This window comes from Miniopterus natalensis, chromosome 12, assembly GCF_054644295.1.
Source record: "Miniopterus natalensis isolate mMinNat1 chromosome 12, mMinNat1.hap1, whole genome shotgun sequence".
Lineage (NCBI taxonomy): Eukaryota > Metazoa > Chordata > Mammalia > Chiroptera > Miniopteridae > Miniopterus > Miniopterus natalensis.
Window position 1 is genome coordinate 30,501,439 of NC_142092.1, and position 576,716 is coordinate 31,078,154.

The following is a 576,716-nucleotide window of genomic DNA, read 5'->3' on the forward strand; positions in this document are numbered from 1 at the left end:
GGTTTATCTAGCCACTGCTAGGACTACAGAGAGGATGGTCTCCCTGGCCAGTGCTGGGACAACCAAAGAAGGGCAGTTATAGCAGAAGCTGGGATCACTGACAGGATGCAGCTACTTCCAGGAACACCAGCAAAAGCAAAAGAGTCTGAGAAAGAAATAATGGTCCTTTCTCTTGCAGGGATTTAACAGGAATCCAGCTAGTGAGGTAGCCTGGGAAATGTAGTTTGTAGGTTCTAAGCCCCAGTGATACAGAAAAGATGGAAGAAGGTGGATCAACAGGTAGATAACTGGTACACCAAGTAAAATGAGTTAAAATGTAGTTCCTTCCCCTGGCCGGTCTTGCTCAGTGGGTAGAGCATCCGCCTGAGCACCAAAGGGTTGTGGGTTCAATTCCTGGTCAAGGGCATGTACCTGGGTGGCAGGTTTCCATCCCCAGCCCCAGTTGGGTGTGTGCAGGAGGCAACCAATCGATGTATCTCTCTCACATAGATGCCTGTCTCTCTCTCTCCCCTTCTCTCCCTTCCACTCTCTCTAAAAATCAATGGAAAAAATATCCTCAGGTGAGGATTAACCCCCCTCCTCCAAAAAAAAACGATGTAGTTCTTTCAGGAAGACAAATAAACATAAGTGTCAGTCAGAGGTTCATGTGTGACTGTCAGCAGGCATTAATACTGAAATATGCCCGAGTCTTGTGACAACCACTTAGTAGTTCAGTCCAAAAAAAGTAAGAGAAGTAAAGAATGAAGCTTGTGAAGTTTGATGAATACTGTGTGAATATGCAGCTCTTCCCTTAGCTTTTCCCGTGTTATTCTGATTCACCCACCCATTCACTTACCCACCCAACCATCCATCCACCCATCCACCCACCATCCATCCATTCATCCATCCACCCATTCACCATCCGTCCATCCATCCATCCATCCATCCATCCATCCATCCATCCATCCATCCATCCATCCATCCATCCAGTTAGTGCCTATTATATGCCAGACACCGTGGTAAGCACTGGGGATCCAATGATAGTGCCATACAGCTCTCCTTAACTGGCTTCCAGGCCAGGCAGACAGTAAATGAATTTGATAGTCACAGAAAATACTGCATGTAATAACCTTATGATTTATTCTTTATACTTTTCAAAGTACATTGTAATCTATTTTAAAGTTCTTGTAGAATAGCTTTAAAAGATAATTTCACATTGAAAATGTTTTATTTCTTTCCCACCAACAAACTTTCCACATTTTCTTATAAATATAAGAACACTCATATTTTTACTGTTTTCTCACTCACTTGGTTCTACTGTCCTTTTTGATGAATACATTTTCTCCCTCTGAACAGTGACTTTCCTGAATCTCTCCCATCTTTGTAGACCTCCACAATCCTACCATCCCAATGACTGTTTATTCTGTGGTTATTTTTGTCTTTCTTCCTGTGTTTTCCTCCCAATTTAGATTTGACTCTGTTCACTTTCATCCATCATCTTCACCAACTGTAGATCAGCCTTACAGGCATTTTGGGAGGTCAGACATTGCTGTGAATCCTCTCTCCTTGTCCTACTCTTGGGAGGGTTTTGCCTCTCCTGTCCTAGACTTTACATTAAATCAAGTCCACTTTCTGCTTTCGACCAGTTTGATTTTACTTCCATGTCTTTAAAAGTCTTAACTATATATTTATATTTGATTGGTAATGACCAGTGTTTCTCCAGGTGTCCTAAATGGACCATCTGTTTTTAATCACCCAGGGAGCTTATTAAATATGCAGATTCCTTGGCCAACTCCAGTCCTACTGATTAATGATCTCTGGTGTATGCCCCAGAAATTTGTATGTTTAACAAGTTCCTTGGACGGTACTGATCACATGAAAGTGTGAGATGCATTGATAGACACCTTTGTCTTCAGCTCTGACATTTTCTTCTCACCTCCTTTGTGGTTTTGAAAGTATCGTTGTCTTTAACAGAATACTGTCTTATCATCGGACATCCGAAATGGGCAGTAATGATTTGAAGTTTACCCTGCTGTTTTTGAAATAATTTCACTTTGAATCAGTTATAATATTTCTTCTCCTAGTAGCATACAGCAAAGATGCCTTCTAGGTTTAAAACCTTGTCCCCAAAACAGTCCTGTGGTAAAGAGCAGATATTGATGTGAGACTACAGATGGTGAAAACAGGCTTAGAGAGTAAGGGAATAATAGGGAAGGTCACCCAGCTATTTAATTGTAGAGCTGAGATTGGAATACAGGCCTCCTGGGAGTCTTTTACTGTGTCCTCTCCCTATGTGGACGTTTTTTTTTGGGATTGGTATCTGTGCTAAAAGACACACACACACAGACACAGACACACACACAGACACACACACACAGACACACACACAGACACACACACACACACACACACACGCTTCCAACCTTTGCTAAACACCTTGACAAAAATTGAATAACGACCCTTTTTTTGTACCCACCTTTTGCAAAAATCAAGTGATCTCTTTTCTCCAAGAGTAAAAAAAGATGCTTGAAAATACCTCTCTCATCACCAGGGCCAATGTGAATTAACAGTTTATTCCCTGAGTGGTGCTGATTGCGGATGGGGAGGGATGGTGCACACCGAAGCGAGGCAAACAGTCATGATAATTTCAAGGTCCACTGCAATAGCAGAAAACTGTCCAATGGAAATGAGGCAACTCTAGGTTTAGGTCCCAGGCCCTGAAATGTCATCAGCCCCAAACAGCTTATAAGTATTTACATGTTTGCTCGCCCATCTCTAGATAATTTGCACTGAGAGAAGGGACCGCTGTTGTCAACATTCCAAAATGGCTGGGAATTCCAAAGTCAGTCAGATTTGGTTTTGCAAGATGTTTTTATCTTGAGTATTTGAATTTGGGCTTAATGTATTCTGAGAAATGATAACATTTTAAATAACAGTAACTCGTCAGTGAGAACCTGGAAATAATATTTGGCTTTCTCATTCTGCCTCTTGATCTAACGCTTCCTCCTCTGTGTGTTCCATAGGAGGAGTGGTGGGTGACCTCCTGTTGCTCCAACCAGATTAAATCTGTCTCTGCTCTCTCGCTCTCTCCTCTCTCTCTCCCCCCTTCTTTGTCTCTATCTCTCATATATAATTATTGTATCCACTTCATAGAATTGATGTAGGATTGCTAGATAAAATACAGGATGCCAGTTAAATATTAATTTAAAATAAACAACTAAATAACAAGTTTTCAATATAAATACATTTTAAATATTTCAGATAAACAGTGAATAATTACATTTTGCAAATAGTTATATTAAAAATTTATTTATTGTTTTCTAAAATTCAAATTTAACTTTTTTTGTGGGATTTTTTTGGTATTTTTATTTTCTAAACCTGGCAACTCTGATTGGGAATTAAATGAGGTAATATGTGTACAGTACCTGCCACATAGTAAATGTTCATTGAAATTATTTTTGTAATCAACCTTCTACAGATCCTAACAAATAATAATAATAATAGCATTTGTGTATTACTTTACTCTTTTGAAAGCTCTCACATATTCATGACTGTTCTGATCTTAATGACTCTGTGGTATCCCCATTTACCAGGTGAAGAAATTAAGCCTCTTAAACTTAAATTTTACTAACTGTAGAGTAATCCACAGTATGCTGTACAATATTTTGCTTTATAGACATGTATTTTTGAATATTGATGTCATTTCCAATCATTGAGGTGAACATCTAAGAGCATTTTTTTTTACAACTACATGTGAGCTCCTTACCTCAGACACCATGACTGTTTTGTTTTCCCCTTTGCCCAACCAAAAATACTGCTCAGTATGTATTTCCTAAATGAATATAACTTCCAGATTATTGCTACATTCTTCTAATAATGAAAATAACAACAATGATATTAATACCATCTTCTAGATGGCTTACATTTACACTGCTTTGTGAAGTGGGTAACATTATTGCCGCCCTTTATGGATGAGGAGTCTGAGGCACGAAGACGTTAGGCGATTTCCTGCCCACTTGTTCGGCTAGGGAGTGGTGGGGCTGGGAGACGGTTTCAGGCGACCTGCTCAGAGCCTGTATTCTTATGTCAGACTCCAGAAGTGTTATTAATGGCTCAAAGAACATTCACATTTGTAAGCATCTTGATGCACATGACCAAATTGCTTTCCAGAAATTTGTACCTGTATACTCTTCTACCAGGAATTCATGAGTGACTCTGCACAGCTTTTCCAACATTGCATATTCTCATTAAAACTATTCTTCAGATCTGATGTTGACATACTCATGAGTTCCTGGCTGGTGTGCTCGGTGGGTAGAGCATCAGCCCACACACTGAAGGATCACAGGTTTGATTCCCTGACAAGGGCGTGTACCTGGGTTGCGGGTTCGATCCCCAGCCCCAGTCAGGCATGTGCGGGAGTCAGCCAATTGATGTGTCTCTCTCACATAAATGTTTCTCCCTCTCTCTTTCTCTCTCTCCATCTCTCTCTCTCTCCACCCCTCTCTCCCTTCTTCCTTTCCACTCTCTAAAAAATCAATGGAAAAAATGTCCTCAGATGAGAATTAACCAAAAAACTCCACAAAACCAAACAAAACTATTCTTCATATCTGATAGATTTTTCAGAAATAGTATCTAATAGTTTTTAAATTGTGTTTATTTGATGACAAAAGGTTGAACTTTCTTTTTCATATAGCTTAAAGGTTATATTTCCTCTTTTTAAGTTGTATATTTACATCCATACTCTTTGGCATATTAGGACTAAACAAACCAATTACATGAGTCCTCTTGTCATTTGCTGCAGCTGGCTTACAAAAGCCAAGTTTTCTCATCTTTCAGTTTTGCATTGGAACTTTGGCTTATGAAGTTTAATTATAAGGGGAGAGAAATACTAGGTTGGTCTTTTCTTTTCTGATTTTTTTCTGTTGCTTTTTTGCTTAGAAAAAGAGCATGCAGGTCCAACATTTTAAACCCGACATTGTGATCTATTGCTTTGTCAAAGGCTTTACCTAAAAAAAGTATCTTCAGCCTCTGGAAGTTTTCCTTGGATCCACCTAATGCTTAAATGATTGACACTTAAGATAATGGGTTAATATTTCTTTCTGAACCTTTCTCTGTTGATTCTTTTCCCTCCCAACATTTTTGCCTAAGATGAGCCCTTTGCCCCACCTTCAGGGACAGTATCTCCCTCCACTAAGATCATATATAAGGAGCCAGGCTAAACAATTAAAAAACAATCCAGATTGCTGATTCAGCTGTTGTGAACAACAATAATTAGGCTTTATATTCTGACTGGTGCTTTAGCATATTTCAGCACCTTTCCTATATGTGACTTCAGCATCCCTGTGATACCCGTAGCTCAGGTACTCTCTCCCTTTTCCAGATAAAAAATCTGAGACTGAGAAGCTAAGTGGCCCAAGGTCACTGAAACTCCCGCAGCTGGGTCTGGAACCTGGTTACTCTAACACTTGCTCTCGTGATCTTCTCACTGCTCCTGAGTTCTTGTGAATGCCTTATTGTCACAAGGGGATAGCTAAATACTCAAATGGTCATCTTTTTTCTCTTAAGTATTAGTATTTTAGAGGGTTCTGAAGTTTTTCCATTCATGCCAGAATGTTATCAGTTGGGGACAGGAAACTCTCTGAGCATTTGTTTTGTATGCACACATTTTTTAAAAAGCTAATAAACAATGGTGTATACATTCTATTAACGTAGAAGCAAACATTCCCTTAAAGAGGCACTCGCAGTCGTACTTCGTTGGTACTTCTCATAGCCTCACACTAGAAAGCCATGTGTCTTCTGATTATCTTTTGTGTCAGCCACAAGATGGTACCCTTGCACAGCCCAGAGAGAGCATGGGTCAGATGCAGGAGAATTCAGAGAACTCAACAGAAAGGAGATTAATCTTAGGTTAAATGTAGCTCGAACACAGAAGGCTGGCTCTTCTATTCCAAAATATACCAAAGGTGTCCTTTATTAAAAGTAAAAGGAAATATGCACATATTGTAATTTGTTATACCCCTTTTCTTTACACCTATACTTGCTCTCACTCTAATAAAAGCCAGGGTTCTCTTTCTTCTACAAGAATGTTATGATTTCCTTTTATTCTACTGAAGGAGACATTAGGGAGTTGATTAAGCTTGATTGAAACTCTCCTTCCCTTCAAATGACTATAGGGGTTGGCTCTCCAGAAAGGATTTGAAATTCAGTTTTGCAAAATGGTAAGTGACCAAGGTTAGTGCCTTGTGTCAGGTAAGTCAGGATTTGCAATGAAGTTCAAGCAGAAAGAGTAATCAGAGCATTTTTATAATAGTGAAAAGTTAGAAATAATGCAAACGTGAAATGGTAGAGAGCGGGTGGAACAACTATGGTGTGGGCAAGAGTAGGTTTACAGTTGTGAGTATGCAAAACACGGATAAAGCAATAGTAATCATCATAACTTGCATGTCTTTTTCCATGTGAACAACTGTAAACCTACTTTTGCTCACCCTTGTATATAAAAGCATACTGTTGCAGATAATAAATAACAAGTTCCAGAATATTTCACCACATGGGAAAATGCTCAAGATGTATTGTTAAGTGAAAAAAGTGAATTTCAAAACACTGTATTCAACTGTGTGCTTGTGTGTGTGAATCTGTGTTTGTGTGTGTGTGTGCGTTGAGAGGGATGCACTATAAATGAGGGATACACGGTAAATGATTCTCTCTGAGAAGTGCAGCTAGTGTATTTTTCAACCTTTGAGTATTCTCTGCATTTTCTACAATAGCCTGCTTTGTGTATATGGTAACTCATGCAGCAGGTGGGAGGGCTCAGTTTCCAGCAGAAGACTCATTTCTATCCTTGTGGTGGAGAGGATGAGATGCTTGGATTGACAGCCTCACCAGAATCACACAGAGTAGCATAGTTTCCCAAAGAAAGGGATGGCAGGGGACAGAAGCCATGTGTGAGCTTGGCCTGAACAGGCCTAGATATCTTGAGGGCCTGAGACTGGGCCTGTGTAAGATGTTTCTTTAGGGACTGGTCAATAATTATTTGGAAGTCCTTTCTGTGTTAGGCCCAATATTTTAGGTTCTTTAAAAATATATACTGTGAAGTGGAAGTTTCGGGATAGCCAAAGTTGACCACAAGCACCTTCCATCTTTTTGCTGTGGAGGGGTAGGTAGAATTAGTTTGTGGGACAGAGAGGGTTTTGCACATAACAGCCAGTGCTTCAGAGGAGGGCAGTTGTTCTAATTCATTTTATAACTGCTCTTGGAGCAAAAATACTTGGCAGTGATGGCATCTAATCAGAAAGCATTTCACTGAGGCAGTTTCAACTGCATTTCAGTAGCAAAATTAAATAGCAGAGATATACATTTGGGCAGAGATTGCTTATATTATATGCATCCCAATACCTGTTTCATTCATTGTGAGTTGTGAAATGTATCTATAAAAAGCTGCATACATATGGTGCAAATTGTTCAGTAGTCACAGTTTGAAAATTTCATGTTTTTCCCCCAGATAAGGAAAAATCATTTAATTTCACGCTAGTGTTAGGAAGTCCTTTTTAGATCCCAGAAAGAGAATTTGGTCAGAGGTTCTGCATAACACTTATGTAATTCAAATTGATTGTTAGTGTGAATTGAGTTGGATCTCAGAAACACAAACAGCTTCAACAGTTTGTCACCCTATGGCAGTGGTTCCCAAATGTCGATTTGTAGAGCGGCAATACCAGAATCATGTGGAAAAGCTTTAAAAAATCCCCACCACCACCTCCAAATTCCGATGCAGTAGGTTTTCAGTAGGTACTGAGAACTTCCAGCCTTCCCCAAGTGACTCTAAAATCCAGTGGGGATGGAAACTGCTGAGCTAGGCCACAGAGTGTGGAAGCTGTTAACCGCTCATCTTCCATATTTAATGCAATGTGTGATCAGTGATGTCCTAGAACAGTGTTCTCCATTCCCCGGGTCTCATTGTGGTACCAGGAAAGTCCAGTTTCACGTAAACAAGCAGCATTTCAAAATTCATAAATCCCAACCCCCCATGTTTTCATGTGTTTGGAACTTAGGGAATACAGAAACCCTTTTCCTGGAGCAATGACTAGCTCTGAGATGTGGCATTTGATAATCCAACTTGTTTTTTTCTTTCTGGTATAGTTTTCCCTTCTGCCAACATTTATGTGATGCTACTAGTACTAGTCACTGCATTAGTCACTACATAAGGCACTGAGGTAGGTAGAAATAACAGCCATCATCTCTGGCTCTGAGAATTCACTGTCCATTAGAGGCTGAGGACAGTGAAGTCCTACTATTACATGGGACGATACCTGCCATAGTGGTAGGGGTGGGAAGAACATGGGTGAAATAAGGAAAATAGCCCAAGATTCCTTCAAGGGCTAGATGAGCTATCATAACTATAGCATCTTTCTCAGTTCTTGACTCTTTTTTATGCTTTTCTAGGAAAATCACCTATTGCCTTGTTTTCCCATCACCAATTACTGCATTGTGGCCAAAGTCATCTTTACAAAACAGAAATCAACCTCTTTACCTCTCTTTATGCTTTTCAGTGGCTCCCCGTTTCTTACAAAATGAATTTCAAATCCGTTGCCTGGCTCAAGTAGCCCTGAGGACCTGATCCTTTGTTTCAAAAGCACAGGGCCCCTCTTAGTCCTTTGGTAACTTGCCCAGTAAATGTAGACAGAACTGAACTGTGTTTCCTTAAATGCTCAGCTCTGCCTGTCTGTTGTGCCTTTTCTAGCCATAACTCCACCTGGGTCTGTTTCAGTCCCCTTCTTCTAGTCCAGCCTCCAGGGGAAGGTTCCTGGGTCCTGTCCTCTCCCCTCTAGTGGGATCCCTGCTGCTTTGAAGATGTGATTGTGTAACTTCTATTCAGCCTACTCTGCTTGTGCCGAGAAGGGTGACCGGAGTGTTCTGAGGGAGGAGAAATGAGTCTGGAGAGAATGCACAAAGCTCAGGCTCCGTGGGCGTACCTAACCTATGCAACGCCACAGGGCCCTGTGCTCCGAAGGACCCTATGCTTGGTTTAATGCTCTGCTGTTGCCATCTTGAAATTTTTAATAATTTTATCTTTGAACTTCTAATATGTAAGTGAAATCTGCTGGAACAATGGAGCATGAGCAGAGGAGATACACACAACATGCATATCTGCCACTTTTTCTTGCCACCCCATTTACATATGGCATTTGTGATGTCCTACGAGCGCAGAATTCTGATACGTCTACATGCATTGGAGTTCAGCAGGACTCTAAGCAAGCACGAGGTGGACACGCTGCATCTACAGCTGAGTAAACTGGCGGCTTAGAGAGGCCTCTCGTCATCTGAACCGGAATCTGCTTTGAATGCAGAAAGAAGACAATGACGTTCTGAGATCTAGAAATCACCACGTCCCTCGGTTAGCCAACCACTATGCTGTAATGATGACATAGCAGGAAAGGAAAAGGTAGGGAAACTCTTAGCTCCTTTTCCCTTAAGTTCTTCCTAATGTGCAAACGTCAAGAAGTGAAAATAAAAAGCTGAGTTTGTTTTGTGCAGTGTTTTCACTGTTCTGGTAACAACAGAATACACATGCATATACGAACTATGAAATACAAATTGTATGACTACACTGATTCTGCATATGAGTTAAAAGCTCTTATATTTGCATTTAAAAGTGGCATTGCATGATGTGAAGATGAATGGTAAAATTCATGCTGGTATTTTAAATTTTAAATTTTTTATCACTTAGAATAACATTAAATAGCACATTTAAAACACCATGACAAATCAAGAGAGAGACTGAAATAAAAAAGCTTTATATTTTAGTGCCTCTAAGACACTTGTCCTTGCTTTATAAACAAGGGCCCTGCACTTTCATTTGCACTGGGCTCTCCAAATTATGTAGTTAGTTCTTCACAGTGCAAAAGGAACCACTTACTATCCTGATTACCACCAAACCCCAGATCACACTTATAAAGGTGGACGTGAGGGAAGGAAGTTTTACTGAGTGCCTACTATATGTTCTATTTTGGTCTCATTAAAGACAAAATTGTCAGTTCCAAAGGTGGAATTAAAAATAGTATCTTTGTCTCTAATCCAAGGGCCTCTTACACAATGAACACAGCCTTGACAGAAATGAATCAGTGTTACCATCACCCAGACCTTGTGGAGAGAGAGAAAGACATGTCCCAGCCCAGGAGAAACAAGGACTACAGACCTCATCACTCCAGGCACTGATGCATGCTGATAGAGGTGGGGAGGAGGGCACCTTCTTGGGAATGGGTGCACCATCTCTCGTTAGGAAAGAGACAGCAAGTTCACCAGCAGCTCCCAGCAAGTGTACCCACCAACCACAAGAGCCAGAGGACACATCTCACTGTGGCAGAGAGAGGGCCAAAGGGTGTGGTCAGAACACTAATGGAAAGTGGCCAGGCATTCCATCCATGCACAGTAAACTTCTGATAAAGAAATCATACAGCATCTGCATTTACTACTAGATTTTTGGAAGTTGCTTCAAGGAAGGCTCCTAGTTTCAACTAATTTAGAAGACTGCCTGATAATAAAAAGAAGAACAACTTGTTGCAAGTGGTATTTGCTTAGAGGGGCCCAGAACTGCTAAGGGGACAGTTGGAAGGCTGTAGCAATTGTCCAGCATTTGTGGATCCCTAAGAGAGATTAACAAGGAGGGCCACACGTTGGAGGTGGTAGAGTGTCCCAGTGGCAAGTCCAGGCAGGAAAATAGCACCAGAACTGCTCTCACTGGCTGAGATTTCTGGGCGGGACTCCAGCCCTTTGGATCGAGAGTGTCTAGAGAAACACGGGCCACTTGCAGAAGCTTGAGGGAAAGAATTAACTCACATAGGCAGGAAGAGCCTGGAGTTTAGGACTGAGGTGATATCCAATAAAAGAAATGGGTGGGGTTGGGGGAGGGACAGCTCCTGTAAGGGGCTGACTCAGCAGTTCCAGACAGTGCACCAGGATGACTTAAAATCCCCGTTTCAGTCAGTCAGGATTGGTCTTGGGCATGCATTGAACCCAGGAGTAGAAATACTATTGTATGTTCTTGTGAGGAACAGAGGCGATGCCAAGCTTGGGAACAAGGCCTGAACACAGTTTATGTAGAAATCTTTTTACGAATCAAAAAGTTATATTTTTTCCTATCACAAGCATCAGATAATACATGAGCAAAGTGAAATAATACAGATAATGTGTTAATACAGGTGACCTTATGCACCTCCCATTCCTTCAGCCCTTCCACACGAGCCACAGTTCAAGATCCCAACACCATCCAGTAGAAAAAAGACTGTGACCAAATCAAGATCCGCAAAGATCTTGACAATCTGGACTAATGAGCCAAATGAAGCAAATCTAAACAGCTTTCCCTACAAGAGGTAAAGTCCTGTGTTTAGAGCAAAAAATCTAACAGGAACCAGAGAAGAAGCACAAAACCCTGGTAGGGTGATGAGGCCACAAAACATGGCTCATGGGGAAGGGTTGGAAGAATAGGGCTGCTCATCATGGAAAAGTCTGAGTAAGCGAAGCTGCTCACTTGTCTGGACTTTCATGTAGAAGAGAAGGCTCCTCGCTGATACAGAAGCCCATGAAAATATTAACTTTTGGGTAACCACAATATACTCTCAACTTGTATTTTGCTTTCAGTCTCCAATTCTTTTCACTGTCTCTCCATTCATATTTTCCTGCAATTTCATGTTTCCTTTTTAGTTGTTTGCTTTTAGGCCATGAACGTAGGACTTAATCTCTACTTGATAAACTTTTTAGATATTAGTTCATGGTTCTGATTTGTCAAGATCCTTTGGGGTTCTGATTTGGTTAGTGAACATCTAAGCCAACTCTTCTAGTTCGCACATTTGGTCAACATGCCATTATTGTTGGATAATCCTCCATGTGTGGGTGAGAAATAGAACCTTAAGAAGGATAACCATTTTCCCAAGACCTTACAGTTCAGTGTATCAGAGCCTGGACTACATCTGGGTGTTCTGATTCTAAGGCAAATGTTCTTTCCATGGCATCGCACTCTCAAGAGAATTTTGAACTTATGGTAGAACTTACGTGTAGAAGTCCCAGAAATAACACAGCAGAGACTAGTCATTTGAGTAACCCTTTGAGACTTGCCCTTTGTGTTTGCTTTCACAAACATTTTGCAATTGATTATTCTAATAACTCTGGAGTTGGTATTGTTCTCATTTTATAGAAGAGAGTGGCCTAGGAAGGTTAAGTATTTTTATTCAAGGTCAGAGAACAAACTGGGTGCTACATACCAGCTGTTGCAGAGAACAGTTAGGTTGGAAAGATGTCTTCCCTTCCTGAGATTCTTAAAATATTTTTGGGAGTACTTCTTTAGAAGACCTAAAACGGGAGATGAATAATCCATTAGACATTAGTAAGGTAGGAGGATCTTGAGGTCTGATCAGTAAAAAAAAAAAACAACACAAAAAAATACTAGAGAATCTTTTTACAAATGTGCAAAATTCCAAGATGAAGCCAATTGCCAGAGAGATACATAACAAGAAAGCATGTAAGCACCATTTGGAATCTGATTGGAATTCTGAGTCTAATTCTTTACATTTAGAAATAGAGAAGTTGGAGAGAATTTTCAGGAAACAAAGCATTTTGAGAGGCATTTTTGCCCTGTTTAATTATGCCCTTGGTTAAAATAAACAAGATTTTGATTTTTCTAACTGAAGAGCTTTGAAGAGGCCTTTTAACACCAAGCAAAATTTACACCTTGTATCAAGTATAGAGCAACAAGTTTGTACAGAGCTGCTCCACTTTGAATTAGAGCAATAGAATTTGAGAGTTAGAGGGATCCTTAATTTCATTCTCTTCTTTTTAAAGATGAAGAACCAAGGTTTCGAGACATGAAGTAGTCTAGCTGGGGTCATCCATCAGGTTTGGGCCGTTGCTTGCCTTAGAATCCAGGTCTGCGGATTCCTTTCCCAGCGCCTTTCCTCTTCTCTGCCTTGCGATGCTCTGTTGCCTTCTGGCTAGGAAAGCTGACCAGTGAGGGCTTTCCAGGGTGAATTAGTTATTTTCTTTGAAGATAATGAGAACATGAAAAGGAATTCCTTTAAAAAAAAAAGGAAGAACAAACCACCACCTTCCACCTGATAGAATGATTTTAGGATTATTTATCACGTGAGGACAGTCATGCCATATGATGTTTTCATTGCCATGGATAAGCAAAAACTGACTGTGGTTGATCTGGGCTACCAAAGAGGCAGCGTCGTGAAGTAGAAAGTCCACGGGCTTGGAATTACACTTGGGTGTGAGTTCTGGACTTGACGTGGTCTCCCTTCGAGCTTTGGCCAAGCTACCTAAACCTCTTTGAGCTTCACGTTCCTCATTATAAATTCAAAATAATACTTTCCTTGTTGGTATTAAATGAAGATTAAATGAAATAGCAGATGCGTGAATACTAGCCTAATGTCTGGCCCACATTTGGCACACAATGAATATTACTTCCCCTTTTTGACTCTAAAATTCGCTTCTTCAAATGCAGCCTCTCAATAAATACTTAGAGTTCCTGTGTTGGGTGGGAAGGATTGAAGAGATGACAACAGGCACAGTGTTCGCCATTATAGAGGGCATTTTCTAATTGCTTAAATAAGCAATTACCACTGAGTGTCATGAGTGTGTAGGTAAAAGAATTCAGGGTGCTTCGTGCAGACTGAATGGGGAGATCTAGTTTAGGGGATCAGCAAAGGTCTCCCTAAGGAGGTGGTATTTAAGCCAAGTCCTAGCAGATGCATAAGGTTTAGCCAGATGAGACAGGGTGAAGGCGTGCAAGGGAAGTCCTAGTTATTCCAAACAGGCAGCAATCACAGTGAAAACAGTGAAGGGAGAGGGTTCAAGAAATGTAAAGTGAGGGGGAGACTGAAAATTGATGCAGCTGGAGAAGAGGGTGAGGGATATGTCAGCAGGGACTTACAAGCCATGGTGATGATTTTGGAAGCTCATTTTAAGGGCAATGGAGAAGCATTGGAGAGCTTTATGAGTTTGAGAGAGATGACTTTTTGCCATTGATATTAAAACTGTAAATATTATCTCTCTGGAAAGGTGTAGACAAATGGGCTAATAAAATTGCTTCAGGAAGTGCCTTCAATCCTTTGTTCATGGAATTCAGGGATGCCTTTCTAATGGAAAAGTGGCAGGATTTAGCCAATGTGCTCCACCACAAGAGGGAGCTAGTGGTCTTCCATGGTCCTGTAATTTTTTGTTGGCCCCTTGTCTAATGACAACATGGTAGCACTGGCAGTTGGCTCAACAGTTGGCCCTTTTCCAGGAACAGGGACGTTATGACAGTTGGTGGTTGGTAAATTCAGTCCCTGCTCTCTGTGCCCAAGCATATGTCCAGACCCTACTGGCAGTGCTAGTCCTGGAGTCTCCAGCCAGCTCAGAACAAAGACTTGGTTTGAAAAGGCCTCTCCCTGTCACCATTGCAGTTACTTGAACGTTTATGCTCAAAACAGTTCTCTGACAGGAAAACGTTTGTGTTCCTCGGGAATGTGAAGGAAGGTTCATGGTTTTTAAAATTCATGAATTGCGGGGAATGGAACGTTCCTTCTCTGAGTACAGGAGAGAAACAGAGAGGCTGTGTCTTCATGACACCCAAGCTATGGGTCATCTCAGGCGGGAAAACTTAGTCAACCCAATTATTTGGCATGGTATAGAGCCCTTTCCTTCTCCTCCCAAGAAAAGGTTGTACATTTTTTTCACTTTTCATCTCATTGCATTAGATTCACTTGAAGCGTATTCAGGCTTAGGCAACCAGCTGAAGAAATTTAGCATTTCTTTTTTACCGTTTTTTAAAAGATATGTTTTTATTGATTTTTAGAGAGAGAGGAAGGGAGAGGGATAGAGAGATAGAAACATTGATGAGAGAGAAACATCACTGATTGGCTGCCTCCTGAAGGCCCCCTTTTGGGGGTTGAGCCCACAACCTGGGCATGTGCCGACTGGTAATCAAACCGTGACCTCTTGGCCGATGCTCAACCACTTAACAACACCAGCCAGGCTCTTTTTTCTATTTAAAATTATTTGAAGACAATGATTCTGGCTGGGTATGTGATCAAAGTAAAATACAATTAAAGATTCAGGTAGCTTATATTCTTGTTGTTGTTCTTGTTGGATGGTTTAAATACAGCCATGAACATTGGAAAATTGTGGAATTTATCTTTAACCATCCTTATCACCCTTTCTATGTACTCTTCTGCCTCCTTGAGCCTCTTTTTTTCTGTCTTCTGGGTGCCAAATACCTTTAAATCCAAAGTCAGACTTCAGTTCCCCACCAAAGCATTTCCAAGACCTCTCTTGTCCTGCCAGTTCTCCCACCTACACTTTTGAATGAAACCTTAGAATCTCTGAGTTTGAAACAAAGAAATTTGATTAAACTGATTTACTGTAATATTTTAGTAGACTCTAATGTGTGAATGTAGGAAATCCAGCACACTCTCTTGCTCCTTGACTTTTGAGAGCAGGGTGGGTGTTGCATTATAAAAGAAAATTTTAAATATACACATATATCTTTACTGATTTCAGAGAGAGGAAGGGAGAGGGAGAGAGAAAGGTAGAAACATCAATGATGAGAGAATCATCGATTGGCTGCCTCCTGCATGTACCTACTGGGGATCTAGCCTGCAACCCAGGCATGTGCCCCGACAGGGAATTGAACCTCGATCTCCTGGATCCTAGGTTGATGCTCAACTGCTGAGCCACGGTGGCCGGGCATAAAAGAAGATTTTGATAGCCCAAAGGAATACTTGCTGGTGGCATTTTAGATATTCAAAAAAAGAAGCATGAAATGATTTTTGCCTAGATTACGGAAAAGAAATACTATGGAAGTTTGTGGGGTGGAGTGGGGTGAGTTGGAGCAGGGCTAGTCATCTATGTTTGATGCTGTTTTTTTGGGAGTCTCAACTTTTGTCCATCTATGTGAACAAGTCAGAGTGGTAAGATGCAATACAGGACCTCATTATGTTTGATTTGATCTTCTCATTTGCATATGATCTTTTTAATATGCTTAAGCCATCTCTATTTCAACTGCCATTGCTTCCCCACACATAACACTTAACAGCATGTCTGTGGAAACTAGAACTACTGTTTGATGATAGTGTCTGGGAAAGACCTACAACAGACACAGTCTTCTAAAGAGGGAAATTCCTCTTTTATATAAAAAAAAATCTCTTGAAAGGATATGGAATTTTTTCTAAAGTTAATAATAGCCCATTTCTTTTCATCCCAAAATAGAAATCACTTTACAGTTTTCTTATTTTAAAAGCAATACATGGGAAAGACAAAAGCTGTCTGATTTCACTTATATGTGGAATTAAAAAGAACCAGATTCATAGAAACAGATTTGTGGTTGCCAGAGGTGGGGGGTGGGGAATGGGGGAATTGGGTGAAAGTGGTGAAAAAGTAGAAAATTCCAGTTATAAATACATTGTGGGGATGTAATATACAACACGATGACTACAGTTAACAACAGTGTACTTGTGTATTTGAAAGTTGCTAAGAAAGTCCACCTTAAAAGTTCCCATCACAAGGAAAAAATTGTAAATATGTGATGGATCCTAAACTTACTGTAGTAATCATTTCACAATATGTACTTATACTGAATCATTAAGTTGTACACCTTAAACCTAGACAAAGTTACATGTCGGTTATATCTCAGTGCCGCTGGGGAAAAGCGATGCATGATGGCAGCGTGAAGCTAGAAAATATAGAAAGTAGGGCCCGGCTGGAGCGGCTCAGGTGGCTGAGCACTGTCCTGCGCGCGAAAGGTTGCCAGTTCCATGGCTGGTCAGGGCACACGCCTTGGTTGCGCACATACCCGGCTGGGGACGTCCGGAAGGCGACCCACTGATGCTTCTCTCTCACGTCAAGTCTTCTCTCTCTCTCTCTCCTCCTTCCTCTCTCTAAGCATGTCCTTGGGTGATGGTTAAAATAGATACTATAATAGAAAATAAAATAATCACTGTTAAACTATTAAACCTTTTTGGAATATTTGAAACTTTTGAGATATTTTTCTATGCTCACATAGACATTTTTCAAATAGAAGTGAGCAAGATTGTATTATTGTTATTATTTTATAACCTAACTTTATTCACTTACCTACATATTGTAAGTGCCATTGATACCATCATTTTAAAGCATGAGCACACAGTTACTTTGCCTGAAAATACTATCACTTACTTAAGCATTGTAACCAATCTCTTATTAATGAAACTGTTCACACTTAAAACCGGCAAAATATCGTACCCTGAGAGTGACGCTGGCCCAGGCTACACCACACACTGTTTTTGAAGGATTTGCTAATGTAAACTAAAAATACCGTGGTTTTATGTAGTTTTTTGACATTAATTTCAGAGAGAGAATCTAAGGTCTGCAGAGATTTAGAGAGGGATTGGCTGTCCTGGATTGGTAATAGTTTTTCAGTAGATTCAAGGATATCTTAAAATCAAATGAGAATAATTGTTTCCACTCTTACAGTGAGAGCCTTGAGTATTCCATTCAGTTTTCAACGGAGGTTTAACCTGGCAGATTTTATGATTTGACCATGCATTTTGTGTCAACAGTATGTGTTTTCAATATTTAATATACAAATCTCTATAGGGATTCTACCTGGACTTACCAAAGAGGAATTTAAGCAAAAGATTAAGGGCTATAGGACCCCTTTTGTAATATTGGACTGGGGGTCCTGCTCGTCTTCCTTGTAACTGGGAACACTGCTGGAGCCTCACAGGAAGAATTGCCACAAGAGGTTATAACCCAGCTTACTAACCTCAACAGCCATGCAGCCCTCGAGAGTCTATCTTAGCTGGTACAAAGGATTGATCAATGGCCATTACACGTTAGAATATATGTATTTTCAGAGCAGAAGAATTAATGTATTTATTATGGGTAAAGCAAAGATATAAATGAAAAACCAGTATGCTTAGAAATATTGCTGAGTGCCTATTTATTGAGGATGTGATAGAGGCAAAAAGAATCCAGTCTGAATGAAATAGTGCTAGAGAAGCTGGCCACTGAGGTGCCTTTTAACACTAACAGCTCAGATACTAGGAAACATTTCTTGACTAGGACTGCAGTACAGTGGTCCCCTGACCCCACCTGTGGTTTCACTTTCTGTGGTTTTAGTTACCTGCAGTCAATCATGGTCCAAAAATATTAAATGGAAAATTCCAGAAATCAACAATTCGCAAGTTTTAAATTGCATGCCATTTTGAGTAGCATAGGGAAATCTTGCACCATCCCTCTCAGTCCTGCCTAGGACACGAATGGTTCCTGTCTCCAGCACATCCCTGTTATCCTGTCTACGAAACCTGCCTGGTAGTCACTTTGCAGCCATCTCAGTTATCAGATCAATTGTTGAGGTATTGCAGTGCTTGTGTTCAAGTAACCCTCATTTTTCTTAATATTGGCTCCAGAGCATAAGAGTAGTGATGCTGGCAATTTAGATATGCCAAAGAGGACCTGTCAAGTGCTTCCTTTATGTGAAACAGTGTAAATATTTAAGAAAAAACAAAGCATATGTAGGGTCCCAGGCATCCACTGGGGGTCTTGGAATGTATCCTTATGGATAAGGGGCCCTACTATATGTAGAATGCCTACTCCAAAATTTGTGTTTGACTTCTAAGTACCTTAAACATTTGGGCAGTTATTTTTTTAAAGGGAAGTTATTTTGCTCATTTATGCCCTAAAGTTCTGTAGTTACTCGGTGATAAAGCAGGCAAGTGGTTAACACTACCTTCAGTTTATTGACTGCTCCCCTTCTTGGTGGTTTTCCATATCGGGGCTGCTGCTTGGCCCTGATGGAACTGACCTCCAGTGTACAGGGTGAATAAGGGACCAGCGCCCAGCTCTCCTCCCTCCTCTCCTTCCCCCCCTCCCTCCTCTCCTTTCCTCCCTCCGCCGCCTCCTTCTCTCTGCGTTGCTGTTTCTCCCTAGCAGGCCTCTTCACCTCCCTCTGCCTTCCCTTTAGCTTCTGAAATTCGACTTCTTTCAGATCCATTCTTTTCGAAATTAGGCATCTTATATTTTCCCACCATTCTTCAGCATAATAGCTGGGTTTTCGGCAAGCTCCCTAGGTCCTGCAGAGTTGACTTTTTTTGTCCAGTGAAGTGCTAAGAGCTGGGTTCCTAGCCTTTCTGTGCTTTCCTGCCCACCCACCTCTTTGCTTGAACATTACCTCAGGGCCCTGCAAATGCTTTTGATCGCAAGAATAACGTCCAGACGCTGCTTCTGTGTGATAAGATTCTTTTCCCTTTGGAGTTCTTGAAGGTGGCAAGCACTTGACCATGAGCAACTTTAAGGGAAATTAATCATGAAATGCCTTTTTTGAGTGTTGTTTGAAAATAAGCTGTTGCTATAGGATTTTAATAAAACTGGCCCCATGCCGAGATGGAAAGCGTGTGGTCATCAACTACAAAGGGAACTTCAGCTGAGAGGGCTCATTTTGGGATGAAAATTGTCTTCCTGTTTTCTTACTACATCAATGATACAGCAATTTCTTTTATAGTTTCCAGTTGTGCACAAGCCAGTCAGCAGAAAAATGAGTTTTGTTTCCCCCCTAGCTGAGAGAATATTCTTTTCAAAGAATGAAAGTAAGATAAAAATAAGGAAGAAGGAAAGAAAGAAATAAGGGGAAAAATCCATGGTAAAAAAAACCTCATCGTAAAAATTTCCTCCCTCCACTGGTTTGAGGGAAAAGAGATTAGTTTCATACACAATAGCCTGTCTTAGCTCTTGTCTTAACAATTGCTTCTCCAGGCACACAGGGCTATTAGTGAGGAACTGATGAGCACTTTTTAGTGATTCAATATTGTGTAAGTGAATATATCCTTCACTGGCCATTTATCTCTTGCTTACTTCTGCTTTACAAGCTAGAAAGAGAATATCAGTTGATCACTGGAACTTCACTTAGGTTTTTCTCATTAAACTGCTCACACATTATTTCTTTTGAATGGGGAGAAGAAAGATAACATTCCAAACTTGCAAAAACAAAACAAGAACTTCAAAGATTACAAAGTCCTTCCCTTCACCATCAGGGAAGGAGCTTCCGGTTAGGCTATAGATTTTCTGCTGATGTGTAACCAAATTTAGGGTCTCAAGATATAACAAAATCATCTTGTTACAACAGGTCAGGAAATGTGGTTAGGAGCCTTCACTGACTTTCGATGCCAAGAATTCCCATTATGTGTTTGTAAGGTTTGAGCCAGGTCAACTCATAACTGCTTAGAGAGTGACTAGGGTAGGAATGTGGGGATCCAGACAGTTGAACTTCTACCCAGGATCCATCCCAGGATTGATGTTGGCTCCTTGAGTGAGTCACCCAAGACAGAGTCGTTCACACACCACAACATTATAAATTTAAATCTCCTTGCTTATAGAACCTTGCTGACACTCAAGATGCAAGGGAAAGAGACCTACCATCAAATCATTCTTTTATGAGAACAGTTGTCTTAGACTGGATTCCTCAGGAAAGGGAATGAGGGAGGTAAGATTGGGCAGAAGGAGAAGTTGAACTGCAGTGCAGGTGCAAGAGAGGTTTCAGCCAATATCTGGGATCTTCAGAGGGGTACCTCCTTGAGCCAGGAGGGCCAGGCCTTGGTTCTCCTCTGTATATCCACTGGTATTGCAAAAAGGCTGTCCAAAGGGAGGGTATCACTTTGGGTGACATTGCTCCCTTATGTAGAGGGCAATTCCCAAAGAGGGACAGCTGGGCGCTGTCAGCAACCATCATTGCCCGTGGCAACACTCTCAGGAATGAATATCTCAACCTTAAAATAAATGCTGCTAAGGTGTGCCACAGCATCCAATAACAGCTGTGTTAAGTTTTTGTGTAACTCTTGATAGGTGGTGCAAAGTGGGCTTCTTTCAGAAAGAGAATATCAAGACTAGGAGAAAGGTGTTGAGAGAGTGGGAATTGGGTCAAGGCAGTTCCAGTCTGGCTATTGGGAAATAAAACCATCAGAGTTTCTGATTCTTCATGCCTTGTGCTTCCCCAAAGAGTCAGCCAAGTCCTGAGCCCCAGTGGCATATTTCCCAAAAGCACATGACTAGGAAATGCCTACCAATGAGTCAGCACCTCCTTTTACAGCACCCCTCAAGGCATCTGTGCCTCAGTGCAGCTTTCTGTGTCAGGCAAAGGCAACAGAACACAATTTTAAGAACATAGGCTTTGGATTCAACAGGCATTGGCTCAAACCCAACTTTGACAATAACTGGGAGACCATGAACAGAGGACTTACTCTCAGCCTTAGTCTTTTCATTTATAAAATAGGGCCAATAATATCAATTTCATGGGCTTAAGGTAAAGAATAAACGAGATAATCCTTGTAAAGGGCCAAAGATGGTATGGTAAATTCCAAGAGCTTAATGCATATTAGCAGTTATTATTTAAATGACAGCAACGTAATATTGCTAATAATATCTATATGAGGATTATTAGCCATCAGCCACATCTGTCCTAGCTGGTATGTATTTTTCAGGTGCTAGATGCAGGTGGACTTTGGAAGAGAGACCATCTCTCTGAGATGGATCATTTTTTTTTTATAATAACCAAATGTAGTCAGTCATGTGCTCTTTTGTTGTTACCCCTCTTCACGTGTGAAAGACACGCTGAGGCACAGAGCCCTTTGATGTCAAACTGTCTAAAAGCCAAGAGTAGGTCAGACACTTAGGTGATGTCTCCAGTGTTTCTCCGGCTGCCGCCTCCTTGGGCGCAAACAGCACTGTCTGCATAAGGCAAGTGCCCTCGTATATCACAGGTAGGCTTTACATTTTGCAATTTAAGTTTTTGCAAATTCTGGCATTCCATTAAAATGGTATGCGCAAGCACACACACACACACACACACATACATACACACACATTTGTCTCAGCATGGAAAAAAGTAACAATACACATATTGGAGCTTGCTTTTACTTAACATCAGGATTAATTATTTTTCAAGGTAAATATTGACTGAGGTGGAGAACAGGGCAGCCTGCACCTCTCAGTTCAATAATTCTTGATGTTAACGTCAGCAGAAATCAATGTCTGCTTATTGTACTCTCAAGAGCCAAAGCAGGCAACTCTACTTTTTAAAATACATTTTGGTCCTGAAATTAAATTAAAATCGGGACCTTGGCATCTCACGGGTACTGTGTACTCCCAAGTTCTTTCTACAGATGTTGAATACAACGTTTATTGGGTCTGTTGCCCCTGTCACCAGTCAGAAGCTATTATTCCTTCGCAGATGGGAGGGAATCATTTTAAGGTGAACAAAAGGTGAGCACCAGCTACTCAGAGGAGTCAGCCAGGAAGATTGTAGGGCTTAGTCTCATAATAGTGGAAATAACAATCAGCAATCTGTTCTGATCTTTGCCGTGAAGGAAGACAAGCAGCTGTTTCTGACTGCCTGAGGCTACTGGTTCCAAAAGCAGTTTGGGTGACTCTACAGGCTCAAAGCAGGAAAGGAAAGAGAAAAGGCCTGATGAGCCACATGCGCCAGTTCCAGCCACTCCAGCGCTGGAGCCAGTGAGCGGTTGTGGAGAAGCAGGTGCATGGGGAGATTCACACGTGTGTGTCTGTGTGTGTGCACCTCTGTGGGCATTCCTGGGCATTTGGGCTTGGGTACATACCAGAACAACTGTAGCAGTTGACTTGGTTGGAAGGAGCCACTTTCAACCCCCAGAGAGTAGCACCAGGATGACAACCCAGAATGAGGTACTCATAACCTCCCTTTGGCGAACTATGCAAACCTCTGTCTCTATAAAGCTGCATGTTCTTACCAGCTGGAAATGACAAGGATGGGACTAGTGACAAGTTTTAAGGACTTCGGGGCCCAGCATCCCCTGAACTGCAGCCAGCCTTGGGGGGTTCGGAGTGGAGGAGAGAAGCAGCAGCAGGGGTAGCCCAATCTGAGCTCTGTAAGGTGACTCTGGTCATTCCTAAGACTGTACATGTTACGGAGACCTTTTACACACCCATCTCATCTGCTCTAAATAGAGACATCGCTGTATAGGGTTGTCTGTATGAATGTCAGTCACGCTGTAACCTAGACACGTATGTGAACACACACACGTGTGCACACACACATCATGTGCACACAAGCGTACCTGTGCACCCATCCCTCTGGGAGTATTTCTAGAGTGACTACTTCACTGGTGAGGTATATTAGGGCTGCGTGAATGTGGTGCACAGATTGAAAAATTTCCAATCTAAATGGGTTGACTGTCAGAACTATGAAGGCAACATTTTTTGTCTCTTTTGAGAGATGAAAGAAGAGCGCCAGCACATAGCAGGTGCAAAAAAATACTTGTTGAATGAAATAGGTAGTATTTCACCACCCCTGATAGCAACCCCAACTACACTACTGAGAACACCACCACCAACAAACTAGAGAATCTCCCTGGACAATGAGCACTTCAACTTGGGAAGGTACTTAGCACATTGCTCAGTATGTGATCCTTAATTATTGAAGGAGTGAATGAACTTTTGTATTAGTCTAGTTTTATTACATTAAAAAATGGTATACAACAAAAGTAGAACTCCTTACCATTCTGGCCATCAATCTCACTTTCTAGCAGCAACTAGGATTTATAATTTATGTGCTCTTCCAGAAATTTATTGTGTGTGTGTATATACACATGTGTACGCACATGGGAACATAATCTGCACACTGTTCTGCCCTTGCCCTTGCTTTTCGAAAGTCTTATAATTTTTCTTTATCACATCACGTAGATCTACCTCATTTTTTCTCGACAGAGGCATAATATTTATAGCACCCTACCATGTAGATGTGACATAATTTATTTAATTATCCTCCAGTGGTGGAAATTTGCTTTGTTCTGAGTCATTTACCCTTCCAAACAACCTAACAGTGAAAGTCTTTGCCATGCTTCAGGGGCACCGTTGACGTAGCCTCATTAGAAATGGTCTCCTAACCTGATATTGTGCAACATGGTGGCTTTGATCCTTCTACTTAATTCTTTGCACACATGTCCAAGTATTTATGTAGGATAAATTTCTAGAAGGACAATTGCTGGATCAAAGGCTATAGTCAATGTACATTTTGATATCTAATCCCCAAAATGTTGAATGATATTAACATGAATCAATTGATGAGTCATTTGAGGGGATCTGTATTAGTCAGGATTCTCCAGAGAAACAGTACACACACACACACACAAACACACACACACACACACACACAATTGGTTGTATATATAGGGTATCCCAAAAAAATGTGTACACACTTTAACAGCTGATAACTCAATTTTGAAAATGAAATGTATTTTAATAAACATTGCCTTTATAATTATTCAAAATCTGTGTATATTTTTTTGGGACACCCTGTATATGATATGTGTATACATATATATATATATCATATATATAAAGAGATTTATATAAGGTGTTGGCTCACATGATTATGGATGGTGAAAAGTCCCAAAATTTGCAGTTGGCAAGTTGGAGACCCAGGAGAGCTAACGCTGTAGTTCCAATTCAGGGCCAAATGCCTGAGAACAAGACAGCTAATGGTACAAGCTGTCATCTGAGTCAGAGCCTAAAGGCAGGGGCTAAAATTCCAGCTTGATGAAAATCAGGCAGAGAGAATATTTCTTTCTTACTCAGCCTTTTGTTCTATCCAGGCCTTCAACAGATTGGATGAGGCCCATCACTTTGGGGAGGGCAATCTGCTTTACTCAGTCTACCAATTCAAATGTTAATCTTATCTAGAAACAACTTCACAGATACACCCATAATAATGTTTAATCAGACATCTGAGTACTCTGTGGCCCAGTAGAGCTGACAGATAAAACTAACCACCACAGAGTCATTTCCCAAAGATTTAAAATGAGAAATAAATGCTACTCACATTTTTAATGCAACTTGAGACTAAAATATGACTTTTATTTCTGTACTGTTTGCATAAGTAAATGCACTAATTCTTAATGATTCATCCATGTTAAGTTTTGTTTTTAGATTTTTAGTCTTTGAAACTATAATGTTTAGTGGCAGTGAATATATTCCACCTTTTAAATACTCATTAATATTACAGCAATGCCAGCCCTCGCTCCTGGCATAATGCTCACCTATGAAAGTCCAATTTAACCTTCCTTTTACATATGTAATCTTGCAGTCATCTGTGGGCATTCTATATCCCAAGGGCCCTGGGATCAAACCTTTAGAGATTTCCTTTCTGATGTTTCTCAGCTTTGAGTTCATCAGCGAATTCTAAATTCATCCTTCATTTTTATTACTATAAGGTAATTCAGTTTTATTTATAAATGAAACAAGTGGCCTTTGCTCACATATTCTTTGCAAAAGACCTGATGCACTCTGTTGAATCTGCCATGTTTCTTTTGTATTTTAAAAGCAGTAACTACACTAGAGACAGCTTGACCTTACGTGAGAAATAGCACTTTATCATGAAACTTGGCAGAGCCTTCAATTTCCTCCTGTTTAATATCTGTCAGTCATTCCCATTGTCCAGGAAACATTCTCTCTGCTGTCCATGTGAAAGTTGTTATCTCCGGTGGCAGATACAGCGTCTCTGGGGCCAGATCATCCTCATCTCTCCACTCAGTCGTGGTGCATTGCTGGATCCCTGTGGAAAACCAACCATGTTCTTTAAACTGTGGCTGGAAAATTAATGATGCAATAGGAAGACACTGAACCCCCTGAACATACCATTAAGTTACTGCCAACTCCCACTAAATTATGTGCCCACCTCTCTGACCCTGCTGCTGACTCCAGTGGGCATAAAATAGAGGCTGAAAAGACAGGAAGAGGTCTTGTTTATCGGAGCATAGTTTGAGCTGGAAGGGACGTTAGCCTTTGTCTAATTATAACTGTTCATTATAAAGACAAGAAAGCTGAGGCCCAGCGAAGTGAACTGACTTGGCGGAGATTACCCAGCTCGTTGTCAGAACTGGGGCTGAAAAGTGTATGTTTTTCTGTACTAATTTAACTGAGGTATAATCTGCATACCATAAACTACACAGAACTGAAGTGTCCAGTTGATTCATTTTGAACCATAGTCAACACACCAAACAAGATATAGAATATTTCATTACTCTCAGAAATTTTCCGCATGCTTCTTTCTAGGTGGAGTTTTTTGATTCCCTATCTAGTGTTTTTTTGTCGCCACTGACCCTTTCACCACCGTACAGGTGCACTCATCCTCATTTGGTGAAAAGAGCCCAGGACCAGAAACAGGGTATATGGGTTCTCGTTTCTAGTTCTTGCTCGGTTAACTGTATGATGTTAGGCAGCCACTCCCCCAAGTCATTTTCTCTAGCTGTTACATGATGCAATATGAGTTGGGGGGCAGCTTATAAAGGTGATAAAGCTTGCCTTTGGTTCTTCATACCCTTCTTTTCTGAGATCCTTCTTAAAGCTCCAGGACTGTGAAGTCTCAGTAGTTCTGTCTAGCTCCCACTTCATCCTGTACTTGGTTTTGAGCTATCTAGATATTATTACAAAGTGAGCTGAGTAGTCCATTTATGTCAGGGTATTAATAACTTTGTTCCTGGAGGTGCTTGGATTTAATAATCAGAGTGACCTCTATCGTTTATTGGGATCTATGCTGTGCTGGGTGTGTGTTTAGTACTCTATATACATTGCCTGGCTGGATGCTACCTTATAGGAGTCCTACAAAGTTGGGTTTTTATATAGGACAATCAGAGGCTCAAGGAGGTTAAGTCACCCACCCAGAGTTGCACAGGTAGTAAGTAGCAGTTTGCATTGGAACTCAGATCTGCCCAACTCCAAAGTCAGGACACTTTCTGTCCTGCTACCCTGCCTCAGGGAACTCTTGAAGATGATAAGGCCTTCACCTAAAGGAGTGACTCTTTGAAGGTGGAATTTGAGGTAGCATATCATTGTGGAGGAAGAATGGCATCTGACCAGGGAGCTCATGGGCCACAGTGAGAGAGGCCTGAGAAAACCTTGTGAACAGAGCACTGCTTGGCATGAGAACGACTATGTTTAACTGCAACTGGGACAGTCCTATGCACTGGGGCAGATGGATTCTGCAGGGCAAGCAGAATAACTTATAGGCAATATTGCCTATAAAAAGTGCGATTCCAGGCTGACTGTATCACTATATTAATTACAACAAAAAGGTAAAGGAATCATCACCCACTCATTCAAGGAAGTGATTCTGGCATGAGTGCCTGCTAAAGGGGTGCTATTTCCTTCTCCCCACAGCAAAGAGAGGTGCCCTTGTCTAAGGATATGAACTGAGTCTTATTCACAAAGAAAACACTTAGGAAGTTTTGCCTGAGAGAATACTGGAGTTTTAGTTGGGGCACCTGATTTCATTCATATATCTTTGCTTGTCATTGTTCAATTTGTAAGTTCAACATAATACTCTTTTTAAAAAAGCCCTCTTGGCTTTTAAAGCCTTTCCTTAAGTGGTACAGAGGAGACTGTGAGAAATAAAAGCAACCCAACAGCTACAGGCATCAAATTAAGTACAGCACATGTAATTCAGAACATATTTCTCGGTATAGGGGATGAGCAGGCCCCAGGAGAAACACCTGAGGACTCTAGGGGGAGATGTCTGGGTCTGTCTCAAGAGCATCTCTGACTCTAGCCAACTCCTGATTGAGACACTTGTTTGGGAACTTCATAATCTTGGACCTGCTGATTTCTCTTGGGCAAGAAATCTGAGTGCAGTCCTTAGTCTTGTTGGTAACACACAGATGCACACCGCCCTTTGGGCAATGCCTAGAGGCAGGTCTGGAAATGCCTTCTCATTGCTGAGCTGAGCTGAGTCCAGAGACAAACCCAGGCCTCTGAACTCTGGAAATGCTGAAGCTTAGTAGACTTGATTAGTTTTGGTGCTGGTGAGCTCTCACACCTCCTTCTCATCTTTTAAAGAAAGCTGCCTGAGGTCAGAGGCCTGAGACTTCACCAAAGCAAATCATATACCAAATAATTTCATGCGCATCAAGACAATGGATGCTCTGTGGGGTTGCCTGGCTGTAGAAGTGTATACCCAGCCTGTGGTTTTGCCTGTCAATAGGGCAGAGAAGTCTGGTTGCCTTTCTCTCAAGAGTGTTAGCCTTTAGTGGCACAGGGATGTTAGGACAGGACGCTTGTCAGAGGGAGAAAGAAACAGAGAGGTGGGGTCAGTTGTTCTCTCAGGGGTCAAAGATGAAACCAAGTCTTGGGAGGTGGCTGACATAACTTTCCAAAGCGTTAACTGACCTCATGACCAAACCAATGAACCAACAAACCACTAAGGACTAGAGTGCAAGGACCCCTCATCTCAGCCTGAAGGGTCACTACTTACACCTGCTAAATGTGTAGAAAACTGGACATGTTTTGTGCAGCATGGGACAGGTTTTTCTTTTAAAGTTTACAAAAGCTTTTTATGATTCACCAAAGAATATCCATTTTTAGCCGATTTCTGAGAATATTTATTTATGAACAGTTCATTCTTTTCTGTTTGTTAATTTTTATTGAGATATAATTGACATATAACATGATATTAGTTTCATTCGTACAACACGATTCAATATTTGTATATATTGTGAAATGATCAGCATAATAAATCTAGTTAACATCTGTCACCATACATAGTTACAGATTTTGTAAAGTTTTAAATAATTTTAAAATTAAATTTATTGGGGTAACACTGGTTAGTAACATTATATAATTTTCAGGTTTACAACATAATTCTACATCTGTATACTCTATCGTGTGCTCACCACCCGAAGTCTAGTTTCCTTCTGTTACTGTATATTTGACCCCCATTACCCACTACACTGCCCGGCCCCACCCTCTTTTCCCTCTGGTAACCACCGTTCTGTTGTCTGTATCTATGAGGTTGTTTTGTTCGTTACATTTTCTTTTGTATTACACACATGAATGAAATCATATGGTTTCTGTACTTTTCTCCCTGACTTATTTCATTTAGCATAATACTCTCAAGATCTATGGATGCTGCAAATGGCAATATTTCATGTTTTTTATGGCTGAGTAGTATTCCATTGTGTATATTTATATATTTATTCTTTGGACCACTCCATCAAAGTACTGTTTCTTGGAGTCTGTGGCACAAAGGCCCAAGGACAAGTTTAACTGCATAATGCCACACCTAACCCTTCAGTCTTGCTTTGGTCCCTGTGGTCTCCCCTTCAGCTGCCTTGGTCCCATGAAAGCCTGTGGGTGGCCAATGAAAGAAATCTCCGTACACAGAGATAGCCTAACCCAAGACAGAGTTCACTTTAATGGCCATCTATAAGAGGCATGGCTATTGGTTACCATTCTGTGCTCTCTAATATTGCAGATGAGGAAAGGTTCTTGGTTTTACCCAGAATATGCCCCACCATGCCTCACCCGTCGTATTTCCATGCCCTCACAGGCCAAAAAGCCCAAGGTGACTTGTGAGCTATTTTTAATTTGGAGATCAATGACTGAGGGACCTTACACAAAGAGCCCAGTGTAATTTTAGTAGTCACAGGCCAACCTCAGGTTTTCCTCTTGTTCCTTTGCCATATCCCCACATGACCTTGGGAAAAACAGCCACCCGAAGGAGGGCACTACTGGGTGTTGCCTAAGCTTTACTGATGTTAGCAAAACTCAATACAAAGGCTGCATTTTTATTTATTTATTTAAAGGAACTATAGGGTGAACCAACACAAGCTTCTATAATGACAAAAATATTTTTCATCCCAGTTGTGAATCTAACTTCATGAGCATGATAGTTCAAGCTTACATGGAACACTCAATGAAAAAGAAGATATTTTACAAAATGATCTCGCTTATTTATTTCTTTAACCAAGAACAGCATTAACCCTCTAAGGGTTAAATCAACATCTCAGATTTAAAACACAACCCAAATAGAAGCACTACTAGTTTTATTTTTTTCTCTAGATTCAGAATTCTGAATTTTTTAAAAAAGAAAAGTATGCATTAATTTTCTCTGAAAATGACCTTTTTGTGCCCCAGATTTCTATCACAGAGATAAAACTGGATTCTTTGAAGAAGCTCAGAAACTAATTTTACAAACCTAAGGCTCATCAATAAGTGACACAGTCCTTTGGGTACCACTATATACTCCCTAGTTCAAAGGACCACAATATTTTGTTCAAAACAAAATCATTCATTATCACTTGATGCCCATCATTAGGAAATCCAGATTGCATACTTTTTACTCTTTTTGACCACGAAAACTTCTCTAATTCTGATCAATTAACTATAAAGTTTATTTTCAATCCATGTAAAATATGAATAATAAAGAATTCTTAGAGAAAAGTCTTTTGTGTTTTTAACTATGTATGTTCTAATACTTTGTAATAAACTCAAGCACTAAACAGTATTTTCTGAGATGTGTTTTCACCTCACCACCTCCCACATGTTGATATATATTTTTTGTCTTATTGTTTATAGTTTTAGAAATTAGAGAAACAGTTTGAGAGACAATAAACAACCTATACAACCACTACCCATTAAGATTTTATTATATTTGCTTTTAACCTTTTTTAATTTAAAAAATAAAACATTATAGATCAAATTGAAATCCTGTTTGTTTCTCATTCTCTGTCTTACCCAATTCCCAGAGACCATTGATGTTATGAATCTAAGATGTATTCTTAAAATATTTTAAAATAAATTTTATGTGCCTAGTTATATGTCAAAGTACAGTATGTATTAGTGTATGTATGTGCTTTTTAAACATACATGAGGAACAGTTTACTGTACATTTTTGCATATATCATCAGTTGCTTTTCTCATTCAACATTGATTTATCCATGAATATCTGTCTTAGTGAATGAGTCTTATTTGCTTGTATTATTTATGATGTGTGACCTATTTGGAATTATACCATTTTAGTCTCTGCTGGATCCTTTTCCTTCCATGATTTTAGTTCACTCTGGATTATGGGAGGTTCTTATTGTTAATGGATTATGTAAATCCATATTTCCCAAACTTTAGCATATTTAAAAATCCATCTAAAAGCCTTTTAGACCCTGGCTGGGTAGCTCAGTTGGTTGGAGCATCAACCCGATGAGCTAAGGTTGCGGGTTCAACCAATGAGTGTATAAATGAGTGGAACAATAGATCGATGTTTCTCTCCCTCTTTCTCTCCTCTTCTTCTCTCTCTCTAAAATCAATCAATAAAAATAAAATAAAATGCTCTGAGAATTTGTAGATTTCTCAGCTCCACATATTCTGATTCAATTGGTGAGGGAGATATATATATATATATATATATATATATATATATATATATATATATATATATGTTTATTTATTTATTTAAATTTTATTATTGTTTAAAATATTACAGATGTCCCTTTTTCTCCCCAATGACCCGTTCCACCCCGTTCCTTCACCCTCCCCAGTCCCTCTCCCCACCATTGTCCATGTCCTTGGCTTGTGCATATATGCACATAAATTCTTTGGTTACTCTCTCTCCTTCCACCCACCCCCCTCCTCCATCCCTCTGTCATTCATCAGTCTCATCTGTGCTTCCATGTCATTGAATCTATTCTGTTCATCAGTTTATTAAGTTCTTTAGATTCCACGTATAAGCGAGATCGTGTGATATTTGTCTTTCGCTGCCTGGCTTATTTCACTTAGCATAATATTCTCCAGGTCCATCCATACTGTCCCAAAGGGTACGAGGTCCTTCTTCTTTACAGCTGCGTAGTATTCCATGGTGTAAATGTCCCACAGCTTTTTTATCCACTCATCTACTGATGGGTACTTGGGCTGTTTCCAGATCTTAGCTATTGTAAACTGTGCTGCTATGAACATCGGGGTACATATGGATATACATTTTTTTAAAAAAATATGTTTTTATTGATTTTTAGAGAGAGAAAGAGAGGGAGAGGGAGAGAGGGAAACATCTATTGCAGGGGTGCGGAATGTTTTTTCTGCCAAGGGCCATTTGGATAGTTATAACATCTTTCAAGGGCCAAACAAAACTATCAGTTTAAAAATTAGCCTGCTATATTTGTTCAAACATTTAATTAAACCACCTCTAATGTGATGGCTGGAACTACTTCCCTTTGGTGAGGCCTTGGCAGGGCCAGATCAAATGATTTCGAGGGCCAAACAGTCCCCACCCCTGATCTATGGGCTACCTCCTGCACGCCCCCTACTGAGGATCCGGCCCCAAACCCAGGCATGTGCTCTGACCTGAATTGAATAGCAACCTGTTGGTGGATGGAATGATGCTCAACCGACTGAGCCAGACAGACCAGGGCCAGGATATGCATTTTCACTGGCATACCACTTTGAGAGTACTTATCCAGATATTTTAATGATTTTTTCAGCTATTGGTTAAAGTCTCATTCATCAGTAAATCTTTTTACCTCACTGTTTATTAATCCTTCCAGAGAACTGACCAAAGATGGGCATAGATGTGCAGTTGAGATTGGCAATTCTGGTCCTTTCCATAGGCTGATTGACATTTTGTGGATCTGGATTTAAAGTAATGAACATACTTATGAGTAATGAATATGATATTTTAGGAATTACTTAATGTATTTTTTTATTCCTCATAAATTAAGATGCCACATGGCTCCCCATCCTTTTAATCAATGAGTTTCAATGCTTCTGGAGCAGGGTAGTCACTGGCTAGAACACCAAAGTCATCACTCAGTTCTGACTGTCAAATGAAGTTTTTTATGTATTGTGTCCCCAGGGAGAAAGTGCTGTTGAAAGCTAGACTGCATCAAGAGAGAAAAAGAATTTCTAAATTTCTAAAATTCTTTTTATATATCATTTGTTTCTAATTTTATTGGATTCTTGTCAGAGAATGAGGTTTGTAGAATTTCTGCTTTTCATATTTTCTTGAGGTTTTCTTTGCAGCCATGTACATGATTGATTTTTATAATATGTCTTTCCTTCAATGGATGTCAAGGTCTTTGGCAATTAAAACAAATGCAATAACCAAAACAGTAATATTCAGTTCCTTTGTCTGTATTTATTTCTCCCCCCTAGATCTCTCTGATTTGAAAGTATATTAAAATCTCCTGCTATAACTGTACTTAATCTGTTTCTTTTAGAATTTTGTAGTCACACTTTAATACTTAAAAACAACAACAAACAAATTCAACAACATAACCCTTGCTTTAGACTTCTCATCCTCAGATTAACACTCCCTGGAGGCAACCACTTTCAATTCTGTTTTATTGTCTGGTGGTTACAACCATATTTAAAAATTAAATGTAGCCCTGAATGGGTAGCTCAGTTGGTTGGAGCATCATCCCATACATCAAAAGGTTGCATGTTCGATTCCAGGTCAGGCCACATACCTAGGTTAACGGTTCTATCCTCGGTTGGGGCACTTAAGAGAGGCAACCAATCTATGTATCTCTCTCACATCAATGTTTCTCTCTCTCCATCTCTCCCCATCCTTTCCACTATATCTAAATAACCAATGGAAAAAATATCCTCATGTGAGGATTAAAAAAATATTCAATGTAACTTTAACTTTTAAATTTTAAATATCTATTGACTTTCTACTTTGGAAAATGAGTTTGGGGAGAAGTGGAAATAAACACCCATTTTCAATCTGCCATACTTAAAGTCTTTAAAAAGGGAGAAAATAAGGAACAAAGGCAAGTGGTGTGATATGTGGACCGTGGTTCCTCCTCTGTAGGTCCAAACCTTGCAGAGTATTAGATATAATAAGATATATTTAAAAATATTTATTGAGTACTTGTTATTCTAGCAGAATGCTCTCATAAGCTTGTATCCTTTTGAGAGAGCTAGACAGTAAATGAATATGTACAATATATATCAATTTGTTTTAAAAACATGTTATGGAAATAACAAAGCAAGGAGGTGACTAGCATAAGGAGGTGGGGTTGGGGGTGGGCTTGTGATTTTTAACTAGGGTCATCATAGAAGGCTTGACTGAGACAGCAACATCTGTGCTATGCCTGAAGCAGGTGAAAGAACTGGCTAAGGGTGTTTTAAGAGCAGCATGAAGGAAGGGCAGGAGTAGGAAATGAGGACAATGAGGTAATGGTAGGGCCCAGTGGCAGGAAAAGGTGAGAGTAGACTGTGTAGGACTTCCTAAGCACTTTGGTTTTCATTCTGAGATGGAAACTTCTGGAGACTTTTGAATAGAGGAATAACCTATTTGACCTCAGTTTACAAGAATAATTCTGGCTCTTAAATTGAGAATAGACTGAAGGGAGGCATGGGTGGGAGCAGGAGAGCAGGCTGATAACTAATCCTTGTGAGAGATAAGTACAGTATGAATTGGACTACAGTTACAGTGAAAAAGACAGTGAGAAGTGTGCATTCTGGATATATTTTGAAGGTAGAGCAGAGATTGCTAATGGATGAACTTTGGCAATCTGAGAGGAAGACACAAGGACTTTCGGCCTTAGGAACTAGGAGGAGAATTGCTACTTCTTGCATTGAGGAAGGCTGTAGAAGGATCTGGTTTTAGGCAGAAAGATTAGAAATTACTTATGGATAGGTCAGGTTTGAGATGCCTATTGATTATCCAAGTGAAACTGTGTACTAGACAGTTGGAAATTCGAATATAGAGTTCATGGGAGATGTTTTCATGAAAGCATACAACAGACTGACAATTCTCGGAGGGAAGGGGGCAGGCGGGGAGAGATTAACCAAAGAACTTATATGCATATGTACATAACCTATGGACACAGACAATAGTGCTGTGAAGGCCTGGGGAGAGGTTGGGAATGGGGAGGGGGCGGTCAGTGGGGGAAAAAACGGGGACATCTGTAATACTTTCAACAATGAAGATAAATTTTTAAAAACGAAAGTGAAATTTGGGAATCATTAACATGGATGATATTTAAAGCCAGGAGAGTAGATGAAAACACACCAAGGGAGTGTATGAGTATTAAAGAGAAGAGAGGAGAAGAGAAAAAGAGAGAAAGGGAGGAGAGGGGAGGGGAGGGGAGGGGAGAAGAAACCCAAGAACTGAGCTTTGGGTCACTCCACATTTAGAGGTTCAGAGGAGGAGTCAGAGAAGAGTTGATAATGAAGTCAAAAGAAAACCAGGATTTCCAGGAATCCAAGTAAAGAAAGTATTTCAAGGAGAAAATTTGATCAACTTTGTCAAATGCTGCTGATGTGTTAAGTACGATGAGGACTGAGAATTGACCACTAGATTGAGCAATACGGAGGTCAATAGTGACCTTGAAAAGAGTAGTTTCAGTGGAACAGTGGCAGAGGGGAGAGAGGGGAACTGTGGAGGAAGTTGAAATGGTAAGTGTGGCCAAATTTTATCAGGAGCTTTGCTGTACAGGAAAGCAGAGAAGTGGGGTGGTAGAGGGAAGGGGGTGGAGGAGGAAGTGGTTCAGGGTAGGAGAAGAAGTTCAGTATGTTTAAGTGTTATGGGATTCAATCAGTAGAGAGGAGAAGAGGTAGAGCAGGAGACGGGAGAATTGCTGGTCATGGGATCTAATGCTGAAGTGGACAAGTTGTCTTTAGTTAGGAGAATGGATTGCTTGGTCATAGTAACAGGAGGTAAGGCAGAGTATGGGCACAAATACAAGAGCTGTGTAGAGGCGGTGGGTGATTTTCCATCAGTTTCCATATTCTCAATGAACTGGATGACCTTTCAAATCAGCTGAAAGTGAGTGTGAGTGAGGAAGTGCTGGGGGTTTGGGGAGAGGAGAGAAGGTATGAGATAAGTCATGGACGAGAGTGCTGAGTAAATGACCTAGGGCAGCATTAAGGCCTGTGTGAGATCGATGACCTCAAATTTAAAATGAGAACAGTCTTCATAATTGTGAGTTTTTCTCCAGCCATGCTGAGCTGTGTGCATGCCAATCTAGGATAGAAAGACAGATCAAACCAGGGTGAGATGTTGCCAGACAATTATGAGTTTGAAATCCAAAGTAATGAAGCTTATTCCTCATTTTGTTGGGTGTAGTCTGGGAAAACTTTAAGCTCTAGCATTGCCAGAGTGCTAGATTGGAAATGGCTAAAGAAGGGTGGAGATAGTTGGGAAGAGAGCAGTCTTGACTCACAGAATATAGCACATGCCTTTGGGATCACGGAATTCAACTAGGAAAATCTGTCCCCTTAAAGGGAACATAAAAATACTAAGGGAACCAATGGACCAGAAGAGATAAGAGAGCATCTGGATTAGAGAGAAGCAGGATGTACAGCCAGAGGCTACTTCTAGGATAATAGACTCTATCTGTGGGTGTTAACACAGTTCCAGGAGAATCAGGTGGGATCAGGTCCCTACAATAGTCAGCAGGTTCAGATGTCCAGGGAGAAGATCAGCCCAGTGTCTCCATGGACAGCTGCAAAGACATGGAGCTCAGCATGTGGGCCACCCCTCCCACTCAGGCCCTCCTGCCACCCTCCTACACAGAAGCTAACGCAGAAAGCCCAGGAGCCATCTTGCTATGGGAAATGGGGAAGGAAGATACATTCTGAAAGATGGAGTGTTTCTCCCAAAGACACTGGGTGAAACAAAATAAAGTTTCATACTGGAATTAAATGAGTTATATTTAATTGGTAAGTTAAAGTCTTCCTCTGCCCCTCTCACTTTTATCCATTTGGCAGACTGGGAGCTCAAAAGTCAGATGATGTCATTTGTGGGAGGTAAAGAAAAGCAACCTATTTTTTTCATTTGTTTTGTAGTTCATAAACTTCCACTAGAGTATAGATATTTTGGATATTTTAGGGATTTAAAAAATACATATTATTACTATTCCTCTGTGGTAATTAAAGTTGGCCATGTTAGACTATTAGAAGTATGAAGAAATCGGGAGAAAAAAGGGAACAGATCCAGACATTCTAGGGGAATACTAATCTCATACTAGATCAAGTCATGAAGATCTTGTGAATTCACCAGTGAGCAAGCAGCAAAGACACTCCTCACCATCTGGTATTAGATGTTGACTTCTCTCTCATCTTTGTATCTTGATCAATATCAACAAGAGAATGTCTGCTCTAAGAATTCCACTCTCCCTCCAAAAACGTAGTCCCAGTGGTTAGAGCATCCGCCCGTGGACTGAAGGGTCCGGGGTTCGATTCCGGCCAAGGGCACATACCTTGGTTGCAGGCTTGATCCCCAGCCCCAGCCAGAGTGCATGTGGGAAGCAACCAATCGATGTGTCTAAACTGTGCAAGCGCGCTCTCTCTTTCTCCCCTCTCTTCCCTCCCTTCCACTCTCTCTAAAAAAATCAATGGAAAAAATATCTTTGGGTTGGGATTAAAACATTTTTAAAAAACAAAAAGCAAAATAAAACAACACATGCTGTTCTTTTCTTTCTTTCTTTCTTTCTTTTTGGAACAAAAATTGCCATGGAGCTTTCAGCATCACATGTACTAGGGAGATTTTTAGTTTTACATTAGACCCTGGGGTGCATAAGTGAATTCCTGCCCCCCCCCCCAATTCATTAGCTCTTGGACTGCATCTTAGATGTCACCAGCACCTGAATGGGCAGTGTCCTGTGGTTTGACAGTGCTGCAGCTGTATGAGGATTTTGCCTTTTTTCAACCCAAGCCATAAGGCACTGCAGCTTGGGAGAATCATCATACCCTAAGAGTGGAGGTGAAATAAGGGCAAAGTGTATTTTCCAAGGGCTTTGTTCAGTGTTCAAAGTTGTGTGTTCATCAGTGACCCTGTGGGCGGACAAGAGTAATTAAGAAAGTGCCTGATGGAATCCAGTGCGCTATCACCAGAGAGGATGGGTCGTCCAGAACCATCATGGGCCACATCTTTATCTTTACCAAGGGCTCAGTGTGACAAAATGTCTCACCTTAGAATTGGAGCTGTTTCACATTAGGTGGCATCTGGATTTGGACAAATAATATTATCCGTGTTTTCCTTCCAAATTTAATCCTCACATCTTATCATTGGATCAAGTGGTAATGTATTTAAAGCAGCAAGCATATACTAGGTGCTCAAGAAGTGCTCACTATTAACAGAAATGAGAATAGCTTTAGTCTAAACCAGTAGTTTTCAAAGATTTTCTCAGAAGTCCTTGGTTAAAAGGGAAATTTAATTTAGAACAATGGTTTTCAAATTTGGCTTTGCTTAGAATATTCTCTGAGGCTTGTAAAAAAACATACTCTGGTGTCAGTCCTAGACATTCTGATTCACTAACTTTGGGGTAGGGAGCGGACATCTATGTAGTTTAACAAGTTCCACAGGTGATACTGATGCACAAACCAATGGTTCTCAGTCCTGGTTGTATATTAAAAAAAAACTGGGGAGCTATGAAAATTATAGATGGCAGGCCACACTCTGGATCAACTGAATCAGAATCTCTGGGCAGGAAGACACTAATGTTTAAAAAGCTTCCCAATGGGATTCTAATGTGCCACTATGGGTTCTACACTTTGGCCTATATCATCATTACTGAGGTGCTTGTAAACAATTGCAAGTGCAGGCCCTACTGGTGACATTCTGAACCAGATTTCTTTGGTTGGAGGCCTAGAAATATGCCTTCTTGCAAACTCCACAGGTTCTTATGCATAACCAATTTTGAGAATCACAGTTCTAGACCAATAATTCTCAAACTTGGCTGCACATTGGAATCACCTGGGATAATTTAAAAATAACTGATAGCGTGGTTTCACTCCCAGATATTTTGATTGAAGTGGGATGAAGTGTGACCTGCTCTTTAAGATTGTTTTTAAAGCTTTCTAGGGAGTTTAAATACCTGAGAAACTTGAAGAACTAGTGGTCCCTGGACAAGTAACATCAGAATCATCTTCTGGGAACTTGTTAGAAATGGAAGTCCTTAGGCCTTACCCCAGAGTTACTCTGAGGGTGGAGCCCAGTAATCTGCATTTTAACAAATGCTCTGGGTGATTCTGATGAGAGCTAAGGTTTGAGAAGCAGGGGACTAGACCTTGCTAATTAGCACAAATCAATTAGCAAGGCTTAATGGATCACATTAGCTGATTGACACTTTGATTCAAGGGGCTTGGCCCAGTCAGTTTCAATTGAAACAGTGGGAAAGGTTGGCAGGGTGCAGCCCTGGATAGGGTGCCCAGTACAGGCTACTCAGACGTTAGCCTCCGGGTATATGTGGGAAATGAGTTCTGGAAGAGTTCTGAGGTCAACTCTACACATACTGGTTCTTCCTCAGCTGAAAAGACATGCTCTACCAAAAAGAGGACAGTCCATCCCACCCAAGGAAACCCAGGGCCTTTCAATAGCTGCTTCAGGCTTTGGTGAGAACTAACCCATAGACAACACTTGTGGTGGATTGTTAAAATCCGGCTTCCTGGGCTGCACACCAACAGATTCTGTTGGGGGGTGGTCACCAGGAAACGGTATTTCAAACTAGCACCACAGTGATGCTGGACTAAGTGGTGTGTAAATCAAACTCTGAAAAACATTGGTTTTATAGGTTGTTGCTTTGACACTTTATGAGACCAACTTGTGAGACCTTCAGATTTTAGCTCTGGTTCAGCTTCAGAAGGTCTGGATTCCTCCATGGGTATATGGGTAGCAAACCCAGGTCACTGTGTGCAAAGTCACTGGCCAAACTCTTCCTCCCAGCGTCTGGTTCCAAAGCAAGGCTTTTGATGTCAGTGAGAAGGTTCTTTTGTTCCAGGCCTCCCTAGCCCCATCATTGCATTGCAGTCTGGTTTTGAAATGTCACTCTGGTGTCCCCACCCTTGCTTAGGAAACTTTTCTGTATGAAAAATCCCATTTGCTTAACCTGACCCTAACTGCTCCTGACCGAGGCGAATCACAGGGGCCGGAAGCAACAGGTTGAAGAGGCTCCTCCTGAGTAGAAATCCGAAGCACTGCACACATGTGGTCTCTAGGCAGCGCCAGACTTTTGGAAAACAAGGCTGTTTACGTAACAAAGCTTGGCAGTGCGAGCGGCTGTGTAAATGTCATTCTTTAAAAATAAAGACGGAACTCTCAGTCAACTCAAACAGGAGCAAATTAAAAAGGAGAGTGAGACATCTATTTCATGAACACAATTCATCCACTGTCTTTGGTAATTCAAAATGATACCTTTTCTCCAAGTGATAACTGGCACCCTCCCACTGGCTTTAGCTAAGCAGTGGCAGAGCAACAGGTCAATTCACTCACTTTCGTGAAAAAGAAACATCCAGGCAGTTAGGATGGGCTGCTTGCCACTCACCCACCTGGAAAACTGAACCTCTCTATGCAATGAAGCATATAAGCCAAGCCACAGAAACATGATTGGGGTGTTGAGTTTATCCCCCAAAATGTACTGAGGAAGTTTTGTATTCAGACTCTCAATTGTTTTTAAACCCAAAAGATGATTATTTTTCCTTATGAACTCACCAGGAGGGTCCTTGAAATATGAGTTTTTAACCAAGGTTCAGGCACCTATCCCAAACCGATTAAGTCAGGATCTGGAAGTGGGACCCAGGCAACAGCACTTTTTGTTGTTGTTGTTAACCTTCACCCAAGGATTTGGATTTTTTTCCCCATTGATTTTTAGAGTGAGTGGAAGGGAGGGAGGGAGGAAGGGAGAGAGATGGAGAGAGAGAGAGAAACATCGATGAATCTCACCCTTTGGTTGCCTCCTGCATACCCCCTGACTGGGGCCAGGGATCAAACCTGCAACCCAGGTACATGCCCTTGGCCGGGAATGGAGCCCATGACCCTTGGGTGGGCAGGCTGACTCTCTAACCCTGCCCCCCACTTGCCAGGGAAACAGCACTTTTTAAGTTCCTTAGGTGATACAGTGTGAAGCCACCTCTTTGGTTCCTTCACTTTTCTGGTTGCAGCATTTACCCCTGGGGTTCACATGTTAATCCCAGGGGCTGGACACAGGCACCCATCACACTTCTTGCTCCCAGTTTCTCTTTGTCCTTTGGTTTTTCTCCAAACCTCCTGCACACTGGTCCCTAGTGGGCCCATCTACAATATTTTATGCCCTTCATCCCAGATCTGTCTGAAATTCAATAGTAGTTATACCTTGACCCCAACTTGGAGCTCCACCACACAGTAATTGACTGGTGGATTGTCTAGTATGGTGCTTTCCAAATACTAGACCAGGGACTAATTCTCATCCTGATTAAGAATAACCCAGGGAGCTTATTAAAATGGATATTTTTGGGCTCAACCATAGGAAGTTTCATTCAGGAGGCCTAGAAAAGACCTGGAAAGCTTTTGGGGAAACTGATCAAGTCCATTGCCTCCAATGCATAGAGGTAACATAATTTCATAGGGGCTATGACTTGTTCAAGGTCACTTGGCTAGTCAGGAGAAGAAACAAGATTAGAATCTAGTACCCTGACTCCTATGAAAATAAGTCATGCTATACATGACAAATATAATTTTTGTATTTCAAAATTTTTTTAAAAATCCAATGAATTTTCTTTTCCAACATTAGGGAAAGAGGAAAACATTATCGAAAGTCACATCTGGATTTTAGCCCCTGCTTAGCCATATACTACTTGTGTGTTTGGAGCAAGTGTATTTTCATCTCTCTGAGCCTCAAGTTCTTCATCTTTTAAACCAATTGTCTCATAGGGTTTTGTGAGGATTAAATGATACAATATATATAAACAGCTGGATGTAAAACCTAGTACTGAGTAAAAACTCAAAATTGATCACTACTGTTTCTATCATTCTGATTACTATTTATGTTCCTCAGCACTTGTCTGGCTTTGTGATATGGGAGAAAGAGCCAGAATGATGGTCCAGGAGGGACCCACATGTTCTTTTAGCTTGGTGATGCTGTAAGCCCTCATCCAACTCAGCTCATCAGAAAAAAGAAAAAAGACCTACGGGCACCTGAAGTTTTTCTAGATATATTTTCTGGTTATAAATTAAGTACACATCATTGTAGAGAACACTAGAAACGTTCAGAATCATTGGGAAACATTGCCTTCAGTCTTTTAACTCGTAAGTATGATCATACTACACATAAAATTTTGTATCTTTATTTTCAAATTAATATTATATTATAAGTGCTTTTCTCTGTCATTAAAATTTTTGGCTATCATACTTTAATAGCTGCATCATATCCAATCTTAGGACTGCGTTTAATTAACCATTTTCTGATTTTAGACATTCATATTTTTTAAATTGTTGTTACAATAATTAACATTGGTGAATTGAATGTCTTTGTAGATAAGCCTTTTTCTAAGTTTCTGATTATTTCTTTAGCATTGTGAACTTTTGGATTAAAGGATATGCACTTTTAAAGATTCTGGCTAAGCGTTGCCAAATTACTTTTCGGAAAAGTTGTACCAATTTGTTTGTGCACTAGAAGCCAGTGATGCTACCAAATTTGAATATTTTTTTTTTAATTTCTTAGGTAAAAAATAGTATCTCATTTTAGTGCATTTGAATGTATTTACTAGTGTCCTGGCTGGGTTGCTCAGTGGGTTAGAGCGTCATCCTGATATGCCAAGGTTGAGGATTCAATCCCTGGTTAGGGCATGTACAAGAAGCAACCAATGAATGCAGAAATAAGTGGGACAACAAACTGATGTCTCTATCTTCCCTTTTTCTCTAAAATAAAAAAAATAAAAAAATATTCATTAGTAATTCTGGATTTTTATATATTTATTAGTCATTTGTATTTTGTCCTCTGAGAATAATCAGTTAAGTTGGTCTATTTTCTCTTGTAATTTAATGTTTTTTCTTATCAATTTGCACAAGCATTCATATACAATTGAAAGATAATTTTGTACACCTCTCTTCATAGATCCTTTTAACTAGTATATAGTGCAATTAGTATATTACATTTATCTTCTGTCATAAAGGTTTACCCACTAAAGGAAATAATATACAAGTTGTATAGGACTTGGGACATTAACTCTAAGCAGCTAAAGCTTTGTTTCCCATAAGTGATGGGTGGCTGTTATTCAATGGACCTGGGTCCATCCTGGTTTGCCACTTATAGGTTTGAGGTCATGGTTTTGCTATTTAATCTTTCTGAGTCTCATTTTCTTCTTCCAAAAAATGAAAATTATTATATCTAGTTTGCAGACTTTGTGTGAGGATTTTGAGAGATGGTGCTTATATAAATACCCTAAAACACACATCAGGGTAAGACACCAGTAGTAGCAAGAATACCAAGGTATTGAGGGTCTTGGCCCACGACTGACACCCCAAGTATTGGTGGCCTGGCCTGGCATGATGGCTTTGGCCCTGTGGAGCAATTTCAGTGCCAGTTGCACCAGCACCAGGGTTCTAGTAGACAGCCTTGGCCACAGAGAATCTCTAAAAGGATTCAGAGCCAAAGAAGAGGAAAGCCGTGGATGCTCCATGGCGATGGAGAGAACTTATTTTGAACCCATATGACATACTATTTGGAGACTCCTAAAATTATGGCAGGGAGAAGATTTTTGCTGTGGGCTAGAGCCAGAGAAATATTGCTCTCTATTGCTGCTGTGACCCTAACATCATGCTGCTTGGCCCATGGATAGCAAACAGATAAACAGATGGGGAAGTGGAGGCCCACCAAGGTGCAATTACTTGCTCAAGATGACGTATCCCATTGCTTTCAGACACAAGTCTACTGACTAACCCATCACAGCTCTTTTTTCTACATTTCCTTGTCACCAAGGAAATTTCTCAAGTCAACAAATTTTTTAAAAAAAATCCTCACCGGAGGATGTTTTTCTCATTGCTTTTCAGAGAGAGTGGAAGAGAGAGACACACATCAGTTGGTTGCCTTCCTGCATGTGCCTGCAACTGAGGTCTGTACCCTTGACTGGAATAGGACCTGAGACCCTTCAGTCCGAGGGCCAACGGTCTAACCACTGAGCAAAACCAGCTAGGGCTCAAGTCAGCAAATTTTTACATCAGGCAATAAGAGTACTGTATTAACTCCTTGAATTTCTTATAACTATATACAAACACCAAGGACAGGCTGAGGAAAGGATCACTTAGCCCCCTCACCTTGTATCCTTAAATCTGAGGAATTAGGATTCCTCAGCAAAGTACAGGAGACACAGCAGGGATCCTCTTGGAACCCTTTAGAAATGGTCTAAATGGATCCTGATATTTAAGGTTTAAACTAACCCCATAAGCAATGTTGCAAGTATGCCCGTTTAGCCCTGGGCTATGTAGGGTCCTCTACAGGGGAGATCCCAGACATGAGCTGGGTGAGCACCATCCCCAGAGCTGGTGGGGTGGGGATGGACCCTGGAATCATCACATTCTGCCTGTTTCCCACACCGGAAGCCTCTGTCTAAACAGAAAGCACTTGGAATTGAGGTGATACTTCAGAAAATTTGAGCAAAAACCCTTTGCTAAAATGTGTTGCCAGATATTTTTATTTGCTAAATCTAGCAACCCTATTAGCAGTTGAGGATTTGCTTTAACTGAATCATTTGGTTTAGCTGTCTACTATTAATCGATCCAATTCACAGGTTAATTGGCATATGGCTTCATTTCGCTTTGTGGTGTGGACTTTGATGATCACTAGAGGTATTTCTTATACTTTCCATTTGTTTTAATTATGGCAGTGATACACTCAGTAAAAATAGGTGGAAATGGGTTTTTCTTCTGAGAGCTGTTCTCATTTTAGTTGTGGTTGAAGGGAGGGCATGACTGCCCGTGGCTGTCCACGCTTTTGAAGGTCAATAGTAGAAAAGAGCCACGGACTCTTCCCTTCCTCGTGCAGATGGCCACCTACACTGCGTCTGTGCACAAGAATGAAGGCTGCCTCTTGTGAAGGTGGTGGTGCAGATGAGGCAGCGAGAGAGTAAAAGGCGAGGGCGGACGAGGCGGTGGAGGGACAGTGACTGCACCAGGCCATTGCTCACTGGGCCAGGTTGGGCTGTTTGGCGTTCACCTAGGTAACCTGTTGCCAGGAGAAAGACAATAACTTCCCCATGACAACACCGGAGCAAAGTCCCTGGCATTGCAAATGGGGCCAGAAAAGTCCACCCTCGGGTAAGCCTGCTGCTTAATGAGCACGCACTTGCTCTGTGGCCATTTCCGGAAGGATGGAGGGGGCAGAGGGCACTCACCAGCTTCCCTGCCACTTCAGTCACTGGCTCCTTGACAATCCACCTTTTCTGCCCACGCACATACCCTGGAGTTGCCTCGTTTTACAGTTGCTTGTTCTGAGATAGTTCTGTGCCTTCTTTTTAATTTTTAGAAGGACTGAAAATATTGTATCCTGAAAGCTCATTGAGAAACATATTTATTTATTTAAAATTTTACTTTTCAATTAGTTTACATTCAATATTATTTTATATTAGTCAGGTGTACAGCATAGTGGTTTGACAGTCCCGTACTTTACAAAGTGTTCCCCCTAGAATTTCCAGTACCCACCTGGCACCATGCATAGTTACTGCAATGTTATTGACTTCGTTCCCTGTGCTGCACTTTACATTCCCGTGACTGTTTTGTAACTGCCAGTTTGTACTTCTGAATCCCTTCGCCTTTTTCACCCAGCCCCCAACCTCCTCCCCTTTGGCAACCATCGGTCTGTTCTCTGTATCTGAGTCTGTTTCAGATATGTTTGTTTATATTGTTCTTTAGATTCCACATATAAGTGAAATGATATGGTATTTGTTTTTCTTTGACTGACTTACTTTATAATACCTTCTAGGTCCATCCATACTGTCACAAATGTTAAGATTTAATTCTTGCCCTGGCTGGTGTGGCTCAGTTGGTTGGACGTTGTTCTGTGCACCAAAAGGTTGCTGGTCTGATTCCCGGCCAGGGCACCTGTCCTGGCTGCCGGCTCGATCCCAGTAGGGGTCATGCAGGAGGCACCTGATCAATGTTCTGTTCTCACACTGATGTTTCTCTTTTTTTCTCTCACTCTTCTTTCCTTCCTCTCTCTCTAAAAATCAATAAAAATATTAAAAAAAAAATTTAATTCTTTTCAATGGCTGGGTAATATCCTGTTGTATATATATACCACCACTTTTTTTATCCACTTGTCTATTAATGGGCACTTGAGTTGTTTCCATATCTTGAATATTGTAAATAAGGCTGCAGTGAACATAGGGGTCCACAGATTCTTTCAAATTAGTGTTTTGTTTTCTTCAAATATCTACGCAGAAGTGGAATCGCTGGGTCATAAGGCAGTTCCATTTTAATTATTTGAGGTAGCTCCATACTGTCTTCCACAGGGGCTGCCCCAGTCTGCATGCCCACCAGCAGTGCACTAGGGCTCCCTTTCCCCCACACCCTCGCCAGCACTGCTTGCTGATTTATTGATGGCAGCCATTCCGACAGGTGTGAGGTGATATCTCATGTGGTTTTAATTTGCGTTTCTCTGATGACTAGTGATGTTGAGCATCTCTTCATACGTCTATTGGCCACTTGTGTGTCCTGTTTGGAGAAATGTCTATTCAGGTCCGGAGTTCTTTATAAATTTTGGACATTAATCCCTTATTGGATGTATCATTGGCAAATATTTTTCTCCATTTAGTAGGTTGTCTCGGCTTCTTTGCTGGGCAAAGCTTTTTAGCTTGATGTAGTCCCATTTGTTTATTTTTTGTTTTGTTTCCCTTGCCTGAGGAGATATATCAGAAAAAAATAGTGCTAAGAGAAATGTCAGAGGTTTTACTGCTTATATTTTTCTTCTAGGAGCTTTATGGTGAGAACAGAAGATTTAGAACCTGCCCGGGACTTACCCTATTTAGAAGGTTTTACATTGTCCCCTTGACTCAATTTTTTCACCTGTAAAAGAATTAATTCCCATTTCCCAAATTTGACTGAACTTCTATGCGATCACACTGCCGAGTCGCACTTGCTGTAACTGTCTTGAGACTCAAATTCAACCTCCCTGAGTTATTAGAGTAGCATGCAGCCTTCCTCATAAGGAGGCCACTTTCGTTTCCGAGTCTAACAGGAAATCTAGTCTTCCCCTCTCCTTGCAAGGGTCAGCAGAGCAGGCTTGGCAGCAGGATTCCAGGTAGGATTTGAGGAATACAAGAAATTCCCCCATCAAAATGGTTTTCCCTGGTGTTGCCCAAAATTTCACCTTTTGGTAAAGCATTTTTCAGGGATTAGAATGTAGGCATATTGGGGTGGGTCTTATTCACCTACAAGCTTTCCAGAAGGTTGTAGGCTGGCCTTAGCTACCGTCAGGCGATGTAGGAGATGCAGGTGGGTAGCTGTGTGTCGTGTAGGCGGTAGATGGCTGCCCCCAACTGGACAGTGGGCTTTGCAGAATCTTCTATTTCCAGTGCGTGGTTCAACAGACATGTATGCAGGGCCCACCTTGAGCCTGGATCCTCCTCATTGCACCTCTTTGAATACTCTGTACGCTGCCAGTGGCACTTAGTGTTTCTGACCAGCAAGCAGTGTCCTGATTCCTGAACACCAATAGCAGGAATGGAGACCATTGGCAATGGATGTTCATGGGTCTTTAAGAAGTTCACTCACCATCTGTATTTATTGATCACCTCTAAGTGCGAGGCACTATTTCACTTTATGGACACAGATAACAAACACATAGCCATTGCACAAAAAGCATCTTTTTTATTTCTCAAGCTTCAAAAGGCAAACAGGATTACTTTTATAGCTGAAAAAAAAAAAACACATGATATTTATCTCAAAAAAATAAAGGAGTCTCTTCTAGTGCCCATTCTAGGTGAAAGTGAATTTAAAGTATGCTTTGTGTGGTTCCAGGGCAGACGAGGGTTAGAGGAGGGAGAAGAGGTGTCCTTTGTTCTGGAGGTGACTGCAGAAGTATGGATGTCTGCCAGGGAAGGGATGGGTATCAGAGAACGCAGGGCAACCAGGAGGCTAAGTGGGGACTGGCTTTGAGGGATGTGAGCTTCGGAAAAATTCCTAGAAGGCTCTGATTGCTGGTTTAAACATGAACTGTATGTTGTTCCTTAAACCTTTCTTTCTTTCATGTTGGCCCAAATGTTATGCCCTAGCACACTTCTCAGAGTCCTAGTCACTGCATTAGGGATCCTCTACCCTTTAAACTGGTTTCAAGGGTAATTTATCACTCATCGAGAACACAGAAACAGCCCCAGAATGGGTCCTGTGCTGACCTCAAAAGTAAAACACAAAGGAGAAAAGATGTGATTGGATTTGCAGTTTGGAAAACCCAGATTTAGTCATTGAAACATTGAGGGTGCACTGAAGATTATGGGCTTTGCGGTCACCGCAGTTGTGTTTATATCCCAGCTTAAGGACTTATCTGCTGGGTGGCCCAGGCAACTTATTTAATTTCTCAGCGATTCTGTGGTCTCCTCCATAAAATGGGGACAAAAGTAGTACCTACAGCATCAGACTGTTGTTGAGGATTAAAGTATTTAACATATTATTCAGCACATAGTAAGTTCTCAATAAATGTTAACTGCCATTCAGTGCATAAAGATGCCATTTAAGGTTGTACAGGTACATCTTTTAATCTTTAAAACAAAGTAGGAGAAAATGGTGACCAAAGTTAATACATTTTTAGACACTTGAAACAAATCACTCAGAGCCAACACAAATGAAGTGGCTTACAGAGAATGGTGCTTACTAAGTCCCTGGCAGGCTTCTGCTTCTGTGCATTTTTATTAGGAATTTATTTGCATTCTGGAATATGTGTTCAGGTTGACCTCAGTCTCTTTAGGAAAAGATATTTCAGAATGCAAATCTGCTGCCAAGCTTGCGTGTGAACAGAGGAGAGTGAGTTTGAAACTGTCAGAGGAGAATATTTAATCACAATAATAATTATCATAATACAGCTGACATCTGTATTGTCCCTTACAGGTGACAAAGAGCCTTTTCACCTGCTTTAGCTCCTATGGTTCTCAAAATAATCCTGTGAGGTATCTATGGGGGTTGTCAGAAGTGACTTAAATAGTAAACACACCCTGGTGGATGTAGCCAGGTGAGCGTTGTTTTCCACGGTGGTCGCTTTGGGGAGAAGTGCACGATTTTGAAAACATGGCTGTTGTGCAGGCACTTCTGGGAGGCTTTTTCAGTTGTCACACACACACACACACACACACCCCTCATTAATTTTTAAATTCTTCCTTATTGTTTATGCAAAATGCGCAGTTATTCACTAGCCTTGGTTCCAAAGGACTTTTTGATGTTTTCAGAACTCAAATCCACCCTTTTCAGATGTGACTTGAGATCAATGAAGATGTTCGAATAAAATCCACAGGCTCTAGTTACGCATCCACAGGTTTCAAACCAGAGCTGCCTTATTGGAATGTATTGGAACATGAGTGTGTGTCACTTCCTCGGGACCATTTCGAAGGGCATCCCTTATTTGGGTGTGAAAGGTCTGGTATGTTTGTTTAAACACAGGGGCCATAGTACTTTATGGTTGTGGTTTTAGGAAGTCACTAAATAACTAACTTTCTTCCTTACCCAGGTTCAGTACCAGTTGAGAAACAAGACAGGAGAGCAGATGGAGATTACAGTGTGAGCTTTGTCACTGGTATGCTGATGGGAGGACCCCCTTGAGAAGTATGGCCAAAAGGGCTGCCAGCAGGCCAGGCCAGAGTCGGAGAGCTTTCCCCACCACTCCCGAGCAGGGCCTGTCTCACTAGGCGCAGAGCAGCAGGGCGGGGTGCTGAGCCCTGCAGACAGGCTAGGGTGAGGGCGATGACGGCTGGAGAGGGCAGAGGAGGGGGGGCGGGGGGGAGAGGAGAGAGGGGGAGAGGAAGAGGAGGGGGAGAGGGAGGAGGGGGAGGAGGGTGAGGGGAGGGTGAGGAGGAGGAGGAGGGGGAGGAGGGGAAGGGGAAGGAAGGGGGAGGGGGAAGAGAGCCATGCATAAGCCTATTTTATTTTATTTTATTTTATTTTATTTTATTTTATTTTATTTTATTTTTTTTATTTATTGTTGAAAGTATTACAGATGTTCCCCCCCCCATTGATCCCCCCCTCCACCAAGCATCCACCCCCACCCCCAGCCCCAGGTCTTTTCCACACTATTGTCCGGGTCCATCATAAGCCAATTTTGACGATATCATAAACCAAGGATCATGATTAATCCAATTCTGGGCATCTGAGGTTTTTTTTAAGGGATTATGCTGTGTATTGGGGACTTAAAGAATATCAGGATGGCTGGAAGAGAAGAGCAGAGGGGGAAAGATAGGAAATGATGGAGTGATGGCTGAGCTCTGGACCAAGCAGAGCCTTGCAGGCCTTTTCAGACAGTTTTCTCTTTATCCCAAGAGTTATGGGAACCATTGAAGGGTTTTTAAGTGGGAAACAAGCTTCAAAATTTGCATTTTTTAAAAAAAATCACTTTCCTTTCAATGTAGTGAGATTTGAAGACAAGCCAGAATGAATGTGGATGAACCATTTAGAAAGCTTTGTCTAGACATGTAGTGGGAGCTTAGAGCAGGCTGACGTGGTAGTGGCGATGGTGGGGATGGTGATGGTGGCGATGGTGGTGATGGTGATGATGGCGATGGTGATGATGGCGGTGGTGGGGATGGTGATGGTAGTGTTGGTGGTGCTGGTGATGATAGTGACTGTAGTGTTGAAAATACAGCTAAATGGACAACATTGAGAATACTTAGGAAGTAAAATCTATAGAGTTTAGGAATAGATTTGATATATGTTAATGGAGGGAAGGTGTCAAGAGTAATTACTAGATCTTTTTTGGCTTATCAGTAAAGCAGGGATGAGGCAGGAAGGAGTTATCAATAATTCAGTTTTGGGCATGCTGAGCTTGGGATGCTTTTTCAGGCTCCACCTCTTTTCTTTCTCAACTCCTTTCCAGAGACGGTGATCTCACTTTCCTCTTTGTTGCCTAAATGAGAGCTCTGAAACTCAAATGCCTCTTGGGGCCAGGCAGGTAACTGGAGTGAGTGAAGCAGTCTGGGTCAGGGAGACATTCAGAATGGTGGGGACTTCGGTGACCTGTAGAGAACACCACCCGTCAAACGGTGGGTGGTGGCTGCAACTCAGCTTTAGCCATTGGGAAGCTAAGTGTGTCTGGCTCTTGATGTTTCAAGAGGAGCAAAAAAAAATCACCATTATTATGTTTATTAGTTAACAACTAACTTAACACTTTTTAAAAAACCTACTGTAAGGCCCAGTCCTGTGGGCCAGACAAAACTAATCTGTGACCCATGGGTAGCTAGATGAGGATTTTGGTTCTGAATCATTCATTACTATTAATTTACTCATATTATTGATCTAATGCTGCAGCACGTATCCCCTAAGTACAGTGAAAGTCTCTTATATAACCACAATGCAGTGATCAAATGCAGGATTGATACAATACTGTTATCTAATATACAGTTATTATTCAATTTTGCGGTTTTTCCTCATCCAGAATCCAGGCTGGATCTCCCATTGTGTTTGGTTGTCATGTATATTTAGTTTCCTTTAATCTGGAACAGCCCCTCCTTGTCTCTCATGACACTGGCACTTGAAGAGCACAAGCCGGTTGTTTGGTAGAGTGCCCCTCAATTTGAGTTTGTTTGATTGTCTCCTCATGATTAGATTCAGGTTCTGTTTTCTTTTGGCAGGAATACTGTGTAAGTATTGCTCTGTCCTCTGTGTATGGCGTCAGGAGGCACAGGATGTCACTTTGATCATTTAGGGAGGCTTGTGTCTGCTAGATTTCCCCACTCACAAGTGCTTATCCCCTTTGTAATCAGCGAGTAATCTGTGGGGAGATATTTGGACACTCTGCAAATATCTTATTCACCAACAAACTTTCACCCAATAATTTTAACACTCACTGAAAATTCCCATATGAATCTATTACTATGGAGGTTGCAAATTTGTGGGTTTTTTAAATCCTCACCCAAGGAGTGAGGATATTTTTTTCCATTGATTTTTTTCAGAGAGAGCGGAAAGGAAGGGGGAAGGGAGAGAGAGAGAGAAACATCCATGTGAGAGAGACATACTGACCCGTTGCCTCCCACATGAGCCCTGCTGATGGGAGATGGGACCTGCAACCCAGGCATGTGCCCCTGACAGGGAATCAAAGCTGCTGCCCTCCGGTGCTCAGGCCGATGCTCCACCACTGAGTCATGTTGGCCAAGGTGCAAATTTGTGATTTTTAAAAACTAACATTTCTTCTACATTTATTAACTTTTCATAGTAAAGAAGAGCTTTCTCTTCCCTATTTATTTCTATGATATCATTTTGTATCCAGATGAACACCTGGATTGTTTTTGTATCCAATGTTTTCTAATTTATTATTGTTCTTTTGAAGCTAAGATTACCCACAATTGGCCAGTGGAAGCTTTTTCTTTCTTTTTTAAATTACATTTTTATTGATTTTAGAGAGAAAGGAAGGGAGAGGGAGAGAGAGAGAGAAACGTCAATGAAAGAGAAACATAAATTGACTGCCTCCTGCACACCCCCTACTGGGAATTGAGCCCGAAACCTGGCATGTGCCCTGACTGGGAATCAAACTGGTGACCTCTAGGTGCAAGGGCCAGTGCTCAACCAACTGAGCTGTAATGGTCAGGGCAGTGGGAGCTTTTTCAAACTGGTGCCTATGTTCTTTGACATGTTCTTATAAATTTTTGAGGATTTACTTTCTGCCACAAGATGTTTATTGGTTCACTTTGTACATTCCCAGCTCTAGCCCTGGAATCAGCCACTTGCCCAAGGAGCCCTGCTTCCTTTTAGTGGGGGATATATTTAGAAACTAAAATCTCGGTACCAGGTACACTCCTGAAGTGTCACTGATTCTAGGTGCTTTCAGTGGACAGAACTAGGAGGCATATATTTTAAAAAATTCATGGGTTCATACTAATACTTCTAAATTCAATCAAGTCCCAGAGGACCTTCCCTGCCTTCTCTTATTCCATAGGTGCATCCCCCTTCTCCCACACTGAGTACCTGGCTCCTAACAATATCGATGTATTTGTTTATTTAAAGCATGGATATAAAGCAGGAGAGCGTTTCTCCTTTCATCCCTCCTTTCCCAGCTGCTGAGATAATTTATTTTGACATTCCTCAATTTCTTTAGTTTTTCTAGTTAATTTTCTGACATTATAAGCCTGTCAGGGTTTCTCTCTCTAAGCATATCTTCAGAGATTTCACCATGTAGAAGCACATTAATATTATTTATCATAAATCGTACAAAGAACAATTCCCTTTCTTTGAGTGAGACTGAAATAGGATTGTTGATAATAACTTCCATCTGCTTGGCAGTTTACAGTTTACAAAATACTTCTTTACTTCTTTACATGTACTACTTCATTCATAATGGTTTGAATTCCTTAGATCCCAGACAAAATGAATAATAGATAAATCCAGAGCTTTGTGAATGTTTGACAGAGTAGAACTCAGATAATAACTGCTGATTTTTAAAAAGATGCATTTAGAATCTATTACTGACGAACACAGATATCATAGAAAAGCATGAATTATCCTCAGCAATAGATAATCGAAAACTTTTTGTACTCACCTTGGCATTGTTTTGTTGTCAGTTTTTGTCATTGTTACCTTGTAGGAATTTTGTGTCTTCCTTAGAGTGATGTTTTGAAAAGATGTCTGTTTCCTAAACACACACCAAATTACAAGTGCCTTTAAAGCAATGGTTCTCAAATGTGGCTGCACATAGGATGGCTTGGGGAGGTGGGAGTCAGGGCTGCACCTCTCACCTGTTAAATCAAAACCTACTTTTAAAAAGCTATCCAGAAGATTCAATTCAGCAGCCACTATTGGCCAAAGAAAGGCTGTGCCAAGTTTTGGTGAGAGTGGATTGGGTGACAGGGAGCTTGTTGTTGCAATAATGCAGTGCAGCCTTGTAGATAGATACTTTCCCAGAGTCATTCCTTGGTTCAGCATTTAAGAACTGCCATCCACAATCTCAGGGTAGTTTTGCAGACTTTCTTCCCTGCTGTTTTTCATGGGGATTGTTCCCTGCAACAAGGCCGCTGTGGTCTTCATCCTGGTCCCCCTTTGTTCAGGCCTGCCTTTACTGTTGCAGGCACTACACCTTTACTGATGAGACCTCTCCACTGTCTTGCCTTCCAGGCTTCTTAATCACTCTTCCCCTACCTCTCCCTGCAAAAGGACTATTCTTCCTCTTCTAAAACAATCGAAAACTCAGCCGCCCCTCAAGACTCCATTTCAGCCTAGCTTCTTCTCTGAAGCCTCCCTGACCACACTGGGCCTCCTTGAGCTCTCTCTTCTAATATTTACCATGAAGCTCTTGGCATGGGCCCTCTGTTTGGTCCCCAAAATGGAGTGCAGTGCCCTGCTTAAATGTTTTAATCTTTCAGCTAGATTAAGCTCCTTGAAGGTGCCATCTGTCCTTGGACAAGTAGTAGGAGCTGCTAAAATACCTGTTGACCTGCAATAAAGTCAATTCAGTTAAAGATCCACAGAAAATGAAGATCAGTTTTAAAAGCAAGAAAGATAAGTTGTGGGGCTTTCTGGGAGAACCTCTGATAAGGTTACACTGACTATCCCATGGGCAATCATTGGATTTTCAAGAACAGATGAATTTAATGGTCATTCTTTAGCATTTTTAAGACTCATACTCTCTCTTCCAAACCCCGAAAAAGGTGGGGATATATATTATATTGGTGGGAGTGGAATAACAGTGGTATTGGGAGAGAGGTGGAGGTGTGGTGTATGCTGTGTAAAGGGGATGGCTTTTTGAAAAATTTTTTCCATTTTGATCATCATTCTAGATGAGAATGTATTTTCTTTTAAAAATGCAATGGATAATGCCTATTCTGGTTCCCTTCCAGACGTTAGGGTAACATAGTGTTTAGAGGTAACATGAGTCCCATCTGAAAGCCCTGCATTCTGAAAACTGAGACTTGGAGGAACATGTCCAGGTACCTCTGAGCTAGTCTAGGGGCCAACGCTGGGGAAAGGGTGCCACCTACTGACTAGCCATAGTCACACTTTTTCCTGCTGTTCGGGCTCAGAGCAGGTGTCCCAAACAGGCTGGCCCTGGAGGCCCAGGAAGTTCTCCGCCAGCACCCGCCATGTTTCACTGGGAAGTTCATGAGGACATAGTCAAACAAAGTGAGGTGTTCCAAGTGTATGCATTTTCTAAGAGTCTCTCTCAGGAAATGAATCCTCACTCGAGGAAAAATAGCAGCAGCCTTGGTGCAGAAAATGGTAGAACTACTATTTGGTTGAATGCTACTACATAAAATTATGGTTCCATCACATGGATCACAGAGACAGCTGTGTTGTTAAGGGGTGGAGGGGGCAGAGGGTGAAAGTTAGGACTTAACTCTGGTTTAGAGGAGTCTGATCTATTTAAAGGTTTTAAAAATAGAGTTCCATTTTTTATTTAAAGATAAAGCTTTATTCTGAAAGTTAGGACTTAACTCTGGTTTAGAGGAGTCTGATCTATTTAAAGGTTTTAAAAATAGAGTTCCATTTTTTATTTAAAGATAAAGCTTTATTCTTTAAAACATTAGCAAATGGAAAGTTTACATTAGAAAAGTGTCATTACATACACAGTGGAGTTTTAGAATGGTGCCTGAAGTAGGGAGACACTGACTGACAGAAAGGGCACCGGTGTCTCCTGATAAATCACTCAGCTTCAAGCTCCTCATCTAGGAGATAGTCATAATCACTTTTCCTCTCAACAACCTGTTGGGTCAATTTGAAAGTGCAATAGAGGTTGACAAGATGGACGGATGAGATTTGCTTCCTCTACTGGAAAATGCATCCGGGACACATGATTGTAGGTGTGAGAAAGGCCACTTCCTAGATCAGCTGAGATCCAGAGTTAATCTCTTTCAGTTCTTTGGAAAGAGTGGTATCTTAAAAAAAAAAAAAAAAAAAGACATTTCATTGAGCCAGTACACAAAGGAACAGGAGAGAGTGGAAGGACCATGAGGAATGAGAAGGAAATGCTCCTGCAGCAGTCAGAGAAGGACTTTGCAAGCTGCACCTTGGCAAATTGGCTTTTGGGGGCTTCCCATTTCCACCCTCAGCAGCACTGAATCCCTGGGGAATTCCAGCCTTCTAGATCCTGATAAACAAAGTCACATTAAACTTAACCCTCCATTAAAAGGCACTCTCCAGAGGGTTATACCTGAACTAGAATGAAAGGAAGGGAGTGCTGCTTAGCTCAAAAGCATAGTTCTAATAGCGAGTACTTGCCAGGTGCCAGGCTCTGGGCCAAAAGCCTTCCACAGATCAGTTCATGGATGCTCCCAAAGCCCAATGAAGTAGGATTAGCATAGGCTCAGGGATGGAGGTTAAGGAATTTGTCCAATGTCCCAGAGCTAGTGAGTGAGAGGGCTGAGCTCTGAGTCCAATTCTGCCTGGCTCCAGAATCAGTACTCTTATCCTTGTGAACCTCTAATGGTGTTCATTCAGAAGTTGCTAGTGGAATTATCTTGGAACTAGAGAAGCTATGAAGGACCTCAAGGCTCACATCTTTCTTAGATTTAAGGGACTATCTTGTCCTGTGGTTGACAGAGGATCCCCTACTTTAAAAAAATTTTTTTGACTGAAGACCATGTAGCTTCATCAAAGTTCTACACTACCTGAAATGGAAAAGCATTATTTACCTGTTCACTTGAACATGCACGTGTGTGTGTGTACATGTGCATATGTATGCATCTTTTTTGCATGGAGTGGGGATTTGAACCAAGAGTAGGGATACTGAGGAAATGGTATAAAGAGAACTGGACTAGGAGTCAAGAATCTTCAGTTCTAATTCTGGCTCGTCCATTTACAACAATAATAACAACAGCAGCTAATGTTTGAGTGCTTATAATGTGTCAAGCACCATTCCAAACATTTTATACATATTAACTCACTTAATCCTCATGACTGTTCAATGGATAAGTACTATTATTATCACCATTTTACGGATGAGAAAATTGAGGCACACAGCAGTTAAAGTACTTGTGTAAGGGCATTCCAGCTAATCATTGGTAGAAAGTTGGCTTAAACTCTGGCATTCTGGCTTACTACATTAGCTATTTCACAATACTGTTTCTTGGCTAACTGATTGGCAAATTGTGTCGTTACCCTTTCTGGGCTTTAGTTTTCCCCATTTATAAATTTGTACTTTTAGCAAAGATTGAGTTCCAAGCTTGTGTTAGACCTTATAGGTCAGGTAGAGATGGGAAAACCATGCACATAAGTGCCTTCCCCCTAATACATATAAGGTGCACAATGCAAAGGAGTTGGGGGTCCACATGTAGTTGGTAGCAGCAGGAAAGGCTGCAGGAGAAGCTGGCTTTGGAACTTGATCTTAAGGCTGGACACTGGTCCAGAAAAGGCATCCCGGGCACAGGCAAAACTCAAGGTAAGTGTGGGGACTCCAGTAACTAGTCCGTTTTGGCTGAAGAACAGGGTATTATTGGTCAGGGGACACTGCCAGAGGGGTAGAGCATGGTCCGAGGTTAAAGAGTCATATCCAGGACCACTGATACCTGAAGTAGCGCGTAAGTAAATTCGCACAGGGACAGGCTGGAGGCAGGAAGGCCAGTGAGGAGGCCAGAGAGATGGTCTGGCTGAGGGGCCTGAGAACCTCGTGTTGGGTGGGGAGGGGCGCTGAACAGTGAGGATTGTTCAGAAACTGCCAAAAATGCCAGGAAAGCAGGATGGGGAGGGCGAGAAGGGACGGGGGACGAGGTGGTATGCGGTACAGTGGCAGGACGGCTAAGAGAGGGTCACCGTGGCTTTCGAAGGAGGACAGCTCGGGTGCTGACTCTTCAAGCTGGAATTCCCGCGGCCTCCGCAGGCGGATGCGCCTGGCCACAGTTACTGGACCTGTATGACTGAAGCTAAGTGATGACCGTAGAGGAGTGTGATGACGGCTGCGTGTCAGCCCCCCTTATCTCTAACCAGTGGGCTACTAGCCTGCGGCTTTCGTTGCAGAGGTGTTGTTCCCTTTCCCAAAGAGGCAGCAGGCACGGTGCCAGCAGGCCAGGCTCAGAAGCCAGAAGCCTAGAATAAGTGGAGGGGCCTCTGGCTAGCCGAGCGTCCTGGGCAAGACATGCGACCTTTCTGTGCCTCGGTGTGGCCGTACCTGCCGCTTAGGTTTGTCCTGAGGATCGAACAAATGAATACAGGGTGTCCCCGCAAAAATGTGTACCCACGTTAACAGCCAACAGCTCAATTCTGAAAATGAAATGCATTTGAATAAACACAGCCTTTATAATGATTCAAAGTGTGTGTGTACATTTTTGGGGACACCCCGTATACGTAAAGTGTCTGGCCTGGGTAAGCACTTAGGAATGGCTGGCTGTTCCTGTTGATGAGGAAACTAATGAAATGACTGGCGGACGACGCACAGCTGGCAGAGGCAGGATTCAAACCCAGGCCCACGCAGCTCCGAAGCCTCCCTCCTTAAGGGTCCCTGCGCCACGCGGGAGCGAGCGCAGAGTCGTAACAGAGATGAGAGAGAAGCAAAGAGCATGTGGGAGCAGCACATTCAGGTGGCGGGAGGAGCAGGAGGAATACAGGACTTAAAAAAATATATATTTTCTGCTTTCTGATTGTTAAAACAGACTCACTCTAAAAATTAAAACACCAATTCCTTGATCTAGCCAACCTTCCCTGATCCTGTCAGACAGCCATTGCTAACGGATTTTGAAAAAAAAACACACCCCAAAACAAAGAGGGATTAGAGTGTCATAGAAAGCCGGGGGGTGACTCAAAAGAGCGGAGGTATTTGATAGGGCTGGATGCAGGAGGGTCAGGGCGCTAGGCCGGGTGTTGGGGAGGGCAGAGGGGACCACAGGACGGGTGTGGGAGTGGCAGCTGGTGCAGGTAAGGTAGTTAGGCTTGGAGCGAATGTGGTGGGAGGGAGTGGCCAGGGCATAGACAGGGTCGAAATAAGAAGGCTGGACAGGAGAGCTGTGGGGGTCGGACACCACTTAGTGCTCTGGACCCCTCTGGGAGTCTGATAAAGCTTAGGGGCCTCTGCTCAGAACAAGGTACCTAAAATAAGAAGACGTGGGATTACAAAAGGTAATTACTTCTATCCACAGACCCCTTGGAATTCAGAACGCCTGAAAGACACTTTCAGCTTTAAGATTTGGTACTTCGGTGGTCTCCGTCCTTAGAAACTGCCTGTTGCCCTCTGATTCCTCTAAACTCTGTAGAGCAACTTGGAGATGCCCCCAGGATGCAGAATGAGTCCAGTCTCTAGGTCCAACCTGATTTTAGGTGAGCACCTACCTTCAGGTGATTTGGGCGCCCTAAAACATAGAGAGGTTTTGTAAAACACCAGTATCACCACCTCCATTTACTCTACTTTCAGAGGGATGTTGGCAGAGTGGAAAGTGCTTTGGAGACTTTATGTGCTGATCAAATCCTCTTGGGGTTAAAAAAAAAAAATCCACCAAGACGCAGGGCGGTAGTCCTGGGTCACTGACTCATTACAGGGGGTTCCCAGTATGTTTCACATGTTTGGAAGATGGCTGATGCCTTACCTATTGGGTTGGACCTGTTCCCCACTCCCCCTTATGGGCATATTTGGGATTTTAATTTGCAAATAAAATTCAAAAAATCACCAATGACTCTTTTAGGACCATGTGGTAGGCAGGAGGAAGGCTGGCAGCAGCCATGGTCCAGGGTGGATTCTTTGGGACACATACACTAGAAAAAAATGAGTATCTGATATTTTCCTTATCACTTATTTAATTGAAAACCAGCTGAGGTCATTAATTGAAAGCCAGCTGCCTATGAGGTCATTATTAATACAGTAAATAATCTCATTTAATGTTCAATTATGTTCTTAATATTTTTCCCAGGAATATGTCTATAGGAAAAGAACTTTTCCACTCTTTGCCTGTAACTTGAAATTGAAATCATCATCCGAACTACATACGCTGCTGGAAGTGCTATTTGGGGTTGGCCCTATGTAACGTGAAAAAGTGTGTAGCTGAATCCTGATATGGAAATCCAGACTTAAAAACATTCTCTGATGGTTTGGCATTGCAGGATAAATTGGTCATAGTTTTCAACAACTCAGATCAAAGCCAAACGCTGTTTGCATTCAGACAGTGATTCAGGGACCATGTCTTATTTGGTTTCTTTGAAAATAGAGCACAGACATTTTTTCATACCTTCGAGAGAAATCTTTTGGCTGCCAAATTTGTGCCTTGTAATTGTTACTGTACCCTAATACAAAGTTTTACATTTTGTGTCAAATGTCTTTTTCAGAGTTATTCCACCATCCCCAAGATGAGTAGCTTATTTCAGTGAGGGTCTTCTGATGTAATGTGAAGGAAGAAAAATTGGCCAACTGGTAAAGATAAAAAAGAAATGAAAGTAAATAAAACACATATGGAGCGTTTACTTTCAGAGTTAAAAATGTATATGAGTATGTATGTAAATCAGACATCCAAATAGCAATCTAGGCTTGGCCAACCTTAGGCACAATTATGAATTAGCAAAGTTTGCTTTCCACGCCCTTTCATTGCGCTTGCCTGGACATTCTCCCACTATCTCCACCCTTCTTCCTTAGTCTACTTTCTGGTCCTTCTGAACTTCAGTTAGAGAATCTGAATTGCTCTGGTTTCAGCACCCACTTCAGGATTCCTCCCCACACCACACATTTCCTTTTACCTCTCTCCTCCCCCTTCAAACACATGTGGGCCTTGCTAGTCGGGGAGCAGCTCCAGGGGTTAAGTGAGAATTACTTAAATGACTGCTCTTTTAAAAATTCTTAACTTATAGTCAGTTCTTGGCTTTAATGAACAGATTATGTTTTTAAAAATTGTTTCCTGATTTTGTTTTGTTTTTTAGCAGACTTCATTGAGTGTCAGCTGTGCAGAGCGCAATGGCTTTGGTGTAGTGGGAAGTATAGGAGAGCCCAGTTGTTAACTGTGGGGTGTAGGGGGTCATATACACAAAAGGTGAAACAGCATGGCAAGACAGTAACGGAGATGACTGACAAAAGCTGATTTTATTTTATCTAACACATGCTTATTTTGTACATTTGGTGTGGCAGACACTCTTTCAAGTGCTTCAAAAATATTAACTCACCTAGTCTTCAAAACAACACTCTAATACTATTGCTATATTCATTCCTGTTCTGCAGATGGACAGACAGACACAGAAAGGTTAAGCGACTTCCCCAGGGTTGCTCAGCCGTTAAGTGTGGAGCCCAACTGAATTCCAGCAGTTTAGCTCCAGGGTCTGGGTCCTTAAATCATCTGGATGTAGCCTCTCCAGCTTTAGGAGATGAGCATCAAGTGTGGGACACAGACAAGTGCTCGGAGTTTGCAGGCAGGACCTGTTCTGGGTGAGCTGAAGAGGCCAGAGAGGGTTCTGTGACGGTGGTCCTTCACCTGGCTGCCCATTAGAGTCACCTGGAAAATCAAAAGTCCCAATGCACGGATCACATCCAGGCCAATTAAATCAGAATCTCTGGAGGTGAGGCCTGTCAGGTTGTGCGAAAAGCCTCTCCAGGTATTCTCAAGGGCAGCCAGCATGAGAACCGTGCAGGGTGGAGACACTAGACGCGGATCCTGAGAGTGGCTGGAGCTCAGGAAGCAGGGCAGAGAGGGTGGTCAGGTGGGAGATGGGGGAGCAGAGAACAGCTCCCTCTTCTTGCTTCTCTCTTTCTCTCCTGTATCCCACCATCAGGCTTCCGGTCCCTCCTCCATCTGCCTTTCCTTCTTTCTCTTCTCTGACCTCGTGGCCCTTTTTCTTTGCTCCTCGCGTCTCCCCTGTCAGCCCCTGTACCCTTTTCCTTCCGACATGCTCCTGCTGCTGGACCTCTTCCAGCCTTCTGGTCATGTCGCTTCACAGTGCCCCTCTCCCAGCAGCAAGCGAGCAGAGCAGAGTTGAGGTTCTCAGACCAAACTTGAGACCCATTCATAGTGCTCCTGAAGGAATTAAGGGAAGGCCAGGAGGGTACAGACCTGGTTCCCCAAAAGTATGATGCGTGTTAAATACTGGCGAGGGCTATATTCTGTGACTCGGGGTAACACGAAACTTGGAAGATATATTAATTTTCTATAGCTGCTATAACAAATTACCCTCAACATAGTGGCTTAAATAACCCAAATTTTCATCCTGCAATACTGTAAGAGAGAAGTCTGGCCAGGGTCTCCTGGGCTGAGATCAAGGTGTCGGCAGGCTGCAGTCCCCTCTGGAGGTTGTTTCTCAGCCGTTCCGGCTTCTGGAGACCATGCGCATTCCCTGGCGCGCGGCCTACTCCATCTTCAAAGCCATCCACCCACACAGCATGTCTCTGGCTCTGCTCAGGTTGTCACATCGCCTTCTCTGCCTTCCTCTTCCACTTTTAAGGGCCCTTGTGATTACATTAGGCCCACCTAAACAGTCCAGGATAATCTCCCTATTTTAATGTAAGGTCATTTTATAAGTAACCTTAATTCCACCTGTACCTTAATTTCCTTTTGTCATGTAACCTAACCTGCAGGCTCCAGGCATTTGGATATGGACATTGTGTGTGTGGGGGACACACACACACACACACCACCCCCCCCCCCCCCCTCTTAGGAGGAAAAGTGGACAGTAATGGTCATTCCAGGCAGACAGAACAGCAGATGCAAAGGCTTGGGGGCTTTGGAGAGTCCTCCAGGTAGGTTTTGAGGAACTATAGCAGTTCAGTATGACTTGGTAGTGTCATATAACAGGCCATTACATCTACCATTTAGACAGTATATTTTGTTCTTAAATTTTACATACAATTATGTTTACTACATATTTCATCAAAATGTCTTACAATAAGCAGTATTCTGTGGGGATGGTCCAGAGTTACAGCTAAGAGCATGTGCCCTGGAGCACAGGGAGTGGGTTCTAGTCTCACCTCTACCACTTATTAGACTGATACCTGTGAGGATTAAATGAGATCAAGAATGTCAAGTACTTTGTGCTTAGCTCCTCACACATAATAAACCCCAAATAAATGTGAGCTGTTTTTATTGCCATAATTAAACTGTGTCTTAAGCTTATGGCTTATGGTTTATCACCCTCACTTTCTCCTTAATGTCTACTTCTTGCTGGAAGTAAAAAGAAAACAGTGGCAGGAAGAACATTTCTGACCTATGCAACCTCCTCAGATAACACCATTATTATCAACTTCAAATTGTCTAACTGCTGGGCCCTAGATTATGCTAGAATCTAAGGACTCTCTGCTCCAAGGATATGCTTTTATTGATTTTTATTTTTTTATTTTTATTTTTTAAAAATATATCTTTATTGATTTCAGAGAGAGGAGAGGAGAGGGAGAGAGAGAGATAGAAACATCAATGATGAGAGAGTCATTGATTGGCCGAAGCCCGCAAACTGGGCATGTGCCCTGACCGGGAATCGAACCCCGATCGCCTGGATCCCAGGTCGATGCTTAACCACTGAGCCATGCCCGGCCGGGCTTATTGATTTTTAGAGAGAGAGGAAAGGAGAGAGAGAAACGTCGGTGTGAGGAGAAACATTGATCGGTTGCCCTCTGTATGCACCCCAATCGAGGGATGGAACCTGAAATCTAGTATGTGCCCTGACTGGGAACCAAACCCTCAGCCTTTCTTTGGTGTATGGGACTACACTGCAACCAACTGAGCCACCCGACCAGGGCTGCCCCTATCTCTATGCCAACAGCCCCAAATGGTGTCTATAGCTAAGTTTTATAGGACATTTGGTTATGAGACAGAAGACATGAGGATGGGGGAAGAGTGTTCCGCGCTGCGCTGAAATTTCTAAGGTAGGACTAGTAACAGCAGTAACAAGAAGAATGAGTGGGGCTTAGAGATGCCGGGGAAGGCACTTCTGTACAGAACTTTCTTATTTCTGATTGTCATTCCAGGAAAATCTTGGCTTTGTTTTATCTGGGAATGAGACAAAGTCCAATTTCAATAGGAATTTGGGAAGCCTATATTTCCTATTAGGTGCTGAGTTTTGTGGCTACATTTGTTAACCAGTAACTGGGGACATGCAGAAATGGCCTGGCTTCTCAAGCCAGTTGTCTGACAACCAAATGATAAGCTACTTTATCTGACCCCCAAAAGTTTGACCAGCTGGCCTGAAAGGGAGCATTGTGTAATTACTGGGGAAGTAGAGCAGCTCTTGCTTAATATTACACTGACCAAATGGTAGGAGGATTTTGAAAAGAGCATGAGCCATAACTTAATTTAAAAAATAACCAGGCTTGCCCGGCCGGGCGTGACTCAGCGGTTGAGCATCGACCTAGGATCCAGGCAATTAGGGTTCGATTCCTGGTCAGGGCACATGCCCGGGTTGCCGGCTCCATCCCTACTCGGGGGCGTGCAGGAGGCAGCCGATCAATGACTCTCTCATCATTGATGTTTCTATCTCTCTCTCCCTCTCCTCTCTCTGAAATCAATAAAGATATATTAAAAAAAAATAACCAGGCTAAAATGATGTCACAAAAATTATTTAGATATTTATTAGATGGCAAACCCCTTTAAGTTTGTCTTGCTTACCTCTGTACTCTCCATGGTGTCTTTCATTTTAATTTTATTATTTATTTTTAATCCTTACCTGAGGATATTTGTGCTTGTTTTTTCAGAGAGAGTGGAAGGGAGAGAGAGAAACATTGACATGAGAGAGACACATCAATTGGTTGCCTCCCATATGCACCCCAACCAGAGCCAGGGATTGAGCCTGCAACTGAGGTACATGCCCTTGGCCAGAATTGAACCCAGGACCCTTCAGTCCACGGGCTGAGGCACTATCCACTGAGCCAAACTGGCTAGGGCTCTCTTCATGGTGTCTTGAACACCTTAGGTACTTATATAAGTTGTTGTCAGTTGTTTGTTTTATAAATAAATAAATAAATAAATAAATAAATAAATAAATAAATAAATGGATCTACTGGCTTCCACAAAGGAAAAAATCCAGAGGTTGGATGGAGATCAGGTGTGGTTCCATCAAGGCTTCAGCCCCTGCTGTCTACATCCTCTGCAGGCTGAGAGGAAAACAGCTTCACTTTTGTTTCTTTACAACACACAGAAGAGAAAAGGCCACTTTTTCAGTGGCTCCGTAGGAAGAGAAGCTATCTTCCTCAGAAACCATGGAAGAAATTTCCTGTCGTGAAAACACCTCATTGGCCCAAACTGAGTCACATGCCAGTCATTGAATCAAGCCCTTTGGCCAGGGGAATGCCATGCACTGATTGGCTTGGGTCCCGATTTATAAGCCATTGACTTTGACCAGAGGAGGGAGATTCCCTCACATTCATCCCAATTCCTGAAGCTGGGGCTGGGGTTAATTTCCCTTTAAGCTCTCAGGCTGTGTTTCTTATCAGTAAAGGAAACCCCTGGTTGTGCATGTGTGCCAGCCAGTGATGCAATTCCCATTCAATCTTTGCAATAGCTCAGGTAGTGGAACTGAAATCCCCAGTGGTTCAGGAACCAGCCCAAGATTTTCCAGTAAGTGGTGCAGTTTGGATTTCTAGGTTTTTTGATTCCAAAGTTCACCCTCCTTCCAACACATCACCCTGCCTGAGTGAATGAACAAATAAATGTCCAGTAGAAGCAGGGCTCCCTGCCCTGTAAGAATAGTAGAGTAATGGTTAATGTGGGAGACTGTTTCTGTTTGAAGCCTGGCCCTTTCTCCAGGAGCTGAGTAACAATAGGAAGATATAATACTTCTCTCTGCCTCTGTTTTTTCATCTGTAAATGGAAGTTGTGCCAGATCTTACCCATTGGGATGTTGTGAGAATTAAGTGAGATAATGCAGATAATGAACTTGGAACAGTGTCCCCAGCCTGAAAGGAGCCAACACTCTTATTCAGGACAAGCCTTATTTGGGGGCAATTGGTCATTTGTCCAATGGACAGTAAAATTACATGTGTCTTTGCTCTACAGAGTTAAAAGGGGATAGCAGTGTTTATACATGTGAAAGCCCCCTGACTGCTTCAGCATCCTGGAGATTTAGGATTTGCAGAAAATTTCTAAATGTATTCAAACTCCTTGTAGGTGTATTTAGAACTTGAGGTTAGTCAAGAGTCTGAAAGGTCATGGAATCACTTTTTTTTTTAGAGCTTAATTCTACCCAAAACTTATTCCTCCCCCCCCCCCCCCCCAGTTATCCTGATGGTGTCCTAATGCTATCCTGCCGCCTTTATTTCCTCTCATTAAAAAAAATTTCACCTTCCTCTGTGCAACCTCATTTCATATTTTCCTTCCTTTTTTTCTCCCCATAATTTAGTACATATTTTTCTTTTTGGTGGAACTCAAGGTATGGTGCAAATGACTTGGTGTGCTATGATGTTAAGAAGGTCGTGGCGTGCCAGATAGCGAAGAATCACGGGGCAGCGGAGGGATAGGCTCGCCATCCTAACTCTAAGTATTGATTAGAGACTGAATTTTCTTCCCAAAGGAATAGGAAGTAGTATTTTAATCTTCAGTTTACAATGAAGAGCCCAGTGGCATAGAAAGGGAATGACAGGTGTTTAGACTCATTTGTAGTATTGAAATGCTTACAGATATACACAAAGACAACTGTTAGTGATACTCATAATCTTTGAAAGTAGGTAAACCATTCTTTCACTTTCTCATTGATTCATTAATTCAATTAGTATTAAATTACTGGTGCTCAGTAATGTTGCTAGGCCATGAATAACTTATGAAGAAATGTAAATTTTGGGCATTAGAAAGTACTTAGAGCCCTGGCCTGTGTAACTAAGTGGTTAGAGCATTGGCCCTGAGCAGTGAAGGGTCGTGGGTTCAATTCCGAGTCAAGGTCACGTACCTGGGTTGTAGGTTCAATCCTTGGCCCTGTTGGGGCCCATGCTGGAGGCAACAAATCATCTTACATCTGTGTTTCTCCCGCTCTCTCTCTCTTTCCCTCCCTTCCCCACTTTTTCTCCTTTCCACTTTCTCTAAAAATCAGTGGAAAAAAATCCTTGGGTGAGAATTAACAACAACAACAACAAAATAGAAGGTATTTAGAGAAGGCAGTTCTAGGTAAGATAGCATAGTGATTAGGTAATTAATTTTACAACACCATATATAAGTGGCCAGTATGGATGCTAAAAGGTAAAAGAATAGGAAACTGGCTGCCTGTGGACTATTGTGTATATTGTGAATTTATTTTTATTTTGGTCAACTTTTTGTACATATACCTAAGTAATATGTCAAGAAATATCAAATCAACCTTTGTAGAATATTAAATGCATCTCAGCTGGGTTTATATAAAATAGGAAGAAAACTTTTACCAATCAAAAATGTGAAGACACTGTATGGAGTAAAGTATTTCACATTTTGCAGTTTAGACTCTGATTTACAGTTTGATCTTAGAAAGGAAACGAAGTATAATGCTATGAATATAATGGGTGTCAATCATACTTTTTAAAAATTGCATCACTGATGTGTAAGCAGGAGAGTTTGGGCTGACTGTACTTGTGGCAAAATTAGTAAAAAGATCAACTTAAAAGTTTTATTAGGGTATCAAGCACTGACAACATTCCACTGTTTGTATTACTCACTTAGGAAGGTAAATGGAGATCTTCCATCTTACACACTTAGTTGCCTTCTTTAAGTTGGTAAACACTGACTTTTCCCACTGCATTTCTGCATAACTGGACTCTTGCCAGCTCATGTGTGTGTGCCTGTGTGTGTGTGTATGTGTGTTTATAGCATACTGTCACTGGTGCTGCTAGCTCAATTTATCTGCATTCTGGGGTTAAAACCTCTTGCTTTCTATAGACACCTTACAGGAGTAAGAATCTGATCATAGGTCTTTGCAAGTTTGTAGATTGCTGTTATCTCACTCAGATAGACACAAATAACAGTTCTGAAAGTTTGCTGATAGGATGCTTTCTCTGGGAGCCCAGTGTTCCAGGATTATAGCTACGGGATCACGAATGTTCTTATTTTATACTCTTTAGCTTTGTGTGAGCAGATCCACAGGATCTATGCCTTTTTCGCCCTTTCTGATATGGATTCCTCTACTTGGAATGGTCTTCTTTGTTTATCAATTTTCTACCCATTCTTTGAAGTCCAGCTCAAACAGCTAAGCTACTGAGTTTCCTGTTGTAGGAAATGATTCCTGCCTCTTCCACACGTGGTTGTGCTTATCTGACATTGATCATAAGATGCCTTTTTACTTTACACAAGTTTAGTGTCCTTTGCACACATTCAAAATGCATGCACAGTTATTTTGTAGGATACCAATGTTGAAAGAACCTTAGAGCTTCTTGACTGGCAAATCTAGCTCTGCCTCTCACTCCTCTAACTGTTGACTGAGCTTCAGATTCCTTGCTTCTAAATAGGAAACTACCAATGGCCAGCTCATAAATTTGCTTTGAGGAGTAGATGAGATAATGTATGCAGAGAGACAACATTTCTTGAGGGTTTGCTATATCCCAGGAATTGGGCAAAATACTTATGTAACATCCTCCCATGCACAGTGCCTGGGACAGAGTAGGTACTCACTGAATATTTCTCAAATGAATGAGAACTGGACTTGAGCTGGCAGCAGGGCCCTGTCTGCTGAATCAGCCCCTCTGAGTCAGCAGCTGAGATGCATACAACGGAAGGCTCCAGAGAGGGAAGATACTAACGAGTTCCCACCTATCTGTCTGAAAGGCTGCCAGGGCATGACTCCTAAGCAAGATGGAGAGCTCATGGGGAAGGGAGAGTGTTATTGCTGAACTACACTATTTCCTTTCCCACCATCTCTCATTATTCTCCCCTCCTCCCCCCATGTTGACCAATTCAGTCCAGAAGAGGTACAGATCTCATTCTGACTCACTCCAGGGTTGTATTGGAAGCGCCGCATTTTTACTATATCCCATGGAATGTAAGGACATTGCATATGTACATTCCTGGCCAGAAAAAAAAAAAAGAAAAAGTCAACCACAGCATTGTACCTATTTAGTGGTAACTGTCTTAGGAATGTTAGAAGTTCATGGAAATTCCACCTAAATAAAAAAATGATATTCCCACCCTTGGGTTCTTATAAGTGAAGAGAATTTTGGGGATCTCCAGGTTGATGACTAATAACTTTCCCAGTGTTTTAGTTCCACAAGCCACTGATTCAAGTAGGGAGTAGCACTGTATTTTTCTATTCCAGCTAAGCTATTCCAACCAAATGGGAAGTTTTGGAAGCTTCTGCAAGCCCCTAGGATATCATTTCATGCATCAAAACCATTGTATTTGAAATGATATTTGAGGCACATTGGAAAGATTTTTTTGCAGTCTCCAGCCTTGTCTTGTTCCTGTGGAGCAGTCCATACAGCATAGGAGTCTGGATGAACAGAATTTCCTGTGATGCATGGAAGGGTCAGTGTTCCCATCTTGCTCTGCTCCTGAAGGCTGGAGTTAATGAGGGAGAGTTTTTATGTGAATGTCAGGCGTGTTGCAATAACTAGCCACAACGGAATAGTCATGGCAATTTCCAGCATTTGGTTTCTTTGTTTTTGTGATGTTGCTGCATGCTTCATTTTATGAGTATTTTCTTGTGTGTGGCTGAACACATCAATTGCCATCTTGGGCTTGAATACTTGCATTTAAGAGGAGATGAAGAACAGAGGGATAAACTGAACAACTGACAGAATGACATATCCTAAGCACTTATTAATTCATTTTCCTTCCTCTACTTCTGCTGACAGATATTCTGGTGATTAATATTCTGATGAGTTTGTCTTTAGGAAAGGGGAAAAAAAATACCTCCCCTAAAGGAAGTCTTGAAAAGCAGATCGTAACAAGACATAAGAAGTATTGTGAAAATTGGCCTTTTTGGGGTCAATATCATGGATACAGACCAATTCTAATAATATTCTTTCTGAAATAAGATAAATGAAAATTGTCAATATTTCTTATTTGCTTTTCTGGAGTGGGTCACTTGTGTAACTTGAGGGTTTCTATTTTGATCATAGCATCTACTACCTGAACACTCATTTATATTTGAACGAGAGCCCTAGAATAGAATAAAAGGCCTGGTGAAATTGTGTCTTGAGATACCCTCATTCAGGAGAGTGTGTAATACTCTCATTGCAGAAAGGCCTCAGAAGGATACTTATTTTTGTATACGTTGTGCTTTATATGTGTACTTTATATACATTGATTCCCAAGACGGAAGTCTGTGCATCTGTGGCAATACCATTGACGGTTGGCCAACCTCTTCAGGGCTCTGATCAAGCCAAGCAGAAGGGCTATGGGTCACAGCTTCATTCTTAAGGAGAAAGTGCTGCTAACAGATAAAAACATATACAGGGAATGTGCCTCCATTCCTAACAGCTTGTTTAGAATTTTGCGTCCTTGTGACGACACTTCCACCATCACCTTCCTCTCTCTGCCCATACCTTATTTTTAAAAGATGCCAAAAGCACCCTCTGTGCTTCACCTATCCATTTCCAAAGTTATGTGCATCCAATCCTGGGTATTAGAAAGGCACTTTTGCCATTTTTAACGTCTTCGTTTTTACTCTCTACTCTTTATTACCGGGTTTTCATCTTCTCTTGTTTTTCTTCTTTTTTTAAGATTGGGCATCAAATCCTGTCTAAAGGCTGACTTTTCTTTCACATTAAAGAAAAAAAAAATCCAGTTCAACAAATAAGGCCCAAGAAGGCGGCAAAGCGTCTCCCGGCCGCTGTTACCAGGCTCTGGAGTTCCCGGGCCCTTGGCGCACGGTTGGGAGTGTGTGTGCGAGCGCGTGGAGAGGGAGGCACGAGCTGGGCCTCGGAATTGGCTAGCGGGGTGACCAGGGAGCCCGCCCCCCTCCCCCGCGGGCGCTCGCACGCAGGAAGCAGCTGGCTGCGGGCCGGCCCTCGCAGCCGCACTAACATCCACACGCCTCGCAGGGCCGCCTCCCGCCCTCCCCCTTCTCCTCTCCCCGCGGCCGCGTCCACACTGCGCCGCCCGGGCGGCCCAGAGCGCGGCGCGCACGGGCACCGGCGCCGCCCCTCCCCGGGCTGCCCGCGGCCGTCCAGGCTCGCACCGGCACTTCCCCCACGGAGCCCGCCGAAACCCATTAGCCAGTACCCCGGGCCGCCCCCAGGCGCATCCCCCGGCCCAGGGCGAGGATGAGCAGGACAGGCGAGGCACAAAGTCGAAACTCAACTTTTTAAAAACACTCTTTGCGTGTGTGGGGGGGCGTGTGTGTGTGCGTGCGTGTGTGGGGGGGAGAATGAGCTGATGCCGAGGGTCCGGCCACCCCCCTTCTGCCTCCCCCTCCCCCCGCCGCGGCTGCCCTCGCACACGCGCGCGCACACGGGGCACTTGGGCCGGGTTTCCGCGCTCCGTCCCCGGGCTTGGATGGGAGTTTTCATTTCAGAAGGAGGCAGAGCCCGTGGAGCGCGCTGAAGGGCTGGAGCCCCAAGTGTCTCCTCGCCGTCGCCGGCTGCCCGCCGGCTGTCACCCGCGCAGGCTGGCCGGGGGAAGGGACCCGCGCACCGGCTTTGTTGTGGAAATCCCGGTTACCTGGTAAGTGGATGCCATAGGAACTTTGCTCGCGGGCGAGAGACAGGAAGAAACCGGCCGCTGGAGAGTGTGGGGGAGTTACGCTCAGACACAAACTAGGATTGGAAACTGTTCCACGCCGAGCTGGGGGCGTTCGCGCGGGGTCGGGATACGCTCCCCCCACCCCCAGATCCTCTGAAAGATCTGTTTACTGAGATAGATAGGAATCGATGAGGAACCAAGCTGTGCTCTTCTTGTCAGTTACCCAAGAGTGTCCAGTGTAGAGAACGGAAAGGGAATCAACAAGGTCTTAAAAGTTTCTCTAATTAGGGAAGAGTTTTTGACTTTTTTTTCTTTCTTTTAAACCTCAGGGGCGAGAGGGGCTACCGAGTCAGGGCGAGCCGCAGGACGCACGGGCATGGCTGCGCACGCCACCCAGGAGTCCTCGCCGAGGGGAAACTTAAGAAAAGTGGGAACTGATGGGGTGACGGGAGGTCTCTCCCGCGCGCACACGGGGCTGTAGGTGTCTCTTCCAGTTCCACGTGTTTGTGGGGCTCCACGAAGGCGGTTTTCCACGCTTGTGTCTCGCTCAAGCCGATATTCCCGTGGCTCCGGGAGGTCCTTGGGTCGGAGGCACGTTAGCTCGTCGCGGGGACGGTCGGGCGACCCACGTCCTCGCGGTCACAGCTGCGGCCGCCCGCGCCGCAGAAAGCGCCGGCACAGCCAGACGCGCGCGCTCCCCACCGGCTTCGTCACCTCGCGTTTACATTTTTATGGGGCCCGACGAAATGTCAGCACTGTTTGGAAAATGTCTCAGTTTCAGGGACTTTGTCCCGCGCATGGCTCCGGCCCCTGTAAGTGACCCTGTGTGTGTTTTGAAGTCGGCCGAGCTGCTCTCTGGAAAGCCTGAGTGAGCAGCCGGCGCCCTCCGAGACACACACCTTGCCCCCAGCGACACTTCCAAGTTACTCACTGGAGCTGACAAGTCACCCAGTGTCTGGAAAACTTGGCCCTGACAGATTTGTCATCCTATGGATGATTCAATTAGGTACCCGGAGGGAGACACTTTGGGAAAGGTCGTTGCTGGCTTCTCGGGTCGCGCCCTGGACTCGCTGGGGGTGGCTGGGAGGCGAGAAGTGAAAGGAGCCCCGAGGGCGCGGGAGCGGCGGGCGGGCGGGAGGGGCGCGCGGCTCGCCCCGGGCCGGCTCCGCGCCGGGCGGTCTGCGGGTCCCCGCGCGCGGGCTCCCCGCGCCGGGCCGGCGGCGGCGCCCTTTCGGTCCCGACTCGCTCGGGCCTGGGTTGCACAACAGGAAGCCCGCACGCGTTTGTGTTGTCCTGCTGAGCTCGCTGGCGGACCGGGGCGCAGGGTCTGGGGCCGAGGCGGCCGGGGACTGACCGGTCTCATCCGCGCGCCCCGCGCCCGCGCCGGGCCGCGTCGCCTCCGCTCCCGGACACGCCCCTCGCTCAGAGCCTGAGAGCCTGGGGTGCGGGCCTCGGACCCTCGAGGGCCAAGCTAGGGGGATCGGGACCCGAGAAGGGCTGCCCTTCTCCTGCCCTGCCCCACGAGCCCCTCCCTCGCCTGGCAGGTCCCCGGTACCTCTCCGGACCTCTCCAGCTCTCCTCCTGGAAGAGAGGCCCCCGCACCTCTGCTCTGCGTTCCTACCAGTCCCCACTTCCCCCCAGGTTTCCCAGAATACGTCGGCCCTCATCCCTGGAGCATCTAAACCGGGGGCAGGGGGTGGAGGTGTGGGGGGTACTTCCGAAATCGGGGTGCAGCGTCCATAGGGACTGGCCGCGCGATCGCTGCCCCCTACTACAGACGGGAGGGCTCGGAGCCCTCTCCCCACCTACTTCAGGACCCAGCATCTCCCAGACTTTGGGCCCGTGGGCCGGGAGTTCGTGAGGAGAGGGGTGTCCTGCAGCTCCCCCCAGTGGGCCAGTTCCCTTCAGGCGGTGGGCACGGAAAGGCTCCAGTCCCGCGTAGACTGCGGGAGCTAGATGGGACCTTGCTCAGCGACCACCAGCTGTTGGGGAAACCGAGACCCAGAGACTTTGCGGGGTTTTGCCCAAGGCCTGGCAGTCAGTTGTCACAGACACAGGACAAACACTAAAATTTCCCAGTCTCAGTTCGAAGCGTTTTATTGGCCTGAAGGTGAACTCGAGACAAATGCAGTCTCCTGTCCCCTCTGAAAGCCTTGATGAATCATGATTTCTGCCTTGGGTGTTAGCCAGACGTCTGTTTCCCCTTCTGTCGCGTTCCCCACTAGACCTCCCTTTTTACACTAACCTGGAAAACTTTTTCTGGTATAAAAGTGATCCGTGTGACTTTAAATCTCCCTGCCCTGCCCTGCCCTCCCCTCGCCAGGTTTGCTTCCAGTGGTGACCTGTGAAACAGGTGCAGCCTGCAAGGATTGCAGAAAAAGGCTGCAGTGAAGGTTGCTGGGGGGAAGTTTGAACCCTCTTAGAGACAGGAGTGTGTGAAATCGTGCTCTTTTGGCAACTGGGAACATGCTGAAGTGTAAGGATTGCTTTTAAATGCATGGCAGTTGTTACATGTTCTCACTAATTGTCTGTGCACCCCGATTCGCCCTAACACTACCTTTGAAAGGAAGAGTGGGGGCCATTTCTTTTCCAGTTACTTTCAAAATGCCTCTTGGTAGTTGAATCCCTTTTCTTTGTTGCTCAGAGGACTCAGCAATCCTTGAGTATGAGTAGTTAGATCTGATTGGTGCTTTTGAGGGAGCATCTTTCCTTTGACCCCTGATTAAAGCCAGGTTTCTTAATAGTAATCATTTTCTAAGTGATGGAATACTGGGGTCCGTGGGGTTACTTGGGAGGAATGATCCTTATTTTAAATAGGAAAAGCAAACTTTTTTTTTTGGATGGACTCCAGGATCCACCTAGTGGGTGCAATTCCTATTGGGCCAAAAATAGTCAGGGTGGGAGGTTAAATAATAGCAAATAAATGTTTTGTACCAGTCCCGCCTTCATTTATGTGGCAGCAAGTGGTCTTTCGGTCCTTTTAGAAGCACGCTCAGTGTTCTCAGTCTTTTTTCTCCGAGTGTTCTTTCCTGCTAGTAAATTAAATCTGAGGACATTCTTTCCACTGTTGTCCCTCTCATCTTGTAGTTATTGATCTCTGGAATGTTAATTTATAATTCTTTCATAATATACAAGAAGAGCCTCTTGAAGGAGATAATTCAGAAAGTGGCACCATGGGCACATTCTCTTTCCTGGTGAAGTCAATTTCTGTGTTTCTGGAATACTTTTATGTAGAGGGTATTATAACGAAGGTAGACATACAGGACTTAACTCTAACTTTTCACAAGTTTGATTGGCTGATCAACTCAATCAGGACTGAAAATAAAATTAAAAAATAAATAAATGGCACACAGGAAATCTGTGCAACAAAAGTGTGCTGCCTTCTTCATCCCAGGAGGTTGAGACATATAACAAAGTCTTTAAAATGACACTAAAATGAAGTTTGGTTAAAAGACGCCCAAGTTCCAAGTTTTCCTAGTTTCCCATTTACTTCAGACAGAATTGACACAAAACCCAGGTTTTTTTTTATTGAAGTAAAATAAAATATCGATACAGAAAAGCACGTATATCTTGAGCTTGATGAATTTTCACAAGCTGAACACAACTAAGTAACTAGCATCCAGGTCAGGAAATAGAACATTACCAACACCCAGAAATGTTTTTTTTATTAGTTCCTTTCAGTCACAGTGTTCCTCCCAGAGTAACCACTGCCTTAACTTCTAACAGGTATATTAATTTTACCTGTTTTTAAAATGCCTTATGTAAACAGGATAACTCAGCATGCATTCTTGGGTCTGGCTTCTTTCTCTGACATAACAACCTTTTAGTCGGGTAATTTGGACACTAATAAAACAGAAGTCCTATTTTCTGTACTAATGATGGTCTGATTAGGGAGACTGAACAGTCTATGTATATATAACATGAGTGAAACATATAGTGTGTAGCCAGCTTAGGGTGAGCAAGGACAATGCCGAGGAGCAGCTTCCACCATGACAACCCAAAGTGCATCTGGCAGTGCCTCTGTTAGGACTGACAGCCCCCACGGCAAAAGAAGTCCCTGGTCTCAGTAGTGAAATGATATTGGTTTTGTGGCTTTTAGCTAGGATTTTTCATTGTTCATGAGTATGCCAAAGCAAAAGCAAGAGTAATGCACATGCTCAGAAGAGCGGAATAGAGTTTTTATGCAGCTCTTTCCTGACAGGGAAAGGAATAGATTAGGAGGAATAGACTAGGAAATACGCAACTGTAGTTAAACTGATTCCACAAGACACAGAGCACAGGATTCATGATTGTGTGGTCATCCCTTACTTATCCTGTGTTCAGGCAATAAAGGGTAAATATAGAATACAGAGATATAAATAGATATTTACATATTTTATCTATGTAATCTTTTCAGTATAGTATAAAATAAATATGTGAACGTATAAATGTAGTATGAAAAATCTATATGTATGTTAACATGTAGCGTGAAAAATATAAATAGGTAGGTATAATATAAAACTATGTATATATATCAGTTGGTGAATGTTCAAAGATAAATTACACATAGCACTAAAGCCTTAATGAATTTAGAATTTAGACAGGAAAATAAAACACAGGCAAATAACTATAAGGCTATGTAGAAAGTTATGAATGTTAAGAGAGGTATGTAGAGTAAAACAGTTAACATGTATTGGGTCCTTCTATGCAGGCACTGTGCCAAGCAAGTCACATGTATTATGTCATTTAATAGCAGGTAGCCCGGCTGGGCGTGGCTCAGTGGTTGAGCATCAACCTAGGATCCAGGAGATCGAGGGTCGATTCCTGGTCAGGGCACATGCCCGGGTTGTGGGCTTGCAGCTGATCAATGACGACTCTCTAATCATTGATGTTTCAACTCTCTCACTCTTTCTTCCTTCCTCTCTCTGAAATCAATAAAGATACATTAAAAAAAATAGTATGTAGTGCTATGAATTAGGTACAATAGTGCAATTCTCACCATTTTACAGATCAGAGACATATTAAGACAGATTAAGAGAGGATCGGGGAAGCCAGGCCTAAGGTGAGTATTTGGTGTGGGTATAGAGGGTAAGGATCTAGATTTGGGGTAAAAAGAGGGCAAAAGTGGGGGGAAAGACCACTTAGGTGGACTCTAAGACAATTGTAGGATGAACAGAAATAAAGATCCAACCATGTTTCACTTTGGGAACAAAATCAGGGAATTTGTAAAACTGGAATCAAGAAGGCGCTAAGTAGTTGAGAGCAGACTTGAAATGAAGAAAGCTGGTGGGATCATTTTTGTCTGATGTGATCTCTTCAAGGCCAAGGACAGGAACAATGACACATTCCCTCAGGTACAGTAAGTCTTGCCTAACTGCAGGTGGGCACAAAGAGTTACAGCATCAAGTCAGACCCTGACCCAGGCTCCTTGATAAAGGGATCAGACTTTCTATATATCAGTTGTTCCTGAAGTTCTGAGACAGACCTATGAAGTTTCATTTCTAGGCCTGCTGAGTACTGTACACAAGAAGCTAAGCAGATGCCAGGGCTGCATATGAATTCTTGTTATTCTTGTGTGTGAAGAAATGGATTAATGTTTTCCCAACCTTTCCAGCATGACCAATAGATTCCACTTCTGTCTGTAACTTGACTGAGTCATTCATGTAGGGTTTTTTTTTTTTTTTTTTTTTTAATAAATATGTTGTCATGTTGGTTAAGGGCCTAGTCATTGTTGTGGACATTCATACTTCTTCAGTGATGTCACTGAACACTATTTAACTTGTATAAAACTTCTGTATACCAATAGCTAAAAATAGTTACATTGGTCACTTTTTAGCAATAACCAATTACACTAAAGGAAAGACATCACACAGTTACACATATGATAGGGATACTTTATTATACTTGGATATTTGCTTTAATGAGTGATAAATTCAATTTATTTTTAGAATCTTTCCTAGGTAGCTGTTTATTAGCCTTTTGAGAGGATTGTAATTTTTAGCTTTGCAAATAGCTATTCACATGGGCTGAGTAGTTATTTATACAAACTAAATGACAAAGAGTGTGCTTTTCATTTGCCATATTTTGCTACCTGTGTATCTCCTTGTGTGAGGATGGGTTTACTTACTTATTTTTAAAGAAAAACCTCCAGCCAGTTACTTTTCTTTTATATTTCTAAAGAAGCCTTTGTGTCTCAAACCATGGCCATGTGGTGTTCACTCTTTGCAATTCAGGTAATTAATTCAGCAGTGACATCATAGGGAATGTGTTCATTTTTCCATTTCAAATTCCTCTTCATAGTATCTGATGGTTAACTCATATTGAGAACACATTTTTGAAAACTCAGTTCTTAAAGGCAGTTATGTGCTAATTTAAACTTTTCCCCCTGTAGCATTGTAAGAGAAGTTTTATTCCAGGAAGAGTCCTCTGTCTTCTGCAACGGGGAAGATCTGAAATTGTCAGTCATTTTGATCTTGATTCTGTTGTTCAGTTGATTAAGTAATATTCATAGAACACAACTGACATGTATACTATGTAAAAGGCAAAGGGAAAGATAACAGTGGTAGGAGTGTGGCCTTATATTATTTAAACCTTATTTTTCAGAAAGCTAAAAATGTCAAACATTTAGGGCTTTTCTTCATTACAGCTATATTTTGGTATTTGTTTTACTTTGGCTGTTCAACTATGTCTATATCAGCAGCTGTTCTCGATAGGAACCTGGGCAGGCATTCTCCAAATGCTTGTATAACTGGCTTTTATGCCTTTTTGACTGTATTGCACAATCTGCATATAGGTATGCCCACCAATAAGCGAAGTAAAACAGTAATATTAAAAATGAATACATTTGATTCACATTGATAGCTTGTATTTTATTCCAGTCCTATTTAATTAATAAATTCTTTCACCATTGAATAATTCATTTCAGGACCCACCAATAGATTGCAACAATTTTGAAAAACATTACTTTAGAGAGAATACTTTGTTAAACATAGATCTAGGAACTTGTGGTCCATATTCAACTTGGACATTTCGTAGGTTGTGTTACCTGACCGGGGAGCCGAACCCGCAACCTTGGTGTGTGGGGTCGATGACCCAACCAGCTGCATTACACAGCCAGGGCCTATCTGCGTTTGTCTTAAAAATATTTTTGGTTCTAAGACATTTTCATTATGTGTGATTTCTTACAGTTGACCAGGGAAATCCCCCTCTCCCTTGTTATTTTTGGTAAGGCCACAGTTTTCTAGAACTTTCTGTACTCATTGATGAGTTAATGACTGAGGCAAAGTAAGTGAAATGCTTGTAGGTAATTACTAAAAGTAGTGACACTGAGTGAGCTTGGGGGATATGAGAGTCGCATAGATGTACTGAAGTGTGGAAAGTGGAGTCTAAGAGGGGTTACTGAACTTTTAATGTCGCCCTCCAGCAGTATTTTCCTGAAAGTTCTGAATTTCTTCTAGAATTCCAAAATTATTAGCGTTGTGTGTGAGGTTCTCAGTCCTGCTTCTGATTTTTAAGTTAGAATTGACTGACTAGAGACTAATTCCTGCGCTGGCCTTGGTCATTCCTTTCCCCCTTCTCTTCCCCTCTGCTCCTCGCCCATTCTTTCTGTCCCCCTTTCCCCTCCTGCCTTTCCTTACCTCTGTGTCCTGTCCATATTTACTAACTGTATTTTGAATAACATAGCTACTAATTTAAAAGGGCACTGCCAGATATTTTACTCTATAAATTTAGGGAATATTATTTTCATTTTTGAGAAAGTTTTATGAAATATAAAATTTTTAAAAAGTTAAAGTGTATGTATCCCTAATTAGATAGCTAAGGGTTGGAATCCACAGATTGTAAACAAGGTCAGGGCTTCTGTTGGGTGGGATCTGTAATGTTCATTATATTATCTTTTCAAGTGGTCTTTGAAAGAATGGTCTTGAATCTCTGAAGGGAACACTAATTTTTTTGCACATTTTAAATTGGTATAACTCAGAGCTGAGCCTGCTTTAGAAAAAGTCCTTTCTCTTTTTGATTTTAGCTTATTAGTAATTATGTTGCTTGAGCAATGTCTGTACATCTTACTATTCAAAATAAACATGTTAATAGTTTTAGAATCACCAACATTAGACCTTGGGAATGTCCAGATGTCTATATGGTCTATGTGTACTAGTTATCAGGTGTAACCTCCCTAAGTTTTTGCTGCACACCCCAATAATGTGGAATTATCCCAGCCCTATTTCTGTGTAACTTCTGTTCTGAAGACTGAATCTGTCGGTTTCATCGAATAAAGTTGTGAAACCACAGAAACGATCAACTATAGTTTGTCATGGGTTACTTTGCGATAATATAGCACCCTCTCTTTCAATTTAGAGAAAAGATATTGTACACATCCAATGCGTTTCCTCTATAATATCCTCCAGCTTCACAGGCTCATGTTTACACTTTCCTCTTGTTAAAATTGCAGACAAGAATAATTTTGATTTATTGGTGACATCTAATATAGCTGTGTTTATATTGTTGCCAATAAAATGACTTACACGATTGGTTTTTGTTTATACAGCCTTTTCTGAGGAGTCAGTCACCTGTGTTAGGACAAGGTACATTCTGCTTATTAAAATGAACTCCTGGTATCTAAGAACATTCAGCTTTATCTGTCCTTGATTGAATTGCAAAATGTGCTTCACACGGCAGCCGTGCATGAGAATAACTTATATTATCTATCAATAGGCTTTTCATTTCTATATTCTTCTGGCTACAAAAACTGTAACAAGAGAAGCCCGTGGGAATAGCATGGGCCTATTAATGATCAAGGCAGCGATGTTGAAATGGCAATGTTAATGAAATTACACAATCATTAGCCCAAAGGGAAAAAAATAAAAAGAATCAGTAAAAACTCTACTTTAAATGGCTTAGACATATATATAAGAAGTCAGCTCAGGTGCAGTTCGTTTGCTGACCAGTATTTTGTGCCTGATTATCAGGTTTTCTATGCAGGGTAAGAAATGCTTGTGGCATAAGGAATGGAAAATGTAACAAAGGCTAAATGTAGCCTAAGGAAATGAAATGATGTATGAAAATTAATAATTAACTGGCTCATCAGATGAATTATGACTCTAGATGAGTTTATTAATGATATTTACTAAGAAAGGGCTTTTGGCTGTAAATAGGCATTACAGAGCTCGTGTTTTTGGAATTTTCTTCAATGGGTGAGTTAACATTGCTTTTTGTTTGTTTAATCTTTTAATCCATGAGAAACAGTGCCTAGAGCCTTGGTTGGAAGACAGAGACATGCTTTTTGTATTTTGATTCAAGTCACAGGTTTCCCAGAAAACCAGTGAAATTATCAAATGGTTTTGTGCCTTAGTTTCCCTTTTTTTTTTCTCTGACTTAATTTATACCACTGTTTGCAGGAGTTTGACAGTGGTCAAAAAGGGAAGATTTATTAACTCATGTTGACTGCTGTATGAATGAATATTTTTACTGTTTGGACCAGTGGGGCATTAAAAATCTAAATGCATCAATACGTAAGATTCTTTCCTTGCTTTTTTCTTTTTCTTCTTTTTTTCTGTTCATACCCTGGGGTAGAGTAGTTGGATGGAGGACAGAGGAGAAATTAATGCTACTGGAGTACTTGATTAAGTCTTTAAATAGAAGGGTGCTCTTCTGATGGAATCCTCCTACCAGATAGGTTTTGATACTGATTACTTGTGATTTTACTTTTTGGCGAAGTGTAGGAAAATTGAATCCTAATACCCATCTTTTTAAGGTAAGTGTTGTCTTTCAGCACGTTGCTGGCATGAGAGCCTCCTACCAGCTCTTGCGTTGATGGAGTGGGTAGATAGTATTTTTGCTTCCATGTCTATCCAATTTCCTTGATTTTAGTGCCATGGGTATAAAAGCTACATATTTATCCTTGATCATAGTAAATGGGCATTTTTTATAATCTTCCTTAGATAAAGAAGAATGGAATAATTAACTCAAAGGGATAATGATTATCCTCCAGATAATTATCTGGAAGAATAGAATTTCTAGACTGTAATGATTATCACCAACTTCCTCATTTTGTGGATGAAACCTGTAAGTCCAGGGAAGATATTTTCCAGTAGAACTCAGGTATCCTGACTTCTAGTTGAGTGCCCTTTTCACTCTGACTCAATGAGGATGTGTCTTTCTTAAAAGTTAGCAGTGTATTCCTTTTTTGTTACCAAGTGGACTTAGAATTATACATGATCATATGGCCTAGCTAAAAAGTATATAAAATATTATAATATAAATAGACTAAAATTGATTTTTAAATTCTATTATCTAGCCCAGCTAGCCTGGCTCAGCGGCTGAACATCCACCTATGAACCAGGAGATTGTGGTTCGATTCCCTGTAGAGCACACGCCCAGGTTGTGGGCTTGATCCCCAGGGGGGGGATGTGCAAGAGGCAACTGATCAATGACTCTCATCATTGATGTTTCTCCCTTTCTCCCTCTTTTTCCTCTCTCTGAAATCAATAAAGACATATTTTAAAAAAAAGCCTGGTATCTAATGTTTGACAAATCTGTTGGCATGATTAATGTGAAAACATTAGGCATATTTTCACATTCAATTTATTTTATTTTTGTCTTGAGTCTGTTTTTTTTTCAGCTCACATGCCTTTGACCTATTGGTTTCCCTTTATGGTATTAATCACTTTACTTTCTGGCTGCCACTTTTTTAGTAATAAAATTTAAGTACAGTTTTGTTTTTACTTTCAACCTAAAGCTATTTAAAACAGGAGTACAGTTTATAAAAAATAAAACAAATATTCAGTCTGACAGGCAGGAATGGGTGTCTGATAATTAAGTTTTCAGTGTTTTAATTATTTTTACTTCTCACAAACTTAACCTTATTAATGATCTAGCCTAATGCTAAGTACCTAGTTGTGTTTTATCCAGATTTTTGATGATAATTTTTCCTTGTGTGTGATCTTGCTGCCAAAAATGACTCCTTTATTTTTTAAAAACTTGGAAATGGGCACAGTCTGCAAATCTGCAGACATTTGTCACTTGGACCATGGTCTTAGTGACTCATATTTCCAGTCATGTTGGATAATTCCTCATTTTTAACCAATTGCCAATACAAAGTATTTATCTTGCCTTTTTTCCCCCTTTTTGGTTGGTACTGAATAAGTGCTTTCTTCTGCAGGGTTCAGAGTGCTCGGAAAACACTATTTTATCAATGAGTAGAGACTAGATGGCTACTATAATCTGGCAAAGCATAGAGACATTAAATGATTCTTGCCCACAATCAACCAATAAATCAATAGGCCAGCTGGTAATACAGTTGAATTCTTCTAAATGGACAAAACAGAAAAGGCATTGCAATTTTTTCAATGTAAAAAAAAATCTCACAACTGGTCTGATATCAGGGTTCATTTCCTATTATCTATAAAAAAAACTTAAATGATATGTTTGTCCATTCTTGGGAACTGTAGTGAAGGGAAGAGCAAGAACAAGACCTAGGAGTGCTTCTGAGGACTAGATGGCATGGCAGTATTAAATGTGATAGACTGATAGAATTCTTAATAAAATAGAGAATTGGTAGGAATGAAGACAACACTCCAAATTTTATATTGTTAGTAATTTTTGATGTCCTTCAGCATATGGACACACATAGTCAACTTTGCAAAAGGCACAGTGAGTGCTTGACTTGAAAATTAAATATTTTTGATTTTCTAAAATGATAAAAGAAAAAAAAAAAACTTCACAAAAAGTTTGCCCTTCTTTATATCCTGTCCTTGATGATTGATGGAGCCATTCATTTGGGAGGTGAGTTGGAAATGTTTGTCTAAGACATTGAGTGGGCCATACAGAAAAAGTAGAAATCATCCAATTGAGGATATTTGGCCACTACTGCTTTATATTCAGTTCATATTTCCTCTGTTTGTTCAACTTTGGCTTCTTTCCATGACTGTCATAGTTATATAAAAGAAAACAGATTGTCACAGTGTTTTCATTCATTAGGAGTGGTGGTACTTAGTCACCTCATTAACTGTACATACATTTTGGGGGAGCTATTGATCACGGAAGAAGGATTTTTCCTAATGACGTTATTGCATACAGATGGATGGTGATGTTCTGTGGTCGTGTCAGTACCTTTGGTTCTCCTCTGCTACTTGAGAAAGGGGGTGGTGGGATTGCAGATGGAAGCTTCATGGAACTATGGTTGATGTACCATGTTGGGTGCATGATGAACATACCTTTAAAAGGGCTATTCTTTTCTCATACTTTCCACAAAGCATATTTCACAGGATCTTAATAGAAGACAAAAGTATTGTGGTGATGATTCTATTTTCGTCCTCATAACACAGAATCAGTATGGAACCAATACTCTAATGCCACTCTGAATATTTGGTATGTGGATGTATGAAGACTTTGTAAGAGTCTCAGTCCCATATTTTTATCTTTTGTGAATCTAGGGACTATGAAAAATTTGCTTTTAGAGTGAAAATCAGAGATGGTTTTAATGTCCTCTTAATCTCATTTAGAGGCCATATCTGCCATTAGTTTGTTTACTGGAACCTATGAAGCATTGTCCCTAGAGCTCATAAAGGTGATGCCTTTTGGTTTTCCAAGACTCACTGTAGCAGAAGTGAACTAGTACAGACAGATCCTCTAGGGAGCAAAATTAAGTTTCATTTTGCAAGCTGGCACCAGTCGGTTGGTTGTAGTTGCCAAGAGCACTATATTGAGAAGGGCTCAGTGGCAAACAAAACAATGCGGTGATCCATAATCCATGTCTACCATGAATGCAGGAGGGGAGAGTGCCTGCCAGTGAACCATGTATTTGATGACCCTGCTCTACATAAAAGGCCCTTTGCTAAGAGTGCTTCTTTTCTTCCTGAGGTGAAAGCTACACAGGTTGAAAACTCACTGTAACCTATTTTCCATTTTACTTTTAAAAATGCCTGCATTTATTTTTTTAAACAGGCTAAAAACCCACACCATGGATAACTTATTGGACTTTGCCTGAAAGGAGTCATTAGTGCCATTGGATATTTGACCATCTTGGCCACAGGTTTTTTCAGAATGAATGGAAGGTCATGCAGCATGAATCTCCACCGGATATCAGGAACCCCACAGGGGCCTGGGATGGTCAGTGGCCAGCACATTCCTCCCATCCGAGCCCACTCGGGGACTCCTGGCCCCTCGTCCTGTGGCAGCACACCAAGCCCTGGTATTGGAAGCCTTGCTAACAGTCTCCATCTCAAGATGCCCTCAGGAGGAGGGATGGTTCCTCAGAGCAACATGGCTGAGAGCCCCATCCATCTGCCAGCCTTGAGCCCCAGGAGACAAGTGCTCGCCAATGGGAAGTCACTATTCCAGGTCACCCAGGCCGGAGGCATGTCAGGGCCACACACTTTAAAGCCAAAGCAGCAGGAGTTTGGAAGTCTTTTTCCTCCAAATCCTGGGAAAGGTAGGATTGTCTTTCTGGGATCTTTTAAAAGTGGAAAGTACTTTTGTTTCCCCCCTAGTCTCTTCTCCCAGAAAAATCCTATGGAAAAGTACACGATTCAATGTCAGGGTCAGAATTGATGGTCTCATAATGATATGTAGCTTGCCTGGGAAGAGGGAGGGATATGCACATGTGTATGAGGACTGGGAGGCCACAGGAGTGTGACATTTCATGGAACTGAACTGTGAAACAGAGTGGAAAGGAAGACAGAAAGATCAGCAATGGGGAGGTAGGATGGTGGGAGTGGTGAAAGGAAAAGGGCAGAGTTTAGCAAGACCCTACCCTCCTGATATATGAAGCTCTGCCCTGGCTCACCAAGGACTAGATCCTGCAGGTCATGGAGGAGAGACCAGGATGGCTGGAACTATCATGTTAGTTGGGTGCTAGCAGAAAGGCAGAAAGGTGGTGTTTGGAAGGAGAAGCATAAAAAAGAGAGACATTTTATAAAATGAGGAATTAAGACAGAAATGATAAAAAATTATTCAAGAGCAGCACCTATACTTTTTCTAATATAGCTAGTAACAAGAAAGAAGGAAGCTAGAAGAAAATAATGAAAAGATGTATTTTTGTGCTTTTGGAGAACTAGAAAGTCTGGTTAATTTGAAATTCAGAGAGAATGTGCTTTTAATTCAGTAATGTTTGAATTACCATATATTTTATTTTATCTATTTAATTAAAAAATTTTTTTTATCAGAGTTTATTTGAGTCAAAACTGATGACAAGTGCAGGGAAGCAAGATCTCAAATGCTCCCAAATTATCATATATTTTAAATTAAAGAATAATTGTTGGAGACCAGCAAATTATTTGAATGACGTGCTGTCTCTAGAAACTGATGTTTACATAATGAGAATATATTGCACATGATATGTGTGTTTGGGCTAGAAAAAGAAAAAGTCTGCATCCTGTGTAGAATATAGCTTTGTTATAAAATAGCACAATTATATATTCCTCAGCTATTTTTAGCATCCAGTTTTAAATGTTCATATTGTTTATACCACCAAGTAAAATTACTAGCAGCCTGTGCATAGCCATTCACCAAGTTTACTCATGATTCACCCAGTTATGGCGAGTAGTGATTTATATCAGGCAAGTAACCAAAACGTTGTTTGTTTTAGTGCCTGTGTATTTCTGTGTATGGAGAAGTTGGTATAAATGAGTAGATTAAAAAACAACACCACTAAATATATATGTAGATTTTTTTCTTTTTTTTTGTTATCTATTTATTTTGGCGTAGGTTTGGTTGTTTTATTTCTTAGAACTACTGATATTAAGTGTAAGTATAGGAAAAAACTTTCCCTGGGGGCTGCATCCAAAATAGCTCAGTCATTGTCAGGTTGCTGTGCTCATGGTGAAGCAAGCTAAGTGCTTTGATGTCAAGCTCATGTGTTTGGATTTTCAGGGACTGAGGTCTAGTAAAATATTTCAGCTCATGCTTGACTAGTGAACTGTAGCTTGGCTTTTGTATATACTTGTGATTGAAATTCTGACTGGCAATAATAATGGTGATAATGTTAATAACTTGCATTTATTATATTATAACTCATCTGTGTCAAGCACTTTGTTAAGTGCTTTCCAGTACTTAGTCTCAGTTATTCCTGACAACAGCCTTGAGTTTTATGCTCAACTGATGAGGGAGCTGAGGTCTAGAAAGAATAAATAACTTCAGCATTGCCAGCCAGTAAGGAGTTTTACTGATCACCATCATATTACTTTGATGGTGACCACAGTGGTTATAATTATAATAATGGTTTTAAAAAAGGGCTTCAGTTTTCTGATTCTTCTCTTTTCAGTTTTCTGGCTCCTTGCTCAGCTTCCAAGCTTGCAGTGGTGGTTGGTCCTGGGTCTGCATGGTTAGGGCATCCCCAGTGGTCTGGATGGTGCCAGGAGTGGCTAAATGTGTCCCTTTCAGATCTTGGTTGACAGTTTCTAAACTAAGCCAATAACTGTTTGAAAATGGTAATATGGAACTGTTTGAACCTCAGCTAATCATTTACTCTACAAATAATTATTGAACATATATTATGGGTGAGCCAGTATTTGGGGGATACAGTAACCAATAAAACATAATCATAGCCCTCAAGGAGCTGAATTCAGACAAATGAGTGGACAGTTAAAATAAAACACATTTAGGGCTCTGACAGAGAGACCCTCACAGTTGTAGGGCAGCATTTGGAGGGGTTCCCAGCCGGTGCTTGATAAGGGGATCCGGGAGGAGAGTGAGACATCTAGGCAGACACTCGAAGGATGAGCTAGCCTTGCATCGTGTATGTCCTATGTTTGTATGTGGGTGTGAGTGTGCATTTGAGGAGCCTGTCTGGAATTTATTTTGGATAGACAGAAAAGCATACTCAAAATCTGGAGGGGAGAGATCCTGTGCATTTTATGGACTTTCCCACCTGGTTCCACATTGGATGAAGACTGTGCTAAGAGATAAGACTGGAGAGAAATAAGCAGAAGCCAGATGAAGGGTCATTAGTGATGCACCAAGGAGGTTAGATGTATCTTGAGGACACTGGTGAGCTATGGAAGGGTTCTAACTTTGGGAATGATGTGATAAGCTTGAAGGTCACATTTCTCCCTGGCTTTGTTGTTGCTTTTTCATGGATTATTAACGATGCCATGACCCGGAGGTGTAGGTACCAAAGAACCTGTGACTCTGTGTGTATTAGGGATCTCGAGAGAAACAAAACCAATAGATGGTATATCTACATATCTGCAACAGAGTATATGTGTTATCTGTCTACTTATCTCTCTATTCTCTCCCTCTCCCTCCTTTTCTCTCCCTCCCCCCACTCTCTCTAAAGAGACATATATAGAAAGATATACTTGCTCACATGATTATGGAGGCTGACAAGTCCCAAGATCTGTAGGATGAGTTAGCAAGCTGGAGGCCCTGGAGAGCTGATGGTTTAGTTGTAGTCCAATTCTGAGGGCCTGAAACTAGAAGAGGTAATGGTGTAGTTCCTTCCTGAAGGCTAGCAGACTTGAGACCCAGGAAGAACTGATGTTTCAGTTTGAATCCAAAGGCAGGAAAAAGCTAATGACCCAGTTCACAGGCAGGCACTCAGGAAGAATTTTCTCATACTTGGTGTAAGGTCAGACTTGTTCTATTCAGTCCTTCAACTGATTGGATGAGGCCCACTCATATTAGGAAGGGCAGTCAGCTTAATGTGGAGCAGATGAAGGTGGTGGAATCCAGTCTGATTCCAATGCTCGAGAAGTAGTAGGGGGCAAAATTGGAACATAAATCTCATTAGTAATTGTGGTTAACAATGAAATAAAAATACTTTTATTTTTAATTATGTGTATTATTTTTTCCAAACAGCTACTAAATTGTTAGCACATAAATACTATTAAGCTGTTGACACCTAATGACTTAATAAATAGAAGTGTTAGGTGTTCCTTTTGCCCTAGGGGCACCATGAAAAAGTCACCGAGACATTAAGAATGCCATGAACTGAGAACATTTGGGAACCTCTGTCACGGGAGTTTATTTTGTTTACACAAAGAGTAGGCCAGAGTAGGTGATGCTGCTAATGGTTGGAAGCTCAGGGATGTCAGCTCCAAGATCATGGAGCTTCTCTTTGTCTTTTCCCTCTTGGTTGTACGATAGCTGCCTCTTTCTAGCTCCTGCTATGAAGTCTGTCTTCTGAGAATGGTGAAGGAGGAAGGAAGGACAAAAGGCAAAAATGACAAAAGCGACAACTCCCCCCACATAGACCCCTTTAATGGGCTTTCCCAGGAGTCCCACCCAACTATTCCCCCTTAATTAGCCAATCATACATAATTTATTTTAAATAAAACTCATTCTTTGTTCCTGAATTGATCTTTCTTTAAAAGTTAGATTTTGTCTTACATTATTTTGTATTGTTATATTTTACTTTTTAGCATTTGCTACCTTTAATATCTCTCTTTCTCTCAAGTAAGTTGAACCACTTGTAAATAAGTAGCAGACATTGTGACACTTCACCCCCAAATTCCTAAACTGGTAACTGTCATGCTATACAACTAGAATACATTAACAGTTACCACAGAGTTTAATTTTGCTACAATAATATTCTGTATATATGGTTCTATCTTAAAATATAGTACATATTCAAATTCATTTTATATTGTTATTCTGTATTTTATTTTGCTTATCATACTATTTATAATATAAATTATTATTTTCTTTCCCCATTTATAATCCACATGTTTTTTGTAGCCATTTGGTTGCCATGTCTCTTCAGTCTCCTTTAATCTAGAGTGGCCCCTCTACCCCTGCCTTTTCTTTATGTTTCATGACAAATACGGTGATATTTTTAGAGTTCAGGTCAGTTGTTTTGTCATACAAATCTGCTTTGTTTGAATGCTCCTTCATGATTTGGCTTAGGTTAAACATGATTTGGCTTAGGTTTTGTCAGGAATGCTACATAGGCCTTTTGTGTACCACCCATTACATTACATCAGGAAACACTGAATGCTTATTTGTGTTGTATTTGTGGTGTTGTTTTTGATCATCTGGCTAAGGTGGTGTCACCAGATCTCTGCATCGTGAAGAACACTTTAAATAATCTTTTGTGAATATCTTGTTCTCCAATAAGCTTTCATAGCATCCATTGATCAACCTTGTCTGAATCAGTTATTGCATTGTTGATTTCCTGATTCTAGCATTTCTTCTGTTTATTAGCTGCTATTCTGGAAAGAAGAGTTTCTCTCCCTTCTCTTATTAAGAGTCACTGTAGATACATATTTTCTATAAAATTTACTGCACTATAATTTATTACCATCACTGTTCTTTCTGATGCTCAAACTGTCCCAGATTTGGCCAGTGGGAGCCCCTTCACGTCAGTTCCTGTGTTCTTTTAGATATGTTCTCTTTCACACATTAACAAAATGTTGTAGGCTCACTTGTATTTCCCTGCCCCAGACCTGGAACCAACCACTTTTTCAAAAAGCTCAGGTCCCTTTTAGTAGGAAATGGTATTTGGAAAACTGGGTGAAAGGATGATCTTATTGACTCGGGGAAGGCATTGCTTTTGGGCCCTATGCGTGGCCAGTGTTAGGAAATATGTCAGAACAAGATAATGAATTCTAGTTAAACTACAACATGACAGATTCTTCCTCACGCTTCCTCGTGGCATCCCTGCCTCTCAGCAGTGTCAGTGTATTTATTTGCTCTGCCCTAGAGCAGAGAAGAGAGTTACTTTTTAGCTTTACATTCTTAAGACAGTAGAAATTAGTTTTAAAAATGATTTCCTACTACATATAAAATTTTAATGTGCCGAGATGAGAGCGTGTGTGTTTATCTGAGTGAGCGTGGACGACGTTCTGCAGTTGGCAACTTCCTGGCCCTGCCAGGACTGGTGAGTACAGAATCCCAGCTACATTGTACCAATAATGGCATTTCCCCCGACTTCCTGCTCAACAGTTATGAATTATAATTAGACTGGCAGAAATGCATTTTTTCAAAGCAGCCTGGAAATCAGTTTTATGATCTCTACTTTAAGCACATTTGACATAGCTCTTTAAATATTTAAGACAATCCCACATTCACGGCACCTGTAGGCCTATCTAATTGGGAAGATTTTCGCAGCACAGGTTTTTTATTTTACTTCAGGGCCTCTGACATTTCTTGTTGGGCTCTGCTGTCCTTGGAGACAAAGGGAGCTAGTTATTCATTAGCGCTTATGGGTTATTCATTATTGTTGGTCAGTAAAAGCAGAATAATATCAACAAAGGACACCAGATTAATTGGGATTAAAAAATTCCGTTGTGTCGCTTAAGGCTAGTATGTCTTGTAAAGACCTGGTTTAAGAAAAATAATGTATTGTGTGAACCCGGGAGATCTAAAAAGTAATGTACTTTAAATAGTACATTAAGTTTTATTTTTACTTTTTCCTGTTTGTGGTTTGCTAATTCAGTTGGTTATAACCTGGAGCTTAGGTTAGAGTTTGATTCCTTAGTGGGTCAGCGAGCTTCATTTTCCCCATCCCTGGAGCGCCCCCACTGCCGCAACAGAAATGTTAAAATACTGCCACTGACTTAAAATGTTACTTTCTATGTTGTTCCTTCCTTATGCGTATCCGTGGAAAAGCAGACAGTGAAAAAGATCTCCTAACACCCGTGAGTAAACCGTGTTGAATGTTGTCACGTTAGAAGTGGGGCAAGAATAGCAACCGGGGTCCAGCATTTTTGAAGAGATGCAGTTGATAGGTTAGCTAAAGAAAGTTGGGGCAGAATACTTGGTTACATTTTCCCCCACTTCTGCTTTTAATCATTTATATTTCCTTGCACTTCCAATGTGGCTTCCTGCAGAATTAGAGCAAATAAAGTTAATATTTCGTAAAAGGTTCCAAAAATAACCAAACCAGTCAGAGACCAAAGGCATTATTCCAGTTGAGGAAGCCAGAGCTTTCATTTCGTCTCGCCAACAAGGCAGGTGAAACACAGTGTTTACTTTTGTTTACTCTTTGGGCTACACAGGGTACACTTTGTGTGATTTATTGAGGCTGGGTGTAAATCAAATTGATGATGGATTTCCAAGTATTACTGAATGGCAGGCATGATTTGTTCCAGTTATAAAAGCAATTTGTCAGTCTCATAACATCCCATGTTTAAAAGAATATATTCCATTAAGACCCCCTGCCCCCTACAGACACCTCAAGAGCTATAGGCCGTGAAGCTGAAATGTAACATTTGTTAGTCACCTACAGCACATTAACACTGTTAAATAGCAGTAGCTTTGAATTGTGCCGTACTTTGTAGTTCACAAACTTGCATATTGATGGCCTCATACGATTTAATCAAAGGCATCATCCTGGGAGGCAGGCAAGTGTAAATTGACTCCATTTTAGGGATGAAGAGCCTGAAGCTCAGTTTGCTGAGACCTCAGTCTTCTGTGCTACCTGGGTTGACACTGAATAGGACTCTACAATCTGAGAGCTCCTGCTACGGGAGTTTCGAGAAGTCTCGCCCTTTCTCTCCTTTAAAGTTTCTGGTTGCTATCATTGCTGAAAGAGGATACTTTTAAAAACTGAAAGCCAGTCGGCTGCCATTTTCATTCATGAGCTGAGGAAATGGGCCCTTGCTCCTGTTTTGGAAAATTGTTCTTGACAGCATGCAACTTCTGGCCCTTCTGAGCCAGGAGGGCATTGTCTACCCAGGCAGGAGTCAGGCAGCCTTTGTGTGGTGGCAACCAGAGTGACATCAGAATATGCCCAAGTTCCTTTCCGCGCCTCTGTCTATGACGTGTTCAAGCCCAGGCAGGAGGATAGCGTGCGTATGAATAGATTTGCCGCTTCTGACCCATAAAATGTCAAGGAGAAATGCTTGGTGACTTGTATTTAATACCTATTTTCATGGCTGCCTTATTTGAATAATGAAAGAAATAGAAGGTCTGTAATTGTCTCTGACATGAGAAACAAGTTAAAAATGAGACTTACGGTGTAGGACCCTGCTACTTGAGGATAGTCGGAGGCCGGCAGCTTCAGCGGGGACTGGGGATCTAGGGTAGCGAGAAAGGTGAGCGTCAGAGAACCTGTGAGCTAACGCATTGGCTTTCCGGGCGGTCACCCACTTGCGTGGCAGTCTCAGGTGACATGAGATGGTGCAACAGAAAATGGTGTTGGCTTTTGAGAGTTAAATTAGATGGTAAATGTGAAAGTGCATTTTATACTATAAACTGCCAGAAACATGTATTATTGTTCCTTGATTACAGATTTATGTTGGGTAGTGTGGATCTCAATAAACAGCAACTGCTGCTGAGGAAGATCCTCCCCCCCCCACCATTTGTTCATGTGATTTGTCTTTTGAAATAAAGGCCTATAGCTTAGTCATAACTCTCAAGTCTGGGCTATATGAAAGCTAGTTGATGGGTGAATGTAGAACCCTAAATGCTCTCTATTTTTACAGTTTGCTTCAAAAGCTAGAGAGAAAAAATTTAAACCACAATAAGCAAACATTAAAGTGAAATAGCATATTTTAAAAGTTAATCTTCCACCTAAAGATTTTATTTTATTTAGATAAGGTTATCTTAAAATTTATTATCCAAACCAGGACACTTTTAAAGAGTGAAGTGGGGCCTTATTATGATTATGCCTGGGATTATCCTGGGTGAAGAAGAATGCAGGTCACCCTATATTTAGTGGAAGTTTAATTGCAAAGTTTTACCCAACTGCTTTAAGGTAAACGTACTTGACAGGAAGGATTTAGCCCCATATAAGTTAATAACAAAATTATTTCTTGGGACCACTGCGTGATTACTCCTATGTTATGAAGTAGAATACATTAGTTTCTGGTTGTTCTGGGGTTGAAAATAAGTGGCTAGCAATTATTCAGCACTTCCTATTTTTTACTGTTCTTAGCTTTACATATCTTAATCCTTCCTAGCCCTATGGAGTATCCCCATTGAAAACATGAGAAAAGAGAGGCTTAGAAAGATTAAGAAATCTGACCAAGAACACTTGGGGATTTTAACCCAAGTCTCCCTGACTTCAGAGCCCTAAATACTTCTGTAGGATATTGTTTTGTTTTTTGGCACAGGGTTTGCCTCAAAAGGCTAGGTTCTTGGCCATTGAGGATGATTTCCTGAAAGACGCAGTATGTCTACTATAATTTCTACTATGCGTGGTGGTGTATATTTATTTTGTGAAGAACAATGAGCTGAAGCAAAACCACCACCACCACCGCTGCCAAATAGATAGTTGCAAGTGTTTGTGTCGATTTCTTTTTTTTTCTTTGTTATGCACATTTAAAAAAAATTATTTATCTTTATTGTTGAGGGTATTACAGATGTCCCCTTTTCTCCGCATTGTCCCCCTTCACCCTGTCCTCCCCCCAGGCCTTCACCACACCACTGTCTGTGTCCATGGATTATGCACATAAGTTCTTTGGTTCATCTCTGCCTGCCCCGCCCCCCTTACTTGCTTAAGATGGTGGTTTTGGTGGCAGTCAGGTAGGGAATGTGACAGAACAAAGGACATAGCAATGGCTGACTTTGAGCCCTTCCTCTGGGCCAGGCGCTGCACCGAGCCGAGCTGCTGGGCCCCGTAACTGAGGGGTCGCCCAGAAGGCCTCCCTGATGGTCCTGGAGCTCAGAATTCTTCCTAATTCTCTTCACAGCTCCCTGTGCCATTAGACTAAGAAAACCAAGGCTTGGAGAGGGGAAGTGATTTGGCAGCGGCCACTTGGCTAATATGTAACAGAGCTGGGAATTATATGCAGGTTCCGTGTGACCCCAGAGCCTTGCGTCTTAACCACTGTATTGTGTCCTGTGGGGATGAGACAGGAAGCCTTGCTCCTTGTAGCGTTGTGGGGAGCAAGCTGGAGACGGGAGCTTTCTGCTGGAAGGGCACCTCATCACCGAGAAACTCATTCCAGGTTCTTTTGGTTGTAGGTAACTGAACCCACTGTACTAGTTTATGTAAAATGGGATTTATTATGAGGAGTCAGGACTGTTTCATAGAACCCAAGGAAAGGATGAAGACTGTAAGAACAAGATCTTTTATTTCTGCTTCTCTTGATATATCACTTTATTCTCCCTGCAGATTGCTTTTTACTGTTTTTAGTGTCTGTGTAAGTCAGAGTTCTCTGGAGGAAGAGAACCAGGTTATAAAGAGATTAATTATAAAGAATTGGCTCACTCCATTACAGAGGCCGAGAAGTCCCAAGATCTGCCATTGGCAAGCAGAGATTCAGGAGGGCCAATGGTTTAGTTGCAGTCCAAATCCAAAAGCCTAAGAAGCAGGCAGGAGAACTGATAGTATAAATTCCAGTCCAGAGCTGGCAGAGTTTATGTTTAAGTTCAATTTTGAAGGCCAGAAAAGACCAATGTCCCAGGTCAAAGCACCCAGGCAGGAAAAGTTGCCCCTTGCTAGGGTGAGGATTCATCTTTTTGTTCCATTCAGGCCTTTGATTGCCTGAGGCTCACCCACATTGGGGAAGCCAACCTGCTTAAATCTTTTTGCTAATTTAAGTGTTGATCTCATCTACACCCTTACAAACACACTCAGAAATATGTTTGACCAAAAAGCTGGAAACACAATGGTCTAGTCAAGTCAACACCTAAAATTAACTATCACAGTATTTAGGTCCTCAGCATGGCTTTCTTCCCCAGCCCTAAATGTGTGATGTACTCAGAACTTTTGTGCTATGAGGTCAACTAGATAGTGTCCCTGTTCCCATTTTCAGGGTCTTCGGAGAGAGAGTCAGTTCGTCCAGTGTGGGTCAGGTCTGGTTCATCCAACTGAGGCAGGGGCAGAGCTTCATAGAATAAACATGGGTCCTACTTGTTCAGAAAAGTGAAGTGTGGGTTGAATGACATCTAGGACTTAGTCCCCTAAATAAAGGTAATTTGAGGGATATGTCTTAAATAACAGTGACATTTCCAAAGCTATCACAGAAATTGTGTTTTTAGCCAATATGACTTCAAAATAAGGGAGAAGATTTTAGAAGTATGACCATCAGATAAAGTTAATCCTAGGAAAGTTTTTTGGTTATTTTTTAGTTGCTTTTTCTTTTTAAGAAATAAACCATTGAACTATACAAATTACAATGTTTTGCATCAATTTTTCAGTGGTGGCCATTATATTCTATAAAGTAACACATTTAAAAAGGTAACCCAGATTTTAATTCTTAGATGTGGGAATTAAACAAGAGTAAATAAAAAGGAGGAAAAAAAAAAAAAAAAGAAAGAGCGTTTAATGGATGAGCCATTAAATCTTTAGGTTTATTTTGTATTCAGAGTTTCATGAAGGGGAGGATTTCTAGGGTTTAAGTATGCAGACCTATGATTTCTGTTTGAAGTCATGTTGAACAACACAGTAATTTGAAATAATTTGGCTGTCAGATTTGAAAATTTTCACCATAGCTGTTCTTGTTGCCTTGGGTTATATAATCAAAGAGAATCCACTTGTGATTTGAATACTCCTGGCTTTTAGGACAGATTTTAACAGGAATCTATCAGACACAAATCATATACAATTAATCAGTGAGTTAAATTTTTTTAAAGTTGGGGGTACATGGTTTGGGTCTCAAAAACATGTTATCCCTATATATTTGGCTCAGGTAATTTTTCCACTTATATAGAAGAAAGTCCTATACAGTAATCCATTTTATTATTATGACAGGCAGACTCTAAGATGCCTCTCCCCCCCCAATCATTCCCCTGTCCTGGAATTCATGCCCTTGAGTGTGGGCTGGATATAGTGACTTGCTTCTAACCATGACAAAGATGACAAAATGTCGCTTCTATTATTAGATTACAAAAGATTTGACTTCTTGCCTTGCTATCAGACTACTGTCTTGATTTGTTTGCCATATTGGAAAGGCCCATGTGGCAAGAAACTGAGGGAGGCCTCTGCCAGCAGACAGTGAGGAGCTGAAGGCCTCAGTCCCACAACCTTCCAGAAACTGTATTCTGCCAACAGCCACATGAGCTTCAAAGCAAGTCTTTCCCCAGTTGAACCTTTAGATGAGACTCTAGCTGTAGCTGACACCTTGATTGCAGCCTTGTAAGAGACCCTGAAGCAGAGAACCCACCTCAGCCATACTCAGATTCCTGACCCAGAAACTGAGATAATACATGTGCTGTTTTAAGCCAGTAAATTGGTGGTAATTTGGTAAGTGGCAATAGACAACTAACACAATTGTTGTCTGTGTTTTTTCTCTTTTTCAGGAGGCACTAGAAAGTTAGGCAATATCTTGGAGCAGGAGGGCAGGAATTAACCTCTGTCAAGGGCCTGTTATGTGCGAGACACAGTGATAGGCTTAAAGATTAAGCAGGGACAACTTGTAAGGTTTTAAAAATTACATCCATTTTACACATGTGGAAATCAACATTCAGAGAAGTTAAGTGAAATTACTTGCCCAAGTTTACATGACTCCCTGGAGGCAGAACCAGGCTTTGGATGCAGGTATATCTTACTCCATTGCCCCTGCTCCTTCCATGCACCAGGCGAGCTCCTGTAAGCCATGACAAACACTGGTGTGGCATTTTTGCCTGAAAGACAGAATTAAACAAAGACAATTCATCTTTAAACATTCATCACCTGCCGTCTGGGCTTGCTGCCAGTCATCCCTTTCCCCCCTCTTTTTCTTCTCAGTGGTTTGTTCCCACCAGATATTCTTTTCTGCTCCTTTCCTGCCCTTTATCTAAACCTCTGATTCACAGTCCTGTTTTTTATTACCCTTTTTATTATTCTAAAACAAAATTCATAACAGTGTTATCTACCTATGCACATAATTTAAAGAAAATCAATATACTCTCATAACTGAAAAGGGAATAAGAAGTAACATAATTTATAATAAAATAATATACATTTAAATCTGAAAATGTTCCAGCATGACTACACTAGAAAACATAATGAAGCAATCAGACAAGCTTGCACCTCAATGTGGACTTAGCTAAAATTCTGATGATTCAGAATTGTATTTGTTGTATTGATGCCTCAGATATCTAGCTGGTTTGCTTTCAGTGATATTTGATGAAATGATGGACAATGCTTTATAATATTTCTGTCAAAAACAATGATCAATCTTTCTTTGATTTGCTCTATAACTTCATTAGTGTAAATAAGAATCATGCAAATAAGATGGACATAGGTTCTAAATTCATAATTATAAACAGGTTTTTACCTACCTGAATTTCTGGTGAGACTCTTAAAAACCATGTGGGATGTGAAATAAGTCTTTGTGTGTAGGACTGTGTGTCATGTCATCCCTGCCTTCACAACTGAATGCCAATAATGGCCACAACCCCCCCCCCCCAAAAAAAATTATGGCGACAACCCAGAGTGTCCCTAGAATCTCCAGATGTCTCCTAGGGGGCAGTGTCCTCCAAACCCTCTGATCTAAATCTAAACCTGCCTTCAGTGAAAGAGCTGATGAACTGATTAAAGTATTACAATTTCCAGAGGTGTTTGTGCTTTAACTGGGTCAGAGCTTTAAGACACAGAAAGACGTTGCTCTTGGTGGAATTTGGGGGGGGTAGGCAAGTGGCAAAATGAAAGATGAAGATGATCCCCTTTTTTCAACCCTTAAACTATGTAGCACATGTGTACTCTTTATATTTTTGACTCTAGCCTTTCTTCTTATATCCCTTTTCTTAGGCTCTGTATACATTTTACATGACAAATTAGATGTCTTTTGTAAGTCATATTCTTTTTTTCCTTTCTGATCATATTTTAAGATCTTCTCAATGTCAAACAATCAACTGATACATATACATATACATATATAATACATACATGTACACACATATGTATACGCATTCATGGAGCTCACAGTCAAATATGAAGACAGAAAGAAACTTTAAAAAGCAATAAATTATGTATATATTATGGTTCATTAACAATAATAAATGAATTTTGCAGGCTTAATATACTTAATATTTAATATATGGTATGTAACTAGTAACCTATAAGTATATAAAACCTGTGAAATGATATATATTACATATACTATATAATGTGCCATACATTATTATATATACTACATATAGCTATATATTCTTATATATAATACAGTTTATATGTAAAAGCTTTTATTAAATTAATAAACAAAAGTGCCCAGAGGCAACTCCCCCCCCACTTTTTTGTACATTAGAAATATATCGCCCAACCGGGCATAGCTCAGCGGTTGAGCGTCGACCTAGGATCCAGGAGATCGGTGTTCGATTCCCGGTCAGGGCATATGCCCGGGTTGCGGGCTGCAGCCGATCAATGACTCATCATTGATGCTTCTCTCTCTCTCCCTCTCCTTTCCTCTCTCTGAGATCAAGAAAGATATATTAAAAAAAAAAAAAAAAGGTCTTCTTTTGATGGACATGAAGGCATTTTAACATGTTTCAGGTGAAGGACTGGTGTTGCCACCTCTGTCAGTAGTAATGCTAAGGGATGCTTCTGTAAAGTGTGAAAAAGCAGGGACTGCACACCTGTCCACTGGTGTATCACCTAGGGTCTAGTCAGGAAAAGAGGATCCACTTCAGTTATTTTAACAGAGATAACCCAGTATCAGAAATTTGTTCAGCAGGTGTTGAAGGACTGAAAAGATGAAGCAAGAAAATGCTGAGGTAATGCAAATAATAATTGCAGGGAACAGCCACCACCTTGGGGCCGGAGGGTCAAAAGGAAGAAGTTCCTGGAAGTTACCAGAACCTAGAAGCTTGGACGAGGAGCCCACGGATCTGGGACTTGCTACCCAGCTCGTGCTGCTACCTTGGAGAGCTGGGACAAGCTGTCCTCCAGTGGCTCTTCCAGAATCAGACCAACAAGTGTGGCCTCCTGCTCTCTGTGAAGCATTACCATAGACCTTGGAGGACTCTACACAGATGTCAAATCAATAACAGTTATCAGGACAGAAGCCATGGATTAGATCTAGACACCAGTAGGACCTTTGCCCTTTTTATTCTTGACCTTAACTTGCCTAGAATAATTGCACTAGTTCCTAGGCCTAGGCAAAGTATGCTGAACCATACTACTGAACTTCTTTTGAAATGCTTGTATCAGAAGAAGCTTGCATATTTGAAAAGTATTCAGAACAAGCCCAGAGAAATAAAGCAAAGTGAGACTATTACCTCCTTTTCATGATTCCTTTGGTCTTAATCAAATTTTAAAGAACAATGATATCTAATGCATGGTACTTACGATGTGGTAGATATTTTAAGCCCCTGATATCTCACTTTTAACATATTAATAAGACATATTATCTCATTTAAGTTGCCCCCAAGCCCAAGGAGGTGGGTACCATCATGGTAGTTGTTATTGTTCCTCCCATTTAGAGATGAGGAAGCTGTGGTGGAATAACTTGTCTGAGGTTGTATAGCTAGTAAGTGGCAGAGCTGGGATATAAACCAGTCAGTTTGGCTAATGAGTACATGCTCTTAACCACTAAGCCAAATTGGCTGTGTGTATATATATAATTTTAAACCTGACTTATCTATAGGTGGATGGATGGATAGCAGATCCATCCATTTCTTCAGCAATGCAGTACTGTATTAGAAATGCTTGCTTGGGGATTAAAAGGATGAATCTCAAAACCCAGGTCTTCCACTAACTTTCTTAGAGATTTTTAGGAGCATCACTTTATCAGTCTGGGCTCTTTGTAAAATGAGGAAGTTGAATGAAATGATTTTGGTCACTGTTCTATGATTTGTAAGCTGCCCGGTCACCTTTTAGGAACTGGGAGCTAGAGTTGAAGCCGGACTTGCAGAATGAGTTAGCCGTCAGTTTCCTAACACGTGCCAGACACAGACTTGGAAATGGTAATGCTAGTGATGCTATTGATAGGTAAGTAGCCAGGGAGTGTCAAGGAAAAAAGATTAAAGATTTATTTTCTTCAGACCTTTGGGCACTGTGGGGCCGGCTATAGTTTTAATTCCCATTTTTTGCTGAATTTTCATTTTTCTACATCCAGAAGTCAGTCTTGCCAGGAACTTGCAAAGCACTACTTAGAAGTCATTTCATCTCTGGGGATTTAGCCAAGAAAGAATGGCCCCTTCTGTTAGCTTCCCTTGCACCTGAGGGGCTGTCTACTTTCCCAGTTGATAGATAGTCTATCTGTAGACTCATTGTTGATCTAAAGACTGGAGACCTGGAGTCCAGAGACCAGAAAGTGCCCAGGAACTGGAAAAGTCTAGCAAAAATGCTTCCAGCTTAGAGTATGGGAGGTGTGTTGTGTTGGCTTAAAAAAATTTCATTGTAAGATTAAGGAGGGAGGGAACATAGGTAGATGTATGTGTAGGGAGACAGCTTTTCTCTTATTATCTAAGCAGTGACGCTCTCTTTTACCTTCAGAAAGTCTCCTTTTTCCCCTTTTCTCCTCTCCCACCCACATTTTCCAAAGCCTTGATTTTTATAAAAGAATTGAGTCTTCGAAGCTTTACATATATGGGTTGTATCATGGTATGTAGTGCTCATCAGCGGTTTTATAAAACTCATGTGTTTAGAGTCAAAAGTGATTTCAAGTTAGGTTCTGAGTGTGGCTAACTGCCACAGTTGATGTTACTTTTGGTAAATTTAGGACAAAAAATAATTTTGGCTCATTCAGTAGTAAATTTGAATACAAGTACATAATCTGTTTTTCAAGTAACTTTATAATCTTTGAGTTGTATCAAGATATTTTTACTATTCATAGTATTTTTCAGTGAAATAACTATACATCATTCTCATAGTGGTGGATATCTGCCCTTTACACAGTCCAGGGCCACAAGGTTGATAAGGAAGATCTCTGTGCGTCTGTCTGTCTGTGTGTAAAAGGTAGGCCTGAAACTGTATATGCTAGGTAGCATGGGCAGTGAGAACCATGGTATCATGATAGGTTACACAGATGGGCGGTTCCTAATTTATATTATACAGTGGAAGAAAAAAAACAAAGTCACTTTCCTGCATCTCTGAACTTTTGGTGCATGTTCTTAGGTCTTGTACTATTCCAGAATTTAGCTGGAGAGTCCCAGAAAATTTTCTTAGCGTTGTGTCAAACTGTAAGAGGAACCCACCTAAGGCACTCCACCCTGCACAATCAGTTATTGCAAGTTTGAGGGAAGGAGTTGGTTTGGTTCTTTAAGCATAAAGTATCTGGTTTTCCTGGTGATAGAGGAAGAACCAGGGTGAATGTGTTTTACCGAAGTATTCTGCTTTGGATGACTCTGGGTTATAAATGTGTCACCTCTAGGAGTTCCTGCTTAAGTTTATAATCTTTAGAGGGGAAAATTCCTACTGTGGGTAATATGGGTGATGAAGTGGCATGGGGAATGTCTCATTTCATGCCTCACCTCCCTAACATGGCACCTGGTCTCAGTATATACACATTCTGCATTGGTCTGTGGCCAGTTGTCATCATTGTATTGAATTTGGGTAAAAGAGTTCTTGTGATTTAATATAGAAATTAAATTTCAAGCCCTAAAATTGACATTTTTTTTGTTTGTTTGATAGTAGGTAGAATTGAAGCATTAGAGTCATTCCAGCTCAACTGCTCCATTTTCCAGAGAATGGCATACAGAGGACGTAGCATAGCATAGTGGTGAAGGGAGTGTGATGGGTCTGAGACTGAATCCAGACTTCCTTCTGACCGCCTTTGGAATCTTGAGGAAGTGACTTACCTTCTCCAAGAGATAATATTTATACTTACCTCTTAGAAACTTGAAATAACTAAATAAGAGAATGTATATCCAGAATTTAGCATAATGCTTGGTATATAAGAAATGCTAACATATTAAGTAGCATATTGTGACATTAGCAAAGTAAACATACTTTAAATTGAATACCAGGTCTTTTGAGCCCAAGGTCTTTTCCCTGTCATCTTTCACCAGATGTAAGCTCTGTGAAGTCAGAAGATTGTTATTTTACTAAGTATTCGAGATCCTGCTGTGTCCCCACATGAGCATGACACAGTAACTGCACTCACTTTATATTCTAATTGGAGTAGCAATCAACAAATACCTAAGATGTAATTTCAGGGGGTAATAAGTGCTATAGAGAGAAACAAAGCAGAATAATGGGGTTCAGAGGAATGGGTCAGGTATTTAGAAAGGGCACCCAGAGAATACTTCTCTGATTTGAGGAGTGAGCCATCTGTGGATCTAAGGAAAAGTTTTCTTGGAAGAGGTAAAAGCAAATGCGTAAGTCCTGATGTGATTCTGATACAGCCAGATCATTTAGGTTCTCATAGGCTGGAGTAGGGCGTTCAGAGATTTCAAGTGTGACGGGAACTCCTTGAAGGGTTTTAAGTAAAGGACTGATATGATCTAACTTACGTTTTAAAAAGGAAGTTCTGGTTACTGTGTTGAGAATAGACTGAGTGGCAGGGTAAGAATGGAAACAGGAAAACCAGTTAGGTTATTATTGCAGCAGTCCTGGTGAAACAGATAGTGTGAGGGTTTAGATTCAGGCCAGGTTTTGAAGGTGCAGCCAGCAGGACTTGCTGAAGGGTTAGATGTGGTGATAAAAGAATCAAGGGGGAATTCTAGGTTTTTGGCCTGAGCATGTTGTGAATGGCAGCACCACTTCCTGAGACTGAGAAATCTGGGTTTGGGGGTAAGAGATCAGGATTTTGTTGTGAATATTACATTTGGGATACCTGTTAGTCCTCCAAGTGAGGGTGTCAAGTGTGTAATTGGATATACAAGTCTTAAACTTTGGGGTGAAGTGGGAACCAGAGATAGAAATGTGGGAGTTAACAGCATAGATGATATTTGATATCATGGGTCTATCAGGGGCCGCCCAGGGAGGTAGTGAGGGTGGGGAAGTGGCCAAGAACTGAGCCATGGGGGCAATCGGAGCCTGAGAAGGAGAAACGGAGAAGATGCGACCCGTGAGGTAAGAGGAAAACCAGGATAGGAAATGTCTTGGAAGCTAAGTGAACAAAGTGTTTGAAGAAAGGAGTGATCTACTTGCTCAAATGTTGCTATGAGGTCAGGTAAGATGAGGCCGGAAAGTTCTCTATTGAATTGGGGACGATGGAGGCCACCGTTGCCCTTGACGAGAGGGCAAAGGCTAGAGGTATCTGGCTCAGTCACTGCTGTGTTCCCTGTGAAATGCACAGTGTCTGGAACATGATAGAAACTTAAAAAAAAAATCTGTCGAATGTTGGATGAATGAATTAATGAATTGGTAAGCCCAACTTTCTTTCTCTATTTTCGTCTCAAGGCAATCTTTGCTTGTTTTAGACTTTATTTTTTAGTCTTATCAGGGAGAAAGATCATGTGATTATAGCAAAACATACACATGGCACCTGCCTTCTCTCAGTTGGTAGTTTGTAGTATTGACTCAACATTTATCTTACATGTTAATTAATGAGCAATATATAAACCACTACAGTTTTAGACAATGTCCTGCATTATACTGTTGAGTGAAGTAGTTAAAGAAAAGTGATCGGTTTATTTAACACTGTACCCCCTATCCTCTGTCTGAGTCTGCAGAGTCTCTCTGAGTCACCCAGGAGTTTATCAGTTACCCAAAGACTGCTGAGGCTTGAGGTGGAACACTCTTAATAAAAAAGATCAGAGGTTACTTCAGGCTATTTTCCTCTGGGCCACATGGATATTTTCCCCCTTATTTTGAGAAGAAAACTAACAAGGATACTCTTGATTGGTTGCAGTGGGATGTCTTCCCTTGTAGTTTTCCAAATTTCTCTAAGGTACCCTGGCTGCTGCAGGGAATTCACAGGGAGGCTGTGGGATATTTTAGGGTTTTTTTTGAGGAAAACAGAAATAATCAACATCTGTCAGCTACCCTGTGAACTACTGGCTCAAGGTAGTTCATAGTTTCAATATTAGATCACTGCATTCCTTTTTACTGATGTCATATCTTTGCAAAGCCGGGCTTTTGAGGATTGCTGTCCTTAAAAAGACAGTACTGTGTAAAAATGATCGTGGAACAGGAAGTGGGGTGGCAGAGTTCAAACTGATTTCAAAGTTTGAGAAGCTGTGCAGTGCCAGCAGCAGACACATCCCATTAATAATTACGGTTAGTTAAGAGTGAAGTAAAAACATACTTTCCTATCAATTTATATCTATTATTTTTTGAACGGCCACTAAGTTGTTAGGACAAATACTTGTTTAATTGTTTGAATCTAACTATTTAACAGAGGAACTGTTAGTTATTTCTCTTGGCCAAGTGGTGCCATGAAAAAATTACTAAGACATCGGGGTGTTGTGAACAGAGAAAGTTTGAAAGCCTCTGGTTTAGCCTCTTAGGCATCTGGCAAGAAGGAAACTGGAGGGGAAGGAGCCATCCTGCTGCCATCTCCAGCTTGGCCTGTTTGCCACCAGCATCTCACCTAAGTCCATGCCACTAGTACCCTCAAGTATTCTGTGAGTGGGTGAATTTGCACAATTAACAGGTATTGATGAGCGTTCTTATGTGACAGCTGTACCAGTGGCCCCTACTTACAAATGGCCAGTGTTACCTCCCACCCAGGAGAGTGTCTCCTTTTCCTCTTTCTCCTGCTTGAGAAGTGCACCAGGGCTCCTGGGACTGGGAGTACTCTTAGTCATGTCGATTTCTGGTGAAAGAGACTTTGTGGACTTGCCTGAGTCTTTCTGTACCCATTCATGTCTGTTTTATTTTCCCCTCCATGACAATGCGTTCTGAGTACTAGACCACTACCTTACGTGTGAGCTTTCAGGATACAGCCCTTTGTAACTTGAGGACTAGCTGGATCTGTGGAGAACCCTCTCTGTAGACATGTTATAGACTATACTAGTTATGATGTACTATATTTGTCCCTTAAAAACTCAAAGAAATCTGTATCTTTTCATAGCAGGAGTATTTTTTTTGAGATTCAAGAGGAGATGAAAAAGATAATTTTCATGGCTTCATGAGGCAGTGCCGCCTGCTTTAAGACTCTGAAATGGGAAACGTGCTTAGTGAAATTGCAGGTGTATGACCATTGACAGAGATGAAAGGCAGAGGAGTGATTTACTCAGTGTGGCTGTGGCTTTGTTCATTGCACTTGGGTGTTTCTAAAGGCTCAGAGTGTCCAAGGTATATCCTTTACCTTTACTTTTGTGCCTTTCTTTGAAGAGTGGAGTGACCCTCTTGAGTTATCTCCCTGGGTGTTGTCACTTTGTTCTTGATACTGGCCTCTCAACCTTAGTCTTCAAAATTACTCTGAGCATTGGGAAAGGGTGTTTGGTTTTTTCCCACCATCGAGATATTCTTTCCTACCTCTGTCTGTTTCTTCCTAATCTCTGTCTTTCAATTCATACTTTCTGTTCTCTTTCCATCTCAATCTGTGCCTTCCCCTTCTCTCCCTCCCTTCCTTCCTCCTCCAACCTCACATTTCCTCTTCGTTGTTTTCATCACAGCAGAGTCCTCAAGCTCCATGTCTCACTTTCAACACCCCAAAGGAAAGAGATGTTAGCGCTGAACTGTGGGCCTTCACCCTGGACCTGAATTGAGCATCAAAGCTTTGTGATATTTTGTGTTGAACTCATGGATGGGACTCAGATGATCTCTATGAATGAGTTTTACCTTGAGATGAGTTAATCAAGGCTTAGTTTCTCCACCAGTTTTCCAGAATTCTATAAAAATCAAAGATTAGGCTGTGCTTGCTGCTTGGTTTAAACATCTCTAATTCTAGTTCCACATTATCTCCAGAGCAGCACTGCCCTGTAGAAATATTACGGTAGCCACAAATGTGAACCACAGACATAATTTTAAAATTTTTTCTAAGCATGTTAGAAAAATAATCAAGTGGTGAAATTAATTATAATAATATATTTTATTTAACCAAATATATTAAAAATATTAACACCCCAACATGTAATCAACATAAAAAGGGTTTACTAATGATATTTTTTACCTTCTTTTTTCCTACTAAGTCTTTGAAATCCAGTATGTATTTTATACTTAAAGCACATCTCAATTTGGATGAGCCACATTTCAGTTGCTCAAGAGCCACATGTGCTAGTGGCTACTGTATCAGACTGTGCAGCTCCAGGTAGTAAGACATGGAGAGAAAAGGGAGGTTTTAGGCAGTCAGTGAACCAAATGTACTTGAGCTTATGCTTCCAGACTGCTGATTGAATGGAGTAGGTGTTGGCTAAAAAATAGAAATCACCTTCAAATTCAGTGCTGGTCTTTTAATTGCTTAAATCAGGTAGCTGGTTGGCTGAGGGGTATGAGAACTTGACCTGAAGGGACAGAAGGGATAGAAGGCTAGGGGTCACTACCAGTCTTTCTATACAACCACCCAATTTCCCTTTTCCCCTCTCTATTTCTATCTTCCACTCTTAAATTGTCCACTTCTTGGAAATCTAGAACTTAAACAAACAAACAAACAAACAGACTAGTTCTGCTGGTGAAAATAATTTAGCAGGTAAGAGCCCAAGTAGGTCTTTTAAATCCTGAAACACATTCTCTTTCTATTTATATTTTAGCTCATATGGCAAAGGAAGAGATTTACCTTTTTCTTTGAAATTACCTAGTGACTCTTATTCCAGAAAGGCTCAAAAGCCAGAAAATCTATTTGCATGGTTTGCATGTCACAGTGACAGGAAGGAACTGCCCACCTCTACCTCCACCCCCCATCTGTGAATAGAGACAAGTTTGAACAGGCCCTGCTTCTTTCACCTTGGTTAAGCATTATCCTGTGTTCTTTGGGTTACTCTTGCATAACACCATCACAAAGCATAAACTAAAAGCACCCCTATTTAACTTAGGTCTGAGTATGCCCTGAGGACAACGGGATAGTGTTGTGGGGGTGAGGAATTGGTGATTCCTCAATAACTAGGTAAGTAAAATGGGAATACAGTCAACTTAACTCCTTCCACCTAAATCCCCCCCCCTCTAACTTCCATCTGTTTTCTTCCCTATGAAATGGGAAATTTGATTAAATGAGGAATTGTCAGTGTTTTCATGAAGAAGATCTATTTTCCATTCTCCATGTGCAAAAGGGAAGTTAGAGGGGGACTGACCACATTAGTAGTGGATTGGGGACTCTTGATTCTGCAATTGATTATCTGGCTTCTCTTAGAAATGAGCAACTGGAGACCCTTGGATGTAATGAAATCTCAGGTCCTTTGGTAGTCTCAGTTTCTAGGTTTCTGGGTTTTGTAGATTACTTGAAATGTTTCTCATCTAAGCTACTGAAACGAAGAGGTAGGATCTTGGTGGTGGGATCTCACGATAGAGAAAAATACCTGGAGTGTTTGGGGAGGGAAGCATCTCCCTTGTGGGGAGATGCACACCCACAAGGGTTCAGTGGTCCTTGCTAGAGTAAATTTGTTTGCTGAATGACATCTGGAGCTTCCCGATGGTAAGCTGAAGAACTATGTTTAGAAATAAGATTGGAGAAGTACAGAGGTTGAATTGTTACCATGTGTTAGGAATGTAGAAGGTTGCTTGGATAAAAGAGAAAAGAAAGAGAAGAATCCAAGTAATGTTATACTAGGGTACTCCAGTATTTTGTCTTCAAGTGGCTTCAAATTTTAAAATATATTTACGTTTACTATTGTAGCAATTTAAAAAAAATCAACAAATGAGACATAAAACCACCCCCAATTCTTCCACTTAAAATCAACTGGTCTAGGGTTCTGGGGTGATTTATAAGTGAACATGGATCCCCTTGGTGATAGTGTCCTCAAAAGCAAAAGTCCATCTTCCAAACATGATAACTTACTCATAATGAATGTTCTTTTTTTAAAGTAAACTTTTCATATTTGAATAATTTTAGATTTACAGAAAAAAACAAAGATAATCAGAGACAAAGCCCAAAAGAAAAGCCCCTGACACCTCCCAGCAGGTCAACTCTCTGACTAAGGTTATTTAAGGACTGATGATGAGCTTTACATTTCTCAAATACATCTTACTTGCCAAAGTACCTTATATTACACTTGTCAAAAATAGGAAAACAGCATTGATTTATTACTACTATTAACTAAAGCCTAGTCTTTATTCAGATTTCATGAATCCATTCTGGATTTTTAATCTATGAATTTATTTAAATTATTTTTTGAAGTTTGATATTATTTATGATACCACTTTATTTAATTAAATAATGCTTTTTTCACCCTCTAAAAACAAAAAATATATTTTTCATGACAGAAATTAGGAAAATACTGAAAAATATAAATAATAAAATAAAATTAATTGCAACCCCAATCCTGTTTTCATTTTGTGTTATATGTAAATATGTTTGAAATTCATTATCAAATGAATTTAATTATATCTACAGTATAATTTTGAGTTGCATATTTTTCATATAACATTACTAAAAGAGAAGTTTGTTTAATTAAAAATCTTCAAATCAAATGTGTAATTTTTAAAAAGTCATAGTTCATTGTATAATTACTCATCCACCTATTGATAAAGAGCCCTTAAACTCTTTCTAATTTTGATTACTATAAATTTTATTTTATGTGAATTGTGTTACATAGATCTTTTACATACTTCTCTGATGATGCTCTCAGGGTAAAATTCTTGGAGTGGAATTACTGGATCAGAGGGCCTGCTTTGATATGTGCTGCCAAGTTATCATTCAGAAACATGGTACCAATTTATATTCCCAAAGTATCCTTTGAGATACACGTCACTTTACCAGCCTTGAACATCCTAATTTTTAGTCCTCCATAATCTAATAGGTGAAAAGTTGGATATCTTTATTATTTTAATTTATATTTCTCTATATTACTAAAGTTGACCAGGTAAATATTCTCCTATATTTTCTTAGCTTAAATAGATTGACATTTTATACTTAATGTTTTAAATCATCACTAATTAAATTTACATTTACTGAATAGTATGATATAAAGATCTAAAAAGACTTTCTACATGGTCTCAGTGTTCCCCAAAACTATAATTAAATATTGCCTGTCCTGTTCTCACTGAACTGTGATGTTCTTTTTTATAGGAGTGTCTCTATCTGGGATCACTCATTGGTTCCACTGACTTCTCTGTGTCTTTGGTCAGCACCATTATTATTTTACCTTTAGAACCCTTCCATGAAGGGCTTGGGAAAATTCCTTACCTTTTTATTCCAAAAATGTTTTAGCTCTTCCAGCTGTTTCAGATGAACTTTGGAACACTTTTTCAGTTTCCAAAGAGGAATTTGTATATACTGTCCAATTTCATGGGAATTGCTTTAGAATTGCTAGTCTTCTCGGTCAGTAACATGGCATGTTTCTCTATTCAGTCTTTGAAAAAAATTCTGTATTTTTCAAGGTGATTTATAATTTTCTTCAGATAGATCCAACACATTTCTTGTTAAAGTTACTCTACATTTTGCTGTTGTTGCTATTGTGAATGGAATCTTTGTTTCCACGTATCTTCTGAATGGTTTTTATTGGTCGAGGTTATTACCTGGGGCTTGAACCTATGTAATGTGCCTAGTACATTATCTGACAGGCAGTAAATATTAAATTAGTGTTTGTTGAAATGAATAATTGATTTCTGTAAATTTTCCTTGTTATCCATTCACTTGAATTCTTTTAATTAGTTTTTCAGTTCATAATCTTGGATTTTCTCAGCATGCTGTCATATTCTATAAGTAATGATAGCTTTGTTACTTCCTTTAATATTTAAATGTTTTGTTTCATATCTTATTGAGTTGCCTATATCTCCCCAAATAATGCTGTTAACCCCCAGAATATATATGCAAATTTGATTTGATGAGAGAGATTGTGTGTGAGAGTATATTTATAGATCTATTCTTATATATTATAAAATTATATATTTTATACTTAAGTTTATAATTTTTATCATGTAAATAATATATTCCTTTATGCCTCTACTTCTTTTTACCATGAGATTATTATCCTTTTTTTGAGTTCATCTTTCCTTTTACTTATTTTTGAAAAAACTCCTTTGAGCTTTAAAGATATGTCCCCTTAAAATATCTGGCTTTGACTGATGATACTTTTAGCAGAGGGGAAAACAGCTATTGAGAGGATCCAGGCAGTTGTGAGATTTAAACGTTGGTGGGCGCCTGGGAGATGCTCACATGTGGCAGAGAGAGGCTCTTTCACTGGCATTGGCACACGTCGGATTTGTGAAGACCTAGGCAAGGCACACTGACAAGGTGTTTTTTAAAACCCAAGGTGTCTTAAAAACTCAGCTGTTTGAGTGACAAGTAAAACATATTGAAGGGGGAATTTAGCAACTTCTCACAAATGCAATATGCTTAAACCAAACTAAGTGAGAGCTGATTGATTGAAGGTAAAGCTGCTTTCGCTTCCTTTTGGTGTCAGTGTTTGTGTGAGGGATGTGAAAAAGCCCGACGGAAAGGACAGAGCCTCTCTCATTGGATGATATTCATTCAAACAAATGAAGTGTAATTTAGAGTTATGCCAGGAGTTAAAAGGAACAGAACTTGAAGAGCCTGCTTCGGAACTTGAAATAGGGTCTACGGTGGCCTGCGTGCGGTGCTGTCTTAGCAAATGGCAGGAGGGAAAGGACGAGACCATCTCTTACCTTTCCCGTCGCAAGTTTCCTATCAGGTGGCCTGTGTCAGCAACTGCTAGTGGGGGTCCCGAATACAGCCTCGGCTTGGGAAATACGTTGTTGCAGCGGTGGCTGTGGCTTCCTCGGCAAGTACTCAAAACTTGAGAGTGGGAGCCACTAGAAATCTTGAAACAACCGAAAGTGGCACTCAGAGAGTGCATGTGAATTGTAGTCATACAGGATCCCCTAGGAGTGGTGGAAATATTTTACCTTAAACAAGATCTTGAAACACTCTCTCCCTACCTGCATACCTTGTGAACACAATGTGGCCTGTTCCTGTAGCAGTGACTGACTTCACACACATTGGTTTGTGTGTGCAAAAGCACTTCAGATGCTGATCAGCAAAAGCATTATTGACCATTGAAAATGAAAGAAGTATTTTAAGAGGGTTTATTGCTTCTTAGACTCATGAATGAAACGGCCTCTGCTTACAATGGGATATTTCCTTTTCTAGCAGATAGGGGAGGTAGAAACACAGCCAAGAATTACGTTTCCCTGATTGTTCTTTATGTAGTTTGCTAAATCAAACTGAAAAAGGAAAATTAAATGCCAGAGTAAGGAGTAAAAGATAAGAGAGTGAACAAAACCTGTGAGCTTTAACTGCTTTGATAGTCTGTTGGAATTCTGCTTTTACACCTACCCTGCCTGGTGTAGGGCTCTTGGACACATTCTGTGGTGACTTGGAGATGAAAAGGGAGATCTCCATCTGAGAGGCATTTAATAAGTGGGGAACACTTAACTATAACATAAGGCAAAATTAGAGTTTTAATAAAAATATAAAGTATTGTAGGAGCCAGAGGAAACAGAGGAATAGAAAAGGTGGAGGGCTTTCGAGCTTTTCAGCCTAGAGATGGATTTCTGGAAGTAGTCCATCCCAGGCCAGAGTAACAGCAGGGGCAAAGCCTGGGGATGTGGAAATGTTCAGGAAGAGTCTGCAGTCTGTTGCGACGTCATGATGAGAGAGACGAGACTGAGGAGCTATCCTATGAAGCCCTTCAATGCAGTTTCCACTGTGTTGGCAGAAGTAGGTTATTGAAAGATGTTGAGGAAAGAAATGACATGATTCGAATCATGTTTGAAAGTCCAATTAGGAAGAAAATTACCATGCATTTGGGAAAAGAATAACAGTGCATTTGAGTTGCATTTATACATTATATCAGCTTCCAAAACAACCCTTTCTCCGCATCGCCAGGGTCCTAGAGAGTAGCTCCGTTATTTCCATCCTTATTTGTCCATGCATTCATCTCTTCATTCACTTACTTAGGGAAAAATGCTCAGCGTCCACCATTACATCCTTACACGTATGTGGCTCCTTGTACTTTTCAGAGTGCCTTTGTAATATTTTCTGTCTTGTTTTCTGTAAAAAAACACTACGAAGTCGGTAGGGCTGATGTCATGGTTCTTGTGTAATAGATATAGAACCTGAAAATTGCTCAGAGTCAAAAGCTGGAAAGCAGTGCATTTGGATCAGAATTTGGGTCTTCTGATCCCTTAAACAAATGTGACTTCTTCCTTTTGTACAACACTTAATCCTGTGTGGAATGCTAAGGACTGTGAGCCATAAAGATCTCTTCTCTGAGAGAGGTGACAATCTTTTTTGGGGTCTGAGGTCACATACCTACGAAGCAGTAGAATCCCTATTAACCAGAATCATCCGGACTGGTAATAAACTGTTTAGATAATTAAACAAAAATTAGTTAAAGTAGGAAATTATAAAGCTGCTATATATACAAAGCGTAAACATGTTACAGCAACTTAAAACATCAAAATGCATATTTATTTACCAGTCTTTTAATGTAAGACCAAGGCCTTTTTAAGGGTCTTCTTCTTGGAGTCCACTTCAATCATCTGTCTTGCATGACCCTTCTATAATTTAAAAGTATTGATTTCTTTAATGCGGAGTGAGAACTTAAAAACACTTGTGAAGCAATCTTGGGTGTAGAATCATTTTTGATTTTTAAATTCCCCCTAAGATCTTTTACAGGTTTCTACCCCATACCTAACTTAGCAACAGTTTTTTAAAAGCAGTTTACCTTTTTTTTTTTTGACTGTCTAATGTGGTTTCATTTAAAAAACAAAACAAACCTGCCTCCTTTTTCTACTCATTTTATGTAATCTTTAATTAAATTATGTAAATATAACAGCATACAACTATCATAAACATGTCTGTCATAAACGGGTTTGGGAACAAACACAATGACCCTTGGTAAATACCCGGCTCAATAGGTGAGCACCGGCGTATCAGCGAGCGCTTCCTAGCCAAGAGCGTTCAGTGCGCGTGGGCAGCAGTCAGTGTGTTTCGGAGGGAATGGAGGACATCGGCCGCTCCGGTGAGTTGATGGTCGGAGCCCAGCTGCAGTTAAGTCGGCAGCAGCGCGTACCGCTGAGCGAGCTCAGAGCGTGGGTGGCTTGAGGTGGTCCAGAAAGATAATGGACAGCTTTGGAAAGGGAGTTGGGGCTGGAAAGATGAGTGGGATTTAGGAAGGGGGAGTTCTAGTTGCATATGTGTGCTTGTAAGCTCTGTGCGTGTGTGTGTGTGTGTGTGTGTGTGTGTGTGTGTGTGTGTGTGTGAAAGAGAGAGAGACAGCGATAGAGGTAGAGAGTAAGCAGGGGATGGTTAGGTGCTCAGCAAAGGGAAGAAATCCATTTGAATTTAGTCCACAGTCAGATAGACCAACTTCCTTTATTCAAAATCTTCTAAATTCCACATGAAGGAGATCTGTCCATCTCAAGTGGGTTAGGTGAGGATTTTGATTTACTTCCTAATGTAAATAAAGTCATTGTAGTAGTTAGCAACTTAGTTATTTAGTCTCCCATCTTCAATGTGGACTACACCTAATCCATTCCAGACAGATGAAGGGCTACTCTATTTTAAGAAAACTGCCAAGGAGGCACTTGTGATTTCTTTTTGTGATCCACTCTGATGTTCTGGCCCTCTGCAGTAATGCTTCACATATTCAGAAATGATTATTAAGTCTGTCTTCCAATGTCTAGGCTTAATTATCCCAAAGTGATAGAACCATCATTTCATATATTTTAAAAAATTTATTTATTGATTGATTAGAGAGAGAGAGACATTGATTTGTTGTTCCACTTATTTATGCATCCATTGGTTGATTCTTGTATGTGCCCTGACTGGGGATCAGACCCTCAACCTTGGCATATCGGGACCATGCTCTAACCAATTGAGCTACCTGGGTGTATTTTTTTATTTTAAATTTACTAAGAGAAAGGAAGAGAAATACAAAGCATAGATTTTCCCATACACAATTTCAAATCAGCCATGAAGGGTATTAATACTATATGTGTATATTTATATTATTACATAAATGTGTGTATGTGTGTGTGTACATAAGTATGCACATAGAACATAAATACGTCTAAAACATAGTGTTTGTGTGTACATATAATATATACACACAAATGCACACACATACACACACATGTGCCATAGTTTTTGGAAACCAAAAATTGAGAAATTTGATCAGATAAAGGTGCCAAAGGCAATCTCTTAAGTGTAACTTGAAAGAATGTTGAGGTTTTGTCTGTTGAGATCACCTGACAGCAAAAACAGGGAAAGTTGATTGTTACCCTTTCATCTCTATCATTTCCTGTTGATCCTTTCTGGTTACTTCCTCCTGCTTCCTGTACTCTGCACTGTCACAAGTTAAAAAAGATCTGACCCTCATATCAGTTTGCTAAGCTCCCCCTGATTATTAAGTGGGTTTGCTACTAAAAATGGATTAAGGTTCAGTCTCCTTTGGGTTGTTTCTTAAGAGGATTCTTAGAAATGGAGGGCCTTGCAGACAGAAGGTCTTTAAAACCCTAGGCCCCAAATTTCTAATGTGGACCAAGTGGTTGCAGGGTTAATCATGGTAGTTTGTCTGGGATACAATGAAATTTTATTGGTATACGTACAAAGCTGGGCTTATAGAGCAGTACTGTCCAATAGAAATGCACGGTGGGGCGAAACTAGGTTTACAGTTGTGAGTACAAAAAATAGAGAATGTATTCTTGTATTATTTATTAATTATTGTATTATTTTCCATATGAACAACTGTAAACCTACTTTTGCTCCATCTTGTGTAATGTAAACCACACCTATGAACTACATGTGTTAATTAAACATTTTTAGTAGCCACATTTAAAAAAGTAAAAGGACACAAGTGAAATTAATTTTAATATATTTTATTTAACACATTATATCTAAAATATTAGTTTAACATATAATCAGTGTAAAAATTTATTAGTGCAATATTGTATTGCTTTGTGTGCTGTGTCTTCTGAATCTGGCATTTGGTTTAATGTGTTCCTTGTCAAAGTGGCCACATTTGAAGTTCTCACTAGCTGCATGTGGCCAGTGGCTAGTCTATTGGATAGTGTAGGTCTAGAGAGTGCCCCAAAGTACGGGCAAGGAGCACATCATATCTAAGTGTTGGATCCCACTAGATAGGTAGCCTGTTGTTAGACAGCCTCCAGCAGCCAGGGTGTTCCATGGTATGTGTTGGTGATGCCCAGTAAGTAGATGGAATCGGTGTTTTGTCGAGCGTGGAGCTTTGGAATGTCACTGTGTGTTCGATTTCACCTCAGAGGGAGCAGCTTGCCTCTTACAGAGCTCTGAATAAAGAGAATTGTTCCTCAGAAAGAGAGTTGTTGAACAATAAGTATAGGATTTCCTGGATAATAGCCAAGCCTGAGCAGGTTTTCTATAGATTGGTTAGCACACATTTTTTCCACTTCCTGGAGATGCCCTAGAATTAGAAGGTGAAAAACAACCACGTGTTACAGTGAGGGACTATAAAAGACCCCATGTTTCTGAAACTGACCAGGTTGGAAATTGTTTCCAGTGGTCCAGGATGGACTGGGAACGTGTCCATAGCAGCAACGAGGTTTCCCTCACTGTTCGGAGCCCTGGAGCAACCCTGTGAGTTCCTTTTCATTGTTGAGGGACCCAGAGCCACAGATAAATATGACACCATGTTTCTGTAAGACTTAGGAAATGTACAGCAGTATTATTTTTGTATTAAAAACAATGGGGGGGGGTGTGTATTATGAGTATAATGCAAAATTCCCTTGCATTTTAAAACATAAGTAAAAAAATTGACATTGAGTTGCCGCTGGACACACCCTCTTTTTCCTTGGGTTTGGAGCTCATTCCCCTTTGTTAGGAATAGCTGGAGAAGCACTGCCTTTTCTTGAGTTTAATGCAGCTTCACCTTCCAGAGTATGCACTGAAGGGTAAGGAAGCTCTGGTATGGTCATAATGATAATGGGGGATTTTCCAGTGGTGGGGAGAAGTTCATTTGAAATCATGTATATTGAGGGAAAAGCATAGCAAAGGCTTTTAGCTAAGATTAATTTCACTAAAAATTTAGTTTAAAAATGAGGTATATGTACACACACACACGTATACATATTTGTTCCTCGGGATCAAAAGTTCTCACCCCCCCATGTTGTTTTTATTTGCATATTTCTTGTAGTGAAATTTCATGAACAGGGCTATGTTATTTAGATAGTTGTTTTATTCCCTGTAGAGTTTCAACTTGTATTTTAAATCTTTTTTAACATTTTTACTTTACTCTGATCATAGGACTAATACATACCGATTATATGAAGAAGACAAAGTTACCTACTGTTGTGATATTAGTACATCTTATCTTGTTTGTGATTTGCTATGTAAAATTTTTTTTTCTGGAAAGAAAACATTGAGCATAACCTAAAGCATAACGTCAACCTTCTAATAATCTTTTTTTGATTATTGCTGTTTAAAAAAAAAATATTTTCTAAAGGAAAAACCTTAGGAACAGAGAATTGAAGTTATGCTTTAAGTGATGAAATAATCGTAAGAGCAATAAAAGATATGTCGACCATTTATATATTATGATTTTACGTATCGCTTGCAATTGCAGTTGAAAAAAGATCAAGTTTAAATGGTTGCAGAAGCTAAATGGTTCAGCATGGAAAAAACTAAAGTTAAAGAAAGTGACTTAGTGAATACCATAATGCAGATGGATGAGACAGGGGATAGCACTCTTTATTCTGGTAAAACATCTAAAGATCCAGAGTTAGGAAATACATGGTGCCCATTGCTAACACTCCTGGTATCTGGTAATCATAGCGAGCAGTGCTTATTGCCCACGGTCCTCTTTCCTACTGTATTTAGGCTTAATACATTTAAATAAGCTGTTGGAAACCTATTGAATAACCTACATATAATCTAAGAAGAGAAGGGAAGCAGGCAATGGAAAACCATAAAAAAAAATTATGGATCACTTTTTTACTAATGCTCTCTGAAAAGGAAGGGATGGGACCTAATCATTATCAGATCCTCTACAGCTCCCCAAACCCAGGCATTCTGATATATTGAATTTAAGGAAAGATAGCACTAGTGTAGTGGTTCTGAACGTTGATTCCAAGATCTCAATGACTGCCATTTGTTGGGTTGTCACAAATGTTTTCTCATTAATGACCAAAGTACTAGAGTTCGCTCCTAGGTCTCTAGGAACAGCACAGAGCCCGTAGTCCATAACCTGGGCCTACTCATGGGAATACAGAAGTATGGGACTCTCATCTCTCCCAGTCATATAGTAGAACAAGCTGTGCCAACTGTGGCTAGAAAGAGCAAGCAACTATCTAATTTGTTTTGAACTGGCTTCCTCATGGGGGATTCACAGTAGTAGCAGCTACAGCTGCAGCAGTTATAGTAGTTACAGTCCATCTCTGCAGGTCTTTTCAAAAGTCTGAACCCCAGGGAAAGTCTGACTCACACAATGCTTTGGAACATGAGTGCTTACACGTTTAATTAAAGAAAACCAACTCTCAGAGAAAGATGTCAAGGGGCAGACAATACAGTGGATAGAAGGTGTCTGACTCACGAGGAATGACACAGGGGGAACACTTGTTCCAAAAATTGTTCATTTTCCTGTTATCAGTAACTGGGAGAACATTGGTAGCACTTTTATTATGCTGCGCATAAATAGTTAAGGTTTCTTTGGTAGCTAAATAGAGGCCTTCTGAATTCAGGCAGCCACAGTGGTTTTAGCACTGCAGGGTGGGGTAATATTTGGTACTTGATTTTTTTTTAATTGTAAACTTGTAGGTCTAGGTATATTTCAGGAAGGAAGTTAGAATGTTGGGAGGTGATTAACGTCTCTCATGAGGGGGTAGGTTCTCTTGTTTTCAAGCCAAAACAAGTGTATTCACATTTATATTACTGTTCACTAGCAAAGTAACAATTCCCTCTCCTTCTGTGTCAATTCTATTCTGGGCAGACCTCAGGGATGGGGGACGGTAAATACTGAGTGTCTATTAAGAGATCACCTCCCTTACTTTTGGTTTTACTTTTAGGCCCATTGTTCCACATCCTTTCTTAGGAAGCTCTGTGGGGAATCAGCTTCACATGAAACAGGCCAAGTCGCAGTTCCTTTCTCAGGGAGTAGCCCTAAAAGCTTAGCCCTGATATTGTGCTCACTGGTATGGAAAAAGGGGTGACAACAGGAAACTTTTGGGGAGAATTTTTGTTCTAGAGAATTCTTAGGTAGAAATTCTAAGGACCGAGATCTGGACAATCACTGGTCAAAGGTAGAATAAAGGGAACATATAAGGGATTCAGCCTGCGCATGTGAAACCTGCCAGGCTAGTGAACTGAGGGAGGGGAAAGTTATTTAAAACCATGCTAACTGGATAAAGCACTGAAGTAGCAGAGGACTGGAAAAAAGAAAGTATGCTTCCAAAAACAGGAAGAGAGAAATGAACCTGTCAGTTGTTATCCTCTCAATTTAAAGTTAATCTCAAGTGAAACAGTGGAAAAAGTATTGCAAAACAAAAGGCACGTCTTACGAGAGGGTTAATCAGGGTTGTAAGAATCAACAGTTTGATAAATCATGTTGAAAAATTTATATTTATGAAATCTCAGGTAAAAAAAAATTGGTAATTAAGTTGCTACAGTAAAATAGCTGGGTCTGTGGTTTAAAAGAGTAATTAATCCAGAATGATCTAGATCCCTCTTCTAGGTTTTCAGCCATGCCAGGAAGGTTAACCAGTGAGCCTGAAGTAGAAATTTCTTCTGACTCTGACTTGAAACTACTGTTTTCATATGTTTATGTAAAAATATTTGTAGTCACAATATAGACCTTATTTATATTCTGATTTTTTTCTCATGTAATGTAAAGTTGCCATGAATTGCTAGTTCATGTTATTATAATTTTCATGACTACATAATATTCCACCTAGAGACTACTTATTTAACTGTGCTTTGTGTTAGATATTTATGTTATTTCAAAGCGCATTTTTGCTATGACAAATCACCTACTGTGCACATCCTTGCACATAGTACTCTTTTCCCCATTATTTTCTTAACATTATTTTTAAACAGGATGAGTGAAAGAAATGAACATCTGATGACTTTTTATCCTTATTGCAAAATTGCTTTCTAAACATATCTCCAGTTATACCTGGTGAAGTAAGAGTGTGCTTAATAAGGTTACATTGTATGACGGACTCCCTAGATTTAGTGCAACTGGAAGAGATTCTCACCTGAGGTGACACTGAGTCATCTCCCAAGGGAACCTTGGTCTCAAAAAATATTTTGGTTGAATTGCTATGGAAAAAAGAAAGAAAAGAAAAGAAAAGCATCTGACAATCAGAAATTTTAGATAGCCTTTATGGATTTATTTTTTTAGGTTTACATTGTTTTATGTAAGGATTTTAGAGCCTAAAAACTGGGGAGTAAATACAATTTAATACATTAAATTTTGTTTTATATATGATAACATCTAAAAATCACACATATAGGTGGGGTTCAATAATATTTGTGAGTAAATGAAATGCTGCGGGAAATGTGTCACTGAAAGTAACCCTGCAATGAATGTTTATTTGATCATGTGGTGGAAATTAGACTGTTCTGCTTGAAATTTCAGATATTTTTCCACCCAGGTTTTCTTAAAATGAGGTATGCGTCTACAGTTCACTGTTACAGCCAATATTTGCAAATACTGTAACAAAAAACTGTTTAAACATAAGAACAAATATTCAGTCTCTCACATCCCAACCCATGTGGAAAAGGGAAATACTTTTTAAAAGTGGGAATTCTTAATGTTATAAATTGTTTGGTTGGAGCAGGAACTATTTAAAAACTCACAACTTTAATAAGTGAAGGAGACATACTGATGTAAACCACAAACATGTTTAGTGCATGAGATCATTCAGACTCCTCACCTTCAAAACAAAAGGTTTTCGGTTTTCCCTCTTCTGGTTTTTTTTCTCTCTCTCTCTCTCTTTTTTTTTTTTGACAACCACGTCAAGTTTTCCTGGCGGTGGCTGGGAGCAGTGCTCCAACTATTAAGCTGTGTGAGAACAGTGAACTTGGTCAGCAAGGATCATTTGTCTGCAGTTGTCAACAAAGGCTTGTTTTACTAGGAACAATGACTACGCAGGTTTGTGCGGAGTGTTGTGTGCAAAAGCGTTAATCAGTAAGCAGCTTGAGCCACACTCAAAATCTCTTTTACATAGTTATCTTGCTCTTTAGAGGTGATTGTTGTCTCTGTCAATTGGCACCATCTGAAAAAGAAGTTCATCAGTATGCTGGCTGGGATGCTCTCTACAGAGAAGGCTTGACTCCAGTCCTGTTTCTTTCTTTTGGTTCTCTTTAATCAGTTTTCACCAGCGCACAGCCCAGATACTATTGATGTTTAAGTACAGCGAAGTGATTAAATGATAATGATCTTGGTTTCCATCCAAGATGACAGATTTTTCTAGCTTTGGGAATACTTCAGTGCCTCGGATGGAGTGCATTTTTTTTACACACTCACACATGCATTCACACACACACACACTTCACACTCACAGAGGACCTTGATTCCAAGAAGTACAGAAAGGATGACGTTGGCTCTTAGAAAGGGTGCTAGTCTAAAGCTAGTAAGAGTAACTGGGGGTGAATGAATAATTCTGCTCTGTTTGGCACTTACCAAAAAGACTGAATCACTACAAGGAACATTCTGAGCTTAATTCCAGCCCGGTTGAATCACTAAGATAAAGTTGTTAGAAATCTGAAGCTGATAAAAGTTTCATTTTGAGGCCTAACCAGTGGTACACATGCGAGTCTTTTCCCTATACAAATATTTCAGGAGACTCTCCCCAATTTTTCCCACTCAGTGACCCCCTCCATTACATTTTTATTAAGTTCAGTTGGTGGTGGTGGGCGGGGGGGGGGCGGCAGCTTTCCATGCCTGACTGAGGCAGGTGAGACTGATGCCAGGGAGTATACTGAGTGGGAAATTTTTGAGTTCTTCCAGTTTTAGAGAGTATATGTGAAGATGCAAAATGTGTAGTGCCTAACAGCTTGGACAGTGAGTTCTCATGCCAGAGAACCTAATCTTGACATTGTCTCTTAATAGCCCTGTCACCTTGAGCAAGTCACTTAACCTCTCAATATTAAGAGTAAACACAAATAACGGATTAAAATAATAGCTCAAAACTAATTTAGCATTCACTGTGTACTGAGCACTATGCCTAGTCATGTTACATGTGTTGCCACTTAATCTGCATGACTATGTGTTGAAATAAGCGCTGTTATATTTTGATCTTACAGATAAGGAAATCGAGACCCAGAGAGGTTAGAAGTCTTTTTGTAGGTGACATACCTAGTGTGCAGCAGTAAAATGACTGCATCTCTTGAACCATATTCATTCCACTAAACCATCCTGGCTCTCCCCAAATACCCAAGTGTGATGTCTTGTATACCAGGATTCCTGCTTCTGAAAGATTGAGTAGATGAGATAGGGAGAAGAGGTTGACCAAGGATCTCCCCAGATTCTAAACTTGTGCTACTACCTTGTAAAAGTTCGAAAGATTCTAAACTCGTGCTACTCCTTCTAATGATTGGAAAGCAGGGGTGGGGAGTAGAACTATGAGAATTAACATGCTATCTAATCTCTTGTCAAAGTGTTTTCCAGCCAGTGGTTTAGGTGTAGTGAGAAGTGGAAAGGAGTACAAAAGGTGGAGGAACCTATACACTTCTTTTGGGAGTGCTCATGAAGTAATAATGCCAGTGACAAGGCAGGAAAACCCATGTAAGGGTCTAGTGAGTCACTTTAGTCAAAGGTCTTTCAGCCTTCAGGGTGAGGTTATGAGGATTTGTGTAGCTGGACCAAAGCAGTTACACCAAGTCTTGGAATGGAAGTCTTTGGAAATACTCCTTCGACTATCCCATAAACTCTGTGGACTTCATTACCCTTGAACAGAGTTTTCCTTAGTCAAAGCTGGAGGAAGTTGAAAGAAGTTCTGGATTCCTCAAGATTGGCAAACCTGGGATAGTACCTGAGCAAGAGCGATCAGTCCTGCTATAAAGTACTTGCCTTTTTGGAGGGGACCTGGCTAATATCTAGATCAGGGATTTCTGTGGTAATGGTGGCCAGCTGTGATTTCTGGATATTTGAATGGAGATTTTTACAAAGAAGTTATAGTTAACTAAGAGCATTAGGAAGTCACCTCATCTGCTAGTCCTAGAGATGGAAAATAATGTGGTAATACCCTTATCTCCGAAAAAAATGATTACAATGTGTTTATATCATCGGTACTGAATGAGTTGGTTGGTCGTTTGCGTTCTTCCTCTATCCATGTAGGTATTGCTATCATGTGGCAGTCTTGAGAACAGAGTTGTTGCTGATTTTCTAGAGTAGAAAAGAAACTGGCGCAAACACATAAACATTTTGCCTACACACTGATTCTACTGGAGGTGAATTAGGATTAACAATCCACTCTTTGGAATGGCCAAAGTTTCCTGGGTAATTTTAACCTAACACTTACTTACATTTTAGTTCCAAATGTTTAAATATGACGTAGTAAGTGGAAATGTTAGGAGGAAAAAAGACAATACGAATAACGTAGGTAGTCTCTTAATTTTAGGTGACTTTTCTAGGTCTTTCAACTTCTTCATCTTTATTACAGGTTCTTCTAGCAACCCCTGGTGATGACAATGATGATGGTGGTGATAGCTATTGTTTTATAATGGTCTACCTGTTGTTAGTTTTGGTAAAATGTTTAGAAAATTTCTTGTATGTTAATCCCCCCAAAAAACCCAGTAGGTTAGAGATTATTATTTATATTTTAGCTAACACATTGGGATTCAGAATCAATAGTTAGTGGCAGAGTGAGGACAGGAACCTATTATAGTGCTAAAGTTAGACTCCTTTGTTTAATTTTTTAAACAAATTTTTGCATTGTAAAACAGTGAATTAAATAAATTCATACACATTTTACTTTTTAAAAAGCCAACAGTTTATAGAAATTGTTTCTCTTGATTTCTGATAACTCAAAAAAAAAGCATTGTTTGTGAAAACTAACTATTGTACAACAGAGGAAAGGGCTTTAACAGGAACATGATGACAACCAGAAAGGCTACATCAGCTTTGTAGATGCCATTTTTAAATTCCATGCCTTCCATTAGGTTCACTTGCAGTATATACTTTAAAAGTATTTCCAATGAGGGTCTGTGAGTGGAAATACCCCTTAATAGTACTTCCTATCAGTGTCTCTGAGGTAAAATCTTGATTTTTGAATGTCTAAAAATGCCTTTATTTTGCCTAACTGAATAATAGTTTAATTAGGCATAAAGTTCTAGATTGACAATAATTTCCCTCATAACTTTGAAAATTTTAGCATTGTGGCCTCAATTTTACTTTTCAGAGTTTGCTGACCATCTAACTGTAGTTCTTTTAAGAGCTTTGCTTTATTACTTTTTTTAAAACTCTCAATGTATATAGTGAGGCTTTATCTTTATTTATCCTACTGAGATTTTCAATCTAAAGGCTTATTTCTTTATCCAATTATGGGAGATCTCTCCAAATAGTCCATCTTTGTAATACCCTTTATTATTTTTTTCTGGAATTATTAAACATGTAGTGGAGTCTCTCAAATTATCTTCTGACTCTCTTAATTAGACCTTAATATTTAAAAGAAAAATCTTTTTCCCTCCTTGTGCTTCCTTCTAAGTGAAATAAAATAACACCTTAGAATTCTAATTCACTATTTTTTTGGATGTGTCAAATGTAGAGTTTATCTGATCTGTTGAATTTTCTTAGTTCAGTGAATATGCTTTTACTTCCAAGACTTTTAAGTTTCTTTTTTATATATACCTGTTCTTATTCTGCTTTTTAAATTTTCATAGATAAATAAACAGTGGTACACATGTGAGTCTCTTCCTTGTACACATATTTCAGGAGGCTCTCCCGTACTTTTCCCATCCAGTGACCCAATACATTTATTTTTAATGGATATAAAAAATATATTACTATTTTTAATGGATAGTGCTTCTTTGTTCATCTTATTAATCATCCTTAATCTATTTATTTTAAACTCTTTGTCTGACTGTTATATGAAATTAATTTCATTTGGGTTAAATTCGTAACTTGATGGTTGATTTGACTTTCTTAGAATTAGATCCTTTCATATGTTTGGAATTTTAGTTTGTGGATTTGTTTGAATGTGAGGGATTTTCACTTTTTTATACTGTTTCTTTCTCATTCTCCCATCTTGACTAATGCTTTTGTGGTTTTGCTGTTGTCTTCACCTGGTGCCTCTGGCCCAGTCCATAATTGAGAATTATAATAGTATTTAATATATTCCAGCTCTGGGATGAGTTGGGGAACATCACAGATTCATGGAGCAAGCAGGTAATCTGACTTAGTTTCTCCCCTAAGACTTCTTTCCTTCTCTATGCTCATAGCTGTTCATAAAGCTGGAGTCTCAGACAGTGGGTCATCTGTTGTTTTTTCCACCTTCCTTACACAAATGTGGGTACTTGGATATTTGTAGGGAAGCAAAGAAGCCTTGTTCCGCCCCTAGCTTCTAGTGGTAAGCCAGGCTCCACCTCCTCTTGCCTGTGGCAGTTCCAGCCCTCATACTCTTCAGAAGTCTAGTTCTCTGCAGTCACTGCCAATTTCTGGCTTGGGAGCCCTGCCTTTCTTTTATCATCTCTACTTTATTTCTGTTTCTTTTCTGATCAATGGAAATTTATCTTGCCTTTGAGACTGACAATGTCTTATCAATTTTCTATTTAAGATTAAATTTTAAAGTGTAAAATATGTATGTGGATCAGAGAAACTGCTTAGGAGCTCAGACTTACAAAGCTAACATGATCTGAATTGTAGCATTGCTTTGCTAGTTTTCCTCTTTTAAAGTCATCTCGCCAGGAATGCCGAGGTACTATTGTATTGCTGTCTGCCTGTCTTTTCTTCCTTTTGCAGAATTGCTTCAAAAATTAAGGGATTTACTTTCTTCCTGGTGTTACTTTGATTGGGCAATATTTAGAATAAATTTCAAGACTGCCCTTTCAGTGCAAATGTCAGTGTTATCTCAAGTTAAGGACAATGATATTAAGAAATAAGTAAGTTTACAGAAATTATTCTCCAGAACCAATTTTCAGGAGATGTGACATTTGATATGATGTGTACTCAAGTATAAACTTCCACTTGGCTTTCATGTGCCTTGTAATAAAATAGCTAAAAAAGCTTCGTGAGTACTTAGGGTTTCCCTTCTTTTTCTTTGAAATAAGAAATAATATTTTAGTAAAGATATTGTTTATATTGGAGGTTTTAAAAAAGCAAATGTCAATAAAACTGCAAATGTTTTATTTGTATTTTTCACATCTTAATAATTCCTGAAGAACCAGAAAATGTCCATGCTTCAGGGTACTTTTAAATGTTCCTTGAGTACTTTAGGTTTAAAGGTACCATTGTGCTGTAAACAACTTCTCCAGTCCTTTAAAGCCTGTTAAAGACCCACCGTAACTTTCCTGCCATTCCAGTAGGTTGTGCTCTTATGCTCAGATCCTGAACTCTGGTAACTGGTAATGGTAACCAACCTAAGTTAGGTATCTTGAATTTTTTCTTTACACTACAATAGTTTAACATCAACTCTTGTTTTCAAAATTGTTACTTATTTAAACTGATTCTTAAAAATCTTTGAAAGATATATATGCATAGTAAAATTTTCACACAAAGTGTGTTCAATAAAAGCAAGTCTCCAGTTCTATCCCATTCCTTCAGGCCTCCTCCTCAGATGGCCAGTGTTGCTGTTTTCCTGTGTATCCTTCCTGCGATCTTCTATGCATACATGTGTATACTCCCTTTGTTAAAGAAATGGTAGCACATGGTATACACTGTTCTAAACCTTGTTTTTTACACCTAACAATTTACTTTAGAACTCGTTCTCTATCAGTAGATAGAAAGAAAGCTTCCTGACGGTTTTTTTTATACCAAAACTGTTAAGTTGCTAGAAAGTTTTGTATTCTACAAAGCATTCATTATGTAGGAGCTGCTAATGTCGATGGCAGGTGTGCTTTATTTTAAAGTAGAATGGACTCTGTTTATTCGGCTCTTCGGGTGGGTAGGTTTTGAACTTTATATTTTAGTAAATAACGGAGCAGAGTTTCACAGTATGGAAGTCAGCTCCTAAGCCAGTCTTTCAGTTCTGTGTTTTCAACAATAGGTGGCACCAGCAATTTCTGTATTTGGGCTGCATGTATATGCGAAGCATCATCATTTTGATTGTTTTTCATTTCATATCGTTGTGCTCACAGGTTATTTAGAGCAAAGGTGTGTTTACCTGAAGGCTGAGAGGCTTGCACAAGCGGGCATACACACATGGGGATTAAGCAGCACTTTGTAGAAAGGTACCTGGGATTCGATGCTGCATGGCTTCCCGTGCCCCGTATTTGTAGCAGTCATCTAGTGCGACCAGACACTTAGGTAACACGATAGATTTAACTAATTACGACTATGATTTTATATATACAAATTAGATCTTCACAGGCAAATATTTTGAGATTTATTTTGGTGGAAATTCGGTCCTTGGCCACACACATGAGAATTTATCATTGCTCCGAGGAGTCATAGCTTAATGTGTCACAGCTGCATTGACAGTTCTCATCTCTGTCTCAGCGCTTCCTGCTACCCTAGGCCCTCTGTCATCGGTGCCTAGAATGTCCCCATAGGATTCAAAACACAGCATATAAAAAATTAAAGTCATCATTATTCCCCAGAGAACAGTTTCCTTTTCTTTTTTTGCCATCTTACACTTCTCTTTACCACTTTCTAATTTGCCCCTTTGTCTTTCCAAAGATTTGTTTTATTGATGTTCCCTGACAATACAAGTCTTTGGTCACTTTATTATAACTGTGTAATTCTGCGCATTCCCCTTTTGTTCTTGTTAAGTACAGGGAGGACAAGCCTCCTGGCTTGAGGATGGAAAATTAATAGAGGGGTTCTTGATAACGTTTCCTAAATTATGTGAGCCAATTCAGGTGTGACACACACATTCTGATATTGCCATCCCTTTGCCTGTACTCCTCAAGTTCATGGAGACTCTCAGGCCCATGCGCAACCCTCAGAAATGAGGAAATGAAGGGAGGTTCTGTGACCCTGGACAGTGTTGGCTTTCAGGGGAATTAGTATCACATCTTTCATTTCCTTCTTAAAGGAGGTTCAGGCTCCTTCACCTGGTGTCATGCTTTGGTTTCATCCCATGATGACAGGTACAGGTTTCTGTCTTCATAGAACCTTTTGATATTGTAGAAATCTCAAATAGATCAGCTGCATATCTTTATGCCAAGATCTTATAAATTTCAGAGTTCTTAAATTTTTTTTTTGTCTTCTATAAATCAGTACTTAACTCTTAGAGATACTGGCTCTTCCAGGTATGTTTCAGGTATTTCAGCGGTTTATTCAAGTCACTTTTTCAGTCAATAGTAAGATACTCACACAGAGACACCAGAGCATACATTCAGAATTATGTGTTTTGTTTGTGCCCAAAGCTTTGATTGATCTGCCACATATGTTGTCATTGTGTTAAGACAGGGATCCAGTACCAAAGAGGCCAATCAATCCAGGAGTCTCTGCCTTCTTCACAAATCCTGCTTTAAAACCTTCAGAAGCTCTTCCCAACTTGCCATTCAAGACCATTATTGTGTGGGCCCAACTTCTTTGTTTTCCCTTTGGAATGTAAAATGACCCAGAAACATCTGTGGGAGTGTGGCACACCCAGCCCTGTGTTTCTGGAGCCAGGAGAGAGCGCCTGCCCCGAAGAGGAATAGCCAGGGGAGGGGGAGAGAATTAGGGCGCCCGCTAAGGCTGCCAGCTGGGCAGCGCTCGCTGCCTCCTGCGCCCTGCCCTCAGCAGGGCCCGGGGCAGAAACCCTGCTTTCTGCAGGCCTCTCCCACACCCTGCTTGTGTGGAGGACTTTGTTTTTCTTTCAAGGATGCCCCTAATGCTAATTCTCACCAGATTTCATCCACACTATCTGTCTCCTAAATCAACTGTACTCCTCTTAGGAATGAGGGATTTCGATTACCTTTAAAACTGGTGTGTTTATATTCTAGAAATAGACCTCAGACTAATTAATGATAATCGAGGTCATGTGATAAGCCAGATGCTTTACACCCGTTGTCTTTTTAGTCTTCATCAACATCTTCATGAGGTAAATACTTATACTGCTGCCCCATTTCACAGCGGAAGAAATCAAGTTGCAGAAAAGTTAAGTAACTCTCCTAAGTACATACAGATAGGGAATAGGCAGGAAAAGGGGACTTGGCCCTCCGTGTGATACCTTGCTGTCTCCATACTTTGAAGCAATGCTCTAAAGTTATGTTTCACACAGAAGCTGGAAGCCACACAGTTTCTTATCCTTGCTTAGCTCTTTCTTACCGCCCACTCCCCCTGAGGTATAGACGGTAACTCCTGTGATGTAGAATTTGATCCCAGGCGTAGCGCCCTTTAACCTTCTCTAAGGAAGTGCTGGTATTTCTCTGAGCTTTGTAAGTTGTCTCTGTGGGTATTTATTTTCATTTATTCAACCTATATTCATTCTAATGATGACAGGCCAAGCACTGACCATATAGTTGTTGAAAAGGCATATATGGTCCCATCTTCGTAGCGTTTCATAGATTAGTTGGGGCAGAATGCAGGCTAATGTAAATTAAAAAAATTAACAAAGTAAGAGACCAACTTATTTCTGTTGATTGTTACTGTCATGATATTGGAAAGCAGAATTAACTTGAGCATTCAATGTATAATCTGTTGAGAAAAGACACTTTATGAATACATTCTCATGGGCAGGAATTAGTAATAGTAATTCAAACCAGTATATGTTTGAAGTTGATTAAAGGAAAATAGTTAAATTCCTGAATAATGATTTAAATGTGTTGGAACATTACCCATTACCCACACATTATATAAATATATTTTAAAATTCTGGCCTTTTGCTAAAATAACATTTCAGGTAGATGGTGCTAATAGGTATTCACGCAATCATAGAATGTTCAGTTAGAAAATGGTTTTTGACCTTCCCCTTCCTCATTTTCCCTGAAGAAATTAAGGCTGAGAGAAATTGCATATGCAGTGTTCCCCTTACTTCCCAAATTCATGACTCTAGGATGAATAGACTCTGGTTTATTCAAGGTCTCAAGAGTTCAGGTTGTCAACATTTCACCCTCTCATACGTTAGCAATGTCAATGACTTGGAAATTAGTATGATCTGAACTTCGTGATTCTTCCCCTTAGATGTGGTTGAAGTAGTGTGAGCTCATCAAGAAGCAGTTAGTTAGGTCTTCTCTTCAGCCTGCCTTGTCTAAACTTCATCTTCTACCTCTAAATGGTTTAACTAGTTTCTAGTGACTCAGGAGGTAGTTTTACTCTGTGTGACTACGTTAGCAGACCACATTAAAGCATTTATGTTTCTTGTTAGGTTGTAGGAATGAGTTTTTTTAATGCCATCACTGAATTCCAATGGAGGAACTAAATTACTCATGCATTTTCTAATGGTTAAAAAATTTTCCAGAGTCTTGGCTGTCTAGTTCTCATCATGCTGAGGTTCATTACCAAAGAGTAATTGATATAGTTTTGACTAGCAGGCTGATACTACTTAGAAAACCAACTAAATAAAACATCTGAGATCCTAGGACAGAATTTCAAAGAGTAAACTATATGAGAGAGAAAATTTTGTAGTTATGGGGGGAAAAATGCTAACTTGGAGAGAAAAAACACACTTTCCTATTAAGTTACTGACTTTCTCAATGTAGGCAAGCGATTTATCCTCTCTGAACCTTGTTTTCCTCATCGTCAAACATGAAGGCATAGTAAGACCAGCTGTATTATTATGCTATCTCATATGATTGCTGAGAAAATCAAAGGAGGTAACACATGGGAAGGCCCACCAAAAAATAGCCCTCCATATCCACTGGTTTCCCATCTGCAAATTTAACCAATTGTGGATCGAAAACAGTACTTTTGATTTGTGGATGTGGAGCCCAGACTGTATATATTGTTTTAAGCCATTTTATATAAGGGACTTGAGCATCTGCAGATTTTGGTATCCACAGGGGTTCTGGAATCAACCCCCTGTGGACACAGAGGGACAATTGGATTTTGAAGATCTATGTAAATATAAGGATTTAAAAATATTGTAGCAATGATAATGATACTCAAAATGACAATTGTGATCTGAATCTTGGCATAGAATTATGTATAAGAGAACAGTAAATGGGTGCTTGGATACTTTTATGTGTTGGTATAGTGATAGTGTTTGAAAAATGCAAGTCACTAAAAGAACAATTTTGCTGTTCAACTCTGATGTCAGTAAATGAAAACAGCTAGAAATATCTCCTTTATTTCCAGAGAGGTTAAAAGCAGCTTTCAAAGACATAAATAATAGGAAAAGATGAAAAGAAGTGAGGAAATAAGGAGAAGGGAAAGTGGAGTGAAACAAAAGGTTAAGTTAGGATCCAAAATGCATCTCATAAAGCCCTGTACCATTTGTTAGAGATGAGAAGATTGGGTTCTGAGTTTTCCTGCAGTCAGCGTAGGGAAGAAAACAGTCAGCTGTGTGAATCACAGTACCCTCAAGGTTAAATAGCAAAGCAGGGCTGTTCCTAATAATGAGACATGAGACAATGATTTTCCCACGGAATCCTCGTAAAGAGGACAGTGCATGATGAACTACATCCTACAAAACATCTTGATAATAAACTTTCATACATTTTTTGAAGTTGTTATTGGTATGATTGCCAGATGAAAAATTATTAACAAATTCACTGTTTGTTAGCAAGCTTGTAGTTACTGCTGTTATAATCATGAAAACATGTGTTAAGACTAGAAATAACCTCTGAGATCACCTTGGTCCATTCTTTTGTTTTACAGATTAGGGAACTGAGGCCAGTAGGAATTGAGTGAAAGCTCAGGGTGGTGGGCTTGTATCAGAACACAAGGGGCCCTAAGTGAAAATAGTTTGCTCTGAGCTCATTCTGTGTGATCATGGGAGCTTTCCTTGTTTCAATATAAATACCATTTGGCACTTTCAACACATTTCTAATTGTGAGTTTAGCAATTCACTGTGGTGGCTTTTTCTGGCTGCTTGTTGTAGAAGTGTAGAAGCTATTGAATGTGATGATCACTGCAGAAGTTAACTGATAAACATGAAAAATTGGAACTGAGATTTACAGAGAACAGGTCTTGATAAGCAAAATTTCCCAAATTTGTAATTATACTACCTGGAATGCCCCTGCTCATAAAGTATCCTTAACACTATTGTTAAAAACATAACCAGAAAACACAGACCATCAATATTTTAAGCAAATAAAAAAATACCCAGAAACTTAATTTTGAAACATAGATGGAGTTTTAAAATATTGGCTAAAGACTGAGGGAATTTTAAGTTGGCTTCCCTGGTAGACTTATTTGCTCACATTCATGGAACCTGACTTCTCATGTGAGTAGCTGTTGTTTAAGAGATTCCTGTGGTGTTTTAGAGGCTGATTACAACAAACTTCTTTCATCAAGGAACCAGGAGATCAGCCATGAGAATAAATAGAGGGCAGGTTCTGTAGAAAATAAGGGTTGTCTTCAAAAGGAAGATCAGTCATTAGACTTGAGGGATATTAGAGAAATCTGAGTTCTTTTGGTTTGTGAGGCAATTCATTGTATCTTTGAGAGAGGCATGCTTATGGACTTTTAACTCAGGGGTGGTGGATCATAGAATGTAAACATTGAAAGCAATGATTGTGATCTATCTCATCCATGAGGGTGGCTTGACCGAAGTCACAATGCAGAAGGCAACAATTTGAGTCTTCTCACTCCAACTTTGAGATATGTGGGGATGTGCTAGAGTGGAGAGGAAGAGGAGACAGCACAGATGTTAAATTCATTCTTCCATCTGTCTTTTTGTTTCCTAATTTGTAAAATTAAAAATTGGGGCTAGGTGATCGTAAAGCCACTTCATAAACCTAAAAGGATCCCTCTTGTGAAGGGTGAGTGTGGGAGATGTAAGTTCTTAAAAAGTCATCTTTCTCTCTCCTTAAAAACCCAATCTATCTAAAAAGTGGTTTTCCCTCATTCTTTAAGGAACAGCAGTTAAAGAGTCAACCTGAAGGCTCCTGAGATAAACAGAGTGGAGGCATCATCTATTCTGCCTCTGCTTGGTATTGCCTCGTGAATGAATGCGTTGATCTGAGAAATGGAATGCTGTGTCTTTTTCCTGTTACTGACAGCAAAATGAATTAGATGTCTTTTAGCTCAAACGTGTGCACTTGCCAAGCCAATGTGTTGACATGCAAAACATATACCCCATTTTTTAACTGAAATTGCTGGCCCATGTTAAAGTATAATGCATTCCCCCCTGGACTTGGTACCGCCCAGACATGGCCCAGGTGATGCTTCTATTCTTTCTTTTGAAATGGGTGGAACCTCGGTTCTTGAATTTGATTCTTTCTGGAAGGCTGTTCGAAAACAGAAGCATTTCCCCCCCTCCCTAGAAATAATGTAAATTGAATTAATTAATTCTGGACCCCCCCAAAGACCCCCAGTTGTAACCTTTCTTATATACAGTACCTGTTTAATGTTCTGTCTGATCTATAAATAAACAAGTTAAAAACAAAAAAGACATGAGATTTAAATGTAAATTTAACAAAAGGGAAATGAAATGTAAAGTAAAAAATGAAAATTTAATGCAAATAATAAGCAGCAACAAAAACAAAAACAAACCACACATGAAAATATTCGCAGCACAATATCCTGAGATGTTAACAGTGGTAAACTGACTCATACTCGTGCATTCTCTCCTTTGTTTGTGGCCTGAGAGACACTTGACTGATTATACAGGTATCAGCATGAGAATGTTGTCAGCTTAGAAGCAAATTGTTCAAAATGGGAGACCGTCGAGAACCAAGGTTTGATTATGTAACACTGTTCTTTAACCTTCATGGCCGCCAAAACCTTGCCTACTGAATTTTAGTGATCTGTGCAAACACAACATTAGATAGTGATCTTGTGACTTGAAACATTTGGCAAGCTCCAGTACCGGTGGGATAATACAAGGTCTTGTCTGGGTCTGTTTATGTTTGTTGTAGGTGATGAGTGTTAAGTGATACACAAAAGACAAGGTTAAACACAGAGGGAAAGGGTGGGCCCGTTCTAAGCATCTCATTTCTGCCGGTCCATTTTCCAGGTCCTAAGGTGATCAGTGTAAGGCTTTCCAGGAAGACGTGAGTTGTGAGGGATCTGATGTAAGCAGAGTTTGTCTTTTAAATAAGTGGATAGTGGGAGAAGCTGGGTAGATGGAATAGTATTCTGTTTGGGAGTTGCAACAGGAGAAGAGAAAGAGAAAGATTTTGTACGTTGCTGCAGTGTCTACAGAAAATTTCACTCATAATGGTTTATATTTGTATAAAGCTTAGAGCTTGCAAAGTGATGTCACACACATCATCTCACTGACTCTGAGTTAAGAAAAGGGATGGAGAGAGAGAAGCCTGGAGGTGGCACGGGCAGCATGAATGGTCAAATACAGAAACATCTGGAGGGTCCTTCGGGCCTGTGGCAAAACTCCAACCTCCCAGGAGCTAAACTAGTTTCTTCCTTCTTCGCTTTTTGGTTCTTTCCACAGGCAGCTGATCTGGGGCCAACATTCCTCCCAGAGTCATATATAGGATGGAGCCTGGACTCCCGAATATGGGGCATAAAGTCCTCTTGAGTTTGCCATGCAGATGGATCACCTTTGTCCTCAAAGAATTGTTTTGCATGGAAGCTGGATATATAGTGGCCTGAGATGCGGGAGCTCTGGGTTTTTGTTTATTTTTTTTCTGACTAGAGACAAGCCATGGCTGGGCTTTGGTTATCAATTACCTCCAACTTACTGTGGAAAATTTGCCTAGGTGACCTCTAGGGTCCTTTCAAGAGCTTTTAGAGATGGTTCTGAGCACGGGGACTTCCTCTGGCTTAAGGACAGATGATACGGCCTTTTTAGATTGTCCCGCACCTGTCAGCATGTTTGCCTTGGCCTCTTTTTTCTGTCATTGTCAGTATATGCAGTGCTTTTCTTGACCATTTTTACCCCTTGGTGTTTCCATATGTTACGTGTGCACCTTTCCCTCATGATGTAACAGCATGTTAGCCAAAGGCAAGACCTAGATTTTCCATTCTGTGTGGTGTTAGTTCTTCATTCAGACATTGTTTGATTTCAAAGGAGGGTTGCGGAAAAACTCAGGTCAGGTGCCGCAAGAGAATCTAAAGAATTTCAAAGCTTCATACCTCACTAAATGGTCTTTATGTTCCCATTCATCTAAGGATAATGGGAAAATTTTTTTTCCAGATAATTCATGAATCTTGTATTATACATGTATTTTGCACACACTTGAGGGTTCCAAGAAAATGTCAAATAAAAAATAATTTATTTTCTTTTTCATTTGCTACCTATGTTTTTGGTTTAACTTTAAAATCTTAAAACAATTTTGAACTTACAGAAAAGTTGCAAGACTAATATATAAAGAATTCCCATATGTCTTTCACTCAGATTCCCAAAATTTTAATATTTTACCTTGTATTTACTTTATTCTCTCTTGCTGCTCTTCAAAATGTTGCTTTTTGACGTATATCTATATCTCCACATAAATGTATGTTTTTTCCTGAATCATTTGAGTGTAACTTATACATATGTTCCAATACCTTGAAATATTTCAGTGTATATATATATCCTAGAAAAAAAAGGGAAAACAAGTGATTCCTCCATTTTACCCCTTCCTTTTTGTGTTAGGATTCGGCCTAGACACACACATTGTTTTTGTCATGCCTCTTTAGCCTCCTTTAATCAGTTTCTCTGGGTTTTTTTTTTTTCTTCACTTTGATTAGCTGACATTTTTAAAGGGCTCCTGCCACTCCCATCGTCCACATTGCTAAGGATGAGGCGGTGTGCTGTGGGCTGGTTACCCCCAATGGGATGCTGTGCTTTTCCCGACGCCTCCAGCCCGGGGGCAGGGATGTGGCCAGGGCTGGCAATGTTAACTTCTGTCACTTGGTGGGGATAGTGTGTGTCAGGTTTCTCCACTGTAAATTAATTAATTAACTAATTAATATTTTGTATCCAGGAATTTATAAGTGACATAAATAAGTTTTTGATATGGAAATACTTCGAGATTATTCATTTTCCTTTCCTCATTCAACTTTTACCTTCTGCTTCTAGTTACATTATTTTCTAACTCCATCATTCCTTCTAAATTCGTTAGTTTCATTTCACAGTAAAAAAAAAAGAGATTATGTATTTATATATTATGACATGGATTTTTATTTTTTCAGTATGTATGATCCATTGTTATCAATATTTATTTTAATGTTCAAAATGCCCCAGATTTGGCCAATGGGAGCCACTTCAAACTGCCTCCTGACTCCTTTTGAGATGTCCTTATATTCCTCAGTATATTTACTTATTTTCTCAGTTTCCTGGCCATGTGGGCCACCTCCTGGGCCTTTACCTCTCCAACAGAGCAGTCATTCAGGACAAGCCTCTGTCCCAGTCCTGCCCACCATGGCCTGCTGCACGTGCTGACTATACCAGCCAAGGCCTTGCCTTCCCTCAGCTCAGCTGCACTATTAGGTTAAAAAAAAAAAAGAATGCTTTTCATGGAAAGATGCTTGGAATAGTGATCGCTTTAAATTACTAAGGTCAGATTTGTAACTGGTGTTCTTCTGTCTTTCTTCCTGTGCACCGTGGTCTGAGAGAAGTGACTGACTTCAAAATAGCTAACCGATATTTTGAGATGTCTGGATTCGATCTCATTTATTGAGGGGTGGACGCAGTGGGTTAGCAGTGTTTCTCAACCATTTTTGTATCTTGAAATACATAGAAAATGGTGATATTTGTATGTACACAAAGTTAAATGGGTAAGCTTTGTAGAGAATGTGATCAACAGTCCTGGGGCTTGTGGGTGTCTAGATTATCCCTGTTCCACTTATCACTCAGTAAGGACACTGTTTTGAAAAGTCTGAATTAGAGTATGATACTCCTAAGCTGCTAAGATAATTTGAGAACCTATTCTCATGTCTGTAGCCTATGTGTCTGATGTTGGTCATTTCTTTGTCAGATATTTGCAGTGGTTACAGGGGGACCATGTAAGTGGGCGTGGATGTCTCACAACTCTTTGGCATGTTAGATACATAAATTCAAAGCACTTACTTGACCATATTAGTGGAAGATTCACTAATCACCTCCATTAGTTAGAAGATTTCTATAAAGCAAAAAAACAGGTACATAGGTCAAAAGGTACAAACTTCCAATTATAAAATAAGTAAGTCCTGGGGATGTAATGTATAATAGCCTGGTGACTGTAGTTAATAATAGTGTATTGTATTTGAAAGTTGCTAAGAGAGTAGATGCCATCACAAGAAAAAAATTGTATCTATGCGTGGTGATGGATATTAACTAGACTTACTGTGGTGATCATATATTTAATCATTATGTTGCACACCTAAAGCTGAGATATATGTCAATTATATCTTAACAAAAAAGTAAAAGAAGATAAAGATGAAACAAAAGGACAAAATCTGCTCCAAATTCATTCATTTATTTATTAAGCAATTATTTGTTGAATTGTTATTTATGTGCCAGGTACTGTTTGAGTTAATAAGGGGATATAGTGATGTTCAATTTTGGCTGTCGTGGGGCTCATATTTGAGAAGAGAAACAGATAATAAAGAAATAATTAGGGTGGATTATTTCAGATAGCTATGAGTGCTATGAAAAAAATAAAGCCATGGGAGTTTTAAGGTGTGTGTATGTTGGGAGATTATGGGCTGATTGAGCATGTTGTGATTCATATTTTGGAAAGATCAGTTTGGCTGATTCGTTGACCATGGATTTTGGGGGGCAAAGAGTTTAGGTGTGAAAGGCTAGGAGAAAGATGGCGATGATTTAGACTTGGCTGTCCAGCATGGCAGTCACTACCCATACGTGGCAGCTTAACCTTAATTCAAAATTAACATATCTGACACGTGCTACAACATGGATGAACCTGGAGGACATTACCCTAACTGAAATAAGCCAGTCACAAAAAGGTACTGTATGGTTCCATTTATGTGAAATACCTAGAATAAATTCATAGAGAGAGAAAGTAGAATGGTGGTGCCAGGGGCTGGGGGAAGGGGAATGGGAAGTTGTTTAATGGGTCCAGAGTTTGTTTGCAAGGTGAAGCGTTCTGGAGGTTGGTTGCATAACAATGTGAATGGATTATGAACTGTACACTTAAAAATGATTAAAATGATAAATTTTATACCTATATTTTGCCACAATTAAAAAAATTTATAAAAGAGCTAGTTAAAAATTTCTACATGAGAACATGAGAGAGAAGCAGTAGTCTGTAGAGTAAGAGAAGATGGCACGAGGCCACGGTGGAATGAAGGGAAAAGAGCCAATCCAGCATGTCCCAAGAAATAAGATATGGAAGGGCAATTAAAAAAATTTATGCCTCCCCTCAAATTAATGAACATAAAAATTATTTTTTCTGTTGCACTAGCCAAATTTCAAGTTCTGACTAGGACAAATAAAAACGTGTGGCTTGATGTCTACCATGTTGCACAGTACACATACAGAACATTTCCCTCATCCCAGAAAGTCCTATTGGACAGGTGTGGTTTAGACCATGGTGATTGTAATGGAGGTGGCGAGAGGTAGATGGATTGGGGATGGATTTGGGAAATATTATCGATAGGACTTGCTCATTGATGGATATGGTGGTAGAAGGGAAGTAATAAATTAAGGGTGATTTGTAGCTTTCTGCTTGAGCAGCTAGGGTAGATGGATAAAACTGAAAAGGAACAGGATTGGGCATATGAATCAAGAGTTCTGCTTTAGGCATATTGTGCCATCTCTTTTAGAGCAGACTCTAAATAAATCTTAATGGAACTAGAGGGAGAAGGAAAAGTCTATTTTGATGAGCTTTTCAATCCTCATAACAGATGCTAAATAAGACCCATATGTTTGTAAGTCGTCATCTTGCTTTAATTTTAAAGGGGCCATTGTTGTCTGTTGGTTGTTTTATTAAATGCTATTTCATGCTGCTACAAAATTTAATTCCACAGAAAATCCCTTTGTTTATTTTAATTTTGTTCGAATTGTGATTTGGGATACCAATTGAAAGTGACCAGAAAATGGGGAGTTAGCTCTTGATTCTTTGCCGAAGAGTTACTTATTAAGGGACCACAGGTATAGGACCCTAGTCTGGGTCTAAAACAGGTAAATTAAACTATATGTACTAGCCTTATTTTTTTGGGAGCTTAACACTATAAAATATATAAGCAAGGCATGTCTTGAGGAACTGTGGGGAATGAGGGTACTGCAAGTGGCCTGCCTGAGAAACATATGACATTTCTTGTGTGATACTTTCAGAGAGAAAGGACAGTCCATGATGTGCAGTGTGTGTGAATACTTACACCTGAAGCTTTTCACTTTTAGAAATCTAATGTTGCCTCTTTTGGGGAAGGAGTCACTTGCCTGTCCATGTTTAGGTTGAGAGCCCAATATTGACAGTAGTTAATAGAGGGGAAGGAGAGGCTGTACACGATTTTCTCTCTCTCTCTCCCTTCCCTTCCCTTCCCTTCCCTTCCCTTCCCTTCCCTTCCCTTCCCTTCCCTTCCCTTCCCTTCCCTTCCCTTCCCTTCCCTTCCCTTCCCTTCCCTTCCCTTCCCTTCCCTTCCCTTCCCTTCCCTTCCCTTCCCTCCCCTCCCCTCCCCTCCCCTCCCCTCCCCTCCCCTCCCCTCCCCTCCCCTCCCCTCCCCTCCCCTCCCCTCCCCTCCCCTCCCCTCCCCTCCCCTCCCCTCCCCTCCCCCTTCCTTCTTTTTTTTTTTAATGTCACAGTGCTTTTATGGCTAATGGCCTACCAACAGGTATGGGGTCTGAGCCAGGTGAGTGTCACATCCATGTTCTGTGTGCTTCCCTGCACACATTCCTCTGAAGCATGAAAGTCCTCTTTGGCTGCTGGGTTTTAGGTTGACCGCTTTTGTGCTCACAAACCAGTCACCCTGGTGTCCTGCTTCATGTTTCCAGACCCCATTTCATTGTTCCGTGGGAGTGGGAGAGATCACAGAAGGGCTGACAAAAGCAAACTGGAGTTAACATTGGAAATGTCAGCCTCTCCTTTGTTTGCTTCCCTTGCGTACTTTCCAGCCCCAGAGCTCCTGGCAGCGGCCGTCCCCCTAGCGTGGCTCTGTTCCCTTTGGAATGTTCCCTCGTTAAAGCACTGAGGCCTCCACTCTCTTATGCTGTTGCTCGGATCAGATCGATTCTAATTTGCTATTCAAGAGAGGAGGAGTTTTGATTTTTAATCTAATGCATGTGACATTCTTCATCTGCTTCATCTCTTTTTACTGTGACAGCGCCCTCCCCCACATCTTGTTCGTCAGTTAGAGAATGAATATTTACAGATCCATAGCTGTGGTAAGAATAAACTTACTGGGGAAGTGTGAGGAGTTTTGAAACGTGGTCTTAGGCTACAGTGGACTTTGGGCGTAGTGGAAACCAGAGAAATGTTGGGATAGGGCATATAAAAAAAGAACAGCCAGGTATGCAGCCAGGCCCAACTCGGCTCTCTAGCCCTCCTTCAGAGCGCTGGTGGGGTTCTCTAAGTCCAATGAGTTAGCCAATTCAATCCACATTTTCTCCTTGCATGGAATTAATTTAGAACTAAAGAAGAAAAACTGCCCTGGCATCTGTCTGTTTAAATAGAAAGAAAAGTCCAATACATTTTTTAAACAGCACATGTAATGAATTTGCGTGGACATGATTTTCTCAAACATTAGGAAGGCCACGATGGGACCATCACGCCAAACAACATGGAGCCCAGCATCAAAGTGAGAGTTATATTTGAATTTAGATTTGCATTAGAACCAGACTTTTGATTTTTTAAATTCTCCTATGTCTGTCCCTATATTGCAGAATCATTTTAAGAAAAGGATTTTGAAAACAACTGAGTTTGCTTTTCTTTTAGAGGCAGGCAAACACCAACCAAGTATTGTCGTACTACTGAAGAAAAAAGCCATTGAAAGCTGGAACATGACTTTGTAGTAACACAATATCACAAGGAAACTTTGAAGTGGTTCAATTACACAGACATATTTTCGGAGTCTTGAGCTTTCAGTAGGTATTGGGAATACAAGCTGATGACGGGAACATTCACTGCATTGAAATTGAATCATAGAAAGATGATTCCATGGCACAGACTCAGGCGATGGCATTATAGTGAAGCTGCAGGGTTTTTGACACTTGGAAGATGAAAGCAGAGCATTGGAAAATCTAGGAATCCTTTCTTAATGGAGTGGTAATAAGGCCAAACAGATTTTTTTCTTCACTGTGCATGATAAGCCATATGTCATCCTGCACAAAAGCCTAGCATCCTAAATTAACAAAAGAGGCGAGCTTCCTTCCCACCTGAAAGTGTATGTATAACACGCACACATATTTGTATGTACACACGTGTGCACACATGCATGTCTCTTACCTGTCCCCTCACAGTAAACGTGTGACCAATGACTGTGCATGCTGAAGTTTAGACCAGTTCTGATTGGAGGCTTTCAGAGGTGAAGTGGGAGGGTGTGAACCTACATTTATTTGTTTGCATATTAATCTTCTCCAAGGAGCAGGCTGGAAATGATCTCAGTGAAGTTTTGTCTGTCTTCGTGAGGTTGAGCTTTCAAACTGTCTTCTCTGCTCTGTGCACCAGTCAACTAGTGCAGAGTCATCATTTTTATTCTAATGACCATTTATGCAAGGGTTTTTAAACTGCTCAGTTTTACTTAACTTTTAAAACCAGGAAAGGTGAGCAAATATTTTTTAAGTCCAGATGATTCTATTGGGGAATCTCCTCGTGGGTAAGTGATTAGCATAAGTTATGTGCTGTTGACCAGCCTGCAAAATGCACTTCATATTCTGACATTTCCCAACTACATGATTTGTAATTTCAATGGTGTTAGTTGATGCAGTAGCCAAGGAAAATTTCATTTTATGCAGGATGAGAAATTATGAAATAATCTTGGTCTTAGGAAAGAATACAGTGTCTTTGGAGGTTTTATGACCAAGGATAAAGAACATTTAGTACGCTAAGTGAAAACCAAAAGAAAGAAAATGGTGTGACATGCTCTGACCACATTGTGTGTTTTTCAATTAAAAGAAATTTTTTAAATGTGTGGTTTCTCCTGGAAGGCAGGCACCACTGGGTTTCTGTCCTGGGGCTTAACGCAGCCCTCACACTTAGGGAGATGCTCAGTAAATGTGGGGTGAATTTAATTGCAAAGCAGAAGATGGATGGTGTAGGTGGAGATTTTGATTGGCTGCTGGTTTTGACACATGCTGTAACACTAAGTAACTCAGAAGATGTTTTCCCCAAAGTTTGTAGAAATTCTTTGCCTTCTGGGGCTATTTGACACATTAATAGCTTTGAAACAGAATATGGGTCAATTTTGCCACTGCCTTCTTTCCACAAAAATGCATACTCGAAAGCTTTTATGACAAGATGATCAGAAAGGAGAATTTATTCCTGAGCAATTATCTTACTTTCTGTTAAAGTTTGTTCCATTAACTTTCATCATGAGTTTGTTTGATATAAGCTAGAATGCTATAAGCTGGAGCAGCAGAGGCTCTGGAAAATACTGTTAGTGAGATAAAGTCTCATTAAAACTAACACACTCCATCACTCTCTATCCCTTTACCATGCTTTATTTTATTTTATTTTTTTTGCACCTCGGTCTCTGAAACTATTTTGTTCTGCTAACGTTTATTTTCTGCTGTCCCCATTAAAGTGTAAGTGTCAAAAAAGCAGGGGACTTGATCTGTAACCCTGGTATCAAGAACAGTACTGGGCACTTTGTAGATGCTTAATAGTGTTTGTTGAATGAATATTATTGGTACTCTGAGCTTGTGTATATTATTAATTCATTCACAAATATTTATCAAGTTCTGATTATATACCCAGTCTTATTCTATTATATATGCCTGAGTCTCAGTGGTAAACAAGATAACACAGTGCTTGTGTTTACAGATTATAAAGCCTAGTACTGTGTTGTTCAGCATGGTAGCCACACGTGGTTAGGTAAATCTAAATGTAAATTAATTAAAATTAAATAAAATAAAAAATTTAGTTCCTTAGTCACACTAGCACATTTCAAATGCTTGCATGTAGCTAGTGGCTGCCGTATTGGTCAGGGCAGATATGGAACATCTTCGTTTGTATAGGACGTTTCATTGGCTAGCACTCATTCGGTGATAAAACAGACCAGCATATGTGCGCTTGCATTGCAGAGGCACATAATGTGTGCTGTGCGGAGAATTCGGATGCGTTTCAAAGGGGCCCAGTAGGAGGCTTCTAGCCCAGGGTGTGGCTGGCTTGCCAGGGATGGCTTTCTGGAGGAAGCGCTTCTAAAGATACCACGAATGCGTAAGGAAGCAGTGCAAAATAATGAACTGACGGCAGGAAGGATAAGCCACTCCCGGGACATGCAGGCAGATATTTTTGTCAGGGCAGCTTCTGTCTCATCTCAGGCCCAACCCGCTGTCAGTCTCTAACGGCCCCCAAATGGATCTTCCTGCTTCTTTCTGGTTTTGACTCCTCCCTTTTTATCTCCACCAGACTCCAAATTTGACCATGTTATTTCCTGGCTGAAAACACTCATTGCCTCTTCATGCCACCTGGGATAAAGCTCCTTAATATGCCTGTGAGGCTCTTTCTGGTCTGGCCCCTGTTTATTTTTCTGAAATTTCTCTTCCCACTCTCCACTTCTCACACTCTGATCAAGTAGCATCAGTTCTCCAAATCATCCATCTCTTTAGCTTCTAGGCCTTTTTACCTGCTGTTCCTTCTACGTGGAAAACTAGTCCTCTCCCATTCCTCATCTTAGTTTCTAAACTTCCTTTTCAGACCTCAGCTGAGAGCTAGTTTCTTCAACACCCGCTGATATCAAAATCAAGGTGAGGTGCCCACCTATGTGTGCAGTCACGCCTGCGTGTCCCCCTATTGTAGAACATATTACACTGTTTTATTTTGCCTGCTTATGTGTCTGTAACTCTCAGCCCTGGGACTGCAAGGGTCCACATATGCCTTGTTTCCTGTTTTATCCCAAGTACCCAGCACAGTGCCTTTGTAAATATTTGCTTGTTGAATGAATGAATAGATTTGATGATCCATCCCTATTTCCAAAGTGTGATCAATCAAGTATGGCTCTGAAATGAAGCTGTGGTCTGTTATAAGAAGCTTCTAAAGCTCAGCCACTGGAGGGGAAAGAAATGGGAGTCAGTCTGTGAAGAAAGCATATCAGTGACCTTTGTTATTTGTTTCTATAATTAAATTTTTATGGAGGTACAATTTTATGTACAACTCACCCACTTGAAGTGCAGCCCAATGACTTCTGGTAAATTTATAGGATTGTGCAACTACGACCTTAATCCTATTGGTTATAATCCACTCATTTAGAGTGTGTTTGTAGGGCAATAAGATTCCCTATGTGCATTTACAGTTAATCCCTGTTCCCACTCTCAGTTCCAGGCAACCATTAATCTACTTTCTGTCTATATGAATTTACCTCTTCTAGGCATTTTATACAAATGGAATCATATAATATGTGGTCTTTTGTGTGTGACTTTTTCACTTAACAAAACATTTTTAAGATTTGATCATGTTGTAGGAATTCTCAGTACTTAATTCGTTGTATATTTGATCATATTCCATTGTGTGGATTTTATTTACCCATTTACTAGTTAGTGGACACTTGGGTTGTTTCCAGTTTTTGGCCATTATGAATAATGCTGCTATGGAAATTTGCATACAGCTCTTTCTGTTGATGTATACTTTCATTTCTCATGGGTATATACCTAGGAGTGAGATTGCTGGGGAAATTTATGTTTAACTATACATTAAAAAAAAAATAAATTAGCTGTGGTAAAATGCACAGAACATAAAATTCACCATCTTAACAACAAGAAAAAATTTTTTTAAAACATATCTTTATTGATTTCAGAGAGAAGAAAGGAGGGGGAGAGAGAGAGAGAAACATCAATGATGAGAGAGTCATTGATCGGCTGCCTAGCCCGCAACCTGGGCATGTGCCCTGCGGGAATCGAACCCCGATCTCCTGGATCCTAGGTCGACGCTCAACTGCCGAGCCATGCCTGGCCAGGCAAGAAATTTTTTAAAATTGATTTTAGAGAGAGGAAGGGGGAGAGAGAGAGATGTGAGAGAAAAACACCCATAATTGCCTTCAAATCGTGCCCAACTGGGGCTCAAACCCACAGCCTGAGTATGTGCTCTGACTGGAAATCAAACCTGCTACCTTTGGTGTACATGATGATGCTCCAACCAACTGGGCCACACGGGCCAGGGCCGATCTTAACCATTTTTAAGCATACAGTTTAGTTGTGCTAAATACGTTTACATTGTTGTGCGAACAATATCCAGAACTCTTTTCATCTTACAAAAGTAAAACTCTATACCCGTTAAATAACAACTCCCTGTTCTTCCTTCCCCTCTGAAAACCACCATCCTACTTTCTGTCTCAATGAATTTGACTACTCTAGGTACCCATATAAGTGGAATCATACAGTATTTGTGTATTTGTGGTTGACATATGATACTTAGCATAATGTCCTTCAGGTTTATCTATGTTGTACTATATGTCAGAATTTCATTCCTTTCTAAGGCTTACCAACATTTCTTTGTATGTATACAACACATTTTGTTTACCCATTCATCCATGGTTGAACACTTGGGTTGCTTTCACCTTTTGGCTATTGTGACTAATGCTGCTATGAACATATAAGGTGTACAAATGTCTCTTCAACACCCCGCCTTCAATTGTTTTGCGTAAATACCCAGAAATGGAATTGCTAGGTCACAGGTAGTTCTCTGTTAATTTTTTTGAGGAACCTCTATACTGCTTTCCATTGAGGCTGTACCAGGGTTCCAATTTCTCCACATGCTCTCCAACACTTGTTATTTTCTGTTAAAACATTTAAAAAAAATGGATCCATCCTAATGGGTGTGATGTTTAACTTTTTAAGTAATTGTCAAACTGTTTTTCAAAGTTGCTGCACCATTTTACATTCTTACTAGCAGTGGGATCTTGCAAGACGCTTGTTCTTAAGTGCTAACTCGAACCAAGGCTACATACCCTTTTATTCCACCACCTGATGTGAGCTGGCAGTTAGCAACACACTGTCTCTTTCCTCACAGAACAAAGGATGAGCTAGATGGTGACAAAGATTGGTGGGACTCTTTCTGCACTGTGAGTGTGGGTGAAAACCCCGCTGCCCCTAGCCATCCCAGTGAGAATCCATTCTGTGGGTTTTGTTAGAGTGGGGCCAAGTGGACTTTGGATTTACACAGATCACATGGAATCCAAAAGAAATACACATAAACAACAGGGCACAGTTTCATACCTTTAGCACAGTCTGGAATAGCCCAGTGAACATTTTTACTGATCACTTACTACGTGGCCAGGATTGAGCTAGATTCGGGTGGGACATGGGTGGCATAGATGCTCAGGGAATGTAATCTTCTTGGGAGACCAATTTAACTATAGGCAGCCACAGCCAAACCCTGCAAGATGGGGTTTAGTTAAGTGGGGAGGGGTGTGCTACAGATGACAAGTGTGGTAGCAGCTTGGAGGAGAGGATTGTTTCTGAGAGCTGGAGGTGTCGGAGACAGCTTCGAGGATGAGGGAAGGTAACAGTGTATGGGATTTACTTTGGAAGAGGGAAATTGGGGACATTCTAGGTTGGAGGCCAACCCAAGAAAAAGCCCAAAGATAATATGGCCCATTATTTATTGGTGAGACCATGAGGAGACTGGCTTGTCCAGAGCTGTGGGAAATAGGGCTGGACAACTGAGGCAGCACCAAGACGGGGAGCCTGGTGGGGGCCTGCAGGTGCCCCTTCTTTTTCGGACTAGCAGGATAAATGTTATGTTTCTTTCTGTATTTTGAGGCTCTGTCATTTTCCAGGGAGCTTTGCTTATTTTTAAACTTAAGACTTCGGTTTTCTGGAGTGTAGAATCCCAACATAAGAAGAAAAAAAACCCCAGGGTGGCTCGCTCAAGTTTGCTCTTAAAAAAAAAACAAAAAAAATCCCTGTCATAAATAGCTTGCTGGATATGAATTTAAGCAGACCAAACTTGAAATTCTATTCTAATTCAAAGCATGTTGCACAGCCTTGTTTTCAGATTGGCAATTCAAATGCTTTCCCAGATAATACAGAGGGACTTTAAGATAAACTAAGGCCACCGCAAAAAAGGAAAGGCAATTGGATGCCGAACTTCACTGATAACGAGAGGCACGATAATCTGATGGTTACTTTCTGGTTGGGTTGTTCAAAGATGGAATGATTAACCACAGCACAAATCCTTTACATACTGCAAAGCTATCATAATAGGTACTTTCTGATGTTTTCTCAGGAAGGTCTTTAGGGCTTCTGTTACAGGAATTAGGCTCATTTATTAAGACTTGAGGTAACTAAGGTGTGTATTGTTCTGAAGAAGCCTTTTTTCTTTCAGTAAATACTTACAGTGTGCCTGCTACGTGCCAGGGATTAGATTTGACTGGAAATACCAAGCTGAACAAAATGTCATCCCTACTTTCTGTGAATTACATACTCTATCTTCATACCAAGCCTTAGACTGATACTGACAAAAAAAATAAGGATGGGGTGATGGGATGTCCTATCTTCTTTGTGCCTGTGTAGTTATCTTAGTTGCAGCCTTAGCCTAGACCACTGGACCTCAATTGCAGGTGATTTTGGCAATGCCTGGAGACATTTTGATTGTCATAACTGGAGGGACAATTTTGATTGTCATGCTGGATTCTGGTGGACAGAGATCAGGGATGCTGCTAAACATCTGCAATGAACAGGAGAGCCCCTCACAATAGAGAATTATTCTGCCCAAAATGTCAAATAGTACTGAAGTTAAGAAATCCTGGCGGAGAAGAACATAAAATGATAGGAATTCTACAAAGGCCCCAGCAATGAGTCTCTCTTGACAAATACGATTAATGTTGAGGAGAAACATGAAATGGAATGACTGTGACTTATAAGAATCCAAGAGCATGGCTGGTGTGATGAGTGTAACATAGACTTGTCACTGATGAAGTTTCTTTTGGGGAAAGGAAGCCCATCTTGATAGGATTGATCCCAACGTGGGCTATATTGCTGCTTAGAGTAGAGGATCCTTTGTGTGGGGGACTGTTCTGTGGATTGCAGGATGTGAGGCATTCCCTGGCACACACCATTAATGCCGGCAATGTGCCCCAGGCATTACGACAAACCCAGAAACTCCCTGTGCTTCTAAATGCCCTGAAGGGTGGTAGCAGGAGCCCTTGTTGAGAACCTTCAGGAAGGAGCATGGATCTAGTGTCAGGATATGCGGGCTCTGGGTGAATTTGGTGACTCCTGTTGGAAGTAATTTTACCTCTTTGAGTTGAATGCCTTCATCTATTAAAAACAAGGGATGGGCTTAGATCAGGGATATTCAGAGTGGAGCATGGACATCCATTTTAGTGCAGGAAGAACAACTTAGAACTTCTATAATTTTGTTGACTTTTTAATGTTACCTTTTAAAATGGCACTTTTATGTGTGTTTGATAGTATAGGTACAGGGCATGCTCAGAAGTGTTTTACTTGAAGGACTGCACCATCAGAGAAGTTGGACAGCCAGACCTCTTCCCGTTCTGACAGCCTGAGTTATAGGAAGGAATGTCATGGGAGCTGGAGGCTTTCTAGCCAAGGATTCACCTCTGCTGAAGGGCACAAAAGGTGATGGACGTCAGTGTCACCAAGAAGCAGCCACCACAGAGCTCCGTCTCCTAGCATGTAGAGATTGGCACAGGGGTTTGGGCAAAAAACTGACATGTTCCCTTGTGACATAGAGTTAGAATTTTTTAAAACTGGCAAGCCACCAGGGTTTTTCAAATTATTCTCTACACGAGTGTGGAAAATACTATGTCCTGACAGAAAATTTGATTCGCACTTTATAAAGTGCATGGGGACATGGTTGAATTGCATAATCGCCACTCACAAAAGGGCCCTGAGTAGAAACGGTCTCTTCTAATCTTGCCTGCTTCAGCACGAGCAGAATAGCACACTTGTTTTCAAACACTCATGCTACACCACATTGAGCAACTTAGTAGACTTTATATTCTTAAGACCACTCTTTGGAAGCTGTTTGGAGGCATAGTTCTTGCTCAGTCCCCTTTCCATTGACGTCACGTCGAGCTGCAGAGAGACCAGAACTTGTCCACAGCCATTACAGCCTTAAGATTTAAAACAGAAATTATCTCCATCCCCTCATTCCCAAGCCCCTTCATCATCAGATCTCCTTTTGGGGGAGTGTGTACTGATGATAGTCATATAAAGATGCTATATTTTAGAAATCTCCTGGTTTCTTAGATTACTTGTGTATGGCAAAAATCTGCTTTGACAAATAAAAGCTTTTTCCCCCGGGGATTGAGTTAAAATGAAAACTGCAGGCCTGGTTAGGCCGGCACTTGGCAGGCAAAGAGGTTAATGTGACGTTAGTAGAATAGAAGTAACTTTGCTATTGGTAAACAAGATGGTTATTGAGTCACACACACTAACTGTGCTGTTTTAAGCACTCTCTCGTTGCCCCCAGCTTTGCTCAGGGGACATATAGTATTTCTGTGGCAGTTAAGGTAGAAGTGCTTTAGCCAGATAAAGCAAAGTTAGAGTCATAGAATCACTGACCTTAAAGTGATCTTTGGAAATCATTCCATTTGCTTCCGTGTCTCCTGCCTTTCTCAGATACCGTGCAGTGCAGTGGTTAAAGGCTTGGGCCCGGGCCAGGCTGTCCTCTCCGAATGGCTCGCTGCCACTCCTTAACTGCGTGGCCTTGGGCAACCTGTTTATCCCCTCTGTGCTTCTCTGTCTTCATTTGCAGTATAGGCACAATGAGAAAAATAGTGTTTATGTCATAGCACTACAGTGATGATTAAATAAAATAATATTCGCAAAGGTCTGACTATGAGTAAGGCACATAGTAATATGTGAGCTGTTATTATTGGCTGTTATTATGAACTTTAAACAGGAATAATCATTAATCCTCCCAGATTTGTAACCTGTTGCTGAATTACTCTGCGAGGATTGTTCGGAGGTAAAAAGGCACAATGGGGGTAAAAAAGCACATTTTAAACCTGCAGATGTTTCTTTTGCATTCTGAGAGTTTAGTAAGGCTGGCAGAGGCCACTGCCCCTCCTCACAGGGAGGGAACTTGGGGGGCAGCTGCGGCATGCGGCTGCTCTGCGTGAGGGAGGGGATTTGGGGTTCGACCGTAACATTGAACTGGGTTGAAGAACTAGGTTATGCACTATTCTCATCATCACCATGAATTTGGAAGTGTGACTTGGGGTTAGGGAAGGATGTGATGACTCTGTAGGTGCCATCCTGTGTAAGATTCTGTCATTTTCAGAGGGCAAGTGTTCTTTATGGGCTTACAGCCCCTCTGGCTCCACACACACAAAATGTATTTGGTTTCTGGGAATGTGAAATGTCCAAATAAGGGTGTTAAACAGTTGTTGTTTGTCCGTATCAAGGATTTAGTCCCTCCCCTTTTCCTCTCAGTGTGATATGCCAAGTATCCACATTAAAATGTGAAAACTATGTTAATCTTTCAATTGTACCCAGATTTGACAGGTCGCATTTCAATAGAAGGTTAAACAGCTCAGCTTTGGTGTAAATTGACCCACAGTTCATATCTATCAAAGATCTTTATTCAGGCAGTTAGCACAATTCTGCATTTTCCACAGATATATCATTTCATTTGTGGATGGTTCAAACTCCTCATTAGACCTGATAATTTGAGGCTCATAGTTCTTCCAGCCCAGCACAGTGCTGTGGGAGAGATTATACAGTTTTTTCTTCTTTCATTGACCTCAAAGGTCTGGGAATATAGTGGTTTCTGTAAACGTCCACTGCACTTAAACGGTTTGGGATTTTCCTAAGCAATTCATAAAGCTGTGCCTGCATTTTTTATTGGTAGGCATTCTGAGTTTTCTATGATGATAACTTTCTGTTGGAAACTGTAATTTTTATTTGTAGAAAACAAACCTTTTTCAAGGTTAGGGGATGCCAGCCAGTCCTTGTGTACCGATAGTTGCTCAACAGGCTCTTGTTTAAGCCAGTCTTTTTTGCAGATTTTTGGAAGACCCTCATTATAGCCTTCTTTCCAGAATACAGACTTTGACCTTTAAAAAAAATGTGTTCAGTGAAAGTATAGGAAATAAAACTAATTTGAAAATCACCTTGAAAATGTTTAAGATTCTCTTTTCAGACAGTTCTGTTATGGATTTCCTCAGGTTTAGTGACCAGAAAGCATATAGTCTTCCCCTCCATAATTTGACAGTGGAAGGATCTTGTTCCTTCCATGTTCCAGTTATCCATGTTCCCTTCTGTACCTTCAGTTCTCCTCTTTTCTAGATTCTGTCAATTTTCAAATTAGATTCCAGTACCTTGCATCTTGAAACAAGCAAACAAATAATGAACCAATTAGTCACTCTGGCTAGAAGTTTTGAATATGGGGATTGACTGAAGCCAGCCATGACCCATCTTTGGAACTATGGGTAGATCCAGATTACATGTAAAAAGTGGGGGGAAAGTGGTTTCCATGGCAAAGTTGGGGCGCTATTAACAAAAAGGGAGAAGAAGGTCTTGGCAATGGTGACAGTGGCTGCTGCCTTTGAAAGAGTCAAAAGTTATTCCTTTTTAAAACTCAACTCCCTTGGTACCAACTCCCTTCTTTTTTTAAAAATTTATTTTATTTTTTCCACCACCATTCATCCCTTCAATGCCTTCTTCCATTTCTAACTTCCCTGGTTCTCTGCATATTTCTCAAGCTGTCTTGTTTCAATTTCCTTTGTGGGCTCCTTTTACTCTGCTTGTCAGTTAGCTTTGGTTTCCTCAGGATGCAACCCTGCCTTTTTCTTTCTTTGGTTACTTTTATCTCCTGTATCTTCTCGACTTCAACTCCCAGATTTAATGCAAAGAGTCTCCTACTCTTAGACATAATGAGTTCCTGAAAATGTGTCAGGTGGTTGCTCATACAACAGTCAGATGTATTCTAGAAGGCATTGGGATGTGTGTGTGAAAAAATGATTATAAATCCCCTAATTATACCTCTCCTTTTAGACATTATCTTTAACCAGAAGATACTTCCAAAAGTGTGTAACTATTTTCTTCATTTTATTAATTTTCCATCATAATGGATCATGCTTTCATCAGCTTAAATCCAGTGACTATCTGGACATGCTTAATAATTTCTGACTTTTATGATGCTCATATATGTTTCATTAATGCTACAACTTTAATTTTATTTTTACCCATTTTTTTTGTTTTGTTAACAAAACAGTAAGCTCAAAATGTAATAAATCCTAGTAGCCAAACAGTTACACAGACAGTTTTGGGTGAAGATGTTGCTCCTAAAGTCATAACTAAACCTCTATCTGTTAAGCACTATCACCACGTGATTGCTCAAAGTATTCGTTTATTTACTGAGGAAACTAAAGTTCATATTTGGCATATGAAAAGTGATTTATGGATTTTCGTATACAGAGATGAAATGGATGAGGGCTCATCGCAGCCTGCATTTCCAGCCCATGTATATCCATTTGCCTCCAAGACATCTCCACAAAACCTGTCTTAAAGGGCACCTCATTTTTTAGCATCTGTTTCATAATTGGTGGCCAAACCACCCCCCTCCCTAGTTGTTAAAAATAAGAACCTGGACTTCTACTCTGTGACCTCTGATCTCATACACACCTTGCTTATTTGATACCCCACGTCATGAAACTGCCTTGCCCTCTCTGTGCCTATTACTACTTAACCGCAGTTCAGCCCTGTCATTTTTCAACCTGTCTGCTCAATTGCAGAAGCCATCTCACAGAGCTTCCTTTTATCATCTTCTGTTCCAGAGGTCAGCAAGCTGTAAAGGGCTGTGTAGCAAACACTATATGCTTTGCAAGCCATGTGGTCTCTATTGCAGCTGCTCAACTCTGCCTTTGCCAGTGTCATTGACACTGTGTAAATGGATGGATGTGGCTGTGTTCCTAAAAAACTTTATGGACAACAAAATTTGAATTTCACATAATTTTAATGTGTTACAAAATATTACTCTTCTTTTGATCTTTTAAAAGCCATTTAAGAAAAGTTAAAACTATTCTTAGCTCGCAGGCTATACAAAGTCCCCAAGGCTGTAATTTACTGACCCAAGTTCTACAAGGTTACCAGAATGAGCTAACCAAAGTATAAGTCTGAACATTTCATTTGCATGCGTAAACCCATCATCAAAGGTTTGCCAACAGGGGCTGAAAGAGTAAGGTTTATCTTCCTTGAAATGGTCTATTAATTTTTTCATGATCAGAACTCCAGCCTGTTATCTGTCCAGTTCAAATTTTGCACTTTCACTCTTCAGAATACTGATCTTGACGTTCCCTGTCCACACTGAACTGTTTCTTTCTGAGACCATAAGCTTTCTTTTTGGAATCTCTTCCCTGTTACCATTACCTTTTCTTTCTTTCCTTCCTTCCTTGCTCTCTCCCTTTCTCTATCCCCCCTTCTTTTTATTTTTCCACAATGTATTAAAATTGTGGTTTGTTTGCTCCACTGAGAGGCTATCTGCTGGCCAGTTCAGGTATTGCTCTACTTAGTGTTCTCGTCATCTCACTTTTAGCCCAATGCCCTGCTAAAGTAGGCACTCAGTAAATATTTGCTGAATGCAGGCATGAATGAACAAATGAGTAAGTGGGATGACATAGTTAAGTGAGTCAATTTTGCTTTTTTGTTATAACAGCCCTGACCAAAGTGTTCGTGAGTTCACAGGTTGACACCCAGTACAGGTAGTTCTTACATAGGAATGGGTTGGGTTCCAAAAGTTTGTTTGTAAGTTGGTTGTTCAGAACTTGGAACACATTTTTTCCATATAAATAATGTTATAAATTATGCTTGATCACTCTAGTCCACAAAAGATTATTTGATGTATCATATCATTGAAATACTGTGGAGTTGACATTTTAAAAAATTAGAAAATAATAACTGAAGTGTCACCTTTTAAATTTTATTAAAATATTGTGAGCCCACAATTCATCTCAAGAAGCTTTAAATGGTGTTTCTTGGCATTTTGTAATAGCATAAATAAAACAAAGCTGAATGCTGGGAAAGGTTTAGTGTGGATCAAGCAGGTAGATGGAGAGATTCTGAAAACTTCTAAGGGAAACTGAATGTTTTCGAGAGCATCAGATCTTGACTCTTTTCATTATGACTTCAAAATGTATGCTTTTCTTTGCCATGATAAATATTTACCACTAGAACATCTTTGGGCTCATCAGAGAAGATTATGTTCAATTTTGACTCAAATGTAAATGATACATAGACACACATCTTAGAGGCAAGAAAAAAAAATCTTAACCATTTACTTCTAATCTCCTTCAGCAAAATTCCATTTTATCTTAGTTATTTCTCTTGTCTTAGAATTATTGTTTCTCTCTCTTTACTCCTCATTTTTCTCTCCACTATAACCCCTGGTGGTCCTCACCTCCTAGTGGTTATACCCAGCATAGGCCCTTCCTGTATTGGATTGGGGCTGGCTTTTGGGACCAATAGAATATTGTGGATCATGTGTGACTTGAAATTAGTTCATAAAATGACCAAGAAGCTTCTCTCTTGGTCTTTTGAATCCCTCACTCTGGGGGAAGCTACCATGTTGTGAGGACATCCCTGTGGAGAAGCCCATGTGGAGAACTGTGACCCCTTGCTAACAGCCAGTGCCAACCTGCCAGCCATGCAAATGAGTCACCTTAGAAGCCCATCCAGTGCAGACAAGTCTTCAATGACTGTAAGCTCAGTGACATTTGACTGCAGCCTCACGAGAGATCGCCTGCTGGAACTGACTAGCCAAGCTGCTCCAAATTCCTGAACTACAGAAACTGGGAGAAATAATGACTGTTTATTGTTTTAAGCCACTAATTTTTGGAGCAATTTGTTATGTAGAAATAGATAACTAATCCAACATATTGTCTTGTTTTTTAACTTCTTCACTGTGGGAACTGTGCCTCATGGAGAACTTGCCCTTGTAGAAGAGGAAGATGGAGAGTGAGCTGTTGTAGACTTTGAACACTCTTTAAGAGGGTGGTGGCACCCCAAAATCTCTGTGCCTTCTCGTCACCTACCTCAGGCTTTATGCACTTTTCCATTCATGTAACTGCTTTGTCCTGATGATAAAATACCCCCAACAGTGTGGAGGTTCAAGTTTTCTATACACTGTGACCTGTAATTTATCACTATAGTTGGCCAAAAATTGGGGGGAAATCAAATGTCTCTGAAAGCCAGGCAGGTAAATTAAATGTGCTGAAGGAGGTGTGGACTCCCATACTCTAAAGTAGTGAGGACTGTGGCCTAACTGAAGAGCACATGCCCCATCTCAAGTGAATCGCATTCCAAAAAAACTTTCAGCGCTCTATGCTCAGTTAAACTCGTTGCCTGCAGAATTCAGCCAGGGAAACTGGTACTCTCCACTTATACAGGCAAGGAAGGCTCTGCTAGGTGGGACATTTTCTAAATAGAGGAAGGAGATTCAGATGGTGGTCAGGCAAAAAGGACAAATGTCCTCTACAGTGCCTTCCGCCATAGCGTGGCAGGAGCAGCCTAGATGCCATGGAGCACAGTCATGCTGGAGGACCTGGCTGTTGTCAGAGCTCAGAGAGACTGGGAGGAGCAGGCACAGTAGCCCAATGGCTAGAGAAGGCCTGAGGTTCCTGTGGGCCTCTTGGACCATGGAGAACCAGAGGAAAAAGGGGTGTCTGCACTGAGAGAGTGCTGTCCATGGCCAGCCCCATTGTCTAGGAGATGGGTGAGCCTGGCCAACACCCACAGATCCTTAAGGGAGCATCTCTGAATGATGCCTGTGGAGAGGAGCTGTGCTTGAAGCCCTTTGCACTACCATCAGGAAAAAGCATCCCCAGGATCGCCGACCCCCAGGCGTCTGCTTATTTTACAGCAGAACTGACACCCACCTGTGCCTGGAGACTTTACTCAGCTCATCTTAGCTGCGTGGGGTGGGTACTGTACTTTAACATCCAAGGGCACTTGTAATTCCCCTTTACCTCCAAAACAGAGTGGCATTCTTAACAGCCAGGGACATAGTGGCAGTCATAGAATGGAAAAGATGCCACCCACCCATACTTGAATAAATCTGAACAAAACCAGTTTGAGATTTTACTTACTGTTTGCCTCTTGTCACCCCTCCATCCCAAGGCCCTGCATATAAGATAAGAGGAATTTATGGCTTTTTTTTTTTTTTTTTTTTTAAACAGTCTACTAACTTGCCTTAGGGAAGGGAGAGTAGGAAAAAGTTACACAAGTGGAGCCTGTTCCCTGGTGGGACAGGAAGGACAGAATCCCCTGATTAAATTTACAAAGAGAAGGTTTCCAGAAGAAAAAAAATTGATAATCAGCCTGACGTCTGTTTACAAAGAGTGTTTCATTGGATCCCATAATAACCCTAAAAATTTCCACATTGTGGAAACTGAGGCCCAGAGCAGCAGGTAAATACCAGGAGCAGCGCACTGAGTAGGGAGAGGGTGAGCCTGGTGTTTTGTTGTGCGATGCTGCTTCCCGTGGCTCTCGGGGTGAGCGGAGTGGAGGCATCGGATGGGGCGGGGTTACCGCTGACTTAGGACTGAAGTGGCTTTGATGATCATGCACGGAGGGGACTCTGCCCCTACTCTTTGCCCTTAGTTCTCCTTGTGGCCCTTGTCTCCTTATGTATGCCCACCCCCCAGGATCCCCATCCTGTCCTCTGTCTCAGGATCTCTATCTCTGCCCCTCTCTGACCCTCCTCAGCTCAGCCTTGACATGGTAACCATTGGTAACTTGGAATTGGAGGAAACTCTAAATCAGATGTCCATCAGGTGGCAAAAAAAATGTTGCAGGTCCAAGAAGATGACATGGGCTCATGGAGAAATGTCCAATTTTTGAATTTCAAGCCTACTTTCTCATAGAAATGCTATTGCATGGGCAGTTCATTTCTGTTGGTAGAAATTAATTTTAAAAGATGATTTGAAAATGGCTTACATTTCTTTTCTCTCATTGGGAGTTTGTATCCTGGGTTAAAAACTAGAGAGACTTAATAAATAGGGTTTCCAAATAATTTATCATCCAAACTGAGCACTTTTGAGAGTGGATGGGGGAGCTATTAATAACACCCCAGGACTATCCCAGATAAACAGGGATGTATAGCTACCCTGCATGAGGGGATTTTAGGACAGAGCATCTTTGAAAGCCCAAAACTACTTGCGCATATCTTAAAATTCGATGACAAGTTGTTTTAGGTAGTGTCTTAATAATGTTAAAGAAAATACAGGCATGTCTCTGGGGCATACTTCTAAACAGTGAACTAAAGAGTAACTCTTTGGCTTGCTGCTTATTAATAGCCTCAGTGCTTTCCAATTGCCAGTAAGATTCTCTTGTCTGATTCGCACATTTGGATCCTGTCTTTCATGCTGAACATTTGCACACAATCCAAATATAAACAACTTTAATGAAGCAGTGAGATACTGAAGCAAACAGTGTCCAAGGTGTGAATTATTGCTCCATCCGTAACTTGCACTGAAGTGTGACTTTTTGTGATTGCAAAACGGCTGTTTGCCAAGTTGTAGAACAAGAACCCTAGTAATGACAGCCCTAAATAATTCATATTCTCTTTAAACATCTATTTTTAAGTTGTTAGAAACTGTAAAATTAAAAACCCAAGTAGTAAAACCTCATCTTCAGATTCCTAAGTTTATTTAAATAACTCGTGTTTATGCTAGATACCCTCAAAGATAACTTGTTTACTTCCTTAGTGGTTTTAAAAGAAATATTATTAATGATAATGGATGGGCATTAGATACCTAAAAAATGTCTTTAGTGAAAGACTTTTGATTAATTGATATACATCAAGAATAAGCCTACCCACTAGAAAGTGGTGTATCAGACTTTTTGAATTTCCTTTGGAAGCTTGGATTTATATTTTCCTGTGTTTTATCATAATTAAACTGATTCCTTTGACATGAAGTATGTGCACTTACAAGTTTGGAATAACTAAGATAGATGGATGTAGGACAAGCCCTAGGGAAAAACACGAAACAGGCAGAATTCAACAACACTCAATAGCTGTTTGTTTTCCGCAATCTAGGCACTGGATGCTCCTAGCTCCAGATTTTTCTACATAATTCCCCTCTGCTCCCAGCTCTCCGTTATCTTTCACTTTGCCTTAAGATTCTGATCTCTACTCAACCTGAAGGCTATTAATAAGTGCTTATGGTTTACATTATCTCCTATGCCACTTTATTTTTCTTTGTAGGTTATCTTTTAGAAAAGTGACTTAGAAGAGCGAGTTGGTATCTCAGGCCTTGTGGCAGAGTCAGTTGGCGGTGGGGTGTCTTTTCAGCACCCCTCCGAGCTTCTTATGAAAATATCTAGTCCACCTTCCCATCCTTCATTATGCAACTGACCAGAGCCATTCTAGTTCACTTGGAAATAACACCTTTTCTAGAAAAAGAGCTTTACAGTTTATTTTTCAATTATAGTTTACAAAAGAATATTGAGTGGAAGTAACATATCTTTAAGAATAAGAAACAGTTCTATGGAAAGGATGTAATAATTGCTGGCTTTGCTCCATAAATCACCGTATTTCCCCGAAGGTGGTGATAATCAGTGTGCTCTGACGCTCAGCTTCAGCTGGAAGAATGGAGGAAGAAATATTTCACATTGGTTTGTCTCACCCAGGGCCCAGGCTGCGATGGGAGTTGGTGAATTCTGAAGAATGGCTGCTACATCTGCTGGAAACGTGCAGCGCTAGGGTACTCCCGTCTCCCTGTCACACAGCTGACTCAGGATCGCAGTTTCTCTGTGCGCCACTGCACTTTCAGAGGCAGGATAAAACCCCTCAGGCTCCCCAGGAACACCTTCCATGTGAGGGCCTCTTACCATGCCTCCAGGAAGCTGGCTTTCTGAATTCACAAAATCTTAAGTGTGTTTTTTAAAGTTTCCTTTTAAACCAATGCCAGGAAAAGTTCGTTTCATAGAATCGGAAAGGTATCTTAGAAGTGAAGAAGCTCAGTGGTGTTTTGTTTTATTCTTCAGAACCCTCAGGTTCTTCTAAGGTGTCTCAGAAACTTTGGGGGGAGTTAGACGAATAGAAGGTAAGGTTCCTTGCTTTAGCCCCAGCACCTTCACTTTTATCTGTTTTATACGTTGGGCTCTGTGTACAATTCTCTTGACTGTGTCAACTGGAATTTGAAAGCTTTTGCTCTGTTTGAAATGATTAGTCCCAAGTGTTCCAGCCAGTTAATGGCAAGGTATAGGTCTAGAATATGTCTCTTGAGCCTGTGGACCCCTGTCTTGCTACATTAATGCTGCACCTTATGAAAAGGGAACCAAGGCCATAAGCTGTCAACTAATACATAGACAGTCATGAGGAGACCACTTATAACGTGATATAAGCCCTTTTAGAAAATGCTTAACCTCACTGAATTCTGAAATAGAAATTAAAGCAATAGTGGTTAATTTACTTATTTAGCTTTTGCCTCTCAAATTGACAAAGATGATAATGCTCGGTGGGTAAGCAGAACACAATGAGACTGACATTCTCAAAGTATGTTTGGAGGGGTGTAAATTTTGGGACCCTATTTATATAGAGAGCTTGAAAAACATTCAATACGCATTCACCCTATCAGTTGGCAAACTGGTGCAGCCTAGCAGATGTTTACAAGCCACTGACCAGAGCATGTATGCATTTTGACTGGGGGATACCCTTGCCAGGCAGGGATTAAATGTGTCATTCCCCCATATAGCCCAGTAACCCCACTTCTAGAAATTGATGCTAAGAAAGTAATTTAAAATCTGTTAAAATAAATATGCATAGAAATGCTCTTTGCAATATTTTTAAATAGTGGGAAATCATCTCTATCCTACATGTACACCAGCTAAGGAACACCTAAACTGTTAATATATATATGGAATATTAAAGGTAAGTTCACAAATAATTTTTTGAGAATTATTGAAATAATTTTAATATACAGTTAATAGAACTTCATATAACTATAGGCTGGAATGCTTTCCAAATATGTGTATGTACAGAGAAAAGACTAGAGAGAAATAGCCTAAAAAGCTCTGATCATCTCTCAGCAGTGAGATTATGAGTAATTATTAATTTCTTCCTTGATTTTTGAAATATTTTTGTAAATTTCCCACATTATGTATGTGTTACTTTTATAAGAGGGGAGAGATGAGATTTTTCTCTTCTTGACAAGTCCACTGAAAGTGCCACCAAAGTCTTGGTTCTGGGTTATTTTCTGATATAACCCAGGAGTGTGGAAAGGGCCAGAACCTGCCTTTCATTACACTGTTTTTGTTCAGTGAACAGAAGAGAATTTTCACGTGACATTTGTCATTCAGCACACTCACAGTTCTGTGCTGGCAGCAATTGCTCCCTGAGTCTTTCAAGGAACACTGAGTTTATATTTATGAGAGTATAATGGCTGTATTGGGGCTCAGTTAGGATTCATCAATGTAGACACACTTTCTTCCAGCTCACCAAAAGGAGAAGCCCAGGGTTGCACTCCTGGCTACATCATTTCCTATCTATGAGACTTTGACCAAATTTGGAAACTCTCTGAACTTCAGTTTTTTCACCTGCCAAATGAGAATAATGATGCCTCCTTAATGGTGTTTAAGGGGGGAACTACTTGGGACTTGAAAATTTATTCTGTACTCAGTGCAGTGAAGACTTAGGTAGATATAACCCTAAGAATCAGACGGTGGGTAGATTATCCTGGCTACTCCAAGAGAAGCAGCAAAAGGCAATTTCTGTTTTTCATGCTCTGTGGAGTGCCACGGTTAAGAACTTTGTGTGTGTTTATGTGTGTGTCTCAGAGGATATATAAAAATCACAGTCATTTGTGTTCAGTAGCTGGAGGTCAGCTTTTTATTATGAGTCCATGACTAGGAGGAAGCGCCCAGCACAAGATAAGTTCCAGAACTGTGGAGGAGACATTTCTTTTCAGTCTCCTTAGTCTACCTCCATCCACCCAGTGCCTCAAATCTCTCTACTCCCTCTTTGCCCTTTGGGAAAACTGTTGTGAAATACTCATCCTTCATTTTGGAAAAAATGACACTCTTAACAGATTTTGATGTTACTTTAAAAAAATTTTTAAACATATCTTTATTGATTTCAGAGAGAGGAAGGGAGAAGGAGAGAGAGAGATAGAAACATCAATGATGAGACAGTCATTGGTGGGCTGCCTCCTGCATGCCCCCTACTGAGGATGGAGGCCGCAACCCGGGCATGTGCCCTGACCGGGAATCGAACCTCAATCTCCTGGATCCTAGGTCGATGCTCTACTGCTGAGCCACACCGGCTGGCTGATGTTACCTTCTTTAAATGGACCTGCTTTTAATGAGAAAGGAGGCTTGAAGCTAGGAGTATAGGGTATAAATGGAGGAATTTTAAGGTTCAGTTAGTAAGGGAGAATGTTGGATGTAATGAGACCATCAAGAAAGGCCTTGAAATAACTTCTGAGGAAACTGCCTGTTTGGACTATTTGCTCTTTGGAAGAAGGAAGGGGTCCTGATCTCAGAGGACCAAGGGCTTAGGGAGGCTGCCACTGTAGGTGCATTGCTCTCTGGTTCCCTTTCTTTCGTGTCTTCTCTCTAAGTCATTTCACTTCTCCAAACGTCATCAGCCATATTTGTTTAGAAGATGGTCAGATCTAGATTCTTGTAGGCCTGAGGGCTCATGTTGGAAGAAACTAAAATTAAACCGTTTCGCATGCCAATATATAAATAAAGTGTAAATGAGTCATTAAATAATTTCTTTAAAAAAGGAACCAGTGTGTACTGCCTCCTGGAACATAGCCCGGGAACCTGAATGAGAGACTGGCACATGCTTCTAAGATGAAGCAACTGCAGTATGACGGGATTTAAAAGCCAGTAATTCCAAAGTAACAATTAATTAAAAAGGGAGGTTAAATCACAGTTTACAGACTTAGCATCTGCTTGTTTAGCATGTGCAATAAAAAGCAAAGTAGTGGTAGATTTATAAAAATGTCAGTTAGATTATTTATGATATAGGTACTAATCGTTTTTGCATATCCAGTTCTGTTTTCCCTCTCATGATCCTCACTGAGACATTGTTTTAGAACAGAATATGGTACTTGTACCCTATATCTTATAGGATTTAAATATTCTAAGTTGAAAGAACTTACATGCATATATATATATATATATATATATATATATATGCCAAATATATATATATTTGTATGCCATTTTGTCATTGGAATTTCTGGAACTTTTTTTTAAATTGGTGAATTGAAAATAATCTATTTGTGTATTTTCCTTGGCATGTCCAAGCAGTCTTTTTGCACTGAAGTTCACAGGTTATGTATGTTTCTTTTCTAGGTAGATGTAATATAGGAGGGCTGTTTAATTTGCTAATAACAAATGCATCTTATTATAAAATGAAGAAATTCACGTATCATTGCTTTACCCTTTACATATTTGTATTTACCTTTATTTTATAGGAGAAAACTATTATTTTAATTGCTTTTTTTCTCTAGAGAGATCTCCCTGCTCCAAAAGTGTTTTATGGTTTCACCTGCTTGTGTAGAATTTCTTAGTGAGGTCTAAATATACTGAAATATGAGGGTTAAAACTGAGGTAGAGATGTGGAAATATAAGTGACTTTACAGAAAATTATAGGAATGTTTAGGTTATTTTTCTATATGGAAATGCGTGTGTGTGTGTGTGTGAGTTTTAATGGAGTGTTCAAATTAGGATTCTTGTCTAATTTTGCTCAAATCTCAAGAACAGAAATCATTTGAAATAAGAATCTTCCAATATTTTCCAATGATAAATTTTGATATAGATTTTTTTCCAGTAATAACATTTATTGCTTCAGAAAAATCTCACCCCTCAAAGATTACTTCTTGAGTTAAAAATATATAGCTACTAAGTATAGTAATATAGTTGCCTGTAATTAGAATATCATGAACATCTGAAAGATTTTATTTTTGAAAGTTACTGATGCCCCACCTCTTTCCAAAGAATTTGAAGCTATTTACAAAAAGAAAAGACATATATTGCATGATTAATAAATAGGAAGAGTTAGGGGCAAATTAGGGGGTGAGAATATGGTTGATAATATAGGAGGAAACAAAAGCCAATGGAAGTTTGAGCATAATTACAGAGATTGAGGGCATCAAGGACTTAATATTATATGAGCCCTTACTGGAATTTAGCCACTTAAAAGCTGTACTTGGTTTTCCCATTTGTATTCCTGTTTAAGCTTATTTTTTTAGTGATACTGCTTTGTTCCTCCCACCTTCCATCCTTTGCCAGATTTGAAGATTAGGTAAAATAAGCAGCGAGTTCTTGTTGATAGGTAGAAAGATTTAGATTGGCGGTTACGAAAGGACAGTACATGGCAGAAGGTGGCCCACAGCTGTGTTTTATTAAGTTCACATAGTGTTAAAACAAAACACACACACAAAAAAACCAGAGTTAACATTTAGAAATGAGAGGATTGCATGTAAAAATTCAGACTTTTGGCTTCTCTCAGAAAATTGAAAGAGCAACCAATCACCTAGCCTATTTTCCTCCACAATAGCAGGCAGCCCCCAACTCTCGTTAGATGGAGCTTATGCTCCTTCCATCTGCCAGGCCTCAAGGAGGGCACTTGTGAGGAAGGCCCCTGATTAAAAGCTTGCAGTCTTTCTAACAGAGGGAATATGTATTGCGTACCTTGAACTTGTTTCCTAGTGATTTTCTTAGGACTTTTGCCTTGCCTTTTGTTATAGACTTCCCTTATCCTTACCTGTGGAGCGCACAGAGCCCTTTGCACCAGAATTTATCTCAGATGATATATTCAACATTCATTCTCATTCATTTATTCAAAAAATTTTATACCATGTTTACTACCAAAACTCAGGTCCAGATAACACTGTCTACAGATGATATTTTATAAAGTGCTAAATAGCCTTATAAAAGAGGACTTTAAAAATACTGTACATTGAGATTTGGGAAACTCTTAGATGTTTAGAATCAACTAGATTATCAGTGAGAGAAACTATTTGCAGTGAGTTACTCAGTATGCGCACCAGATGACCTCGGTGGACTAAAAGATCCCACAGCCCTGCCAGGGCCCTGCTTACTCTCAGGAATGGAATAGCTGAGAGGCTGTACATATTGAGAGTTGGAGCTGAGCCATTTCCTAGGAAAAGAAAGCTCACTGATACTAAGGCAGACCCAAATACAATACTTTTCAAGTAAGTAAGAAAATATACCTTCCTGTGCATTTATTCTTAGCCTGAACTGAATGTGATTCATTTGGGGGGCACATTTCCCCCCCCCACATCCTAACATTTGGAGGCAGAGCTAAAACTTCAGTTTTCACATACATTTAAATACAGTGTACCTGGTATAAAAGAAGCGTTTTACAAAAAAGAAATGTTCAGCAAATCTATTCATTGTTGGAATTTAAGAGTAACAGAAACTCTTTTGGCCGTTATTACTTTAAATACAAAAAATAAAAATAAAAAGATTTCTCAACCTATGGTTGTTGGTTTCCCTTTAAATTACTTTTAAAATTTTATTCCTTAGGAGCCAGCCCTCTCCAGTCATTTAATTTTCAGCCAATTGACATTTGAGCATGTGGTACTGTGTGGTACTGTAGTTCCAAATTACACTCATGGAAAACCTGCAGAGTCTAAACACTGTAGTCCCAGTTTTAAGCTTGGCTGCATTAATAGTCAGATTCTTCCATATGACTACTTTTGTTATAAAGTTTTATACCATGTGATAACTTATCAGTTCACTAAAGGCCACACTGGATGATGTAAGCAGCTCTTCTCTCAGATAGTTAAAGATAAATCCTTTAGAGAAATCAACCAGCAAGTATCTTTCCTTATTCCAAATTTTGAAGTCTGTATCTGATTTTCAAATTAAGTGAATGAAGTTTATTCTTTCTGTGTTCTTTCCTTTTTTTTTTTAACACTAAAAACGGAAGCCTAAAGACAGAGTTTATCATTTCTTTAAGGTGAAGCACAGAATGTGATAGGTTAAATTTTAATCTAATTAATCTTTTTGTAAGCAGCTTCTATGGAATCTTTATTGCTAGGCTTTGGTACAGCACATCTTATTTTTGAAGGCTTAACTTAAGCTATTCCCCAGACTGTTTTAGTGAATAAAAATAACTCTTTTATCTCCATACTATTTTGGTGAATATTGTACTTAAATGTATATTGTTATGTCAGTCCCTGGAGAACTGAATTTTAATAAATACCCCTTCTGTGGTGGAAACTCAGAGTGAATGCCTGGTATTCTAAATATGACTTACAGGTAATACTAATACAAGTGCATTCACCACTTACTTGGGCGGTGGTAAATCCCATTCTTAGAAACTTGATCACTGTCATGTGACTCCCTTCGTGTGATCTGTATGTGCTAAGTATCATGAGCACAGTTCTAGGTACATGATTTCCTAATCAAGAAATTGTTAATTGGCCAATTTGTTTTTCCACCTCATTTGTGTTTCCGGCCCAACTCTGTGTCATCCCCAGGAATGAGGAGTTCACGGAAACTTTTTACATAGTATTTGTAGTGGACGTCTTTGGAATTGCTCCTGCTTATGTGAATTTAGGTAGTTACTAAAAACACACATGCCCTGAACATACACACATGCTGTATAGAACATGATACCTTTCTGAAGACTTTGCAGAGTGGGGAAGAGTTCCCTTGTGTATATTAGTTCTGAATGAGACTTGCCTGCCTTGGGGCCTGAGCAATGTGTTTACTGCACCCAATGCGTGACCTTTGGGATGTTGTATTGCGTATGTGCTTGGAGAAGGAGATCAGTGCATGCTCCTAGATGGCTTTCTCAAAGACTTGAATACATTGCACGTGGCGTATGGAATTAAAGGCTTCCTGTCAGGCTTTGAGAATACTCTAACAATGGCTCCCATGCCTTGGTTGCATCATCATGTGTGTGTGGTTTTATAAAACTGATCGAATGGTGCAGACCTGTGGACTGGTCAAACTTCACTCATCCTATCCAGACCAAGTTGTTTGGTCTTGCAGGCAGAAGACTCCCTCAGGTCTGCTTCCATGCCTCTTTGTTCAAAGAAGTGGCCCTCTTATAAAGTCCTCTCTAACTTCATTGTTAATTCATATCTTTACTGCTTTTAAGATTTTCATTTCAGAACTCATATCTTCGAGAAAGTTTCTCCAATTAGCTTTAACTCATCCTGAACACTTATCCCTGTTTTATCATGTTAGCCTTCCTGAAGGCAGCAATCATGTTTACTAGTGTTACTGTTTTCTCCATATGTTACAGGAAAATTATTATCTAAATAGTTTACTATTTGTCATGGAATCAAAGACACTTGGGGGTAGCTGGATAAAAAAAAAAATCTAGTTCAATTTTCTCTTGTTTTACACATGAGGATATCATGTCCACGAGAAGGTAAATTGGTGTTCTGTGAATATTTACCGATTGCCAGTTTATACTTAGGATTTATTTTAAGTTTTCATTTTGATGTAATTTCAGACTAGCACAAATTGCAAGGAAAGTACAAAGAATTCCCTTATACTGTTTACTCATATTTCCCAAATGCTAACTTTTTACCATATTTGGGCCATTATTTCCCCTTTTTTCCTGAACTATTTAGAGTAAGTTGCAGACATTGTACCCCTTTACTCCTAAACTCTTTAATATGTAGTTCCTAAAAACAAAATTCTCCTATGTAACTATAGTACAGTGATCACAATGAGGAAATTGATATTGATATCTACTATTATGTACTATATAAACCATAGTGACTTCACCAGTTGTCCCAGTGTCCTTTGTACCAAAGGGAAATCCTGGCTCACGTCACGCATATACGGCAGCTGTGAGACTAGCACCTAGATCTTTCAGCTCATTCTTTCGTTTTCTTTCTGCCTCTCTACGTGAAAACATCTTTAAAGCTCACTTCTGACAACTCCATGGGGTTATCTGGAAGAATTGGTAGACTTCTGTAAGGCTTTCAAAGCTGTTTAATAACTTTCAGAATCTGGGGATAGTAATGATGTTAGTTTTTTAAAGGTCAGTGAATGAAAAGTAGAAATTTTGATGTCATTCTTCATGCTTTCCTTGTGTATGACAGGCAGTAAAGGTCTCATTTATGAGATTAAAATTCAGAAAACTACAAGGAGACAGTGTCTGAAAGCAGCAGAGCTTTGGCCAAGAATTAACCAAGGTTGGAGATATCTGGACTATGGAGACAGGATGATCAGTTCTCTCCTTCCTCCTCAGTGAGGATGGTGGTGATGATGTTTGACCTCATAGGAAAAAATAGAATGTTCTGTGAAATTTAGTTTAAATAGCTCATCACTTATAAATTAAGTAACATATATTTTCCAACGTTGCTACCATGATTTTCATTAACCAGATCTTCTGGTTATTTACCAGTTAGAGAATGTGTATTAAACAGAATCATGATTTGGTGATTAGGCCTAACCAAGAACCAAGGCTTTTGTCTATTTTCACGGAGTTTCTTGTTTAATTTACCACACAGCCTCCCAGCATGGCCCCCAGCATTAAAGAGAACATAGTACAGCAGCAAGAATTTGAGACTTCAAAGGTTTGGAGGACAATTACACCACCACAAAACCAGAAAATGATACATAAATCGTTTTTAAAGGGAAGCTGTTGGCTTATTTCTCAAAATGTTTTTCTTATTTAATGCTGTGAGTAGCAGAGCCTTTGTTCAGGATAATTTGGTAGTCATGAACTAAAGATTCCTTAAACAACTCGCTTTTATCACAGTTCAGTTTTATTCCTCTATTCAGGCATTGACATTCATTTAGTGACTTTGTTGTGGGAACATTTCTTTGCATATAATATACAGAACTATTCAAATGTAGTCTGTTTCGCATCATTACCCATTTCTTTGGGCTTGCTTGGATGGAACAAATAGAGTCCAGTTAACAGCCTCAAGTAAAAAATATCTGAAAGACATGACTTCTCTTATATATATATAATTAGGGGGAAAAAAACCCTTCATTTTTGGATATACTTTAGACAGTCATTTACAGCAGACAGCTAGTCTGAAGCTTTGGCAAGCAAGAGGGAGAGAAAGGGAAGAATGAACAATTAGTCTGACTTATTTGCTGTTTTAAATTGAAATCGTTGCTATCAAGGAGGGAAGGAAAGATTGCGTTTAACCAGGTCAGTTAGGTTATCTCTACAATGATAGGAAGAGACCTGAAATTGGAGCCTGAGACCAACGTGTCCTTGCCGTGGTTCTGCTGGCGCTTCAGAGTGTGTTCTCACCAGCGCCCTTCAAGATCCTGATCATTCTTGGCCAGTGGAGAGGAGTAACCGGACCAAAAATAGCATATTAGAAAACACACCTGATAACAACCTAGGATTTAAAGAAGAGAATGTAATAACCAGAAGCATGATATAAATCAGCCGGTCCATCTGTTAGAAAAGAAGTGTTCTTGTTGGGGTTGGAAGAAAGTACATAGAAGGCAGCCCTCACAGCGAAAAAACCAGCAGTGCACGTGGGGTCAGACAGTCCCAGATTCAGGCCCCCATGCTGCCACTTGGACTAGCCGTGTGACTACCTCGAATACGTTACTTAATCTCTCCGATCGTCACTTTATGCACCGGGAACATCTTATACTCATTCAGCAAACACATGCTGAGCCCCTCCTGTGTGCCAGCACGCCGTCAGGCACCGGGGTTCATGGATGAGTAAGACCCGCCGCTCCCCTCGGGGAGCTCGGTGTCCGTGACCCGTGAGTGGTGAGACTTAAGGGAGGACTTCCATGAAAACAGCGGAGGAGCTGGCTCCTAGGAGGGGCCTAATGTATTTTCCTTTCCTTTCCTGCGTGTTCTCTCAGCCTCCCATGAAAATGGAGAAACCTGAAGATTTCCCAAGAACTTAGCAATTATAGTCAAGTGTTCCCACACAAAGCCTCTTATTGGAAATGTCCTAGTTTGGACTCTGGCCAGTTAGATGCAGTCTGCGGACTCGGCACTGAGCTCGTGCTCCAGCCCTGCATCGATCGCTCTTTGCTCCCGGTGATGCCTTTCCCCTGAAGGACTCCCAGGGGGGATTAAAGACTCTGTGCTTACTGATACCCCAGCACCTGCTTCTGGCCCCATTGCCAGGCTCCCCCTTCCAGCTGCCTTATATATAGGATATCTGTACACGCAACTCATACTCAGCTTGTTCAAAATCATATGGCACCCTAGGTGACTGGACTGATTTGCCCTTCATCATTGTGGAGGGGGAGATACTTTAAAGGTCTTCCAGGTTCTGCTGTAATGAAACTCTAGGGGCAGCCCCACGTTGCAATGTGTGGGTCCAGATAATTAGAAAATACTTACAGGCATTGTAATTACAAACAAATAAATTAGAAAACCTTTCTTCCCCCCCTGTGGAAAATAATGTGGTTTTAAAAAGCATAGGCTGATTTTTTTGTTTTTATTTTTTTGCCTTGAATAGTCCAGTAGATGTTGACATGAAAACGAACTGCAGGGATGATGTTGGAAATGGCCCCATCGCCCAGTCTTTGCTATTTGCGTCCATGGAATCTCAAAGGCGGAGGGGCCTTAGAATCTCTCACAGTGTGGATGACTCAGCCCATGAGGGTTTCCACAAGCTCCAGTAACCCAGTGCGTCAAATCAGAGCGTGATCCCTTGAAAGGGAAACCAAGAACGGAGTTCAGAATTCATCTCTCCTCACCCCCCCTTCCCTACTCCTAGCCTCCAGCTACTTGGCTATCTTTGGTTTAAACAGAACTATTTAAGCATCTTTTTGTTTCTTTTAAGTCTGGTCTGTGTCTTGCTTGGGAGTGAGTGCTCAGCTGTGCTTTCCTCCCTTCCTCCCTGACCCCCAAACTTCTGTTCTTGAATAACCCTCTCACCTAATACAGTGTCTTTTGCTTCCCAGTATTACTTGTTCCATGTTTATAGGACGTTCTCTGCCATCTAATTTTAGATCGTAAGCAGCCTTTCCTTTGGAAAGATAAAAGCCATGGTTAAGATGTCACTTCCCATAAATCAGTTGTGGTGAAGATGAAGGCAGCTGTGGGCAGAGGAGGGGCGTGCAGGAGCTCACGAAGTCTGACCCTTTCAAAGTCGACTTAATCTTCCCTCTTATCCCCGCTGTCTCTGTGCTGCTCTTTGGAGGATGGATGGGCCTCTTTAACAAGAAGGAATGAGCTTTTGCATTGTCCGCTTCTGTCACAGCAACAAAAGCCCTGGGAAATTCCAATTAATTAGCGAGCCTTGGGCTAATGAAAGAATAAAACTGAAAGAGAAATGCTCTAAGCTCCCAGAGAGGCGTGCGCATGTGAGGACAATGCCAATTCCAAATATTTGGGGCTGTTTGTATAATTTTCCCAGGGTTTGCCTTCCTGAGACTGAGAGAGATAAGATGAGAGAGACAAGAGCGAGGATTTGTCAGAGTCGGGATGTAATAACACTGTATCCGTTGGTTGGCCTTTAAGGACACCAGTCGTTGGAAGAAGGCAGTTAAATGTGCAGTCACACAATCAGGGAAATTAAAGCCAGAATGCAGACCCTTTGCACATTTTGTGTTTAGAGGAAAACATGGCATTTGGACCGGCGTAAAGTGGATTATGAAGTAAGACTGAAGTTAATTATTCTGAAGGACTAGGAAGTCACTGTATCATTGTGTTCTTGAATGAGGACTTGCAACCAGTGTGGCTGCTAGAAATGTGTGGTTATTAAGAACACTGAAGCCACTCATTTGTAGCTTTTTATTGGATGATGATAATAATAAAAAAAATAATAATAGAGTAGTAATAAGCCACAACAAAACCGCTACCAACAAGTAACATATACTAAGCATTACTGTGCACTAGGCACTATTATTCTGAGAACATCTAACTCTCTCAACAGTCCTCTTAGATACTAGATACTAAGTGACTCATGTTTTTATTACCTCCATTTTATAGTTCAGAACAGTAGGATATTAAGTGGCTGGCCCACATAAATAAGTGGGAAGCCAAGATTTCAATCAATGCAGTCTAATTTTAGTGTCCCTACTCCAAGCGACCATGCTGACCTGTCTGTGAAATATGGTCTTACCACATATACATGCTAGTAACATGCTACTAGAGAGGCTAGATGCTGCCAGGTTGGACAAGAAGCCAGAGAGTCGGAGGATCTATTCCCAGTTCGATCACTAGATGTTCCTGTGATTGAGGACAGGTCATTCAGTTGTCATTTCCGGTCTTTAGTGTGTTCGCATCTGTAAAATGAAATTGTTGTATCTGCGGTATCTTCCAGTTCTCACATTTTGTGGATTAAAAAATAATGCTTCAAATACAGCATGAATGAAATGGTCATTTTTGAGAGAAAGAGAGAGAGAGTGAGAGAGTGAGAGAGCGCTCAAACATAAAAAATGAGGCATCAGCTTTGGAGTCAGAGAGATCTGTGTTCAGGCCTTAATTCTCCTGTATGATACGGATCTGACTACATTATCTCTGTGAACTTTAGTATTTTCTTCCCTTCTCCAATGGTGGTGATGGTTCTACGTGTATAGAGTGCCTGGCATGATGCCCAGACATTGTCTGCCCTCATGTAGATGGTATGAGAGTTGGGTAGAAGATGTCCCCCTTAGGGAGCTGGGTCCAGAGAAGAGTTTGGTTTAGCCAAAAAGGACAATTTCCTGAAGAGGTGGGTAGGTTGGGATTTTTGCCTTATGGATCTGTTGGTAACTGACTGCACAGGTGAGATTAATTTAGTCCCCAAACCACCAAGCTGCTGGCAGCTTTCCTGTTACACTTCTTCTTTGAATTATGTCACCTTCCTTTCACGGTTCTTCCATGGACAGTTATTTTGTCTGCAAATGTTCTTCAGATAGCCCTGTTCTTCTGACTCAGAATAGATGGTAATTGAACCAGTGCTGGCATAGAAATCATACTGGGTTGAATAGTGCCCCCTCCCATTCATTCCCACCTGAATCTCAGAATGTGACCTTATTTGGAAATAGGGTGTTTTAGATGTAATCATGTGTAAAGATGATGTCATACTGGATTAAGATGAGACCTAATACAATAACTGCTTTTCTTATGAAAAGAGGGAAATTTGGACATGGATACAGAAATGAGAATGCCATTTGGACAGAAACACAGAAGACACACAGGGAGAGCGCCACGTGGTGACAGAGGCAGAGACTGGAGTAATGTGCCTACAAGCCAAGGTTGCCAAGGATTGCTAGCAACCACTGGGAGCTAGAAAAAGGCAAGGAAAGATTCTCCCTAGAGCCTTCAGAGAGAGCATGGCCCTACCAACACCTAGATGTAGGAATTCTAGCTTCCAGAACTGTGACATCATACATTTCTATTGTTTAAAGCCACCCAGTTTATAGTACTTTTGTTATGGCAGCCTAGGAAACTAATACAGCAAGGCACCTGTTTCCAAACCATCATAATGAGAGCAAGAGAAGAGCAAGAGAAAAAAATGGGGACAAAGAAAATACAATGTTTTAGAAGACATTTATTGTCATCATGGCTCCTCTGCCCAGTGTAAGTAACAACTCTTTTTTAAAAATTAAAAAAAATATTTTTTCTCAATGACAAGTGACATACAATATTACATTAGTTTCATGTGTACAACATAGTGATTAGACTTTAACAAAGTGATCATCCCGATAAGTCTAGCACCTATCTCATATCATACAGAGTTATTACAGTATTATTGACTATATTCCCTGTGTTGTTCTTTACATCCGCGTGACTGTTTTTATAACTGGCAATTATACTCTTTTGATCCAGGGTCAGAACAGATGTCATGAAAATGACAAAAAAAAAAACCTGACAAAAATTCAAGTTTTAGTAGACCAACTTTTAAAAAAAATTGACTTTCATAAAACCAATATACTATAGACTACAGCGATTACCAATAGAGATACTGAAGTGTCATCCACACAATGAATATTAAGACAGGTGCCATTACATAGTTTACCAGTTGATTTGAGTGTTTTTTGAAGTCACCTGTATGCTTCCAGGAAAAGGGTTAGTATATCTGAAACACTAACTGGGCTATAAAATAGATTGGAAAGTACAGGGTTTCTTAGAGTTAGATTATCACTTGTAATTTAGGAATAATCTTGAAATTGTAATAAGAAAAATAAATTTTAGTTACCTAAATGGCAAGGAGTTTGTAGAAAACCACATAATAAGACAAAACCGTCAAACAGTCTGGGCGATGTGGACTCAGTTTGTTCCAGAAAAGCTCAGAGTGAAGACAGACAGCTCGTGAATTCTGTCATCAGGCAGCAAGGCCCATATCACATGTCACTTTGCTTTGTTTCTAACATGTGGCTCAAGCTATGCCAGACCTGCTGCTGTGTGGGAGATGTACTTTCTCACAAATAAGGCATTTTCCTGGCATCAGCCCCCTTTAGAATTTTTACTGATACGCATAAGCCCAGCGAGTTTGCATTTCCCACACATGTTCAATGAGGTCAAGCTTGGCTTTCTGGATTTGTGGTGGTCTCGAAGCCTGTCAGTGCCAGCATGGTCAGCTCCCTTTCACCACCAGAGGTTATTCCGAAGAAATGAAATCAGGCATTCATTCATCCATTATTCAGAGATTGCCTCCTACCCACCATGGCTGTTAGGAAGAAGAAGCAGAGGAAGCAAAATAACCCAATTTTGGAGGGCCTGAGAATGTTTTGTAGAATGGAAATGAAAGTATTCCTAGCAGGCTGTCTCTATATCCTCTTTCTGCTCATCCATCATGATATTAAAGTTCACTGAGAAAGTTCACTTATTTCATGTTCATAGAAATGACGATGATGATAGTGATGACATTAATATTAATGTTCTTACTTGGTTGTTCATTATTGGCTGAATTTAAGTATTACATAAACAAACAGATCCCAGGACATGAGTCTGAGCTCTTCTGAGCTACTTTTTGAAACCCTATTGGGTTGCTCTTTTAACTCCCGATTCTCCCCTCCTGAATGTGTCTCACTTGTAATCACGAAGGCTATCAGTGCAGCCTCCAAGCACAGATTTATTATATCTGAAGGAAATAACAACAACACCCTTCTCCAGCACTAAGAGTCCATGGCATGTTATCCTCGCAGAGAAAGGTGTCAACCAGTGGTCATTGATGTCAATTCAGCACCAACAGGAATCCTGAATTTGGGGTACAGCGAAGAAGGAAACTTTGTTCAGTGCAGAATAGGTCAGTTGTCATACAGCATGGCTGTTAAAGCAGCAAGACTGTGAGGCGGCGGCCCTGGGGTGAGGCCCCTCTATGGCTAGGCAGCTATGCTCTGCCTCACTCTGCTCCGGAGAGATGTCTTTGGTGTTCCAGCTCCAGCTGGGGAAACAGTCTTCAATGGAAAGGAGAGCTAAAGGAGAGCTGACTTCTATGGACAGATGTTTCCTGTCCCTGGTCCCTCATTGGTCAGTCTGAATTCATGCAAATGAGGACTCCCAACTCTCACAGTTTGATTGGTTCAAAAAGCACTGTCCTTGTTGGTCAGAATGGAGCTGCTCTGATTGGTTGGTGAAGATACTCATGAGAATATAGCCCAACAGCTCCAGTTGGACAGGGAAGCGCGAGTCCTATTGGTTGAAACAGGATCGCAGGAACTCCTCTCTGAGGGCTGGCTCAGGTGGCAGAAGTAGTGTAGGAAGGCAGTTCCCTGCAGGAGGCAGGCGGCTTAGTGCAGGCTTCTCCCTGAAATGGGGCTTGTGTGAGAGGCCCTTGTTTAGAAATGGCCAATAGGCCCTGGTTTTATGTATATATATTTAAGCCCAGTTAAGCCACCAGAAGCCCTTTTTAGTAGGTATCTTGTTTTTCAGGGCCCACAAAGGATAGAACCTGACATCCACAATGAAATAGGTGGCTTAGAGAAGGCACAGTGTACAAAGTGATTAAAAAATATGCCCAATGCTTTATATATAACCCTAGGAAACAGCTCATTCAGTTTAGTCATTCAACACGTTTGTTGACCGCGTGTCATGAATTGAGACTAAGGTTTAAAGATGTAAAGTCAAGCAAGATACAGGCCCTGTTTTCTAGGAGCTCATAGTTTAAAGTAAAAAGATTGGCAAGTCATCTCCAAATGTATCTGGTACCATGCTCTTCTTTGCTAAGCACGTTCCAGCCAGCCTGTGTTTTTTTATTTTATTTCTCCTGCCTCCAACCAAGCTGGATCAGACTTTAGATCTTTGTACTTGCAGCTTCCTCTGCTTGAGACTCTGCCCCATGTTGTCGCATGGCTGGTTTCTTTTCACCATTTGTTTCTCAGCATATGAGCCTTCCTCTTCCACAAGCCTTTCTGCCACTTAGTCCAAAGTAAACCAACCCCTCATGATTCTCAATTGCACCTACCTCCTTTCTCTCTTTAATGGCACTTACCGTTTGAAATGATCTTGCTCATTTATTCACTCACTTGTTTTATTGTGCATCTCCTCACCACTGGAGTGTACATTTTATGAAAAAGGATCTTACTTGTCTTGTTTATCATTGTATCCTTAGGAATACATTTTTGAATGCATGGGTGAATGAATGGATAACTGTAACACGTTGTAACACGTTGTAATACGTTCTGTAATAGAAGTGTTAACAGAGTGCTATACAGAAAGGAGAAAAAGAGTAACAATTTCTCTCTCTGTCTGAGCCCGTTGGAGATGTCTTCACAGAGAAGATATGTAAGCTGACCTGGAAGGTGGGTGGAAGTGGATCAGAAGGTGCTATTTCTGCTTTGGTAGATGCAGCTCTTCTTTCCCCATTGTGACTCTCTCTAGTTGATCCACCTGCTCCTGGCATTCAGCAAACAGCCCAGATTATTTGCTGATAGAGTTGACCTTAGTACCTGACAGGGTAAGTCCAGTAATTATGACCCCTGCCCTTTTTGGACACTTGGATCAGGGAAGTGAAGGACACATTTCCTGAAAACTTCTCTTTCATGTTACAAAAAGTTGCTAAAAGCTTGTCTTTCCAATAAAGAGAACTTGGAATTGATATAATGGATAAAAGTAGCTTATGAAACATAAGTAGGCATTCTTGGTGAAATACAAATAGAAGCTTAAAAGATGCATCATTTTTGGAAAGTTAAAAAAGATTTTCCTCCCTACTGTAAGAAAATATGTGTGGATGAGGCATGTGCTTTAAACTATAGAATACAATTTGCATATTACTTCAGGGTACTGCAACCATGGCAATTCAGAGTTTTGTCGGTCCTGATAGACATGCTTGCAATATATACATCCATTAACAAGATTAGCACTTGAAGAGACAATCATATTTTCACTGAAAAGGCTTTCTGAGGATAAAGTTTATTGATATTTAATGAAGCATGAAGCTTCTAAATGAACCATGAAAGCAATAGCTAAACTAATTAACTGCACATAAAGGCTCCCAGAATACATATGTGATGTGGGCTGTGTGCTTATCAATTGTGCCTGGTTACACTGACATCCTGGGTAGCAAGCTCCTCATATATGCTTTGTGGCAGCAACAGCAAATCCTACTGTAATGCATGCCATAAAGGCGGAAATAACCATTTAGATTTCCTGCAAACGTGGATAGGATATTTAAGTCAAGCGTTGCAGAGTTTATAGGTTATAATTTAACAGAGTTAAGACTAGTAATAACAACATATTATTTCCACACACTTGATTTAAGCCTCTATCTGTGCTGTTTCATTGAATGATAAATTGTTCCCCGGTTCTAAAAATACGTATCTTCCTCCCTCCTTTCTCCCCTCCAAAGAGAGACTGAGGATACTAAATAACATGAGATGAAGATTTTGTTGTGCAACAGGGATTCTTGTGGGCCATTTTCAGCCCCATGTGAAAACATGCCCTGTTGAGAGCTCTGAGAATTTAAGAAAGAAGGCACAGTCACTCCTGCTTTGGTGGCCATTGCAAATTACACCAATTTGGGAGAGAAGATTTGACCTCACAGAACTGTTAACATTGACCTTTATCAACGACTACATTCTTTTTTAGCCAATGGCTCCCTTTTTAGCCCCGGGCACCTACTTTCTGCCCTATTATCACAGAGTTTAGCTCTCAATAAGTAGTTTAGAATTCCCTCATGCACCATTCTAGAAATGATGTTCTTATACTACTAAAGGAGTCTGACAAGTCAAGTCCCATGGTAAAATAGTACATACGGGTGGAGAGGGAGCCACTGTAATAGATGTTAGAGCAGTGCTTCTCACATTTGAGTTTAAGCATCAGAATTCCCCAAAGGGCCTGTGAAAATGCCAGTGGGCGGGTTCCACCCCACACATTTCTGATGCAGTAGGCATTGGGTGGGGCCTGAGAATTTTCATTTTTACCATGTTCCCAGGTGATGCTGATGCTGTTAGTCCAGGCACCGCGCTTTGAGAACCATCGAGTCCCATATGCAGGCTAAGGTGGGGAGGGCATTTCGGGAGCACCCTTCTGGGAAGTCATACCCAAAGAAAGATGTGGTTTGTCTCCGGTGCTCCGTAGCCTCCCATCCTATACCATTTTCCTCCTTCAAAGTCTCTTTTTTCTATAAGACATCCTGGGCTCTCCTCATCAGATAAGGGCTTGAAACGTATTCACACTTAGGTATAAGTGACCCGTGGAAACTTAAAGGGCTACCCTTAACAAGAACATGGACATTTTAAAGAGGCAAAGTCAAAGGAATGAAGCTCTTTCAGAAGGTATTTCAGATATCTGCCAATGGGTTTCAAGGGACAGAAGATTCAGGTGTGAACTCACACCGTTCGGGCCAAGCATGTTTATCCATGAAGCATCCTTCCGCCCCAGTATCCTCTCAGGTGAGCCCACCTTTCTCTGCTCCAAGTTGTCTAGTACCCAACACAGGGCTACTGTGGCTTGTTATGTAGTAGACACCTGGCAGATGTATATTGGATAGATGGATGGAGGGAGGGAGGGCGGGGGGGATATGTAACAGGGACAGAATAATTAATGCTGTGTGTCTGAGTGCTTCTCTGCCCTCTTGCTCACTAAGGAAAATGTAGTGTTACCTGAAAAGAGAGAAATCAGGCATTCATTCATCCACCCAACTCTACCTATGGATTTTAATAAAGTAAATAGTGCAGGGAGACAGAGAAGTAGGAGTAGAGGAACTTGTGTTGGAAGAGAATAGTGGAAGAAGGGAAAAGGGAGGAAAGAACTTTATTTCTATGGGAATGTCAGGGCGAGTTTGTTCCCTTATGTGGGAGTGTGAAGGGAGGCTCTGGGGCTGCTGAAGGGTGTGAGAATTGTCAGTCAGGGGGGGATGGCAGAGAGCAATGGCAGAAAAGGTGACCTTTACCAGCGTTGCTGGAGTTCGTTTCTTTGAATGGACTTCTCCATCTGAAATAGGAATGAGGGGCCCTGAGATTTATTTGGGTCATGGATGATTAAATGTGTTGAGTAGGAAATACCAAGTAATACATTATTACTGTGAATAATAGGGGTACATGAATAGCTGTAGCCCACAGCTGGTAGGTGCTGTGTTGTTTATATAATCTTGAGCGGTGGTTCTCAAAGCAGGGGTGCCCAGACACCCCGCAGCAGCAGCAGCAGCTGGGACCTTGTCAGAAATGCAGATTCTCAGGCTCCACTCCACACCTACTGAATCAGAAACTGTGAGATGCGGCCTAGCATTCTGTGTTTTCACAGGCCCTGCAGGGGATTCTGGTGCAGCTCAAGTTTGAGAGCCAGGGGACTAGGGAGTTGCTATTCTCATGGTTCCTCCATCTGAGGGAATACTAGAGGCTGCACCCGACCGGCACACACTGAACTTCAGGAGGGCTTTTGGTTCAAGGACGGCAGATGCAAATGCCTTCCTTTGTGTGAGTGCATATTTTTCCTAAGTATTTCATAATTCGAAAGGCCTCTGAAGGCAGGAATGGAAATATTTTGAACTCACAAATGGGCTGATTATTGAAAGGAGGGAAAAAAAAAGGTTATATAGCAGTCACACCTAACAACTGCATGAGACTCTCTGCCATGGCTGGGTCCGGAGCCTGGGAAAGTGACCAGGTTTGGGACCAAATGGGCCATGTAATGGGTCAGTGGTTCCCGGTCTCATTGCCTCTGATGTCTCTGGCTGCACAGTCAGGCTCATTCTCCTGCTTTGAAACTGCTTTTTTCAATCTTTCGGTAATAACTTGATAACATGACCTTCATTTTTCACCCATCAGTACTAGTGTTTTTAAACAGCACTATTTTTCCTGAGTATAAAATAATACATATGTGTTGTAGAAAATATTTTAAATACTGAAAAAAAAATCAAATCATCTACCCAGCATTCTGTAGACACAGAGATATTCATTGTTAATATTTTAGGAGATGAATATGTGTGAATATCTTGTGATAGGTAATAGTGATGATAAATGTCTACATACCTTTGTGTTCTCTTTCTCCACCTTGTAGTAGGAACTTTCTCCCACGCATTTCGATATTCTTTGAAACCATGATTTTCTACATGTGTGGAAAATGTACAGCTATATTTATTTACTCAAGTCTGCTTTCTTTTTTTAAAAAAATTAAAACTGTACTATCACAAATATCTTTTAAAATGATGGGTCAGATGAACATTTTAAATACCCGTGACTGTATCACCAAGTGGCTTCCTGAACGTGTTATATCACACTTTATACTCTATTCAGTCTAGTAGCTGAATATCGAGAGTGTCTGTTTTATGTCTTGTCTCCTGGGGTCTTCTTTTGTAAACTGTTTATGTCCTTTGCCTTTTTCCTTCCATAGGAATGTTTGTTCTTATTACTGTTTGTAAGGCCTCTATATATTAAGTCCTTAATGCTTTGTTGTGTAGAATGCTAGTATTTTCCTAGTTGTTTGCTTTTTTATTTTGTTTATGGGTATTTTTTGAGCTAAAATATTTTGTAGTTATGTCTATTTTTGCCTTCTTTATCCTAAAATGAGAGAAGCACTCAAATATATTTCTTTTTAGTTGTTTTATATTTCACTTTTATTATTTAGCTCTTAATTTCCCTGGAATACACGCATACACATATATGTGTATATATATAGAGAGAGTGGCTGATTGTATTTTCCAGTGATGATTGAAATCATATGTCCCATTCTATGTGCTCTTCTGTGGTGTGACTTTCACTCCCTTGTCAAGAGGTGGAGCTCATTTCACTATCCCCTTGAATTTGGGTGAGGCAGAGATTGTTTTGGCCAATAGTACATGGCAGAAGGGATTCTGTGCCTGTTGTAGACATGGCCTAAAAACTACCTTTTTATGCCTCTTGGAAGTCAGCTGCCACGCTGTGAGAAGCCCAAATCATATGCGGAGGTCATGTAGGTGTTTCCATTGATAGTGAGCATGGGAATGAGCCACCTCAAATGTTCCTTCAGTCCACTCTTTAGGTTATTGCAAGCCTTACTGACATCTGACTGCAGTGCACGAGAAACCCCAAGTGAGAAGCGCTCTGTTGAGGCCACAAGAGATAATAAATTGTTTTCAGGACCCTAAGTTTGTTATCTAGGGATAGGTAACCAGAACATACGTAATGTGAGTAAGGATTCAGCTTTGACTTTCCTCTAATCAGTAAACAGTTGCCCCAGTATCATTTTTGAATAGTCCCCTTTTCCCTATTCATTTGGAATGACATCATATGCTAATTGTTATATATCTGAGATACATCTGTTGCTTCCATTCTGTTTCTTTGTTCAGTTTAACTAGTCTTCCTTCTACATTCCACAGTTTTTACTTTCATAGCTTTGTATTTTCTTGTTCAAAGTGTTTTTCCCCACAGTTTATTCTTGCAGATGAACTATAGAATCCATTGTCAACGTAGTGAATAGGAACGTACATTAAGTCATTGATTCTCTACCTATGTTATTGCCCCTGGGGTATTTGGCAGTGTCTGGGTAGAATTTAGTTTTGGTTGTCATAACTGGGGTAGAGGTTAGACATGCTGTTCAACATCATATAATGCACAGGCCCCCCCCCCCCCCAAACAACAGCAACAAACGAGAACAGAATTGTTTGGCACAAAATATTCAAAATGCAGAAGCTGAGGAACCCAACATTAAGCCTATGAAATAGTTTGGAAGAATCAACATACTATATTTAGTTTTCTCACCTAGAAACACTATATGTCTCTATTTATTTATGTCTTTAGGAAAAAAACATAGTTTCCTGTATAACATGCTGTTCCTAGGTATTTTTAATTAAATTTTTTTCCTATATTTTGAAACTTATAATTGACATTGTATGATAAACCTATTACTTTTGCTATATTTCTACTCACTTTATTGGATTTTCTTTTCATATATAGGGATTGTTAGATGATTCTGTTGAATTTTATAGGTAGATAGAATTCCTGAAGTTTAATGGAGTAAAAAGGGGAGATAAGTTTACTTAGAAAATAAACTGGAGGGGATTTGAGAGATTACTTAATCCCTTGCCTTCATTTAAGTGATAATAAAATCTGAGACCTTGAAAAGTTAGATTACAGGCCTCTGGTCGCATAGTGTAGTAGCCTAGAATGAAAGGAAGCACACAAAAAATAGCTTTTGGATGAGGGTTTTGAAAAGTCTCATAACTTACATAAAAATGTAAAACTTGATACTGTATTTTAAGCCTTTTTGGGTGTTATAAAGAGTTGAGAATGACTTTAAAAATGTTCTCTTCCCATCCCCCCTCCCAACCCCCATTCTCTACATTATCTTGGCAACTCCTGTATCCTTTCAGGGAGAAGAACTCTGCCTCACAGAGTGTCCTCGGTCACTTCTGTTTGCTAGAGAGTTCTCCCTTTGGTTGAACTGTATTCTGCCTTCTTGAGGTTCACACACCCGTTGGGGTTGAGTGGTGTTGGAGGAAGCAGAGCTCTCACCAGCTGCTGAGGGTAGCCATTAATAGAGGTTTGAAGGCAGTGGGAAAAACTGGTGTTACCTGTTGGCTGACCAGGTGAGATACAGGGTTGGGAGGGTTTGAAGTTCTGGTTTCAAAGTGTATAAGATCCACATGAACTGGATGTCCCATAAATACTTGTTGAACAGAATTTAATTTCATATGCTATTTTTGTTTTCTAGTTTTTTGTTTTTGCTTTTTGAGAGGCCTATAAATAGGTAAGAGTTTGTCCCAAGGAGCACACAGCGTCTTAATCCCAAATGACTCTGGTTCGGTCACCTTCCAAAGGTGTTCCTTTCCTTGGGGCCTTCAGTCAGGGTTTCCCCCGGCTGTGGAGGGTGTTAGCAAGTTTAAGCAGGAACACATGGTTCTTCTGTTTCATTACCAGTCTTTATTACCAGGCAAGGTCCCTGTGCCATGGGGACTCCATCCAAACTTCTTGACATAATGAAGAACTCTTTTATTATTTTGAACTCTTGAAAGCAGAATTTTTCTTCAGAACAAAGACAGTGAAGCCACAATGCAAAGGAATTCCCTCAGTGCATAACTGCTAATTGGACAATTGTTCTGCAGTTATTATTATGCGAGGAAATAATTGCCTTATATCCTCACTTATTGCTTGTAAACTTTCTTTGAGGTGGGAATCTTTTAAAAAATTATGCTGTCAAGTTTGATATGATTATTAGATTTTTTCCCTTTTCTTAACGAGGTGTTTGCTCTTGCTGAGTGACCTGAACATTGGTTCCATGGCCAATTTACATTTGGCAGATAAATGAGCAGCCACTGGTTCCATTAAAACCCGAAGTTCAACAGTGGATCTACCAAAATGTAAGGTTTAAGGAGATTTGAGCAAATCGAACAGACCCTCTTTTTTAAACTGTCAAAGGTAAACAACCTCATTTCTCTTTTCTCCTGGAAATTTAAACATTTTGTCTCGGATCTGGGAGATTGCTGGCTCTTGTATCCTCTAGGTTTTTAGACAAAAGGGAGGGAGAAATCTGCCTGGGGGCATTTTCAGATTTATCGGGATATAAATTAGAAATGTAAGAAGATGATTTACACACATAGAAACGGACAGAAATGGAGTTGGTCTTTAGGCCAGTTGCACAGTAAGGGCCTCTTTTCCCCTTTTCACCCTCGATCTCCTCCTCTGTGCTTGTCCCCTTTCGCCTGCAGCTCTGCATCTCTTCATGAATGCCCTGTCCCAACCCATGCTTGTGGAGGAGGAGCCCACAAAGTGCCATCTTCATTCTCTTATGAGGGTGGGAGATGTTTTTAACCGCCTCATAGGTATCTGGACCGTCAAGCATCATTTATAACTGACAGGCTAAGAAGAGTAACAGGATACACTAGAAAGTGGGGTCAGTTAGGCGCCTGATTACTTGGATTTTTGTCCTGACTGTGCCACTGATGGTGTATACTGGGGGAAGTTACTTTACATCTGTTGCCTTGATTTTGCCATCTGTAAAATAAGGAGGCTGGAAACATGATTTGTGTTATTCCTCTCAGCATATAAATCTATGAATTCAAAGCATGGTGGGAGCAGGCCTACATCTTTTTCTCATGAGGGAAGCTCTTAAAATGATTTCATCATCTATTCTGGTTTAAAGGTAGTCTTTTAGATTATGAGAGATGAAAGGTTTTCAGATGCTATCTGCAGGTAGAAAGGAAAATGAACATTTATTGAGCATCTGGTTTGTGCCAGGCTGGTGCTAAATGGTTCATTATGTGATCTCACCAAGCTGAGTTTGACCGGGAGGTTTAGTTTAAATGATTTGGTCAAGTTCACACAGTTGCATGGCCACAGACCAAATTTGGCCTCCTGGCCCTGTGACTTGGCTTTGGTGCAGACCTTTCTTTTTCTCATACCACTGATCCCACCTTTCCATACGTCCATTTCTCTCTCCTCTTGTTTATTTTTTACTGCTTGGTGAAAGCAGAGAGCAGCCACATGCCTGGGGACAGTTGTTGGCTAGTTAGACTCTGCTTTTAGGTCAGTATAATTTTAAAAGGTGCAATCTTGGGTTCCTAAAGTAGAATTTTAGAAAAGACACCCTTTAAGGCTTTATTTGTATTGTTTTTTAAGCTAGGTTTATTTCTAATAGAAAGGGGCCCTATTAAACGTCAGACCTGCATGGAAGGTTGCCCCTTCAAGGCACCTCATATTTACTTTTTATTGCACCTGACATAGTGTGAAATTTTCCTTTTGCTCCTATGTGTGTGCGTGAGTGTGATGTTCTTACATCTCTGATCTATATCCTGGTGAATTCTGCCCACTCAAGACTGTTTTACTGAATGAGTAGGAAAATTGGTAAATCCCTGCTATGGTAAGCCTTACATGGACGAGTATTTTTATGTTACATTCCTAAGTATCACTATCATCATCGTTGTCACCAGCATCATCACCCTTGCCTCAGTATTGCAACACCTTCTGATGTTATCTTTTTTATCAGACATCACTTTGTTCTTTAATTCCCTCGAGCTCCGTTTTGCCTACTCTTACCCTGAGGTTTAACCACTGAAGGAGTGAATGGACAGATGAAGTTGATGTGCCAGAACAATGTACCAGAATTTCCTGAAAGTGAGAGGGGTAATATAATAGACATTTAACCACTACTGTAAAGGTCAGAATAGTGTCATCTTTTTACACTCGCATGCATGACACCTTTGATGGCACCGACACAGAACAAATTAAAGTATCATTCCCCACTGTCGCTTATATCGCTTATATATGGCAACCAAGCTGCTGGAGGCTGTGGGTGAGTGTTGTGCTGGCTTTGGGAGAAGAGGTGCTTTTCAGTTGTTCCGTTTTCTCTCCTTTTAACAGTATTTATCCATGTGTGTGGAGGTTAGTGGTTAGAATGTACGAGCCCCTAGACATCAGTGTGTGTGTTTTTGGAGCAGGACTGCCTGGTTTGAATTCTCACTCTTACCTAGTTACTGTGTTTTCTGAATCTCAGGTTGCCTCCTCTGCGAAATGGGATGGTAATGATCAGGGTGGTTATGTGAGCTGAATGGATTAATCTACAGAGCCGGACATCATCCCCTGGTACCAAGGAAGTCCTTCATTAATGTTAGCTCTTACTTTATTTTTAATATGTAGGTGTACTGTTATTATTAATAGCTGTAGTAGTAGTATTAGTAGTAGCGGCAGCAACAGTAGTAATAATACAGGTTTTTGTTGAGAAAGTACGATCATCATGTCAGTACTTAGGTAACCCCAACACCTCCTTTATGGTATTTAGGAATAGCTCAGAAGAGGGAGAGGAGAGGGAGGTTTGTTATACTTCTGTTTCCATGGAGGACTTCACAGAAAAGGTTACAAGTCCAACAGTTTGGAAAGGGCTGTGTTGACAGGGAGGAACTGTGTGCTGTGTACCCAGTGAGACGCAGAGTCCAAATGGTGGGGCGTGAGAGAGGAGAACAGGTTAGAGATGTCAGGGCAACGGGAAAGAGTCGTCCTCTGTCACTCCCTCTGTGGGCCTCCCAACAATCTAACTGAAATAACGAATGCTATTCTTTTTTTAGCCGTCCCCTCACCTACTTGTACGGTGGTTGTAAGTGCGACAGTTGTGGTGTGGGTGTTACCTGTCCACAGACATTTAGCGAGCATCTGCCCTGTGCAGGCCTGGTACTCTGGGGGTGAGGGGTGGGGAGTGAAGGAAGATGAAGTACATTCCCTAGTCTCTTAGAACTGCCAGTTAAGGGGGAAAGGTGAGGCACAGATACAGCTAAACACATCGGGTAGAAGGGATCAAATACACAAAAGGTGAAAAATAGCATCACCTGGGAACTTAAGAGGATAGGTCGAACACCATAAAATTGGACTGGAGGCAGGAATCTGGAAGGTATATTTCAAGGATGGCTCGCATTTGAGCGGGTCTTTGATTATGGGAGTTGGGGAGGGGATGTAGGGGTGTGTGGAGTGGGGGGTGGTCAAGGATCCCAGGAGCAGAGTGTGCATGAAGGAACTGGGGCCTCCTGGGACTGCAGCAGTGAAACTGATGTAGCCATATCTCATTCAGGATCAGCCATAATTAGTAAGAGTTTTCCTGAACCTATTTTCACTATAATAAGAGAGGGGGGAGGGATTGAGAGCTAAAGTATGCTCAGTGTTCAAGTTAAATGTTAACTCTTTTGTTTAGTTAAGGACTAACTTATTCTTTCCTATGCAAAAGAAAAAAGAGAGGGAGAAAACACAATGTGACAATAACCACCTGACTTTAAAAAATCATGGTTTGCTTATGTGGTTGCTTATTTTCAAGGTAGTACATATGTAGCGATTATAAAGATGTGTGCAAACTTGAACAGACTGCAGACTCACCTTCCCCGGTTCCCTGTGCGGCTTCTGCAGGGTTCTCAGAGAGTTAGTTATTTTTGACCACATTCCTAGTTTAGCCATTAGAAAATTATGGGTTTTATTTGTATAAACTCAGCAGCTAAAATAGCACTTCCAGAAAGGTGGGTGAGCTCATCGCCGTCTGAACCAGGCAAGTTAATGGCCTGCCCAGCATTGTTCGCCCAGGCAGCCCCGGCTGACTTCACCAGCTGTTCCACTTGAAGGGAGACATTGTTTCTTAGGCTGCATTTGTCAGATGCTCTCCTCTCCGCACCGCCAGCCTTTGCTGAACATCCTAGCAGTCCTGACTGTTCCCACTGCTTGTACTTTATGGGACCAAAGGGCAGGGAGCCCTGGAAATGTATGCAGAGTACTCCGTTCAGCTGTCTGAGGCCCCCACCCAGGAAAAAGATGTAAACACCTTCATCCCTGCACGTTTACACAGACAGACACTGCCCATGGGAGCTCCCGGGTGGGAGGGCTTCTTTCTTCCAACACCTTTAAATGTCACTTACCAAGCAGGCCTGGGAACATGAATAACTTAAGCATGAGGTGCTTTTGCTGATGACTGTGATCACTTTTCAGGAAGTATGATGGCAACGTATGGAACGGAGGTAGCCAGGAGAAGGGAATTGGGGGTGGCAGAATTTGTATTTGCTGTGAGAAATTAAAGTAGCACGATGTTGAACTTTAGGAACTTCTTAGGCTATTGCCGGCATAGTGTTCAGTTTGGTGAAAGAATCGATGGCTGAAAGAGATGAATTTCAGTGGACTTAAAATCTTAAATGTCAGGTGCTAGGGCAGAGTGCGCAGAAAAGTAAGAGGCCTTAAATTTGGTAATGTGTTTGCCTCTGAAAGATGCTATTCCACAGACAACACGGAGAAAGGACAGTAATGTAGTTTTAAAAAGTCAAGTTGAATGCTCTTTAGAATGAGTGCCAAATACAACCCTGGTAGATTGCTTCTGGCTTCTCTTAAATGAGTTTTTGCATTTTCCTCCCCTTCTGCTGTGTTTATTTGGAGGACTGTTCAGTTTTTATTACTGGGCTACTCCTTGGATTAAAGACATAAGGCATTTCATCTCTCGGGAGGAGAATAGGTGTTTGAGGTGAACGTTCTTCAGGGCTCTGTGTTCACTGGAGAAAGGCCTAATTCACCGTTGAGCGGACTGTAACTGCAGATGCTAGTTTAGAAATCTGTTGGCTAGATTCAGGTGACTTTGATAAGACTTTTATTCTTTTCAGTCTTATGTATTTGTGAGCGCATTCTTGGGAAGATTGCTGCTGGGTAGTGTTGCGTGTCAGAGAGGAGGGAAGTTTAGTTATTAACCCCATGTAGAGGGGAAAGGGGGGCAGTAGGCAGGCTGTGGAATGAGGAAAGGGCTGAGTTGAAACATTTCCAAAAGGTATTTTTGTTGTTTATACTTGTTAATTATTAATATTAATTATTGATGAAAAGCGGTTTTAAGTTACATGCCACACATTGTTTAGGAATAAATTATCGCATTTCTTATCTGGAACCATAGTACCTTTTAAACTGTTTCAAATAATCAATATTTATTAATTTAGAACAATTTTCCCTCTTCCTTGAACATTAAAGAGAAAAATCTATGAATCTCCATCTTATAAAGAATTTGTTTTATAAAAGTATATTTTCCCCTCACCTTTGTGTGGCTTTTAACACTAAATGAATATGTTAAGGATTGAATTTGTCCAAATTAGATCAATAATTACAAAGTAGCTTTAGAACAAAGTAGGTATTTCATGAAAAACACATAGATAACATATAAGGCTTTGTCAGTTAAAATTGTCAAATTAGTTGTGAGTATGGTGCTTTGTCTCAAATGTTTGTGCCTTTTCAGAAGTGCATCCTCTTAGTTTCTTGAAAATGAGTTTTTTACTAGTTTCTGTATTTTGTAGCTCATCATATAGGTTTAAATGAAGCATATTCTGTTTAAATTCCAATAGGCAGCTATGTACAGGATTAAAGATTTCTCTGGGAGTCTGAACTGGCTGTTGTTTATTTAGAGAGGGGGGAGGAGGGAGGAAAGAGAGAGAGACAGAGAGACAGAGAGACAGAGAGACAGAGAGAGAAATAAACAGACCCTCTGACAGACTTGAAAATATTGCTCTCAGAGCCAGGCTGTAAAAGTCAATGTTTATGCTTTTGAGGCATTATGGCTTTCTGATTGTTATTACATTCATTTTAACCTCAGTCTTAAAGGATATGTACTGGGTTTCTACGGGCTTCACTCATTTTTAGTTTTAGATTATGTTGTTCTGATCAGTGGGCTATATAATATCACAAGAGTCATGTGCAGAAGTACTACTCATAACATTGGCAACTCAAAGATTTGCTTGGTTGTAGAAGATAGCACACACAGCTGAACTACCTTTGGGGTTCATTTTGCATTTGCCTAGGTGGCCTCCCGAGGTCACCTGCACTGGTATATTTTCCCAGTAGGGAGCAGTTATAGTAGTAACTTGAAAACCTTACCTAAGGTGGACTAAGGCAGCTAATCCTAGATCAGCCCATTCTCTGTCATCTGAAAGAACTGCCCTCTGACTTCATTCATAGCTTGGTGTTTAATCTCTGTGAATAGTTGGCTTACCACTTTTCAGAGCCCCAGTCTAAGATCACAGATCCTCTGGGGCATCTGGGACAGTCTGCCTTTACCTTCATGAAGGCTATGGTCTGTTAACCTTGCTTTCGATGGGCTCACTTCATTCTGGGAAGAAAAGTTCTGCATTTGTGAAAATGAAAGGACATTTGCCTTTCTCAAGGGAGCTGAATACCATGGGTTTCTCCAGAGAGGATTACTGGTGAAGACAGTTATGAAGAGAAAAGTAACTCTTTTAAATGAACAGCATGTTCTCGCTTAAATATTTACCAGAATGATTCTAGAGAAATATAATACAGGTAAGTTTTGTTATGTTCTCATTGTGAGTTATGTTTACAAGAAACAAAAATAGGATTAGAATCATAGAGGAGGAAAAGCTTTTCGTACCAGTGGCTTATGTTTTATAGCTCATGAATTCTAACCATTTATAAAATTATCTGGTTTCTTGACCCTACTCATGGTTGATTTTTTCCCCCTCTCTTTTTCCATCTAGAGACCTTTGAATTATTTTTATTCATAAGTGAAAAATGTATTACAGCTTTATTTCCTTTTATTAATAGTTCCTTCTTGCCCTTAACCACATCTCTGACTTTTTGGCATGTAAAGTCCAATGAGCTCATGCTTAATCATGTATAAACAACCATCTAATTATATGGTTTTGAATTTTCATTTGACCGACTAAATAAAAATGACACAGAAAGAGAAACCCGACAACCTCCTTGTATTTGGATACCTGGCCTTTCTCTCCCTCACTCTCTCTTCACACGTTTAGTAAAATGTGTGTTAAAACTTTAAAAAAAAAATCAGCTTGCATTTGCCAAGTTTCTGAGCTAAAATTGTTCTTTTCAAGGCTACGTGTCAAAAAACAAGTCAGTGGAGCTGTATGCGTCTCCTTTACAAATTTCTTTCAGCCTCTATTCTTTCCTCCTCTGGACAGAGGTGTTACTAGAATTCCTTGCGCTGCTGGTGTCAGGTGACAGACCAACCAATAAAGGCCAAGATTTCTCAATCTTTGTCCCCTTACCTTCGCCCCTGAGGTACAACAACAATGATCCCAGTTGCCATATCTTCTCACCCTCCCCCAAACCACTCTGATTGACACATTTTTGAAAGAAGGTAGTGGGAAAATCTTTCCAAACAAAGGTGCTTACTGTGTTTAACCAGGAAGGTAGTTGTCTGTTCCCTTTTTTACTCATTGGCTCAGTCCTAGAATTCTGAACACCGAGCAAAACCTTTTCTGAAAGGTTAGATGGTTTCGCTGTGACTAGCTCAATATACTCTATAGAAGGCCAAAGAAAAGATACTTTCCTTTATTATTATTTTTTCTGGATGTGTCACAAGATGAATACCTAGAGAGCAGGTCTGTCCAACTAGTATTTAATAGCTGCAAGAGAGAAGAAAGGGAAGGGGAGACCTGTGAAATTGGGCGAAAGTGATTTATTTTTTCATGGGTCCTTCAGCCTTAAAACACAATTTGGTTTCTCAGAGTACCATGACTCTGAAACATGCATATCTCTAAGTGCTAAAATTTCAAACACTTACTGGATGTGGTAGATTTGTTTGGAAGCAAATTATATTGACTCCATTTTGAGAATTGAGAGAATGATCTCACTGAGATTAGTGTCTAAACAATCTTCCTTGTTGAAAATATTTTTAGAGGTAACCTTCATAATTTTTCGGCTCATTGTAAGGAGCTGGTATTACCCAGTGATTCGTAAGGATTTATTGTAACATTTTCTTCCAAACTGTAGATTTGTATCAGGGTTCATTTCCTCTCATTGTGTAAGATGATCGAAGTGAGCCCTCTGCCTTTCCCTGTTGTTTTTTGTTTTGTTATGGAATGTTTAGAACAAAGAGGGGAGCAAATTCTAGCAGAGTTTATAACTTGGTTCACCTGGAGCAGTCAAAAGAAGAGGCACTTTAACTACCAAATTAAGATCTCAATTTATCCTTGGGGAATGGGAGGGGTTCTATTTCTCTCTTTCCCATTTACTTTCAAAGCCATAGGATCTTCACATTGCTTCCGATTTATTAATTATCTTCTAAGAATTTGTATATTATTCAGGAAGTAAGTTTTCAACTCAATTAGTATTCAATTTTTTATTCACATTTATTCTCAACTTTCACATTCAACTTAGATAAATAATAGTACTCCTTAGAAAAGTTTACTTTAGGCGTAACTTAAACATTACTCGTCATTCCGATTTTTTCCATACTGGTGTTAATCTGTACTTTGATTGCCTTTTCTTTTTGATGAGGAAGAATTTGGTGCTCTCCCTCACTGTGCGACATACTTTTAGATCCCATTAGTGAAGAGTTATTGCTGATCCAGTGTCTGAATCAGAGCCATCAGCGCCTATAAGGTGTAGAGCTTAAAGAGTCACATTTGCTTTAATGCTAACTCATGTTCCAATCACGTTTACAGAGATGCTTAGATTACTCTTTTAAATTCAAAAATAGCATTAAGTAAAAGAAACAGAAGGGAACTTACACTCTATAGGCCTTAGCCAGATTGTGTGTTGAGATTTGTGATGTTAGAATTATGTGTCTATATTTTGGTAGTTTTGCTGTTATGCAATTTTATACAATGACAAGTTGCTTGAGCCAAAGGGTAGATATTTCAGCCTTCATATCTTTCCAGTTTTAATTGAATCTGTAGTGGGCATGACTTACTCTACCAACTCGTGTGCAAAAAATGGTGCCCTGACTGGGGATGGAACCTGCAGCCTTGGCATATCAGGATGAAACTAACCAACTGAGATACCTGGCCAGGGATAAACTATTTCCTTTAAATCAAAGCAAGTGAAACTCTAAGATCTCATCTAACTGATGGGCTGGAAATTTTATCTAGTCATTCTTGGTTGGGGTACCCGATATCTTGCCAAGGTGAGGCAGATCCTGGGGTCTTGTACAGAGCAGAACATTCCAAGTACTCTTCTGGTTCTTGGTCCATTAGGTTGCTGCTAAGGTGACTGCTGACCAAGCCGACATGATCTCTAGAAGTCTGCTGCTGTGTGCATTGCTTGGGCACAGGAACCTAGAATCTGGCCTTTGCACATTTGCCGTGCATCCATGACCTCTACCCTCGCTGCCCTCCCTGAACACTGCTCTCTACTTGGGGAACCATCAAACTGCTGTTCTTCACAGACTTGGGGCAGTCTTCCCTTTTCCTGGCTTCTGCCTCTGAGGCACTCAGAGCACCTAGATAATCTCAGTGGATTTAGACATCTACACTGGACTAGAAAAGAGGAGGAAGTCAATCAGTGTCAACTTCTAGCCCTCTTGTAAACCCCAGAGGCAAAGGAGCACAAATTACAAATAATAGCTCAAAAAATTTTTTGTCATGTATGTGGGCTGCTGAATGGGCTTTGGAGCATAGAGTTAAGAATCCAACAGCCGACAGAGGCAAAGGGCATGTATGAGACAGTTGAACAGCCCTGGTGGACTTTTGGGTACAGGAAGCTGGGTACCTTCTGGTTCTTAGAAATAGGATTGATTTAATTTTTAACATAAGAAGATGTAATTTCCATGACCATTTGCCTTTTTTCCAGGTTTGATTCTTCTGGGCATCTCATGCAAACTCTTTGGACAGTTGTGAGGAATTACTGTTTGAAGGAAAACAAAGGTAGCCTAGTAGCTTTTAATGATAACAGTGTAAGCTGTGCCTTTTAGGCCGTAAGAAGTTCTCTTAATATGAAGGATCAAATGGGATTTTGCCTGTAAACCAAATCTTAGATCCTGAAAAAAGGTTTCATTGATTTATAATTGAGTGACTTAGAGTATACTCCCTTTATGCTGAGAGAGAGAGAGAGTGTGTGTCACAGGAGGGAGTATGGATGGGGCGCAAACTAGTAATATTTTCAGTTGTTCAGGTAATTTAAAGACAAGGACATATTAACACTTGTATTCACCAGGGACCATTGTCTGTCTTCTACATCACAGCACATTGAAGGGTTCTCAGACTCACTTGTGGCCTTGAACTATACTTGTCTTGCCTTAAAAATGTCGCTAAGAGTCATATTATTTATTTATTTATCCAGCAAATATTTATTGACACCTACTCTCTGATAGTTATTGCTTCATAGAGTACAGGGTCTCACCCAGAGGCAGCCTTGCCATTTCTCATCCAATTTCTGCTTTTGGCGGTCTTGGGGGTAAAAAGCAACTTAGGATAAACATGATCTTAATTTATGGAGAAGGGTTTGGATCTAATATTTCTTACAGGCCCTTCAACAACCCCCTTATTTTTTTTCTTTATAAGGTCATTTGGAGTTACCCTGTTCCCTCTGTTTATTGCAATATGACCTGGTTCAGGCCTTGTCACTGCATCTTGAGATCATAGCAACATTTAACTAGCTTGGTTTTCTGCCTTCAGTCTTTGTTTTCATATTGCTGGAAATAGTTGGACTGCCCTCTTCATAGTCCCTCGTCATATCACAACCATGCTTAAAAACCTACTGTAGCTCCTTTAGGGGCTGGCCTTGAAGGTCATGTGTAATATGATTATACTTTAATAAGAAGGTAAATGCCTGTAGAGTACTTACTGTGTGCTAGACACTACTATAAGTGCTTTACATACAATGAGTTATTAGTTCTCCAGACAACCTTATGAAGGTAGGTGCAATGATCAACCCCATTTTCCGAATGAGGAAACAGAGGCACAGAGAGTTAAGGAACTTGCCCAAGGTCACACAGCTGGTAAGTGAAGCCATTCTGGCCTTAGCACTGCCCTCCTTTACCACTTTCCATGCTGCCTCCAAACTACTTTCCCAGCACATCCGCTTCACTTCTGTTTGGCCAGCCCACTCTTTGTACGACTGTCTCCCTTCCAGTTATTATCAGGCTCAGATCAAGTCTCACCTCCTGCAGCTGATACATATCTATTTCTTGTTTTAACTCTTTCTGTACTCAGCATTATGGCAACTCAGTTTAAGATTGGCTGTATCCTAATTGTTTCATGTGTTGATTAAAACTCTAACTGGTCAGCCCCGCCGGGCGTCGACCTAGGATCCAGGTGATCGGGGTTTGATTCCCGGTCAGGGCACATGTCCAGGTTATGGGCTCGATCAATGACTCTCTCATCATTGATGTTTCTATCTCTCTCTCTCCCTCGCCTTTCCTCTCTCTGAAATCAATAAAGATATATTTTTTTAAAAAAACAAACAAAAAAACCAAAAAACAAAAACAAAACTCTAACTGGTCAGAAGCACCTTGAGGGATAATCTAAAAGCCTAGGACTCCATTATACAACACAGCACCAAGCCTGCAGGTAATGCTTAATAAATGTTACATGTTCATGGTCTTGGGGAAACTGAGGCACTTTTCTCCCATTAGAGTATGCTTTCTCCCTCCCTTCTCATCCTTTCTTATATTTATGGAAGTCCAGTCTTAATAGAGCAAGTAGTATAATAATTTCACTTGGCATTAACTTATTTTCACAGATTAATCCCACAGATAAGCCTTGGTTTAAGCCTATTAAATTGTAAGCAAGAATTATCTAACTCACTTATGTATCTGCACTCCCTAGAGTATATACTATCACACAGAGCAGAGATTCAATAAACCTCATCAGTGAGCAGTAAATCACTCAGCTGGGCCTGCACTGCTGGTATTTCAGTTTTTCAGAGTAATGGCTTGCTTATTTAACAAATACATCTGCTCTATTCCCATGGGATGGTTCGAAAATTTGTTGAGGGAAAAGCAGTAAAATGTGCTTACATTTCCTCTTTGGTTTTCCAGGCTAATCGTTGGTGAACTTTATTTAACATCTTGATATACTAAGAGTCTCTATGGAGCAGAGCAGCTTTCAGTTAACTTGGCAAATCATTACAAGAGAAAACAGAAGGGTCAGCATAAGCTCTCTCTACTAATTAGTTGGTAATTGATGTACAATAGCTGACTGGTGGGACTTTAGGATATAAATTTTGGGAATGCTGTTTAATATATTTTTACATCTTTATGAGGTGGTTCAGAGCTGTGTGCTCTTAAGAACATCTTATCAGGAGGGCCCAAGTGTGGGGCACAGGAGTGAGGCTTCACGTCCAGGACCTCAGGGAGCGGAGTGGCACAGGAAGGAATATGATACGTTTTAATCTCTCAGGGCATAAATACAATTCCATCTAATGCAGGGGTGAGATGAAATGAGTAATGCTGGTGATTCCATACTTTGTGGCCAACATTCCTGAATGCTGACTAAGGTTGGAAGAGTGTTGGTGTGAAAGTTATATTCTTTGTGGGATAAACTTGGTGGTAAACTTAAATTCAAGCTGAACTTCTTTGTGGTGGGATATTGCATGATTCATGGGAATCTTCATTAATCTGGATTCATTGTGACCTATTTATTGGCTGGGACGAAGTAACTCACTTTGGAATGAAGTCACAAAAATAGTCTTTATATGACCCTGTTCAGTGTCACACAGCCAGTGGATGGGGGAGGGCAGGACTCAAATCCTGATATATACTATTTCTGTTTCCATAACATCCTGCATATGTTAGGTTGAACCATATAGAAATTACTCTCATTCTATCATGTTTGACCTATAAAGAACACCTTTTATATGACCCAAACTACAAGTAGGGATCACCTCTTTTATAATGAGTGGTTGGTTTAGTGTTATCTTCATGGCCGGGATACTGGATGTGTGGGGACCGAGACAGACCATCTTGCTCACTGTTGTCTCCAGGGACTGTATAGCTTGTGGTTGGCATTTGATAAGTATCAGTTGAATAAACTATAACAACCGAAACATTTTGGTTATTTCTTCCTACCCAGCTCCCATATATATGTCGTTTCTGTGTCTTCATATCTTTGTCATTTTTAGAGTAATCAGTGGATAAACACAAACTGTCCTGAAGCATATGGCCTCAGCAGGGATAATTGTGACATAATCAACTATTTGACTTCAACCAAACCTTTTAAACTAATGAAGAAGTTAATTAAAAACATACCTCTGCTAAGATGACCTCTTATTTAGAAACTGGAAAATGCAAAACGTGTGTGTTCCCCACCAGCACGCAGTGATTTTGGCTAGAATGTATGTGGTACTCAGAATGCCATCCACTCAGATCCTTATTTGAGCAGTAAACACATTTTTAAAAAACAGTGTGCAGTCGCTAAAAGTCAGTATTTCAAAATGAAAACCAGTGCACAAGTAGTTGGCACATCTGGTAGTCAGAAAAGTTGTATGGTTTATTTTCAGCAAATGACATGCCAAGGAACATTCAGACTTGGCCAGTTGAATGCTTTTTTTCTATCTGTGGTGACACCTGGTTTAAAAAAAAAAATTGGCTCCAGACTGAAAGCAGATAGAACGTTGGAAATGGGTAGAGAATTAAATAGAATCATTTGCTATCTTGTTTTATGCAAGGAAATATAAAGAACTATTTTACATCAAGAAAGATAATGGAGCAAAAATGTGATGAGAGTCATGAACAATAATAATAACAATAACAACAATAGCAGCTAATACCCATTGTGTACCTACTATGTGCTAGACAATGTGTAGTGTCCTATACATGTGTAATGACTACTAGATGGATAACAACCTTATGGGGTGGTGTTATTTTTATTCCCATTTTACAAATGGGAAGATGCAGACATGGAGTTAAGGCATGTTTAAGCGATGTGCCCAAGTCACACACAGCTATCGGGGGTGGGGGTGGGGCTGATCCCAGGCAAGCCGGGGAGCCCACACTTCAAATACTGCCCGATTCTGACTAGTCCGGAGGTGTTCATTCTGTCTGGAATTATGAGAAAAATGAGATGGTTGCATTGAGCACCGTGGCCCTAGATCAGACTGTTGTTTGCCTCCATTTTCGAGACAGATACCATTTTCCAGAACATTCTCCCAGCTGTTACACAAACATTAGCTGTTCCCAGGAAATTTATCATTTAGCCTGAGGCTTCCAGGGTGTCGCATATGACACCTGTCAGAAGCTGTGACTCCTCTATGGTTAGATGCGGTTCAAGTTGACCAGTATATTTGGGAGTAGGAGGTAATACAGTAAAAGTCACGGAGACTGTGGGAAGTTAGCAGCACTGTGGAATGTGTCAAAGGATGGAGTTAGTTGGAGTTTGTTTTTGAAAAATGGCACTGCCTTTCAAAAAAGAAAACCAGGAGGGTTTTGGTGGAAATAATTTGTCAGTATTTAATATTCATGTGTATCACTATCTTTTATTTTCATTTATTCATTTCTTCTTAACTTCATTGACAGACTTTATTGTTTATGTTCTCTGTAGGCCCTGGGCTAAGTGCTGAGGAAGCAAAGCTCCTTAAACAAGGGCTTTACCTTTAAAGAGCAGTAAATTGTAAAAGAGGAGGGGGTGACAGGCATGGAAACATTTCAGTTCCCTGAAGGTTTGGGGGCAGATGTGTTATGAGAGACTATAGGGAAATGAAAAGAAGAATGGTCATATCTTCCCAGCAGGCAGTGGGGGCGGGAGGAGTCAGAGATGTGACTTTTGAATTGAGACCTTGAAGACGCAGAGATGCTCACTAGGTAGACAAGGTAGGGTAAGGCTGTTCTAGGCAGAGAAGACCATAAACAAGACAAGGGTTAGAAATTTCTCAGCCATCATATTGGTATTTATCCATTCTAAGGTGTGCATATTTTCACACCAGGACATCTCTGACATCTCAACACCATGCACTAGTTTAATTGACAGCATATGTTCTTACTGGTACATAAAATGATGGCATGCCTTATAATATATGGTGCCTTAGATTATTAATATGCTTTGCCTCCAAGTAGTTTTTCTTGAGTGTGCTGTTCTAGCTGCTAATATGTCTTTGTTTTAGAGGTAGATATTAATACCTTTTTACTAAGGTAGAAGTAGTCATGAAATGAGTTGCTTAGATAAATAAATGATATTGAATTTGTCAGAATACCTGACATCTGATGTTGCTTTTAATAGCCATGGCCGGTAGGGATAGGACTTGGGGAGGAGGGTTCGAGTGTCTTTTATACTGGACTAGGCTATCAGCCACCACACTGCTTTTTTTCCAAGGGAAAGGGGGATTTGAAAAGCAAATGGCATGTAGTTTGATGGAATTTATAAAGATACTACATTTATGGTCATTGCATAAAAATGTATCCACTACTCTTGATAATGAGATGAAACCCTGAAGTACAGTGTTATGTGAGTTATGGAAATTGGCTATAACTGATCTTTCAAGGCACAAGAGGATGCGTCAGATATAAGCTGAAGTGAAAGAGGTAGAGGGAAGGTTCTGGTTTGTGTATCTTTGAAAACAAGCAGAGAGAATTTTCCTGTAGAGCTGATGACCTTGAAAAGTATCCACAGGAAAAATGAAACAGCCAGCACCTAAACTTAAGCACCCAGGTGCCATAAAAATATACCCTAGTGGAATCTGTGTCTGCTCTGTCAGTAAATCCCTGTGTGGCCTTGGGCAAGTCAGTCAGTTACCACTTGGGTTTTAGTTTTCCAGAGGCCTGGACTATAGCAGGCTCCCTGCCAGCTGAAGATGCTGTGACTCTCCCAGCACTGTCAAGGTCTGGTGTCATTGATGAGAGCATAGTGATCGCTCTAAGGTCTTGTTTGTCCTTCAGTTCTGTGGGCTCTTGGAAGAGAATATTGCAAAAGATGACAGTCATTTTTTGGGCTATGGATTTAATTTTTGGGAAAACAAAGTAGGAAATTGTATACCTTAAGGCTAAGTAAGGAAAGTCACAGTGGTGCTTTTCCACATACTTTGATCCCAAATATATCAATGAGAAACATGGGGAATTTGTGAAAAATATTTAGAGCCTGATTTGTTAAAACTGAGGTCATACTTATTTTAGTTCGTTTGAAATGGGAACAGAGTGTACAGTCACTGAGACTTGACCAGGTAGTTTGCAGAAAAAATGTTTGAAGAAGTACAACCATGTAAAAAGAATGTCTAGAATGATTCAACCGTTATTATTTTTTGTAAGTGAGTCATGACAGTGTTTGCCTTTCTCCTCTCTGCTTTTCCCTTTTCCCTAAGGACACAGATTCTTGTGGGTTTCTTTTTTTCTTCTTTCCCTTTTGGGTATGTACCAAATTTTACTACATTCGAAGATAGTTACTAATGAAAAGAAAAATCTATGCCTAACTAGAATGAGTGTTTTGTTTCTCTCATCCTGATTTGTTTTGTTTGTTAATCCCCACCAGAGGATATTTTTTCCCATTGATTTTTAGAGAGAGTAGAAGGGAGGGAGGAAAGGGGGGAAGAGAGAGAGAGAGAGAGAGAGATAGAATTGGTTGCCTCCAGCATACACCCTGACCAGGGCCAGGGGTCAAACCTGCAATGGTGAACCTGCAATCTATGTACCCTTGATGGGGAATTGAACCCATGACCCTTGGTGCGTGGGCCGACGCTCTAACCACTGAGCAACACTGGCCAGGGCCGCTCTCATCCTGATTTTTAAAAAATTGGGTATATGCCCAATAACGATACATTGGGATGAAGAGGAGACATCAAGAATGGAGAGACACAGCCAGACTCTATCCTTTTAAAGAGGCTTTTTGGAAGGCCAGGGTTGGAATGAAGTAAACCAGTTAAACAAGCTTTTTTTCCTCCCAGAAGCATCAACTTTCCTTGCTGGGTGATTCAGGATATTAGCTATTCTAGAAAAAACTTGGTTTGATATAAGTAAGCCCATCTACTTACCACCTTAACTCTTTAGGTAAGGAGATGATAAAATATGATTTTAATATAACTGGCCACTTCTACACAGAAGGAACAAAATCCAGTGCATTCTGTATAAGTGGTGATTTATAGATGAGTTTCTATTGTAACATTATGCTTTTTCATTACAAGTAGAAGCAGCTTTATGGTGTCACCGGTACTAAAAAAATAAAAAATCAAAAATCCAAGGACTGTCTCTAAAGATGGGACTTCATAAAAGTGTGCACATGTGTGTATTTACTGATTTCTGATGTAAGGGACATGAAAGCTAACCTGATTCGTTTGTTTTTAGGGGCTCTTGGCTTTGGGCCTCAGTGCAAGTCCATTGGAAAAGGCAGCTGCAACAATCTAGTGGTCACCAGCAGCCCCATGATGGTTCAGCGACTGGGACCCATTTCACCTCCAGCAAGCCAGGTCTCTACAGCATGCAACCAGATCAGTCCTAGCTTACAGAGGGCAATGAATGCAGCCAACCTGAATATACCTCCTTCAGATACCAGGTCTCAAGTTACTTTTTTTTCCCCTTCTTATGGTATAATCATACCCCATGATTGTTTTCCCTTCCCTTCCTGAGCACACAAGCACACACACACACACTCGCTTAAGCTACTCTTTTAATTTGATCTTTTTTTAGGGGAACGTGTATAAAAATGAAGTATGTGCCATAATATCACCATTTTTGTTGTTGTTAATACTCACCTGAGGATATTTTTTTCCATTGATTTTTAGAGAGAGTGGAAGGGAGGGAGGGATAGAGAGAGAGATAGAGAGAGAGAGAGAAAAACATTGATGTGAGAGAGACACATTAATTGGTTGCTTCCTGCTCAGCCCCGGATTGGGGCTGGGAATTGAACCCAAGACCCTTCAGTGCTCAGGCCAATCTCTAACCACTGAGCACCACCAGCCAGGGCCATAATGCCCAGCTTGAGATGTTGGGGCCTCAGTGGCTAAACTCCAGGGTATAAATGTGTCACTTCCTGGTGAAGCAAGTCACGCGTCATGGCCTAGAAAATTTAGAAGCTCCGTGTGCCTCTAGCTTACCTGTTCATTTTTCCACGTATATGTTGCAGTGTTTCCAGGCTGCTTTACAACTGTTTTGTCTGTCCATCTACCCCTCATCCACCCATCTACCCAAGTACTTATTAAGTATCTTACATCTGCACAATACAACAGTTAAAGTTTAGGGAGATAGTAGAAACAATGAAGACTGGAGTCATGAATTTAGGACTTTATGATGTGTCTGGGAAGACATACTTTCATGTGTGAATTACATAACATTTCAACACAGTGTCTGAGGAGGTGCCAGAATAAGTAAGTCTAATAAATGCTGCGTATCTCTCCATGGGAGAGAATTGGGTAGGAAAAGGGAAACCACCTCCTCAGACAAATCTCTCTCTTAAGGTTGATTTTAGAGGGAACACATAGTCAAAATGCTGTGCAATGTGTAAGGTCCATTTCTATGTTTGAAATGAATTGTTTTACCTTCTAGAAGTTGCATTCTTGGAGAAACACAATCCGCAGTTTTTGCCTCTTAGTCCTGGCTCTGTTGTAACTGATTTCGCAAAGGCGTTTGACTCCCCGGATCTCTGCTTCCTCTTCTTGGGGGGCTGGGGCTCTGCCGAGATGCCCTTCCGTTCCGGGACCCTGTCTCCCCTCCTGCTCCCTCCGTTTCCTTCTTTCCCTCCTCCTCTGTGCATCTCTGCTCTGCTCTCCTAGCTGCTATTTGAGACTCTGAATTCAGCTCCTGGATCATTTTTTATGCCAATTTTTTCATGATAGGGAAACTTGTTTTTCACCTGAGATTTTTTGTGAGGAGAAGCTGCTGCTGTCATTTCCCTATTGATGATTATGCCTTGAGGGACTCCTCAGACTTGCTGAGTGTTGCATGTAAAATTAACTGTAGTCGAGGGGTAGGTGTCATTGGGAAGCCTTCAGCTTCCTGTCGGTGGCAAGTCCAGCCTATGCCTTGAAGGCAGAGAGTTATAATTAATGGAGAAACTGATGGGTAGGCAAGGCACAAGCTGGTCCAGCCATGTACTTAATGTAGTCTCTTGACCAGGGAAGTGTTATTATCTCAGTGTTTTCTGGCATATTTGATTCCTTAGCATAATCTTATATCATTAAAAGACAACATCTTAAAGATGCATTGACATATGTTTTTGACTATGTTTTCTGTGAGTCCTCCTATTGAAACAATTTTTTTTTTGCAGAATAGGCAAAAAAAACCAGGAGTTGGAAAGTGGCTTGGTGAAGTATGAAACTTACTTTGAGCAGTTTAGAAAGGTCTCATTTACTTGTGACCCTTGGTGTGTGTGTTCTGTCAGAGGAGAGAAAGGACAGGAGGCAGCAGTTCAACTTGAACGCATTAGAGATAAAGATAGACAATCAATTTTGTGTTTTATCCATGGGGGCCGGGTTGTGGGGGACAGGGAGCATGACCTGTTCAGTTTGAATGATGGCCACCTTGTAGAAAGATGTAAATTTTATTGTTTTTTCCGATTATGTAATTCTTACTCATTGTAGAGAATGTGGAAAATATGAAAAGCACAAGGCAGTAAGTGATAGCCATCCTGAATCCGATCACCTCCAGGCAACCCTGGGTGGAATCTTGATATACATCCTTCTAGTTATATGCAAACATGTACTTCATAAGCATAGGTTTTCCTTTGTACCAGATCGATCTAATAACCTACATAGTGTTATAATTACTTCGTTCAGTTAATGTAAACACGATCTTTTGTAATGAAAGTCTTTAGCATCATATAATGGCTTCTTCCTACCCAAGATTCCATTTTATTTAAAAAGTATATAAATAAAACTATATTTTTTTTCATCAGTCTTTTATTACTGGTCACTTGGTTTCCCTTTATTTCAGTATTATAAGTAATACTTTATTGGCTCAATCCTGTAAATTTTTTGTTGCATATCTCTGGTTATTAGAATAAATTCTTAGAAGTAAAATTAGCTGGAAATGTATGATTTCGAGACTTTTGATATATAGTCTTGAATTGACAGCAGAAAAAGCTTACCCATTTCTAAACTCACTAGTAGTCTCAGAGTTCCTAGTTCCCATATCATATCAAATACTGGGAATTATTATTTTTATTACTTTTGCCAATTTGATGTGCAAAATGTTAATTTTAAAAATTTGTATCCTGTTATCTTAATTATTGAAAACAATGAGTAGTTTTTATAAGATTGACTGTATTTCTTCTTTTGACCTCCTTTGAGTGTTGTTGTTCTTCTGTAGTGCCTCATCATGGAAAAAGCGTTCCTCCTTAGCTATGTTGGGTTCTGGTTAATTCATTGATGAGAATCATGCCCTAATGTTGTATTTTTGCCTTTATTAATTTCCCACACATTTCTGACTAGCCCTACTTAATGAGAAATGCAAACTACCTTACCCTCCTGAAGATCCAGGAGCCATTCTTGATTTCGGCATTGCAAACACTCTGTAATACAGCGACTGTTGTATGTATTTTCCCTAAAGTCACGAGGCTGAGGTGCTGATACGATAGCCTGATACAGTCACTTCATATACAAATCTGGCAAAAGTTGGGCGGTAGAAGAGACTGGATGCTACCTGCGTGGGTTTTGTATATGCTTAGTTTTTCTAGTGCTTTCACATCCATTGTGGTTCTACATTTATGATTGAATGTTTATAAACTACCTGCAAGTATTACCCGTTTTATAGATGATGGATCCAAGATAAAGAAAGTCTAAAGGCTTTGCCTAATGTCACTTAGTCTGTCAGTTACAGAGTTCAACCATCAATCTAATAATGTCATTCCAGATCCAAACAGGCACCCCATTTTTCTCTCCTGAACCAGAAATTATTGAGGTGATTTCTAGGGATGGACTTTCTGAGGGTTTCCTTTTGGGTTGGATGTCCACAAAGCTCAGAGGAGGCCAAGGGGGCTGAGAATGGAGTCTGGGCTCTCTGTTAGTTCTGACATTTTATAAAGCAATCCTGTATTTAGATACTAATTCTTCCAGGGGATTTGTCCAGGCACTTAGAAAAGAACTTTCCTATAGACTGGGATATGTACATACATATATGTTTCTATCTCTCTTCTCTCTGTCTTTTGAGCATCAGTCTGAGGAATTGTACATGATCCGTAAGTTAGTATTTCTTTTGAGCTTGGCCTTGAACCAAACAATTCGCCTTGGCCGTCACTCCTCTGATGGCCCTATGAGAGTTACTGAATTCTTGCTTCACTGGCCGCCCTAACCTGTTTCACTGATAGTTTCTGAGTTTTTCATATTGGTTTTATTCTGTTTGAGTAATGTTTCTTTCCTTTCACATATAGCTCCAAATTAGCCAGTCACCAGAAATAATATCCTAAGGATCAGATGAACATATGGAAATGGAGATTGTGCTCAGTTAGGTGATAGAACCACAGCTCTTTATCACTTTCTTTCCCATAGGCCTGATTTGTGTAGCAGTAAGGGTTGTACGAGAGAGTCCTTTGGAACCTTTCACAGTCGTTCAATATATTGTTACAGAAAGAGAGCAGAAAATGTAGGTTCCAGTCGTAGCTTGTGTGCCTGTAAGCCTGTTATACCAGGTCCCTTAATCAAGCAGTGCATTATGGACCACATGTGGGCTGTGATGTGGGGAAAACAACAGAGGATGGATGTGATCCAGCTAGGTGACCGCCTGTCAAATGCTGCTTCATTTGGTCCTTAAGTAGAAGTTATTTAAAAAATTCAGTTTGTTTACCTCACAGGCTATATCAAATGAAATAATGTATAGGGAAAATGCTTTGTAAACTATAACAGATGGTTAGTTATCATATGCTGATTACTTATTCACTTTCTTAATCAACAATTTTTTTAAAACTTATTATGTATCTGGCACTCTGGTGGGTCCTGGAGGAGATAAAAATGATCCCTTCTGTGGGAAGGCTTTGCATTTCAGTGAGGAAGATAACTTTATTGAGAAAGTTAGCTACTTTTAAGGCACAGTACAGACAGTGTATGACTTATTTGGAAAGAGGACTCTTACTGAGAGCTAGTGTATTTGGGGGACGTTTCATGGATTAGAACTTTGAAAGATAAAAGATCTGAGTAATTGCACAGGAGGGATGAGGGCCGCTGGGCAAAGGCCATTTGTTGGAAGTTTTGTTCTTATTATGTGTTTGAGATAGAAAAGAGAGGTCTCTGTGTGTATTACTGCCTTAGTGAATAGAATATAGACTCTGCTTTCTGCAAAATGTATGAAAACTGTCTTAGAAACTGATGTTTGAGGAATGAAGGAACATGCCTGCATGGGGTTATGCTCAGATTTAAATTGAGCCATAGCTAGGTATAATTTGAGAAAAGCATGAAACATCTCTGCACAATGGAACAAATAAACATGTCTAAATAGGTTGCCCTCACACCAAATAATATAATTACATATACAAAGTGCATACAAGTGGATAAAATACTTTCTTCCTGCTATTCACTGCTTAAAAATCTGAAATGCTCCAGTGTGACAGCGACCAGGCAAATACAGCATTTGAGAATACCCTATAAACCTTCTCCACCGTGGGGTGTAAAGCAAAGTCAGTTGTCTGTCCCTCATATACGACACGACTACTGATTTTGCTTGGGTCAGAAAGTAATTCCTCGATCTCCCTGGGGAAAAGGGACCGAAAGGTCCTTGACATTCAATCACCAGGAGCCTTCACCTGAGCTCCGCAAGGAGGGCTGCACGCTGCGGGGGTGCTGGGAAAATAATTGAAAGTGTCCATGGGGAATTAAGAAACAGATGGTTCAGAAACCACTCTGGGGCTTGCAAAAGGACTCCAGCCCGAATATAAGGATTGTAGACCAAGAAAAAAATCCATGTCAAGGGCAACTGGACATAAATTCCTGCTGTGTTTGTCATTGGTAAACATTACTTCACCCGATGGAAACATCACATCCATAATGGTGTTATCTGTCACCTTATACTGTGCATTTCGGAGCTGAGATATTTTCTGGCTAACATCGCGTGCTTGTAGGAAACAGTGTTCCTGGCTTCCATATTGTAAAAGGAGCAAGAACAGATGGGGTGAGAATGCTTCTCGTTTCCCTCAGTTCCTTTGGAAGTAGTATATGGGCTCATTCTGGGAAGACAGACATTTATATAATATTTTGTTTTGATTAAATTTTTGTCAGAAAAAAAAATCACTGTAAAAATCCAGTTCAGGTACATATAAAAAAGCCAGTTTTTTCTGATATACCCCATGTCTGATTGAGAAGGACAGTGAGTTATGTTTTAGCCTTTGTGACAAATTTTCCATCCAAGGGACACAGCTTTTCTCTTTAGTGATTTTTAAGGCAATGCCGTCATAGTAAAGCAAAATGAACTTTAAAGTGGCCAGACTACATTACAAACCATTTTGATATGTAGGTAAATATCGTGATGTGAGGCATGCTTTGGAAAAGGGTAAGAGGAACAGGAGAGAAATGGTTGCAAAGTGAAGAAATCATTATTAGGTATCCTGGATGACACTTTGACTTTGAGGATTTACTTTTTTTCAAGTCAAGCATGGGTTTATGTTTTACCTCACCAAATCGATCTTCCTCAAAGACTAAGACTCTGTTTAGACTTGTATTCCTTGCAATGCCTATTTGTAGTGTGTTGCACACAGTAGGTGCTTAATAAATACTCGCTTATTTGGTTTGCTGTGACAGGTATCGATCATTATTCCCAGGTCTCTAATTTCCCCCCTACATTAAAAAAATGTTTAAAAAATAAAGCAAGGCGTCTTTATTATCATTGAAGTATTAAGATTATATGTAACAGTAGACCTTTGTTTTATGAGTCCGGTGAGCATTAGCCTTGATTACTCTCGGTAAAATGTTATTTACCTGGAACTAAAAGCCTTGGTGTTATCTTAGCCAAAGAATGTGTGTTTAGCCGAGAATGTAATTAGGGGAAATACTTAAGGGATTGTCAATGCAATGTTCTTTTAGCTCTTAAGCAATCTATATCTTGCTAAAATGTTTGTCTTTTTTTTTTTTTTTTTCTCTTTTTTTCTTTTTTCTTCCCCTCTGGCTGCTGTTCCAGGTCCCTTATTTCACGTGAGTCTTTGGCATCCACGCCTTTGAGCCTGACAGAAAGTCAGTCGGCTTTGAGCGTGAAGCAAGAGTGGACTCAGGGCTACAGGGCGCTCCCTTCGCTCTCCTCCGGCCACAGCTCTCAGAATGGCACTGACCTCGGGGACCTCCTGAGCCTTCCTCCCGGGACAGCCATGGCCAGCAACAGTGTCTCCAACTCATTGCCACCCTACCTTTTCGGCATGGAACACAGCCACTCTCCTTACTCTAGTCCCCGACACTCTTCAGCCAGGTCCCACTCGGCGCGCTCCAAGAAGAGAGCCCTGTCCTTGTCCCCGTTCTCCGATGGCATTGGCATCGACTTCAATACCATCATTCGCACCTCTCCCACGTCCTTGGTCGCCTACATCAACGGGTCCAGGGCTTCCCCGGCCAACATGTCCCCGCAGCCCGAGGTGTACGGGCATTTCCTGGGGGTGCGCGGCAGCTGCATCCCGCAGCCGGGGTCGGCGCCCGGCAGCCAGAAGGGCGCGCGGGGGGCGAGCGGCGGCCCCGCGCTGCCGGCCTACGGCGAGGACGGCGCCCTGGAGCACGAGCGCATGCAGCAGCTGGAGCACGGCGGCCTGCAGCCCGGGCTGGTCAACAACATGGTGGTGCAGCACGGCCTGCCGGGCCCCGACGGCCAGCCGGCCGGCCTGCTCAAGACCGAGCGCCTGGACGACTTCGCGGCCGCGGCCCTCGACCTGCCCTCCGCGCCGCCCCTGCCGCCCCTGCCGCCGCCGCCCCAGGGCCCCCCGCCCCCCTACCACGCCCACGCGCACGCGCACGCCCACGCGCACCTGCACCACCAGGACCTGGGCGCGCACGCCCAGCCGCTGGCCCTGGAGGACGAGGGCGAGCTGGACGACGTCGGGGGCAAGCACTGCTGCCGCTGGATCGACTGCAGCGCCCTGTACGACCAGCAGGAGGAGCTCGTGCGGCACATCGAGAAGGTGCACATAGACCAGCGCAAGGGCGAAGACTTCACTTGCTTCTGGGCGGGGTGTCCTCGGAGGTACAAGCCCTTCAACGCCCGCTATAAGCTGCTGATCCACATGCGGGTCCACTCCGGGGAGAAGCCCAACAAGTGCACGGTGAGTGTTCCCAAGCCCGGGGGAGCCCGTGGCCAAGTGTAGGTGTTTTTTTCCAAAGTTGGCCCACAAGTCGGGACTTTTCCCCCCTTTATGGAATTTGGATGATGCTTGGGCCGTCTAGGTGGCCATGAGACTTGAAGACTCCTCTTCAGGCGGAGGAAGGGGAAGGTTTCTTCAATTATTAGCTGCTGGGTATCTCCCTTCACTTCTTGTTTCTGTTGTGCAGATGTAAATGATCCACCATGTCAGGGACGGTGATCTGCCACAGTGTCCAAAATCTTGGAAAACAGATGCCTGCCAAGCACCAACTTGAAGTTGCTGAAATGTGTAGGGCAGAGGAACACACACTGCACCACCCGCAAGCTTTATGTCTTGTCCAAAGCAAATATTCAGTGATTTTTCTTTCTCTCTAATAACCAGCCTCGTACTGGGGTTAGGGGAGGGGTGGCTCTGATATTTGAAAGGAACTCACACTTAGCAACTTGACTAGTAAACATGTTGCTGCACACACCCTCTCGCCTCCCTGCACCCTGCAACACTGCAGGGTTGTGAGACTCGTAAATGATTTATAGCCGGCATAAAACACCCAGGGAGATGCCACAGGGACAGAGTCTCGCTGAATTTTGAGGAGAGGGAATTTTGTGGGAAAGTATAGGAGAAAGAACCAAGGGGAATGTCCCTCTGATGTTGTTGAAGGAAGTGGGCATGGTGTCTCTTTTTCCCCGGCCTCCCCCTTTCACAACATCAGTCCTGGAACTATCTCTGTTTCTTGGCAAAATTGACCATTTTTTAATAATGTGGCTCTGAAATGATTTCACAATGGTCTCACACCTAACAGAAACCCTCAGTGTTTATGAGCAGAACATCACCCCTGGGATCACAGGGCAGCTTTGCACAATCTCAGACAGCTCACTTAACTCTTGCAAAAAAAGAAGAGCGTGCGTTTTATATTAGCTTAGGTGGACAGGATTATTTCATTTAGAGCTAAAATCTGAGAGTTGTAGGTACTCCCTGGATATTGAATATCTACAGGTCAGTAAATGGGTGGAATCTATAAATCATTTGAAGAAGAACTTATTTAGACTGGGGTCCCCCAGACAGAATTCCTTCTTTCCATAGTGTGTCTTCATGATAAAGAATCTGGACCAAGTTGGCTTGATTATAGATTGGCCAAGTTGTCTGATTCATGTAAAAGCAAACCAAACAGATGATAGCTGTAATGCAAGTATTAGCAGCACTTTTTCACCATCCAATAGGTATTTTTGAAAGAGTTTTAAGAATTTCTGGCTGAATGAAATTGCATTTCTTGTTGTTACGTTGTGCCCCATGTTGTGATTTTTCTTAAAGAAAACCTGAAGCTGATACATTGTGAAACTGCCAGGTTATATGAGTGAAAAGAATAATTACATTCCAGGCAGCAAAACCTTACTCTGTCAGTAGGGTTCTGCATTAAAAATGCCAGAAAGAGACAAGCAATTGAAGGCAATTCCATTTACTCTGTTTGGAACACACAGGCCTATTGCAGGCAGGAAAGACATTCATTCTCTGAACGAAAACAGTCCAACCTTTTAGTTATGACTAATCCTGGCTGAAAATAGTTTGCTGGATTTGGTTTTACTGAAAACACACACACACACACACACACACACACACACACACACACAGGCTTAAATTATCCAAAAAATATTTTTTGCATTGCAAAATTAATTTTTGTGCAATAGGATTTCCCCATTTCCCACTGTTCTTAGACTTTGCAAAGGCATATAACAAGTTGACTTTTGCTGAAGTGCATGGTGACTATTAAAAATAGAAATACTTCAGTGAAAAATAAGCCAAGAGGTGAATGTTTGCAGGCCTCTGCATAACTTTTTATTGTATTGTTCAGCATGGGTATGGGAAACGATTTCTGTCTCCCCTAGTCTGCCTACTTCCCACTTTTAAATGAATCTTTGCAAAATTCAGATTGTTAAATTTAATTCCATATCAAATTCAGAACCGCAGAGCGTTTATTTACACATGTTATAGTGCAGGGTTTCTTAGGAGCAGACTAATGCTGCAGTTCTGATCTTGGGACTCTGTAATTTTAGCAGGAGAACATCCATCTTCATATAACACATACATATCTTGAACATTGTCTTCTTAAAACTTACGTTGCTACATGTCATTTGCTTGATTTGTAAAAAGGCTAAAGCTAACTGGCAATATAATTTTGCTGTGAAAGTTTATCAGTCTTCTCAAGTTGTAGTCCATTGTGCTTAGTGTCAACGCACATCTGAAAAAGTTGCATTTTTTTCCTGCCTTTTGTAAAACCAATCTTTACACTCTTGGAATCCAGATACAAAGAACTGTTAAAACTGAAATGTTTCATCTCCTACTGCTTTGAAATCTGACGGTAGTTGATTCGAAGTTGAAGATCCTTGCCAAGTAAAATGACCACATTCCTCTTTTGGAGACATGAAGTGATCTTTGGGTTTTTGTGGCTGTGTCACATGCTGCAGATGCTAGGAGTACTTTAAGTTATAAGACTCAGTCCACTTTTGTTTCACATATGCTTAACTGCTGTTAATTTTCTGTGGTCCGTAGTTAGAGTTAGTCATCATTTTCACTCACTTAGCTTATTGACCCAAGAAAGATGTGGTGACCCAACTGTGTTTGGTGACCATGGCTACAAGCAGCACAATGAGCTTCTTGGAGTCATGGTAGAAGGGTGTGTGAAAGGGCTACTCAATGACAGCTGCTTACGGTAAGAGGCTGCCGCTGGTGTCCTCCCCGGACGCCAGATTCCGTTTCTTGTGTGGGAGAACGCATTCTCAGGATCCCTGACTGTAATTCCTCAGCCTTAGCCCGCTTAAGGTTCTAGGTGGCAGAACTGGGGTAGGGTCGTCAGTGTATTATTTGGTGAACTTACTGGAGGAAGAGAATTTCTTTTCTCTTTCCCACCCAGACAACTCCGCCCTTCTGTATATCTCACTGTTACTGCTTCTGCGGAAAGAAAGCCAAACCGGGTGCTCTCCTTTCAGGCATGGCCTGGGTGACAGAGAGATTCCCAGCCAATGGCAAAGGTATCGAGAAGGAAAGGCCTTGCTAGGCAGACAGGCAGAACTCAGTTAAATCAGAAACTGAGATATGACAGTATTATACTAAAAATATCTGAGTCCTTTCACTGCTGTCTACTAACTAAAGTAATTTCTAGGTGCAAAATCATTCTATTTAAACCTTCCTAAATTTAGACAAATTGATGAATCTTGGAATTAACAAAACTTTTGAGCATTTCTGGGTATAATTGTGCTAAATTCTATTATGTTTTTCTGAGATAATAAGGTTTTAGATTCCCAAGTGACACAAATCTTGGATGTACACTAACCATGCCTAACAGTACCCATAGCAGTGATTCCGACAGAGTGTATGCTGAGCATGTTTTGACCACAGGTCATCTTGCTGTGAAGGTGAAGAGCGTGCGGTGCCTGGTAGCCCTCCCAGGAAGGCGTGTCCTGAATGGGCCGGAGCTTGCTCAGGCCGCCAGGGCGCCTCATGAGAAAGCCTATCTGATCGGAGCAGAGCAAGTGGAGGGAGGGACAGGGTCCTGTTGCCAGGATCAGAAACACTGATGGCTTCCTTCACGCACAATAGAAGGCAGTTGTGCTGGGAGGTTAGGGAGTGTTAATAAGGGAATTAGAGGGAATGTGGGTCGCCACTTAAATTTTGCTTATTTTTCCTGGATGCATTTTATCCAATAGCAAAAAGGAATTTTGTAAAACTTTTACCCACCCACAGATTTTCACGAAAATGTCACTGACCAAAGACAGCTTTGAATTTTGTATGAATTGACTCATTTCTCCACAGGCATTTTGCCTGGCAAAATCCAGAGTGTTTGCTTTGGCTTGAATACTGGGCAGTTTGCTTTTTAAGTAACATTGGATTATGAGTACAAGAAAATAAATACAGAGCTAGAGCCATGTCCCCATTCCTCTTTAATGGCCTGATTTATGGGTTCATGGGCCAGCATTAGCCATGAAAGACATTTCTTGAGGAAAAGTAAATTCGGTATAAACTGTGGAAGATTTTTTTCCACATCCTTTATTTTGTTATTTTGATAAGACTTGGCGTTGATGTGGTGACCACAATAATATGACCAGAAGAGACCTTAGGAAAATATCATCTAAGCATAACTATTAGTTACCACTCCACAACCTTCATTTTGGCACAATTTATAAGTTCTCATATTGTCAAGTGTTGATAAGGGTATGGAGAATGGGGAATGCTTTAATATTGCTGGCGAGAGTCAGTTGGTGTGACCATGTTGGGGAAAAAAAAGGGGGCGGTATCTAGTAAAGAAGAAGATGAACATATCCAACAAAACCATGCCGAAGTGTCTACCCTCCCTAGAGGAACTCTTGCATATGGTGGCAGGGAAACGTACCAAAAGGTATTTATTGCGCCTCTGCTTTTAAAAACTGTAAATAAGCTATCCATAGATCAGGTAAATCAATAAACTGTAGTTTATTCCTAATGGAATAATACAAGGGAGTTTAAAATTAATGAACTAGATATAAATCTGTATATAGATAGATAGAGAGATGCTAATATGGATAAATCTCAAAAAACATTCAATGAAAAATTAAATGCAAAAGGATATACACAGTGTAATACATTTATTTCTAAGATTAGTAAGTTGTTGGGCTGTTGCCTACTTAGTGCCTCCAGGGCTGTTGTCCTTGAAGGACATTGGAATCCCTAAAAGAGCTTTATAAAGTATGCATACCTGGGTCCCACCCCCAGAGTCTGTGATGTAATTGCTCCGGGGTACAGCTTCCCTGGTGATTCTGATGGGCGGCCAAGGGTGAGAACCAGTGCTCTCAAAGCTCTCATGTCCTGACATTGAACTCTAGATAAATGAAAGCCTACCTTGTCATTTCAATTAAGGTGCAGGGAGACGGTGTTTAGGAGAGAGTACATCTTCATCATTATCAGTGCCCCATGATGATTAGGATAATTTCGTGTTCTCTTGGAATAAAATTCAGGGACAAGAGATAAGATAATAGAGTGGCTCAGGCAGTGACAGAAGGTTTTCAATTGAGTGTCCATTTTCCATTCATTGTATCCTTTCTCTACAATTAATAGTCAGTTAAAGGTTGGGATGAGACTGTGCTGAGCAATGTCTGTCATCACCACCTCCTTGCCTCCCTGAGTTAAAAGTGGAACTGACAAATCTGTCACATCGTTCCCATTTTTAAAGGTAAGAGAGAGTGCTCTCCCTTCCCAATACAGTGCAGCCTTTCTGCTTTTAATGTAAAATGATCTTCAAAACATTTTTGCTACTATGGATATTTCTGAAGAATTAGTAAGTTACCAAAATATTTAGTTTTCCTTTTTATCAAATCTTCCTGATGTGATTAAATAAATAAAAATTATCATTAATATCCTCTTTGTCTCTTGAGGTTGAAACACCACCAGTGAAACATCTGGAAAAGATCAGAGAGATTGTAGCTTCCAAATCATATCCACAAGGCATCAGTCTGTCAAATACTTAAGGCAAACTCAATAATTAAAAAAACACCCAACTAGATGGTAGGTTAGTGTTCCTAATGATTTTACAAAGAAAAAGATACCTGCATATTTATATGTGTATATACATGTTCAACATACTGTAGACATATATGTGTCACCATAAATTAGAAACCTCTCACAGGTAAAAGCAAACCCGCAGAAATTCTCATCAGAGGAGGCATTAACCACAGTCTGTAAGGCATCTGTCAAATCGGATTTCCCACCCCAAAACACAGTTTAGAAGCCTTCCACTCGTAGTGGTTTAATTTTATTTTCCTTTAGAAAACATTTAATCCACATTACCTGGGGAACTGGCCTGTCATGAACTTTGTCTTGAAAATAAATTTGTAGCAGATTTGGGCAAGCATTTTAAAAACAAATCGTGGTTTATGTTTCTTTGCACTGCAATTCTAGGATTAATGAAAAACAATAGATAATGAGAGAAACCCTAAGAGGTTAAATAGTTGAGGCTTTATCCTCATTAAGCAAAATCATTAACTACATGATAGTTAATGTTCCTTTTAGCTCATATTTGTTTTGTGGTTTTTCTCTAATTTCCATGCCCTGAAATAATGTTTGTAAAATTAGAAAGAATTATGTAAATCTTTTCATAAATGATCTGGTTAAGGGAATGCATTTCAAACCTTTTGAGGTTTCCTCCTATATAGAGTTTAAAATGTATGTTTCTTAGTTCATTCAGGCTACATCAGGGTGGAAATTAGTTTGGCAATTTATTAGAAACACCTTTTGTGCCCTTCGAAATATTTCTTGATTACCTGTGTTTTAGTGGTCGTGTTGACATCTCTGAGTTCAGATAGAATTTGAGTATGTGGAGTGAAAGACCAGACATATTTATTTTTTCAAAAAAGAGGTAGCCTGATTCTCTTTGATCTTCCAGAAGCGTTTTCTTCAAGCTCTGGGTAGAATGACGTGGAAAGATGTTAATTTTTTTTCCAGGCAGATTTATTCGTTTCGACTGTAATTACTGAGTCAGGGCGTCTAGACGATCAAGAAGACAATGGATGTTGTAACCCTGGGCAGTGGATGTTTGACGGACAAACACAGACCCTGGGCGAGGGCAGGCAGGTTGGATTTTCCATGTGTTTGAACTCTGGACAGCCTTCATCCATGAGAGATGAGTTGGTCTAATATGTGTCATCACTCATATAAGAGGTTGGTGTAGATAGGAATTTGGTGAGAAAGTGGAATGAAACCTGTGTGTTCCTATTTTGCAGCACAGTATTTATTTTTATTTTTGGGGGCCATATATACTGTACTTGGGTAGGAAGAATGACTAATCCTTTTGAGGGAGAATTTTGAAGAACTAAAAAAAAATTTGAAAGTTGTTGAGAAATTAGAAAATTAGAGATGACATGGTTCTGGGTGGGCAGGGGCAGTGTACTCCATACTTAGGGCGACCATATAATTTATTATTCATTTTGGGACACTTTTGAGAGCAAAAGGGGTTTATTTCACTGGATATCAGTGTAAACCAGGAGTGTCCTGGGGAAACCAGAATGTATAGTTGTCTTACCCAAATAGTATATGCACTAATGAGCCCACCCAGTCAGCACATGTTCATTCATTCATTTGATCACTGAGCGCAAGCCACATCCCCTGCCCTGTCCTGGAAGGTGGACATAAATAAATGGGACATAAATAAATGGGGCAGTCCCTTGAGGAACTCAGAATCTTCTAGGAACGACAGCTGTGTAAATAGTTATTTACACAGTAATGAAACAAGTACTGTGATATAGGTCTATACAAATTGTTTTATTTTTTATTTCATTTATTTACTTAAAATGTTTTTATTGATTTCAGAGAGTGGAAGGGAGAGGGAGAGAAAGGTAGCAACATGTATGAGAGAGAAGCATGGATCTGCTGCCTCCTGCATGCCCCCTACTGGGGATTGAGCCTGAAAGGGATCACCCACAACCTGGGCATGTGCCCCGACCAAGAATCTAATCAGCAACCTCCTGGTGCGTGGGAGGACACTCAACCAACTGAGCCACACCGGCCCGGCTATAAAAATTGTTTTGATAGGAAAATGGGGGAAGAAACTTGGAACTATGTCTGTAGAGTCCGGGCAGGCTTCTCAGAGGAGGTGAGTGCATCTTGAAACAAGAGAGTAACTCTTACAGAAAAAGTGAAGGAGGCAGTTCGAATGGAGGCACTACACCGTGTGATAGCACAGGGCTGTGAAAGAGCCAGGGAAAGACACAAGCCCCAGGTAGTTTGATGATCCAGACTAGGTAGGAGTGGGAATTGAGGCTGGAAATTTACCTTGGGCAAATCACAAATGACATATGCTATCAAATAGGGATGAGTGTTTTTAAAATTAGAATCACACACCTAGTTAATACAAATACAAATCCAGTTAATACAAAAAAATAATTTCAAGAGGTAGCATCACTGCCTGTGTTTTAGTGCACGTGAAATGAAACTTTGATTTCCCCCAAACCATCTCCATCGTCTCTTAAAGTTTATAGTTTAATTCTTCATTAAAATGTATCTCTTGCCAGCTATCATATCACACACATTTTTCTTATGCCAAGTGGTCAGCTAGGGAAACACATAAATGGAAACAAGCATGAAAACATTTTCTGTGGTGGACTTTAAAGAATTTAAAACCTGGGGAAGACTAGAAACCAAAGCTTTTTGATCAGTTCTGTCAAATGATTAAAATGTGGACAGAGGCTGCATGCATTATCCTGTATGAGTAGCCTTCCATTAGTGAAATATTTCCTTGTATAATCTGTAAAGAGAGTGAAGTACTGTTAAACAAAGGTTTGGACTGGCTCGCCTTATGCCGAGCCTGTCAGCCCCTTTTCAAGACCTCTTCCTCCACCCTCCACTACTTAGATTGACTTTGGAATTTTTTTGTCCTCAGACTGAATCAATGCAGAATAGAGCTAAATGTTTGAGATGGATAGAGGGGTGCAAATTAAGTCAGTTCTCCTAAAAATGGCACCCATGCCCGGTGATTCAGCCTGTCTAGACTGGAGAAGGCAGAGTAAGAGACTCTCTTGCTACTTGGGCCTCCTGCTCTTGCAGCGCTCACCTCCCCTGGGGTTTGAGCTTCCCAAGGTCAGGCCACTTGCCTGTGTGACCAGAGCACGGCCGAGAGTCAGCCTCAGTGGGCGTAAGCGTTCATAGGACGTCTGATAGGGCTTGCTCTTCAAACTCATAATGCAGCATCTCAGGCTTGCTACTTCGGAACAGTTTCTTCTCTGTGTTTTAGAATGATTATTTAAAAGTGCTCTAATTTTTAGCCCTCGCTGGTTTTGCTCAGTGGTTAGAGCGTCGGCCCGCTGACTGAAGGGTCCCAGGTTCGATTCCAGCTGAGGGCACGAATCTCAGTTGCAGGCCCCATCGCTGGCCCCAGTCCGAGGGAGGCAACCGGTCGGTGTGTCTCTCTCGCATTGATGTTTCGCTCTTGCCCTCTCCCTTCTACTCTCTCTCTCTCCCTCACTCTCTCTGAAAAGCAATGGAAAAAATATCCTCGGGAGACAATAAAAAAAATAAAAAAAATAAAAGTGCTTTAATTTTTTAAGTTGGATTGGATTTTAAGAATGGATTTGGGGATTGGGGAGCAGTTGTACTGAAGGGAAAATTGGGGACCCCCCCTTAAACAGCATCTGAAGTATAAAGTTGTCTTCCGTGGCGTCCGCAGAAACTCCCACCGTCTTCTTGCCTCGGAATTTCCGCGCTGCCTCAGGGCCCCTTGCCTCATTCCTTATTTTTCTCTCCACCTATTCAAGGTTTGCTTTGGGGAAAGAACTTGAGCAGAGATAAAATTCATACATATAAATGGTGGCTGAGAAAAAATTCACTGCTCTTGCCCTCCCAGAAGTAGCTACAATTTTACGAGGAAGAAGTATTAACCTTGTCCCTTGGAGTGAAACTCCTTCAGGGAAGTGGGAGGGCAAAGAAACTGACTTACCGATTCTGAGCTACTGGATGACTTTAATCCTCACGATAGCCCTCAAAGCGAAGTAATTTGTAGAGTTTGTGATTCATACTCTGTTCTTTCTACTGTATACTCGAAAATCATTATTCACCTTTGAGTCCTCCCAAGGTACTGGCCCAATGATTAGATTAATTTATAGTGGACCCCAAATATATATACATATCTACCTACATACCTACCTACTTACCTGCCTACCTACCTACATGTATGTATATGGCTGTATACGTATCAATCAGTAACTTCAAGTATACGCACATGCTTGGAATTAGTGATGGGGATACAATGAGGCTCATTATTCTATTGCTTCTATTTCTGTGATGATTTGAAATTTTCTACAATAAAAAGTTAAAAGTATATAAAATACTTTTTCTTATATGAAAGAAAAGAACAGTTTGTTTCCTCCAGCACCTCTGAAAATGATACCAGACATTTTTTTTTTTTTTTTACGTAACCTGTGTCCTACTGATCTGAAAGCAAATTAATTTTTTCCGTTGCTCTTGGAGATCTCTAAAATCACTCTGCTTAAGAATGAGATGAGAAATGCTCTTAGGTGATAACATAATATTTGAAAAGACAAATGATAACAAGGAAGCGTTTTGAGAAATATTAAGATAATACAACTTCTGTAATAGCCCAAATCTTAGTGGCTTGGTGTGATAAAGGTTTATCTTATTCATATTCTAATGCAGCTTTCTCCTTGTGATCATGTAGTAACTCAGGATCCTTCAGCTAAATGGTTCCACTATCTGAGTCTAGGGTGAAAACAGAATGTTGAGGATTGTGCAGAAGTTTTTAGGGACTGGGCTAAATGCTACATACTTCACTTCTTGCATCCCATTGGCCAGAACTCAGTTACATGACCTCAGCTACTGCAAGGGAAGCTGGGAAATGTGGTTTTTCTGTGTGTGAAGGAAGAAATTAAGCACAGTATTGTTTTTGTTCCAAGGAACTAGAAGTTTTGTCCCAAGGAACTAGAAGTGTTCTTGTTTCACCCTGACTTATCCTGATTCTCCCCTGACTTACCCTGATTCTCTGTATCCCCTTAAAAGAAGAAACATTTCAGCCTTGATCTTTGAGTTTCCATGAGTGGTGACCCTGTTTCATCAAAGTGGTTTTGTTACTTTTTTCTTATCAGTCTTGGCTCCTATAACTTGCATTTCAATCTACGAAATCTTTCCCAGCCCAACCATTTTTTAAATTTACTCTCCAAGGATTCCATTGCCATATAGTCACCACTGCTGGGAAAACTCTTGTTATCTCAAGTGAATTACTCAGTTTTTCCCACCTTGTCCAAATTACATGTTCTTGGTGCATAATTTCCCACTGCTCATCAACTTTCTAAGTCATGAGGATGTATAATGTCTTCGTGTCCCACAGGCACTCACCCTGGAGGGAGATCCGCTCATTATCAAGGGCAGGGCCATAATGAATCACTGAGAGATCCACCATTGTGAATAGACATTTGGTGTGAAGGGCTGTTTTACTCAGACCCTGAAAAACAATATTCCCCATCTGATCATGAAGTAGCTTATTTGATACACACAGTGTGGTCATAAATGCCCTCCTAGTCTCTGAATGCTTGCTTTTGATCATGAACTGGCACCCATTCAAGGAAAAAATGACAATGTGCCTCTCTGGACACTTTTGGTCCATTTCCATAAATATATTCAAACAAAATGAAATTGCCTGGCTCTTTATAATATGTCCTTTAGTGTGTTTAAGCTTGCAAAATTACCCCCAAGGATGACAAATTGTAAACATCATGCAATACCACAGCCCCGGTTCAAGGCCTGTTTCAGTGTTCTGCCGACACTCACCCTTCCTAGAAATGTTTAAAGTGCTTTAGGAAAATGAAGCTAAGCAAACAAGCTTATCGGGAGCGACAATAAAAAAAATCATTGATTCTAATTAGGAGGCGTCACATATATAGAAACAAAGCTGCTTTTGTGTAGTGGAAAATTTACCTGTTCTCTGGAACACGTGGAGTGCTTTCCAGTGGCTTTAGATAATCAGGCTGACAAACTTACAGGGCCCTGACCTTTTGGCCCATCTCAAGTGATTCAGCTGTGCTTGTCGAAACTTGTCCAAGGTGTTGGTGGGAGGTGTGCTGGGATACACTTTGTTATAAAGGTGTGACAATGAGACAGGAGCCATTTTTTATTTCTGAAGGGCCCAAACTGTATCAGGAATCGAGGTGGCGAGTGTGCAAGTTCTTGAGGCAAGGGCTGAGTTTGTTGTAATTATCTCTAGTTGTCTCTGTAGCAAGTATTTTCCCCCAGGAGCCTCATCATTGGTGAGGGCTACAGCAGCTCAGGCTATCTGGATCAGCCTGCTCCTGCTCCATTGTGTGCCCCAGGAAGACTAGTTCTCTCTTGTACCCTGGTTTTGTGCTATGTTCATGGAATGGGGCCTTTATGATGGAACCAGTTAAGGAAGCAGTGGTGTAATCTGAGCAGATGCTGGAGAAATCACTAATTGTTTACTCTCCTGAGGTAGTAAATCAAAATGGATAACTGTGTTACCGTCATTTTTCTTGAATTCAGAACTTCAGGTAAAATGAATTTTACTAGACCACAGGGTGAGGAACATAGATCTTAGTAAATCAATGGGAAGTTTAGTTCAAAATTAAGAGTATATGTGGGTCATTTGGAGTGTCAACAATTTATTTTCGAGGAAGAGATTCATAAAAGGTATTTTTAGTTGCTTGATTGTACATTTCCTTCAAAGATTGCTTGCTAATTACCATCATTGAGTAATGGGGTTTGGCAAAAAAAATAAAGAAATAAAAGCCCATTGTGTTCTGAACGAATGATGCTGCTGAGTGTCTTGACAGGCTCCTGGTGCACTTGTCAAACAGCTGCGCCTGGGAGTGAAATTTTGAAGTTGGATTCTCACTTAGCCACGATTAGAATAGGCTTAATTGGGGGACAGTTTAAAATTCTTAAATATAGAATTGATGCATTTCTAAAAATATTATACTGACCATCTCTAATTCACTTTATTTTGTTTCTTATTTTTACTCAGATATTATGTAAAATTCAAAACAGAATAATATAAAAGAAAATTGTGTTAATATGGAAAATATTATAAGGTTATTTGTATCATTGTTTCACTTAAAGATCCTTAGATTTTTAAGTATTTGGTTTATATTACGTTTAAATCAGAGTTGTTAATCTAGTTATAGGTATACAATCTCTCTCTGGTCTCTAAAAGTGACTCCCCAGTGCAAAACAGAAAGTCAGTCTCTGGTGACTATATCTGTTTCACTCATACAACAACTTCTTCAACAACTGTTTCATGCCAGTCGCTTTTCTAGGCCGTGGGGATACAGCAGTGACTATATCAGATTGCACTTTTGAAGCTTACACTCCAGAGGGGGAGATAGTAAATAATGTGGATATCTGTCAGAGAGAACAGCAAGTGCAATGGTCTTGAGGCAGGAGTGTTGGCCTGGCATGTTCTAGAAACACTGCGAAGGCCAGGGTGGCTGGAGTAGAGTGATGGAGGAGGAGAGAGGAGAGGTCAGGGGAAATACGTGGGCTTGATTGTTTAGGGCCTTGTCTAAAGAAGATGGTTTTGAGTAGAGGAGTGATAGGATCTGATTTATGTTTTGCTGCAACCACTGAGTGCTCTTTGGAGACTATACTGAAGCAGAAGCAGGAGTAGAAGCAGGAAGACAGACCTCCCTGAGCGGGATTATTGCAGTAGCCGTCTCTCTGGTCCTCCTGCTTGTGCCCAGTGATGGAAGGTGGGATAAACAGATGGATTCTGGCTGTATAAACATAGACACTATAGAATTTCCCAGAGGATTGGATGCGGGGTGTGGGAGACAAATGTCAGGGGTGACCCCAAGTTTTGGCTTGCAAGTCTCGAAGAATGGGAGCTACCTTTTACTGAGAATGGGGGTGATTGTGGAAGGTTTGGGAGGAAGCAAGGAGTTTGGTTTTAGACTTGTTAAGTTTGAGGAGCCTGTGATTGAGTCCCAAATGGTGAGTCTGGAGATCAGAAAAGTCTAGACTGATACACTTTGGGGAGTCACCTATGTATATATAGTATTTAAGGTTATGAGGTTGGCTGGCCTAATTTAAAGTGAAATGAGAAGTAGAGTCACGAAAAAATTTATGTCTGTACTCCTGGATCCCATGAGGACGGGGTGAAAGAAGGGTGAGTAAAAGAGGGGTGAGCGCCTCTACGAAACACCTTGTCTCTCCTTTGCCCTGCTTTGCCCTGTGTTGCCCTGACCCCGCTTGCCATTCCAGGAGAATTTCAAGGGACCATTGAAGATTAAAAAAAAATAGGGTTGAAGAGGTTGTTCCAAGTTGGCCTGCCATTGGTGTACCTGTATTTTTGTCTCTAGACCAGAAGATAAGCAGACAGAAAACAAGGAGGACAGGCCCCAAGCTAATAAATATGTTTCTACCATCATGGTCTCATGGTCTTAGGCTCTTGATATTGAGGGGTTATTAATGGCAGGGTTTATATATCTTAGTTCATACAGAACTTAACAGTGTATAAAGAGACACTCTGAAAATAATATTATTAATTCTACCATTGAGATGACATTGAGGTGACAAAGTATCCAGGAACATACAGGATGAATTTTTGGTCATTGTGTGTTGAGGGGATTCAAAAGGCCATGAGTAGTGCCTTTTTTGTGTTTTTTCCCCCTACATTTTTAACAGTGTTGAGGCTCTGTCTTTTAATAAATTAATCTCTCAGTGAATTTGATGGTATCTTGTGTTCTGGAATGTATCTTCTCAATTGCTTGGTTCTCTTGTATTTGGAAAGCCTGCTCCAAAAATGTCTGTGATGTTCATAAGGAGCAATGTGAAATGGCTACTCATTGGAGGCTCTTAGGGGTTGTATTGTACTCAGATTTGCAATCTAAATAAGTTGTGTGAAAGGCTCAGAGGCTCTGTTCTTGGTAACTGAAGCCCAATGAGTCTGTGAGAATAATTTTAATTTTAAGATCACACAATTGTATTTCTTTTTACTGTAGGAACAGCTTCATGAAAATCCTTTTGTGTTCCATGTATTGGGTTTGTTTACTGTGGATCATGATAGCTAGGAAACAAAACCTTACATTTTAGCTTTTGGAAAATTTTACGATGTTCATGTCTGTGGCAATAAAACTTCTTTGGCTCCAGTGGGATGCCTCTTTTGTTTGAGTGAAGTGTTTGGGCATATCTACATCCAGAGGAGGGGTAGGGATTTTTTTTCTCTTTATATTTACTTTTTTCTTCTGTCGTTTCTCATCTCCTCCCATCTTTCTAGCACCTACTCATTCCCTTTGCTTTTTTCTTTCTATGCAAAGCTCTTGAGGGTGGCTGCAAAGAGAAAATGGAGGTTGTAACAGAGCTTAAAAGCTCTGTGTGTGTTTCCACCCAGTGACTGTGAAAGAAAGCATATTCAGTGCTTTAAAACTGTGACATTTAAGTCCGTATCTAAGGGAGTTTATATCTATTTTGAGGTTTGTCTTATATTCTCTAGCAAGGTTATACTAGTTAGGGCAGGGCTTCACAGCCTCACAATATTGACATTTTGGACCACATAATTCTTTTTTGATGAGGGGTTCTCTTGGGTAGTGTAAGATATATTTAGCTGCATCTGTGGCCTCTTCCCAGTAGATGCCAGTAGCCCCCCTTCTACCTCCAGTAGTGACAAACATTGCTATATATCACCTGGGGATGGGGTGGGCAAAATTACCTCTGGTTGGGAAACATTGAGTTAGGGGACCCTGGATTTATCAGCTTTATTCAGAGTAGTTATTTTGAGATTACAACTAGTGACTGAAATACAAATACTTGGCTTAAAGAAACAAAACTAAACAAAACAGTCACTTGGCATTGCCAGGTGAGAACTTATGAGACCTCTCCTTCTTCCCTGGCCTCACCAAGGACCCCCAGGCTCTGACCTCTGCAACTTCTGATCAGTAGTGGATGAAGAAGTAGTCCTTTATGTGCCTAGGAACATAGCAGGAAGGATGTAAATTGTTCCAAGACCCAATTTTCACTGGGATTTCCTTCTCTTATAGAAATCCTGATATAAATGGAGGGTTTGTTTCCTGTCCTGGAAAAATGATTGTGTCTAGAATGTATCCTCTTGTGATGGGGAAGGATCTAGAAGAGAAGCCATGTGATAGTCTAAGGCAGAATTCTAGCCTTAGATGAGAATAATCCCTCTCAGTGTTCAACTTATCATCGGTTTTAGTGTTTATAGTGAAACTGTAGTGCTGAAAATACACAGAAATTTAGAAGTCCAAATTTGCAGTTTCACTGTGTGTCCTTGGGATGCTCTGCCTCTTGATTCGCGAAGTGAAGCCCGTTTCACTCTTCCATTTAGAATAAGTCATCGAAAGGGTGCACTTTTGGTGCTTAAGACGGCACTAAACATAATGACTCATTAACAGGAAAGGGAGTTCTCTTTCATCACAACCCAGTTCGATAAGAAAAGCAAAAAGAACCTTGAGCTCTACAGCTGTGTTCAGCTTTACCACACATATGTACTATTCTTCAGTGTTTATGAGATTAACCTTTTTTTCTTTTCTTTTGGAAGAGCTAGTTGGAAGCAGTTAAGACAAACAGATTTTTGGATCTTCATGAGGAACGTCATAGGTACAATTTTCAGCAGTTACATGTATTATCCTAGAAGAATAATTTCCAAAATATAAGGCACTAATTATTTAGCTAACATGTTTCATTCAGGAGAGTTTTTGAGTGAAGACTGGGTTTGGAGATTTTTATGTAGAATGATTAGTGGCAATGATAATAAACATTGACAAATGATAGTGGCCTTATGCTCAGGACAGAAGGCTGTTAAGTAGGAATAGTTGTGTTTGGATGTTTACTTTTGGACCCCGAGAGTAAAAGAGTTTTCATGATTTGAGACAGACTGAGGGAAGTTGAACTCTGCCCAAGATAAATAATACCTTCCATTTGTTAAGTCAGGTTTACAAACAAGCACTGTCCGTGCATAATCTCATGGGAGTCGCACAGTAATCTTTTGAGGTAGAAAACGTGGGTACAATTTTTAAATTAATTGTAAAATATATTTTTATTGATTTCAGAGAAAGGAAGGGAAAGGGAGAGAGAGAGAAACATTAATGATGAGAGAGTCATTGATCGGCTCCCTCCTGCACACCCCCTGCTGGGGATCAAGCGCACACCCCGGGCATGTTTCCTGGCCGGGAATCAAACCTGGATTCTAGGTCAATGCTCAACTGCTGAGCCACACCAGCCAGGCTGGTTACAGTTTTCATTTCCAGTTTAAAATGAGGGAACAGCTCACATGCCTTTATCTAAGGTTATATAGCCAGTAAATACTGGGTTATACACAGGACCCAGGTCTGTTGGACTCCTGGACAAGAACATTTTTCCATTCCACCATAGCCTTCCAGGAAGTTATTGGGAGTTATATGTACTCCGTTCCATATTCCACTATTTCCTAGGGCCCTCGATCCTTCCTCCTTCCTTCCTCCCACTAAGACAGTGACATTGCACAACTCCGTTTATTTTATATGCCCCCTGGTGTCCAACTAGAGGGTCCCTGGAGGAGCTATGCACATAGACCATGTAGAGCTTCATCCAATGGGCAGTTTCTACCGTGTTAGTTAAAGTTGTGCAGGGATAGAGTTGGTGAGTAAAATGGCTCTCTGTGGCTGGGAACTTTACAAGAATCACCCCCCACCCCCCAGTATTATACCACTTAAAACACCATATAACTTAATACTACTACTTGTGAAAAATGGTTGTTCAATTAAAAGAAATTAAAAGAAAAAGGCACCACGGGTTTTATTTCTTTGATTAAAGAACGAGCCTGGTATCTGACACTGAATCATTTCATCTTGTCCTTTTGACTTTTGTTATTCTGGGAAAAGCGCATTTTTACTTAACACAAAGCTACAGATCTCTGAACCATGTTGTCAGGGAGGAATAGAAGTGAGCTTGTGTTTTATCATTTGTTTCTCCTTCCTGGTCAGGTATCTTCTATTCTATTTGGTTGTACAGCCTTCCCTTTTTTTAAAAAATAGACTAATACGCTTCCTTCTGTTTTCCAGGAGTTATTTGGCCTCTTTTCATGAGTGATCAATTTTGTGGGACAAGAATGCGCGAGGGTGGTGTGTGGTTTGACAGGTCCGCCCCGGCACAGAGTGAGGCCAGTTAAGATGGCAGGAAAATGACCTGTCAGTGTAAACCTTCTACCTTTATACTCCCTCGTTTGTTCTGCTTTCTGTTCGAACTTTGATTTCTATTACCAGCCTGTAATAGAAAGAAAACGAAGGAAGAGTAAGAATGCCACGATTTTTTCTTTTTATAACATTTTACACTTTTTCAAAACATTCCTCTACAGTATGTTATTTTATTGTTGTAAAATCCAGTACAGAAGGCTGAATGGGCAGTCTTATTATTTTTATTTTACGGGCTAGGAAACAGGCTCAGAGCTTTTCTGGGAGAGAATTGCCCAGGTTTATCAGTTATATGACTGATTCTTTTTTTATATTATGCTGTAAATCTTATTATTTTTACCAGCAATAATATTAGGAATTTGAAGGTAAAAACACATTTTAAGCAATTTAAATTCTTTGTGGAAGGAGGTGATATATAAATAAAATGTGAACAACCTTTAAAAAAATATAACTATAAACATATTTCTGCTCATACTTAATTTGTAAGTTTTTTGTGTTCTACAAAACAGAAACCAATAGAAATTAGGTTTGGAAGGGGCTTAGAGAGTAATACCTCATCTTGGAATAGGACTTTGTTATAGGTTGAATTGTGACCTCCTCCAAAAAGATATATTGATGTCATCATATCAACACATGACGCTCAGAATGTGACCTTATTTTATAGAGGTAATATGTTGATGTCATCATATCAACACAGTGCTCAGAATGTGACCTTATTTTATAGAGGTAATGAGGTCCTTAGGGTTTATAGAGGTTTAAATGAGGCCATTAGGGTGGGCCCTAATCAATACGATTGGTATTCTCATAAAAAGGAAGAAGCTGGTCACAGACACAGCCATGAACAAAAGAAGACGCGAAGAGATGGAGACACAGAGAGTGCCATGTGAAGATGGAGGCAGAGACTGGAGGGAGGCACCTAAAAGCCAAAGATTGCCAGTGAACCACCAGAAGCTAGGAGACCCACAGACCTGATCCTCCCTCACAGCCCTTAAAAGGAATTAACCCTACTGTCTCCAGAACTATGAGACAGTAAATTACTATTGTTTTAAGCCACTCAGTTTGTGATAATTTGTTACAGCAGCCGTAGGAAACTAATACATACTTCCCTCTGTGCCGGCCTTTAACAGCAGCTGCGGGTGTGCTCTGCCGCCGCCGTATTCCTCTGCTGTCATGACTATGTAAGCCATGCGGCGGGATACTGGACTTTACCTTGAAGGCAGTGGGCAGCCACTGGAATGTATTAAGAGGAGGAGGAAATGGTGAAACCTACATTTTAAATGCTCACTTTGGCTGCACTGTGGAGAATGGACTTGGAAAGTATGGCGTGGGCAAGACCACATTTTATACTGGCCCATTCGAGAGATGAGGAGCACACCGCCCAAGGGGAGGCACTGAATTTATCATTCTCCCTAGGTTTCCAAGATGTTCATGAGTACAGCCTCACGCATAAAAAACTCTGTCTTAGCCTGTGGGCCAGAGCAGGGTGGACCGGATGTCTCTTGGTGACACGCTCTGGTCCGCCATGCTTCAGAACTCCTAATGTACTTGTAGTGCGTGTTTTCTGAAGCCCAACTCATAGTAATTTGGGGGTCATCACACTCAGCCCTGTACACAGGCATCCCACACTTTGAGTTCTGTATGCAGATTTGTTTACTGTCTTTCAGCAGCATGTGAGAGCTAACCTGAAGAGATGAATGAGTACTCTTCTAAGGAAAACTAAATTATGAGTCCCTCTGTATTTGAATCAAGACCCCTGGAATTTTACGTCTCAATTCTGATCATGATTTTTACTATAAAGAGAGAAAAAAAAAGGTGAAGAAGTATGATGTTATAGCAAGTGATAAGACAGAATATTTCAACAAATTAGAAATTAGATTGAGTTTAGAGCCATCTTAATAGTTTTACTCTCTCTATATATACAGTTGGAAGAAAGAAATGTTGCAGAGGCCTCAGTTCATATCCAATTAATCTCTCAGGGTAATTTGTTTACTGGATTCTGCTGCCAAACCTATGAGTTGCTTTCTTCAGGGATGAGGGTTAGTTGATGAAGCGATTTATTATGTTTCAGTTACACAGCATATCGATCTTGCTCATGGAAAATGTTAACCGTGTCCCTTCTCTATCATTCATCTTCCACTTCCCCCATTCATTATTCCCACCCCCCATCAGTAATTCTTGTATCACAGAGGGACATCTCATTAAGAGTATTCCAAGGTTAGTGAATGACATGGCTCTGTGTGTTGCTGCAGGATTTTTAAAAGGCATTCATTACTCAGAATTGCAAGAGGGGATTAGCTTTTAAGTAAGGAAGTGTTACAGAGTCTTGAAAGTGGATCCTTCCTTAGCTTCAGTGAGAAATCAAATCCTGGTATATAGAAATTTGTTTTTATTTTCATCTCTCTCCGTGCACCAGCTCTTCCTTCTTTAATCTGCTGTCCTGCTGTGTAGAAAATCTGTGGGCTCCTCAGTGTCATACTGACATCCGGGTTTTAAAAAGTTATGAGCTATTTCTGACATGCATAAAACTATAAGAATAATACAGCAAGTACCCAGCTAGAACAATGAAACAGAATAGAACTCAGCAATGACCCACAGATAAATGGAAACTTCACATTTCAGAATTCGATGTTGTTTTCCTTAGCTGGGTTGTGGGCCTTCCTGCTGCTTTGGGGGATAATGCAAACCTGGTACCATTGGGTTCTTGGGAAATGATCCCAGCAAACTCCCACGTTGATTATAGTCAGGATATAATGAGATATTTTGGACATTGAGCAAAATGCTTCACATTCTGTAACAATAGCGCAGCACAACACCCATGGTTGTATTTATTCAAAAATATTTTATCCTGGCAAAATATTTTGGTCAGGGTGTGACACTGTTAGAGACATTGTGCATTGAATTACCTAACTTTTTATGTCTTTCGTCAAAAATTCCAGAAGAGGGAGGAAGGTAGCAGAGGTGGTCCTAGGAGATGCTGTCTCTCTCCATCTTTCTGCTCACTGAAGGGCGCGCAGGTGACCTCTAAGAGAAAGTGACAGAAGCATCAGGCGAGCCTGCCTCCTGCCTGCAGTTGAGCCTTGAAGCCCAGGATTTCATTTAGGCCCATGTTTGTGCCTGTTCATTTTTACAGGGTAGACGACCTGTTAGTGTTACAGGTCTTCATTCAAGCAGAAGCTCACACATATCTTTTTACTCTCAATCCTGGAAGAATATTTTCCCTTTATCCCTTAACTTACAGTAGGTACAGCCTTGATTCCAAGTGGCTTTGGGTGGCAGAGAATTTTTTCTTTTTGAGAGAATATTTTATTAGACTTATAACAGCATAAACTAAAAGTCAGTTACATGATAAAGTTTAGGAATATGTATTTTATGTAGTTTATAATCCTTTACAAATAGAAAATCAGTACATTGAATCTGTGCTGATTCAATTTGAGGAATCTTCACTAAAAACAATTTTGACAAAGTCCTTTAGATGCAGTTTCTTTTGAGTTTACTGCAACACTATTTGTTATATTGCATGTCTTATAAATTCCAGTAAGTCTTTCTGAAATCCAAGAGAGGATGCTCCTGCCCCAGCAGACTGGAGATACGCTGCTCTCCATACCTGTAGGTCCCTCTTGCAAACAGAACTCTCCTCAAGGAGTGAGGAGTGACTTCATTCTAGCTTATTCCACCTTTTGTTCCCTTTCCTCTGTTAGCTTATAAGCTGTCTCCCCCAACTCTCTCCTTCTCCCCCTCCCTCTCCCTCCAGCCTTGGTTAGAAGGCTAGATCACATCTCAGATTAGCTCCTAAACTCAGGGAGGTGTAGTCTCCAGGTTAAAGATACTCTACTGTAATATTTAATTTAACCCTTTAGCCACTAGATACATTTAAGTAAGGACTCTACCCCCTCACCCCACCAATCCCACTCTGTAAAAATTATAAAAGGTAACTTAATTGAAGAAAGGGCCATTGAGAACATAAGAGTTCTGGAGTTATTCATGGGATGAGTGCATTACTTTTGTTTTTGGTATGAGTTAACAATATAAATAACCTTTCAGTTGAAACTATTTCTGCACTAGGTGTAGGAATGATTCAGTCTATGTCTTTATAACACAACTGGTAGGAAGAAAAGAACTTGACATCCATATTTATCTTAGTCTAGGTGGAGTTAGTTATTTTAGCGCTATGTAGAAACATAGACTTTTAAGTTACTTTTGGTGATTCAGGAAAGTCATTTTAGAATTATCTATTTACTCCTTTGGTGAACAAACTTATTTTTGTTCTTTCACTTATTTTCCCTTAGAAATATATTTCTCTTTTGCTTTGCATTTGAATGTATTCCTGTTATGACAAGATCCGTGATGGAGACTCTTTTTAAGTCCAGGCTACTGGGTATAGAGAAAATACAGCAAAAAGCAAAGAACCCAGATTTGGGGGTAAATCCAGTTAGTTTTGATTCCTTGCTATGTCACTTGCTGACTCTGTAATCCAGAAAACTACGTAACTCCTCTGAGTCTTAGTTTCCTAGCCTGAAAGAAGGAAGATAGTAATATTTATGAAGTTGTTGGGAGGGTGAAGAGACGTAATGGAGAACTACAATGCCGAGCAATTAGTAGGGGCTCACTTAACTGTTAGTTCCTTTTTTTGTGTGTGTGAGCAGATTGAGGTTCAGCTCAGTTTAGATGAAGTGTAGATGGATTCATTCAAAGTGAAGCAAATTTATAGTTAACTTATGTTTGTCATTCATTCCCTCTGAGGGAAATCAGAGAAGTGAAATGTTATATTCAAGAGGACAGAATTGTTGGCAGAGGAGAGATTAGAACCCATATGTCCCCTTCTCTCATTCATTGATCTGGTAAGCCTTACCCTTGAATTATATAAAACATAGCAGCTACCTAAACAAATCTCCCAATCTAGTCACCAAAGAGATATGAACAAATAGGATCTCCATCTACTTGGGCATCAGCCTTTTTATAACAACTTACTAAGACAAAGTTATACTGTGTATAATTTGTATGTCTGTGGTTATCATGAAACTCATTAATCTCTCTCCTGAAATTTAGAAGTGTTCAGAATTTGGGTGTCTTTTTGGTGAAGCATGAGATGGCACCCAGTTATAAAGTTTATGGCCAGGAATGGCTTGTCTAAAGGGTGTGTGCATTTAATACTGGACAGATGTTAGCAGGTTTCACCCCTATAGGCGATTGTATGGATTTGCAGTAGCTGTGAGGGTGCCAGTTTCTCCCAGACCTTACCAACATAGGATATCAGCAAACACTTTAATATTTGCTGATCTGGTAGATGAAAAATGTTTGTCATTTTAAGAATTCAGTGACTCATTTTGATTCCCTCCCTTTTCCTCAGTCCTTCTGCCCTCCCTGCTGTGGTCCTTCCCCATCTCTTTCTGTTCGTGATCTGGGGGTTTGCGTTGAGGTTTTAGATTGCCGCAAGTCCTTGATTGGACTTGAACAACTCAACTTTGAGACATTTGCAGGAAACTTAATTCAAAGGGGATGATAAAAGCAACAAAGCACTCCCAAGAATTAATTGTAAAATATTGATTCAACACATGGCTGACCTAACATTCCTAGGCTTTTGGAGTGGGATTTTAGGAGGAGAGGCCTCAAGGATACTGAAGAATGGATAAGATCTTCCAGGCAGCTTGTCCTGTTGTGACCAATGAATGTATCATTGACCTCAAATGACCTAAAATTCAAATGGAAGGTGTTTAGCAACACCAAGTCCACTACGATCTAGAAAACTTGTAGATGTCCACGTTAACTCCACTGCTGGGTTAGGCAATGAGCTAAAGATGCCTTCTGCAAGCTTCCTCAAGACAGATACCCAGTTTCCTGATTATTTACCATTTCTCATGGTCCCATAGAAGGCCAAGCTTATAATAAGCGTTTGTTCCTTGTCAACTTAGAATGTACTAAAAACTGAGTGACTTTGAATTCAGGGCCAAAACCCTGAATTCCTTGGTGGGTTTTAGGTCACTCTGGTGTTCCAGCTTTGGCTGGAAAGCCCCTGCCAGGCCTGCCTAGGGAACACTGAATTGGCCCTTCTCTGCCCTCCACATGCCTTTGTCCTTCCTCCCTACACACTTTGCAAGAGCTGTTCATGCTCATTGAAAACATTAGGGTCAAGGTGATTGACTTTTCAGTATTTTTCCAGCAGGAATATCGATTCATTGTTTTAACATTTTTTTTTAGGCAGCATAGCATAGTGATTAAGAGCATGGACTCTAAGCCAGATAGCCTGGGTTTAAATTACGTCTCGGCCATTTAACGTGTTACTTATATGCTCTGTGCTTGTTTTCTCATGTGTAAATGAGGATAATTAAATATGCATACATGCACACATACAGACATACTATATATGTGGGTGTGTAGCTTCAAAAAGTGCCTAACTTATAGTAAGTGACCTGCATGCTTATTATTATTATTAATAAGAGATGTTTTTTATTTCAGACACTAAAGGTAAGTGGAAAAATCCTTACTGTGTACAACTCTTGCAAACTTTTTACACATATTAACTTTACTCACAGTAACTCCATAGATATTATCACCCTCTGTTTATATATGGAACCGAAGGCACAGAGAGGTTAAATAAGGAACTTACCTAGGTTAGAAAACAGCCAAGCTGGCATTTGAAGTCAGACTCTAGAGCCTGCAGTTGTAAGCACTGTGCTGTGCATGATGCTTCTCTTCACGGAACATACAATCCAGGGACTCTACCTGCTGGCAGTAGCAATAATGTGAGCCCAGCAATAGCAGTACCAGGAATAATACCAGCCAGGCCGTATGCCAGGTGCCATGCCCACCACTTCACGTGCCTCATGAGGGAGGTGCTGTTAGAATGTCTGCAGATGAAGTACCTGAGGAACGCAGCTGCTGTGCTGGCTACCGTGTAGCCAAGCCATACTGTGACCCTTAACCGGTTTGATTCCAGTGTCCTTGGCCTTAATGCCACCCTGAGTGCCTCCAGTTGGGATTCCATGCTGGACCAGGCGGCCTGGGTGTGGCAGGCAGGACAGCAGCGTGGGTTCATTAAATTTGGAAACTTACTCTTTTCCTTCCACCCTTAGCCCTCTCTCATCTGATTCTGCTGGGGACCCTTGTGGTTTTTTTGTTTTGTTTTGTTTGTTTGTTTAAGTCCCAGAGAAGGTTAAAAAACAAATTCTCCTGTGACACACCACAGGAGCTCTAATTAGGTCTTGTTTTGTTTTCAAATGTGAGCCAGTTTCAGACCCTCAATGTGAATGAATTCAAGGGGTTTCCTTGAGCTCAAATCAAGTACTGCGTAACCAAAGACCATTTTTTGGATCTTTTGGGAGACATAGGTGAGAAACTAGCACTAAAAAGTCTAGTGTTTTCTAGGTGATAAGGGTGCTGGTCTTTCCAGAAGGGAAGAGGTGGTGCAGGTCATCTGTACCACAGCTATGCCTAATATGTATTTTGGGATAAGCATTTGGACGTACACGGGATGGGAATGGGAAACACACACCTCTAAAGTCCCTAAGAGCCCAGACAAGACAGTTCTCACTGACACAAGGCAGAGGGGACTGAACAAGGAACAGAGCTCCTGGATGTATCACCCTTATGCCAAGAACATGGGACAGAGAGAGATGTACCACTTTGTCTGAATAAAGAGAAATGGTACTCCTCTTTTTGATTACATGGAAGTGTGGACTTTTCCCTTTTCGCTACCTTATTTGTAAAGATACCTGAGTTTAATTTTTTATGTTTTCAATATTTATATATTATTATATTATATTATATTATATTATATTATATTATATTATATTATATTATATTATATTATATTATATATTTATTATATTATATTATTAGATTATAGTGCATTACATTATATCATAGCAATGTTCTTTCTCAGTAATTCCCCAATAATTTTGAAATAGTATTCGATTTTCCTTTCCTTTTTGTTCATATGTTGCTGCAATTTTAAAAGCCATATATGTAAATACTGTTTTTTATTATCTTTAATATTACATATATAAATATATATATTCATAAAGAATACACATACATTTGTTTTTTCTTAAACCTTTTGTGAAGGGAAAAAATAATTATTTGCTATGTAAGATTAGGCTTCTCAGGCATTTTCGTTTTGCATTTTTGAGATAAATGATTAAACTGCATTATTTCATAGGTGATACATGTCCCCTTTATATAATAGAGTGATGCGTCCTCATAGAACCTGAGCTTTTAAAGAGCCACACTGCAGTTGTGACAGATGTGAATATATTTGGGTTATTAGAAGACAATGAAAAACCAGCTCAGATCAAAACATTTGGGACTAGTCTATTAAAAAAAAAGTAGAGCAAACATTTGCATCATGTTTAAAGGAAGTTCTGGGGAGAGCCTTTCCACCAGCTTTGTTTTAACACGAACATATGGATATAGATGTTTTTGTCAAAATTAAGTCCTTGGTAAGTCCATCTGAAGAGCTGTCTATTCAATTTTCTTTCTGAGAAATGAGGACAGGCCTTTGGGGTGAGGCCCTTGGCACTGGCACGCTGCTGTGTAGGGTTTGGCTGGGAAGTACTTGAGCTCTTTGAAAAGGAGTATTAGTATATCCACTCTGGCCATGGTCTTAGGACATGGGACTTTATAAATATTATGAAATTCTATCATTTTTCTTAGTATCATAGTAAAAGGCACTGCAGTTTATAAGGAACAAGACACTAGATTGTAAGATCATTGAGGGAACGGACAAGGTATTACTTATCTCCTTCCTCCCTGGCATCAGAAACACACCTTGTATATAGTTGGCGCTCAATGAATATTTATTGAAGTGAGAATTTAATATAAAATGGCGAGAAGCTAGTTTTAAGAAATAAGAAGATAATTGTGAACTTTTGCTTACACTATCCTTTCAAATTTGGCTTCAGGGACAGACACTTTACCAAATCACTTTAGGACACACTTAGAATGGAGAAGATAAAGGAGGATTGTACTTCTCTTCTGTTGACCTTTATTTGTCTCTCATTTCAGTGGGTACAAATTCAGTGAAAACATTTTTTTCTTACCTTCCTCTCCCCTTTAATTAATCCATTGACTCACTGAATAATTAGGAGTGAGGCTTCCGATCTGTTTGGAAATGGCAGATGGTCGCCTATTTTGTTTATTGTTTCCTCCTTCATCCCAAGGCTTGTTTCACCTCCACTCAGTAGTGCGTCCCTACAGTTTTGGCCATGCACGTACTCAAGGTTCCCAGTTGAAAATAAAATACATATTTTGCCAACATAAGTGGAAAAGGAATAATATGTTTATCCATGACCTAAATAAGAGATGAAAAGTAATTCATACATTGGTACAGCTATTCCACTCCTGCACTCAATCTGACCATAGTAAACCTAATATTTATTGCTAGTTCCTATTAGCAGTATTTTAGGTTTTCTCTTTGTCTCCACTTAACATGGGTTATTGGCTACAAACAAATAATTACTGCTTTTTTTCTCATTTGAAATGTTGCCATATTTTCAGGGTCAGGTCAGTTCAATTAAACAATCATAAGTCAAGTGCCAAGCGCACACAGACACTATCCTAGGAGCTTCTGGAGGCCATGGAGGTGAGGAGTGGAGAGTCCCTGCCTTCTAAAGGCTCATGAGCCAGCATGGAGGACACGTCTATAAATGAGCTAGACTGTGAAGAATGCTGCAACCGGAGACCAACACAGTTCCATAGGAGTTGGGGGGAAAAAGAATAATCTACAGAGATATCCATGTTCATGAATTTCTCTGTTCAGTGACATTTTTCCATGATGCCTAAAAGCCCTACCATACACAGTGCTAGGCACATGCCGTATGGACTGTTTCAAAAACAGTGCACGTGTGTGGTGAGACTGAAGCACTCCGCAAAAGGGTGTACGGTGGGAAGAAAGTCTGTATTTTAACACATGCTGTTACCTCTCCTCTCCAGAGCATCCACTTTTTACAATGTCCTGTGTCTGATTAATTGTTAAAGATTTGTCCCTGGAAGATCCATTTAAAATTTTTATTGAGCCTGGTCCATGTGGCTCAGCGGTTGTTCATTGACCTATGATCCAGGAGATCGAGGTTTGTTTCCCGGTCAAGGTACATGCCTGGGTTGTGGGCTCGATCCCCAGCGGGGGGCGTGCAGGAGGCAGCTGATCAATGACTTTCATCATTGATGTTTCTATCTCTCTCTCCCTCTCCCTTCCTCTCTCTGAAATCAATAAAGACATATTAAAAAAATTTTTTTTATTGAATTCCACCCAGTGTCATTAACGTTTGGCAGATATGCTAAGTGCCGTGTTACATAACGTACTGAGAATAACAGGGCTAGGATTCTGATCTCTGAGAGTCTGTAGTTATATCATACATTATGATATAACTTGGCATGTCATATGTTCAGTGATATAATAGAGATAGGGGATAAGTGTTCTCCTAACTCTGAGGAGGAAGTGAATGACTCATTGCCCTAAGGTGGGGCTTTGGCAGTTTCATAGAGGTCAGGATCCTTCAGCTGGGACTGTGGAATAGGTTCACTAGACTGAGAGAGAAGCCAGTAAATCCTAGGCTAAAAGAACCATATGTTCAAAGAAATAGAAGGCTGAACACACATGTTGAGTATATCAATAAGTTTAGACTGTAGGGTATGTGCAGTGGTAGATATGTCTGGAGGTTGAGGCCAGATGGTCAGGGACATTGAATTTCTGATCTTGTGAAATTTGGATGTCATCCCCTGTAGGCGTGGAGGGAAGTGGTTGAAGGAATTAAGTATGGTAGTGATATGAGGCATATATGTCTTTAGAAGGATACTTTCTGTGGTCCTCTGAAGGATGGAATGGACAGAAGGTCAAGTGTAAGTGTGGGGATCAGTTAGGATTATAACTCTGGCTGTCACCTGGACAGGATGAAAAGAGACCTGAGAGAGATTGCAGAAGGAGAAATGAGAGGCTCTGACATAGGAATGTGCCAGGCATGCCCCTGTATCCGGCTTTGTACACCTGCCAAGGGGCATTCACGGGTGAGTCAGACATGGTCTTTGTCTAATACTCTAGCGAGAAACAGAGCATTCTTGGGATGCAGAGAGAGAAATGGGACCCTGAGAAAGCATCAGCATTTAAACTGGGTGAATAAAAGGTCATCGGTGATGGAAGCAAAGTGACCGAGTATAAAGACAGAGTGAGAAACAGTTTAGGATAGTACAGTGGTGGGAGTTTGAGGAGGGAGAAAATTCCTTAGTGCCTGACCACTGCTACTGAGGAGCCAAGTGGAGTGAAGGTTGGGAGCTTTCGCAGTTGGAAAGCCAGTGTTGCCGTCTGAAGGAGAGGATGACTCATTTGGCAGGTAGAGAGAAGTCATAGCAGAGGGCCCTGAAGGGAGAGATGACCGAGTGACTCCGTTGGCTGTGAGTGAGCATCATGAAAAATAGGGCTGGATGTACAGTCTCTCCTCCTCACGCCGTCTGCTCAGTGGATTTTGCCCAGGGTGGTTGGTGCATGGGAGGCCAAAGGTGGGGGCCAGAGGAGAGCAAGTTGGTTGTCTAGAGCGTGAGAGTTGCTGATGAAGGCAGGGAGAGTGCGAAGTTCAGCGGAGTCACCACGGGGCACCCTCTCCTGGCAGTGAGCCTGGGATGTCTGTCCACTGCCTTCGCTAGCAAGCTGGTTTCTCGTTTCTGTTGAGTATATCATTTTATGTATAAACACAAACGAGATCATTCTCTCCGGGCTTTTAAAAACATTTCCCCCCCAATTGTACGTTATTTTGCCTGTAAAATTTGATGGTCACTTTCCGTCACAGATGGGACCAGCCCTGTCTGCACCTTTCCGACCTGCATCAGTGAACGCAAAAGGCTGCTTTGAAAAGAGCACAGTGCCAGCAGTATAGAAGGTTCTGTGCCAGGCCAGATGCACAGATCACTGGCCGGCCGGCCCGGCGGCGGGAGCAGCGCCGTCTCCCGGGGGGAGCGGGAGCTGGGTCAGCGGCCCGGAGCTGGAAGCGCGCAGCTCTGGGGCTCGGCGTGCTTCTGTTGTTTGTAACTCGCCGTAATGTGTGATAACAAAGAGCAGTGTGTGGTAACAAAGAACACTCTGTTACCATGAGTTATTTTAACCAGCAGCCTTCGCTGCGCAGCCTTTCCCCTTCCTCCGCACAGCTCCGTTTCTGGCTCCCGGCTTCCGCGCCCGCTCCGCCTCCTCCCCAGCTGCTCCTCTCCTGCGAAGGCCCTGCGCGCGCGAGGCTGGGCTCCTGAGGGCGCACCCAGGCTGCGGGGGGCTGCGGGGGCTGCGGGGGGCTGCTGGAGACCTGCGGGGGGCTGCGGGGGGCTGCGGGAGCCTGCGGGGGGCTGCGGGGGGGCTGCGGGGGCCTGCGGGGGCCTGCGGGAGGCTGCTGGAGACCTGCGGGAGACCTGCGGGAGGCTGCTGGAGACCTGCGGGGGGCTGCGGGGGGTTGCGGGGGACTGCGGGAGGCCTGCGGGAGGCCTGCAGCTTCACAGCGCTACCAGCTTGCCGTTCTTTTCTCCTCTCCTGGCGCATAGTCTCTACCAAGGGTTCTCCAAATGTGGAGAACCCCCAAATGAAGGAAATTCCAGGGCCCTCTTGGCTTAAGGGAAGACTGGGAATAGAGTGTGTGTGTGTGTGTGAGAGAGAGAGAGAGACAGAGAGAGAGAGAGAGAGAGAGTGTAGGAGAGAGGCGGGGGTGGGGGGAGGATTCTGTACATTTCTGGTATCAAAACACTTCACTGTCTAAGCTGGAAAGGAAGGTAAATAAGCAGTTTTGAGGGTTTCATAGTTGTTTTCTTTCTTCCCAGAGGACTCTTCGTTGTCCTTAATTAATTTATTTCTTAATTTTTTAAACTATATCTTCATTGACTTCAGAGAGAGGAAAGGACAGGGAGAGGGAGAGAGAAACAGCAATGATGAGAGAGTCATTGATCGGTTGCCAGTCGACTGGGGATCGAGCCCACAACCCGGGCATGTGCCCTGACTGGGAATCAAACCCCGATCGCTTGGATCCTAGGTCAATGCTCAACCGCTGAGCCACGCCCGGTCGGGCTTTGTTGTCTTTTTAATGCTATTAAGCCAAAAAACACCCCAAATAAGCTTCATTAAACTAGACCTGGAAAAGTCACTGTATTTTGTTCTTAAAAATCTGGCCTCCAACTCTGAATGGTAACCGAGCCCCAAGTGACTCAGTCTGACCTTGTGGAGAGAGGTGGGAAATCAGATTCGGCCATGGTGTAAATGACAGTGAATCCAGAATGGTCCAACAGGCGGTTTCTTTCTCCAAGACAATTTTTACATGTATTGTCTTTAAATCTGGCACGAAGTAGCGAGTGCAGTCAGAAATTATTGACGTAAGCAAATGGTGCCTAAGGCAAAGGTCTTTGGTAAGCGTTCCTGTTCATCTTGCATGAATTTCAAAGTAGAGAGCAACTTTTATAGCTTCCCTAGCACTTTGTTTGGCCTGGTGTATAGAACACATCTGAAATATTTTTTCTCAATCCTTTATTCGTAAACTTTATTATGCATATCTTCAGTGGTATAAATAATACCAAGAAAGTATATCAAAGATAATCCAAAGATTTCAATGAAAAAAATCCCTGAGGATTGGCTGTGTGACCTTTGGAAGGTCAGTTAATGTCTCCATTTCTGTTTCTTTACCTGTAGAATGGGGAGTTGCTGTTAACTCTGATGTCTTACTCATTTCAAACATTCATTCATAATAGGACAAATTCAGGCCTGGAACCTGCATTTCAATTCCATGTGTCTGGTAGCAGGTGCCTAGGGAGCTGTGGTAAGGATTATTTACCACTGCCAGGCTCAGTTGGAAAGAGTTGGGGCATTGATTAGTGATGTCTGCCTTTTGACTGTAGTAAGGAAGGGGGTGGTGGCATATGTTTTGTGTTTTTTCCATTCCTGCTCTAACCCTACTAAAGAGGGACCACAAAACAATTATGTTTTCATTCTACATGTACCCCCCCCCCACTTGAATCAGATCATTGATGAAACCACAGGTATAGGTTCTGTCCCTTTTCCCAATGATGTAGCTTAAATTCTATTCCCTGGTTCATATATGTTAAAACCAAGGAGAATGGAGAAAATGGTGTGTGGACAACTGAGTTTTAAATGTATCACCACCTTAAACTCAGGTCTTCTAAAATCTTGGTCCCTTGCAGAGGATAAGGTACTGAATTATAGTCAGTTACCCACCTGTTATATCACTGAGCCTTAAAACTTGACTTTTTTATGGCCATGGACCTAGGAACAGAAAGGTGTAGAGAAATATGTATGGAGAATTATATAAACTCCATCTTAAGTCAGTTTCAAAAATGAGTTCTGACATTTTTTATAATTACTCTAGAATGTTTGACAAAATTATGTTTTAAAAATATCCAAGTGAAGAGTTGAGGGCTACAAAACAGTGTTTTTAGAATGCTAGCTGGGAACAGGCGATGTTAATCAGATTTCAAGGCTCATGTTGACCTGCTGCCTCTCGGGACACTGATCAAAGTTTTGTGAATCCTTCTGATGCGGAGTTATTCCTCAGAGTTCTCAGCACATAATTACGGACTGCCAGAGGATTTCGGTTTTGTGTAATAAATGAGTAGCAAGCCCGCAGCTTGCTGAGGTGTTGGCTTAATCACCTCCTAAGATAGGCTGTTTTCCTCCTCCCTCAGGACCTGAGCAAACCAGCTTAGAGCTGGCCCACCCCATCTCAAATGAAGTTGAAAAGTTTAGGACTTAGATTTCTTTAGAAGTTTATTTCTAAGAAGAAGAAACACAGCTTTTCATTTTGTTTTCTTTCCCTTTGTTCTATCTTCTTTTAAATTGGAAGCATGACAGATTTTGTTTTTATGCCTGAATCTTGGTAAGGACGTATAAGTTTTTCTCTTACCATGCATGGTTATATACAGTAAGATGTTAGTAAGTCGGTGCTTACAAGCATTGCCACATATAAATTGTTGCCTGCATGATACTCTTACTGGGGGATGCAATTATTTCTCTTGGTTTTGACAAGATGTCAACTGTGATACGCACAGAGCACAAACATATCTTAAGATATGGTATTAGAAATGTTTCTGGAGGAAAACTCAGGAATTTTTCTGGAGCTCCCATTCTGACTCCATCCTTTGTCTTTGGATGCTTGGATATTTATATTATTAGCTGATTATGCACACAAAGTGGCATTTGAGAAGCATGAATCATTCTATTTAGTGATCATAATTGACGTGTTTCTGGGAATATTTTTGCCTTCATTTTCAAGTTTGAGAGTATTAAAAAATGGAGAGCAATTTGTCATTAATCATTTATGGGTAATGGTCATGGAGATGCTTGTTTATAATAGCTTCAAGAGGGAAATAGAGGCAGATAATTTTCTATAGAATTGTATTGTACACCTACTTACTGTGTGCAGCTCACTATTGAGAATTCAGCGATATATGAAATAATACACAGCCTGCCAGTGAGGTGTTTATAGGCAGGGAAGTAATATTAGGCTAGTTGCTATAACAGACTTCCAAATCTCAAGAGCTTATTTTTATTTCTAATCCAAGTTTATTTCTAACTAGTTGGGAGCTTTTCAGGTGTTCATCCAGGGGCCCATGCTCTATCCACTTTGGCTGTCTTATCCTGGAGGTCTACAATATTCTCTCCATTTAGCCCGACGAGGAGGAAAGGAAAAGTGGATTATACTTGGGAGGTCTGAAAATTGTTTCTTCTGTTCACTTCCCATTGGCTGGAACTCAAGTACATGGCCAAATGTAGGTATAAGGGAAGCTGGTAAATGTAGTCTAATTGACTGAACAGCTCCTGCCATCAGAAGTGGTAAATATGTGCAAAAGAGGAGAAAGAGTCGAAGGTTGTGAGGTCAGGATGGGGAAGCCTGGGAGAGAGGAACTAGATGCTTACAAATATTTTGAAAAGAAATCAGGTGGGTCATTTTTGTACCAGTTGTGTCTGGCAGTCATGTTCCAACATAGCATGGTAATCCTCAGGGATATCTTGGAATTTGAGTGCTTGGCCTGCATTGAAGATGAAGCTCATTGGTAACCCAAGAATGGCTGAGGGATCCATGGTGGCCACTTATTAATGGAATAGACTCACCCATCTTGACCAAAAGCCAGGCAGGCAAGTCTGAAGAAAATGCCCTGTAGAGTAGAAACCCTGCCTATGAAAATCTGGTTTCCCTGTGTAGCTGTGAGTGTAAAAGGACTGTGGGTGGCAAACACAGCCACTGTTTCCTTAAGAAGTGACAGGGTTATGAAGGTTATATGATGGACTATAAAGAAGAGCCAACAAAAGGCCTGTTTTTAGGTATTGGTGCTGACCAGCCTTGTACTATTTGCCCCCTCACTTTGTCTTTATGAGCCTCGTTGTAATACATCTACATTTCTCCCATTGGCAACATTGGGGTTTCAGTTTTCAGCCAACTGTAAGATCTGTCCTATTTAGGGCCAGGCTTACAGTCAGAAATCTTAAGGGGGTGCCAAAAGCTCATTAATCAAGATAAATAATATTTTAATGTAAGATTTGAAGTAGTATTAATACAAAAATATCCATGGTAGTCAAAATATCAAAATTTAAAATAGAACAGAATCTGCGTTTCTAATTTTTCCTTTTGCCTCTCAGCTCCAGGATGGCTCAGCATTGCTCATTCGCTTGTCTTTATTTAAACTTTTGATGTTTTGCTCATAGTGGATTTTTTGTACTGTTGATTACTGAAAATTTTGCATCAAAATGGTATTTATCTTGATATTTAGCTTTTGGAACCCCCTTAAATAGTGTATGTGAGGTGAATGCCTCAGTTTATCCTAGTCTGAGCCCTAACTTACTTGCTGTGGCATCCCTGGTGCCTAGCACAACATCTGGGATATGGTAGATGCTCAAGAAATGCTTCCAAATGCAAGAATGGTAGAAAAGTAAAGGGGTGAAGTAACAGGTGACACATCTCGGAACTAGAAGCAGGAACTGTTTTGGAATCGTGGCCACATTTGTCAGCTGAATCATGAGGCAAGACTTCATAATGGCCCATTGTACTCAGAGTCTTGAGGTCTTTACACGCAGGCAGATTCCTGCATGGACACTTTTACAAAACAACATTTTCCAAATGGATCCTTGTTTGTAGTCTGAAATGGTAGTGCCTGTTTCCCATCTTTTAGGAGGAGAGTATTCACAGAGTCCTTTCTTTTATCAATAAGTATCGGTCAAATGCCTATTTTTTCTTCTCTTTTTTCCCTGCCCCCCCCCCTTTTTTTTGGGGGGGGGAAGGCAATGTTTATGTTTATCATTGAATTTCTCTTGTGTGTTGGATATTTTATTGATTACAGTGACCTTTAGAGGTAGTGTGTTTTTTTTGGTTTATTTGTTTTTTAATTTATTTGTCTTTCAAAGATGGAAGTGATGGCTGATCCTGGATTTGAAATGATAAAGCTAGGATTTCAGTCCAGGCTTTTCTGCCTCCATAGTCTGTGCTCTTCCCATCACTGAGGACATGCTTGAGGACAAAGGCATTTCCCTGGTTGTGACTTGAACTGTGTCCCAAAGGCAGAGGAACAGGGTGAGGACTTTGAAACTGTCCTGACCTCTGCCGATTGGGAGAAACTTTCCTGGAGAGCAAATGAGAAAATCCCATCAGTGGAACAAGTTGTTCCAGGTTGGCAGAAGTTTCCAGACTATGTGGCTTCCCCTTTTAACTTTCTTCACATGGTTTGCAGACACTGCCGGAGTGTAGGAAGGCGGCGTGCCTTTCAGGGCAAGCACAGGGCAGGCATCCAGGCACTTTCTCCTAGTCTGCCTTTACCAGGCGTGTAAGCCAGTGAGACTCTTTGAGCTTCAATCTTTTCTTCTGTGAAGAAAAAATAATTCCAGTATCTATCACTTACAACCTTTGTTGACAGTTGTTGAAAAAGTATAAAGAAAATAGTATTTGCAAATTGTAAATATCATTTGTCGTCACCTATTGAAAACGTAGAGAATGTTTGTCGTCATCTATTGAAAACTTAGAGAATATGCATATTACTGTCTTAGTAATTCTACTTATTATGAATTTTTCATGGTCTGCATAGAAATTTAGCTATAAGGGCATTAATTTTAAAGTTGCTGATAATTAATAAAAGTTTGGAAAAATCATAAATGTTCAAGAATAGAGGATTGGCTATACTGTGGAATACTCAGCAGGTATTATACATGATGATGAAGAAAATCTGACAGTATGGAAAGAAAACCACATAATATTTTTAGCTAAGAAAAGGCAGGTTATGAATGATAAACACAGCATCGTTACGTTTTTGGTATTACTTCCATACACCCGCATTAAAAAGATTGGGAAGATATGTACGACATGTCCAAAATATGATTGGTGATTTTGAGGTAGAGATATAATGGACAGCTTTAATGGTCTTTTTCTCTTTTTATTTGTATTTTAAACATATTTACAATTAAAATATATTTTATTTTCTAATAAGGCAAAAATTAATGTGGTGCTCAGAATGGAATTAACACTACAGCTATGTTTTGACTAATGCATAGTACGATGGAATTATAATTTCCCTTCATCTGAAAAATATAGTGCTATTAAGACAGCCTAAGATTGCACTCTTTTGTTTTCCTTTCCTTTCCTTTCCTTTTTTGCAGTTAACATCACTTTTTTTTTCACATGGGCTCATAGTTCTCATGGGATAGTAGATGGAACCTACTAATCAAGCTTTTCCCACTCTCTATAGATATAAAATATATTTTTAATCAACTTTATGGGCTTTAATTTACATTCAGTAGAATATACTCATTTTAAGTATGAAGCTCCATGAAACTTGACTAATGTGTACACCTGTGAAGCCACGCTCAGCCCGTGCACAGAGTATTTCCATCACCCCACACGGTACCCTTGTGCGGTTTTGCTGCCAATCCCTCTGCCAGCTCTGGGCTGAGGCAACTGCTCCTTTGCTTTCTGTTGCTATAGGTTGTATTGCCTTTCTTAGAATTTGGCATAAATGGAATCAGCCACTTGGTATAGTTTTTCTTAGCTATTTTTGTGCAGTGTAATCTTTTTGAGATTCATTTGTTGCTGCATTTTTAAGGAGTTTATTCCTTTCTGTTGCTGAGTAGTATTCCTTGTGTATGAATATAGCACAATTTGTCTATCCGTACACTTGTTTATGGGTGTTTCTGTTGTTTCCAGTTTAAGGCTATTATGAATAAAGCGTCTGTGAACATCCTAAGATCTATTTTTAAAACCTACATAGAACTATATATTAATTCCTATTAAATATCTTTGATTTAGTTTCCATCATGTCACCTTGTCTCAGCCTTTTAAAAGCTCAATTCTAGCCCTGGCCAGTGTTGCCAAGTGGTTAGAGCGTTGGCCTGCATACCAAAGGCTCAAGGGTTTGATTCCTAGTCAAGGGCATGTACCTGGGTTGCAGGTTTGATCCCTGGCCCCAGTCAGGGTGCATGTGGGAGGCAACCAGTCAGAGACACAGAGATGTTTCTCTGTCTCTCTTGCTCTCTCTCTCCCCCTTCCTCTCTCCCTCCCTTTCTTCCACTGTCTCTAAAAAATCAATAGAAAAGTTATCCTGGGGTGAGGATTACCCAAAAAAAGCTCAATTCTATCATTCAATGTTTTGTCAACCTTTTTGTGTGCCAACTACTTATTTGATGACTATGCTTAATACATCTTCATAATAAATTGCATTAGTGGAAAGATTGTTGGAACAGAGTCAGGAAACTATATGCTGCCCTGACAATATTTCATAAGAACTTCTGAAACAAGAAGTTTCTGTTTCTGGAGAATCAAGGGGCTGGCAGTAGATGATGCTCAGATGGGCCTCAGCTTTAGAATTCTGTGCTTCATTGAAAATGCCTGATGACAAAATGGTGGCAAAATCTCATTTACCAAGATCGTGGTTGCTTTGTAGGTGACACAAGTGGCTGAGACCAGGTGACCGAAATGTAACTAGGTCCTGTATTGATGATTTAAACTAATGCCATCTAAGAGGTCTTGGCACAGAGATAGGGCCCCAAGCATTGCTCTTCATGGTGATGGTGTTTCCAAGTCATTGGAATAGAGGAAACAAATCCCCTTTGATGTGATAAGGGATCAAGTTATAAAATATAGAGCCATATTTAATCCAAGAATTAACCCAATCAGGTAGAACCTCCATATGTGACAAAGGAAGAAACGAGTATAGAGATTGATAGCTGAAGAGAGATGGAGAACAGCAATGGAAATGTGGCTGAATCTCTCTAGGTTGTTGGGTTTGGCAACATCTGCCCCCTAGAAAGCAGGTGAGTGTGTTTAGAGGTATATCATCACAAAAGGCTTAAAAACAAGTATTCAGACAAGAGAACTAAATACCTGGGATGTCTGTGACCTCGCCCAGGTGATGAGGGTGCCAGTCATGGCTTAGATGGGGCATTGTTTCAACCTGAAATCAAAGCGTGTTTTGGGGACCCACATTGCAATGACCCTTCTCCTTTGGAGACTCGTGGTTCAGGACATTGATCATCCCAGCCTGGGGCAGCTTGACAGTAAATTCACAAGGAGACGCTTTAACCCCTTGGGCTGGGGAGGAAGGAGGAATCAGCCATCCGGAAGGAAAATAGAGACATAGAAATGCCACAGTTGGGGGAAGTAATCGGTACATGTTTCTTGTGCCAATTTAAGTGAATAAAACTGGAAACCTGCACCTTGGCTCTCAGTTTGTATGATGAGAGTCTACAAGTTGCTTTGCCAGTGACTATTGTGTGTTCTGTGTTTTAAGCAGGGGCTTATGTACATATACACACCAGATATTCACAGATCAATAATTGCACACTTCCTATATGTTAGATGCTGTTCTATATACTTTGCATGCTTAAATTTCCCAATAACTCTGTAATGTAGAGTTTCATTATTATTCCCATATCAGAGATAAAGAAACTGATGCAGAGAGAAGTGAAGTCATTGTTGGAGTGAGGGTTTGAACCCAGGGTGTCTGTCTCCAGGACTTACACTCTCAGCCGCTATGCTGTGCTGCATGCACCTGGTGAGGGTTGGGAAAGAGTGCTCTGGTACCCAGTAGCAGCGATTCTGTGTTTCTGCTTTGTGGCTGTGCATTGTGAGGATTTCCTAGTAAGCTTTGCTCATGTCACCCCCTGAGAACCTATCAGCTCTTTAAGCCTGGGAGTGCAGATGTAGGTTTCTTTTACAAGTGAGTCCCAAAGTGTGGTATCCGTGCATGTTTTAGAATGACCTGGGCTCTTATTAAAAATACTGGGCCCCATCCAAGACTTTTGAATCTAAAACTTGGGAGGTGAGACCTGACAACTGGAAGATGTGACAAACCCCCAGGTGATTTGGGTGTATGTGGAGATTGGAGAACCATTGCTTTAAGCATCCTGTACTTAGATGAATGTTACCCATCAATAATCTTATGCAACTGTGGTGATCATTCTTGTAAATCATTACCAGCAAATGTATCTGTCTCCACTGTACCATAGAAGTCAGGTGGTAGGTATTAGAGGAACAGGTGTGCAACATAAATGTAGTGGTTGCAAGGTTAGGAAGCTGGTTTCCAATTTGAGATTGGCAGCCATTTAAAAAGAGAGAGAGAGAGATGCTTAAGGGGCCAATATTTTAAAAAAAACAAAGCAATAAACCCAAGTGAAAAGGGATTATAAATACATGCATCATGCTTTATGGTGCAAGCATATGCTTTTATTTAAGAGTTATTTTATTACTAATTTGGGCTTTCAGTTCTCTTTGGGGCTGTATGTGAATTAGAAAATGATGAGTTAGGCTGCTCATGTATATCACAAGGTTTTCTTTTGAATTTACTCTGCTTTTATAGAAGAAAGAAACTAAACAATCACAACAGCAGCACAATAATACAACAGAAATGCACGGCCCTGTGTAGAAAGCCAGTTCTCTGTCATGTGCAGAAATCCCTGTAATAAACAGGATGTCATAAAAAGCAGTTCATGCTTGGCTAGACTTCTCAATAAATTGTACAGAGGGAAAATGTCATGTTTTATTTACAGTGAATGCATTTCATACATAAGAACTAAATCTTGATAGCTCAATAATAGCTATTTAAAATGTCCCTGGAAGTTTTATAGAAAACTGCCCCCAACACCAAATTAACCCATTATTGCCCAAGCATTATTAACGGATGGAAGACACCCTGACTCTTGTCATGGAAGTGAAGCTGCCGTGAAAGTACCCACTCACCATGTGGGGACATCGTATGCCGGTCCTCGTGCATTTGTCAACCAAGGCCTTCGTAGCTCAGCACTTTTCACAACAGTCCAAACCTTGCAATGGTTCTGGATCGCACGGAGGGCCCATCTTAGAGGGATTTGAGTTGTATGTGAGCCCATGTTCAGAAAATGGTCAAGCCTAAATATTATTGTCAAGATGAACTCCAAGAAAGAAGACGAGTAGCTTGAAAGCAGTCCAGGGAAGAAAGAACTACTGAGAGAGTCTCGGAACTGGAAATAAGCGACAAGGGGACTATTCCCATGACTAGAGAGGGCATCCCTGCACAGCTTTGTGTGGCCTTGCCTAGCATCTGATGCAGTGGGCTGGGGTAGCAGGTGGGTATATATTGAGATCCATCTTTATGTTGCACAGAGCTGTTGGCTTCATTGTCTGGCAAAAGGATGTTGCTACCTGTTGCTTTTCCTCTTTGGGTATATTTTTTGATATTGTGTTGTCTATCTCTTGCTTTGTGATGGATGAATTCTTGTGGCTTTTATGAAACTCTCAGGGTGACTTTTAAAAAGATGTATTAAGAAAGTACTTGAAAATTTTATAACTACCTTGGTAATTTTCCTCCCAAAGAATAAAGATAACAAATGGGGAATTGTGGGCTCCAAGGAGTATGGCAAAGGGAAAGCTGAACTTTATTCTTTCCCTCTAGTTCTAGCAGTTTTAGCAGCATATTTGTAGTATTACCATCTCCTAAAAAGTAACAATATTGGCAGCTGTCACTTAGACTTTTGCATAGTAATCTGTTCTTTAACACTTTGCATATACCCATGTACTCCTTTTTAAAAGTCAAAGTGGGAGCCCTGGCCAGTGTGGCTCAGTTGGTTGAGTGTAGTCCCATGCACCAAAATGTTGCCAGTTCGATTCCCAGTCAGGGCACATGCCCGGGTTTCCAGCTTGGTCCCCAGTAGGGGGAGTGCAGGAGGCAGCCTCTTGATGTTTCTCTCTCACATGGATGCTTCTCTCTCCCTCTCTCTTCCCCTCTCTCTCAAATCAATAGAAACATACTTTAAAAAGCCAAAAGTCAAACTGTGAGATCCAGGATATAAAAGCAAACATTGGTGGAGACTTCAGCTTATGGGTGAGTTAGGAGTAGCTTATTCCAAACCCTGATTCTAGTCTAACCCCAGCATACTCCATTGGCAAAGCTGGTATTAAGTTTGGCTGAGAGACAGTTAACTGATACTACTTTCAATTTCTGTAGGATCATTTCTGGATTGTTGAAGGGGTTCCTCTGTACCTTGGTAAAAAAAAGAGAAAAAAATTGCTGCAAGATTTTGATTCAGGACATCTCCTTGTGACTTTATTGCCTTATTCACATTGGTCCAGTGCTTACATACCAGACATCCGCTGTGAATATTTCCTATCACATGGTACCTTTGAAATGTATCCAGAGGCATTTGAAGCCTGTGCCTCCCAATGATGCATTGTCCCCTTATTTAAATTCAAGGAATGCGTTGTAACAATTCCTAATTCCTGCGTTGGAGCTTTTGGTGTATTAGCATGCTTTGAAATGGAAAGGTCTCAGATCTCTTTGCATAATATTGGTCAAAGCATCATAAGCCAGTTTTAAAGGAAGAAAAGAGATCCCAGTGGTGAAAGGAAAAAATAATGACAAAGATAGCTGTTTCCTGTGGGCGTCCATGTCCACATCTCTGAGTAATAAAGCACAGATACAGAAAGCAGGGAGTTGACCTTGCTACCATGTTGGGAAGCTCTTTTCTCTCTTAGCGGGGCTTCTCTGGCTGGCCTATAAAAGAACTGTAAAAAGTGTCCTGATAAATAATTGGAGACTCACTGGCACCAGATTAATTAATTGACTACTTAATTATTTAAATATTTGAATGCTGATTACTTGCTTTGGGTATAAGAATTTGAATATTTGGGGCATATGTGAGAGAGAATTTATGTAGAGTGTACACATAAACACACGCATGGAGTTACTACCACCTACCCACCTCCTTTGGGGGACCTAGTCTTAAATATCTGAGAGATCTCATTTAACAAACAAAATTTCCCAGGAAATAGTTTTTGTCAGTTTGCTCAAATCTGAACTTAATCTTGTCATATCCTAAGTGGGTATCCCAAGAGGAAGGAGCTCAGCACAGACTGGATTATAGGGAACCGTCTTTCAAGGGAGGGATTTGCTCGCTGAAGAATCTGGAGCACTTCTCTATAAAGGTGTCTCAACCATGAAACCTCAACTTTATCTATGAAATCTCAACTTCAGCAGAGATAGTGAGGACAATTAAGATCCAATATGTAAATTACATACACAGTAGTCCCCCTTATCCATGGGGGATGTATTCCAAGACACCCAGTGGATGTCTGAAACTCCAGATAGTACCAACTCTGTTTTTTCCTATACATACATATTTATGATCAAATTTCAGTTATAAATTAGGCACAGTAAGAGATTAACAATAGTAATAATAAAATAGAACAATTATAACAATACAGGGTGGGGCAAAACTAGGTTTATAGTTGTTCCTATGGGAAATACAATAATTAATAACAATACAAGAATAAATTCTGTGTTTTGCATACTCACAACTGTGAACATACTTTTGCCCTGCCCTATATACTGTAATAAAATCTGTGTGAATGTGGTCTTTTCTCAAAATATATTATTGTACTATGAGTACAGCAGACACATGCTGAGCAAAAGGTTGATTAATGTCCCAGGTGGGATGGAGCTAGATGGTGCAACATTTTATCACACTACTCAGAAAGGCATGCAGTTTAAAATTCAAGAATTGTTTATTTCTGGAATTTTCTATTTAATATGTTCAGACCACAGTTGACAGAGGGTAGCTAAAAATGCAGAAAGTGAAACTACTTATAAGGGGGGGGGCTATTGTATGTACACCATACAATATGTGTATTGTGTGTGTGAGTGTATGTGTGTTTACTTGTGTGTATGCATTCATATATGCAACATTTTGAGTCAGACAGAATTGTTTGAGTATTAGGTTACAGATAAATGCAATCTGGACCAAGTGGACTGTAGATGAAATGGCTGTGTGCCTTGGTACTGCGCTCCCGGGCCTCTGCCTGGATCCTGCACTGATGCCACCGACAGCTAGATCACGCCCGGAGCTTCTCTCCCTGTCACCCCTAGACTTCTCCCAAGTGGAAATTTTCAGAGTTTCACTTCAAGCTGGAGAAGGCAGAGTGTCCTTGGGGTTGATTTTCTTTTAAAATCCACTATGGTATTTGAGAACAATTCCCAAATCTTTCATAAAAGAGCTTTGACAAAATAGCAAAACAGCCGTAAAAGGCTCTTGACTAAATTTAACGGCTTCATTTCCCTGTAAGTATGCGCTGTAGACCAAAAAGCTCCCCTCCACACACACTTTCATTTCAAGGTACTTTCTGCCTCAATCTGGAGGTGGGCGTGCAGTTGAAAAATAACATTGTGTTGTTCTTGGGGAAAATAGCCTAGTATTTAACAGATAGGTTTAAAAGAAACTAGGTTTTTCAGATTGTAAATATCTGCGAAAGCCACTGTGAGCTGTTACCAACTGAGAGATGGGGCCTTTAGTATGTTTGTAGGCCCATGTACATTTCAATCTATTAATGATTTTTATATGTAAATATCTTATCTCTAATCCTGCTGCTCTCTCCTGGGCTTAGCAACTGGAAAGTTTATGAGCCTGGGGTTTGGAATGGCTAAGAAGCCGATCCAAAAGCTTAGCTACCAGCTGGACAGCCTCTCCAGTGGTTTTAGGCTCAGAGGCTTGAGGGGACCCAAAGGAGCAACCTGCAAGTCTAAAAATCTGGACGACAAGGTAGCCAATTAGTTTCCCAGTCATAAAGTTTTAGAACTGGCCGGTATCTCAGAAATCTACTCTGCTCAGCGAGTTCCTGCATATTCAACAGGGCAGTTTTACTGAGCATTATCCAAGGCCCTCAAGGCTTCATAAAACTGCGAGTTTTATAGTATTTCTGCTAATCCCAGCATTTATTGGAACTAACTCTATTGTCTGGACATGAACAAGCTACTTACTTTTCTGGGTCTTACTTCTCCATGAATGAGACAAGAGGGTTGGATTATAGATGATTTCTAAATCCCTTGTTTTTTTTGATATTCTTTAATCAACGATGAGACCTGGATTTATTGGACAAGTGAGAAGTCAAATAGGCATATTAAACATACACACACATGTACACAGAGCAAAAGAACTCAAGACCTGTAGTGAAGAGGCAAAAAGCTCCTTCGATTCCACTGCATGACTTCTCTGTCTCCTTCTGTGTTCTAATAAAGCAGTTGTAGGAACATGTAGACTGACTGACTGCAATTAATGACAGATGGAAATGTCTCCTCTGGAATTCTTGCTTTTCGAGCGCCAGTGTTTTCTCTAATATTTATTATTTTGTTTCTGATTATACAAACTACACTTGGTCATTGTAAACAAATTTGAAAGAACAAGAAAAATATGAAGGAAAAAAAATAGTAAATTCACCACTTAAATGCTTAACATCCTTTTGGATATCATGTTACTCTCTTTATATATATATATATATATATATATATATATATATATATATATATTTTCCTTTTGTGATTTGGAAGTTATAAATCCTGTTTTTAGGGTTAAGATTAATTTTATAACTAAATAGTGTACAACTTTCCATCCTGTCATCAAAATGATGAAGTACCCTGTTGATTCTCCACTTCTGTAAGTCAAGAACAATTTTAAGAATTTGTCTTAATTTTTTATAATTTTATAAATGACATTTAATTTTGATTAGAATGTCTAGTTTCTGAACTTATGCTTAGTTCCAACCCTTCCATACTAATACTTCTCCATTTTTGAGCTCTTAATTTTGAGTCCTTTCTCTACCATTTGGAGGTTTTTTGATAATTTTTTCAGGAAGGATATATATGTATATATGTGTGTGTATGTAGATGTATATATCGAAACACACACACACACACAGTGTAATGCTTTCTGAGTTCATACACTCTGGGGATTTTGTGTTATCTTTACCCAAGAATGATGCTGCTACTGGATATTGAACAGTGGTATTTTAATAGTTTTCTTTCAAAGCTCAGTGGTAGTGATTTCATTTTTATTTCTATTTATCACTATTGTAGAGGAGAAGTTTGGGACCAATCTCTTATGTTGGTAACCCCCTTTGATGCTTAGGTGTTTGTTTATTCTTGAAATGAGACGTTATTAACCTGTTTTCTCTCCGAGATTGCAGTGTACTGTTACGTGTCCTAACTGTGGTTTTATATTTGGCAAGCTTGTTTTTCATCCCTGTACTGTCCTCGGGAGTTTCCTTTCCATGGGAGTTTGCTCTAGTTTCGTACATCAAGCGTCTACCTGAATCTTGTTGAAAAGACAAAAGGGAAATTCTCAAAAATATTCTCCTGGTTTTTGAAGTAAAACCATATCATAGGAATATTTTTACTCTGATGCTTTTGGCTGTTTCCTTCTTTTCACAATATCTTTTTAGAGCATTTTGTTTACAGCATCTTTTCCTGTGTCCTCTGCTCTTTCTCTCTTGTTCACCTCTATAAAGGAGCTTCTCTGTTTATGCAAAAGAAAGTTTCGAGCCCTGGCCAGTGTGGCTGAGGTGCCTGGGCATTGTCCCCACCCTGGTGCGCTGAAGGGTTGCTGGTTTGATTCCATATCAGGGCATATGCCCGGGTGGTGGGCATGTAGGAGGCACCAACCAATGCTTTCACTGTCACATCCATGTTTCTCTCTCTTTCTTCCTTTCTAAAAATCAATAAAAAATCTTTAAAAAAACTAAAAGAAAGTGTTGAGGCAGTAATCAGGCAGGTTCTAGTCAGGAGACAAGCCTCAACAGTATTTGAAGAGGGACAATTTAATGTAAAGTTTCATTAACCAGTCAAAAGTGTTAAGTAGTAAAATGGATCAAGCAGGATTCTAAGGAATGGCAGATACAGGGAGCAATTGCTTCCTCTGTGGCTGGGGGAAACTGTGCAAGGAAGGAACTAAAAATTTAGAACAGAGGTCTTCTCTTGCCCAACCAAGGTTGAGAATTAGACTCATTGGAAAGGGTGTATTTGCGGCTAACTGTGGTGGACAATCACCGGGGTGCTGGCCAGCTCAAGCTGTTCCATGTGAGCCCCTGAGAGAGTGCCAGCCAGCCATAGCTGTTGAACAGGAAGTCATCGGCCATGGTGCCAATGGGGTACTGGAGAAACTCACTGGAAAGTAAGTTTTTTTTTAAATCTGCTTTGTTTTGTTTTGCACACACACTGCTGCAGCAATGCAGTAGAAGCAAGAAGGAAAACATACCAGAGCTAGGAAGAGAAAGCCCCTGCTTTCCCTCTGCCTGCACTGGCCCACCAGCTTCTTGTATTGACAAAGTCTGATATTACACCAGCTGACGAAGAGGAAATGTTTACAGGGTCCAGCTCTAGTATCACAAAGCAAAGCAGGGTAGATTTTGGAGTTGACAGTCAATAAGTTGGTGACTGGCACAGACGGGCTCTCTGGGGCTCAGATGAAAGAATGCAAGAATAGTTTTAGCATTGTTTTATGTTGCCTGGTCCGAAGTCCAGCAGTCTGGAATGGCAAGGGGAGGGCTAGAGCCATAGCATTGGTGGTGGGGTGCTTTAGCTTTGTGTTGATCCATTTCTTTTTCATTCTTGTTTGACAACCAAGAGGGGGCTGGGATGGTGCACTTGCTCTGCAAATGGTGCAGACTTCAGCAAGGATAAGCTGGGAGTATGTACTCCCTGAGGATTTCCCATCCAGGGAGCCTCCCTGGAGCCTGGATGCTTCTAGAAACCCTGCTGGTGTTTAGGTAGGTTCCCACTGCCCCACAATAATGGGTGTTAATGAGCTTGTGCCGAAGCCTCTTCACACTGTGTCCAAGCTTTGCATATAGGGTCAGCCTTCCCTACAGACAAGTACCATTTGCTCTTTCATTGAATAGAAATGCCTTGAAATTTCTGGTGTATGAATGTTTCCCTTTCTACATTTTAAAAAAATTAAATTTATTGGCCTGGCCAGCGTCGCTCAGCGGTTGAGCCAGGAGATCAAGGTTCAATTCCCAGTCAGGGCCCATGCCTGGGCTGTGGGCTCAATCCCCAGTTAGGGGATGTGTAGAAAGCGGCCGATCAATGACTCTCTCGTCATTGATGTTTCTATCTCTCTCTGTCCCTCTCCCTTTCTTTCTCTGAAATTAATAAAGATATATTTTTTAAAAATTAAATTTATTGGGATGATATTGATTAGTATGGTTTTATAGGTTTGAAGTGTATATTTCTATGATACATGATCTGTATATTATATTGTGTGCCCACCACCCAGAGTCAAATCACCTTTCATTATCAGACATTTGGCCCCCTTTGCTCTTTACTACCCCCCCATCCCCTCTTCCCTCTGGTAACCACTATACTGTTATCTGTGTCTGTGAGTTTCAGTTTTATATCCCACATGAGTGAGATCATATGGTTCTTAGCTTTTTCTGACTGACTTACTTCACTTAGCATAATATTCTCAAGGTTCATCCATGTTGTCGCAAATGACAGTATTTCCTCCTTTCTTATGGCTGAGTGATATTCCACTGTGCACATGTACCACACCTTCTGTGTCCAGTCCCCTGTCGCAGGGCACTTTGGTTGTCTCCATGTCTTGGCCACTGTGAATAATGCTGCAGTGTGCATATATAGGGGTGCATATATCTTTGTGGATAAATGTTTTCAAATTTTGGGGTATATAGCCAGGAGACACTAAATTTCTTAAAATATGTAAGTTTCCCCTGCTTGTTTTTTAAAAATATTTTTTGGGTCATTTTATTGAGATTATGAAAGGAAGCTGAGTTACATGTATACCAGGAAGTCTCATATTTTTAAACGTGCCACAAATCTACTAACCTATACTTGTTTTCACTTTATATTAAAAAGTCCATTCTTCTTAGTCTGTATTTCCTATGTCCTATCAAATTGAATTTGGAACTATGTAACACCATCTCAGAGCTAAAACCTACTGGGTGCTTTAACTGTTTAATTTTTATGAGTGTCATCCATACATGCAGTGTAGCCAAACTCTGGCATTTTAAATAGACCTCTTCACCTGAAATATTCTATGCTTGTCACTTTAGTTAATTAGCATCACAGCGATATGTGGATTTAGAAACATTTGGGTTTTGCTGCTTACTATTTTTTTGGCCAGCAGGAACTTCATAAGGTTAATGCAGAGAGTTCTATTTTAGTAAGCCTGTTTACTAATTGGTAGAACATGACATTTGTGGTGCTTAATGCATTAAGTCAGAAGAGTTGGAAATTTGATATTAAATTTTTAAAAATGACAGAATATTTCTCACTTTGGCTTTTGCATAGTATTGGTATGAAAAGATTCAAGAGAAAATATGAAGGGCTTTATATGTGAAAATAAAACAAATACGTGAAAATAAAACAAATATTACGGTACTAAAAAAAGAAGTCGTTCCACCTGCCCTTGATTCATCCTTTGCTCACTGCCTCTCTGTGCTCCCTTTTCTGTCTGGGCTGTGGTGCTGGGCTCTGTGGAGGAATGGTTCAGAGTCAGGAAAAACCTGAGAAGGGGCTGGCAGGTGCCTTTGTACCTGGGAAGGGCTGGTTTGCAAACTTCACAGGCTGGGGGAGTTCTAAGGTGGGGGGACACGGGAATTCAAACTTACAGAAGCAAAAATAACCAACTCTAAGCTTTTGAGGGGCAATGGGATTATACATTGCCTTTTTATAATTTCTAGAATCCAAGTTTTTTCCATTTCCAAAAAATTAGGAACTGTGCCAGTTGTAATCTTCAGGCAGCTCTGCTCTGCTCCCAGACAATGGGTGATGGTGTACAGTCACTTCCACAAATACTCACAGCTCTCTGGGGGTTAGAACCCATTTGCACCAGGACACTGGGACGCAGTTAATATGTCCACATGATCTCTTGCGATTTTTTTCCTTCTAAATTAGTCTTCAGTGTTAGAGTTTCAAGTCCATATCCCTATAGGAGAAAATGGAAGTTACATAGTTTTCTCTCTGACACTGGTTAAGTTTATACATCTTCCCTGAGCAGAGGGTTTGGAATTGAGTATTGGTAGGAAGTGGGTGAGATAAATGGGGATGTGGATCTTGCATAATTCAAAAGTCAGTAGTGCAGAAAATATGACAGTCAAGGAAAACCTTGAACTAATGGGTAAATTTTACGTAAGTAGTATCTCTGTGCTTTGCTGTGTAAAAGCTTTAAATTTTTGATAGTAACATCCTTCAATTCTATTATTTGTGGATTTTTATTAGAAGTAGTTCTTATCCTATTATTTAAAAAAAACTCAGGTGTTTTATTCTGATACCTTTATAATCCCCCCCTTTTGTCTCTTTGCTCTGTAGAATTTATTTCTATGTATAGTACAAGGTACAGATCTAGTTTTTTACTTCAGTAAATGTCAGTTTTTTTGTACATCATTAACTAATATCTACACGTTTCCTACCGAGATAATATGCTACCTTTGGCATAAACTGTATTCCAGCTTTTACCTGATTCTATTACTTGATTCTCTCTTCTGTTTCTATTGGTCTATTTGACAATTATTGAGTCTCTACATTTCAGAGTTTTCAAAAAAATATCTTATAGTTTTAAAACATGTTTCGACATCTGGGCATGATGTTTTTCTCTCATTACTAGTCATCTTCAAATTTTGTTGATCTTACAGACTTTAATTTTAATGAGCTTCAGAATCAGCTTGGTAAGTTTCATAAAAATCTTGTGATTTTGATGCGAATGGCATTCATTTCACAGGTAAATATTGAATCTCCCCATTCAGTCTCTGACATTTTCCCTGTTTGTTCATGTCTACCCTTACGTCCTGCAGTAAAGCTTTATGGTTTTCTTCACCTATGTATTTCACTTTATCACTAGGATTATTTTTGAATATTGGACACACACACACACACACACACACACGAATACCTTCACTTTTCAACTGATTGGTTGTGTGTAGAAAAACTATTTTTTCTATAATGAACTTACGTGTGACCAACCTATTGAGCTCTCTTATTTGCCTTAATATTTCTTTTCAATTGACTTTCCTAGATTTTCCTAGGCATTCTTTTCTAATACTTAAACCTCATTTGTTTTCTTATTTAGTTGCTTTATTTAGGACCATTGGTACATGGTTGAGTTATTAGTGGTGAGGTGATAGCAAACATGTTTATCTTGCTTCTGATTTTATTTACTATGCTTCTAATACAACATTATTTTTAGAGTTCTTTATTTTATAATCATGAATTGGGGTTGAATTTTACCAAGAGGTTTTTTAACCTCTATTGAGACAATCTGGTTGGATTTCTGATTCTGTTAATGTTCTGAATTCCATGAATAGATTTCCAGATGTTTAATCATCGTTCATTCCTGGAGTAAACCATTCATGGTGGTAGGATTTGGTTTTCAATATTATGCTTTTCTGCTCCAACAGGCCTAACATATCACCCCTCCTTCCAGTGTAGTTTGTTACATACCTACGTCTAAAATGTTCTTTCCACTGTTTGAGTTATCTATTGTGCTACATGTTTTATAAGAGTTAGAACTTCACTAAATAGGAAATAAAAAAGAAGTATAAGTAAGAAGTAAGAAAGGACAAGTCTCATACATTATATTTTGCTTCTGGGAATATTGTGAAATATGCAAATTGCATCTCTAGATGGATCCAAGATGGTGTTGGCTCAGAAATAGTTTTTTCCTTTGTGTGTTGTTCTTGGCAGAAGTGGAACTCAGTTTATTAATCATCAGTATGTTAATCTGGTGAGATAAGGAACCAAGTGATGTAAATGAGTTTATTTCATGTGCTTTGCCAACAAAACAGCAATAAGAATTTGCGTCACTTGTACAGTCTACTTACTATATGCGTCACGTTCTTACATATGCTCTCTAAGTTAATCCTCACAGCAATGCTGGGGGAAGGCAGAAGAGTTATCATCACCCCATTTATAGGTATGAAATTGAGGTTCAGAGACTGTAAGTGGCTTAACCTAGGTCACATGACAAATAAGTGATATAGTTGATACTAAATCCCCAAATCTTAATTCTAAGCCAGTATTAATTTCACTTCTGCCTTGGATGTTTTGTATGATGAAAACTGGGCTCTCTCTGTGGCAGAGACTAGCGCAGAAGCAAAGAAAGTTAAGAACCCATTCTTCCCCTTCCACCCCTCTCCCACTCTAACAGTAATTTCAGTATGAGGAAAATAGCAAGGAATTCTCAAGGAACACCTTCTACAACATCATAAAGATTTTCATTTTGAACTGCCTTTTTTTCTCTCCTAAATTAGTCACTGAGCGACAGGGGCAATGTATCATTTTAATATGACTCTGGATTTGTCGAACTCCTCTGGGTCAAAGAATGCACAGTCCTATATAGAGATTAACTTTCACAGCCTGGCTACTGAATGGGGTAGGCGAGGAAGTAATTCAATCTCCACATTGTGGTAATGAAATCGTGTCAGGGAGAGGTGCTGTGACAGCGCAGAGCCTTGGAGCAAATGAAGTGAAGGCTGGGAGGGCCAAGCAGCCCTCTCCACCTCCTGTGCCCTTTTTACCACCTGATATTAAAGACGCTCAGCTATTCCGGCAGAGGAAGCTGTCTCGGGATAGCTGATCACTGATACACCAAAGGAGCAGAACAAAATGCTTCTTGTGAGAAATCATCTCACATGTGGCAATAAAGCTAATTCTTCAAGGAATATACCCAGTGCAAGCTTATAGAAAGACTACCATGTTGCCCCTTTTTTTCTAGAAATGTTTCAGGATATCATGATGTTGTTCTTTAGGATGCTTTTGATAATTAAAATGTTTTACTGGACTGTCGTGCAAACATAAAACCTTAAAAAGAATTGTTGGCGTCTCATTTTTACACTATACTATGCTAATATATACTTTAGTTCAGTCTTTACAAGTGTCCAGTTAAACCATTTGGTAGCTATTTACGTGAGATCCCAAGTCTAGAATAGAAGTTCTCCTTATTTTTCTCTTCTTATGTTGCAATATTATGTTAACAGTTGAGCAGGAGCCATCATCAAGAAGACAAATAGAGTGGTGTGCAGTTCTAAACAGGATCAGAAGATTGGGCAAGAAACTGAATCTGAAGCATGCAAGGAACAGTCCAGTCTGTAGTCACTGTCAAAGGTGGAAGGCATCCCAAACAGGGCAGAGAGAGATCTCCATAGGTACCGAAAGCCAGGAGCTCATCATGGAAAATGAAGAGAATATTTTAAGGACCCAAAATGATGCCTGCTGGACTTTAAAGCTGAGAGAGAGATGCAGCACTTTGGAAAACTGATGGTTTGGCTGTCAACCGTAGAGAGATCCCTGGAATCTTGCTGGCGCGTCGACGTCAAGTCCTGCTAAAAGAGAGTCCTGACCCTAGCCTCAGGACATGGAAGCCAGGGGTGAATGGAATCTGAGGCTGTAGGAAACCCTAGACCAGATCAACCAGGGGTTAGATGGACTCCGTGGCCCCTTTCCCTAACAGTGACCTTACAAAGAAAGGATGAGGCCTTTTCTGTGGATTATTAACTCAGTTTCTATTGTTCTTTTACACAAAATATTCAGCACAAAATAAGTGATAAAACATACAAAAAACAATCGGTTGTGACTCTTGCCCAGGAAAGGAAGCAGAAGCAGGAGCAGGAGTAGGTACAGAGACGCCCTGTTTTGGAATTAGCAGGCAGGACCTTTAGTGATCATGCTAAGTATGTCTCTCATGGGAACATGGATAGCATGCGGGAACGGGTGTGGAATTTCAGCAAGAGATGGGAACTTTTTTAAAAAAAATAGGGGCAGGGGAGTCTGGAAAGTTAAAGAGATCAGTAGGCAAAGAAAGACTTGCATAGGGATGTGATTCGTGAACCCAGAGCTATGTCTGTTTACTCTCTGCAATGCTTTTGTGTCCCCTATTGTGTAGGTGTGGTTCATAGTTGTTAGTTATGGAAAAACAAGACACACAAAGTATAGAAACAGAAAAAAGCAAAGGCCTATAGACAATGCCCGGGCTGGAGAAATCAGTGGCTCAAGAAGCTAGGCTCACCCTGGCCGGTGTTGCTCAGTGGTTAGAGCATCAGCCCGCACACCGCAGGGTTGCAGGTTTGATTCCCGGTCAAGGACATGTTCCTGGGTTGCAGGTTTGACCTCCGGCCCCAGTCAGGGCACCTGTGGGAGGAGGCAACCAGTCGATGTGCCTCTCTCACATTGATATTCCCTTCTCTCTCTTTTCTCCCTTTTCCTTCCACTCTCTCTAAAAATTAGTGGAAAAAATAAAAAAATATCCTTGGGTGAAGATTAACAAATAAACAAAAAACAAAAAAGAAGCTAGGCTCATAGCTAAAACCCACCTGGAATCACTTCCTTCTCTTTTTCCCAGGGAATGAGGCTTGGGCTCCAGGTACATTTTTGATTCTGTACCATCCTCACATCAGGTGAGACTCTTTATCTTTTTCTCCCCCTTAGTTTTATTTGGAGAAAATCACTCATTTGAAAGGAGAGAAGCACCAGAAAAACACTGTCTGAGTTTCAAAGTCCAGAACAGAGATAAACATCTATAGATATTTTTAGAATATTATATTTTCTTTACAGTTAAATTTTATTTTTTTGCATGTAAAGGAGATCAAGCTTCATAGCAAGGGGCATGTGCTTTTTGCATAAGCCCATCATCAAGGCCTCTTTTCTGAAGTTTTCTCAGAGAAGACCAGTTATTCTTATAGAATTAACAGTATTGTCATGTTTTTGCTAAGAAGTGTCAAAGGGTCCTTGTGGTATCATTGAAAAAGTTGAGTAAACTATTTTTTTTTTTCAAGCTGCATTCTTCTGTTCCCTAGGAAGTCAGTTTGACCTTTTTTCTTTTTTATTTCATTTTCAATTTTCTTTCATGTGAAGAGGAGTGAACCGTTTTACACAAAATGGGACTTTACATTGTGCCTTTCAGTCAAGGACAAATAATGACTTTGAAACATACCCCAAGTACCTGCTGAACTTAAGCCTTTTCTGGGAAATGAAAAAAGTGCTTCTCTTTATTTACCTGTGATTATCCATTATATAGTTTTTCTTTGTCACCTATTTCAGTGCTTTCCTGTTCAGCTTTTTAGAATAAAAGTGTTATTATGTCTTTATTAGATATTTTTTCTTGGGCATGGACCCAAACAGTGAAAATTCATTTTGAAATTAGGCAGGACCAGCCCCAACATTAACAGGGCCCAGTGGAAAATGAAAATATGGGGCCCCTTGTTCAAAGATGATTAAGAATGTTAAGATGGTGACAGAAGAGCATTAGACCAAGTGTGGAGCCCTTCTAAGGCTGGAGCTCTGTGCAACTAGACAGCTTGCATGCCCAGGAAGCCAGTCCTGCAAATAGGACAATCTCAGCTTCTTGTTCCTTAGGACATTGTTGATCTTTCACAAAGCTGCTCATTCAGATATTTTAGAATCATGGTCTTGAATGAGATGAAATTTAGAAGTCTAGCTCTCGCGAGGGATGCAAGGCCAGGATGTAAAGCTGTCGGGTGCACACTGCCCGGTTGTAGGGAGCACCATTCACATTCGTAGTCATGATAGGTTTAGATAATTGTGGCATATTTTTTTAGCATAAGGCAAAAAAAGTGTCTTGAGGAAGAAGAGTGGCCTTTTCTCGTACACAGAGATGCTGTTCGGACAGTTAGCTGCTTCTGCCAATGCCCTTTCCCTAACCATTCATCTTCCCTCATTCCCTTGTAGATCTGATTTCTCCTGTGACTAAGTGCCTGCTTGACCTCCCACTTTGTGCGTGTCTATGTCTGCCTGTCCTTTTTCGGTTCTCTCTTCTCTCAATCTCCCCCTCTCCTTTCTTCCCTTTGTATTTTTCTGTCTTCTCTTTCCAGCCTTTACTTTGCTCCCAAAGTCTGGCTCCATAGATAGTCTCCTGAGAAACTGGCATTGGAATCTTAGGTTGAATTTCATTCAGCTGGTCCCCTCTTCCAGGGGTGTCCCATTTTAAACCTTCAGTTCTCAATGGGAAAAGGGAGATTTTAGCCACTTAAAGGAAACCCTGTGAGCAGATGGTGCCTGTCTCAGCCATCCTGAAAACCAGTAGCTTAAAAAGAAGTCCTGTATTTGAAGCTGCATCCATAGGGAGTTTCTACTGTGACAGTGAAATAAGAATAAAATCCTAGAGAGGACAGTCCAATTCCCTGGCCTTCAAGGTTAGTCTGCACATATAGGTTCTCTGAGCTGGAGGGATCGTAGAGATACATTAGAGATTCTACTCTGCAGGGCCCCGTGCTATTAGAATTACTGTTGTGAACTGCATCAGTAGCTATTCCAACACTCTAGGTTCTTCTGAGTCTATCTAGGAGGCTCTAAAGAATCAGGGCCAAACCTGGGGCGAGACGGTAATAGTGACAGGGGTGGACATAGCTGACGTATGGAACTCAACTGGACATAGTGTTAATTGCACACAGCCGATTAACCCTTCACCATTCTCATCTTCTTGACAGAGGGGGAAGGAGGGTGTCATTTGCCTGCTTGCCCTTTCCAGGATATAAACTTCTTTCCTCCCTTGGGGCTGTAACTTGATGTTCATTTTAACCTGATTTTACTTGCAAAAGAAATAAATGTCAGGAAGAGGAGTCCTGTTATGAAAGCCAGACTGTTTGTAGGCCTCTTTTAATACCCCCCAACAAAGTTGCAAGATGGCCATTGTTTAAAACCTCCCAGTGCTTGAAAATGAGTGGGCTTACTGTTGTGGATCCACAGACAGTAAGAGCCTGTATGCCTTCTGCCTCAGACCTGATCATTGAGACCTGTCCCTGGAAATGACAGCACCACCGTTCCCTCTTTCTTTAGCAGGTCTCCTAACATGCCACAGAGTAGCAACATGTTGGCTTAGACTTTCAAGTTGAAATTTCCTGGGAAGACCTTGCAAGCTTTTTAAATAAGGTATAACATCACACATTCTCTATCTTGTAATTACATGTTTTAAACTTGCTTGTACAAGCTACTCTGTCTTAATCATCTCGGAACCACCATTGTCTGGCCCTGATTTTGGCATTTGAAGGAGCTCCGTATGGGAGCTTGTTGGTGATGCTGAGAGACATACAAAAACAGGATCAGCAACAGGGAGGCAGAGGCAGCCTTGATTTAGTTTTACCTGAAATTTAGAGCAATGTGAGGCCAAATTCTACTTAGTCAAACTTGACATCTGTAGCTGCATTTCTCAGAATAGCCCAGGAAAGAGAAAACAGAGGCTCTTGCCAAGTCTATAGATGTCAAGGACGACAACTCCATATGCTAAGAAGCAGACAACCTCATTTGCACTGTTCATTCTTGGTCCAGGACCATAAAGTATTGGAAGGGAGAAAGATGAAGCTTATCTATTATCACTTTCTTTTTCTCCCTTCCCCACCAGACCATGGAGGCAGCTATGTCACTAATGTGACCTGGTTCCCCCAAGGCCCTGATCAGGCCCGTGTTTGCCTCTTCCCGTAGACGGCCATTTCTGCACCGGCAAACCCACGGGCCCTGCCTGTTGAATTCACTCTAGAGCACATCCTCCTGTGACTGTAGCCGAGGTGTTTATTCCCAACCCTTAAATGCAGGTGGGTCCTCAGAGCTTGGGAACATCCGTTTATTTCTGTGCCTCTGAAAGCTTGTTAACGTGGAGGTCCTGTGGAGCTGTGGGAACATCTGAGTGCACTGCGTGCATTGGTCTGCTCTGAAATCAGCAGTGACCATGAAAGGAGAGGGCTCTGCCCTCATGGGGAGATGTTCTGCTGGCCAGTGGAGACAGAGTCCCTGCTCTCTGACATCAGAGAGTTTTTTGAGTGAGCCATGGTGTCTTCATCTCCTAAAAGGAAGTGAGACCTTTGGAAGGCTTTGAGCCCAACTCGAACATTGTCTCTCTGTTCCTCTTTCTCTCTCATTCATTAGCAAGAACCTGATCGTTGTGAAAAAGACCCAAGCGTGGGTAAGAACCATACACTTTGAAGGCTCCTGGAGAGTAACTTGACTTTTTGCTTTGACCTTAAAGTAAGTACTTGGAGGCTTCTAGTTGATAAACAGAACAGCATAAAACAAAATCAAAGCCTGAAGCAAACTTACCTGGAAGACCTTTAGCAAGCTCCTTCGTCTTTACCTCAGGAACAAACACAACCAGATGCAATGTTGCCAGTCTGCCTGCGTCCTAAAGAAATGCAGAGCCTTAAATGAACAATTGAAATCTAAGCAGTTTATGGTTGGTGAATGGTGTCATTAATCAGGTGGCCTTCGGGGCTATAGTCCTTTCTTTTTTGGGGGGCTTTATCCAGTTGCCACCCAGAATTGTTTTTTCTTTATGAAGAAAGAAAATGAATAGGTACTGAGTCTGGCTCTTCCTCTGTCTTGTAGGAATTCTTTTTAGCCCTGAGCACTATTCAGATATTTATCCACTAAAGAAACGCCTACTGTGTGCCTGGTATTGGCTTAGGCACTGAGAATATAGTGGTGAACAAGACAGGGAGAATCCTGCTCTCATGTAGCTTACATTCTAGAAAGGAGATGCAGGCAATTAAGTAAATGAATAAATAAATAATTTCAGAGACTCTGAAAGTGCTGTTAAGAGAATAAAACTGAATGGGAGCCTAGATATGCCTGGGCATGGGGAGAGGAGCTGTTTTAGTTTGGGTGACCAGAAGGTTTTGTCTGAGGAGGTGTCCAGTGAGCAGAACCTGGAAAATGTGGAGAAGCTAGCCATAATTGCTTGTTCCTCATATTATTTAATAATAGTTATAAAATTAAATATGAATGTAAAATGGGGTAGCCCTTGAGAAACACAGTTTGGTGGTTCCTTAATAAGTTAAACATAGAATTACCATTTGAACCAGCAATTCTACTTTTAGGTATATGGTCAAAATAATTGAAATCAGATGTTCAAACAAAAATTTGTACATGAATGTTCATAGCACTATTCAAATAGCCGAAAGGTGGAAAATGCCTATCAGTGGATGCATGGATAAACAAAATGCAGCATATCCATACAATGGAATATTACTCAGCCAATGAAAAAGAATGAAATACTGACAGATGCTACAACATGGATGGATCTTGAAAACATTATGCTAAGTGAAAGAAGCCAGACATAAAGGCCACATGTTATACGACTCAACAAATACGACAAGTTCAGAATAGGTAAATTCACGGAGACAGAAGGTACATTAGTGGATGAGTAGGGGTTTGGGGAAGCAGGGAATGGGGAATGATTGCTAATGACTCTGGGATTTCCTTTCAGGGTAATGAAAATATTCTGGAACTAGATAGTGGTAATGGTTGTATAGTACTATGAATGTGCTTAATACTAATGAATTCTACACTTTGAAATGGTTAAAATGGTACGTGTATTTTCAAAGGGGAAAAAAGGGTCATCTGTAATACTTTCAAGAATAAAGATAAATAAATAAAAATTAAACCCAAGTGTGATATTTGACACCAGTCCATACCAAGAGACATTTATATACACTTGGAAAATGTCCTGAAAAGCAATTGTAGACTGTCTGGCTAAGCCTTTTATTTCAGGGCAGGGGAGAAGTTTTATTTGGTATCTATTTAGGCACATACCCTCTGAAAGGAGACTTTCAAGGATGTATCAAAAGAGAATTGAACACCAATACAGGCGTGCAAATGTGCAGGTGTGCACGTCTCCAACGTTTAAAGCCCTCAACTATTTAGAAGTGAACAGGATGTGTTGTATACACGGGGCCTCCCCTCATGCACTTCAGTCTCAAATGGTTTTTAATACGTGAGGAACTTTCTCACCCAAGAGCATGTCGACTTTCCCTGGTGTCTTAGTGAAAAGAGAAGGCTCTGGGAATGGGAAGTGAGTAGGATGGATGACTCCTTATCAACAGCACCAACCTTAGAGGAAGACAGGCGGAGAGGGCTTGGACTGATCTTCCAAGACTAAGTTGAAGGCATGTCTTTCGATAGAGGTTGCACGGGAAGGGCAAGAACACTGACCTGGCATTCAGAAGACCGGTTTTAGCCTTGGCCCTTTGTGCCTCTAGGATGTCCTTTCAATTCAAGTATATATGTATTATCTATAAAAATCAGTACCTTCCTCAAGCCTGGCATCTGAAATAAAAACAGCTTGGATCAAACTTTAAAATAAGTAGTCCCTTATTTCTTCTTTGAGTTTGATATGTCATCTATCTGACATTTCTTAGAATGGGAGAAATTGGGGACAATCTGGTAAACCAGAAAAAATATTGATGACATCTAAAGAGTTTTCAGACCTCTGGTAAGAATGATCACTATGTTCTTTTTTTAAAAAAAGTTTTATTTCTCAAGTCATATCAGCCCTTTTCTTTGAGTGGCAGGAATGAAATGTTAGCTGGGCCTCTTCCTTCCCCTACCAATTCCTCTCACCTACATAGTTATTAGGAAGTGAAGGTATATATATTTAGATATATTTTTAAAGAGGTGGATTTTTATATATTTAGGCTTAGGTATAAAGCACTCTACTATACTGTCTTAGAAAATGTTAGGACTCTCACAGTTTCCAACAGCCCAGAACGATCTGTCTTGGTTCTGTCCACCGAACCACTTGTCGGAGGCAGCCTCCCGCCCCATCCCCACCACATACACCTTTCCTTTCTCTTCGTCTGCTTTTCCTGCCACACTCCACGTTGGAGATAAGCAGTGCTGTCTCATGCTTAAGCAGTGTTTGAATTCCCTCATAAACACGCAAGAGAAGAGAAACACAGTCTGTTCTGTTTGCTTGAGGCCCGCTGTCTGCTTTCGTTTTGACCCAGTTTCTTTTGGGACAGGGGGTAGAGGGGAAATTGAGGCATCACAGGAGATTATCCATGGAAGCTTCCAGGCAGTTCCTGCAATGTGTGCCTGAATAGTAATTACTTGCCTAGGATCCTATATTCATCAGACAGAGTGATTTGTTCTTAAACAGGAGGACAAATAAATCTTTGTAGTTTACTGTGAAACTTGCAGCTTTCCCCAACTCCGAGGACCCCCGCATGTTTAGAGCTTCGCTGCGGGGGTGAAGGCTTACTCTCTTTATCCCTCTTACCTGGAGGCCTCTTTCTCTAATAAGGGGTGGGGGTGAGAGCCTAGCCAGGCTAATAAAAGTGGTGCCAGTGACTTTTAGTGGACTCTAGTCTTGGAAGAGCGAAACCAAAAAAGTCACCAGTAAAAGATTCGAATTGTGCAAGAAAGGTATGAATACAGTAAGGACGCCTGACTCGCATAGCTTCTTCTATATAGAGACATATTCTCCGTGATCTTAAGACATTGCTCAGAGAATTTTTAGGCAGAGAGCTCATTTCTATGTGTGCATACATGTGTAAGCAGGCAGATGTGTATGAGAGAATAAGGGGAAGAATCAGAATATTAATGGCTCAGCACACGAGCCCTGCTCGCATCCCTGGGATGTGGGCATTGGTGATAGTCAGTCTTCAGTAGCTGGCCTGACATGGGCACTGACCAGTAGAATGGATGCCAACTACCTTGCTGAAGCAGGATCCTGGACAGCCCGTTTTGTGTCAGGTTTTCATTCTTTAGCAGTCATTGTTGGAGAGATGGTAGGAGGAGTTCAGGTGGCCAGACTAGTAGTAGGGGGAACTTAGGTATCGGGGTTGTGGTCATTTACCAACCAGTATGGATGCATTTGAATATTTCAGCAACCGGTACATGAGCCACAGCTCTGAGAATCTCTATCTACACTTCTAAAGCAGTTCCTATCAAGAGGTAGATGGTTGTTGTTGTTAGATGTTTATTTATTGGTGTGATTATTTGCTTATACATTCTTGGTGTTCGTCTGAATTGCTACCTGGTTAGAACCCAGTCATTTGTTCTCAGTAATCTCTATGCTTAAAATACTCAGTACAGCTAGAGGTTTGCTGACTACATTAGGAACCCAGGAAAAGATTCTAATCCTGGCCTGTTTTGAACTCATCTTACTACATTTTGGCTACTATTACAAAGTGAAGGAATGCAGTAAAGTTACTGGCCTCCAGATATGTTGTTTGGGTTTTTTTTTAGGACTATATTGCCTATTTTCAGAAAAGTACTAAAGTGCTGGAAGTAACAAAAAAGTTGTTGGTAAGATGTTTGTGTAGGCGTCTTAAGCGGTGTGTAGGCTAGGTCTGATTGCCTGATGGCTGGCTGGAAGGACAGCATTTCAGAGGGGTGAGAATTATTGAGAAAGTTTGCAGCTGGGACAACTGATGGCCACCGAGAGGACTTCATGGCTGGCAGAGGCACTGCCACCTTTCGATCTTGGTCTTAAATGGGACTTTCATGTGCCCCAGAAGAGATGTTTCTCTCTTCATTAGGTCATTGCCTTGAGAGCAGTTTAATGTAGTGTAAAAATAAGCACACAGATGAAAACCATGCTGTAGGTAAGCAAGCTGTTTCTGACTGTGCAAGCTGATTTTTTCTATTCATGAGAGTGGCTTATATTATATTATGCACATACTGAGCCATGGCATGACTGTATGCTAGCCCCACATAATATCAGCATTTAGGGTTGACTGTTTAAATAGATTCACAGGGAACTAAGTTTCAGCAGGATCCCTTACAGTGCGTGAACCATCTCACAGCTTGATATACACCTTCACATCTTCTGCTAAATATGTTTTCTTCTCTTGATCCTCACGGACATCATTCTAAATTTAAAAATTCCGTTTGCTTTCCATGGTTCAGCTGAAAATGGTGCATTATGTTTAACTCTAAGGTGCCCTTATGATAGAGTTTCCTAGAGGGTCAAGGTAGGGTTTGATGCTCAAGTGTTGTTACCACTCGCCAAACCCCTCTTCTTCAGGGTTTGGCTGAATTCATTATGAACACACAGAACCACAGTAAATGGGAGAGAGTACCAGTTTTAGTTAAGGTTCTCTGGTCGTGGGTTAGATTGGAGAACACGTGGGCCTTTTACCTCACTGCCTCAATCTTGAGTTCTACCCAGACTTACCATGTAGGGGCTGCTGGGAAAGTTGGAACTGGAGAGCAAAGATCTTCGTGAGTCTATCAGATAGCAGCTGGTTGTGGAGGGTATAACCAACTCCATGGTTAACTGGATGTCAGAATCTCCTTAGTATTAGACCCTCTCCTTCCCCAGGGAATGACGAAGAGGGACAGAAGCCTTACATGGAAAAGCTCTATCCTAAGGAAGGGTCTTGGAAATCTCTTCTTAGAAGGGGTTTAGTTTTAGTGAAATGACATGATCACAACCAGCATATAAGATTTTAAAAGTAATATTTCAATATTAAAAACATTTATTAAAAAAGCATAGACTTAATACTTAAAAGGAATTTAAAGGATTACCCAAACCACCTACCCATTTTAAAGTCAACACTCTTCTATAACTTTCCTATTAGTGGTTATTGGGCCTTTGAACACCTGCTGAGTCAGCCTATCATATTTTCACAGTGAGCTAAAATACCTTCTATAGCTTTATTCCTAATTTTGTTTCTTGGAGATACCTAGATAAAGTATTGTCTCTCTTCCACATGATAACCTTTCATTTATTTCAAGAAAAACTTCCATGTCCTACCACCCACACATGCCAAGTTAACAAACATGCCCAGTTCATTCAACCATTCCTCATACAATGCAATTTAGAGTTCCTGTATTAACTTGGTGGCTATCCTTTAAATATATTCCGGCAAATGTATATTCCTAAAAAAAAAAAAAGCATCACTAGAACTCAAGGGAATATTCCAAGTGTGGTCCAGAGTAGAAAAGATTTATTACCTTTCTAATCACAGACATTATATGCACTTTAAATGTAATTTACCTTATTGTGGACTTTGTCCCATCTCTGAGTCATGTTTAGCTTTCTGTTGATGAAATCATAGTATTTTCCCATGCTGCTACTTAAGCCAGGTATCCCCCAGCCTTTACTGATGTAGTTGCCTATTTGGACCCAAGTAGAGAATGTTACATCCTATAGAACTAACCCATCTCGCAGTCCTGCCCAGCCTCTCTGGCTCTGTACTGTGTCAGTCGATATATTTGCCACCTTCCTCAGCACTGTGACCTCTAACTATTTGATGGGGATGCCCTTACCGTTACTGTCTTCATCCATGTTCCTATTAACATGTCGAGCTGGGCAGGCAGAGGATCGAGTTCTGTGACAAGCTGCTAGAAACCACTCTTGAGGTGGATGTCAGTTTTTAGAATGGTTTATATTTTAAGTGTTATATCCCTCTGCCCCTATAATTTATAATAATATCATAAGACACCTTGTAAAATGCATTATTGAAGTCTGTATTTTGATATAATCAAAAGGAAAAATGAGCGTAGGCAGCTATGGCCAATTCTGAGTAAAAATTTGCTGCCTTCTGGTGATGGCAGTATTTTTTTCCTGGCTTCTCATGAACAATTCCTTTAATAAACCAGTTTTGATTTTTCCCAAGATCTCCCAAGGTGACCTCTACAACTTTTTAAATGGACCTCCTTTTCCAGTTTCAAACTTGAATGACATTTGCCAGCCCCCCAGCTTTTGGCACATCCTTCATTTTCCACTATTACACTCAGAGCTTTCGGACAGAGCTGAGCATTAGTGATCTCTACTGCAAGGACTCACAATATCGAGCCTGTGATCTGGAGGCTGTGTTTAATTTCACCTTAAGCCTGTTGTCTGATTTTTTCCAGACCTTGGCTGCTGGGACCAGAACTTCTTTTTTTCCAACTTGTTACACTGCATGTACAAAAGAAAGAAACATTTTTTATACCAAAAAAAAAAAAAAAGGTCCAGAACACTTCATCCTCATGCAGCTTTCTAGGTACGTGAGATGCACAAGGCCCACTGTGCGTGTTGGGTTCTTTCATTTGCAAGTGGGCCTCTTCAAGTAATACAAGCTCATTCTATGGATACAGGTGGCAAGAATAGCAAAAATGGCTCCTTGGAAATGGAAAATTGAATCAAGAAATGTCCAGGACTTGGAACTGGCAAGTCTATGATGATGCTAGGGATCGTCTATCTGGCCACTGCTATAGCAGCAGTAGTTCCACGTAGCCCTAAGCCAAGAACAGGCTCAACTCCTTTCTTTTTCCTACCGCTAGAGCTGACCTCAAGCTTAGTTTATTTATTTTTTCCTCTCAACTTCCATCTATGCCTTGTCTTTTATTCCTGCTCTACCAAACAATTTAGTAGCATATTTCTCTACCTCGGAATTTACATTTACCCATATTTTTGACTGGCTCAAAATTTTGCCTCACCCGTGGCATTTTGTGGTTTATTTCTTACCCATTCCCTTGTCTAGAGGGATCTTTATGATGGTGTCTGGAATCAGAATGGACCTGTACAAATACTTTGAGAAATTAAATAATTGTGTTATTTGTCTTAGTAGAGCTGAATATTCCTCAGGTTTTGGCTTTTCTTTTCAAACAGATATGAGAAACTTGCTGTTTCTGTCTGTCTCTTTGACTATATTGTGAGCAGTCACTTTGTCAATCACAGCCTCTTGTTGAGGAAAACGGCTTTCCTTCTGGATCGCTTTGGTCTGCTCTACCTGACACTGGCTCAGACACAGCGGACTAGGTGACCGGCGTGCACCTGACCCAAGGACAGCCAGTCTGGGTCCTGGCCAGCAAGAAGCTCTTCTCACACAAGGTGAAATGGGCCAGTTGGATTCCTTCTCTCTGAAGGATCTTAACTGAAAAATAGGACCAGGCAAACAGGAGCAGAAAATGAAAACCCAGAGAGAGATGGAGAGAGGCCAGAAGAGGCCAGAGAGAGACTAGGTATTGTTTTCCTAAAGAAAAGGGGCAAAGATTATTTAATGTCTCCCACAGCCTTTGTGCAGACCTATACAATCACATCCATAAATACTTTATGCCTATCTTATAGAGCTTGGTTCTAGGAGATGGAGGGTGGGAAGTTTTGCAGGAAGAGTTAGAGCCACACACTGTTTCAGAGTTTTTATTCTGTGGTAGGAGTTCCATTCTACTCTTGAGTAGGTCCTTCCCTCACCTCCCTTCTGCTGGGCATCTCTAAGAGGTCTTTCCCCTTCTCTGGGATACTGAAGGGTGTCTTCCAGTTTCCTCTTTGGTTCTAGCCCTTCTTGGTGATGTTTACTGACTTTGCCTCTTGGCCCTCACCTGTGGTCTTCACAGTGTCCAGTGTGCTGCCTCCAGCTGGCTATGGGTGCTGGCCGGTGCACTAGGTGCTTGCTGGGTTGTGCGGCTCCTGCAGCAGCTGTAACTGGGAGCCCTGTCAGAGAGCACCAGAGGCAGATGGGTAAAGATTGACTTTGTTTAATAACTGTTGCAATAGAGGAAAGAGATTCCGGTATAGAATTGGGCTCAATTCCTAATTTCAAGGACACGTGGTAATTCACAGCCAAGGAGCAGGGTGAGGGGGTTGGTGGATAGGAAATTATGAAGAGGAGACATCAAGGGTGGGGATGGGAGCTTTTGCTAAAACAACTTAGCAAGATTCTTGCTACAACTGGACTAGAGAAAGCAAAGGCAGGGCCCAAAGATGAGGCCTGGTTGAAAAGAGAGCTGGGAGGAACCTGTGTGAAGTTTGGTCAAGGAGAGAGTTTTTAGCAGCCCCCAACCCCTAAGCTTGTATTGTTTCCAGGATCACAGATGAATCGAGGCTGTGTCTTATTCTTGCTGCCAGTGAGATTCTCTTCTCCCTTTTGTGTTACTCGGTTATATTTGCCTGAAGCTGTACTGTGTCAGTTCCCAGTAGCTCAAACATGGTAAGAAAATAGGTCTCTCCACTTATTTCTTCAGGCTTCATTTGCAAGTCTGCCACTGCCAGGACTTGTGGGGTGATAAGGTTTGCCTGAGAGCAATTTGAGTAATAGACAGAACACTGTACTCAAAACCACACCTTCCTAGCCCTCAGATAACTGACTGATTGTTTGGGATCCAACTCGTGGGCTCTACCGTCTCTTTCCTTAGGATCTTGTGATAGCCCCTCCCCAGCCCTGCTTGCACAGGGACCCCGGTGGAGCCATCCTCAATAGCCTGAGACCAGTCACACCAGAGTACCACGTGGGAGTCCAGTCAGTGCTCAAGCCAGAACTGCTCCCCACCCTCACCACCCTACTTAATGCTTGGAAAAGATGAAAATACATAAAAATCTCAATGTGCCTAACCCTGACCCCTGTCTTAAAACAACAAAAAAGTGCATTTTATTTCTTTCTCAACAGTCTGTAGTTCATACTTCCTAAAAAAATTAATTCTGACTGAACTCCCACAGGCTCCTTTCCAAAAAAGTGAAGTTTTACTAACAGTAATTGGAAAGAAAGGCACAAATAGGTGCTTAAAAGAATTAAAATACAGGAGTTAAACTGGGATCTTGAGTGGGGCTGTGGGGAGAGGAAAGGGCTGGAGGATTGTCAGTGCAAAGAGAACCACAGCTAAGAGCATCATGGCTCTGAAACTGGGGGAGAAAAACCATTTTTGGTTCTCAATAAAGAATAGCCATTTCTTTTGATATTTCCAAAATTGCCGCTCCCAGGGTTTGCACTGCTTTCTCACTGCACCTTTCCTTTCAAGAAAGCACTAATGACTTGGCATCCTGGCTCGTGGCTGCGTTCTCCTTGTGAATGTGTGTGCTTTCAAGTCTTTGCTCAAACTCAGCATCATTTCTTTCAGGAAAGCATTTTTCAGGAACACAGGATTAATCCAAGAAAGCTCTTGCTGCTTTTATTGTCACTAAATCATATATTGTTTTTCACAGAATACTGCCATTTGTTTGTATTTCCCCACAGTTTTTGTTTTTAAGAGTTTTGTTCTGTTCTCATGGCAGCTGAAGTCATTTGGAGTGTTTGCAGCGTGCTGTTAATTAACCAAATGTTTCAACCTGGAACTTTAAACACCTGGGCTGGCACACACTGCTCTGAATCAGAGTGGAAATCTTGGGAACAGTGGATGTGGAAGATCTGGGGTAGAACAGACAATAGATGGTGAGAGGTTTTATGCTCTACTCACTCTTAAGGCAAAATAAAAACAGATGAGTATGTGTCGGGCTCTTTAGCAGAGTTTATTCTCACCAGCACACAAGCCTCATGGACTTATTGGCTGACCAGCAGCAGCTCCTGGCATATGTTTGAATGCAGGTAGTTTAGGTTTTAGTCTATGTTTGACCCTGTTTCCATTTCACTTCTCTATTTTGCCTACCCTTGGGCTTGATAATTTTAAAAGCTTGGGTAGTGCAAATACAGAGTCAAGATTGGTCATGGGAGGTGCTAGGATGTCGGGTGAGATTTGGTACCCAAATCCTTCCACTCATTCTTTCTTTCATCTGGTGTATTCTGATCAAAAAAGCATGTGCAAAAAGAACTATATTCGAATAGAAAACGAAGCACCATTTTATTAACAATTGAGCAGACACCTGGTGACCTAACACAGACACCTGCACAAGAAGGGGGTTCTGATAAGGCTGAAATGAGTCACAGTGGCTGTGCCTGTGGAGTAGACCCATCCTTAATTCCACCCAGGCTCAGGTGCAAGGAGCTACAATGGACTGAGAGGAATAGTTGATTTGTCCATAGCAGTGTTTCTAAAAAGCAGCACTAACGGCATTTGGGGTTAGGTAACCCTTTGTTATGGTGGGCTGTCTGGTGCATGGTAGGACGTTTGGCATCTTCCTGGCCTTCCTGATGCCCTAGCCACACCCCAGTGTTAATTAAGTCAGAATCTCTGGGGGGAGGAGGTATGGAACTGCACCACCAGCTTTTGTTTTTTAAAGCTTTCCAGGGATTCCAGTGTGCAGGCACATTTGAGAACCAGTGCTTTAAAGTGTAGGCACTAGCCCGGCCGGGCGTGGCTCAGCGGTTGAACGGCAGCCTAGGATCCAGGTGATCGGGGTTCGATTCCTGGTCAGGGCACATGCCCAGGTTGTGGGCTCGATCAATGACTCTCTCATCATTGATGTTTCTATCTCTCTTTCTCCCTCTCCTTTCCTCTCTCTGAAATCAATAAAGATATATTTAAAAAAAAAAAAAGTTCAGGCAAGACATGGCCCAGTTGCCTGACTTGCAGCTAGCCTACGTCCCGAACAGCTTCTTGCCGTTGCTCATTCCACGATTGACTGCCAGGGTTCTCAGGCTTGAGCAGGCATCAGAATCACATGCATCTGGAGGGCTCGACGCTGAGGAAGAAATCTTCCTGACATGTTAGATCTGGGGTGGGGCCTGATGCTTTGCAGTTTTTAGTTCCCAAGTGGTGCTGATGCTGCTGGACCAGGAACCACCTTTGAGAATCCCTGCTGATGACCATCATTTCAGCCCTCTTACCTGAGGAGCAGTGGCCCAACTGCCAAGTGGACAGCACCACCCAATGACAGACGGAACTATCTACCGAACATCTGTGTTCCCTCACCGCTTTCCATCTTCTCACAGTGTTTCCTTTCTCCATCTCTCCTAAACTCACAGCCCACGTGGTCCTATAGAAGGCGCTCTGTCATTGTTATCAACCTTAACAGTCCTCGGAAGCGCTCAGAGCTTTCACTCACAGATTTCACATGCCTTCTGTATCTTTATTTATTGAATCTGTTTTTCTTCATTTACTAGCATTAAAGATTTTAGGAAAATACCTCTTACTTAGTTTGTTTTTAGATTGCCCTTATTTGGTGATATGCCATCAGTGGGGATTTCTTCCACTTGCACTGTAAATGCAGCATGTTGCAGTAATTTCATTGAAATAAGCTTTGGGGCTAACTTAGAAATCTAACAACCATTTTCAAACAATAAATTAATTTTTGATAGCAAATCTTTGGGATTAGTAGACTATATGTATATTTAATGTGGCAGTTTGTGTTTTTTTTTTAACCTGTGAGATGCAAGTCTCCATATTTAAAACATGATTGCTTTAGAAATTTCAAACTCTTTGAAGACCAAGGTTATGACTAACATGTCCCTGTTTATATCTCCCATTAAAATGACTATCCAGTCCTGGCCAGTGTGGCTCAGTTGTTTGGGAGTCATCCCCTGCACTAAAGCTTTGCTGGTTTGATTCCTGGTCAGGTCATGTGTCCAGGTTGTGGGCTTGATCACTGGTGGGGTGTGTGCAGGAAGCAGCCAATTGATGTTTCATTCTCACATCAATGTTTCTCTCTCTCTCTCTCTCTCCCCCCCCTCTCTTTTCTCTCTCTCTAAAAAAAAAAAATCCACAATAAAAATATTTTTAAATAAGTGGCTATCCATCCAGAAATACTGAAGTTGTTGATGGGTAAATATTTGGTCAGTTAAGTACCAGGGCCATGCAGGGGGACTCTTCTGCAGGATGACCAGAGGATGCCATTGAATTAAACAGGAGGTCCCAGTTGCCCACTGCTTGGAATCCTTTGAAACAGGGCTGCCTGCCCTTGTCTTGCCTCTTGACACTCAGATCTTCCCACTTTGAGATGGACTGGCCCAGTGTTTGGTATTTGTCCATTGGCTTTGCAGAGTCAACTTCTCACAGACATTTTTACAACCCTAGCAGAAGCTGTTTGGATAGATTTTGGAAGGAAACAAATATGTCTTAGGAGATACAGTGGGAATGAACACTGGACTGGGAAGCCAGAATTGGTCTCCAGTCCGGGCTCTGGCACTAACTAGTGGTATGACCATGGACAGGTCACTTCACTTATTCTGCCTTCATCTTTCTGGTCTGGAAAATTGAGGAAGTTAAACCAAGCAGTCTGTCTGTAAGTCCCTATCCAGTGCTGCTATCCTGTGATTCTGTGAAGTTATATATTCTTGGGCTAAAGACCTATGGGAGCAGAATTGCTTCAGTGAAGTGTGGGCTTCTCTCCATGGTCAGTCACTCAAGGTACTGAGTTTGGAGGGAAAGACAGGAGTTTGGACACCAGCAGAGAATGCCTGGTGGCTTTTCTGCTTTGCCCCTCAGTAGCTAAGTAGTACTGTATGGGGCAGCTAGGAAAATTCTTTTTTCAATCAAGCCATTGAATTTTAGTCCTCACAACCAATTTTAATATAAGCAAAAGTACCTTAGTGAATGAGTATGCTGGACCCTCTGCCGAGGATAAGTAGGTGGCCTATTAAATTCTATATTAAGCAGGTAGAGCATCCAGGTGTGAAAAGGGTCGTTTAAGATGTTCCTTCTTAAAAACTCCCAGAAAGTCAGAAGTGTAAGTTCTAGTTCCCAAGCTTGTTATGTCAGCCCACCCCCACCCCCCAACTTGTAAGAGACTGATGGTTGTGGCAGGCTCTACAGCTTTCCCCAAGGCTCACAGTGAGAGAAGACAAGGGGTTATCCGGCTGGTCCTCAATGGTGTAAAGTGGGCTGGCTTGTAGATCAGTGGGGCAGAAAAGCAGGTGATCTGAGCTCTGAGGGAGTCTAGTGTGTCACCTTCCCGATGTTCCTACAGACAGGACAACTAGTATACACAGTGTTTAATGTATAGAAAGTCTGGGCCCACACCTTTAAGAAATCAGGAATAAGGAAGCTATACAAATGGACACTCTGAAGAAAAAGAAAAAACAAAAGAGAACTGGAGAGTTGAATACATATGACCAAACTGTGTCACAAGGCAAAGCGCTGGTCATCTCTATAACACACTAGCATGGTGGTTTACGGAGTGAATTCTCATGCTCACTGCTGGAATGAAAACGTTAAAGGGACATGCTCAGGAAGTTCCTTTTCCTTTGAATCCGGATTAAGCATCGTATTGAGACCTCGGAAAGCATATTGGATTTCACGTTAATCTCCCAGACATCAGTCTCTTTACAAGTGGTCATTCTCTGAAAGGTACCAGTCAGCGGTGCTGTGGCATGGAGCTCCAGAATGGCCTTTATCATCTTGATGACAATTTTTCCAATTTAGTTAACAGTTTAGTCAGTTGTAAAACTACAGTGATTCATGTAATTAGAGGTTTCTCTCTGTGTCAACAGAGAGGATATTTGGAGCTTGGTAAGGAGTTGGGCGACTTTTCTCCCACACTTCAAAAGAAGCAGTCAATCATGGGATAATATTTGTAGAATGTCAGAACTGGAATATGGCTGGCTGCTAATCATCCTCAAATAAAATTCTTGATTAATTACTAAATAAATTACCCAAGAGTGACGAAATTTACCTGGATCTCATTGAAGTTTTATTAGGTTACCTCCTCCATGCCAGGTGAACAGGAAGAGGGAAAAGATGTGCTCCTTCATTAATGCTCCACTTGAAACAAACACACAAACAGAAACAAAAAGCTACAGAGCTCGTAAAGACGGATGGGAGATCTTGTAAAAATTTCATCCAACGAGGTGATTTTTTTTTATTGCCTTTCCTGGATTTTGTGTCTTCCCTGAATGTGGGCAGCTGAAAGGTGTGTATAAAATATTCCTGAACACCAAAGTGAAAATTTTCCACAGCTGTCATAATAATAGTTCATTAAATAAATGCTATTAAAAAAAACTGCTTGAACATTTCATGAGGATAAATGAATCACAGCAACTCTTGGAGAGATACTGCAAATTAATTAAGCGACCACCAGGGCAGGATGAAAATCTGAAATCCAGGAGAATTCCAGCTGTGAATCCCTTGTCAAGGTTTTCACCTGTTTTTCTTCTCCTGAGAAGTTTATTGTTTATCTCGTATTGCTTGGGTCATAAGTGAAGGTAATGCCTAGCCCTATAAAAATTCTGCCAGGAATCACTATTATTTTCTCTCTGTCTGTCTGTCTGTCTGTCTGTGCAGCACTCAGCACCTGGTTTACGGGATACTCACAATTGATATACTTATTAAACACATGTATAACATTTATTATATGCCAGGTACTTCTTTAGATTAAAAAAATCAACTCATTGAATCCTATGTAACCCTATCAGATAGGCATTCTTTTCCCATTTTACAAATGAGAAAACTGAGGCTGTAACTTGTCCAAGGTCACAAAACTAAGACATGACAGAATTGGAATTTAAATCCTAGGCTTTTGGAGCCTATGATCTACACCCCTGTGCTGTGTTGCTCATCTCAGTAAGTGTTTGCTGAAATGAAAATAACAGACTTGTCTATGAAGAGTTTATCAAGCAGATTCACATGCCATTTTGTTTGACCCTCAATGTACCCAGTAAGGAAGATGTAGCTATTCCTATATTAGGATGGAGAAAACCGAGTCTCAGCAGGTGAATGATTTTCCTGAAGTCACCTGTGTGGTGAGTTATGGGGACAGGGATTGGAACCTGGAGCCCCCTGGCTTCAGCTCTGGCTTTTTTCTGCCTTAGCTGCCCCAGAGTAGTAACTCTGCATGAACAAGCATCCACTGCAGTCTGCCCCTTTATTTCCCGCTCCCTCCATTGGTTTTCACTGCTCCTGAAGTCAGTAGGTACATTCCCGAGTAAGAGTGGGAGGGATCTTTGCATCAAGGAGGATTCCTCCAAATACCAGCTTTTCTGCAGTTCCTCCTCAAATACTATCCATAGTTTTCTCCAACTCCGGCTCCACAAACAAGTAGCAGTCATTCACTGTGGTGGGAATGGACTCAGGAAGTCCAAGTTAAGTAAGACATTCTCAGGTAATGCTCTGTTTACTGGGTACCTGTTATTAGCTGGGCCTCAGTGCTTTAGGCTGCAGGTCTTCAGAGTAGTCCTGCCTTGGTTTCCATTGTAGCCCCATCCGAGCCTCAGGGAGCCAGCTGCTTTCCTTGTCAGTCCTCTACTCCCCTTTGGCTATTGATAGAAGCTGTAACAAATTTGGGCTGAGTTCTCTACTTCTTTCCCAATAGGAATCTTAATTTTGATCCAAGTTGTCAGTTATTTCTCAAAAACCTAATCCTTTATTTATACATCTATTTATTTATATCCCATCTTGTTTCACAGACGTTGAGGTAAATTAAAGGAAACATAAAATAGTGAAATGCAAGTAGAAAGCAGAAAATAAAGGTTGGAGAAGATAGAAATTAGAGTTGGATGAAGCCGGAGGGTAGAGATTTCACTTCCTGGTCTTAGCCAGAAAAGACAAACAAAATAACAAAACATGAAGTACAATCTCAAGATTCTTGTTGATGAGGAGGGGAAAAGCTTGTGACTCTAAAGGAACCTCTCTTGTGACTCTACAGGAAATTCCCTTCTGATGGTAATTCCTTGTGAAAAGCATTGTGGGCACTGTGGTGATAAAGATGACCTTGAGTCTTCCAGCCTAAAAGGCACGTCGGGCAAAGTTAGACCTGTGGAATACAATAAATACAGTTCAAGGGCAAGTCCCTATAGCAGAACCTAGGAAAGAGACTCATTCTGACAGAGGGCTCTGGGAAGGGGACAAGAGGTTCCACCTGGCTGAGTCTTAAAGGAAGGATTTCATTTTTATTGGAGATTTAATTTTTATAAAGAGATGGGTCTTCCAGCCCTAGAGAATGGAATGAGCCATGGTCACAGTTGTGGGCTTGTGTTTGGGGGCAGGTCAGGGAGGCAGTCATCTGGGTTGTGTATGCGAAAACTGATGTGGAAGGCAACACAGGAAGGGAGGTTAGTATGAGACCATGCCGCTTAGGAAGCTGGATGATTTCTCAGGAAGACTGTGTCCTGACCTTGCTTGGGGAAGCTCATTCTGGCCCTGGGGCAGAGTAGGTATGTGTCCCAGCGCGAGCGGCTGAATGGGGGATCAGTTAGGGCACTGTTGGAATAACAAGAGAAGTGGCCAAGCCCCAGCTAGGCCAGTGGCAGTGGAAATGAGAAGTAGAAAATGGAGAATCTGTGGCAGCTAAAGTTAAAATGATTGGGCCAGACATAGAGGTTTAACTAGGAGACAGGTGGGAAGTGGAGCAGGAGAAAGTTAGGAGGTAGGTTATCCAACGTGCAAGGATCTGATTGGACCTCCTGGAGCCCCTCTTGGTTTGCGACAGCATAATACACTGGTCAAGAACTTTGACTTCAGTAGATTAGACCTGGTTTTCAATCATGGCTCACTAGATAAGCAACCCAAGCCTTCATTTTTCCATCTGTAAAATGGGGATACCATCTACCATTAATGGTCGTGGCGAAGATTGGAGGAGAGCATGCATGTTTGGAAAGTGCTTAGCACACATACGTGCAGCTGTAGTGACAGTCTGGTTGGAATTGTTTCTGCTCCTAGTACTTTTGGGCTGGCCCTGCTCCTTCTCTTTGTATTTCTGCTTCATTGTGTCATCTGCAGTTCTGTTGGAAACATGGATTTCTCAAAGCATATCCAGAGCCTCAGCGTCCTGGCTGTCCTAGCAATAATAGTACACAGCGGAATGGTGAAGTCCAGCACCAACTTGCTGCTGCCAGGAAATCTGAAGTACTGAAGATGACTCCCGCTCCCCTAACATTTGTGTTTTGGCCCTACTCACCGCTAGGTGAAGAGGAGGGGCCTGTAAGGATACCAGGTGACATTCAGGTCCTGAAGACAAGATATCACACTCTGGGGTGTAAGGAACTGCACTGCTAAACTCTTCAACCACGATGTGCTCAGGCTGAAGTTAAAATGCCCCTAAGGACAGAAAAGCAGACACTTTTGTAAAGGGGAGTGTCAGCGATTCCAGTGTCCCTTGGCCTCCCAAACTATTTCTTGAAGAGTAAATGTGACAGTCTGCAAAAGCAGTAGCAAAAATGACAAGTGGGAGAAATTGTGATGCCTTCTGTGAATCCCTGAGGGAAGCTACCATGAGGAAACGGTATCTGAAGGGTCAGTTAATTGTTATAACACCCCTAATTATCAGGTGTTGTGGGCTGAGCTTCGTGTTGGAGAATTCTCTAATTAACATATTTCTGCTCTGAACATGCTCACAGGTTTCTTCTAATTCAAGAAAGAGTGGAAAAACATACCAAGAGCTCAGCTTTAATTGAAAATATAATAATTAGATTGTGGAATCCTACTCTTAATTATAGAGTCAGATTTCTCTAGGTATCTAATTCATTTTCTGATGATATTATGCCCTGACAGAATTCATAAAGTTTCTGGGGATCTGTTACAATTTTTTAAAAACTCTGTGACTCAGTCTGAACCTAGAAATATAGATATCGCCTATGTCTTTCCAGTTTTTTTGGGTCCTTTGCCTGACTTGTTGGGGAATTAAATCCTTATGTTGTCACACAGAATAATGGAATGTTATTTTATTTGAAATAGCTGGTATTCATTTTTGAAGTTGGTTAAGTATGTATTTAAGGATTTGACAGCCTCCAGACACAGCAACACCCTTCGATTTGGACAAAAGGGGACCCTGTGCTAGTCCCTGTACTTGAACTTGAATGTGCATAGGAGTTGCCTGGAGATTTTGATTAAGTCAAGGTGGGGCCTGGGATTCTCCATTTCTAGTAGGCTCCCAGGTAGTGTCCACACTTCTGTTCAAGGAGCACATTTGAGGAACACAGTTCTGAATGGCTCCACTCTGGCCCTTCTCCATCTTCTCCCTTTCCCTTGGGACAAAAAATTCGTAGGTCCAAGGGGATGTGCTTGCTCACAGCCTGTGCCCCTCTCTCTAGACCTTGCTGTAGGTACTTGGGGGTCCTAGAATTCCCTGCCCAAATGGCCTAGTGCTGCCTTTTAGGTCTTCTTTGGCCTTCTCTTTAGGTCCATTCATCCAGAATGGGTACAGGGGTGGCTGAGGGATAGCTCTCATGGTTCTCTGTTTGAGGCCCCTCGTGGCATAAGATAGAACTGTGGTGGAAAGAAGGGGGCAAGTCAGGGTGTGGGCAGCTCTCCTGACAGTATTCTGTCCTAGCACAAAACCCTGAGAAGTTCAAGAATTCAGCCTGAATTCCAGCCTCAGGTTGTTTGAGTAACTTAAAAGGAGAATGCCATTGTCAGTGGGGACTGGGGGCATCTTGTGGGCAGAAGTTGAATTGGGGAGTAGTGAGTAGACACCTCATAGCATGTGACATATGAGCCTCCCTTTGTACTCTTGCCCTGTCCTTCAAATGTTAGGGTAGGTCTAACTGGAAGATGCCTTATGGCCTTAACAGAGCGAGATCTTTTATCCCATCATCATTTGTTATTTCGCATACATTAATTTTCCTTGATACACATTAGAATTATTCAAATTTGTCCGGCTGGTGTGACTCGGGTAAGCATCGTCCCATGCAACAGGATGTTGCTGGTTCTAGTTCAGGCCACATACCCCGGTTGCAAGCTGGATCCTCAGTAGCGGGTGTGCAGAAAGCAGCCAATTGATGTTTCTCTCTCATTGATGTTTCTATCTCTCCCTCTCCCTTCTTCTCTCTAGAAATCAATAAAAACATTAAAAAACAGAAACATTGAAATTTGTTAGACTGCTATATGGTATACAGTGCTACACCTTTAGTTTGTTTTATGGGCCATTCTGCCATCTTTAAATATGTTTACCAGCTGAAAATTTCTTTTAAAAGTAAGATTAAAAAAATTATAAAAGAATATAAAATTTAAAAAATATTTTCTGTGCAGAAGAAAATAAGATGAAATGCTTTTACATTTTATAATTTTTATGGTTTTCTGTAGAAGTTGGTTCTTGGTGATTAGATTTGTGAGGACCAAAGAATCTATCCAGATGCAGATTTTAGGGCTGATACTGAGTGAAAGAACTGAAGGGTTTTCTGCTGAACCCAGTGCCTCTTGCTCTGCTGTAAGTGTCCGCCTACACTTTTGAAACCTCCTTCTGTATGCAGTGGGTGCCTGTGTTTTAGGGCCTTCACGCCCAGAATAGCACGCAGTCTTAGCAGGACTCAGTGCCCTGAAGATCTGACACTTAGAATGGGGATCTCCCTAGGCGTTCCTGGCTCCTCATTGCTCCTGTGGTGCCTCTCTCTGACCTCGTGGACACCCTACCCTTCCTGCCAAGGTTGAGAGAACCTGCTGGGTTCTTAGGATTTTGCTGAACTTCACCGCCTGTCTGTCTAGATTCTCTGTGTCTGTCTGCCAGGCCTTTCCTGGCTAGCCAGAGTCTAGGCTTCTTGCCACCTATATATTGGCATGAAAAATGAGGGTTTAAAAGAATGATTTCAAACCTTTATTGTATAGCCAAAGAGAAAGGGACTGGAACCATTGGAGCAATTTTCAGCTGATTTCTCAGTTAAATTGTGTGATTGTTTTCTCATCACCTTTATCCCTTTGGCACCTATGAGCAGTTTGTTTTTTCTCTCTCGCTCTCTATTTTTTCTTTTTCTTTCTTTTAGTCTGTTTTTTACTTTTTTATTTAAAAAATTGAAGTGAAATTACATAACATAAAATTAACCATTCCGTGGCATGCAGTACACTTGCCTATTCTAACATTTCATGTAAATGGAATTTTATAGCTTGTGATCTTTTGCATCTGGAGTCTTTCATTTAACATGTCTTTGTTGTTCGTCCAGATTTAGCATGTATCAGTACTTCGATCCTTTTTATGGCTGAATAAGACTCCCTTGTGTGTATAGACCACATTTTGTTTATCTGTTCATCTGCTGATGGATGTTTGGATTGTTTCCAGCTTTTGGTTTTGTGAATAGTGCTGCTATGAGCATAGGTGTTAAAGTATTTGTTTGAGTACGTATTTCCAGTTCTTCTGTGTATGCGCCTAGGAATGGAATTGCTGGGTCATACAGTTATTCTATTTTTAACTTCTTGAGGAACTGTTTTCCATAGCAGCTGCGCTAGTTTACATTCCCACCAGCAATTCATGAGTGTTCCAGTTTCTCCACATCCATGTCAACACTTACTATATTCCATTTTCATTGCAGCCTGCTGGGGGGGCACAGGTGTTGAAGTGGCCATCTCATTGTGGTTTTGATGTGCATTTACCTAATGACAAATGAAGTTAAACCTCTTTATGAGCAGTTTCTTGATAAGTTGGTACATGATGGATGCTGTGGCTCAGATATATTCCATTTCGTAATGGATATTTGAATGAAACAGACAACTTGGCATTTCTTGCCATATCCTAGTTTTCTGCATGTGCTGTTAGCCTCTTGCTGAGTGTGCACTACATGAATTCTCCCTGTTAGGCCATCAAGAATGGTAGGGAGCACCCATTTTAGTCCAATGGGAAGAAGAAAACCTGTCAGTCATTTCTAATTTCTGATCCTGAGGGGTAAATAGTGTTACAGTTGACTAGATAAGAATTTCAAAAAGTTATTTTCAAAGGATCCAATGATTTTAAAGATAGTTTTCAAGGAACTGAGGAGGGTACCTACCAGTGAGGTTTAAGTTTTAGGTTTGTTTTTGGAAAATTACTGATTTTTTATTTTGTTTCGATGTTGGCAATTATTTTAAGAATTAAATAATATTTCTTCTTTCTATAAAATACACTTCTTTCTTCATTGTCTTATAGTGATGTATCTTCTCAATCTAGTACTGCAGTAGAAAGCAGATAAAATGAGTCTTAACAACTGAATATATAAGATTTTCTCATTTTTGTTCCACAATATTTAGATAAAAGAATGAGAGAAGAGAGCCTAGCCCAGTCTTAGCAACATGTTACCTCTATTACCTTCATTGCTGTCAATGCCTATATTTATTTTTATAACTTTCTCTACTTTTGACTTTGCTCATTAGCTGCAAATCTATATAAAATATCCTGCATTTCTATTTGCCATTTGTATGTGTCAACATTATTAAAATGTTACTTGATTCAAAAGCAGGCAGAAGTAATCTATGGCATTAGGATTCAGGAAAGAGGTTATTATTGGGGGGAAAATGGCTGGAATTAGGCATTAGAGGGCTCCTGGAGGGCTGGTTACATTCCTTCCTGATGTGTGGGTTACATGGGTGTGTCACTATTTAAATTCAAGGAACTGTATCCTTAGGATGTATACTCTTTCTGTGTTTATGTTTTACTTTGTACACATTTTACTGAAAAATAAGAAGAAAGAAAAACCCCCACTTCTTCCTCAGCACCCGATGTGTTCTTGATTTTAATATAAAGGTTGCATGATTTGAATAAATGGGAAAATCTTTAGTCCTGATACTGGGAGAAGGAAGCAAAGGCATTGATTTTATATTGAATATTTCCTATGGAGTCATGCTTTATGTTACAGAACGCATTATCTCATTTGACCTTCACAGCAATCCTGTGAAATGGTACCCATATCTTGCAGATGGAGAAGCTGAAGCCCAGGAAATTTTTTAAATGTAGGGAGTTCATATTGTTCTATGTGATGAAGTCAGGAACTTGACCTTGAGCCGTCTAGTTTCAAAGTTCTCTACAGTACATGGTTCCATTTAAAAAAAAATTTTTTTTTAACCTCATCATTGCTTGATTGCTATTTATTTAATGGAAGGAAAGTGCTACACTGCTGCTCGAGTGGATCTGGTTTGTGCTGGCTTGGTGTATGTAGCATATAAGCTTGCAGATGGGTCCCTGGAAATGGAATTGACAGGACTCCCACCCACCGGGTTCCTCCCTCCTCTCAGCACTGAGCTGGCCTTCAGTTGGACAAGCCTGAGGAATCTTAAGAGCTACTGACAGATTGACGGCCTGTTAGCCCCAGAGTACCTCTCCTGCGAGGGTTGCACCAGGGCTGTTCTCATTTAGAGCCTTGTGTCTGAATGCCTTGTCCGCCTGAAAACTGGCAGGAATAATGGACTGTTTGGGAGGCTGGATTGAACAGGATCCTAGTGAGCTGTCAAATGTGATTGCTGAAATGGTTTCAATATGAACTTATCAGACTGTTTAGGAACAGAGAACAAGCACAGTACATGTTATTTATGGCATTCACACTCTTGCAGCTAGAAACAAAATATAGCATGTTCCTGGCTCAGATTTAAATTAGAATATTCTGGCGTGCACAGATTAACTGAACAATAGATTTGAAAGACAAGCAGGAGCCTCAAATTCAAATTCTCAAATATAGAGGTGGGGTGGGCAGGTGGGAAAAAGAGGGAGAGAAGAGGGAGAAAGAGAGAGGGAGAGAGAGAGGGAGATGTAGATTGATAGATATTGGATATATTACATTTATATAATATTTATTAATATTATGATTTTACAGTGGATTTTGAAAATGTTTCAATCCTCAAACCAGTGATTGTCCTTTACCCACTATGGGAGTGGGCAAGACATTCTAGAGTATCTGTCGAATCGTGAAGTATTTTAGCAAAACTCCTGCTAGGAACAACTGCTGAATTACATTGTTTTCTTGTGGCTTAAAGACCTGTTTGGGTAGACCTTTCAGATCTTCTGAAATCATTTTAGCAACTCGGAAAGGACTAAGGGTTGTCAGTTAAACAGATGTGTCCTTTAGCCAGGTTACTAAAATTGTATTCTAGTAGACCGTTTGCTCCCATACTATGGAACTGATTACAGTGTGTTTATGTGCAAAGGTTTGGCTTGCTTTTCTTGTTGAGAGAAAGATGGGTCAGGGTTGAGATTTGAAGGAGCCTCACTGCTGATCCCTCCTACTCTGCTGGCCCCAGGCCGGTGTGACACACTAACACGCATCCTCAATGCTTGGAACCCAGGAAATTTGGAGTAATACCCAACTTTGAATCCCACCTAACCTTTTACCAGCTGTGTGATTTTTAATCTTTCTCTGTTTTCTCTCTCTCCTTATCTATAGCAGAGTGAAAGGACCTGTCTTGAAGGGATATTGTGGAAATTAAATTAGATAATATTTACAGTGCCTTATTAATAAATGTTAATTCTGTCACTTGTCTCCTTTCCCACCCTGGTAATTTGAATGGATGAAATAATATTGGTGAAAGTGTGTTTAACTCATATTTTAAAAATAGTCTAATAAGTAAACTTAAAGAAAATATATGTTAAAATAATTCTAGTTGAGGGGGCTCTTAGGTCTGGAAGTGTATTATTTATTACAAAATGATATATATGACTTATATTTATTTTATTATTTTACTTGAACTACATTGCATATACAGATTTTTTCCTATTTGTGGTATATAATACTTCTGGGTTGCCCCCTCAAATGTTTTTTGGAAAATGGAAAGTAATGAAGAAATTTAAAGTATATAGATTTTTATACTATTTTTGAGCTTTCATATTTAAATGCATATTAATAAAACTGACTATAATCATTCTTCATGTTAACAGAAAAGCATTATTATTCAGATACAAAATGATAAAAGTAATTATGTATTTGCTCTGTAAAACTTAATGGACCTATGCTTATGGGGCTCGATAATTGAGACTGTTCTGTAGCAAATCTAACGACATTGTTTCTCATTAAATAGTAAATGGGTAAACCCACTCTCTCCAACTGAAATGGAAGTACTCTAGCTCCAGGGATGTTGAAGGCCCCTTTTTAAAAAAAAGTACTTGTGCATTTATAATCTTGAGATTGGAAGAAAGCCTCTGTAGGCTGTCTTAGGCAGTTGGGCTATTATAACAATGTACCAGAGAAAGGGTAACTTATAAACAATAGAATTTTATTTTTCACAGCTCTGGAGACTGGGAAGACCAACATCAAGATGTGGTGTTTGGTGAGAGCCTAATTCAGGATTCATAGGCAGCCGTCTTCTTATTGTGTCCTTACAGGATAGAAGGGGCAAGGGAGCTCTCTAGGGTCTCTACAAGGGCACTAATCCCATTTGTGAAGGCTGCACCCTCAGGACCTAATCACTTTTCACGGACCCCACCTCCAGATACTATCATACTGGAGATTAGGATTCAAATAATGAATTTTGAGGGGATACAAACATTCAGTCTTAGGCATAGGCTAACGATACTTTCTCAGGTTTTCATGATCTGCAATGGATAATGTTCTTGGGATCAGGATTTGACCCAAAGCATAAACAAGTATATGTCATAAAATTTGTTCTTCTCTAATGTGACTTTTGTTTTCAAAAATTATTTGCAATATTTTATTCTATTTGCAGTACAGAATAATCCAACTCTCTTTCTCTATTGATTATTCCACAAAAGAGCTGTTTCATTTACAAAACTCCCCACGGGCAAGAATCATGCTTCATATACTCTCAGTCTATTTCTCACCCCTGAATGCTTAGGAATTTTTATTTTCTTTTGTGCTGATAATAAGGCCTCCCATGGGCAACCCGATCATCTTAAAATGTTTAATGCTTATGTGAGACTCATTATTAATTTCGCCATTTTATCTAACACCATGGGCCAACACATTGTAGAGATGCTAATATCTGAGACTTCATTTGTTCGTCTGTTAAATTAATTGATCGATTGATCTCTTCTTTCCGCGGATATGTGTTGAGTGTGTTCTGTCGCTCCTCTCTAAAGTGCTAGGGGACCCAGTGAGCAGGACGGGCATGGCCACTGCCCTCTGGAGCCGACCAGACGGTGTGGAAGGTGGACACCGAAGAATCTGAGGACTGAGTTTGTAGTATCTGTGATAAGCAGGAGGAAGCAGTCTAATCAGGGAAGTTGGGGCATGCTGTCTGACAGTTGAGCTGAGATATGAAGAAACAATAAACATAAAGTAATCTTTATAAACTCAAAAGCCGTGGCCTCCATGTCGCCCACTCGGGTCCGTCCAGTTTCAGCGCAGTGATTAGCTTCCCGTGCAGCATCTGGCAGCCTCACACCCTCCCAGTTTCCACCAACTGATCTTTGTGAAAAACATGAGAAATGGAGAAACGGTTTCCTGGGCTACGTTTAGTTCCCTCCTCATTAGATTTAAGCAGTGGCCGCATGGAGCATCCCCACCTGTGTCTGCCACCTTTGCTGCTCTAAAAGCAAATGGGGCAGATCCCAGAATAAGTTTGCTCCTACAGGGATGGGGGGGGGGGGGCAGAGAAAGGAAAGAAAGAAAAAAGAAAATTAATTAATTCTATCCACACCGTCATGATCATGACCTTCAGTTTGATTCTTGATGTGATGACAACCCGTATTTGCAGCTTGTGCAGCCGTGATGCTAATTAGAATGGAAATAGCACTTTCTGTAGCTCCCCTCTTTGAGAAGGTTTATTTCATTTCACTTTGCAGTCTCAGTCTACAGACAGACAGGCTGGGCTGCACGGACTGGACCAGATAAGAGAGAGGGGCCTCTTTCTGGCTCTCACCATCATCACTTTGTGAAAAATTACCTTTCACTGAGCAAGCGATGCTGTGAAACCGTGCTCCCCAAACCATGTGTGGAGGAGGGCTCAGGTTTCCCTTTCACACTTGAAGCCACTGTAAGTGAAGCATGGTTCCGCTGCCGTGACCTGATTCACCGCGTGTTTGACAACACGGACCTGGCCTATACCCTGTTCCATGAGAAGGGACCTACACACCGCAGCAACGTCAAATCACTACATGAGCTTCTAAACAGTATGAATTTCTGTACTGATGTCTTTGAGGGTCAAGGACAAACAGTTTGTGATCCAGAACTAGTTGTTCTAATGCTAAGCTTCTGTCTCCTTGAGACAGGCAGGAGCTGCGAGCACATCCAGAGCTGAGAATACTTTCTAACCTCTAAACTCTTGAGAGCTAAACTGTTTCATCACCTTCTTTCCCCTTGTAGAAAACCTGAAGTTCAAGCTCAGGGTCGCACATGGCTTTTCAGAGGCAACACTACCTGTATGGTCCACACAATCCAACATGTCTTTTAACATGAAGAGGGTTTTAGAGAAGTTCTGAGACTATTGGGTGAGACTTACCCAGACACCTGAGTTTCTGATAGTCTTTATATGTTTAGAAAGAAAGGCAGACATTTCCTTAGTGACACTCTTTTAGGGTAAAATGGCCAAGCTAGCAGATTCACTCTAGATTTTGCTTCCAGGATCCTTTTAGAAAGCAATGGAAAATAACAACGGAGTTAGGTTTCGATACAGTATTCTGAATCGTTGCAGTGCCTGTGCTGCGCTGAGAACTGCACAGAACTGCACAGAGCTTAAGCTAAATGAGAACTTGTTCTTGAGTTGCTAGGAGTTTAGAATCTAAAATAATGTGGATAAGCTTAAACTACATGTTGTACCAAATGAGGACTGGGCACTGGTAGCAAAGATGGTATAGGGGGACTAAATGGTGATGGAAGGAGACTTCGCTTGGGGTGGTGAACACAATACAGTATACAGATGATGATTATAGAATTGTATACCTGAAACCTATATCATTTCATTAACCAATGTCACCCCAATAAATTCAAGAAAAATTTTTGATTACCTTTAAAAAATATTTGATAACTGAAGTCATATATATACATACATGTGTATATATGCATATATATATATGATTTCCTTTATAAATCTATATAAATTATTTTCAAGTTTATTGAGGTGTGTATAATACATTATATCTTTTTAAAGAGAGAATTAAAGGTGTTTTGCACTATGGTGAAGGCCTGGGGATGGCAGGTGCGGGGTAGAAGGGGTCAGTGGGGAAAAAAAGAGGACATCTGTAATACTTTCAACAATAAAGATAAATTTAAAAAAATAAAAATAAAGGTGTTTTGCAGCTGTACACACCCATGGAATCATTGCCCCAAACAAGTCACAGAGAGCATTCTGATCACCCCCAAAGGTTTCCTCATGCCCCTTTGTGATTCATTCTTCTCTCAGTCTGTGATCCCAGGCAACCACTGCTCTGGGTTTCGTCAGTGCAGACTAGTTTACATTTTCTAGTATCTTAGATAAATGCTATCTTGCAGTATGCACTCTTCTGTGCCTGGCTTCTTTCACTACTCTAATTATCTTGATTCACCCATGCTGTGTGTATCAGTAGTTCATTCCTTTACAATGCTGAGTTGTATTTCATTCTGTGGGTCAGCATATATTGTTTATACACTTCCCTCTTGGATTGTTACCAGTTATTAACAATTGTGAAAAAAAGAACCATAAACATTTGTGTACAGTCCTCTGTGTTTGTATTTCTCTTGGATGAATACCTGGGAATAAAACGTCTGGGTCATAAATGTTTAACTTTTTCAGAAATCAGGATAGGGCATTTTTGCTAAATCCAGCCACCAAGCAATGTGTACACATTTACATGTTGGAAAATTTAATTTTTCTACATAAATGGTAGAACCATGTTGTGGGGCAGTGAGGATTTTTTGTAAAAAATGCATGCGAAATGGGTTCCTAAAAAATGGGCTCTCAGAACACGGAGAAAATCTGAGATGTGAATGGAGTGAATTTCAGTCATTTAGGTATCAAACGAAGCACAGGACCTGGGGCTTGAGCACCACCATTTCCTGGCTGTGTTACGTGGGTCAGTTGCTCAAACTCTCCAAAGCATCCATTTGCTTATCTGTGAAATGGGGATGATAGTGGGGATAGCATTTTAAAAGGTGCTGTAAGAATTAAATGAGAAATGTCACCTAGGGGTCTTAGCACAATGCCTAGGCATTGCAAGTCTTCAGACAGCAAGTTGTCATTGTCTTTTTTGTATTTAAGGAGATGTCTTAAGCAAACCCTCTGAGAAGTGCCTACACTGCATTGGAGACGAAAAAAAAAAATTGAACTGCTGTTTGACATGTTTTGTTTGTGATTGTATATATTCTATTCCTACTCTGGCTAAACAGTACACCGAAGTCACTGCCTTGTGGAGTCATATTGCTCTAGATAAACTGAAAAGATTCCAGAGTTGCTTTGCGAATTACCCACGGGAAGCCCAGCTGTTACATGCTCAGTTCAGGAAAAAGACAGCTTGGCAAGTCTTCCGCAGCTTGTTTCTGATAGAGAACCAGAGGCTTCTCACCGCTAGCTAGGCCCTTGAGTATATTTTTAGGAACATGGAAGTAGCCTCTTTATGGTAAATGCGATGCTACATTATATTAATTAAAAATGAGTTTCTAACTGTGTTAAATTGTTAACAGGAAATGTGACTAGGGCACAGCGGATGGCTGCATTTGCAGAGCACACAAAGAAATGGGAGTTTTCCCAAGGCTGGAAGTTATCTCGCGTTCGGCAGATTTGAAGCCACAGATCGCCCTAGCCCCCGGGTTCTGTGCCGTCCTGGTATAGGATAAGATCTTGTCTCTGCCTGTTTGACCAGAAGAGGAAGAACAGAGAGAAGTTTCTTACCCAGTTGCATCAAAACGACACATAAAATGTTATAAATCATTTAAAAATGAATATGAATGAGTAATTCAGGTTTGTTCTTTGAGAGTCTACATTATCTGATTTGCACCAGCCTCCAAAGTTGATCTTGATTCTGAACATAGTGTAGTATAGGATCTATATTCTAGTATAACGGAGTATATTATACATAATATAGCAAGATGCTCGGGTAACAAATTCAGAGGCCTCCGAGTCCTTTCGAGGACTTGCTCAAGAACCGCAACCGCTGGGTTCCTGTCATTCCTGAACAGGCGGATCATCAGCAGTGTCATTTGCAGTCCCTGAGACGCACTCCTTCCCCTGGCACACAGAAGTCTCTGAGCTGCTCTATTTTTGGCGCTGCGAGCAGGTGGAAGTTGATTTGTGGTGAGTGTTACTGTGGCTGTGATCAGGAGATGCGTGACCGGCATCATTTGCTTATATCAGGGTGACAGCAGGAGAGAATTTGAAATAAATCCACCATGTGGGCTGCTGCTAATTATTTGCTTTGTTCAGAGCAGCTCGGCACTAATTCTCGCAATATCAGACATTTATAATCTGGCGCTGCGTAAAGGACTGCAGAGAAGTTTAAAAAGCATCGCTTAGCTGGAAGCTCAAGTTTATTGGAAAAGTTATTAGGTTTCAGATTAAAACCAAAGTGAAAGACCTGGTGGCAGAATCCACATCACTAAAGAAGTATTTGGTGTGTGAGTCTTCCTAATGATCTCAGACGTGCAGTAAAGCCCACCTGATTGCTTTCAGGGGTGAAAAATAGAGTTCCAAGGACTTTTTTAAAAATTAAGTTTCTCTAATACTAATCAAAATGGTTGGTGAAATTTCCCTCGAGTCAACCAGGTGTCTGGGTAGACATGTCTGTAAACAGACGACGGTGCGCTTGGGTTGAGAGGGGCCTCACAATGCAAGTCCCCACGGAGAACTGCAGTGTACTCACAGCACGCACCCCTTTTTTATGTGGGTCTTAAAAAACAAATAAATCTTCCCTCCTGTAACCTTCCCCATCACCCCACCCTGGCACCAAGGCCCCCAGCCTTGGCACATCTGGCACAGGAGTCACTCCTACTTAGCATCCTTGCACTGGCTGTTCCTTATATCTGGAACTTTCTTTTTCTCATCTACCAACTCTCGCCTCCTTCAAGGCTTTGCTCAGGTGTCACCCTCTCCAAGAGCTCTTCTCTTACCACCTTATTGAGAACGGCAGCCCACTCCTTTCCCTGGTCCCCACTCTGCCGATGCCCCTTACCCTGCTCTGAGTTTTCGTTTCTTCCGTGGCACTTGCTGACTTGCAGCATGCTGCAGAATGTACTATGTATTGCTTCTTTATTATATCTCCTGCTTGGTGTTGGCCTTTTCTCTCCAGTCCCCTCCCCGAGGACAGAGTGCTTTACTGTATTGTTCACTGACGGATCCAAGGGGCACGTAACAGGCACTTAATAAATATTTGCTAAGTGAATAAATTTATGGTGTGGGATTGAAAATAGACACACACACACACACACACACACACACACACACACACACACACACGGTGGTAAGGTTGCCAAAAAGGTTTCTGGTGTAATTGGAGAAATCCACATGCAGGGTCTATCCCTGCCTCTATTTCTTTGCTAGATGTGTGATGTTAGGCAAGTGACTGAACCTCTGGACCACCATTACTTCCCCATATTCCCTGAGGATACTGGTGAGGAAGAAAGAAGTCACAACTCTGAAAGCACTGCTTAAACATCCAGTACAAATTCCGATCCTTTGTTACTGAGTTTAGTGTTTCATAGAGCCAAGATTATGTTTTCACCCAATTCTTCACCTCCATACTTCATAATGCATTAAAGGAAGTGAACTAGCCTTTCTTTATCGACTGCCAGCTGAAGGATCCTGTGCTAGGTGCCTTATTCAGGTCGCCTCAGGTGCTCCTCGTGACCACAACCTGAGGTTATTGCTATCCCCTCACTCTGTGGTAGGAACTTGAGACCCAGAGGGGCACATACAGTATGTAAGACCGCTGGAATTGAACCCTCAGCCCGTGTCATTCAGAGATTCTTCCTGCTTGTTCCTCTAAGTAAGAATACATGATCTTTCTTTTCCAGTCGTGGAAAATTGGTCTCATTAGCTTGCTGCCATTTATATTCTATCCCTCTGTCACAGCGATTCCCAAGGGGCATGTGTCAGCACCACCAGGGAAGTCTTCTCCAAGTGCCTATACCTGCGTCCCAGGGACTGGGCCCATTGCCACAGCTGTTACCAAGGGGGCTGTCAGATCCCAGAGTGTAGGTCAAAAATAATTTGAGAGCTATTGCACTTTTGATTTGAAAACTACTCTCTAAATCTCCCATGTCAGGTTTTCCCTTCTTTAAGCTCCCTAATCCCAGTCAAGATTCCAACTACAGTTAGGAACCTGTGAAGCTCTCTATATTTTAATCTGTTTTACAGGCTTAATTTAATTCCAAGATGATAAACTATGACTAAGAAAGAATATCCTGTGTTTCTTTAATTACCATTCATGATAAACAACCAGTATAAGGTGATTCGTCTCATTTCCCTCCTCAGTGACTTTCCTTTCAGCTTTGGGTTCTGGGGACAGGTCTGCGTAACACCCTGGGCGCAGAGCCAACTGTTGTGTAATCCAGGAGGGAGGGTGGAGAAATACAACCTAGAACCTGTCTCTAACTCAAATCCTCATTTGTCTGCTTTATAGTGAACCATCCCTCTTATCAAGTCACAAGAGGCCACCAGCAAGTAGCCAAGTTTATTTCAGTTCCCCTCCCTCCCTCCCTCCCTCCCTCCCTGTCAGGATACACTTGAAAATTATGACTACTTTATAGGAAGAGCTTTGCTTCTCTTTCAGTCCCACTCATTAAAAAATCATGTGTTTATGGAGCTACCCACAGCGCTGAGATGAAACTGTATTTTAATATCAGAAGTAGATTCCCTGGGGGTGGGACTGGGCCGGGGAACAAGGCCTGTCCCGTTAGTTGTTAGGGGAGCAACCATGTTAAAAAAGATGTTACTTTCAGTCAGTTCGGTGAGTACATCTCACAGTCTTACTGCTGATGTTCCCATTGCCTATCGAACCAGTTGACCTTCATGGTCACACAGTTTCTACAGAATTTATTCATCAGTCTCCGCCTTCATCCTTAGATATTGATGAAAGGATACTGATTCAGGGGCAGGTGTTTTGAGGAGGGAATGTTCCTCCTGCTCCTTCTCAGACTTCTCCACAGATTCACTCTGTCACTAGGCTACTCACTCTGAGAGTTCTGTCTCTGCTTGTGACACTTCCCCTACTTGGAGCCCCACAGAGCTCAGATCTGTGTGTCTAAATCCTGTCGACCTTTCAAAGCCTCTTTCTGATCATTGCTACTCTGGGAAGACTTTGGGGATCATCTCTGCCCAAGGATATTTCTCCCTTTTCCAAATGCTTGTCCTTGCTGTGTTTCTATGCTTCTTCTTAACATTTAAATATTGCCAGTGTGTGTGCATGCGTGCGTGCGTGTGCGTGCACGCACCCACAAACACATTGCCACCTTTTTGAAGGTAAGGACAGAGCATCTCATGTCATCTAGCACTCAAGTGGCATCATCTGTTTCTTGCTACTTCCTGCTGCAGAGTGAAGATTTGTCAAGGAATAGTTAGTTAAGCAACTCTTTGAACTGGCTATAGTGACTTCCCTAAAACTAAACCAGCATTTTTCTTCATCTTTCCAAGCAAACATGTAGCCGCTATACAGAGACAAGCTGAAGGTCAGCCCCTAATAAGAACTGGTCTTTGTGCCCTAGCTGGTTTGGCTCAGTGGTTAGAGCGTCAGCCCGTGGACTGAAGGGTTTCGAGTTTGATTCTGGTCAAGGGCACGGACCTAGGTTGCAGGCTCTATGCCTGGCCCCAGCCTGGGCGGGTTCAGGAGGCAACCAATTGATGTGTCTCTCACATCAGTGTTTCTCTCTCTCTCTCTTCCTACCTTCCACTCTCTCTGAAAAGCAATGGAAAAAATATGCTCGGATGAAGATTAAAAAAACAAAACTGATCTTCCCAAACATCTGAATGGTGGTACGGTGGGAAGAAAACTGGAACGACTTAGTGGTTTCTGAAAGAGAGAAGGTTTTCAGAGAAGAATAAAGCCCAAGCTGTCTCAGAAGCACTCAGGACCAGATGACAGGCACATGAAGGACAACCGAATGGTGATTCCTTGACATTAAAAGCATTTGCAACGTGATTGTGTAGCTTGTGGATCAAGTGTCAGAAAATCTCTTGGGCTGCATTGCCCAAGAGGGAGACCTCAGCAGATCCTTGTGCTGTTTTAGTGTTTGTGTTCACTTTAGTTATCATCTGATCATATGCCAGCTGGTAATGGGATTGTAGTGGCTTTGCACAACAATGCAGTCTTCAGAGGGCTGGGAAAACATGACAACAATGGTGAGTGGCAGAATCCTTAGATGTCTCATTTAATGCTGGGTGATTGAGTGAGTCCATGTGGAGGAGATTTTTCAAGTCAGCATCAGAGCAGAGCAATTGCAGGAAACCATCAGAGCCTTCCCCACGTTTGTGAGATGGGCTGGGTGGGCAAAGGCAGTCCTTGCAAACAAGCTCAGAAATCTCGAGGCAGAAGAGTCGCATTGTCTGTCAGTGTTGGGGAACCTCACTGTCATGTCACATGGGATCTTCTCTAATGTCCCCCTTGGCATTTCTGGCCTAATGCATTATGCTGAGCTCATTCAGTCCCTTTGTTCTGTTTCAGAATGTATAATTCTTCTTTATTTAGTGTGAAGTGGGAATGAGAAAATAAAAGCAGGACAGAACTTAAGATCCCACTGTGGAAAGAAAATGAGACAATTTGCCAGGAGCTCTTTCTCAGAAGCAGTGGGGATTTTAGTAGTTTCTCATTTTTCCTGACTTCATGGTTGAATCCATATAAAATAGCTTCAGATATGTGAGGCTTTTTATTGGATGGACTTTGTGAGTGAGGGGTAGTTGGTGTTAGCCAGTCATCCACTTTACTCAGTTCACGTTGAATGTAATGAACTACAAGTGGGAAATATGACCCATCTTTGAATTTGAATTTGATGTCTTAACCCCAGAAGAAATGTTATGTGTAGGAAGGTTGTAATCGAACCATGCATTTAATAGCCTAAAGCAAAACAACCTTTGAATTTGAGAGACTTGTATAATTGGGACAGAAGTTACTAGCTGTACAGTATTTATCAGGGCTGGATTGGTTATGCCAGTGACTGTGGAGTTATAGTCTTTGTTATTGTTGCTGGACTTCTTTGTAGACAGAAACATGTAAATTCATTTATTAGATGGGGGAGATTGGAGAGTGTGTATTTTTAGCTTTACGAATGGTGAAAGATTTTGGCTAGAATATCATAGCATTTCTAGGGTAGACAAGTGGAGTACAGTGCATACAGCAAATGAGAGTTTCCTTTGTCTTTTTTGGGCTGTAAGTATTTTGTGGTTAACAGCTCATTAGCATAGCTTGGTGGGACCATGGCATTATCTTGCTTTTGTATGAGTTTCCAGGAAAGGCAGTAGGATGGAAAGAAGATTGGTGATAAGGTCATTATCTTTATCTGGAATATTCTCCATACTACCTTTTTACCCTCAAAACCCTCCTCCATCACATGCCTGCACACACACCCTTCCGTCGCGTGGTAAACCAACGCTCATTTATCCTTTAGATTTCCCCTCAAATGTCACTTCTAGGGAACCTTTGCCTAATTTCCAGGTTAGGTCCGAATCCCTACCAGGGGGCTCTCATCATTGGCACTGTGTTCCTCTCTGTAGCTGTTACCCCACTTGTAATTAGATAATTGCCTGAGTAGTTAATTGTTTATTACCTGTTATCTCCATGAGAATGAGTTCCATGAAGGGGCCGTCTGTATTTGTGCTCTCCAGTGCACAGTGCCCCTTCTAAGTACGAAGGGCTTGGTGAATATTTGTTGAAGGAATGAGAGAACACGTGAGTGAAGGAGGGGTTCAATTGTTCCAACTCTGCCAAGACAGCCCTGTGATATTGGGCCAGTCACCCAAGTCTCTCAGTCTCAGTGTGTACATCTCTACTTTGGAGGCCCTGGACTAGATGATTTCTCTGTTAGTTTTCTGTGTGCCATGAGAAAGTGTCACAGACTTTGTGGCTTTAAAAAAACAGACAATTCCTCTCTCACAGTTTGGAGGCTGTAAATCTGAAATTCAGGCTTTGCAGGGCCACGCTCAATCTGATGGTCCTAGGGGAAAGTTCTTCCTTGCTTTTGGCTTGTATCTATATCACTTTGGTTCCTCCTCTGCTTTCACATGACTGCCTTGCCTTTGTGTCTGTGTCTTTCCTCTTATAAGGACACCAGTTGTATTGGATTTTGGGTCTACCCTACTCCAGTATGACCTCTTTTTAACTAACCTCATCTTAACTAATTAGATCCTATTTCCAAGTAAGATCACATTCTGAGGTTCCTGGCAGACTTGAATTTTGGGGAGACACTGTTCAACCCAGTACAATTTCTAAAGCCCCTTCTCAGTTTTCTGACTCTGACCTGCCTCCTCCGATTCCCTTCTCCAATAGTCACAGCTTTCCTCTCCTCATGCTGGTCTCAGAAACACTGTAGGTTCATTTGAGGCCAAATCCAGGTGTTCATCTTGCCACCACCAGCAGGGCATATATCAGAGTTTGGTGGCTGGGAGAAATTGTTGAGACTGACTAGAAGTCTTTTTTAATCTGGGATCCCATATAAATTTGCTCCTCACATTTGTCTTTCATTGCCCTTGGTGTTTTCAGTACCACAGCAAGCCCATATGGTACTTTAGCATAAAAAAGTAAAAGACACCCCCTATGGGATTTCAGCTTCCATCATTCCTTTAGTGGGCATCCTGCGCTGAGTATACAACCTGCCCTACTATGTACTGAGGTCCTGACTTCCCAAATTCCTGGCACTACCCATCTGGACTTCTATTCATTTGCTGCGCCTTGCCCCTTTGCACTTGAATCATCCAGGTTTGCATTACCTACCTGGCCTGCCTGTGATTGTACCAGTCCTTGGAGTAGCTCTGGCCCAATACTTTATACCCACAAAAAAACAAGCTGTGAATAGCAGCTCTTGAGCCTACCCGTGTTCCACATTTGATAGAAAAGCCAAGTGGACAGTTATTAAGGACCTACTGTGTGCCACGCCCTGTGTATACATTATAAATGTATACATGGAGTTAGGTGCCTTACTAAATATTAATATATTTAAATACATCAGTCATATAGAAAGAAACAAGGAGTCTCCAAGGACAGAAAATGGGTTATATCATGAGAAAGTGTATTTTGAATCATAACAAAATTGTTACTGCTTCCTTGGATATTGGGACTAAAAGTCACAGCAATCATCACAGAAGAAAACATACAAGGAAGAAATGTAGTCTGCTGTGGAGGTGGTTTTTAAATTTGCAGGCTGTCTTAAAGTCTGTCACTTAGAGTCTATACTGGCTCATCCTATAAGAAGTATGTGCACTGGCTTTCGGAGAGTTAGGGATGTGGGACACCATGGACCACCAAAGGACCCAAAATAACTCACAGGCATCATCACACTTGGTCTAAACTGTCACAGAGAACTGAAGATTCCCAAAGGACAGACACATGTTTGCTCTATTTCTATGCTAGAAATCAGGGAGGGGTGAAGTTCCAGCACAGGAACACGTATTGGAAAAAGACAAAGTCAAGAGAAATGGAGGCTGAGGTCCACCAGGTCCCCCCATTTCCTGACAGCTCATCAAGGGATGGACAGTCATGCACCACTTAACAATGGGGATACATTCTGAGAAATGTGTCCTTAGGTGATTTCTTCCTGGTGCAAATATCATAGAGTGTATTTACACAAACCTAGATTGTATAACTAAGCTACTACACACTAGGCTTCATGGTATCCCACCTTTGTATATGTGGTCTGCCGGTGACCAAAACATCATTATGTGGTACGTGACTATAGTAGTTTTTCACAGAAATGTAAGAAAGATTTTTTTGCACAGTAGTTTAAAATTGTATATCTAAATAGAAGCATCAAGAAAAGCTTATATGTTCAGTTTCTTTAGATAATTATTGGAGGGTATTAGCAATGGTCACCAACCTTTTTGTGTGTGAGTGTACCCATGACACAGGTGAAAGAATAAATATGATCATTAACAAAAAATATTTACTTTGCCTAGATTTCCAGCTCTTGCATTGGTCTCCATGATGTGCATTGGCTAATTTTATCTATACTCTTCTGATAATTATTAGTGATTCATTAATTTTTTTATTAATGAAGCAGTTACCAGTACTCCTACAGGCCAGGCATTGTGGTGACTGTGCAGATAGAAAGATCAGAGTTGTGGAAAACACTGCCCCATACTTAAAGGGCTTACAGCCTAGAGAGTGGGTATGAACAGGTCATAGGGACAGTGGGTTAGTGCCTATACTATGAAATTGCCATGAATGACACCTATAAAGGTTAGAAGGAGTTTTGTGGTATGTTTAAAAAAAATTTTTTTTTTCCATTTTCTCCATGATGTTTGTTTTACAGACAGGCTTTCTACAAGTGGAAGAAAAAAGTCTCAGTGCCTCTAATACTTCCTTCTCTCCTGTCACCCTCCGACTTCTGCTGCCAAAAGTAATCATTTTTAATGAGAATTCTCAACCATAAAAATCTGACTTTTGAAAGCAGTGCTGGAAAGAGAGACCAATCTCTTGGCGGGTGTGTCAAAACAATAAAAAAAAATGTTAAGAGCAGATATGCCCAGTTTCCTATGAATACCTAGAGTTTCTTGAAAGTCATAGCAGACAAAAATGAAGTATAGGAACAAGGTATCTGGCCCATCCAAACCAAACTCACCATTTGAAAGCAGTTTACCTAGAATGATTAGAAAGTAATGACCATATGGCAGGGCCCTCCTAATTGGTAAGGTGAGCTGGACCAGAGACAGCAGGCCGTGAGCGGTTCAGCAGGTTGTTAAGCAGGTAGACGGGGGCCAGGTCTTCGGCTTCCCTCCCTGCGTGGGCAGCCTTATAATGGAGACCCGCTGCGAGCGGGCTGCCTCTCGCCTGAGATCCCGGGGAGAGCACCTGGTGCTGCACAGCCGAGCATCTGCTCTCTGAGGCCTTGCTCTAGCGTCAGAGAGATGCGCAGGATGCCACGTACCCCTCACTAAGACGTATTACTGTATTTTCCTTGTCTGTGCCTTGCTTCTGTTCTAGTCTGTTTGACTCTGAACTCCTCGATGACAGACCTGCTCCCTACTCAGGCCCTTCTCTCCCCAGGGCCAGGCACAGTGCATCTTAAAAACCATATTCTCTAGAGCAATCAATCAACAGTTGCTTGTTTTCTTTTCTGGCCCTGGGAACAAACTTTTCACAAACTTGTGCTTCGGCACTTTGTATGCATGGAACTGGTATATATTTTAGGACTCTTCTCTTACTACATGGTTTTTTAAAGCCTTAAGATTCTACGTGTGTGGGGAAGCAATGTGAGCAAGTGGTAAACCATCTGGGCACCCCTCCTTCCCCCACAGTTACCCAGTTGAGCAGCTCCACTTTTACCTGTTTCACATTTGGGGATTTCCTCCGGAAATAAAGGTCCTGTTGTAAATACATTCATACATACTACATGCATGCCAATGCATCACTACTCCAGGAACATTTTCCTGATGGTAAGATTTTAGTATCTCAGTCAAGTTAATGGGTTCATAAGTCAGTTTGGTCTGGAAAACAGGACCCACTGTAGGAATTTTAAGCAGGAAGGGATTTCATACAGAAAATGATGCCCTACAGAACTTTTGGACAGGCTGGTGGAGGAAGAGCCAAGGAGAACTGGTCTGACTTTCCAAACATGAGGAGGTTGCAGGAGTCAAAAGCAGCCACAGAAGACCCCAGTCATCTATGCCACCAAGGCAGGCGATTTGCAGGAGGAAGTCTAGAAGCTGAGGCAGGTGTCCTGTCTGTCCTTGCACACGGCTGTCTGCCGTTCCTAGAGGAGAGGAATGGCATCTCCGCTCTGCTTTCAGGCCGCTCACAGATGCCTTCTGTGGTAGATTTCAAGCTGAGCCCTGCAGGTGGGGATCCTGGAGGAACGGAGTATTTCCTGGGCTTCTCTGGGGAGAGGCTCATTGAGGGCCAGACACCGTTCTGAGGCTTTTCCATGTACGAAATAAATTAACATTTGGAACCACGTTATAAGCGGATTGTTGTTATCCTCTCATTTTACGACTGAGGACATTGAAGCACAAAGATTGGTCAAAATTACCTGTCTAGAAGGGGCAGCGTTGGGACCAAGAGCCCAGGCAGTCTGGGGCCTGAGTCTGTGCTCTTGACCTCAACACCAGTGGTTTCCGATTGAGAGCTATGCTAAGAGACAGGGTTCATGTTTGGAGCTATTTTTTGACTGCCACAATTTTGGAGGTGGGGTATCATGGGGAGAGACCAGGGGTACTGCCAAACATTCTACAATGCATAGGACAGCCCTCTACAAAAAGAATTAATTATCCAACCCAAAACATCAGCATTGCCGAGGTAAAAAAAAAACCCTGCTGGACACTGCTGAGCAGGTTGCCAGAGGAAAACTTGGGTGCAAAAGGGACTTCTCCTATTTGGTGTCTACCGCGTGAGAGCCTCCTTTGTGTCCTGTGCCCTGGGGCAGGGCAGCCAGCCTCCTTTCCTTCACCTCTGCGCCAGCTCTAAAATGGACTACTTATCCGCTTGCAGTGAATTCAGGTGGACCTGGCCAAGGTCAGAGGCCGGGGGACCCCTCTTGGGCCTGAGACTGCCAGGTCCCCTAGTTTTTGGCCCACACCTCTGGCGGTACCTGTAATGCTTTTCAGATGTAACACTTTGCCTCTTCCTTTGCCTCCTTGCTCTGACCAGAAATGCCATTTCTCTGCCAAATATAACACAGCCCTTCAGGGAGCATCAGAACGAACTTTTGCTCCAGCAATGGCACCAACAACCCAGCCAGCAGCAGTGTGCTGCCACCCCTTCCCACAAATGCCCTGCGCAGAGCTAGTCCCCCTCCCGCTCCGTGCTGGGAGGCTCCCCGGAGGACTGCAGAAGCCAGCGCCTGGGCATGGGCCACACCACCCATCTTCTTGAGCTGCAGCTGGCGCCTGTCACACGTGTCCTGGTGGCGTCTCTGCTGGAAGTGAGGAGTGATTTGTGCCAGCTGGCTTGTCAGCTGTCACAATAAACAATGAGCAGGAGCCACCTTGTGTCTGCGGCGCAGCTGAGGGGCTTTCTTTGCACACAGGCGATGTGAGGGAGGTGGGCAGCCTCCTCACGCTCCATATGAGCAGTTTCCTTTCTGCTGTTTGCTCTCACACGTGGTGTTCTGGAACAGCTCTGGAAGGAGAGAGAGAGAGAACACTCAGTGTTTTAACTTAGATTCCATGAGATTCATCTATATAGTCACCCTTTTGTGAGTAACAAAGACACTTTATATATCACAGAATGCTAACCTAACCCATCCAGAACTCAGATGCCGCGGTGGAAAGAGCCCTGTGATTACCACTCTGCTGGGTCAAGTGTGTCACCATGATTGAATCGCCTCACTAGTTCCCATCACCATTTCCCCACCTGTAAAGGTAGATGTTGGACATGATCACCTCTGAAGTTTCTTCCAGCTCTAAGTGTCTGTGACATTAGAATTCAGTTCATAGCATTTCGCCCGAGGTCAGAGGCTTCTGGATCCCAGCGTATGGCTCTTTTGACTGGGTCACATAATTCACGTAAGCAAACATGTGGAGCATATCCTCTGTGAATTGCTCAGTCTAGATGGAGAGAGAAACATGGGGTCCCCTGAGAGTCACCCGAGGCCATGCATGTCAGTCCTTCCCCACTGTGTTAAAAGATGTCACGTTAAGGATGAAGGAGCACCTAACGGTAGAGTAATTCACACGGGACCCTGTAGCCCCTCCTCTTTCATCCAAGGGGGTTTCGCTGTGGGCACTGGAGCATTTTGAACAGACAAGAAAGTGTGGAATTAGGATTTTCTTGGGGCAAGTGGGGACTTAGGCGAGAGGAAGCAGGCTGTGCAGCCGTGGTGTGCACAGAGAGAAGTACACTTGGTAAGAGACTGGACTTTGGTCCAAGAGCCTAGGCCGTCTCCTAGAGGGCTGGAGTGACGTCGCAGGGCAACTGGAGAGAGGCAGTAGCCTTAGGATGTCTGTGACAGGCTACCATTAATAAATCAATAAACAACAACAGTAGGATGTGGAGAAAAGGAGCCTTCGTGCACCAGTGGTAGGAATGCAGAGTAGTGCAGCCACCGTGGAGAACAGTACGGAGGTTCCTCAAAAAGTTAAAAATGCCCCTGGCTGATGTTGCTCAGTGGTTGGAGCATCATCCCGTGCACTGAAGGGTGGCGTGTTTGACTCCCAGTCAGAGCACATACCCAGGTTGTGAGTTCGATCCCCAGTCAGGGCTCATATGAGAAGCAACCAAAGTTTCTTTCTCACATCAATGTTTCTCTCTTTCTCCCTCTCCCTTCCCCTCTTTCTAGAATCAGTGAAAACGTATCCTCAGGTGAGGATTAAAAAAAAAAAGTTAAAAATGAGACTGCCTTTTGACCCAGCTTTCCCACTTCTGGGTATATGTCTGAAGAATCCCAAAGCACTAGTTTGAAAGGATATATGCACCCCTATGTTCACTACAGCATTATTTACAATAACCAAAATATGGAAGCGACCCAGGTGCCCATTAATAGACGAATGGATAAAAAGGCTGAGGTACATATATCCAGTGGAATACTACTTGGCCATTAAAAAGAATGAAATCTTACTATTTGTGACAGCATGGATGCACTGGAGTGTATTATGCTAAGTGAAATAAGTCAGACAAAGAAAAAGACCATATGATTTCACTTATATGTGAAATCTAAACAGCAAAATAAACAAAATAAAAATAGACTCATAGATACAGAGAACAGACAGATGGTTGCCAGAGGGGAGGGGTTTTGGAGAGCTGGGTGAAAAAGGTGGAGGGATTAAGAACTACAAATTGGTAGTCGTAAAATAGTCCCAGGGATGAAATGGACAGCACAGGGAATATAGTCAATAATATTGTAATAACTATGTATGATGCCAGCTTGGCACTTGAAATTCAGGGAACACTATGCTGTACACCTGAAACTAAAAGTAATAGTGAATAAAAGCTGTAATTGAAAAATAAAAAAAAGAATGTCAGCAATTGCTACCCAAGCCCTGATTCCTACCAACCACAAATACATACACACTTTTTGAATTATATGCTCAGATATACTTTTAAAAAAACTTAAGGGTATGTTATCTTTCTTTTAAGTCTTTTTTTATGAGTGTATGTGTGCCCACATATACATGTAAGGATTTGTATATATAATCAATTTTTTAAATATGTTTTTATTGATTTTGGGGTGGGAGAAACATTGATGGGAGAGAATCAGTCGGCTACCTCCTAAGGATTGAGCCTAAAACCCAGGCATGTGCCCTGACCAGGAATCCAACCGGTGACCTCTCAGTGCATGGGACCACGCTCAACCAACTGAGCCACACTGGCCAGGCCATCAATATTTTATAAGATCTGAAATTCTATCACTAGATTGTCATTTAATTAGTTTCTTTAGTCTTCTTTCTTAACTTGTTGATGAATCTCCATTGAAATTTCCCTGGAATTGTTAGCACCATATTTCTTTTTTAACTGGCATCTTAGCCTGGATGGATACATCTCTTAGCTGTGGCAGAGAATGAGAGGATGACATCCAGGGAGTGGAGTGCAGCTGACACCAGGGTGAGGGAGGTGTTCTTGAGCCAGGAAGAGACAGAGGGATACAGAGAGCTTTGGCCTTTACTTTTCACATTAGCCTGGGGTTGGTGGGGAGGGTGACACACCATCTAAAGCCCAGACCTTGGCTGTTTTGCTGTCCCATCAGAAGGAAGACTGCTAGGGCTTTTGCTACTGCTCACCCTAATCCTGGGTGCTCCTTCTTTTGGGAGCCCTTGTGGCAGGGCAGTAACCACCATGCCGAGGTAGGGCTAAACCAAGCATTGCTAGACCTGTTGGGTGTCTGGATGTGCACCTGGTTTCCTGAACTTTTCTCCCAGGGGTCTTTTCCTCTAGGAAGATGAGTCAGATTCATGGTCTCAAGGCTTCTTCTCCATAAACAAGGATCTCCATGTGAGGTCCAGGGATACTTTAGGTTACCAATGTATCATCGTTTCATCTTGGCCAACAACAAAGAACCTTAATTACATTGAGACTTGGCTGTAACCTTTGCCTCTTCCCCAGGCAGCTTTGATCCACAAAGATTTTATAAAACATCGGTCACCTCACAGTATTTCTCTGGGTTAAGGAGCACCATTAAGAGTTTTTGATAGACCTTCTATCCCCTCATTCCTCCCTTTAACCTTTACCATTACTGAAATCTAATCACAGACCCTTCCCCCAAAATCTTGGGCTTTAGAAGGAAGAACATGGGTTTTAGAACTAGCCAACCTGGGTTTTAAGTCTAAGCTCTATCACTTCCCTGCTAAATAAACTTGGGTAAGTCTTTTAAGCCCCCTAAGGCTCAGTGTTTTCATCTATAGCTAGAGATGACAATTCTGAGTTCATAGGCTTGGTCTGAGTATTTGATGCATATAAAGTGTCAGGCATTTGTTAGTCAAGTTACATGCCTTGGTTCCCATACTTTCCAACCCCCCCCCCCCCCCAACTCATTCTGGGTCATCCATTGTTCCTCATCGCAGTAATGACCTCCAGGCATGACCTCAATTAAATGACATATTTTTTTTATAATCTGGCCTACAGCTAAGTTATATTCTGACTGGTTTTCCCCTTTGCTCTATTTTCAGAATTTTCATATAGTTAATTAACTGTGGTTTAGAAATACTCCACTTTTCTTGAATAATATGACTAACTTTAGTTAAAGCCAGTGCTAAGAATAATCTGTAAAAGGCACCTCCCTGCTGTTTACCTGTCAGGCAAAGAGTGTGAAAAGAGAATTTACGGCAAAGGGCCCAACACTATAGATCCAGGCAGGAGAACATGCATTCTCCCAAATTATTTTGGCAGCTTTTGTGGAAAGTCTGTTGAAAGCAGGGAAGAGAGGAGGGTGGCTCACATGTTTTCTTCCCATAATAGCTGCAAATTGAGAATGAGGCAGCAGGTAGGAAGGACCTGTGTGGGCCTGTAAAGATGTTATGTCCATGTGCAAATACACATGACTTTAATCTTTGTATTGTCTCACATTTCTGCTCATCCTAAAGCACTTCATTTCACAGTAGTACTAGACTAATTCAACAAATGGCTAACAGATGCCTAAAGGAAGAAAAACGCCACAGAGCATCAGATAGAAGCTTTGCCTGACATAGGTACATTCTTTCTCTTCTGGACCAGCAGCTCATGCAGCTATATTTCAGTAGTATCTTTAGTGGACTATCATTTTCTCTTACATGGATGCACCATCATCAATTCAGCCCTTCTATTCTTGGCTGATGTTCAGGTTATTTTCAGATCCTTTTGCTAGTACAGTGTTTGACTGAAAAATTATAATAGCAGCTAACATTTGTACAGTACTTAATACTTGCTGACCCAAGACTTTTACATCTACAATTAATTTAATCCTTTCAACATGTCCATGAGATAGGAAACATTCTTAGCCCCACTTCATTGATGAACAGACTGAGGAATAGAAATCCAAGAGGCCCAATATTACAAATAGAAAATGGCAGAAGCAAGATTTGAACTCATGCAGTTTAGCTCTTGAGACCATGCTCTTACCCACTACACTACTTTGTCTCCTGTTAGCATTTTGTGTGTTTGAATATGTGTATATTTGTGGATGCATGTTATATATATGGCAGAACACAGGACATACTTTTATTACATAGAAGTAGATTAAATTCTTAGTGGTGGGATTGTTGAGATTGTCATGTAAAGCGTATATGCATTTGAAATTCTGATAAGTATTGCCAAATTGTCTGTCCCACTCCCAAACATAGAATGCACCGATCTATTCTCTTATAATAGTTATTTCAAGACATGTTTTGCAGTGCTAGGTGCCACAGAGAACACCAAATACAGAAGTAACACAAAAATGTGTGAAGGTAGGAGCTGAAGTTTGAGTGTTTCTGATAGCAGTTCAGAATAGGCCAGAGAATTCCCCACTGGGGGCATTGTGATTCAGGGGGGTTAAACTATTGCCTACAAATTGAGGAGCTGTGAATTTTAATCCTACTTTGACTTTGCTGTGATGCTTTGGGAAGGTTACTTTGCTTTATTTCTTTATTCAGTCACATTTTAAATTTATGTCATCACAGATATACGTGATAGAGCCAGACTCAAATCTAAGAGTATTTAAAAATCCACATTCTAAATTTAATAGAATGGGATTTACTAATTGGTATTTCACAGGGTTGTTGCAAGAATTAAATGAGTTAACATGTAAGGATCACCTCGTATCTGCTCAGTAAATGTTAGTCTCCATTTCTTTCAGTGTTTTCTGAAAGCGTACTGCTAATCAATAGTGCCCACCTTTCCAGTATTCCCCTAATCCAAGAGACCTTCTCAACGGACAGCTAGCTGCCCCTGGATGTGCTGAAGACGTGCTCAATGCCACTGAATTTCCCCAAACTGTACTGCTGTGGTAGAGCAACATTCTCAGCCTCTTTCCAGCTCTTCCAAGTTGTGTTCACACATAGCTTTCTGGCCGGATCCTCCTTTAACCCTTCACCTTTTGGATGACTTTGTTACTAGCTGTTAACCCACCCTCCAACGTTTTCTTCCAAGACATTTTTGGTATTTGTGGAGAAATTTGAGTAATTCGTGTATTGAAGCCCTCCCGTTGTCCCATCACTTCCATTTAGTCGATTATTTTCTTTGACTGGAACAGCCCTGCTCTGTTGACCTGTCACATGTCAAGGAGTCTTTTTCTTGTTCAGCACCCTTGGTCTGGTCTTCAGTCAATTAATAAAAATATTTTTTGCTCATATTTTTTTATGCATTCCCTCACTCGCCCCAAAGAACTAACAATTCCCCTTTAAACCTGTAACATACATTTATTTGTTAATGTCTATTACTTAATAAGAACCTAAGCTTCACAAGGACAAGAACTGGGATTTCTCTTAGTTTCTATTTCCAGCATTGTGCCTGCTGCTGAGCAGGTCATCCAGGTAGGTTGTTGACCTGAGCCTCTGAGTGTCTTGGTGCACTGAGACGCCATAATAATAGTCATTACCAATGGAATGTTCTAAGGAAAAAGCCCATTTTAGATCACTGCATTAGCCGCAAAAGATTGACCAAAGAACTTTAACAAATCTCAAATCTTATAAAATAATACACTGTATGAGCACCAAAGAGAGAATTTTAGATGGTTGCTAGAGTAGTTTTATTCCCAGAATAAGCTTCTAAATCTTTGACATTGATTTTCTCTACACAGCTTACTGTGACCCAGATTATTGCTCTGGGAATTTTAGGTTATGTGTAGTCTCCAGCGCACCGGAGCACTTTATTGGGAACTGACAGATGGAGCCTCCTTTACTGATGCTTGGGGTTAATTTGGTATTTGGGTTTGCAGAATGGTGACGGAGAGACTTACAGACACTTATTACATTGATGTTAGAAGAACCGATTGGGAGTTCAAAAGTCAACTTGATTGTCCCTGCAAGTTCTTCATTGTGTATTTATAGCATGCGATTGTGTAAGGTTGAGTCAGTGGAGGTGGATGTGTCTGTCTTCAGCATTCTCTTTTGTAGTTTGATGGTGCCCACTGAATTCTGGGTTTGAGTTGCTTTCTTTCCGTCTCTCCCTCTTCTGTCTCCCTCTTCTCTCTCCTTCCTCTCCTCTCTCTTTCTTCCTCCCCTTATTTTTATACATAACAATGCATAAAACGATGTGCTAAGGTGGATTCTGTTATACTTTCTGAAGCCTCAGTGGTCTGATTGCTTTTGGTACAATGGGGATTACCACAGCAAGGTAATATATTAGTTAGGAGTGCTTTCAGATGCAAGTAACTCCAAACCGTACTACAGTGGCATCAACAAATAGGAGCTATTGTTCTCACAAAACCAGACGTTTCCAGAGGTAGGCAACTATTGGCTTTGGTTCCACGACTCAGCGATATCAGAGCCCCTGTCTTTGTGGTCCTCTTGACCTTTTGCTCCTGATAGCATGACAGCCACTGCAGCTGTAACCATCACACTTATAGTCAAGTAGGAAGCTAAGGAAATATTCACACTGGTTACATCTTCCCTTTTTATCAGGAAAGCAGAAGTTTCCCTCAGGTTTCCTCTTTCTCCCCGCAAACACTCATATATGCCTCATTCTTCCAGAACTGGGCCTGGCTGCCATCCCTCTTTGCAAGAAGGGCTGGGAAAGAGCATTTGACTGTGTAGCTGCTGCAGAATGAGGCAGCCGAGGAGAATGAGCTGGAATGACTTTGGGGTCACTAGTCAACAGGGTCTACCACAGCTAAAAAACAAATATCAGGTTAATACAGAACACACCAGCCTACGAAAGGAGAACCAGTGAGGCATTAAGATTGTTTCAGAGACGATAGAATTGAAATTCTCCAGGGCCCAGAGCAATATTGCAGCAAGATACCCCATGCAGGAATGAAATCTCATTGGGTGCACTAGTTTTCTATTGCTGCTATTATGCTTACCACGAACTTAGTGGCTTCAGACAATACAAATTTATTATCTTATATTTCTGTAGATCAGCAGCCCAAAATGAGTCTTAGTGGAATTAGTGGGTGAAAGTTGGCAAGGCTGCTTTCTTCTGGAGGCTCTGAAGGGAGAGTCTGTTTCCTTGCCTTTTTCAGCTGGTAGAGGACCCCTGCACTGCTTGTCTCATGATGCCATCCTCATATTATTCTAACCTCTTGCTCCCATTGCCCCCTCTACTGCTACTAACTTGGATTCTCCTGCCTTCCTCTTATAAGGACCCCTGTGATTACTTTAGGCCAGCCCAGAGCCGGGATAATCTTTCCATCTCAAGACCCTTAATTTAATCCATCTGCCAAGTCCCTTTTACCATGTAATGTGAGGCATCACACATTCTGGGAATAGGACAAGGACATTGCTGGAGGGGCCATTATTCAGCCTCCCATGGTGGGACTAGCAAGAATCACCCAGGAGGGTCCGAATGCAATGTCTGAGCGAGGAGGATAGTACATCTGTTCACCAGAGTAAAGCCCACTGTGGGGAGAAGGGCGTTGTATCCAAATGGCATCGCCGTGTTACACAGACGGCCCTTACTTGCTTTCTGCGTTTGGTTTGTTGAAAGCTAGTATCTGAGAAATGTACCATTTTAAATATTCCTTGGCGTGGAATATTCACAAGTGGCTGATCTGAAGTCTGACTGCTTATTTGGATGTCCGAAGCTATTTAAAAACTTAAAAACTTAAAAGAATGCTCAATTGGCACTTTCTTGGGAATTTTTCCTTTTAAAGAAAGTGAAAGTCAAGCATACATGTTTATAGACAGAGCTGCATATGGGAGAGACTGAAAAGGAATACTTTCATTAATATTCTCCAGTTCCCCACACAACTGTGTTATTGTTTATTATTGTGTTATGAGTTTTAATCAGTTGGCTGAATTTACTCTTTTCTGGAAATTACTTAAGAATAATTAAAACATCTCCATTAAGATACACATTTGGTGTGGGGTTTTTTCTTAGATAAACTTTAGTTTTTGACAGATACCATTTACAGCCTTAAAAAGTTGTGAATAAAAGCATGATTCATTGCCAAAGCCGTTTTTGTTTGTTTGTTTTAAATAGGAAAGGAAATTATCTGTCCTTTAGTTTGTTCATTTACTGAGTGATTGATTCATTGATACACCAGACATAATTGAATTATGTGCAGTATTCGGGGCACTGCAATCAGCATAAAGAATACAGACATGAATATAACTAAACTGCAAGCTCTTTGAGGGTAGCAACAGGGCCTACTGATAAATTCACTGCCTAACATGGTCACAACATAAAAGTAAAACACAGGAAATGTTGACTGAACTGAACTGGAAATGTAGTCCCTGCCAATGAAGATCCCATCAGCAGGCGAGGAGGGACATATAAATAGATAAATTGAAGTATAACTTTGTGAAAGCACAGAAGAAAATATGCACCTGAATTTACAGGGAAGACTCCGCTAAGAAGCTGGCATTTGCTAGAGTTTGAACGTCCAGGAATTGGCTAAGCTGAGACAGGAGTGCATGCCAGGCATAGCGAGCTGCGGGCGCAGAGCTCAGGTGTATGCTTGGGGATCTGATAACACAGGATGTCACTAGAATACAGGTGAGTTGAGGGGGCCGGGCAGAGGGGGAAGATGGGGGGAGATGAGGCTGCAAAAGGGCCTGTCAGTGTCCTTGGTAGGCAGTTGGATTTGACCTTGTAGGCAACAGGACGCCACTAGAGGCTTTTAGATAAAGGGCTAAGTACATCACCTTTTCTCTCTTTTTATTAAACTTTTTGAAATTGTGAAATGTATTTTATCTACCAGAGAGTGAATATAGCATACATGTATGTTTTAAATGAAAATGATAAGAAAATAACACCGATTAATCCAACACCCAGTTTAGAGACAATATCAGTCTCTTAGAATCTCCCTGTGTCTCTTTCACTCTCTTTTCCCATTGGGGGAAATACCACTTTCATACTATAGTAATACTTTTTTTGTTTCGCCTTAAAGTTTCACCATATGTGTATGTATTCCTAAAAGTATATTGTTTGATTTCACCCGCTTCTGAAGTATATAGAATAGAATCACACTGAAGGCATTTTTTCTATGATTTTCTTTTTTGCTCTACATTGTTTTCAAGATTTATCCATGTTGATCTGTGGACTTATAGATCATTTATTTTTACAGCTATGTAATAGTTATTAAGTGATTGTATCAAATTTAATTATCCATCATAGCATCATGGATATTTGGGTTATTTCAAGTTCATTGTTATTATTATGAATAGTGCTATTTTAATTATTCCTGTACTTGTTTACTGGAGGTATGTGTCTGAGAGTTTTCTCTGGGAGAGAAATCATGGGGTCATAGTGTGTGTGCATGTTCAATTTTTTAATTGACTTTTTAATCTTTGACCCTTTGTTGGATATAAAATAGTCTGTCACTAGAATTTTAATTTCCATTTTTCTACATGCTAGTGAGGCTCTGTTTTCATATGTTCATTGTCTGTATGTATTTATTTTTCTGTGGAATATAAGTCCTGCCTATTTTAAAGAGGGTTCTTTTTCTTTTACATATTGATTTGTAGGAGTCCTCCATTTATTCTGGATTCTATCCTTTGGTGATTTTATTCTCTTTAGCATTCTTAATTTTAAGTTAAAAAATTTTTTCATTATGGTTTGTGTTTTTTATGTTTTATCTAAGGTGTACCTTTCCTACCTACGATCTTCGAAATATTATCCTATCTTTTTTTGCTTAAATGTGTTAACCTGCCGTCTTTCACTTTCAAGTTCTTGATTTGAAAATTTTTTTAAATGGTGGGTTGGAATCTATTTTTACCTTTTTTCTCTGGATGATCAGTTGTTCTAGCAGGATTTATAATCCACACTTCCCCTACAGCTCTGCAATTCCTGCTCTGTCATATATCAGGTTTCCATATATGAATCTGTTTATGGGATCTCTAATCTTTTCCATTGGTCTATTTTTCTATCTCCATGCTTAAATACTAAATTACATAGTGACTAAGTCTTGTTATTTGATAGAGCAAGTCCACCAGCCTGATTCTTCTTTAACCTGTCTTGGCCTCTCTTTCTTGGCTGTTTGCTCTCCAGTATACATTTCAGAATAAGCTCATAAAATCCCTTGAAAAATCCTATTGAGATTTGATAAAAATCTTACTGAATATGTAGCACAATTATAGGATCATTGACATGTTTACAATAGTGAGTCTATATATATATATGATCTTTATTTATATCTTCTTTAAGTTCTTTCTATAAAGTTTTTTAGACTTTCTAATCTAAAAATCTCACACTCTTGTTAGCCAACCCCCATGGAATGTTATATATTTTTGTTGTTACTTTTATAAGTTTTAACTTTAAAAAAATTGCATTTTAAATTCTTGGCTGCTGGTGCATAGAAATGCAGCTTTCCTCATAAAGCACTCCATCGGAGAGGCTAGAAGGACAAACACTCTCATTAATTGCTAGTGAGGATGCAAAATTATGGGGAATTTCATGATATCTAACAAACCTACATATTTATTTACCCTTTGACCTAACATTCTCACTTGTAAAAATCTACCTTTATGAAACACCTCTAAAAATACAAAACAACAGGAATATAGTTAATTGTAATAGTATTCTTTGTAATGGCAAAATATTGGCAACCTGAACGTTCAGTAACAGATTAATTGGATAACCATGGCACATCCATATAGCTGAGTACTATAAAGCTGTAAAATCATGAGGACTATTTCTATAAACTGACATGGTGTGATATCAGTGATAATTGGTAAGTGAAGAAAGGGAAAACCACATATAAAAGAGTGTATCATATGCCACCTTTTTTTTTTTAAGAAAGAAAGGGAAATAAGTTGATGCTGTGTCTTCCCTGCTTAACTCATAAATTAAAATTTTAATCATTATATCTTTTATTTTCAGAAGTAGTTTTTATTTTTCAATACTGCCAGTCAAATTTTAAAATTTATTGTTACTTTGTTATACATTAATTTTTCCCTTTCATTTCTTTAAACATTTTAAATCATAATTTAGACCTGATATTTCCATACATGTTTAGCTGATAATCTTTTCAGGTCCTGTTCTGTAGTGTGTAATTTTTGCTAGCTATTTCTGCTGTCACTCAGTGATGAATTTTTACTATGAGCTTACATTCTTTAGAATTTTATCTTTGGGAATCCTTTGAGGCCTAGATTGAAAATGCATTCTTCCAGGGAATTTTTGCCTTTATTGCTCCCAAAATTTAGAAACTCTACCAACTCTATATAGCTTTAAACTAAAGTATCAGCTTTGGGGGTTTTGGACCATACAAGTAACATGAATTAAGGATCTGAATCCAGGTTTTAGGAATATTTTTAAAATTTTTATTGAATTTATTGGGGTGACATTGGTTAATAAAATTATATAGATTTCAGGTGTCCAATTCTATCATACGTCACCTGTATATTGTATTGTGTGTTCACCACCCGAAGTCAGGCTTCCTCCCATCACCATTTATCCCCTTTACCCTTTTCTACCTCCCCCAACCCCCCTTTTCCTCTGGTCATCACCATACTATTGTCTCTCGTGGGGGGGGGGGGGGAGTGTTGTGTTTTGTGTTTTTTTTTTTTCTTAATCCCTTCACCTTTTTCAGCCAGCCTCCCAACCCCTTTCCCCTCTAACAGCTGTGGGTCTCTTATCTGTATCTATGAATCTGTTTCTATTTTATTTGTTTATTTTGTTCATTAGATTCCACATATGAGTGAAATCGTACAGTATTTGTCTTTCTCTGACTGGCTTACTTTACTTAGCATAACACTCTCCAGGTCCATGCATGCTGTCCAAAAGGTAAGATTTCCTTCTTTTTTTAGGGCCAAGTACTATTCCATTGTGTACATGTACCACAGCTTTTTTTGTCCACTCATCTACTGATGGGCACTTATAGTTAGGAATTCTTAAGGCAGCTTCCCCACCCCTTTATAAAGAGCCAAGACATCTTTGCCTATTGTCTCACTCCGTAGATCAGGCTTTTGTACATATTTTCCCCAAGTTAACTGGCTGACTGTGTTGCTATGAAAGGGTCTCTCTCTCTCTCAACTCAAATCTGAATCTGGACTTATGCTTCCCCACACACACCTGGCTCCTGAGAAGCAAGATCTAGGTGCATGGATTAGTAGAATATCCCCAGCTCCTACTTACTCTTGATTGCTGGGCATTTTTATTTGCCAGGTCAGGCATGCATTAAAATTTAAAAAGATATCCTTTAAAAATTTCTAACCAGTATTCTTAGATGTGCTGCATCAGAAGTGACTTCTCTGAATCTCTAATTTGCTATATTGCTGGGGAAGTAAACAGGGAATCAGTTTTGAGTTTTTAGGATATAAGCTAGAGGAAAGTGTCGAGCACAGGCAGACATCTGGGGGAGGCTAGAGGCAAATAGACAGTTTTGGTTCTGATTATTTATTCGCACAGTAATGCGCAGATTCTGTGTAGATACTTAGATCTCACTATACAGGCAAAGTATGTAAAGCAACTCAAAATGAGGATATATAATACTCATTAGTTATGGAAATCGTTTACCCCTTGTGGTATTTTAAACTTGCTTTGTGAGTCAGAGTATATTTTCAGTCTGACCTTAAGGAAGGCGTATACTTGCCAAGTCTTGAGTGAGAAAAATGAATCCCAAATGGAGGTGTAGGTGTCAAAATTGCAGTCTCTCCTGCCAGCATTACTTATTTGCCAAACATTTTTCAACATAAAGAGGGCACCTGAGCACATGCCAGACCATGGACTATGCTGTGAAATGGCAGTTGAAGCAGCTTTTTATTTCTTGATGGGAGGGTAAAAAAATGAGACCATAATGAGGAACCGCTTGCTGCATTCGATCCAGCAGGTGCTTCTCTAGAACAGTGTTTCTTAAAGTGTGGTCCACACCATGGAACTGGTCAGAAATGCAGATTCTCAGGCCTGACCTAAGATATTTTCAATCAGAAACTCAGGGTAGGGAGTTTTGGGGGGAATGTCCAGAAATTTATTGAAAAACCTTTGGGATGATTCTGATGCATGCTAGAGTTTGAAAACTGCTACTGAAAAGGCTGGGTTGAAACAGAAAGGAAGTGATTATTCAGGAAAATTAAGCCAATATTTCTATTGTCAAAATACTTTTAAAATGTGGCAAAGCAAATTATTTAAAATGGACAAAGAAATTTGGCAGCAATCTAAGTGTCCAGCAGTTGGGGACTAGTAGAACGAATTATGGTGTTGTAACCATTTGATGAAATTATGCAGCCATCTGAGCTATTTAAGAATATTTAATAGTGAGGAAAGTGCTTAGAATAGAATGTTTGAACATGTTTGCATGCACACAAACATACATGCTTATGATGGCATATATAGACATTCATTGGGATCCCAGGGAATTTCTTACTTGTCCTTAGAAATACATGAAATGATGTTGGTTCTCCATGGATGGTGAGATTATGGGATATTTTTAGGACATGCCTGTAATATACATATACAATCATATTTTTATGTATTTCTAAATTGTTTATGATAGACAAATAATAATTTTATAAAATATAACAAGAAAATAAACTATTTCTTAAATTGTAGCAGAATTGCATTGAATTGCAGGTTTTAGAAAATTAAAGATTACACCTGCCGTAATCCTTTGTGGAGAAACAGTTTGGGGAGGAAACAATCCTAAGAGATCCTGATGTGACAGATGGTATGAAGCCACGGCAGAGTGAGGCTCATTGTCAGTGGGTTTTACCCTGGGGATATTTTCAGGCCAGTTCAAGACACTGTTGACTGGCCATAAATCTTGAAAGTGTGAGAGCTGGAGTGAGAACACAGGAAATGCAAAGACCTTCTTCTCCATGGTCCTATGGCTCAGAAAATCCCCAACATCTGGCTCACGTGTGAAGCCAGGAAAGATGCGATTTACACTGGCAGCCAGCCTTAGGAGAGCCTGAGCCGGCTGGCTCCGTGTCACGCAGGGAAAACACTCTGCAAGGATTTGCTGAGGATTTTACTCCCAAGTGGAAACTCTTCATACACATCAAACTAAACTAAAGACAGTTTTGTCTGGCACTTCCTAGGGAATAAAAGTGTTTGACCTTATCAGAATCGGTGAAGGTAGAGATTATTGGATATCACTGTCTGGTCTTTTGTTTTACATCCGCTGAATTAAACCTAGAGTAATATTTAGAGAGTGGGGATACATTTACAAAGACAGTAAATCCACAGTTAACGTGTGTTTTCTTAATTATTATGGAAATTCACAAAAATTGTTAAAGAATAGAAAGAATAGTTTATCATGAATGTGCCCATCACCAAGCGTTAATACTGTTTACTCCTTAATAATAAAAACATCTGTTCACATTGGATCAGGGTTAATACTCTTACCGACTCTCTCCCATAAATGAGCGCCTCCGCCTTTGCTTTCAGAGGGGCTTGGCTCAGAACTTGTATGCGTTCATCTTTGACCTGTGGGAAGGAGAGAGGGCGATGGTTTCCTGGAGCACAGCTCAGCAGAACCTTTAACAAGGAAGCACATTGCTTTGTAGCCCCTTTTCTCAACGAAGCAACAAACGTTAAAGTACGCACACGACTAATTGTCGCTAATCCTTTTTTGTTTGTACTTTTACATTTTGAATAGCTGAAAACAAAAATTACTCCGCCCCCACCCCCCGGCCTAAAATTACTTTTGGAAAAACGTGGTTTTTACACTAAGCATTAGTCTAGGCTCCATATAAGATTAAAGTGAATGCCACTATTCTTGTCTCCATTCTAACATCATTAGTTGTGGCTGTGACATGAACAGACCAAGCTGCCCTACAGCAAGGTTTTCAAAGGGGAGCCCTATTTTCTCATTGACTTTACACCATAAAATCTGGCTTCAGTTCCTCTAAAAGTAATTGGCCTTAAGATACAATAAAATTTCATTTAAAAACTTAACCCCTTAGCGTATTGATGGGCTATTTAAAATAACATGTTGACCACTTCCAAGTTAAGCCACAGTTAAAATACAAAAATAAAATGAAATTAAAACAAAAATGAAAGTATCAGTAATTCTGTTCATTGACATGTGGAGTCTGACAGCGGAAGATATGGTAAGTGGAGTTAACAGATTCCAGGATGTGTATAATTTCCCTAAGTGTTCCCAGCATATTAAACCTTCAAATGAAATCATAACTTCAGCTCTTGCATCCAGGTTTTTAAACTACCTGATTCACTTTGTTTTACTTCTGCTCTCCCTTGCAGTTGTGAGCAGAAGGAAATCTAATCTCCCTGCAGCTTTGAGCCCAGTGGCATCTGCTGAAACTCTTTTGCATCTTCATTAAAGAGGCTGGGGGAGAGGTAAAAGTAAAATTTAGAATGGGGCACATTGTAAAGATGGCTGCTGACGTGCTGATTTGTACACTGATCTCCCAAGCATCTCAGTAAAATGCCCTCTAATGTTAGAAGCTTATACGACTTCCTTCGGCAGGATGTCGGCCATCCCCTCCTTTTTGCCGTTAACATCTTCCCCAGGCCAGTGGTGCTTCTGCTGATGGGATGGGAGCCACCTCGGCTTGAGAACTGGGAGTAAAGATACTTTGAGACTCTTCTCAAGTTCCATTGCCCTAATTTTCTCCATCAATAAACATTAACCTGCTTCTCTGCTAAATAAACTGTTGCAAATGTTGATATCCCACACTTCAAAGAATCTCTTTAATTGGTTAGGTCTATTTTTTTTTAAGTTTTGGGGCATGTTTACTGCCGGGGATGAACCTTTTTTTGTTGTTAATGGTTGGGGAATAAGTTCAGTTCTCTAATTGAACTGTATGAAATATAATTTTAATCTGTATAAAATTTAATATATTTTTAAATATTCAAACAAATGTGGATAGTTTAGGTACTTGAACATTAACTTTGGCTTTGTGGCTAGACAGCTTCAGGCTAGTTACATCCCGGGCTGTCTGGGAATCAAGTGTCCTTCGCTCTCCCGCGCAGTAGAAAGCAGTGGCTGTTTCGGATGGAGCCTTTAAGAAGCGCAGGCTTTAGCGGTGTTCAGAGTGGCAGGAAACTCCTGCTTGATCTACAGAGGCCAGCACAGTGTAAATTCCTAGTTGGCAGGAACTTCTTAGCCACAGTTTTAGGTGTGAATTTGTTTCTCATCACTGAGCAGCTCCACTGAGTGCTCATCATGAGTCGGGGCCTATGCCCGGTGCCCGTCAACCTTTGGTGAATGAAACAGTTGTGTCCTGGCCATCTGGAATTTAAGCCCTGTTGGTATCAGTAATCGCTAATTGGTTGGTAGGGTGTTTGCTAGAATCTGTCTTCCTCCTGAGGGATTTTAGCGCTGTGCAGATGGAACAACATCCCTTTCCCCTTTCTTCTATGCGCAGTGGCTTTTCCGTAACTAACTGAACGATGCAGATACACACGTGGTGGTTCGCTCAGGGCCCTTTCCGCGCTGAACACCTGCCGTGGTTGACACATGCCATGTTTGAAAACTGACTTCCTAATAGAATTATTACCCGCTCTCATGATTCACATGGTGACAGTCGGCAGGTTTTTTACATTGGAATATTTATTGAGATAAATGTAGATTCACGTGCACTTGTAAGAAATAATACAGAAATGTACTCGTGTGTGTGTGCACGCACGTATGAAGTTTGATACCATTCTAACAGCTGTATAAGTCCTTGTGTTCACCACCACAGTTGAGAGATTGCCAACACCAGAAGGACCTCTCCAGTTTCCTTTCCATAACCATATCCACTTGTCTCCCGTGGCCCCATCCCTGACTTTCTTGGTAACCTTTAATCTGTTCTCTACTGCTAATTGTTTTTCTGTTCAAAATTTTACATTAATTGAATCATACAGTAACCTCTTTGGAGTGGCTCTTTCAACTCAGCATAATTCACTGGAAATTCACCTAAGTTGTTGAATGTATCAGTATTTCTTTTTATTGCTGAGTAATATTGTGTGGTATGTTTATTACACTACAGTATTTCAAATTTTTGTTTAACTTATTACGTGATGAAGGATATTTGGGCTGATTCCAATTTTGGGCTGTTATAAATAAAACTGCTATTAACATAAGTTTTCTTTTTTTGGTAAATATCCAATAGTACAATCAATTATTTGGTCATATAATTTTATGTTTAGTTTTATAAGAAACTGCCAAACTTTTTCCCATAGGGGCAGTATACGATTTTACTTTCCTACCAGCAATGTACATGTGATCCAATTTCTCCACATCCTTGCAGGCATTGGGTATTGTCACTATTTTTTATTTTTAACCTATTTTAATAAGCATGTGGTGATATTCCATTGTGGTTTTAATTTGCATATTCCTGATGGCTAATGATGTTGAAATCTTTCCATGTACTTCTTTGCTACCTACATATCGTCTTTTATGAAGTGTCTGTACGTGTCTTTTTACATTTTCTAATTTGTTTGTTTTATGTTGCATTTTGAGACATTTTTTCCCAAATATATAATCTGTATACCAGTCCTTTGTTGGCTGTGTGGTCTGCAAATATTTTCTTCCAGTCTGTAGCTTGTCTTTTCATCTCCTTCCTAGGTTTTATAGAATAAAAGTTTTTAATTTTGATCATAAATTTATCAAGATTTTTTTTTATGGACTGTGCTTTTTCTAAGTCTGGGAAATCTTTACCTAATTGTAGATACCAAAGACTTTTCCCTATTTTTAAAAGTTTTATGTTTTACACTTTAGGTCTATGAGTTAATTTTGTATAAGTTATGGGGTTAGGTTGAGATTCAGTTTTTGTCTGTGGATGCTCATTTGTCTCTGGTGTGCCAGCACCATTTGTTGGAAAGGTTATCCTTCCTTAACTGACTTGCTTTTGCACCTTCGTCAAATATCACTTGAACATATTTGTGTGGGCCGATTTCTGGGTTCTCTAGTCCATGTCATTGATATTTTTTTCCCTTCATCAGTATCACACTGTTTTGATTACTATATCTATTCAATAAGCCTTAATATCAAATAGAGTGATTTTTCCAACTTTATTATTTTTTGTTTTAACTGTTGTAGCTATTCTAGGGCCTGTGCCTTTCCTGTACATTTTGAGTGAATTATGAAAACCTCACTTCCATTTAGGTCCATTAACTTTCCCCACTTTTATTTTTCTTAAAGAGTAACTTTATTGATTTTAGGGAGAAAGGAGAGAGATAGAGAGAGAAGCATCAATGAGAGAGAAACATCTATCGGTTGCCTCCCATACGCAACCCAGGCCTGGGATCGAACCCACAACCTGGGTATGAAACCTGATCAGAAATTAAGCCCACCACCTTCTGTGTACAGGAAAATGCTCCAACCAACTCAGCCACACTGGCCAGGGCACCTTCCCCACTTTTAAATATCATTGTTTTGAGTGTCAAATGGCTGTACAATTTTTGTTTCAATCATGAAATGTGATTTATAAACCTCATGAAGAAATGATCATTTACTGTGTGTAGCAATAGTTCTACTTTTCCCACTGCATCTTCTTCCTTCCTGATGCCCCGGGATTTCTTCTTTTATTATTTTCTTTCTGTTTGAAGAGCTTTATTTAGGTCTGCTATCATAAAAAAAAAAAACTTTGTTATTCTTCCTCTGAGAATGTTTTCATTTTCCCTTCATTCCTGAAGGATAGTTTCTCTGGACATAGAATTCAGGTTGACAGTTCTCTCAGTTCAGCTTAAACTTCTTTGCTCTGGCCTCTATGGCTACACATGAAAAATCCACTGTCCTTTGAATAGTCATTCCCATGTAAGTAGTTTAACCTTTCTCTCTGGCTACTTTCAAGATTTTTTCCTTTATCTATAGTTTTCAAAATTTTAATTATGTATGATGTGTCCTAGTGCAGATTTTTCTGGGTTCATCATGTTTAAATTCACTAAGTTTCTTGAATTTGTGGGTTTGTATCTTTTGCCAAATTTGGGAAGCTTTTGGCCTTTATTTTTTCACATACTCTTTCAGCCCCGCTTTCTTTCTTCTGTCCTTCTGAAACTCTGACGATAGGAATGTTGGCTCTTTTGTTACTGTTCCACAGGTCCCCATGGCTATGTTAATTATTTTTCAGTATAGTTTCTCTTTTTGTTGAGATTGGATGAATTCTTTTCTTTTGTCCTGAAGTTCACTGATTCTGTCTTCAGTTGTCTCTACTATTAAGCCCATCCAGTGAGTTTTAAAATGTCTTTTACTTAATTTTTCAGTTCTATAATTTTCATTTGATTCTTTTCTATAGCTTTTATTTCTTTTCTGAGATTTTCTATTTTCCTTTTCTTTAAAGAAAATCTGTAATTGACTATGGAAGGATTTTTATAACAGCTGCTTTCAGATCTTTTTCAGGTAATTCCCCCATCTGATTCATCATATTCATTTTGGTATTGGCATTAATTGATTGTCTTTTTCAAGTTGTGATTTTTTTAAATCCTTGGTTGATGGGTGATTTTCGAGTATATCCTGGACATTTGATCTGTTATGTTTGGAAAATCTGGGTCCTGTTACAGTCTTATTTTAGCAGGCAGTCATCCTGTTTAGGTTTAGCCATGTGGTTTTTTGTCTACTTTAGTGGGCTGTGGTTGCAACGGCAGTTTAATCTTCAGAGCCGTTGTGTTGCTCTTTTGGTTGGCTCAGTTTATTGGGTGCCACTGGGCTCCTACTGGTCCCTGTTGGTGACAGAAAGGGTTTCACCGCTGGATGTCTTTCAATGGAGAGGTGAGTTTCCCCTATCAGTGTCCCAAAGTTGGAGAGAATTATGCTCATGGGAACAAAGAATTCCCAGAATTGCTATATCTGGATCCCTCTTGCTGATTCTACTTGCCTGCCCTGAGTATCCAGTTTAAAATGTATGGTCACTTTAATTCTTAAAGATTTTTATTTTTTTATCCTTTTAGTATAAGTGCTTGTATCACAGTTCTTTGTGCATTTTGGGGCCTTGTTCCATTCTTCCTCATTGGGGCATTGAAGTCAGTGCTATGTTAGGGTAAGTGGTGTTAGGCCTGCAGGACCTTGCTCAGGTTGACTCACTCAGTCCCCTGTGCTTTTGATTGTATGTGCGTTACTGGATCTGACCCTGTTTGCTCACCCCCACAACCTTCCATCTTCTCTGTTTCCCCCTCTCCCAGGCCACAGTGTGGCTGGAGTGAGGAACATGGCCTGTCCACCTGGATGGTCTCATGTGAGCAAGTAACCCACCAATTTGAAGCTTCTTCCTGGTCTATGCAAGTGACGTGACCTTGTCAACCAATTATTACATCACTGAACATGGCCTTCATCTCAAGACTTGCATAATATTTCATTGGGAGAACAGTGCTATGCCTCAGAATACTGCTAGCTCTGAGGAGTAGCTTACATTAATTGGGAAACTCAGTGGTACATATGGCACTAGGGGAGATCAGATGGTGGGATTAATAGTGATATATTCCTAATTATACTTAGTTTTCAGTAAATCTGCTTTTGAGAGACCAGAATGAAGGGGGTGGAATTCTGTGAATAGTTTATTATCACACAAGGAAGTTTTAGTCCATATTTAAAGTTTGGTTCATAGAAATTATCAAAGCCCCAGAGCAAAATATCTGAAGCAGCATTGGCAGGCCCCATTTCCCAGTCTTCATGGGCTCCTCACATGCTGAGCAAGCACATTTAGCTCTGCTTTGCTCACATGAAGTATTAGCAAAAGACAGAGGGTCTCTTGTCAGGTGAAGCATAAGCCTGAGACATAAAAATGCAGAACACCACTGCTCTCTGGGCCCAGTGGCTCCGAGGTATTGAGAATATGTTTGGTAGTTTTAAGTTTCTATAAATTATTCTATAAGTAAAGAAGACTTTATTTTTCTTCAGGGAAGTCATTCTTGACAGATTGTCACTTAATTTTTTTAATTAACATGACAGATTTATTTCTCCGTCCACAAACGAATTTATAAGTGATGTGTATAGGACAAGTTATGCAGGTTATAGTTTAATTGCATTATAAAGTTTTAATTTAAATTGGGAATGGCAAAAACTAGAAGGAAACATTAAGAAATATTTTTTATAGAACTAGACTGTGGCATGATTCTCATTTGGGTTTGTACGTAATACCCTCGAATACATATGACCTCTGCTTCTATTGAGTGTTGCATAGCAATAAACCCTGTAATTTCCAGAGTAGTTTTGGATTTCTTGCATGAAATCAAATCTTGCTTTTTTTGTTAAAATTTTTTATGAGTTGAGAAATCTCTGACTGTTACTAGTTGACACATTCTATTAAGAAATAAGTGAACCTAGTTGTAGCTGGTGCACAGCCACGCAGTCTGTGGTAGGGGATGATATTCCAGGGAAGAACACACAACTGTCTTCTGGCTCCAGACGTCCGTGTGCCAGGAATCAGTACCGTGTAATTAACGATCCCTAATTTGTGGACCTTCCTTTTGGACAGAAGAATTACGTTTAATTTTGACTGAAGTGGTGAATTAAGCTTTGTGTGTAGGGAATGTACCGAGGACAGGACAATGTTGTTTACCGGCCAAAAGAGCCTCAATCATGGCCCTACACCTTGATTTTGACTTTAATTTCTTCTAACCCAGAAAAGTTTGAATTCTGGGTTATTCTTATGGATATTGAAGAACCAGTGACCCCTGGCGACTTAGGTCGTGCTCGTCCTACCTCCTTCTGGCTCGCTGCCTGCAGGCTTCTATAGATGACAGAAAAATCAAGGAGGTTCAGATGCAAGCCAATTTCCTTTCTGTTTCTGAGAAAAATTTCAGTGAAGAAAAGAGCTTGAAACTATCCATGGCTAAATATGTCACTGGATATATATATTATCTTTGCTAGGCGTGGTCCTTCTGACTGACCAGAACCTTATGTATTTATTAGTTTGTGCTTATTTAGATATTAAATTTATACAGCATCTTTTCCTGCATTCATAAAGGGCCCCGGCTTTTATCAACAAGAAAACCCCCCAAAAACTTCTTTGTTTCCCTTCGTGGGTCGCGTGTTAAAGGGGAATGCAGTCAGACATATACACACTGTAGCATGCAGCAGACATTTGACCTCTACAAGCCGGGATGGCTAGGGCTGCCTGTAACAAGCGTGCCGAGCCTGGCTGGCACCCGTGAGCGGGACCGCTCTGGGGGAGGGCCCTAGGGGAGAGATGGACTCTCCGTGCCCACATCACCCTGGATAGGAGATGTGTTTAATATGAAGGAGGGGAAAAAGAGACAGAAAGAGGTAGTATAGTCAGATGATTTCTTTTTTAATTTATGCAGCTGTGTAGAGAAACAAAAATGTGAAGTAAAGGCACCCCATGCTGGTAGAGGAAGGGCAAATCATGGGAAGGGCAAATCACGGGAGGGGCAAATCACGGGAGGGGCAAATCACGGGAGGGGCAAATCACGGGAGGGGCAAATCACGGGAGGGGCAAATCACGGGAGGGGCAAATCACGGGAGGGGCAAATCACGGGAAGGGCAAATCACGGGAGGGGCAAATCACGGGAAGGGCAAATCACGGGAGGGGCAAATCACGGGAAGGGCAAATCACGGGAGGGGCAAATCACGGGAGGGGCAAATCACGGGAAGGGCAAATCACGGGAGGGGCAAATCACGGGAGGGGCAAATCACGGGAGGGGCAAATCACGGGAAGGGGAAATCGTGGGAAGGGCAAATCGTGGGAGGGGCAAATCGTGGGAAGGACAAATCATGGGAAGGACAAATCGTGGAATGTCATGTCCTTTTCTGTTCTCTGCATTTGTAAGTAAATACAATAGTGCTACGTGGAAACAACAAAGGAATTGAAATGTGCTATTCTGTAAAGACATGATGAAATCAAACAGGCCAATCCAAGATTTTTTTCAAGTGTAAGCAGTTACTTTGCAGTTGGAGTAAGAGTAAAGCTGTTCTCTGATTCTCTCAGTTCCTCTGTGGCAGACATGCAGAACTTGGAGCCTGGCAAAGCTCTCCAGAAACTTTTGAGATATCTCTCAGGGTTTTGAATGTCCTTCTGTGAAGTATATTTGCCAGCAAATGCCTAGACATCCACATAAAAGGTTACAGTCTTCTGGATCTGCCCGGTAAGAGGCTATGATAGAAGGTGGTTTAAGACATGTATTAGCTATGTGTGATGCCTTCCACAGCCCCAGAACACCAGACAACTACATCACAGTCCCCAGAAGGTCAGTATTTTTGGGTTGGACCTAGGTTTGTCATAGACCATGGATGATGATTCTTGAATGGAGTCTCATGTTTGAAAACCTTCAAAAAGCGAGAACATGTTAGTAAAAGGGTAAATATGCTAGCATTCATCCATCTGTTCACCACTGGTCCACTCAACCAGTCATCCCATGGGCTTTGAATTCCTTATTTATTCAGAGAATTGAGGAGATGCACCAATTTTATTAAGTCATCCAGGGGCTGCAGATGGCCTTGAGTTTTAGTTTTGTGTCACCTCTGTTGCAGTGCTGTGTTAATGACCCAAGAAAGAGGTAGAGCCCTCCCTCTGAAAGCACTCCACATAACTATTAGAACTGTCAGTAAGAAACGTTTTCAAAACAGCCTGTAGGGTTAGTTTTTATATACCTCCTGATTTCCAGAATAATAAACATTTTGGGAAACTGACAAAATGAAAAGTCAATCTGACTCCAGCCCAGCCCTAAAATGAACAAATAGCTCTTCATGTATCTTGGGAAGCAGAGCTGCACCCAGGCAAACGTGACAAAAGTCCCCTGGCTTCATTCTGCTTTGTCTCATCCACTTGAAGGTGAGCCCGAGCAAAATATCAGGTGTTGGGGAGTTTGCCTGCTCATTCCTTGCGCCTCCTTTTCATTGCATTTCACTTCTGGGGTTCGATTCCATGCCTGCTGCTCCTTCCTCCCTCGAGTTAACTGGTGCCATTCATTTCATTTGCCCCTTTCCAGTTCCCTGACAAGTGACTCTGACTGAAGCTTTTTGGCCTCCTTGACTGGCGAGTATTTACTATGCATAGGTTTCCATGTGTCCCCTTCTACTAACATTTTAATCTTTTTCTTTCAAGTGTGAATGAAAGTCAAGGCCTGAAGTACATTAAAAGAGGCTTCTTTCTAGAAGTAGTTCCATAGTAGTTTCATACTCCCTGTTGAAGATCCCAAAAGTGGATTTGACTTCCTTCTTTCTAGGTTTCACTCCTGTCCCTGGCTCCTCCTCTGCAGCCAGGCCACTTCTCACCCTCCCCCAATCCATGCACACCCCAAGTGCCTGCTCAGCTCCACTTTGCCCAGACGTCTCCTTCTCAATGGAGGTGAAGTTTCTTTTTTCCCTACGCTAACAAATTGTTCAAGACCTCCTCAGTCCCAACTCCTTGTGACCCTCTGACCCTATTGTCTCCATTCTCTCAATTTTCACTTAATCTCTCCAAATTCTTAGCATGTAATTATTCTCTCCATGTTTCAGATGATCTAATTTTGTCTTCCCAACAACACTGGAAGCTGTTTGAAGATACAGAGGAGGTTGTCCTGCTTTAAGATCACTCCAGTGGTGGCACAGCTGTGCTGGTAGCAGGCACTCACTGGCTACTAATTGACTGGAATGCTGACTCCATGGCTGTGAGACCCAGTTAATGCCTACAAAGAATCTGTGTTGAGGAGGAAGGATAACCATAATGCTAATTTAGCCCCATCTTCCTAACCTCTCTCGAGGCTCTGAAGAGAAAGAAGGAAAGTTGGTCTTAAGTAATGAAGAGATAAAATGTTGGACCCCACTTGAAATTCAAAAGATTTAGGATTAGCAATAGGATTGTACCTCACTCGTCAGAATCAATTTTGATCCCTTTAAAGCATGAAAATTTCTAATGTAAAATAGCCTTAAGCCGGGTAACTTTTAACAAGACACACCTGGAACAATAATTTTCATATCTCTTATATCTATTCCTTCATTCTACATCATTTAAGTACTTTCTGTGTGTAGCCATAGCTACTGATTATAATTTTTCAGATTCGTCTTTCCTACCAAGTTGTAAATTCAGTGAGAGTATGACCATGCCTTTCTATTGTACATTTTCCCTAATGCTACCACTGTTCTTCCTGTGAAGGCAGAAATATTCAGAGTAGGAAGTCTGGGTGTCACTAACTCTGCTGAGTTTCTTTCAGCAGGGTAAGTGTTCAAATTGTATTCCTCAACATTGGGATCAGCAATAGGTGCCTACAGTTAATTACATTCCATCCATAGGGCAGGATAGAGAGGAAAAGAGGACAGCAGGTAGTGGAAGGAGTTTTGAGAAAGGAAAGCAAGGGTATATTGCAGAATTTTTCATTTCATAGATAGTTATAGAAGGCCTACTATGTGTTAGGACCTCTGCTAGTAACTGGGAGTACTGGAGCTATTACCAACATACATAAGATCTCTGCCCCCATGGAGCATACTGCTCTGTGAGACCAATAATTTATAACTTGTTACTTAAAATGGGTTAAGACTCTCAAAATAAAAGTAATAGGGTGCTTTGAGGGTATTTAATGGAGGGGGGCTTCTACCCAAGAGTTCCACTGAGAGATTCATCAAGATTAAGCTGGCTTGCAACTAATCTGAAATGCTTTTACTCAGCATCAGGGAAAAACACCATTTTCATGTCAGGGAGAATTTTCCAGCACCAAGAACCAATGGCATATTTATAGCCTCCTTTACGTCAACTTGTCAAGCAGCATCTTCAACACAGCCTGCTCACTAGAAGTATCTCACGCTTGTTGCACGCTGTGGCAGCACTGAAGCTAGACATTCTGTGGTCTCCATTTCAGCATAGCAGGGGATGCTGGGAATGAATCTGTCTGTAGCATACTGTTAGCACAAGTGTCCAGAGTGGGCCAAAACACAATAGCAGCTCTGATTACCTGGAGTCATCTTTCTTGGGTGGAACACTCTCCTCCATACCACATTAGCCTTGGGGAATGCAATAGTTCCACCCTCTGGTCTCTCTGTGGCCCCACCCTGCAGAGCTTGTGCCCTGCTGAGGAGTCAGCTGCTTGGGTTGGGTTGTAGGGGTCTGGGCAGACTCAGGAGGTGTCAGTGACTAAGTGGCATGCCTTTGGGTCATGGGCCATTCCTCCCACTCTCCCATAAACCTCGCTGGCACCTCTACCTCACAAGAGATCCACTAGCCCCACTTTCCGAGCTCCTGGCTGTCCCACCTTCCCAACTTCTGGTGGCTTCACCCTGTTGAAGTCTGTGCAGAATCCAAGATAGACTGAGTTATGTGGCTCTGGGGTAGGGCAACTCCTTCCACCTTCTCCCAAACCAGATTGGCACCTCCCCCTTATGGGAAATCCATTAGCCCCATCCTCCTGACTCCTAGTGGCCCAGCCCGGCTGAGATCTGGCTCCTGGCAGAATCTTGGATAGACTGAGTTATGTGGTTCTAAGATGGGGGCCGTTTTCCCTCAGTTGCCTGCCCGGTGCAGAGTCCTCCCTTCACATGGCCAAATCCAATAGCAGCTCTGATTCCCTGGAGTCCAGAGGTATTTCTCTGGCCAAACCTTGGAACTTGATGTTAGTAACTCATTGAGAGGCTTAATTCTATGGTATCATATGTGTTTTTTGAATGGTGACAATGACATGTAATTTTTTAGACTCTTAATATATTTCCAAAGGTAGATTGTTAGAATTTTTGTTGAATAGCATCAGATGTAACCCACAGGAATGCAGTGATGTTTAATGTTATTGGGACACTGCATGTTACACAAATGTGTGCATAAAAAAGAGTTAAGATGTATTATGCTGAAGAGGAATCCCATTATTCACAAATGAAACCTCAAACAGAATATTAAGATGAATATTACAAAGAAAAAAATCAACAAAACGTGAGCCTCGGTTATGTGGCTGACTGGGCTTAGGAGTCCAGCCAGACACCATTCAACCATCGAGTAGCTTGAATTAGCTCCCAGTAGCAATCAAGGCTATTTGATTGTGTGCACAATTCACATAGAAAAGCAAATGGCATCATGCTCTTTGTGGAGAATCACAATAGCCCATTCATTAGCCTGATCCCAGGTTGCTCTGTGCAGACAGGGAAGCTGTGTTGATGCCACAGTGTTTAGCCATCTCTGATAGAGGATTGGGGCTTTCTCTGGGCCCTCCTCAATGGGTATCTGAAATCTGGATCCAGCATAATTGCTTTTCAGTGGGCTCACAGTCTAAATCATGCCCACGTGAGATCTAGAAAAATTGGAAGGAGTGACTGCCTCAGTGAGTTGGAAAGGCTTTGCTGAGGAGGTGACATTTGATCTGTATCTTTGAGGATATGCAGGTTAGGCCCAGAGCATAGAGGTGGATGGAGCATTTTCTTTGCAGAGGAAGCGTATGTGCTAAAGGTGTAGCATATGTAGGAAACAGCTAATAGCTGGGGGTGCCTACATACAGATAAGGTCATGCCAGGGGAACGAGACAGTTTCATGTGCTTGCCTCCAGACTTTCCCCTGAAAGCAATGACGATTAAAAAGCAGGCTTTTTAAGTAGTCAGATGATAGAATAACATTTGTTTTCTAGAGAATCCTGGTGGCAAGGAAGAAACCAAAGACAGTAAGAGATAGGATGAAGCTAACGTGGCAGGTGCTAAAAGCCCAAGCGCTTGTGTGGCGGTGGGGAGTGGAGGTGGGAACAGAGGGAAGAGGTGCTTAGGAAACGTGTTGGTCAGGTCAGAGCCATCAGCAGCAGAGGAGAGACTCCGGGAGACAGCGTGGCCGTTGCAGGAGGCCAGAAGCTGAGAGTGATTGCCGGAGGTGTATCCAGCTACCACTTGCATACTGTTTTAGACCTTGGCACCTGTAATCTAGAGATTTTTTTTCTTGAGCTCCACGGCTGATGATGAGAGGATTTATTTAAGGTTTATTGCATCATGGGCACTGTAAGCATCCTACTTGAGCCATCTCATTGAATCCTTATTGCAGGGCAGTCATGTAATGTAAGTGTTACATGATTTTGCAGGTGAGGAAATTAAGGCCTAAGTCTCTGCCCAGGGCTTCAAGCTTGGGGGTCAGACCCCAGCATCCACCCTGTTTATACTACACCCACTGCCCAATAGAAAGATTTCTTGGTTGCCCCGTAGGTATATAAAAAGAGAACTTCCTGCGTCCTGGTTGCATCTCTCTCTTCTCCTTGATTCTCTACCTTGGTCATGACAATACTCTTTTCTTAGCTACTGAAACTAGAAACTGGGGAAGCCCCTGACTCCTGCTCCCTCTCCCTCTTGTGTATCACGCTAGTGACCCCCCAGAATTGTTCTTCCTCCTAAACATGGCCCCACTCTGAGCTGTTTCTTCTCTGTGAATCAGCCCTGCCTCTCAACCCCCCTGTCCCTTGTAAGTGCTTTGCAGAGTCTATGAATTACTGTCTCTCTCACCTCCTCCATTGGGCTGTAAACACCTTAAAGGCAGGGACTGTGATTCATGCATTTTTGTATGCCTCTATGGCCTCTAGAAGTCACTGTGTCTTAGCAACAGTAGAAGCATAAAAGTATTTACTGATTGATTTAGTCAAGAAAGCCTTTAGCTATATAATGAAACATGAATTGTGTTTTACTTTTCATTTATTTTTGCGTTAACCCAAATTGGGAGTGTTGTTGGGGATGTGTGTGCTGCAGAATAGCTGGCGGATTTGATCTGAGTTCTAACCAGAGAACAGCAGATGAGATCAGTGGGTTGGACAGAGTCAAGGATGGGTTTCCAGACCTTCTCGAAAGGGCAGATTTCTGCAGGAAGGTCTTGGAAAAACACTTGTATTTCATATGTGAGTCAGGTCTTAGGCAGTTTCAAGGCCCAGTGGGCAGTATGAAGAGCTGCTGACCTCTGGAGCCAACCAGCCACCTCCCCCGTAGACAGGAATGCAGAGAACCACCTTCAGGGGACCTACATCGGATTACCAGACATTCCTCAAGAAGAGAATCTGTTCTCTTTTTTCCCTCTTACATTTTCTCTCCACTTTGCCTAAGCAGCAGATGAAGTCAATGTGACATAGTCTGGGTTTTGAATTAAGAGGGGAAGTGGATTTCAGATTAAATTACTTTAAAATTTGCAGACATTATTTTCATAATGAAATAGCTTCATTTTATTTACAAATGAGAATTTCATTTTCTCAGCTTTTCTCTCCTATATTTAGTGATCACTTTAAATCTGTCATCATGTGATCTCCGTTTTTGCCTTCCCTGTCATTTTTGAAAACTCCTACTTTAGTGTTTGTTAGTGGGCCTGCTGCTCTGTTGAATCATTAGAACTGTGGCCAGGGTGTGAGCCTACCGTGAAGATTTTTCACCCTGTAAAAACTCATTAATTTGGATTCTGTTGCTTTAGATTAGTGGTCATTTAGATGACTGCGACTGACATTGAGTAAAATGTTTGGCCTTTTACTTATAAAATTGTACTTTTCCCACTAATTTTCAGCACAGTAGAGCTGAAGGAAATGTAAGAGCTTGTGACAGATGCCTTACTTGACAGAGGAGGAAACCAAGGTAGAGAGGGTAAAAGAATATTGAGAGTAGCAAAGTCATGGGTCTCTGTCTTTAAATTCCTATGCTACCATGTGCAAGAGAGATAACCTTTGAAAAATAATTCCTAAATAGTTCTCACTTTGAACCCTGTAGTGATGCAAGCAAGGCTTTCTTACCCATCATCTTCTTACCCCCATATCCCATGCCACATTGTTCTAATAGTGAAACTATCCATACATCCTTAGAGGGCAGCAGGGTCTGAATCAGCCCAGAAACAGTTTGGGGGACCTTCACTGTACTAGACACGCATCCGCCTCTCACACTGCTTTTCCTCATAGACAATCCTGAAGCGGCCACTGGCAATAGATTGGGAGCAGAGGAGAAATCTGGGTGGTCCCTTCTCCTCACAGCTGATGGTACAGCCTGTAATCAGAGCTAGCTACCTCCTTTTGCCAACAAGCTCTTAGTCGAGCCACAACCCCCTGGGATGGCCCCGAGGCTGACCTTGCGAACTTGCAAGTACTTGAAATGTTGGGCAAGCTCTGGGAATCGGCTGTGAACAGTTGTTGCCTTGGAGGCTATTTCCAATGTAGGCCCTGTCCCAGAATTTTGGAAGAGTAAGCTCACAAGGGACCTTACATTTTCCTTCAGAAGCTCTAAAATAGTGGTGTGCATTTGGGAGTATGGATGCCTTTGGGACTCTGTTGAAGGCTATGGACCACTCCTCTCGCCCCAGCCTCAAACAAAGATGCATGTGCACACACACATTCACACAGCTTTGCATGCTATTTCAGGGGATTTGGGGATCTGTGGATTCTCCATGTAAGAATTAAGCTCCCTAACTAGAAAGTTTAAACTTATAATAAGTATCCCCTAAATTTATATAGCACTATATGGTTAATGACACTTTTGAAATACAGTAAATAGCATTTGATCCTGAATAAACTCATGTGGTAGGTAATTTCCCCCTCTTAATAGATGTAACATTATTTTTTTATTGCTAACATTTATTGTTTGTCGGGTGCCAGGCGCTGTTCTAAACACTTTACATGTGTTAACTCCCCTTTATAATGTCCTTTTGAGGTAGGAACTATTATTAACTCTAGTTCAGAGGTGAACAAACTAAGGCAGGATAGTGGGGGGCTCACAGGATCAATGGGGGTGCTTGATCCAAGATCCAAGGCATCTTTTAATAGTTTGTGAACAAGTCTAAATTTTGGTCAGCACACTTTCTCTATGACAAACAATCTCTAACCAATTCAGCATTTGGATCACTTACACAAGTGCTCAGGGGAGACTATCCAATATTGGCCCAGCTTTTAATAGATAACATGCCCAACCCCTGGCAGGCTTGGGTTCTGTGGTTTCTATAGAGAGCGGCCAGCTCCTGGATTTACCTTTGTACTCCTACAATACTTCATGAAGAACTAATTTTCCCAAAGAAGTTGGGGTGAATTAGGAAGGGAGATTAAACATTGGGCAGCTGAAAATGATAAATGGACTGATGATGTGTTAATATCTCTTCCAATCATAGGATTTTGTGACTTAGTGATTCTGTGCCATCCCTTGGTTGAGCGATTGAATGAATTAATGGTGATTAACCATCGCCATTAGTTTATGCCAAATGTTCGGTGCCAGCAGCTGGAACTGATGCTGGGTCCACACCCTGGGCCCCCAGAACCCACCACATGCTCTGGGAAAGGAGACAGGAAGCAAAGCCTGTTTTCCCTTAAAAAAAAAAAAAAAAAGTGGTTGAGTTAACCGCCATGTTAATGTAAGCTATTTTCATGGGAAAAGAATTTTATGTGTGGGGTGGTGGGCCATCATAAAAACTTTATTTCATTTTTAATTAGATGCTGGTTTTCCAGATGCCTTTGGGCCACACTAATATATGAAGAGTAAATTCGGAACTTGTTGGGTTTTTACAGGGAGTTATTGTGTAAAAGCAGCTCTTTGCTCCACTGTAGTTTTTCCTGGTGTGGCTCACTTTAGCTGTAGCCTGCACACATGGGACTGAGTTTATTAGTCGGGACACATCTCCACATCTATTCATGTTCTCAGTCCATATCTGATACTTGTACTGGGAAGGTCATGAATACACACTGCCCTCTACACATACACACTCCCACACACTCTTATCCCCTTTTAGGGTTTCACAGTAAGCATCGAGCTGAGTAGCCACCTCAGCTAGGTGGTCAGATTGCAGCAGTCAGGGTGTCACTGAGTATGTGGGACTAGAAGTAGCATGACAGGGTAGCAGGAACACAGGCTCTAAAGCCAGACACCTGGCATCCGGTCAAAACTTCTGTTCATTTCTTAGAAATTCTCTTTTCTCTGTGTTTTATCGTGGGTATCTTCCATCGCTCTGACTCCAATCTTACTAATCTTTGTTTCTGCGATGTCAGACCTGCTATAACCCTTCGAGTCTAATTTTCTCACCAGACATTGCAGTTTTCATCTCTAGAAGTGTGAATTTTTTTTTTTTTTTTTTTGGTATCTTCCATGTCTCTTCTTAACTATTTTTTAATATAAGGAATACAGTTACAACAGCTATTTTAATGACGTTGCCTGGTAACTCGAACAGCGGTGTCAGCTATCAGTCCATCAAAACCAGTGGATTGTTCTCCACACTGCAGATCACAGTTTCCTGCTTTCTGTGTGCCTGGTAGCTTTTGGTTAGATGTAAGAAAATGGGAATTGCCTCTTCTTGGTTGCCTGATACTTTTGCCTTTCTGTAAATATTCCTGAGCATTGCTGTGGAGCATTACTTCACAGTTTGATCCTTTCAGGTCTTGCTTTTGTGATTTGTTAGGCAGCTCTGGAGCAGTGCTCCGTCTAGGGTTAATGGCCCCCCATACCGAGGCACGACTGTCCTGAGAACTCTGCCCAACATCCTGTGATCCAGGAGTTTCTCCGGTCTGGCCGGTAGGGGTGACAGGGACCCTGTGTGAGTGCCAGCACTGTTCACTCTGATCCTTTGATGCTTTCTTCACACTCAGACTGTTTACTCACATGCGTGTACTTTACTTATCAATTCTTTGCTGAGTACTTGAGGGGCCCCTCTGCGAATCTCTCTCTGGGATGCTCTTTTTTCTGTATGTTTCTCTACTCTGTCCTGTGAACTCCAGCTGCCTTGGTATCCTCCTGTTCTGTTTGCTCGCTTTAGTGCGTCGACTGCATTCTGCCTGGGTCCTTCTTGTCTGTGCTGCTGCCTGGAAATTTCTCCAGGCAGTAAGTGGGAGCCTCACCTCATCTGTTATTTCTCTTAGGGGTCCATGGCTTTCACTGCCTGATGCTCAGTGTCTTAAAAAGTATTGTGTTGTTTTATGTATTTTGTCTGGTGTGTGTGTGTGTGTGAGTTTCAGGTCAGAGAGTAAATCTTGGTTCCTGTCGCTCCATCTTGACCAGAAACAGAAGTATATTAATGGGAAATGATGCGTATATTGAGGGTGGCACCACTCAAGGATTTTGTAGTCTCCTTGCATATTAGTTACTGATTTCACTCAAAAATAAAATTCCCAGATTTTCTTGTATGTTAATGCTTCTTCCTTTCTTTCTTCCTTCCTTTCTTGTTTCCTTTCTCTCTTTTTTTAATGCAGTAATGGCCAGCACGTTTGGGGTACTCATTTATTCACTTTTTCACAACTACTTACTAAGCAGCTACTAAATGCCACGTACTCTGCAAGGAATTGGTGATACAAAGAATGATGTGATGGGTCCTCCCTGAGACTAGCCATAATGTGGTCATTGAAAATTCCCCCCAAAGCACTCATGAGCCAGTTTCTTACATGTAGCCCATGAGTTGCCTTCTCGAATGGGAAAAACAGAACATTTGCAAAGCAAATCTTTTGGACAATGCCTGGAAAATAGTAGGTACTCAATAAATATGCATTATTTGAATGGATGAATAAATGAATAAAAATTACCTGCAAATTTAATAATGATATTGATTTTAGGACCATATTTAGCTCAAAATGACTTGAAGGGATTTGAAAATCCTTTACCATCTAACTTGCAAAGCAGTTTAATTGGAACTACGTATTATACCATTGATATGCTCTGGGTACTAAGTTTGGCACTGGGGCCATGGCAGTGAGTGAGCTTATGGTCTAGAACTGTGCGAAGTACTGGCTGTGTCAGAACAGCTAGAAGGGTACTTTACTCAACTCATTGGGTCAGGGAGGGATTCCAGGAGGAGGTGATGGCTGAGCTGCATCCTGAACACGATACGTTGGTGAAGGGGCAGATTTTTAATGAATCCAGTTCTCTCCCAAGGCCTAAACTACAGCCTTGGAAGCTAGAGTCAGACTTTCGTGTTCAGTGTCTACTTGTGTTCTGATAGCTTTCATATAAAATTGGGTGAGCTGTATATATGAAATCAACTTCCAGTTACATACAGTGTAATATTCTGGCAGTATCTGGTTGAAATTAAAACACCTAAAGTTCTATTCCCTTTAATACTGAATCCATTTAAAAGTATCCCAGCAGAGAGCTGAGCACAGAGGGCTAAGGGCTTAACAAATGCTTGTTTAATTGAATTGAGGACATAAACTTCAAGAGGTGGCAGGGAGACACATTGGGGAACCTGCTGCTCCCTCCTCTCAGCTCTGGGCTGCTGCCGAGCTCATCTTTCTTCAGTTCGTCCAGCTCTGCAACAAAGAAGTGCTTCAGTTCAGCAGAGCAGCATCTTGCACGCATGCTGAGCAGGAGGGCTGTCGAGAGAGACCCGATAGTAAATACAGAGCGCTCATTGAAATGCCAAGTGTCACTGCTTTGGCATTTAATTATCTGACTTGCTGGCAGCTGGAAGCAGGGAGGCAAGCAGAAAAAAAGAGAAAGGCAGTGAAGAGCAGAAGGCAGAACTGGACAGTGATCTGATGTAGACAGCCAGGCCAGGCGTGATACTTTCTAGGCGCAGCCTTAAAAAAATGCTCACTTTGTATTGACTTAGAATTACCTACGGTTTTAGAGAAGAAATCTCAGTTAAAATGCCTTCTGATATTTGAAAAAAACCCCTTTGACCATAGAGAGCACAATCAATGAACTCTTAAAATGAAGGTAATTGTAGGTTATGTTCAATGTGGGCTGTCAAAGGTGTCGAAACACACAGGGAGGTCATATGGGGAATTTGAACAAAACAGTGCTGGTGCTGTGGGAGCTCCGTCATATTTGAATTAAAATGAGTTGGCGGCCTGTTGGTCTGGTGGAGCAGAGAGGTGTGGGCTCTCAAGGTAGCAGACAAGCATTTTAATCCAAGCTCTGCCACTTTCAGCATGAACCCCGGCGTCTCTGCCTATCAATGCTAAAGTCCTATCAGAAGCTTTCATTGTTGGGAATACTGTCTTGGCCTAAAAGTCACTTTATTTAGTGCTTAGCACAGAGCCATTTACGGTAGGGGATATGTTTGAAAATGTTTTTTTATTAAAATATTATACAAGGCACTCTTGTCTAAAACCAACAGGAAGGAGCTAGCAACTCAAAGGAGTGAGATTGGCCCCTCCTGGCTCTAGACAACTTCAGGTCTTTCTTCACATGCCACCTTTTTGGGGTCACCTCCTCTGATCCACCCAGCCCGAGCAGCAAGCCTTCCCCACCCCAACCCCAGTCTCTGGCATTTTTCTCCCCTTGTATTCGGTCCTATTTTTCCCCATAGTAGTTGCCATTATCTGCCACTCTGTATGTTGACCTGTTTGGCTGTTGGCCTGCCCCTCCCCCACTGGAATATATGCCAGGTGAGGGCAGGGACTTTATCTGTTGTTCTTCTCTCTTCCTAGAAGAGAAGTATGCCTAGTATCTGGAACAAAGTAAGCACTCAGTAATTACTTTTTTCAATGAATGGCAAGTAAGTACTAACCAGTATTGACACATATGGTTCTGCTTTGATAGTCTAATCTTGCAAAAAGACAGGAAATCAGGAAACTATTGAACTTTGTGGTAAGTGTTGTGCTGGGTGAAGTACGGAGTGTTTTGGGAACACAAAGGGAGGCCTGTAACCCAGACATAGGAGATCCAGGAAGGCTTCCTGGAATAAGAAACCTGAGCACTTAATAAATGGAGGCACATAGAAGATAAATCACTGTCCCAAAGTCAAGAACACTGGAAAATGTATTCAGAGCAGTGAAATGGCACTGGCACAAAGGCCTTGATCTCTGTTCTAAACATGGGATATTTGGATGTTGCAGAAATGAGCGTTAGTCATGCCAGTGGGGTCAGTACAACAGTGGTTACATGGTTGGGAATCAACCGAACAGAATGAAGTGCAGGGATTGGGTTCAGATTATTCTGGAGAGTGATAGACAGCATTGCAGAGGAAGTAGAGATGGAATTATGGATCTATAGGATGCTGTGGAAGTGACAGTAGCAGGACTAGGGTTTTGTCAGGATCTGATCCAAGGTGAGGTGCTTCTAAAACAAACATTCCATCCTCGGGCATTAAAACAGTTGCTATCCTATATGCAAAAATATTTTAAAATACAGATACTTTGATCTAGGAGTCCCAGTTCTAAGAATTTATTCTAAGATCATTTATTTTTAATTCTTTTTTTTTTAATTCTCACCTGAGGACATGTCCATTGACTTGAGAGAGCAAGAGAGAAACACTGATGTGAGAGAGAAAAACATCAGTCGATTGCCTTTTGTACATGCCCTGACTGGGGATCGAACCTGCAACCTAGTTGAACCAGCAACATTTTTGTGTACTGGACATCCAACTAAGCCACCCTGTCAAGGCTAAAATAATTTATTTTAACATAATAATCATTTTGCATGTGTATAGTACATGTTTATGTATAGAGAATACATGTACTCTATGTTAGTACTATATTATTATGTATATAAATATATACACACATCATTGCAAAATAACTGGAGACTAAGTGTCCAACAAGAGGGGACTGAGTAAATAATATGATAATCCATACAGTGGAATATTATGCAGATGTTAGAAACATGATTTTGAGATATATAGTTATGTGTTGCTTAATGAAGGGGATATGTTCTGAGAAATGCATCCTTAGGTGTTTTGTTGTTGTGTGAACACCACAGAATGTACTTACACAAACCTGTATGGTATAGCCTACTACACAACTAGGCTATAGAGCATAGTCTATTGCTCTTAGGCTACAAACCTGTACAGCATTTTCTGTAAAAAACAGCACAAGATTAAATCAAGCACAAGAGAAAATGATGCAATCAAGAGAAAGGTAAATGTGAGATGTATGGGTCTGCTGCCCGCATAACATGGCATACCATTTTCCAGCAAATAGTTATTAATAATAGAAAGAGTCCACTCTAAAATAATGATGAAAAGTATAGTATATTAAATACATAAACCACTAACATAGTCATTTATTATCATCATCAAGAAAAAGTCCACTTTAAAATAATGATAAAATGTATAGTGTATTAAATACATAAACCAGTAACATAGTCATTTATTATCATCACCAAGTATTATGTACATAGTTGTACGTGCTATGCTTTTATATGACTAGCGGCGCAGTGGGTGTGTTTACACCAGCATCACCACACACACACACACGAGTAGCGTGTTAGACAGCTATGACCTCACTAGCAAGAGGAATTTCTCAGCTCCGTTATAATCTCACGGGATCACTATAGTATACGTGGTCCATTGTTCAGGAAGACAATAACCATAAATTATTAAGCAAAAAACCTTACAGTATATATGGCATGGTTTTATTTTCTAAAGAAATGGGTGTATATGTTATGCAACATATTTTTATAATCTTTTTTATGCAGTCAGTACATTTTTATTCATGTAATACAAATTAGTGCAAAGAAATACCATGATAACTATATATACCTCCCACCCCTTTAAGAAACATCTAGACCTTTGGCAACGGTTTTTCCCTGCTTGTTCCCAGCTGCATCTGGACTTCTCCAGAGGGCGTCCACCTCCCTCCCAGGTGAAGTCCTCCCTCCACTCTCCTGTGGGCTTCTTACAAGAAAGGCCCTCCTGTCAGTGCTCAACCCAGACTGCCATTTGTCTCTCAGGCTCAGGCCAGTGGAGGGTGCACCCAGCAGCGTCAGCTGCCCTTTTGCTGTCATGAAATATTACTGTTTTACACTCACAAATAAAAGTTAGCAGCATTTCATTGCTGTGTGGTGTGAAATTAGACCTCCTAACCAGCTGGATGCAACAGCCCGGCTTAGAAATGGTGATGACTGCTAGTGTTTGTGGTTCAATTCAATTAGGAATATGTTTCCCTCCTCTTTGGTGAAAGAGGTAGTTGAGATGAAATGCCTCACAAACTTCTGAAATATGTACTTGTATAAAAGAACTATTAAAGTAGAGTAACATCTCTATGATCTTTGAACTAAGCCGTCATTCTGCCATTATTGATGTAGCTGCTTTAAGCCATCTAATTAAAATCGGAGTGACAGATATGTTATTGAAAATCTGAAACCCGGCTCACATCCCGTACAGCACATCTGAGCAGGGTATATATCTGCTGTTTTGATGGGCTCTCAAAATTGCTAAGCTGTGCCGGATGCCAAAAGGAATTCAATAAATCTTTTATTTTCTTACCGAGCAGCCCTCATTAGTCTTTTTAATAATAGCACTAGTGGATATCAACTTCATTTCTTCAAAATAAATTAAGTGTGTCCATTAGGGTTGTAATTATAGCATCAGATATGAGTTTATTCTGCTACAAAGAGATGGCAAGGCAGATAGAGCCAAGAGCACTCCTCTCTGCCCTTGCATCTCAGACTTTGCTTTGTGCATAAAATGTGGGTCCAGTATCTGGGCTGGGGAGCAGTGGCCTCTCAGGGTCTTTGGTCGTCTGAACCGACCATATTTCTCCCCGCTTGGAGTCCTGAGCGTACAGTATCAAGTGATGTGAACTGAAAGCTGGTCACCAATGAGCAGCCCGTAGTTCAGAGCCTGTTAAACTAGCCACATAAACCTTGGAGTAGGAGAACCTGACAGAAGGCTGTGTTATCTGAAAATTCAGCTAATTTTTTTTAAAAAACTAGCTGGAGCCATCTGTCATAGGTATTCAGATTCAAGGGCTGAACTGAACGGGAGGCATTGCTGGGCGATTAGGCAAGTTCTCTCAAAATATTTTCATACCTTTCTTTCTCTCTTGTCAGAGTTTTGTTTTGTTTTCTCCCAAAGATGTCATCTGAGTAGTTGTTTTTAAGTTTCTGTCTTCCTCGGCATGGGGAAAGCTTGTCATTATGTTGGTACTGAAGATGGGAGTGGGGTGCAAGCAGAGATGAGTGTGGAGTGTGTGACGTTTATTCTGGACTTCTGGATGTTCTGGATGTCACAGCCTCATAATGTGGTTCTCAGTCCTAAGTGAGATATCCGGATATTCTAAATGGATCCATAAGCGATTCCTGCAGAGGTTGGTAGAGGGTGACATTTAAACAGCTTTTACCCCCCTATGCCCAGGAAGAGAGGAGGAATTACTGAGCAGAACAAATGATCAGGGGGGCAGAAGAATGCATTTCATAGCAAGACTCTCCCACAACTTTTGTGTCCTTTGTTATTTTACACTTCCCTCCTCCAATTTGGAAGAAAACTTTGTTATTTCCTGTGTCATGAACAGCAGTACAGATTTGGGAAGCTCCGTCCTCTTGGGCAAGTATGGAAATGAGGAGTTTGAAAAGGTATTTATATTTAAAAAATATATATCTATGGAAGGTAACCTCTACCCCTTTCCATCTTCTAACTTCATTATTAAAAGAAAAAATTTACGTGTGGATGGGAAGGCAACTGGATGTCATTTCCCTTAAAACAGTACAAAACATATGGGGGCAGGATTACATTTGTCACAAATTGTCAAAATATTTTTTTTAAGAAACCAAAATCTTCTAAGGATGATTCCAAATGTGCCTGATTTCCCTGAGCAGTGAGCCGTGCAACCTTTACATTAGCAGCTATATTTATAAATACACATATGGCCCACCAGGCCTGACTGGCTCCTGATCTGATGAGCCAGAAACAGGATTATGATGTATCACCTACATGGCGTGTAGTCGTGTGTTTGTTTTTTTTAAGTTACTGATTTACCTTAGCAGTTTTCACTTAGAGTCACCTAATTTATCTGCGTGATCGACAGGTGCAATTTGTTAATGCAGGCTGTGGAAGCAGAGTGGCTCTGAATGTCTCGATGTTTTTTGTGGGGTCATTACATGATGATAGCATTTTTCCTGATGAATCCCTGAGACTTGTCAAGATGGACAACAACCAGAAACATAAAAGAGGGACAAATGTGTTGATTTGGAAGAGTGCAGTTCAAACCTTAAATGTTACTGGTTTCTAACCTATTTTAGGCACTTGGAGAAGTTTAAAAATAAGCACCTATAAGGTGCTTTGAGTTTCTTGAAAAAAAAGATGCCATGAAAATACAAAAACAAAATGGAATGCCCACCCAGAGGACAGCTGTGTTGCAGAGAGTACCAGAAGCCCACTGTATTCCAGAAGGTCAAGTGCCCCCAAGGGTGCCCCCAAGGTTTACCTTGACACTGAGTAAGGGCTCTTACTAAATAGGTTCTGAAAGTGTTGGTAATATTTTTCAGATAACTTAGGGACCATGTTTTTCAGTCTTTTAAAACAGAATGCCCCCTTTTGACAAACCTAAACACAGTCCCAGCCTTGCTCGCCTTCTGCGCCCTCAGGTGTAGTTTCCAGCTTCCCCCCTCTGACTTCTCGCCCCCAGTCCTCTTGAGAATCTTCTTGGCTGCTGGTTTAGAACCAGCTTATCTTCACCAGCCAAGAAGGTTTTATACAGCTGGACGCGCCGAGGTTTGTGTTACAGAAATGAAAGATATATTTCTGTGTTCAGAATATGAGATTATAATATTGAATGCCCTTTTCCAACCTACCCTGCGACCTCAGGAGATTCTAATCTCTCCCACCTCAGCTGAGAATCACTGATTTAGGAGGCTTCTCTCCCCTCTCCTGCTGCTTTCTCCTCCATGTGCACTGTGATGTTTTCTAAGCCCATCACCTTTTCTTTTCTTTTTCACGTTAACATTTCTGGCCGCTTTTTGATTCCTGAATACTCACCTTTCTCTAGCTGATGACGTTAGAGGACATTTTCCCCTGCTTTGAGACAATAGAATTGCCTGAGCAAACTGCATACTTCTGCAACTGAGTTTATTTCTTTCTCAACTTCACAGGCTCAGTGAGATGTGTAAATAGGGACCTTAATTTTCCCTCAGCTGCAATCTATAGTCTTTAACACTTCCAAGGTGGAAAAAACATATGAATGCTGTTCTTTTAAACTCCTGATCATTTCACTGTAAATTCCGCATGTGCTCCGCTCTTTGTAAGATCGAGTGGCTGCTCTCTCGGAAGCACAGATGGGGCGGAGGGACGTTTAGGGAACAGGACGGGCCACATGTGTCTGTCTGTAGGGAAGTTTCTATCCCCAGTGCCTTAACTGCACCGAACATTTCAAGTTAGATTCTTTATGGATGTAACTACGTCTTTATATGTGTGGACAAGGTGATCGGAAGCTTTTGTTGAATAGAAACAGAGCTCCACTGTTAGCTGTGCCTCAGAGGGAGGGGCCCGATCCAGAAATGATTGATTAGCAAAGAAGAGAATTGATGAGATTAACCATGGCCCTTTTATAGTCATTAATTTGCCGAGTGCAGTAGAAACCATTCATTAATTTATTCAAACCCACTTCCTGACCTGCCACTGTATGTAATTCATAAAATTTCATGTTGAGAAAGAAAAAAAACAGGTGCAAATCCAGAACTCCATACTCTGTTTTCATGTGTGGCAGAGAAGGTCTTGAAGAGCTTTACACATCTCACTTGCAAAATAAAGTAGAAACGAGTGAGAATTTGTACCATATGTCTACTTATTTTTCGTGCTTAGAGGAATCACAAGGGATCTGAGCTTATAAAAATGTCAATTTTTATAAAACGTTTATTTTCTGTTAAGAAATCTCACCTAGGTCTGTGAGGCTTGAGATGGATTATAATAGAAAACGTGGTTCACTTCCAACAGCAGAGTAAACATGTAAAAGCTTACAAAAGTAAAATATTGAAAACGTTTATGTTTTCCCCTTCTTAATCATGTACTTGGAAATGGTGTATATTTTTCAAGCTGTTCTTCCATGACTCTCATTTTATTTTTAACTACTATGTGGAGGTTGCCTTCTTGTTTTGATACTCTTAATTTTATGTTATCAGAGATACTTATTCCTTGGATTTAATTTGCTTCTCATTTAAAAATTTACCAACAATTTTGTGTAAAAATGATTCCCATAGTAAAGCATCATAGTAAGAGGAATGGGCCAGGATTAGCATGGTCTATAAGAAGAGGTGAAAGTTTGTTTCTTGGTGTAATAGACATTTGGCCTTGCCCAGTGAGAGGTCTCCTTTGTCTTTGGCTTCTGGGCAGTAATCTTTGTCAACCTGGTAGGTGTGTCTTTTTTTTAGAGGGAGGGCTGGCCATGCCAGGAAGACCCACCATGAGATTTAGGGTAAGTGCTTTGGGTTTTGTGATATCAGTCAACCTGGTGGCTAAGATCAGTTACAGAACAATCAATCAATCAATCAATCAACTATGCTTATTTAATGAAACCAAAAAGAAAAACCACTTTGGACACCAAAGCTCAGGCGACCTTCTCTGGATAGTGATACTTCATGCAGTTTATCTCACATCAATGCAGAGAGGTTAATGCATTCTGAGGACAATGGAAGTTTTCCCATTTGGAACCCTCTCAGACTCTTCCTTATATGTCTTCCCTATTGATTGATGTTTTAAAAAATGAATTTTATTTCTCAATTACAGTTGACATACAATATTAGTTTCAGGTGTACAACATAGTGATTAGATATTTATATAACTTACTAAGTGATACCCTGCTAAGTGTATACCATATATAGTTATTACAATATTATTGATTGTATTCCCTGTGCTGTACTTTATATCCTTATGACTGTTCTTATAACTGGCAATTTGCACATCTTAAGCCTTTTCCATTTTTCACCCATCCCTCCAACCCCACTCCCATCTAGCAACCATCAGAATGTTCTCTGTATCTATCTATGAGTTTGTTTTTTATTTCACTCGGCATAATACCCTCTAGATTCACCCATGCTTTGGAAATGGTAAGATTTCATTCTGTTTTATGGCTGAGTAATAATATTCCTTTATACATATGGGCCATCTCTTTACTCATTTGTCTTCAAGGGCACCTGGACTGCTTCCATATCTTGGCTATTGTAAATAATGCTGCAATGAACATAGGAATGCATATGTCTTTTCAAATTAATGGTTTGTGTTTCTTCTGATAAATACTCAGAAGTGGGTTCTTCTTTGTCTCATTATAACCTTTGTTTTAAAGTCTGTTTTATCTATAAGTATTGCTACTCCAGCTTTTATGTTCATGAAAACTTCTTTTCCATCCCTTTACTTTCAGTCTGTGCATCTTTTGATCTGGGGTCTCTTATAGGCAGTATATGTATGGGTCTTGTTTTCTTACACATTCAGCTATCCTGTATCTTTTGGTTGGAGCATTTAATCCATTTAGATTTAAAGTAATTTTGATAGGTTTGTAGTTATTGTCACTTTATTATTCATATTTTTATGTCTTTTTTTTTTTTCCCTCTAAAGAAGACCCTTTAACATTTCTTGTGATACTGGTTTGGTGGTGGGTTGGGTGGTGCTCTGGTGTGTGCTGAAGCTGGCCACCGGGTGTATTGGTTCTGGGGCCTCTTGGGTGGGGGTCTGGTGCAAGGTTAGTCACTGTTTTTGTTCTGCCCAGGGCCAGTTGGTATGAGCTACAAGGCGATTGCAGATGGTTGCCTCTTGTGCTGGGCTTGGAGGTACCTGGGAGAGGCTAAACTCTCAACCAAAGCTGCCGCCACTAGTGCCAAGCCCCGTGCCACTTAGCAAGAGGTATGGGGCATGCTGAGGCCAGATGCTGCCTGTTTGGGGTTTGTGAACCTTTTAGAGATTTTAAGAAAGTCTGTAGTATGAGCCAAGACTGGCCGTTTGTGTGGAAAAGCCACTGGAAATGGCCTGGGTGGGCCCCCAAGTTGGATGGGTGGGATGGGGTCTCAGGGAATTCCTGGGCAGGGTGAACACTGTTAGCCAGGTTGATGGAGACCCATATGGCCCCCACCTGTGCCTGCAGGGGGAGGGCTCAGCAAAGGAACAATGGCCTTTGCCAGTACTTCTGTTTGGGAGAAAGCTGCCCTCCAGCCCTTGCCTCGAAGCCAGACAATTCAGCTCTACCCTGTATATCCCTGGTGCTTTTTGAGCTACTGCTCCAGTTGGTAGAGCTCAGAGTGAGGGCGTCTGTCAAAAAGCAGGTCTGTGCTCAGGCCCTTTAGGAGGAACACCAGGGACTCCAGCAGCTCTGTCTCATTCAGCCCCAGTTCCCTCTGGTTTTCACAGCTAGAAGTTATGGGGACTTCTCTTCTGCCCATGAAACCCTGGGCTGTGGAGCCTGGTGTGAGGCTGGGACCCCTCACTCTCTTGGGGGGACCTCCGAAGCTGAGATGTACCTTCTGATTTTTAACTGCCATGCTGGGGTGTGGGACCAGCTCATTCCACATCTTTGCCACTCCCAGCAGTCTCGATGTGGCTTCTTGACATCCTTAGTTATGGGAGTTCTGTTCAGCTGGACTTCAGGCGACTCTCAATGCTGGTGGTTCCGTAGTTTAGTTGCAGTTTTGATGTGGTTGTGGGAGAGGGTGAGCGCAGCATTTATCTATTCTGCCATCTTGACTGGAGTCTTCTGTTGGGTGATTTTCATCTGTATTCTTTCCCCGATGATCCATAACTACGTAGCTTTCAATGAGTTCTGTGGGTCCAGCCAGCAAATTGTCAAATCTGAAGGTGGTTTTGGTGAATCCCCCAAACTTGTAGGTGGCGTCAAAAGGGAGGGCGGTCTTGCAGAGAACTGTGCTCTGAAACTTCACAGTTTGGTTAAACCTTACCATTAATGTCAGAAGTAGGAATTCTCTAGAACAGTCCCAACTCCCTGAAACATGTGGTTTGGGAAAAATTACTACAGTACAAAAATCAGAATCTACTTTTCTAAAGTGAAGTCTATCTTAAATAATTTTTAAAACAAATTGAGGAAAAAATAAATACATATATACTTACCCATACTAGTAAGGTGATGGTATAAGCTAAACCCACAAGTAGGAAGACTATTCTAATAGTAATATAACCGCAAGTACTAAAGGTTCCCTTCCCACCACATTTCATGTTATTCAGCAAGGAAGAGCACTTAAAGAGAGCTCATCTGATAAGTGACCCCAGGAGAATTTGTTGGAAACCAGACAGGAACCCTTAACGAAACTTCAGCCAAGAAACTAAAAAGAAACTTAAAAGATACAAAACCAAAATGCAATGTTTAGACCTTTTATAGAAACTTATTCAAGCAATCCATGTTAAAAAGATGATTTTTGAGACAATTGAGAACATCTCATTTTAATTTTGAAAATTTAATTAAAAAAATTTGAGTGTATTTTAGAAAACCCAAGGGCAATTTTGCTAAATCTGATAATGGCATTGTGGTTATGTAACAAAATACCCATCTATTGTTAAGATGCACATTGAATTACATAGGAATGAAATGGGATTTACTTAAAAATATATCAGAAATAAATTTAAAAATGGATGGGTGAAGCATCTGTGGTAAGTCTTAATTGTTGAATCTTGATGAAGAGAATTAGGAGTTCATATCCTGTTCTTTTTACTTTCATAGATGTTAACAAAATTTTTCATAATTATTTTTAAATACTAAAAAAAAGGAGAAGAAACCAGAAATAAGGTGGAAGTTTGTCAGCCCCAGACACTGAGGAAGACCCTGACGCTCCCTTGGGGAGCCCGTCGCCTGGGACACCAGCACCTGTAACGCGAGGCCCTTGTAGCCCGAGGGAGCTGACAGGCCCCCCAAAACTGAGCTGTGCTCCGCCTCCCTCACAGGGCCCAGCGGTAAACGCGGACAGGCACAGTGTGCGGGAGAGCCAAAGTTCTGTGAAGTAGCGTGAGGAAGAATTGGAATGGTGTGTCATATGCATAAATTTCATCCTACAACAGAGAAGTCTCAAGCCCTGAAAGCGATATTGGAATTTTTTATTTTTAAGGAGCCATATTCAGTTTCATCTTTCCCAAATCAGGAACTACTCATCAAAACCAATATTTTTTTTGTAAATGATGAAAAAGTTCATTGTCCCATAGAACAACATCCCGTTTTATGGCATTGTAATCTAGATATGAAAACTAGTAGTTATATGAAATACTAGGACAGTACAGTGTATGACGTGAAAGATGAGTGTGCTAGCACCCCTTTCGGAACCAAAGCCTGCGCTGGTACCGCAGATGGTGGGCGCATGCCTGTTTCTCGGGTGTTTTCTCGTTGGCACACAGGTGCCACTCAGGACGGCAGCATTCCCAATGCTGTGGCACCGCCTCCAGCAGCCGGTGTTGACCAGAAGGGCGAGATGTGAGTCCGCTTGTCTTTTTCCAACTCTGAGAAAGCGGGAAAATAGTCTAGCATTCTAAAATGAAGTAGGATTTAATTGCTGGAGCTGAATTGTCAGTTAAATACTAAACAATCCATTTCAAAGGACTTTTATTACAGGCTTAAGTATAAATACATCACATACAGCAGTTACAGTGTTCCCATCAGATAGTCTCATGCCTGTCATGCTACTGTGTGTATTGCAGGTTAATTTATTGTATTTAGACCCAGCTTTGCATCCTGGTGGTCCTGGTGCCAGTAGGGCCTGAGCATTTCAGTTGCTTCAGTGTCTTAATTGTGCAATAGATCTCTTTTCATTTCCTTTTCTCTCTGCTTCTCACAAACCTGTTATTAGTTTCCCCAGATGGCTTATTTAGAATTTTCTCATTCCTGAATAATGCTATTTTTAGGTGTAAATGATGACTGCGCAGACATCTGATAATGACTCCTTCTCCTATGCTCGGTCAATTTTACCGTGACCCAACCTTGCTTCGTGTCAGTGGCCCTATTAAAACACAAAATAGAATTCAGCTTCCAACTCCTGATGTAGCTGACATCAGCCCTCACCGCGGCTCTGTTCTTCAGTGATGATGCTCCTTCCCTTCCCCCTTCCCTTCCTGCCCCTCCCCTCCCTTTCTTCCCTTCTTCCTTTTCATCCATTTTAAATTTTATCCCAGAAGACCAAGGTCATATTGCAGAGCAAATATAGCCAACTTTGCACCTCTGAACCCACTGTGAGCTCATTACCTGATCGGGGGATGCTCAGCTTCCCATCCTGCTCTCTTTAATTGCCAGCTTCGCACTAGGGTAGTTATTTGTTCTCGGAAGTTTAGAAGAAGTTGGACTTTGTTGACTGGGGTGAAGATTTTGTTTGTATTTCAATGATCAAAGCAACCTCAGTTTCTGCTCCCACAAATAATCTTGCATCACGATGCTCTACAACATTTTGGGCCAGATAATTCTTTGCTGGGGGCTGTCCTGTTGCATTGAAGGGTGTTTAACAGCAGCCCTGGCCTCTGTGACTAAATGCTATTGTCCCCTCCCACACACACACAGTTGTGTCAAGTTAAAAATGTCTCCAGACCTTGACACATGTCCCTGGCGAGGCAAAATCGCCCCTGGTTGAGAATCACTGGATGTAACAGTGGTGGTCTCTTATTTCTAAATTTTTTAAGAAGATGGCTATGGCATACTTTCAGGTAGATAAAAGTGTGATTTCTCCATCTCCAAATAATGTATTTGTTTTCCCAAGTTGACTAGATGAGAGGAAATTTTGCATTTCGGACTCCGTGTTCCATAAATTACCAGAATTTTCTGTCAGAGAAGAATCAGAACTATTTATCGTCTTATAATATAAGCACTATAAGATCACATTACTTCTGCATGTTTTCACATTAGAATATCTTATTTATGACCATTTTAGTCCCTGATCTTTACCAGCATCAGTGAAACAGCCAGAGTCTTGTTTACTCTCTGCTTTAGGGAAAAGCAGAGTTTATGCAGAAGGCCCTGTGCCAGATATTTGGTGGTTATATATGTCTACCAGCTCTGAAAACCACCCTTAATAATTGTTTTCAAATTACCTATTGCCAGCTTTTTGCACTTAAGCACAGACGAAAGCTAAATTGCTGACCTCCTGGTTGAGAGCGAGGGTGCTTGAATGCAGCGTTACTCATTTGGAATACAGAATGACTGTATAGTGTTTTATCTTAGGTAGCATTTATCCACCAAGTTGCAAGACACATTCCCAAACAGGAAATGACAGAATCAACTTTAAGCCCCTCACCTTGCTTCCTTTCCTGAAAGTATACTCTGAAACGCCTCTTTTTGAATTTCACTCAATTTCTGGACAGAGGTGCTCATTGCCTGAGTTTCCAGTCATCAGGAGTGACTCTGAAAGCAGCCATTTGGGCTTCTAACAAGGCAGGCATGGAACTTAGAAACGAAGGGCCGAGTTATGTTTGTTAATTCACACACAGCAAGCTGAGTCCTTCACAGTAGTTCTGTGTGGTTGGGAAGGAAAGATCTCCAGAAGAACCAAAGAGCTATTTTGGGGTTTCAGAAGCTTCAACACAGCGAAAAGCAAAAAAGCAACAGTCACAGAATGGTCCCTAGCTCTTGACATCCCTGCTTTCATGGAATTGATTCTGACCATCTCGTATCAGTTCTGATCAAGTCAATAAATAGCTTTGCGCCTGGTATATGAGAGAGCCAGCGAGGATCTATTTTGGGTGGAAACATTGGGCATTAATAAATCCTTTCCTTGGGCCTTTTCTTCTTTGGAGATATTTTCTGTCAGGTATAGGGACCACGCAGGGTGTATTCGCTTTTGAACTTCTGCATTTCTAACCTGAATGTGGATTCTGAGCAACCTTTTCTTCAAAGGAAGAATAACATTGAAAATGAGATTGATATTCCAGCCTTCTGAGCCTTCACTTTGTGCTGACAAATTAATTGTCTGTTTTACTTTCCTGGAACAGTGAGGCTCTGTTCGGTTTGCCGGGTCACATGCATTTCATTACGCTACACCTTGGTAACAAAAGGAAGCAAAGGGGTAGAAATGAACCCAGAGATGAGTCAAGGGTTTGGCTTGGGTTCTGTGACTCAAACACGGACAAGTCATTGGTCCTGACAGTCTGTCCTGTGACACAATGGAAAAGACCTGTGGCAAGCTGTGTTGATGGAGCCTCACACATTTTCCAAGGGGTGTTTTTGTCTCTAGACTCTGTGGAGTCATATTTAAATGTGCTCACTCACTCGTATTTAAATTTTACCCAGACGGCCCAGTCTAAATCCCAGTGGATGGAATAACTGCCTAAATATACCAAATGTATTTGCTGTTTCAGACGTTCTTCCCAGGAATTAAAGACTGAATTTCTTTTAGGAATGATGATGGAGTGTTCTATTTCTTGATCTATGTGGTGGTTACATGAATGTGTTCAACTTGCAATAATTAATTGAGCTGTATGCATATAATTTGTGTGGTTTCCTGGGTGTAATGCTTAAATTAAAAGATTGATTTTAAAAAGAATAATGATGAAATCAACAAGAGTAGCAAAAGTTTATGAAAGGGGAAAAAATCTTACCCACGGGGAAAAATAGAAGAAACACAGCACCTTAGTGAGCTTCCAGATATCATCTGTGTAGTTTAATCAACCATCTTTGCAAATGTTCTTCTATTAAGCAATTTTATAGGAGGTTTATCACACAAATATGTTTTTTATATATGCATATAGTCACACTTTCATTTTATGATGCTGAAAATTACTCTTTCTTTAAAAAAAAAAGTCCTTTATTGTTGCTTTCCTGATAAGTCTTCTGTCTTTTTTAATTAGACCACAGGAAGTATTGAGACCAGTGCTGTTGGACTGTATATCACTATCTTAGCACCATCATGAGTCTGAGCATTTACTCTATCTCCACTATCCCTTTCAGTTGGAATAACTTTCAGAGCCAAGACAAGGTGGGATTTTGTCCTGAATATCCTGCTACTCCTGCTGCGTGACAAAATCACAATGTCAAGGTCTTCGTTCCCTACACCAGCACTGTAAATTTGAAATCCAGCTTTGAAACCTCTTATGTTATAACCCAGAGGACTCCACAGTCCACATGACATTGCCCATGCATTTGGTAAAACCATATGAGTTTAGACTTATGGTGAAGAGGGTGGGATAAGGGAGCTGATCTGAGTTCATGGAAAATGTAATTATACTTTTAAAGATATAATTTATGGGATTTTTCTTTTCAAAGAGCAAAGCAATATTTGCCCACAACAATGTACAGAGTAGTTTCCTCACTTCCTGCCCCCAATTATCCTCCCTTTAAAAATAACAAGTCTTAACAGTTTGGTGCATGTCTGTCTGTACATCCTTGGTGGTTATAGAAATGTACAAACATAGGCACATGTGTGTTTTTCTGTACAAAAATGGGATCATGCTATACATGTTTCTCAGCACATTGCTTTTCCCTTTTAGCAGTATATTTAGGACATTTCTCTAAGTCTGTTTATGTAGCCCTAATACCGTCTTCTTAATAGCCACACCACGCCTATACTATTGATATATTATAACTGAGGATTTAGGCTGCGTTTGTTTTTCTGCAGTAAATACACTGGTACATTAATTCTTATATGCTAATATTGGTATTTCAGTAGGATAGAAAACTTTTTAAAAAGTGAATTTTTAAAACTATTATCATGGGAATATAGTAGTTAAAATGAATTAGTCAGGTGCTGGCAGACAGAAATCCCTACTGGGCTTCTTTACTAAATGCCCAAGAAGAATTGCATGAACTGTATCAATCCTGTACCTGACTGAGGAGTCTTCAAAATGTCAGTTCTTTGCAGAAAATAGATTACAGGTTGCCTGGGGCTGTTGTGGGAACAAAGATTAACTATAAGCGGGCACCTGGAATCTCATTGGGATTATGAAACTGTTCTGATTAGATTATGGCGAGAGTTGCACAACTCAGTAATTTTACTAGAAGTCGCTGAGTTATACTCTTAAATTAGGCGAGTTTTATGGTATGTAAAGTATACCTCAATAAAGCTGTTTAAGAGGTACATTTTTAAAGCAGTTCGTGGGACATCTTTTTTTATATCATCAATTAGCGTTAACTGAGAAAAAGCTTTGCTTCAATAAAGTCAATTTCAGCCCACCAACATCTGCTTGATTTATTACAGTCAGAATTCTTGGAATTTGCTCAATAAATATTTTCTGCATTTAATTGAGTAAACTTTTTTGCTCCCACCGATGGCAGTAGTTATTTCCCAGGATGGCATTGAAGAAAGCGATGATCTTGTTTCGACAATGATGATAAATTTTATCAATCCTATTTAGTCATTTGTTCAACAGTTATACACTGAGCACAAAGTGTGAGCCAGGCACTTGTTCTAGTAATTTGGGATATATATGTGTTTAAGAAAGTAAAAGATCCCAGCCCTCTTGGAGATTATACTCCAGCTTAAAGTCTAAGAAAGGAGAGAAGACCACTATTCGTGTATTAAAGCAGGATTTTCCAAACCAGTTGCCTGGGTTTCTTGTTAAAATTCAGATTCTGATTCAGTAGGGATGGGGTCTGAATTCTGGATTTATTTCAAGGAGTCAGGCAATGCAAATGCTGCTGGTCTAAAGACCACACTTTGAAGAGCAAGGTTGTAACATACAATGACATGTATGTACTCCCTGATCATGGTTACATGGTTGTGGTATATTTCATCCCCTGTGCTCTCCCCAAATCCCTCCATTTACTGGGATCCAAATAAATAGCACAGATGGGAGTGGGAGGGTTGGTGGCCAATAGTTCTTGGTCATCACTTGGTACCTCTTCAGCATATCTTTGCTGGATGAGAGATGTGCTGTCTACTGCAAAGAGTAGGAGCATGGCTGTAGTGTCTTCTGGCCACTCTTTCCACTGCTGTGGCCTTCCATCCACGTTTGGTCCAGAGGTTAGGTAGTTTGAATTTTTCTTCAGAGTTTTTATAATTCTTCTGTAGACTCTTGATTAAAACATAGGACATGACTAAAATTTACTCACTAGTGGACTGTAGTGATTGAATTAGGAAGAAAACCAATATTTTTGAGCACATACTGTGTACATTTATTTGTTTAGTGTTTTTATTGATTTTAGAGAGAGAAAGGAAGGGAGAGGGAGAGAGAGAGATAGAAACATCAATGATGAGAGTGATAGATAGATCAGCTGCTTCCTGCACGCCCCCTACTGGGGATCGAGTCTGCAATTTGGGCATGTGCTCTGACTGGGAACCCAACCAGCTACCTCTCAGTGCACAGGATGATTCTCAACCAACTGGGCCACACCAGCCAGGTCATACTGTGTACATTTAAGCATCCTGTGATGCTTAAACCCTAGGAGGGATTCATTATTGTTTTTATTTTCAAGCGTGAAAACTGTGTCCCTCAGCGTATTTTGCTGATTTTCTTTTCCAGTATATCCAAGATCACATAATGGGTAGTTAGCAGAACTAAGATTAAAATAGAATCATTTGTATCTGACTTCTAAGAGGCAATGATAGCCTACACCTTAGATCCTGCTCGAGAGTTTTGAAAGAAAATTTCTTGTCTCTTGAGATCTCCCTCAGTTTTTAGAACTTTTGAAGTTGAAGCACCATAATTTCCTTAAAAAATATTACTTCACCTTCATGCCCCACTACTACCCAGAAATTCTGAAAATACATGGGCCTTGACATTGTCTGTTAGAATCATTTCACCCGATAACCTTTGTAAAGACAAAATGTGAAAAGATTCTATTCCTGGCTCTTGTTCTTTTCAGATACCCCAGCATGATAGGTTAGGTACGTTCTAGACACAGGCGACTTCAGAAATATGGAAACGTCATCTGTGGGGGAATAACTGATCCTTGTTATATGCCTGATAATATTTTTGGCTAGTCATCTTCAGAACATCAGATTTAATTACATGTAGTTGCTAATTAAAGTACAGATGTGTGATTGAATTCCTGGGAATTAGAAAAAGAAAATTGCAAATAATAAGTAGAATTCTCTTCCTATGCTCCCCCCTTTTGGTAATGTCTTGACCTTTTGTCAAATGCAGTGCAAAGAAAATGTAATTAATGCAGGTGTGTTTTGCACACCCAGTAATAGATTTTTCCACTGAAACATAACCTTTATATGATGCTTCTGTTATTACTGGCTGTCAGATGGAAATTAAATGAGGCTGCTCTGAGCTTCAGATTTATCTTTCTGTCTACAAAAGGCTATGTGAGAGTCTGAGGAGATACATAGTTTTCACTGATGATTCTGTAAATTAGTCCCATCAATCTTCAGTAAACACCATACACCCTCTCCTTGAAGCTAATGGCTGGGGCGAGCAGTGACTCTGCAGCCCAGCAGCACTGTCCGCATCCTCTGCTTGAAAATACCTCCAGCTACCAGGGACTTCTCCCAGCTAGTGCACCAATGCAGTGGTTTACTTAAAACATGAATTGCAGCCCTGGCCGGTGTTGCTCAGTGGTTAGAACGTCGGCCCACGCACGGAAGGGATGTGGGTTTGGTTCCTGGTCAAGAGCATGTACCTGGGTTGCAGGTTTGATCCCCAGCCTTGGTCAGGGTGTGTGTGAGACGGATGTGTATCTCTCATCAATGTTTCTCTCCCCCACACTCTCTCTAAAAATCTTGAGTGTGGATTAACAAAGCAAAACAAAACAAAAAACATGAGTGGCAGCCTGAAGCAGTGCATGGGCCTCACAGATTGGAGAAAAGCACCCAGTTTACAAGTGGGATAGTATTGTGCTCGGCTCATCGCAGCTTCATGGCAGTCAGATTCAGAAATAAAACTGACAGCTGACTTCAGGGCTACAGAAGGCCCTTTCGTGCACTATCTCTGAGGGGCTTGTCTTTCTATACGGCAAACACTAACCTTGGTTGTCTCCCCAAGGGACAGACCCACCCCACCAAAGCCCCACGACAATATTACCCGTCTGGGTTGGTACAGATGCCACCCTTTGCTTTACCTGCATTTCTGGAGCTGACCCACAAAGCAGAAGTTGACTCCTAAACAGCCCTCTGCTTTGTGGTGTGAGACCCGGGACTGAGGAGGAAGCCCCTGCGTGCGGCAGGCCCGGGCCCTCACACTCGATGTCTGTGTTCAAGGATGGTCCCAAGGAGCACGGAGCTGACTCTGCCGCTGGCTGAGTCACCAAGACTCAGAGATGGGATCCCACTTGGCCAAGCACCAAAGGGTCTCCGGTTTCCTGCAATAAGTCAGACCTCACAGGGGTGCGGAGCTTGACCTCACGTCTTAGGAGAAGAAGCGCGTCCCCAGAAGGGCCCGGAGCGCGGCCTTCTCGCCACCAGTTCTGCTCAGAGCCCCAGCGGCGCAGGGACGTGTGAACATGGCACGTCAGTGAACAACACACTTAAACATTTCAGAACCTGCGAAAGGGTTCAGTTCCAGAAATGAGCAAAGGTTTGGGAAGAGCCTTATTTTCTTTTTTTTTAGCGAGGTTTATTCATCCTCCATAGATGCAAAAATAAATCTTTTAAAGAACATGAATATTTGAGGCATTTGGCAACATGCAGACTCTGGCAACCTCTCCTTATTTATACCATGTAATTATACTTGCCTTTATATGTGTGTCCTTTTCATTACGGAGTCTAACATGGTCTTTTGTGAAATTCCAGTTATTGATTAGCACTGGCAACTCTGAAATGTGGCTTTTTATGCCTCATAAATCTTTCTTTTCCCCCTTCTTAAGCCACAGCAGATCTTGTTGGACATTTGGGGAGAAAACAACTTAAAATTCACATCCAGATCTTGGCTGCCAATTCAGGACTTTGTTACTATGAGATTTGCCAAGTTTCTAACTTACTCCTCACTAAAAGTGCAGCTTGGGGGTGGGGGATTCCTGTAGCTAGAGTAAAACCGAGTGACATCATTCGAACTCAGCTAAATCTGTTGCTCCCATGAAATTCTGGCCTTCATGTCTCCCCCCATCCTTGTTTTGGTTTCTCCCCTCCTCACTGCCCCTCAACCCATCCTACAGTCAGTTCTTAAACTAAAAGCAAACAAAAAGCTGCTCAAAAGCATGACATCAGTTACCAACTATGAGCCTATCAGATTTGTTTGAATAAATGTAAGTAAACAACCAAAAACTTGGCCTTTTTCAAGAGATTTAATCCTTTTGCCAGTTGTATACTTAATGGTGTTAATTTTCATTAGGGAACTGCTGCCCCTTTTAAAAGAAGAAAATATTTCTGGGGAAGAAACTAATGAGGCATGAGCACAAGCATGAGCTATTTTCAGCTTTCCTTTTTTATTTACAAAAGCTCTCCTGTCTAATCTACAGTGCAACCAGGAAAATTTAGTAGCAGCCCATTACTTTAAACTCAGTTATATTTAGGGTTCGTTCTCTTTAAGAAGAAAGGAACAAAAGGTCTTTGATGGTGCTATTTTCATATTACGTGTTTATATCAAGATACATGGAGGTCCTAATTTATTTGAGAAGGTTTCATTAGTGTGTGCATTAAATCGTCCCCTTGAGCCCCAAAGAGGTAACGCAACTTCTCACGCTGCTGCTTTGCAGTCTCTGAACATCACCTCATTCTTTTGAAATTGACTGTTCTTACCTTTGTCAGATTGTGCAGAGATTTGCATGCAGACCCACTAAACCTGCCAAATCCAGCAAATGGTTGGTAACCGTTCTCAGTATGGGGGAGTCCACCAAACACTGCTTCAGAATGGAGCGATATTTCCTCCCAGCAAGTCCCCTTCTTCCTATTTAATGTTGGCAACTTGGATTTTGGAATATTTTTGCACTTACCATCAAGAAACTCTGAAAGAATGCTCCTCTGACTGGCTTATTAGGGACCTGTGATTTATGGGATGTTTAATTCCAGCTGACTTCCATCGGGTTGCGTGGAGAGAACATGAAATAGATGCAGATTTTGTCAAAGCCCAAGAATAGCACATTTTTGTCACATATCAGATTCAATCCTGTATTCCAAGCACTTAACTGTTTTACTTGTTTATTTATATGTATTTTGTAACACCAGCGTGATTGGTACGTAGGTTTTGAGACCTGTGTCACTCCTGGGATACTGTTTCCACGTTTTCTGGGGTCAGAAGGCCGTTACCAGCCGAACAGCAAGAGCATGGTGGGTTCTGACGAACCGTTGACTTTCTTGCAGTGCAATAGCCTCTTTCGGGGACCCTTGTGCTGCTGTCAGAGCAATGAGGGTCAGCGGTTGTGGTGACAAATTAGTTTTGACAAGCTTAATGACCCCAAAGAAGAAAAGTCTGTGGCTCTGATAGCAACTGGGGAATAATTGGTGAGCTTGGCCAAATGGGGAATGTGTTAAAATTCCCCAATTCTCTGTGGCAGGCCAGTTACACCATTCAGGAGAGGGGTGGAAGGTTGCCATCCACTTCTTTAGCCTCACAAAAGCATCAGCAGGCCCTGTTTCAATCAATTGAATTTGGTTTGGCGGGACATCAGGACACTGAAAGAAACAACTGGATCTTTCAAACTATGTTCATACGAAAAACTTGGGAAAAGAGCAAAACGAGAATGTTTGTAAGGCACCAGTGGATAATGCTGATCTCACTGTTGGCAGATTCTCCGGGAGTGCCACAGGCTAGCTCTCCCTCCTTGGCCTGGGAAGGGGGTGGGGTGGGGGCTGTGAACAAGCTTAGGTTCATTAGAATGCATGGTTAAGTAAATGGCGATCAATTATTGGTCTGCCCAAACACAATCTTTTCATTATCTTAATCAACAAAAAATGTATTGGGAATCTAATGTGTCCAGGCCATTCTTGGATTCAGGGGATAAGATGAACAAAGCAAGAAAAGACCACTGCCATCTGGCTGGTGTGGCCCAGTGGTCAGAGCCCTGGCCTGCATGCCGAAGAGTCATAGGTTTGATTACCAGTCAAGGGTACATACTTGGGTTGCAGGCTCAACCAATGTGGGAGGCAACCAATCTATTTTCTCTCGTATCAGTATTTCTCTCTCTCTCTCTCTCTCACTCTTGCTTTCTCTCTTTTTCTCCCTCCTACCCTACTCCTCCCTCCCTTGGGTGAGGGTTAACAAAAAACACACACAGAACCCACAAACAAACAAAACGCTGCCTCCATGGATACAGTTAATAGAGAAATAAGAAATAAACCAGATGATTCCAGATGGTGGTAAGTGCCATAGAGGAAAGCACATAGGGTGTGTGGCAGATGCATTAGTTTGGTAGAGCTGCTGTAACAAAGAACCAAAAACTGGGTGGCTTATATAACAGAAACTTGCTGTCTGACAGTTCTGGGGGCCTACAAGTCTGAAATCAAGGCATCAGCAGGGTTGATCACTTCTGAGATTTGTCCCCGGCCTCTCACCATGGCTTGTAGATGGCTGTCTTCATAGTCACATGGTGGCCTCCCTGTCGCTCCACATTGTCCTCCTTCTGTGTGAGTCTCTGAGTCCAAATTCCTCGTTTCTATTAGGATGCCAGTCCTGGTATTTGCCCCCTCACCCCAGTGACTTCATGTTAACTTGATTAAGCCTGTAAATACCCTAACTTCAAATTCAAATAAGGTCACATTCTGAAATACTGGGGGTTAGGACTCAAACATATGAATTTTGAGGGGAACACAATTCAACCCATGAGAGCAGCTAAGCCACCTAAGAGGAAGTGGTCAGAGAATACATCGCGGAGGGAATGATAATGCCATTGAGCCCTGAGAAGAAATCAGAGGCTGGGGCAGGGCGCTTGGGCAGTAGAAACAGCTTGTAAAAGACCCTGAGGTAGGAAGGGCTTTGTGTGTTTTCAGAAAAGCAGCTGGAGTGTTTGTGAGGACAAGGGAGGACATTAGGTCAGAGATGTGGCAGTGGAGCTGACCCATGAGCCTGGTGGGCCAACTGCAAAAAGTAATGGATCTTATTGGGAGTATAGTAGGAAGTCAACAGAGCACTTTAGTCGGAGGAGCTATGTGTCCTGCCTTTCATTTTTAAGCTTATATTTACAGAGTGCCTACTGAAAACAAAGCCATGTGTCCAGGGCAGAGTGGGGCTCAAGGCTTTTCTACAGCCTTTACCAGAGCCAAACCTTGACCCCTTACCCTGCATTTAACCTCCGGGGACTTTTTCGCTGTTCTCTTGCAGCTCGCTACCTGTTCTCCCACCTCTAGAACTTTGCCAGTGGTATTTCTTCTACCTGGATTTCCCTAAGTGCCTCCTCTGTACATTGAACTCCTATGCATATTTTGACACCCATCTCAAAAGTTACTTCCTATGTGGTATCATCCGAGATTCACACAATCCATCATTTTTGTCTTTGCTTGTCTTTTATTGTATTGCATTGTTTGTTAACATGCCCACCTAACCAAATACTGGATGAGCTCCCAGAGGGCAAGGGCCCCAACTCTGTGTATCTTTGTGTGCGGGGAGTCTAACACGGCATCCGGCCTACAGTCAGAGCCCAGCAGCTGTTATGAAATGAATGACTAAGTGATGTATGAGACAGGGCACTGCACTTAAAAAGAGAAGCCATGAGGGGCTCCTGGTCCAGAAGGGGAGGGTGGAAAGAATGAGGGGCTTTATAGGCACATGAACATTGGCCTGACTCCAGTTCCCAACAAGAGTTCCTCCTGGTCATTGTTGCTTAACTTCTTGGAGTCTCCATCCCTTCACTAGTAAACTGAGCCTAATGATTCATAACTTTAAAAAAAATAGAATTAATTTAGGAAACTTTTGTGTGTGCAACTGACCCATGGCCTGGCACAAATCAGATGCTTAATAAAATGGTGCTTTCTTACTCTTCGCATCCTCAAAAAGCCGTATGTTTATTACACGTGGGGAAAACCACATGAGGATTCATGAAAACTCCGAATTGGGCATTTCTTCAGTTCAGGGCTCAGTAGTCGTATATGGCAGACATTTACCCCCAAAATACGTTTTCAGGGAACTTAAGAGAGTGGAAGGCAATGTTGCAACATTCTGGTGGGAAATCGATGATTTGGAGGAGTGGAGGAATCACAGCTTTTCATAAAGAACTTTAAGAGTGTAAATTTACTACCACAGAATCCCAGCACTGAAGGTCTGATTCATTAACCACGACAATCCCTTTGTTTGGAGCCTGATTTCTCATTCCCGGGAGGCTGCCTGATTTGCAACATGGGCATTTCAGGCAGAACATTTTGCCCAGCCTTGCGACATCTACGGTGTGAGTCTTTGTTGGACCTGAGCAGATGATGTAAATGCTTAATTTTTAAGACAAAAGGGAAAACATTAAGAAGCTCTTTCCTTTATGTGCCTGAGTCAGGCTGGGAATGAGAATTACAGAAACCTCACCAAGAAGCCTGTCAGTGCTAAAAATTTCTTTGTCTTGTTTTTCAGAGCAGTGGTGTATGGATGTGCCTAATAGCAAGGTTTTAAATATGGCTTCTATTTAAAATCAGTGTTCTCTCGTGTCGCCTCTGGTGTAAAGATTCCATTTGCTCTGTCAGGACTGCCCTGGTGGTATATCCTTAGGGCTGCTCAGCAAGTCCCTTAGTCGACGTGTTTGCGATATGCAAATTCCATCCCCTGGTTCCTCTCGAACCCCCTGTATTTTAGGTCTTTGTTCCTCATGCACACACTGTCTCAGTGCCTTCTTCTCACTACCACCTTGATAGCAACTTTTACTGTCTTCTTTTAAATGTGCTAATTATAAAGGTGAAAGCAGACATTAATTGGCGAGGCAGCCAAACTGGGGAAGTGTTATTCAATCCAAATACATCGATTACTGCATAAACAGGAACAGGTTTGATGTGTAGGCAGTGTAAAACTCTCTCAGGCAAGGACTCCAAGCCCACGGCTTGAGGATGATTTTATCCTGCCTTTCCACTCGAGACCCCCAGGCCATACCTTCAAAGGAAGGACAGATAAATATGAAGCCACCTCAAGATATTCTTCCCTTGCCACGGCCCTGCGGGAGGCAGGAAGCTTAGAGGCCTCATGAAGATCTTTCAGGTTTTAGCTCCAGCCGCTCCTGCCGTGCTGTGAGTTGCAGGGCAAGTTCTCAGGGACTGAGTTCTGAGACATTTGCCAGGAAAATGCGAGGGCTTCATCAGCATGTGGCTGCAGGTGTAGATAGTTTTCTTATTGCTATGCCTGGGAGTTGAGGCAGAAACCTGCCCTTTGGGGGGCACTCTCGTCGTCGGTCAAGCTGTAGAAGCAAAAGCTAAAGCGTCAACATGCAAAATTGTTGAGGCGTGGTCAGCCCTCCTGTGTACAAAAGCTGTTTCTGTAATGGAATTACTGCTTGGGGGTTATCCAGAGTTGGCTCGAGGAAGAAGCCACTTTGATAGAGAAAGCAGAAAATATATAACTTGTCCATGGGAATCAAAAGAGAAAAAAAACACACACCCATGTAATGTATTTCGGTGCACCCTAAAGCTAGAGGTTAGACCCAGTGTGTTGCGTTACTTCAGATGGGCCGAGATTCAGAGCCATGTCTCCAAGCCCTTTGGCTTTCAGGGAAAGGCCTTTGTTTGATGGGCCAAAACCATGCCGCTTGAGGGCTGGGTCTCCACAGAATTAGACGAAGGGCATCAAAGCCTGTTCCATGGTGATCTGAAGGCTTCTGTTCAGGACGTTTCTGTTGATTTGGACACCAGCTATAGTCCCAGACCTAGGGCACTTGGCTGTAACATTTTAATAGTCAGCCTAGATTTTTGGCAGGCTTTTGTGTAGTTTATTTTTCTCTAAGCTTGAGACTTAAGAAGTTGAAGTTTGAGAGCAATTGCTGTGTCTTGAAATTTAAAATAAAATTTTAAAAACTGTTGAAGGTGATTTTTTTTTCTTTCAACTGCCTCATTGAGGAGTAAAATTTAACTTTTATAAGTGACCACTGGGTAACTTTACCACAATAGTTGTTTTATTTTAATGTACAGTGAAAGCAGATGGTTTGACCAGAGTTGAAGAAATCTTTTCCTTTTTTTTCTTCTTCCTTTGCTTTTTGCTAAATTCAGAGAACGCAGTAAAATAAAATTTTCAGAGGTACAGTCCTAGCCACTGGCCTGTGCATTTATATTACCCATTCACGTTCCCTCCTCTTTCCCATACAGCCATTTAAGGGAAACTTTTCTCTCTTGATTATACTGACACTTTATTTTCCCTAGGTTTTACTCCTTTCTGCTCCATCTCTTAGCCAGCCAAACTCAGTGGGGGGATTTCTGAAGAACCCAGTATATTATTCAATCACCAGGTGAACAGTCTATTCTTAAATATAATTTATCAGCTGTGTTTCCCTATGACTTGTGAGTCTGTAAGTGCTGGGAGAGGAAAGCAGTCTGACATTTTGGTATTTTTCAGGCTTAACCCTTCACAACCCTATTTAGTGAGAATGTATTCCAAGACCCTAGAAGCATCTTGGATATTTCCTGTTCTTTAATCTATTGCCAACCAAAACCACTGCTCACGACTCTTCTTTCATTGGTACGATGCTTTCAAATTTGTAAAGTATTATATATGTGTACGTATGTAATCTTTGAACTTCTCAACAGCCTCAAGAAGTAGGCCATTCTCAGTGGCAAAAATTCCTTCTCAGGCACCCTGACACCTTTGTCCCTATGTTTTCCATGGAATTCAAGTCTGGGGGTGTGGAGGGATTGTTAAGAAACCTGGGTTGAACTGTCTTCTTTAAAAAAAAAAAAAAAAAAAACACAAAATGACCTGACCTTCACATTTCCACTTAAATCTTGAAAGAGACAGACGGAACACCGCATGTCTTCATGGGTGTCGCAACTGAAGATGGGAAGACCCGACTCTCACGGACTGTCTTCCCTCGGTGCTCCCTTGACAGGCCATGTTTTCAAGACATCTCTCTGATTTACAGCTTTGCTTCCTGGGTCATCCTCACTTGACACAGCTGCTGGCTACAGCCATCTATGCTTTCTCTCCCCAGCCTGTCCCCTTGTCCCTCCATGATATGCGCACTCTTGCTTTTGCAGAACTCCTGCTTACCAGGTGGATGCTTTTGAGCTTTCGCATCTCTCTTATTTATTTTCACCCACAGGCTTATTCCATGTGCACCACTGTCTGAATTGTCATGAATTTTGGATTTAGTTCCAGAATGTCAAAGGCATGTTTTCAGCTGAACAAACCAAATGAAGTAAAAAGCTTCACCCTCCTTTTACTTGATTCTCATTACCCATCCCAGCGGGGAGCATGACTAAAGAATGCATCCTCTGGATCCTGAAAGAATTTCTAATATTCATTCTTTCGCCATAAGATACAGAGCTTAATCCTTTCTTTAGACATTTTCTTTTTTCTAAATAAACAGGGCCTAATTGGAAAAAGCTGAGAGAGCTAAGCAGCAGAGAATAGAAAACATTTACGGAGTTTGGAAGTGCATATTGAATACTGCAGGAAATTTGCATATGGATTACTTGGTGAAAAAATAGAAACATTCTCAGCCCATTAGTTACTGTGATGGACTCCCACTGACTAAAATCCAAGTACTTTTGCCTTTTCTCCAACTGTTCTTTTCTGTAATCATTTCTCTTTAACTACAGGGCAGCTATTCTGTTACTGCACTTTGTACTAAGGGGGAAAAAAAATTAGTAACATAGCTGTGCCTAGAATATGAGCAGGGTTCCTCTGATTTAATCCCCGGAACATTGTACCATTATTTCTGAGCTTAGGCAGAGGGGTGCCTCTTTGTCCGAGGGATCTTCTAAGTCACATTTTCAGCTCGACCCTTAGTCACAATCCTTAGATTCCTCGTTGGTGCCTCAGTTTCTCCAAATGCAAAATGGAAGGAATGTTCAGCAGCACTATTGGAGATGGGGGGGGGGAAATCAATGAATATTTATGAAAGTAAATTGAGTCCCTGGAATATAAGATACCACAGAAATTTAAAGCATAATTAAGGTAGAGAGAACAGATTAGTGTTAAATGTATGTGTGAAACACATTTTACATTTCATTCCAACAAAGACTGAATTTAATTTACTCCAAGTGAAGAGAGAAAAAAGGGAAAAAGCGGTATTGTGAATTAGGATTCTAAATTTGGATTTTGGTATGTTGATTGGTATACTACAGACAAAGCCACATGTTGACTTTTTCAGCAAATGCGTGAATGTGTGTGTGTTGGAGGTGGAAGAGGGATATACATGATAAGTAAATCTAATTACTGTTGGCAGTACGTCTCCGGGAGGGCCGCATCAAGTACTAGCAAAAGGATTGTTATCAAAAAGATATTTAAAACTCTTTACCTTTAGTCCATAGAAAAATCATTAAGCCTGAACCCGCTCTTGGCATTGTGGTGTGAGGCAAGACTGTGTGCACAAAGAGACATTCAGCTGTTGCCCACAGGGAACATCTGTATCATTGTGTCGTTTGTTTAAGGAGACAACCTAAACCCTGTCACTTTACGAAGGAATCATTGAATATTAATAGATGTGGAAGTTGGTGTAAAGATCAAAATGTCAATACCCATCAGCCTGTTTCAGGCTTCCCACAATGGCTTAGAAACTGCTGGAAAAAAAAAACCTGTGCAGCATTGATCACAGAAATGGGATGAAATCCTAATGAAGACGACCCTCTGTGCGTCCTAAGCAACTGAGTGCTGCATCTACACTAATTTGTCCAAAGAACGAAGAAAAGACACATACTCTCAAAAGATTGTATTGTGAAAAGGATGTCCTATAGAAAAATCTAAGATTTTTTTTTTTTAATCTTACCAAATTCTTTTGATGTGATTAAACCTTTCATTGGGATAATGTAAGGGCATGGCGAAATTTCCTGGCAACATGCGGAGTTTACCAGGAACAATATATGTAGAGCAGACCCCAGGTTCCAGAGGAAACCAAGAAACGGTGATCCTTCATCCCCTCGGCAGACAGCTGTGTGAATATGTAAACCAGGAATGTCCTAGGCGATAATTACAATGGGATTTTTAAAAGGCAAAATAATAAGATTCATGTAGAAGAAAAGCGGTGTTTGGGTTGTCAGTTTGACCCCTGGGACCTTAACAATATAAAGTGTGACCTGGGACCATCAACATCTCTTGGGAGTTTTTTTAAAAACACAGATTCTTGGGCCTTACTCTAGACCTGCTGAATGAGAGCTGGCCCTGTAACGAATTCCTCGGGAGATTCATGTGCACATTAAATGTTAGAAGCACTGTCCTAAGATGCCAGCTAGTCTACGACTGTTTCAGGTCTCCATACGAATAATCCTTGATAAACTCCAGTAATTGATTTTTGATCACTGAATGATGATGGAGAGTAGCTTTGCTATTTGGATGATCTGACCCAATATTACCCACCAGCCCCAGAATTTGTCATTTTTATTTACTGAGCACCTGGCAGGTCCTAAGCGCTGTGCAAGATTTTGGAAACAAGACAGATGCAGAACTCAGGAGATACCCATTATGCGGACGACTGCTGAAAATATTATTGAATGGCAGATAAGCAAAGGATTATGCAGGAAAAATACAGTGTACAAAGAAATTACAAATTGAGTGAGCCTGGTAGCGTCATAGAGGGTGCCATGGCATCCGCCGTGGTGGGGCTGCCCCTCGGAGGCTTCTGGCTCAGGCCGAGAGTGGGTGGATCCCAGGCAGGGTGGATCCCAGGCAGGGTGGATCCCAGGCAGGTGGAAGAGCAGTAAGGTAGGTCACCCTTTCCCGGTAGAAAGGCTGCTGAGTCAAGAAGGAAACCGAGGCCTTCCCGCTAATGTTGTCCCTTAAGTAAACATTTTTACTGGCCATACGATTTTATTTTTCGAGGTGCCAAAAGCTTACATGGTTTGCTCAAATTATAAAAACAATAAACACCACAAATCCAGAGAGCACACAAACGAGCTCTAAATAGGGCAGTCGTTCCAGATCTGCCTTGTCGATCGCCACTCTCCAAAGTCTCTTGGTCTGGGTGGGCCTGCGGCGAGGCAGCTTCTGGTTTCCCCCCTCACCCTCACCGGGGTTGTCATAAAGCCGCCATCAGTGTCCCCATCTGTCTTCCCTGCAGTGAGTGGGCAGCCACACCGCTTAGCTGACCCCAGTCATCTAGAAGGGCCAACGTTGTTGTTTTTCATGCTTCCCTTTCTCCTCTCTTTCCATCTCTTTTTCTTTGTTGAGGTTGCTTTTCCATCTCAGTCATTTTAAGTTTGAATTTGATTTGCATATCTGAACTGCTAATTATACCAATTACTCGCAGTGCTTCTGTGTTCTAAAAAGAAGTCTGAAACTGACCCCTTTCATTAAAGTCCGTGTCAGTTTGCCCTGAAATCTGGAGCTATGGAGACAGGTCCTTGTTTTTTCTCCTTATAAATATATTTTTAAAAGGCCAGCTGCCAGCAACTGTATTTTCCAGGTCCCACACACTCCTGTTTCTGGTCATGTTTTTCTGTAGTCCAGCATACATTCTTTAGCTAAATACTACCCTTGAAAGATCAAAAAGAGTACTCCCCGCTTTCATTTTGTTCTTGGCTGTAGCTCATGGATGTCTTTTTTTTTTTTTTTTTCTTCTTAATTTACGAAAAGCTTTCTTTCTTTCAGAAGAAAAAGAAGTGGCTCCGTGGATCATAAAGAGATCATTAGCGTTTACTAATACAGTCTGTTCTTACGTTGCTTTACCACCACGTCTTTTCAGTATTATTTACTGAGCAGCTGAAATAATTGAGCTTTGAATTTTTAGATCACTGTAAAGCAAGACCTATTGTCACTTATTGCTGGGTATAATTGCACCATATGTATTTAGTGAAGCTATTTATTCATCTCCCCGGTGGATAACTTTGTCAAAATGAGTTGAGATATTTCTGTGTGTGCAGTTGGGATCTAGAAGACATTTGCATTTCACACAGCACTTGGAAATTACAGAGGGCGTCACAAGGATCTTTTCCCTGCAGACCTGAGGGTCTGTCCTCTAAGGTCTACTCTCTCATTGCTCTCCGTTGTTTGTTAGAACAAGCACTGTTCCTGAGTGTACAGTTATTCTGTGTGGATCATAAGCCCTAGAAACAGTTTTAAAAGGAGGGAGGGAGGGAGGGAGGGAGGGAGGGAGGGAGGGAGGGAGGGAGGGAGGGAGGGAGGGAAAGAAAGCATTTTAAATTAATAGCTTGCATTTTAATATATAATAAACTCATTTTAACTCCAGTTATTTAACAAAGCTGCATTGGGAGCTTACTGTGCACACAAGTGCATCCTGAAAAAGGACCAGCCTGGTTCCTGTTCTAAAAGAGCTCACATTCCTTGAGGATGTCATGAGAACATATACATGGGAGACTGAACCTAAGCTTGGGATGGAGAATGCTTTCCTGAAAAAGGGATATTTCAGCTAAGCTCTAAAAGATGAGTCGGATTTAACCCTGCAAATAGGAGGAAAACATTTTTCCAGACAAAGGAAATAGCATTCAAATACCCTGGGGTGAGAAAGGCATGGCACCTTTGAGGAACTGAAAGACCAGTGTGGGAGGGAGCAAGAGGGAACGGGGCGGGGGTGGGGTGGGGGTAGGGTGGGGGGGCGTGAGGTGAAGATGAGGTTGAAGAGTAGGCAGGAGCCAGATCAAGCAAGAGCTTATAAACCATGACTAGGTCTTGGTCTTCATTCAAAACCAATGAGAAACCTCTGAAGAATTTGACACAGGGCAGTGACATGATCAGATTTCTAGTTTTTTCAAGAGAACTCTAGCAGCAGCCTGGAGACTAGCTGGTAGGTGGGGGCAGGTGTGCATGGGGGAGACTTGTGAGGAGATTACTGAAGTAGACCAGATAAGGGATGGTGGCTTAGAGTAGGGGAGGTTAAATGGTGATGGACAGAAGTAAACATTTTGAGAGATACTTTTGAGAATTGAGAGATTAGAAATGGGCATATGGGAGAGGGAGATGTCAAGGATTACTTCCAGACTCAGTCTGCACTGTTGGGTGAGCAGAGAGAAGGGAGTGAAGAGTCTGTTTGGGGGAAAAGGTCATTGTTAAGTGTTGGAATATATTTACTTTGAGGTGCCTGTGAACCATCAGTATGGAGTACTGAATAAGCAGTAGGGTCTGGAGATCAGAGGAGAGGTGCAGGCCAAGTTTAACAAATGATCATCATGTCCCTTCTAGTGTGATGCAGGTTGGATTCTTATATACAACAAAGGAAAATCGTACAGTGAACTGTTTTTTTCTTTCTTGGGGGAATCTTGCTTCAAATGGAATTAGAAGTGCTACGAACATATTTAGGCAAATATTCAATCAATTAATCAATTTTCAAAACAAGACCTTTATTGAGCACCTAATATATGTTAGTCACCTATTAGGTTATGAGAACTTCCAAGACATCTTTCTTTTCTCCATAAGTAAAATTACTTTGAAGAAAGGCTTAGCCAAGTATGCATTTAAGAAGGACCAATTTTTGTCACCATTGGTAAATTGGAAGCAAATCCAGGAACCTCTTCATTTAACAAAATTAGTGAGATATTTCACTTGCTGAATATGCAGCCTTGAGATCCTTCTAGAAAACCCAGCTGGATTATTTCATGCCAGCTCCCACTTTGCACTTGGTTCTAAGCCTACCAAGCATCTGAGAGGCTTACAGATGCTTACCACATTTCTTTTAAATTTGAGAATTACAGTTAGGAAGATTATGCCAAGAACATAAGGCTTATAATAGTCATTATTAATGACTTCACTCTACACTTAGACTTTGGTGAGAATGATTTATATAATTTCGGATAGCTGACCTTATTGGCCACAGTGAGTTTAAACTACTAATATTTTTCACTTTGTGAGGAAACAGAAGAAAAAGTGCACTTGGATTCCTTCCACTACACATTTCTTTCTTTATCCATTTGAATTCTTGAGAGGTAATATTCCCTTGGAGTTGCATGGAGGGAACACTTGGTTGAATGACTGAGCCAGAAGGCTGTGATTCCAGACTGCTCTGCCACTTACCAGCCGTGTGACCTTGGCCTCTCTAGGCCTCAGTCCCCTCCACTTCCAAAGATGGGGAGAGCAATCATCTGAATACACAAAGGGAGATGAGAAAGGCTAACTTGGGGAATTTACTGTGTGCTAAGGACTTTCACGTCAGGATTGTTGGCTCCGTAGGATGACTGAGGAGATAAAAGAAGAAACATATCTTAGAAAAAACACGTCTCACTCATTTCTTCAAGTTTCTTTGGAGAATAAGAAACAGTAGTTTGAACCCCAGGAAAACACCACGTCCTCTAAATCACAGACCAGTATCATCAAATGAAAACATTCAAGGTGATCTGTATCCAGTCTGAACTTGACATTTGTGGGCAGAGTTTTATGTAGACCCATCATTCTTGGGGTGCGTGGAGTCAAGCTGCGGAGAGAAGGGGGCAAGTCGCATTAAGTAGGACAGTCAAGGGGACTGAGATTTCAGTTCGGAGCCAAGGTCGTTTCCTCGTGATGATAGGGGTCAAGCCCAGTGCGTGCACCCAGGGATCGAGAATCCTGTTGGCCTCAAAGCCTAACAGGAAAGGTCCCCGTGGATTCAATGACAGCGTCTTGCCCATGGGCGAACCGTGGGCATCTAGGAAAGAGAGGGAAGGTGTGAGAGCGGGTCTCAACAGCCAGGAAGGAGAGGGGCCCGGGGACAGGAGGGGGGGTTTAAAGTCAGAACGGGAGGGGAGAAGATGGAAGGAGCGGGAGGGTTTCCGAGCATCTGCTGTGTGCCCGTCAGGCGAGTGACGGGAGAGCCATGCGGAAAAGCTCAGCTGTGAAAGAAAGAAACCTGGAAGTGCTGCCTTTCGGAAGCGAGCGCGGTGGTGACGAACCAGAGCGGGCGTCACGGAAGCTTGTCAGCCCGAGGCCTGCGGAGCCGCCGGGAGGCACCGCCCTGAGCTCGCGCCTGCGCCTTTGCCGGGCTGCCAGGGCTAATGCCAGGTCTGACTTCCGTTATTTTCATATCTGCTGCTTTTTTTAAGCAGCCAGTCACAGATGACTTTTACCAAGTACAGAATTTATATTTAAGCATTGCATAATGAAAATCGATGGCTTTTTGTTGAGAAAAAGCACAGTGTCAGGAAAATATCCCTGCCACTCTCTTTCCTCCTGTCAGAGTGGTGGAAATTTTACATTTGAAAGTGAAAAGGCTTAAGATATAATTTTTTAATCCCATCTTTCCTGCCCACTTGCATCTCTTCCAAAGCTTGTCAGGGCCAAATCTGGAATAGTAAGAGCCATTAAAAGTTTGGCATCTTGCACTCTGTTTTTTGGAATCAGCTCAGTGTGGGCCAATTTATGGTAAATTATTCTCTTCGTGTGTGAATTTCCTTCCCTCTCTTGGCAAATTCATGTTTGCCTCTACACCCCTGCACACAGATCTTAAATACATACATTTTATTACAGAATCTGTGTGGGATATGTGCGCGAGTGTTAAAGTGTGTGCCCGTGGCTGTGCCCACAAGTGCATATGCACATATTTGCACCTATGTGTCTATATGATAGCAAATTGACTTAAACAGTTTGTCACTGAGGTTTGTGTTGCTGTATGTATGTTAGCATACATTCTGTTGCAACCCGCAAACAGTGTTTCAGTCAAGAGATGACAGAACTTAGCAATCATTTTGGGAAACACCGTAGTAAATAAATATATTGCTTAGTTCTGTTAAACCAAGCATGCCAATTCTTAATAAAACTGAAGGAAAGCAGTGGCATTTCTCCTCTTTGCCATCAGAGACAATTACAGGGCAGCCAGTCCACTGCCAACAGGAAAGGCAGGGCCAAGGCCCTGCTGCAGCCCCCTGCACTCTGGGGCTGGGCATGATTATAACTTGGGATTATATGGGCCTGTAGTGTCTGCCTCCCATTCAGAGAGCTTGGCTATAGGATGGGTAGGGGCATGGCATCATGGGAAATTTCTTGACCTGCTGTTTGGGGTTATTTGACTCAGGGCAATTAAGGGCAAGATCCCAAAGATTTTTTTATTTTTTTTTTCTTTGCGTGAGACGCTCTGATGAGAGGCTCTTTCCTGGCATATTTGAGAGCATATTAGCTCAGCTTTTAAAGGGCAATTTTAAAGTTTCTTTTCCTTTATGCATGAAGAAGGCACACATTTATGTGCCTTGAGTTATTGCTAATAACATAACATGTTCCCAAATGAGTCTGTGTATGTTTAGCTCAAGTTTGGAAAAGGGTGTGGTACAAAAACAGTTCACTCACTTCAGTGGTATTGCTACAGATTTCTCAGAGCATCAATAAAGAAGTTAATACATCTCATCCACACAAAAAACACAACCATATGTTGTTATTAGTATTGTTTCCTCGCATAATTAGATTTAAAATAATTAAAAATATATTTTACAGTAGTTCTATAGAACATTAAAATCCAGCAAAACCCATAAATGCATTTTATAGCTTTTGCGATGTTGACCGTTTGATGTCGTCACGAACAGTAACTGGCCCTGCCTAATTAAAAGGCCTTAATGAGCTTACTACACAAGGAAGTCTAGGAAATCAATATGCTTTTTTACAAAGAGTTCATTCTGTCTATTTTGCTTAGCATTTATTTAGCAAATAATCTGCGGTCGCTTGAATATATGCCAAGCGCTGTACCCAGTGCTGGCAATAAAAAGATTAATAAGACTCCGTCCCTTGTCCTCATAAATCTTAAAGCCTAGTGGCGGAGACAAACAATCCAATTAGTGTAACTCCAGGCTTTAGCAAGTCAGTGGGCAAGGTGTGGTGGGTGTGTGAGGAGTAACCCAATGTGCCTTGGTGAAAGCATAAAGTAAGGCCTCACAGAGGAGATGACACGGAGCTAAAGAAGGGTCAGTAGGATGTCACCAGGCACAGAAAGTAGCACATGCAGAGGCACAGGGGCAAAAAGGAGCATGCTGCTTAATTAAGGAGCTGCAGCTGGACTGGCCTACAGCCGGGGTGGGAGAGGTGGGCGGACAGAGGGGGTGGGCTCAGGCCTGACCACATACATGCCACACCCCTCTTTGACTGCAGCCTCTCTGCCTCTGGTTTTTCACGTCTCCTTTCCTTTGGCTTACGTAGTTCTCTTTTACTTCATCTGTCCCTACCTGTCTTCTGAAATTTGAGAAACCGAATTTTAGAGGATGTTTCTGACATTTTTTGAAGTGCCAAAAATAATGCCTAAAATCCAGAGGACGATTCCTCCGTTTTCTCTCAGTTTCCTCACCTTTAGTATATAGAAAATAATTTGGGTGTCGGAGCAGGCCAGGCCAGATTCTAGATTTATTCTGGGTGTACATCTATCTCCAGGAATGTTCTGTGAATGCAGGAGATGTAGGTATGAGCCTGATGTTTCTTTTGTGTATCACAGAACCTAATAAAGTGCTGCATGTGCAAGCAACTCAATACCTGATATATATGGACTTGTACTTAAAGAGTTTGAAAAACTGTTTTCATTAATACAAGAGTAGCAAAACATCCTAGAGTGGCCTTTATGTGTATGCATATATATTCTTCCTAGAAGTATGGTGCTTATGTAGATATATGTATATGGAAATAGATCTGGATATATGGTGGTTAGAAACACAGGTATAAAAAATTAAATTATTTGATTGCTTTTAGATATATTTATGCAGGGCCAACTACGTAGCCTTAAATATATTTGCTCTACTGACATATAATCGAAGTACATTTATAGAGGTCCAACTGTGAACCTCTGAAACATGCACACTTTAATAGATACATATTTGGAGTTGTTGCAGGAAATCAATGCTAATAAACAACAACAAAATATCAGGCAACTAATTTATTGTTATGTTTAAACAATCCCAGACAACCAGTTTTTGTATTATTTAGCCACTCACAGAAATAATTATTTGCTTGAAATTGTAGCTTTCTGGCATTGTATTGACACAACGTGAATAATATATGGCAGTTTGTATTTGTTGAGTAACTGGAGAGGGCCTATGATCTGTTTTAAATACCAGTGTTGCAAAGTGTAGTATTCTTTTTCCAGTTGTGAATATAATGCCTATGATGAGGTTCCATTTGTGCCCAGCCCCTTGCAATTGTTATAAACCAGACACTTCATAATTTCCATAAAAATGTAATATGGTTCAAATGTTGGCAGAGAAATACTTTTCTCTCTACATTGTAATGCGGCTTCTCGAAAACATTTTTTCCATTTTTGTTTCTCAAGTTCACCCTCACTTATGTTGTCACCTCATTTAAAGTACCCTTTTAAGGGACAATTGCTACCCATGGCCCACAATGTTAAAAAGCAACAAATTGCCTTAAACTAATAAGAAACCCATACATACTGCCCATTTAGGTAACCTTTGTTTTATACAGATTTCATAATCAGAAACAAGAAGCACAACAAGCCAGGGAGTTGTATTTATGAGCTAGTTAATAGATTCATTTTGTACACCCAAATAACAAGGAAAAACATAGTAACTGGGATCTCTTTATTATGGCTTAGAAAAACATTACAGAAGGGGTTTTATATTAATTCTACAAAATTTTTAATAGTTCCAGAAAATCTGGATAAATGAGCCCTGTAGGTCACTTCAGAGCGCCAGATGAGTGGCAGGCACTGAAGTGGTTGACTCAGTCTCTTCCCCCTCCCTCCAGGGATCCCAGCCAAAGCCAAGGGCAGGGGAACTTTGAAGGCTGCCCTCAGAAACGCAACTGCAAGTCTATTTAGATACTTAGAACCTTTGGAAAATCAGTTTGGGGCGTTTGGGATTTCCCTGATGTTAAGAGAGCTCTCAAGTTAACGGGGTAACCCTGCCATGACTTTAAAGAATTTTCCAAGGAGGCCACTGTTCTTCCAGGCAGAACCTTTGAAATAGGATAAAGTCAGATTTTACCTTTTATCAACCAAAAGGAAGCATAGAAACTCCTTTCGTATGGGCATGTTGTTTTCATTTTGGACCTGGGAGTGGGGGCTGGGGGCAGCTGGCCTTGAAAACCTGAGTGAGGGCAGGAAGCCGAAGGCCGCGGTGCTTCCATCCTCCCGGCGGCTGGGCTGAGCGGGACGGGAGGCGGGAACCCGCACGCTCGCTCGGTGTAATGAATCCATGAGCTACACACTTTCTGAAAGCTTCAGGACATTTTAATTCTTCTCTTTCTCTCCCGTTTTGTAACACTGTGTACCAACTGATGTGGTGAATATGAAGATTTACTGGAGCATCCAGTACTAAGAAGGATGCACCTGGTGCAGAAACCACGGGGTGGCACAAGGCGAACCATATGTCCAAATGCGAATGGGACGGAAGAAGAAACGAAGTCAGGTGGCCCCTTGTGCTTCTGCAGTCTTTCTGTTTTGATTCTTTGTCTCTTTTTTTTTCTTTCTGATTTTTCTTCTGCTTTTTTTCCCCCCAGACAACACTTTCTGTTACCTTCCCAAACTAAATTTTAAAATTAGATTTTACTCTTCCACACTTTTAAGGACGAAGCTGCCACAGTTTGGTTCATCAAAAGCAAGCCCTTTCTTTATTCTTGCTCTGGTTCTTTTATTTACTTTCTGTCTTCCTTTTAAAAAGAATCTCATCAAACTGTACATTTTCAACCCGAGGAGAGTTTAAAGGTCCCTAGGACCCTCCTTCTCAAAGTGTAACCTTCGAACATTCAACATTTAGAGAAGTACCACCTAGGAGATCGTTAGAAATGCAGAATCCCAGGCCTCACTCCACACTTACGAGTCAGAATCTGCATTTTAACAAGATGCCCAGGTTACTCATGAGGACGTGAAGCTCGGAGGCGCTGTCCCAGAAGGACACTTCTAAGTCTCAGCTGAATACACCAGTCAGATTTCTCACCTCTTCTCCGGTGTGTGAGGTGGCCCTTGGCCCTCAGCTGTTCCTTTGGCCCTCTCTGAGTCCCAGGAGAAGCAATCTTTCATTTACGCCTTTTGCAGGTATGTCCATGATTCAAGTGGACTTGAATTCTTGGGCCTACTGTGGAAGTCACCTTGGCTATATCCATGGCATTAGAAATACCACTGACCTGCCCACCAGGGCCTCTCACCGCTCTTGTCTTTGGGCTATAAGTGGAAGGTGTAAACCAGCATATAATTCATCTCCCATTTCCCGGCACTGCCCAGCCCGTCGTAGCATCAGCCATCACTAACAGGATTAATCAGTCTCGGCTGATGAAACTGTAAAAGCATATACTTCCAAGGGTCGTAAACACGGAGCCTTAATTGAAATCAAATGTATATTTTTAAAAAGCATGTCCAGCATCATAGACTCCTTTCTGTTTGGGTTTTGTTGACTTTAGTGATAGTATAGAAACCCCATCAGGAAGGGTTTGCTGTTATTACTTCTTCTAATATGAACTTGTGCTTCTCGGCTCTCTGAGTAGCTGATTAGGGGAGGGAGTAACAGTCTCCTTGATTATTGGTTACACATATGGAATAAATCCTATTTTAATGGTGTCTAATGAGCCTTTATTTTCAGAACCTTACACAAAAGCCTCTAATAGAAAGGGAAAGTAATATTTCAAAGGTCATCTTAATGCCACCTAATGTCAACAATCTGTAATCAAGCCAATATATAGAGATGGTGATTACAGTTCAGTTGTGATCCTTTAAATATGAAATAATCTCCTAAATTAGCAAAGCGATGCCAGCCAGGGTTCTCTGGGTTTAAGGCAACTTATACTTTTTAATTAAAGTTGGTTGCTTGAAAACAGCCACAGAGTTAAAGAGAGATTTCTCAGGGTGAGGCTTCTTGCAGTGCAGTCTTTTCAAGACCCGTGAGATTTAAAGTTCTGTCACTTCCAGTTTCATGTTTTGTTCTTGTGTGTGTCTGCAAAGCCACTGAAATGTGCAAATGGAAAACGATGGCTCCCCTCCAGCACTTTGTCTCAACAGGGGACTGTGACGGGCCCTGGAAACGTGGGATGTTCTGTTGGTCAGGAGGCCACCGAGGGAACCTGCAATCATACCTGTTTCAGAACCAGACATCTGCCTGGCAGCAGATTAAAGAGGGGAGCTTAAAGAATCCCTAGTATGAGACTGGCATTCTGAGATTTCGTCCCATTCGCAGTGCAGGAAGAGATGATCTTGCCTTCCCCTGGACTGGAGATGCTTCTTGCCAGTCTAGGTCTAGGGCCGCTGCTGGGACTCTTGTCCCAGTTAGAAGTGGGTAAATCCTGAGAGATGCTCACTGGCGTTCCTACACTCACCGGCCCACTGGCGTGTCAGAATCGTTTGGAGCGCTTGTTAGCACTCAGATGTTGGGACCCAGCCCCAGGGTTTTGTTCTGTAAATCTGGGGCGGGGCTAGAGAATTTGTATTTCTGACAAGCTCCCAGGACATACTGATAATGAAGGCCCAGGTACCACATCTTTGAGAATCGCTGCTCAAGGCTCATCAGTATGTGACCTGCCCAGACATACCCATTGAATTTGTTTCCGTCTTCCCATCGTGAAGTCTTAAGTTTTACTCATTTTGTTCCTCCCAGTGCCGAACACATAGTGCCACACTCATAGGGCCCACTTGGTATTTGATGAGGGGGCTGGGAAGAGGGAGGGGAATGCTATTTAGATGAAATTGTTGATGTATGCTGGACCACTTCCCCGCCATCACTCCCCTCCCACCTTCCCTCCTTCTACTATCTTGCTGGATTCTGAGAGTTTGTTGTTTTTTCTATAATCTTCTCATCAAGGGCTTGTGTTTGAACTACAGGCAACCTCAGGCCAGTTGTGTGTCACTGAGCCCTAGGTTCCTGCTTCCACAGCCAGTCCAGGTGGGAGAAGACCTAAGACTAGGGTATTGGTCAGTTTTCGTATAGGGTTGGTTGGTTGGTGGCAGTGGCATGAGCAGCCAGGTGACAATTTGAACCTTAAATCTCAGGACGGACATTGCACTTTAGGAATCTCAGTAAGAAAACACTTGGCCGAACCAAGGAAGCACTCCTCCTGTGGTCCTTGCTTCCCTGGGTTTAGAGACTCAGTAAAGATTTGGAAAACTTGAAAAAAATAATAACAAGCGAAAAGGGTGTCCATTTGCCCCAACACCCGAAGCATTCAGTTTGGGCATTTTGTAACGATCTTTTGTAGTTCCACCTAAACGTTAGTTTATTTTTAATGTATTTGCATTGAATTGAACTTACAACTCTAGGGGTAAACTTGCCTGAAGGAGAGGAAATTCCTGTGCTGAATTACAGGGTTATTTCCGTAATGAATGATAATGATTCATTACAGAATTGTTTGCTTTCAAGTTTCATCCAGACACCATTAGAGAGATGAACAGCATCTCCTGCCCCTTGCCGAATTGTTAGCGTGGCAAGTCCCGTCAGGCGCACTGCCCTGGGTGCACCTGAGAAGCTGGATGTCAGGTCTCCCCACCCAGCCGCCTGTCAGTTCTTGAGCCCGATTTTACTGGTCGTGGGCTCACGGCCTTTGCAAGTGAATTTCTTCGGTGAGAGTGAGCACGTGGTGCCTATTGAGCCCGAGTCCATGACATTACCTTTCTTTTGCCTTTATTTATACAACCCCGTCACTCTTAATCATTTCCCCTGAAAATACTAAGATGCTAATACAAGTAATATTCATACTTTTGTCTCCTGGCCTTTCTTGTTAACAGAAGAGACATCTGAAATCAGCTGGAGTTTCATGATTTTATAGATAATATTTTTGTTGTCATTTCAGTCTGTGTGCTCAGATTTTCCTCCATCTTTGCTGTTAAATAAATGGTCAGGATATTCTGAGATGTAGTTCACTTTTCACTGACTTGCTTGCAAGGTAGCAAGCCTCTTCATCTTTGATCATTGCTTCTATTAACAGAAATAATAGCAATTAGTTGATTTTTAATTGGACATTTACTTGGACACTTAACTAGAGAGACCTTGGAAACGTTAGCCTTTATCCAGCTTGTGTCTGATCCAGCGGGCAGCCTGAATCAGTTCTAGGACGTGCCTGAGATCCCTCTAATCACTCCATGGTGGATCCAGGGGTCTTGTTTGTCCGGTACTCACAGAAACTTCATTAATCTATTCTCAAGTGGTTCTCCACTCCTGTGTTGGTGCTGAAACAATGCAGCTTTTTCTCTTACCAAGATCCAGGGACTGCAGAAGGGAGTGGATGCTGGGGCCTCCCCAGGTCTGGGTATGTACCCCTGGAACTGGCCCTGGAATGGTGTCCACCCTACAAAAGAGCCTTGCTGTGAAATAGGCAACAGGCTTGATGTGTCCAAAACCACAGGCTCATTTTAGACCTAAGTGTGGTCCATCAAGTGATTCCAAGTAAAATAACCTGAGCGCCAGGAGTTTGCTCTAAGTCGTCATTCAGAGAGAACCTTAAAAACAGAGGTTTGGTCAATAGAGGCCTCTGAGCTATGAATTGGGGGTTAATTTCGAGCCCCTTTATTTTCAAATCTGAGACCCACCCGAAAATCTGTGGAAATAAGCCGCTTAACCCCTCTTTCCCTCTAGCGACGTAGCCTTCCATCTTTCCCTCTGCCGGAAAAGTAGTTGGCTTCGTCAGCAATCCTCTTCTGTTCAGGCTAAATTTATTTTTATGTGAAACAGAAATCAGGAAAACACCAAAATTATTTTAAGCAAAATATCAAAATTGAAATAAACCAGCATATGTCTGTGAAACATGTATAACTCTCAATCAAAAATAAGTTCAACTTTCATAAATTTCTTAAAATACTTCCGCATGCAAAATCTGGACAACTTAAAGAGATGGAGCTGTGACATGCCTGACTGTCCTTTCTCATTAGTTCGGCCTTTACTTAAAAATGAAAAGTCAGATAACTAGGCCAGCTCTGGGTCATCCCTTCATGAACAATGTACTCCATCATCTAAGCAAGAGAACCAAGGAGTTTTATGAAAAATCTTGAAGTAAAGTTAGGTTATACCTGCTCATTTTGAATGGAAACCATCCTCTATTTACCTTCTTTACTTAGATTCTGCCCTACCCACACCCCTCCTCACACACATTCCTCTCTAAGAAGTGTGGTTTCTTAATTGCTTTAAACATATTATGCTTTGTTCTGATTAGTTTTTTTCCATATTCATAAGTTTCTCTTTCAGTGGAAACTCCAGTGCTATTAAAGCTGTCAAAGTGACATAAATATTCTGGGGCTTAGCACCAATGAGAGAATTGGCACCAATGAGAGAGTTAAAGAATAAATGCCCACCTCACCTCTATGCCTCATTTATAGGCTTGCTCTAATGCATTTTCTTTATTAGGTTGTCATTTCAAGGATTGGAATCACTTTGACCAGCTAATGGTGGTTGATATTTTGCCCACAGAAGGCATTATGTAAAAATTACCATCAGTATATATTATTGATAAACCAGTGAAGCATGTCTTGAAATTGCCAATCTTTCATTTTCAGTTCTTCTCTTCTTGATCTAGGTAACCAAATTTCTTTAAATAAATAAATAAATAAATAAATCCATCACTTTATTTGGAAATGACTTAGCATTAAATGAATTGTCTTTCGGTACCTTTCTGAAAGCATGTTTAAAAGTGTCGTCTCGTTAGGCTTGGCATCACCCTTAAACAAGTTCTATCTTTTGAGAGTTGGAAAACCCCTTAAAATACAGTTAAGCGAGTCTATGATCATAATAATTCAGTGACACATACCTTTTTCATCTCGAACTCTTGGATCTTCAGTTCACTTTTTTTCTCATACATCACTCTGGTTTTTCTTGTTAGTTTATTAGTTGTAAAAAGTTTCTTCCTTCCTGGTTCCTTCAATTCAGACCAATTTGGAAATGGAAAAGTGTGTTAATTTTTTAATAAATCTTTAAGACACGCATTACTGTATTTTTATTAACTGAGCCAGATGGCTCACAGTGAATTTTCTCTGACATAAGTAATCACAGGATCGGCTTGGGACCCAGATCTTGTACGGAAGGTGGCGTGTATATTCAGTGGAAAACTGCGCTTCACATAAGCATAGAGATATATTTAGAAGTCATATTTGTTACTGTTTGGATTTCATTTAATTTTTTTGTTTTAGGCTAAGTACAAATTAAGAACATTTTTTTTTTTTCTGTCCCTCAAACTCAAGCATCAGGGCCCTTCTCAACAACCCGATATTGTTTTCTCTCTGCAGTTTGAAGGTTGCAAGAAGGCCTTTTCAAGGCTTGAAAATCTCAAGATCCACTTGCGGAGCCACACGGGCGAAAAGCCTTACTTGTGCCAGCATCCGGGCTGTCAGAAGGCGTTCAGTAACTCCAGTGACCGCGCCAAGCACCAGAGGACACATCTGGACACTGTAAGAATGGCAGGAGCTTTCCAACTTGCAGCCCGAGGCCCCGGTGTGAGGAAGTGCCCTTTCGATAGTGGGGTGGTGAAGGTGTTTGCTTTATGGTCTGCAGGTTATAGGGGCAATGCCAAGGGCAGCAGCGGAACCTGGTAAAGGGCCAGAGGGGCCCTGTTTGGCTCTTCCTTCATTTTTCTGCAGTCACGAGAATCCTAAATATTACAGCTGCCTGGGACAAAGGGGTTCTTTGGTAACCTCTGTGTGCAAAGCAGAGGCAGTTTAGGGGCTGTCATGCAGTAGATTTCAGTGCAGGGAATGACCACTGCAGATTGGGCATTAAAATAAGGGTTCAAAGACCAAGATGTACTAAGACACACACTATACAGGGTGTGGCAAAAGTAGGTTTACAGTTGTGAGTACTAGAAACAGTTTATTCTTGTATTATTAATTATTAATTATTGTATTGTTTTCCATACGAACAACTGGAAACCTACTTTTTTTTTTTCCCTCTTACTCTGGTTCTTTTCTTCTTGGCATAAAAATTGGAGGCTGGCATGGTTTTGAGAGTGAATCTGGCCTTTTGCTTTGCTTTGGTATTTTCACCTTTAATCTAAAAAGAATCCCAACTCTTTCCCCAGGGTCCGATTCATCAGGTTTTCTATGTGTTAGCAGCCACATATTCCTTGACATAAACACTATTCGGACAACTGATTTTCATTACCGCACCTTAACTCCCTTAGAGCTGTAACATTTTGTTCATTTGCAGATGTCTTTTCCAGACTCCACCCTCCCTTTCATTTTCTCAATTATGTTGAAAGTCCTCCTTTGCATTTCTCAGGCTTTGATGCCATTTTCCTTATAGGAGGTCAGGTAGACTGTACGTAATTTCACTTCACTTAAAGCCATCAGGATAAGTGTATCCTACACATCACAGATCTCTTATCCCACATTCTTGCAAATAATGTATTCATGACAGTACTTTTCCAGTGTTAACATTCTGATGTCTATTATTAAACTACACCAGAATTTGAATTTTGAAAAGATACTGTGATTTCTACACACCTCCTCATACATATTTAATATTCTTCTGATGTTATAGTTGACATATTTATTAAATTTTATATTAGTCTCTATTAGTCATATTGATAGAAGTCATTTTAACTATATGTCAGGCAACCTTTCTAAACAGAATTATCTCCCGATATACATAAGTGTGATGTTTTGCCTAGTGAATATGTGAAATATAATTAGAGTAATATAGGTGTAAGATCGACCCTTCCTGCTCCAGCTGAATTGAATTCCGTGACTTTAGGACCAACAGAATAGAATATTAAATGCATAAATTTGGTGAATAGCAGTATTTTTTAAAGGTAGAAATAGGAATGAAGAATAAATTATGTTAAAAATGCCCTATTTTGTATGTCTAAAATGGTCTGGGTAGAATCCAATAAATTTTTCAATTTATCATTAAACTTTATCATGGAAGAATGAACATTCATGAGACAAGATTGTCTTGAGAAATTGCTTCTAGTCTAGCTAGTTATCTGTAGTTTGAAAGAACTATTGTGAGGCTAAGTGGTAGGGTTCTACAATACCCTTCTTTGCTTGCAGCTAATTTTAGCTAATCAAACTAAGAGCATTTTCTAAAATCATTTTGGAATTTAAAAAAATATATCCTTCTTTAAATCTTTTGAGGAAAACTACCTTAGATAATGATTTTATGATTCAGTTCAATGCAGTAGCTTTTAAAGCTCAGCTATTTTTATTTTTAAAAATCACTTCTTTATTAAATCTTTTTAAAATCATCATTTTTACCTTAAGACCCAAACTGTTGAAATTTTTATTGTGTTTTAACAAATTGGTAAGCTCTCTTAAAATCATATCGAAATTAAACATTTGTTTTAAAGAGCAAACTGTAGTTGCTTAAAGAATTTGTTATTTAAATTTAGGTGTTCGCTCTTTTTCGGTAAGTATCCTTATGCTAAATGCCGTCACAATTTTGGATAAAATATCTTTCTTCAACTAAATGGATTCTTTACTTACAAGAAAATGGTTTTCCCATAAAGATCACTGAGTTCATAATTCTAACCCTAAATAGTTTTAATTCATTTTTCTATCAGTATTTTAATGCCCGAACAGGGGAAATAACTTTACAGTACAGAAGTAAAAAAGATTCTAGACCCAGCCTTAGGCCCCACACATCACATCTCTCAGGGGCATGGGGGGACTTGGAGCAGCCAAAACTTGTGTTCTCCTCACGCTCAGCCAAGGGCTTACCTACGTGGCCCAGGCTTAGCACCAGGACTGCTCTACAACTAATCACATTAATGTCTCTCTGGCTGACTTTTCATGTGTCTGTTGTTTGAAACCTACTGTCTCCTACTCACTGTCTACTAATTTTCCCTTTTAATTCTCTCCCTCTCTCTTTCTGAATCAGGTTTCTTCTGAAACATTCCCAGTCTTTTCTGGACTTTTCTACAGCTTCTTTATACCTGAACTCTTAAAGAATATGTGTTTCCTAGTTTCTGACAGTCCCAAAGATTGTTTTCAGGGGAACATAACTGTAAGTATGACTGGAAATGCTTACTAATAATTTCCATGTTAAAAAAAAATGCCATGAGAGGTTCCTGGTAAGAGCTATAGTAATCTATAGTAATCTTTTAAACATCATCAAAGATAGGCCATCTGTTTGTTTCTTGAAAGTTTATTCTCTTTTACCTTGATGCAAACTTTACTGGGCTTTCTGATTAAAATGCCCGAGTATTACCCATCATTTCACATCAGTCAGTTGGTAACAGCTCATGCTCTGAAGCCAGTAGTCTTTGAGTAAACCTCTCTCAGTTACCTTTGTGATTTAACCACAGCTGTTTCTTTCTTTCTTTCCTATTTAGAAACCTTATGCTTGTCAGATTCCAGGATGCACCAAACGCTACACAGACCCAAGTTCCTTAAGAAAGCACGTGAAGGCACATTCTTCCAAAGATCAACAAGCGAGGAAAAAGGTAATTTTTATAAAGAAGTTACCCAGCCAGAAAAAGCAGTTAAGTTCTTGCAGTACTGGGAGCTTCTGCAGGGCACTGGAAACTCTTAACACTTCTCAAGGTAATGATATGTGTTAGACTCTTTGCCCAGAGAAGTCTTCCATGAAATCATAGGTGTGCTTCATTTTATTGCTCTTCCTTTATTGCTCTTCCCAGGTATTGTTTTTCAAAAAACCCTCCACCAGCAAAAAGATTGACTCCCTGAAGGCTCAGATGATGGCTTAGCATTTTTTAGCAATAAATTATTTTTTTAATTAAGATATGTACCTTGTTTTTTAGACATAATGCTACTGCACACTTAATAGACACTACTATGGGTATTGGGAAACCAAAACAATTCCCGTGACTCTCTTTATTGCGGTACTCGCTTTGTTACAATGCTCTGAGGGATTCCTGAAATAGCAAGGCCGAAGTTTGCATAGCTGAGAGCCAGATATGAATTTCTGGAGAGGGCTTGTACAATAGGAATGAGAGAAAATTAAGTGTAAGTCACCTAAACTGGAAAGTAGTAAAAGGCTTTTATGAAAATTAAGTACAAATAACAAGAAAATTGAATTGGGGGAAAAATAGCACAACAGACATCCTTTCTGGAGATAAGTGCTTTTTCATAAAATGTCAATCGACTAAAATCAGCTTAGCTCTGAAGGAGGAGGTAGGGAATTTCTAGGATGAGTAAGAATAGAAGCATTCCTCCCGTTAAGCTTAGAAAAAAGATGTTTCTTAATACTGTGTATGAAAATCTGATAAAGGAATTGAACCTAAAATACTTTGACATCAATGAGAGATTAATACATCTTTCAAAGCTTATAGAAATCATAGTATCTCACATTTGGAAGAAATGTTAAAGATTAACCAGCCACCCCACCTGACTAGTTCTCCTAACCTTACAAGACCCCCAGCAAGTGGATGGCCATGCTGTGCTTCAACACCTCAAAGGATGGGGCGCTAACCCCTCACAAGGCATTTCCTAATAATCGAGTTTATAAACTTTTGGACCAACATGTATCTTCTGACCATGGCAGAAAATATATTGACTTTGACCTTGGCTTTTTGAGTATTTCATTTGTGTCCAGATGAATACCTGATTCATTTAAAGGCCCTTCATAACAAATTTAAGGGAAGTTTAAGACTCAACTTACTTCAAGTGATTGAACCCTATGGCCATGGTTTTCAAGTCACCATGACTTCTAGCTAACTAGAGCCTTGTATTCTTTCACGGTTTATAGGGATTTAACACTTTTCTGTTGGGAAATGCTCTGTAGTCTTCTCATTATTTGAGCTTTTTCTTCCTTGAGAGATGTTAGCCGCAAAGCCAGTTGAGGGCTTATATACGGAAATGATTTCACCTCTTCACTGTGAGTTAGAAAAATATCATTAGAAGGATGTGATAGGTATTCTTCATTGTATACAAGCCCACTCTTGCAAGTCAATTGTTAAAAATCATTCATTTTTTCTCTATAAATATAGTTAAGTCTTTTTAATCAGAATCCCAGTAAATTGGTAACAGAGGATCGTTATCAACAGATAATATTATCAACAATAATAGATGATCACTTGACATGAATTGGATGTGTTCTTTTATTTTAAAAGAGCAAAGGAACTGCCAAATGAATTATAATTTAAATAAAGTTGTAAGGAGATGTTTACTAGTCTTACAATAACACCCCATTGTTGCCTACCCTTAATGTTCAGCAGAACTACTGCCTAATGGTTTTTGTCATTGTCTGTGTATATCTTAGAAACTTAAAGTGTTTAGCTGTGTTTGTAAAAAACACACACACACACAAACTCTTGCTGAGTGTTTTTTCCCTCAAAATATGACCATTTTCCAGGCCATAATTTGGTTTTACTCTAATGACAGATCTATCTTTAGATTGGAGAGCACCTGCATAGATAGTAACAGTTGTCATGGACGTGACAGAATGTAAGTCCCTTATCTAGACAAATAAGCTACAGTAGGATATTGACAGTGGATATGAAAACATAATGTATATTTTCAGGAATTGTTAATGGTTTCTATTCAAACATGGTACATTTCAGCCTCTGTATAAAGGAAGAGTAGTTTGATTATGTGAAAGAGTCTCAGGGCACTAATTTAAAAAAGAAAATGAGACTTAGAGATTGCAAAATATAAATTTATAGACAATCTGCAGACAACCTTCAATAAGCAATCTAGTAAATAAGGAGCAGTATGATAATCTAATGTCAAGTTTTTCAGTATTGTCTTAATTTTATCCTAAGTAAAGTAAGTTTTCGTCTGTCCAATAATTTAGCTTTTGGTGCTCACTCTGTTTTCTGCAGATGGTTGAATTGGATTTGGCTGACTTTCACTGCCTGGTCCTTAGTGACAAATTTACTGTGTTTATTTTCTGAATTTTAACCTGTTTTTTTAATCTGAAGATTTAAAAAATTATTTATAGATCTGTGATGGATTAATTTATGGATATTAAAATGACGAAAGTTGCTCCATCCAATAAAAAGAGGAAATGTCGCTCTCAGGAGAAGCAGTGCTAATAAACCTGGAATCAGTCAGTCGCGTTTTCGAACCTTGTGCTGCTCTACCGGTGTAATATTTACATGATACAATGTTGTTACTAGACCTTGGAGAGATTGTAATTGCTAACTCACATCAAGCCTTGGTATTTGAAATATTTCCTGGCAGCAATAATAAAAAAAAAAAAAGTAAGAAACAATAAACCTTTTAAGGCAGAATTAAGATTATTTACGACTTTAATTAAAAATTGAAAACTGGCATCATTTCAAAAAAGCCTTTAGAAAAATGTGAATTCATCAAAAATAACCATAAAAATTCCAAGGTGATAAAGGCACCGTGGAGTAATGGTCCCAGCCCTAGGGAATTGTTTTGTTGAAAAGAATAAAACCCTTTTCTGTCACACCCTGTTAGTCATGGACTCATTTAATATACCCGGCCTGCTTGCCTCTAATCCTTTTTTTAACCCCTCTCCCCCCCCCAGATACTAAATGACATTATTTTGGTCTTAACATTGCCGGCTTTACAAGGCCTGACTCTGAAATCGGGGCCAGTGACAAGGCGCTTTCAGCTGTAAGACAAGGCTTATTAGGCCGGGCAGAGATCTCGTAAGGGATGCCCTGGCCCTGGGCGTGCGGCCCTCTGCCACACCTGCCGGGCCTACTGAAAATCAAGAACCTGAAATCTCAGCTAAATATTATTTATGCTGCAGAAAGAGAAAAGAGAAAGGAAAAGAAAAACCTCTTTACAAAGGAATTGGGATAAAGTGGCTCATCGCATGCAGAGAGTAACTTTTCTCTTTGTCTAATGCGTGCACACCCACACATCCCGTCAGCTGAGGTGCAGACTTCTTCCGTGGAATGTGCTTTGCAGATCTCGAGTTTATAAAATCAAGGCTACACAGATAAGCGAGTGTTGAAACCCTCGCGTCGCCAGCGATGGCGTCCAGCGCGAGCAGGACGTGGCTGCGGAGCAGAGGCAGAGCCTGCCCTGCAGTCGGGCCTGGTAGCGAGAGGCCGCCTGAGCGAAAACGAAGGCAGTAAGCCACCCGGAGTTTTCCTCCGGGCCGTGAGCTTTATCGGGGCTTTTCATTTTCACCTTGGAAGTGCCATAAGCAGGGACAGTCTCCTTCAACTCTGGTCTCTTATCAGAATGGACTTTTTAAAAAAATGAATGTGAAGAATGCTGGGCCAGAAGTTAGAGATGACAGGAAGCTTTCCTCCGCTTCACACTTCTCAGGTTCCAAGCTTTGGGTGTGAGTTGTGAAAGGTTTGTTACACGTTCACCTTCGGCCCACCGTGGTCGGTCACTTTCACTTTGGGGACCTCAACACAAGCTGTTAGAAACCAAGCCCAGCCTTTGAAAAGTGTGTGACTGCGACATGTATTGTATTCCCTACTCAGAGAGCAGCTCCGGGCAGCTTTCTGACTAGAGTAGAGCAGCTGATTTAATGCAACTCTGTTCACGGAGAACTGACAGTTCTTTGGAATCTGTTCAGAGCCTTTTATACTCAACACTGTAAACAATTTCATTAAGCGTGGTGCCATGTAGGTTCATGTTGCTTTGTGCAGTTGTTGGAATCTTAAAAAGTAATGGGAAAATACATAGTTTTCCCTAAATGGAAGCTTGTAATAGAAGAGCCCATGAGGCTCAGTTTTCTGTCAGTTTTCTGTTATCATCTCCATGGTAGATGACGTGCTCAGGCTTTCCCAGGTTCTGACAATCCCTCCCTTCCTCCCTCCCTCCCTCCCTCTGTCCCTCCCTCCCTCCCTTGCTCAGGAATATACTAAAATCACTCCAGCTCTTAATGGAATATCAGTAATAGGCATATATCAGGGACATACCATTTCAAGATGAGCTAGCTCCCCCCCCTTCCTCTCACATTTAAGAAATCATATTGGAATTCAGATAAGAGAGATGCTGTTACAGCAGTGATGTTAAAATGGCACTAATATGTTGTTGTTTTTAAGTGAGTTACTTACTAACTTCTGTACTTGTTAACAATCATCGGTAACAAATTATTTGTATCACATCCTCAAAATGATGGTAAGAGATACTACATGCCTGAATGTCCTGATGCCTCAGTTAAGGAGAAACTGATTTCAAGAAAGACTCTGGGTATGCTTTTGTAAAGTAAATACTTTTTATTCAAAATAGTGATGCTAATAATTAAATTTAAATGAAAAATTCCAGTTAACCCTAGGCCTATGGTACTGATTTGGAATTTAAACCAGTTGTCTGGAGGCTTCTGTTTTAAGCAGATCCAATATGAAACCAGCTATGCTTTTGAGAGCATTTTGATGCTACATGGTGATTGGAGTGTTTAAAAGGGGTTGGGAGCTCACATTTGGGGGTGGGAAAGCAGTGGGGTAGGGGCAGTTGTCTATGAGAGTAAGTAGTAAGATCAGAGAAGCTGGCTTCAGCCTTAAAATACAGAAAAATAAATACTATTGTCTCTGGGCCTACTAGGTTCACTTTGCTTTGTGCAGTTGTTGGAATCTTAAAAAGTAATGTGAAAATACATCACTTTCCCTAAACGGAAGCATGTATTAGAAGAGCCTGTGAGACTCACTTTTCTGCCAGTTGTTTTCTGTTATCATCTGCATGGTAAATGACAGTGTCATTTTCATCTCTTAAAGCAATATTTCCCAAAGTGTGTTCTTTGGAACACATTTCCTAGGATGTTCTTCAATATTTACTTTTCCAAAGTGTTTGCTGTCCTATAAATCTGAGAAATACTGAGTTAAATAGAATTTAATGGTTTCCTTCTTGCAAGAGTTCTCAGAACCTTGGATATACCAATATTCCAGAGGGAAGATAATATTAAGCATTGCTCAAAGTTACTTGGCCAATGAAACAATCTTCTTTTTCCTCTAGAGCATCTCATCAAACTACTCTTCAAGTAAATTACTTGAGAAATACAGTCTCAAGTAATTTCATTTATTCCATTCAACAAATATATCTTAAGCACGTGTTGTGTGTCAGGCACTGCATTAGACCCCTAGATGTAAGTGTATGTAGGACGGACACCTTCTCTGTCCTCACAGAGCTGCCTCATCTTGGGGAAGTCCAACAACAAAAGGTAAACAGAAAACAAGTAACAAAAGTGCAAGCAACGAAGCAGTGAGGGAACGGATATGATTACTGAGGGGCACCTACTGAGGTGAGATGGTCAGGAACACATGGAAATGACCACTTCAGAAATGAGAAAAATGTATTAGCTGCACACTTTTTAAAAGCACAACTTAAGTCAAAATACTGTACCTTCCTGTTTGAGCTTTTAAAAGAGCCTGGTAGTGCCAAGAGCACAGCAGTGGATGTCGGGATCATCGTAGCTTGTTATAATCGCACTTTTCTACAGCCTGTCCTCAATCGTGGTGGTGTCAGGGGGACCGGATGCTAGAGAGTGAAATATGTAGCTTACATCTCCCACCTAAGAACGAACACGGCTCGGGTGGGTAGCCTTTGTGGTTCACAGGTGAGGCCCTGCCCCAGCTCTGAGGATTTAGAAACAAATAAGACCTGAACTCTCCCTCCTGGAGATTTCATTCCAACAAGAGACACATGGAGACACTCGATTTCAGTGCAGTAGGGGAAATGCTGCGATAAATTTGCTTAGAAAATGCATTGGAACATGGTTTCTGAGAGTCCCTTTGCCACTGATAGAGATTCTTAAGTGTTAGATTCTGTTGTTTGAAAGCAAGGGGGATATCTATGGGTTTTTCGTTGTTCTCGATTACATTTTAGTGCTTTGTCTTGCATGGTAAAGTAGTTTTATTTCTATTTCCCCCTGAAAATTCTTAATTAGGACAAAAATTAAGGGTGTTTGGCATAGCTCTGGCCAACTGTGTAAGGAATGAGGACCCTGTGACAGGTGCTTTAATGAGCAGTTGAGGCTGTATAGTGCCTAGCACAGCTACCTTATGGAAACAGTTCCTAGATAATTGCTTTTTTGATTGATTGACTGACAGAAGCCTTCTAAGCGTTGCATTCCCCTTTTCATATTAGATTTTTGTGGATTCTCAATGAAAATGATTTTGGAATAAAAGCATTTAGCTCAGACTCTCTGCTGCCTAAATATAATGTCCTAAAATATCATGCCCTTCTTGGGCTTTCGCCCTTCATCTCCGCTTCTGAAATGCTGTTTCCCGTGTGCAGTTACTGCTGGTTCTGCTAGTTCTCTTTTGTCTTCCCTTTTCAGCTTCAGTTGTGTTTTGTCTTTGATATCCATGGGCACTATTTTCCCATTTGTTTGCATCTTGGCTCTCAGAGCTGTGAAGATTTATTTTCAGGGTGACTTCACACACAGGCTTGGATAAGCCTGATGTAAAAACTTCTCGTGGTGGATACTGGGCAGGTGGCTGTGTCTTAGAGCAGTGTTTGAATTGGACATCAGGAGGTATGGGCTCCTTTTAAGCCGTGCCATGAATTGCTTCGTGACTGAGCTTAAGTTACATTCCCCTGGTTTTTCCATTTCCCCATCCTTACAGCTAGCTTGAAAGGCAAACATGGGGCCTCAGAGGTAAAAGGGTAGCTATTTCAGTAGAACGCATTGTTGAACCACATACCTGCAACCCAGGGCAGTGTATTGTGACTGACAACGGACCAACAGTGTCCTTCGAAATATTTTCCTTCCTGAGAACTAAATATTCTTGTAGGTGGAATCATCTTTCAGTGAATACTATACCCAGTCTCTGGGTTATATGGATGCTTGATAATAGTGGAAAAAAAAAAAAAAAAAATTGTGCAAAGAAGGGAAAGGAAGCTAAGACTCAAACCAGAGGGAATTAAAATCAAACTTGAACCAGTGATATTTGGCTCTATTCAGGGGTCATTAACTTGGGCCCATGGACCGTAATGGGGGGATCCATGGATGGATGGATGGGTTTTAGGAAGCTCATGAAATTCCAGAAATTATGGGCAAAATGTGTTTTTTGTAGGGAACGGCTCCATAGAATTCACTGACTTTACAAAATTAAAGCACTTTGGTGATCCCTCCCCCAAAAAAGAGACAGAAAAAAAAACCTCTCACAAAGGTATGAGTGGTGAGAATATCTGTTACCCTGATTGTGGTGATGGTACCATAGGTGTTTGCATTATGTCCAAAGTCATCACATTGTACACACTAAGTAGGTGGAGTACTTTTGTATATCAATTATAGCTCAGTAGAGCTGTTTACAACAACTTCACGAGGATCATGTGAGCCCAAAGCAGTGCTCACCTAGTGACTTATCTTAGTTATCACGCTCAGAAGGACCCTGCCCAGCAGAGAAGGGTCTGTGCTTCTCATGTGCTCGAGGATTTACTGCTACTCACCCACCGTTTACTCTGAGTCTGATATTGTGCTGAGCCCTTGGGTGTACAAAAATAATAAGATACACCCTTTTTCCTTGAGGCAGTCGGAGGTATTAAAACTGGATACTGACAAGGGGGGGACTGATCATACAGACGGTGAGTTGAAGTGTGGAGTGGACACAGACTAGAAGTCACTACACCAGTTAGGACAGCATGCACTTTATAAGGCTTCATGGAGGTCTGAACCAGGTTAGTGGCAGTTGGGGCAGGGAGTGGGGATGGAGTGACAGTGGGGGGGGGGACTCAAGGTGGTGCCAGAGTTCCTAGCTTCCAGGATTGGGTACGCAGTTCACAGCTGGAATTTCTTCCTCAGGGAAACCTCAAGTCTGCTCTTAAGGCCTTTCAACTGGTTGGATTAAAAATCAACTGGTTGTAGATGCTAATCACATCTGAAAAAATACCTTCACAGCAATACCTAGATTAGTGTTTTACTGCATAACTGAGGACGAGAAGCTAGCCAAGTACGCATAAAACTGACCACCATACCCACAAACTGAAATCCATTATGTTAAAATTTAACTGAGGTTCCTTTATTTGAAGGTGACACTAGCCAGATGAAAATGGGGCATGTCGAATCTCAGAGTATAATTTATGTTAGTGCAGATTGATTACTCACTGGGAAAACAGATGGAAATTAATTATTGGCTATGCCTGGTCCCACTTTCTTTCATTATACCATTGACAGTTCAAAGCACATTTGTCCGTGCCAATAAATTTTTCCCCATTATATATATTTTCCTTTTTATTGAATTTATTGGGGTGACACTGGTTAACAGAATTATACAGGTCTCAGGTATACAAATAATATAGCATCTGTATATTGTATTAGGTGTTATCCACCCCAAGTCAAGTTTCCTTCTCTCACCACTTCTCCTCCTTTCCCTTCCTCCCCCTCTCCCCATCCCGACTCCCCCAGCAGTCACCACGCTGTTGTCAGTGTCCATGAGGTTTTTCTCATTTTTTATTTCTATTTTGCTCAATCCCTCTACCCTCTCCCTCCACCCAGACAGCTGTCAGCCTGCTCTTTATCTATGAGTTTCTCTCTCTTTTGCTTGTTAGCTACTTTTGTTCATTAGATTCCACATATGAGTGAAATCATACGGTACTTGCCTTTCTCCGACTGGCTTATTTCACTCAGCATCATGCTCCCCAGGTCCATCCATGCTGTTGCAAAGGGTAAGATTTCCTTCTTTTTTATGTCCGAGTAATATTCCGTTGTGTAAATGTACCCATGCCTATTAATTTAAAGACACTTTAAAGAAGTTTATAGTTTAAGCAAATAAGTAGATACTTTTTTAGCATATATTTTGCGTTACATGTCAGAGAATTTACAAAATCATACAAGTTCATCATAATGCTAATTTTTAAATCAGTCATTTTTGTCCTAAGTTTATATCATATATTTGTTAATAGTGTTTATATCATATTAAATGGAATAATTACAGTAAAACACTTAGCATGGTACCTGACACATTATACATGCCCAATAAAGGTTAGCTGTTCCTGCTAGAATTAAATCATGTTGTTTATTAAGTGTGTCTAAGAGAGAAGACAAGTGGTTGTTGAAATTTTAGTAGGTTGGTATTCTCTATTCCAGATCCTTCCATTAATTTATTTTACTCTCAAAAAGATTTAAGCTGTTTAAAAACAATTAATGGAAACCGAGATAATGGCATAATTATGAATTGTTCATATATTCACTTTGTTTTTGTTTTTGTATAAGAAACACATTTGTAGTCATGTTTCTGGGTTTTAAAATCTCAGCCAGACAACCTGACCATCCTAATGCCTGCATTCATCCAGAGAATCCATGTGTTTGGTTGGAAACCCCTGCCATTTGTCTGACCTCCCGTAGGTATTGTCTTGTGAATGAGAGATGGGTGGGTATGGATTTCATGCTGAAGAGTTTTACTTCTGTGCCCGTTTTAGACCTTGGTTGTTTCCTGATCTTGCCTCTTCTAAACTGGCAGAAGACCTCTCATTATTTCTTTGTTATTATAATTGTTTGCTGTTTTATTTCCTCTAAGTATGAGTTACCTGCTCATTTCCTCTGCATATGGACTTCTGAGTCATGCACCTGGGTCCAGGCCCCTGCATCACCAGTTCTAATGATATAACCTTGGATGAGTTACTTAGCATCTCTGAACTTCAGGCTCTCATTTGTGCAGCCTGGGTAGTGTCAGCAAACCCCACAGGTGTGAGGTAGCTTTTAGTGAGAAAACGCCGGCACAGTGCCTGCTGCGGCCCTGCACTAGGTGGAGTTCAGTCCCTGGAGAGGAGGTGGCTGTGCCCACAGGGGTGGGAGTTGGAAGATGTTACAATGCAGAGGGAAACGGCTTGCCATCTTCCATTTCTGCTCAGGAAACTAGCTTTAATTAGTGGGGTACAGAGATGACAGTGAGATAATAGCAAGAAGTTTCTGAAGGGGAGAGAGGTTTTTTCCCCTGCCCCAGATGATTTAGATGGATTCTTGCTTGAGAAGTCAAAACTGGATAAACAGACCTGTGAGCTTCTACAAGGCTCCACTGGGGTTGTTCAAGTGGAATCCAGTCCCTGTGACTCAGATGTTTTAATAGTGATCGTGGTACTAGAGATAAAGAGTCTTCTTTTGCCTCCATTGAATGCTTTAACATTTTAGAGCCATTTTGTATACATTATCTTATTTTATTCTTTTGGCCTTTAGAGTCAGGATGGATTTTTTATTATTACTTCTACTCTCTTTAGTTTGTTTCTGAGAAATGAGAAGGTTCACAAATGGAAAGGGAGCCAAGTGTGATGCCAAAAGGTGGCATGTTGTTTTCCTACAGCCGAAAGACCTAGCGGAATGGGTGCCAGAATTCCTTACTACGGCCTAATGAATAGCCATCCCTTAAGTCCTGACACACTGTTTGCAATCTTGGCCTTCCACAGACCGTTCTGGCACAAGATTACTCTCCCACTTAACAAATCTAGAGCCTCTTTATAAACTGTAACAAAGTGTCATGTGACATCGCGAATGCTCACTGTTCCCTCTGTTCGTTGAGTATGGACTAACTCTGTTGAGGTAACTGTTCAAGGACTAGAGATAGCTGCTGCCTCTCTCAGTAGGGCTGTTCTTTCAGCTGGAATAGGAAGATGTTTTTCCCGGGTGGCCTTTCGGGATGGGTGCCTGCTGCACTGCCAGGACGCGGGGCCAGCTGTGGGCACGGCTGTAGTCCGTCAGAATTATAAGAATCCTCAACTGTAATCTCATCCTCCCTGCAGGCCAGTGTGGGGAATCACGGTTAGGAAGTCCCAAAAGAGATTCCTAAAGCCCCTTGGTGAACTCTTAAGCTTTTCTGACTTCTAAGAAAATCTGTTGTTGTTATTTAGCAAATCTAATATGTGCAGACGTTCTGTGTATTATTAGGTCCAAAACCTACCTTCCAGTACACCGGCAGCCACATGGACTCTAGTTCTGTCTTCCAAGGTTGCTTCTCCTTGGGCCTTAACGACCTTGCTGATGTATATAGAAATTTGACCTTGCTGATGTATGTAGAAATTCTGCATGAACATCCCCTAGCCCTCTACAATTTTTCCTTATTACCCACCTTCCAGATTTTTTAGCATATAGGTTGCATTGCTTTCTATCCTATTTCCTTCATGCCATAGAATTCAGTTTCAACCAGGGTCATAGGAGACCTACAGTGTCATTTTTACTGGCTATTGAGGCGAGCATTAAGATAGAAAAGGTTGTCAAGGGAACCAAGGCTAAAGGGCCTTATATATCGTGCTAAGGTGTTTAAACATAGACCCCGGTCAGATCTATGATTTAAAAAGATAATTAGGGTGGTAACATGGGTGATGAATTAGGAATTTGGGGTGAAAGGAGATAAGAGAATTAGTTAGGTGGCAAGTTTCTATTCTTCAGTGTTCTTTAGATACAGTGGCAGATCTAGTTACGACCACATCCAGCTGGCCTGTCATCAGTTTCAGGCTTCTCAGTCTTGCCCAAACTGCGATCATGAGAGACTTTGCTAAATATCTTGATGAATTGTAGGCTCATTATATGTGCAGCTTACACCTACCTAATGGTTCTTAAAAAGGAAACGAGGAATCTGGTTGTTCTCAATAACCCCTTCCTAACTCCTGTTGACTTCCTTCGTTCTGAACTGCTCACCAACTTATGATTCTTTGGAGCATCTTTCCAGGCATGAAGTTTAAGCCTTCTGGTGATCAGTGGCATTTCTAGGTTTTCTTTTTTTGCCTTGTTGAAACTTGAGGTATGGATTTCGCTTTCTCCATTTTCTGGGCCTTATTTTCTTTGAACTTCCTCAAAGCATACTTTTATAATCATGTGGGTTTTTTTGTAGCAGAGTTTGTGTAGCCTTAGAACCTTGCTATTTCTTTCTCCAACGCTCCGTGTTACTCCTCTCTCCCACCCTATTTCCAGCCATTATTTTACTAACATTTCCGGTTCAGCACTGTTACCTGTGGGAATATAAAAGCCAGGTAGCAGCAGAGTTGTGATATACTTTGTCACAGTTGCTTAACACTGGTGCATATCTTGCTACATATTTTTCTATCTTACGCAAGCATATTATGACCCTTTTCTGTTTTGATTCCTTTTACTCTGTAGTATATAGTAAAAATCACTGCCATGATGATTTTCCTCACTCAGTATTTTCAAGGATTTCCCTGGGCTCTGAAAAAGGGGGATTCAAAGGGGAAACAGGTGGCAGAACATACCAGACAAGAAGCTGTACTTCACAGTAGTGCTTTGGGCCGGCCTCGCTTACAAGCACCAGCTATAGGAATTTGGGTAATGTTTACCCACTGTGGACTTTGAATACAAATTGTATTTTGAGATGACAGTGCAAAGGGCATCCTTGACATGTCTTCATTTGTACATAAGCAAATACAGAAATCAGTTTCATTTCTGTGTACTCAAAATAGCAGTCAAGGATGATCCATTCCCCTGCTCCCTTTAAAAAAATTCTGTTCTTTTGTATGAAAAAATATGTCCAGAACAAGTCCTCCAATTTTCAGGTCATAAAAACTCAGACACATTAGGGTGCACTAAATCATGGCAGAGATGAGCAGAGTAACCTAATGCTTCCGAATGTTTCCCCACCTCCCATCTCTGCTCCAATGATGAGCCTCCCCCCCACCCCAGACAGAAAGCTGGGAATCGATCAGACTTCAACACAGCAATGCACTCACCAGCTCAGTAGCACCTATATCTCTTCCACTGTCAGTGATCTCAGGAAGGGGTGAACTGGCATTTAAAGCATCCAGTAAAAACATAATGGGTGCATTTACCCCTTTAATTTTCTTCCCTTATGAAATGAGAGCTTCAAGGAAATGGAAAGAAGAACAGTAATAACCGCTAAATACCTGTGTGGAGCACAGTCTGCTGGGCCTTTTCATGCCTGTTTACCTCTTTCATCTTTGCAATCATTCTGCAAGGTTAATATTACTATTATTATATAATCCCACTTTAAAGATGGAAGGCCCAAGTTTCAGAGAAGCTAAATGACTTTACGAAGCACACTCAGTCAGTAGTGGAACTGTACTCCAGCTGAGTTTTTCTGACTCTACATTTGGTCCCCTTTTGACTCCACCGTTCTTGCTATGGGCTGTCTGATTTTCCAGCAGGGGATGTTTTATAACTTGTCAACAAGTTCTTGGTGTGAGGATCATTCTCAGAGCTCTATAGCGGCCATCTGCTAGAAGATGGTGGCAGGGCCTCTACTCTTTGGTGTATCTTCCTTAAAATTCTTTAAACCCCTGCCTAGCCAGGCGTGGCTCAGCGGTTGAGCATCGACCTGGGATCCAGGCAATCAGGGTTCGATTCCCGGTCAGGGCACATGCCCGGTTCTGGGCTTGATCAATGACTCTCTCATCATTGATGTTTCTGTCTCCCTCTCACCCTCTCCTTTCTCTGAAATCAATAAAGATATGTTTAAAAAAAAAAATTCTTTAAACCCCTCTTTTGGTGGCTGGGCCAGTAGTACCATCCAAGTGGGAAACCCTGAACCCAGACTGGTACCCACAAGGGTAAAAGCCTCATTTCTCTCCCTTGAGCCACTCTCTCAACCTCTACCCAATATGTAGAGTCAACTAAGTGCCTTAACAAGCTCTGGGACTTATGTGCATGGGGTCATCTGGGGCCCTGCAGGCAGGCCCTAATTCCAGCTGAATCACTTGAGATTGGACCTCTGGTGTGATTCAGATTAGTTATGTAGACAGGAACCCTGCAAAAAGAAACTTTTGCCCAGTGCTATGCATATCCTAGGGATGATCCTGAAGGTGGCAGGAACTGCAAAGGGTCTAAGATCTTTACCTTAAGTACAGACTAATAAGCTAACTTGCCACAGTTTCATAGATACTGGGAGAAGACATGAACCTCTTGGGTCGGAGATAAAAGAGAACTTATTCTTCACGGCTATAGCTGTGGAGCATCATCATTTTAGTTCCCACAAGGTGATGCAAAGAGGGCCAGGTGACACTTGTGCACTCAGTGGATTGTGTTACAAGAGGCGAATTCTGAGCTTAGAGAACCCGCATCTTTCATAATGAACGTAATAAGCACGCCTCCCCTTTGCTCAGGACCAAGACACTATCCAGTTTTCCAGAGCTGCTTTTTATAGAAACATCCTTACAAAGATAGTCCAGAAAGTCAGTCATACCTCTGCTCCCAAGACATAGAGAAACTTGAGAGACCCATGGAGAACTACCTCTCAACAGTCAGTTCCTGTTGCTCCCCCTTGATTGCAAATGTACAGGAACAGCCAGACAAGTCACCTGGAATGGCCCAAAGATCTTCCTGAAATAACAGTGGCCTCTGAAAGAAAAGACTGAAGCCAGGAAAGAAGGGCCATGGATGTTTGTAAAACATGATTGTATACCTTGTGGGTCTATATATAATTCTGACCATGCCATCCCTGTCTGTTTCAGATTCTGCAGTCCTGCCCATACTAGTTATCTCATTCAGGAGTTGTTCTTTGATACCTAAAATCCTCTGTTCCACTAGCCTGTTCCAGCGCTTAGAACTGCCACCGTTACAGTCATTTCCCGGCTATGGGATTTTCTCCAGAAGAACCCTGTATAGTTTTGTTACCTGGCAAAGACAATGCAACAGTCCCTCTGCACCCATTAATATATCAGTATAGCATCTGTGTCTGTTCTCTGAGGCTCTTAGGCAAGAAAGGTGGTTTTAATGGGAGAATGGGATTGGAATAAGTGAGCAACAATGAATGTGCGTGGGCCTGGGGGACGGCGTAGTTTCAGTAGGGTCTCTGGAGGGCAAAGAATAGCTTAAGACCACTGGGTGACAAGGCAGAGAAAAACCCAGCGCCAGGCAACAATGGAAAAAATGGATGAGATAGCGTTTTAGAAGTTGCTGCACAATTTATCCTGGAGCCCATCCTGTTATTGGACTTTAAGAACAGATTTAAAAATGGAGCTTTATTATTCCATTTCCTTAGTTTTCCTTGGCCTTTTCAAGGAATGTAGGCAGTGTATTTTAAAATGAATGTCAGGGGAGCGATTTTAAAGGCACCACTCAAACACAGTTGTGTTTGCTCACCTGTCAGTGCCGCTCCTCCTTGCCGAGGCCCGCCCGCCCGGCATCAGCCCTGCGCCGCGCACGCCGCGTCGGGGCCCTGGCGGCGCTGCTCACGGCCGCCACCACGAAACCCTGACGACTTGCATGCAAAGCGGTGATATTTACATTGATATGGTGGTGAAAGCCTCAGTTTTTTTTCCCATTTCCTGGCTGGTATGTGCAATGTGGAATTGCAACACTGCATTTACGTGCATTTTTGCCTTTAAAATGCTCTGTGGTGTTGCAACATTTGAGAAATTCCCAAGGACCCTTAATCTTCCTGCAAACACTGGTTCGTGAGCCAACAATCTGCTCAGCGTCTCATCTCCTCAGGCCCCTGCTTCGTAATTCCGAGTTCGCATTGTGTATCTTTAAGATGATTGTCCCTGTACTGTCTTTTAGTTTAAATTTTCCCCTTGAGGATACCAACAGAAGAATGAAGCAGAAAAGATTTTTTTTGAAAAAACATCCTAGCTGCTTTCAGGAGCAGTTGTTGAACTTAAAGCTATGTTGCCTATTGTTTTCCATGAAATCTCATTTAAAATATTTTATTAAGGCAAAAAGACTTGCATTCGGGGCTAAGGACCAGTGAGCAGTAGCCATGGCAACCAAGAAGCCATTTGGGAGGAGGGAAAGAAATGCAGTAAAGAGTAAGTGTTTTAATCCTCAACTTTAATCCCTTTACTTCCGGTTCTCAAAATGAAATATAAATCAGGCACCATGGAGCGTTGCAATTTTTATCTGAAAGGGATGTTGGCAAAAGAGGATTAGTAATGGACAGACGTGTTCAAGGAATTTATTCACACAATTTGTTGTAAAACTTTTGGGACCACGAGTGACCAGTTCTTTTGAGTGGCATCAGTGAGAACCAACAAAACATACTTTGAAACTGATTAGAGAGCCGGCGCAGGGGGACACCCCTCTTTGCTGTTATTGTTACATCATTTCAGCCTGTGGTAATGACATGAGAAACCAAGGCATTTCCTTCGTTCCCCAGTGGGGAGGTAGGAGACTGGGGGTGGGGAGGCGTCTCGTTGGTAGAATAGAGATATTCTTTTGATCTTCAGAATACTAGGGAAAAATTAAGTCACAGTATTTCGCATGCTACCTTTCCTTGATGTTTGATTACTATGGGAGTTTTACAAAGATGTGTGTTTTTTCCCACTTCACCAGATCTTGGGTTTCTGCTCAAAAGCTTTAGTTTCTGCGGACAGTAAAACAGAATTCTCAGGAAGATAGATTGTTATTATTTCTTAGTGTCTCTAAGAAACACTAAGATTTTTGTTTCTAAGATTTTCTTTTATGTGAAGTACTGCCGACTTGTTAATTTCTGATTAAAAATAAAATATCTAATTTTCTTTCTTTAAAGTCAAACCAAAAATATGCCCCCCACAACACTGACTTTAAAATGTTGATTGGTTGACTCTGTGCATCTCTTTTCTCTAGTTCTACTTTGGAGAATCACTGAGGAGAAAAGGGAGACATGTCTGGTTATGGCACTGTTCTTTCCCTCAGCATATATATAAGAGTGTGTCTTTGATAAGTTTATTTCTGGTGGACAGGGCTCTTTGCAGAGATCTGAAGTCGGTGCAGCTAGTGCTGGTTTCCTACAGTGTCAGAATGTGGAATTACTTCCAGTAATAGCATCTTCCCAAGAGGGTGCTAAAAATGGTGACAGACAAGCAACATGAGGCCCTAGAACACTTGAGAGTGGGGTCAGACACAGCAGAACACTCTGTGTTTGGAGTTCTTCGTAGGCCTCGAGAGCAAAAGCATCCACGGCAGGACATGGGGAAGGAAAACCGCGCCGCGTTCTCCAGCATGGAGGACAAGGCTCGGCTTTGACACCTGTCTCCGCTTCCGCACCTTGGCCTGGTCCCCTGTCTCCTCGCTCTGTCAGAACCAGCGAGACTGGTGTCGTCTAGGACAGAGCTTCTGAGATGTAACCCTGGCACCAGGAGTGGACGCTGGCAGCCCTCAGCATCCTTCCTCACTTCCCTTGGATTTTGGCCTTTCTAGTCTAGATTTCTAGGGCAGGGTTAATATATATATATATATATATATATATTTTTTTTTTTTTTTTAATTTTTAATTTATTATTTTTTTGAGATGGGATTTTTGTTCATTGCGTGGGGTGGATGGTAATAAGAAAGACAAAAATGAAGTCAGTGTCCAGAGGAGCAATAGTAGATTCTAAACATGAAAATGGCTTTGGCACAGACTGCAGGAACCCGTAGACTGGAGAAGTCCAGTTCCTGTCTTGGGCTTCGCCCTAAAGAGCTTCTCTGAACCAGACCTCCTTTCCAGTCACCAAAGAGAAGAGCTTCGTTTCACCAAACCATCCAAAGGTCATGTGATTCAGGCGTCACTGTAAGATGTGCTGCTCTCGGATGAGAGGAGAAATTACCTTCAATGAAATGCTTCTGTGCAATGACAAAAACACCACCACAGGCAAGCTCGTGTGTTAATGGGTTACCTGAGGGCTTGGGAAAAGGCTCTGGAGCAGTATTAAAGGCTGTATTTGGAGTAGTGACCAGGGAGACCAGGGCCACAGCTGGTCATTTTTTCAACCACGCTTCAGAAGGTGGGAGGTTCTCATCTTGGCTGGGTAGGTTGCCAAAAAGAGGGCGTGAGTGTGTCATATTTCAGGCCCACTCAGCTAGTAATTTCTGTGCTCTTCTTATCAAAAGATATATGCTAGACATTGAACCTTTAAAAGCATGGTAGAAAATTGGATTTGTTCCCAGCCCTTCCAGATGAATGAGAGATATGAAGTATAAATGTAATGAATTAGCATTTCCTATTGGAAGGATTGCTCATTTGCACATTCCAAGAGGCAATTTATAAATGGGAATAGTATTATCCAGTAAAATTTGGCATCAGTGGGGACTGAGTAGTATAAGGAAATAAACTTCCCAAATGTCTTCTATTTTTTTAAACTTCTGTTAAGGTTTCACTTGGCTAATTCCAATTTTATTCTGAGTTGATAATGTTGGCATGCTTAAACTACCTCACTCTTTCTTCCCCATCATATTGCATGAAGACATGATTTTATCTGTATTTAGGGGCTACCCTAGAGAGCAAGCATGGATTAATGAACTCTTAGCAGCTGTTGAGTCACTTGCTATTCATTCATTTAATTGTTCACACACTCCTCCAGATATTTATAGAGTACCTTTGGTGGGGAAAGAAATGCTGTTTTAGGTTGCATAGTCAAACATATGATTTCTGTTTACAAGGAGCTTTTTTGTCTTCTGTGACACACACACGTACTCACACATAATTTATAGATAAGTATTATGCAATGTAGAAAGCCACAAATAGCATCAGAGTGATACAAAGAAGCTGCTGTTGAGATGTTTAAAAACCAATAAATGACTTTGGAATGGAAAGACCTGGGAAAAGGTCAATAAAGAGGTGACATTGAATTGGACCCTGGAGCAGGTGCAGAATGTGTGGTAGATACGCAGAGTCTGGAGAAGAGGGGACTCCAGATGAGGGAGGCTTGTGGCAAGAAGTACAGCGTGAGACATGCATGACATAGATACATGGGACATGAAGTCACACAGCTGGGTGAGAGCCAACCTGTTAAAGCCCACAAGTTTGGGCTGTAGATAAAGCTTGGTGGAGAGTCACTAAAGGGCTTTGAATGGGGAGTGACATTGTCAGCCGTGTACTTGAAGAAAATTAAACTGACTGTTGAGTGTAGGATGGATGGGAGAGCAGAAAGCAAGTGCTCTCCATTGAAATGGCAGCCTTCAACTTCTAGAAGGAGGCATTTAAAAAATTGTACAAACACTCATGCACACTGAAGTCAGCCTTAAATCTTTTTCAGACAATTCATTTTAATTAAATGAAAGGAAGGGAAAAGTGACTTCTGCAGTTAGTCTCTCCCCACACTTCCTAAACTATAGCATAGTCAGGGGCTGTAGTCAGAAAGCAATTCAAAGCCAGACAATAAGGAGCTGGTAAGATGGAGGGGGAAGTAATTACCAGATAGCTGGCCGCTTTAATTAAACCTCGAGAATACTTGAATAGAAGGAAAAATGCTGCACTTGACTGCATGGGATGGAATGTGTGTGGTCACATTAGTGCACTGAGCCGGTGTCAGGAGGGATTTATGAAGTTATGACAGAGGTAAACCCCTCTTCCTGCTCTGAGAACTCACAGCCCCACCAGCAGGCCCCAGAGGGTGAAGGTGGATGCTTCAGGCCAGGTGAAATTCCAAAATAATCGTTCTCTACTTGTCTAAGAAACTATCCTTTAATTTAATAGTCTGCTTTTGAGATGCTCCTCCAGGTGAAGTTTGAATCTACCTTTGACTATGTTCCTTTATGTATCATGTTCCAGTTAGGAAAAAAAAAGTAAGATTCTTAGTGTCAGTTTTAGAGTAATTAATATTGACTCAGGAGGAAAGTGTTTTCACAAATGTAACAGTACAAAAAGTCTGTGCTGAATGCTTCTGATTTCAACATCCTTTTGAATCTTGGCTCCCTAGCTCTGTCCAGGATAGAGATAGTGGTAGAGATTTTGGTAAGTAGGATGTCTAGACGAAGTATTAACATCCCCAAAGTGTTCTGGAAATGTTTTGTTGTTGGTTTTGATTTCTAATATATTTTGGACTTTTCCAAAAGCCCAAAGCTGGCTACATTCTTCTGAGATAGAACCTTTTTAAGGTAATGTTTCCTTCCAAAACTCTCCTAATGTCTTGATTAGGACACTGTTTGGCCCCAGACTCAGTTTATGAGGCCAAGCAGGAACCCAGAGGGTTCTAACTGGAATTACTTCTAACGATCATAATAGCATCTACTTCTAGAAGACTTAAAAAAAAAAAGAGCAAAAAAAATAACAAAAACTCTGTATTATACTCGCCACTTTCTTTAGGTCACTCACGCAATCCTGTAATAACCCCCCCAGTATCGGTGTTATCACCCCTCTTCTACAAAGGATGGTACTAATGCCTTTGGAGGGCGAATGTCTTCCAAATGCCACGTATTAGTAGGTGGCAAGCTGAAATTTGAACTTAGAGCTACTTGGCCCCTAAGTCCCTCTTCTTTTGACCCTTTGTCACATAGCTACGTTATGGCAAATAAAAGGAAGAGATTGATTTTAAAAAAAGAGAAAAACACCCAAAATTTTGGGTGGGAGAAAAAAGAAAATAGAAGTAGTGTTAGTTGCAATGCTTCCGTACCAGATGCTAATGAAAAAAGTAGTAATAGAAATGGTTAACACGTTCTGAGTACTGACATACTATATACTGGTGAAGTACTTTATCATCTCATGTTGTCCCTAACAACTCTCCTATAAATTAGATGCCATTATCCATCTTGTACAGAGAAAAGTAAGCGATAGAGATGCCAAACAGTGTGTTCTCAGTTGTGTGACGTTTCACAAGCAAGGACACAAAAGCTCAGGTTCAGGTAGTTCGGGCCCAGAGTCCACACTCTTACCTTTCATAACCCATATTGTGGCTAAGCTATTCTTTAAGTGGTTGTTGATAGCTTAGTGTCAGTAGGGCGTGGGCTATTTTTAGAGATACAGTAACTCACCCTTGGGCAGAAATTTAACATCATCTTGGGTGCCAGAGGATATTTTTACTAAGTTTGCAAATGGCACCAAAATGGGGAATGCGGAGTCCAACTGGGTGATTGAGTCCAATGAGCTGCAGCCAAGAGATTCTGTACCACTAACAATGGAGCTCCAACAAGTTGTCTTCCAAATACAAAGAACCATCGAAAGTAAAGAGCATCACATAGGACAAAGTGTCTAGGGATTTTACTTAATGGCAAGTTTTATTTGAGCTGCCCTGTAAGCCCCATGAGGACAGGGGACTCAGTTACAGTGTACAGTACTTTACGTCCTTGACCTAGCACGGTGTTGGATACATGGTAAGGGCTCAATAAATATATACTGAATGAATAATAAATGAATACAACATGGATTTAAAAAGCTATTGATTCTGTAGGCTACAGCAATAAAGGTAAAAAGTCTAGGACAAGTGTTCTGTTATACTCTGTCCTGGTCAGACAGCTGGTTCACTGCATTAGGACTGAGATCTCATTTGCACCTTGGCCATCGAGGTCCAGGGCTGAGAGTAATTGGGGTGGTGAATGGAATAATATGCTACCTGGGAGAGAAGACTGGCACTTCAGTGACTTGTGCGTGCCAACTGCTTTGTGAATCCTACCTCATTTAGTTCTCAAAGTGACCAAGGTAGCGCAGTGGTGTTACCCTCATGTTACAGAAGGGAAACTAGATTGAGGCAGGTGACTCTGCTTCCAAGAGTGCACAAGCTCCTTCTACTCAAGTATCCTCTTAGATATTAAAAAACTCAGGATGCTCAGCCTGTAGGAAAAAAACTGCTAAGGGAGGGCTGACTAAGAAACTAAACCACAGCCCCTTTCAGGGCTGAAACTCTAATTCTACAGCATTTCGAGGCTTCTCAAATACTAAAAGAACTATAATGTGAGCAGTTATTCTGTGTGGTCTGGGCGAAGAGGGGAGGAATGAACCCCAGTGGGTGGAAATGATGGGGCAGCAGATTACAATTCAACTTGAAGCCAATTTCTAATGATCAGACCTATTTAGCAATGGAGGGAACAGAGTCGTAAGGGAGTGAATTCCCTGTCACGAAGGGGATTTAGACGAAGGCTGAGCTGGCCCCACCTTCTGTGGTAGTGTTGCACAGTTCAATACCATGCATTTAAATTTAAATTAATTGAAATTAGACAAAATTAAAATAAAGTAAACTCTGGTTCCTCAGTTGCACTACCCACTTTTCAGGCGCCCATTAATCGCACGTGACTAGTGGCTACGAATCAGCACAGCTCAGCACTTTTCTGTCACTGGAGAAAGGTCTGTGGGACCGCTGTAGACTTGGCACGTAAGATTACTGGACTCTAGCTCCTTTTTTCTTAGAAATTGTTTCTGTGAACATTTCCCATCGATCACAGTTTTGGCTAAATAAGCACTAGTCTGGTAGTATCTGTACTGGCACTGATTTTTCATGTCTCTTATTGAGATATACCCCAGCATATTCCATTAGGTATATTCCATTACTCTGGTAGGTTCATTAATCAGCTCTGGGTAACATTTGTGGCCTTTGGAGTCCCTGCTGCAGATAGGAATCCCCTTCTGTATAGAAGTTCAGGGTGCCTCATATTCCCAAAGAGGTTTCTTCTAATGCTGTTTTCACTCTCATATCTTTTCCTCTTCGCAAGTTGGTCATTCACAGGGGAAATGAACCTGATAGCAGATTGCTGGAGATCAATTACCTGTGAGAGGCCAACGCCACTTCATAAATGTCAGTGCTAAAGAATCTCCTACGGGGAGGATTTTTAGATTCAACTGGAAATTAATTGTAATTAATATAATAGGTTAAGTCATTGTAATTATTTTTAAGCCTTTGGGCAATGAGTTAATTCCCGGAGAGCCGCATTGCTCCAAGTGTCATAGAGAATGCTTGATGAGAATGTTCTGGTGCTAAACCCTAACCCTCTGGGAAAAAAAAAGCCTCTTAGTCTCTCCTTCAGGCTGAGTTTCTCCAGAAATATATTTTGGTGGCATTTGATTTCTGGAGAACAAAGGAATCCCTACAAGGTGATGCATAAACATGTACAGCCAGATAGGCCACGCTCACTGGAGGAAGGGAAAACAAAAGGCCTTTGATTGCGCCTCATTTTTTTTGGAAGTATGTCTCACTTCAGACTCACCGAGTGCCTCTGCTCTTGGAATAAAGGTAGTGGAACTGAACATTGAAGAATCTGGGCCCCTTGCCCCTTTCCTAATTATTTCCACTTGACTCACTTAATCTTAGACTATTATTCAGTCATATCTGAAATGAGAAAATGATGGGAGTAGAATTTCCGTCTCTTGTTTCAAGAGCTTATAAACATTAACAGAATAGTCTTGAACAAAAAAAAACAAATAAAAATCACAATGGACGGTGCCGTGTTTTTATATAGTGAGTTAGGAAAAATCCCTGCATTGTTCAGGAAGCAGCTCAGGTTTCCAGATGGAGGAACCTTGTCAAGCCCTGATGGGTGACTTCATTATTAACGTCGAAAAACTTATCATTTGGAACAAATATTTCATAATGGGAGATTGTGCAGAAGCTAAGGAGCCAATTTGTCTACTTGCACCTGGATAGAAATTAAGCCCTAAAATGGGTCATTGAAAATCAGGGTCATTAACACTCGGAGACTCACAGATTGGATTCTGAGGCTCAGACCTGTCTCGTTTCTTCCTGTGTGTCCATGAGCCTTAGTACAGCTTTAGAGATAGACAGAGGCATGAAGTCCTAACCGTTGCTAAGAGCTAGATCAGGACTCAGTGTGCAAAGAAAACTTCCCGACAACTGGAACTGTATGAAATTGTGGCTGACTGCCACGGTGAAGAAGGTGCCGGTGACTACAGGGGATCAGGCCAAGTCTGAGAGCCACCGACTGGGGCTGTGGTGGGAAACTTGTGCTTAAGTTAGAGGTTTGGCCCCAGTGAAACCCGAGGTCCCTTTAAATGCTGATTATTTCTGTACGTTGTGTTTTTTTAAATTTACCTTCCACAAGTATGCTTATAGTATCATCCACGATATCTCAGAACACCCCACTTTCATCAAACATCTAGTTACCCTTGTATGTGAGCACGTCGCATGCCCAGGGAAAGGAGGAGTGTGCGTCTGAGCGTCCTGGGAGTGCTGCCCAGGGGCCCCTGCCCTCCTGAGCCCAGTCAAGCAGAGGTGGGCGTGTTTACTAAGGTGGGCGCTCCGAGCAGCCTGCGAACCAAACATTCAGGTGTGGGAGTTGTTAGGGAAGGGCTCCAGGGAGAGTCCAGGAGGGAGAGGGGGAAGGGGAAGTTATGCGGAGGCCATCCCACTGGGCGCCAGGAGCCTAACTGAAAGCTCAGAGCTGCTTGCACTTCAAGGCAAAGAACTGGTTAGTCCTGTGTGTGTGTGTGTGTGTGTGTGTGTGTGTGTGTGTGTGTGTGTGTGTGTGTGTGTGTGTGTGTGTTGGGGTGGGGGTGCTAGCTGTGTGTGTGTGTGTGTGTGTGTGTGTTGGGGTGGGGGTGCTAGCTGTGTGTGTGTGTGTGTGTGTGTGTGTGTGTGTTGGGGTGGGGGTGCTAGCTGTTGCCTGGAGTGTAAGCTCGCCAGAGCTGGGGAGGGGGCGACACAGAGCTGATCACAGCGGTCAGAGGGGATCTGGGCAGAGCAGCAGCAGCCTCCCTGCTAGAGTTACTATTTTCTGTATCTTTAAGAATTCTCCGTTCGCAGGGTAATTCAGACATGACCTCGTCGTATTTTTTAGACACGTCCACACACCACTAGAGATTGTGAACCTCCTTCAGATAAAGTCGCGTGTCTCCTCCTTACAAATCCAGTTGGCACTGGACAGTTTCCCCGGACGTTGGTGCCACCCTGCCGGGTGCTGCTGGGTTTTAAACCTGTAAGAGGCAGGTCAGTCGGCCAGGTCCTCGTGGACTTTACAGCACGGTTGTGCAGATGAAACTCCTAACAGGAAATAAAGCGCAGTGCGCATGTCCGGTTGCAGGGTCGTTGAAAACAGACTCGGCAGCTCTCCCTGAACCCAGTGTGGGCTGGTCCGGTCCGAAGGGGCTTCATTCAGGAGGGGCGCAGTCAGGTGGATCTTGCAGGAGCTACGCTGGGAAGAGGAAAGTCATTCCAGGCAGGAGGGACGAACACCATAATGAACACAATGTTTGCAGACAGCGGGGCAGTGCTCTTGAAAGGAACGGGGCTTTTGTGGAGGCCTGGAGGAGATGTCTGTCCACGGCGTGGGGGATCCCATTGTGGAGGCTCTTCTTGTCTTAGTCTTTTGGGATTGATGTGCCAAACAATAGGAGAGGACATTTACTTCTCCAGTCCATCGCAGTAAACTCTGTTTTAGGAGAGTCTTTGTGAAGCCCCAGGATGCACTGGTGAGGGTAGAGAGCCCGTGTAGCCCACAGGTTGCTATTAGTGGTCCAGCCCCATCTTTGTCCCTGACCCCACCCTCTGATGTCCACTTGCCTGCAGGTTCCCTCTACGTGGATGTCCTGGGATCATCTGAAACTTAATATATCCCAAAACAATCTGCCAATTTACCTCCAACCTAATCCTCCCTCGTCCTTTGCTATTCCTCTTGCCCAAACTGGGGGCCGTGCTCAATTCTTCTTTTTCTCTCAGATTCCACACCTTTCAACTCCACCTTCAAAACACACACTGACCACGCCTGTTGTCTGGATTATTGAAGTAACTCCTCCTGGGCCTTCTTGACCTTCTACTATCTGTTTTCCACACAATAACCAGAGCTGTTTTGTGTGTGTTTTTAACACTATAAGACGAACCAGTTGCTTTTCTGCTCACGCCCTCCCTTTGGCGTGCTGCTCCAGTGAAATCAAATGCTAAACCTTCCTGTGCTGCAGGCTGGACGTGACCTGCCCTCTGGCTATTGCTTCGATCCCGGGTCCCACACAGCCTTCCCTTTGCCCCCTTGCCCGCCCCCTCCGGGTAACTATCCTTAGAACCCATCTGCTTGCTCCTGCCCTAGATTTCCCCCCTTTGTGTTCCACCTGCATAAAATGCTCTGGCTGCCCGTCTTCTCTCTTCACGTTCTCTCTCTTCATTCAGGTCTCATTCAGCCCATAATGTCCTCTCGTCACAGAGGCCTTTCCTGACCCCGTGTCTGAGAGCACAGGGGAGCATGGAGGAGTGTGGCAGCCCACACGGCCCGGCTCAGCCTCCCAGAGACCGGCGTGGGAGAGGAAGAAGGTCCGAGGGAGGAGCAGGGAACCCGGGAACCCGGAGAGAGATGAGCGACGGGTCCTCTCTGGGAGCGGTGCTGTGGTCAGGGTTACCCCGTGCCAGGATCCTCTCATTTCAGCCTGGCCCTCGAGGCTCAGTGGTTGAGTGTTGAACCAAGAACCAGGAGGTCCCTCTCTTCTTCCTCTCTCTGAAATCAATAAAAATATTTAAAAAATAAAATAAAAATAAAGTAAAATTTAAAAATCAAATCATCTGGCCCTGCAGGGCGTGGCTCAGCGGTTGAGACTCGACCTAGGATCCAGGAGATTGTGGTTCAATTCCCGGTCAGGGCACGTGCCCGGGTTGCGGGTTCGATCCCCATTAGGGGGCGTGCAGGAGGCAGCCGATCACTGACTCTCTCATCAATGATGTTTCCTATCTCTCCCTCTCCCTTCCTCTCTCTTTAAGTCAATAAAATATATATTTTTAAAAAGATCATCTCTTTTCAGGTGTCCTGGGCCATCGTGCCTGTACTCAGGGTGTAGATCTTAGGAACAACACGTGCCCATGCTTTATTTTTCTCAACTGCAGTATTCACATTATTGGCCCAGGACCAAACCAGCTGCCAAAGCTCCAGGGGAGGGGACAGTGACAGCAAACAGCGGTGGTCCATTCTGTTTCTCCATCTCTCCCCCAGCAGGGACCCCTCTCCCTGAAGGGCATGATGTCAGGGTCTGCACCGTGGTGGTGAGGTGTACTGGGAACTTTTCCAGGGAACCTGGGGGCCCTTGGCTCTTTTTCCAACTAGACCAAGATCAACTGATAGGAAGGGGGAAGTGTGTGTGTGCTGTGCGGTGGAGGAAGGAGAATATCGGGATGGGTTACTTCTTGAGCCAGTGTCATACAATTTCAAGGAGCCTCACTGGATCGACACACCTGACCGGGATCCAAGCCTGACCTCTGCTACCTGCGTCATTCCAGCTTTTTCCTCCCTGCGGTGGAAATACAACTGCAGGTACCGCCCAGGGCTGCTGTGAGACACAGTCCTGAGCACACTGTGGAGATTTCATGTATATTTAGTGAACTGAAATGCAGTCTTTAAACGTGTGACGGTGACTGTGCGCTTCCCGCCCTTGGCTGTGGGATCCGTGTGCGTGATGCTCCTTCCTTCCTGACCTGGATTACTCCTCCTGCAGTCGTGGCTTTCAGAGTGCATCCTGCGTCAGCCAGGCTTTTCCAGAGAACCAGTTGGGAGGAGGGGAAAGAGAGATAAATTAATTGATTTCAAAGAGGGAAACTAGCTCACTCGATTGTGAGGTCAGCAAGTCGGGAATCTGTAGGGCAGGGATCTCTGGAGGAGCTGATGATGCAGCCCAGAGGAAGAATTTCTTCTTTCTCAAGGAAGCTGTAGGCTTTTGGCTCTTGAACCCTTTCACTGATGGGGCGAGGCCCTCCTAGATTATAGAAGATAATCTTTATTTAAAGTAGACTGACCATGGTGGGTGTCAACCCCATCTATAGAATTCCTTCACAGCAACACCTAGTGTTTGATTGAATAATTGGGAACCGTAGCCCAGCCAAGGTGACACAGGACTAACCTTCAGTGTGTTCATACCTCACAGCTCAGTGGGCTCTCAAAGAAGGGGAGGCAAAGTGCCTGCATGGCTGTGGATAATAATAAGGGACAAGATGAGACCCTACAAGAGTGCCCTAGTGCACTAAGACTAAAGCCAGAGTGCTCATTGAAGGCTGCGGGGTCCTGCGTGATCCCCCACCTTTCAGACCTCACTCCCCATGCCTCTCTCTAGGTCGTGCCACACTGGCCTCCTTGCCGATCTCTCCTTCTGAACTCTTCCCCTTGATGTGCACTTAGCTAATTTCCTCAGCTCCTTCAAGTCTTCGCTCTAATGGATTTTCTCAACAAGTGCTCCATTCTCCCCAACATTCCTAATCCCACCTACCTTTCTCTCTTTTTTCTTTTTTTCCTTAGCACTTACCAACTTCTATACAATTTACTTATTTAGTTAATTTGTTACTGTTTACTCTGTCCTCTGGAACATAAACTCAGTGAGTATCTTTGTTTTGATCGCTGATACATTTGAAGCCCCTGGAACAGTGCCAGGCATATGCCAGGCATATGGTTGAGGCCCAAGGAAGATTTGTACAATGAATGAATGAGAAAGACAAGGAAGGACGGTGCTCCTCTGGAACCGATGGGGTATGGTTAGGGCAGCTGAGTTGAGCAACTCCAGGGGCGCCATTCGCAGAGACTACGGGGTGAATAAAGGTCCCTGGTGTTGTCCAACACAGCAGCCCCTTAAACTAGATAATCAGTGGGCTCCAATTTCACTTCTTTCCATAAGGAGCAGTAAAGATTCCATAAAAAGCAAGTCTCTCTCCTAAGAGCAGGTATTAGACTGGATTCACTTTAACCCTTTGTATCCCTGTGAAAGAAAATATTTATCCAAATTGATTTTAAGACAGGAATGTCCTGTAACTATTTATTATTATGAGACCTGAAGAGAGACATAATAAGAAATGGTTACATGAGGTTCATGTGTTAAAGACAGTTTAGTTTTTATAATTTCCTATTTTCATCATTTGTTTTCTCCGTAACAAAACAAAACAAAAAAATCTAGCTCTCCTCATCAGGATTCTTAGAGACTGGTGCTTCTGAAAGTATAGTCCCCAGATGAACATCATCGTGACCTGAGGACTTGTTAGAAGGACCCCCCAGACCTGCTGAGCCGGCAGCTCTGGCAGGGCCTGTAGGTGTATGCCCAGGTTTGAGAACCACAGTTAGAGACCATTTCTCATTGAAAAATTGTCCTCTGTTGTCTTTATATTCCTAGCAGCTAAGAAGTGTTTGAAATACACATTATGTAATTTGTTTTATACAAATAGTTGAGTTTCTTACTCCAAAGATGAAGCCCTATTTTATTGAAAGACATCCCTTCCAGAAGATTCCATTCTGCTGTGTGACTCCTGCCTCCCCCATTAGATAATTCCTGAAATGATCTGGAAGGCCCTTTCCTGGTCATCTAACCTGGGAGGCAGGGAGAGAGGGACAGTAAACTTAGATACCATTACTGCATTTCTGTGCATATGGCCCTCTGGCAATTTTGTATGAGGTCCTCAAGGCTTATTCAATTTAAGAAGCCATTTCTAGAACCATACATAATCCCAGAGAAAACCAAATTAACTCTCACCACCAAGTCGTATGGAATCACACTCTTGGAAAATGTGAATACTTGTTGAAGCTAAAGAAGAGTTGCCTGCCTCTGACTCCAGGCGTAACCGTGGCCATGAAATTCCTTGGAAAGACCTCATCGGTACCGATAACTGGAAAACCCTAGAGTAGCTGGTAATAGAAAGCAGAGAGATGTTCACGTCTGTGCTCAGTACAACATGTGGGCCCCAGACCACATCTTAACAAAAGAAGATAAATTAAAAGTGATCACCAGAACTCATTCTTAGCCTTGATTTTTTTCCAGTTTTTCTTACTCAGCATGTGTTAGGTTAGTACCAAAATAACAAACATACTTTCCAAAGGCCCTAAGAGGGTTAGGCATTAACTCAGACAGACTTGGTCAAAGATTCCAGTGTGGCAGAGCTGAGGAAATTATAATATAATTATGTCTCATTCACTCCATGTGTTAAATAAATGCTCCTTCCCTATACTTAGGGTCACTGTGTCATTTTCATATTCTTGGACTAAAGACCTGGACATATGTTTGTCTCTTTATGAAGCTTTTTGAGATCCAAGAAATACTGCTCTCTAAATAGTAGCTTACTGATGTTTTGTGTGTGTGTGTTTCTTTCTGATCAGAGTGTGGGTGTGGATCAGAGTCATGTTGGAGGTGTGCTGTTAGTGTTTAACAACCAACTCTCCATAGAAAAACGCCCCAGTTTGCCCACTTTGTAGCATTTGCCAGTTTCCATGGTGTATATATTCTTATCATGATCCATTTCAAGCTATCAATCTTTGCAAGGAAAGTTTGGAAAAGATACACATGGTTGGTGCTCTTGGGTTGGTAAAGACCAGCTCTGACAAGTCGTTGGAATGCAGGAAATTTGGAAAGCAGAGGAAAGGATTTTTTAAAAAAACAGAGGAAATAAATACATGACATTGCCACTAGGAACAAAAGTCAGTTTTAATATTGGGTTACATTTTCTTACAGTGTTTCGTCTGCGTTTTTATGTGATTGATATTTCGTATATATAATTTTGTGTTTTGCTTTTATCTTCATGAGCCTTATTTTAGTGGTTGCATAATATACCATTAAATTGATATAAGATCATTTATTAGCTCTAATTGTGGACATGTAAGTAACATTTTCTAATTTTTGATATTGCTGCGAGCAATGCTACATATCATTGAAACATTTGTTATAAATCTTCCTTCACCTTCTGGCTATTTCTTTAAGACAAATTTTATGATCAAATGGTTTAAATTATGGGTCTTAAAAAAATATTGCCAGGTACCATCAAGAAAGTTTGTACCAATGTACACTTCTACCAACAATGTTTAAGGATGCCTCTCTCACTGTACCTTAACTACCACTATTCTTTAAAAAATTTTGATAGGTTAAAAAAACTTTAACATTGCCTTTCTTTGTAAGTGTGCTGAACACTTTTATGTTTAGTCATCCTGTTCCGCCTTTTTAAAGCCTTACGTTCATGCCAAGGGCTGTATAGTGAGGCAGTCCCCACGCAGGAGATTCTGCTGTGAGCCTCTTGCCTCAACTATTAGATAATTCCTGGACCAGAGATTATTTAAGAGCTTTAAATGACCTGGAAGGCCCTTTCCTGGTTTTTGAATTGGAGAGGGAGGGAGAGAGGGACTTACTTTCTCTCCCCACGTCCATGTCTGGTTTCATCTTCTATTTCTCTTCTCTAGGCCCCAGGCTCACACCACTCCAGCCTTACTGTTCCTCAGATAGTCCAGGCACACCACGAGGAGGCAGGTTCCTCTCCCATAGATCTGTAGAGCTCGCTCCCTGACTGCTTTCAAAGCTTTTTGCAAATGCCACATCCAAGAGGTTTCCCCTAGTCCCCTCTCTAAAATTGCCATCCCTCATCCCTACTCACCGTCTTCCTTCTCTGCACCACTATTCCACTGTAGTCTAAGTTCCCTAACACAGAATTCCTAGACTCTAGAGGAGCATCTGACAATAAATATCGATGGATGAATAAGTATACTCCGGCCGTATATCTAAAGGTTTAGTTTTGTCTTGATAAAGGCAATATCAACTTATGTTCTTCCCTTAAACACTGGAGATGGTAACTATTTTCAATATCTGTAACAAATATATTGCTAGATTTTTAAGGTATTGTGCTTTTATATAAGCAGAAGATAAGTATTTTTATGTAACTAAATCTTGCATTGTGATTTTTTTCTATTTGATTTACACTTATAAAATTCTTTTTCATAGAGCCATCAGATAACTTTTCACCTAGACTTTATTCTAACATTTTTATGACTTGGTTTTTTTGTAACTCTTTAATAAATAATGTCTTTGTTATTGTGATAAAATGACCATCTACATTTTTTTTTGTCATGTAACTTACTGTTGGGGTTCTGTTTCTGTCAATTACACTGGCTTTTCTTTTAATCGTGCTCCATGATATTTTAAAATTTAACTTTCGTATTTTCCTGTCATGTAAAATCTATAGGCACCAAATCTCAATGGACATTTCTTAATTATCTCAAAGATATTTTCATAGTAGTAGCTCTGTATTTTAAAAGCACTTTCCAATCTGGATTAAATAGACTTCAGTTTGTTTTGTTATCGCTACAAGGTCTGATAAGATACAGAGCAAATAAAAGGAAATCTAATAGGAAGCTGGGTTCTCAGAAGTCACAATATCAGGACTAAAGTCGAATCCGCCTCTAGCCACAATTTTTCCTGAAGCACCCGCCAGGTCTGGAAAGCTGACCCATTTATTGAGTCCCTTCAACCCTGAGCTTAACCCATAGCTGCTGCCGGAGGGGTATCTGTGCCCTGCGCCGGGGGTGACGCAGGCCAGGGAGGGAGCCCAAGCAGCAGCCTGCCTTTCCCACCTGTCCTCTGCTTTCTCCCCAGCTGCGGCCCAGCGCGGAGCTCCACCCGGACCTGCTCACCGAGTGCCTGTCGGTGCAGCCCCTGCAGCCGGCCGCCTCCCCGAGGGACGCCGCGGACGGCGCGGTGGGACGCTCCCCGGGGCCCGGGCCGGGGCCCGACCTCTACCCAGGTAACGAGGCCCAGGCAGGCCCGCCGCACCACCCCGTGTGCCCTAGGCCCCTGCCTCTGGCTACAGGGAATGCTCACGTGAGAAAACTTCTTCTAAAATCATCTGTGTTTCGCTCTATCAGCGGCCTGTAAATGATCCCCCTCCCCGCCTTCCCATCTGAATTCCGAGCTGGGTTTGGCAGCAGACTATTTTTGCCATTAAGAAACAGTAAAATAATGCATTAGCTCTTTTAGTTCTGGACTTCTGCCAAAAGTCCAGGGCACCCGACCTCCCCAAGTGTCTTAAATTTATTAACTGATAGAGTAGAAACTCAAAGGAAAGGCTTCCCCCGTAAGCAGGTAACAGGCTCCATGTGGATTTCTTAATGGAACAGTCATTGTCTTCTTTGCATTTTAAAAGGAAGCCTCAGGTTTCTAAGAAAAATACCACACCAGTAAACCAACTTGTAAGAAGGTCCGTTATTGTGTGTCAACCACTGAGGGGTGTAGGGGAGGAGATGGAGTGGGAGTCCCAGACCAGCTTACTTCTGCCTGGGCTTGAGCAGTAGATGACTCTGTATTTAGGAAATTTCATGTGTGTAAGGAAAAGTAAGAAAGGATTAATATGCAATAAGGAAGTTATTTTTTTCATTTACATTCCTAGCTTGGAATTTGGTGCATTTTCCACTGTCATAATGGTGATGTGCTTCTGCTAACATAATTGCGCAGCCTCCTCACATATGGAAAGTTCTTCCTGTCATGTATGACTGTGAAAGCAAAGGTCCCACCAGCGCCACATTTCAGACAATGAGAATTTTCTATTTTCTCTGGATTGCAAATCCCACTCCCACCCCCATCTGATTCCAGAGCCAGATTTTGGCAGCAGACTGTTTTTTGTGTTGTTTTTTTTTTTCTTTTAAAAAGTACTAATAAGCCATAAAGAATTTAGAATTTACTGATGCGTAACAGTGAAATAGGAGAAAGAGATGCTTATATAACTTTCTAAACGCTACAGTTCTCAGCTGGTCTGAAGGCAGGGGAAAGGGGCATTGAGCAAGTACTACAGTATTTCAAGAAGGTCAGTCATCAAGACACCTTCACTTTGTCCCAGGGTCAGTGGCCCTTTATCAGTTGCTTTGGCTACTTACTCTTGGAGACAACACAGCCTCTGCTTTTTGAGATCCTCAGACATGAGACTAAGATTTATGTGAAGAGCTGACCAAATCTGACAGAGGTTTTGGGTACAGGTCATGTATACCCATGAACTATGCCAGTGTACAATGTTTTCAGCACACATAAATATTTTGTATTAGATATACATGAAAAGGCGTGACTAGTTTTGTTTGTACACATGTCTGTTTGATTTGCCAAATATTTGATATATGAACATTTATTTTAGCACATTAAATTCACAATCAGTTTAAAATAGCTAAGAATAGCACTCTCTACTTTTTTTTAAATCGTCACCCAAGGATATGTTTTTATCGATTTTTTTTTTTTTAAAGAGAGAGGAAGGAGAGAGAGAGAAACATCGATCCTTTGTCTCCCCATTCGTGCCCCAACTGGCAATCAAACCCACAACCTAGGTATGTGCCCTGACCAGGAATCGAACCTGCAACCTTTTGTTGTGCAGGACAGTGCTCAACCAATTGCGCTACTGGCCAGGGCTCTCTACTTCTTCAGTCTATAAATCCATGGTTTTATTAAAGACCTGGAACACAGCAGTTAAAAGAGTCAAATCTAACCAGAATCAATTGAACAATGGCCCAACACCTAACATATATTCTGGTGATGGGCTGGTCCTGTTCATTTAAATCTCTTGGAAATGGATTTGGGAAGGGATTAAATCTCTATCTATCAAAACATCAGTACCTTTGCTGTGTGTAGCACACATCTGTATGGCTCATTTTCAAAACTTAGGAGTCCATTTGCCTTGGAGTTTTGGTATTTCTGGTAGTGTTTTTAAAGTTTTAAAGAGGTTGAGTTTGAAATGGCTTTGTCATTCCAAGAAATTCCTCTTTCTGTTCATGATACTTTTTTTTTTAATTGTTATATTTATTTTACAGTTACAGCTTACTTGCAGTATTATTTTGTATTGGTTTCAGGTGTACAGCATAGTGGTTAGACAACCATATACTTTACAGAGTGTTCCCCCGATATGTCCAGTACCCAACTTGTGCCATGCATCGTTATTACAATTATTGACTGTATTCCCTGTGCTGTCCTTTACATCCCCGTGACTATCTGGTAACTGCCACTTTGCACTTCTTATTCCCTTCGCCTCTTTCGGCCAGCCCCTCCCCCCCCCCAGCAATCCGCCGTCCCGGGCCCCCCCCCGTGTCCCTGAGTCTGTTTCTACGCTGGGTCTCCGTGAAGATTTTGAGCCCTGCCTTGAGCCTCCAGCTGTCGCAGGCGAGCTGCCGTAATGCGCCAGGAGGCCAAGTTGCCACCGTGTCGACGGAGTACCTTCAGGTCGATTTGAATTTCCCGTGACTGGGGGGACATTTGAGCAGGCAGGTGACCATCGTCCTAGACGTCCTTCCTGGAATTGTACTTCTCGAGTTAGCTTTTAACCGTGGCAGTGTATCTCCCCTCCATCTTTCTTTATTCCTGCTTCCCTCAGGTTCTATTTTGCTTTCTTTGTTCTTGCTCTTTTTTGGGGGGGAAAAGTGGATGATGCCTTCTGTCTCACTGAGTAGGCAACAAACAGAACAGAACGAGGCAGGAAGGAAAACTAGAAAACAAAAACGTTAAGCCTTCCTTCTTCCCTCTAAAGTTCTAAAAATTCACTTGCCAGGAGCGCTTGTTCACACCAGTTTCAAACCTGTGCTAAAGATTCGTGGAAAGAAGCCAAGCAGCGAGAGACGCCAAAGGAATAGGGAACTGTTTATCAATTAGTTAAATGTAAAATCTGAAGTGTTAGGGCAATCTGACAGAGATTAAGACTTGGCGAAGGGGCAGAAGTACTTGGAGTCATTCCCTTTACGTTCTGTTGTACAGAACTGAGAAAATATTTGTTTAATGATTGTCAAGCACTTAGACTTTTCAGTGCTAGCAAATTGATTTATAATAAAAATATTTTGATGGACACCTGTTCAGTGCATATGGGCTTAGGAGCAGAAGTAGTTTAGCAAGGAGCACCGTGATCTTCTAGAAGCTATGAATGAGGACTTGGGTTTTGGGGAAGTCACGGTTTTGGAATGGAAATCTTTAGTGGGTAGCAGACAGTGATTCACTTGTAAGGTTCCAAGAGAGGGGTAGTTTTCAGAGCATTGGCATGACCGGGGAAGACGGCAGCTCTGACACGTACATCTCGTGCGAGTCTCCTAACACATTGGCCTCCCCAATTGAAACAAGCTTTTCAGTTGATATGACAGAGTTTGATTGGGAAAGATTGCCTGGAAAGATTTTATTTCTGTGGAAGAAAATAGTGCCCCAGGTCAGAGCAGCCAAATATCACTTGAGGCTTCCTGTAGATGATTTTAAAAGCTAGGTGTTTACTCATCTATTCGGAAATCCCAGGGCTCCCCAGGCCTGCTCCTCAGCTAACCTGAGAGCGATTTTGTGATCAGATGGAAGGCTCGACAGCGATGGGCAATTCTCACCGATGGCTCACTTATATTTTCTGCCCTTTTGTTCAAAAGTTCTGTGCCCCAGATTGATAGAGCCTTTAAATTTAGGTGATTTACCTAAAGATCTGAGGGAGAAGTATTTCAAAGCCCGTAGATCGAGGTGCGAATGCCACTGTTAAGGCTCAGTGCGTGTGTAGATGTTCTCGCCAGCTCCCTGGGTGAACTAATGAAGCAGATGAGCCTACGGTTAGAATCTGCAATATCATGGGCAGCCTGGAGCAGGGCCTCGCTTTGGCAGAGCCCATCCACTGACAGAGGATGCTCTGTGCAAGGGGATCTGTCCCGTGAGTGATCACAAAGATTACACTTCCCTCCACATCAAAACTGTGCTACAGATGCAATAAAACGTGACCTTTGCAAGTGATCTTAACCATGAAGACATCGTAGAGGCCGGTGTGGTTGAGGTGTGGGAGTCTCACAGAAACCACCCACCAAGTGAGGAGCTAGTGCAGCTGGAACAAGGAAACCCGCACGAATAAGGGGCTTTTATTGGTAACACTTCTATTGGGTTATAAAATAATTACCATGTTTTAGAGCTGTTGAATTATTCCAGTTTTGAATGTAACCTTAGATCTTTCAGGAAAAAAATGAACTGTTATATTCAGATATTACAGGGAATTGTAGAAGGAAAGTAAAGATTTTTTTTAGAGCAGGAATTTTTGAAATCATATACTGTCATTCCCTTTCCCTCCCCCTCATTAGTGGGAAATGAAGGCGTCTCTCTTACAATAGCATCAGTTTTTTTGTAATAAATAGCACCATATTAAATTTATGCAGGATTTAACATACTTTGTGAAATAGTTAATGTTTCATTTTAATGTAATTTTACAGTATATGTTTTAATACATTTTCTACATTCTTAAGTTAAGTATATTTGCTATCTTGGGACAACTTGCAGAGTTATAGGGGTTGGAAATAATTTTATATAAAACTGCCTCATATAATCTACTCTCAAAAAGCGGTTGTTAATTTAGAGACTTTATTAGAATGTTCTAAATTGGCGCACAGATTTCCCAATAGGTTAAACTTTATTGGGAGAATTGTTGAAGATCAAATAACATAATCTATATAAATGTCCTTAAAAGGTCATAGAGCATTATAAAAAATGCAATAGTTATTACTTGCATTGCCTTCAAAATGTCTGCTTTGCTTGGAATTTACCAGAGGTGAAAAAGGGGCAGAACAACTTGAAATTGGCGGTGGAAAGAAGGAGGTAGCGAGTGGGGCTGCAGAAGCGATTCAGAGGGAGACATTTAGCATCCTTGCCATCTTCTGACGTTGCCTTGAACTGCTGTCAGAATCCTGTATCGCTCACGTAACACCTCTTGCATCTGCAGTTTATTTGCCTACTGTAGTTGGACTGTGGAATCAGTGAGCACAGGAGCAAGGGTCATGCTTCTCTTTAGTAGAAACTAATAGTTTAACCTATAGATTTAGCCCTTCCTGACCCTGAGCCAATCCTTTAGTGTGCATTAACTCCCTTGGAAAACCCATGAAAATACAGATTGCTGGTCCTCACTCCCGGAATTTCCGATCCGGTAGGTCTGAGTGAGTCCCAAGAATCTGAATTTCTGCCGGGTGTTTCTAGCAAGTTCTCAGATGTCACTGGGTGCTGCCGATCAAGGGATCACACTTTGAAAACCGTTGCTCTGGGTCATAAAATGTGGGCATGTGACTTCTAGCAAAACATGACCTGAATTTTGACTGGTGGGAGTTAAAAGAAGAATTTCCCCTCATTAACCAGATGGGGGGAATCCTTTCACAATGGATATGTATGTCAAAGTATCACAATGTACTTTAAATGCCTTAAAATTTTAGCCCTGACCAGTTTGGCTCAGTGATTAGAGCGTCAACCCTCGGACTGAAGAGTCTCGGGTTCGATTCTGGTCAAGGGCATGAACTTCAGTTGCAGGTTTGATCCTGGCCGTGTGCGGGAGGCAATCAATGTGTCTCTCTCACATTGATGTTTCTTTCTGTCTCTCTTTCTTCTCTCTCTCTCTCCTTCCACTCTCTCTTTGAAAAACAATGGAAAAAATATCCCCTGCTGAGGATTAAATGCCTTACTATTTTATACATGTTATACTTCAATAAAACTAGAATTTTAAAAAAGAATTTTAAAATTGGAACAAAATTTTTATCTAAAACCAGTGTGATGGAAACCTGTCCATAAGACAATTTAATGATGTGGCTGATACGCTGTATATTTACAGTGATAAATAGAATAATGCCACTCTGCTACTTATAATTAAATAATTACCGAGATAATAAAGCTAAATCAAACATCGAAGGAGAAAAGAAGAGTTTCCCTCTAGTATATACTTCTGTCTCTCGCTATAGAAAACCTATAGACGGATATTAAGCTAGTCTTCCCACCAGTGATAAAATGGCACTGCACATATTTTGATTAAGAGTGAGATCTTATAACCACCCAACTGAAGAAAATTAAAATTCCTATTCCCAGCCAGCATGGGGCACATTTGTACGTATGCTGCTAACGTTAATGACTTTTTATGTTTGCAAGCTGCTTAATTTGGTGCTTCAGTTTTCCACATATCCCTTTGTATTCATGTTAGTTTTCACGCAAGATTAAGCTGAATTATTCAGTTTTACAACATGTACAAGTTTTTGCTGTAAAAATATTTTTGTGGGTGAGCAAAAACAATCCCACAACTTCTGAGGAGGAGAGGAAAGTAGTGAAGCTGGGCGATTGTAGCTCTCTTCCCACTGGCCAAAGTCATGGTTGTCTTTGTATTGTCATTTCTCCTTTCCCTCATTTTATGTTATTTTGCTGGCACTAAAATGGGGTGTGAAAGGGAAGGTTGGATCTACCTTGATATGTACCCCAAGCAGGTCTTAGGAAACAGATGGGTGGCAAGGCAGAGAATTCAGGACAGGATTGCTCAACTGAGGAGCTAAAACCTTCTGTGATTAGGAAGACAGACCAAAGTTCTGGGTCCCAAGTTCTGACTTTCTCCTAAACCTAAATTACCTTCCAAGGAAAGAGAGAAATAAGTAGTTAGGCCTCTTTCATGTGAAGAATAAAGAAAGTGGCATTTTCAGGGTGTTTGTAGTCACAGGGAACATCTATTTTTTTTTTATACTTGTAGTAGCACTGAGAGTAAATGTTAAGGATAAGATTAAAACGCTAAAGTGAAGGGTGTTAGCTTGACTTGTTACTTTTTATGTTTTACTGTTAACAGTAATAAGACAGCAGGTTGCAGGCGCCGAATAGAGAGCGTGTCGTGGAACCGACTCATTCCAGGAGACCGGAGCGCTGGCCCCTCCAGCGTCGCCCTCACGTTGTCAAAGAAGGACCGGCCCGGTCAGGTGCCTGGCCAGGACTGGAACCTTTAACGCTGCTCCGACAGCGGGACTGATTCGTCAGAAGTACAGCTGCCTCCTTGGTGTCTTACCCTAGTTTTCTCACCCCTTTCAAGGCTGTGTTTTGTGACAATGTTTCCAGTTGCTACCTGGACTTTGCTGCTTTTCCCCCGGTGAACGTGGCTGCTCAAGCCCGGCTTCTCCCTGACTGCCCGCGAGCTCTGATCTCAGGGCTGAGGCTCACCCTGGACGTCTGTTGACACCTGACTGTGCCCTAAGAAGTCAGGGTTTTATAATTTCCACTGGAACCTTTCCCTGGGGATTTAGCAGAAGTCCTATTTCTGCCTTCTAGGAGAGGTGGCCGAAAGGGAACTACGCACTATTGAAGGAAAAAAAGGGGGAGGGGGGGATGCATTCTTATCAGCAAGCGCGGGAAAATGCACGGCGTGCTTATCGAGTTTTCTGAGAAGGGAATACACTTCATGGAAGATGCAGTGCAGCAATGCCCCGGAAATGTTCTGATCGGTGAAGGAATGGTTAAGGTCCACAGTTCTGCGGTGTGTGTACCTAAGGTACCATGGAAGGATGGGCAGTATTTAGTATCTCTTTTCTTAAGTCATATTATTGGCCGTGTTTTATACAGTCCCTCTGACCATCTGCATGGCCAACCTTTGTTCAAGTAGAACATTTACAGGTGGAAATGTTACTCCTCCCTTTAGCTCAAATTTCTTTCCCTTTCACTAAGACTCTTTGCCAGATTAGATGACACACAAAGCGCCTAGAACAGTGCTTAGCTCATGGTGAGCGTTCGGCATCTATTAGCTACCATCGTAGCTTTTGTCCAAACACCAGAAAAATAGTTATAGTTCTGTAAAGCAGATAGGAGACAGGTGCCACAAATTACAGCCGTCCCCCCTTATCCGCAGTTTTGCTTTCCAAGAAGCCGTCCCTGAAATGTTTTCAGAAGTCACGTGGAAGTGGAGAGGGCTGGGGTCGCCTCCACGGTCTCCGACGGGTGGGCCGCACCTTTTTCCCTGAACTGGAGCAGGCGGGAGGCAGCGAAGGGATGAATGATGATGTTAGGGAACCGGGCACTTTCTGCTAAAACGTTGGTTTTTGTTACCAGGTTGGACTTTATTTGTAAATAAGGAGACGAGGCTCACTCCTGTGAGAGCTCCCAGGAAGGCTTGGCCCTGCCCCCCATCTTCCTTACGCCCTACTCTGCCCCGGTGCAAGGGGACCCCCAGACGGAGGCGGCACCCAGTCTCTTACAGGGCAGCCTGAGCTGTTTGCCGGCTCAAATCACTTCATTGACTTTCTGTGTCGCCGACTCCCTGCGAGTGAGTCAAGCACGTCGGTTGGGAGGCGAAGGGAAGGAAGATGCGGAGTGAGGTCTGAGGTTAGATTGGCATGCGTTGTCTGGAAAAAGGCCCGTGAGGGCTGCGTGAAATGTTGGTCCCAGAGAAGTTGAGGGAACTGCCAGACGAAGCCATTCAACTTGTAACACAGTGTCTTTGTTCTGAAACGCAAATGTTTCAGGAGCTTCCCCCCCCCCCCCCCCCCCCCGCACGAAGTTAATTATACCTGGTATTTCAGAATGTTTGATGGTAACCTTTGGCATTTATTGGATATCCCCAGCCATCATCTTCTGGTTGTGTGGCGGTGTATTCCAGAAAGGCATATACGCATGTATCCCCTTTCAAGCGCTAATAACGTCGTCCCTGGCTATAAATCCAGGTGCATGCTGTGGAAATGTAATTGGGCAGCCTGCATAGAAGTTTGGAGCTCATGTGGGAATATCTGTTTGTAAGAGAGCCTGAATATTCATGTAACTGTGCAGACATCAATAAATTCTCATTTTACCTTATTTATTTCTGTTCCCCGGCGAACAGCAGTGCTTTTAAGCTCAAAGTTAATAGGCATGTTCTTCAGAGATGTACCCTTCTCTTACCTTAAGAGAACATCTCCCTAACACATTTGTTTATCAGTTGCTAGGTAGCTCTCCCATCAGGTGACACAAGTGTGTTTCCTTTGTCTTAGCACAGTGGTGACAGTTACCATTGTTTGCCATCAATTAGCTTGGGGTAGCATGTCAAGGATGTACCGGTGGTGTCATTTTAGTCTGACAGCCACGCGATCAGGTGGAGGAGGGATTGTTTCATTACCCTCTTATCAGGGCTGCTGGATAATGATACTCTACACCGCCGAGTAGGAGGGGAAAGAGACAGGCAGAAAGAATAGATTTTTAGGGATTGGCAGTATTAAAATTATTCATGCCTCAAGGAGAAGGGAAAGATTAGAGAAATGACTGTGCAAACCCTTAAGAAGCGACTTCTTCCTGATACAGGTGGAATGTGGAACGATGCCCTTCCTAATACAGAGAGAGGGGAAGGGGGGACATGCCCAGACGTCGGGAGGAAAGAAAGAGGGAAACCAGCCCCTTTACTGATGGTCAATAAGGCAAGGATGAGCCCTGGCATCCCTCCACCCTCCAGTTAACCTCCGTATCAAACGCGGCCTCCTTCCCAGGGACTCTGAGGCCTTTCCCTTGTTAGAAAACCCTCTGGTTTGCGAATTTAGGTCGTGAGAGCATTTTCCACTGAAAGGCTGTGCAATTAAGTTGCTCCAGGGTAAAATGCAAAGAACCGCAGAAGGTATTGGGGCCGAAATTTTCCGTCTTGGGGAGCAAAGCTCCAGTCGCCCCCAATATTTGTCATTTTCTTCAGAATGACTGAAGGGAAAAGGCTTTTCTGAATTCTGACAATTAACCGTGGCTGGATCTTTGTGCTCTTGGAGAAACAAACAAAAAGAAGTGCTGAAAATGTAAAACTACTTCAAGATAAACTAAGCTTCAAGAGGGACAATTGTGTTGACATTTTAGTAACAGCCCATTTTCACTCCTTAACCAAGTGCAGTCATGCATGAAAATGACTTGTTATCTTTTAAACTGAAACGCATTATGGATTGTAACTCAAGGTGTGTATTGCTCATGCAAAATAAAGTACGATTTAACCCTATGAGGATTCTCTCTCAGGCCCTGAGCACTTTATAGCAACTTGCATTAGAAAAATTGAACAAAAAAATACCATTTTTATTACTCTCAATGCAGATGAGAGTATGGTATACACAATCATCTGCATTTTAAAATGACCCTAGTTCACAGTTTATATTTATATGCATCTTTGGGTAAGAGGCCATACACCAGCAATTTTCAACCTTTTGCATCTCATGGCACATATAAACTAATTACTAAGATTCTGTGGCACACCTGAAAATACATTATATTTTTTGCCCATCTGACAAAAAAATCAGCATAATTTTTATTGATTTACCAAAAAATAAATAGTAATTACCTATCCTTTTTGCTCCAAAGTGACCTTTTTAAAAATCAGGTCCCTATAGTCCTATATAAGGATTTCTGGAACCAAGAATTAACCAATCAGATATAACCTTATTATGCCACATGACCAGTAAGATGCAACTCTTATTATATGACCTATATATTTATGGTTCAAGACAGGGCATCCACACTGGACAGCTATTGTTGAGTTGGCTGTTGTCATTTTTTATTTGATAATTAAGGGAAAAGAGGTCAGTGACCTTGACTAAAATAGTCAGATATTGCATGTTTTAAAATTTCTTGCTGCACACCGGTTGCAAATTGCTGCCATACACTATTGGAGATTAACCTATGCCTTTCTCTTCCCTGTCCTATTAGCAATAGTAATTATTACGATAATGTAAATAGCCAAATAGCAGCCATTGTTTATTGAGCACTTAACCCTGGCCCATGCGTTGAGCTAAGTGTTTTTTGTATATTATATAATCCTCACCATCCCATAAGGTGTTACCCTTTTTTAAGATGAAGAAACCAAGCTTAGGTTAAGTGGCTTGCCCAAGACACATTGCTAGTAATTGGCAAAGCTAAGACCCAAACCCAAGTCCGTTTGACTGGCGGCAAGTGTGCTTTGTTCTCTTAATAACCACGCTGACACACAATCTCTCTCTCTAGTACCCAATTTCTGGTGAGGCCAAAGGATCCAAAGTTTTCATTGCAGTTCAGCTGTTTCACGCATCCTTCCCAGGTTTGAGTTTCTCCTGGGAGAATGGGAGGAGAGACAGAGAGGCAAGATTGAATTCACCCTTTGAATGGGGCCTCTAATTCTTTTTATTGTATCTGTAAAAGTCAACTTAGCCTGGTTTTGTGAATTAGCTTACTCTTCTGGGCCCTGACCCTGGAAACACTGCCCAAGAAATGAACGGAGAGCCCATACCTCCTTCCATGTACCAGCTACCAAGCGTTAAGTCCCATTTCTCAAGGTCCCAGCATTAGCGCAGCACCATGGCTTTGACGTAATTACGGATGACTCCAAATGCATATTTGCTGTGACAGCTCAGTGGCAGCAGATCTGCCCAGCAAATCTCTGCTCCATGCATTATTGACAGAGGTGGCAGCCTTTTGGCCAACGACCTCGTGCTCACTTGCGGTAACAAGTGTATATACCTGATTGCTCATGAATCACCCCACTCTGCCTGCCTTCTTTCCCACCAGTGGATCAGTGTGCCTCTGACAAGCATCTGAAATCTTTATTTAGGAAGAAGCCCATTTTCTACCAGCTGTTTGTTTTCCAAACCAAGTAATTCTGTTAATTTCTTGCCTGAATGCATTTCCAGAACTGGAGAATTTCTCTCATTCCTGCTGAGGTTGTTCGGTGCTTTGAGGGTGGGTAGAGATGGAAATGGGAGTTTACTTTTTGCATCCTAACCAGCATGTTGGTAGTGAAAGCTACTCATGTGCCCGGAGAGGGAAGAGTACCTAGTGACTCCAGGCAGCCTTGGCAGAGGGAGTGTCCCATGGTTCTGATAGAAAACAACACTCTCATGCCTTTTCTTGAATTCATCCTGTGTTTTGAGAGGCATTATGGAGTGGTGGTTAGGGGCATGTGATCTGAAATCAGGCTTCCTGGGTTTGCATTCTAGCCCCACTAACTTATAAGCCACATGACTAGGTAGCCTAACCAGGTAACCTAGTCAGGAATCTAGTTAAGCCTCAAGTTCTTTGTCAGTAAACTGGGGAGAGGTTTTTAAAGTCCTCAGTCAATGTTAACTACTGATTCTGAGGTGTGGGGCAGCAAGGTGAAATGCAACTCAGATGGTCTAGCGCTTACTGTTCAAAGTGCAGTCCCTGGACTGGCAGCCTCACTATCGCCAGGAACCTGAGGAGTTGGATAGAAGTTCAGAATCTCCGCACACCCTGCCTCTAAGACCTAGTGAATCAGAATCAGTGTTTTACCCAGTGATTTGTCTGCACATTAAAGTTTGAGAAGCAGGACTCTAGCTATCCATACAGTTTTCAACAGCAATCTGCCTTCCACCTGGCTGATCTTTTTAATACACCTCAGCCTGGCAAGGGACGTATTCCCTGCCTCTAAATGATGAAAACATAGTCACCAAGCAATGTCTATGTAGCTTCCCTGGCTCCAGGGATGGGCCTGAGAGAAGTAGGCTTCATTTTGAGAAGCAACTTAACACTCCTTTCCTCCCTCCATTCACACAGTGAACATGTGAAAACTGAAGTGTCCCCAAGGGCCCCCTGTCTGTGCTTATCAGAAATAGAGATTAAGAGAGAGAGAGAGACAGAGAGAGAGACAGAGAGAGAGACATGCGTGTTAACACAAATTAATCAGAGCTAATTCAAGGCACCAGCCTAGGATACCCTGGCCCCATAGCCAGTAAGATGGTATCTGGTACCACGTAGATCAACAGATGCTGCTTTGTCAATGTTATAAAGCCCCACTGGGTCACCTCCACCTACCTCTGCAGGAGGCAGGGTGGGGGCGGCAGTAAGCCAAGCCCCAGGGAGAGAGAAAGTCCGAAGCAGCAGGGAGGCTAGCTCTTGGTCCTCTGCTAGAGACAGGGCTCAGGCATTCATCTCAAGACCAGGCTTTTATTTCCTTGGGGAGTCTACCATCTCTTAATCACAAAAGCAATAAGAATTTCCAGTATGCTCCTCTGCTGTGCCTAATCAATTGTTCCAGCTGCCAGTCATCAGCCCCGTCTGGAGGGTCACCTAAAAGCCTTCTTCCAGCCCTGAAAGCAGCGCTAACCCCTGAGGTGACCCAGACAATGAGGCCGCCCCTGTGGGCAGCCTGTGTGCGCCGGTTGATTGGATCGCAGCAGTTTTAATATTGCCCTGGATTCCGGGGGAATCTGTTTTCTTCCTTATGCTTGGATCAGTAGGCCTCATACTCATTGGTTGAGTTTGGAAAATCATCTAGAGTGCTTTTCCTTTTGTGAATGACCTTAGAATTGCACTCTAACATGGAGACTTTTTTCCTGGGGTTAAAAAAGCCAGAGCTTTTGTCTGGAAGCATGTGTTGAGGTTGGGCAGGTCTAGGTAAAGTCAGCAGGCACTCAGACTTCAAGCATTAAGAGACTAACACCTGTCTGGTACAGAGTAAGGGCTGGAACATCACGAATGAATGAATGAATGAATGAATGAATGAATGAATGAATGAATGAATGAATGAATATTCTTAGACTGCATTAAGTACATTGGAATCCTGGATGTATGACTGATACAGTTGGAAATGCTTAGAAGTCAGTGTTAGTAGGAAAGGCATTTCCTTTGTCATAGTGGACATTTCTGAGAAATGTAGACCTTTGGTGGAGGCCAAGGGCAATTTTCCTGATACTACAGCTCTCTGACTCCAGAATCTTGTCCATTTTATTGGAAAGGTATATGAAACAGGGGTGGGACATATGCTTGAAGGACGTGCTGTGTCCCCCGTTACTTCCTCTAAATCTCTGGTCATCATCTTGGTTGGGGGCAACATCCACAACCAGCAGTCTAACCCTACGCTCTGTGTGCAAACTGCACTGTGTAGGAGCCGGATTATAAGCTTCTACTAAGTTATTTACCAGAAGGGAGTTTATCCTACGCTTCTCATCCCATCTGTTAGAAACAGAAGAAGCCATGGCCCTCATTTTCCAAGAGATAATTCTTATGCCCTGTGTAAGAAACTGCCCAGTGTACTTTCCAATGTTGGGTGGCTCAGTTGGTTAGAGCATCATCCCGTGCACCAAAAGGTTGTGGGTTTGATCACTGGTTGGGGCGCATACAGGAGGCAACCAATGAATGTTTCTCTCTCACATTGATATTTCTCTGTTTGTCTCTCTCTCTCTCCTCCCCTCCCTCCCTCCCTCTTCTCTCTCTTTTTAAAAAGCAATAAAAACATATCCTCAGTGAGGATTTAAATAAGTAAATTTTAAAAATAATGTTTGATGGATGGATGGACGATGGATAGATGGATAATTGGTCCTGGCTATTAGATGGGGTGAAGGAGAGGCCCTTAACCAGGCCTAGCTTTCAGTGTGCAGCAGGCTGCAAAAAAATGCCAAATTTCCCAGCCTATTTCATTGCAGCTAATGTAAAAATGTAGCTAATAGAGCCAATGTAGACCTCTGGGAAGCAAGACATATTCTATTGAACCGTCCAGTAGAGCATGAAGTGTGCACACCAAGTTTCCCTGTTGCCCATGGGGTTACACACAGCAGGGGCAGTGCTTCCCTTGTGATAAACACACACATACATACAGAAATAACTCCAGGGCATAATAAGTGATGGGTGCTTTCAGCAATTGCAACAAAGCAAATAGGAGCGCTCACATTACTACACTAAGGTAGAAAAAAAATTAGCTCCGTTTCCACAGAGTCTCTGTGACCTCTTATTATTCCATTAGCTTTTGGAATAGTATATAAAACACTGAGCTCCACGCTGACAAACACCAGTCCTAAAACTATTGCCACAGTGAATCCAAACAGCCTTCTCTCTTGGGTAAAATTATTATTTGGAATACAAGCAGAGCTGTGGTTGCCTGAGCGAGCTGAGCATAAACGAGGGTAGTGATTCATAAGGTGACTCCAGCGAGTTCGCAAACGTGCAACTTTCCTGGGGGCTGACGCCGGCGGACTCCCTGTGTTGCCTTTCTGAGCTGGTAAGCATTTTGTAGTCACACCGCCTCCTGAAGACGTGGAGGGCTGTGGAGGGCTGCAGGCTTCTGAGGACAAGAGTTAACCTGACACAATGCTGACTTACCAGAAATAAACCCTTCAAATCAGATCACACCCCTGTCAGTAGCTTTTTAAGTGAGAAGATGGTAATTCCACCTTTTCACATGTTCCTTTAAGTACTTGAACCCTTCCTCCATTGGATTAAGCTTTTGGGGGCTGGGTCATCTGGGGTATTAAATTCTATCCAGGAGGCGTTGGGGAAAAGCGGCACTGGTCTAAAAATACAGCTGCTTGAACTCTTAAACCTTCTAATATCTTTGATTATGTGGCTTCTTTTTCTTGATCCTTGGCCTGATTTTTTTTTTAAATCTATTTATCCTTTGATATCAGTAGAGTAAGTTCAAAAAGAGCAGGGACAGGCATAAAGCTTGGCCTAGCTCTGTAGAGAGGAGGAAGTTCAAGAGAGCCAGCGTAATGATGCTGGCATGATTGCGCGGTAATGAGATGTCTGCTGAGTAGGTCCCACACTGCGAGAGCCTCTCTGCCAGTGACAGACTCTGCAAGTGACAAGCCCCAGTTTCTCCCATGACATCGTACCAATTAGCCCATCTAAATGGGCACATATTTAAATTTGGGGTCACGTACAGTTCCCAAAGGCTGGGCTGCCCCTGCGAATGAGGCTGTAACTCACTCTCTGCGTCATAATTGGCAACAGGGGGGACTATCCCACAGGTGTGCGTGGGACCCCCTTTTCATATTCCGCAGTGTTAGGGGAAGACTCGTTCTTGCTGACCGAGTACACCCATCCATCACGCCGTCGGGGAAATGCCCGGGGTCAGTGAGGCTCTGAAGTTAAAAGAGTGCAGGATCCTGCCTTGGTGCTAGGACTGGGGGAAGCTCCGGTCTCGTTACATTGGTTTAAAAGTGACAGAGAGAGCGCAGCCTGACCCCCAGCCACGCAGCAGCGATGAGGAGAGGTCAGGGCCCGTGGTGTGCCCGCCTAGGTCAGCAGAGCGAACCTTCCGCTGTCCCTCCTGACTGAAGGGTGCTAATGCAGGGACCTTCGCCCGCACGCAGACATTAGAAGATTGACTAATTATCCTGCGTCGGGACAGGAGGCTGGTGGCCAGGGCTGTGCTCTGGGAAGACACGAACGCAGGCCTGGAACCAGCTGCACGCGCTCCCCAGGCAGCCCTAGAGGCGCATTAGCTGGGGAACCTGCTCCACTGTGAAAACAAATGCTGTGTATGTGCAATAAGGGGAGAGCTGTTCCCTGAAAACCATCGAGAGAAAAACAAACAAGCCCCTAAAATATGCTTGCTGCCAGCCTTTGGTATTTAAAAAATGTGGGCCTCACTGGGGCGCAGTCTGACGCTTGTCCTCCCTTGATTGCAGCTTCCATCTTCTCCAGCAATCACTCAAGCCGAAGCGGAACAGCTGCTGGGGCCGTGCCACCCCCTCATCCTGTCAGTCACCCTTCTCCGGGACATAATGTACAGGGGAGCCCCCACAACCCCTCCTCCCAGTTACCTCCACTCGCAGCTGTGGACGCGGGAGCTGAGAGGTAAGGCCATCTGTCTCTCTCTCCTAATAGGTGTCGCGGCCAAACCTCCTTCCACATGGAGAAGTGCCTTGACAGTTGCTGAATTTTATTAATAATCCATTGGTGGGTTGAGTTACCCAAAGGTGACATTTAAAAGTACATACACAAAGCACGTGAATCAAATATCTGGTCTGTTTCATTTTCCATGGGGAAAAAAATGAAAAGAGATTGGCAGCCAACTGAAGTACCTGATGCTGAGAAAACTCATCAGAATGTCCGTCTTGCCCACCTTTCCTTAGCTTGCTCAGTTTCAAGATACCATCCCTAGAGGTGGAAACACTTCCCAAATGTAAGGTGGTACCTTTCAGCACATAGATCAGTAGTGTTAGGCTGAGAATATAGCAGAAAAGGGCACAGGATTTTATATGGGGGACAAGGAAAGGGCTGTTCACTGAACACTTTATGTTGATTCCACTCTCATAAAGAGTTTCTGGAAGAAAGTTTTAAAACCTTGACACTTTAATGCCTGTCTTTGGACTGCCTAACCCTCCAGTGGTGTGGAGAGCTTGCCGCTTGTCATGTGGCTTGATTTGCGCTACCTAGGGATTACTTTCAGATATCCACAGGGGAAAGTGTTCTTGTGGGGATCCTTGTGCAACCCTGGAAAGTTAAGCATTTCGTAGGCAGAGTGCTGGGTTGAATTGGCTGTAGGAGTAAAAGCTCTGAGTCTTGGAGTTCACCAACGATCTCAATCTGTGGTTTCGTCGTTGTTGGCATGATCTATGAGTTTTTTAAAATGTATTTTTAAGTCCAATAAACCATATTTTTAAAAATTTAGGCCTAGCCCTTTATTTAGAGTAGTACATCTGTTCATTTAATAAGAATCTGCTATGTGTTGGACATTGTGCTGGGTGCTGGGGATGCAAAGACTATTAGAACATGGTCCTGCCCTTACACGATTTAGCGGTGAGGACAGACATGTAAGCAAAGCATAGTAATGCTGTTTGAATAAACTATATAATAAAGATACCACAGGAGTTCAAAGAGGATGTCCCTATCTCTGCCTCAGGGAAGGAGGGAAAGAAAGACTGAATAATCTAGGCATTGAAAGAAGACTAAGGCTTTTCCGGGTGGATAAGTGGGTAACCGCATCCAAGACGGCGAGAGGAACATAGGCCAGAGATGAGGGGATGCAAGTATGCACAAGGAGGGAGGTTCCAGTAGCTCAGGTGGCATCCAGGGTGTACATTGCTGATGAAGTTAGGTAAGAACCATTGTAGGCTCTTTATTATGAGAGAAATCCATCAGATTATCGTTGTATAGAAAGAATTCAGGTGACGAGATAGGAGTAATTGAGGCTGGAAGCAGGGACAGGAGGTAGGGAAATGAGGAGGAGGTTATTGCAGGTGTCTTTGTGAGAAATATGAGGTCTTGAACTGAGGCAAAGCATTAAGGATGGAGATTTATTCAAGAGTTATAATTTAAAAGGCAGAATTGCTAATTATTCATGTATATGTGGAATAAAGAGGAGAGGTCAAAATTCGTCTGAGTTTCACCCCTAGACACCAAGATGGAAAATTGTGCCATTAACAGAAATAGAAAAATAAAAGAATGAGTGGTAGAGTGGAGGAAAACAGAGTGTTGAGTAGAGGGGAGAGTGGAAAAGAAAGATTAATAATAAAGGGACTCTAGGTTTTGAGTTTTAGGTGCTTGTAAAGGATCTGTGCGAATGTGTCTGACGGGCAATTAGACATATGGACCAGAAGGTGTCATATTTTAACAGTTATATTACACTTATTTTACAGTTAAAGTGTATATAAATTATTAGCTTCCTCCCACAGGATCCATCAGCAAAGCAGCATGAATGATAACCATCTATTAAGTTCACAGAAACTGGGGACAGGCAGTCTTTCCAGTTACCAGATGTAGTCCTATAAGTTGAGTTTATCCATTTTAGCATTTTATTTAATTTCCAGTTGGGTTTTGAATGATATTAGCTATGGGCTTTCCATCATCTCATTGCATTCTGCCTGGCTGCGAATCATGCTCCACAAGGTAGTGTTGATCTTAAACAAATAGCCAGCTATACCTGCAGCAAAATGGGTTTATTCCGGAACAAGAAAGAATTGCAATTCAGAACATTCATTCTGAAGGCAAACCATGTGCAAGTCCAGAGAAACAAAGGAGAGGAATACTCTTACAGACTTGGGAGGGGTTCTTGTAAGCAAAGAGTCCATTGGAGGAAAGTGACTGTTTGAAATATAGTGACGTTTCATTGGCTGAGTTAATGGCAGTTTTTCATCAGCTTACGGCTTACGGGGCAGGGAGGGCTCTGTTCTTCCTCCAGCTGAGGTAGTGAAGGAATATCGCTTCCTGTGGGAGATGCAAGGTAGTCTCCTCTGTTGGGGTCAGTAGTGTGCATTGTGACTCGTGCGTGGGCACTCTCTCTTACAGCCTCCTGGCTCCATTTTAAATGAGCTTTCTGTTTATTAATTTTCACGGTGGTGAAGCTAAGAAACTATCCAGTAAGAGCTCCTCTTTTCATCTCATCTTATTAGTAGTCACAACAGTTCTTTACAAGAATATGAGAAAAGCAATCCATGTGTCTTCTTTTGTACACAGCCATTAAAAGAGTAAATGTAGAAAAATATTTTAGCCATCTGTAGAGTCAAGAACAACAGCAACAACCTAAAATCCTGATACCTGAATATCAGCTTCCACAGTTATTAATGCTTTCAGTGCGTTCCTTAGATGTTCCAGAGGCTTGGATTGTGTGTTTTTTGACACTTTATTTTATAATGTTTCATTTGTTTTCAATTCTCTCTTTTGAAAGTTTATAACATTAAAAAACTGGAAGAATAGTAAGTACAGTGAACACCCATACACCCTACACCCATATTCACCCATTGTTAATATTTTGCCTCCTCCTGTCCCTCTGGCCATCTCCGTTTGTCTTTGCCTCTCTAATTTGGGAGATCCTTTATTTGTTTGTTTACCTGTTGTTTTTGAACAATCTGTGAGATTAAAAAAAATTTTTTTTTATCTTTATTGTTGAAAGTATTACAAATTTCCTCTTTTTGTCCTACTGACCCCTTCTACCTCACCGCCCCCCCCCCCCCCCCGGACCCCAGCCTTCACCACACTATTGTCTGTGTCCATATTGTGGCAAATATCATTGAGCTTTAACCCTAATTATTTCAGGAAAGATCCGCCTACGGAGAACATTCTCCTACATAATCACAATATAATTATCACACTCAGGAAACTTAACATTGATATAGTATTATTATCTAATATACAATCAATATTCAAATTTCCCCAATTGTGGAAATAATGTTTTATATAGCTAGAAATTTTATTTTCTTCCTTTTTAAGATTTAGGATCAAACAAGGATCACAATTCTGATTTCTTTTTGGTCTTCTTGAACCTAATGAAGTTCCCCAGCTTTTAAAAATTATCATCATCATCACTATTGTTGTCTTTCATGACACTGACAGTTTTTTAAGAACCCAGGACATTTCTTTTGTAGAATGTTTTACAGTCTGGATTTATACGATTGTTTCTTACTAAACAGATTCATTGTAAGCATTTTTGGCAGGAACACATCACCTGTGTGGTGTTCATTATCTCTTCTGAGCCTCAGTTTGCACCTCATAGGAAATGAAAAATGAATGAACCAAAGCAGGTAAAGCACGCAGCATATTACATGGCATGGAGCAGACACTCAGTAGCTGTTGCTGCTGACATGGAGACAGGCAACCTTGGCTCGGGTGGGAAATTCAGGTTTAGAAGCTGCAGGATGTGAGATGCTTACAGTGGTCGATAATGTAACTGATCAGGGAAGGGACCACGGAGAGGAGCGGGAAGGTGGGTGGGTGAAGGGGACAGTTCGTTTCATCGCTTTGCCCTCCTGCTCTGCTCCTCCCGCGGGGTGCGTGCCCCATCCCTGTGCCAGCCCCGCTGGAGTGGGCAAGCGGAGGGGAGGGTCCTCTCCCCATCAGGCCTGGAGGGGAGGATGCCACGGGACGGCCCTGAATTATTCACTGTTTGCATTAGTGTCCAGCGTAAAAACACTAAGAGGAAATGTGCTTACCTTCCGCTTTTGGTTTGTATATCTTTGCCTCTGTTTGCCTGGGAAATCCCCCAGTAAAAACTCCAGCAGTTTTCTTAACGGAAATAGGTTTATCACACTTTGCGATTTTTAGTGGGAAACTGGCATTTTTTCCTGCTTTGTGGGCATTGATTCATGATTTACTTAGCTTTGGCTTGTTAATAAAATGAGCTGACTCACCGTCAGAAGTCAGGAACGGTCCACCGCATCTATCCAGTTAGCATCAGCTGCTTTGATTCTTCAAGCGTCATAAAATAAAATAAAAGCCAGTCCTGTCAGTTTGTCGAGGTTTCATTTTTATTTTGCAATATTATCTGAATGACATCCTTTCAGTGATTGAAGCAGTATTACATCACCCAGTGTTGGTTTAAACCTATTATGGGAAATGGTGTTTTACTGTCCTACCGAACAAGCCAGTGATACTCTATAACACTGGCTTCCCATAAGAGGCTTCCTAAGTGTTTTAGGAAATGTTACTTCAATGGATTTCATAAGATGTCTTTTAGACCCGAAAAAAACAAAAAACAAAAATATTGATGGGAGTCCCTTTTTGAGTTGGAGAAACCTTGCAATCCCAATAATAAGTCAGCTGGATTGGTGCCCTTTACCTTGTCCACATGGCAGCTGCTTCTCTCCATCCTGAAGGAGGTCACACACACGGTGTGCTCTGTAGCACAAACAGCAGAGCTGAAGGGGACTGGTGGGTTGACCATGGTAGAGCAGCTTCTTCTGAGCCCCACCTCTGAGCCAGAGGGGACTGAAAGCAAGGCTGTGGCCTCCCCGGGGAGGATACAGTCAAATACAGGAACCAGCAGCAGGGAATGTCGGGACAGTTGTTTTTGAGAAAGTAGTCAAAACATCTTTTTTTTCTTTTTTTTAAATTTTTTAAATATATCTTTATTGATTTCAGAGAGAGGAAAGGAGAGGGGGAGAGAGAGCTAGAAACATCAATGATGAGAGAGTCATTGATCGGCTGCAGCCCGCAACCCGGGCATGTGCCCTGACCGGGAATCGAACCCTGATCGCCTGGATCCTAGGTCTAGGCTTAACCTCTGAGCCACGCCCGGCCGGACGTAGTCAAAACATCTTAACCAGCTAAGGAATGCCAATTTCTTCAGTCTGTATCAAGTCTTCGGAAGTATCAAGTCTGTATCAAGTTTTTCTTTCCTATCAGATGTGACATTGCTAAGACTCTAGGTACTTTGATATATACGTGCCCTCTTTCTGTGCCTTTGAATAACCAGGGCTGGCCTTCAGAGATGTCATTTTCCAATTTAGCATTTGAGAGCATAGTGTAGCTTTCCTGGATCCTAGGGGGTCAATGACAGCAATTGTTTTCTGTTGAACATCTTTGCAGTTCTGGCAGGTTCTTCTGCTCTAGTCAAACCAGCTCACTCACTGACTCTGCTTCTGCATCTTAATCCAGGATCTTTCTCTACTTAAAGGCTTCCCTTATTGTCGTATTCTTGACTAAATGTTACTCATCCTTTGGAGCTGGGTTAGTTCTCAACCCAGAAAGGCTTCTTGCGTCCTGCATGCAGGTCACAGAGACAGGTCACCCTGTTAACTCCCTCGGTTCTTTTTACCTGTTTAATTTGTTTACCGTTTCCCAGATGTCACCTTGCTAATTGGATTATTAGGTCTTTGAGGGCAGGAACCTTAGTTTCCTCATAACCTCCGAAGTGCCTTGGGCTGTACTACTCCGTGGTAGGTGCTAAGGAGGGTTTGACTCTCTGTTTAATTCTCTAGTAAATGTACAGTAATGGCTAAAAAATCAGAAGCATCATATAAAATATTAAAGTTTATCAAAATCTATCTCAGCATTGGGTTCATTCATTTAGTGAGTCATTCACTCAGCTGGTATTTGTGTACCAGGCAGTGGTCATAAGACTGATAAGAGGCCTGTCCTCAAAAAGTGCCCAGTCTAATGAGGGACAGCCAGGTCAATAGGCAAATGTAATTTAGGATGTATGAAGGGGTGCTAAAGGGGCTGTGGAGACACAGAGAAATATTACCTAACCCATCATTAGGGAGAGAGGAATGGATGAAGAAATGTCTCCCTGAAAGCTGTCTGTCTACAAGACCTGGCCAGGCAACATGGGTGTTTACAAAAGCTCAGAGGAGGGAGAGAGCAGAGATGGGGCTTTAGGTATAAATGTGGAGGAGCCTCCTTAACTGCATTAAGGAGTTTGGGCTTTCTTTTGAGAAAAAGGATTTGTGTATTTGGCCAATAAGGGTACCCTGGTGACTGGCATATATTTCAAATGCCTCCCTGTCACGTTATTCACCTGGCAAGAGTTCAGAACACAATCTGTGCCCAACAGAAGAAGAAATGACAAAGAACGGACAAAGGGTTCTAGTGCTCAAGCAGACAGGCTGTGCTTTGTGAATCTTAGACCGATGAGGCAGCACAGTGGGGTTTATGTTGTGTTCCTTTTTAATACAATTTGAAAAGACAATTTGGTCCTTTGCAACTCAAAACTTGTATTTTATGTAGTCATGACATACCGGGGTTTTGAAGAGTCACTGCGTGTCAAAAAACAGCCATCTCTTTATTAGAGACAAAGTGATGAATGTCCGAACGTTAGAGCTCTAATATCAGCAATAACTTGGCCTCACTTGTCTTATTATATCAGAGAAGACTTGGATATTGTTTAGAGGTCTCCACTTTGCTGGGTGTCATAATTTAGTTGCAGTTTACCCAGTGAGCATGGCTCTGAGAGGCTCCCTAACATGTATGACAGACACTATACCTCATGAGCAGAAAGATTCCAAACTCATAGGGTGACAAATAAACACTGGCTTGTCAGTTTCAAAAATAAAGCTCGTCAATCTTGATTGTTGAAATAATTGAGAAAAGCCATAGTTGAAAAACAAACAGAAGCCTCCAATAGCCATTTTTATCAGTCTGCATGCTGATCTCCGCATCACACCTTAGGCTCCGGCGGCCACCTAATGCCAGGTGGTCATGAACGTCATCCTCTCTTTGGGCTGCAGCACTTTCTATTCAAAAAACAACCAGTTACCCTCACCTGGCATCCCATAAAGGGGTCAACTTCATATATATTCAAGATTAAGAGAGCTGTGTTCCAAAATTCACTCCCCTCAAAACTCACATGCACACGCACACACACACACACACACACATTCTACTTGAGAATCACTGGATGTAATGAATGTTTTTCCTGATGTGAATGCTGAGAGCAGTGAAAAGGCAGAAAATTCCAGTATCCTACCTAACCTTGAAAATGGAGTTTAGAGCTTTGGGTCTCTTAGATTGGAAATGCTTGGGGTTCTTTTCTGTTTTGTTTTCTTTAAATCTGTTAGAAGTTCCCGGTACTTCTCCATGTTTATTCCCGGGCAGAATAACTCACCAGTCTTTAAACTTCTTAAATATTGATCCATGACCACAGCCATGCTTCATTTTCTATGGCAAATATCAATTGGGTTATTTGCCTTTGGAATGAACTTTCTTCTTATAGAGATACTCACCTTACAACTAGCTTTTTAAATATGCCCCGCTGATTTACTCCTACCAGTCACACATTTGGGGAAATTGATGGTACTCTTACTTTCTCCATATCTACCTAGTGACTGTGAATGGCTTCATTGGGGGAAAAAAACAAAACCTAAATTTAAAACCTAAAAAGCCTAGGAGTCAACTTTGATTCCTCCTTTTACCCCAAATACTCTCACATCTGATTAATCTAAATGTTCTATTAGCTCAAATACACTTAAGCCAAATCAGCTCCACTTCTCCAACCCTAGTTCACCACCATCCCCTCTCACCTCAACTACAACAGCCCCCTAACTGGTCTCCCACGTCTAATCTTGCCTACCCACAGCCTTCCACTCTCACCCCATCAGGGCACACAGGCCTTTGCTCCACCACAAGATGTGCCCTTTAAAATGTAAATCGAATCATGGAGGATTTCCTGCTCACATCCCTCCCCCCAGCCGTACTTGGAATGAAGTCCAGGTCCTTTTGAAGTCTACACGCCCTTTATGGTCTGGTCTTCAGCATATTCATTTACCACTGCTCCTCTTGCCTAATATGCTCCAGCCACACTGTCCTTCTTACTGCTCCTGGAACACAACTCATCTCGCCTCAGGGCCCTTGTACGTGCTATTCCTGAAACCTGAGTCACCTTCGCCAGAACTTCACATGACTTGTATCTTCATTTCTGGTATCTGCTCGAATGTTACCTCTTCAGAAAGGCCTTCCTTGACAACCCCATCTAAAACGGCCCCTCCGGCCCTGGCTGGCCCTGGCCAGTTTGCTAAGTGGTTAGAGCATTGGCTTGTGGACCTAAGGGTCTTGGGTTCGATTCCCAGTCAAGGGGGCACGTACCTCGGTTGCGGGGCTGATCCCTGACCCCAGCTGGGGCTCATGAGAGAGGCAACCAATCAATGTGTCTCTCTTACATCGATGTTTCTCTTTCTCTCTCCCCTTCCCTTCCACTCTCTCTAAAAATCAATGGGAAAAATATTCTCAGATGAAGGTTAAAAAAATAACAATAATAATAATAAATAAAATAAAATTCCCCTTCCAACCTCACTCTACTCCTTAATTCTGCTCTGTTTTTCTTCATAGATTTAACACTTCCTGAAACAACACTGTCTGTTTAATGATCTGCTTACGTTCCACTAGAATGGGAGCCCCCCGAGAGCTGAGACCGTGTCCTGCTTACAAAGACCCTGTTCACAATCCTTCCCTCTCAGTGCTTAGAGGGGACGCCTAAGAAACTGTGGAATGAATGAATGTCCATGGAAGGCAGGACATGACTGTGATCCCTTTATTGTTTCTGGGAAAGGTAATAGCAACCCTCAGCAGATGATTGTTGTTTTCCCATCTCCACATTGTCCTCTGGGCCCCTTCATGGCAAAGCAAGAGACGCCGATGTGTGCACACGCGTGGCGCTCTCCCCGACGAACAGCTTCACTCGCGGTTCAAGTACTCGTTCACGTTGCCCTGTTTTCTATGTATTTTTAATTGCAAAGTGCACTGGTTCTTCATTTTAGATTAATCACAAGCACACGTCACAAAGCAGCCATTAGGGTGTCTGTAAAAGAAACTATATTTTTTAAGTGCCAAGAAAGTTGTTTCACCTCTGGATGCCAAATCAGCCATCTTTATTTCGTTCCCACATTCCAAACAAATCTACGTCATGCGGAGCCCAAGATGATGTTTTTTTAGTCCCCTTGGATTCCCAGTCAGGAAAGTGAGTCATGATAGTAACAAGGGAGGCTTGAGGTGGTGCAGAATTCCTCTTCTTGCAACCTCTGCGTTAGGGCATGAGCACGAAGCAACATGGGGCCCAGACTGAGCCGCCACGTTACTCACATGTGGCCGTGTGTTCTTTCCATGTGCTTTCCCTGAAAGAGCAGGTCCTGCGGAGCCAGAACTCCCCGAGCGCAAGCCCGCAGGCCGGCCCAGCCGGAGTCAAGGCGTCCACAGATCACAAAGTGCCTCGTCTCTGACGCAGACAAGGCTGTTCAGAGGAAAGCTCTGCTTAATGTTTTAACAGTGTGACTGGAAATTGACTTTGTCTTTTCCTCTCTCGGGTGGGGACGGGGGGGAACTGGCGGCTGAGAGTCTGTGTATCTTTTTGCGAGTGAAGGACTGTGTGTTGAGTAGTGATGAGGAAGACTAGTGAGCAGGAACCGAAAGACCAAGTTCTTGGGCTCAGTCTTTTTGCTTAATTTTCTGAGAAATCGGCCTTGGTTGGTTTTTGTCTGTTTGTTTAATTGCAAGAAGGAAAACTTTTCTCTGTTTTAATCATCTTTTCAGAGTAAATGATTGGAGCCGGTCTCTCTGATAGGTTGCTGTCCCCTTAGAAACAGAAACGGTGGTCTTTGGGACCTGTGATATCCAACCGGACCCTCAGACCAGTCGGGCAAGGTACCATCACCTGGACACAAGAATTGGCACCGAGCTGGGAGCCAAGTCTGTGGATCCAGTGGTCTGTTCAACAGAGTAGTCCTTCACCAACGACAACCAACATTTATCAATTACTTATCTTTGCATGGTCCTGGATGAGGTGCTGGAGATACAAAATAGTACTTAACATCTGAGGATTTGTTGCTGTTTCCATCTATAACAGCCAAGAGCTCGTCTCTAATTATGAATTTTTAAATATATGCTCTTTCTTCTAATTCATTTCTCTAGCCAAATAACGGCACATGTTATTACTGACCAAACCACCACCCACTAGTTTATCTTAAAATTTATGGGCTATATTTGACTTTTGAGGTCTCGTTTGGTAGTGGCTTTCAAAGGCACCTGGCCATCCTTGGCAGGAGTACCACATTTTGAAGTTAGTTCTAAAAGTTCTTCGAATATCGTCAAGAAACTGGTGTATGCAGTTTGAGATTATGGGAAAGTCCTGGAAGAGGCTACTTTTTATCTACCTACGCCTCCCTTTCTCATGTTTAGACAAAAATAACACTTCTTTCCCCTCATTTCTCATCTGGCATTCTCACTCTCTTCTGAACGATTTTTTAAAAATCTAATGTATTCTACTGCCTAGTTGACTGAACTTTATGCCCGACACCATGCTGAACAAGAGAGTTTTCCGTTTGCCACCCGGCGGGCCATAGTTAATCCTCTTGCTTTGACCTGCTAAGAACTGCCGAAGGGATGATATCATTGCAGAATTTTTTTCATAGCATTATTTTTGACATCAAATGTCTAAGACCACTCTGGATAAATTTTTCTCTGGCTGGCGCTTTTTTGTAAAGAGGATTTGGCAGAATCAGACTTTTCTTCCTTCTCTCCTTATCACATAGATTCTGAAATAGACAAACAACTGAGTCACTGCCAATTCTGCAGGCAAGATATTCCAAAAATACCCTAGGTCCTGGTTAAGTGTGTCCTGCATAGTTCAATTCTCTAAGATATCCTGGATATCCTCTCCTCCTCCCTTTTTATTTCTGTGGGAGGGGGAGATATTGTGATGCCCTACTTCAGTATTTATCAGAAAAAATATACTTCTCTGCCTTGGGCATTGTTACTTTGTTTTCTTGACTTAACAACTGCCTCCCTTTACCCAAGTGGAGAAATGTTTCTCCAGAACACTATCCTTTCTGTTTCTCACAAACATTCATCATAGTATATGTGTGAGTCGTCTTTAAAACGCCTTGATGATCATTTCACCTACGGCTAGCTTCACAGCCCTCAATTTGTCATGCTCTGTGGAGGTCCCAGCAATTATTTTTGAGACTTGGCCTTGTCCAATGTGATAAATTATTTGCAGTTAATATTGACCCAGCCTCTTGTAAGGAGAAGGGAACACTGAGCCCTTCCAGGGGACAGATTCCGCTCTTTGACTAGTCTGGAAGGGTCCTCCGATGGGCATATACAGCTCTTGGCCGGCTTTGGTCCTGCCCAGATGGACAGTGTTGCAATTACCCACACTCCCCAGCGGCTGTTTCTTCATTTCTGAAAGCTGGTCTTGATTGTCTCAGAAGCAGAATTCAATTTGCAGTTCCCCCAGTAACGTGCTGTGATTCATTCGGGGACAAATCTGGATTGAACTGAGTCCAAGTGTCTCTTTTGTGAGACAGAAGGGAAGTATAAGTAGATACTATAGTCACCCAGATGAGTCAGCCAGGAATTCATGAAGTGATTCATAAATCGTTATAAAGACCACTAAAGTCTACTAAAACGAAGTGCTGTCTGGCTGTACAAAGTGGGGTATTATCATTGGGGTTTTTTTTTAGATGTTAAATCAGATGTGAAATCCTTAAAACTGGGCTTTTCTTTTTAGGATTTGAAAAGGATTCCTTTTTTCCCCTCTGCAGTTGGCCAACTGCTAAAGCCATTTTTCATTGATTAGTTTTCACAGATGAATTTTGAAACCACCACAGATGATACCCCACAATTCTTTGGGGGAATAAAAAATACCTCCCCAAATCCACCGTAGACCAGTTTGTATCCATTATTTCTACTCCCTGGCAGCAAATCAATAATATTTTTCATGCGAATACAATGAAATAAGCTGTTCTGAAGCATTCTCTCTTCTCTGGGAGGTCTGTAAACCCCATGGGAGGGGGGTGAGGGGAGAACTATCCAAAGTACATATCAACCAACATTTAATCTAGTGGATCGTGTAGACACCTTTTTTTTCAAAGTGTTAACCCTCAAAGCAGTGCTAAAACACAGTTCCCACACCACTTGCCAGAATTGGTTACTTATACAGCACAAATGAAGAAAGTAAGACATGGGGCACATGCTTGACTTGTGACACAGTTTTTTAGTAAATTTTGTTTGAAGAAATACAATCATTAGTTGTCATGGAAATACTTTGGACTCACAGACAGGGGAAAGAGTGCTACCTGAAAGGAGTTATCCAGTTGGAAAGCTAAAGGCATAAGCCCAGCTTGGGCATGAAGAACCCAGTTCAGCAATGAGCAGGTTCCCCAAAGCAAACTGAGAAACTTAGCTCCATTGTCAGGTTCCTTAAAGGCAGTAGGTTGCTGGTAAGTCCCCATCAGCAGTGATAAGGTCAAAATCTCAAGTGCCCGCAGGAGTCCTCTCCTTCCTTCTTCACCCCACCCCCTCTGCCCTGCTCCCATCTCCACTAGAGAACATCTTACCTTATCGGGATAAAGTGGTATCTGGAGAACTAGCATGGGACTGGGCGAATCATTTCATGTCTCTGGGCCTATTTTATCTCATCCAAATAAGGCGGTGCTCTAGTGCCCTTTTGCTAGAACTTTCTATGGTTATATGAATTGGTGAACTCAGGATGGTCCTTTAGAAAACTCAATACCAAGAAATGAGACTCTTACATAAGACCACGACTAACTGCTCTTAGAACCGGAAAATTAGCCAAAGGACTAAATGCCTCACTTTCTTTGAGCCTTAGCGTCCATATCTGAATAGTTAAGGGATAAAAGTGTCCTAAGATTTTTTTATTTTAAGAACTCCATAAATACTCAAATACAGTGCTTGAACCACAATCTTATATAGCTCTCAAGCACTGGGTACATGTTAATGTCAAAGATTCCTTATATTTATATTCTATTTAGAGCAGCCATTCCATCACCATGTATTGGTCATCTGAAAGGTGTCAGACACTCATTGTCTAGAGTACTTTTAATATCTTCGACTTCCCAGTTTAAATTTGTTCATAACCCACCTCCATCCTTCAGCTTCCATTCTTTATTTTTCTTCATAGTACTCATTTCCTATGAGTACTAGCTCAATACACAGCCTTCTAACTTAAATTTGTTCATTTCCTGCCCCCCTCACCTAAACATAAGTTTCACAAAGACAAAGATATGTGTCATGTGTTGCTTTATTTCTAGTGCTTAAAACGGTGCCACACACTTGGTCAGTGCTCAATAACTATCTCTTGAATGAACAAATAAAAATGTTACCTCAGATTTTACAGTCCCCAGTAAGAGTCGAGATTATCTTTATTTTATTCTTAAAACCGAGGCTGGGCGAAATCAGGTAATTTAGTCAAGATTGCCCAGCTAGTAAGGGACAGAGGCAATACTCAAGCCCAGGAGTTCCAGTACATCTGTCTTTGATGACATCTGTCTGCTTCTCCTGCCATTTGCAGTTTTTCTGCATGGGATCCTCACTAGTTCTGCCTGTCTCCATAGGGACCTATTGTTCTACGACACAGAACCTAAGTTGAGAACTACATTCACAGGAGAGCTGACCTCTGTGTTTCTGGCCCACCTCACTGCAAGGTTGGGAAGCTTAGTGTGAACCGAGGGTGGGAGCAGTCACCATAACCAAGTAAATACCCTCAAGGAGCAGACATTTTCTACGGTTGCATAAAGATCTGCAGAAACCTCTCTTTTTTTCCCCGGAAAATCTTTCATGAGCCCTTTAAAACCTGCTTCCTCTCTCCCTTTTTTTTTCTTTTGGCAAGCCAGTGAACCATGGCTCATGTTAAGGTTATATAAACTCCTCCACTAAATGAGTGGAAGTGGTTGACTCAATTCTGTGATTTGCTTTTGTGTGATCTTCTGGTAAGCAGTGATTTTTGTTTAAAAAATTCTAGTCTGTTGTGTGCATATTTACATAACAGTCTTCCATTGTTTTATGAAAGTACAAGAAGCCGGAGAAGAGGCTGGTGAGCCACGTGGAATAAAACCTGTGAAATGTCAAGCGCATATCAGCAGCTGGGGGACTGAGTTGGGCCTAGAAAAATTTCAGACAGACAGACTCTCTGTGGCTCTTGGACACTGCTATAATTCAGAATGAATCCGAGTGATGTCATCTTGTCCTGATGTAATGAGGGAATGAGAGATTCCATAGAAGAAAAATTGTAAATCCTTGCAGTTTTTGTTCAGCATCAAAATTGTTTATTTATGTCAGCATCAAAATTTTTAAAATTCACCTTCATTGAATTTTTTTTAAAATCTCTGTTTTGGGCAGAATATTATGGACACATTCATTTTGGTAGGTGTATGTGTGTGTGAGCAAGTTTGGGGAACAGTTGAGGACACTAAGAAAATGGGATTTAGCCTTCCTTCAGTAACAAGAGGGACATTTTATGCTTTGCTCAGTAAGCTTCTGTTTAAGTGTGCTTGTTTTTTGTTTGCTTGCTTCTAGAGTAAATAGCCTCAAACTACTCAAGTTTCTTACGTCCTTTGGCTTTTGAAATAATGTTTCTGGCATCTATCTTGCTATGAGCTGTCAGTGATTGTTGTTGGATGCTCTCAGGGCTTTGACTCTATCAGTAAGACTCTCCTCCGCCTTCTTTATGCCTCTCCTGCACCTGCACCCTGATTTTAATTTTCTATTTCTACTTTACTATGAGCTAGTTAACAAGTAACCAAGTTTATAAACATTAAATTAATTAATAGAGGGACTGTGAAAGATTTTTCAATAAAATACCATGCAGTGTTTTTAAGCAGTAACAAAATTGATTCTATGTGCTGTACTTGAAAATCAATCACTTTTATACACTCACTTCTTATGCTGGACTTTCTAGTGCTGAACTCTTATTTATTTCCTTCTTCCTTGTCTGGATAATTGAGATCACGTCTTATCACTTGTCATCTTTTCTCTGTACATGTAAAAGTTAAAATGTTTGTTCCAGTTCTTTCCTTTTCAAGTCAGACTACCTTAGGTATACATTTATTTACTTAGAATAGCTTATATTTAAATTTTTATTAATTTATGTGGAATGACATACTATATTTTAAAATTATATTAACTTTATACCATATAATCTTTCTTATTTGAACAGCAAGGAGAAAAATCCAGTCTGAATTAACAAAAAGCAAGATACAGAGTCAGTTGAAGGCTTAATAGGCATTTTATTCCCCTTGGGTCTCTGAGATAAGCAATGCTAAAATCTTGATGTTGATCCTGCCACTTTTTTTTTTCGTCATCAGTATTATTACATTAAATAATATATGGTAGCCAAGAGAGCATGGCCCGGGTTTGGAACTTGTGTGAATGAATAAGATAAGAAAGATTTATAATTAGCATATAATTATATACTCTCTAGACAGATAGATAACATAGATATATAATTTATATGTAGATATACAAATCTTTAGATAGAGAGTCTGTTATATGGAATTTACATTCTCGATGACTCAGAAAATGCCTAATGAATTCTATTCTTTTAGTTGGTTGAATACTTTCCCTTTTTCATAGCTAATAATCGTAATTCACCCTACAACCACCTCACCCTAAATTAAATAAAGATTTATATTGCTGACAGTCTTCACCTCCTTCCCCTTCCCCATCCACCTTTTCTGCTCTTTGTTAATCAGACCCTTGTTTATGAGTCAGACTTACTGTGCTGTGGGGCTTGGGAGTTATGAAACAGAATTGTTCTGCTCCATCAGTCCCAGGATATCAGGGTCATTCTTCTAAATTCTGCACCTCTCCCTATCCACACATTTCTTCCTCATCAGTCCTCAGAAGAAAGGAAAGGTGGCAGAAGTACCAGAAGAAAAGACTAGAAAATCTTCTAGAGCATCTTTTATTCCCAATTAAAGAAATATAATTAGGAAGCCAGTCAAAAGACAAAATTGAGATGCCAGCCATGGCTATTTAGTAGTGACATAGGTTGCCTTCCAGTTCAGATTTTCCCCCATGCTCTCCCAGGGGATCCCCTGTCCGCAGGATTCCCATGTTGGTGGTAGTGTGGACTCCTAGCCCTAAAGTCTGTGGTCCCATAATTCCTATCCCTATCCCACAAACTCAGAGTAGCTTGTGGGACACATTAAGGACATGTTCCCCAAGAAAATAACCTCTGCACGAGAAAGCCTGGTTGATGAGTTTTTACTAGATGTTCTCAGGGCAGTGCCAGAGTTCTTTTGCTGTGTTTTCTCTGAAGGCCAGTCAGCAGGTCTTTTAGGCTAATTCCAAACTAATTACACGATGTGCTTGGAAAATAGATATTTACTGCCACAAGACAGTTACTATTCTCTTTCAGCAGAGCAGAGATATAAATAAGTGATTAAACAGGCATCCCGACCCAGCTAGTTTGTTTAAGCATCCTCTGACCTCTCTCCTCCAGAGGGTAACTAGTCCAGATCCTCCCTCCTTGGTTTCTGCATCACCTTTTTTTTTTTTTTTTTGTCATTTATTGATTCATTTTGAGAGAGAGAGACTTATATATGCATTCATTGGTTGATTCTTGTATGTGCCCTGGCCGGAGATCAAACCCACAACACTGGTGTATCGGGACGACTCTCTACCCAGCCGAGCTACCAGCCAGGGCCTCTGCATCACCTCCTTACCCAGCCTCTTCCTACCTCCACCAGGACAGTCCAGAAGGAACACGGGGCTCATCCAGTTGTTTCTTCCAGCTGTGATACACATGTAGAAGCTCTGCCTCACTAAATATTCTCATTCAGAACATTGAAAATGACTTTATGTAAACAGGACTGGTTCATCCTGTTTATCATCTACAGCCTTACACCAAAGCCCAGCCAAGTGAAGTGATTTGTTCCTGTGAAATTAGTCCCTGGACATTATTAAACACTAACATTGTTGTCACAAATACACCCTCCCTTCAGTGTTAGTCCCTCCAGCTGTCATTTTGCACCTAGTGAATTCTCCAATCCTGCCAATTCTCCCTTACAATTAGAAAATGAATAGTCGTTTATCCATTTTATATCTCAGGTTAGTTGATGATGTTACCTTATTTAAGCACCTGTATTTCTCTCCTCAGAAACTACCAATAGTCTTTCTGTGATTCGCACATGTGACTGCGAAAGAAGACGTCCCACCTCATGTTTCTGTCACCTGGGCAGTGTTCTTTGCCATGCACAGAACCCACGCTGATCTCTTGGGTTCTGGATTTCAAACCACTCTTGACCTTTGAGGTCTAAGTTAATGTATTCTTGGCCAAAGAAAATGTTTTGTTAAAGAGAATGGATTAGAGAGGCTTAATAAAGACTTGTGACACTTCTTGGACCTCAGATATGTAATACAGGACAAAATGTTTATGACCTAAGTGTAAGTGAATCAGAAACGTTCAGATCAAATTTCCCTTAAAATGCAAAAGGATTTAAAAATTAGAAGAAAATCGGTCTGACAAGAGATGTGCTTTGAAATTCACCGAACCCAGAGTATTTGAAATGCATTTTAAGAAGCTTGACAAACCCACACCTTGACTAGATTTCCCCTTTGCTGATCTCTTTTATTCCCTCAGTATCTCAATTGAGAAGTCAGCGGTTAAAAATGGGAGACAAAAGTCTTAAGATTTTTATTAAAGGGCTTTTTGACATGCTGTTATGTAGCCAGAATGGGAAATGAGAATCTGGCTTTGAAGAGTGTCTGTGCTCCTGTGATTTTACGTCCCTCATGTTTCCTTTTATAATTGTTTTCTCAGGTTTGCACCTTCTGCTCCATCTCCTCACCACATCAGTCCCCGGAGAGTTCCAGCTCCTCCTTCAGTAATGCAGAGAGCGCAGCCGCCCCACACCCAGCAGCCCTCAGGATCACACCTGAAGTCTTACCAGCCGGAAACAAACTCTTCTTTCCAACCAAATGGGATCCATGTCCATGGTAAGCAGGGAGCAGTCGGTCCCTTGCATTTTGAAAAATGACATTGCGCTGTTGCTTTTAGTCAAGTGTCTTAGTTACCAGTTGTGGGTTTCAAATGTTCCGTTATATACCGGGCTTCAGCTTTTATGGCTTCTCTCTAAAATTTCACACTTAATCAGCTTGAAATCTTACAGTATTTCCTTGGCTTTGGCCCTCAGAGAGTATGACTTACAACACCCCAAAGTGGTCAGCCCAAGGTGATGATCCATTTATAGACCCAGAGCTTTAACACCTCATGGATAGGCCTAAGAACAACATCTTGCTTCCTAAACAATGAACAGTTGTGTAAAGGAGAACAACCGGAGTCCTTTTGCCCATGCACAGGTCTTTGCCTCTAATCCCGTATGCCTAGATCCTCTTTATCCTGCAGGGCTCACATGAAATGACACCTCCTCCCTGAAGCCTTTCCTGATCTCCTAGCTGGACTTAATCTCCCCTGGTTCTAAACCGTGATTACATATCACCTGTGTCTCTGACAATACTTATGTTTTCTCTCCTTGGTGATTTACTTCTCTATGAGTGAAAGTTGTCATCACTATTAATCTGGAAACTTCTTTCTGAGGTCAGAATTTTCTGGCCCATTGTCATTTCTCTTAGAGAACTTAGCACAGTCCTTTACATGTTATAAAACGCACATAGATACTTGATAGATGCATGAAGGAAGAAGAGGAGGGAAGGAAGGCAAGAGAAATGATGGTTTTCAAAATGTGCAGGTCTTATGTTTAACTCAGAACATACATGGAAAACTAAGTCTGGCTTAATTTCTGTTCTTTATTTAAACCCATTTTGCTGATTCAGAAAGATATCTTAAGTGAGCATCCATAGAAAGTTGAATTGCCAAATCATATAGACTCAAACTATACATAGCTTTTTGCTTCCTGAGGGCATTCAGACCTTCTTACATAAGCAGAAGAGATTCTTTCCATTTAGACTGAGTGCTTTAGCTTCTTCTGAAAAATATGATTCTTCTCCATCTCCCTCTCGCTGATGCCTGAATTTGCTTCATACGAGTTCATACTTGAAATTAATGAGTGGTATCCCTGAGCAAACTTAAATCAACATCAGATTGCCTGTGATTAAGCGTGAGTGATTTCCCAAGGTGGCAGAATCAAGCAGCACGATGGAGCCAGGCCTGAGCAAGAACTTCAGTGAAGGGTGCTGGACAGCTGAAGAGGAGGCACTGTGGAGACAGTGGCAGGCTGCAGGAAGGGAATGACCTGGAAAAGCCCAGGGTCATTGCCTCTGACTCAGCGTTCCATCCATCTCTCCTCCCCTCTCCCTGAGTATAGTCACACAGATCCATTATTCACCAATAAAACTTGGGCTTCCACCATTCTTTGGGCCTTTGGTAATTTTTACTTTCTTCTGTTGGTAAATTTCTTCTGAAGCTTTAGTTACATATTTATTCAACCAAGAAGTATGTCTTGAGTGCCTACTAGGTGCAAAGCAATGGGTGTGTGAGAAAGATGAACAGAGCACTCTCCCTTCTGAGAGGGCCCTCCCGGCCCAGGTGAGGAGCTTGGCTGCAATGGGGAGAGCTAGCCCCCTGTGCTGTGAAGCCACCTTCACCTGCAGGCAGGAGCTGGACTGCATGAGTGTGGGCTTTGTGGAATACAGAATAGGTCATGTTTCCTAAGACACATGATTTTTACCTTCACTGTAACATCACTGAAATCTGAACAGAGCTCAGTCAGTGGCATCATATAGCAGGCTATGATTTTTCTTTTTTGTGCTATATAAAATAGCAGAGCCTTTCACAGTCCAGGGTGTCAGGGTTCCAGTGACATGCAGTATAACACGCTTTGATTACAACTGTGAGACACATTTTAGAAATTCAAAATTTAACCTATGTGTAGAAAAACAAATTGGAAGGAAATTCTCCAAAACATTAACGTTCTTTTCATCACAGTGCTAGGATAATAGGTGATTATTCCCCCTCTGTTTTTTTGTTTGGTTTTGGGTGTTTTGTTGGGTTATTTATTTTTTTTTTTTTGCTTTCTAAAGAAATTTAAAAGGGACTTTCGGATTAGATCAACGTGAATGCAAATGCCAGTCTACTCAGCTGTATGACTCCAGACAAATTATTGGGCCTCAGTTCACATTCATTAGTTGAGGAGAGTCTTGTCTACCTTCTCTTATCAGTTGTTAATGAGGATTCCACTAGAAAGCACCAAGTACAGAGTCGGAGCTTAATTAATTAATTTAACCTTCATCCTTTTAATCTCTTCTTTTCTTTATTGGACTCTTTGAGGATAGGAATGATGTTTGTAGCCCTAGGGCAAGCATAATATTGGTACAAAGCTGGCATTTAGTAAATATTTACTGAATAAGTGATTGACTCAAATGAGTAATGAAACTAGGGCACACAGAGAGTGGGATCTGCTTTGTTATTTTGCCCTGCAGCTTGGCAAGACTCTTCTCCCACATTTCTCTTTTTTAGTTGTCAACTTGGTGTGTTTTTTAACTTTTTCATTGTTAAAAATTCCCATGGCCAATGAGAAACTGCTCACAGAAGCCCTAAAAATAAATACATATGACAAGCCTTTCTAGAAGAGATCAGAATATAGTTATGCAAACTGGGAAATCTTGACTTCCTCCCAGAAGATGGGCAAGTGGCTGAGTTTGCAAGGGAGTGTCCATGCGTCAGTCACTGGGCCACTGCTGGGAATTAGGGGTAGGGATCCACATACAGCCTTACTTCCTCTTTCAAGTATTTTTCTGAAAATGCTTTTCTGGAACTTTCTAGGCATAGGCATTTCTCATCAACTAATCCTTAATAAGAACTAAATTGATCAAATATTTTTCAAGTGGGTGAATCAGTGCTAGGAATGAGAGAAGCAGAGAAGCTTCTAAATGAGTTGCATTTATTGGCCATGCCTTTCAGCTTTGGTTGGACTAGTGTGCTGGAGAGCATTATACAGCATCTTAGTAACAAGGAGCTTCATCCCCTAATACAACGAGATTTTTAAAGCCCCGAGCAGTGTCAAGATTGCTAACAGTATAGCTATAGTGAGTGTTTACTCTCTCTTTTAAGAAGATCATGGCTTTAATGAGCATCACCACCCTCATCCTCTCTACTCCCTGCAGTAGGCAGAGGTCAGAGAAAAATGTCATCACTGTATTTTTAGAGATGGAAACATACATAGAAGATTTTATGTCCAGGCATTGCTGCCTCGGCTAACTACACTGGCATCTTTAACAAGAGGTCCACATTTCCAAGCCGCATTCTTAATCTACGTGTTTCTAAGTCCAAGAAACAAAATACATAAGTGTTTATATCTTTCCACGAGGAAATACACCTGTAGGCAGATGCTGGTGCATTACACAGAGCTGTGAAAGGTGAGAGCTCGGAGGAGCTTTGTTCTTACAGGTAAAAAAGAAAATAGTTCCGTTGAGTTCCTTCATGCCAGACTAATTGATACAGAGCTTAGATGTCGTGTGTTCGATGTATATTTCTATTGAGAGGTGTTTTGTAAAAGGCGTACTTTGAAAAGATTAATAGCACCACTTTTTCAAGTTTCCTCACCTAGTGAATGACCCAGGACCGTAGCCGTTTTGTTGACTCTGCACCCACTGCACCCATTCATAGTGCTCTCATTAGCAAGGTGGATAAGGTGTCCTTGCTTTGAATGTTTGAATGTTGATAGCATCCGTGGGTCTCTGTTTGGGTGGTATCTCCAAGGCAACTTCTTGGTACATTTTAGTCTTTTATTTTAAATGTAAACATAAGGACAGCTCTTTCCAATCATGTAACCTTGTTCTTCGGCCTTTTCTTTCTCTTTAGGACTGTTTTCTTGTCCGGACAAGCCTCAGAATTTTGCTGGGATTAGTTGCCTAAGAGTTGATATTTGTACGTTTTGTTGTGGTGCTAATGGATAATTTCTTTGTAAATGCCCTGTGCACTCCAGGCTGTGAGAATGCCGTGGGAATCTCTAGAACAGCATTTTCACAACCTTCCTGATCTGAACTCATCAAAGAGAGGCCAAGTTCAATCCAACAAGTGTGTATTGGCCACCCACTATGTGTCAGGGAAACACGAATGTCATTTAATCAGTGCACTGTGACACATGCAGCAACAGACAGTATCAGAGGCACCGGTTTATTCAGAGGAAGGTACCAGAGAAAGGTCCCTAGATGTGACCCTTGAATAGAATTCTGAAGATAAATAGTACATTGGGTAGGCCAGGTGGGGAGAGGCATTCCAGGCAGGAGGAGCCAAGTGCACAAGCGAGAACACAAACGACAGCCTTGTGCATGCCTGGAGAGAAGAGCCAAGGGCAGTTTCGTGCGGCTGGAATGCACAGGCTAAGCTGTGGAGCAGAGGGGAGGAGGCACGCGAACAGCAAGGCCAGTTCGTAGAGGGATTTGGGGCCATGCTAAGTGTGAGGCTACTGAGGGAAGAGCCAGCCTGGTATTTTAGGCAAGTTAGGAGGGCATTGTGTAGGGAATAGAATGAGAGAGGTAAGAACATTGCATCCTAATTGCTGGGATTTTGTTGGACTGCATGTACAGGACACCCAGACAACAATCCAGCTCACTCAGATGCAACTGGTAAACGGGAATGATGTCATCATAATAGCGTGGACTCGTGCACACAGGCTTTGGTAGGCAAGACAGGCTGGAATAACGAGAGAAGAAAATGAAAAAGCCCTCGCTGCTGCACAGGCAGGAGCCCTTTCAGCTCTTTTAATGAAATTTGAAGAGCATGACCCCAGGGGCTCCCTCCCCAGAGAGCTGCACACCTGGCCGCGCACAGCCCTCGGCCAGTGGCAGATCACAGTCCTTCCTATGTGCTGGTCTCTCACCTGTTGTCTCAGTTACTGCAAGCCAGCATTTCCCGTTGACATTCTGTGCATTTTTAATAACCACTGGGTAGCTTCTAGCCCCACGGGACTGGCTGCCCAGATTCCCTCTCGATTATTTTGTGACTGCTGTAGTTAGAAGATTTCATAGATATTGAGTGGTCTGACCCAATCCTAGTTTTCCAAGGGCCTGTTATTTGCAGTACCCATTTGTACAGAGCACAAAACTTTTCAGGATTTGTTTATCATGGTGTAGCAGGGTGCCCAGCGCAAGGCTTCACTCTCTTCGCATAAGAAGACATCGAACAAAAAACAGTGTGGGGTGGAGGAGCAGCCCACGAAGCCAATAGTATGCAAGCTTCCTCCCAGCTTTCTGCTCTGCCATCCCTTTTTCTGGCTTCCACCTTCCTGCTCACAGTAGGGATGCTGATATTCTGCATGCCTTGTCTCTGCTTCAGGTAGAGAGGAGGGAAAAGAGTGAAGGACAAGTGTACTCTGAGCTCAGTCCCATGCTACCCTCAAAAGCAAGGGAATCTGGGGAGACGGATGTTTTGGTGCATTGCCATGCTTAGCAAAATTGAGGTTCTATTGATAATGTTTACTGGACAGGAACATTGCAGGGTCTGCCAGATGTTCTCTGGGATGGTTTTCTCATCTGTAAAATGGAACTATCTCACACTTTCATTCACACCGATCGCCTCTTGGAAATCAGTGGTAGAGCCTAGAGGCTTCTTTCTGAGGGTTCTGCCCCATTTTATGTCCCTCAACCCCATTCTCTTAGGTTTCTGTACTTTTCACTGCTTGCTCTTATTTTCACCCCCCTGGACTTGCCAGCTGCCGACACAAAGCCTTCCATCATCCATGGTCCAGTCATTAGATTTCATTAGGAAAACACCATGAGGCTGCCTACCCGGCCTGGGCCATTTGATATGAAGGCGGCAGCAGTGGGAAGTAGGAGCCTGCTCTGTTGGTGCTGGCTCCCGTGGCTCATAAGCTGTCTTTCTCATGATTTAAAGCATGCCCTGCCCGCAGGCCCCACAGAAGCCAGCCAGTTCGCTCCCAGACAATGGTGGCATTTTCCCACCTCGGTGTGGAGCGGTAAGCCTGTCAGCCAAGTTCAAATTGACTGCATCTGGAAACAAAAGGTTTCCAGCCACCGACAGGCCTCTAAGAACAAAACATGTTGTAAATGGTTTGTCCTACCCAACAGCCAAACCACCTTTCAGCCCGAAGAAATCTCAGAGCATTGATACTTAAGTGGAAGGGGGTGGCAGGTACATGTGTAGCTTCTTCCTGTGCTGTGGGCTGTTTGCTTACAGTGATTGTGCAATGGTACTTTCCAGAAAGAGTCCTATGGGTCATAGCCACAGCTGATCTCATTTCTGGGAGTTTATAGTGTTAAATGCAGAAAGGTTATTTTTAAAAGGCAAATTGTAGAGACAATAAACATACTCTCCCCTCACAGGAAATTTAGTCACATCTGCATATGTGAGGTTGTGAAAGAGTGAAGTAGTAAGTCTAGAAATGGTATTGCTTACAACTTACGCATGTGTCACAACTTCCCCTTGAAACTCAGCAAGAAGAATGAGATTGATTGTAAATCCACAGTGTAAGAGTCTCCACTGAGAAAGTTGTGACATATGCACAAGAGGGATGAGCCAGTGAGTGCGCTTCGCTTCAGGCCATCCCGGTGTTATCATCCTCAGTCATAATCAGGAATAATTTTTGGTATCAGCCACGCTGTTATTAATGCTTATCTAGTACTAGGGATCGATGATGAGATCCAGAGAAATTCTTAATTACTCGTATACACTTAATTACTATAAAATTACCCCAAGAACAGTTTTATATAACTAGTACTTGGTAAATTCTGAGTGTGTGCTACTTATATAAAAACAAAAGTTAAATTTAGGTGCCTGTGTGCAGGTTGCCGTCAGCATTTCAACAAGCTGGGTGTTGTGGGAGGAGTATAGGATGGTCATAATCAGAAAGGCTGTTTCAGTGATTATGGAATGACTGAACTGCGAACGATCCACGTATGCAGTTAAGCATTTGCACACATAAACACGGAGATTAAACCCATATGTCAGTAAGGATATTAAGATGACTGACTCAGCCAACCATAACTAAATTATAAATTTCCTCGGGGCAGGGACTGAATCCTCCCTTAATGCTTTGCACATAGTAAGTGCTTAATAAATGTTTATGGGATAAATATGAATGAATGGAAGGGGGAGGGGAAGAGAAAGAGAGGGATTTTTCCCTCATGGCTGCTCAGACTGACTGGTGGACCCAGCCCTGGGCAAAGTTGTGACTTAGAGGCAGAGTCTCAGGGCCCCTCTTTTCTGGGCACTTCCTCCAGTTTCCATGCCCTTCTCTTCGGATGTCCAGTTCTTACAAGCTACCTGAGACTTCTCTCTAGAGGAAATTGGATGATCTAACGATTCTGTAGGACCCCTTCCCACGAGTATTCGCACTTTAAGAGGATACTTTAAACACATCTAGCACTGAACACCTAGTAGTGAAATTCTGGGCAGTGGCAGCTCAGTGGAAGAGGTATTTTGAGGGGGTCCCTTATTTCCAAAACTTACCAGTTTTCAAAGCTTTCCCAGCCACTAGCTAACCGGCCTGCAAACTGGTCATATTGCCTCAGAAGAAGATGTTTCTAGAAGAGGAAATTGTGCTTTGCCCAAGGTGATGCAGGAAGAGAAATAGTGAGCAGTAGAAAAAAGTAGACTTTGGAGTCGGGCAGGTACGCCTGGAGTGCCACGAGCAAGACACGTCCTGACTCTGAGTGTCCTGGATCTGATAGGGGCTAGTGGCGCTTCTCTTTCAGAGGTGGTTCGAGAATGAGAGAAAGTGCCCGGCCCACGGTAGATGCTCAGTTCACTGAGGCTATTATTATTGTTGTTGTATTTCTACTGTGTACCGGATGCTGTATGCTCTACATACATCCACTTATGTTGTTTAATCCTTACAAAAACATTAATAAAAGTATCAATGAGCCCAGGCACATACCTGGTGAGTATCAGAGCTGCTTTTATGAGCACAGTCTGACCCCAGAGCCCAGGCTGATTCTCCTTCACGATTGTGCCTGTAGACAGTCCTGTGGAAGTTTTTAGTTACTTGGGGATTATTTTTGAGGTTAAGTGTGGAACCATTAAAAGATGGGGTTTCTTACAGGGCTAAAATTTGCTAACAATACAAGTGCCGTGATTCATGATTTCCCACCAACCGCTTGATCTTGTGTCTTGGCACACAGACTGCTGAAAAATTTGTCTTTTTTTTTCCCCCTATGTCAGGCAGTGTGGTGAATGCTTACCATGGAGTTTCTCATTAATCCTCATAACACTATAAAGAAGGCTTATTTACCCCCATTTTACAGATGAGGAATCTGAATCACTAAAACACGAAGCAACTTGCCCAAAACTTCATTTCGAAATGATGGAGCTGGAAACTATACCCGGGACCACAGGACAGCAGAGTCTGTGCTCGTAACAGCGGCAAAGCTGCCACTGCTGTAGGGGAGGGGTGCCCACTCTAAGGGCCTCAGCGGGATTTCCCAGGGGGTGTGCGCGAGTGTGTGCGTGTGTGTGCGTGTGTGTGCGTGTGTGTGCGTGTGTGCGCGTGTGTGTGCGTGTGTGTGTGTTCATCCTCTTATGTGCCACGTTTACTCAAGCACATGCATGGGGGTGGGGAGAGGGCTGATTACTAAATTAGCAAACCAGGGTTACTGGATTCTTAGCACCCATCATTAAGTACAGGTTAAATTTTTTTTTCACTTTCTAATTAACAAAGAAAAACTTTACCTATTCATTTTTTAAGTGCTTAGGGTACTTAATTATAAAGAGTGTAAGTCCCCTCCCAGCCTTATGCTCACCTCAATTTCACTGCCCAAATGGCTGTTAAGATGGTACTTTTTTAGACCTCTTCAGATGCTTACAGAAATGAAATAGATGTGTGTGTGTATACTGACATATACTTGTATGTGTATAAGTACATACCTGCACGCCCTGTTATAAAAATGGCCTCATGTTCTATATTTTATAACTTACTTTTCTATTAATAAGATACATGCTTTTGCTTTATTGGTCAATGTATATAGGTCAACTCCTTTTTAAAAAAATGTTGTATAGTACTTACAGGAACATAATCATTTCCGTATTGATAGAAATTTATATTTTTATTTTTTGCTTTTAGTAACAATGCTATGTTAAATGACCTTATGTACGTACATATGTGTGTTTACACAAACACTCTCACACATATATATGTCTTTGCACACTTTCTCTAGGAAATATTTCTGAAAGAGATACTGCTTGGTTAATAGGTATGCACCTTTTAAAGTTCGATAGGTACTGGCATAATTTCATTCTCAAAGGAAATACCAGTTCCAACTCTCACCGGCAGTGCATTAGAGTTCCCATTTCCCCGCACTAGATACTGTCAGTCATTTTAATTCCTGTCAGTTTGTACAACAAAGTTGTTTGGATTCTTTCCTTTGGTTAATAATGTGATTGAGCATCTTTTCTTATTTTTATTGAGCACTAAAGGTAGTTTAGTTATAACAGGGATTAAGTAACAGGAACCGCTACTTGGGTATTTATATTACGATTACGCAGTTTGCCTGTTCTGTCACCCTGCCAGTCAAGTTGCGTCCCGTGCAACATGTATATGTTTTCTTAATTGAAAGTCAAAAACGTATTGAAGAGAAGGAAAATATCCAGAAAATTTCTGTGCAATTGACTCTCGTGACTTCTCTGTCAGTTTACTTAAAAACACCTCTAGTAAAGTGTTCCATGAACATTATGACAGATTTGTGCTTTTTCACTCTTCGGGGGGAAGTAATGACATATCTTCCAGAAGCAAATGTTCTCTCTTACATCTGAAACTCATGAAGTTTAGCCTCTAATGTGTGCCACTCTTAAAATCAAGTTAAATATTTTCTTATAATTTTATTTTAAGCATCGTTCTGCTGGACTCTTCAAGGACGGACACATTAATGGGAATCTGTGTCTTATAATTCTTGGATTTTTAGTTGGAACTTTCCTTATAAATATGATAAGCAATGGATGGTTTAGAAGAAAAATAATGTGGATAGCTGTAGGTGGAGTTTCCTTAAAATAAAGGAAAAAATTCCCCACGTCGGGACCATCTGGGTTACAGGTAACAAGGCCACTGTGTTCACTGAACAGAAGAACAGTTAAACACTAGACCTGGCTTGATCTGCGCCCATTCAGATCATCTGGGCCCAGACTATGCTGCTAAACAATCCCAGTTTTCTTAGAATTTCTAGTTGGTTTACTTACAATTGTGAGTGCTCTTTCTGATCACAGAAGCTCTCCCTCTCTAACCAGATTGTTCTGACTGAACTTTCCATTTCATTCTTTGGCAAGGTCTTTGAGACCTAGACCTTATAAGATGCAAGTCTATTGAAGTAAAAACATTCAGGCATTTTTCTAGATCATTTAAGTGTAACAGTCAGCCCCTCCCCTCCATTATTTCTCCACCAAACCCAATCTTATATCACATTCCAAAGTAAAACCTTTACTTCAAGTTCTTAAATTTCCTCATCATTATGGTAAAATGATTCATGGGATCTGAATTAGTTAAGTAGTTACCGAAGCACTTTTGCATCATGGATCTAGGCCAACGCAGCGTTTTTATCAATACCATTGATAACACCTACATTTATATTATGATATGTGTTTTATAAATTACTCTTAGGGACAAAATTTTTATCAGTTGTTGATAACTATAAAAAAATGTTCATAGTAAAATATTTGTTGGATAAATATCTGAATCCTCATTATAACTTTGTGAAGAAAGTAGGACGTATATTTCTGCTCCTATTTCGAGGTGAAACTCAGAGTAGTTAAGTTCCCCGACCTTAGGATGGGTTCCTAAAAAGAGCACAAGGTGTTCTGTGGATGAGAGGAGTTGCTTAATTCTCCTGCCCACTCTTTTTCCTCTTCAGGCTCAGTGGCCTCTCTGGCATCCAGCAGAAAAGGGTGACTTGGAGCAACAGAACCCTCCAGGTCAACAGGACAGGCCCTGTCATGTTTGCATCATCTTTGATTCTCCCTCCGTTAAAAAAAATCAGCGATAGAAAGGGAAGTCACTTTATTTTTCTGAAACTCGGGTGGACTATTGTGTATAAGGTTCATAGATCAGAATCTTTGAGCTCAGTTGCACTCTCACCATGAGCATTTTCACTAAAGCCTCTAGCTGTGGGTGTCATTCACTCATTCATTTATTCATTCCCACATATTCAGCTCCTGGTATGTGCCAGGTCCTGTTTTGGATGCTGTCTCTATACCAGTAGAGAAAACAGACAAAAGCCCCTGCCTTCCCTGAGTTTATATGTAAGGGGTGATTCTTGGCAAGTAAAGCCTTTGAACTCAACAGTGAGAGAATATTCCTCTTGGTCTGCATGTAGGCAGGGATCTTTTGATCTTTGTATTCCCTGTAGCACCTTAGCACATTTTGAGATGCATAATACAAACTTAAAAACCAAGGGTTTGGTGTGCAGTGGAATGAGAGGAAGCAAGGAAGGAAGGGCCCTGTCTTCTAGACACACCCACCAGAGCACGACCCCCAGGTGGCAGTGGGAGAAAGTCTTTCTACCTGGAGGAGTGGAGCGAAGACAAAAGGTCATAAATTGGGTTGTCCGGATTAGGGTCAGTGTCCACAAGGCCTAACAAGATAAAAAGGCAAGTTTCCTGGAAACCAGAATGTCCTGGGTTCCAGTGATATTCTTTAGGTTTCACCAGTGCGATGTCCACTCTGGTATCTCAAACCCACTTATATAGATTTCTGTAGTCTTTTACTTCAAGCCCAGTTTCATCTGTGTAACATTCTGGATAGTAGATTTTAGAGAGGTGTAAGAGTATGTAACAGAGACTTAGTTATGAGGCAGAGGCTCAGTGGAAGAAGTAATCAAACTATTGGGGCCCACTCTTCCGGAGATTAGAGTGCTGGAAAATTATATAATCATAGACTTGGATTCGGAGAAGCAAGAAGTCACCTTCTTACAGGAGTGGATATAATGTGGGAGTTTGGTTACAGCTAGACAACAGAAGTCTAGGCCACAAGATCAGCATGGGGACAAAGTAAGACCAATACTTCTGAGTCACTCTAATGAGGCCCTATGATTTTATCTTGACCAAGAACTTACTTGTAAGAGAAAGGCACTGTGCTGGGGAGGGATCCTGATCCATATCTGCTGAGAGTATAATTCAAGATGACTTTATTACACTCATCAAAGCTTTATCCCCAAGGAGCTCCATGGTAAGTAGAAAGGGCTGGGGAAGAGCCCAGGGGGAAGAGATGTCCATCAGAAGAGTTCTCCTTCAAGTAAAATCTAAGCTGTTCTGTTTTTTCCTATTGAGATTTTATTTAAAAAACTTTCAGATGATTGAAAATCATCTAAAGGTGTTCTGAGCGTCTCTCAACCTTTCATATAAGGATTACCTTGTTAAACATGCAGGTTTCCAGGCCCTCTACCCAGAGATTCTGATTCACTGAGTCTGCTGCAGAGCCAAGGTGGGGCTGATGCTGTGGCCTCCGCTGTAGGAATCACTGGCCTAGCCGTAAGTGTAGGACTCGGTGCACCCTCACAGGGTTTCCCAATCAGAGATGGCCCAAAGGAAGCCATTGGCCCATGGCTGAGGAAGTAGCTACTTTCTGTCTTGCTCCTCCTGTTAGGTCTTGGGGAAGTCCTATAATGTAGAACAACCTAAACACTGTAGAGAACCAGGATCGCTCTCACGGACCCCAGGGGCTGCCGCAGCACTTCTTTGTAACATCCCTTTAAATCTCTGTCTGGAACCCTCTTTTCTGCCAAACCTTTTAACAGCAGAGTTTGCTTAGAAGGACAAGGGTGGATATAGTTAAATCCCCATTCTTTGCCATGCTCCCTTGTTCTGCTTTAGGCCCAAGTAGCCCCTGAATTAAAGGATTGCTTGTGAGCCTTATAGACAGAGCTCCATACAATCATGGGCAGAGCTACCTTTGTACTCAAAGAAGGTAGGATAAGTAACACCCGGCTTATAATGAGACAGTGGGAGCTATAATTATCAGTGCTTTACTGTTTGTAAAATATTTTTACACTCTTTATTTCATTTGCTCTTTGTAGCCACCCAGTAGTAATCTATAACAGCAACAGAGTGGCTCCTGCTCATCGAGAAATTCCCAACTCGTTCTTATCAACCTTCACTAGTGACCAAAGTGTTCACCTCACACGGCCCTCAGACACAGACTGTCCAAGTCCTCCACCTTCCATTCCAGGCACTACCTCTATCTAGAATTTATGAGTCACAGAGAATGGTGGGCAGATGATGGCGTGTGGGTGACAACTCATGGGAAACTGGGCACTAACTCTCCTTCCCTTTGTTCCCTGTGCTGCTGCTGCTGCTTACTGTGAGGAGTATGGGTTATTATTATCTCCTTTTATAAAGGGGGATTCATAGGCTCAGAGAGGCTGTGGTCTCCCCCTGGGCCACACAGCCAGTAAGGGGCAAAGCTGGCTTTCAAATCCATCAGACTCCATGGGTCTCCTGGCTTTGAAAGTCTCTATTCTATGTAATTTCCAAATGTACATTATCACTGTCAGGATTCACTGAACCATTTTACTATAACTGTACGTACCCACACATGGCAATTACTGAGACACATTGCAATTAGTCTACTTTGGCAGCTTATCATTTTGAGAATTTGGAAGCCATAGGCCACCACGCATTAGGGTTTTCGGTGGGTTGGGGATTTTTAAATGAAAATCAATTACATCTTATAACCAAGATTATTTTACACATGCCTTTCTCCTCGCTCTGCTTTCCCCATTTCCTTCTGCTCCATTTCAGCCACACGCACTGCCTGCCCCCGCCTCCTTCCTCAAGCCTATGCAGACATGAGTAGCAGACCCTCTCCCTCTTCCCATGCCCCACCGCGAGGAATGAGTATACAGCTCCCTCCAAGGGTGAGAGTGAGGCTCTCAGAGATTCAGGCTGTGAGGAGCACAGGAGGAGAGCCCCCAGGGTGTTCAGAGCACATCTTGCTGTGGCCTGCGAGCTGGCAACAGAAGCTCCGCGTGAAAATGGCCCTGCTTCTTGGAACCAAGTGGGCTTTTCTCACGAGGAGCCCTCTGACTGAGGGCAAGGGGACCAGGCACGTGCTCCAGGGGTCGGCTTCTGAACCACTGTCACGGGGCGCTTTGCGTAGGGATGCGCCCACATGGAATTTTAAGGGTTATTATTTCCATTATTTTCCTCTTTCTCAGTACAGTAGTTGCTTAAATGTCAGTTGTAAATAGCTCGAGTGCTGTGCAAGCTGGTTCAGTTCTGAGCCCGAATTAAAATCTGTCTTCTTCACACAGTCTGTGAGCTGTTCCTGCAGCTTCCCCATTTATAGACTGTATGAAAATGAAGAGACAGTTTCTCCACCACTCACGGGGAGGAAGCTGAGTGGAGTTCTAGCCAGATAAGACCTGGATGGTGTTGATGGCCAAGACCAGGAGCCAAGACAAAAACAAAGACAATCACATTGTGGCGATTTCACTTGTAAGAGTAGTATCCTTAAGGGTGGTGGATGCTGAGAGAGAAATTGCTTAAGAATGGCTCATGCCCTGGCCAGTGTGTTTCAGCTGGTTGGAGCATGGTCCTGTGCAGTGAAGAGTCCTGGGTTTGATTCCTGGTCAAGGCAGATACCCAGGCAGGTACATACAGGAGGCAACGGATTTATTGATGTTTCTCACATCAACGTTTCTCTCTCTCCCTCTCTCTCTAAAATAAAAGTTTTAAAAAATGAAAAAGAATGGCTTGTGCATCTATAAATACTTACAAGCTTTTCATGGTATTGATGACTGCTGCAATTTACTGAGGGCCTCCTACATGCCAGGGAATGCACTAGATGCTTTTATAAACATTCTCATATATAATGTTTTTCACACTCTGTGAAATAGATGTTTTAAAGGAAAATGAGACTCAAGAAGGGAAATAATTTATTCAGTGGCACTCAGTTGGTCAGTGGGTCACCCAGGATTCAAACCCAGATCCAAGTCGTTCATGCAATGGGTAAAAATGAAATCGTAAAAGAAATTTCCAAAATGTCCCTTTTTCTATTCTTGAGGGTTTTTAGAATTTTTCAGCGATTAGGGGATTTCATCCATTTTATTAATTCATTCAGTGTTTTCTTCCCTAATGAAAATATTTGTCCTTTATGGAAGGTTGATCCAGCCTGGATCTGGCCTGTGACCCAGCAGTGACTCAGCAAAAATGGCCAGATTTTGTTTACGCTGATTTGTTCCATGAGCTTTAGCCATAAGAACTATGTCACTAAACAGACCAGGGTCTGGGTCCTAGTTTTGAAACTTGGTAGCTATGAGGATTTGAGTCAGTTATTTTAACTTCTCCGTTTCTTTTTCTTCAAATTGAGGACAATATTACTTAACTCAAAAGTTATTGTGAGGATGATTTTCTATGTAAAATACAGTCCCTTCTCAGAGCAAGTCTTAGTTTTGTTCCTTCCGACAGAATTCTCTGAGTGGTGGGCATAACACTAACCGAAATGTTCTCTGAAAATTCCAAAGCAAGGAGACTGCAAATAAGAAAGCTCTGGACTGAGCAGGAGGTTATGGGATGGCTGTTTTAGTTCTGCTGACCATCTGTTTTCAGATAAAGGCTCGATCCATGAATCATTTCAAATATCTGGATGTTTGGGAGGATTACAATGGTTGTATGAATTTTCCACTTTTCTCTTATTTGCACGGTATCATATAAACAAAGTGTTGGTTATAACGGCAAGGGATTCCAAAGCTCCTCTGTCACCTGCGTGCAAGACAGGAATATCAGATGCTATCTAAGGAGGAAACTTAAAGAGTTTTCTCATACTAAGGTACCATGTGAGTAGGAAGTGTGAGTAAAATTGGAATGCATAAAATCAGGGTAAAAAGATATAACCCCAAAGACCCTATTCTTAGGGCCTTGAGGAGCTTTTCCAACACATTACCTACGTGTTCCTCTTTCGTCTCATTGGCTTGTGTCATGGATTACAGACAGTATTCAAAGGCGCTGGTTCAAGGCCCCCAGAGAGTAGGGGGTAATCCACAGGGAGCCAGAGAGTGTTGGAGAAGAAGAGATTAGTGAGTCAAGGGGAGCAGGGTCGCGTGTCTTCTCACATACCCCCGTCTCTGGAGCTCTCTGATTTACGTCCTTCTGTCCATCACTCGGGCTTATCCATGCCCTGCATGTGCAGTGTTACATGGCTGAGGCCGAAAACTCTACGCTTCCTAAAGTAACCTGCAAAATTACAGTCGCTGCTGAAAAAGTCATGAAGCTCGTAAATATACATCCTTCCTTCTTCTTGGCCGGCAAACCACTGTACCTCCAAGAAGCTGAGGCCCTGCCAGCTCTGCCTCTGCCACTGGGATCTGCTACCCAGGCACTGCTCGGCCAGGGCTGGTCCCCAGCGGAGCCGTGAGGTGGCCTCCTAATTACACCTGCTGTCGCAGGACAGGGCCGACAGGGCCAAACAAATGCAGCCACAGCCAATACTCTTCTTTTTCTTTAAAGATTTGTTACTGATTTTTTAGAAAGGCAGGGAGAGGGGGAGAGAGAAACATCAACGAGAGAGAGAAACATCGATCGGCTGCCTCCTGCATGACATCCCTGACCAGGGATCGAGCCTGCAACCCGGGCATGTGCCACCTGATTGGGAATTGAGCTGGCAACCCTTCCGTGCAGGGGACAACCCCCAACCAACTGAGCCACACTGGCCAGGGCCAACACTCTTCTTAAAAAGTTTGCAGAGTACCCAAACTTCTTTCCTATTGGTTCCTTTTTTTTCTCTTCCTGCCTTGAATGTATTCTGGAGGAAAAAGTTGTGTCACTCTAGATCCCTTAAAGAAAATTCCTCTTTATGGTGATACGTAGTATGAAATTGTTACTTGGTTTCTCATTTATATGTTTATCTTTGTTTTTCACTCAAACATACACTCCAAGAAGGCACGGAGCATGTTTTATTCATCACTGAGTCCCAGCACTTGAGTGAGTGCTTAGTAAACTGTCGTCGAGTGAATGAAAGCTTAAAAGTTGGGCTGCTTGTGTTATTAGAACAGGGAAAGAAAAGCACAGAGGAGCAGTTACAGGGTGCTAACTCCGTGCCAGCTCGCGCTCGGCATTTGCTTGGATCATCTCCTGTAATCCTCTTTATCTGTGCAGTTGCCTCACGAAGTAGATATTGTGAATGCCCCATCTTACAAAAATACAACAGCGAAGTCAAGCACATGCCTTAGTCAGTGTTTCTTCTGAAAGGCCAAGGGAAAGGTGACTCCTGAGGTTTGGGCAGTGGCTGAACATCACAGCGCTTGGCCAGGAATGGGAAACGGCACACTCGGATCCCACGGGAGTTGAAGGGTTTCCCCATCTGAAGATACCGAGGGATCTTGGGAAGTGAGTGCTCCTAGCATTGTTTCCGAGGATCCTCACAAAGGATCCTGCCAGGCCCGATCGGGCTACAGCCTGGTTGGGGAAGTAGTTCCGGGCAACCTTCCTGACGGTCTGCACGTGGGATGTCTGCATCTGTAAGTGGTCATCATGGCCCAGGCAGCGCTCACCTCAGGGAAGGATCAGCCTGTTGTCCATCCAGCACTTTTCCTGGTGCCGAGTTTGGTGGTGGTTCCCAGCCTCACCGTAGAGAACAAACCCGTCTGTTGCATGAACAAACCCACTGGGGTGACGGCTCCTGACACAGCACCTTGACAAGGTTCAGGCTGAGGGTGTTTCTCTCCATCCGTGTGAGTAGCAGTTGGGTAGAGCCTCCGAGTTGAATGCTCCTCCACCATCATAGCTCTACTTGTCATAGCAGCGGGCACGGTGCCCGCAGCTCACAGCCTGCAGGGAAGTGGGTGACATGTTTCCCTTTGCTTCTCCTACTTCCAGAAGTGAAAGTGGTTTCTCCAGGAGAGCTGAAATGCCCTGGAGGTTCAGCTTAAACAATGCTCATCAGCCCTCTTGAGGGTTGCCAGTCAGGTGACCATTATTGACTGATTGATACATTCTTACTGCAGTTCCTTCCATAAAGATTGGAGTGGTAAACTTGTAAGGAAAAAATAAATGTAATAGAGAGTCTAATATACTTCCTCTCTTGAAGGCCAGGTCTAAGAAGCATTATCTGGCTTTTATTTGAACTCTTGATGGGTCATGCATTTTTCCTTCAGGAATTTAATCAGAAACATTCCTGAAACAAAGCCTGCTCACCCTGGGAATGCAGATTGTCCCAGATATGGGCTGTCCAGTACAGTAGCCAGGAACCACATGTGGTTATTTAAATGCGAATTAATTAAAATTAAATACAATTTAAAAGTCAGCTCCTCAGTCACACTAGCCACATCTCCGGTGCTCGGGGACCACATGCAGCTACTGTACTGGACAGTGAGATACAGATCATTTCCACATCACAGAAAGTTCTGTTGGACGATGCTGCCCTGGAGACTCCCCTTCCATTATCACAGTCAGTCACGCAATTCCTTACTCCTCTAACTTCCCCCACGCCCCTTCCACTCGGGGAAGGAAACCCACACCCAGATGCACGGGGCTGCTTTATCATCATTCGCAGAAGGAATGACCGTGAACTCCCCATCTAACCTATCCGCGTAGAGACATCAGTGACCCCATGTGACAAAGTAAAGAGGGAGGGGATTTTAAGAATGAATTTTAATAATACGTGAAGCTCATAGATGATATTAGGGGAGAAAACAGGATGCAAAACATTAAGTGTAACATTCCAGTTTTGTGCATATATGTCTGGCCATATCTGAATTGTGGAAATAAACATAATCTTTCCTTTCTTTGTTTATACCAATTCTGCATTTTCTAGTTGGTATAATTAATTCCTAATATTTTTATAGTTAGAGAAACAAGTTCATTTTTAGAAGGAAATAAAAAACTTCCCAAAATTTACAAGAAGAGAGGAATGATTCCCCTTGACCTCCAGAAGCTGCGGCTTGGGTAGAATCTGTTTATCTGCACATCCCGCTCCCCCCCACGCCCAGTCCACCCCATCCCTCCATTCTTGGAGGTAAAATACCTCCTAAAATGGGGGAGGAGTGATTGTATCACTAAATGGGACAACTAACATTTACTGGCAACCCGAATTCACGTGTGCATTCTCACACTGTTACACATGTGCGTGTTCTCACTCCAGCTGCGTTATCAACCCTGGAGGGCAAGGTGCCGCCTTCCGTTTCTGCGGTCTCTCCGGCAGGACCGTGATCAGCATCTGATAACCACCACTGACTTGCTGACTGACAGATTGGCTGGCCTTGCCATCGCTCTTACGTTTTTATGCTCACGAAATGTGTTAACATCTTGCCTCGTTTTGCTTTGGGTCCGAAAGGTAGTGTCTCTTCCAAATTTACTATGTGAAATCCAACAGCTGGAATACAGGAGCCATTCATCAAAAAAAAAATTTTAAAAAAATGAGTTAGTCTTTTTCTCAGTTTGTGTGTGGCAAGACCCTAATAGAATTTTTTAAAATTTCATTAGTTTTATGGAAATAGCACTGGGAAGAGAATGTGAAAGCCCTTTGATTTGAGTGACCACAGCCATCCACACCAGTGTTTTTGGCATCTCTAGTAACTGGCTTCTTGGAGGGAGGGATTTAATAAAGAGGATTTTCTTTCCCCGAGTTGGCTGTGAGAGTGATAAAACATGCTTGCTGGGCCATTCTGGTTTCGACTATTTCTCGTGTCAGCCAAGACACCCACAGGCAGGAATTTAAGTCCACTCTGCCCTCTCGCTCAGCTCCAGATGGACAGGGGAAAACTAGGAAACGGAGCCCAGAATGTTGGGTTTAATATTTAACTTCGCCAGGTGTGTTTCACTGCATCACAGACCTTTTATACTCTTAACACATCACAGCGCTCAAATGTAGACTGAAGCCATATGACGCTCCTGCTCGCTCGTAGAAGCGTGAGAGAAGGTAGGAAAGGGAGGATGGGTCGATTTTCACAAAAGGCAGGAGGATGTCTCCATCCTGTACCTGACACACCTGAATGAATAATGTCCCTGGTCGGGGAGATGGGGGAGTCCAATGAAAATGTCTTCTTTTCTTGGAAGAGGAACATTACACGGAGGAATGCTATCAGGGAGTTTGTGGGGCACAGATTTAGCAGAGCCAGCATCGGGGTAAATAGCAAATGTTGTCTGTTTGACTTAGGAGACATTACATCCTAATAAACCAGCCAGGATGGTTCACGGTGATGCTTTCTTCCTGGTGGGTCTGCCATGCTTGCATGTGCTTGGCCACCAGGGACCCAAAGTCATGATCAGTTCAAGGAACCTCGCAGACCACAAAGCCGCACATCCCGGGTTGTTCAAACCACTCAAACTTGTTGCGGTTTTGAGACCGCACTTGGTGAGTGAAGAGATCAGGATGTGTGTCAATTAGTGCAGGACGTGGGAACCAGCATCAGCAAGAGGTATAGGGCTCAGGTCCCCAGAGGGCCAGGAATGTTCCCGAGGATTCTACCTGGGAACCGTACAGGAGCCCCCTTGCCCACTGCTGTGTTTATTCTTACATTTGGTTATTGCTGAAGGACTTACTGCCTTTTTGAAAACTTTATATCTCTTAATAACTGTTTTTTATTTTTAAGAACTATATTATTATAAAATAATTCTACTTTTTTATTTTCCTTATTTAGCAAACATTATATAAATTACATTATTAAAATAGATATTATATAAATATTAATCACATAATTAATCACATTATTAGGTTATATGATATATAAATAATCATTTCATTTTTCATAATTCAGTGAGGTGTAGGTACTACATTTAACTCCACTTACAAACTGGAAAACAAAAACACTAAGAAGCTAAGTAATTCATCAAGACTGCACAATAAGTAAGTCATTGAACTAGGATTTGTATCCAGAAAATCCGGCTCCAGAGTACTCACTCTTCATCACTATTAAAATTCAGAAAAATATAAAGCAAAAAAGAAAAGAAAAAAAAAGACAGCTACAGCTATGTTGCCTTGAGACTACCCTGTACACAGACTTCCACGTAACTGAGCCCAGTCTCCATATTCAGCTTTGTATCTTGGCTTTTTTCCAGCTGAACATTATAATAGTTAAAAATTCCTTATAAATACTGTTTTCATGGCTACTTAATATTCCCATCAGGTAAATGTAACACTATTTGCTTAACCATTCTCTTAGGGTTACCCTTTTGGCTCTTCAATTTTCTATTATGACAGCTAGCACTGGGATGACTGTCTGTGCAGAATTTCTTCTTTGGACTATGCTTTTAGGATACATTCTCAGAAGTAACAGTTTTATATCCAAGAGTATGAACACTTTTCGGGTTCTAGATACAGATTGTCAAATTGTTTTCCAAAAGGCTGATATCCTTGCCGCGTCTGCAGCACTGTGCAGAAGTGACATGTTCACCAGTCTCATGCTGGCATGGAGACTCATTGTTAGAAGTCTTCACTAATGTGATGGGTAGAATATAGTATTTTATCATCGCCTTGATTTTGTTTCTTTGATGGCTAGATGACTGACAATTTGTCCATATTGGTTGATCAATTATGAGTATTTGAAAGGTCTGTTCACATTTTACATTTGAGGAAACACAATGAAATGGTGTTTATAGCACAACCACGACTCTCCCTTCAGTAGAGTATCAAATGAAGATTTTGTTATTATATTTTCAAAGCATCCTGTACTTCAAGAAAGTAATCCATGGGCCCAAATTTACCATGAGGCAAAGAGGAAAAAGGAAAAAGAAGGTGTGGAAGGTTATACAAAAGGGCCTTATCGGATCCCAAGGAAAACTCCATTAAGTGACCCCCAAAAATTGAAAGAGATAAAGGAAACATGATTAGCAAAATGTTGATGATTATTTCCAAATAGTAAGAAATCTTTCCATGTGTTTCTTCATTATACTATTTGTTCGCTTTCAGTTTTCCCATTCATTGAAGAGGTCAACCATAATCATAGCTGAATAAATTGCAGTGATCCAGCTGTGGGATACTATGTACCTATTCAGAATAATGAGGCAGGTAGAAATGTGCATGCGTTTGTCTGTTAGACGGACGGGTGAACGAAAACATTCTTCAGATTTTTACTGAATGTGAAAAAGAGAATATAGGATAAGGGAAGTTAAGGAAGATGTGCTCAAAATCCAGCCTGGGCAGGATTGTCCTCTGAAGGTCAGGCCTTTGGCCCAGGACTCTTCGGAGAGTCTAGGGAAAGTAAGGTGCCCTTCAGCTTCGGGTACTAGAGCAGGAATAAAACTTTCATAAGCCAGCAAACTTTGAAAGCCCCTGAAGGTGACAGAGCATCTGCCCAAATGGTGCATTGCAGATGCTTGCTTAGAAGGTTTCACAGGTGAGCTTAAGGGTTAAAGGCACCTTGTCATGTGACTCTAGGGTGAGTGAGGGGCGAGCTGGGTTGGAACGGTCTTCGGAAGTTGTGCCTTGCAGTAGCTCAATGCCATGCTTGCATTTTCAGGATTTTACGGGCAGCTGCAGACATTCTGCCCCCCACATTACCCCGACTCCCAGAGAACCGTGCCGCCCAGCAGCTCCTGCAGCGTGGTGCCTTCCTTCGAGGACTACCTGGTCCCCACGTCCATGGGCCAGGCTGGCTTTGACGTTTTCCACAGAGCCTTCTCAACTCACTCGGGCATTACAGGTGTGTTGGCGTCTGTGACTGAGGAACCTGGGCAGACTGGCAGGAGAGACCAGTTGGGTTTCCCATGACTGGCTGGGCTAGACTTGACCCGGCACGTGGCTGCATCAAATCCTGTCGAATCTACCCCTGAAATGTCTCTCTTCTTCACCTTTCTCTCCAGCCCCACTTTCAACACCCTAGTCCAGGTGCCATCGTGTCTGTCCCGGACAATGGAAACAGCCTTCCAGGGAGTCTCCATACATCAGCTCCTATCTTTACCATTCTGCCTTTCATGCTACCATATGCCTTCCAGAAATTAAGGATAAAATAAGTGATTTTTCTGTTCAAATACCTTACCTAACGTCCAGTCGCCTAGTAAAGTCCACTCTCCTGAGCATGGCATTCAAAGCCCCTGTGAGTGAGGCCTGATGAGGCTTCGCAGACCTCCTTCACCTGTTTCCCTCGACCTGCTCTGCACCTGAGCTTCGCCCTCACACTGGGCCCCACGTGCCCCTCCCTCTGTGTCTTTGCTCCCTGTTTCCTCCTGGAACTTTTTTCAAACCCTTCCATCTGTAAGAATTCCAGCCTTCTTTAGGACTCAGTATTACCTCTTTTTGAGACCCCCCTCCCCCTTCCCCGGGACACTCCGCTTTTACTTACACTCAGCCTGTACTTTGTGCCCAGACTTACTTTGGCCATCTGTCTGTCTGCACCTCAGACTTCTCTTCCACTAAGGTGCCTGAGGACAGAGACCTGCTAAAGGGCCTTGGTCAGTGCAGTCACCTCATGCACACTAGTGGGGTGCGAGGCAGGAGTTGACGTGTGTGTGTGTTCTCTGCAGTGTACGATTTGCCTTCGGCTTCCTCAAGCCTCTTCGGAGAGTCCATCCGCAGTGGGCCCGAAGACACCACGTTCCTGCAGATCAGCGCCATGGACCGCTGTCCTAGCCAGCTCTCCTCTGTCTATACGGAAGGCTAACCCGGCCTCCACGACCACCGGCATCCAGAACCCTTTGTTGCTTGCCACCTTTCGTTGTGCTCATGCCCTCACAGACTGCACGGAAAGGGTGGCAGCCGAATCCGCGGGACCTGCCGAGTCACAGACATGCCCTGGAGGGTGGCGGGGCTGGATGGTCAGAGCTGGACTTCGCAGGAATGTTTGCATTTGCTCCCTGCTCTCTCTGGGTTGGCTGGTGACCAGCAGGACTGTCTTTTCAAAGGGAATTTAGACTCTCGCTCTACCAGACACCTGTTACTTCCTGGCTGTCAACCCTCAAAGGACACCAATGAAGTGACGTCCATGTGAAAATGTGGTTTGGGGATCGCCCTCGCTGAAAACCCCAAATAGAGGACAGTACCAATGGCCAGAGGCACAGGGAACTGCCTCGCCCATGCCCATCCTCACCGCTGGCCGACACCCAGCCAGGCGCACAGGAAACCGGGTCCATAGCACGGGGAGCCCCGGTTCCAGCACCAGCCTGGATTCCAGGGAGCTGGCTGCTCTCCTCTCTCCTCTTCGATATTCCCGTGCTAACCAATTGCTTTCAGTGTTTCTCCAAAAACAAAGTAAGGAGGTTCTGTCAAGTACAGTCCCTTGAAACGCACTATAACTTGTTTTATATTCCAGAAACCTCTCTTAGTTCCTTCATTTTAAAGACTTGTTATTGACATCTACTTTAAAAGGAAAAAAATATTTAGAAGGCTGTTTTTTGGATGCAAAAATTATTTTAATCACCCCAGCTGCATACGTTTTGCCACAGCTGCGTAGCTCCGCCTGGCCACACCTCACAGCACCTGTGAGCACTCCCGGGATGTTAGTTTTGCATTTAGCGAAGGCTACCTGAGGGAAACGGGGTGGGCACACCCACTTCCCGGTGTTGTAGCAGGAACCAGAGAGGGTTAGCTGTTCGGCAAATCCACCTCAGTGACCTTGTTCAAAGCAAAAGGTCGTGTTACTGGTTCACCATGGCTTCTGCTCTGGTCCTCTGCCCAGAGACGTGCGAGATGATGTGAGCACAGGGACCCACCGAGTTCTGTTCCTAGGTTTTCTTGGGAAACCAAACTAGAGATGCCCTATGTCCAGTTATTTTGCACAGCCTCTGCTCACCTCACCATCTGTCTGTCTGTCTCCCCCCTGTACTTTTCTCCCTCCCTCGTCCTGACTGTGATTCAGACATGCCCACCACCCACCATTGTCTGACCATCAGCTCTTAGCAAGGTCTGACCCCAGGCAGGTAGAGGAAACTGCTGGAAAGGTGGGCAGAACAAGACAACCTTGTTTTCTGAAACTCTGGTGTGCGGGCCTTGGATTTTCACAGAGCACTTGGCCATTTGACATCAAGCCTGAAGAGGAAGCCATTTCCCTTGGCACCTTTACAAAGCTTTAAAAAGATCTTGAGTCCGATGGCCTAGGCTGTAAAAATGAGCCAGGCCCCCAAAGACACTCAGTAAATTCTGACATTCCAGTAGTCACATTTCACGCTTTCTTTCTTGCTCTCTTTAAAAATGTTTTCTGAGCAATGAAACAATACTGTTTGTCAAACAGAAATAATTACACTCTTCAATAAGACAATTAAACAGCTTGGGGTCAGACTTGGGACCCAGTGACAGTTGTAGCCTGACAGATGGGTCCTTCCAGTCCGGCTGCGCAGTCAGTAATGTTCTGCCAGCTTCCGGACTTCATTCAAACATGTGGTAAAATAAGGTAAATACAGAACCAAGCGTGGGTCCGTTTTAACCGCACTTGGTCAATCTCGTTTCTCTGACTAGTGAGCTCTGATCTGAGAAAAGCCTTCATGCAGATGGCCAAGTCTCCACTTTACAAAAACCTGCTCTACTTTCTGAGAAGCTGCCCGTCAGGCTATCTCTCCACATGAGCTCTCAGACTGCATGTAAAGCACCACTCTCCTTGCAGACTTGGTGGGCTGTGTCACTTGGCCTAAGCAAGGACACACGCGTACGAACACTGGCATCCCTCCTGGGCCTTTGTCACACTCTGGGAAGAAAGGAATGATTTTTAGAGACAGTCTGTCCATTCTTAATACTGAAGCCTTTATGAGGAGCTCAGATTGCATTTTATTTGTGTGATGAGAGGAAAAAGATGAGAAGGCAAAGTGGTTACTACAGCTGATGTTGTCAGCCCTGCCTGTGGCCTTCTATACCTTAAAGTGGAAAGGGGGAGAGGAGACGGAGCCAGACGCTGAACCTCAGGAACCATGGGTGTCGTCTCCTTTGGCTGGGAGAGATGCTCCTGTACCAGCCTCGGGTCGTTCTGTGGCCTCACAGTGGCCCTGCCCCTCTGTGCTTCACTGTGGCCGGAGGGAGCCGGGCGGCGCCAGGCAGCCGTAGCACCTACAGGGCCGCCTTCCTGGGCGGGGGTTCGGCAGGCCCCTCAGGAGGGCATTCCTGTTAGCGGGGGGCCGTGCAGGACGCAGGGCCCAGGGCCGCCCGCAATGCTGAGAGCCCCTCTCCCCCCCTGAGCCCTCAGTGCTTCCTGACGGCGCAGGTCTGAGCTGCCGGCCTCGGCACAGGACGCCCAGGTTCCTTCTGGACTTCTTCACGCTCTCCTAGATCCCAGAATCTCACCTGACCTTCAGATTTGTTTCTCGCTTGCTTTCGCATTGCACAGGATTTATATATGCTTTCATCATTATGTTCATAGCAGTAAAAATGGAATGTTCACAGAGTTATTCCCTTCCATTTCTTGGCCTTTATAGTCTTGATATGTAACCATGTTCATTAACATCCAAACAGAGATTGCCATCCCCCTTTTCTTAAGTAAAAACTGGTGCCTATGAAAACACACGCAGCCCAAAGCTAATTATCCTATTACACTAAAAAGGAGAAATCAGTATGCCTGGAGACATTTCATTTGCTGCATTCTCAGTTCCCTAAAGGGACTGCATCAAAGTGTCAGTTGTAATTCAGCCTCTGATCAGCTGTTAAGTATTATTTAAATATTTACTGTCCTGTGGGGCCCCTTTACCGATGTCTCCCCCAAATTACATGGGTGATTCTAAAACGGACAATAGGTCTTCAGTGGCTCGCAGCATAGTTTCCACCAGCAAAACCGAATGTTGGTGGTGGGCCGTAGCTTTCACCTTACCAGCTGTCGAGCGCATCCGTGCACTGGCACAGAGGTAAAGGCTCATCTCCCCACCCAAGCACCTCGACTTTTCAGTTGCCTCTAAGTATTGGGACTAGTGATTGTAAATGTCTGATTTAATTATTTGGTGTTTTATTAGACTGTTTTGACCACGTCATTTTATAGCAGCATTTTTTAATGGCACTTTTTGTTGGTGGTGTGGAATTTCTGCGGTTACATTTTTTTTTTTTTGCAATGGATAAAGCAAAAAAAAAAAAAAAAAACACCACTCATTGGAGAAATGGCGAGTGTAAAAAAGAAGAGATTTATTTTGTACAGACAGCAGAGCATCCTGTGTAATGTTGCTGACATAAAGCACTTTCGGGGGGAGAAGTGGAAATCTGTTTTCCATAAATCACGCAGACTCTTGTCCATAGTTATATACACTCACGTAGAGAAATGAACTGCATATATCATACTGGATATGGGGCCGATTTTACTCTAAGGGCACATCTGGTGCTTATTGTCATAAATCTTTTAAAGAATTAGGTACACTTTTTTTTCTATTAATATGTATAGTTTTGTGATTTGTCACAGTTATGTTTCATATAATCATAAGTTATTTTGTCTTGTTTCATGAAGTCCTTTTTTATGTCAAAAGTAAAATGAAGGGATTGTGCACTTGGTACACAATACAACTGGAAATAGAGGCTGTGCCCACCCGCCTGAAACCCTCCCTCAGCTGTCATTTCAAACATAAAGGCAACAACTGGTTTCTGTTTGTTTGTTTGTTTTATTATTTTGTTTTGTTTTACCATCCGCCTCCTTTATATTGGGATGGTAATTATAATTAAAAGCAGATGGGGTGGGGGAGGGAGTGTCCAAGGCCAGCTTTAAAATGCCGCGTTGCTTTGGGCCAGAGCTGCAGCCTGGATTTAATTATAGATATGAGGACGGAATGGCAGTAAAAATGAATGTGTCCCTGAATCCTTTACATGTTGGGAGTGTCCATAAATAAAACATGAAGTTTTATTTCATCAGATTTAATTAAAGCTTTTATACATGTTTTATTGGTTATCCTATTAATCCGCTTCACGAACTGGATAAATGTGTGCCAGGGTTTGGGGTTTATTTGTGCCTTTTCAGGGTAGTGCTACATCATGTTTCAGAAACGCCTGAGTGCTCCGACCCCCAGGTGATAGGGTCTCCGCTTGCTGGCCATTAGCAGAGGGGGCGTTTTCTGTCCAGCTTTTCTAAAACCCTGTAGAGAAAGACACAAGCATCAGCTCCAGGTTAGCAGGTACCCTGACCCTTGCAGTCCTCTGATGTCCTGAGGGAGAAAGCGTCCCTCCCTGACCGTCTCCCTGATGCCTCGTCCTGTCCATGCTGCAGGCTTTGGGAGGCCACCTGACCCACCGGCTGTGATGACCGACCTTCCTCAGCGCCCATGTGTGGGGGGCGGGGGAGAGGAGGTGGTCAGGATAGTCTCATACCTGGTTGTCCCGTTAGCCAAACACAAAGTCCAAAAGGTAACCACATCATCTCAAGGACCGTTCTTAGAACGTTGGCATTTCTCACTGCATGTTGCAGACCCAAGGATTACATTAAGGGAATACACAAAGCAGACGGGATGGTGACTCCCATGCACTTGGCTCTGCAGGGTCCTGGGGGGCAGGTGTGGTTCAGGGTTTGGAGATGGAAATAGTGCCGATGGACACAAAGAGCTTCTCTGCTCCCTAAAAGGAGGCAGCTGGTGGGAGTTTAGTTGGTCCAACCTCTTTGGAGAACAGTTTGGTAATAACCGGTGGAGTTGAGGATATACACATCCTACAATTCAGCCATTCTGGACTTTTGCTTAAGTCAGTGAAGGTTCAGATACAAGATGTTCATAGCAATGCTATTCACAGTGGCCAAAAACTGGAAATGACCCCACTGTCCATCAACGGTAAAATCAATAAATGCACTGTGCCCAAGCAATGTGGAGGAATGCCGCGCAGCAGACACAGCGACAAAACTGCAGCAACGCCAGGGACTCGGGGCCCAGCCTCACTAACGATGCCGAGAGGGAGAGGCGGGTCACCAAAGCAAACACAGCGCTGTCCTGTTAGCATCCAGTTCAAAGCCAAGCAGAGTTCAACGGCATCAGTCCCCCTCATCCTGGGTTTCGCTTTCCACACTTTTAGTTACTGGCAGTCAACTGCTGTCCAAAAATATGAAATGGAAAATTCCAGAAATAAACAGTGAGCTGCTATCCCCAGCCAGCTTCCATCCGTGGGGTGTGGAGGAGGGGAGGTTTAAGTTTTAAATCTCGTGCTGCTCAGGAGGTCAGGAGTAGCCTCACGCTTCACCACAGCGTCTTCGTCTTCCACTTGAGTGTATCATCTCCAGTCATCACGAGGAGGTGAGTATAGTATATATAATACGACATTTTGAGAAAGAGACAGAGCGAGCACATTCACAGAACTTTTATTGAAGTTTTTTTTATAACTTTTATTATTAGTTGTTAATACCTTACTGTGCCTAATTTATAAATGAAACTTTATCATAGGTATGTATGTGTAGGAAAAAACATAGCATATGTAGGGTTCAGTGTGATCTGTAGTTTTAGGCATCCACTGGGGGTCTTGGAACATACTTCCTGTGGATGAAGCAGGGCTACTGTGTGACGTTTAGGTGGTGAAGTATAAAGAACAGCAAGGAAGACATATCACAAAGGTCCAAGTACTGATTCACTCTGTTCAGGAAGAAAGGATACATGGAGGACTCGGAGGTGATGGTCAACAATCTTTTATTTCTTGACCCACAGGATAGGTTATACAGATATTTGCTTCATAATTAGCTAACTGTGCATGCGTGTTTTATAGTTTTTAGTTCAGATGCTAGTGAAGATCAAGTCTCATATCCCCTACTTCAGGGGCCTACAGACTTTTTCCGTAGAGAGCCAGGTAGGATGGATTTCAGGCTTTGAAGGCCACAGGGCCTGTCTCAGCTACTCAGCTCTGCCGTTGCAGCTCAGGAGCAGCCATACACAACGTAAACACATGGGCGTGGCTGTGTTCCAATAAAACTTTATTTATGGACTCAAATTTGAATTTCCCATATTTTTTCAGATGTCATGAAATATTTTCCTTATTTTGACTTTTTTTTTATATTTAAAAATATATTTTAAAACATCCTTAACTCACAGGCTGTGCAGAAACAAACAAAAACAGGCAGCAGGCGGGATTTATTCCATGGGTCACAGTGTGCTGAGCCTAGTCAACTGAAGGAACACTCCCTGGTCTTTCCCATAAACATCCACCCAAAGAAAACCGCAGTCAGGGCCCCTCTGACGATTTCTGTGCTACACTGGGCCCTGTTCCTGGAGGAAATTCATGAGTTCTATTGATTAAGCTTTTCTTTGTTTAGATTCTGGGTTCTGCTTCCCGGGATACAGATGAATGCTTAGAGCCTGAAGTGCCATTCGATTGTATCTGGATTTGAGGTTTTTAATAAAAGGAACTGGGCTTAGAGAAATCTGTGAGAATTGGAAAATGAGCACCCATTCTTTCCAAGCTAACCAAATATTTGCTGGATCTTGGCAGCCACAGCCAATCTTTTCCTCTGAAATGCTGAGGGGTTATAAGTAATGGGAGACTTCATTTTTCTCAGGCCATAGCTCTTATGAAAGCTGGGGCTTCCTTTCCAAACTTGCGGTGTTCTCAGGGAGCAGAGGTTCAGGGTTTTATGTTCAAAGACTCCACTGAGAAATGGTTGGAGCAGAGTCAGGGGACTGGGACAGAGCTTGTACCCCCTCCACCAAGCAGGAGAGCTGCTCGACACCCCAGCATCTTCTCTAGACCCTGGTTTCCCATAATGCCCAGTTCCCTGATTCCCAAACTCCGGGCTTTGTCAGCCCTGACGGTGCTGCCTCTCAGCTACTCCGAGAATGAAACTGAATTCACATGGGACACAGGAGTATGACTCTCTTTGTATGTCTAGCTTGTTCAAATTGATAGCTTCAAAACATGGTTATTCATGAGTCCTGAGTGATTCGTTAAATCACAAAGTGGACTAATTCCTCTTCTGCAGGTTTCCCTGGTGTTTTCATGTGCTTAGGTTTGTGTACTGTGTATGGTTCCGATCTTAAAGGGGCTGGGAACACAGTAGCTTCGGTAAAATAACCTGAAATTCATAAAGAGAGGTTTTGCCAAGAGAGGGCTTAGCAAATATCCAGTCCAACCTCATCATTTTACAGAGGAGGAGACTGGCCTCATTTCATTCATTCATTTGTTCATTTGTTCACTCAACATTTATTGTGTAAAATAAACGTGTAGAAGTGGTTCTTATCCTTATAGAGCTAACAACGGGGATTCCAAATATCATCTGCCTGAGAATATTGCCTGAGGTGTTTCTTAAAAGTGCACATGCTAGCCCCGGCCAGTGTGTCTCAGTGGTTGCATGTCGACCCATGAGCCAAGCGGTCACAGTTCAATTACCAGTCAGGGCACATGCCTGGGTTGTGGGCTCAGTCCCCAGTAGGTGTCATGCGGGAGACAGCTGATCGATGCTGTTTCTCTCTCATTGATGTTTCTATCTCTCTACCCTTCTCCTTCTCTCTCTAAAAAATCAATAAAAACATATTTTAAAAAAACAACGCACATTCTAGAGCTACTGAATGCACATCTCAGAGAAACTAAGTTGGAATTTTTAGGGGTAAGACAGAGGCATCTGCATTTTTAATAAGCTCTCCAGGTGGTTGTTTATGCAAACTAAATTTGACACCGCCCCCCCTCCCCCCTTTGATATAGTGGAGGAGGCCAGCCGTTTAATAGGGCAACACAGTATAATAAGATCTAAGAGGAAGAGGGACTTTCACTCCCTGCCTGGGGAGACCAGAGCAGGGACAGAGTCTCCTGAGGGAAGGGGTGGACGCCCCAGCTAGTCCTAATAGTTAATCTTCTAGAAGCAAAGAAGCAGAGGAAGGATGGGCCAGGCATGTGCAGAGCCACCAAGAGAAAGAATATAAGTCACCAGGCTCACCCAACAGGCTGGTTGGAGAGTTAGACATGCTCCTGTCTCTGGGTCTGAGTGATTCTTCCCTCTCCCTGAGCCCCAGCCCTTCCTGTGTCGGCCTGAGAGCCGAGGGCGTTGTTTCCCAGTCCAGCAGGGGATGGTAAGTTACCAGTTACTCTGCAAAAAAAGGGTTCCACTGTCAATTAGTTTGGAGACCGGTGGGTCAAACTTACATAGATTCTTTACTTGAGGACTTGTCAAAGTCTTTACTATGTTTACTAAAGTGTATTACGACTCTCCGAGAAAGAGTCCCAGGATGAAGTCTGTTGAGCATGGAACCCTTTTTCCAAAAAGTACCTTGTTAACACTGCGGGGGAGAGTTTGGCAGGTCCTCAAAAAATAAAAAATATAATTATCATATGATCCAGCAAATCCACTCTTAGGTATATACTCAAAAGAATGGAAAACAAGGACTGAAAACAGATGTACAGCAGTGTTCCTAGCAGCATTATCCACAATAGCCAAACTGTAGAAAACAACCCAAATATCCATCAACTAATGAATGGATAAGCAAAGTATGGTCTACACATACATTGGAGTATTATTCAGCCTTAGGAAGGAAATTCTGACACATGCTGCAACATGGATGACCTTTAAAACATTAAGTGAAATAAGCCAGACACAAAAAGAGAAAATAAAAGGTATGATTTCACTTTGACGAGCTCCCTAGAATAGGCCAATTCAGGGAGATGGAAAGTAGAACAGAGGTCACTGAGGGCTGAGGGAGTTGGGGAGGAGCTGTTAAATGGATACAGAGTTTCTGTTGGGAGATGAGAAAGTTCTGTGGATGGATAGTAGCAATGGACGTACAACACTGTAAATGCACTTAATGTACTAAACTATACACTTAAAAAATGGTTAAAATAGTAAATTTTTTGTTATGTATATTTTACCACAATAAAATGAGGAAAATGTAGCCCTGGCTGGGTGGCTCCGTTGGTTGGAGCATGGTCCCACGCACCAACAGGCTGCCGGTTCCATTCCCGGCCAGGGCACATACCTAGGTTTCGGGGTTAATCCCAGATTGGGGTGCCTACGGAAGGCGAGCGATCGCTGTTTCTCACATCTATGTTCCTCTCTCTCTCTCAAATCAATAAAAACGTATCCTTGGGTAGGATTAAAACAATTGGATAATGTAAACAGAGCATCAAATAGGATGTCTGACACCTAGAGGACAATGTAAAAAGAAAAAAAGATCTTGTTAGGCAAGTGATCCTGAGGCCGCTCTTTGGGAATGCCTGCTCTGGGGACAGGCGGGAGCAGAGCCCCACGGGCATCAGTATTTCCCCCTCGCAGGTGGAAATAGTGGCTGGACATGGAGCCTGGCTTTCTGAGAAAGCTGAAGAGAGGAGCTGGTGGTTTGGAGCAACTGCAGAAGGTGGTTCTGAGCACGGAGCATTGTGCCTGACATAAAATGCTCAGTAACTGAGGAGGGGAGAGAAAGGAAGGGAGGGAAAGGATGTCGGTGCCGGGGAAGGGGGAGGTAGTGAACTAGGGGGAAATACAAGAAGCTCTAGTGTAGGCCCAGCCAGTGCTAGTGGAAGCAAATGCAGAGACTTGGATTTCATTCATTTTTCAAAAATTATCTACTGAACTCCATACCCAACACTGTGCCATTACTATTCTGGGTTCGAGGGATAATGCAAAAAAGAAAGCCCCCCATCACCCCGTCCTGTGGCATTCTATTCCAGCAGGCTGGCATTGCAAATTATTTGCTTTGGTTGTCTGTAAAGCTGGAGGCTCTGGGAGGACACTGAGGGTTGGGTTCTCCAGGAAGAAGACGCTGAGACAGTTGGGAGTACAGAAAGATGATTGGGAAGTGCCATCGGTGACAGGAAAAGGGCAGCAGCAGGACTGGGCCGGGGTTGCCATCGGACCGTGATGCCAGCAGGGCGGAGGGTCTGCCTGTGCTCTGGGACAGGCTGCTGTTACCCAGTAAGGGTTCCGTGTGGGTGGAGATAGCTCGGCCAGCACGCCAGCCCCTTGCTGAAGCCCATTCTAAGAAGGATGTCTTGGCTGTCACTGTTGTGGTCATTCATTGGCCGAGGGTCTTCCAGGGAGCTGGAAAAACCTTACGCTCTGAAGAACCCTGAAGAAGTTAATGCCGCCTGCTAAGCACACACAAGGTAGCCGGGAATCTGAGCAGCGTATCCATCTGCCTGCTACCTGGGCGTCGGGAAACGCACGGGGCCCCATCATTGTGTTTCCCGGGATGCAACAAAGGGTGCGCTGGGCGCATTCACATCCATACTTCTGAAAAGGACCTGTTGCTTGTTCTCTCATCCTGGGAGACATGGAGGAAGGTCACAGGCTTTAGCGTCAGGCAAACCTTGTTCTCAGCCACTTACATACTTTTTGGTGTCGGAAGTAAGTGCTTAAATGACGCTTCTCTGAGCCCAGTTCTTCTTCCTGAGAAAAGGTAAGTAGACAGGTTATCTGGCACAGTCCTAGGTTTATATAAAGTACTTGCTAAGGAGTAGCTGTCATCTTTCAAAAATTACTGATCCTGCACCCAGAGTGTAACGATCATTTGTGAGCCGATCACAGCAAGAGTCATGGTTCTGAGATCAGCACATGGAAGCAGGAAGAAAATAAGCTAGCCTGGAGTGCCAGCAAGTCATAAAACCCTCCAGACGATATTGCCTGAGAAGGTGTGTCTGTCTTAAGCTCAGCGCAACCTGTAGTGCACACATAAGCCTCTTCGACATCCTCCTGGGATCATCAGAAAAGGTAAATCACGGTTAGAGGCAAACAAGAGGACCTCCTATGCTGGGCCCCGGGCTGCAAGCCTCCACTCTAACCACCCTCCAGCCATGCCCCGCCCCACAGAGTGAGGAGTTCATGTGACCAAAGAATGTTTTCACCCAAAACCCATGCCCCTCCCACCTCCAGACCCATCCAGGTATCCAGGTACCTGTAACCTCAGTTCCCTGTCCAGAGGGTCCCATGTTACTGCCTGGGCCTGAGGAGTGGCCAGGGAGTGGTGGTTTGTGGGATTATGAATGGAACTAGACATGGAGACTGAGCTCTTCATGTGTGAACATGAAGCCTCCATGTGGCTGAAGATGGAAGAGGGGTTTGAAGAGAATGGAGGTGGGTCATAGGACTGGCCAGGGACTGGCTCTCCCAGTGTCACCATGGACAAGAAATCCAAGGAGTCTCTGATCATCCTAAATCAATCATGGCCTCCTAGGTTGTTATGAAAGTATACTTGTTAAGAAAAGGGGAGAGAATATACTTTATGTAACAGTTTTTTAAGCTTCCTTTGGAATGTTTAAATATTTAGATCTCTGAGTTTGTGGTCCTCCTTGTGTAATCTTGCCCCAGGCCCTGTTAGAGGCAGGCCCAGGCGGATTCTTAGAGCCTGAAGTCTGAGACCCCCAAAGTACCAGAGAGAAGGTGTGCAGTGGAGATTCCATAGGCTGTGAAAGCTCTTTCAGGCATGTCCCAACATCAAGACTCAACAAACACCTTGACAGTTGCCAGACAGCAAATGGTGTACAGTACAAATATTTGTTGTAGTCTGATACTTTTAAAAACAAAACAATGCATTGTTATTTCTAATCCAAGAGCTTCCTGATTTGGCTGTGCTCTTCGGTCCACAGTGAACATCTGTAGACCATGTCCCGGGGTATGGTGCATGGAACATCTGTACAGCTCAGGTCTTTTGTGTTGCCTGTGTGTATAGCGTGACCCATTTACTGCAGAGCTGCTTTATGGAATGCCCCTTACATCTGCATGGCACATTAAGCTAACGGTCTCCCCAGGGTACTGTGGGGCACATCTGTGTAACTGAACCACACAGCTGGGGCTCCTGTCATCAACTCCAAATCATCTTCTCTCTTCTCCCTGGCATGTACTCTGTGCTCGCTTATGCTTAGACTTTCAAAAGGCCATTATCCTGTCCCCAGAAAGCATTTCTGCCTGAGGCCAAGGACCCATGATGGAAGAGGCCCATTTGAGATCCAGCTGCTATGGCTGCCTAAGAACTCCAGAGCTCAGTCTCTGACCACTATCCAACCCGGGTGCCTTCCTTGATGCCACAGAGGAACCAAAGATGCAGAATCAGTGGCTTAGCCAAGGTAATAGCTAAGAAGTGAGACAACCAGAACAAGAAGCTCGGGAACTTCTGTTTGCTCTGTGATCACTTCTTTTCCTTTGTCCCCACACCTTCTTGGTAGGACCTTGGCTCTTATCAAAACCTAACTTGGCTGTGCTGAGTTATTATTGGACAGACTTGCTCATAGCCCATGGTGGAGGCAGAGCTGCATGGGAGATCTTAGGCTCTTTTTTTTCCTGTCTGCAGTGGATCTCAAGATGCCTGGCTGGGCTCTGACCATCTTCCCTGAGATCAGTGCTACTCCAGCTGAGCAAAAATGGACTGTGATGGAGGCGGAGTGGTGAGGCTTGAAGGGCACTGATCTGAGAATTTTGAGACCAGTCCTCAGTCACCTCTAGTAGGGTGACTATGGCCTTGAGCTCCAGAGTAAGATGGCCTCATGATCCACTCTGTCTTCACCACTTAACTAAATTACTTGACCACTTTGAACCTCAGTTTCTTCATCTGTTCAATGAGGATCATATCTGAATGACACTGTTCTTGGGGATCACATGTCTGTCACATGGCTGGCCCTTCATAAATGTCAGTTTCCCTTTCCAGCCTGTAAAATCAAGTTGTTGAAGCAAATGGTCTGTACAGCTGACATGCTTTTGTGCTGTCATTTGGCTTCCTATCCCAACATTTTCTCCAGGATCCATGAACGACTTCCCTCTTGAGTCATTTCCCTCCTCAGCCCAGCTGTGTTCATTGGAAAGTTTGCTAGAAACCGTTGTCCTTCACCTTCCCAGCTAGGAAGGGCTTTGCAGCCAGAGTCAGGCCACTTGGCAATTGGTGCTACTAATGATTCGCCAAGAAGATGGATCCAGGAAAAGACCCCTGACAAGATTACCTTCTCTGCTGCCTGAAAGAGCTTCCAGGACAGCTCAGAAGCCAATGGGACAAGGCGCCCTGAGCATGGGAAACGCAGGTAGGGGAACCTTCACTCAGAGGCCCCTTTCTCTCGGCTTTACTACCCCTGGGCTGCAACCTCAGGACTAGGGCAGAGAGGAGAGGACTCGGGGAGAAGTCAGCTTGTCAGAGGGTGAAAGGACAGCCCTGCACAGCCAGATGGGAAGCAGCAACGCTTTTGTTTGTAAGCAACAAAAGCCAACCTGAGTGTGCTTAAGTAGTGAAGGGAGAGTTATTGAAAAGACACAGGGGACAATTGTAAGGAGATACCTGGAATGGAACTGAAATGCTCACCCAGCTCTCTCTCATTTCTGCTCATTTTGGCCTGGCTGTTCTATCTCTGTAGACCTACCACCTCTGCTTCTCTGATCCATGAAACTGGCAAATGACGCCCATCCCACATCCCAAGGCTTATGCCCGACCAGCATAGAGAAAGCAGCCAGTCTCTCCCTGCCCGTAGATAAATAGATGGACAGAGATGTAGATGTAGATGTACAGTGTATCCCAAAAATATATATACACACTGTGTCTGTAGATTCTCTCACATTTTGAAAATGAAATGTATTTTAATAAACACCGCCTTTATAATTATTCAAAGTGTGTACAGTATACATTTTGGGGGACACCCTGTAGATATAGACATAGGTAATGGATTACATACTATCAATCTAGATTTCAGATCCACAGAGAAGAGCTTCTGAGGTACCTATTTTGCCTCAGGTATCCACCCCTGGTCTGATCAATTACTCCCATCACTTGGTATATTATTTAACTGAAACCCCATGTGAGGGTGCGGGGATAAAGGGGAATCTCTATGATCCTGGCATATGCTCTAAAAGGTGTGCATGGCAGTCTGACAAGTTGGGCCTCTCTGAAAGCCAGAGTCATGACTCTTGACATCGAGAAGAGCTCAATAGTTTGAGGATTACCATCTACGAGCAGTAAAGGGAGCATGAACCAGAGCCAGCAGGATGCTTCTCAAAACCTGACTGACTGACTCCTGTCAGGCAGACCTGCTTCTCCCAATAGTTCCTCACTTCTTAGCTCTCCTCTGCAGAAAGAAATAGAACTGCTTTAAGAAAAACGAGTGGGGAGAGAGGTTTTGAGGAAGAGAGGGAGTGAAATTTGGTGCTGGTTGATTGGGCTGTTTATATTCTCTATATCTTACCTTTCTGTCTAAATACCGTTTAGAACTGACAAATCAGTGCACTTAAGGATGAAGTATTAGGGTTGCTGGTGTTCCTGTTCTGCTCACTGTCTATTTCCCTCAGTGGAACTAGAGGTGGTTTGGCAATTCCATTCCACTGAAGGGGCAATTCCATTCAAAAGAAAAAATACCCAACAAACAATAAATGAGTGAGGGCTAACTAGGCTTCTCTTCTCACTACAGTGTGCACGGAGGGATTTAAGTTCCTCTTTATTGCTCCCAGACAAATCAGGTGCCCCTTTGACAACTGCTCTCCTCTCCATCCATAGGCTTTATAATTGCCATTTGAAAGTTGGTAAAAAGTGGTGTGTGTGTGTGTGTGTGTGTGTGTGTGTGTGTGTTGGGGGGTAGTCAGGGGAGAAGTTTTAATGGGGAAAACATTTTCTATTGATTTACTTCTCAAAATGTGTGTGGTGCACATATGCGATGGGGGAGGAAATGCAAGTAAATACAATCTGGGATGCTTTTCTGAACTATTATGCTTTACACAAATGAAAGCACACACTACAAGGGGTTTGATCAAGCATTTCCAGGGTGCTTGAAGCCTGAGGTCGAGAGTTAAAACCGCAGAGGGATGTTGGGAAGTTTGAATGAGATGTTGACAAATCTAATGTGCATTTGAATTACGGGAGGATCTTGATAAAACACACACCCTGACTCAGGAGTCTGGGGAGGGGCCTGAGATTCTGCATTCTAACAGACTCCCAGGTGATGCTTATGCCACTGATCTAGGTCCATGCTTTGAGAACCAAATGCAGAGACAAAGTCCGGCAGGGCACCTAAATCAAGAAGTAGACATCGCCATGCAGACCAACCCGCATAGTTGTAAAGACACGGGTCGCACCCCCACACAGGCCATTCCCTTGCACACTCTGGTTAAGGTCATCACTTGCTTCTCAGTAAAGGCCAAGCAGGGGCTTCGATACACCCCCTTGTATTTCTGGCCACCTGCCTATTTCGTTATCTCACACATTACCTAGAAGGTCAAAAATTTCTGAAACTTTGGTTAAGACTCTTTTAGCAATAGGTTATAAATCTCTGCATTTTTACTGGCATAGATATTATTGTGTATATGTACAAAAAGATAGACATCGCCCCTCAGAAGGGAGGGTAAGTTCTGCTTCAAGGGAAGTTAGCCGGTTTCTGACATATTACAGAGTTTATTTCCTCACATCTTCCAGTATCCATGATACTCAATATCCTCAGCTGCCTGATCCATTCCACATGATTTGGTTTATCTATCTCTGTCTTATTTTCTTCTTGTTTTAGGCAAAGAGCTGCCCTATACTCATCAGGAAGCATGAGACCAAAGCAAAGAGATAAGCAAGCTACAGGACACCCACTCCAGTGTTTGCCTTTTCTCTGAAGTTTGCCCCAACACATTGGCCTTCCCAACACTGGTTCCTGTTTCTGAAGACTAAATAGTGCTGCCGCAGGCCTCGGGGCATGTTCTCTAGGAGGATACATCAGTGGTTGTTTCAGTCATTTTCTGATGTCACTACTATTTTATAAGCTCCTCAGAGAGAGTTTATGACATATCACTGTACTTTCTGGGCATAGGAGAGTGTTTAATACAGAAGAGGAACTCAGTAGATTTTGTTGAATTGAATTGAATTGCAAGTCAATGAAAAAAATATTCCGAAGGTCTTTTGAGAAAGTGAGAATTATGGCTTCCGGAGTAAGAATGGAGTTAGGGACAATTCTAGAATACAGAGCTGTGAGAGAAGATCAGTTATACAGGGGAACTGGTGTGTACAATTCAAGTGGGTACCAGGAGAGCAAGGTAAATGGAAGACAGATCCTTAGGACCTACGGACCCCCCTGTCCCCCACTAAATAGTTTCAAATATATCCCATGAGAAGCATAAAACTATGATCTTGTATGGGTTATAGACATAACATTGGCAGCAACATAAAGGATAGATTCGAGAAGATTGAGACGAGAGGCAGGAATTTAGTGGTCCTCAGAAGGTTGATCTTTAAGGGACCCTGGGCAGGTGTGCAAAGTGCCTACATTTCTGGTACCATCTGAGGGCCGCCCGAAGTTGTCCAGTAATTTTTCCAGAATTTTTAGAGCACTTTGGATTACATTTGAAAAAAAACAATAAAAAGGGCCCTCTCCTCCAAAGATAAGAGAAATTTATTTTGCATTAAAAGCCCATAAATTTATTTAAGATTCTGGGGGTGGCAAAGTGAGTTTCCCATCAGCCGGCTGGACCGCACTTCCTGCCTGCCGTGGAATGTGAGCATAGAGAACGCGTGAGGCTCCCCGCTGGGCTCTGCGTTCATGTGCATCTGCTGTCCAATTCGCAGCTCGTGAAGGAGGTGTTAATGAGCTGGCAGGAGCACCTGAGCAGAGGCCTGGCCGGCTGAGGGGGTGGGAAGGTCTCTGGCATTTCCCTAGTCACCGAGGCAGGAAGAAAGAAGTAGGGAAGCTCGCATTGCCGTCCTAAGTGGCAACCTCCAAGCCAAGGCAGGTACTGCTTTGCTCTAAAAGGAGAGCCTATTTCAGGGTTTGTGTGATTATGATCCAGTTCATAACACATGCTCATAAGAGTTTACTTTTTCATGTACTACTCTCTGGCTTTTTAAAGATCTTTCAGAGAAACAGGGGTGAGTTCTTTGCTATTGAGTAAAATTCACATTGAAGAAGGAATAGATGAATTGCCACCTGAGAAAAAGCAGAGAGCATGTCTTCCAGGGGGAGGCCAGTGATCCAGAGACAGGAGAGTCTCTGGTGTAGAGCAGAGAAGGGAAGTCACAGATCCAGGTGGCGTGGAAAGGACTTTTCATTCATTGTCAATAAAGACAAGTTGGCTGAGTTGAAGTAGGTCTTCCAGGCCACCATTTGTTGGGGGGATGTGGGTGCGCTGGGTGGTGGGGGGAGATAAAGCTAAATGAAGATCAACTTTTGCCTTACTTAATTTTTATGTTAACAAAACTCATCAAAACTCTGTAACTCAACCTAAACAAACAGTGGGTGAAACAAAATGAAGACAGAGTAACAGGATGTCTTCTAATAAAACATTTTCATTTGGGAAGTGGCACAGCTGTGGTGCAGAGAAGGAAAGAGGCTTCCCCAAGGATGTTCATGGTGGAATTACCGCTTGAACCTGGGGTTCCTGACTTTCTGCCCGTTACTCTTTCCAATACATTGTACTGTTTTTCCAAAGGTCTTCAGATCACAGCTAGGGCAGTACCCCCAAATCTCGTCCAGCACAGCAACTCTTAACAGCACTGAGATGTACAGTATCATTGCAGAAATAGCAGCGGGGTCAAAGAAAAAAGGTATGACCGGAAGAAAGACATGGACACACCAGGCATGAGATGCCTCGTTTTTTTATGTGTCAGATGATCACCAAGAGGAAATAAATCAAAAGTTTGTTGAAATATAAACTTGCAGTTAGTTAATCTTGCGTGTACCGGTGTTATGGAGGAAGACAGTGTGTAAAAATTCCGAGGTGCTCAGATTGCACATACAAAGAATAGAGAGAGACCTCTTACTTTCTACTCTGAAAAATGCCGCTGCAGCTTCATAAAATACAGCTTGCACTGAAGCAGGGAAAAAAGGGAAACGCAGCATAAATTGAGCTTCTAGCACACTCAGCAAGCACTCTTTAGGCTGCCAAGGTACAAGGTACCTGAACAAAGAGAGGAGGCGCCTTTCATCCAGCCCTGGATGGCCGTACCTGGCTCCTGGGGAAGCTGAAGTGTCTAAATAAGAGGAGGACAAACAGAGTGGAGGAAATTCAGTGAGGAAGACAAATGAGGGCAGGGCCTCTCCGGAAGATGGGAGAGCTCCAAGCTCTGCTGCTTCCTTCAGCAAATTTTAATTAGCCACCAGAAGACAAAACACAATGTCTTCTGTACACCCCTCAACGCACCCCTTGCCCCGGGAGAGAGGAATTCCTGAGATATATAATTAGGAGCAATTAGCAAGGGCTAGAGGGGAGCCTGAGAGAATGTGGACCAGGCTTGATTGGGTAATAGCTTCCCTAGAGTATTGTGGGAGGTGGCTGCTAAGGGCTTCTCTCAACTGCCGGCACCATAGGCTCTGTGCTCAAAAGCTTCAGGACAGAGATTGGAACATGGAAAGGGATTCTTACTCAATTTACCAAATATTTTCTCTGTCAACTCTTTTGAAGCTCTGGTTTTCAGGGCAGTCTGACAGATACATTTTCAATAATTTTTACTAATAGAGACATAAAGTAAAATGAAATGGTGGAAGAGATTCGCACATTTCCTTCCCGTCGTTATTCCCTATACAGCGTGAGTTGTACGGGTATTGGCAGTGGAGCAGGCTACTTTCCTTGCCAGGGAGGCCCTTCTAGTTGTCTTGTACTAGCCCCAAAGAACCTGTAAAACCCAGCAAAGGGAAACCAAGGTATTTCCCTTGCTCGAGGGTTCATTGGGTGTGGTTGAAAGATAGTGGAGCTATATGAGCCTCCTCTATAGGCCATGTGGGCAAGATCCGCATTGGAAAGGGTTGGTTCAAATCAAAGATCTGCTATTTGGTAGCTCTGTGACCTTAACAAAGGTATTTGATCTGTAAAACTGACCTGACTTATACAGGTTGTTGGAGGAATTAATACGAGCATGTCCCCAATAGGCTATAGTGAACAACTGAAGCAGCGAGCTAATACATTCATTTCCCAAATGTGTGTTTTGGAATCAGTTAATCTTGGAAGACTCACCAGAAAACTTTATGCTCAAAATTAGACATCCAAAACCTGGGAGATTTATTGGGACTTTTTATAGCCAAGGTAGGCGTTTGGCAATGCTGAGTTTGAAAGGTTTTCAAGATTATTGTGGCTAGGCTCTGTGTCAAACTTTGAGGCCATGCATCCATGTTTCAAAGTATTCCTAATTTAGTTTTTTCCCATTCTTTTTTCCTTAACTGAAGTAAAATATACATAACATAAAAGTTACCATTTTAACCATTTTGAAGTGTGTAGTTTTGTGGCATTGAGCACATGAACATTGTGCAACCATCACCACCATCCATCCCCAGAACTTTGCATCTTCCCAAACTGGACCTCTGCAACCATTAAACAATAGCTCCCATCCTTCCTTCCCCAGCCTCTGGCAACTGCCATTCTACCTTCTGACTCTGTAAAGTTTACTACTATAGAAATTTTATATATAAGGAATCATAATATTTGTTCATTTATGACTTGTTTATTTCACTTGACATGTCTTCAAGGTTCATTCATGTTGTAGCATGTGTCAAAACTCCCTTTTTCAGGCTAAGTAATATTACACTATATGTATAGAGCACACTTTGTTTATCCATTTTTCTGTGGATGGACACTTGGTTGCTTCCACTTTTTGGCTATTGTGAATGGTGCTGCTTTGAAGCTGGGTATACACAATTTATTTATTTATTTATTGATTGATTGGTTGATTGATTGATTGATTTCAGAGAGAGGAAAGGAGAGGGGGAGGGAGAGGTAGAAACATCAATAATGAGAGAGTCATTGATCGAGCCCACAACCCGGGCATGTGCCCTGACCAGGAATCGAACCCTGATCGCCTGGATCCTAAGTGGACACAACCCCTGAGCCGCGCCCGGCTGGGCTACACAATTTGTTTTTTAAGAAAAAGATGTGACACTGTTCATAGATGCATACTTGATGTAACTCTGATAGTAACTGAGTTGGTTTCCCCTTCAAGCACATCGCCTCCCTGGATTCTTTTTTTATTTTTATTGATTTCAGAGAGAGGAAGGGAGAGGGAGAGAAAGATAGAAACACCAGTGATGAGAGTCATTGATCAGCTGCCTCCCGCATGCCCCTTATGGGGGATCGAGCCCATAACCCAGGCACATGCCCTGACCAGGAATTGAATCATAACCTTCTGGTTGATGGGTCAATGATGAACCACTGAGCCACGCCAGCCCAGCAGCCTCCCTGGATTCTTAACATCACACACGCACATGTCAGCTCTTACCCCTCTTTAGTCAACTATTGAAACATATGAATTTACAATTAATCAAAAAACACTGAATAGCTGTAGTCCAGGTACTTGTCAGAAACTATCATCTGATATTTAATGTGCTTCAGTACCCTTCCAAAGATCAGTTGAGAAACACACCTTGTTAAACAACAGCTGCTTGAAGCTTTACTCTCAGATCAACCATTAAATTAAGCCAGATCCCATCCCAGTAACTGGGGTTTATTGCTCCTGAATTATGCTTTGGTCAAAGGGCTATCCTTAGCTTCAGATGTTCTTGTCTCATTTTATGAAACTGTATTTGTATGCAGATATCATGCCAGATGTTGTTCATTTTTTCATATTGTGCCCTCATTATTAGCAGGGCCCATGGAGAAAATTGTCCTTCGGTGTCACTGTCAGCTATGCCTTCCTGGAGCTCCTCGTGTTTTTGTTTTTTCTTTTTTTCTTCTTCTTATGGGCACAGAATTGTATAATAAACTGTGTTCCTATCATTGCTTTGACTAGTAGGAACCTTAGATTTAAATTTGCTACCCACCTATAACAAAAGGCATGGAAATGTATGACATAAATGTTGTGTCTTAAACTCCTCTGGCTTTGTCCTATGCTTAATTTCCTCTTTTCCATGATTTTCTCACTTTTTCCTTGTGGCCATTATGTGTTTGTATAAATCAGAGAAAGAGAGAGAGAGAGAAAGAGAGAGAGAGACTGATATGTGAGAGAAACATCCATTGGCTGCCTCCCAAATGCCCCTAACCCGGGATTGAACCCACAGCCTGGGTATGCACCCTGACTGGGAATCAAACTCACCACCTTTTGATGTACTGGGCGATGCTCCAACCAACTGAACTACACCGGCCAGGGTGAGAGAGATACTTTTTAAAATAAGAATGTATCATTCAAAACTTTGGGTGGCAAATGATAGAACCCAACTCTAGTGTCACCATTAATTAATTTAAAAAGGAATTAATGGGAAGGCTATTGGCACACAGAATTATTGGGAAGGGTGGAGCTCAAAAACAGGCAGAGATGCTGGGCCGTGGGCACTACAGGCAGGCCTGTGCCTAGGGACAGTGAGGTAAGACACTGCTAGAGCGAAGGAAGGGGGCGAAGGGAAAGGAGAGGACAGGAAGGGGAGGGGAGGGGAAGCAAAACAGAAGAACCAGCCCAAAAGAGAGCAAGACTTTTGTGGAAGCTGCAAGGAAGAGAGCACTTTCAACTGCAGTGCTGCTTCCACGGGAAGCCCAGCTATATGGTAGTCCTCTCATCTCTGTGGGCTCGGCATGTCTTAGCAGACCTCATACCCTATGTCCCTTTCCAGGGTCACACAGTTGATTATCTGAAGGTCAGGCTTCATTGAAGATGGTACATGTGAAATAAGTGAGAACGTTTTCTCTTCAGATTCCCAATCCCCACCGGGAAAACCACCTCAAGCATCTGCGCCTAACAAGCCCACTTCTCCCGGCTGCCTCTCCAGGATGTGCTCCTTCTGACCCTCGCACGGCACACGCTTGGGTCAACTCTGCCTCCGACTATAAAACGAAAGCCCTGTGGTTAATAGAACCATACTCCTTAGAATGCGACTTACTGACAATCTGCTGCTGCCTGAGCTTACACCTCTCCACACACTCAGACGTCAAGTGCCTTACGAAACAGTCTCCAACTCCATAAAGAGCTGTCCTTTAGAAGAGTCCAAGTAAATACACATTTCTCCATCCTATTGCGCATTGAAAGCTTCAGCTCCTCATTCAGTGGGCTGGCAATTCCACTCTTCCCGGGTTCAGCTGGAGGAAACTCACCTGGAGCCAAAATGTCTAAAAAGTTTCAGCTAGACCCAAGGCCTGACTCAGAGTTCTAGAAGTGCTACGATATCACATAAGTAAAGCTTTTGACCTCAGCCCTTTTATTTTCTCCACAATCCAAAGACAGTATATTATCACAATGGGCATTCCATGTGACCCCCAAAAAAGAGGAATTAAGTCAGAATCTGTCAGCCTTGTCCACAAGTGGGAGTTTTCCTGACCAGAGAACTGGAAGACTCATTCCCTTTGGGAGGTGAATACCGAATACGCTATTTGCATAGTGGGGCTGGCTGCATTAAATCCACACAGCTTGACCTTACCACTTCCACTTCCATGCTCACCAAGTAACCTTCAAATTACATCTTGATTTTCCATCCAGATTTTCATACTAGGGAAGGATACACTGACATGCTGGCGTGAATGTCTGGGTGACCCCTTCCCAGTTCTAAATCTTGCTGTAAATGAACATATTGGTCTAAGGGCAATAAACCCTTTTGTAAGTTTGTGATTTAGTCTATGTGGGATGATCTGGGCCCAGTTCTCTGTGATTGCACTGAGGCGATCACATTTCCAGATCTGTAATGCAGAGCATCCTGCCATGATGCTCAGGGCCCATTCATCCACTTACTCCCACCCTGTGAGGTCCTGTGGAAGTAGCCAACAGGATCCTTGAATAATAACAATACTTTCCAGTTAGCAAGCACTTTCTATATGACAGGCACTATTCTACATGCTCTTTTGTAAAAGAGAAAATTAATTAATTTAATCCTCACACATTCTAATGAGGTAGGTACCGTAATTCTCACCACTTAACAGATGTCAAAACTGAGGCACAAAGAAGTTAAAACGCTTGTCCAAGTGGCAGAGTCAGGATTCAGTCCCAGGGGATCCGAATCCCGAGCTTGCCCTCGCAAATGTTATGCTATAGTGCCTCCAGGGGTTGATGACATTTACGTCTTTGCTCTACAACTGTTGTATTTTGGAGAGACTACAAAAACACATCTGGAAATCATTCATCTGAAGTCATTGGATGGAAGCTATGTCTAGTGGCTTAGCATTGCTTTGATTTGGAAAACAAAGCAAAACAAAACGGGAAAGGAAAAAAAACCCCAACACATGTGGTATATGCCAGGTGGTTCTGCAAACTGTCCCGAAGTCATCAGTGTGGGAACTGACCAAGGAGACTCAGCCAGACATCCACATGGATGTTGAAGGATCATTCCTGGGCAGACGCTCCTCTTTAATTGGCTCAAATGATCTTTCTAGAGCCTCAGCTCTCGGAGCTCCTCACCAGTTATTCGCGATACTTGCGCTGAGAGACACCATGTGGGGACTGCACAGGTGAGCTGCTAGCATCAAGCCTCAAACAAAAGGAGGTCAATATGGTGGACTGTTCGGCCAGGGTGTCCTTCCTCAGGTGTCCCCCTGCGTTCAGTATGTGTCGGGCATTGCAGCTTGCTAATGAGCAATGTTGTTTGCTTTGACTTTCTCCATTCAGACACCTTAACAGGATTTATAGCGCACACTGGAGTCTAGCTGTTTGTACCCCTTCTTTCTTTGATCTTCTACAGCTAAAGCCTGAGCATGTTCTATGAATTTAGAGTGAGAGCATGATGGATTCCCACCAACACAGCTCCCACAACTGAAGCCCAGACCATACGCAAATCATGGTGAGCCTGACTGGGGATGTCCCCTTCAACACTAACGTCATTTCTCTGAAGGGAACTTGACAAAAACCAAACCATTCCACTAGAGACGTTCCTCTAGAGTCACCCAAAGTCAACTTGTTGTCTAATAGTGCCCAAGACATCATCAAATCCCAGTACACACTCCTATCCACTAGGCCTGTCTTTCAGTGTTTGTGCATTTAATTGTATCCTTTGTGGTATTGGAATATAGGATTTCTATAGCCAGAAACCATTTTCATCAATTATAAATTGTGCTAGAAATATTTACTATGAACAAGAAAGAAAGCATTCCACAATGTAACTTGCAGCTTCCTGTCTGAGCAGCTGTACCTGAGAATAAAGCCTGGCACTGCCCAGAGCTTGGCCCCAGCCTCTGCTTCCCAGGCCTCTCGCACCCTGATCTCTAGCTAGGGTCCAGCCTCTTTGACACATTGCACTGGTCCTGATCCCTCTGCCTAACCACACCTCCGCCTGCCCGGTCCTCTTCTAATCTGTGACCAAGCCCTTGTTCCTGACTCTCGGGCTGCCTGGAACCCTCTCATTATTTTGTGACCTCCATCAACTTCAGCTGCAGTGACTCCGCCAGCTCTAGTTGCTGCTGACCCAGCCCCTCAAGGAATGTGGAGCCCCCTGCCTTTCCTCTCCCACTGACTATACTTTTGGAGCAACTCATTAATTTTCACCTCAATCTCTCAGAACTAGGGGCAAAAACTCCCTTAGGTAACAGGGATAAGCTCTACCCCCTACTCTAAACAGCTGAGACCCTTACCTCTATGGCTGATTTTGCAGCCAATCTGTTTGCTCAAAAATACATTCATTGAATGTTTTGTTGCCTACAAAATAATACACACTCACTGTAAAAATTGCAAAAACATATAACAGGAGGTTCTTATTATTTACATCCCCATGAGACAATCACTATTAAGAGTTTGATATATATAGATATATCCACATATATAAAATTTTTTATATATATAATTTGAGTTTCTTGAAACTGTAGTTGAGCTATACTGTACATATTATTTTAGAACCTTTTTTTCCACTTAATAATATATCCTTAACATCTTTTCCTATTGGCACATATGAATTTACCTCATTTTTTTAAATGTTACGTAGTGTTCTGTTGTATAAATGTACCACAATTTACTAACTACTATCTAATGACAGACATCTGGTTTGTTTTCAATTAATATGCTGTAACATTACACAGTGAAAATTCTTGGACATTAATCATTGCTTATGAGTATTTCTGAAGAGCTTAGATTTTTGGACATGGCAAGGCACCATTGAGCCTCAATTTCTTTTCTATAAAATGAGGATAACTGTAGAAGATTGTGAGAATTAGATGAGATAAATTAACATTGCTGTGCATGTGTCACTCTAGCTATGGGAGTGACTATGGGAGATATGTCACCCACATATTGGGGATAAAGTACAAAGTGAAAGGATGTAAAGAGCCTTGGTTCTTGATGACATCACTGAATTTCCAAAATGGACTTGAGTTGCCTGCTTCCGGACTATCATCTAGATGCAAAATAATCATGACCTAAGACGTTAAATATCAGGTATTCTGTTACTTGTGATTGAATACACCCTAATTAGTTCAAGACATTTGAGCATCTTTATAGCAGCTTTGAGAGGCTAGGCGAAGGATTTTGATGTTTCAGGAACTCAACTATCTAACTCTATCTCCAGTTGTAAAACTATCCCAAATTATTGATGATATCCAGATTTGTTTATTTTTTAAATATGTCTTTATTGATTTCAGAGAGAGGAAGGGAGAGGGAGGGAGAGATAGAAACATCAATGATGAGAGAGTCATTGATCGACTGCCTCCTGCACGCCCCCTACTGGGGACCGAGCCCGCAACCCAGACACGTGCCCTGATGGAGAATCGAACCTCAATCTCCTGGATCAAAGGTCAATGCTCAACCGCTGAGCCACACCAGCCGGGCAATATGTAGGTATTTTTAATCCATAGAAAACTTTGGATAGTTCAGTCTGCTAGTGTTAGAAGCCTGGTCTGATTGAAGTGCCCTTTGGGAGACTATTAAATCATCCCAAATAGATCAAAGTAACCTTATAAACAAACCCTGGTACTCAGGAGGTCTGGTACTCAGGGTATCTTAACATACCCATGGCTGACTTCCAGGTCTAATGCTCACATCACATGTCTGTCATCTCTACTCTAGACTCTGCTGATCACAGGGAATGTACAAGATGTAACAATTGTTCCACTTGATATTATTCTGCAATTTTTACATTCAGTGTCTCATGTTAGCCTCAAAAAAGCTTGATGAGGTAGGTGTTATTTCTTCATTTTACAAACAAGCAAAATAATGTTCAAAGAGATTAAATAAAATGCTCAAAGGCACCACTGGTGAGTTGTGGAGAAGTGATTCAAATCAATGCTTTTCCCTTTACCTCAGTGGTTCTCATAGCTGCCCATCGGAATTTCCCAGGGAGCTTTAAAAAATACTGATGCCTGGGTCCCAGCCAGAAAGGTTCTGATGTAATGGATCTGAAGGGAAGCTTGGACACTGGGATTTTTATAACAGCTCTATTGAGGTATAATTTACATAGCACAAGACTTACCCATTATAATTGTACATTTAATTATTTTAAAATATATTTATAGAGTTGTGCAGTCATCACCAATCTAGTTTTAGACCATTTCTATCACCCCCAAATGTTCCCTCAACTGGTTTACTCCTCCCTCTGACCCCAGAGAGCCACTAATTTGTGTGTTTGTTTTTTTAATCTTCACCCTAGCATATGTTTATTGATTTTAGAGAGAGAGGAAGGGAGGGAGAGAGAGAAACATCTATGTGAGAGAGAAACATCAACCAGTTGCCTCCTGCACAGGGCACCCCAACTGAGGATCAAACCTGAAACCTAGGTATATGTCCTGACCAGAAAGCAAGCACTCAAGGTTTTCATTGTCCTGGACAATGCTCCAACCAACTGAGCCACCCAGCCAGAGCACCACTAATTTATTTTATCTCTCTATCAGTTTTTCCTTTATGGACATCCATATAATCAGAATCAGATCACTTGTGATCTTTTGCACCCTGTTTCTTTCACTTCTCATAATAATCTTGAGGGTTATCCATGTACACCATGTTCTTTTTTTATTAATAAACAGTATTCTCCTGTATGGACATATCACATCTTATTTGTCTACTCAAAATTTGATGGATATTTGGGTTGTTTCCAGTTTGAGGCTATTATGAATAATGCTGTATAGATGTTTGCATACATGCTATTGTGTGGAAATATGTCTACATTTATATTAGGCCTATTTCTAGGAGCAGAATTGCTGGGTCATGTGGTAAGTTTATGTTTAACATTTTAAGAAGCTGCTAAACTGTATTCTAATGTGTACTATTTTACATTTCTGACAGCAATGATTAGGGGGTCCCATTTTTTCTACATCCTTGCCAACAGTTAGTACTGTCAGTGTTTTTCATTATTAATTTGTATTTACCTAATGACTAATGATATTGAATGTCTTTGCAAGTGCTTATTAGACATTTGTATATCTTCTTTAGTGAAATTACTATTCAAAATTTTTACCTGTTTTCTTTTTTTTCATTAGATTTTTTATCTTCTTATTAAGGACTTGTAAGAATTCTTTATATATTCTAGAAACACGTTTTATATCAGATATATGATTTGCAAATATTTTCTCCTAGTTTTAACTTTCCTTTTCATTTACTTATTAGTGTTTTTTACAAAACAGCATGATATTGGCAGAAAAACAGACACAGACCAATGGAACAGAATTGAGAACCCAGAAATAAAACCACATGTATATGGGCAAATAATTTTTGACATAGGAGCCAAAAACACACAATGGAGAAAGGAAAGCCTCTTCAATAAATGGTGCTGGGAAAATTGGAAAATCACATGCAAAAGAATGAAACTAGATTACAGTTTGTCCTCATGTATGAGAACTAATTCAAAATGGATCAAAGACCTAAATATAAGAGATCTGAAACAATAAATTACATAAAAGAAAACATAGGTACCAATCTTATGGACCTTGGTTGTAGAGAACATTTTATGAATTTGACCCCAAAGGCAAGGGAAGTAAATACAAAAGTAAATGCATGGGGCTATATCAAACTAAAAAGCTTCTGCACAGCAAAAGAAACTGAAAACTAAAAGGCAACCAACCAAATGGGAAATGATATTTGCAAACAACAAGTACAACAAGGGGTTAATATCCAAAATATAAAAGAGCTCACACAACTCAACACCAAAGAAAGAAACAATCCAATTAAAAAAATGGGCAAAGGACCTGAACAGACATTTCTCCCAAGAATATATACAAACGGCCAACAGATATATGAAAAGATATTCAACTTTACTAGGTATTAGGGAAATGAAAATTAAAACTGCGATGAGATACCACCTCACACCTGTTAGAGTGGTTATTATCAACAAGACAGGTAATAACAAGTGTTGGAGAAAAAGGAACCCTCATCCACTGCTGGTTGGAACATAAACTGGTACAGCCACTATGGAAAACAGTATGGTGGTTCCTCAAAAATTAAGAATAGTGTTACCATATGACCCAGCAATCCCTCTTCTGGGTATCTACCTGAAAAATTTGAAAACATTCATTCCCAAAGGTATACGCACCCTTATGTTCATTGCAGCATTATTCACAGTGGCCAAGACATGGAGACAATCAGTGTCCTTCAGTAGAGGATTGGGTAAAGAAGATGTGGTACATACATACTATGAAATACTACTCATCCATAAAAAAGGAGGAAATACTGCCATTTGCGATGACACGGATGGACCTTGAGAATATTATGCTAAGTGAAAGTCAGTCAGAAAAAACGAAGAACTATGATTTCACTCATATGTGGGATATAAAACTGAAACTCATAGACACAGAAAACAGTATGGTGGTTACCAGAGGGAAGGGGTTGGGGGTAGGAAAGGGTAAATGGGGCCAAATGTATGGTGATGAAAGATGATTTGACTTTGGGTGGTGGGAACACAACACAATACCCTGATCATATATCATAGAAATGTACCCTTGAAACCTATATGATCTTATTAATCAATGTCACCTCAAATTTAATTTAAAAATTAAAAAAAATGTTAAAAATACATGTTTTGTACAAAATGTCAATTTTTCATCTTATGGATTGTGTTTTGTGTCAAAACTCTTTGTTCAATCCAAGGTCATAAAAGCTTTCTCCTATATTTTCTTCTGGAATTGTTATAGTTTTAGCTCTTACATTTAGGTCTATTTTCCATTTCAGACTGTTTTTTAGTGTGTTGTGAAGTTTCGCATATGGATATCTAATTGTTTGAGCACCATATTCTTTTTCTGTTGAATTGTCCTGGCATTTTCGTTAAATGGATACTGGAATTTTCAAAGGTCCCCTGGTTTCTTTTGCCCATCCATTCTACTTTTAGACAAAGCTCTGATATGTTCTAAAATCCAGAATACTTTCCTAGCCTGATGAGAGTCTTTTTGATTATTTCCTAGAGTTTTTGCAAGAGTTATCACTCTCTGGACAGAAACCTCCAGAGGGATCAGGTTATACAAAAGTGATCTTAAACCTAGAAATAACCATTGCACTAAACTTATAAAGCTGTTCTGTTATACCCTGCACGAATCACACCTAGGTCTGCCTTTCCCATTAGACTGGGAGCTGTTCAAAGGCAAGGACTGTGTTTTAATAAAAACAGCATTAACAGCTACCATTTTAAGACACCTGCTATGTTCGAGCACTGTGTTCAGCACTTTATAGATATTATCTCATGTAAACACTATTTTCCAAGACTCATGAGCTATGTTTCATAGAGGTTAACATGCCCAAGGTCACACAACCAGTAAATGACAAAGCCAGGATTCATACCCTGAAGAGTCTAGCAAACCACAAAAAATAACCCAGTAAGTATTACTAGGTAGCCTAGTCCCTTGCAGGAAATGACTGCAAATTCTCCAACCTGTTGCAGACATAACTGTAGCATGAAAAACGTATATGTTGTCAAACGGGTGAGCGGGAGAGGCTGGCAGAAGCCTTGGGCTTGGGTGGGTTAGGTCTCTCCATGAGGTGGCACTCCCAGGCTTTGTTTCCATTTTCTATTGTGATCACAGTTTGGAGTTTTTACCTCACTGCAGAGAGTGGCGGTTCGTTTCACATTGTACGGGGCTAGTTTACTGTGCTTTTGACAATTTCTCCCCACTCTTGACAATTGTCAGTATTGATCTTTCCTCTGGAACAACAGGCTAGTACACTGAGACTTTGGGGAGGCTCCTGCTCCGTCTCGCCAGCTGTTCACAAACGCAGGATGCGTTATAGGTATTCCTCTTTCGCTACTATAACAGCCTCTTCGTTTTGAAAGACGATGCCTAGCACTCCTGCTCAGACCGCATCCCCCTCAGATGAGATTATACCTTTGCCTAACTCAAAAACAGGGCCCGCCCGCTGCCCTCTGTCAGTTTCTGGTTAGCAATTATGTTTGCAGAGTTTGGGCTGCTTGTAGTAAGCGGAGAGCCTAGGAGGGGCAGGGACGCCCGCCCTGCTCTACCAGGCTTGCCCGGTGCCGCCTCCCTAGCTGCTGCCTTCCAGGCTGCACGCCTTGCCCATCCGGCCCAGCGGCGCAGCCCAGCCCAGGCCTGTGCTGGCTCCGCACGGGGCTCCTGTGCCTCTGCTCAGGAAACGGAAAGAGTCTTTAGTTCAGCCGGCCGCAGGAAAATGCTAAAGCTGCTGCAGCTGACTCAGCTCGGTGACTTCCGAGCAGTCATCTCCTCGGTGCCCAGCTATCTGTGAGTTCTGCCAGCCTGCCTGCCCTACCAGTTCATGTGAGTAAAAGAGAGCATTTCAGCCTAGCGTTTTTGTTTTTCGATGGAAACCGTGAGGCCCTACCCTCACCATGAGTCACAGCTCCAGTAAGGAAATAGCCTGTCTTAAAAGTCAGCCCTCATCAAGTTAATTAAAAAGCAATTCAGCGTGCTTTATATATGTAACATGCGGGGGCACTCACAGGGCTGTGGTCGTCAGTTGTGTTTTTCTGAAACAGATTTGTTCCAACTGCTTGTTCGTGAATTTACAAGTCACTGTGAGCACTTGCTACTTAGAATTCTTCAAGGCTAATGAGTTGGTAATGCACTGGGCATCCCGTGACTGTGGCTGGGTCTGGCACTCTAGACTGTACCTGTCGAAAGCCAGGACAAGGCTCAGCCTTCCCCTTGACCCTCGATACGGATACTCAGGATTGTATGCAGAGGAACGGAAGAAGCACTCTCCAGGTAGTCAAGAGCCTGTGTTCTGGTCCTAGCCCTGCCACACTTGAGCTGTGTCACTTCAGTCAAATCACTTAATTTTGATAAGCTTTAGTTCCTGTATTTGAAATTGAGACTAGATCTGTATTTCCCAATTGTTGTTCTAGGCAATGCAAACCTACAAATAAAATTGGGATTAGTGATCTGTTAAGCTGGGAGGCTTCCTTAGGAATCCACCTTGTCCACCCAGAAATCTCCTATGCCTCCTTCAAAGCCCTCCTCTAAACACCGCCTCCCTGTGAAGCTCCCCCTGACCTGTCCTCCCTGAGAGAATTTGCCCCTTTCTGTCTTCCATGCTGCTCTTCAAGTTATTCTACTAGAGCCCTCATCTCATAGCACCCAGTTTATTTTCACATATGTCTATCCAGCAACAACTTGAACTCGGAAAGGTTGGAATCTTGTCCCACCTACTTAGCTTAGTATATGCAAGTGCAACCCATAGTAGGTGCAACATAGTGTTGACATGAATAACTAGTGATTGTTGCTGTTGGTCGACTGGGGATGTGTTTGCACTTAGCTGTGCTCCTATACCCATTTTTTGGTCTTCCACATACCTTTCTTCCTTTTCTTCCTTGGGAAACAGCTTCTCCCTAACTCCAATTATGTAGTCATAGTACTGGGCCCCTTGCCTGCGGGAACAGCCTGACATGACGTGACATGACGTGACATGACAGCCTCTCTGACTATTTTACTATCCTTCATTCTCCATGCTAAGGTAAGGGGAGGGGGCATGCGACCCACGTTAGGGCCATCACGGTTCTTGTCTAAGATTTATTTCATTGTTCATGAGTTCTTTATCAAAATTGGTTTTTATGGTAATTAATAATTTAAACCATGTAAAACCACGGTTACATGGAACTACAAATTTATGGGCAGTCACCCAAGTTGACGTGTCCAGTGAGAGCACTAGAGCACTGACATCCAAGAAAAGGACTGTGTGTGGTACTCATGTTTACACATGCACATATTATGTGCACAGATAAACGTGACACCGACTTGTGTTACAAACCTTGTTGGGAACTGGTCCATCACAGTCTGCTTGATCCCCGCATGGTATTTGTATTTTTGACCATTGCCCCCTCCTTAAAACTCTATCTTGCTCCGGTTTCTGTGACAGAGCTCTCAACTGGGACCTCTCCCATGCTCAGGTCACCCCTCTCTCATCTCCTTTTGTGGACTTTTTTTTTCTCTGGGGTTTGTCCTCAAGTGGAGAGGGAGATGGTGTCCTGTCTGTTGGGTCATCAAAATTGGAGGACATGAATCAGAAGCTGCTGGTGGCCGTCTTCCATCATCTGTGGAAATGTGTTTTCAGCAGGAATGAAGCCAGGCAGAGGTGCACAGAGTGGAGAGACCGAGAAGGTGAGAGGGAGCATACGCATGAGAGGCCTTGACAGTAGCAAATCCTTAAGGCCAGCAGTTTCACTCCCTCGGATTCTGTTAACCTGTGTCTTTCTGACATACCCTCTTAATAGTTAGTGGTTTAAATTCCCATTAATTGCAATATTCACTTAACTAAAACACAAGTCCAACCTATCCGTTAGCTCTTATCATTCTAGGAACATGATTGTAATAATGGCTTAGCATAATGAAATAAAGACAAAGTCCAGGGTCTCAAACAGGCAGGCAAGATTCCACGACCCAGAAATGCTTTTTCCAGACCACAACTCAGGAAACTAGCACATTTTGCAATAATTCTTTGTTCTTGGATAGATTTTAAAAATCAGTCTACTCCTTGCCTCCAGCATAGCCCTCTGAGAAACCTGCAATCCTTCAGAAGAATTCCTATATTTGGATGCTGACTCAGCCAAAAAAAAAATTTTTCCCCCCCAACTAATTTAATTCTGCAGGCCCCACCATTGACTGACAGCGCTCCAGATTGGGAGCACTGTAACTGAAAGCAGCAAGTTGCCTGCTGTTATTTTCCACTTTGTTCCAGTTTAATTGCTTTTGCACATGTGCCTATTACATGAAAAACTAAATGAAAACTCTACGGTACTGAAAATAGCACTTAAATAGCATTGAGTCCCCTCAGTCTCCTATTTGACTCTGTAGTTAGGCAGGTGTTTTTCAGCAGAAGGGAAGATTTAAAAAAAAAAAAAGTTATCATGGCTCTGGGGGAAATGATGGCTACAATTTCACCTTGCCTATGCCAACCCCTCTGGCAAATTTTCTCATTAAAATGACAGATTTCCATCATGAAGCCCACCAGTAAAACACTTTGCGCTTGATGGTGGCAAAGGAGATAAAAGTGTGTGAAAATTCTCAAGGTAAAAGCGAGGTTCTTAGTTGAATGCAGTTGGGTGTGTGTAACGGGAAGCTTTGATGACAGTACTGTGGCATTTTTATATTTTCACAAACTTTCCTCAGTGTTCAAGAAATAATGGTCATTATGGTTAATGTACAGGGTGGGGCAAAAGTAGGTTTACAATTGTAAGTATGCAAAACACAGAGTTTATTCTTGTATTGTTATTTTTTACTTCCTGTATTATTTTCCATAGGAACAACTGTAAACCCACTTTTGCCCCACCATGTACTGTGAATTGGTCCCCTCCTTGCCCTTCTCATTTATTCTGGAAAACAGCGAGGGGGTGATGATCCCCACAGGCGATTTCATGAGCAATTGTGACAGCAGGCTTCCTACAGAGTTTGGCCAATGGAAGGGACTGGTCCTCATCCTTATTGTCACCAGGATCTAAGAGTCCATTTGAGAGTGGAATAAATAGAGAGGAAGCAGAGGACAGAGGTATAGAGAAAAACTCATTTGAGCTTCTGGGTCTAGCCATGCCTGAAAGAGGCCAATAAATGGCCTCTGGTTGGTTTTGGGGTGGTTTTTTTTTGTTTTTTTTTGTTTTTTGGTGTTTTTAAAAAGTTTTTGTCACTTGCAACCAAAAGAATCCAAACTGATGCTGATCATGTCACTGTTTGGATTCTTCCTCTATTAAAAAGGATCTTTCAAAAAACTGTGAGGAACATACTCTATGTCCACCTTCACCTCCATGCCCAGACCCCTCAGTTCCCAGCTCTGGCTCCTGCTGCTGTTCGGCCTCCCGTCTTAGCTAACTCTGCTAACTCCACCCGGGGTCGTTCTGAAACACCTGTTTGCTCCATCTCGTTCAAGGAGCAATTACAGTAGAAAGCATAGGACAGAGATTTGTGACGTGTGTGACCCCAGAGCCAGCAGCATCAGCACTACCTGAGAACTAGTCAGAAATGTAAAATGTCAAGCCCTGCCCCAACCTCTAGAATCAGAAACTCTTGGGGTGGGGCCCAGAGCTATGGTTTCTAGCCAGCTGTCCCGGGATCTGGAAGCAAGCTGAAGCTTGAGGCTGTCCACAGTCATTGTAGACTACGGAGCAGACACAATTATGAGGGAATTTGAAAAGGCAAGAGTAGGACCAGGGTGGTATCTTATCTGTACTATGACACAAAGGCTATACATTTCAAGTGGAGCAGCTAAGTCAAATACAACCCTTTGCAATTGTGGAGACCAAAACAGGGTTAGGACTTCATGAGCCCCATATTTTTCTGCACACCAATGCAAGTAAGCTGGGAGGGGGGAGCAGGGGAGAAGGGAAATTTGGATTTTCCCCGCCCTGTGGAAGAAGCTACTTGTAAAGCGGCTATTTCATAAAAAAATAAATATCCCAGACATTCATATTTTGACATCATCTTTGGTGGTTTCAGTCTGGTAATTCTGACAGTTTTGGGAGTGATCATTTGATTGCTGGGCAAAACACATTTAGCTTCTGTTAGCAGCGGCTACCTACAGGACCCTATCTTACATTGCTGCCCGTGGTCCGCAGGAAACCAGGGAGAAACTCCTTGTCAGCTTGGATCAGAGGGTGCCTGGTGGCCTTGCTCACTTCATGCATCACTGCAGTGGAAGGAATAGTTCATTTCTGAACAAACATTCAGCAGAGCCCATGTATTTTAGCAAACACCCCTCCCCCAGCATGCATCCATCGGAGCCCTGGCAGTCAGAGGGAGCGTGAAGTTGAACAAGGAATGTAACCCCCTTGGCCAGGGCTGCCCTGTGTCCTCCCAAGCCAGCCCTCTTTCTAGATAGGGGTGGCATCCTCTCCACACTCGGGGAGTCTTCAGTCTCAGCCAGTGAAACAGCATTAACCCAGAGCCTAGAGAAGTAGCTAACGTGGCCCCAGTGCCGCACCTCCATGGCAGAGGGGGGCAGCAGGGCCAGGTGCTGGGGAGCAGTTCCAGGGCACTCGGCTGCACCGCCCACTTCGGATACCCTTCCCTGCAAATTCAGTGTCACCGCTCGGGTTTGGAAACCCCATGGGAAAGAAAGAGCTTCTGCAGGGCCCTCTCAGAGCAGCGCTTGTTGGCTGGCCCTCCGAAGGATGCCTGTGGATGACTAAACCTTTCATCCTGTCAGGTGCGCTCTGTCCCCATCCGTCTCTCCCTCTGATGCCAGATCATTAGCTGGCATTCAATAATGCTGCCTTTGTTAGATGCCCGGCAAATGAGGAAGGCTCTCGGATGAAAGCCAGTGCCTCCACACGCGCGCACGCACACGCACACACGCACACCACACACAGGATGTTTTGTCAGCCATGAGTTTATTATTTGTTTGTTTGTTTAAAAAACCTACAGCAACAAAATGGAGCCAGAGAAGCTTGCTTTCTCCCTTGCTGCAGCATTGCCCCACGTCAGCCTGACTAGAGTGAATCAGGCTGCTTTCCAACACTGCCGTCCATCAGGACTTCAGCTGGCTTTCCGTTCCCACTCGGCTGTGGGGGCAAGAGCCCAGGGTATTGCCTGTGGGGCAAACCTGAGTCCTAGTGCTGGCTCTGCCACTTAGTTGAATAATCTGCTACGCCCTACCATTTGATAAGTATTTATTGAGTACCTACTGGATGCCGGCCCCGATCTGACCACTTGGAATTTGTCAGTGAAACAGGCTAGGGTATCTGCCCTCATGGAGCTTACATTCTAGCAAGACAAGATAAACAATCAACATAATGAATAAGAAAATGTGCACTAAATGAGTTCTCCGTTAGAAAGAGGTAATTGCTATAAGGAAAAAACATAGATCAGGTCAAGAGGGGTAGATTCATGTGCGATAGGGGATCAGGTTGCAAAATTTAATAGGGTAGTTAGCACAACCTTCAAGAGCGAAAATCCAGTGGTAAAAGACTTAGATGATGGGGGTTCCTGGAGTAAGAGTGTTGCAGGCATAGGGCACAGCTAGAGCAAAGGTCCTGAGGCAGGAGTACACCTGGTGAGTCAGAGGAATAGGAAGGAAGCTGGAGTGGTGAGCATGGACCAAGCAATGGAGAAAGAAGTAAGAGAGGAGGTCAGGAGGTAACAGAAGTGTGGGGTTAGCTTGGTCACTAGAAACAAACGTGAGGACATTAGCTTTACTTTAGTGACATCAGAGCCATTGCAGGACTTTAAGCAGAGGCCTTAGGTGATTTGACCTGGGTTCTAGATGAATCACTCGGGCTGCCGTATGAAGAACAGCAGGGGGCAGAATCCAGGAGAGGGCTGAGGACAGGCTGGCAGCAGCGAAGGGAGGGAAGTCGCTGAAGTCGGGTGTGTTTTGAAGGTGGGGTGCGAACGCGATTTCTTGATGGATTGGATGCGGGTGTGAAAGAGAAGGACTCCGAAGCTTTCGGCCTGAGCAGCTGGACGAACGCAGCTGCCCTCGGCTGAGGTGCCACGGTTCTGTGAGAGTCCAGTGGAAAGCACATCCCGTGGCGCCTGGCACGCAGTAGGCACGCACTAAACGCCCCTTTCTCTCTAGCAGCCCGAGTCACTCTGCTCCTCCCTCCGCACGCTGCTTCCAGTGGGCCAGCATAGCTCCTTGAAGCTTCAGTCTCCTCATCTTTAACTCGGGCCGGTCGAGCCAGGAATGTGCCGAGGGTTACGGGAGAGGAAGGAAGCATTTTACCAGGGCATGGGGCAGAGTAAATGCTCAACAAGTGTCAGCTTTCATTAAACAAGAAACGCTTAGCACGCTGGGGGTGCTTCAGCGCGAGTGGTTCTGGCTGGCGTTGCCACTTCCTGTCCCTGCAGCTTCATTAAAGGCCTAATGAATCTTCTCAAACACTGGCTGGATCGCGTCGCTCCGCTGCTCATATTCAGCGGCTCCCCACTGCTCACACGATCAAGGCCAGTCTCGTAAGCAGAGTTCACAGGCCCATCACAGCCCAATCCAGCCTCATCAGCAGTCATTCCCCAACAACTTACGCTCAGTCCGTCGGCCCCCGTGTTTTCCTGCCCAAGCTCTGTATGCACATTCGGGCCACAGAACATGTTCTCCCGCTCCCTCTGCCCTCTGCCACCTCTCAGTGATGGCCTATTCCTCCTGCGGGACACCTGCCACCACCTCGGTAAAACTTACTTCAACTCCACCAGACTTATTTTCTTTCTGAGCGCTCCTACTGTGGACCGCACACATATGTCTGAAAGTACCTCTCACGCATCGCAGAGCAGGGCTGATATTAACATATTTAACGGTTGGTATAGCCTGGACATCAACCTAGCAGATTAGACACCAGCCATCACCAGCCTCTGGGTGACACCCTAATATCAGCCCTCCCATGCACAGTCAGGCAGGGGCGGCTCCTCTCTTGATTCTGAGGTCCCGCCGGCTGGACACCACCACTTATTTCTTACCTTTGTACCCTCAGAGAGTGTGTGACATCTACCAGCCCCTCTTTAGATATTTGCTGAATAAACACATGAAAAAGAGAAGCAAAGGCCCTGGCTTCCTAGGAAATTGCCTGGCTTCCTGTGAAACTGATTTCACTCCTGGTGCTGCCTGGATCAAAGGGCCCCTCCTCTCACCTTGCCCTCTGGCTCTAGGAAGGCCAAGTCCTCGGTCTCTCTCCTTCCTCTTGCGCGATGTTTTATTTCAATCAAAGACACTCATATTGGAGTTGAAGGTGTCTCCCCCAAAGCAAGTTTTCACAAGCGTCGAAGCCAAAACCCACAACATCCTCCTCTGCCATCTGTTCCAGAGAGTACACTTGGCCTCGGATGCCCAGCGGAGCACATGTATGGGGCAGACAGAGGTCGTCTGAATTTACTGCTTCCAGCTCAGTTCAGCTTTGGCAACTTCCGTTGCCCACTTTTCCTCACTCGTACACTCACCTTTTCTAGCCCAAACTTGAAAGTGGGTTTTAAAAATTTATTCCCTCCCCATCAGGAAAAACAAGCTCCAAATAGGCCAAAGTAAATTGGCTGGGCATTTGAATAAATGATTATTTTTCCTAAGTGGCCTCTCATACATAGCCAACATCCATAATTTTAGCCAAAAAATAATAGAAGGAAAGTGAGAAAAATTAGATTAACAAGGGTTGGACAATTTACATAGAATTCCCCAAAGTTCAGGCTGGCTGAGACCCTGGAGATCAGCGACCTCAAGGTTTCTCAAACTGTGTTCTGAGGAGCCCTGGGAATTGCCCGCAGCCCCGTGAGGGGGACAGAAGAAGTCCAGGCCTCCATCTCTTCCCCAATGAGCTTTGCTAAGGTTCTGTGTGTTTTACATAACAGTTACTTAAGTTCTGTGATTAAAAATGCTTGCAAATGACTGTTCTAAAGCCCAATCCACACATATTACAGATGAGGAAATTAGGATGAGAGAGGTGAACACTCAGCGGGGGCTCCCAGAGCGGATTGATGATGGGGTCAGAACCAGCTTCAAGTCTTCTACTTTAGATGCTTTTCCCTCGGTACCTGGCTGCCTCACAGTGTCGTGCAGGTTGCTGTCACTTGCCCAATAGTCTCCTTTCCCTTGTTTCTTTGGGCAAGGGCCTCTGCCTCCCGGCTACCGGTGACTGAGAAGTAGAGTACTCCCAGGGCCTCTTATCCCCAAGGAGAGCGACAGTTCCAGGACTGGGTACAAAATCCAAGCAGGGCCTATCAGTCCTTTCTTAAGAAAGGCAGTGACAGGGAGAGCAAGAGAAAACATCTGTCCCAAGACTGAAAGCATTAAAATCCCACGTAACTTGGAGCTGTTGGAGGCCCTGTTGCAATCAAGGGGAAGGGTTTTTCTGAGAATGAAACCAACACAAAGGAAAGCAAATCAGCAAGGAAGAGAGATGAAGTATTTTCCTAAAGACATTGTTTGAACCCTTGGACCAGCCATATCTGAAGCTTGTGCAACTTCTGGACTTTTCAGTCACTATATTTTTTTTATTAGGTTTCTATCTTGTTGCAACAAAGTGTCCTAACACGTGTTCTAACACATATCCTCAAGTAACTTTTATTTATAAAGCATTTTATAGTATACCAAGGTCTTTCTGTTACTCCAGGTCACAGAGGTGAATGGAGTCATACTCCTTCATCCCAGAATGGCATCACCTCCCTACTGACCAAAAGCTGGCCACAAGGATGCATGAAACCCAGGATGTCACAATATACCAGAGAGACTTATTTGCTCAGCAGATATTTTTTGAGAAGCCCCTAAGGGAAATTCCAGCTTCTCACACCCTTGACTGGAGCCCACAGTCTAGCTGGCAGGAAGGTAGAGAGCAGGTTTTCCTGCTTTGGAGGTAGACACCTTGAGATTGTGTTTGACATTTTGCCATCACAGTAAAGGGAAGAATACACATGTATCAATAAAGTTTCTAATCGTGAAAACAGGAGGGTCTAATCAGGAGACCACTGCAAGGGTTGACAACAGATTGGGCATATTCGGGGATCTGGTTACGCAGGTGATGGAGGAGCTGAGAAGCCAAATGCGATGGCAAGGAAAACCAGAAGTCAGCAACAACAGGAAGCAATGGGCTGGAAGGACCGAGAGAGGAGGAAGTAATACAGGAGCCCAGCAGCCAAGGTTACCTAGTAGAAGCTAGAAATATAGTGGGTCTGTCTGGTGGGAATTAGAGACAAGGAGGAGACTCGGCCACCACTGGAAGCCATGGAGATGCAGACAGAAGGTAAATAAGGGAAATGGGAGAACCCTGACTTCTTTCTTTTTCCCATCTTCTGTCTAGCAGGAACCAAAATATGTTCATGGCGATGCATTAGAGGCAGAAATACACAGAAGGGGATACTGTGAAGGCCCTAGATGGGGATACTGTGAAGGCCCCAGATGGGGATACTGTGAAGGCCCTAGATCTATTTGCTGCTCTTCACGGGGTTGAAAGAGAAATGCTGTTTTAGCCAGGCCAGGATTTGGAGACTTCTTCAGGCTCTGCTAGTTTTTGTTTGGGAAAATAATGCCCCCTTTCTTTCTATCACTTTCACACTGAGCGGACGCTTGCTATTGAGTTACATCAGCCATACCCTGGAAACAAACAGTGGGTGCTAGGAGCAGCCACATCTCCAGAAGCAAATGACCTAGGCTTTTGTTATTGTTATGTTGTGGTCTGGGTGGGCACGGTCCTGATGATTTCCGTTAAGCCAGTGGAAGGGACAAACATTTGCCAGCAGGCCCACGCATCCCGTGGAACTTCGCGGTTCTGAGCCTGCCATTGTGTAATTTAACAGAGAGGCCGGCCATGCACAGGAACCAGCCCCACGGACAAGTTCTAAGAAAGGGGATAGAACTTCCTGAAACTCTTTGGTCATCTTCTCTGCGTTGTTTTATTTCTCCACGGAAGGTGCCAGGCCAAAAAAGACAGAAGGTCATTGAGTGAAGTTACTCATTTATTGGTCCTTTCTTTGGTCCAGCCCTAATTTGTTACAGTTTGCTTCTTAACAGCTTTGGTCTAGCAAGGAAACACTGCCTAATCTTTGTTGATACTGGGAGGGTCTGCAGTTCATCAAGTGGAAAATTGGAATTTAATGGGAAATGAGTCTTGGGGAGAAATTGAGACATCTTTTTGTGTTTTTCACGTTATAAAATGTTGCGTGACTTCTAACTGCTTAATTATAGTGCTATTCACTCACCAAACATTTGTTGAGTAATCTGTTAGTGTCTTCTTAGTTTTTCCTCAGAAAACAAAACTGAGGAGGGTAAAACAATGACAAGCCTTATGTAAGAATGAGAGATTCTCTTTAGTATTTGTTCTTTCCAGAAGACCACTGAAGTCTACACAGTTTTCAAAAATGTCCAAACATTAGGTGAAGATGTTTCACTAATTCAAACCCACAGGAGGAGGCTGTCACCGAGGGGAAAGAGTGCAGACTCTGATGGGATCCCTGACTCGACCAGCTTACGGCTGCTTGGATACGGTGAATCACATCCTTTCCGAATCTCAGTTCTCTCAGCCAAAGAATGGGCATCACAATGCCCGCCATGCAAGAGAGAATTAAAGAAATATCTAGCGCATCAACATTCTGTTGGGAACACAGTAAGTGCTCGCATAATTGTGAGTGTCATTATAATTGATGCAATATCCTCAGACATGCCTCTTTGCCAAACTGAGGTCACGTTATTTACTTCTGGCGCAGTCCCATGGCTATCTCCCTTAATTAGGCTAACCAGGCGCACATGTCCTGTCCTCTCGGATAAGGCCCCTCGCTCCTGATCTTCTGTGATCTCTTCCCATTCTTCTCCCATCCCCAAGTAAGCTGCGCTGTTGTGCTGTTCTTGGTTTGTGTAAACAACCTGGCAGAGTGACTGGCACAAAGTAAGCTCTCAGCAGATACTTGTTGAAGGAGAGTGAACAAGTGATCTAGCTGACCCTGGAAATGAAACCATAGACCACATGCAAATTTGTCACCAATCATAGGTACCTATGTAGGTTTCAGGATGGGACTTCTGAAGCAATTGCAAACAACCCAAGGGGGGATTGATAAGTGTGTGTGTGGGGGGGGGGGGGGGAATCTCACATTAGAATGTGGAGACAAGGGATAGGGTAAATGCTTTTGGGAAAGGTTTGTTGGGGTCTTCCTCAAATCGCACTCTAGAATTACACTCTGACACTCTCTGTGAGGAATTGTTCTTTGCATTTATTGTGGAAGTAAATAAATGGGTGGTTGGATGGATTTTGGATAATCACTAGGACTGGCTTATAAGCTTTTTAAAATATTGCATAAAGCTGTTTCTCATGCCAGAGTATCTTACAGCTAACACATACCACTGCTAATTATGTGGGGAGTAGTGATAATGGATGGATATCCTCCTTGTAATAATGGCAGGACACCAGGCCAAAGCCTGGACTGTAGCCTGTGTCCATGTAACACTGGTGCCATGTGACTGAATCTTTTAATTTGGCCTCATCAACACCATGCTGTAACCAAGAGACCCATCCAACCACAGACTGAAGATAAATAATCAGTTCCCATGTTTGTCCCAAGAATCCCTTCTAGAAGAAATAAACTGTTCATTATTTGGCATTTTCTGATGACGCTGAATTTGGGAAATACTCTTTCTTGCATAAAGGTTACAACTTATATATCATTTTCATATGTATTTTACCCCTCACAAAGCACAGGGTTTGCTGGTGGTTCTCTTGCTCTCTCATCTGTTCTCTGCCTGATCTACCCTGCCCCGCGCTTGGAGCAGGATGGAGCTGACTGTCCAGACTGAATCACTCAGGGGCCCTAGGCTGAAGCTTCTAGATGGGCTTAGCCAAGGGAAAGTGCCTGCAGGAGCTTGGAGGGCAGAAGGAGAGAGAGGTCGGGATACTCCTTCCCTTGCTACCTTGTTGCTTTGTGTCTAGTTCTAGCAGAAACTGTCTCTCTAGGTCTGCCTCCTCTCAGGAAGGCCCTCCTTATAGCTCTAGTTCACATCAAGTTCCAAGAACACTATTTTTTCCACTTTTCCACTGTTACTCGTTTCTAAATACCCCAACACCCCGTGTTGGTTTCCTTAATCCTTTCCACATCTGTGTAGACTCCATTAATTAATTTCCTTCAAAATCCAAGCTGATGCCCTGCCAGGTGTGGCTCAGCAGTTGAGCGTGAACCTAGGATTGGGGTTCGATTCCTGGTTGGGGCACATGCCTGGGTTGTGGGCTCGATCCCCCGTCAGGGGCGTGCAAGAGGCAGCCGATCAATGACTCATCATTGATGTTTCTGTTTCTCTCTCTCCCTCTCCTTTCCTCTCTCTGAAATCAATAAAGATATATTAAAAAAAAAAAAAAAAAAAAAATCCAAGCTGAGGATACCTTCTCTTTCTCCTTGGGATTCTAATTGTGACATTAAAGTATTCACAGAGTGGCTCACGCAAGAACACCCAACTTATAATGTAGAGGAGCCAGGAAGTGACTTCAAGACTTGAAACCCTATACCCTGCTCATGTCATCTCACATAGAATTGAAAACGGTTTGGGATAATAGTGCCCTCTTTTGTCCTTAGGTGTTTCTTAGATATCTGAAAGTAACTCAACCTCATAGCACATACCAAGACTAATTGCATTTATAAAATTTCATCCCTTTGTTTAACAGTCAACACATATGTGTTCAGTACCTACTTTGGGAAAGAAATTAGAAATTCAAAAAGAGTGAGACATGCTTCCTACCTTTGAGGAAATTTTTCATTCTAAGAGATGAAGATAGACCTAAATATATGACGATGAACCTTGAATTGGGTCTTGAGGAGTAAGGAGATATTCACCAAATAGACAGGAATCGGGGGGGAGTTTTATGGACAGGAAGCAATTTAACGATGGTTGAAAGAAAGAGAGAGAAATCATCCAATTGTTCAAGGAACTTCACATTTTTTCATTGTGTCTAAAGTGCAAATGAAAGGGAGAGAGAAAGGAGACAGTAGATTTGATTAACAAGGGTTAAGAAGGGGCGAGGAGAGAGAAGGCCTGTGTTCCATGTTTAGGAGTTTAGATGTCATATTTAAGGCAGTGTATCCATTGAGGGCTTTTAAAATGAACACTGGCATGATTAGATTAATAGCATTTTAGAGACACTGATCTGATGTCACCAGGAGAGATAGATTAGAGGGGCCCCTGTCTAAAGACTCGAAGATCAACATATATTAGAAGGATATTTCATGTATGTAATCTTGATAAGGTGGAAGAAGCTGGGAGCTGAGTGAGTGGAAAGACAGAACAAATTCAAAGTTGGCAAATGTATCAGTCAGGGTCTAATCAAGAGACAGAAACAGCACAGTAATTTGAATGGACAAAGTTTACCATAAAGAATTATTACCTATTTTGGATGATGAGGAATTGGCTAGTAAGAAGTAAGAACTCTAAAGAATACAGGGATAGCAGATATGAGGAACAGCCTCGTACCCTGGGGCCGAGAGGGAATAACCAAGGAAGAGAAAAAAGAGTAGATCTAAGTAACAAATCAAATTGTAATTTTTTTAAAAAAATTAACGAAATAAACAAACCACTAGCTAGCTTGATTAAGAAAAAAAAAAGTAAGAATAAACATACAAATTAAAAAGATGAGGGGAATATATAACCATTGAAGCAGAAGAAATTAAAAACAATTATAAGAAACTGCTTTACAGATCTCTTTGCAAGTAAATTTGAAAACCTCCATGAAGTGGATAATATTATGCCATTAGATTTAAAAGTTTAAACAGACAAATTTTCACAGAAGAGACAGAGAGTGTTAATAAGAAACTAAGCCACACCAAACAGTTACCATGCCCAGCTGAGTTCATAAGCGATTTCTAACAAATCTTCCAAGACCAGATTGTTCCAATGTGCTCTAAGTTATTCTAGAACACGGAAAAGGAACAATGTCTAATTTCTCTTGTCGAGCGAGTATAACACTATACACAAACTAGATAAAGGCTATACAAAGAAAGGAAACTACAGGCCAATATCCCTAACAAATATTAATGCAAAAATTCTAAACAAAAAATTTCTAACCCAGCTGGGATTGAAGAAAATTTATCGAATGGAGTCTTTATAGAGGTATGGGAAAAGTTAAGACAACCAACAAACACAATATTAGGAAATAGAATCCAATACCACATTAAATACTATACTCTAATATGATAAAGTAAGATGTATTCAAAGAATGCACAGTTTCTATAGATGCTGGGAAAGCCTTTGACCAAATTCATCACCCATTCTTGATAAAAGCACTCAAGGGACTAATAATTGAGGGGTACCTTCTCAACATAGTAAAATATGTATACCTAAAGCTAATATTCTATCTAATGGGGAAGCACTAGAGACACTTTCATTAAGGTCAGGAATAAGGCAAGAATTAAACGTTGTACTAAATGTGTTAGCCAATGAAATTAGACAAGGCAGATCAGTTAGAGGCATAAGAATGGGACAAGAGGAAGTCAAACTCCCTTTAGTTGAAGATTATATGATAGTTCTCTGAAAAACCCAGAGTATCAATGATAAAACTAATTCTAACAATAAAATAATTCAATAAAGTAGCAGGATATAAAATTAACATACAGAATCAATAGCCTTCATATATAAAACAACAAACAGAAGACATAATGCTAAGGAGCATCCCATTTACAATAACAGCAAAGAAGACCAAATGCTTAGAAATATTTTAACCAGAAATGGGCAAAACCTATACAAGGACAATTTTGAAACGTCCCTGAAAGACACAAAAGCATATTTGTACAACTGGAAATCCATTCCCTGTTCTTGGCTAGGATGACAACACTTAAAAAGTGTTAGGTCGCCCTAAGTTAACTTACAAATTCAATGCCACTCCAGTGAAAATACCAAGAAGTTATTCTATAGACAAGTTCTTGTGGAGAAACAAACATGAAAGAACCACTAGGAAGCACTGAAAAATAATACTTTGAAGAGAGGACTCGCACTACCAGACATTAAAACATAACATAAAGCTCCTATCATTAAAGTAGTGTGATATGACTCACGAGTAGATCAATACTGTAGGCTAATGGAATAAAACATGTAGTCCAGAATGTGGTCCAAATACATATGGCATTTCTCTGTACTACTTTTGAAACTTTGCTATAAGCCTAAAGGTAGTTCAAAATACAAAATTAAAAGCATACAAACACCATTAGTCAGAGGGGAAATACAAATCAAAACCACAACGAGATGTCACTTCATGTCTATGAGGATGGCTACAATCAAAGACAGAAAATCAGTACTGGGGGGGCTAAAGCAGTTGGAACCCTCGTATATTACTGGTTGGAAGAGAATGTGATGTAACTGCCTTGGGAAACAGTTTGGCAGTTCCTCAAGAGGGTCAACATGGAATACTACACCAACAGTTCCACTCCGAGATGTCCATCCAAGAGAACTGAAAGCAAATGCTGTCGTAAAAATTAGTACATGAATGTTCACAGCAGCATTATTCATAATAGCCAAAGAGTGGAAGCAACCCAAATGTTCATCAACTGACTAAATGAAACTGTGGATAAACAAAAAGTGGTATATCCATTAAATGAAATATTATTCAGTCAAAAAAAAGGAATGATGTACTGATACATGCTTTAGATGAGACTTCAAAAAGTTATGTTAAATGAAAGAATTCAGACACAAGGAAGTTGACACATGTGAACAGGCAAATAAATCTATTTGTCTGGAGACAGACAGTAGATTAGTGGTTGTCAGGGAATGAGGGAGTCGGGATTGCCAAGTTACAGAATTTTGCGGGGGGTGGGGGGGTGGGGGGGTGACAGAATGCTATGAAATAAGTGATACACTGAAAAAAATCACAAAATTGTATACTTTAAAATGGTAACTTGTATGTCGGTTTTATCTCAATAAAAAAATTGAAAAAACCTCCATACAATTAAGAAACATTGTGCCACCTAGCAAATGTTTTTTGAAAAAAGGAAAAGCTTGATTTGCACAGAGCAGGCAAAGAAGGCTGGATTTTCCAAAGAGAGTGATAATAAATTGTTAAATGGCACAGTCTACTCCTTTGGCTACTCAGCTTCCATGTGCATTCTTCACATATTTAAACTCCCATGCACTTTGAAAAAATAAAGTCCTGTATAAATGGATTTCACAAGATTTGCTTACATTCTTATATTTTTTTCCCATCTTTTCTCTCTGAAAACAACTCCACCTGAATTCCAAATTCTTTTGGATTCCCAAAGGTGGCTTCGCATCACTGCCACCACACAGGAGGGAGGGAATGGAGATTGTATGTGGCTCCTCTATCCTTAGTGAAACTACAAACAGAAGAAAGACCACATGGGATAGATAGTATGGGTGAGTGGCCTGAGAAATCCCTGAATTTTTTCTCTGCTCAACTCTTCTGGCTTTCAACTGTCCTGGTCTCTGACTAAAATGCAAAGTAGAAATAAGAGGGCTGCTTATTTCTCTCCCTTACCCCCTTCAATTCTTACCTCTATAGATTAAGTTCTTTGACAAGTCCAGACAATGGAGGAGTGGCAGGGAACTCAGAGCACTGGCTTTCCATGGAAATTTCTAGAATGAAGTGTTACATATATTTTTTTCTACACACTGACTGGCTTGAAGATGATTACTTTAGAAACATTGGTCCTTTAGATCTTCCTCTGTGTGTCTGATGTTGCCATTTCCCTGAGAAGCCCATTTGTCTGTAGGCCTGAGTGAATTCCCTCTGTAACTGAGTAATACTTGACTGTCTGAGAACACAGTGCAGTCTTTCTAACGGCACGTGAAGCCCCTTAAAAGATCTATATTCATCTTCGGGTATATCAAATAGTGAGTGTTTCTCTTAAGAGAGTGCCCGTTTTCTTGTGGCCAGGACAAAACTGATGGCTCTGGCATCCAGTTCTCTCACCTGTCATCAAGCAAGTCATCTTGTCTCAGTTCCACAGACATTCTAGTCCTTGCAAAACATGGGACAACAGAGGATCTTCATTCAGCTTTGGCTTCAGCTGTGAAAAAAATAGAAGCATTTAGCCATTTCTCATGATAACAATGATGTCAGAAGTGCTGTATTTTCATATAGGTCAATTTAAATGATTCAGTTTTCAATCAACCCTTTCGTGGGTAAGGGAGTGCAATCTACTTGAATATCCTGAAGTAAATTCTTCAACTACAGTTTTGTGTGGATAAGAACTGGGTTAGTGAAAGGATCTGGAATTATAAGCATTCAACTTCTATTTTAACCTAGGCCTTCGATTAACTGAATTTCCCTCTTTGAGGAGGGGGTGAGAGAGTGAAATTTTAAGAACTCATATCAAGGATCTTAAAACAATTTCCAGGACATTTCTTGGGATCACTTTGCCTTCTAGATTTTATTTCTATAGAAATAGAACTGATGGTCAAAAAGATGAGAAAAGCCTCAGTTTTCAAAAGAAAGGACCAAGTGTGGTCTCTCTACTGCTACACTAAATACAACATAGAAGAGGTTTAATGCATTTGTAAAAACTTTTTAGTTAACTTTTTCAAAATTTTAATTGAGAAATATTTTGGTTATTGTTTAATTAATCACACAATTCAGTTGATGTGGGCCAGGAACTTTCTCAATTGAGGCTTTATGAGGATTCATCTCTAGAGCTGTGTATATACATGCCCTCTTTAAGAATTCCTAGAAATGTTTATTTGACTGTAAAGTCCTTGTCTTAAAAATGTGGCATGTAACCGAGTCACTTTTATTTTTTCTTTCAGCGAAAACACTCATTTTAAGTCAGTGTTCTGTTTCAGTCTGGAAGCATTATTTGGCCCTTGCTTTGTTTAAGAGACTCCAGCCCTGGCATCCCTTAATAAGCCATTATTTGACTTCCGCTGGCCAAAATCCATCGATTAGGAGGCCTCTCTGGGAATAAATGGGGAAGTGTGAGGTCATGAGAGAAAGAAGAGATGCAATATCCAATTCCCACCACCAATCCATTGGCCCGGGCTTGTCTCGCCAGCTTTGTGATAATGGTGCTCCTTCACCTACTCTTTGTTTACATCTGACAGAGCCCCACTGAACAGAAAATAGCTAATGTAGCCAGGAGAAGCGAATTTGGCAGAGCCCTTCAATTAGAAGCTAATGATTAAATTCATTTGGTATTCTTTGTTCCATAATGACATTATTTATAAGAAATTCTTTTGGTGGGAATGTGGCTGCCTTTTACGCTTCCAGCAACATTTCTCATCCATTATCACTAAATAATCTTTAGTTCTTGTAAATCCCTTAGCAAAGGCGTCTTATAAAAGAACTTTAAAAGGAATAAATCCTCTGAGATATTACAGGATTCTCGCTGTGTGCCTCCCACGGACTTGATGAGAATCTCTCAGCTTAAAGCCTGTATATTGCTTTGAAGATCCAATCCATGTGCCTGTAATTCAGGAGCCAAAAAAAAAAAAGACAGCCGTAAATACTTGTAACAGAGCTAAGGTCTGCATTGCTTTGCAATATTTTTGGTATGTGAAGGAGGGGAAAACAAAACTGTTTATTTGAAGCCCTGTTTTTTTAGGGGGGAATTTCGGTCTATCCCTTAGGTGCAAGGAATTAGAATTCACTTTGGAGAACGTGGTTAAGGCAAAATAGGAGGACTGGGGTGGAGATGGAAATAAGAAAGTGGTAGATCAAATAATTTTTTAACACCTATCTTTTATTCTTAAGAAGCCATTTATATATTTTTCCACATAAGCCTCTGAAAAGCAGCCTTCTCTCCCCCTAAAGGGCATGTGTGAACACCTGCCAGGCCCTGCTTTCTGCAGCTGCCAGCGACTCCAGCTTCCCAAGGTGCAGCCTTGCAGCTGCCAGATGAGCGACTTTCATGATTGCAGAGTTCCTATTTTTAATCAGACTCGCAGGAAATTGTGGGCATCTCTTTTATTTACTTGGTTTTAAAATGTTTCCTGCATGAGTTTCTTTTTTCAGCAGAGAAAATAAATTGTAGAAGACGTTATCTGTGTACTTCAAAAACTTTCTCTGTTGGGTGGGAGGCTCCTCTTTGTAACGCCTGTGGAGGGGGCCTTGAATATTTAACAAAAGTCCTGAGCCTTTCACCATCGTTTTCTACGTGTGATTTTTTTTCCCTTCATTTCAGAAGTCACATAAATAACCTAATTAATGGAATTTTACTGAGTGTGTGTTGAATGGTATCAAAGAGCTTTCTGCTGCAGCACTGGTATGGTTTGAAAAGAGCAAGGTCACTTCCTCTCCACTCCACCGTGCAGAGCAAATCCTCCTAATACCAAGTCGCCAAATGAAGGGTCGAGGTCAAGATTTTTAATGACTGCATTTTATCACGTCTATGAGGCTGCTAAGAAAGAAAAGAAACCTGCCGATTAACACTGACATACCGTCAATTGGATGACTGATCTCAGAGATGTTAAATGTAACAAAAGGGTGCATCTTCAGACTGATGAAAAGTAGTCATTAGTCCACAATTCTTTCTGAGCACCCCTGTGCCAGCCCCTTCAGGTGCTATTGGCTGAAGGGTGGGACATGGCCCTGGGGTCAGAGAACTTATGGTCCCTTGGGGGTAAATAGGACTATCACACTGGGAACTAAAGGACAAATAGCTGCCTAAACATAATGGACAGAGCTTGAAGGGAGGAGTTGGGGGGAAATCTCATGGGAGTGATTTAGAGGAACAACAAAAACTGAGTATTAAGGATAGTCCCATGGATGGAGGAGAGCATTCTGGGAAAAGACAAAAGCTTTGGTGTCTGTGAAAATGATAGATAATTATGTAGATGGCCAGACTCCCAAACCAACTGCCTGGATCCAAATTCCAGCTCAGACAGTTACTGGCTGTATGATTTTGGGCAACTTATCTAACCTCTTCCTGCTTCAATTTGCCTATTTATTGAAGGGGATTAAATGTGTTACTGTGGTTAGAATGTTACTTAACACACAATAGACAATCAGTAGGAATTAACTCAGAAAAACAGTAATAATGGCATGGAAAGGAATGAGTTGGCTGGAACAAGAAGGGAAAGGTAGAGAGTTTGGAGGAGGGAGAAGCTGTGAGATATTGGGGTGGGATAAATTTCACTGGCCTCTTTACTATTCCTTAAACACAGGAGCACAGTGAGCTAGTTCCTTGGACTATAATTCTTTCCCCCTAGCTAGCTACCTGACTTGTTCCTTTATGTTTCCTTTTGGCCTTTGCTAAAATGTAATCCAATCAGAGAGATATTTTTCTGATTACCCTACATAAAGTGGTACCACCAACCCTTCCCTGTCACTGGTCTCTCTCCCTTACTTTAATTTTAAAAAATAGCTCTTACTACTACCTATTATTTTACATGCATATTTATTTGGCTAAGGGTGTGTGTGTGTGTGTGTGTGTGTGTGTGTGTGTGTGTATTATCCTCTGACAACCAGAATGGAGGATAGGAGAATAGGGCTTCAGTAGATAAGAATAATAGATGAGACTTATAATGGTTAGGAGACTTAGGGACATCTGGCATTGAAAGGGCTCAAAATATGCCACCCCGAAATATGCCACTTTGTCATAAGCATTATTTTGAACTAAAAGCAACTAAGAAGCAGCAAATGTATAAAGAGCTCTTTGCCTTCCTCCTATCTGCTAAAAAGCAGGACATAAATTTCTCTCTGTTGAAGTGTTTCCCTCTCCCCTCCCCCTTACCAGGAGGAGAGCAACCCTCATCAATGGACCCAGAAAGTCAGCACCAAATAGGTCTGCAAGAGCAAACCCTTATCTTCCATTAGTTTTCCCCATATATTTATTTACCTTCCCCAAATTTGCTACCCAATGAAACCCAAATCCCCTTCTCTTTGTCTCATAGCATCTCCAAAATTCATCACCTTTTGTTAAAATTGTATATAGGCTCTCAAGCCTTACTGCTTTCAAGGGTTTTCATTTCAACCAGTGAGTGCCACAACATGCTGGGGTGCCGCAAGAATTTTTAAAACATGCAACACCTGACTATTTAGTCAGGAGCACTGACCTCTTTAGATTGTCAAATTAAAAAAATGACAACAGCCAACACAACAAGAGCTGTCCTATTTTTTTCTGTTAGATCGGCAAAAATTATATTTTTTGGTGTGCTGCAGAATTTTAGTAATTAGTTTATGTGTACCATAAGAGGAAATAAACATTTTCTCTTGTTAGTCTGTCTTTCATCCATTTAATTTATATGCTCCAGCAACTGAGCCTAAGAGGGTAGAGGAAAACTTTTTTTCCCTCCCCTACAGCATAAATAGTAACATCAATAGAGTCCACTGCCAAGGATATATAGTCTACATTAAGAACAACACCACCAACAAATAAAAATAAAATAAAACCACAAAAACTGTGGAGCCCTTTGAAAGCAGGGACTATGTCGATGTTTTGTAGCCTCCATACTTGCTCATATCCTATTCTATGAGTGAATAAAGAAGCATCTTCCTGGACAGAAATACCACCCTAGGAGAAAAGTACATTCTCTTGGCCCATTAATTGAAACCCGTGGCTCAGAGAGGTTGGGGGTACTCACTGTGGTAGGATGCAAAGAGGTTCTATATAATATCCAGGCCCTAATCTCTGGAACCTCTGAATATCGCCTTATATGCAAAAGGGCCTTTGCGGATGTGAGTAAATGAATGATTTTAAAATGAGATCAGTCTGGATTATCTGATGTAGGCCCTAAATATAATCACAGGTGTCCCACAGGTGTCCTCACAAGCCGGAGGTAGAGGGAGATTTAACAACAGAAGAAGCCAATATGATAATGGAAGCAAGATGCTACTCTGCTGGTTTTAAAGACGGAGGAAGAGGCCAGGTGCTAAGAAATGCAAAGAATGAAGCTCTAAAGAAAGGAAGAAAGGCAAGGAAATGGATTTTTTTCCCCCTAGAGCTTTAGGAGTGGGCATGGCCCTTGATTTCAGCCCAATGAAACTGACTTCAGACTTCTGATGACCAGAACTAGAGAGAATAAATGTGTGTTGTTTTAAGCCACCAGTGTCGTGGTAATTTGTTACCGCAGCCGTAGGAAACTAATACCTCACCATGGTGTATTTCTGTTGCTCCTCCTAGTCATCACACTCACAGGGCCATCTGTTCAGGGCAACCGCAGTTTAAGACAACAAATCTAGTGGAGTCTTAGGAGGCTTCTAATTTTGTTTAGGATGGAATTTTTTAAAATTTATTTTATTGCTGAGAGTATTACAGATGTCCCCCATTTCCCCCCTTTGCCCTCCTCCAGCCATCTCCCACCCCACCCAAGGCCTTCCCCCATCTATTGTCTGTGTCCATGGGCTATGAATATATGTTTGGGGGATGGAATTATTTTTTAATACTTCATCAAAATGTTAGGTCTCTGGCTCTAAATTGTGGTTCTCATTGTTTTTCAGCTGTCCTTCCTGAGTAGAATAAGAAACAATGTGGACCGACCAATAAGAATTCTCTGAGTACCTACTATGTGCCCATATTTGAGGCATAAGGAGCTTTTGACCATTTGGTCTTAACCTTTATCATACTGGTAAGGGAATTTGGATGCGGAAGAACTAACTTGAAAAGTATATAAAGAAAGCTTTGGAAACCAAAATAACCTACATATAAAAGGTATTTTTATTGCCTACCACTGTGTTGGGCCCATGTAAAGTCTCGATAAACATAGTATTGAAATAATATAGTCCTTGTTGTTAAGAAGCTTACAACCTAGAGGGAAAAAATATTTATACAGAATAAAAAGATTTTCTAGATAATAAATGTATTATAAAATGCTGTTAATTAAAACAGTGCAATCTGGTGTAAGAGCAGATATGTAGAATGTCATAAAACTCTAAAAATAGAATAAGAATTTTTGTATACTATAAGGGCTATTTCAAATAGTGGAGAAAGAATAGATTGTCGAATAGATAATGATGATGAAATAAACTAACATTTTTGAGGAAAAGGTTTGATTTCCAGCACACACCTTGGGTATGTGTTATATACCCGTGAGTCAGCTCTGACTCCTGGTGACCTTATAAAAGAGTGATGTCAATGTTCTGTTCTCAACAGCCCTTCCTAGCTCCTGTAGACTAGTTAGTGTCTACGGCTTCTTTTATGGAGCCAATTCATTTCATGTCTGGTCTTATTCTTTCCCTGCTGCCTCTGTTTTCCCCAGCATTACTGTCTTTTCCAAAGAACCCACACACCTTACACCCACACATCTTACACCTTACACTGCGTACACCTTACACTGCATATCGAGAACCCACACAACTTCCATGACAAGAAAACTGGGTTATAAATGGAAAAATACACAATAAAATAAATTAATAGAAGAAACTACAGGATAATACCGGTTAATATTAATTTTATTTTAGAGTACCAAGACAAGAGAGTAAAAACAATGTACAAAGAGAAATGACATGAATTTAAAATTTTATAATTTGATAATAAAACAATTTTAATTCAAAGTTACATGTTACATTCCAAAAACAGAATGTGCAAATTTTAAAGATAAAGAATCTGAGAAATAATTAGGGAGTGTGAAAATATTTAGTTACAAGAGGGGCATTGCAATGTATACAATGTGTGTGTGTGTACATAAAAATCTAGAAGGAAACACTAATATATTAACAGCAATTATATTTTGTTAGTAGTATTACTGTAGTCTATTGTCTGTCAATCAATCGAATCTGTCTACATAGATAGATAAACAGATAGACAAGTATTTAATTTACTTGTTTATTTGGTAATTTAACTCTTGGTAACCTGCCCCTTCACTATCTTGTTTAATTTTCAAAGTAACAAACACACATATAATATGAATAAAATAGAGTGGAATGAACCCTGAAGGAAAGCAGAAGCACTTTAAGATCCTCCACTCATTCCTCAGTTTATTGCTGGAGATTTCATTGTTATTTTAAAGGCTGAATACTTTGAATGACTAGCCATCTGCATATAGATTATCTTCTAATTCCTTCCTTTAGTTTACAAAGTAAATCTCAGACTTTAGTGTGTTTAATGTAAGTAATCTCTACTTTGAGTGATTTAAAGGATTTTTAATGTTGACTTTAGAAACAAACCCTGTATAAGTGCAGTTCTACTACGTAGAAGAGTTTTATTTTTATTTAACTTATTTTAATATGGAAAAAAACTTACTTTTGTTTTTCTTTCTGTTTTTCTTATTTACATTAGAAGACTAACCCATTTTGAGTTGGGGAGGGACAGTACTCCTTGGAGGCTGACCTACAAATATTCCTCTGAGGAGTAGGGAGATTAAGCCCTGAAGGAGAGAAGAACCAGCTTTCCTGTTGGAATGATTCTGTGTAAAAATTCAGCGATGGTGAAATGAATGATCAGTGCATTTGTTCTGAGTGCAAGGTGAGAACTGGGGAAAGGAGGGTGGGGAAAGAAGGAGCGAGTGAGAAAAACACCCGACAGGTCCCCATGATTCTGGGAGTTGATTGTGGGGAAGGTAGCCGAAAAATAAAAAGACAGAAGGAGGCTAGTGGACTTGGAGAAGGGCCACCTAGAGAAACAATATCCAAAAGCCTGGGAGAGCCTAGTGCTCACTAGCCAAATGCTCAGACCCAAAGAGTGAGAATCTTCTACTGCCATAAGGCAGGCTCGTGGCAATAAATTCTCCAGGAGGTGCAACTGGAACTTGGTCCTTCCTGGGCCTCACCAGTTTCCTGATCACCAGGGGTTGTGCCCAGCTGTGTCATGAGACTAGACCTGGTCCTTGTTACACTGCTCAGTACAAACACCCCCTCCTCACAATGTCACAACATATTTTTCAATCCAGAAATTGTGTCTGGGGGTGGAGAGTGGGAGAGAATTGGGTCCCTACCTTGATGGTGATGAGAGCGCCCACCTGAGTAGTTGGGAACATCTGGCCTGGGATATGATCAGTGGCATTCTTGAATAAGCATTTTCTCACTTGTCTAAAAATTAAACAAGACAAACCTTAAGCAATGGAATAAAATCGCAGAGCAAAATATCTGTAGATTTAATTATATATACAAAAAAACAACCGCCTCCAAATTCTGTTTCAAGAACAGGATAGAATAAGCCAGATTAAAAAGTAAACAATATAATAGAGGAAAATTTGCAACAATTGTACCTCCCTTTCCTCCAAATGCAGGAGCGTGGGCTATGATCTAGACTGACCACAATGATGCTGGTATGGGAAGTCATTTTGTTCAGGTTAATTGCTGGAGTAATTGAGGATTAGCCTGCATTTTAAGAACACAGGAATCCAGGGGCTTTGAAAATTAGGAGATACTGGCAGAGATTTGCCCCTTTCAGTAGAAGACCGACCAGGATACAGGCTGATGGAGTTCCCATCTTACTGGGCCCCAAATGAGAGCTCGCTGGCTGAAACAGCAGAATGAGAAATTGAGGAGAGGGAATGTTGTAGTTTAATTTGTTATTCATATAAACTAGATTGTAGATACCACTTTTGATACTGAATTTTTTAATGGGCGAGGAAATGTGTTCACATTTGGGGCTTCTTCAATTTTTATTTAGGCTTATTCTGACGTTTCCAGTGAGATATGTTGGGCAAGGTAAATAAACATAATTTGTACTAGAAAGGGATAAGTTCTATGAAGGAGAAGCATATCACCATATTACGTGGCTATCTGGAGAGTAGGGTGATGAGTGATTTTTTTTTTATTCTTACGTGTGCTTTTTTCTTTTTCTATATTTTTTCAAATTCTTCAATGTGCATATATTTTTATTTTTATAATAAAAGCAAATGCAAAACGTTCCAAATGCTAAGTAACCCATAGCGCTGAAATGCACCTTCATTTTCCCATAATAAAGGCCATCATTTAAAGACTTGCACTGTATCTATTTGTTCACTGAGGGATATTAATTATTGGAGAGTTGCTGTCTCTGTGCTGGAATACAGCCTGAAGCATAAGCCTCGCAGGCTCCCAGCCGTGGAGCTCCCCCTCCCTGCATTCCTTCTGCACAGGGCAATGACCTTCTTGCCTTGGTGTGAATTCTTCCACACTGCAGGATTGCTGAATTCCCTCAAGACAGGAAAACAAAATGAGGGGAGGAAATGAAGAAAAAGAGGAACAATTAAAAAACGTCTGCAAGTTCACAAACAAATCTTAACCTCATCTGAGGGCTGTGGAGTCAGTGTTATTTTCCCTTTTATAGAATCTGTGGAGGGAGAGGTTCCCAGCCGCCACCCCCCCCACCCCCCACCCCCACCCCCAAGGACGGTGCCTACACTAGAGCTGTGAGCATATTTCTTTCTGTTTTGCTTCCAGGAAGTGCATTTGCACCAGATAATCCCAGCATAACAAAGGTTACCCTAAGAGCTAGTCAATAATTTATATGAAAGAATTTGTGGAATTTTGTTGTTCCCTCATTTTCTTGTTGAAAGAGGGAACAAAACAGGCAAAAGCCCTAAAAGCTTTTCGGAATGAACGTTCCAGCAGGTTCCAACTTTCAAGACAGCTACACCATAATCGTGCGTTACAGGGCAGTGTGCTCCTGGGGTTGGTTCTGTGGCAAAGTTGCCAAAACTCACCAGCCTGTGGCTTCATTGTTCTTTGCTAAAGAGAAACAGAAAGAATCAAATGGTGGTTTTTTGTTGTTGTTGTTTTTAATTTCTTTGCTTGTTTTCACAGTTGTTGTCCAGTTAGGGTGTTCATCCAACTTGGCCACAATCCGCCCCCTGTTTCTAGAAATGGGGTTAGCCTTATCAAGGGTTTACCGTAAAATATAACAGCACATCTCTGCCTAGGCCTTTCTGCATTGCTACTGTGAATAAAGTCTTGCATGTTTTATGAAAAGCTTTTGGATTATCCAAGTAATTTGGGGTCTTCTATCTCCCTAAGATGAGATAATGGGGACATGAACTATTACCACCACCATCCCCATTTAACAGATAAAAAACAACAAAACTCTGAAGATTCTAGAACTTCTATAGGATATAATTGGTTTGGTGACCTGGAATTCAAATCCCGCTCCTTTTGAAACCTAGTATGCCTTCTTGGGGTAAAGGGGTCCCACAGTGTAGCCCAGATCCTTCCTGTTCCTGCTCTGGCAGTTTAGACATATGGCATAGGCGGGCCCAATAGGATGTTCTCTCCTGGGACTTTGTATCTTGAATGTGACCCAAAGACAAGGGCATAGGATGTATCTAATGTCCCCAATTCCTCTGTTCCCGTTCTCTCTAAATAAATAAATAAATAAATAAATAAATAAATAAATAAATAAATAAATCCTTATTTATAGTGAAATTTCATTGATGTGCAGAGAAGTGCTATATTTAAGGTTTAATATTAATTTAAAGTAAACACATGTATAAGCACCATCCCAGTCAAGAAATAGTCCTTTGCCAACACCAAGAAGTTCCTGGTATACCCCTTCCTGATTGCAGTTCTCTCCTCACCTCGGGTAACTATTAGCCTTTAGTAATTACTCTCTTGCTAATTTTTAATTTTATCACCCAAAGATAAATTTATACAGTATAGTTTTGTTTTGCCAGTTTTTGAATTTTATCCAAACGAAATCAGATAGTATGTGTTCATTTGCAACTGACTTCTCGTGTTCAGTATTTTATCTGTGAGCCTGGGCGAAACTGTAGTTCATTTTTGTTTCATTGCTCTGTAGCATTCCATTGTATGAATAAAATATAATATATTCATCCATTCTACTGCTGAAGGCTATCCGGGATGTTTGGGCTGTTACAAACAATGCTGGTATGAACAGTCTTCTACATTTTAACCTGAGGCACCTTTAATTTAAGGGGCAAGGTGGGTACCCAAACAAGCAACACCAAACACAGCATGGTAAATGCTATAGTGGCTGATGTGCACAGAGGAGGAAACCATTCACTAGGCTTGAGAATGGGGAGTTGGAGCAAAGAAGGCTTTGTATTAGTAATAGCAATTGAGCGGGGCTTCACAGTTTGAATAGGAGTTCAGCAAACAAATATAGGAGATAGGACATTCCAAATAGAGGTAAAAGCCTAAGGAGAAAAACTATAGAAGTGTGAGAGTAAGAGCCTATTTGGAGTTGGGTGGAAGAAAATTAGATTAAAGTCAGAGATTGTAAAGGACTTCTAGGTAATGCTAAACCATTTAAGATTTACTTTTTATCTGATAGTCACTAGAGATTTTAATCAAAGGAGTGAGTAGAACTTTATGATCGAGTAAAAATAAGCTGTGATATATGGATCAGCTTGGAAAGAGAATTGAAACAAAGTAGGTATACAACTGTATCCGAGTCCTCAAAAGAAGGTCAGGACCGAGCGTACCTCTCTGTGCCAGCTCCATTTTCAGACAAGGCTCTTGCGCTGTGGTCCTAAGACCACTGCAGCGGCTCTCGATCCTATATCTTCTCGTCAAATCCACCGGAACAGAAAGAGTTTCTCTCTCTCCAGCAGTTAAACTGCTACTGGTTTATCAGAAAAGTAAGTACAGGGTAAGAGGCAAAAATGAAGAGTCGCCCATTTATAATGGGGAGGTCAGTTAGGAGGTGGTTGAACAGATTAGGCAAGAAATTGCTAGAAAAATTAAATGGAAAGGATAATAGGAAATATGATCAAAGTTGACAATTGATGTGATACGTGAGGAGCAGTGAGGGAGGAGAAGCCCAAGATGATTCCAAAGGTGGGGGCCTGAACATTTGGGAGGCTGGTGATGTCATTTACTGAGATAAGAAACACAGGTGGAGGAACAGGTTTTGGGGGCCAGATAAGTTTCGTTTGAGGCCCGCTGAGCTGGCGGTCCTGGCAATCTCTCTTTGTGGAAAGGTTGACCAGGCAGATGGGAGAGCAGGTCTGTAGGAGGCACAGTACCCCGCACACAGCTTCCCCATAAATGTTTATTAAATAGGAAATAAACAAAGATGAAACCAGTTTCCATGTTAGCATTCCCACAGTGATATTTACTGGTTGGGTTCTTGCCGAAGTGAAGCTTGAATATATCCAACTTAAAAATAATTGCTCGCCACTTCTGTGCCCTCCCATATGTTTCTCCTTCCAGTTATTAGTACAAATCTTTTTTTAAAAAAATTAAGATTGTGAAAATAAAAAAGCACCATTTAAACACATTGTCATCCTTGCCCCAATATTATTAATTACTGGAGGAGCAGGACTTATAAAAAGCATTTCACTAACCTGGTACAGAAACACAGGGATGGGCAGGGGTCCTGAACTCGCTTCACTGTGCTGTGGTTACCACAACCCTCGGTCTCATACTGTCTTAGTTAGCTCGGACTCCTAAAATAAATTGCTATAGATTGGGTAGCTTATCAGCAACAGAAACTTGTTTCTTACATTGTAGAGGCTGGAAGTTCAAGCTCTGGGTGGCAGCATGGTCGGGTTTTGGCCGAAGCCCTCTTCTGAGTGACAGGCTGCTCTCTTCGCTATATCCTCACAGCGCAGGAGCTTTCTGGCCTCTTCTCATGCAGGCACTGAGCTCATTCATGGGGTCTCCACCCTCACGACCTAATTATCTCCCTAAGGTCCCACCTCCTAATACCATCACACTGGGATTGGGTAGGGGATCTAAACAGTCCACAATGCATTCTTAAAAATGTTTGTCTTATTGTCCGGACAGTTTTGGGTCCTGGAAATATGTTTAGTATAGACGTGGTTGTCCATGTATTAGAGGGTAGCCTGCGTTCCTTCCTCCTGCCTTCAGGTCACATCGCCAGGGCAGGGTTTAAATGCATCTCCACCACCACCACCACCACCACCACCAAAATTCCTCGTTTCAATCTGGAAGCAGTAGAGGCGACAATTCCATTCTCAAACAGCATTCCGCAAATTCAGGCCTCTCTCCCCCCTCACTCCCACTATAGTATTTTCTGTGTGTTCATCTCTTGCATTGAAGTATCTCAACCCCTCAGAAGCCTGGCTGAGCTTCGTTCACATGGGGCTCGCTCACCCTAGCTTAGTGCTTTTCCAAGCTCATATGGAATATACCGGTAAAAAGACTTATTTATCTGGTCAGTCTCTGTGGGGTCACCACACTGAATGCTGATCTTACCTCTGTTTGTCTTGTGTAGTGGGGCAGTGGTTTGCCAGACCAGTTAGAAATTGAGATGACTTATAGGATAGGGGAAAACAATGTTAAACATTTTTCCATAGTCATAGAACCAAAGTCTGGCTACAGATTTTTGTTTGTTTGTTTTCAATTGGACTCTGTTTAAAAGATTCTCTACTAGAGTTTCCTTTAAAGTTTTTTAAGAAAGAGTCTCTCTTTCACCCCTCAAACCTACTCATCCCAGCCAGGTGCCCAGAACACCACCCAGGGGAATCTCTGACTCACTCTCGCAAAAGTGAGGCTGCATAATAGGATACATTCTTCTCTGACTAATTTCTTCTTCTCAACACATGTTGACTCATTAGAAATTGTGAGAAGAAGTTTAGCAAAAGTCATTGGCTTTTATTGCTTCCTTCGCAAAAAAAAAAAAAAAATTCTTTATGACAGATTAATTGCACACTCAGTACCATATAATTCCACACCCATTTCAAGAGTACCTACCAGGAAAGAAGCACTGGAAAGTTATTCCTTTGGAAGTCATAAAAATTAAGAAACTAACTAGGGGGAAATCTTCTTAGCACGTTTTTATGGCTGCAAATAAAGTGACTTGATAAGGGTGAGGGGGAATCTTTGAAGAGAATACAGGGCAGACCTTAATGTGTACAGGGAAGTGTGAAAATGCACCTTGAGCTGGAGTGCAGCCCGGCGGGAGTTCCTTTGAACACATCTATGAAATAAGGTTGTTTACTCCTCAGGGGTCTTTTTCAGATTGCTGCAGAAGGAGGCATTCTTCCTCATTTCAAACGCAAAAGTTCTGGTTGTTGGAACCTTTTTCTTATATTTTTGGTAAATTGTCATTTGTTGTGTTTTGCTACTAAGGTGGGATATGTGCTCCTGAGGGGGGCAATAGAAAGCTTTCCCTGAGGATCCACTCATCCCTGTAAGGTTCAGCTCAAATTCTGCTTCTTCTGTAAATCTTTCTCAGGCTCCCCCAGGAGTCTCTCTCTTACATCAAGGTGTTCCATGGTGCTTCTATTTCTGAGGTCTATTGCCATGTAATAGGCCATTTCAAAATTGATAATTTAAAGTAAAAACCATCTCACTGCTCATGATTTTGTGGGTGAGGAATTTTAGCAGGGCTCAACAGGGATAGCTCATCTCTACTCTGGGTGATATTAGTTGGTCATATCCAGTAGAGCTGGAGGATCCCAGAAGGCGTCATCCCTTGCCGGCACCTCAGCTAGAATGTCTGTGATATCTGGTGGATGGTCAAGTTTCACTTTCCAGAGGGTAGCTGAACACTTCAGAGAAGCTCAGGGCTTCAGCAGAGTGAAAATGGAATCTCTCCAGTCTCTTAAGGCCTAGGTATTGCACTGACATAGTGGGACTCTTGTTGCATTCTATAGGCCAAAAGAATATTACAAAGCAGTCTAGATTCGAGGAGAGAGGAGATGGACTTCATTCCCAGACAGAAAAAAGGGAATTGATGGGTGACCATCTTACTAGATAGTCTTTTGTAACTGTGCAATACCCTTCATCCTAATAATCTCTTATTATTTGTCTGCCTACCATATAATTCTGTGAGCTTCTCAAAAGGAAAAACTAAGCTCATGGCCATTGCTGTGTCCTTCCTACAATTGGACTATTTGGATAAACAAATAGATTTGTGTTGGCTGGGGACAGAAAGTAGAGAAATATCTTGACAAGATTGTTGGCTTTGGAATCAGGTAGTATGGCTTTCATTCCCAAATTTTGCACTCATCTATGAGCCCTTATTCTTTATTTCTATTTCCTCAAGTATAGATTGAGGTGATAATTCACAGTCCATAGAGTGAACACATCATTGTTTGTGGAAGAGTCTAGCACATGGGCTAAGGTTAGGAAATGTGTCTCGTTCTTGACTTCTGGTTTACATCTCCGTTGCTTTCTCAAATGTTCAGACACATTTAACACACTAACACATTTGAGGGGAAAAAAAACATTTCTCAGTAAGTGGTTAGAAGTAGAATAATATTTTAAACACAGCCCAGGATATAACCACATTAGAAGAAACACTGTAATTGGCACTTAGTGGAGTTGCTGACAAAGAAACAGCAGCATTCTCATTAAGCCCCCAGGCACAAATGCACACGTGGATATCAAATTAAGGGTCCAGTTGTGCCAGCAGCCATTGTTCCTTAGGGTTATCTCTCACACCCACAGCTGACTTTTCTTTCAGAAAACTGTCTATGATCTGTCCACAGATTATCTTAGCAAAGCATAGCTAATGGACACATACCAGAAAACAAAGGAAGCAAGTAGGGAGATGTTTAATTTGATGGCCTTGACATCATAAAGAGCGGAGAATCACCTATCCCTAGCTAATTCTAATTCATCAGTCTCTAGTGCCAAACCAAGGACAAACAGCAATGCTTCACACTTCTTTAGTGCAGTAGTCTGCGAGCTTCGCAGTCCCAGCTCTTCTTTTATAAAGCATATTTTTTGTATTGCCCTTTCACTATTCTGAAATTAAATTCACAGATAACATAGCTCATCTACAAGCATCATTTCAAAAACGTCAGCATAATGCTCTAATTGTAGTATAAAGGGCAATGATGAGAAAAGTAATTTTTAATCAAACAACATGTTTCAATATGTAAGTACTTAGGTACCACTGCACTTAATAGAACCATGAAGCTGTCAAATTCTTGCACATACTTGAAATTTATAAATTCAAAATTAAGGTAATATTCAACTAATCTTTTCCTGTTTAAACTTTTCTTCACATTTTAGAAAGAAAGGTTATGCAATCCATATGTGTATGCCTATAAATGCATGTGTGTGTATATGCATATATGTGTGTGTACATTTGTATGCATATATAAATCCCCGAATACTACAGTTACAAAAGCCAACTGAAACACATGTATAACAAGCAGCATTGGTGATATAAATTTCAAAATGGCAAGCAACACTTGGGAAAGTTCCGAACAAACTAAATTCTATATTTTCTTAATTTACATGGCAGTTTTCATCTGGAAAATTCAGTGTCTATCGCAGCCATGCAAAACTGCTCGGTGTTTATATATTAATCCAAGTAAGCGTCTACACTCAGATTATTATAAGTGTTTCACTTACACAAATGTTTGGCTTCTCGAAAAGTCTGTGACTTCAGAAAATTCACTGGAGGCAGTAAGTGCTTTCTTGTACAGGACTCTCTTGAATATTTCAGGGCACATAGCATCTCTGATATCCACCAATGGAATGCTCCTCAAGTAATAGGCCTTCCCAAATCACTGTGATGAAACAAGGCCCCTACAAATTTCCAAAGCCACCCCTGGCGGTGCTGCAGCTGTTGAATTCCACCACTTTTGTGCAGTAAGTTTTCAAAATGGCTCTTTCCAGTGGTATTATTGTCTCTTCATAATGAGAGATACTATTATTTTCATTTTTTACCAGTAAGGAAATAGGCTAATAGAGGTTAACCGACTTATATCGTAATTAGTAGTGTTGACCCACATCTTCTTGCGTTTGGTTTAGTATTTGCCCCCATGCTCATATTTTATACAAAAATGCAGATTTGTTTCCAACAGTGTGAGTGAGAGTCTTTTCAGACTGTATGAAGGCTGCTGAGTCAGCATTGCAGAGTTAGGATTTGCTGACTCACAGAGGAGAGATGTAGCTTCCGTATCTGGCTGTGACTCTGGCTTTTCCTCATTTCCTTTCATCTAGTCCCTTCATTTTTGCTTACCTGCTAACGAGGGTGATGGCTGCTCTACTTTATAGGGGTGGTTTAAGGAGGGGAAATGACTTGATGACTGCAAGATGCCTTGAGCTAACTAAATGAATTACATGCATTGATACAGAGTAAGCACCTGGAACAGCCTCACACTCAGTCCATAAAGTTAGTTCAATAAATGGTAGCTGCCACTACTGAATCATCCAGGGGCAAGCAGGGGTTTATGAGAATAATAGTAGAGGTGGTGGCGACTGGCTTTCTTGTGTTTTAGTTCAGTCTTTGTTCTGAGCACTTATTATTTACAAGGCTTTATACCAGGGCATTCTTTGAGTAGGATGCAGTCCTTGCCCTGAAGGATCTTATTAGTCCTGTTGGGAGAGTGGTGATGGTGAGGAAGAATGAACGACACAAATAAAAGATGTAGAAAGATGCCCTGGCCAGTGTGGCTCAATTGGTTGAGTGTCATCCCATACATAGAGGTCACGGGTTCCATCCCCAGGTCGGGGCACATTCTCAGGCTTGATCCCCAGTAGGGGGTGTGCAGAAGGCAGAGATGGATGTTGCTCTCTCTCTCTCCCTTTCCCTCCTTCTCTCTCTAAAATAAAAAAAATAAAAAAATTTTTTAAAAAAGATGTAGAAAGATAAATGTCTTCAGAAGTGAAACACAATATAATAAGGCATTAGAGCTTCCAGCTTCCAGTAATAGCCAGGATTAAAATATGGAGACATTACATGCATCTGAAAATCAATAAAAGTTGGGGTGACTCTGAATGATAATAATTTGAATAAAATTGGAGGAAAGGCTCAGAAGTATTACGAATCATAGGAAAACGCTGCATCCACAAAACCACCAGGTGGCTTTGGGAAACACACTCACAGAGCTAAAACCAGTTACACATGAGAATCACCTGGGAACTTTTAAAAATAGATTCCTAGGACCCAGCCTTATGAAATCAGAACCTTCAAGGGTGGGTGAAGAAATGTATTGTTTTGTAAACTTCTCAAAGAAATTGATGATCTGCCTTGTGTGGACCAGTTTAGTGGTTCTCAGAGCCTGGTCCTCCAACATCAGCACCTATGACTGTAAGAAATCCAGGTTTTCAGATCTGAGCCAGAAGCTCTGGGGCTGGGGCCCAGCCATCTGTATTTAAACAAACACTACAAATGATTATGAAGCACATTCGAGTAGAGTGAGTAGAGAAATGTACTTAGCTGTCAATTTTTCTTTTTCTGTTTTCATAGGGTGGAGGAGACAGAGCCCTTTCCGAGTTTTTCTTGGAGGCACAGCATACTGAGGTATGCTCTGAAATAACTAGATTTTTCTTCCCCCCCCCAGTTTTATTGGGATATATTAATTGACATATAACATTGTATTAGTCTAGAGTGTCGATTTCTTGATAGTAAGGGGTTAAGAAATGAGTGGGTGGCAAGAAAGTGGGAGACAGAACATACTGGCTCCGCTCCGCCTGTCCTTTGGTGGGTTTTTGTTTGTTTGTGTTTTGCCCCAAGAATTTTAGTAGTGAAGGAGAGGGGGGAAAAATGAGGTGGGATTCTGCCTCTTCTTTTAAATTTCAATAGTGATGAACACAACAGCAACAATGCCAGCCTTTTCTACTATTTTTCCCCCAAAGTCTTATAACAACCTGAGAGGTAGGTTGATATTATCTCGATTCTATCCAAGAGTAAAACACTCTTAGAGATTTTAAATAAATTGCCCAGGGTCACACAGTTAATAAGTAGCTGAGCTGAGATTTGAGCCTGGGGTTTTTCACACTGTGCCCAGCTCCCCTCCTCTGATCTTTCTCCCATCAAAGACAGTAGAACTGGCAGGAAATTTAGAGAGGATGAGTGCTGTTCTCCTCCTTGTCTGCTGTCATCTAGGCTCAGAATGACCCTGAGTCACAGGGCAGGTTGGTGGTGGCATGGTTGGGTTTGAAGCTGGAGAGCACCAGGCCAGGGTTCTTTCCGGTATGCCACCTTGAGGTTCCTTCTCAAACTGCAGGGACACTTGTTACGTAATATTTAAATTTATGTAGGAATGTCACTAATCTACATTTTTTGGTATTCGGTCAGATGCAGAATATAAATGAGAAAAGCACTTAATTGAAAAACTGAAGGAATGGGAGGAGGGCTGTAGTCCACAGCAGCAATGACATGCAGGGTGTGTGAATTTTTTAGACTACTGTGGATATGAACTAGTTTATTACATCTGCTGAGATCAATTCCACATTACAGCTAAACAATCCCAGAACTGTGCGGCGTTTGTGTCTGATTGAGTCGAGAACTTGGTAATTACTAATCTTCCCGATTGATGGCTTTATGTGTGAATCAAGTAAAAATTAAATGTTTGTTGTGTTCCTACCTGTCTCCAAACAACGCTCTGTGTTGTTAGGCAAAGCGGCGATCAAAGCAATCTGCTCATCATTTCAGATTTTATCTTTTAAAAAGTCATTATTTAAAATTCATTTTTGTTACAGAAAAAAATAGCATGAGTAGAGTTTCTTTTCTTAAGAAACACCTGTCATTTGAAAGAAACTCAAAGACTGTAGAAGGAAAATACATATTGTAATCACAGTTTTGTGTCCTTTTAATTATAATTATCTCAACGCTCTGGTATAAAAATATAGAATATTTAGCTAAGATAGATGAAACATCGCTAAATGATGCTATTAAAGGAACTAATTTAATATATTATTATGCCTGATTCTAAATGTCAGACTACAATTGCCAAAACTTTAAAAATGTGATTGCTAGGTTGTTGCTTTTGACCTAAAAAATTTAAAGGCTAACAAATGAGAATGATCGGATCATTGAAACAAACGTAAGATTCCAGGTTGAAGTCCTTATGTAGCTAACACTTTGCTACCCTGTGAATCAATCATGTTCATGACTGTGTGACACTTGGAAGCCTGTGAGGTATCAATTCCCATTGCTCTGCTTTCCTCCAACAAAAATCTCATTTTTATTCAGGTATGCTTCTGCTTTAGTATAGCTATATGTCATGTGGTGGGTCTTGATTGATTTTAGCCAATCTTGTTGGTCCTATTCAATTTACTAATAATTGGCTGAAAACATGGTCAGGTGACAGAATTCTGGCCTTGGAAACATGAGTGCAAGCCTGTTGGAAAGACTTTTGGATAAGGTATCCCTGCCCTTTGAAAAAGACAAAGGAAGAGCTGGCTGGTTTTGTGCCTCTGGATGTTGTGGCTATGAAAGGAGTCAGCCTGTTAGATTAAATTATTTTTTCATTAAAATGACATCAAATTAAAGAATCAGCACTTAACCCACTCTTGGAAAAACCAATGAATAATTGATATTATGACCTAAATCTTGTTAAATAAAAGATTAAATATATTTTCAGAATTTTAGTATCATTGTTCAAGGTAAAATTGCACTTGAAACTTTCCCCCCACCATTTACTATAAAAATTAAGTCTCAGCTTTCAGTGGATTCACTTTAAAATATCAAGGAAAACAGAAATCAAGGCAATATTATTACAATGTTCTGTACAACATCTAAACTCAGTGCAGAAAAAACTGCCAGCTGCCTCCCAGTGTCTTTTCTTTTCTCCCATAATAACGAAAACCCAAGTTTGAGCTAGACCAGTGCTGTCCAGCTAAACACGTTTCCTAGCCTTCTTTGAATCTATACTGTGAGAGTTCCGGTAAAGCTGCTTAAGGGGGGAGGTATGCCTTTTTCTCTCCTCCCTCCTTTCTGTTATCTGGGGGTGGGCAGGAGTTCCAGCAGCTATTTTGGACCATGAGGTGAAAACCACATACTACTGAGGATGGGGAAAAGAAAGCTAGACATGGTCCTTGACATGACCATGGAGCTCTCATTCCAGTTTCAAAATGTCTACTTTTTATTTTTTTACACGACACCATGGGATACTATGCAGCTGTGAAAAAGAAGAATCTCTTAACCCTTTGGGACAGCATGGACGGAACTGGAGAGCACCATGCTAAGCAGAATAAGCCAGGCAGAGTAAGAAAGTACCACATGATCTCACTCCTATGTGGAATCTAATGAACAAAATAAACTGATGAACAAAACAGATCCAGAGGCATAGGAGCATGGAACAGACTGAGGGATCTCAGAGGGAAGGCGGGAGGGTGGGGGGAGATTAAACAAAGAACTTATATGTATAAGTGCATAACCCACAGACACAGACGATAGCATGGGGAAGGCCTGGGGGTGGGGCAGATTCAGGGTGGAGGGGATCAATGGGCGGGGGGGAAAAAGGGGACATCAGTGATACTTCCAAGAATAAAGATAAATTTTTTTAAAAAAGAAAAGATTAAAAAAAACTATTTTATTTGGGTGTTTTATTTGGGTATGTACAGCATAATTCTATCTAACATACCCTCTAATATTTGCTGGAAACCTATTACTGATTCTTGCTGAAAGTGCATTTTTACTCAGTGCTTTGGACTACGATGATATGGGAAGTGGATCAGCAAAGCGCGTGGGGGGGCGGGGAGAGAAAAGTCTCAGGTTCAATATTAACTAATATTACAAGAAACACAGCAGTCATATGTAGCTGTTTCATATCTGTTTTAGCTCTGAATACAAGTGTTCTCAGTCGGTTGCTTATGTAGATTTCTGTTGTTAGGGTATCCGATGTGATGTTGAGTCCACATACCTCTGGGCAGGAAGGGCCTTGGTGCCAATCTCATGCAGCCTCTGTCCATTTCGGGAACCCGCTGTCCAACGTCCCCTGTCAGATGGTCATCCAGCCTCTGCAAAAACACTGTGGTGAGAAAGCACTAAAGGTACAAGGGCTCAGTTGACGGGAAGAGCTCCCTTGTGTTAATTCCGAACCTGCTATTCGAAACTTCTACCTACTAGGGCACGGTTCTGCAGAGATGCACTTCCTCTGTTGGTTATTAAAGAAAATTAATATGTTGCCTTAACGTCTTCTCAGCTTTGGGCTAAATGCCCCAAGTTCTTTCAATCATTCCTCTTTCGAGGTAGTTCCTAGTCCGCGTGCCTCCTGACTGCTCGCTGATGCATTCTAACTTGTCAGCAGCCTTCTTTGCAAAACCCCATTCATCATGCTGTGCCTTACAGGAAACAGAGGTCGTCATCTGCTGTAATTATGCTTTTTATAGCTGATGGTTACAATGAGTGCCCTCTGCAGCCTTCTCCTCACAAAACAGAAGCTTACCGGTTTCCCTCATCTGCCCTTAAAGCAAGGCCCTTAAAAATGTTTACTCTCTATCAAATAGGCGTCATGGAAACACCCTCCCAAACAAAAACAAACAAGCAAATGATAACTTGGGTAGAGAGAAGGCAGACTTTTGAAACATAGCCCCAAGTATTTAAATCCCCAAAACGAAAATGAGATAAGATACGTTGGTTTTAAAAATAGATCACCTTCTCCATAGCGGCCTCAATAAAATACCTGATGACTGACACAATTTTGTAGGTGTGGGGAGAGTGGGGCAAAAACTGATGCATCTGAGGATAAGAAAATCAGCCATCATCAGAAGCAATAATGAGAAAACAAATTAAAAATATTGGACCAAGTCAACAGTTTCTCTTTCCTTCTGAAAACGCACACAAACACACACACAGGCATGGCCTTTGGCAACTTGAAGTGTTTCCCAATTGTCTAAATATAAGAAGCTATGCGGCTCCAGGCTCTCTTATCTGTTTCATAGATAGCTGCCTCCTCTTAGTCCTGGGATTAAATCTTCTCTTCATCACTATCTTACCCTTCAGCCATTCAGTTCCCCTTTGACAGTGTAAATGTCACGTTGAAATAACTGTCCCTGCTATTTAGTTTGAGGATGCTTGAAAAAGTAATACTTTAACGGGAGCTGATGTTGTGTTATATGGTTTCACATAAAACAGCAAAGGGTCAGTGGACAAGTCCTCCTTTTATGGGTTTTTTAGTTCATCGTTTAAGAAAGAGAGTGTGCCAAGAAAAAATAAAAAGCCAACTGACCTTGTCTTGCACCCCCCCCCCCTTTTTTCATGATTCTAAATCCATATTCTGTCAGAAGGTTAATAGGTCATAGTTAATAGGTCATAATCAATGGTTTCTTAACTTAAAAATCAGGCACTGCACAATTGTACATTTTGCCAAATGTTTGTTCTAGACTGGAGTGGAGTGCTGATTTCTAATAAACCATCTTCTTTTGTTGACATAACTGTGGTCCTGTGTGTTCCATAGTATTTTTATTTCATCACTGACAAGCCCATAAGAAAATGGCCAGCAGTCTTGAGAGTTGGGAGTCCTGAGTGAGACCCTGTGGCCTGGGCTCTCTCAGAGAACTCAGCTAGATTTGCCAACTATTCCATTGGTCATAATTGACTCCCCTCTTTTTTCCCATGGCCTTCACTAACTTTTTCAGCACCATTACCTTATATGTTTTGTATTGTATGTCCGCTCCACCTTTGAAAGAGGCGGGCTACAATAGAATAAAGTGAATAGGTACATTTTTCACCAACCGGCTCTAAGTAGTACTTAACCTTCTCTGAGGCTCTATTTGATAAACAATAGTTTGAGAGAGGAGGGTTGAATTCTGTTTTGAAGTCAATCCCGGTTCTCACATTCTACCATTAGGTGACTTTTGACTCTAATATCTCATGTTAAAATAGAACATTAAAGGAATACAGCTCAAACCCCTCTGCTTGAATAACAAGGCTGTTTTCCTGCCTGTTTGAGGCAGGAGGAAGGGTACCTGAAGCCACCGCTGATCCTTAAGCAGGGGCTCTGCAGCCCTGGGAAGAATTCTATAAGCTGAATCCACTCCTCGTTGTGGCTGAAGCACATCTCACATCTGAGCTTTCAAATGATGCAGTTTGGTTTGTTGAGAGGGTAGGGTTAAGAAAGAATCCAGCCCCGCTGGGGTGGCTCAGGGGTTGAGCATTGGCCTAGGATCCGAGAGACTGAAGTTTGATTGCAGGTCAGGGCACATGCCCAGGTTGTGGGCTCGATCCCCAGCAGGGGGTGTGCAGGGGGCAGCTGATCAATGACTCGCTCATCATTGATGTTTCTATCTCTCTCTCTTCCTCTCCCTTCCTCTGAAATCAATAAAGACATATTTTTAAAAATTTTTAAAAAGAATCAGATTGGCTCCAATGGCTTCATGCTAAAGACATGAAGAGTGTTGTTATATAAAAACTAAGAGAGTTGTCATATAAAAACTAAAACAAGTACTTTGAGCCGCTCGAAACAAAGTGTTCAATCCAGACATTACCAGGATCTTCAAAACTTATGGGACCCCTGTTCTTCATGCCAGTGCCCAAATCTTCTTTTAAAACTTCCATTACTGACAAAAACACACACAATTTCCATTGCTTATTTGTTCAATGGGGCTGAAAAAGCCTCATGGAATAATGTTAACCTGTTTTTCTGTTGACCTGTGCAGGCCCTCTAGGAACCCAGTGACAATTCATGCTATGGCCATAGAAAACAATAGTTTGATAAGCCCTCCATTTTCCAACTTTCAGAAATGGAAGCAATGATTATTATTATTATTTTAAACTACCTAGATACCATGTTTCCTCTTTCTCCTTTTTAATAAGTTAGTTTAGTTAGAAAAGGCCTTTCTGTCATGCTGCTGTGTTGGTAGAGGTCTATAGAGGGTAATAGTTCAATGCCAAGTGGAGTGGGGCCTGGAGCGGTGGGGAGAAGAAACAGCAAACCGCATTTTCTGATGCCCAATTCTAAAGCATTCAGTGGTTCCCGAGTGTACAGTGTACATGTGAGTCAACAAGTAGACAAAGAAAATCCAGACCTTTGATGACCCCTGGTGAATAAACTAAGCACTGCATCGCAATGCAGCCAGAGCCTCAGCCGGCCCTTGCAGGCAAGCCCCTGGATCTCTCCTCTCCCAAGCAAGGCTAAGGTTTCCCCCCCCGCAAGTGCCTGTTTCATTTGCAGGAGAGACATGCCTTACAGACCTGAGGCGTCTTATCCCTCTGAACAAATCTGATTGGGGCGATCTCTGTTGGTAGATTTAAAAAGGTGTGTGCATACACTCTTTTCTGTCTGTGCCATGACCCCTTAGACACGAACGGCGTTATTTATGGAACACTAAGGGATTCAGAAAGTAAGGCCTATAACTTCCTTGCAGATTAGATATATTTAGTATTGTTTTATGGAAGGGTTGTGAAGAGTAAAATCAACCTTCTTATGTAACCCAAATTTAAAATCAGAATTTGCAGGTAATCATTTGTCTGTGACTCCTGAATACCGGCTAAGATGCTCTTTCATGCAGCAAAGGTCTGCATTTTTGGAAACAGTTTTGCATGACCAGCGTGTGGTACATGTGAGCCAGAAAGCAGGCTGTAGTTTGTAGTCTGCAGGAGAGGAAAGAAGTTTTTTACTATAAAAGATGGGGGTGTGGAGGGGCATGTAGGCATATTTGGTGTACACCCAGGCATCCAATTATAAAAGTGATAATTCCAAGTGGCTTTTGTAATTACCCAGAAGGGAACCTACTGATAGTATTATCACAGGGTGGAATATTAAAGTTTATACTATTAATACAAGTTAGCCTACCAGTTGTTTTTATACCATGGCACTGGCTTTTAAGTGTTTGTGGCTTGAACTGGAAGGGTTTTTTTTACATCTCTAAGATCGGTGTACACAGGGTGTTGCATTTATCCCCTCTCCCCTCACCATGTTTAATCACTACAAACTAAGGAATGCTTTTATTTCTTAAAAAAATCAACTGAATTAACATGCTTTAGTGAGGAATATTATCTATTCCAAATGTTTGCTTTAGCTTTGTGGACAGCCGTCTTGGTCTCTTCACTCAGGGATGCCTGAGCTCATGCAGATGTGAGCAATCACATAAAAAACGTTTGGGATCATCAGTCCAGCCCTCTGAGGTTGTCCTCACCTTCTGGATGAGGCTGGCATTCAGATAATTTACTCAATTATCCAGCATCTAAAATTTCAAAGGTGGAAAGAATCTTAGAACGGCCAACTCAGTTCTTCCACCTGTTCCGTTTGCAAATGAGCAGACGGAAACCTAGAACGGGGCGGTATTGCTAAAGCAGCAGAGCTAAGCCAGAATCTGTTGCCTCCCAGTCCGGTTTTCCACCCTTTGCATCACCTTGCCTTCCTCGCGGCATGTTGAATGCTTTGCCTTTGTGGAGGGGACCACGCCCCCTTTGGGAATATCACATAAACTGTTGAAGGAAAAGCAAGGTACGGGCGGGTAAAATGAAACACAGATAAGAATTTGAGAAATAACTCAATTCGGAGGTACTTTTATCATTTTTAAAGTTATTTTTCAAACTAAGAGAGAGTGTTTTGATTTTAACCACAGAGTCCATCTATGTTTATTATTTCACTATATGTTTTAATAAAGAGTTGCATTATATATAGAAAATTATAATTTGGTTTGTCTTATAAAAGTTTGTCGTAATACTGTTACAGATGTGGTTGGGCGTGTGTGTTCTACTGTGTGGCTAAAGGACAAACGAATTGCTAAGGTTTTATATACTATACATCTCAATTGTTAAAAGTATTTTCTGTGGCTTTTCACCCAAATGTGATGCATTCTGGAATCTTTATATCATGCTTGAAGTTTGCTCACCCCCATGTGTATATGAAGTACATATTTCAATTGAGCAAATGTACCATCAAAAAGACTCTCCTTGCATAATGCCAGGAGTCCTCAGAAAAGTAGCTTTGCCTAAGGTGTTGGACGATGCCTTTAAACCAAAGGCCATGTGCTCAAAGCCACCAGCTACAATGTGAGCCCCCCATCCTAGACTCAAAGAATCCTTCCTTTCAAAAGAAGATCAGCAGGATATGATCTTAGTAACCTGACCCAGCTGTTAATAATCCCGAAGGCTCAGGCCTCTCGTAAAACCCCTTGTACAGGCAGACCTTGTTTTATTGTGCTTTGGTTTATTGCACTTCACATGCTGCATCTTTTACAAATTGAAGGCAAGAACCTCCACCAGTGAAAAGGCTGTGATTCGCTTTATGGTGATACATGCTTTATCGGGGTGGTCAGGAACCGAACCCAGAATATCTTATAGATGTGCCTAAAGATGTCAAGGCTTGTTTCCTAGTTCTCAATCCCTAGGTCCAAGATGAGTTTCTTATTGGAGGTAGCAGAGTTTAATAAGGAAAGCACTGGGAACCTGAAGGCTTTGCTTTGCATGCAAACTCTGTTCTCAGTAGCTGTGTAACCTTGGGAAGATTATTTAGCCCAATGAGCTCAACGTAGGGGCTAAGGAAGATTGGTTCTGTCCTAATATGTGGCTACCATCTGAAACTCTCCTGGCCTAGTTGTAGGGTAATGATTTAGAGAGCTACAGCTCCAGAGTATGTCTTAGACCTAATTGTGGAGCCCACAGTATGTCCAAGAGCATGTCCACAGGAGTGACCTGGACTTGGCAGGACTGGGGTACACTGGTCACACTGTGTAGCATTGGCCAAAGGCTGATGCCTATAGACTGATGGACTTTCAAGTCTCCCCTCTGTCTAAATAAGTCTTTGAGGTGCTTGGGCAATGTATGGGTGTGTGGTGGGAGAAGGGGGGTGAGTGAGCACCAAATGATTGATCCTAGATCTTCTTCCTAAATGAGCAGGTTTTGGGGGTCAAACAATTGATTTGAAAAATAATGCTGACCTGAGCAGGTTAGCCTGAGCTTAGATTTCTTGCATAATAGTACTGCTAAGAAAAATTAATGATTTTACTGAAAATGCAACCAGTTTTGAAAACAAACTCTTCCCACATTAAAACAAATAACCAAACACGTACACGTAGAAAGGTGACATGAGTTACATTGTTCTCAGTAGTACAGTCTTCCTTAGGGAGTTGTGTCACACTCTCCTGTGTTGGGAGGAGGCTGCTTTTTCCTGTTCCATGCATATATATAGCACATGTCCCTTTCCTCTCTTAGAACGACTGCTTAATGTCATGACAGTTTTCGCTAGTGTATGTGAGGCATGTGAACACGGTGGAGTCAGAAAAGAGGCTGCTAATTTTGGGTTCAAATAGATAAAAAGAATTAATTCATGATGTGGTATAAGATTCTAGAACTACACAAATGGGGAAGAAAAATTCAAGTGTCCAACAAATATTTATTAAGTGTTACCTTAAATTTCCTACAGTGATGTTTCTCCTGCTATTGAAGGCCTTCCATAGCCTGACATCTACCTGTCTGTTGGGTCTCTTTCTACTGGCCACTTGAGTTCTGATAATTCAGAATTATTTATCTTTGCTTCAACACATCTTGCTGTTTTATCCCTCTACTCCTTGACATACTGTGTGTGTGTTTTTCTGATTGTCTTTTCCCCTAGTGAACTCTTACTCTTTCTTAAAGACCCAGCTCAAATGCCCTTTGTCACCTGTCTTTTCCCTGAGAAGACATGGTTAATAGCTAGGGATTTTTCTGTATATGCCTCATTGCATTCTAATTATTTGTAAACAGGTTTTGATAACCATTCAGACTATAAACTCCAAATTACAATACTATGTTATTGATCATTCACTGACAGTTTCTGGAACATCATTGGTTTCTAAGCAATGTTGTTTTGAATGAATGAACACACGCATGCATAAATTACAACACTGTGTCAAAGGGGTGGTAGACTGAGCTACAAAAATGAAGAGATGGTGTTTATCCTCAAGGGGATTATAATCACTGGGAGGAAGTAGACATCTTACTCTTACCTCCACTGAGGAGATTTCTAAGGGATGCACTAGAGATAAGAAGTGCTATGGGGGGAGTGTGTGCCTAGCAGTAAAGTTTTTGTTAAAAAAATAATGAAGGAAATAAATATTTATTGAATGAGTAACAAAGGAAAAAAGAATGATGATGAGTTATTTTAAGACACAGAAAAGGTTTGGTGGAGGCGGCAGTATTTAAGCTGGAGTTTAAAAGTTGAGCAGTTCTTGCCTTCATTTGTAAAGATTGGAAAGGCTGAGCAGTAGCCTTGGTGAACCTAGAGCCATGGAAACATGATATGTTAGGGAAATGGTTAGCAATCCAGTTTGGTTGGAACAGTGAACATGATAAGGGATGGTAAGATAGTTTTCTGAAGACCTATTTTGGGAGCGTGACGAAAGCCTTGGATTTTATAGGGGATGGAATGGGGAGATGTTGAAGGTTTTCGAGCAAGGGAAGGAAAGGATATATTAATACATGTGTTATATGAGGATTAAATGATAAATACATGGAAGGTGCTTGGGACAGTGATTGGTAAAGAGCAAATACTCAAAGAATGTTAGTTGTTATAGTTAGAGATTTTCTGGCAGAAGAAGGAAGGTAGGAAGAGATTGAAGTCAAGAAAAAAATTAAACTATAGCAATTGTCTAGAAAAAGACAATAACGTCCTATTTTAGAAAGCGACTGTGGGCATGAAAAGGGATTATATTCAAATAACATTTTAAAGGTAGAATGGAAATAGTTTTATCACCAATTGGTGAGTCAAGAAGAGTCAGAAGCTTCTGGCCTTGCCATCTAGGAGAAAAGTAATGTTAGAAAACAATGAAACTAGAGGAAGGGGGTCTGGGGCGGGTGAATGGGTGTGTGTTGGATATGTTGAGTTTGATGAGTCCCTGGGACTCAAAGATGTTTACAAACCTGTTAGATATGTGGATCTGAGGTCTTAAAGAGTGTGGGCCATAGATGTGAATTTGTGGATCATCGGCATAGAGGTGGTGGTTGACACCGTGCAAATTATTTAAATGACCCACCCCAAAAAAGTGTAGAGAAGGAAGAGTAACGAAGACAGACTATTTGTGACTGCTGATTTTTAGTGGGGCTTGACTTTATGCCTAATAATACTTGACACTTTTAGAGTATCATTTTTCCTCACAAGTCCTGATATTTTGAGAGCCAAAGGCTGTTGAATACGGGAAAAGCAGAAAGCAGAACACAGGGCAAGGCAACATAAATATGTATAAACTAAGACAACATTATCAGTAATAACCTTCTTATCACACACAAAAAAAATGCAGGTGCTTTAAAAGGGGAAAATAGGCATGCTAAGATTGCACCATAGTGCTCCTTAGTGTACTACTAACCTGATCACTGGCGTGTGTTAAATTAGGAAAGTGCTTCTTCAGTTAGGAGCAAGCTTTATTTTTTGTTGCCTCTTGATTGTGATATTGAATGGAAAACTGCCTTTTAACTACATGCCTCACAGTTTTCACTCCATGAGAATTGTTTTTAAATGGATACTAACTCATAATACTTTACAATTATATGGCTCTTTGCAGCTCATAAAACTCACGCAAGATTCTTTCAGCCACTTCATAAGGTAGGCTCTAATTATTCCCATTTTACAGATATAAAAATTGAGTTTGAGGTATACTATAACTTGATCATTACATTGAGAGGAAATCTCTCTGCAGATGGATTTTAAAAACTGAAATATGACCAAGTGCTTCACAATGATCAGATTCCCCAGTTTGTGGCACATAATCATGGTTGATCCATGTAAGTTTCTTTTCTTTTTTTTTAATTCTTTATTCTTCATCCTCTATTTCCAATCTTTTTATTATTACAAAAGGTACCTACTCTTATGTATATTGAACATAATGTTAAGTGAAAAAAGTAAGAAGTGGAATGAGATGTGTAGAATTATATCATGTATGTTCATTTTTAATATACTCATAGAAAATTCTGTGTATTATTTATGCATAAGTTTATATGCATGTGGGGTGGGGAAACAAAAAATTAAAAACACTTTGTCTCCCAGGAAGCTTTCTGGGAATTTTACTTTACAGAGTAGAAATTTCAAGGTGTAGAGCACTGGTTGTCAAACTTTAGCATGAATCAGAATCTCCTGAGACTTGTGAGAACACAGATCACTAGGCTTCACACCAGAGTGTCTGATTAAATAAGCCTAGGTTGGGGCCTCAGAATTTGCATTTCTAGCAACTTCCCAGGTGATATTGATGCTGCTGTTTATAACCATAGTTATAGGGAGAAGGGAAAGCCCCAAGGGATTCTGATGTAATCAGTGGGGCTTTGTCAACTTACCCACCCCAACTAGACTTTTTATCAGCACCCCAGGCCCATTTTATATTTTAAGTCCTCCCCAACCCCCACTTTTTTTCTCTTTATTGTCAATCTTTTTCCTTCAACTGATTGTTCCATCCAGCTCTGCCTGTGGTTAGGTAATGTGGACTAAGAGGAAGCTATAGTCGCCCTGGCTGGTGTGGCTAAGTGGTTAGAGCATCCACCTGCACACCTAAGTGTCACAGTTTCGACTCTGGGTCAAGGGCACTTACCTCGGTTGCAGGTCACTCCCCACCCCCAATAAGTTGGGTGTGTGTGGAAGGCAACCAATTGATATGTTTCTCTCACATCAATGTTTCTCTCTCTCTCCCCTTTCCTCCCACTCTCTCTGAAAAGCAATGGAAAAATATACGTATATTTTTTTTCCAGGTGAGGATTAACAATAAAAAAGAAGTTATAGTCAAATAAATCTGTGTAGTGTCTCCGCTCTGCCAGATACTGTTTAAAGTCTTTGCAAGTTACTTAACTTTTTCAGTTCATTAGTATTCTCGGAAATGGCTACATCCACCCCAGCTTTCAGCAATCACCACCCTGACAGTCAGCAGCCATCAACACAGAGGCAAGATCTTCCACCAGTAAAAAGATTATGACTGCTGAAAGCTCAGATGATGGTCAGCATATTTTAGCAATAAAGTATTTTTAAATTAAGGTATATACATTATTTTTTTAGACATAATGCTATTGCACACTTAATAGACTATAGTATAGTGTAAACATTTATATGTATTTGGAACCCAAAAAATTCATGTAATTCACTTTCTTACCAAATTCGCTTTATTGCAGTGGTCTGGAACAGAACCCACAATATTTCCAAGGTATGCCTACATTAATTAATACTGTTTTAAAAATACATTTCCTAAATCTGACCACTGAAAAGACCTAGATTTGAAGCAATGATATCATAGTAGTAATAAGCATCCCTGGTGCCTAGATTTTGGTTTCTAAATACAATTTCCCACTAAAAGGGATCAGAGCTCCTTTAAAAAATATGTGATTTCTGGTCTGCAGCAGTAATTATACAAGGTGAGCCTGGAAGCTAAGAAGTATTTAAAGATTAATGAGGTAATGTCAAAAGGAGCCAAATTTAAGGAGCTCCCACAGATCAAATTTGGGACAATTTAAACATCAGAAATAATAATAATCAATAGTCAATTAGGAAACTTTAAATATGGATTAGAAATTAGGGAATTATATTTTTAGGTATGATAATGGTCTTCGGGTTATGTAGGAAATTTCTTTAATTTTTAGAAATGGATGCTAAAATACTTATGGGTGATGTGTCATTATGTCTATAATTTTTTAATAGCTCAGCAAAAATTTAGATAGATAAAAGAAATATGGCCAGTTGTTAAAAATTGTGACCATAGATAGTGAATATATGGATGTTCATTCTAATTTTCTATACATTTTAGATTTTTTAATAATGTAAAATATTTTGAACTTAAAAATACATTTATGTTATATATGTAACATATTTTAATTCATGTGTGTGTTTGTGTTAGAGCACCTTTCCAAATTTGTAGATGTTTAAAAATGTTAGTTCCCTTCCTTAGATTAAAAAGAGAAAGAAAAACCAAACCCTATCCTTGGCTCAGCTTTAATTATTTTTTCAGAAGCCAGTGGTTTTTACACAAACACACACATAAATAAATAAACAAACAAACTTTTCACCCCCCATTTCCTCCTACCCCATTCCACTAATTGATTTATTTGGCTTCCCTTTGTTGCATAAACAGAGAGAGTCTTCAGTTTTTAATTCACTCTCCATAGTGCCAAAGATACTTTGCACTTATTCAGATCATAAGGTCAAAGAGAGAGAGAAAGTGGGAGAGAGAGCAGGCAGTGAGAAGATGGAATGGGGAAGAGATATGAGACAAGCAAACCTCTCTCAGAACAAGCAATGTAGCCACAATAATAATACTGTAAAAACAACTCAAGGAAATGGTAAAATACCAAGAGCCTGACTGCCCAACTTGCTAGAAGCATGGTGGGAGGTGACCTATACTCACCCTAACCTGCCTAAAATCAGAACCCAGTTTCTTTCCACCTTATGCAAGGTCGGTCACCTTGGCCAATTTACTAATAATCAGGCCAAGGTCATTCAAGTATTAATTCACGTCTAGATCAAGGAATACATAATCACTCAGCAGATGTTTATCAAGCTCCTACTGTGTGCCAGGCTCTTTTCCAGCAGCTTGGGGTATATCAGAGAACAAAACACACCCAAATCCCCACCTTTATGGACAGATAATAAATAACAAATAAACTAAAAGGGGCATGGGTTGCAATTTAAAATAGGGTGGTCAGGACAGGCCTCACCGAGGCTGGGCCATTTGAGCAAGGTCTTGTAGAAGATGATGGAGCCAGGTGTGTGAATGGCTGCAGGAAGAACTGTACAGGCAAAAGGAACGGCAAGTGCCAAGGCTCTGTGTCAGCAACCTAACTGGCAAGTCCCAGGAATGGAGCAGAGGCCAGGGGGCTGAGAAGAGTGAATGGGGAAAATGGCAGGGTGAGGAGTGGGGGTGACAATGACCAGGTCGCAAAGGGCCTTGAATACAGTGAAGAATCTGGATTTTACTCTAAGTGAAATGGGAGGCGAAGAAAGGCTTTAGGAGAAGAGCGACACAGCCTGGCTTTTATTCGCAAGGGCTGCCTCTGGCCCCTGAGCTGCAAATAGACGGGGAGGGGAGCGGGGAGATGAGTTAGGGAGCTGCTGCAGTCTCGGTGAATGGCATGGCCTGGCTGCTTGGATCAAGGTGAAAGCCGTGGGGTGTAACAGTAAGTGTAATTGGATCGGATGCTTACTGTGTGGAGAAGTACAAAGGGAACGTATTTAGTTCCCTAATTTTCGATATCAAATAACAAGATGCTTACTTTTTCATCCAGAGATAGACTTTATCCAACATTTAAACTCTAGCAGTGAATCATCTTGTGTATGTTTCTGCAGAGTTTATGGAACAAGGTAATGGGAAGTCTCTTTTGGGCTGTGGGTGCGGTGAAATGAGTACATGTAACAAGGACCCAAGGGTCCAGGAGGAATTTCAGGGCCCTGCTCTATTGTATGTCAATACAAGTTCTGTTTAAAACCTTTTAGACAGTGCCCTTGCTTGGATGCCAGAAAAAAATGTTCCTGTTGTTTTTTGCCAGTCCCATGCCCACTTTCAGGGGGTGCTCCATGGGGCTTTGTTATGTTCCTTAAAAAGTGCGAGACATCCTTCCTGCTGTTAAAAGCAAAGATATGAAGCGAAATTATAATTCTGAAGTCACTTTCAAGCCATAGAGTCAAAGACTTGACCTGATTGAGGAGCAGAGCTTAGATAATGAAGAGGAAGGAGTGAGCGAATCACGTCCAAGCTCCACCCCCCTCTGAGCAACCCCTGCAGGGGCCCCCAGAGCTGCAGGCAAACAAGTAGAAACTGGGGTTGCAGATGACTTTTTTGTCTGACAGTTTTATTAAGGTATAATTGACATACAATAAACTGCAATAAAGTGTACATATAAAGAACTTAGACATACACGTGCACCAGAATCAATACAATGAACATATTCATCATCCCCATACATTTCCTAGTTCCTCTTGGCAGTCCCTTCTTTCCTGCTATCCTTGATCTGATTTCTGTTAATATAGGTTAATCTGTATTTTGTACAGATGTCCAGAGCTCTTTTTCCTTGCAGCTCTCTCCTCTCTGCTACTCTGTTCTGAAAACTCTAGCACCAAGGTCTCCCTAGAGTCTTAGCTCTGTCCCCTGAGCTAAAAGAGGGAGTTAGCTGTCCCTTGAGCGGAAAGAGGGAGCCTCCTGTCTGGAAATTTTCTCAAGGCACTCATTTGTTTCCCTTCTATCAAGAATTACTGTCTTTCATTGCCTGAGTCTAGTGTCATGCAAACCTTTGTTTTATGTATTTTGTTTGTTTGTTTGGATATTTCTGGTGAAAAATAACTGTCTCTGTTACTTCATTTGGCCAGAAGCAGAAGCCAAGAAGCCACTGGTCAAGTTTTGAAGTAGAAGAACTCTTTGTTCCTGGCTAAATGGAGATTCAGGAGTCATAAATGTCACACTATTAGGAGCAGAGCTGGAATTATGTTTTAGGAGTTACAGAGCTTGCCTTGTATATTTTTACGCTTGGCCTGGAAGTTGGTTACAGTAACACAGGTGGTCAGGGGTGCCTTATAATTTCCTATTTGATATTACAAGTTAAAGTTAAAGCAGTTAAATTCAGCTATGTCACCTCTTTTAAAATGCAAATTCCCCTGGGAATGAATGTCTCATAACCTGCTCCTAACAACTTAATAGCTACCAATTATTCGGAGTACACTGCTGTAAGCCAGGCACTTTGCTGAACATCTCACACCCATTAATTCATTAATCCTCACCTGATCCAGGGAGGTACATTTGAGCTTAAACAGGCTGGCAGAAGTTGAGAAACTTGCCCCCGGTCCCGGAGCTCCTGAGAGGATTCGAATCTAGATGTGGATGACACCCACCTCTTCTGTCCAAAGTGTGGTCCATGGACCAGCAGCGTTAGCAGAACCTCAGGCTCTGCTCCAGACCTGCTGAGTCCAACCCTGCATTATAACAAGGCCCCCATATGATTTATATGGACAGGTTTGAGAAGCCTGCTGTAATTTATGCTCAGCCTGTTCTCCCTGTCAGCCGGATGAGGGAAGAATTTAAAGGAAGCTGAGATTTAAAACAAGGTCGGAGGATGATCTGAGGGCTTGGGACACTCGTGGCTCAGTGTGTGGGATCCCAAGGTATGTATGTATTGCCCAATCGGAGGTGAGAAAACATCTAACACACTGAGTACTGAAGGGAGGCAGGAGGGGGAGAGAGAGAGAGAAAGAAACATAAGAAACATCAACATGAGAGAGACACATCGATTGGTTGCCTCCCACATGCATCCTGACCAGGCCGAACCTGCAACCAAGGTACTTTGCCCTTGACTGGGAATTGAACCCGAGACCCTTTGGGTTTGGCTCCAACCTCTGAGCCAAACTGGTCAGGGCAGGTTTGTCCTCATTTTATAGACAAAGCATATGGAGTTCAGAGAGCTTAAATAATTTGCCCATCCAATGTATTAGTGGCAATATTGTAATGTAACCTCAGGCACAGTGGCTCCAGAGTCTAAGCTCTAGATCCCTCCATCGCATACATGTGCTAAGAAAGCTTAGTGAACCTGGGCTAACGGTTGGAGAAGAAAGCCTGGAACAGGGAAGGGAAGGAGAGGTACAAAAGAAAAATTCTCCCTGTTTTGCCAGGGGCAAAGCTGTGCATAGTAACAGAGCCCCAGAATGTGCTGGGATCTTCACAATATCTAGAAAAGCCTATTTTTCTTGCATCTCTGAAACTTAACATGGTATATTTGCAGGTGAACATAATTAAATTGTGCTGAAGATCTCTTGTCTATTAAAAGAAATGATGAAGGAACGAGAGTAATAGTTTTGGGTATACAATTTTCTGCTAATTCTGCGGCAATCAGAGGAAAAAACAACAACATACTCTGTGAGGCTATTTCTGTGTAGTGTAAAGCAAAGAGATAAAATATGAGAGCTACTTGCCTTCATTAAAAGGGTAAAGGGCTGCTGATTGGTATTTCCTTTTAGGCTTTATGGAAGCTTTAAATTTAAAAGGACTTTGCCTCTTGCTGACACTGGTGAGACTTTTTGCTTTATCTGGAATGGCTTAATTGTGCTCATGCTTATTTGTTAGGTTTACTGAGATATATTTAGATATAATCTATAGTCCCTCCTCCTAGAAATTAAAAAAAAAAAAAGAAAGCACAAGTCAGCTGGCTTCGGGGCCACAATTCAAAGCCTATGTCTTTTATTATGCATTGCTTCAGTTAATTAGCTTTCCAATTATGATTTATTCTAAATTGTTATTTTAAATCTATGCTCAGAGACTGTGTTGAGGTGACAGTACTTTAGAAATAACAGGGATTTGGTTCTCTGCCTTTAGCTCTGAGAGTTACACTATTCAGAATACCGTTGTTTCTGTGCTTTCCTTTCCCACACAACCCTGATTCTTTTCAATATTCCAAGTCACCTACAGAACTTGTCCATCAACCAGAAGATGTGACCCTCCAGCTCCATCCTGAGAAATTGCCCTTCTCACTTCGCTTTCCACCTTGTATTCGGCTCTACTCCCACCTCGCCTTTTACTTGGTTTTACTTCATTCTTTTCTCTTTTTTTAAGCTAAACGTTTCTCTTGTAGGCTTGCAGTTCATGACACTTTTGTCCAAGGACCTTGGAGTCCTAGAGCACTTCAGCCTTGACTCAGCCTTATGGCTCCCCCCAATCTTGCCATGAATTGCTCGCTCTGTTTCAGCCCCTTGCTAGCCAAACCTTGGAATTAACCTGCTGGACAAGTGCCTTGGCTGGGTGTATTTGGAACCCATAGGTGAGGGAAAGACATATCCATTTCTTGACCCTGCCAGGTCTGGGCAAAATTGCAGTGAGAACAGGTTTGATTTCATGTAATATTATCCTCCTTTGGGTTCAACCTCACTTTGCCCCCTCTCCTTCCCCCTTGTATCTAGAAATGTTGATGCTGTTGGGCACCTGTATTCCCTTCAGAACAGCTGTGATCTGAGTCCCACTCTCACAGTAACTCACTCTAAACTGGATGACAGGTATCTGGTCTGTTACATCTGGGCATGCATGTCTTCAAAAGATACTAATGAATTATGCCTCACCCCTATAAAGTAATATGTGTATCTTAATTAGCCTTTTGAATGGGATCTTCTAACTCATGTACTGATGATATCTTAATGCCTTCCTGGAATAAGGTAGGATATAAGTAAATACAGTACAAAGCAAAACAAAAAATAACAACAGTAGTAACACCTCTGGTGTTAGGAAGATCTGATATTGTGGCACATGTTATGACTGTCTGCTGGATGTCCTCAGTATCCTTTCTTCTTAGGAACAAAGGTGCTAAGCTGGAGGCTACATTTTCAGCCCCCTTGCATTTACATGTGTTCAGATAACAGTAGAATATTTGAGGATATGATATGTTTGAATACTGTTTCACTTGCAAATTAAGATAAGTTTCTGGCTCTGGACTTTTTCTTTATTTCCCACATCCTGTGCTGAGAATTTCACTTAGCTTTGATTACCCAGTTACAAATACCACCTAAGGAGATGGCAAAGCCCCAGGATGGAAAGAATCTGGGCCCTGGAATGATTTTGTAGAGCAGAACTGCTCCACCAACCTATACTGGCTAGACAATAGGAAATAGATTTCTATCTTATTTAAGCCATTGTCTTTTGGGTTCTTTTTGTTATAGCAGCTTACCATTTATTGTAACTAATACACAAACCTATAAGAGAAAAATATCTGAATCATTTCAAGAGGAACTAAGGTTTAGAGAACTGGGTTCTAGATATTTGACATTGGAAAAGTTACAAGTCTCAGTCTTCCCTAGGAAAATAAATTGATTTATGGAAGGATCCCTTTCCATCACTGCAGTTGTGGTTTGCAGAGTTTTAATGTTCATCGGAATCATCTAGATGGCTTTTTAAAAACACAGATTGCTGGGCAACACTTCCCAAGTCTCTGATTCAGAAGGTCTGGGGAGGGCCCAAGAATTGGCATTTCTAACAAGCTCCCAAGAGATGCTGCTGCTGCTGGTCTGGGGAACATTCTGAGATTCCCCAAGTACTGGTTAGCCTTTCTTGTAACAAGGTGTTGAAGAAAACTTTAGCCAACATTGATTTGATGGGGCATTCACTTGTAAAGGACTGTTGAGGCACTGAGTTCTCCTGTAGCTCCGGTGGAGAGTTGCTCTCCATGCTGAGAGCTTCCCACCCCAGCCCATGAGCCTCTCTGTTTCTCTGCCTGAGGGTGTTGTTTGGCACCAGGGCATCCTGCTCAGCTTGCCTGGAGAGCAGCCCAGAGTGCTGGGGATTTGTCGCTCTCAGTGGAATTCCTCAACCAACAAGAGATACTGCTGATAGGTAAATACCCAGGTTTCCTCAGCCCGGAGTGGGACAGTTTTGTGGCAGATTCTTTGTGATACCTCAGAGGATCCTCAGAAGCTCAAGACTCAATGGCCCATAGCAAACTCAATGCTTCCTTCATTGCCTTTTCTTCCTTGTCTTACTATTCCCTCTCCTCACTGCTGCTTCCCAGAATCACCTCCAAATAAACTGTGTGTACCCAAGTCCTCCAACCAGGATCAGCTTTGGGGCAGGGGGATCCAACCAGAGTCATCTCTCTACTTTTTCTGTTGTCTGGGTAATCATATAACTTGGTAGATAGAGCTCTAGGTGGGACAGGGAGTCTCATGGTGGAATTGGTCTGCACTGGAGTTGGAGTGTTTCATATTACTAGAAGGCCTGGATCACATTTCAGTAGGAACAAATGAGAGGCAGTAAGTACGGAGCAGCCCTTAAAAGAGTGAGGTCTGGAGACAGCCGCACTGCCTGATTCAGCCCCCAGATATGCCACTCACTGGCTGAGATGTTGTGTCTTTATGCCCTGGTTTCTTTATCTATAAGACCAAGGTAATAATAGTTCCCACCATAGAGAGCTTGAAGGATGATTAAATGAGTTAACACATAAAGTGTTCTTAGAACAGTGTATATGCTTAGTGAGCTCAACAAATGTTAGCTTTTCATCACATTTCTGGGCCAGGGCTCCAGAGTAAAGCAGGAGGAGGCTTCTAACCCTCTCCAAACCTGCTGTACCTTCTCTTCATGTCGGGAACAGAACAGCCATCTCTCTGCCACTTGCTGGAGCAGACAGCTGGCAGAGAGCTATGTGTTCTCTAATTGTTTAGTGCTTTCTGCAAAGTCAAACAACTCTCTCTTGTCCTTCTGTTAGCCTGTTTTTCTTGTTGATTCTGGTAAATTACCAGATGAAAAATGTTTTTAAAGGGGGGGATGAATGCAATAAAGAACAGTCTTTATCATTCAGTCATTAGTAATGGAAACTTCCTGATATACTTCCTGCTGGTTGCAATCCACAGCATGTGATAAAGGAGAGTAAAAATACTGTTTTCTTTAAAAAAAACTTTTAATACAAACAATGCATCCTTTGTGGAAAAAATTTTGGGGGAAAAAAGATATAAAGACCAGCAGTAACAGTTCTCCTTACTCCTATGATTTTGTATATTGTCTTATCTGGCTTTCTTTATATACATGTGTGTAGAAGTTTGATAGATGATAGATGATAGATAGATGATAGATAGATAGATAGATAGATAGATAGATAGATAGATAGATGATAGATAGATAGATAGATAGATAGATAGATAGATAGATGATAGATAGATAGATGATAGATAGATAGATAGATGATAGATAGACAGACAGACAGACAGACAGACAGACAGACAGACAGACAGACAGATAGATAGATAGATAGATAGATAGATAGATAGATAGATAGATAGATGATAGATAGATAGATGATAGATAGATAGATGATAGATAGACAGACAGACAGACAGACAGACAGACAGATAGATGATAGATAGATAGATAGATAGATAGATAGATAGATAGATAGATAGATAGATAGATGATAGACAGATGAATAAAAGTGAGGTTGCACAATATGTGTTGCTTTATAACATTTTTACTGATATAGCATGAACAACATTCTGCGTCTTGAAATATTATTCCACAGCATTATTGGATTTTCTCTAATTTTATTCACAGAAGATGACTTATCTTGAAATCAAAAGGGTGCCTTACTATCTAAAAAATGTCTCTGAAAAGAGAGAAAAACAAGAGATAAAGACATCTACAGATCAATGTCCATACAAAGCTTAAAGTGATTAGCTGAAAACAGCCTAGAGAAAAATATTTCCCACATAATTTTTTTGAATGAAACCAAAACTTTTCTTAAAACTGCTAAAAGAAATAGTGCTCAAAGGTGTTTTTTTTTTGTTTTTATTTCCTCTTTTGGCCCCTATCTTTCCATAGGGAGAGTTACTAAAGATGGATTAAGATAGAAATTTTATTGGCATTAGCAAGGAGAGCTATAAAGTTGATTAGGTAGAGTGGGAACTGAATTGTAAGCTATGAAATAATTCTGATTTCAGTTGTGGGGAACAGGGAGGAGGCAAAAAATAGAATATGAGCCAATAGTTCATTCTTTCATTTAAAGGCCATGAGTGTGAACTAATTGCACAGGGTACATTCCTTTGTGGAACTAGACACAGGAGGGGTTATTTTTGCCTCTTTTAGGTACATGATGTAGTGGACATAACTTAATGGACTTTCCCTTCACTCTTGGATGACAGGGACATACTGTCATCCTACCTCCCAAGAGAGGGAAGCTGCTTATATACTTTCACGTACTGTGGAAAATCAGATGGTAACATACCACCAGCCCCAAGCAGCATAACTCAAAATTGATCTCTAACATTTATAATTAGTTGCAAAGTAAAAAAAAAGTACTAAGTGTGCTAATATATTATACAAAGGTTTTAATGGGAAAAATTAAGGATAAAAATAGATTAAAGGATTTTGTCTATCTTTGAGTCATGGCTACCACTAAAGTAATTCAATAATTATTTAGCCATAGTAGTTCTTAGGAGAACTTGGGAAGAATGAGAGAACTCATTTATGTAAAATCCTTTTCATATCATTCCAGCTGTCAAGTAAGCAAGAATGCACACCAGGAGAGGTCAAGGTGATTTGGAGGGAATGATGTGCCCCCCTGCCCGTCCAGGGAAACAGCCTAGCTGTGGAGTCAAAAGGGAAATGAAGGCAGGCAGAGGGATTGGGAATGATGCGGTGGGGAAAGGGGGTGATATTGAGAACTGTGAAACAGAATTTGACTTGCATGTGGAAACAATAGGAGATGTCAGTTATGTCTTTAAAAAATAATCACACAATCCAAGTGGTAGGAGAGATGGGAGATCTTGTTTCGACATGCTTTGCATAGAGTGTAGAAGTAGAGTGTGAGCAGAGAGGGTGACAAACTTGACATTCGTACTGATAAGTGGGAAATGAGTCTGTGGGCAAAGGAGAAAGGAAGAAAGTGTCTTAGTCAGATATGAAAATAAGACCCAACACTTGCTAAGGATCCAAGTATGTGAAGTAAGCAACAGAAGGGTGAAAGGCAGCGTTAAGCATCTTGATTTGGGCCTGAAAGGAGACTCATATTCTTAGAACTGAGAGGAAGAGAAAGAGGGAAAGGGTTTAGAGTTATAATAAGCTAGATGATGGGAAATTAAGAAAAGATGCTCAACTTTCAGTAAGCTGAGGAACTCAAGTCAAAGTCACTGTGATGGGAAAATTTGTACTCACCACTAAAGTGACAGACAAAAGCACAGAAACAGAGAAAAGCACTGATGCAAATTTCTTTACATTAACTTTATTCTATTCATGAGAAAAAGTAGAGGGGGGAACACTGGCCTGCTTAATTGTTGTGAAGCTCAGACATTATGTATCTGTTTGGGAGTATCAGAGTCAGGTTGTGAATTGGGTTGGTTCACATATCTTTTATCCAAACAACTGTTGGGTAAAAGGACATGGTGAACTGATATTAGACCTTGGAATGGACTTTATAGTAAAAGTAAATATCTTTGCATTTTTCAAGTGTTTGATTCTCACTTCTCAAATTTTGCCTCAGAGAAACAAGTTTGCAGAAACCCTTTCATGTGCTAACATTTCAAAGCAAAGTGAACCTCAGACAAGGCAAACAAAAGCTTTGCTTGGGCAAAATAGCATGAACAGCCTTGAAAACAGACACATAAACAGAATATAAAGTATTAACTTAGGCTGATTTTTTTCCTTTTTTCTTATTTGTTTTGCATATAAACAATACTGTACCATTCATCAAATCCTGTTTCTGGCCCATAAAGGCAATTTCCTTTTGATATTTCTGTTCATTTTTTTCTAGAGGAAATGAATTATTATTGATTCCTGACAAGATGTAAATGGAGGTCAGAGTCAATCTATACATCACCAGGAAAATTAGATGGGATCATAGAATTGACTCGAACCTGTATTGGAGGATTTTGAAGGCAGCAATCAACACCGCCAGGCTTTTGGCTCTCTTGGCAATAAGAGCTACACTAGAGAGCTGGACACATGATCTTTTAAAAATTATTATTGTCTACTTCACTCTTATACTGAGGGGTACGACCATAAGGTCATTGCACTGTATTATCACCACTATCACAACTAATTTTCATGAAAGGACCATTAGGTAGATGGCATTCACTACTTACCCTGACCAACTATTGAAAAGCTCACTTAACTATTGAATCCACTGAACTATTTTGAATTGACTACTCCATTCAGACATATAACTCAAAATACAGACAATTGATCAAATTATTAATGAAGGATTTTTAAAATTGAGCTGAATCAACAGGTGGTTTGGTTGAATTATCCAGAATGAGTCATATGGGGTAATAGCTCATAGCCACAGAGACTTAGTTGAGCTGAGGCTGGCATTTTTCTCTGCTTTATTAAGGGATCCCTCCCGGCAGGAAGAACTCTGAAGAGGGAGAGACTGAGCTGGGATTTGAGTGTAAGGAGGAAATTGGCTGAATGGATGTGGAAGGGATGGTAGTTCTAGGTATCCAGAATAAGAAAGGAGCAGGTCTTAAAGAAACACATTAAATAACGAGGCAGTCGATTTCCCTGCCATGAATGTTCACCTCCTTCCATTCTCTGTCCAGCTTACCTCTCACTACTTGCTTAAAATTCAGTTAACACATTACCTTTTTGCAGGATATTCTTCCTGATCCTTCAGTCATACATCCCAGCCTGTGCTCTCAAAGCGCTTGGGCCTACCTCTACCAGGCCATGCTCATTTATGACCATTGTCTTTCTTCTCTGCATACCCTAATACATTTCTCTCCCCAGTAATTCATTCTATAAACTCACACTGTGAGTCTAAACATGTTAGCATGGTGCTAGGTACCTGGGTTACATAAACAAGACAGGTAACAAACACATATTCATGAAGCTTACAGTTCCATTGAGAGAGATAGAAAACAGGCAAACAGTAAAACAATTACAAACTGAAATGACTTGCTTTAGATAAGGGAGTCAGGTAAAAGCTTCTGAGGATGTGGCATTAAGCTGATATCTAAGGCTGAAGGAGGAGGGTATGTATGCCTGTGCAAGGGGGTGGGTGAGTGGGTGGGGACTAGATGGAGGAAAGGAGGTGAATGGGGTGGACTGGAGGATTCCAGGAGCTGGGAAGAGTAAGTATAAAGGGCCTCAGGTGGGGAAGACTGACCGTGTTTCAATTATCCACTATGTAAGTAGCTGGAAAGTATGAAGGAAAGGATGATTCCTAATCCGGCTTTACAAAATGTCTGGGGAATCAGACTACTACTAAGATGGGGAAGACTGTTGAGTGGATGCTGTGGTGTGCCTCTAAGGTCCCCTGCGGGACGGTGGCCTTCATCCCCTCAGCCTCAGGAAATGCTGGCTGCGATGTTATAAGTCAATTATATCTCAATAAGATAGGAAAGAGGATCATGTAAGTCTTCTTCTGGGGAATGGCTATGGGAACAAATTTATGAGGATGTTTTGAGCAGGGGGGTGACCTTAGTAAAGTTACTTAACCTACTTGAACTTTAGATGTCTTCTCCCTGAAACTGGGGAAATAATATCTGCACTGTGAAATGTTTGTGAGGAACAAATGAAATTATTGAATGTTTGTAAAGCACTTATAGAAGTTTCCTTATAATGTAGCAAATACTCAACAAATGTAGCTCCTATTATTGTCATTGTTAATGTTATTATTGTGGGGTCACGTTCAAGTTAGTTCCCAGACAGAGGGGTTAATTTTACTCTCTCTGTTTGCCCCAAGGCCAGCCATTTCACAGTGCTGATTAATGAGCATGGAAATGGAGACAGAAAAGGAGTAGGTCAGTGACTGTAAGTGAATTGTACACGTGGCCCATACTCACTACGCCTGCACCCATGGCAGACATAAGCAATCAATTGCGGTGCTCTTTCCTTCTGTGCCAGAGCACAGCCTCAGAATCCTTCCCAACACCTGCTTCCAGGCAGCTCCCAGCCCAGTGACTCAGAGTGAGCACTTGGGATGAAACCTGGTACAATAAAGTTGTCTCAAATATAACAGCACTCGGCAAAAGTGAGCTGAAGTATATAATATTTTAAAAAGATAAAACAATGTTTTTAAAGAAAAAAAAATGAGTTGATTAATGCAACAAGCAGTTTGTTCCAACCGGAGATTCAAAGATTATCAAAGTGTCTTTTTTCTCAGGGTATTGTTTTGTCATAGTAAAGAAAAATGTTGAGGCTGGTTTAGGGAAAAAGACAATTCAGCAAACCATATGCTGAACACAATGTTTTCAGTAACAGCCACTGAGTAATCAGGGAGACATCATGTCCTGCCTCTGAGTCCTTCACCTTGCTCCTCTAAATGGAAACACAAGTGCCGGAGGATATTTGAAGCATGACAAGCATTGCAGTGAGTGCTGATGTAAAGCTCTGTAAAGAATTTCCATGCCCGATCATGTAACAGATGGCTCCCTACAAGAATGATTTTAATATTAAACAGACAGTTCAGGCCTATGAAAAATTCTGCCATAAATCTGTAATTGAAAATATTAAAAAACATCTATGCAAAAAGACTAAAATTTTACAAAAGACTATAAATTTTTACAAGGAACTTCTCATGCATTTCGGAACGTATGTCAAAAGTAGGGATGTTCTTTTATTTTTTTTTTAAGAGGAGATTTAAAATCAAATGGCATGTCTGTAGACTTTTTAAAAAGTGCCGCCCTTGCCAGGTGGCTCAGTTGTCTGGAGTATCATCCCACACACCAAAATGTGGGCTCAGTTTCCTGGTCAGGGCACATACCTAGGTTGCCGTTCCATTGCAAGTCAGGGCAGCTGATGGATGTGTCTCACATCAATGTTTCTCTCTCTCTCTCTCTCTCTCTCTCTCTCTCTCTCTCTCCCCCTTCCTCCCTCTCTAAAAATCAATAAAAACAGGTCATCCTTGGATGAAGATTTAAAAAAGTTGTCTTAGTTGGAAAGAACAAAGATGTGTGGGAGGGACGGGGTAGGGCGGGTTCTACTTTGTTTAAGTGACCTTCTCATTTGCTTGTTGTCACTGAAAGCCTTCTTCATGCCATACTGACCCAGAGACACTCTGCTTCTCTTTGTCCATCAGTGCCTCGTGGATCCCCAGGTCTTGCCCATTGTAGACCCCAAGTTCACCCATTTTTAATGGTGCCCTTTCTAGGACTTTGGAACCTCTAACCTTCTTGCTCTCCCACCACTCCTGTTACTCTGGCAAAGGCCTTGAGGGTCAAGTGTTGTTAGAAACCTTCCTGAGGTCCTCAGTTATTGCTGCTGAGATTTTAGTTCCATAGCTAGACATGATTTAGTCCAGCCCTAGCTGTTTTTGTTATTTATTTTTCATCGCTACCCAATACACCTTCCACCAATTCTTAGCTCAGAGTGAACTCTCACCCCAGCATTTGGCCATCTGCTTTCTTCATGGAGGAAAGGGAGAGGAGACCTGCCCCACATGCCACTCCTCGAGTGTAACTCACCCTTCATGCCTTTATAACGCTTCTTACTTCCGGGCATGAGGTAGCTGCATTAACCTTTGTATATGCTCTTAGATCAGAACCCCAGTAGTTGAAGAGATAATTTTAGGAGGCATATGGACAAACTTTTTTAAAAATTTGAAGATTTGTATATTTATTTTAACATAATTTTTAGAGGAAAAAACCATCAAAACCACATCTCATGGATTCTTTTTTTTTTTTAATATCTTTATTGATTTCAGAGAAAGGAAAGGAGAGGGACAGAGAGAGATAGAAATATCAATGATGAGAGAGTCATTGATGGAGCCCACAACCCGGGCATGTGCCCTGATAAGGAATCGAACCCTGATCCCCTGGATCCCAGGTCAATGCTCAACTGCTGAGCCACTCCCAGCCAGGAACTCTCATGGATTCTTTATTTCAAAGGTTAAAGCTGAGGAAAAACTAAGTGAAGCCATTTAATTTTGAAGACACAAGACAAAGTAAAGGGAGGAGACAGGAGCAAGGACTCAGATGCCTACCTGAGTCAGACTCTGAGAAATCAAAGGATACTTGATGGTGCAAATACAGAAAGATTAAGGCAATCATCTGGACTCCACATGCATATGTAAATGGTAGATTGTAAGACTTTTTCTCTTGCTCAGTCTCTCTTTTTCTCTCAGTCTCTCTCTGTCTCTCTCATTCCCAGGCATAGACTTCTCTATTCAGACATTGCAAGACACGGCTTTGCCAAATTCCATGCTGTTGAGCTAGTCAATATAGCCACTTAGCCCCTCTCCTGCACCATATCAGTAGAATCACTGAAGAGTTTATGAGTCAGCCGGCTTTGTCTTCCATGTAACACTCAAGCCCTTTACAGAGCCATGGCAACTAAAAGAATGTACTGGTGTTTTGTTGTTATTGGCTTTCTTTTTGTTTATTTTCAGTTATTTACTTTATATGTAGTGAAAGCAGGAAATAAAAGTGCACTTTGGCGGTGGTCAGCTCCAGGTGTCCTTTGCTCCCTAAATAAAAAGTCTTTTGTTCCCACCATTAACATCTTAGGAGACTCCCAAATCAACATGCCTTTCTTGACTCAGATAGCCTTCTGGACATAAATGGTTCCCTTCTGGAGAAGTTTAATAGTTCCATAGTCCTGAATAGAGGAGAGGAATTAGGTTTAAGTTCTTACATAATAAAGGTCCCCCAATTTTTACTTTAACAAATACCTATTACTATATGGCAGGATGTGTTTTAAGCACTTCACAAATATCAATTCATTTATTTTTTAATATCCTTAGTAACCCCACTGCTAGATATATCTTTATATCCCCATTTTATAGATTGGGAGGCTGAGGCACAGAGAAAATAAGTAACGCACCAACAACCTCACAACTAGTGAGCGGAAATGTAAACCAGGGTTCACATGTTTTTCATCACTAGCCTAGGCTTGAAGCTGTTTTTAAGAAATGGCCAGGCCCTCATTTGTAGATCTGTATGAACTCTAAAATAATATCTGATGTGGGAGAATAAAAACAGTATCTTTACACTATGAAGTCCTCTGAGAAGAATAGCACAATGCAGTCCTCAAACACACACACACACACACACACACACACACACACACACACACACGGCCTTCTTCATGGGTAAGCAATCTATGCAATATCACAGGGTCCTGCACTTTGAAGGACTCCACACTTAGTTTAATGCTCTGCTGCAGCTGTCTTGAAATTCTTGGTAATTTTTGAACAAGGAATCTTGCATTTGCATTTTGCACCAGGCCCTGCAAATTATGTAGCCAGTCCTATACACATGTACACATGTACACACACTTGGGCGTGCGTGCACACACATAGCATCTCTATCCTATTCATTACTTAACAGTAAAATTGTGGCTGTTTACTAGTGTATCCCAGATCATTCTAGATAACTAGAGTGAATGGGTGGAGGGATGGTACTGAATCTTTAAACAATTTGTGTACGAGGCACAATAGAACATCTTTGTCAGTGAGCAACCAGCCCTGCAGTGGGCAACTCTGCTTATTTTATACCCCTGGTGGCATCAGCAGGATACCTTGCAAAATAATGGAAGGGGGGTTCAGAACAGGCCTCCTCAAGATGTGCCACTTTGGCGTGTGAATAATTTTGAGCTGAAAGCAATCAAAACCCTGTCAAAGAACTTATATTTGGGGCCTTGCCCATAACAAAAGTGATTACCAGAAATAACTTTTTATGACATGTCTATATGACAGGGCAAACTCCTAATTACTAAGCATTTGCTCTTCATACTGTCCGGCAGTGACCTTCCGCCCCTCTGAAGCCCCAGGGCTCCTCACCTCAGCCTTAGTTCAGAGTGCCACATATATTCATCTTAACTTTCTGTCCCTAAACCTCATATGTATGCGGGGTCCCTGACTCTCTCACGTATGTGGGATTCCCAGATGTACATAGGTAATTAAATTAAGTTATTTTTCTCTTGTTAACCTCTCTCATGTTGACTTAATTATTAGATCAGCACATTTTCCCCCTCCCCTGCCTACTTTTGTGAGAGGCCGACAGCAGAAATAGTCTGTGTTGAGGTCACAAAATTTAATTCACATCACCACTGAGAATAGGCTGCTTCCTTTATTTTGTTTATAGTTACTTATGCTCCTCCTGATGATCAATATAAATTAACTGGTTAGTAGGCATACGAATGAACTAATCTGATTGAGATTAAATTTAGTCCAATGCAGTCATTTAAATGGCCCCTTGTAGTAAAGTTTAGTCTCTCTAGGAAAAAGATGTTTGTGTCTTTAAAAAGCCTACCCTATCTCCTGCTCACTTCTCTAAAATGACATCCATGTCATTCAGGGGCAAGAGAGCCGGTGCATCTTTGTGAGGGTGTGAAGCTGGGCAGGGAAGAGACACATGCTGCTCCTTGGGTGTGTGCTGGTTAGAAGCCACCAGGTCCCTGAGATGATGCTCTGTGCCCCCCTGTGTACTCCTTGCCCTGCTGGCTTCAAATGCTGCATTCTGTGGTTGATTTGACTTAAGATCCATTCTTTTGACTCAGTGATGCTTCTATGGTGGTTTTGCCTCCTCAGCTCCTCACTCAGTTCCTGCAGCTCTAGATCCCACTGAGCCCCTAGCTGTGTTGTCTGTCCTTGTTTTTGGACTTGGCAGTTCACCCCCAGCATCTCCCCCAGCCATGGCAGAGCCCCCCGAATGCCCACTGATTTGAACTCAGTATCAGCCCCTCATAAGAATTAAGAACAGCTTGGGAATGCTGAGCCGTAGGCGCTCGTCTCTCCAGCCCTGTTTGTCACGTTTCTGTGGCTGTGCCCTGGCTCACCGGCGGGTTGTCATCACTGGCTTGATACATTTCTCTCTGCCTTTCAGCCTAAGCCCAGGGAGGACACAACCAGGACATGTATGTCCGCTTGCGACACTCCCCTTCCCTGTCTCCTTCCTTCCCTCTCTTCCTACTATTGTCAGGGACCAGATGGGTGAGTTTTTCTCTCAATTCTACGTAATATCTTTTTTCCTCTCCGGCTGCAGCTCAGTCTGAAGGACAGGCTTGGCCTTGATATGCAAATGGCGCACGCAGGAATTTGGAAAAATCCTTTCTCAAGAAAATAACCTGGCTCGCGGCGCATTGTCTGGTTGCACAATCCGATTTCTAATGTCAAGAGCTGAGTATTACCTCTTCTCCTTTTTGCATACCTTCTGCTTTAATTTCTAATCTCTTCTCAGACAGATGGACACCCGAGGCCGATTAGGGTAAAGGTCTTATACTCAGAAAGGCAAAAGAGAAAACCGCATTAAAGTTGAAAATCATTCCTCACATAAAAACTGCATTCTTTGCGACTCCCTCTGCTTTAGGGGTGCACCAGAGCCCGGTGTCTTGCGGGAATAGGTGTCTTCCTCTGACAAAGGAAGGCTAGGTGTCAGGCCCCTGCGCTGGCACTTTGTCCCACTTGCTGGTCTTCATTATACTTCCAGCAGGATTAAAATAAAGCACCTTCTATGTGCCATTGACTGTACCAATCATAAACTTATAAAAATCAGTATCAATTGTGTTGCTTAGGAATTACATTTGACTACAACAAAAATCCCAAATAATGGCCTTAAACAAATTAGACGTTTATTTTCCTAGTTAATGAAGGCATACTCCTGGCCTGCCCTGTGGTTAGACAGAGCCACATGAATAATTCCCACCACTGAAGTGTAGGGGAAATGAAGCCTTTCGTTGTGGGGCTGAAGCACAGAAAAGCAGCCATGTCACCCAAGGAGCCTGTGTTCCAGATGGCGCGGCCGAGGCACCTGGGTCCCCGAACGACACGTGGATCAGAGCTGCCCCAGCGACCTGCAATGAACACGAACTGAGAAATTAACTTCTGCTGTGCTAAGCCTCTGGCATTTGGGGATTACATTGTCACTGCAGCCTAACCTAGCCTCACTGGACCGTCAGACGTGGGAAGGACAGAGGACAAAAGGCAGGCGCCAACCTCTTCCTGCTCGCTTTTAAGGAGATTTTATGAGGTCTCACTCAGTGTCATTCATGTACATCTGATTAACCAGAGCTGTGTTACACCGTCTACCTGGAAGGCTGAGAAATATATTCCTCCCTCCCTCCTCCCTCCCCCCTCCCTCCCCCCCCCTCCCTCCCTCCCTCCCTCCCTCCCTCCCTCCCTCCCTCCCTCCCTCCCTCCCTCCCTCCCTCCTTCCTTCCTTCCTTCCTTCCTTCCTTCCTTCCTTCCTTCCTTCCTTCCTTCCTTCCTTCCTTCCTTCCTCCCTCTCTCTCTTTCTCTTTCCTTCTTTTCTTACCCAAGGACATGCTTTTAATGATTTTAGAGAGAGAGGAAGGGAGAACAAGGGAGAGAAATGCTAATGTGCGAGTGAATATCATCAATCAGTTGCCCCCTGCATGCTCCCAGCCAGAGACAGAACCCACAACCCGGGTATGTGCCCTGATCAGGAATCAAACCCGCAACCTCTCGGTGTACAGGACAACGCTCCGATCAACTGAGCCACAACTGCCAGGGCAGAAATATATTTCTTAACTTGACATATGCTGCATCTAATAACATCAAATTTTGTTATTCAGGGAAAATAGGATAGTTATTTGGGTAGGCAACTAGCGCTGTTTGCCACAGTTACCCCTTTGGTTACACATCATTCAGACATACACTAGTGTGGAAATAAGACTAGTGCCAGCTCACGAAAGACCATTGTTAAAATTTCAGGAATTTTGTGGGTTTATGGTTAGACACAGTCATTATAAAGAATTAAATTTACAGAAACTTAAAAGTATATACATACATTATGTTATTTAATATTTTAAATATTAAATATCATTTAACATTTAATAATTTAATATTTAAAAATTACATATCATTTATGATTTAATATTTAGTATAATACATTATATTAAAAACAAAGGTAACACATACTCAAAATTCATCACTTCCTAATTATTTTATTACTTTTACTATTATCTGTGCTCTTAAAGTTTGCATCTATTATATCACTATGAAGATACTTTAAATTACTATGATACAGCACATTTGTTCCAACTCTGACCTCAGTGACATCCTGGTGTTTTCTTGAAATCAGCCACAATGGAAGTATTTATACCATGGAAATGAACAAATACTATAAATCAGGGCTTAATTTATTGTTACATTGATTGTGTAGACTTAAGAATGATGAAGAAAATGTTACCAATGCAAATTACATTTAAAAGTGATACTGTCATAATTAACCTGGTGATTAATTAACAGAAAAGGAACAAAGGGAAGGCCAAATATTATAGGCATTCATTAGCACAGCTTTGCCAGGAAGCTGCAATTTAACACTCCCCAGGGAGCCAGTGGCAGTTGGGGGGGGGGGGAGACACATGCCCAGTAAGGTCTGGGTGAAATAAGGGAGGTACTTGCTTGTCAGTCACACCTGGGGACAGGTCATTGGCCAGAGTAGGTGGGGCCACTGAAAGCACAGGAAGATGAGATGCTTAATTTCATTAACCAAGGAATTCCCTCTCTTGCTCTCTTGTGCTCTGGGGGTTCTTGGGGGGGCGCTCTCTTGGCTCCCTTGCATTGGCCCACATGGCCCACAGCCGTGTGGGCCCCACACACAATGGACTGATGGACTGCAACTAGCCTAATGCTAAATTGGACCCTGCTCCACCATGGAACAGACACTTTGGACACCGGCTCTGCTTCCAGGACTGGATTAAGGGAAATGGGACTCTGGAATCCAAGGGATTTAATTACATGAAAATAAAGCCTTCTATCATGTGGGGGCCTCCAGAAATGCTTATCCCAGCACCCCCGCAAGAACCCCACTCCCATTAGTAATGGAGAAAGACCATCCACACTTTTCTCTGACAACAAAAGTATGTTGTGATAATAGCTCTTGCATTGTAAATGACACCCAAAATTGAGGAAATATTCTTTCAGTATTTGAAAACTTCCAATATTTGAAAGTTGCTCACATCATTGATGAACAAGTGGAATTCTGACAACCATCTTTATTGCTTCAATTTCATTTTACTCAGTAACATAAACAAACTTATCAACCAGCTTTCATGTATACACATTGGAATTACACTCATTTGTCAACAGCTTTGTAAAAAAAAAAAACACCCCAAAAAACACACATTCTGTGAGAATCAATTGGTTATAAGGAATTTACGATAAAGAATATTACATATTATTTGTAAATTATGTGTTACACATCCTTTGTATCAGTAGCAAGGGCTGTCTGGCCATGGGGTAACTTCCTTGGTTGGCCATTCTAGCTGAGCCTGGTTTATCCTTTCTGGGATGACCTCCCAGGATCACAGTTCACCCCCCAGGATCCTTGTTCTCCCAGTCCTTGGGTTCT

The 576,716-nt window shown here is 41.5% G+C and overlaps 1 protein-coding gene across 1 annotated transcript; it reads left to right on the plus strand.

Moving 5' to 3' along the window:
- Positions 1 to 70,631: 70,631 nt before the first annotated feature.
- On the plus strand, positions 70,632 to 480,055 carry GLIS3 (GLIS family zinc finger 3). The gene is made up of 12 exons (XM_087822681.1): positions 70,632 to 71,094; positions 84,034 to 84,520; positions 198,648 to 198,855; positions 205,398 to 206,520; positions 382,216 to 382,377; positions 384,803 to 384,928; positions 385,257 to 385,367; positions 417,641 to 417,788; positions 434,128 to 434,296; positions 452,211 to 452,386; positions 474,743 to 474,925; positions 475,746 to 480,055. The coding sequence occupies exons 2-12, from the start codon at positions 84,133 to 84,135 to the stop codon at positions 475,880 to 475,882; spliced, it is 2,931 nt and encodes a 976-aa protein (XP_087678807.1). The 5' UTR covers positions 70,632 to 71,094; positions 84,034 to 84,132; the 3' UTR covers positions 475,883 to 480,055.
- The last annotated feature ends 96,661 nt before the right edge of the window (positions 480,056 to 576,716 follow it).

Bases quoted from the DNA above. Each gene is read 5' to 3' on its own strand.
- GLIS3 (XM_087822681.1), top strand. From the start codon at position 84,133: ATGAATGGAAGGTCATGCAGCATGAATCTCCACCGGATATCAGGAACC. The intron at 206,521-382,215 runs GTGAGTGTTCCC...TTCTCTCTGCAG, and splicing joins AGAAGCCCAACAAGTGCACG to TTTGAAGGTTGCAAGAAGGC. The intron at 474,926-475,745 runs GTGTGTTGGCGT...TGTTCTCTGCAG, and splicing joins AACTCACTCGGGCATTACAG to TGTACGATTTGCCTTCGGCT.